General features: G+C 33.8%; 1 pseudogene across 1 annotated transcript; it reads right to left on the bottom strand.

Moving 5' to 3' along the window:
- Positions 1–481,643: 481,643 nt before the first annotated feature.
- LOC308503414 (heat shock protein HSP 90-alpha-like) lies at positions 481,644–483,917 on the bottom strand (annotated as a pseudogene). Its single transcript has one exon. The product of its transcript is annotated as a heat shock protein HSP 90-alpha-like (transcript).
- Between the last annotated feature and the right edge of the window lie 92,799 nt (positions 483,918–576,716).

Here is a 576,716-nt window from a genome sequence, read left to right as displayed (position 1 = left end):
CCAGTATGATCTTGAGCTATATCTACCACCAGGACCCAAGTAATGCCAGTGAAGAGGCTCTGGGCACACTTTTTTTTTTTTAATGCTTTTATTTAAAGAGATATAACATTCAGTATGTGAGTAGGATTTGATGCAGGGCAATGTCAGATCAGCTTGCAGACATGAGTCTGGCGCATAATTTGTTTTATCCTTTAATCTTGTAAAGGATTAGTTCTGTGTAATTAATTTTAGGTCACAATTTTACTCAAGGGAACTACGTCAAACTCACTCTAAAAGCCCACTGTAGAATATATCTAAACATATCTCCTTGGTATTTATAAAATCGTAGTGCAACAAGTATGATTGAAAAAACAAGATATCTTTCAATCCAATAAATCCAATACTTCTCCTTTGAGTATTTTATGTTAGGATTATACATAAATGGATGTTACCTCTTTTGAGATTGTCTTTTTATAAGTTAGAGTAGAAGGATACTGAGAATGAAGAATCCCTGTACAGAGGTAATAGAATTTAGGGTAAAGACAACTGTTTCTTCCTGTTTATTAAACTTTAAATGATCAGTCTGCTCAGATATCAAGCAGTACACATTTTAGCAATCATCTAGGAAACCACAAAAATTATATAAAAATATCAGCATTTTTTATCTTGAAGGGGATGTAAAATTTTAGTCTGAATAATTTATTTCTGGAATGAAGAAACAAATGATTTGAAGATTCAAGGACAATTTGAATTACCCTAGAAAAGTTTTAGGATAACGTGCGTTTTTGGATTTTGCAACTATTGGTACTTTCTGTATTTCTAGAGATTTACAGTTTTCTTTTAAAGTAAATAAATTCAATAACATTTACTTTGCAAAGGAGTGAAAGACTTGAAATTGTGATGTCTCATGCTGCCATGGAAATATTTAACTGCTACCTTTTTAACGCAAATTAATTTTCTCATATGCTCAATTTAAGTATCATCCAATTTTCCTCTCTGTGGCCTTTTGCTTAAGGAGTAATTACATTGCTGACATTTTTAATTAAAACTGTGCTATCTATTTAAAAAAGCATTAAGCCTGCCATTGATTTCAGATCCTGAATAAAATTTTAGTTGATGAATAATGATATGTGTCTTAATACTCTGTGAAGTCTATATGTATTAGCATACAATTTAAATTGCATGGTATTCAAATAGAAACTCATTTAAAAAAATAATGGCATCATTAGAAATTAGGAACATAATACAAAGAAACACACACAGAAGTGTGTGTGTATATATGTGTGTGTGTGTGTGTGTGTGTGTGTGTATATATATATATGTATATATATATATATATATATATACTTCTAATGAAGCTATGTATATAACCTAATAATTCGCAGTTGGAAAAGTAGAAGGTTAACTCTATAGCAATCTTTGGAAATTGGAAAAATAATCTACAATTTATTGTATATTCATTAAATATATTTCCAAATTCTGAGAATGTATCAAACTTTTAATAAAGGGGAGTTATTAGCCACTTAACCAATACATTGAGAATGTTGATAATGTTACAAAAAATGCGTCCAAAGAAAATGGTGAAGGGAATGTGCAGTGTAAGGGAACTGACCTATGAATTCTGAACACGAAGATGGTAATCTTAGTGGACATAAGGACATAAGGAATCTCTGTAATCTGTACATGAGGACATAACTGAGATTTAGGCAAGCATGTATCAAAAGATCTCACTTAGAAATTCCACAACCAAGGGTCTGACACCTGGATAGATTTGTCTACTAATCTAATACATATGAACCTATTTCAGAAAATAAAGGAGTGACTAGGATCAATCTGTTGCAATTATGTGTAACTTGACTTTGGTTTCTAGGATCATCCTACTCTTAATGTCTTACAGAAAAAAATAAGTGAAGTCATTAGTAATATTTTAGTGAATAGCATGAAAAGCAAGATATAGTTCTCATTTATATTTGCTGTAGAGTAAAAGGGGGCTGTAAAATCAAGGATATTCATACAATATAATTTCTATAGTTACCTATTTATATCTCTTCTAGTGTATTCTTTGTTCTGTATTCTTCACATTCTCAAGTTAAATAGGCTTCCAGACTAATTTTATTTATATATTTTTACATATTCATATATATATATATAGAGAGAGAGAGATAGATAGATGCACATGTATCTATTGTGTGTGTGTGTGTGTGTGTGTGTGTGTGTGTATGTGTTTATATATGTATATACCATATTTCCCCCAAAATAAGACTCGGTCTTATATTAATTTTTGTCCCAAAAGATGCATTAGGGCTTATTTTCAGGAGAAGTCTTATTTTTTCATGTACAACAATTTACATTTATTCATGTACAACAAACAATCTACATTTATTCATTTATTCATGTACAAAAATCTACCTTTACTCAAATACAGTCATGTCATCTTCTTCTGGAACATCGTCATAATTCTCCAAACCCCAAATTCCAGCTTGAATTTCTTGCGACTCCATTTCCTGTACAACCATTGGCCCCAATCTCTCATGTCCAGTAATAGAGCTCTCCCTAAATGAGCACTTCTTGTCCTGCTTGTAGTTCATTGGCAACATAGGTGATAGTGATTTTATCCCATGAATTCTTCAACCCAAGTCACGACCTCTTACAGACTAGGCTTCACAAAGTTTCCACGCTGATTTCTCTCCCTTCTGTTTTCAATGTAGTCATTGATTTCCATGCGCAAATGGTCCTTGAATGGCTTGTTTATTGCAATATCAAGAGTCTGGAGATAGGCAGTCATTCCTACAGGAATCATTATTTGATCTGTTCTTCTCTCTGCAAGGAAGTTCTTCATGTCTAGTGCAGTGAGTGCTGGCTGAATCCCAGACTAGCAGACCTCTTTGGCCACTTCACAAAACAAGTGGCAGCATTAAATCGACCCACTTCCTTATAACTGCTTGTGTGCTCTAGGCTCTTTCAATTTCAAGAACATAAATGCCTGGAACATGTTCAACCTTATCTTTCTTGCCCTTAGTGATGATTAGAGGTGGGGCTTTCTTTCCATCCAGATGAATTGTCAAAATACAGGTAACACGTGCACTTTCATAACCAGTGGAGGGAATGTAGATTGGCGAGGTGCCCCTCTGATCAATTGTCGTTTGAGATCCTTGGCCCATAAACACTGCTGTTTCCTCCAGCACAATCATGTTGGAGAGTTGGTATTTAGAAAAGTCGATGCCATCAACAAAGGGCTTGAATGCAAGTGCACGTTTAATAATTTCAGTATCTTCCAGCTTGAACAGTGTTGTCAATCTTAGAGACAGTTCATATTGCTGAAGGAATCCAGCCAGCCAGTGTTGTGACGCTTTGAATTCTTCTGGGGATATTTCTAACTGGTGCCATCGCAAGGGCAAATGCTTTAATATCAGCCCTGTGCACAACCAAAGCCTTTGCTCTCCTGTCAGCAGTCCATTCACAGATGATGTCTTCCAGCTCAGGAAATAATGGTTCTTGACCTGATCCACACTTGTGCTTCTTAGCATTTCCCTCATCCACCTGTTGACTGAGATTATCATACTCTGCTCGCCATTTTTGGACCATTCGGAGATCCAACTTCTTCTCTTTGCAGAAAGCCGTAAGATTCTTGCACCAGGAGTCCTGCACGATTTCTTTCTTGTACTTGACAGAATAGCTCTTTCTTTTTGCACTCATCTTGTCTGGGGGTCAAAATATTATTCTCTTTAAATCTACCATTAAATCAAATGTTAATTGAAGACTTAAGAGACAGCAGTGGCAACAAAAATGATGACAATTAAGAACAATGGTCTATACTAAAGCGACAAAAAATTGCAGACACCAAATTCAGAAAACATTTATTTCACACGAGTGCATTAAATATGTCCGTTACAACACAAAACATATTGAGTTATGAAGATTCACATTAGACACAACCATGTCCGTTCATTATCAAGTGTGCACATTATTCGTGCATTGTGTCTGTACTCCAATTGGTCATTTGGCGATAAGTCTTGAGTTCCTCTGTTTACATAGGCATTTACCTCTCATCCAAAGGCACCTGCTTGGGTATTTACAAATACTTAATTATAATTTATATTATCATTTATTTTAAGTATTAATGTAAGTAATGTTATTTATTTATATTTAGTTATATATTAATATTATTATTTTATAATTCAATACGTCCATTGTGTTGCAATGGGCATACTAAATGCGTCTGTCTGGCTGATGATCTGATGCGTTGCTTATTTTGGGAGTAGGGCTTATATTACGAGCATCCTGAAAAATCACGTTAAGGCTGATTTTCCGGTTAGGTCTTATTTTGGGGGAAATACAGTATATATAAAATATGTCATATATGTATATATACACACGTATATTAGATTATATTACCTAAAATTAATATTTACATTTTGTTTAGATATTTCTTACTCATAAGTCATCTAGTGATTTATATATGGTCAGACACAGTTACTCGGAAATGAATCTTCTATTTCAAATTCAGATCTTGGAACAAACTTATTACACTTATGAGATTCATTACATTATTCTCTTAGTGTTCATTTAACCCAACAACACAACATACACTTAACTTTCCCTCAATGATTTCCTTTTATTTAAATTCTATCCACTATTAAGAAATTTGATGTATTCCATGTATGGCTAGAGGATAACTGATTTTGCCTGCTATGAAAGATGATTGTGATAATATATACTTTCAAAGCTTTAATTTTCTTCTTTAATTTGCAACTCTTTCAACTAATTCTCATACTTTTGCTGCTCCAGGTATTAAGCAGTGGGTGTAATTTAATGATAAAAGCAGCAGATGTTATTAATGAAAATACTTTAGCTGCATAAAATACCTATTTAGAAGATGTCATAGTTGAGAAGGGGGATAGTAAGGGCCTTTCTTATTTCTAATGACTAGTTTTCATATTGACAGAACAGAAACAAATTTCTGCTCCATTAGGGAGTTTTTAGAAGTCATAAACATGAAGCGAAGCAAAAATATGTATATAAATATATAGGTATATACATATATACATATATAATAAAAATACTGAATACACCCCTCATAAATCAACATTTGGGTGAAAACTGCATATGTCAGTTACTAGCCTCACTAAGAAATAACATTCCTCAGTAATAAATACAGTTTCTAGAATTAAAATGCAATGAACTCTTTGATAGCCTTCTACTCTAGCTAAGGAAATAATCAATTAATTAATTTAAATGTGTTTCAGAAGTATTTAAAACTGTAAAAATATTTTCCGTTTAGCCACTATTGTCTCACTGTACAGATTTGAATTTGAATGGTTCACTACATATAGACTGAATCTTGAATCTGTTATGATGTATATAAATATAGAACTGTGTACATATGGAAAATATTCTCTACATTATGTTAAAAATTTTTTTGGGCATAAAAAATTGTGAGACCAGGGGAATTTAAATTTAACTTTTCTCTACTGATGCAAATATCTAAAAATATTCAATCACTAAATACTGAATATCAAGGAATTTAAACAGTGAAGAATACCGTAATATTTTTGTATTTTCTTTGTGTTGTAGTTCATAACTTTACCAAAATTTCACATACTGCTGGTAGGATATAGATTGGTAAAATCTCTAAAAACAGAAAAATGAGTCAAAGACAAGATAAGGCAATATGAACTTTGATATAAAAATTGATCTGCTGCAAATACATACTCTAGAAATAATTTGACAAATGGAAAAAGGGAACAGTACAAGACAGTTTATTGTAGCTTTTCTTACTTTTGGAAGTATGCAGTAAAGAACAGACAAATACACAAGGTAATTTCAGATAGAGTTGAGTATTTTAAAGGAAGTAAAATAATATAATAGTTGAGCATGGTGGGAAGAGGCTCATTTAAGTTATTTGGGGGTGGCTTCTCTGTGGAAGTAACATTTGATTTGATTCTTAAATGATAAGTAGGTTACCAGTTTAATAGTTCTAGGCAAAGAACAAGCAAATATAATAATAAAGAATTGAGGTGAAAATAAGCTTGGCATTTTCAAAGATAATAAAAATGATCAGTGTGTGTTAGGCGTGTGTCAAAGAGGAAGGAGAAAGATTGGATGGAGGCATCATAATCTTGGGTGATAGACATGTTAAGAAAGCCTGAAGATGAGAACCTATTTTTAATTGATATGTGAGTCATATTGGAACTGCTAGAAATTAAAAAGTCAAAATAGCACTCTAAAATCAGATAATACAAGGTTTTAAGCCGTAGGAAGAGTTTTGGGTTTATTTCAGCATGCACAGAAGCCACAAGAAAACTTGGAGAAGCAGCACAAATGTATTTATATTTTAAAGGACTATGCCTTCTTCTGTTGGCAGAGTGTACTCTAATGTGAGGAGGTAAAGATTTGAAGCAGTGAGACCAATTAGAAGCTGTTATAGTGATACAATTTCTATTAATATATTTATGATCTTTGAAAAACATGTAGTTCATATATATGACTCTCAGAATGCATTTTATTTATGTTTATATTATGTTCTGAAGGTCATGACAACCTTAACTGTTCCACTGTAACAATTAGAGAAGCTTGATCCATTATAAAAGTCATAATTTTAAAGACACCAAAGAGCAGTGGAAGTGATAATGAACACAATTAGAATTTCAGTAATGGGGGACTCTTCTTAGGTGAGCTGACTATGCTACTGCTGGCTATTTTCTTCTTAGTGGCATTTACTGATTATGAGCTGGGACCAAGGAGAGGCTTAGCAGTGGATCAGACTTGGTCTATGCTAAGGAAATCAACTCAAAGTAAGAAAAAACTGTATCTTGAAATGACAGGGCTGATGGAGGAAACAGACAACTCGAGAATACCCAAGTACAGCCAGTTTTCCCCAAGGGACAAATTCTGTATCAGGATCTGCTGGCAGGTGGCTTTGTTTGCTAGTAAACCCAATAATATATTTTATGATTGTGTAGCACTTAGCATATGTCGCAGCAGAGAAATGGAGCCTGCCTCAAAACACATATCTGCCTCAACATATCTGCAATATTTAGAAGGAAGAGGAGCCAATAAACTGGATAGCTAAATTTATAAAGTCTGTAGGTCAGAATCTCTCATATTTTCAGGGATGAAGAAAGAGATCTGACAGGCACTCAATCGAAAGATTGAAATGTCACAAGAACACACCCCCAGGAACAGACACAAAGCAGATGTAGATTGAATCTTATGAAAAGTGCAACCCAGAAACAACCCCATTCCATCCTTGTCTAATTTGAGATCAACTCTTTACCCTGTCCTCCTACAGGGGAAAGAGAAAGCCTTCTTTGGCAAGAAAAAAAAAAAAAAAAACTTTCTGGAGCCTCCATGGTTCTTTAAAAAATAACCAGACATACAAAAAGGCAAGTAAAATGTGACTAGTAATTCACAAAAGCACAGTGACAATCCAAATAATGAAGGGAATATAAATAAGGTCTTATTAATAATATGCTCAATATAATATAGGAATGATAGAAAAAATGGATGAAAGGAATTTCCATAAAACATTGAATCTATAAAAATAGAATCAAATGTACACATAAGAACTGTAAAATACAATATCTGAAAGAAAGCAATCAAACCTGTTGAATGTTTTTTAACAACAGATTGCACACAGAACTTTTGTATTCACTTTGTTGTATATAAAGTATACACACCAAGTATTTATGTAAAATGTGAATATTATGTATATGGTGTATATAAGAATTAATAAATAATAATTGTGTCTAGAATTGCTGCTGACTCCTCTTTTACATCATTTTTTCTCTTCCTTTTTCTATTTTGATTAATATCGATTACTGTTTTAGACTGGACAATTGGCATTATCTACTGAAACAAACAACCCCAAGATATCAGAACATTTTTTTTCTTTGTGATACGTAAAATGCTAATGTTTCTTGGAAGTGGTCCCTCTAGACAGTTCTCCTCTAAGTGGTGACTCTGGGACCCAAGTTCTTTTTATTTAGTGACTTCAAGACTTGCCCGGGTCCTCCACTGCATTCAATGGTTTGACAAGAAACCTTTGCAGGATTGTGCAGTCACCACCTTAGCCCTTCAATGACTTCCATCCACTTCCCAGCATACAATGCTATCATGGTTGTTGTGACCTGAGTTAGAGTGCCTGACAGGTGAACCACTCCTCCGAATAACTCTGCACAATGGAAAGGAAACATAAATAGGTGTAGCTCAGCAAGTAATCTTTGCCACAATTAATGGGTGCATGCAATGAAGCAAATTACAATCTACATGCAAATAAAGTGCATTGTTTCCATATTGAAAATAGTTGCTTAACCCATGTCTTTTCTTCTTTTCTCTAAAGTCATCTTGTATATTGTGCCTATTTATTTAATTGGTCAAATTCAATTTTTCACAGCTTCAGTGTTATAAATAAATTGTCTCTAAAAGTTTTAATTGCTTGTAATTTATCAGATAAAAGAGACACTTCGTCTCTTTCACATTTATCTGTCCATGTTAAATGTACAGATTAGATTTTGTTTTTCCCACACAGGCGAAAAAGAAAAATTTATGGAGCTACTCTGTAAATATATATGTATGCATGCTGAATCATCATTTTTCATATTTTTTCATTCCAAAATAATTGTTCACAGGACAAAAGTTATACTTCCTTACCAGTACAGTATCAATTTAACCTGTTTTTTTTTAACCACTATTGCTTTGTAAAAGTATTCTTTTTCTCTTTACTTATATAAAAAAATTTTTCATAAAAAATATTTACAATAGGTTTCCTCAAAGTGTAAGTTCGTGATCATACTGTTTGCCTTATCAGTTTACTTCCCCATGCCACTCATCAGTCTTGAAATCTGACCTATATGACAACTTCAAAAGGCTCGCATGCCTTCCTCTTTTCAGGCAGGTTCAAACAATGGGAACCCCAGAAGGAGATAGGGAGCTGGTAATGTCAGGGTGTTTATTCTTCGGGGTCCATCTATGACCCAACACTGTGGGGCAGTTTTGACTCTGGACTGTATCACTGCTTCTATCAAGGTGATCTCTTCTGTAGGACTCTCCCCTAGGTTCTGGTATATGTCCTTATCCCTTCTAATCCTATTCACTGCTTATCCTCTATCTATTGCTTCATATTTTAAAAAAATAACATTATTTTAAATTAAATGAAGAAACAAAAATATCCATTACAGTTAAAACATATATTAAAATATGTGTGTGTGTATGCGTGTGTGTATCTCCACACTGGGCCTCATTATTTGGCCATAAAAGATTTTAACCATATCATCACTCTGATTTCATGTATGTATCATTATAAGAGACATAGTTATCCTGTCCTTTATTTAAACGTTGACATTGACTACAAACTACTATTTATAGGTTCAAAAACGAGTTTACTATAGAGCCAAAAAGTTGATGTGCAATTCAAAAACACTAATCACATGAAAAATTACATGTTGTATTATATTGTTAAATATGCACTTTAGAAAATTGATGGAAAAAACTCTAGAAAAGTATATGAATAGAATGTGTTATTCATAAATGGGAGATAACCTATTGGATTATACGTATGTATATTTTCCAGCCTTCATCACTGAATGCAACAAAATGTGATACAGTCAGATGATAGATATGAGTAGAGATGGATAGAGACAGAGAGATTTTACAAAATTAGATTCATTCTTAACATGTTTATAAAACATGATTTTCCGTAATTAAGATTAACTGATGATTAAGAAAACTGATGATTTTCAGTAATTAAGATTAACTTTGTGATTAAGTTAAACATGATCATAACTAAAAATGCATATAAAAAAGTACATTGTCTCAGAGCCTATTACTACTCATTGAGATGTGTGGCTCTCCTCCTTCTGAGAATGTGGGGGATCTGCCCTGTGTTACCCCCTACAGTGGTAGTCATGGCCACGTTACTTAATTTGTCCTATGCAATAGATGTAATGTATATATGTAAGTAGATATCTATATCATTTCCATGAAGAAGCATGTACTTGCTGGTGCTAGGCTTTCAGGCCTTCCTTAACTTTGCAACAGAGAAAATGGAAATGTTTTGATCATGGTGGATTTTCCTATTCGGGACTTTCTGTAGAAATGGAATCATACCATATATATATATATATATATATATATATATATATATATATATATATATATATATATATATATATATATATATATATATATATTTATGTTTGGCTTCTTTCCTTCAGCCAGTGTTTTTAAGATTCTTCCACATTGTAGCATATCCCTCCCTCCCCAATTCTGAGTGGCCACCAATGATCCAGATTTCTGGAATGTTTATTAAACATAAATGATGCAATTCTTAATAGGCTATATCTTTTCATTGAGTTTTCTTACATTTCATATTATCATCTACCTTTTCAGGAGTAGAAAAGTTTAAAAGGCAAAATGTATTTAATTCTACAGCTGATCATTATCTTACTAAATAGTATTAGCTCAAAGACAGCTTTGCAACTGAAAGGAAAATAGAAAAATGTTTCTTTTACTGTTTTAATACATTCTCCTAGATGTTTCTAAAAACATATTTTAAAAACTTACCCACCTCTGTAACTCAAAGAGAAAGGAAATGTGAATCACATGAAAAATGTAAATATGTTCTCTCAACAGCAACAACAAAAAAACATAATAAAAATCTTCATTTTGGTAACTGATAAAATTTAGACATTTTCCATGAAATTGTAATTATGTAGAAACCCTCCTTTTTTCATAAATTGAAATAAACTATATCTTGAAACCTTAGGATCAAAATGAATTACATTTTTCTTTAATATATGTGAAGTTCTAAAACTCAACTCAGCACCCCAAAAGAAGCTACAAATGAATTCTTCATCCTGGGTATTAGTGACAAAAGGGATTAAATAAATACATTTGATTTCTTTTCTTCTAAAGTATAAGCTTGCTACAATATCAGAATAAAGCTTCAGATTTCTTCTCTGTATTATATTGCAAAACTCTTATCTAATGTAAATTGATATTTAACAGCTTTTTCTCATCCCTGTGGGGATTTGGCATCTTAAAAAAAAAAAATCAATTCTTCTTTCAACTGCCCTAAAGTTTGTTGCCTACTATAAATTTTGTTTCCGCTAAAAAAAATATATATTTTCTTCCTCACTCCAGCCGTTATTACCTCTCTCTCCTACCTTTATCTCACTCTACCTCTTTGCACTGCCATGGATTCTTCAATCTTATGATAATGCATTTAATCCTCTAGTTCATCATTCAAGAATATCAACTGTGTTTTTTTTTTGTTTGTTTTTAATAAAAATATTTTTAATAGAAGTGTTAAGTTATAAAGTGAATTTGGATATAAAGAGCAAATATAAGGCAAGACACGTGAGGCATCAGAATCCTGTCATTTTTTTAGTGACTCAGAGTCTTCTCTGAGTCCGTGTCCTTTGTTGTGTTTCCGTGGTTATTTATAGCAGCTTTTTCAAATACAGGGACTCTTTGACCAAATAGGTAGATATAAAATGCTACCAAGGCAGATCTGTGACCTACAGTGCTGCTCATAAGGTGAATGTAGTTTGAGTTTCTAAAAGATAAAGGGCCAAGTGCCAAAACTGTCATCTGCACAGGTACCGAACGGTCTGTCTCTCCCCACGAGCTGTTCCAGTGTTGCACCCCTACACAAAAATACACCGTGGGATTTCCATTCAGTTTGACTTTATCTCAAAACACAATGACTTCCAATAATGTAGTTAGCCACCATTGTTCTGCATTTTTTTTTTTTTACTCTGCAAAATCTATAGGAGGAAGTCATGGATTTATCATTGAGGACTAGCCCTGTGTTAGTGTTGTCATTCATTTTTGTGAATTTTGTGCATGTGAGTTAATTTCACGTGTCTACCTGTCTAGGCTACAGTACCCTCTTCTTTAATCAAACAGGATTCTAGGTGCTACTGTGAAGTTATTTTGTAGATATCATTATCAGTACAATAAGTTCACTTTGAGTAAAGGAGATTACTCTTCCTAATGTGGATGGGCTTCATTCAGTCAGTTGAAGGCCTTAAGGACAAAAACTGAGGTTTCCAGAAGAAAATCTGCCACAAGACTGCAGCATCAATCCCTGCCTGAGTTTCCCATCTTCTGACCTACCCTATAAATTTCAGACTTTCCAGCCTCACAAACACGTGAGCCAGTTCCTTAAAATAAATCTCTTAGCATGCAACCACATTCATATTTGGGAATGTGTATGCACGTGATCTTCTGTTAGTTCTGTTTCTTTGCAGAACCTGACTAATACAATCATCTCTTTCTTCTCTTCTCCAGCTTTCCCTGTTTTATTCTCTCATCTCTTCCCTTCTGTGCAGTGGTGCTTGTGCCGACCAAGGTGGTGGTTCGGATACGGTTGAGGGGAAGCTGAGTTGAACCTATACTGAGTCAGATTGGGTGGGATATAATGTATGTGGTTTTGCGGTGACTTCCCTCTAGATTTCTCTTCTTTGCTCTCACTATAGCCACGCCATTGTAATATCCTCCATGAATACTCCTGCTACCCAGTGTGTTGATATTGTGAAATAAACATTCAGGACTAAAGGTTATAACAGTGTGAACTTGCCCTCCAGAACCTGTCCCTGGAGTGTGAGTAGCAGAGAAGAAAAAAACGTTTGAATGAATGACCCAAGGAACTGGTCCTTTGAAAATTCCTTTTTTTCAATTGGGTTGTTTGTTTTTTTGTTGTTGAGTTTCATGAGTTCCTTGTATATTTTGGATATTAGCCCCTTATCAGAGGAACTGTTTGCGAAAATCTTCTCCCATTCAGTTGGTTGCCTCATTATTTTGTCAATAGTTTCTTTTGCTGTGCAGAAGCTTTTCAGTTTCATATAATCCCATTTGTTTATTTTAGTTTTTACTTCCATTGCCTTTGGAGTCAAATTCATAAAATGCTCTTTGAACCCAAGGTCCATAAGTTTAGTACCTATGTTTTCTTCAATGTAGTTTATTGTGTCAGGTCTTATGCTTAAGTCTTTGATCCATTTTGAATTAATTTTGGTACATGGTGACAGATAGCAGTCCAGTTTCATTCTTTTGCACGTAGCTATCCAATTCTGCCAGCACCATTTATTGAAGAGGCTGTCTTTCCTCCATTGTATGTTTTTAGCTTCTTTGTCAAAAATTATCTGTCCATATTTATGTGGTTTTATTTCTGGGTTATCAATTCTATTCCATTGGTCTATGTGTCTGTTTTTCCGCCAATACCAAGCTGTTTTGATTATTGTAGCCCTGTAGTACAAGGAAAAATCAGGGAGTGTGATACCTCCAGTATTGTTCTTTTTTTTTAATATTGCTTTGGCTATTCGGGGTCTTTTGTGGTTCCAAACAAATCTGATGATTTTTTGTTCTATTTCTTTAAAAAATGCCATTGGGATTTTAATGGGGATTGCATTAAATCTGTATATGGCTTTGGGTAATATGGCCATTTTAACTATGTTGATTCTTCCAATCCATGAGCACGGAATGTCTTTCCATTTCTTTGTGTCTTCTTCAATTTCTTTCAAAAATGTCTTATAGTTTTCAGCATATAAATCCTTCACATCCTTGGTTAAGTTTATTCCTAGGTATTTTATTCTTTTTGCTGCAATTGCAAAAGGAATTGTTTTTTCTATCTCTTTTTCTGAGATTTCATTGTTGGTATATAGGAAAGCAATGGACTTTTGTACGTTGATTTTGTAGCCAGCAACTTTACTATATTAATTGATTGTTTCTAATAGCTTTTAACAACCCAATTGAAAAATGGACAGAGGACCTGAAGAGACATTTCTCCAAAGAGGATATACAAATGGCAAATAGACATGAAAAAATGCTCAACATCGCTAATCATCAGAGAAATGCAAATGAAAACCACAATGAGATATCACCTCACCCCAGTCAGAATGGCTTTCATCAACAAAACAAATAGTAACAAGTGTTGGAGAGGCTGTGGAGAAAAAGGAACTCTCATACACTGTTGGTGGGAATGCAGACTGGTGCAGCCGCTATGGAAGGCAGTGTGGAGGTTCCTCAAGAAATTACGAATAGAATTACCATATGACCCAGCAATCGCTCTCCTGGGTATCTACCCCAAAAATATAAAAGCATTCCTCTATAGAGACACGTGTACGCCAATGTTCATTGCAGCTTTGTTTACGGTGGCCAAGACATGGAAACAACCAAAATGTCCTTCGATAGATGAATGGATAAAGAAGTTGTGGTACATATACACAATGGAATACTATTCGGCGTTAAGGAAAGATGATATAGGAACATTTGTGACAACATGGATGGATCTCGAGAGAATAATGCTAAGTGAAACAAGTCAGACAGAAAAAGCAGAGAACCCTATGATTTCACTGATATGTGGTATATAAACCAAAAAGAACAAGACAAACAAATGAGAAACAAAAACTCATAGACACAGACAATAATTTAGTGGTTACCAGAGGGTAAGGGGGTGGGGGGTGGGTGATGAGGGTAAAGGGGATCAAATATATGGTGATGGAAGGAGAACTGACTCTGGGTGGTGAACACACAATGGGATTTATAGACGATGTAATACAGAATTGTACACCTGAAATCTATGTAAATTTACTAACAATTGTCACCCCAATAAAATTAAAAAAAAAAAAATAGAAAATTCCTACATATCTTACAGATTGCATAAAATGCTGTCTTGGCAGAGGTTTATTATTTTTCAACATTAAAGAAAAATCCTAAAATTTGGATGAATAAATCTGAAAGGAATCAAATCAAATCTAAATAATGCGAAATAAATCTGAAACTAACTTTTACAAATGATAAATTATAAGAAATATATTTTGATCAACTGTGAGTTCAAAGTCTTTCTATCCTCTATCTAGAATATATTTAAACATGTTACATGATGTGGTCATCAACCAATATGAAGCCACAAAATAGGAAAATTATTATAACATTTTCTCAGGCAGATAATTAATAAGTTTTATTTTTATGAGTTATAGTGCTTTCATTATTTTCAACCTTTTAAAAATACAATATTATTTTTTCCTCATCCTAGTAGCCATTTCTTTTCTTTCATACCTAACGTCACGTTTAAAGGGTGTATACTTTTGGTTAAATTTCCCTGAGTGTAAAAATTTTAGGTGAAAAAAAAAATCACTGCAAGGAGGAATTACTGGCTCCTGTTTCTGCTGTAACACCGGCTGAAGTCGTTCTTTGTCACCATAGCTGTGGCTGCTGATCCAATCACCTGGGCTGCTATACAGACAGTTGCAATCTTCCATCATCCAATAGTGAGCCCGCAACCACTGAAACCTTCTCTGTCGTGGCCGAATCATCAACCCCACACCACTTTCCACTAAAGTCACTGCTGAGGAAGTTTACATAGGGACATGCCACCTCTATTTGTTTTTCTTGCTGTGGCAGGAAAAATTGGTGTACCAAGTGCCATAGTCCCTTGATCAGGTGTGTCTAGGCAGTGTTGGTTCTTTGCAAACCAGAGTGCAACATTTCCTCTTCTTTATATGTGTTTCCTTTCCCTCACCATAGAATCAGATTGTCATTAAATAGAAGTAACATAATGGGATTTAATTTAATGGAATATTATTCAACCTTAGAAGGAGATCCTGCCTTTTGCGACAACATGGATAAAACTGGATAACATTATGCTAAGTGAAATAAGCCAGGCATAGAAAGACAAATACTACATGATCCCTTTTACAGGCAGAATCTGAAAATGACAAACTCACAGAAGCAGAGAGTACTGCAGTGGTTTTCAGTGGCTGGAAGGAGGAGAAAAGGATGAGCTATTAATCAAAGGGTTCCAGGGAAAGATGAGTAAGTTCTGGAGATGTAATGTACATCATGGTGACTGTAATTAATAACACTGAATTGTATATTTGAAATTTGATAACATATGTCCTCACCACAGACATATTCACCAAGATATCTCTGTGAGAGGACGGATATGTGAATTACGTATATCGTGGTAATCATTTCACTAGGTATGTGCATATACTAAAACATCACACTGTACACTGTAAATGTACAAATTTTTAATTTGTCGATTATATATCAGTAAAGCTGGGAAATAAATTTTAAAAAAAGAAAGACGCATGCAATTGTGTTAGAGGATAAAGAGAAACTAAGATGAGAATTATATTGTTTCAGAAAAGGTATCAATCCCAGGAGAGACATCAGTCTGCCAACCAACCTAAATTAATATAATAACATTAGTGTTCAATTCATGCAAAGTTCTCTGTAAGATCATATAATTCTCCAGAATAGCCATCCTGAGTGCAGTGACTCTGTGAGCTTGGTGGCCTTGTATCGTGGCTCTGTATTCTCAACATGATGCCTTCCCCATGAAGAAACAGACTGGTGACACATACAGGCTTCTTCACTGCCTTAGCTCCAAAATGTCATATATTATGCTCGTGTTATAGTGGCCAGACCAGTCACACAGTCTTTAATATTGACCGAGGAAAGAAGGACTGGTTATTGGTGAGAAGTAGATATTGGTCTACCTCAGAGACTCAGAAATGAAACTTTGATATGTCAATTATTGAGATGTAATGCTCAGAGTAATGCCTTCTCTGCATTTATCCAATGAATGCAAAAAAAAAAAAAAAAAGACTAATGGATTGAGTCCTGGGAAAAATCATGGATTCATTTTTGTAAATATTTGTAGTTACATTCCAAATTCTCCTATTTTTACCATAATTCTACATAGCTCATATTGTAAGATATATATAATATATATTTATATATATATTATTTACATAATATATATAAAATTATATAATATAAATAAAATAATATAAATAAAATAATATAAATTTTAATATTTTATTTAAATAATATTTCATTTACATTTAAAATAAAATAACATAAATAATATAAATAAATAAAATAATATAGAAATACATAATATATTATATATTATAGTTATTAGAATTTTATATTTAATATATAATGGATGTATATATAAAGGATGATAAAAGATGTATTTAAATTACTCTTTTAAATTAGCAATATAAAATGCTAAATTTAAAAGAGTAATTTAAATACATCCTTTATCACAGGGAATGCATACGTAAAAAGTAGGTCAGCCTGAGGCAGATAGTTTATGAACATAGATTATGTTTCTTGAAATTTCTTACCATTTGAGATTTGATTTAAGGTACAGCACCTCTAAACTCTTGGTGCCTTAACATTTGTTTTTGCATTCCCACCAACAGTGTACAATTTCCCTTTCTGTAAATCCTCACCAGCATTTTTCTCTTACTTTTTTTTTTTTTTTTTTTTTTTTTATCAGAGCCGTCTTACCAGGTATGAGGTAATATCTCATTGAGGTTTTGATTTGCATTTCCTTTATGGTCCAGAAATGCTGTTGATTCAGATTTGTATCCGCAGATCTATTTATCCACCTATGCTGAAGAACTGCATGAGGATATTTAATTGGCATCCCAAAATTAGCATGTATAAAACAGAACCATAATTCTCTCCTCCTCACTCCTGCTCATTCCAGGAAACTGATTCTGACCTAGCATTTATTTACTTTTTAAATTTACCAACAGCACAAAAATTCAACAATTCTCAAATTCATCTTCCTTCTCCCTATGTATTATGGACATCACATAATTAATTGATTCCTGACTCTTACTTTCTATATTGATGGCTTTTTTTGATTCTCTCCATCTCTATGGCTAGCAGCCTATTTCAAGTTTTTATCTTGTTTTAATTCAACTTCTCTAATGGCTACCAAACTTATTTTTCTGTTTCCGTTCTTAAAACGCATTTGATCTAGCATTCACAGGAGTCAGCATTATTACTTTTAAAATGAAATTTCTCTTATTCTAGTGTTTTAAAACTTTCACTGGGATTTCTATTATAAATGGAATAAAACTACAGTTGCTACTTGGATTAGAAAGATATATCCTCCATGCTATATACTCCTCTGGTCTCTAAAGGCATATATATATAAAGGCATATATATATATATATATATATATATATATATATATATATATATATATATATATATACCAAAAGGGAACAAAGATAAACCATCATGGGTAGGAATAGATTAAACTTTTACATTTTTTCTAAAATTAAGAAGTATATTAAATTTAGTATTACTCATATTTAATGAATAAGGTCCTAGTGTCTCCTTTACTTGTTCTACATGCAAGTTTTCTGGGCAAAGAATGAATTTCAAATGCAGAGAAATTATTATCCCCACTTTTACTTCTTTTCTTTGGGGAGTTCTGGCATTTATCTGTGCCTGGTTTAATTCTATCTCTGACTAAACTGACATTTAAAGTATATAACTTAAAAATTTTTCTGGTAACCCCCTCCCTCAAATTTAAGAAATTACCATTAATGTCATTATATATGAAAAGAAAACTGTAGTGTTCATATATCTCTTGCTCTACTGTAAATGACCAGCCTTATTATGCAATACAATGAAAATCGAATCAGATGTGACAAAACATTAGGCAAATACAGTACCTTTAGATGTAATTTAAAAATTGTATTAATTTAACTACATTAACTTACATCTTCACCTTAAGTATATACAATGCCTATTTCTATGAGAATGAGTAAGCAAGAGCATTCCTGACAGATGAAACCTAGTGGATAAAGATCCTATAACAGAACAAATTAAAATCCCTTGCAGAAAGGTGAAAAAGAAAAGAAAAAGGCCTTGTGATTATAAGGACCCTTACTCCTTGCTGGATTGTAAGGAGCAAAGGGTAGAGAAACAGGATCATCAGGCAAAGTGGACAAGAATTAGGTCACTTGGTATTGGAGACCAAAGTTATTTATCCTAATACAATGGGAAACCGTTGTAGAATTTTGTTTTCTAAATGTTCACTCTTGATGAAATGTAGGTAATATACTACTGTGTTCCCCGAAAATAAGATAGGGTCTTATATTATTTTTTTGCTCCAAAAGACTCATTAAGGTGTATTTTCAGGGAATGTCTTATTTTTTCACGTGTAACAATCTACATTTATTCAAATCCAGTCATGTCATCTTCTTCTGGAACATTGTCATAATGCACTAAATGTGTCCGTCTGGCTGACAATCTTAACTGGGACTTATTTGGGGGGTAGGTCTTACTTTCAGGGAAATACAGTAGGAAGAGCTAATAGTAATTGAGAGGAAATCAATTAGGAAGCAAGTGTGTAATTTAAACAGAGATGGTGATGTTTGGTCTAAAGTGGTAGTGGCAAATACTGAGAAAAACAGATGTCCTAAAGAGATATGAAGGACATAATATTGACAGGAGATGATGAGAGATAAAGGAGAGTGTTTATGATACTTCGACAAGGTATCAAAAATAAATGTGGAGGTCTGGATTGTGCAGCAGGATGACCAGTGGTGGATTTCTATACAATATAGAAAAATGTGGGAAAATCACATTGGTGTTGGAGTGGGATTTCATGATATTCACTCTGAATATTTTATGTGAATGCCTCTGAGATATCACAGTGGAAATATTAAAAACAGATTAACATAGTAGAAAAGTGGCAATCTTAGCTAAAGATATAAATTTAAAATTCAAGGAGCATAATAATCATGACCAAGAAAAAAACAATAATTAATAATGTATGAAAATCTCAGAGATTTCCTCCGCATTGCTCCTATTTTCTCTTCCATTCACTACACTACTGTGTTTCCCCATAAATAAGACCTAGCCGGACCATCAGCTCTAATGAGTCTTTTAGAGCAAAAATTAATATAATATAAAATAAGACCTGGTTTTATTTGCTGTAATATAAGACTGGGTGTAATATAATATAAATAATATAATATAATATAATATAATATAATATAATATAATATAATATAATATAATATAATTAATATACCAGGTCTTATATTAATTTTTGCTCCAAAAGACACATTAGAGCTGATGGGCCGACTAGGTCTTATTTTGGGAGAAACACAGTATATACAGGGTTTATAGTCACCTGTTCATTTCCAATCTGTAACCACTCTCAGGAATTTCTAAGGTACATCTGTCATTTCCAGTTATGTTTTGCAGGACAATCTGAGGCTAGAGCAAAACAAACAAAAACTTCAGGTAAAAACAATCATTGAACGATAGAAGGTGTATGGTTAGGAAATAATAGATGCATTTCAGGGTGTTTAGGCAGAATAAATGCCTTGAGGAGATAAAAAAAATATTCAAAACAATGAATAAGCAAAGAGGTGATATCTCATTGTGTTTTTTATTTGCATTTCTCTGATGATTGGTGATGTTGAGCATCTTTTGTCTATTGGCCATCTGTATGTCCTTTTTAGAGAAATGTCTATTCAGGTCCTCTGCCCATTTTTTAATTGCATTATTTGTTTGTTTTTTGTTGTTGAGTTGTGTGAGTTCCTTATATATATTTGGTTATTAGCTCCTTATTGGAGACGTCGTTTGCAAATATCTTCTCACATTTGTTGGTTGCCTCTTTATTTTATCAATTATTTATTTCTTTGTGCAGAAGCTTTGTAGTTTGATACAATCCCATTTATTTATTTTAGCTTTCACTTACCTTGTCTTTCAGGTCAAATTCATAAAAATCCTGTTCGCACCCAAGGTCCATAAGTTTAGTACGTATGTTTAGTTCTATGCAGCTTCTTGTTTCAAGAAAATAAAAGGATGATAAGAAATGTTACTTGGCTTAAGTTTGTCAACATTTGAAAATTATTTTTTACAAATAGTTATTTTACATAACTATTATGTTTTGAAGCATTATTTGTATTTGTTTTTGAATTATGTCTTTGACCAAAACACCATTCGTGATTGGAATAAATCCTTATAGCTTCAGGAGCATTTATAAGGCCTTTATTCTGAAAGACTGCTTTGAAGATGCTAAGCCCAAACCTTTTGGGAGTTTCTTTTCATCTCTAATCATAGATGTTAAATCTTTGTTGAGGGTTCGGAACCTCAAATTTTGGCTTATTGGTAAAAAAGGTCCAGTGACTGAGTTTCTATAAAGTGCATGGGAGATCAAATAAATTGGAGTAAAAAATTATCCTTTCCCAGTGACAGGAAAAGGCGTAATTTTTAAGTGGAAATTACATTAGACTACTACTATTTTACTAATTATTCTCTCATCAAATGATGTTCTTTGAACAAGGTTTATAGCCTCTGTCTCTCTATGCTTTGATTTCCTAATTCATAAATAGAGACATCCGTTTACGATTTGCATTTATCAGAACTGTGGGAAAGATTATGGGTGGTAAAGTTTTTAAATTTTTAATGCCGTATCCTTTGTTGTTGTTGGGGAGCATTTTGGAATGCTGTTAAATAGAACATCTATGAAAGAATTACTCAATCTAGACTGACTTTCTGGAATACTGTGTTAAGCTGTCATCAGTTGCCAGTTCATGGAAATATTTACCATACAAATATAATTTTTTTTTATTATTTTATTTTATTTTATTTTATTTTATTTTATTTTTACATCCCTCACACCATGAACCCCCCTCCCCCCATCCCCCACCACTCCAACCTCACACCGAGCCATCACATTATACACATAAAATTATAGTTGGCATTCATTAATGTCCAGCCACAGGATGGCCTCAGGGTTTTTTGAGAATTACTTTGGGGAACTTATTCAATAGTGTTTGGGGATTTTGTTGGGTGTCTGATAGAAATATAAATTTGAAATGAATGGATGAGATATACTTATGTAAATAATTTTATGCTCTGTTATCATAAAGAAGATGTAATTATTCTAGATGGTTTTCCCAACTTTGGACATATTATCCTTCCTCTTTTGAGTGTGATATGACACCAAATCGTTTTATGGTTGCCCATTATAATACTAAGCCCATGAAAATGGAAGGGACAGTAAATAGTAGAGTTGTTACTCATTTGGTGTTTTTTATATTTAATTGATACCCTTAATAATGTATTTCTTTTTTTAAATTTATTAGGGTGACAATTGTTAGTAAAATTACATAGATTTCAGGTGTACAATTCTGTATTGCATCATCTATAAATCCCATTGTTTGTTCATCACCCAGAGTCAGTTCTCCTTCCATCACCATATATTTGATTCTCCTTACCCTTATCTCCCACACCCCACCCCCACTTACAATATATTTCTACACCTGTTTATGGTTCGTGTAAGATGTTTGGATGTGGAAGAGTTCTACTGTAGGTAGAATTTCTACTGTACAACTTTTTCTCAATTTTTCACAGCCTGGATCCCCACAACCTTGATAGTGTTGATAAACTATAAATGATAATAATAATAATAATAATAGTAATAGTTGCCTACCTATATATTACAATGAGAATAAAATCTGAGACACAGTTTCTGGTAAATACTAGTTTGTTTAATTTATATGTACTATGGTGTTAAGAAATCAATGAGCATATATATGTTTAAAATGGATTGATATACAGATGTTTAATACTAACATTAAGGTTTTAAAGCTCAAATATACACCTAAAAATGTAAATAATTACTATTAGTAAAACTGTTATTTTTATAGTAAAAGATTATTATAGACTGAAACTTTGTGTATCCTCAAAATTCATATGTTGAAACCAATACCCATGAGATGGTATTTGGAATGGGGCCTTTGGGAAGTGATAGGTCATAAGAGTACAGCCTTCATGAACGGGATTACTGCCCTTAGAAAAGAGGCCCCAGGGAGTTCCCTGCCCCTTTTTGCCATGTGAAGACTCAGCAAAAAGGCACTGTCTATGAACCAGGAAGCAGGCCCTCACCAGACACCAAGTCTGCAGGTACCTTGATCTTAAATTTTCCAGCCTCAAGAACTGCAAGAAATAAATTTCTGTTGTTTATAAGTTTTTTTGTGATAGTATGAATGGAGTAAGCTATATTTATAAAAAGGCATGTAATCCACAGCAATCTGTTCTTTTTTAAGCAAAATTAATAATCTGAAAATTAATTATGAATAACAATTATCTTCAGATTCTAAAGCAGAATGTTAAATCCCTATTACCCCACTCAAATTAAACTTTAGCATTCTTAAAACTAAAGAGGCCTATAGAAATTCCAGATTCAATATAGCAAGCTCTTAGAGACATAAGGTAAATTCCCTATCTCCAGGCAAAAAACAAACAAAAACATTAAGAGATATATTTTCAACATAAGAACCAATTACAAACATGCTTTCAACCATCCTTAGAATGTTGGTTAACTAATCTTTTGTTTATCTTCATTGCTTCTATGCTTCATACACACTAGTAATTTAACATCCCAAAGTAAAGAGCACATTCAGATTTGATCATATTTAAATATTAAAATATCGCTCTAATATATTTTCCCAAATTCAAAATATCCATCATTGAAATTAACCTAGTTAGTTCTTGATTAATTTTTGCTACTCCAATATATAGGTAATGTAAGTTATGAAGTTCAATTAGCTATTTATAATAAATCAGTAATTTGATTTTTCTCTTAGGGGAGAGATTGACAATATATAGTCATTTATTTCTTAGGAAATATTAGAGAAATATGGAGCAACGGAGGGATCTAAATCTTTCTAATGAACGACTTGTTCTAAATAAAAGAAAGGTGCTATTAAAAAATAGTTTCAGTAACAGTTTAAAAAAATAGTACAATTGGATTATTCTATCAATGATTACATTTATTATCCAAGCTGTCTACCTGCCCTATTTTACATTTTATTTTGTTCTTAAACTTCATAAACATGTTGTATAATGATGAAATTTCAAGAATTCCCATTAATATAGCATATGATCACATAGATAATGACCAAAGGCTTTATATCTTTCTTAACCATACTTATTGAGCTAGTAAAGACTATATTATTATTTCTAAAAAAAAATCTTATATTAGTGCGTATTCTCCTTAATCTACTCTCCCAAGATTTAATACTATAAACTGGTTATAAACCTGAGGAGGACTCCTAGAGGCTGAATTAATTTACATAAAATAGGAAATGGAGAAAAAAATAAATGAACACTTTCTTAGATAATAAGAATCTCTCTCTCTCTCTCTCTCTCTCTCTCTCTCTCTCTCTCTCTCTAACACACACACACACACACACACACACACACACACACACAAAGTGAGTTAGAGGAATCTGACTTTTTCTTCTCTGATATGGAAACTCCAGATACCCCTTTCCACTGGTATGGTGACTCATGATGTCCGGGACTGTGGCTGTTCTGTCCATCTGGTTCCTTGAGAGATTACCCAGGGTAGAGTTCTCAGATAAAATACGTAACACTCAGTTAAATTTGATTTTCAGATACTAATAACAGAATTTGTACAAAGTTATCCCAAATATTGCATGGGACGGAAAAAAGATATCCATGGTTTGTCTGAAATTTAACTGAGTTACTTTTATTTTTATTTGCTAAATCTTGCCATCTTAATCAATGCTCCCTGGCAATACATAATAAAGCATGTAGCATGAGTGAAAAATAAACTCACTTTTTTAAATCATGAGATTATTGCAATAAAGCCTGGCTAATTATGATTGATACATCTACCTAAAGGCAACATATACTTGTGCCAACGAGGGGTAATTATACTCAATCAGATGTTACTACAGTTAGATATACAAATTATAGATATTGGAATATAGAGATTATAGAGTATTTGAATTTGTATCATGACCCTCTAAGTCCCAAAGTCTAATTTACTTCACTTTTTGTTAGTAGTATTATCCTAATTATAGTCAATATAACATTCAACTTCACCAGAATAATAGAAAATTAAGTACTGTTTAATGTTTTACCTATACAAATTTCAGTTTATTACATGGTGTACAGCACTGAAATTCATATTTCTAGCATTGACTATGCATTTACAAATGTTTATAAATCAATACTATACTAAGGCACTGACAAATGGCCATCAAGTAATGAACTCAGTGCACTGTAGCCAACTTTGAAAAAAATCCACCAAATGAGAATATTGAAAAGCAATGCTGGAGATTCCTACATAATTATTTTGAAAGCCTATAAGAAGACAGATGTTGAATGCATAGAATCACTTTTGCATCTTACTGACTCTTACTGTGTTTGGATAGTCCTATTTTCTATATAACCACAGAGAATCATCTTTAAAAAGGTAGAAGAAGAATGAAGACATAGTTTGAGAGATAACATTTTTGTTTACTCTGCATGCTTTTGCTTTCAGTTTTCACATGAGGGTAATAAGTATGCATTTTTGAAATTATACGTAGAGAGGATATTTAAAATTAGTTCATTTTAAACTTAGAAAAAATCCATTTGAAAAAGAAAGGAAATGTTGTTTTCTGTTAGCATATATGCAGGCTCTTGCATCAGCTTTGAAATATATCTAAGAGCAACTGGGACTGTCACTGATCTATAAAATAGAAAATCTTACCTCTAAATTGAAAAAAAAAATACTTACTACTCCACAGGTTTCCAACATTGCTTTAAAAAAAAAAAAAACAGTAATAATTTATCAAAGAGGTATACAAGAAAGATAGTTGAACAGTAGGAAATAAAGAAATCTATTATAAAGTTTTCAAAATATAAGTATGTTGCTAATACAAAATTTTGTTTTATTTTGTACAAGATATGTACTAAAAATCTGTAACAGGATATTTGCAAACACTCATCATATTGTTCAGAAAGCAAGGAGATTTCAAATACAATCAGCAAATATTTCTATTCTTTGGGGAAATTTGCCTTTACAAATGCATTTTTTTTTTTTATTTAGAACAATTTAATCATTTGTTCAACAAAATTGTTGTAGATAGGCACAGTTTTATGTATGGAATTATAAATAGCTAAATAAAAATATAACACTATATGTTTTTTGTTCTAGTGGAAAAACAGAAAATAAACAAAATAAATAAATAAAAGATGTTGTATGACAGATGGTAATCATCACTAAAGAAAAAATAGTGGAGTTGGAAGACAGACAATATTGGAGTGGGAATGGCTATTATAAGTAGGGTAGCAACACAGAGAAGGTGATATATTCACAAAGGATTGAAGAATGTGAGCAAGTGAGTCATGTTGAATAGATAGACAGCAAATAAGACCCATAAGTAGAAGTCAGCTACCATGTTCAGTGCACTCACAGTGACATTAAAACAAGTGGATATGGTGAAGAGAGTGAGAGGGGAGTCAGAAAAGTAGTGGTAGTTTGGATCATGAAGGACCTTTTAGGCTATCCTATGAGGATTAGCATTTATCCTTAAATAAATGAAAAACCACAGTATGATGATGAGCAGATATATGACAAGATCTGCTTTATATTTTTAAAAACTCATTCTCACTTCTCTGTTGGGAATAGACTTTGAAGCTGGGGAGAAGACAGTAAATATTAGAAACAGTGAAACCAGTTACGAGTCTCAGAAAATACAGATGAAAGATAATAATGACCTGAGTCAGGATGATAGCAGAGGATTGGTGAGAGATCATTGGATTATGGAAATAAGTTGGTATAGCTAGTAGAGCCAATTATATGTACTGTAGTGTGTGAGGGGAAGAAGGAAGTCAAGAATTACTGCAAAGTATTTGTGTGAGTAAATAAGTAACGGGATGGATGAGGTTGTCGTTCTTAACTGAAAAGAAAACTAAACAAGAGCAGGTTTGGAATGGTGACAGTGACTATCAGGAGTTTACTTTGGGACATGAGAAGTCTGAGTTGCAAATTAGATATCTAGGGAAGATACAGAGCAGGGATTTGAATATACACATCTGGAATTTAAGAAGGGGTGTGGCCTGAAATATAAATTTGGGAGTCATTAACATTTAGGTGGTAGCTAAAATCATGAACGATGATGGATGCAACACCAGAAGACAGCTTTAATGGAGGAAGAAGGAAGTAGAAGTACAAAGGCTGAATAAAGATGAGAGGATTGGGAAATTAAAAGAAACAGAAAGCTGGAAAGGAGCAATGGAAGAAGCAGGAGAGAAAACAAGGAAGTACAGAATTCAGGCAGACATTAGAAGAATGTATTTCCAGGATGAGAGACGATTCACAGTGATATAAACAGCTGTAAGATCAAATAAGTTGAGGACTGAAATTAGCCATCATCTTCACCAAACTGAAAAATTAAAAAGAAAAGAAAAGAAAATAGAAAACTATACCAGTGCTTTTTTCAAGTGTTTTATTGAATTCTAATCTCTGTAATCCTCTAGGAAAAGGCAGTTATTTTGATTGACTATTTTTAGGGGAAGAGGATATAATGGGCTTTGTCTGGCCTTTCCACCATGAAAATCCATGCTTCAAAAGTCAGGGAACCACAGTGGGAACTTGTCCTATTGCAAAATTATCCATTCCAAATACTCTTCATGCTAGAGAAAATAATAATGTGATTATCACAGTTTTAGGTCCTAGGGAACCTAATGTGAAGTAGACATGGCTAACATGACACTTATAATTTACATCCATACTAGTAGATTGGGACCCCTGGACCATAATAATAATGAACCACTATTCTAAAAATTACTACCTGTCTGAGTTGTTTCTTTTACTAAGGGCACACTTAGAAAATTGTTTTAGTTTTTTATAGGAAGACTAGGGAAACATTCTGAGTACTTACATTAAAAAAAAAAAAAAAAAAAAAAAAAAAAACTCCTCTGTGATAGGCTCTTGGCTTGTGAACAGACTCATGTTTTGGAGTTATTAACAAGCTAGGAGTGCATTTCATAATAGAACAAGAAAGCATCTATTCAACATTCTTGCTATTTTCAGCCATTAAACAAGATATAACCATAACTTAACAGGAGGCCAGACAGGATGTTCACAGGAAAAAAGATCCAACAAGAATGTTTAACTATGCATTCCTGGTATCAAACAGTACACTCCATAAGAGAAATTCAATCTTTTATAAGTAAATCACGGAGATGTTAACCTTTCTTTTCTCCTGTGATGTGTTGACTAGAAGCCAGCTCACATTCAAGGGGAAAGGATGACAAAAGGCATGAACAGTAGGAGATGATGATTAATGGGGGACATCTTATGTGTTTACTTAGCACATGTATATTTTTGAAAAGGGAAGTGCAAGATTAGTATCATTGGAAGTTATATGTATGGAAATATACAATTGTATATTTAATTTAGGCATAATTTCATGAAAAGACATCATAATTTACTACTGTTTGTGTGACTTTAGAAACATGATTGCATTTTTAAGGGGGAGTGAGGAATTTAAAACTTAAAGAGATGATGGATGGAGCTTCAGTGTCTTTCTGGGTCATCTTTAGGTTAAAAATATACATCCTCCTTACTCTTCATGTTTTTAAAACATTAAATCCATGCAATCATACTACCACCTAAAATCAAAAATAGTTGTCAGTAAACTTAAAGTTTGTATACAATATTATTTTGACAAGAGTTCAGCAATACCTGACAACTGCTTTGCTAATCAACATTTCTCACAGTAGATGTATGGAATCAATCAATCAATCAATCAATAAAATTGAATCCAAGAATCCCATTAAATAAGTTGAGTCAATATTACATGACCCTCAAAGCAAACCACTGATAAAGTTGATTTAGGGAGACAGAGGAAAAAGAAAAATGTAAAGAAAGAAAGAGTCAGGGGAAAAATAAGAGATTGACTGCATAATTCATTGGTGATTGATTCAGGAAGCACCTAGGAAGAGTTACCTGACTTTGCTTACCACTTTGAGGCAGTAAACTGAAGAGTTTAAAGAATAATGAGGTAATTTGACAGCATTTTATTTTTCCCCGTTTTTTTTTTTTTATTTGACAGTGCGAGCATGGATAGGTAGTGTTTTTGTTTTGTTTTGTTTTGTTTTAATATAAAAGGAGATAAAATGAAACGCAGCTTTGGGGAAAACATTTAGTGGTTCAAAACAAAATTATTAGTGAAAATGAGAATATCAGACTGAAAAAAGAAAAGAAAACCTCAAAATTATTCATAGAGAATGGATAATTGTTTTAATTCCTTTAAAGAAATTTTGCAAAGTACTGTCTCAAAGACATTAAATTAATCATAAAACGCATTCAACGTTCAGCACAAACAGAAGTTTGAAACATATTACATTCTCTCCTTGAGCATAAACGTACATCACTGCATTGAATATTTCAGTTGAAATAAAAGTTTTCATAACTTCCGTTTAATGTATGATATAGCTAAAGAACCAATTCACCTTTAGTAAAAAGGACAACCTTATTTGTTTCCTTTAACAAGAGAATGTTAAAAGAAATTTTCCAAACTCAGGAAGGGTCAAAGGATTATGACAGAAATAGCATCTTTGACCTATTTTTCTGTCGTCAATAATTTGGAATATTAGGTAATTATGATAGTGAGCATTCAAAAGCTAATTGAAAGTTAGATTGCATCACTTTTTAAAGTGTGATATATATATATATATATATATATATATATATATATATATATATATATATATATAGCTTAATAAGATATTAAGATGGAAAACTTTTCACAATGGTCGTCTGCCTTTTCTCTACACTGTCAATAGCCTAAACCCAAGGCAAAAGTGGAAAGTATTTGAGGCTGCCATCTGGAATACTTTTAGAAACACAGATGGTAGAGGGGCTTTGGGATTAAGGAGTGAGGGGAAATTTGTTTTATCCTGGAACATCCCTAATGAGATTAAGGCAATCAGAGAGATGAAAATGTAGGTGGGAGGAATGCCAACATTATAAATCTGGAAAGACAGGATTTCGTATGGGTAATTATTTAAGGATATAGTCTACATGAAAGTAAATTAACAGAAAAATTACAATTTTGAGCAAAGATCAGAGTTACAAAGAGAAGCAATCGTACAATTGAGCAAATAAATCTCAAATATTACGTTTGCAGTCATGAATTCCGTTTAACAGAGCACAATCTATAAGGCCATAGCACAGCCATAGTGTGGGACTTTTGATACAAACCATTAAAATTTGATAGAAAACATATAGATATGACAATGAAACTAATAAATTGCACATATGTATTTGCATGTATGTCAAACCCTGCTCTCCAAAATTAGATAAGACACATATTTTCAATACACATTTAAAAACTGACTGTATACTAGAGTAATAAAGAGAGTCTCCAAATACCAATAAATTGGTATAACACTGACCATATCCTTTACCACAAAGCAATAAAATTATAAATCTGAACACAATTGTAAAACAAAATTTTCCATTCAGTGAAAAACTAAATTTAAAAATAAATATTTTTCAAAGCAAATTATGAATCAAAGAAATATATACAAAGTATGAAATACAACCGCAAACAAAAATAAAAGACCAATGCTTACAGGTTCATCAGTTGTATTATGAGAATTATAAGTTTAAATGCATATTTTAAAATGAGAATGTTTGAAAAGTAATGTGCTAACTTTAGAAAAAAATAGCAGGGCAAAGACAAATATAGGAAGATGAAATACTGTGAATAAGAACAGAAATTAATGAAAAAGGAAACAACAATTATAATAAAATTAAAACCTGTCTGCATACAAAGTATAAAACAAAATAATTGATGTTTCAAACGTATCCAAAATGCTAGAAAATACTTGTGACAATACCAAATGTGTAAGAAGATATCCTGAGGGCAAATTTTTAAAATCATTTGCAGTTTTTGGAAGCACAAGACACCTCCCTTCATCAGTCACAATTATACAAGCAACAAATTTTTTTTCTCATGATTCTATACTCAAAATCAGAATTTCTGTTATACAATTAATTACCTGTTAAATAAATGATGTGGGAGTCTGGTAGTTAAGGAAAGAGAACTGCGATAGCACTACGTAGTAGCTATATTAAAATCTGTTTTCCACAGGGAGGATAAATGTTGTTTTTAACTTTATCAAGAAAAATAAAGTTATGTTTTTAATTTTGACATGTAGCCAAATTTCTTGGCCTTAATTATAACAATCTTTTAAAATAAGAAAGGCTCTAGAACATTATATAATTACATATCTAATTTATAATTAGAAGTAAAATACAATGCTTATTTGAATACGTTAAGAATTTTCAATTGATGTAATTTCACACTTACGTCTTTGCAACTTTTCTAGTCTCCCCATTTTTTGTGCCGTGCTCCTGAATGTACCCCCATTTATGCTCGTATGCTCTATTAACACTTTCAGTGAAGATCCACAAGCACTAGTGAACTAGCTTTGAATAATACCTAATGCAGTGCCACGTATACATGAGCAGTAACTAAAAACAATTAGGTAATGAGGATACAAGTGATACAAGCTCATTATGTGGAAATCTACAAAAAGTATATTTTACAACAAAATCCTAAAGAAACTCCCACACACCTCAAGAAAGCTCATGCATCATGAACTGACATTAAATTTTCCAGTAGTTGTTCTAGCGAGAACTTAGGCATCATTAAAGCTAAATTTACACAAAAACAATTATGGAATGTATGACATTAGTGTGACAAAACTGCAGAGCTTAAAACACATACACAGCCTTTCCCTGACAAACCTGCCAGTTGTCAAATAGGCTGTCGAACTCAAACATAGATTGATATAAGCTGTTAATTTTATTGATTGTGCACAATTCATAAGATTTTTCTGGTCCCTTTTACTTTTCTTTGATAACTCAGAGATCCTTTTTTTTTTGTCCCCCACCAAACAAGATATATAGACTTTTTTCTGTAAGTTGCTCAACAAGGGATCATGAGATACATATGAATAAACTTTCTTTCCTAGAGTAAAAGACTGTGGTGAAAAGAGTCACCAATACAATAGAGACTTTAAATACATGTTTGGTATGATCTGAATGTGTGTGTCCCCCCAAATAAGACAGAGACGTTAAATACATGTTTGGTATGGTCTGAACGTGTGTGTCCCCAAAATCCATATGGTGAAATCTTCATGCCAATGTGATACTATTAAGAGGTGAGACTATCAGAAGCCTTTAGGTCAAGAGGGTGGAGCCCTCATGAATGAGATTAATGCTCTTATAAAAGAGACCCCACAGACCTCCCAAGCCCCTTCTGCCACGTGAGGACACAACTGAGAATCTGAGATACAGATGAGGTCCCTCACCTGACCACGCTGGCGCCATAATCTTGGACTTACAACCTCCAGATGTGTGAGAAATAAATGTTTATAAGGCACCTAGTCTGTGGTAGTTTGTTACAGCAGCCTGAACGGACTAAGACAACATTTAAGTAAGCATGTGTTTCAGTTTTAATGTTTCATGACCAGACTTAGAGAGTTGACACATAATTTTTCAGTAAATTATGATCCATAAATTGAATAATAAATAAATTGATGAAATAAAGAGAAGGGAAATTTGATGAAGATGAGTAGAAAGTAGTAAAGCAAACAGTAAAATATTTGATCATAGAATATGATGTCCAGTTTATTTAAAAAGAAAAGAGGAGTAATCACACACACACACACACACACACACATATTTTCAGTATATATATTCAATATATATGTAGATGGAATTTCCATCTATGTAAGTTTTCATATATGTCCAATACTTTTCTTCCTACAAGTCAAAGTACTGCTTTAAAAATGTGAGTTGATAACTATATGTACAAATCAATTTCTATTCATATCTAGTAACCATTAATTTCAGTCAACCTCTCTGTATATAACCTGGGGGATAGATGTATATGAGCTGAGACATAAATAAACTTTGAAAAACCCTCAAAAAAAAAGAAGTATAGGTTGCATCATGGAAGAAAAGCACAAATGACTTCACATATTTAAAATTAACATTACCAATAATAAAACTGAAACATTTATGATACTTGCTTCCCTAGGATGACTTAATTATTAATTTTTACAAGGTGATGATATCTCATTCTCATACATAACTGTGTGTATGGCAGTTGCTTTCCAATGAGAGGAAGGACTATTTATTGTAATAATTTATCAAGTTTTGTCAGTTGAGAAAGGAAAAAGAAATACAAAGTAAAAGTAATATATCTTACAACCAAAGGATTTACAAATGGAAAGTAAAACATTTTTGTTGAATCTAATTTTAAAATTATGTGTTTAGAAACTCTAGCCACATTAATCTTGATAAAATAAAGGTCATGTTAAACTAGTAAGATTAATACTGGAAAAATAGATATAAAGCTTAGGCTCGGGTTGGTCACTAGAATATAAATGTAAATGATGGTGTGTAACTTCCTTTAAAAGAGCCCTGTTTCTACTTGTCCCCTTTTGTGCTTCTGCCATTGTGATGAAAAGGACCTGCTAGAGCATTGTGTGTAACCTGCTAGATCAAAGTGGATGAGAAATACTGAGCTAACCCATACCCAAACTAGAGCTTATTGTAATCAAGTCCATCTCTGCTCAGTCTACAGCAGCCATACTCAGCTGACCTGAAGAGAAATGACCAAGTTAAATATTTTTGTTTTAAACCGTTGAGATTTAGAGTGGTTTCTTATATAGCACCATTTGAATCAGTAACCCATGCGCAAAAATAGAAAAAAAATAATAACATCAGTGACTACTTTCCTGCGACAATTTTATCTTATACAATTTCTCCAGTGAGCATACATAATTTTTAATTAAATAATAATTGTTAAATTATTTATTGAATGTATAGAAACTAGATCTAAATTAAGATCTTAAGACAAAACATATTAAATAAAACTCATGTTCTAAAAGTATATAATAGTTATTAAAATGTATGTATACAAAATAAAGTATATGTGACTTCAGAGAATACCCCACACAAAGGTACAGGAAGACCAGGAAGAGTTTATACTACCTTAGCAATCTTAATTAATGGTAAATGTTTATACTCCTTATATTCAATTGATATATGTTGCTTCTCCTTTTCTTGCCAAAAGGATTTCTTCCAGGGATGCCAATGTTGTAGATAGTGATAATTTGATGTCTTTAATCTATCATCTGACCACTTCTTATTGACAAACAGCACCATTTTATTATGCTCTGATATTATGATATTAGTATTGTACAGATCTTTTTTAATTTCAATATTTTTTGAACTTTTACTTCTAATTCTTTTAAAGTTTATACTCTTAGATAAGTTTTATATAACTTTAACACTTGCCTCATCATTTTTTCTTGGCACTTAACAATTAACTTCTTTCAAAAGTAAACTTAGGTACTTTAGAAGGTGTATTGGATTCGGCTGTTAAGTCTGTGTAACTTGCTAGTATTTATTATTTCTTCTTGACTTACCCAAGTCATAGTCTGCTTTGTCTTCTACTTTTTCTTTAAGCCAACATTATAATACTTCAGGAGATTGTCACGCAGGGGACCCTGCTCGTTGCGCCATTTGTCGTGCAGGGTCTCAGCTCCCGCTCCCCGCCCCAAAACGCAGGACACGGTAAGGCCAAAAAGGAACACCCATGGAGCCATAAGTAGGGGAGTAAAACCAATATATTCTCGCTGGCGGCTGGGCTGGAGACACAGGAAGCAGGATCTACATAATCTGCCTAACAGCAGTCCGCGCTTGCCAGCCACCATCTTCTTGCTAGCCCCCATTCCCTCCTTGCTAGCATAGCCACAGCCGTTATATTAGTGGCCAATGGCTTACGGGTTACAGCTGACGGCCAACTAGCCACAGCTGCTGGCATCTGATCACAGTTGATGGCCATTTACTACCCGAGCCAGCACCTTTCTATGTGAGGCCGAGAGCCTGGAAACTGCTTTTTTGGGGTTTTGTCCCCACAAGATATTCACAAAATCTGTTAAACTTGCCAGGTATATTTGACTCACAGAACATAATTACAAAGTACATACAATCACTATTTTAAAAGCATGTTTAAAATACCAAATACACTAAACTTTCTGAACTTAGTTGAATATGGTATAGCCAGTGGGTATAGATGAGTTTTTTTTCTGTTTTTTTTTTTTTTTTTCAAATCAGTCTTAAACTAAATTGCTGTTAGATTTTTTTTTTAATTTATTGGGAAGACAATTGTTAGTAAATTTACATAGATTTCAGGTGTACAATTCTGTATTACATCATCTATAAATCCCATTGTGTGTTCACCACCCAGAGTCAGTTGTCAGTGCTGTTAGATTCTTAATTATTGGCATGAGGCTGGGCTAGATATTAAACTTAAGCTTAATATCCTTATCTATAAAACTTAGTTTTAAAATATCTCAGAGTCTTACAGTGTCTACATTCACGAATAATATTAAGTGATCTAGCATATAGTAAGTACTACTCATTTTTTAAGGTCTTCTTATCAGCAGAGGAAACTGAAAGAAAAGATGGAGGAATAATATAGAACATACAATTTTACAGTTCTAAGACACAGAGATAATCTGCTCAGACTCCCTCGTTTTATAGATGGCTAAACTGAGGTCAAGAGAGATTTACTGTTTTGCCTGAAATCCCTCAAGAAGAGAGTGGCAAGAAGAAGATGACTTGTTGAAAATTTTATAATAAATCTACGGACTGAGAATGGAACTTCGAAATATTTGCTTTTCTCTGGGTAAAGGAGGCCCATCTACATTAGCAAGACTATGTTTTAATATCATTTAATATATTCATCAAATAATTTTAATATATTACAACCAATTTTTACATTAGTCAGTGTTCCTAAAGCACCCAAGTTTTATTTTATCTCCCCACTGAAATCTTTAAAAATCTATTATGCCTAGTGACTGTTATGCAATGGAAAAAAATAGTGTAAAATTAATCTAATTTATTGAAAATTTGTTCCTTCAGTATTAGTTTTTGAAACAAACCTTGTTTTTTTTTCAGAAAAACAAGTTAGGTCATGTAAATCAATAGAAAGGACAGATGACACTTTTGAGATATGCTCTATCGTGTTATTCATCTTTTCTAGAACAAGACTGCAGATCAGATTTCAAAGAAAAAATTACAATAGATTTGAATTATTTCTGTTTTATTCTTTAAATTGTAATACTAAATGGAATGAATGTGATAAAAATGGAAACTCCTTGGGATAAATAAAATTTTAACTTAATTGAGCACTTACATTTTCAATTTTTCTTACTTTACAGACTCATAAAATTTGTATTCTTGCTCACATGTGTGTTTATGTTTCCCTGGGACATGCATTTCCTAGTCTTAGCTGCAACCATAGAGACAACTGCTCATGTCACATTTTCTCCCCAGACACAATCCAAGATTACTAAAAATCTCGCAAGTCATCTTGTTTTTGAAAGATTTACAGCAAGATTTTCTGACCAGATAAGTTGGATAAGTTAAGTTCAGATCTGTATCTGAAATGAACTCCCTCACCATTTAAGGTTTATCATGGGCGATACCATCAAAAAGTAGCAAACACAGCTTATGTTGACTGGCAAGAAAGGGGTTTGGCAGGCTGCCTAAAGAGAAAATACCTGCAATTCAAGAGAATTATGATGACTTTTTTTTTTTTTAACACTTCCATACCTTTCTAGAGTTGCCACTGAATCCAGATCATTTAGCTCTGCTCTCTTGCTTTCAGCTGACTTTAACCTTTTCGTATGAACCACGACACAAAAAAGAAAACCATGATAATCAGGATTTTTAATTACTACTCTCCGGTTCTGGGTAGGGATGTTGATATTGTTATTCTGCTAGTAATTCTCTCTACCAGTGAAGGGGTAGGTAAGAAAGGCAAGGATTTTTCAAATTAATGCTTTTTGTTTGCTCAAAATTGGGTAAGACCCAAATGTATTTGTTGGATTTCTGAAAATTACTGTTCTTTTACTTTTGTATTAGAAAAATACAACAGCAGCCTTATGCACTGACACACACATTTTTCATTCTATTATCTTTTATTTAGAATTAACATTTGGAATTAAACAATTTCACAAATCAACATTTTCTTGTTTCCCTTTCAGGGACTCAGTGCCTTCTCACTCTTCTCCCTTACTAGATGATGGAATTATAAATACCAAGCAAGTCTGGAAAATAATTCTTTGGAGTCTTCAGGTATAGGACATATGAAAATGAAGGCTGTCATCGATCTGTCCCTGCTTTTCTGAAGTACTGGAATACTATGCATCTGCTCTTACCCTCTCAGCGTTTTCCACATGCGCACACACTGTGAAGCTAGATTGCCTGGATCTTTACAGGCTGGGCAAATTACTTCATCTCTCGATGCCTCAGTTTTCTCATATGTAAAATTGGAGAAATAATAATTCTTACTTGATAACGTTTTTGAAGGTAACAGAAAAACACTATATCGGTGTAGACTATTTTCTCTTATTGTGTCCCACCTAAAAGTACAAATCAGTAACTGTGGGGACAAAACCCCAAAAAGCAGTTTCCAGGCTCTCGGCCTCACATAGAAAGGTGCTGGCTCGGGTAGTAAATGGCCATCAACTGTGATCAGATGCCAGCAGCTGTGGCTAGTTGGCCGTCAGCTGTAACCCGTAGGCCATTGGCCACTAATATAACGGCTGTGGCTACGCTAGCAAAAAAGGAATGGGGGCTAGCGAGAAGATGGTGGCTGGCAAGCGCGGACTGCTGTTAGGCAGATTATGTAGATCCTGCTTCCTGTGTCTCCAGCCCAGCCGCCAGCGAGAATATATTGGTTTGACTCCCCTATCTATGGCTCCGTGGGTGTTCCTTTTTGGCCTTACCGTGTCCTGCGTTCTTGGGCGGGGAGCGGGAGCTGAGACCCTGCACGACAAATGGCGCAGCGAGCAGGGTCCCCTGCGTGACACATGGCGTAGTCGGCAGGATACAGTGCTGGCCAAAGCTTTCCGAAGGGCAGTGGAGCAGTTTGTGCGTATGAAAGCTCAGTCTGAGGAAGACCAGGAGGAGCAGCTGCCGGAGAGCTCGATTCCCGTGGAGGGGTGGAAAGAGGTGGATGGTTCCCCAACCAGCAGAGGCCGGAGAAAGCGGAGAAAGCGAAGGTTGTTGCCGCCCTGTCGGCTGGGAACTGCTTGCTGAGGCAGCCCGGATGCGGGACTTGTCCCAGGAGGAAACGCTTGCTGAGTCCTCCATGGGAGATGAGGGTGAGGTCAAGGTCGTCCCTCACCCCCAGGACAGCCCTGGCGAATGACTATGGACTATGGGGAATTGCCTTCTATCCCTAATTTATTGGACGCTTGACTGTTTGGGAACATACCACCATGTAGTGGGACTGGCGAGAATGTTTGCTTTTGTGTCTTGACTGGCCGCCATTGATAATATGTAAGCACCTTGATGTGAGCTGCTGTTGTTCCAGCACAGTACCCCGAGAGGCCCAGAGAGAGTGGCAGTGCCCTGAGAGGCCCTGGCTGTGTCCAGGAAGTCTGGCTGTGTCCAGAGAGAGTGGCAGTGCCCTGAGAGCCCTGGCTGAGTCCAGGAAGTCTGGCTGTGTCCAGAGAGAGTGGCAGTGCCCTGTGGCCCTGGCTGTGTCCAGGAAGTCTGGCTGTGTCCAGAGAGAGTGGCAATGCCCTGAGAGGCCCTGGCTGAGTCCAGGAAGTCTGGCTGTGTCCAGAGAGAGTGGCAGTGCCCTGAGAAACTCTGGCTGTGCCTGGGGAAACAGGTGGTACCCTAAGAAGCCCAGGAAGTCTGGCTGTGACCAGAAGTACTGTGGTGGTCCCCTGAGAAAACCTGGCTGTGCCCGGGGAGACAGGTGGTACCCTAAGAAGCCCAGGATGTCTGGCTGTGCCCAGAAGTACTGTGGTGGTGCCCTGAGAAACCCTGGCTGTGCCCAGAGAGCCTGGCTGTGTTCAGGATAGTGCATTCACCTCCAGGCTCCTTGCACAGGGCCCCTCGCAGAAGACGCTTGTCGCGTAGATTGTGAGGCGAGACCCTGTAGGGGTGGAGTGTGGGGACAAAACCCCAAAAAGCAGTTTCCAGGCTCTCGGCCTCACATAGAAAGGTGCTGGCTCGGGTAGTAAATGGCCATCAACTGTGATCAGATGCCAGCAGCTGTGGCTAGTTGGCCGTCAGCTGTAATCCGTAGGCCATTGGCCACTAATATAACGGCTGTGGCTACGCTAGCAAAAAAGGAATGGGGGCTAGCGAGAAGATGGTGGCTGGCAAGCGCGGACTGCTGTTAGGCAGATTATGTAGATCCTGCTTCCTGTGTCTCCAGCCCAGCCGCCAGCGAGAATATATTGGTTTGACTCCCCTACTTATGGCTCCGTGGGTGTTCCTTTTTGGCCTTACCGTGTCCTGCGTTCTTGGGCGGGGAGCGGGAGCTGAGACCCTGCACGACAAATGGCGCAGCGAGCAGGGTCCCCTGCGTGACAGTAACAATTAAAGTGACCCCAATAGTCAGAGATGCAGCATTGGGTTAAAGGAAAGGGCAGTGAAATACAGCTTTTGACTTTCATTCTCTAAACTGAGTTTGACTTGACCATGTAATCTATTGCACAATAGATTAGTAAATTTGTAAAATTGAAATTAGTCCCTAACTAACCGCAATCTTCCTAGGGGGTCCTGAGTTTCCAGACCTGGAGTATCTGGAAAGCTGAGGCGTAGCAAGAATAAATTGGCTGGATTCTCTGGATTCACAATTGTACCTCAGAGAAAAGAGAAGAAAATCAAAGGTGAAAATGCACAGTGTGGTTAGTTGCAGTAAAAGGAGGAATATCAGTAGGTATACAAAAGAAAGAAGGAGAAGGGAAAACTGAGTAGCAAATCGGACTTGGCTCTAGTGAAAACAGTAGGTTGTAAGCTCTCTCACAATAAGCATTACTGTGATTTTTCATCGTGTTCTCCCTACATGTCACAAGCTACATTTGTGATAAATTTAGAATGAATAAATTAATTCATTTATCAGGTGATGTGAATAGTTTGAGTTACAGGAAGTCAGGTTACAGGTGCCAGTGATTGTCAATTGAAAGGCAACCTGACAATGACTATTTGTATTATTATTTTATATATTTCCACCCAGGAAAATTTAAAAGTAATTTCTTTAGTCAGAGGATAAAAAGGATCTTCAAGGCCTTTTTTTCAAATTGCTGTTGTGAAGTATAATTAACGTAAAATGAAACTGTTCATATTTAGAATATATAAATTGTTAGTTTTGACACTAGAATTCAAGACTGTGAACATATCCATCAGTCACATAAGTTTTCTTAGGCCCCTTGCCTTTTCTTTCTTTTTTTTTTTTTTTAGATCTCTCCTTCATTTATTTTTTATTTATTTATTTTTTAATTTATTAGTTCAGGTGTACACGACAAGGTAATACTTAGACATTCATCATTTATGTCCCTCACACTGTGAACCCCCCTCCCCCCATCCACTATCCCTCCGACCTCACACCGAGCCATCACATTATATATATAAAATTACAGTTGGCATTCATTAATGTTTAGCTTCTGGTGTACAATGCCATGATCAGGCATCCACAGTATCCCTGAGGTGGTCTCCCAAATAGGACACATGCCCATCGGATACCCAACAAAATCTTTACAACATTATTGATTACGTTCCCCAAGTTAATTTTCAAAAACCCTGAGGCCATCTTGTGGTTACCAGCTGCTTCCTAATCCCTTCACCTTTTCCCTTATCCCCACCCCGCCCCCCGCCCATCTAACAACTCTCAGTTTTTCCTTTTTGTCCCCAAAACTGTTCCTTTTCTTTCTTCTGTTTCTATCCCCCTGTCCCACCCTCCTCAAGCAACCACTGATCTGTTTCTGTGCAATAGATTAGATGGCATTATCTACAAGTTATATAAATGCAATCATACAATGTGTGCTTTTTTTAATCTGACTTTTTTCACAGAACATAATTATTTTTAACTTCATCCATATTCATGCATATATAGTTTACTGTTTGTTATTACTGAGTAGTGTTATATTGTACTAATACACCAAAATTTGTTTATCCATTCACCTGATAATGTGCATTTGGGTTATTTATATTTTATGCCATTAGAAATAAAGCTGCTATGAGCATGAACATTTGTGTACAAGTATTGTATGGATATATGCTTTCATTTCTCTTGGATAACTACCTAGCAATGGAATGTGGGATCATGTAGTACATTTATATTTGACATTTTAAAGAAACTACAATTTTTTCTTCCAAAGTGGATATATCATTTCACTGGTTCACCAGCTGTGCATGAAAATTTCTGTTCCTCCACAACCTCTACATTACTTGGTACAGTCAGATCTTTTCATTTTAACCAATAGAACAGATGTCGAATGTTATCTCATTGTGGTTTTGATTTGCATAGTCCTAAAGACTAATGATATCGAGCAGCACTTTTTTCATGTGTGCATTTATGTTCTGTATTTCGTCTTTGGTGAACATTCTGTTAAATATTTTCTCCTCTTTTTAGATTGGATGGATTTCATTAAACTTCTTAGATTATGGGTTTGCGGTTTTTATCACATTGAAGATGATTCAGCCATTATCTCAACAAATACTATTCCCACCCTTTCCTTTAGCGACCCCAACTACATGCATATTTGGCCCCTTGAAAGTTTCATATACACTTATTGATGATTTTCATTTCTTAAAATTACTTTTTCTATGTATTTCATTTTGGATAAACTATTTTGTTAATGTGATTTCAAGAAAACTAATATTTATTTCTTCAATGTAGAATATCATATTATCCCCATTCAGTGCATGATTTTTCTTCTTAGACATTGTAGTTAATCTCTCTCTATTCAATTTTGGCTTTCTTTCCATTTCCTTTTTTGCTGTTGTTGTTGTTTTGTACTTATCTTGTCTCTTTTTAACTTTTGAACGTATGGAATACACTTATAATAAATATTTTAATATTTTTTCTACTTTTAACCTCTTTTTTAGCTCTCAGTTGAAATTAATTTCATATCTATATCTATATCATCTATATCTATATCTATATCTATATCTATATCTATATCTATATCTATATCTATATGTGTGTGTATATTTATCCCTCATTATTATGGGACATTATTTTTTTCTGTTTCTTTTTATGACTGGTAATTTTTACTAGATACTAGAAATGGTGAGTTTTGACTGTTGGGTGCCAGATAGTTCTGCATTTCTATTTGAGTTTTGGATATAGTTTTTGTTGTTGTTATGCTTTTTGTTTTTGTTTTGTTTTGTTGTAAATGGTTAGATCCATTTAGGTGTTACTTTTGAAATTTGTGGGGCAGGACAAGAGTTAATGTTTAGTCTATGATTTTTGTTTTTTTCCTCTAACAAGGCAAGATATATCTGACTGCTCTACCCAAATACCCACATATTATGAAGTTTTTCCACTGGTGCTTTTGGGAACAGACTTTGTCCCCAGTGCTGTGTGACTATCAGGTATGGCTTCCTCTAGACTTTCTGATGGTTATTTTCTTAGCCTTTGGTAGTCTCTTCACATATATTCACTTAACAGTAAGTAATCTGTTGAATTCTTGGGAGGTACTCTGTGCATAACTCAATAGAACACTTTCTGTGAAAGTCCTTTTTTTCCATTACTCTGTCTTCTGATTTCTAGTTTTCTTGTTCTCCTCAAAAAATGACCATTACCTTTACAATGTACGTAATCTATAGGGTGCCACCTGTGTTCTCCCCCTCATGCCATAGCCTGGAAATTCTCTCAACGTTGTTATCTGGCACAGTCAGATACCGTACCTATTTTTTTCTCCATTTCTCAAATATCACTGTTCTTTGTTGCTTGATATTTGATATTTTGAAAACAACCATTTTATATACTTTGTTTTTGTTTTTGTTGTTGTTTTAAGCAAATAGGTATAATTAATACTCTTTTCTACATTTTGGTCAGAAACAAAACTCCCTTTTTTATTTTTCATTAAGTATGAAGACCACCTTACATAATAATTATATATAGTTGGTGTACTATGCGACAGTAAGAAATATATTACACACTTCTGGAAATTTTTTCATTCTTCTTTCTGAAAGATAGATATGTGCATAAAAGGGGATTGAAAGGATGAGAACTAAATCTTAGAAAAGCCTGAGGAAACCTAAAAAGAAAAAAAAAAGTGGAAAGTAAGGGACAACACTGTGATTAAAGTATCGTTGAATAAATAAAAGGCACTTTTAAAAATCTGTTCAAAATACAAAATGCTGTGGAGTTTATGTAAAATGAATATTGTGAATAGATGATATGCCATAAAACCTCTGAAAATATAAAAAGTCTGTTTTCATTGGAACATTGATATAGAATTTATATTTCAGGGTCTACGGGCAGGATAGATAAAGAGATAGTGAAGGCAGTGGCTACTAGTTACAAAAGCATTCCAGTAGAATGAAGGCAGAAAGTAGAACTTCATCGAGCAGGAGCAGGAAGATCAAGTACACTTTTTAATATGATACAGACTGTGTCTTCTCAAAAGAGGAAAATTCAATAGAATGACTATCATAAGTGATTCAATGAAAAACTACGAGTACATGTTGCTAAATTTTTGCTTTTCCTATCATGTAAGAGCTCGTAGAGTACCAAAAGTGTTTGGATTCCTTGACATAGCGTTTGGAGGTAGTTAAGTTGTTCTAAAGAGCATAGAATACTGCAGCTGCTGAGCTGGCTTGGCACACTTCCATAGATTTGGCCAGTAAGAATTCAGTGATCTCAAATGGATTGGGAAAAATATTGAAAAGGAAGATCTGTATGTCAACTTCCTGTATCCACAAGGTGACACCAAACTGGAAGGGGAAGATATAGATGATGAGTGGCAGACAACTCTGTCATGGAGGAACCAATCCTACACTGAAACTAAGCACCTTTATACCCTGCAGCTGTACCCTGAGGAGGAAAGGGTGAGAGGCTCCATGGTTTTGTAACAGCCTGCCATAAGATGGAGAAGATAATGGGAAATAACCTGGAACAACTCTTCACAAGACTGCCTATTGTGCCAAGTTCCTAAAAGGATTACAGGGTGTTACAGGGAGACTTGTGTCAAACTGAATATGAGCCTTGTAGGCTTAGCCTTGTGTATTCATGCAGTGTGGCCATGGGGTCATGGAGGAGCTGTTTTTTTATAGCTGTTTGCTACATTACAGAATAGGTGGAGGGTAAATCAAATCAAGATAAAAAATAATAAAAAAAAAATGTAGGAATAGAGAATGCTAGAGACTGAATGTTTACATTCTCCCAAAATGTATATGTTAATCCTTAATTCCCAATGAGATGGTATTTGGAGGCAGGCCTTTGGAAGGTGAGAAGGTTATAAGCCCTCATGAATAGGATTAATACCCTAATAAAGGAGACTCTAGTGTATCCCCTTGTACCATGTGAGGATACAGTGAAAACATAGCTGTCTGTGAACCAGGAAGTGATTCTTCACCAGACACAAATCTGCCAGAGACTTGTTCTTAGACTACCAATCTCCAGAACTGTAAGAAATGAATTTCTGTTGTTTATAAGTCACCCCAGTCTATGATGTTTTGTTATAGCAGCCTGAATAAACTAAGACAGAGAAGATCCTGAACCGTTTCCTGAAAAGAAAAAAAAACAAAAAAAAAAAAACACAAAACAATAACAAATAAAACAGAAACAAGTGGATATGATGCTACCATGCTACCTCTGGAAAGTAAAATAGTCCTCAATTCATCTACAGTTAGCAGAATTAGAGTCATTTGGAGATGCAAAAATGGGAAGTTGACTGATCCCATAACTGATATTTTTTTTTAATGAATAAGATAGTATATCTTATACTCCTTCACAGAGATTATGTAGCAATGACCATTAATGTTATATGAAAATAAATATTTTATATGAAAGTTGTAGGAATCTGAATATTCTAAATCTAATAAAGAATGAGTATCAATAGCCACCATTGATTCTTATTCAACTACTGAACAGAGGGAGCCTAGAGCCATTCTAATCTCTAATTTTGAATACATTTCGTCATTACAGTATCGAAAAGTTCATTTGAAATGTACAACCCCTGATTTAATAAATGTTACAGCTATCTGAAGTGAAGAACCTTAAAGGTTATCTAGACCAACATGCCTGTTATATGGATGAAGAGACTGAAGTTTTTTTAAAGACAACGTACTTTTACTAAATGCAGTGGCTGCTGCTAGAGACAGAGAGACAGAGACAGACAGCATACTCCCATTAGCATTTTTTTTAAATGCACAAAACTAGTGAAAATTTATGAGCAGAAGTGAAAGTTTCTTTGCAAATTCTGAGAAGCAAGAGGTACGTTGTAAATTTCAAATACATTACCATATTTCCAGAACTCTTAAAGACTAGTACTGCCATCTTGTGTCTTTATGATTATCAAAAACTTATGTAATTGTTTGTATTTTTTATTATCGACATGACTCGATTAAAGATACATTATATAATATACATGATTGTATATTTCAGATACTAGTATTAATTTGAAATAAAAACATACTTCACCTTAAAACTGAGTTTATAGAACTTAAAATAGGACTGAAAATAGTAGATTATTGTAAGATAAAAAAATTAATGTATTTTCTATAGGTGTCTTCTTTGTATCACATAGGTTATTATTTTTTCACCTATAGGAAATTACTTAGTAATGACAGACAAAGGCAAAAACATGCCTATTCTATATATTAATATATGTTATGTATATTAATATATTATTCTTTATATATACATATTCATTTAACAAAAACTATTGCATCGGTTTGTTGAGTGTATATTGAACAGAACTTAAAGTCATTTTTTCACAAAATTTTGCTCAAGAAATTATTTCTATTACAGTAAAACTGGGGGATATATTTAAATTTTATAATCGCAGAAATGATGATTTAACAGAGTCTGTTCTTCATAATGAACAATCTCTTTGATAAAACATTATATAATTTGTAAAGATATTTCAATTTTTTAAAAAATAATCTAGATTATTTCAGATTAAAATAAATTCATTTTTAAAGAAGGAAACAATGGCAAAATTATTTTCATTAATACATTTAATATTTATTAAACTTAATAAAATATCTAATTATATCAATATATTATGGAGAAGATACATTAGTTAATGAAATGTTTACCACAACTTTGCAGTAGTAAGGGTTGAAGTGGCAAATATAATTACTTTTCTTTATTAGTATAATATTAAGGACCTGACTTTCTGAAAAGTAGGTGAGTATTCAGTCAAATAATTAAAAATTAGAAAAGTAAAGAACTCAAGCCATGTATTTTGATTCCAAGTTCATTAGTCTTCCAACATCACAGTTGGCTTTCCCAAAACTATCTACAATCTATTCCTTACTTAAAAAAAAAAAAAAAAAAAAATATATATATATATATATATATATATATATATATATATATACACATATATACAAAATCAATGATACATATACATGTTTTATAAAGGAAACTATTCTTTGCTTATGCATTCTCAGTGAGATAAATAGATTGATGTATTGCCCAATGCAGTCTGTGTACTTTTATGAAATAATTTGTGCTCTGACATATTTTATTCAACAATTTATTTCCCAATTCAGGTTGTTATTTATTCTGAGCATACTAAATGATTTTATTAAGGCATTTGAAACTAGGGTAGTAATTGACTGCCACTGTGTGTGAACTACAAAATAAAAAAGAAAAATACTGGATAAAAGAGATGACACTTTCCAATATTTTGAATTTTTAAAAGTTACAGAATAAGTGAGTGAGTTGCTGGTTTTGCATTTCTACTAAAAAAAGTTTCTATAGACAAAATAGGAATGAATAAGAACCATGGATTCAATTTTACAAATAGCTCTTTCATACATTATTCTAATTGTTCCTGAAAACAATCTTAAGAGGCAAGCACTTTCATTAACATTTTACTAATGAAACTGGGACTCAGAGAGGTTAAATTACTTCCATAGACTCACACAGCTGTTAAATGATATACTCAGGCCCCAAGTACAGAATTTTAGATTTTACATTTTCATGAACTTCCATCATTCTACTATGTTAGTAGTTTTCCCCTAGATACCTATACAAGTAGTTTGCTTATCTTTTTAAGTATTTTTGTATCCTTACCCAAAATAAAGGCTTGCTTATCCTTCATACATTACTTGAGAATGGTGAATTTTAGACAGTTTTAGCTGCAACTTGGTCAAAAAATCTAGAGAATGTTAAGTAAATCCTTAGGATTGGAATCTTTCTAGTTTTGATAATTCCTCGTGTAATGCCCAAATAATATTTTTGTTTGGTGTGTACTTGTTTATGTACCGTGTTTTCCCAAAAATAAGAACTAGCCAGATCATCAGTTCTAATGCGTCTTTTGGAGCAAAAATTAATATAAGACTAGGTCTTATTTTAATATAATATAAGACCAGGTCTTTAATATAATACATAATATAATATAGTAATATAATATAATTATACTGGTTCTTATATTAATTTTTGCTCCAAAAGACGCATTAGCGCTGGTGGTCCAGCTAGGTCTTACTTTCAGGGAAACACAGTATGTCTGTTTCTTATTTGTTTTTACTTTTATTATGGGAAAATTCAAACATACTCAAATTAAGCCAACATTATAATAAACCTCCCTGTATTCATCATCCAGTATTCTGCTATATTTGTATCATTGATATCTTCAACCATACATCTTCTTATCACTGAATGTGAATTATGAGGACAACATTGATAATGATTATGATAAAGATTACCTGTGCAATTTTTTCAGGTAATGTGTTTTTACTCATTAAAATTTAGTCATCCTCATTAGTGTATATGTTTGAGTTTGCACAAAGACAGACACTCATGTAACCATTACCAACATGCCCAAATAATTTTAAAGTTGAAATAATAAAATGATAAAAAATAAGGGCATTAATATTATTTCAACGATCTAAAGTAAAAAAAAAAAAAAATATATATATATATATATATATATATATATATATATAAAATCTGGAAACTATAAATCCAGATGGTATCAAAGTAAAATATTTTAATTAGGCTATGTTTGTTTCCTTAAGCAGACTGTTTAAATTACCTCAAAAAAAAAAAAAAAAGAAGAAGAAGAAGTTTATGTAGCCATGCACAAAAATGCTGGAAACTATCCTCATAAAGAACAAGAACCATAAGGGCAGATCACAGGAAAGTAAACCTTGGCATATCTACAAGGTTTAACAAGCTTGCAAATCCATCCTAGAAAAAGTGCTACATACCTCATTGCTGAATATCACTATGGTCACCTTTGAAGTACTCCTCTTGGGAAGCTATGCACTGATGCAAGTGTCTACTCCAACCTCCAATGCGATTTTGGAACTCTTTCTGGAATGACCACCAGAGCTGTTTTTGTATTAGCCTTGATGTCCTGAATGTCATCAAAATATTTTCCTTTCAATATTTCCTTGATTTGGGGGTAAAGAAAGAAGTTATTGGGGGCCAGATCAGGTGAGTAGGGAGGGTGTTCCAATACAATTATTTGTTTACTGGCTAAAAACTCTCTCACAGACAGTGCCATGTGAAGTGGTGCATTGTCTTGAATTGTTGGCGAAAAGTTTAGGTCATCTAACTTTTTCATGCAGCCTTTTCAGCACTTCCAAATAGTAAACATCATTAACTGTTTGTCCAGTTGGTACAATTTCGTAATGAATAATCCCTCTGATAACAAAAAAATGTTAGCAATATTGTTTTGACTCTTGTTTTGGACTAACGGAACTTTTTGGGTCATGGAGAATTGCCTGACTTCCATTGTGTACTTGATGCTTTGTTTCAGTTATATTAGTACACCCCTGTTTTATCACCAGTGATAACATGGCCCAAAACATCATCTTGCCTCTCCAAAAGGTCTTGGCAAACTTTGACTCTCCTTTGTTTTTGCTCATCAGTTAAGTCCTTTGGGACCATTTTTGCACACACTTTCTCATGCCAAAATTTTCAGTTAAGATTTTCCTGTGTCTCTATCGATGTTTACTTGGTCTGCTATGTTTCTCACAGTCAGTCAACCATTTTGATGCACAATTTGGCAAGTTTTTGCAATATTTTCGTCAGTTCTGCTTGTCCCTGGCTGCCCTGACCTCTCTTCATTAATGACATGTTCCTTCCCCTCAGAGAAATGTTTCATCCATTTGTACACTGCTGTTTTCTTCATGGCTTTATCCCCATAAACTTGAACTAACATATTCCTGATTTCACTTCCACTCTCGCCAGGTTTAACAAGAAATTTAATGTTTGTTCGTTGCTCCAATTCAAGCTCAGACATTCTCATGGTTTCACACAAAAGCACACAACAACAATAATGAACCCCACTCAGCAAGACACCACTACACGTCGACACGAACACAGCTGTGATATATCAAGGTCATGAAACCTTACTGAGCTGTTTGTACAGTGCTGTCAATGTAAATGCATGGTGGCAAGTTTACAAACTTAATTGTACATTTGAGATCTGGAATATATAACTGATGTATCAGCATTGACTCTGAAATAGCACCAGGGAAATTTAAATATTGTGTCTTGTTTGGGGGGAACTTTTGCAAATAGTGTGATGCTTTATCAAAGACATCTATCCCAATAGAAATTGATCTACCAGAGTAGTATTAAATGTGTAGTTGCCACACTCCAGGTGGCAGGGGTTAAATTTCTAAACCCTATCCTGGCCTCCCAGAGGCTCTCAGAGAATCTGTTTTGGGTACCTTATTGAGAAGAAAACTTTATCTTCCTGTGATTTGCCTTCCTCCCCTGTGATGCCCCAGGCCCCTGTGCCATGCTTTAGCTCAGGATGGCATATACACCTCAATTGCCTGGTTTACCTAGTTTTGAGTCTAGATAAGTCTTTCTACCTGTGAGTCTCGTATTTTTATGTGGCTCATGTACATATGAAATTAACTTTGCCTTTCTTCTGATAATTTATGTACATTTAATTCTTAGGTCAGCCAAAGAGCCTAGAAGGGAAGGAAAGGAAATTGTGTCCACCCCTACCCTATAGTTGCCTGTATTTAGTAACACTATAAGGGCAGGTTTCCACCTCTGGCATGACCATGATGGCTTCAATACTCCCCTCAGCTTCACAGAACTTTAGACTGGCTTTTTCCTGACTTTAGGCCTCTGACCTCCCATTTCTTATAGCATTTACTTAAGAAGACTTGCAATTGTGAATTCTCTCTTTGCCCCTTTGAGATGTAAATATTCTGCAACCCAGGAATACCTTTCTCAATCTCCTGGAAGCCATCTCTCTGAAATATAACCATCAAGAAATATATGGCCCAGTCTCTGTGGGAGGGTAGGACCTTAACTTAAATAAGTGACAATTATGGTCCGATCACATTTACCATCTGCTCTCATGAAGTCCCCTAATACTTCTCCATGGATTTATTCCAGGCTTCAAAACCCTCCTGGGCTTTGTTTCAGCAGAGTTGAGTTTAATCTCTGCCCTATTGCAAAATCTTGACCCTATTGCAGTAGTGTTGAGTGAAGTCTCCCTTGCTTTTTTGACACATCCTGTGTCTTTTCTTTTTCTTTTACAAGCAAGCAAACTACGAGATTTGAATGGATAAGTTAAATTTAAGGTGGAGAACTGGAAGTTAAAATTTGCTTCTGAACAAAGCCACATTTCCTATCTGACTCCTAAGCGGCTTTCTTAGTTGGTATGGAAAACACCGAGAAAAGTGACCTAACTGAGAACTAGAACATCCAACATCCATTATCAAGAAATTTTCTTTTAGCTTTTTCCCATTTTGGATGCCCCTCAATTGCTCATATGATTCTAGTCCTTAGAGTTTAACAAAGTTGCTGTGAATATCCAGTGCTGTACATAATGGCAGTTTTGTAAATGTGAAATAACCTCGACTATCTTGTGTTTTGTATGCAGAGCCACTAGTATTGTTATCTTGGCCACTTTTTTATTCAAAATAAATAAATAACAATTAAAAAAAAAGAAAAAAAAAGAAATTTTCATAGATAGGGCATTTCAAAATTCCCCCCACCCCCACACACAATTCTTTTTCTGAACTATCAAATGGGTGAGGATGAAATAGAATTCCCTGCCCATACATCGAATCCACACATTATTATAGGCCTGAAATTTTAATGAAGGGTAGAGACTCTTACTGTTTTTTAAGTGAGGCACAAGCAAGTGAAGTCATTGCTCTAAAATAAGCTAAGTAGCCAAAGACCTGATAACATAATTCAGATTTCTCAGAGTGTCACTACTCTAATCTGCTTTTGTATTCATTTCCACCAGACTGCATTAGAAGGCATATTTTAAATCAAGATTTTATACAGAAAGGGAAAATGTTGTTCATGTTTATCAGATAAGCCCAGTTATTGGCAATTAAAATGAGCTGTGCTCGTTAGCACACTGTAACCCATGCCCCTTAAGCAACATCAGGGAAGACACTGTGCTCACTTTCTTCCTACCTTTCATTGACCTTGTGCTCTCTTACACATGCACTCTAGCAGAGATGCTTCAGCCAAGTGGCAGTATTAAAGTAACAAGAATCTTGAATTATGAGCATTCAGTTCAGTTACTTTTCAATTGGACACTCCATGTTACAATTTGTTTTGTTCTCATAAAACAAACAAACAAAGAAGATTGACGTTCTACCTATTTGAAAATTGCTTCATTTATGGATGGTACACGAGGTGTGATCAAATGATACAGTGAATGTTAAAATTAAAAACATATATATACATATATGTTTTTTACTGTAATATATGTAAATATTACAGTAAAAGACACATTGCCATTAAACCCCCTCAAAATCCTCCCCCTCACTTCGAACACACTTATCCTATCATTCTTGCCACTTTCTGAAGCAGTTCTGGAAGTCCTCTTTCATGAATATCCTTATTTCATCCTCCATCATGACAACATTCCATGTCACACATCACTTCTGGTATGGCAATTTCTGTCAAATAAAAACATTGCGGTTTGTCCTTATCTGCCTATTCACCAGGTCTGGCACCGTGTGAGTTCTGGCTCTTCCCAAAGTCAAAATGATTCAGGACATAGAGACAGCCACGATAGCGCAACTAAAGGCACTCACGAAAGAGGACTTCCAGAACTGCTTCAGAAAGTGGCAAGAGCAATGGAATAAGTGTGTTCGAAGTGAGGGGGAGGATTTTGAGGGGATTTAATGGCAATGTGTCTTGTACTGTAATAATTGTTTTTTTCAATTTAAACATTCACTGTAATTTTGATCACACCTCATATGTTGCCATAATGTCAGAAAATGAGGAGGGGATGGATTCTCTTTATATTCTTATATAAAATCTCCTTCCTAAAGCCAGTCAATAGCTCTGTTCAGATTTTCTTTGGTCTCATTTTAATCTTATTTCATTGATACTCAGAACCTCATATAATTCATATCCCTGCATTTATGCATTTGGTTATTACTCAAATCATATAATTATTCTTTAACAGTTTATATTTCTCAGCAAAAAAGCTATCAATATAAGTGTATCCTGAACATGTACTGGTAGATTTACTAAGTTCACCAGATAATTTGTTCTATGGAAGCCATTTCAAAACAATACAGCAAACCTCAGGCTCCTGGATAGCAATTCAGAGGGTGGCTGGAGATACTTCTTGGCATAATACTTTTTCAGGTTTCTCCAGTTTTGGCTAACAGCAACTCACAGCCTCAGTTTACAGTCTGCAATGATGCACCCTGATGAGTGAGAGCTTTTCTCAGCATGAGTCTTATTAGCATTTTTCTGTGCTAGGCAATAAGCAAACTCAGTATTCCCTGTATCCTCCCCTTTTCATTGCCCCAATCAGAAGGCTCTCATTTCTTTAAAGAAGAAAGCATTCTCTACTAGCTGTACAAAACATTTTTTTTTTTTAAGTCTGCCCTACTGGAGACAGGTGAAAGACTGACTTTTCAGGAGCTACATGGGAGACTACTTCCAAGGGTTCTTTGCATTAATATGTAAAGCAATAATCGGTAAGTAGTACCTTTTGACAAACAACAGGTGGCTTTTCATTCTAAAGGAGGCAGTATCTTATTGTGAATCAAAGATACCCTGTGGTTCTGCCATCACTTTCCTGTACCTCCTGCCAGCTCAGGGTATATAGATGTCTTCACAGACTAGAGCAGCCTTGCTCTCCTCAGAGTTGCTTTCCATGCTTAAATTGAACTTCAATGGTCCAGCAAGTCACTTCACCGGTGTACGCTTTCCTTGCACTCTCAAATCACAGGGGGCTTTTGAACTGAAAGTCAGGCTTCCTAATCAGAGAACAGAAAACATAATAGAACATTCTCTGTGAGAATACTCAACACTGGAATAAGCACATGCAGTGGAGATTTGCTTTTGCTTTTAGCACATACTTACTACCCAAAATCATTTGCTCTGGATTGAAACACTTCTTATTGAATGAACATGTAATTCAGTTATGAAACAATTTCTAACCGTTGATAATGTGTGGTGTTTGTTTTTGTTTGTTTGTTTGTTTTTTATGTTACTATAGTTAGTTGAGTTCACCAGAAAGATTAGAAGTGTTGAGATTACATTTTGGGCCTAAAAGAATGAGAAATTGATTTTCCAAAAAATAAGACATAGATGCCTTCATTTTGTCTGAGATACTAAACACCATATTGACATACACAAGGCAGATTAAGACAAGTTAGATGTGTATGTATGCAGTAGAAGCCAACCCAGAAGTACCACAGAGAATGGGACCCTCTCCCAACCTATTGTGTGTAATCTCACCCATAAAGTAGACATTACAATAGATGTGTGAATATTATCTTTTCTTCTACATAACAAGTAAGTTAGTGGGAGTGTCTACTGTATTTTTAACAAGAATTCTCAACTTTAGGATTTACAAATATTTGTAATCTGTATAATACACATTGGGTTAGGTGTCTCCTAATTTGTGTGTGTGTGTGTGTGTGTGTGTGTGTGAGTGTGTGTCCAAACACATTTTTTAATGAAATACATATTGTCTTTATCTCTACTTCTACTTAGTTACCAATCACTATATTTTGCATGTAATGATGTATTTTAAAATGTTCCTATATTATCAAAATTTCATGATACTAAGAAATTTGTTGAGTGACTTAATGAGCTTGATTAACTAGAGAGTTGAAATTAGGAAGATTTATTCAGTAAGGAATTAGAACATAAAACTCTAAGTAAATATATTTGGAGCTGACTGAATTGAGAGTATTTGATCAGTAAATCACCAAATATTCAAGATATTTTACTAGAGAGTGGAGACTGCTGTATCTACTAAGGAAAGTCACAAACGTAATTATCTGCTCAAAATTATTTAGAGAAAGGAGAGAACATCCTAGAATAAGAAACTAGTGAAATATGAAATGTAGAAGATAGGAATTTTTAACCAAAGTGACATCAACAAGAAATAAGATCTGGTTATTAACTTACCACAAAAGTGTGGATGGACCTCATTGTTTTGGAGTGTGAGGGACAAAAGTATTCTAAAACTTGCTAATCTCTGTTTCTTTCTCATCTTTAGGCAGTCTTTACAAATGCATTTATCCAAGAAATAAACACCAGACTTAAGATCATGAGAGAAACTATAGTTGCTTTAGAATTTTTCAATGCTGACTTTATTTCTAATCTACAAAAATCTGAAAATTTACAACAGGCATTATATTGGTTTTTGTTTTGTTTCTATTCCAACCTGGAGTTTAAATTTTGCACTTCCTCAAATGAAGAAATTGAGGCTTTAAGAGTTTAAATGACTTAAAGTTACTCAAGTAAGAATGCAGGAATGTGCTCCATATCTGATTAAAAGAGCTTTGTCAAAGTACCTCTAAAATTAATAATTTAATAATGTTTACTCATTATTGAGTCTATTATCTGTAGTAAGGACTTCTGATTTTATTCTGCTCTTGTGGTATCCTTTTTTCTTGTAGTTTGTAGCTGCATCTTATAGGTAAAGAAACTAAGCCAAGAACAGGTTGAGAAACAAAGGCAAGACTATTTTACACAATAAGAGTCAAATTTGACAGTTTAATCAGTCAGGATTGAAATAAAACATATCCAAGTATCTGTGTACTACGTATCATCAGAGATAGAAATAATTGTCCGTATCCTGGCTTTCTCTGAACTCTGAACCACAGATGCTCTCTAATAGCCTACCAAAATTTTCTGCTAGAATGATTTTATAGAGAATTAACATTTTCTAATAAACACTGTAACATTTCTGTATTTAAGTTTGACGTACTCAACTTGGGGTAAGGGGAGCCATGCACCCTGGTAACATATAACGAACAAATGAGCAAGTCAGATCTCAGTATAGCATGAATTAAAACCATCTATATATCCATCTGTCTATGTATCTGTCATCTATTGGATCTATCCATCTATCACCTATATGTTCTGAGCACGGAACAACACAAAATCATGGGTGCAGATGCCCAGTGCTTCTCCAATTCATTAGTGATACTGTCAATATAAACGACGCCTGCAAACATGTCATACTTGAGCCAATATTTAAGAATTCCAGAAGAACACACATTATAATTAAATGACCATATTTCCAAGGTCATTTGAATCAATGTAATGTAGTTGCAGATGTAGAGCCAGCAAAATGACAAAAATTAGTAGCGAACACCATATCCAATGATCTCAGCTGGCAACTATTATAACGGTGTCTAAATTAACTACGTAAGCTCCCGTAGCTATCTATGCAGATAAATCACTTGGATAAATGGATAGATTAGCCACTTAATTTAATTACAGACCTATTGTAATCTAAATATTCCATAACCAAGAAAACATCTTAACCTTCCTTTATGCAGAAAAACCTCCAGTTGTATTAACAACTACGCTTTAATACTAATGAAGAGTGTTGTCTAAGGGTGTTGTCTAAACTGGTTTTACGCTCAGCATGAGTAAAAGATATACGTAGCATGAGAATTTACCACAGTGACCCTTGCCATGTTTTAAAGTACCAGCAGACTAAATGTTCTAACTTAATGTATTTATGCACAATACTATAATTTATATCAATTTTATGCCTGGACATTATTTCTGACTATGTAGTAATTATTCTGATCTGATAATCCCTGTAGAGTGTTTTGAAATTTTTGAAGGCTTAAGTTTTTTTCTTAGTTAATATATTCCTCCTAGAGCTTAACCCGTATTTACAAGATTCAGATGGGATTGTCCTGTTCCAGATTTAGGCATGTTCGTTGATATGCAAACCTACTTGTTATTTCTTCATCCAAATGAGAGAACATATTTTATCTGTTTATTTTTGTGATTAACACAGTGCTGGGCCTCTGCTACAGTACAGATTCGTTTGAGTCACAGCATTCTAAAAGACTAGCTATAGACTGTTTTATTTTCTATCAAGCAACAGATACAAGACTGTAGTTTGAAGCGAGGTGACATGGAATTGGACTGTTGTCTTTTTAGCTATGTTCTACCTCTGAATTACTCTGTTATGTCCCGTTACAAACCTTGTATTGTCACAGATAGTCTTTTACCTGTCTTTTTTTCTTTACACCTATTTTAGGGACTCAGATATTTTTAAAAGTCTATCAAAGAAATTAGATCATCGTGGCAGCTAACCTGGTTGGTGATACTCTCTACATATCCTCTCCTTATAGCTCAAAGTACTTTTGATGGGAATATCTAGCCATCTAGCCACCTGTTGGGAACAGCTATACAAAAAAGGAAACGCTACCCCTTGATTAGGTTGATAGAGGGAGGCTGACTTATTGCTGAAACTATGATAGACAATAGCATACCAAGCCATATCCGGGCTGTCTACACACTGTAGAAAATAAATAAACTTTCTGAGAAAGTAAAATGATTCTTTAAGAGATGGAGTGAAGTTAGGAACCTCAAAAAGCTATACCCACAGAGTAGAATAATCTAATGCAAGGCTGGTTTACAATAACTAAATTTGGTCTATGATTTACAGTTCCGAAAACACAGCAGTACAAAATTCCTCAGCCTTATTTATTCTGTTTCTTTTTACTTTATAGCAGGATAGTTTCAATCTCTGGAGGCTTCTTTAATCTCCTTTAGAACAGCTATTGCTTTTATATCCTCAAATGCAAATGTACTCTAAGATTTGTTTTAGGTAGAGGGGAAAATGATATTTTGAAGTTATTTTATCCAGTTCATGTGAATGCAGCAACTTGCATAGGAGAGAGAGAGAGAGAGAGAGAGACTGTGTTAAAGAGAGCAAGCAAATGCCTTTCCTCAAGTCTTAGGAAAGGGGTTATTAATAAACACTGGTTGAACCTACATATATTTGAATTTCTTGCCTCTTGACTGCTCTTTTGAACCAAACTGCCTATTCTTGACATGTGGTTGGCAGAGAGTAGTCAACCATATCCAAGCCAAAAGGAAAAGATTTATAATTATTTAATAGAGTCCTATCATAAAAAATAACTCTGAAGGTCAATAAAGTGAAAACGTGCATTGGAGCATTACACATACTATGCTAAACCTGAAGCAAAGAAAAGAATTTATTTAAGTTTAAATATACAAACACAGATACAGCACTTTCTGTTTTTGTTCATATATAGAGTGTCTCAGAAAGTACAAGTACATAAAATGTGATCTTTAAATATCTATGATTTCTAAAAATATTAGAAAGGATATGTTGCATTGCTAAATGAAAGTGTAAGCAATTCATATGTTTTCTGTATGCAACAAGGAGATATCTTTTAGTCACCTAGGGATGTGTGTGTGTATATATATATATATATACACACATATATACACACACATATACACACACACACACACACATAGTCATTCAAGGTCTAATTAGTTGTAAAATTGAAAACCAGGATAATATTTACACTTTCATTGCTTCTATGATCACTTTAGGGCAATGAAAGCTAATTAAAAATACAGAGAGAAAGCAAGTGCACATCTCGTTTGACAGTGAAAGCTATGGGATATGTTTATGTTTCTACAACTGACTATTAAAGTTCAAACTACAACAAAGACCTTTGTCCCAAGCCATTGTTAAAAATGTTTATACTCTTTATTTGACGTTTTGCCAACTAGTACGTCATGACATACATCAATATTCCTATGATTATCTCAATTCAATACAACAATCCAAGAACTGACACATTACTCAGACCAACAATTTATTATTCTAACATTAAAGTATTCATATTTAATAACTTTTATTTTAGGTGAAACCCCAGGATTTTACAGATTTCACCAGTTTTTCCATTAATGTCCATTAGCTGTTGCATGTCCTAGACACTACATCGCATTCAGTCACACTGTTCCCTTAGTTTCCTCTTGTTTGTGACAGTTTTTCAGTCTCTCCATATTTTTCATGACCTTGAGTTATTTGAGGCATATTTTAATGTGTTTTGTGTAGTATGTCTCAAAATTAGGTATGTGCAGTGCTTGTTTTTGTAATTAAACTATAGTCTCTTAGATTCTAGAATACCACCTTTTCTTTTCTTCTTATCTCACTTTTTCTCAGTCTCATTGGCTGCTTTCTCTTCTTCTCCTCTACAATTTTAAGTGACCAGAAAAAGTGTTCCTGGTGTGATATAATGGATGTGTTCCTTTTCTTTATCTTGGGTATCATTTCACAATGTATATTGCATCAAATCATCATGCTGTATGCTTTAAATATATACAATTATATGTACAATTATATTTGTCAATCCTCAATAAAGGTGGGAAAAAGGTTGAGTGAGTGACTCAAGGCTCAGTCCTAGGTCCCATCATCTTTTTTACCTCCCTGTTTTTCTTGGGGATTTCATCAAGTCTTATGACTTTAAATAACATTTATATAGAGATGATTCCCAAATATAACTCTAGTCCTAATTTCTCTTATGAATTCCAGTCTCATTTTTCAACTGCCTATTTGACATCGTCTTTTGATATCTAAGAGATTTGTCAAAGTTAAAATGTTCAGAAATATACTTTTAATACCCTTCCAACCCCGCCCCCTTGTCAAAATCTGCTCCATCTACACTTTTCCTATCTCATTCAATGGTAGCTTTATTCATTCAGGTTCTCAAGTCACAAAATTTGGAGTTAGACTTCATTAGATTGGATGATCATAATAACGAGTTTAAAATTTTAAATAAAAGGCATTCTTTATTTATGGGCTATTCCAGTTTCTGATTAAAACACGTTTAATTAATAATAATAATAATAATAATAATAATAATAATAATAATAATGTAACACAAGTTTCCAGAACAGATTTCCAGGTTTCCAAGTAGTTGAATTTTGTTTTAAGCAAAATAGTGCATGTTTCAACATTCCATTAAACCGCCATGACTATTCTGAATATTCAGTTGATCACCAAGGATGTGATTATAAATTTCTGGCCTTCCAAGGCCCCCAAGCTTCTTTGAAACAGTGTTTTCATTTTTATGAAATGGATTCAGATATATTGGGAAAGGAAGCCATCATTTATTAAACAATTATTAGCTGTCAAAACCTGTGCTTGGGCTATTTATATTCCAGGACCACAATGTATTAGAAACCTGGTGACTTGTCTAGGATGGATTGACATTATTGGATATGCTGGAACAGTATAATTTTAAAAGGATGACCTTCAGGCTGGTATTTGCCTAGGTGAGTCATACCACAGGGTCTGTCAGTAGACATTCAGATAATGTCCTGCTGGGATATGAAATATGTTCCACTGTTAGAAAAACATTAATTTCGAATCTAGGCCATCGGGTCTACTTATTATAGCAATTTACATGCTCTATCTGTCAAATAACATAATAAAACTAAAATCTTATGATTTTCATAGTTGGCACAAATGTAAATGAATGCATTTGTATGTACACATAATATTTCAATATGTTACACGGTTCTAAAAAACATTCTGACAATCACTTATGTCCATTGAATAAACAACTACTTATCATATGATAAAATGAACATTATAAATCTTTATATGCAGCTTACACTGAGAAGAATATTGAATATTCAATATTTAAACCAAGAATTACAGATAAAATATTTTGAAATTCAAAGAAAGATTTACAGATAAAAACCACTATATAAAGCATAAGATTTTCTCCAAGAATTCATTCGACTAATAGTTAGTCTTGAAATAGAAATATCTCAGAATATAGTTGCCAGATAAATACAGAACACCTAGATGGATTTGAGTTCCAGATAAACAATGTATATTATTTTACCAATTCAATATTGGGGACATACTTATACTAAATAATTTATTCATCATTTTACTTAACCTCAAATTTAAGTGGAAGACAGTTTCATTTGTTAAATCTGGTAACCATAATTCTGAAAAAATAACCCTTCTCTGAAATATTTATTTATTTATTCAATACTTACTTATTTAGCACCAAGTGTGTGACATTAATACTAATACACAGTCAAGGACCAATGAATAAGAGTTGGTTCAGTTCCTCAAAGACCTTACTCAATAGGAGAAGAGAAAGACAAGTAAGTGGGTGCCTTTGTACTTCATGATAAGTACTACAATAAGTATTCACTGAGTACCAGGGCAGTTAGATGTGGAATTACCTCAGTCATTTATGGCGGTCATTGAAAATATCAGAAAAGGGTCAGTATCTAAGTTAATTCCCGAAAGACAAACAGATATTAACCTGGAAAGGAACTCATGGATATAAGTAAGATATGATGAAGTTTAAGGAAAGATATTCAATTTGGTAACTGAACATTCTATTTCCAACTTATTAAATAAAAACAAATGTTCAAAAGTAATGAATTCGATCTCTAGCTCTTTTATCTCTGCATTGTATATTAGTCAGGGCCCAGACAGGAGACTAAATAAGTAAATAAATAAATAAAACTAAGTTTTTGAACAGAAAAAAATTTAAAATATTCTCATGTCAGTATCATCCAAGTTTGTCGTAAATGGCAGGATTTTGAAATTGAACTACGTTATGCTAACTGAAATAAGACAGATGTAGAAAGACAAATGTTGTATCATCTCATATTTATGTGAAATTTAAAGCAGGGAACTCATAAAAGTAGAGAGTAGAATGGTTGTTGCCAGGGCCTGGAGGGGTGTGGGATGGGAAAAATGGGGAGATGTTAATTAAAGGGTACAAAGTTTCAGTTATGCAAGATGAATAAGTACTAGATATCTAAGTTACAGCAATACAATTATAGTTAACAATACTGTATACTTGAAATTTGCTTAGAAGATAGATCTTAAACACAGAAAAGTGGTAACTATTTATTTAAAAAGATAGATATGTTAATTTGTTCAAATATGATGATTATTTCACAATACATATGTATATCAATACATCAAATTATATAGCTTAAGTGTGTGTCATTCTTTTCTGTTAAGATTTTTATTAAAATATAGCTAGTATACAATATTGTATTCATATCGCCTCATACCTGTTAGAATGGCTATCGTCAACAAGACATAATAACAAATGTTGGAGAGGCTGTCTAGAAAAAGGAACCCTGATACACTGTTGGTGGGAATGTAGACTGGTGCCGCCGCTATGGAAGGCAGTGTGGAGGTTACTCTAAAAATTAAGAATAGAATTACTGTATGACCCAGCAATTCCTCTCCTGGGTATTTCCCCAAAATATGTGAAAACATTTATTCGTAAAGATATACATGTTCCAATGTTCATTGCAGCTTTATTTATGGTGGTCAAGATGATTGGATATGCAGTATATATACACAATGGATAACTACTCTGTCTAAGAAAAGATGAAATACTGACATTTGCGACAATATGGATGGATCTTGAGATTATTATACTACTGTGTTTTCCCGCAAATAAGACCTAGCCGGAGAATCAGCTCTAATGCGTCTTTTGGAGCAAAAATTAATATAAGACCCAGTATGATATGATATGATATGATATGATATGATATGATATGATATGATATGATATGGTACCCGGTCTTATAGTAACGTAAGACCCAATGTTATATTATATTACATTATATAATATAAGATGTTGTTATGTTATGTTATGTTATGTTATGTTATGTTATGTTATGTTATGTTATGTTATATGACTTCACTCAGATGTGGAATATAAAACTGAAAGTAGCAAAGAAACAAGACAAACAAATAGAAAAACAAAAACTCATTGACACAGACAACAGTTTAATGGTTACCAGGGAATAAGGGGGAAGGGAGGATGGTAGAAGAGGGTAAAGTGGTTCAAACATATGGTGACAGAAAGAGAACTGACCCTGGGTAGTGAACACATGAATGTGATATATAGATACTATAGTATATATATATACATATATATAGTATAGAATTGTACACTTAAAAACCTATGTAATTTTACTAACCATTTTCACCCCAATAAATTTAATTTAAAAATAGTTATTCAACATTTATACACCAAAGAAGTTATCACTATGATAAGTCCAGCAACCCTTTACACCATACCAGGCTCTCACAATATTATTAACTGTATTTCCTGTACTGTATATTACATCCCCAAGACTTATTTGTTTTGTACCTGGAAATTTGACCTTCTTACTCCCCTATACATCTTTCTCCCTTTATGAAATTTTTTCAAATTCAGTTGACATTCCATATTATTTTATATTAATTTCAGGTGTACAGCATAGTGGTTAGACATTTATAAAATTTAAGGAGTGATTCCCCTGACTAGTCTAGTACCTAGCTGGCTCTATACATAGTTATTACCATATTATTGACTGTATTCCCTGTGCTTTACTTTATATCCCTGTGACTGTTTTGCAACTACCAATTTATATCTCTTATCCCCTTCAACTTTTTCACCCTGTCCCGCAAACCCCCATAAGTCTAGTACCCATCTGACACCATACATAGATATTACAATATTATTGACTGTATTCCTTATGCTATACCCTACACAACTACTTTGTAACAACCCATTTGTACTTCTTAATCCCTTTCCCTTTTTACCTACCCCCGGTCCCCCTCCCACCTAGCAAACATCAGAATGAATGTTCTCTGTATCTGAATTTGTTTTTGTTTTGTTCATTTTTTCATTTTGTTCTTTATATTTACTTATAAGTGAATTATATGACATTTGTCTTTGTCTGACTTAATACACTTAGTGCAATATCCTTTAGGTCTATCCATGATGTTGCAGATGGCGAGATTTCATTTTCTTTTTTTTTTCCTTTTTTTTTTTTTTTTATGGCTGGGTAATATTTCATTGTATGTATGTACCACCTCTTCTTTATCCATTCATCCAACCAAGGGCATCAAGGTTGGCTTCATATCTTGGCTATTGTAAATAATGCTTCAATGACCATATGGGTGCACATGTTCCCTTGAAGGAGTGTTTTGGGTTTCTTGATATAAATACCCAGAAGTGGGATTCCTAGGTCCTTCTTTGTCTCTTGTGTCTTCTGTGTTTTAAAGTCTATTTTGTTTGGTACAAGTATTGCTACCCCATTTTTTTTGTTGTTGTTTGTTTCCACATTCATGAAGTATCTTTTTTTCTATCTCTTTACTTTCAATCTGTGTGTGTCTTTTGATATGAAATGAGTCTCTTATAGGCCAATATATGTAAGGGGCTTGTTTTCTTATCCATTCAGCCATACTATGTCTTTTGAATAGAGCATTTAATCCATTTGTATTGAAAGTAATTGTTGAGAGGTATGTAGTTATTTTGATTTCATTATTTACATTTATTTATTTATTTATTTATTTATTTATTTGTTTGTTTGTTTGTTTATTATCTTAAGTTCCTGTAACATTCCTTATAATACTGGACTGGTGATGATGAACTCCTTTAGCTGGTTTCTTGTCTTAGAAACTCTTTATCTGCCCTTCAATTCTGATAGCTTTGCTATGTAGAGTAATCTTGATTGTAGGTCTTTTTCTTTTCATTACATTGAATATTTCATGCCAATCACTTCTGACCTGCAAAGTTTATGTTTAGAAATCAGCTGGCAGTGTTATGGGAGCTACCTTGTAGGTAACTAACTGCTTTTCCCTTGCTACTTTTAATTTTTTTTCCTTTTCTTTAACTTTTGTCATTTAAAATATGATGTGTCCTGGTATGGGCCTCTTTGGGTTCATCTTGTTTTGGACTTTGGGTTCATCTTGTTTTGGACTCTCTGCACTTTCTGGTCTTGAATATTCATTTGTCTCACCAGCTTAGGGAAGTTTTCTGCCAGTATTTCTTCATAGAGTTTTTCAATTCCTTGCTCTCTCTCTCTTTTTTCCTTCTGGTACCCCTATAATGCAAATGATGGAATGTTTGATGTAGTCCCAGAGGCCCTTAAGCTTTTCTCACTTTTTTGGATTTATTTTTTTCCTTTTTGCTTTTCTGTTTGCATGTTTTCTGTTATGTTATATTCTAAATCACTAATTCAATTTTCTCCTTCATCTAATCTGTTGTTGATTTCCCCTGATGTACTCTTCATTTCAGTTTTGTATTCTTTATTTATGACTGGTTCTTGTTTATGGTTTCTCCATTTTTATGTTTCCTATCTCTTTGGTGACAGCGATGACTCTGTGGAGCAGGATCCACTTTAGCAGGGCTCTGGTGCCTGTCTGGTTTTCCCTTTGAGTATGTCACTTTTGGAGGTGGCTGGGTAATGCTTCAGCTCATTCTGAACTTGGTCACTGGGTATGCCAACCCCAGGGTCTGCTCAGAGGGGACGTGCTTCAGGCCAAGTTTAACCACAATCTGTGCCCTTCCTTGGTATGAGCCACAAAGCAATCCTCAGAGGGCCACTGGCCACACTGTGCTTAGAAGTACCTTGAGAAGCCAAGCTGTGAACCAAGGCCAGCTGTGCCAGGCTTAGGAATGCTCAACTAGAATACAAGACATGCTGAAGCCAGATGCTGCTTTCTTGGGTTTTGTGAACCTTTGAGAGATTTTAGGAAATTCTGTAACATGAGCCAAGGCAAACCATTTCTGTGGAAAAGCCACTGCAATGGCTTGTGTGGGCCCACAAGTTTGGTCTCAGTGTTTCAGGGAATCAACAGGGTGGGGCCAATGAATGGTGTTAGCCAGGTTGATGGAAACTTAGATATGGCAGCTGCTTTTGTCTGCATGCCAGGAGGAAGGAAGGTTCAACAAAGAAACAATGGCTTCAGCCAGCTCCTTTGTCTGGGAGAAAAATGCCCTTCCAGCCCTCGCCCTGAGCCAAACACTTCAGTTTGGCTCTTATGTTCCTAGTACCTTTCAAGCTGCTGCCCTGGCACTGGAGCTCAGAGTGAGTGAGTCTGTCAGGCAGTATGTCTTTGTATAGACCCTTGAAGTGGAGTGCCAAGGACTGTAGCCACCCTCATCTCACTCAAATATAATCTCTGCTGGTTTTCATAACCAGAAGTTCTGGGGACTTCTTACCTTGGCACTGAAACCCTGGGCTGGGGATCCTGGTGTGGGTCTGGACCAGACCCACACCAGACCCCTTGCTGCTTTGGAGGGACCTCCACAGCCAAGATATCCCTCCTGATTTTTTATGGTACATGTGGGTGTGAGACCAGTCTATTCCTTGTCTCTGCCCCTCTTACCAGTCTCAAGATGGCTTCTTCTGTATGTCTTTATTTGCAGGGCTTTGGTTCAGCTGGACCTCAGGCAAATCTTAATGATGGTTGTTCTGTAGTTTATTTGTCATTTTGATGTGGTGAGAGTAGGCAAACACAGTATTTACCTACTCTGCCATCTTGACCAGAAATCAAATGTGTACAATTCTTAATTATCAAATATATCTCAACAAAAAATAAATAAAACATTATTTTCTTAGGCATATAGCTGCTAACTAACTAGGTGACTGAAAAGGTAAGAGATACTGAGGTGTCACCAGTGTCGCAAGTTCAGGAAGATGCTCCCATCACAGTTCCCACTCAAGGATTGAGCAGTGGGCCCAGGGAGCTGAGACCCAGACCTCTGTGGAAAGGACACTGATTTCTTAGCTGGTATCTATTCTTAGGGGAATAGATCAAGATAGTTTTGCAAGTGTTGAGAAGCTGCAAAGTGGTCTCAGCTGCTATAACAGAAGGAACTGCTGATACTGGGGTGAACAAATGTTGCGGGAGTAAAGCTCACAAAAACAACTGTACTGGGAGACTGGAAGCCCTTAAGAAGCAAATAGGAAGGAACAACCCTCTTCTTCCTCCTCTATCGTTGCAGTCCTGCTTAGTAATCCTTCTTGTGAGAAACTAATAGAAAGGCTGCAGGCAAAGTGGAAATACGGATTTCAGAATCCGAGCTTCAGCACCAAAAACAGGGTATAGAATGACAGCTTGGAACTGAAAAACCACTTGATTATTACTGTAGAGGTCATTCTGTGAAATATCTTGTGGAAAGTGTCTTTCATCCTGTTTTTTGTTTTGTTTCATTTTCCTTGTAATTTTTGCTTTTTTTTTTCCTTTTTCTTCAAGCTTTTTTACTATATCATGGAAAAAAATAGTCTCTTCATATTAATTGATTTTTTATCATTTACAATCATGACACTTTTCTTGATCCTTGCAATTTTTCATATACCCTTTTTTTCTCCTTGATTGACTTTATTGCCATGCAGAATTTTCTGTTTTACATTGCCATTTGTTATTCCTCATTTTGTCAGACTCTACTGTAAGGAAATAATTAATGAAACCATATTTTACCAGTAATTTGCTTATTAATGGTACTATAATTCTTTTATTAGTCACCTGAGACATACATTAAAGAGTTTTTCCTTTCTGCCACAAATTAGAATTCTTAATGAATGTAAGAGAAACCATGTTTTATTCCCAAAACTGAAGAAAAAGGAGAAAGTTCTTGATATTTTTAAATATTGATAGGTTAAACTAGGAATTTGAATGTCTCCAATTTTATATGACAATAACGTACCTGCAACTTATTAGAAATGAATGTGACAAGTTTATTCCCTCTCACCCTACTTCTCTCATAACCTTTATATCCAAGACACTGGAACAACTCCAGGTATAAGAAGCAGTGGTAAGTGTTCAAAGGCCTTTTGTAAGATAGTTATAAACTATAATCAAAGACATATATCTCATAGTGTCAAATTATTTTTGTCTTACACTGCATTTTGTGCATGATATGGAAACTATTATTTTCCCATGTTGGTGAAAAATAACCAAAATAAATATATGGTGACACCTATTAAAATACTATACATTTAACCAAAAGCATATAAAAATTAGAACTCATAAACATAATTAATCTGAGGTTAATGGTAACAATAAGCCAAATAAAACTCTCTTTTAGTAATAGTGAAAATAAAATACAGAAATTAAATCTAAACTACAGTTAAGGGAAAAGAGAACAAGTGGAGATTTTGTATTCTCTGATTTAATAGTTAGCTCTTTGATATTAATATAACCAGCATAATTTTGAAGAAACTGAAGATGATCTCTGCATTTATAAGACTTTAAAATGATGTTTATATTGAATTTTTTAATATAACAATAATCCATAAAACAAACATGTTGTATATAGTATCCACCCAATTAATGGATCCAAGGTGGTTTAACATTCTGTACTAATACCAATAGTTGCAAAGGTGGAAAATTCAAGAATGCAATGATTATTTTCTTCTATGTAGTATGAAATCATATTCGATAATTTATTTGTCCTAATTGACGAATTGTTTTGCATTATGTACTATATGTTGAATGTGGCTATAAAATAAAATTTCTATTCCAATTAAAAGACATTCATGATCAACAGCATAAGGGCAATGCAAATATGGGAGGAAAAGTTTCCATTCCCTAATCCATTAGCATAATTAACAACATGTTTAGAATTTCTCTACAACTGTACGGAGATGAACGTCATTAGTCTTGAGATAGTTAATGTGATAGATCACCACTTTCACTACCAATCCTAAGTCCATGCCCATTGGAAATGCAAATTAGTTAAATCATGGTTCTTCAGTATTTCCTTAAAACAATGTTTATCTGATTCTTATGTGGAGAATTAAACAGGATGCAGAAAAATCTGAGTATATAAATATAAAAATATTTAGATTCTGTATATATTTAATACAACTATTTGGTTCAATACAAGAAAAAATATGTGGCTAATAAAATTGTCGGGTTGAATTTTATGTTCTTTATGGCTTAGGCCATAAAAGAAGAAGCACTAAGGTTCCTTTTGTATCTTACCTTAAAGCAAAGTCATAATTTATACAGAACATTTATAGTAGTGAAATATGTCTTCTGTTTAAGAATATAGTTTCACTCAAACACAGACATAGCATTAAACCAAGGAAATATATTCAGTTACCTAATCCTTTTGGATGGTTTCTTAAAACTGCTGATTATATTGAATTTCACACTATGAATAGTGAGGTTTTTGTTAAGTTTACAAATATCTCTCTAGACATCAGATCATATAGTACTATTTTACAAAACCGTAAACAACACACTATTAGGGATGAAATCCTTGAAATAATGATCACACATGAAAAGACATTTTTCCATATACACTATTATTGCTCTCTTCTGAATATTGAACTATTACTATCACACTGTGAAATAAATGGGTTCCTTCTTCTTTCTGTGTCTGTTCCAGTGACTTTATTTAGTCATATAATCATGTGAAATGCAACATGATTTTTGTGTGGGAGATGGAAAAGCAGAGCGAGAAAATGAGACATATTGGAGCAGTAAAAGAAAAAAAGGGAAGAAACACAAAGCATGAAGTCATTGAGTGAGAAGGCAGATTTCTAATCCACAATAATATTTATGAAATAAATAGAGACATCCCAATCTTTTTGCTGTGATAGATTATTATCTGTATTGTTTCAGTTTATAAGTTCTCAAGTGCTTTATTTTTCTCACTTAAGAAAGTAACATAAAAATCCATAAATAATATGTATCCAGAGAGTCAGTTTCACTAGAAGGATCCTGAGAACTGTGGCACATTAATCTTGTGACTGTGCATTGGACCACTCAGAGATATAAAGTGTAGCATGACCTCTTAAGGGTCTAAAGAAGTCAACCTCATGTTCCCACACTCACAGCCCAAAAGAGAATTATTTGTCAACAGTAATGTAAATCCATAGGGCCCGTGCACACAAATACACATTGTATGCAAAGACAGGCACCTGCAGATATATACATGCATGGCTTGGCAGAGGAGTAGAAACATAAGTGTCACTTGAATTGTGGGAAAATTAAGTATTCACAAATGAATAGTAACAATGTATCCACTACTACTCTCTTTGGTTTGAGACATACATTGGCTGTCTCACTGTCAGTATCTCTTGTTACATCTAATACTATTAATACTGTTCTTTGAGGCATGGCCAACAGTGGGGAAGACACTTGATAAAGTAGACACTAGGTACCAAGTAGAGACAGGTAACCAAAGGAAACCATGTCTTTCTTGGCATAAGTCCTTTCACAGTCAATGATCAAAAAATGAGCTGCTATCCCAGTTACTGCAATAGCACAAATCACCAACAATCTTCAGATATTTCCTTAGCTCACAAAAATGAAAGGAAAAAAAAATGAGGAGAAGGAACATAGGGTGGAAAAGCAACTGTTTTCCAATACAAATATACATCTTAAAGACAGCCTGGGAGGATCAAAATCAGATGGCCTGGAACCAAATCACTGAACCAGAGGCCAGTGTATTTGTCATCTCGGGCTATCTTAACAGAACACCTCCAACTGGATGGCTTAAACAATAGAAATTATTTTGCTCACAGTTCTTGAGACTGGGAGTCTAATCAAGGTGACAAAAGGGCTGGTTTCTGGTGACATCATCTCTGAATTTCCTCTGTGCACATGCACTCCTGGTGTCTCTTCCTCTGGTTATAACATCAGGACTATTGGATTAAGGTCCCACTCTTAGTGCCTCATTTAACCTTGATCACCTCTTTAAGTACCCTGTCTCCAAATATAGTCACATTGGGGGTTAGGGCTTCAAGACATGAATTTGGGAGGGGGGACACACTTCAATTCATAACAGCTATCAAAGAGCTGTTTTTGACATTGGAATGCCCTGTTTGAGTCATGGCTCTGACACTTTCTGCTGCTATTGAACCTGTATGACACATTTCACTCTTCTGTTCTCAGTTTCTCATCAGTAAAATGAGGATTAGAGCAGTACTTTCTTCATGTGATTTTTGTGCACGTTTAATAAAATGGTTCATGTAAAGTACACAATGCAGAGCTTAATACATCAGAATAATCCATAAATGGTACTTATAAATATGATTTTATCTAGATGTATTCAAGGCAGAAAGTTAGTTATGGTGACACTTTCCAATTATACAATTATTTTTTACTTACTTGGAAAAACACCTTTGTTTTGCACCTTTGTTTTCTTACCATTTGGATGGGAAATATCTACCCTTCATATATCACACTTATTGTATCAAAGTAGTGAGATTATGTCTACGAGTATGTAGCATTCTGAGTTTCATAAATATAAGCTCTACCAAAAATAAATATTTTAGTATTAATAAACAGTAGCATACATATTAGCTTATAAGTCATTTCTTTACAATTAACGATTTATAACTGACTGGAATGTATAGTAGGCACATAATTATGTTTTCTGGACTATTTGTATGTTGGGTATGCTTTTGTTGTCTTTTTGTTAAGTTGTATTTTGTTTTGATTTAACATGAAAGCATTCTCAAAATGATAGAAGAAAGCAGAAACATTCTGAATGACATTTTACCTAGGTTCTTTCCCATTTCACTAGACTACTAATTGAAACAATGGACCACTGATTTCTGTGTTGGACAGAGGGAACTGAGCAGAAATCTCTGTCATTGTTTTCCTGTTCTCCCTCTATCCGTGTGTGGATGAAAAATGTAGGAAAAAGTGAAATTAGGGGAAAGCCTAATTATTAGCCATTTGTTACTTACAGGTTTGCATAACTTTTAAATGAATTTTTAATCATTCTATTTATCAAATTAGCAGTGCATGATAAAAAACATTTTTTAAAAAAATTGAAAAAGCGTGAAAAAAGAATGTCTAAGTGTACTAAAATAAAATAGGTGCACGCAAAAAAAAAAGAAAAAAGAAAAAACAACATAGGTGCATTAAATAGACAATTTAAAAAATAATTATAAATTCAAATATATAGCTAGAAGTCCAAAAATGACTCTTCTGCTAACAAAACACCATGGAAATACCACATTTTATTTAATTTTGACTTTTAAAAATAGGTTATATTTAGAGTTTTAGCTAAACTGTTTTTAGTTTTATAAGCACAAAAAGTCTAAACACACTAAGCCACTTGTTTATGCTTGGCTTGTTCAAAATGACATTTTTATCAAAGCCTTTTTTTGATTATTTTGATCCGTATTGTGTGGAAACATTAAAAATGTTATTTCCAAAACATTTGTAATTAAGAGAAAGAGATAAAAAACAGAAGAATATACAGAAGCTATATTTTAAAACATAGTAAAATAATCGTTAGATTTTGGAACTTGATTTTCCATGTTAAAGTTCTTCTAAAAATATACAGTTGTTCAAAATCAGAGACTTTGCGTTTTTCAGATGAGAGAGTTAATGATTTGGAAATGCAAATAAAAGGGAAACCATTAATCAATATTTCTATTAAATAATATCTATTTGCACTAAGCAAATACAGGGTAATTTTAGTTAAGATAATATATTTTAGTTATTAAAGATACTTGGAGATATTTTCCTGATATCAATTCTTCTCTAACATGTATTTCACTTTCATTTAATCAGAAATAATAATAGCAGATATATCGATGTGGGAAGCTACTCCCTTTTCATTTCATAGACTGAAGAAAGGTTTTAAAAAGATTCATGAAAAGAGAGAAAAGGAGAGAGACAGAGAGAGAACATGAATTTGTGTGTACCTGTGTGTGTTTTTAAGGTACTTGCCCTTCCCAGATCCTGACGTAACTGCAGATTCAATTCTATTACCTGATATCAGAAAGCGATCAGAAAACTGATATCTAGCGCTCCAGCTACATGCCAGAAAATCGATACTTTATTTTCAAGAATACCTTCTGAACAGAAATGTGCAAATTATAAGTTTTTCCCTTAATGATACAAGTTTTGTGTGTTGTTTTTTTTTAAATTTCCAGAAGGATGATTTTTGCAAGCGAAAGAGACTAGTTGATATTTTAATGGACATGATTCCTTTAATATTACACGAGTACGAAATATCAAATGTGCAGTTTCTTTCTTATTTCACAAGCATAAATGTAATATATATATCTATATACATATATATATATATGTATATAGATATATATCTATCTTTAATTTTCTTATTGATTTACATACTTAATTCTAAAGAATTCCAGTGTTAAAGAGCAAGAGCTTTACTTCTTCAATGAAAGCAGTTTCCATCCAAGTTTACAGGATATTACAAACAGAGTTTTTTGGCTGAGTCTGAGATCAGAGCCACAAACACCCAGAGTGACACTCAGATTGTCATACTGGAATCCTTTTGAACAGGCTTACGGCCTTGAAAGAGAATTGTATTCAAAGCTCAATTATCTAATCCCCTTCGAACTGAAGTTTGCAACCTTTACTCAAGTTGAACACTCACATTTTGCATATTGTTTGCTTTCAAATACATATGAAGATAATTTCTTAACTCTGAAGAACCTTGCATTTGTTTATACTCATGTCTATGTAAACTTCTCTAGATATTGAAAACAGTATTCAAGTGAAATCTAGATGCAGCACATCACATGGCTTTGTTTTGATTGTCATCCTGCTTCTCATAGTTCCATGTTTGTGTGGTTTTCCTCTACATTGTACACCTTCAGCCTAGGCTTCCATTTGTTCTGTTCTTCCAAACCTGGCAGGACACTCTGCTTGAACACAACAAGGTTGGCTAAATCCTTCACAGGATGGACTGTTTGTTTCCAGCTTCCTTTTTAAAAACTGCATCTTGTTCTTTGTTGACCTTGGTTTTGATAGCATTCTTGATCCAAATTGGTTGGACCACTGGGAGTGATAATTCTGTAATCTGCAAATTTGTAGAGTTCCCAGTGCTTAATGACGCATGGTAGCATAAGACCATTGTCCCCACAAACAATCTACATATAACCATTTACTCAAATTAATTTCAAGGTCAACTTCTCCCTTGCAGACAATAATAATTTGTAATGTCATCCACTGACTGAAAGGTTAGTCCTATAGTTGGATGGCTCTTCTTCGACCTGGATGAAGAAGAATTTTAGCTTCTTCATTTATTAATTGACTATGGCTGACCTACTAGCCAAAAACTCCAAACAAAATGTAGAATAGATGACTTATATCTTCAAGCTTTACATATCATTGGGTTTTCTTATATTTTCCTGCTTGAACATTTTCTACAAAGCAAGTGCTTTCTTATTGTATTTTAAATATGCCTTACATTGTTTTGCCTTAACTGCTTTAGCTTTCTAAACTCGAAAAAGTGTTTAGTAGCATTAGTAACTAAGTAAAAATCTTGAGGAAATGACTTGCTGACCAGTGAAAGCATGTTACTTTCATTTTTCATGATAAAGCCCTTAAATTCAAAAACCAGGTACTCATTCTCCACTCTTAATCACCCAAGGTAGAACTTTCACAGACTTATAATTTTCAGAAATCTCCACTCAGTGTGACACATGAAAATTGATTAGACTCTATGAATAAGCCCACATAGGATTGGAGTGGAGAAGGAAAAAAATAATCTTTATTATTTTCAAAATCTCCTATTTAATTTAATCAATCAATACTAATCAATTTACTCAATTAACATAAATTAACAATTTATAAATTTCTTTGACAAGTTTGAATTTCTTTTTTATTGAAAAGCAGTACTACTCTCAACTCCTGACTGAATATATTTACATATTCAGGGAACATATAATACTGAAGAAAGAGACTGCTTTCATTTTTTTCAGAAACAGTCTCCCATCTTTGAAAATATTTTAATAAATTAAACTACAAACTAAAAAAGAAACTTGATTTTCAAGGTGAATTTTATTATAATTAAATGTTTGCCATTTAAGAGAGAGCGAGAATAGCTGGGAGCTCTTTTAAATTATTTTAACCATGATAGAGGAGAAGATCCAGTACACCAAATAACAGGCCAGTCAAATGGTTTTTACTAACTGAATATTGTTACATTTTTCCTTTAAATAGACCTCAGTTACACAGAAGAGAATTTACCGTGATCTCAGTTCATGTCACACTGTCATCAATGGACCTCTTTTAGAATTGTACACCTGAAATCTATGTAACTTTACTAACAATTGTCATCCCAATAAACTTTAATTAAAAAAAAAAAAAACAAAAAAAAAAACAAGAAAGAGACTTTTCATTGGCAATTTGCAAGCATTCCAGGCAGTCTTATCTTGTTATAATCGATAATGTGCATTCCAGGTATGAACACAAAGGTTCCTGAGGAATCTTGCTTAAGAACAATGGGCTGTGGTCACAGTCTCTGACTTCCATCTACTTTGCAAAACAATTACAATTAAAAAAAAAAAAAAAGCAAAACACTTACTGGAGGAATGTTCAGTATTTTTCAAGATCATAGGAGAAATGTGACAAGTGTTTCTGAAACTTTTCCCTTTAGGCAGCAAGTTGAACCTATATCCCTTCCTTTATCTTGTCTGTAAATTTTTTTTTCCAATTTGAGTAATTACTACCACAATACTGCCAGTAAGTGAGATGACTGTCTATATCTATAGACCTATCTATTTACCTATCTCTATATATTTACATATAGGTAGGTAACAATTGCATAACCTCCACTATAGATCTTATTTTATTTGTTTGTTTGTTTGTTTGTTTTAGTAGCTGTGGTTACTTTATAATGTTAATGCCTTACTGCTGCCAGATCTTTCTATCAGAGTCCCAGAAAGTGATGAGATTTTTGTTCCAGCTCCTGGCACTAGATTTATCTTAAAAAATGAAATTTTAATTTGAATTGCAAGTGTTACTTGAAAAATATAGAAAGTTTAGAGAAGTTGTGAAAAGAAAAAAAAAAGAAAAATCACCCAATACAGCCACTGGAATAATACTGTTAAACATGTCACACCATCTCACTCTTCTCAAGTCCTTAAATATTTTCTCATTTCTCAGACAATACACTCTCAGTTCTAACAAGGACATAAAAGGGCCACTACGATCCATGCTCTTTCTCTTATTTCTCTGAACTCATCCCCTATTACTCACCAGCCTGCTCATTCTATGCCATCCACACTGGCCTCTGGCTGTTGTGGAATACCTCAAGGGGGTCTCACTGCAGAGCCCTGTACTTGTTTTTCTCCAGGCACATTCTCACCTCAGAATCTTGAAAGCTTGCTCCTTTGTTCGCTTTGTCACCTTCTTTAACAATGTGCCCAAGTATTACTTGCTCAGAAAGGCCACATCTGTGCTCTATTTAAAATGGCAATCCTCTCCCTATTCTCCACAAATGCAAGTTCACTAGCTATTGTTGTTATCTACTTTAATTTGCTTCATAAAAATGCATCCCCTTAGAACATAAAACATAATTTACTCAGTGGTCTTGTTTGTAGTCTGTTGGCTTCCACCCTAGTGTGAGAAGTCAGGGCTCAGATACATTCCCACTATGTAGACGAGTCTTGAGTTTCTACTCAATAAATGTGCAACAGACACTGTTTTCCTTTTATTTATTTTTTTTTGTATTATTTTCTGTTTTTCCCCCATATGCATTGTTATTTCTAGTGTTTCAGTAAATCACATGTTATCCAGTTTTCCTTAAGCTATCCACAGTCTTTCTCTATCAGACCGGAGGAGAAGTTAGATTTGACAAAGTTCCAGGAGCTTTTATCCGTTTAGTTGGAAGGATTTTGAAAGTCTTATGTTGCTCTGTGTCAGAGAGCTCATTGTCTGACATAACTGCTCAGCATTTGACAGCATACCTAGGCAAAGATTCCATAACTGACACTACCACTCCCTGTAACAGAGAGGCCTTTCTGCCTGTCTGGTTTTGGGCCCTGGCATCGAAGTTGCCCAAGGTTCTCTCCCTTCCCAATTCCCTGGCCTTTTAGGGAAACGTGTTCAGTATCCACCTGCTTGGTTCGGCCCCTCAACCCAGCAGAGGTTCTTTTAGTGCTTCTGATACAGGTTAGTTGTATGATTATTAGGTAGATAGGTAGGTCCCTGGTAAAATAAAGAAAAGACAGCCACATCCTAAAACGTCAGGTTTTAAAATCACTCCTTCGCTCCAGCACATAATATAACAAGGCCTTGAAGTTAATCATAAAATACATTTTGGCCTGACAAACGGAGCAGAGCTGATAGATAAAGAGTGGGTCACTTTGCTGATTCCTTTAGGATGGGGGAGCAGAACGAACCTGGTAGATGAATTTCATTAGAAGGCACCAGTTTCCTTCTTCAAACAAGTTCCCTTCTTCAAACAGCTCCCCTTCCCCAAGCAGGCAAGGGAAGGTATAAAAGTAAGAGCTTTTGCCTCAGTCAGGGGGCACCCCCCATTAGGGACCTCCTCCCACTCCAGAGCTGCAACGTCTTCTCCTGCCTCTAATAAATTATCCTCTTTTTAAAACTTTTTGCCTCTCCCTGATCCGTGTTTCCATTCTTCGGTTTCACGAGCTAGGATCCCAGCCCACATTCAGAAACTACTAGCAGATCCAACATCACCTACATTACTTCCACTGATGCCTGATAGTACATAAACAAATTGGTCTGGCTTCCGTCCAGCTACACGTCTGAAATCATAAAGAACTGTTACTGCTCCAGTCTTAAAGATCTACCTCTTTCAACTGATATTTTTCGCTAGAATTAAAGTGCTTTGAGCATTTTGGAATACGCTCTTTTGTTAACACAATGTAAAATATAAAGCAAAAGATGTAATTTTGATAGAATTAAAGTTTGCATCTATTCTGGATAAAGCCCTGCTAGAAATCTTGGATGCGCTTTGGGAAGATACGGCTGTCTGAGACCAAGGTCAGGGCTATGGCATAGATTGTGGTTATCTCCCAAAAGCCAGGCTAGAGAGGTCACATCATATGGACGATAGTGTTCTCTCCAAAGGGAAGCACACACTACAAAAAACGAAAACCACAGCTGTACTACTCTGTTCTCTCCTTTCTTCTCTCCTGAGTCTCCTGGAATCGTGCTCCTGCAGAACTGTGCCAATACTACATCTCATGAATGGGGAGAGGAGTTGCCCTCTATTTGGTCTTAAATAATGAAGACATTTTTGCAATAAGGCCCTGTACTAGTCTAGTCTGCCTGATAATAGAGGGTAAATTTTCTCTTTGACAGAAAAGCTCTCAATCATTTCAGGTAAATTCTTCCTCCGTGGTCACAAATTTGCCCACAAATATTGGAAAGAATGTAAAATTTCCACATCATACAAAAGCATTACCTTTAGCTTTTAAGACTTTATTTAAAGATGATGTGCATTAAACATGTAAAACATTTCTGATTTTTCAGTCCTGACTTTTGAGGAAGATACACAGACTAAAATAAATTCAAAAGTTGTCTTAAATTTATTCTTACTTCAAAATATGGGAGAGTCACATGGGCATAGGATGTTAAATAGACCACATTGCTTAATGATCCTCTGAGCACATGCTTGTGTTATTCAGATTTGCTCTTGTAGCTCTCCATGGTTTACATGAGGCACAGATTCTTAATTTCTTCATTACATCATCCTCATTCAAGTTAATGAAGTTTAGACATATTTAAAAGGAGGTAAATCTAATGAAGAAATCATATACACAAGTCAAATTACATTTATGATGTTTTCCTACTTATCACTAGAATTAAAGGTGTAATTTAATATGGATTTTGATTAAAAACAGATGGTTAACATCTGTTCTCAAAAAAGAAAAAAAAACGCATTTGAACCGAAAAGTGTGTCACTGAGGTAATATTTGAATAGGCAGACATGCTGAATATAGTTTCTATCTTCATAGAAAGGTCCTGATATTTGTCTACTAAATGAGTAACTAGAATAAAAATTAGTACATTTTGAGATTAATATCCTGATAGGAATCATTTCATTTTGCAAGATGTTTCAGAGGTCACGTGTGTGAGCTCGTAGACGTGTCACAGAGTCCAGGAATGCATGGCAAGTTCCCAGAATGAAGCCCGTCACGGTCAAAAAACAGGAGGTTGACAAACTTAAAGAGAAGGAGATATGGCCAAATAGGAGATTTTCAGCTAGCGTTTTTGGGAATTAAGTGTTTTATGACAGAGAGGTGCTAAGGTGGACCCTGTGATTCCTGCTAATCACATATTTATGTTATCACCTCCTCTTGAGAATGGCAGGCCTGGGACTTGCTTCTATCTAACAGAATACAGCAAAGGTGACGGAATATATGTGATGACATGTATGTGACTATGTTGCACACAATTGTAACACCTGTATTGGGAAGAAACACTTTCTCCTTTGCTGACCTGGAAGAAGCAAGCTGCTACATTTGTGTGCCACCATATTAAAAAAGCAAGGTGCTGAGGATGGCTTCTGGCCAAAAACCAGGGGAAAAAAAATGAGTAGCCAGCAAAGAACTGAATTCTGTCAAGTACCATATGAGTCTGGAAGTACATTTATCTCCATATGAGACTGCATCTGGGACTACAGCCCTGGCCAACTTTGATTGTAGGTTTAGCATCCTGAAGCAGAGGGTCCAGTTAACCTAGGCCCACTCCTGTCTTACAGAAAGTGCGACATAATAAATTGGTATTATTTGAAGCATCTAAATTTTTCAATATTATTATGCAACCGTACATAACTAACACAATCATGTTCCACTCTCCATGTCATAAGATGTCCCTTGTCACTAAATACATACATACATACATACATACATACATACATACATAAGGCAGAGCACTCAAGCTTTACAATGATGTTGCAGGGGACAGAGTAGACCCTTAAGAAAAGTTCATGACCACATAGAGATGTCCAGCCTTGACCCCTCAGGAACGGTGATGAATATTTTGCCCAAAGATAATACTGCTAAAATTTCTGTACAAACCAATGAGACTACAAGTTATCAAGCATAAAAGGATAGTACCTTGGAGGAAATCATTATTTTTCATCATTGGTTCAACTTGATAGTACGCCAAGGGTGGTGAAGACACATAGGATCCATCTCTGTGCGTTGTAGGGACTATGATTGCAGCATGTTTGCTGGATGCTAAGTTATTTCAGGAACTTAAAGAGCACTGTCCCTGACACCAAGAGGCCACATTCATTTTAGAAGACATCACCTAAAACACAGGTAGGCATGTGACCAAGAATACGTTCCAAAGTATGGTTACTGTCAGATTAATAGATTGAAGTCAAGGACCAGCTGTGACTATTTTAACAATGAAAATTCTTATTTACTTTAAGAGAACATAAAGTAAAATAATTAATCTATGGGTATATGTAGAAAACTTGAACATGAGTTTGTCATATATGTATCCATTATAAATATATATATATATATATATTTTAAATCATTGCTATAATTTACCAGTTCCATTTAATAATTTTAAAGAAATTATATCTGTAAATTATTTTATAGACTGTAAAAGCAATTACAAGTATCCATTCTCAGATATATGTTAATGCGATTTCTTTTCAGTCAGGTTAAGGATTCAGTAAGCAATTATATGAAAACAAAACTTTTCTATATTGCCTTTTACTTGAGTTATGAATTTAAGCCAGTTCTTTATGGAAATATCATGTCTGTAAGGTACAATCCATCATTTTTTTTCTTGCAATTTTCACTTTCTCCTCATAGAGAATACCAGATGAATGGGTACAGAAGTCTCCCTATGTTATGTCTTAATGCATTGATGTACATATTATCATCAGTGTCATTTCATAAAGCTCAGCAGATAAGCATTAAAGACTTTTCTTCTGCAATAGCAACAGGTTAGATAATTGTAATTTTTTATATCGGAAATATACTGTGATGGAAGCTAAAAAGAAAGAGAAAATGACCAATAATTTTGTTGCGAAGACAATAAAAACAAAGATTGAATTGTAAAAATCAAAAGTTACACTACAATCAATCAAACTATATTTTTCAAAACATCATTCAACACAATTGGTCAAAATACACAATAGGAACAAGAAAAAAAAGTCCTGCAGAGATGGCAGATGACTGCCTGGTGCACAAATTCCTAATCAAGTAATCACCATCTGTATAACTGGTGCCCAAATCTGCTTTGGCATTTGGCATGTTGTCTCCTCAGATATGAGTCTTAATGCACAGATAGCTTAAACGGAGAAGAATAATGGATTTAAAGATGAGAAAGATGGCATAACCCATGGAGAAGAAGAGTCAAGAACTGTGTTTACTATTATTATAAACTCTTTTTCTCCATATGTTTAATACTGTCTCCCAAGCATTTGCTAATTACATCCAGAGCAGGGATGATGTTCTGTGTTCTGACCCCTCGGCCTTACCTGTCTGCTCAGAATTGATAAGTGTTAATTAACTGATTCACTTGCTAAATACTGACTGGAGAAGAATACTGACTGCTCATAAGGAGAAACCTTGAGAGAAAAGAATTATTTATTTCTGGGATATGCACAGGGTATCCCCTCGTTCCATTTTCACTCTTTTCCAAAACTTCTATTTCTATGTCGAAAAGTTTATTATGCTTTTTGTTTCCTTTTTTTGTTTTTAATTCTTGTAACTATATTGGGGGAACTAGGCTGAAATGTATACATATGAATAGTAAAATGATTCTGCAGAGATCCATGATATTGTAGCTAATTTTGACATGAACAGAGCCAGAAATACAGATACTCTTATACCTTATATGTTATTTAATGCTTTTAAAATATATAACAAAACCAATTTAAATATGCATCATAAAAATCAAACATAGGAATGCAGGAGAACTTAGGAAGAACTGGAACCAAACATTGTAAAGCCCGTGGCCTTTCTCCTTTTCCTGTTTCCCATTTACCTGTCTTTAATTATTTTTCCTTCTATAACTTTCTTTACTTTCTAGACTACATGGCAAATATGCCTGTCTGTACAGATACTGAGCTTATGTGTTATTATTCCAGCCATGTGAACTAGCTCATTGGTTCTAATTGCAAATTTACAGAAATATAGAAAGGTGAACTAGTTTAATCAGTTATGACCAAAAGAATGAGCCATGGTGGAACATAATGGCTCAGAGCCAATTTCCAGGGGGAGGGAGTAACTTGACTTAATATAATGTTAAGTCTTTCTTAATAAGTATAATCTTAGTAAGTCTTAGAATGAAGACCTCATATGAATCAAGTAATATTATTCCAGTATCAAGATTTTAATACTTTGAACACTGTTATCACTGCATCCTTTGCTTCTGCTGCCTTGAACATGTGTATATATTTCCAAGAAAGGCATCTGACTTTTGACCACTTCATTTTCATATCCACAAATGAGACAGGTCAGAGTCAGCTGCAAATGTAAGTTTTATCCAGTTGAAATGACTAGATAAAATCAGCATTGCAACCTCTTGCCCCCATTATCTTTGCAATGTATACAACCACACATTTCTTAAAAAGGAATTCATACAGAGAGATTTACATAAAAATAGCATAAATGAAATGAATAATGTAGAGTCAGGGTCACGGAATTTTTCAGTTCTATTGCTTGATTACCTTAGATAGACAATGTTTTTTTTGTTTGTTTTTTGGTGTGTTTTTTTTTTTTGTTTTTTTCAATTTGAAGAAAGGTAGTAGATGTTTAAACCAATTTTTATTTTGTTTTTGAAACTCTTAATCACTAAAACCAGGTAATAACCTATGCTACTTCAGATAGTTCATGCTCAAAGTTATTTCATCTATTTAATCTATATGGGGGAAATTAATAATGGTGTGCTACAACACATCTCTTCCCAACTTTGCATTCAGTAACATCACATTGGTAGTTCAAAGCAGTCATAGTGCAGATATTTACACCACAGAAATGAGCCTTTTGTTGTTCAGAGAACTCGTTAAACTTTTACCAACATACCACTATCTATCAATCTCTAGAAATATGAATTATGTATTTCGGGGCTTTATACTGCAGTTCTCTAGAAGAAGATAAATCGAAAATCCCAGAAAGCGTACTTGAGGAAAGACATTAGCAGGGAAAAATGACCTATTTTGCTTTGTTTTGCTTGACACTGGGATACCTTTTGGAATGCTGAATGCTTAATGCAATGAAATAGGAAATGTGGTGCAGTTGCTTAAACCTGGTAAATTTTAAGATACAGAAAGAGGAGCCATGAAGAAAGACAAAATGTTTACAAATATTTTATTTTCAGAAAATAAATGTGCTAAGTAGGATGTAAGGTAACTTTCCTATTCCTCATTAAGATTTGAATTATTCAAAAGTATTTTGGATATAGACTTAATATTGTGGTCTGAGAGGTTTGGGAGTCATCCCAAAATATGGGAAAATAGGCACAACCAAAATAACCTAATGGCATTTACCTTAAATCTATCAAGTTGTCAAAGTTTATCTTGATACATTCATTCTTCAACCCATTTCTTTATTATAAAACAATAATCAAGAATTTTTAACACAAGTAAGAACAGATACTTTAGAGATTAATTCTGTTTACTTTATATTTTCAATGGCTTCCTATACAGTTTTAGTATGATAATAATACGAAAATGGTATAAGATTTAAAAGCGATCATTAATCAATATCAAAATCTATAAATAAAATTAAACCATATTTGTTAAAAGACTCATTTCCTGAGATCATGAAAAGCATAAATAAATGCTAAAGTTATCTAAATTATCTTATATACATAGAGTGATAAAGTTAAACCTTAATTTATTGTATACTAGAAATAAATACTCTATTTTATTGAATATCAATTGATATGATTTATCTGTTGGTACAATCAGTGTATGGCATAGAATGTATCACATATGAGAGCCACACTGAAAGAAAATAGTCTGCTTTTACACTTCCCTTATAGTCTGATTTTTGTGCTAGTTGAATAATTCACTGAATGGGTTTAATATTGACCCAAAGCATATTCAAAAACCTGTAAAGAAAATGGACTCATTTCCATTTTAAATGTCACTGAAGTGAAAATACTGAAGTCCTGAATAAGTGATTTCCTTTCATAAGGTTAAATAACTGTCAAGAATATTAGCTGAGTTTTCTCAAAATTGCCCTTCAGGTGCCATTGCTGCCCCCAAAAACAACGCAAGGTAGTGAAGCTGGTATCGTCTTATAATCACAGTCATGATATTGAATTACTGTGCTCTGATCGCAGCTGGGATATCATCACCAGTACTTATTTTAACCAATTTTGTAAAGCAGTTTTTGTTGTTGTTACTGCTGAGTAATATGCTTACAAACTTCGGTGCTGCCTTATAAACTGGTAATCTACTGGGTGAGACATACTATTAGCAGATCATTGCCACACAACGCATTAAGGTCTATAGTAGAAATATTAGTAATGCACTTTGGAGTACAATGAAGGATGTGGCCTGTCAGAGACTCAGGGAAGGTTTCAGAGAAAGGAAATAATTGTGTTGAATGTTTAAGGAGGGCTTTGTTACATCCATAGAACTTTCTAAGAAGAGGGGAACAGAGAAAAGGCAGAAATGTTCTAACAACTTCAAATGATTAGCTAAAAGAACAATGTCCAGTGTAACTAATAATCAGAAAATTTACATTAAAGAAAAAAAGTTTTCCACTTACAGCCATACGATATTTGTATTAGAAAAGCCTTTTTTATAATTGGTGGAGTAGATCATAATTGCTATGGAAACTGCAAACTAAATCAGAATCTTTGGAGAGAAGGTCACAGGTATGTTTATTTTGAAATAATTGTCCAGGAGATTCTAAAGCTCATGGCTAACACAAAAAGGTATTAGGTCAAAGCATTATTTTATAGCAAAATAATATGAATTTTCATTGTAAAATTTCATGGTACAACTTTACTTTTACTGTCTGCCAAGCCTTATCTGAAAGTCACTATGAACATATAAGGATATTGGCTTGAAATTTAAACACTACTGTAGATTGAAAACGATATCTATTCGCAGAAGTCTTTGTGAGAACAGGGAACTTTCTAAATGCTATATGTTTGAAACTCTGCCCCCCCAGCTTTATTGAGGCATAATTGACAAATAAAATGTAAGATATTTATAAATGTATATCATGATGACTTGATGCATGTTTACATTGCTAAAGGATTCCCTTCATTGAGTAACACATCCCTCCACTCATATACTTTACTGAAAGGGAGGAAGGAAGGGTGATAGGGAACTTTTATGTTCTATTCTTGGCGAATTTCAAATATACAATACAGTGTTATCGACTATAGTCACCATGTTATATATTAGAACCTCAAACCTTATTTATCTTACATCTGAAAGTTGTAAGTAAAAAAGTAGCCTTTTACCAAATGCTCCCTATTTTCTCCTCCTCTAGCCCTGGCAACCATAATTCTCCTTTCTGTTTATAAGAGTTTGGTTTCTTTAGATTGCACATGTAAGAAAGATCAAATAGTATTTGTCTTTCTCCAGCTGGCTTATTTTATTTAGCATAATGCCCTGCAGGTATATCTATGTTGTCACAAATGATAGTGACAGTTTAACTTGTTTCCATAGCTTGACTATTATGAATAACAGCTACCATCAACATGGAAGTGCAGATATCCAAGATAGTGATTGCATTTCCTTCAGAAGTATACCCAGAAGTGGAATTGCGGAATTGCTGGATTATATGGTAGTTCTATTTTTAATTTCTTGAGGAACCTCCACACTGTTTTCAATAGTGGCTGTGCCAGTTTACATTCCCACCAACAGTATCCATGGTTCCCTTTTCTCCACATCTTCCCCAGCATTTGTTATCTCTCTCTCTCTCTCTCTCTCTCTCTCTCTCTCTCTCTCTCTCTCTCTCTCTCTCTCTCTCTCTCTTTCTCTCTCTCTCTCTCTCTCTCTCTCTCTCTCTCTCTCTCTCTTTCTCTCTCTCTCTCTCTCTGCCTCTCTCTCTCTCTTTCTCTCTTGATTATAGAATTCTAATAGGTGCAAGGTGAGATCTCATTGTGGTTTTGATTTGCATTTCCCTAGTGATTAGTCATATTGAGCACCTTTCCATGTACCATTGGCCATTTGTATGTCTGCTTTAGAAAAAAGTGTCTGTTGAGGTTCTTTGCCCATTTTTATTGGGTTATATTTTTTTATTATTGAGTTGTATGATTCCTTGTACATTTCAGATATTAACCCCTATCAGATATGTGGTTTGTAAATATTTTCTTCCATTTCATAGGTTGCCTTTTCATTTTGTTGATTGTTTTGTTGAGCAGACTTTTTGGTTTGATATAGTCTGAGACAATGATTTCTTAATCAGTGTTTTTACAAGCTAAAAATGAGAGTTAAATTTTGATAAATTGATTGGTTTTATATTGAATTCTAAACCATTATGTTATAAGAAAAACAAACAAACAAAAACTTGTTAAATTATGTTGATTGTAATGGTCCACTGACTTTTCTATTTGATTTGACTAATACAATAGAAGCAAAGCACCAGCACCCTTTTCTTGTAGTCTTCATCTTGGACACCAATATAAAAGTCTTCACGGATGTTTTTATAGATAGTTCTGATTAATGTAAGGAGACCTTTTAACTCATGGATTGTAACTCATTTTCCAGGTGATATAAAAAGCTCAGAAAGAAAAAAACCCCTTGCTTAAGTTGCCTGAGTAGTTTAAGGGAAAATGTGAATGGAATATGAAGTTGATTTTTGACTAATCACACAGTCTTCTGCCTATGGAATATGTAGCATCACAGCAAAGAAATTTCTTTCTGGTTATGCTTTATCAAATAGCATAATATTTATGAATCATCCATAGCAGAAATTCTGTGATGGACTCTTCCACATTTCAAAGAATCAGTTGGTGGGAAACAAACACAAATTCATAAGGCTTCATGAACAAAACCTGTTCTTGTAGTGGTGGGATATGTTATGATTCTCAGATTTGTAAACTATTTTAATCTCATTCTGACTGTCTGATGTCCATTTTAAGGAGACTTAAATTTAAGGAATATTGTTTAAATTTACCATATCTCTGTGATTGTGTTAGCCAGTTATTGACAGAAGAATCATAGAGTTTAAAATTTTGTGTTACTCATTTATGTTGGGTATATTGTGTATTATTAAGCAGTAGAAAAAGTAACACGTGTTTGGAAAGGTAAGTACTGGTCAGTTGCTTCTAAGACTTCATTAATCAAAGGAGTCTTGATGAGAGATATCACTGATTTCAATTCCTGTGACATAATAAATTCACACAGTAGATTGTCAGTGAATGAAATGAACAATAGTACAAAAATAGCCCATCTGATCTTGACAGCCAGCGGGTGCTCACATCAAGGTATTTTCTGATGGCCTAAAGATGTCTTTGCTCTCTACATCTACTGAATGTGATTGTCGAAATGCCTTTATGGCAAATACTATTGTCAGACTCTGCATTTAATTGTAACTTTCAAATATCAACGAAACTATGTGTGTCAAAATTAACCTCAGATGTTGTGTAATGGTTTCAGTAATGGCAGTGTCTACACAAGCAGTTGTAGTTTCTCGACATTTTTTAAAGAATAACTGTCTCCCTTTTAACCTAACTAAATGTTTTATCAAACATTCATTATTTAGTGCAATTTGAAAAATTTTACCTTCTTTTAAACATCAACATTTAATCCGAGGTAAATGTGCTTGTTTTTTTTTGTTGTTTTTGTTTTTTTCCTGTATTGATTAATTTTATATGTCTATAAACATATTGTACTTGAATAAGAAAAACAACAACCTCACATAGACAGATCCTTCTTATCTTAAAATTTATAAGGAAAGGAATGAAACTCTGAGTAAAATGAGATAACACCTCAGACCCTGGCCAATACAAATAAAAATTAAGAAAATGAATGGAAATTTGGGCCAAGATTGTCTAATGGTCAGGTAGTATAATAAATGGAATGACAACCATATAAATATAATCATTTTTTAAAGCATACAAAGCCATGTTACAAAATGTGACTGCAAATAGGAGTCTCTGAAGAATGATTATATAATCAAATCAAACCAATGCAGGACACAGGCGAAAAGAGTAGAATGAAGTATTAGTGTGGTATTAACTCAGTGACTACAACGTTAACAAACTACTGTTGACTTCAATCAAATATTTATTTATAAGTATGATTTATAAAATGAGGCCAGAGTTCAGAATATGATGGAATATTAATATATTAAAAAATACATTGACAAAGATTCCCCAGGTAGCATATTCTGAGATGGAGTGCAGGAAGTGCTTTGGGATTATTTTAGGATCACCATATTGGAAGGGAAGTTAAAAACACAAAATTGAACAAAGGCAGTAGTTGAATTTTGACACAGTCTCAGTAATGGACTCGGCTGCAATGGTCTGTCAGTAAAGTTGCAGGAAAGGAGTCTGACATTCTACCGTGTACTACCCCTGGCTGTAGTCATCATTTACAGGCATCATTGGAAAAGAAGCATGACATTGGGCAAGGTGACTTCCTTCTGTGGAGGCAATTTGTGAAGAGGCCTGAGAGTGAGGTCTGTCTGGGGCAGCATTTCAGCAGCAATTCAGCATCTCAAGAATGAAACAGGAAATCCTTCATTCTTATAGCAGGATTTGTACTACACACCACAGTGTCTTCTGTAGTTCACTGTTTTTCTCCTCAGATCCAATTCTTCATATGACCCTAGAATGACTCGTCGGGGAATCTGTTGGATGGATCTCTCTTCCTGGGGAAAATTTAAAACAGAAAGTTAATGGGACAAAGTATAGCCCGCATTGGTGAGGGATTAAAAATATTAAGCATAAAAATAACTACTACAAAAGTAAATAGAGGTAAAGATATAAACCATGCAGTATGTTTAAATACCTTAATAGTAATCATAGAGAAAAACATGGATAGGTTTCTTGCATAAACATTAAGATCTGAGGTACAGTATTCCCTTCTTCGGTTTCACTTTTTGTGGTTTCAGTTACCTGTAGTCAGCCACAGTTTAAAAATATTAAAGAGAAAATTCCAGCAACAAACATTTCCTGTGCCTTTTTGATGAGTGTGATGAAATCTTGAGGGTCCTGGTCAGACCTGCCTGGGACATGAACCATCCCTTTGTCCAGCATATCTACCCTGTATGTGCTCCCCACCCGTTAGTCACTTATTAGCCAGTCTCAGTTTTCAGATCGACTGTCTAGGTTTTCCAGTGCTAGTGTTCAAGTAACCCCTATTCTACTTAAGAATGCCACAAGCACATAAATTTTAATACAGTATATTGTTACAATCATTCTATTTTATTCTTATTGTTGTTCATCTCTTACTGTGCCTAATTCATAAGTTAAACTTTAGCATATGTATGTATAGGAAACATCATAATATATCTGGAGCTCAGTTCTGTGAGGCCTCCACTGGGGGTCTTGAAACACATGCCTCATAGATAATGAGGAACTGCTGTAAATCAAAGTGTAACCAAAACAAAAAGACAAATTGAAAACTCCAATCATTTTGAGCAAATATGGCAGTGTCTTAAAATCAATATCAAAACTCACATTCTGATAGAAACATTTTAAATCTAAATGAATCAACAAGTCTTAATGAAAATATATTACAGTATGCTGTTTATCCATTTATTGATTCTCAACTCCAAATTCATGCTTTTTTGCCTGCTCTGTGAAAATGGACATGGGCCATTTTAAATGTTTCTCCTTTTCCAGCATCTATTAAAGCTTTTCCAGAAGAGGGTGACGATGGAGTGATATTGTAAGAGAAAACATTTTACTTCCTGGTTCTTGTGTGATTGTTCCTGGGGCATGTGGCATCTGTGGCACCCAGGTCCTGCAGCCCTTGCTAACTTTCTAGTCGCCAATTCCTACAGTACACAGTACCCAGAACTCTGCAGCCAACAGCTTTATTTAGAGTGAATATCTTAGGTCAGATTTGCATCAGAGTGCCTCCAATGAGACACCTGCCAGGGAACAGTTCTCCCTGGTCACCTAAGGGTCAATTTCTAGCAAGTTCCATCAGTAATACACCATAGTGACAACTTTGCCGTGATCAGGACATCTCTAAGAAAGTCTGTGCCTCAGCGGTTGGTTGAGAGTGAGGGTGGAAAGGTGGAGGGTGTGCCTTTCTTGGGTATTCTATCTCAGCTCAAGGGGCAACGTCTCTTCCTAAATCTGCTAAATCTGAATTCTTTAGTATTATCTTTACTTTGTGTAAGTCAAACTGTCATTACTCTGATCCCATGTTATAGTTAATAGTTCTTTATTTATTTTCACTGATTAAATTAATACTTAATTTCATATTATAGTGTGGTTTATGATTCTTGACTAAACCTAGACTGACAGAGACATATATGAAGAAAAAAAATAATGTCCTCATTGGAATGAAAATAAGTGTATATTAAAACAATGGTGATATTGAGATTTATACTTGACAATGGAATTCTTTGTTTGTTTTAATAGTTAAACCCCTTTGTGTAGCTGAGTGTGGTAAGATGTAGACCGTAATGTAGACACTAAAGGTTAAAGGATAAGTACTCACAAGAATTTAGGAAAGCCATCAAAATTTTGAATCGGATTTTTCAAAATTTTCCAACACTTTAATGATTCTTAGAATTTATTCTGGTATAATAGGAGACATGCACAATGATATATGTACAAGCCAGCATTTAAAACTTTGAAAATTAAGTAAAATGAGGGACAATAAACTATACATGGAGTAAATTAAGTTGAAAGACGAACCTCCATCTCTAACATTGATGATTTCTCAGAAAAAAAATTTAATAATGGAAGTCACTAAAATATTTTAGTGATTGGGAGATGAATCTTGAGCAAAGAAGGCTATGTCAACTTTCCCTTTTTTTTTTTTTGTTTAGCAGTCTGATTGAATTATAATTCACATACCAACCTCATGCCCTTATTTGGGTGTTTACATTAATATTAGTTTATTGAATTAACAAATTAAAATTAAAACAGTCTTTCTTGCTTTTAGCAGTTAACCAATTTTAAGGATCGATTCAAGAAAAAAGCAAAACTATGAATAAACCTAATTAATATATTTCCTTAAATAATTTAAATTGTATTTGAATTTAATATATTTAAAAATTTCAGTGCCAGGTAAACTTAGGAATTAAAAACTAAATACTGATCAAGCACTGAAACTAATTTCAATATAATCAGCTAAACATTTAGAAAATGTTAAGTTCTCTTTAACATGGTATGTTAAGTTCTCTTAAACATGGTAATATAATAATTTTACACGCTGTCATGGCTTTCAACTTAAAGCCACAAATCTAAAAACAATAACTCAAATTAAAATGCATTCAGATCAAATCTTAAATTTTGGTAAATGTTACAAAGGTAAATGTTAAAAATGTATATTCACAGACAATTTCTAAATTCACATAAATCTGTGAGACCATGGATATGATTTATAGCTCCTTTACATCTAGGTTTAATTTGGAACTTTCCTACATTAGTAGATTCATACAAAGGGAATGATATTATTTTTTCAAGGTGTTAGATTACCACCCAAAGCACATAGGGTCAAAGTATCAACTCTGTCAAGAACTCTTATGAGCCAGAGTCCAGACCCAAATGCAGTAATGAAGTAATTTTAGACTGTGTGTGTGTGTGTGTGTGTGTGTGTGTGATTATGTGAGAATTTTGGGGAAGTGTACTTTTAGACTTCCTCCCTCTCTCCTAAGGACTTATGACACTGGGACATTTTTGTTGCTGTCACTGCCTCCCTTCCTTTATTGATCCTATCTTCTACCCCATAATCAGTGCCTGGGTAGCTGACCACATGTGGATATATTTCTGCTTTTGATAACAATATTTTCTATGAAGTTATATAAAGCTTTCACAGTTTTTCACCCTTGGGCTCTATTCCTCACGGTACTTAGTGTCTGGGTATAAGCATCAGCAGAAATTTCTACTTCCTCTAAAAATGCACAGAGCACGACTGAACAAAGGACATCTTTTTACTGCCAGGAGCAAATTGAAAGAATTAAATAATAGCTTACCAAAAGGTAAAATAATTTTTAAAATGAAGGATTATTGCTAATGAACTATATGTTGTGTGTGTCATATAGGATACATTTCAATTTTATAAAAATAAATATACATGTTCATTTTTTGGACCATATTTTTTAGTTGAAAAAAAGAAACCTGCGCATTAAGCAAATGGTAATAAATCTAAAACCATAGATGTCATTAAAATATATTATTCTAAACTAATAGAGTAATATATTTTTAATTTAATATTGAAAAATTTCACCAAATAAGGTCAAACAAAACACAAGGACAGAATTTGTATTTTTCCTCCAAATGTTGGCATGTTTTTATTTATTAATTATTGAAGAGTTTATAAATGAAATAGTTTGATGACAAAATTGAAATAATTCATGTAAATAAACTGCAAGGTCAACCTAAGACAGAATTTTCTGATCTTATGGATGGCTGAACAAAAGCTAAATGAATATTTTTTAGTTTGTGATTTCCTTAGCATTCTCAGAATTATGCTCTAGGATCTATGCCTCACGCATCATCTCAATTATAAACTGTTTTCCCAATAGAGCCTCTCTCAACATAAGGAAAAAAAAAACATTCAAGTCAAGTGTTTATACAATCGCTAAGTTTTCTTCCAAAGACATATTATTGAGGGAGAAAAAAGGGTAGAAAAGCAAACATCAATTATAGTTATTAGAGGACTGGTGAGTTTTTCAAACATTTCTAAAGAAACACATTAAATTAAAAGGTACCATACTTTTGTCCTATATTTTAAGTTTATATTGGCTCCAACACTATAAAATCTGCAAAATAAAACTCAGTTATTATTAACTGTTATAAGTTCTTTGGGCAGCTCTGATAGAGTATAAGTTCTTTTTGTTCATACGATACTGAATTTTCTTTGATTTGACACATGTATACACACTTTTAATTCTTTAGCTATTAAATGCATGCTGCTTGCAACATTTTTTATTATCTAAAAAAGTGTGATTATCTGGACAGTCACATTCTCCAGCCAATCCAACATATAAATCAACCTTATTTTCCTCCTATTCACACTGAACTGTCTCAATCTTTAAACTTCAGAACCACTTTTGGCCCATAGCACAAATGGGACATTTTGCATTAAAGATTCAAATTACAGACCTAAAACTCACTCTCTGTATAATCTTAGAAAAGTCAATTAAGTTTCATATACCTTAGGTATGCTTATTTTTAATTTAAAATCATGGGAAAGAAAACAATATCTTTTATATTTATTTCAGAATAATCAGTGATGACTCATGTAAATAAATCAAATGTAATAGAAAGACAAAGTCAGGGAATACCATTCAGAATGTACCTTTGTCATCACCCACATTTACTCTTAAAAACCCTAATGCAGTCCTGAATTTCATAATATACCTAATGAAAATAACCTAGATCAGAGAAGTTATGATCATACTGTAGATTCATTCTGATTCTTGTTTACAATGAATATAACACTGGGAATCCAATTGTTCCCTGAATATTTACTTGGTGCTTGCTAAATGCATGACATTGTACTTGATTAAGTCCCAATGGTACACTTTTATATTCTCATTTATAATTTGCTTTTGATTTTTCATAAATCTTATTTAGTTCTCAAAGCCTTTGCTATCCTGCTTTAGGATTGCCTCATACGTGTGCCACTCGGGAATAAGTCTGAGACATGGGTGGTGATTCACATATTAGTTCAACTCTCAAAGCCTTTGCAGTGTGTTGTGTTTTTTGTTTTTGTTTTTGTAAAATGGTATTTTTTTTTCTTTTTTCATCTCCTTCACCCATTTCTTCCTCCCCCCAACCCCTACCTCTGGCCACCATCAATCTGTTCTCTATTTGTATAAATTTCTGTTTGTTTTTCCACGTGTAAGAAAGATTTGTCTTTCTCTGACTTATTTTTGGTCTGCCTGATGCACTGTGCAGGGTTGAACTTGAGACTTGTGAGGACTTATATACAAAATTAAGGAATCCTTTTCTCCAACTGTCTCCTCTAAGATTCTTGACTTTCATTCTCCAGTCATGAGGAGCTCTTTTCCTTATCCCATTTTCCATAAATAAAAGGATATATCAGTACTTCAGCCTTCTATGCTGCTATTCCCTTGAGCAATATGAAAGCAAAATAAAAAAAAATAAATAAAAAAAAAGATATCTGGAAATTCTCCCCATTCAGAACCTACCATTTTTGTTTAAACTTTTCAGCGTCTTCACTTAGTTGCCAGAGTGTTGTTTTAATAAGCAGGAGACAAAGGCTACAGTACAGCAGGTTTTCTAGCTATAGCAGGACTGGAATCTGGCCACTCTTCTTTAAACCCAAATCAGATTCCCATGTATACCACTGATACCTGTGCTTATTGAGATAATTTTCTCTCACTGCTATTTTTTCCATTACCACTCCTTCAGGGGGCTGTACAGAAGCCTCTGTATTTCCTTCTATCATGTGAATATTGAACTGACTCATTCCTGTTAATGAAACAAGTCTGGGCTTTATTGTCCTTCATTTATTGATCAGAAAGAGATCTTGCCTGGTCTGAAACCCAATTGTACTTGCCTGTCACTTTCTAGGTAGAGAACATGTATCTTACCATGGCCAGCAAATCGCTTGACACTTTTGCTCATTTGGTCCATGTGGGGACAGAGCCCCAGAAAGCAGTTTCCAGGCTCTCGGCCTCATGTGGAGAGGTGCTGGCTCAGATAGTGGATGGCCGTCAGCTGTGGCTGGTTGGCCATCAGCTGTAGCCATTATGCCATTGGTCACTGATATAACTGCCGCGGCTACGGAGGGGAGCTGAGGAGAGTGAAGGAGGAGACTGAAGGAGAGTAAGGAGAGTTGAGGACAGTTGGTCGGTTGGCAGCAAAGCGGACAGCAGATAGCACGTCGTGTAAACCCAGCCTCCAGTGAGACCATAGTGGTATGACTTCCCTACCTATGGCTCCGTGGGTGTTCCTTTTTGGCCTCACCATGTCCTGCGTTCTTATGTGGGGAGCGGGAGCAGAGACCCCGCAGGCCGCCCCGCCGGACACCCCGCACGACAGTCCAATTCAAGTTACCGACCTGCCATGTCAGTAAGATTTTTAGTAGTCTGGGTTATGTCTTCATATTTCCTCCGAAATAAAGGACAAATTATTACATTTAATGTGATCCAACACAAAGAAGGGTGTGGTAGGCAGAATAATGGACCACTAGAGATATCCATGTTTTATTTCCTAGATTGGGTGACTATATCGCTACATGTCATAAAAAGGGTTTTGTAGATGTGATTCAGAACCTTGAGATGGGGAGATCCTTTTAGATGATCCATCCTTAGATGGCCCAAATTTAATCACAGGACTACAGATAACTTTTCCTGCTCTGGAGAGCATTGTAATGAGGAAGAAAGGTTGAAAAGATGCAACCTGGCTGTCTTTGCAGATGGAAGAAAGAGGCCTTGAGCAGCCTCTAGAAGCTGGAAAAGGCAAGGTAATGCATTTTGTCCTAATCATCCAGAAAGTAATGCAGCCCAGCCAACACCTTGATTTTAGGTCTTATAAAGACCTGAGTGAGACTGAAAAACCTACATTAACTGTAAGATAATAGATGTATGTTGTGTTAACTCTCTAAGTGTGATAATTTGCTACAGCAGCAATAGTAAACTAATAGCAAAGGAAGGGCAAAGACTGGCAGCCATTTTTGGTTTTGGGAAGCTTGCTTTGATGCAGCATATTCAAACTCCAGACCTACGTACACTCTCTCAGCGCCTGCAAGGATGCGTTGGCTAGTTTCTGCAGCTCTTTTGGAACATAGATGTCGTCCTTTTCTTCCTCCTTGAGTATGTCTAGCACTGGGTTATGCTGTGACTCTACGTATCAGTATAGTATATGCATCAGCAAACTGTTTGTTTGTTTGTTTTCAGTAAAGGACTAAATAGTGAATATCTTAGGCTGTGTGAGCCAAAAAGAAAATTCAAGAATAATAAGCAGGCACTTGCAGCAGCATTATTTTATTTTCAGCTTTCTGTGTTTTCCAATTGAAAGTGATTAGGAAACTGAAGAGGTAGCCCCGCTCCAAAATCCCACCTTAGACACTTCCCTCCTGAACCACTCCTAGTACCAGTTATCCTTGGTAGGGTGTGGGAACAAAGCCCCAAAAAGCAGTTTCCAGGCTCTCGGCCTCACGTAGATAGGTGCTGGCTCAGGTAGTAAATGGCCATTAACAGTGATCAGATGGCCATCAGCTGTGGCTAGTTGGCCGTCAGCTGTAACCCGTAAGCCATTGGCCACTAATATAACTGCTGTGGCTACGCTAGCAAAAAAAATGGGGGCTAGCAAGAAGATGGTGGCTGGCAAGCGCGGGCTGCTGTTAGGCAGATTATGTAGATCCTGCTTCCTGTGTCTCCAGTCCAGCCACCAGCGAAAATATATTGGTTTGACTCCCCTATCTATGGCTCCGTGGCCTTACTGTGTCCTGCGTTCTTATGTGGGGAGCGGGGACCAGAGAACCCCGCCGGCCGCCCCGCATGACAAATGGCGCAGCGAGCAGGGTCCCCTGCGCGACACAGGGTTTCCTAAGAAGCAGATCTTACGTAAATATTAGCATGCAAGCAGTTTATGAAAGAGTAATTTTAACATCAAAGCTCCCTGGGAAAGGAAGAGAAGGAGAAATGGGGGTCTCTTGTAGTCTTACCAAAGGACTTGGATAACCCTTCAGAATGTTCAGTAACGGAGGTAGCTCTTCAGAGTTGTTCTGAGTTTGGGAGAAGACTCACACTACCCTCATGGAATGGGCATGAATTTGGGTCCAATAGCTCTCTTTACCCTAAGAAAATTTTCATAGAATCCTGGCAGCTGAGGAAAGTGAGCCAACCCCATTCTCTGTAGCTGGGGAGGGAAAAATTACAATTTTTTCAGTCAAAATAATTCAATTCTAAAAAAGCTATTTGGGTGATGTATTAGAGAATTCACTAGAGTGGATTTTGCAAGTTGCACTTACATATGGAAAAAAATTGCTTTGTGCCCCGGAACAAATTCCAGAGAAGAACAGTATTATAATGAGCCACCTCATTAGTTAGCCTTAGTCCAGGAACATCTGCCTACAGTCTGAGGCTATTTAATTTACAGTTTAAAAAATAGAGAATTAGTAACATAGATAAAACTCTGTCAGATCAGGTACATGCTGAATTCTTCCTTTGGGAGTCTGTTTATATCGGTGAATAACTCAAAGGAAGAATGCAGTTCCCCATCTAGAATCTGTGCGCCTCCATGTAATGACTGAAAATAAGTCATGTTACAAAGCAACTGAATTACACATGACATTTTATTTTGACCCCTGTGTATTTTATTTTTTAGGTACTAGGCACCTGCCTAAACCAACACCTATGTTCAGATGTGCTACAGAAAATGCTGGTAAGAATTATGACAAAGGGAGATTCAATTGTAAATGTGTTGTTGTTGAGGTGTCTGTGGCTATACTCTTGGAGGTTGTGGGGACAGAGGCAGGAGTGCGGTTTCCAGGGTCTCGCCCTCATGTGGAAAGGTGCTGGCTCAGGTAGTAAATGGCCATCAACTGTGATTGGATGGCCATCAGCTGTGGCTAGTTGGCTGTCAGCTATAACCAGTGAGCCATTGGCCACTAACATAACTGCTGTGGCTATGCTAGCAGAAAATGGTGGCTAGCAAGAAGATGGTGGCTGAGCCAGCAAGTGGTAGGGTGAGGGTTGCGGATTGTGTGGCTCCTGTTTCCTGTTTCTCCAACCCAGCTACCAGCGAGACTATAGTGGTATGACTCCCCTATCTGTGGCTCCGTGGGTGTTCCTTTTTGGCCTCACCATGTCCTGCGTTCTTATGTGGGAAGCAGGACGAGAAACCCCGCCTGACACCTTCCCTGACAGAGGTGTTTATAGTTTATGTGTTTGGGTTTAGAAGGAGTCTGTATTGCAATAGATATTTGAGATTCATTTGTGACTATGTAGCAGTTGATGCTATTGGAGTGGAAGAGATTGGTCATGGAGTGTGTAAAGAGTATTTGAGGAAAAAAAAGAAAGAAAGAAATCATGGTGAAAACTACACAATATGAGGGATAATGACTAGCTAGTCAGAGAACAAATCAGAGATCAAGGAACAAAAAAGGGAATTTAAGGAAGAGAAAAAAAATTAGAAAGCGACTGTGGTTTATTGTATTAAATTAGCACTGCTTGAAAAAAAGCCAAGTAAGTCAGTGCTAAAAAAATTTCTTGACTTTGTTAATCAGATCATTAGTAACGATTGGTAGTTTCAGTTACATGCAGTGATAGAAGCAGAAATCAATGTATTATATATTGAGATATAAAAATTGAGGTTATATAAGTAGAAAAATAAGTTTTTCTGAAAAAAGAAAAAGGATACAAGTTTAGTGACTAGCATATTCGTATTTCTATATGACTACACAAGCATGTATAATAAGATACAAAAACAGCTCAGACATACAGTACTTTTTAAATTTCAAATGAGGTACATATTGTGACACAAGCAAAGTCAATTTGAGCTGTAACATCAAGCACATCTTATGTTCTTTTTAATATATAAAAGGTGCTGCCAATCAATAAACTACTCTTCAATAAACTCACTACCAAGTTATAAAGAAAGCAGCTTTCAGACCAAAATCTGGCACATGAGAAGACTTGTTCTAAAAGCATTTACGTTTGTTCTAAAAGCATTTACAAGCAGTAGCAAGGAGATGCTACATGATGTTTGGTAAGCTTACAGAAGTCCCCAATCTCTATCCTTGTAGGAGATCTGACTTTCCTTGTAACAAAGTTTCACTCATAGCATCAAGGCCACATCCCAATGGTAGGCTTCAGGACTCAGAGTCTGCATAATTTGATAGGACTCTTTTGAGTCGTTGGTTAGTCACTGGCCATTCAGGAATCAAGTCTCAGGCTCACTCCTCTGCTGACCATACATAATATAAGATATATTATTTTTTTGTTGTTGTTTTCCAAGAAAGAGTGAGGAAGGCATCTAGAATATTTCAATCAGTCAATTTATCTTGAGTACTTCCAATGTTCTCCAGTGAAAACACATTTCTGACATCCATTAGGTGAATAAACTTCCAAATTCACCAACAAAATTCCATTTTTTAAAAATTCATAATGTTAATTAGGAAACCTATTGTTTTATTTCTGAGATTTAGAAAGCAGATGTTGTTATTCTAGCCAGTCTCAGCAGGGTGCCAGGTCTGAGATATGGATTCATCACAGGGAGTGTAGTTTAAGCTAACTTTCGTACTCTCTAAGGTGAAACATTTTAAAGTAAATTTTAAACAAATCTTCTCCAGGAAATATTCACTATTATTTTCTTAAAAGAAAATTTATCCACGCTAAAATATTTTCAAAACCAACAAAATTAGTAATAATTCCTTGGTAAGAACTGATATTTGGACTTGCTATTTTTTCTACATTTTTAAATATAAAAATGTTTATGCAGAAAAATACATATTATATATTTTATGCTTTTCCTCTTCTACTCACTCCCCATGTATCCTCTGTAGTCAGTCCAAACCAGAGTACAATTCCATGTTATACTTTGTATCTGGTTTTGATGTCCTCTAATTGTTGTTTTTGATATTCAATATGCTCTTTCTTCAGCTTGCTTTGACTTACTGAAGAATGTGATCTTATTTTTCTGTGGAATTTTTTGCTCTTCTAATAATATGTCTGATTCTTCTTTAGAGTAGTAGTTAGCTCATCACTTTATCCCAGTAAACCCTCTAGCCTGCAAATTAAGTCTGTCATAAGGAAGATGTCTATGACCCCTAATCCATGGTGCTACCTGAGCCAAACATCTCTGTGTGTTGGAGGGAGATTGGTGGGTGGTTTACTGAGGCAATTGTTAGATGAGCTGATCCCGACACAGGCATCTTCCAACTTGTGCTAACTGTGAGAAAAGCAATAGCTTTTCACTAAATTCTACAAAACTTCAGAGTCCTAAGGAACCTATGGCCTTCGCTCCCTATACTCTCACTCAAAAGTGTCTGTGGCGTAGGGATGAACTTATTTTATTTACTTTGTTTGGCAAGAGTTTGCACCTGCAGTGGTGTTTGATCAAAATCCCATGTCTGGATATATTTTCAGATGCAAAGATCACCTTTAGGTTGAAAGTGATGAAGTCCAAAATACGTCACCTTGGCTTATTGAATATTTTAAGCTGATGGAGTTTGAGAAAGTTTGGCATTTGTATATATAATTTTGATTTTAATTTCTTTTAATATCTAAATAGTCTCTGGGGATCATGTGTTGGATGTTTGCACTTGTGCCAACTAATTAATTGTTCTTAATAGCATGATCTGAAATGCCATTATAATTTTCTGACAGTAGAGGCAGAATAATTATATCTCTACCACCAAAATATAGCTAAATGCGCTGATTTAATTATTATTTTAAATAGGTAAAAATAGAACCATACTGTCTGTGTAATTCAAACTAATGTTCCAATCAAATAAGGTATTTTCTATATACACTTGAATATAATTTGAAGACTTCATAGCTTGAGTTATATTGGGGCATAGGAGGAGAAAAGGAATAGAATTTGAGCCAGAGAAAATGTCCTTATTTAAAAAATGATATACTCTAATGTTACTCCATAGTTTTGAGTGACGTGAGGTAAATCCTCATTCTCAGTACCATTGCACATAGGAATCATTGCAAAAATGAATTAAGCAAGGTGATAAAGTGAATGAACAAACTGATTATTCAGAACACCTGTTATTCTAGAAAATCCAATGCCTTTAGAAAACTATGTTTTTGTAATAATTCTTTTTAATTCAATCAAGCCAATTCATTCTTGGAATCCAGAATACATATAAGCCCAACACGTGAATCCCCAGAAAAGATAATCAGGTAATTGTAGGAACTGTTAATCCAGAATGGTCAAAAAGCAATCAGATGAAATCACCTGAGGAATATGACATCCTCAGGAGCTTAGAGGGCATACACATACACACACACACACTCTTAAACACAAATAAGATCTCAAAGCAACACTGAAGTTTATTTACAAATCTCTAATAATTATTTTTTATGAATAAATGATTAAATGTCTCCTGAATGTGTACTGTTGCAAAACATTGACATTCAAATTCAAAGTTAGAAAGTATGGATGTTTAAAAACAACCTATATGCAATGGGAAGACCTTTTTACTTGGGATACTGTTGGTTAATGTGCTAACAGATTTATAAATATATGGGATGATCCAATAGCATCCTAGTTTTAATCAAACATTAATTAGCCAGTCAAGAAGATTTTGAAGAAGGACTTATAAAAGAAAATAACAATAACAAAAACCAGAAGTTGTGGGTGGGAACAAGGAATGAGGAAATCACAATAATCCATACTTGTAGTGAGTAAAACTAAATTGTGTCATAGTACCAGAGAGTGTATTATAGAAGATAATACCAGAGATCTTATCAAAGATTACCAAAATATGGTCAACTGAAAGTGAAATAAGCAATATTGTGTGTCCGAATAGAAAATGTAAAATTGTATATATATATATATACATATGTATATGTATATATATTCCATAAACTAACATATATGTGTGTGTATTCCATAAACTAATATATATGAACATATACAATTATCTATGTATAATTGTATATGTATACACACATGTAAATACTCCATTAATGAATGGTTCTGGAAGATGTTCCCTGTGTATCCTAACACTTAGCATCCGCTTAAATAAAGCACCGTGCGCTTCCTCTCTGACAACAACATGGATGACTACACTAGGGAAGAGAATGGGGAAAGAGGGGAGAGTATTCCAAAGATGTTTCCTTACGTGTCTGTGTTAAAATTCTGCTGAAAACTGATCTTCAGTTTTACTTTACATGGGAAGACTACAAACAGTATTTGAAGGTCATAACTGAGTTTTACATATGCTGTCTATTGAGGTCCAGGGAAAATACTTCAAAATGTATAATCCAAATTTTAGTACCCTACCAAATTTAACAAGATTAAGTCTCTTTAAATTCCATAAGCATTTGTACACACACACACACACACACACACACACTCACAAATAATACATCGTATACTGTAGGAAATATCCTAAGAACATATATATATCTATATATAGATATATATAGATATATATAGATATATCTATATCTATATATATATATCTATATATATATATATATATATATATAGATATATATATATATCTCCTAAGTACATATATATATATATACACACACACACACACACACACACACCTATGGAATCATATGTATAATTCCACACATGTATCTGTATAACCCAAATTACTGTGTTTATTTATGTTGCACATTAGGATAAACTTCGTCAGGTAAGAATTTGTAGATACATGAGAGGGAAACTCTGAACTAAAGTTTTCAGATTCTAACATCAGTGTTTTTGTTTTTGTTGCCTACATAATTATTGCTTCAAATCAACAACTATATTCCTCTGTTTTTTGTGAATGTGCGTTTTTTTTTTCTTCTTCACAGTCTTTGAAAACATTTTAAATCATTTCCCCCAAAAAAGTAATCTTTCCCCCTACACTTTTTCACAATGTATATTGTATACAAGTTACCTATAATTAGATTAATAATAATTTAATACATAGTTTTTAAGAAAATAAAATTTACGAAGTAAAGTAATATCCTTATTGCCTAGCCATTTGTGTACTTTTGCATACATATAATCTTTCAGGGATGTAAAAATTAAGAGGGAACACACAACTGCATAAGTTAGAGCAACTATCCTAAAAAAATATGGTGCCTAAAGGACAATACAATTAACTATATATAAAATGTGGCATGTCATTAAATATCCCTTCAATAATAAATCACTTTTACCAGATGGTATTCCATCTGACTGTCATCAATAATGGGCACCTTTGGTGGCACTGAAGATGGCAGATCTGTTTTGTTATAATGTTATATTTGGACATTTGCCAAAGAGAATAAAAGAAACAAGTCAGCAGCTTGTAAACACAATCATGGTAGTCTACATTTCCTATATGAAGTTTTAAAATGAAATGGTTCCCATGTGGAACTGGGCAAAAGAGAAACATCCAGATTTGCAGAATTTAAATTATTTATTATTATAACAAAAAGCCCATGGATCTAATACCCTATTCAAGAATTTACTTGCATTCTAATTGGAATGGGTATATTTTCATGAAAAAAATTATAAAGTCATGCAACATTAGAAATGTAAGTGTACACTCAGGGACCAAAATTTTAATTTATAATTAAATGAGTTAATAATTTCAGTTGAAATTATTCTACTTTTCTACTTTAAGCTTTTATTATTTTTTTCTGGTGTTTATATGAATCATTGTGAATTTAGAATTACTCATAAAATACCCTTTTGCAATTTCTAAAATATAAATTTATTTTTCTCACAAAGTACCACCTATTTCAGTTTCAGATCATTATTGGGAGAAAACTAAGACATTTTCATTGTCATTCATTAAACTGCTGTGGTTGCATAGAAATAGCAACAGCTAGGAAAGCAAATAACAATAAAGCACAGCATGTGATTTTCCTCTATATTGTTAATAGTTCTGACTTGTAATTGGAGCCATGGCTATGTAAAGTTGACAAAATACTAAATTCTCTTTACTTTTAATTAACCAGTAATCTGAACAATTTGAATGTTGTTCTTGAATATTTTATCTAGCCCTGAACTCTTTTTAGTAGGAAAAGCAAAAATGCTTGTTAAATATTCCTCTCCTTTAGAACTAAAGTTACTATTTAATAAGTAACAATATTGCTAGATAGCACCCGGATGACACAACTGAAGCTTGTTCCTGTGATTTGAATATAGTCATAGGTGGTTTCGAAGGATCAGGATCAGAGACTGGAGCAAAAATATTTGAATCGATATAAGAATGGTAGGCTTTATATGAAAAGAAATCACGATGATTGGGGGATATTTTTCATAGCAGTAGGGATTACAAATGACCCCATAGCAACCAGTACCTTGATGTTTTGGGCAAATGAATAAACAAAGCTGAATTGAGTATTTTGAACAGTGGAGATTCAAGTTCATGGACTCCTATGTCAACATTTGTACCAGAGGAATAGCTCCAAGAAAATTTTCTACATGGGAATAATTGAGTTCACATATTTTAAGAAATATATTAATGTACTTTTATCTCTCATCCTTCTATATGTACTTATTTCTATTTTGCCCGAAATATCCATCTGCCTCAGGAAGGTTAAAATGGGGAGAACAAAAATGCAAAGAGAAAGAAAGAGCCAACACTGATCTTGTGACAGAGTATTTTGAGGCCAAAGAAGATAATCTTCAACTTGAAGCAATTTTAAGAGAAATTTTTCCAGATTTTTTATTCTTTCATTAACAAAACAAGAACAAGGTTTATCATACTTCACAGAGTTTTTACAATGACGTTTCAAATAAAGATAAAACAAGATGTGATAAAAGGCAATTTTCCTCTATACAGAAACAGGGAAGGCCCACCCGCACTAGACCCAGTGGAAAACAGTAAAAGAACTGATAGCTTGGATTAGTAAGAGACAAGAATGTCATCTGTCTTCTGCATCAGCAAATGATTCATGTTCTAAAGCCCGAAACTTGAAAGATGAGAAACTTGAAAGGTAAGAGGTATAGAGATGACAAGAGCACTTACTTTCTAAAAGGCTGAAGGAAATAATTATAGTCACTATTTAACTACCTGAGTTAAAATGTGAGAAAACCTTACTTAAAAACAAAAACATTCTTATCTTTCTAACTTAAACTTTAAGCCAGGAATTAGTTGCATTTTTTTCTCCCTATTTCCCAGAAACTATAATCCTTTTAAATAATGATACAGCATAAGTCATTACACTTCTCAGTTTCTAAATTTCAGTAAAATGTGCATTGTTTTACTCCCTGACTTTTCAACGGGCCTGTACATAGGACTTACATCAAAGGTATAAAAAAGGAAAACGCAAAATTGTATTTACAGGAATGAGGTGGAAAATTTATAAAATAAATTACATGTGAGGAAATGTGCTTTCCTTACTTATAAATATTGGAAAATTTTAGATTAAGATCTACATATGTGACTACATAAAAACATGTTAAAAATAGCATAAGTGGTATTAAAAGAAAAAATGGCATGTAATATGCTAAAATATGACCAAAAAGAGTAAATAAAATTATTTAAAAATTATGAAAATTGATAAGGAAATGCCAATAATAACATAGATAAATTAGGTATCTTAAATTCGTAGAATAACAAGTTAGTGTGTACTCAATTTTTTTCAAATAAAGCAGTCATTAATGGACAACACACACACACATTAAAATGCAAATAATTAACCATAAGAAAAGCATTCTCCCCAAATTCATATATTGAAACTCTAATCACCAGTGCCTCAGAATATAACTGTATTTTGGAGAGAGGCTCCTTAAAGGATTATTTAGGTAAAAGGAGGCCATTAAGGTGGGCCTTAACCAATTTTATTGGTGTTTTTATAAGAAGAGGACATTAGGACAAAGATACTAGGGATAAGTGTGAACAGAGGAAAGATCATGGGAAAAAGACAGCTAGATGGTGGCCATCTGCAAGCCAAGGAGACAGGACTCAGGAGAAACAAACCCTGTGGAGACCTTGGTCTTAGACTTCTAGTCTCCAGAACTGTGAGAAAATGAATTTCTGTTGTTTAATCCATCTTGTCCGTGGTACTTTGTTATGGCAGCCCTAACAAACTAATGCACATATGAACCTTTACTAACACTAAAATACTCATAAATTAAAATATTGAAATAAAAATACACATGTGTATTACATACGCATACATTTAAAGAAACAGTATATAGTCAACATAACACACCAGGAAACAGCCCAAAACTCTCTCTAAAATTTTATTGGTCACTGAAGGTGATTAGGAAAATAAGGTGCAGATATTTTGATTAGATTTTTAAGGAAAATCAAATTCACATAATACTCAATACTTAAACCTCAGTTTTAAAGTTTGTTTTTTGAATAAGTTTATAACAAATCTATTCTGATCTTCATTTACCAGTATTTGTATTGCTTTTAGATATTCAACATGCTTTATTTTTCTTTTAATTTTGTCTTAATCACATAGATTTTAGACAATTAAGCTTGAATATTAATGTTAAATAATTGGTGGGCAAAATCAATTCTGGTAAATAATTGGTGGGGAAAATCAATTATTTAATTCTAAAACATTAGTGAATACACAATTGAATTACAAATTCCTATAAGAAAATGCAAAGGAATCATAACTCAGAAAAAATATAATTCAAAATATGTATTGCGTATTTAATAACACAATGAAAATATAAATATTACTGAAAAACGTTTCAAAAAAATAAAGACAATTTCCTCTGACCACCAACTTTGTTGCCCATCCCACACTAGCTGTACCTTTTATCAGTCAAAAACCCAATGAATGTGAATATAGATTCCTCAGGTCCATAGATAAAATGGTCATTTTCTCTTTCCCACAAGTACCAAATCCAAGCACTTTTTTTTTTCCAGTGTTTTATGAGGTTACATGTTTTGCTGGGGATATATTCTGCCTTTTTAATGTCCCTTAAATCAAAATTACACAAGACTGGTTTTCCTTTTCCTAGAGACAAAAAAATAACAATATATACCTGTACAGTTTTGTCCCAGGGGTTTGCTGAGACACCTTTCTGAATCGCAAAATCTCCATCACACATTAAGGACCAAGATGATTTAATGTAGGTCAAAATTTACAGGATTAATAAAAAAGTGTTGTTTTTTTTTTTGTTTGTTTTAATTAGATTTATTATCAAAACTTTTCTTTGAAATTTAGAGAAAAAGGTTTATTTTTTGCCAATTCCAATTGATGATGCATACCAGTACATTCCTAGGCATCACATTTCTTGGAAGGATTTGTGTTATTGTAGACCTTCCGGGTAATCTGGCAGCCACACAGTGTCCAAAGGGAATGCAAGACAGATTTTCTCTCCAGGACAGAAGGGGAAGCACTGCAGTAGAGTAGGGGGAGTGTGGGATTGGATTGTTGGTTTCCAGATAATTTTGTGGACATGTGAATAAGCCAGTTTTTGGAACTTTTCCTGCAGTCTAGGGAATTGTTATGTCTGAGACACAGAAATAAGACTCACTCTACAGTGGCAGAAGTGGGAAAAGAGAATTTTGATTTTACTTGAGAAAATGGACATTCCCTCCACCAATAGATTTAAGACTTCAGAGAGAGAGAAAGACAGTATGCCTTGGGCTGAGGGAAGAAGTAATTTTTTATTCCTGAGGATAAAGGCAGGTGGGTTTGGACCATGTTGATTGTATGTGTCCAGGGGTCCTGAACAATATGGAGTTAAACATGTGCCATTGACACTGGTTTTTGTGCCCATACACTAACAATAATGACTTGTTTTCTTAAGGTGATCATCTATCATTTATTCCTCTCTTTTTGCTGTTTATTTGTTTGTTGTTTTTAAATCACAATATAGTGCTGGCTGAGTTTTCCGAATTAAGAGATGGGAGAGGTGATTTATGTCCGGTCTTGGAGAAAATTATCATGGAGGTAAATGATACAGATTTGAGAATGTAAAACAGCAAGAAGTGATCAGTAGAAGTTGGGAATAGCCCTAGTGGGGGTTACATTGCTGCCTAATTGATGTGAATCAGTAAGGGTAATATGTGAAATAGATAAGCATCTTTTCTGAAATCCAAGAAGTCACTGGCGAGAGACCTGTCTTCTTATCAAACGAATGGATGCTTGCTACTCAGTCGTTCCTCATATGAGCAAATTTTATATCCATGACTTATTATAAAAAAATGTAAACTGGTAATTCAGAAATATTTGTGAAGTACCACTGAGAATTAACTTCGATGACCAATTAAGAAACTAGTTTTCATTTGAACAGAACTCATTCCCCTTCTCTCCCATTAGTGTACATGATAGAATGAATGCTGAATGACCCTACGTGGCATAATTATAGGTTTAATTTTGTATTTATCAGACAGTTTTACATTATCTGAAGTGTTTAGTGGCACACAGTATAGTATATTTTGCCTCCTTCTTTGGATGTATTTGGTGTATTGTACAAAGATGTTGTAGCGCAATTACGTATTTTAAAGTGTATTACCACTGTCTTCATTCATGCAATATAAATGGGTCTACACATTGAAGCATTTACAATCTGAATATGTAAGCACAGCTACATAAAATGTGCAAAATTGAATTCAAACAATGATTAGGACTTTATGGAAGAAAACTACGTTAGTAGCTGATTTGGGAATAGTAAACACTTGGAATTTTTTCAACTTAGCAACTGATCCCATTTTAATGCCATGTGTATTAGCAGAATTTTCCAAATATTCGCTTATGATTCCTTCCTCTTTTATCCTTTTTTCACAGGATTTTACTTTAACCACATTTAATGTGTTTGGTTTCTGTTGGTCATATTTTTTATTGTATTTAACTTTATTCATGTAACTTTACCTGGAAATCTATGTATCATTTTTGAGATTAATAAAATAATAAAACTAAAAGTCAAACAATATTTATGATAAATACTAAATGGGAACAAACTACCTATTTTTAGTGAAAATGCATAAGAGAAAGACTAACAATAGTTCTCATCATTTAGTTTACTTCTCTATCCTAAGAGGAGAGTTTCCACAGAAAAACTAAAAATAAATGCATTATTTCTAAGTTATTGATCATTCCATATGATAGACTCTAGATTTAAATGTCAATTGTAATTCATGGGAACTTTGAATCTAAAAACAAATAGTACATATAAATTAAAAATTTCTGATTTCTGTTATTATTAAAGTATGCATACACATATAAATCATTAATCTGACTTAAAAACTGTCATTCCAGAACATAACTGTACAATTTCTATTAAAGTTTGGTGATTGATTACTATAATTAGATGGGTTTTCAACAAAAGCTACTTGAACAAATTACAGAAGAAAAGAAAATCATAAATCAGAATTAACTTGAAAGAAAATTAAAATGAAATACCTTTTAATTCAAATTTTATATGTGATTGAGCTATTTCATTTGGCAACATTGGATCCTTTCCCAAAGCTCAAACATCCAATAGAAAGAGCCAATGAAACTCCAAACAGCTCATAAAGGTGACTTAGTCAAACAGCAACTTGAAAGTGGTTCTTCTGGGTCAAAAGACATTCACCAATGTCTCATGGCTAATTTTCAAAACAAAATGAAAAATAGAAGTCCATAATCATAACCCAGTATCTTCTAAATAAGGATGTGTAGATTAAATAGTATATTTATTTGTAAATACAATATATTTTCATTTTAAATATTTAAAATTGAAATTATAATTGTGCTGCAAGATACTCTCTCTCAATTAGAAAATGTATTAATAGAACATATACTTAATCAAGTATTGTATATAAACTGAACTGGGAATATTTGGAGTTTGAGCTCCATGAATGAGTAAGTAGCTGATTCTCTGGCAAATGTGGTAGATGCTTAATAAATGTCCTACAATGGATGTTAGGTACTGACTTCATTCTAAGTAATAAAAAGAATAAAAATGAGAAATATAGTAATAATAAATGAAGTAGCCAAGACTGAACACTTATTATGTTCGTAGCTAAGGGCTATAAATGTTAAGTACCATGTTTACCTATCATCTATGATTATATTGTTTCAACAACCCTGCAATACACTTTTGTAATCTATATTTTTTAAATGAGGAAACTGAGACTCCAGAATGATCAGTAACTCAGACATAATCACATTTATACATGTCAGAATCAGAATTCTAACTCAGATCTAGTTGACCCCAAAGTGTATGTTCCTTTTGTTTATCATATTGTATTTATTTCCAATAGCTAGTTTCTGATTCCTGGAATTATTATTTGAATTTATTTATTCTTAATGCTCCCACCTGTTTTTCAATGTAGTAATTATTTTCTGTTTTTAAGATGTATATTATCTGAAACGTACAAAAAAAGAGAAATTTGATTTCTGATGTTGTGGAAATGTAAACGGGTGCAGAAACCCACACTCATCTGCATGGATATATACACAGTGTTGGGTAACTTTGAGTAAATATTCTCTTTGATTCTAGACACTGGCATAATCTAGTTAGATTGGAATTTAGATATAAAGTGAAATTTAACTCTGTGATTCCAAGCTCAAACAGATATGACTACAGCATTCCATATTGAAAATGTTACTATCTGAATTTTAGGCAATTCATCTTGCTGGTATGCAACATGAATTTGTTTATTGCTGAACAAATGCTTTGATTAAAAGCAAACAATAAAAATACTAAAACTTTTCACATCAACAAAATCTCCACACTAGCCTTTAAACACAAATTATTGATTATATTCTTGAACATCTTAACAGGAAAAAAGGTTAACATGTTGATATATATATATACACACATATATGTATATAAAATATATGTATGCATATGCACATATATTTGTATAATATATATAGATATACATACACACATGTATATGCACACATTTTGTATGTTTAAAAAGTCTGTTTTTCTTTTAAAACAAGGACTATTGAATAATCATAATCATTATAATGACTTGAATGAAAAACCAGTCCATCTGAAATTGCATTTTCAGAAAAGCATGACTGAAAACCTAAGGACACCATTCTTGTATTATACAAGAAAGAGAACATTATTTTTATATGAAATATATATTTAATTCTCAAATATTGATTTATAAAATTAATAAAGTAATTAAAATGTCAAAAACATTTTCTTTTATGTATCAAATATTTATTGAACACATATAATGTGCACTTTGCTAAGTGCTGTATATTTATCAATAACAAATTACCCTGCCCTTCTGTGTTTTGGTGGTAAATAATAAATGATCTTCTTGAAAGTTAGATTAAAGAAAATATATGAGCAATAAAATTGACAATATGAGTTCCAACTAAAAATAATCTCATTTAAAAAACGTCTTTGTGTCTTCATGGTCATGATAAAATTGACCTGTTTTTGGAAAGATATCTATTGTTCTAAAAATTGGCTATTTTTATATATAATGCCAGCTGGAAAAACTTCCAATTGTAATTGTTATTCAAGTAATTCATCCATCTTTTACACAATAGGAAAGTGGAGTCTGGCAATGAAAAGAAATGTCTTTCCTGGGTAACAGACTTATCCAGTTGGAAAGACTGACACCACATTTTTATACCGAAAAACAGTATCTTTGAATCAATTGTATGTATATATATATATAAAACTACAACAAAACTATTTTTACAGTTGTGATGAAAGATCAATGAGGAAAATATCCACTTCCTTTCCAAGTCTAACCTGAACCTTCAACTCTCCACCATTTAAAACGTTTTTTTTTCTTTCTTAAAGGAACAGAAATGATTTAAAATGGGGTAATTGTTGGGTAAATTAGGAGGCCAAAACTTCCTGCCTTTTTTTGGAAAGGTTATGGTGGGATATTTGCCCCAAGAGACGATATTTTATATGCATACCAATTGTCAAGAAGTACATGAAATACTTCAGGAGGGATTTTCTTAACCATGGTCACTTCAGTCCATTTGTAGATACATTCAAACTTGTGCAGTCTTATTTTCTTTGCTTTACTTGCAAACTATTCCATTGTTTCTTATGTGTAGTTGTTCCTGGAACATCCATGAAGTTTTGAGACAACAAAAAAAAAACACCATAATTTTAGAAAATTTTTCTGTGCATGGATGTAAAAGGTGTGTTAGTGTTTTACGTACTTCTGGACAAGCAGATTTAACAATGCAAGTTCTAATCTGCAACTTTCCATAAATCTGTTTTCTTTGGTAGATATCAGATATAATCCAATATCAGATTATAAATTTTGAGACACTTTGAAACAAAGGTTAAATCTCAGTATGATAAATACCATAAAATACAGATCACTGGATGATTAAATATTTCCAGTCATCCATATTTCAAGTGCAAAAACTACTGGATAAAATTTTAATATTTGAATGGGACATGAATTGCATTCCACTGACTTAACTTTGTACTAATGTCCTTTCTGAATATGATATGCCCTGTGCTGTCAAAGTCCAGGCCTACTGATGGTGATGCTCTTTGAATAAGTTCATATATATGTGGACCTTGTGTTTCTTGCACTTTTCCTGGAGCCTCTGTTTTGCTCCAATATGTTGTCATATTGTGGTCAAAATCAGATTGTAATTTTGGGACTACAGGGCTGATAACATATCGTGTAGCCTAAAATAGACTAATTAAACTGTTTCTTGAAATAAAAGAAGTGAAAAACTTTGATAGCACCTTCAGAATATTTTATGCCCTTTATTAAAGATTTTTGACAATGACCTTTGAAGTGCTAGGAAAATGGATACATATGAAACAAGTTTGTTAGTACCCTCTTGCATAACGAGTATTTTTCTTTTATAGAAGGATTTGTTAGAAATCGTTAAATAATAGGATGTCAAATAGTGAAGGACCTCATCTTTTCTAGTGTATCTGAATTTCCATCTAAGGTAATGACTGAAGTAAACTCAAATTTAAGCATTTTGACATAATTCTGTGTTTTTTTTTTTATTATCGCATACCTTTAAAATTATTATAAATACACAGAGGAGATACAATTGCAAAATTATTACTTATAATTTCTTAAAAAATATACTTTGAGTATAATAAGTAATATTTACCCAAATATTTTCTTTGTGTTTTGCGGGTGAAATGAGAAAAGCAAAGTAAATGGTATCTTTTCCCCATTTCCTACAGATTTGGCTTTTCAGAATAACTAAATGCATCTACTTGGGCAACGTCCAAAGAACTATGAGGTGGGGCTAAATCTCACAGGAAATAAATGAGAGAAAAAAGTAAAGCAGGCAACTTATTGGACAGGACAGAAAAGTATACATAGCATTCCGAAGCAGTTTTTCCTTTTACCATCTTTGAAGCTCTGAAAGGAAATAAAACCTTCCACAAAAGAACTAAAATGTTTGTTCCCCACATTCCACTCTACATCAAACTCTGATTTCATTCATTATTCTCTTTGTCCATTATTGCTCAACCAGCTGCTGCTTTCACTCAGAAGCAGAATTCTACTCGTGGGTCTGTAACTTGCAGATATCCAGCCTGCTCTCTAATGTAATATTTTCAGCAGCACATGGATGTCAACTCTTCACTTTGTTTGTTCTTTCCCCTTTTATCACTGGTACGGCTCAGATGCTGACTTTACTAGTGGAAAGGCATATACCATGTGTGTAGTCCTGATAATGACTATCAATGTTTAATTATATTATAAATTTATAATGGAAAGAAATTATTAACAAATTGTTATAAACATGCTCCGTGAAATCAGTAACAACTTAGTGCTGACAATGTTGTTGCATTTTATGACAGCGTTACCATGACTGAAAATCCGTCATGCATGCCCAGAAAATGTACACGGCTTTTTACCCAACACAAAAGAGGTTAGTCATTTTTTAACATTTGCATATGATTCCTTGCTCTGTTCTGGATTTACTTCCTGACCTTATTCCGTACCTCATCGTCTTTAGAAACTCATTTTTCTCTGTTCAAAAAATTAACAGGAAATGATTAGGTTGTATAATGTCTAAAATTTCTTCCACGTTTATTATCCTGTTTCTATGACTATGTAAAGACATCTTTTAGAAGGCTACTGTAAAATAGACGTAAACAAGTCATAGTTTACACATATCAATATGTGACATGAATGTGTTTGCTTTACCACTGATTTAAATGTTTATAAGCCAAATTTGTATAAGTAATAATTTTGAGGATTACAGATAACAGTCATGAGACATGTATGTACAAAACAATGTGTGATAAAATACCTCTTTATTATTGAGATATGTTTTCAGCAAAGAACAGTAGGGAAATTAGGTCTACCTTTTCTGTTTCTTCAAATCTTTATGATAATTGAAAAATGATTGACCTCAAAAAATTCTCTTATGTCCACTAATTAAGTTTTAAGACCTGATTTATCTCTGATATCAAAGAGTGGAAAATTTAATACTCTACAGAAACTGTAATTTGATTTTTCATGGCTATAAAGCAGTTAATAAAATTAAATGTTGCCATTCCATGATGACTCTTTTTTTACAAACATTTACATTGTTAGAGAGATTATTTATTGTGCTTTCCAAGTACTTTATGCATTTCTTCAAAACTTATTATGTAAACTATTGTCTTAAATTAGCAATGTCATAATTATTTTAATGATTGTTGGCCTTAATAAAAATCATACAATCCAAATTTTAGTGTAAATATTGAGAAAACATAATCGATCAACAAATGCTTACTGAGCATGCATAAGACTTCTACTGTTCTTTGTTGAAAACATAAAAAAATTACCTTTTTACTTAGCAAGATATTCAAAAGTAATATATAATGATTTTATGGTCATAGGTCTGGAATAATAAAAACAAGCATGTTGAAATTCTAGAGTTGAAATTTTTATTTAAATATAAAGCTCATTCATTCATTCATGAATTTGTGAATCTTTATTCATGATTTGTATATCTACTTTTATTGGTTTCGTGGTGTTTTTTTTCTGTTTTAAAAAAATATGCATGTCTTATCAATCTGAGAAGTGGGTAAAAGCCATCATAACCTTTCTATGATCATAGATCATGAGCATCATTTAACAAAAAAACAGTGCTGATCACTTTTGCCAAATTCATGGGATTTCTTAGCCCTCATTGTTAGATATCATTTAAATCAACTTTATTAATGTATTATTACACCTTTACATCAACTTTTCTAAATACTTTCTAAATATTTAAAACATATGCTCCCATCCACTTCTGTAACTTATTTCACTTCATGCCATACTTCATTGATGTGAAAGTCTTCTGATACAGCTCCCTAATATAATTCCAAGAATTTAACTTCATTCTTCCAAAAGATTTGAAAGATGTATCTTTACCAGAATGTTGAAACACTAATGAACTCTAGATTTTTACAGCACACTCTTAACGTCCTTCTTTCTATAGTCTTCTGTTACTCCATACCTGCTAAAATATTCACCCACTTAAGAAGAAGTTGTATTCTTCGTTTCTTGGGCTCAGTCTTCCATATACGTTCATTAAGTCAAGTTGATTGAAAGAGTTGCTCAAATCTTCCATATCCTTACCAACTTTGTGTTTCCTTTCTATGCATTGCAGAGAGAAAGTATAGTCGTGCACTGCATAATAATGTTTTCGTCTACAACAGACCACATATACAATGGCTGTTTCATAAGATTATAACAAAGCTGAAAACTTCCTGTCACCTAGTGACATTGTAGCTGTCATAATGTCATGCACAATGCATTAATCACGTGTTTGTGGTGATGCTGTAAACAAACCTTCACTGCCCATCATATACAAATATAGCATATACAATCTTGTACTGTACATAATACTTGATAATATAATTAACTGTGTTACTGGTTTGTGTATTTACTATATTACACATTTTATTATTATTTTAGAGTTGTACTCTTCCGATTTATAAAAAATATTTTCTGTAGAACAGTATGCCATGTTACTCTGGCAGCAGTTGCATATATCTCGTTTATCACATCTCTTGATTGCATCATTTTCCCTTATCGCTGATTTAATCTTGTGTTGTTTTGTTTAATTATAGCCCTTAAATGTATAAAGTCTACTGCTAATGTTGCCAATAACAGGCCATGTCAAATGATTAACCTGGAAACAAAAATAAAAGTGATTAAGGACTATGAAGGTAGAAACTCAGTGACAGTTATTGCTCACCAGTCAAGCATGTCCCATTTCATTATAACTACAATCTTGAAGAACAACAAAAACAACAAAAAAAAAAGTGATGGAAAATGTTATAGGATCTGCTTCACTGAAGACAATTGACTTGCAAGGGCCTATGTCAAACATGGAGAAGCTTCTAAATGACCAAACACAGGAGCTTGGGGAGATGTCACCAAGAAGTTTGTATACATATGAAATGCACATCTACTTGCTTTCAACAACTAATAGTCTTTAAGGAGATTTAATTATATATCTATATGTGTATATAGCTATATGGTTATAACTATATAGATATATATTGGTTTCTCAACCTTATTTTGGTCTGGATGATTCTTTGTTGGAGGGTGGGGGGAGGCTGTCTTGTGCATTGTAGGATGGTTACCATCATCCCTGGTCTCTATTCACTAGATGCCAGAAGCAACCACCTTTTCTGCCCCAGCTGTGACAATATAAAATATTTCTATACATTATCAAATGTCCTCCAGGGGAAGGGAAACAAAATTGTCCTCATCTTTGGTTGGAAACAACTGAAAAGAATACATAGATCATTTATAATTACTTTATTTACTCTTTCAGGTATTTATTCTTGGGTTTCTATCTGAATTTTTTTGAGCTTATAGATTTTTGTTAAAAATGACAGTTTACTAGACATGACAGTTTATGACAGTATACTAGAGATGACTACTTTCACTTTTGTGTCTCTGAAAATACCTTCACTTATAGGTTGTATATTCTAGGTTGGCAGTTTTTCCTTCCCTTCCTTCCTTCCTTCCTTCCTTCCTTCCTTCCTTCCTTCCTTCCTTCCTTCCTTCCTTCCTCCTTTCGTTTCCTTTCTTTTCCTTCAATTCCCTTCCCTCCCCTTCCCTGCATTTCCCTTCCCTTCCCTTCCCTGCCCCTTCTTTTCCGTTCTTTCCTTTTTTGCCACTAACAAGAAAATTGGGCATAAAATGACGTATAATGACATATCACATTCCTTATCACCAGTGGAGCAGTATTCTGTTAAAAATTGGAATATGCAAATAAAACATCTGTTACTTAACATAAAAGAGGAAAGGGGCTCAAAAGGATGCCTGAAAAAATCAGTATGTGTTGGGTTGCACATGAGGTGTGTCCCATTGGACCTGTTGCTAGAATTGGGAGGTAGGCATGATGGGGTGGGAGATGATTAATCACATATGATTATCCATATCTTTCTTATCTCACTTTTTTTTTTTTTAAATTTCCTCTATCTGGTTGTTTCAGGGCAAGAGCTTTATTTTCTAGTGCCAGTAGTGAAGACTTTAGTTTATGTGACATGATACCTATACTACAGAGTTTGGTTCCAGAAATTATAAATAGAACCTTGAAAGTGAACCTAAATTTAAACCTACATTGCTAAAGTAGAGCTAATTATGACATGACCCTATCAGTAAGTATTAGGAACAGTTTTGTAATATTTTACCTAGCAATTTCTAGGATATCACACTTGAAATTTAGGTGAAGTAAAAAGTCTTGATGTGAGCAAAATGACTGTGTACTGAATGTATCTGCAATTTATTTCCCACAGGGGAATAAAGATATGGATTCAAACAATCAGAATGAGAAACAGAGGGAATATGATGGGCAATGGAAAGAAGAGGCATAACTGGATCATCATTCCAGGGGAAAATATAGTAGTTTTTTACACAAAGAATATCTAAAAAAAAAAAAAAAAGAAGAAGAAAAGAATACTCAGGTATTTGTCTCAGGATCATCATGCCAGAGAAAAAACGTAGTAGCTTTTTACACACAGAATATCTTTTAAATAAATAAAAATACTCAGGTATTTGTCTCAGGTGTAGACCCAACAAATGGCTGATACTGGGAGAGGCCAACTGACCTACTCATATTTTTTCTAGCAAATGGAGAGTAGATTCTTGCTGATTTTAGGCTCTGCCTAAACACTATATCTGGATAATCTGGAAAATACCTATGAAACAGGACCCCTTTAAGACTTACTGACTGATAGCGAATTGGAGCTATCATTTTGTTCACGATTACTAATCTTTGTTTGAAGCTCACAGGATGGAAGCTATCAAGCAGATGGAAGTGTAGCTATGAATAAAGGTGTTCCGATGCTAATACAGTTACCTAGGTGTGCTGGGAAGCAGATACTGTCATCTGACCAGTACATTAGAGTTTGTTTTGCTCTTCTGACAATGACACATAGAAATGTGAATGAAGTGACTCCAAGTGGAAGGACACTTGAATGAGCTCAAGGGGTTTGTTCAGGATGGTGCTGAGGGGTCACATACCCTTTGGGTTTTGGAGATTCTGCTTCTTTGAAGCCTTGTGGCACTCTAAGATTGAGCTGTATTGGGGAGTAGAATATACAAATTGACAGTTTTATCGGGCAAACCATACTTTGGGGTGCAAACAGTCTACCCAAATTGTACCCAAATTATGGACATACGTGGTGTCCTAACCTGGCAGCAATATATGTGTCAGCTTAATCAGCAGTTACTCCACTTGGCTCAACATAACTTGGGCAGATTGTTGAATTTATTAAACTCTTTACAATAAATTTTGTTATCCAAGTCACTTTAAGATTTTCTAATCATGCAAATAGGAATATTAATAAATGAGTTTGAGTTGATGGATATGGTCTTCACCAAGAGAACTATTTTCGTATCATTCTTTTACTGCTCTCATCGCAGATAGGAAACTTTAATATTATTGTTTTATTTCAGAAAGATAATTTTTATTCTGAAGCAATTCTCTTAGTCTCAAACAGTAAACCACACTGAGCAGGATTTAAGTCCTTGAGGAAACGCATTAGATTCATACTTAAAACACATTCAAAACACTCAACCCACAAGAAAGTAGCATAAGAAATTATCTACACTCTTATTTCTGTCCTCATGTACTAAATTCAAAGACAAAGGAATGACAATTAGATCATCGACATCATCTTTAAACAGGACAAAAAAATGCAAAAGCCAGCTTTTTTGAGCTGTCAGCTTTATTGTATTAATGGAAGGAAAAGTGCCTAAGTCACAAGATATTCACAAGCTGGATTGGAGGGAACCACCCTGGGCTATTGGCCCTATGCAGTGTTAAAGCTAATAAAGTTTTATGCTAAATGGGTGATGAACCTTGCTTTAGTAAAGGGTTTTCCTTTAGGCCAGAAGAAATCCCAGGATACTTTTTACCTAAACAGGAGAAAGGTTGATGAAAGGACAGGGAAAGAGAGATAATAGGATTGTAAAATTCATGAGTGAAAAAAAAAAAAAAACAGTAAAAGCTTGGATCAATAGAAGCAGATTGAAATGATACTTTGGTTTCCCCATCAATAACCTAGAGAGAGTGGTTTTATCTATGTTAAAAGACTAATTGCATATATATGTGTGTGTGTATATATATATATATATATATATATATATATATATATATATATATGTATATATATATGAATATATATATGAATATATATGTGTGTATATATATATATATATATTTAATTTTACTATCATGTGACACTATATTTTATAATTAGGATCCCCTCAAAATAGTATTTTTAATTTTATAAAGTTACCTAATTGTTTTTATCAAAAGCATTACTACTGTTTAAAAATGATTTAAGGCTCTACTTTTACACTGCATATTAAGGCAGTCATTTAACTATAATATTGGGCATACTTAATATATTCTAACTTATTTTTATAAATATATTTTAATCATATGAGCTATGTTAATTTCATGCATAAATTTAAATGTCTCTGTCTAGATTAACAAAAATTTTCTTTAATATATCTGATTAAGGCATTTTGAACTACTTTCCTATTAATTATGGTCTAAGTGTTCAAACTCATATATCACTTACAGTTTCTTGCTATGTAAATCAAAATGCCATGCATGTTTATTAAAGGGACAAATACGCTACCTAATGGTGTATACGTATATAATGGTGTATAGGTATATAATGGTGTATAGGTATATGTATACATATATATGTGTGTGTATATATATACATACGTATATATATGTGTGTGTGTGTGTGTCTATATATAGACACACACACACACACGAGGAGTGTCAAAAAATGTATACAAGTGGACACTTTGGTCAATGTTGCTCAAGCAGTAGTTTGCCATAATCAGAAGTGTCTGGACACTGATGGTAACAACTTTGAGCACCTTTTGTAATTACAGAAGTTAAATGTGACTTGTATTCACCTTTTGTTATTGGTATACATTGAGTATTACAATCTTAATAGTTTCCCTTTCTTAAAATGTGTATACATTTTTTGTCTCTCTCTCTCTCTGCATATATATATATATATTTATATTTATATATATATATATATATATACATATATATATACACACACATATGTATATATATTCACCAAATTACTCATAATATCAAGCATTTTTATATGTATAAATATAAAAATTATATATATATATACATATATGTATACATAAAGAAAGATACACTAAAATACTTCACTCAAAAAAGCAAAATATTTGAACAGGAACTTCAAAATAGAATATCAGCTGTAGGTGGTGAATATGCAATGTGATATATAGATGATGTATTACAAAATTGTACACCTGAAATGTATGTAACTTTACTAACAATGGTCACCCCAATAAACTTTAATTAAAAAAAATAGACTATCAGAGTGGCCAATGAATCATGAAAATATATCTAATGCAGTCATTATGGAAATAGAAATTAGAACTGCAAGGACATACTACCATTACATATACACAAAAATGACTAAAAATAAGAAGACAGATGCCACTAAATCTTGGCAAGGATATGGAATAATTGGCACCCTAATTTGAATTTGTTCACTATTTTTGGAAATCATTTGGCAGTATCCACTAAAGCTGTGTATATGCATACCATATGATCTTGTGTTTCCTCTCCTAGGTATTAACTTGACAGAAATGCATATACATGCTCACTAAAAAAAACACATTAATTGAGTCATTATTCAAAATAGGTTTAAACTGGAGCTCACCCATCAATGTCCATCAATAGTAGAAAGAATAAATCAAGCGTGGCATATTCACACAATGCAATTCTACGTAGCAGTGAGAAAACACTAATGGCAACTAAAGGCAATAATCTCTATGAATGTAGTAAACAACGTTGAGTAAAAGAAACTAGATACAAAAGAGTTTATACTGCATGATTCCATTTATTTAAATTCCAAAAATAATGGCACTGCAGATGCTCTTTGGTTTATGATGGGATTATATCCCAATAAACCCATCGTAAATTTGAACTATCTTAGGTTGAAAATGCATTTAATGCACCTGACCTACCGAAAATCAATCATAGCTTAGCCGAGCCCACTTTAAATGTTCTCAGAACACAATACAATCCAAAAAGTGCTGGCAACACAGTATACTGCAGAGGGTCAGTTGTTTACCCTTGTGACATCTGCCTGACTGGGACCCGTGGCTCCCTGCCACTGACCAGCATCATGAGACAGTGTCGTACTGCGTATCGCTAGACTGGGGGAAGATCAAGTTTCAAAGTATGGTTTCTACTTAATGCCTATCACTTTCACACCATGATAAATTTGAAAAATCATAAGTTGAACCACTGTATGGAGGGGACCATCTTTGTTAATTTGTGGCATTAGAAGTTAGGATAGTAGTTACCTTTGGGTAAGGAAGGGTAAGGAATAGAAGAATGCCCAAGGGGTGCTTTGGGGATAGTGGTTCAGGCGGCTTTGAGAGATGTCACAAGCTGTTTCTCAGAATTCCCTGCTCTCTGTGTTTCTAGTTATGGTGGATCACAAGAAGTGAAGCAGCAGTAATGTTGGTTATTTACTCTCAGAAATTTAGAAAAGCTCTTGTGCACCTCTACATATAGCTTATCTATTTGCTCACCTGATTGTTCTGGGGTATTAGCTAGGCTTGCAAATGTTCCACCTTCCCCTCTATTCCTTTTCAGCGCCCCCTACTCCTGAGCTAGCTTCTAAGAGGAAGGGTGTCAGTATCCCTGGCAAGATACCCACAGCATGGAAATTAAAGAGACAGAATCGACATCGATGCTTGTATATCTTGATGGGTTCTAGCTCGTGCATGTGGGTTCCAGTATTGCATAGCTCTCCCCTGCTTTATATCCATCTTCCCTTTCTGACCACATGTCCTATGGACTTCACTCCCCAGCATCAGACAGGAAGAGCCTTACAGAGACTGTTTAACCAGCTCTCACAATTGGGAATGGGTAAGTCCCTTTAGTGAATCCTAACATAGTTGACCAATCACTGTTAGATGTACTGCAAGTGTGTTTGTTATGCAGGTGTCTTCAGTTTTTGAAAATACATCTGGTTATACATTGGTGATTTGTATATTTTTCTCTATAGTATACTTAATTATTTCAAAGTCTTGAACACTTTTTCAAAATAAAGTGCCAGCCTTCATAATTATTATTTGTATGAGTTTAAGAAAAGTAGGCATGAAAAATTGTAATTAAATATGCTTTAATTAATCATGAACACTAGATAAGGATATTTATAGGAAAAGAATCTTTATAAGGAAAGGTATATGTATATATATATATATGTATATGTATATATATATGTATATATATATGTATATACAGATATACATATAGATATATAGGTCAGACAACTAGTTTCATGGATTCGTCCTAGAAAATTACTACATACCTCATTGCTGAATGTCACTACAGTCACCTTTGAAGAACTCCCCTAGTGAAGCTATGCACCAATGCCAGTGCCTAGTTCACCCTTCAAAGCAATTTTGGAACTCTTTTTCTGGAATTGCCATCAGAGCTTGTTATTGTATTACCCTTGATGTCCTGAATGTCATCAAAATATTTTTCTTTCAATATTTTCTTTATCTTCAGGTAAAGAAAGAAGTCACTGGGAGCCAGATCAGGTGAGTAGGGAAGGTGTTCCAATATAGTTATTTGTTTAGTGGCTAAAAACTCCTTCATAGATAGTGCCATGTGAGCTAATGCATTGTCGTGATGCAAGACTTTTTTGCGAAAAGTTCAGGTCATCTAACTTTTTAACTCAGCCTTTTCAAATATTAAACTTGGTTAACTGTTTGTCCAGTTGTTACAAATTCACAAAGAATAATCCCTCTGAAATAAAAAAAAGGTTAGCAACATTGTTGCAACAAGTTTACAATCTTAATTGTCATACCTCATAGATACACAGTCTTTATAGTTACATGCATATTCCTTGGGTGAAATTACTAAAATCATTATAAGTTGCATACATCTGCTGCAACTTAATATTTATTTTCAAAATCAATGTTAACAATATATGAAATGGAATTGACTTACAGTGATTCAATACACAATTAAAACAACTTCGTAGATATCCAGGTTCTCAAGATGACCCTTAGATTAGCAATAGAGAATGTAAATACAACCTTGAGGTCATTATTATTATTCCAGCAGTCTTTGCCTAAGAGGATCCATCAGCAGGAGTGACTAGATAAAAGAAGCTGGAGAAGAGGAAGGATAGGGCTAGGAGAAGAAATTGACCACCCTGGAGTACTTATGATGTGAGCTGTAAATCTCTTAAATGTCCTGACCGACTGACTGAGAGGCTTCCACCGGAAGTAATAATCAACATCCAATCTCTGTTTATTGTGTTTATTTATAATCTGTGTTTATTTTTTCAGAAGGTTCCGAGGGTAGTGAAGGCTTGAAACTATATAAATATGTTGGAGGACGAGTTAAATAGAATAGAAGCAAGGGGAAAAGAGGGCAGAAGGAAAGAGACTCATGAGAACATGAAAGAGCATTTTGATAATTCAGTGAATGACAAACCAGGGGATAGGATGTAAGGTTTGCAAGCATGATCTACCTGTTGGAGAAAGATTCCAACTGGAAGCTCATATTTTTTTGGAGTCCTTACTATCTGCCAGTTAGCTTATGTAGGTTAATTCTTTAATGCTTCTAACTTTCCTCATAAAGGGTGTTCTTATGAGGAAAGTTAGTTCTTATGAGGAATGTTCTTCCTGCTGTCAGCCCCAATACACGTGTCCTTTATAGCTGTGGATACAGAGGCTCAGGTATATTGAATAACCAGTCCAAATGACTGTGGCTCAAAAGATGGAACAAGTCCTCAAATGCAGTTTTTTAGGTGATAATCATATTGTTTCCACTGCAGCACACAGCTTTTTTTGTCTCCAGGTAACTTTCAAAGCTAATACCCAGAGGGAGCATGAGAAAGAAAATCTGGGCAGTCTACTCATATGCCCTGGATCAGATATTTCATAGTTAGAAAAAAATATGTCATGTTCTGGTTCAAAAGCAGAAAACTTCAGTACCTGAGGTTTCTGCTGTACTTTTTGATCTGGTCATGATATTGCTTCAAAGAACATTTCATACTACACTGGAGCAAGGGAGAGCCTCAGAGATTATCAGCCAGTGGTAGTGATTTTCTTCTATAATGTATAATAGAAACTATATAGTGTTCGTAGTAAAAATTTACCATTGATATTAAATCTTGCTTTATAGTTTAAAAACTGATCCAGTTTGGGGCAAAGAAATAATTTAATTTCTAGCGCTTCAATCATCTTCCTTTAGGTACATTGATTGTCTTTTTTCATTTCTTCACAGCTAACTTTTCAGTGCCAAAATTTTCTTTTTAAAACTAAGCTTTTTTTAGTAAAATATTGTTTTAATGTACTTTATTGTGTAACCATTTTCATCTATTATTTTAAGAGTGTCAGATTTAAAAGTTGAACTCTTGGAAAATAATGAACAGAGTCCTAGTTAAGAACTCGAGCTCAGGAGTGAGGGTGAATTGAAATCCATGCTCCACCAATCATTAACTGTGTAGTTTTGAATGTGTACTTATATATGAGTGTTGAAATTAATGAGTTTTGTTTTGTTTTATCACAGCGCTATGTGGAAATTAAATGAGCAAACACATATGATTAACCTATGGTCTTGATAAATGTCAACTATTAACAATTATTTTATTTGGAGATTTTTTTTTAATCTCCTTTACATTATGATGTTTTGACATGTTAGAGGCCTACCTGGCCTGGGAGACACTGACTGCTCCTCCCAGCACTAGCTAATTCATATGATAATAAGCATCTTCATTGAAAACAAGCCTTTTTTTAATATGCAAACCAATCAACCCTGAATCCATGCTCCCAAACACTTCTTTTATCTAACTTACACCAAGCCAGTATCTCCCTACCCCAAATAAACTCAGGGCAATGTATCAGACAGCTAGATAGCATGATCATGTATAGCTGAAAAAGCCCACCAACGTTACTCAAATGAGGAGTACTACATTTCCTTGCCCTGCCTTGCTTTTCTTCTGGAAAACAATAAAGACTCTGGGCCATCTTTTCCCCTCCCTCCTTCTGTCTCCTGACAAAAACTGGTGCTCCCTGTGTGACCTGGCATGGTGTGGAATGCCCGTTTCTCTTGGCAAATGTTAATACATTCTTCTTTCAACAGTATTGACATCTTTCTGTGGTCACTCAGCCACCTCCATAAACTAAAATGCTGCAGATACAAAAGACACTTAACCAACATTTGTGCCCCCTTTCCCTTTTTTTATGGAGCTCAACTTTGTTCAGTCAGCAATAGGGATGGCCTGAGAGCACGGGTTATAAATTGGTTTAAGCTCCTTATGGTAAATTCACTCTCCTTAATCAGTCGAAAGGTTGATGTGTGATCTAGTACTAGCAAGGGAATGTAAGAGAAAAGGTAATAGGAGGAATTATGGGGAAATGATATTCTCCCCGGTAAAAGAGAGACTTGAAGGAAGAGAGGCTATTTAATTTCCTTTGCGTTTTTTCTTGCTTTGGTGACTGTTCAATGAGGAACCAATACCTGCTATCACAGCACATCTCTTACAATCATGAGAGACAATTTTCTAACACGGCAGAAAAGGAGGATGAAAGGCCTGAGTCTTTGATGACATTGTAGAGCCACCAAAACAACATTTGGTGAAATAAGATCTTTTAAAAAAATGGTGAAAACATGATATTGAAAAAAAATCAATATCCTGCAGAACAATTATTCAAAATGTGAGAACTAAAGAAAGACATTTTCCAATATAGCAATTAGGAAACCGATGTATGCTATGATTTAATATTTGTGCCTGTCCCCCACAACCCCATTTGTATGTTGAAATCATACTCCAAAGATGATGGTACTAGGAGGTGAAGACTTTAGGAGGTTCTTAGGGCATGAGGGTGGAGCCCTCATGAATGGAATTAGTGTTTTTATAGAAGCGACCCCACAGAGATCCCTGGTCCCTTTCACCAGGTGAAGACACACTGTGAGAGTGACAACTATGACCACGTAGAGAGACTTCACTCAAACGGGACTATGCTGATACTTTAATCTTGGATGTGCCAGCCTCCAGAATGTGAGACGTAAATGTCTTGTTTATAAAGTACATCGTCTATAGTATTTTGTTATAGCAGCCTGAATGGACTAAGAAAATACACTATTTGTGCTTTCTGAAAAAATAAGACTTTGGAGAGAGAAAACAATAAATTACATCCAATGGAAAACAAATATAAGAAGAAGACTACTAAAGGTGATGTAATACAGCAGTGTAATAAAAGGATCCTTGGCAGGAATGGCTTCTACATCAGAACAAAAATTCCCGTTTGGAGAAAAACATTGTCAAGAAAAAAATAGGTGTGTTGTTGTTTTCAGTTAATAGAATGTGTCACAGATCTTGCTGTCATCCCTCCTCATGTCTTTTGTTTTCCTCCAATAATAATATGTTTTACCTTTGTATATGATGGTGAAGCAAAAAATTATACTACATTCCTTGCAACCAGCTGTGGCCATATAATTCATTTCTGGCCAAAAATGGCAGAAGAAGTGATAAAAACAGTAGTAAAAATTTTATTATGCTTATTATTTTACTATGTCAGGTACTAGATGGTAACTCATTTCATTCACAAGGCATTCATATGAGGCAAGCACTGTTATTTAAATTTTGTAAATGAGAGGAGCTTTAGAATCTTGCACAAGTTAACAGTGGGTTAGTGAAGCTGCATTATACGTGCAACTTCATGGTGCTTGCTCCATGCTGGTAAAATGCAAACCTTCTGCCCTCCTCTTCCTCGCTCTTCCCCTCCCAGTGGAGGGAACATAGATATTATACTAGTAACTGGTACAGATCTCTAAGACCTCAAATCTAATGCTGAAGATAAAAAAGGATCCAGACAAAAAGAACCCGAGTCTCTAAAACATGCAGATGTCTTATTAGCCTTGTCTCTTAACTATTAAAGAGAAATAAGTTTGTTTTTTTTTGTTTTTCTGTTTTTTGTTTGTTTGTTTGTTTTTCAATTACTGTGATTTTAATCATTTTTTCACCAACTAAACTTGCATCATAACTAGAATGAAATTGTTAAGAAACTTCACAGTACTAATATGATAATGGCGTGTTCTTCTGTCAACAAAAAAGAAAAACAATTAGAAATTTCAGGAAAAAGTGTTCAAGAGTCATGGTGTAAAGACAAAGTAAACTATAGACTGAGTTTTAACAACATATGGAATGCAAGTATGGGGGCGGGGGAATCTGTCCTTGGGAAACTATTACTATTTGCGTCAAAGAGTACATTCAAAGAGCACATGTGTTATAACAGGTTTACAGTACTAGGGATTACATGTGTTTACTTCTCTGCAGGTTCAATTGCACTGGTTATTTCACTAATGCAGAAGACGTTCATAATGATTTTATGCTCTCCTTATTTTTAATGTCTAGACTTAACCTGTAAAGAGCATAGGGCCAATGTTTTACATTTTTCATATAAAAGTTATATATCTTGCCAATGTAAAAGCAAAATAATAATAATAATAATATTAATAACTAGAAGAATCTGAGAAGTAAAGGAGCATACTAGATATTGAGAGAAGTTTAAGAGTGCAGCTTTCTTCATCTTACTTTAAAAGAAGCCAAGATATACTGCTTTTAGCTGATTTAACAGGAGAAAGAGGTATAAATATTTTATATAAAAGATTAAAGTAATTAATAGGAGAAATTAAGAAAACCCTATAGTGACATTTAAGAGGAGAAATAGAGTGTATTTATAATTATCTTTTTCATGGCAGGGAGTTAATTGAAACTGTCTAAGTTAACAAATAAAGAAATGAAGTTAATATATATATATATATATATATACATACATATATATATATATATATATATATATATATATATATATATATATATATATAATGTGATGCAGAGAACAGACAGATAAACCAATAAACTGAAAAAGCTAAAATTTGCTGCCTTTGCATAGTGTCACAGGGGATGATGGCGACACAAGAGTTTTGTAATATATAGTTTTTATTATATGCATGTATTTATATTATAATAGTTTATGTGGCAGGTAACTCATGTTTTCAGTTGTTCTAGTTAGTATGAGGTCTCTGCCAATATAAAGTGCTCTATATTTACCTGGGATCTATTTCCCTGATTTTGCAAAATTATAACACACTCTCAATATTTCAGTTGACAGGAACCAAACCAATCAAGCCTTTTCTTCACAAAGTGATCTTTACATATCAGCTACAGAATTTCTCAAACTTAAATGTTGAAATAAATAGCTCAATTGTGCAAAATAAACAGCAATGTCCTTGGCATGTTTTCAGTTTTGTGAGTGATATTAATTAAACACTCACTGATACCTGCACAATCAACAATGGTAATGATGAGATATGCCCCTTGTAGCTCAGTCATAACATTTGTAAAATGGTTACACTTGGACAACTGTACAAGATCTAAGGGGAACAGTGTCAATTCTTTCTATTCTAGGGGAAGTTTTTCAGATAGGCCTAAACTACTGTCATGATAAATTATTAAAAGTTTTACTGAAATATAATGTACCTAGGAAGAACACATGTGTACTAAATTTATAGCTTGACAAATTTCAGTCAAATATTTTAAGGGGAAAAAGATAAGATATATTTGTTTTTGAATTTCATAACAGCTAGAGTTCTCTACAGAGAGAAGGTAATTAGAATAAAGTTGAGATTCTTAAAATCACAAATAATTTCAACATGCTGTAAAAGGTTTAAAAAGTGTGTTATATACAAATACCATGGAAAACTGATTTGAAAAATTATTGTATACAGTGAAAACTGAGCTTTTTAAAAAAAACTAGATAGGATTATAGTTTTATGTTCAAAAGCAAGTATTATTTTTTCTGGTTGGACTTGAGGATGTGATTGAATTCTAATTTCTTCTATTTGTGAACCTTTTAATATAATGACATTGAAAGGAGCAAAAAAATGAGATTGATTTATTAAGTTTCAAAACTTTTCAAAGTTGATATGAGACTGAAAGTGCTTTTAGACTGAAAGTTAGAAAAGAGGAAAGATAAGCTGTAGATGATACCAGAGATGGGGAGAGGGCAGTCCTAAGTGTGGGCAAGGGAACATGAAAAAAAAAAAAAAAAAGACCAATACGTACCCACAGCCCTTAAAATTTTTGGTAGAATTGTCATTTATTTGCTCTGCTAACATAAGAAATTTATTTTCACTAAACATGTATGATAAGCCAAACATAAAACACATAACTTTTAAAGTTTGTCTTTTGTGTATTAGAAAAGGAAAAAAAAAAACAAATCAACATTTGCATTTCAACTGACAAAGGCTGAAGAAAAATATTGAGATATGTAAAAACATAAATAAGATTTTTATAAATGTTTTTATTTTGTTGTTGAAAAATAAAAATATTAAAGAAAAATCTGTGTTTTCTCTACAGGTAATAGTTTTTTCTCCTTTTTTCTGAGGTAAATGATAAAAATGTACCTCTGTATGCCTTATGCTCTGAAGCAGCTATAACTCTTGGTGCCAAAAGACCTTTCCCCCTTAGCAAACTTATCTTCAGTTCCATATTTACGGGATGACAACATGTATCAAAGCTTTTAACAACTTGGATTCCCCCTGGCTTAATGCTTTGTATTGCATTTGTAACTGGTAGTAATCAGTTCACATGTCCATAACAAATGGTATCGTTTATAAAAGAAATGTCTATATTTTATGCAGGTTTTAGTTATGTTAAAGTTGAAAGAATTCACTAAAAATAATAAAGAGGCTTTCATAATGACAATATTGGATATTTCTAAAAGAAATGATAATAATACTTAATTTCTTAACTGAAGTATGTATTTCATATTACATAGACATAGGAAACGACTGATCCATCACCCAGGAAAGGGGAACACCACCCCATTAATAGCAAAACTGTGTTTCTATTAAGACATGCACAGTAATTTATCACAGGGGTGGACAAAATACAACACACTGGATAAATCCAGCCTATTGCCTCTTTTAACAAACTTTTCTTGAAACATACCCACATCTATTTATTTATGTATTGCCCATGGCTGATTTCCTGCCAAGGTAGCAGAATTCGGTAGTTACAACAGAGATAGATGGCTAGCAAAGTCTAAAATATTCCATATGTGTCCTTTGTAGAAAAAGTTTGCCAAATCCTCTTCTATTAGGTATTGTTCCACTTACAAGAAAGTGTAATTTAAGAGTTGTAGGATATATACATATTCCTAAGTCAATATAACATATATTTCTGATAAGTGTATCTTTGCATTCAAAATTGTTATAGTGTGTGCCCAACCAGGTAAAGGCATTAAACTAAAAATAAAGAGGAAAATAAGGGATACATTTTCCCTTTTTTTGGTAAATGTTGCCATATGTAAATTAATCTTATTTATCATATTATATTTAAAAACCCTTTGCTGTAATATTTTTTTAGTTATAAAACTACACAGTAAAACTGTTTTTTATGTCTTCATCATTAGAGGCTTCTCACACTTTGGTTGTCTGAGAGAAAATACACAATTTTATGTAATGTTTGTTTCATTTTACATAGATGTTGTGTTAGATGAAAGAACTGGTTATTATAGTCTTCTATTACTTTTCTGTGATTCTTGAACAACAAACCCAATGTTTTAAAACTATAATTATATTCAAATATGATTTAAATAAAGCAATCTGAATGCAGTTTTCATTTCTTCCATTATGGACAAAGAAGTGTTCAGCGATAATATAATTCCCAGCAGTATTGTAGTCATTGTTTGGGTTTAACTCTCTGCCTCATGATTTTATATACCACGGTATTTTCAAATATCAGAAAACCCTTGAAAATTATCTTAAATATTTTGTTTTAAGAATCTGCTCAAAAAGTGCTTTTAAGAAAAATAAACCACAGAATGCTAAACTACAATAGAAAGCCAAATACTAAAATAAACTTGAAACTCTGTTATCCGCTCTCTAAACCTTAAAAGTTTAGAAATAACAAAGGTTCATCTCATACGTTTTTTATGAAGTTGTGATATTGATGATTCATGTATATCTAATTCCCAAAGTTAGCATAAATTTGCATTTTTCCCACATATTTAGGCAGTTTTCAGAATTATTGAAAATATCCTTCTGCTGCCTATTCTAAAGTATTATTATTAAAGTATACCTAAAGTATTTTGTTGTATAGATTTTTCACCTCTTCGTTTATTTCTTCATTCACCCTTCATTTGTTCATTCCATACTATTTACTGACTATTTATTCTGCTCCGGGAATTATGCTTTTGCTGGATAAGTGAAGGCACGAAGAGTTTACTTAACCCTAAAGATATTTTGGTGAGGAAAGCCATACATAATTAACAAATTTTCTTCATAGGGCACTTTTTGATTATTGTAACCCATAAAAGTAGCTATACCATTCATATTAGTTTCATATTACACCTTTCATATCAATTTCTAATTTTCCTATACAATAAGACACTCCAGTTATGTCAGAATTTATTTTTGTCACCTCAATCTTAGCAAAAGTCTTACTATTTCTTCAAGCTCCTTCTCAAATTTTACTCACTTCAGGAATCCTTAGTGATTCCTCTCATTTGATGTCACTCTTAATAATTCATTGTTTAGCACTTGGTTATTCTCTAATGAGGGGCAATTAGACTAAGATTTTCTACTTTATTATTTATTTCCTAAACTGAGTCTCGTAACTTGGATTTTTCTGAAATTTTATTCTATTCTGTAACCTTGCCTGATACTAAGGAAAATAATATAGGCTTCAGTGGATGTTTTATGAGGATTTTTGTGACCAGAAGTTAAAATAAATCATAATGAAGTCTCTGTGATAATAATCACTCTACTAGTTTCCTACCTATAGAGAGATACTTCTGCAAAGCAGCTGACTGCTATTCGACAAGATGTACCAACCTCAAATATCTTGAGAAAGCAGAACACTTTTAAGCCATGGTGTAAATAATTGCCACACAGCACTCTAATCACAAGAATTCTCAAATTTATGGCTCCTTTGAGTCTTTGGTAAATAGAAAGAAATTAGTCAAAAACTAATGGGTAAATAGAGGATGTAGTGAGAAATTGCATGTGAAAGAAAATGACTCTTCTACTCTGTTTTTGACGTTTGTACCAAATGGGGAATACTAAGTGACATGAATGGATACAGAACTCAATATGCATATGCACACTGTTAAGAAAGTTATCAGATTATAGTTCAATAGACAGATATTGAAATATGCCAGAGAAAGATATACTATATTCAGAAAACATATTGCAAAATGATGTTGCAAAAATTGACAATGCAAAGTAAACTATGAATTTTTTTTTTTCTTTTTTGTTCCATGTTCTATCACAATTACATTCTGGTGTGTTTGTGGATGACTGTGAGTGTGTGTGTGTGTGTGTGTGTATGTGAAAGATAGTCTTTGTGTAATTTATTTTCTATATGATATGTGATGTCTCCAACCCATATTTTAGGATGGATTTACCTTTTGTTATTTGTATGGCAAGTGAAATAGAATTACCATGATTGCCTAAAAACGTGAACTTTCATTCATTTCCCATTTTCTCTTCATCCACTTGGAAATTCAATGCAAACTAGATGTCATTTTAAAAGTCATAATTGTAAAGCGAAATTGCCAACCAACTCAGTATGATGTTTGAGTGAATATGGGGGGAAAATAAAACATAATTAAGAAAGAAAGAAAAAGATTTCCTACACTTCCAATAATCTATGTTTAATTTTACAATTTTAATGTAATATTTTATTGATATGGTATAGTAACTGGTTTACATTTTTAGCATATACTTACCAATTTTTTCAGTTAAAAATAATCAAATGCACAATTGAACATTTTTATTCATCAGTGCTGAGTTTGCATTATTATGGATAATGAAGTTAAAATAACATTAATACTTAATACCATTAGTAAAAGGTGTCATTTTAACTCAAATTTAGTTAATTTTTGATGAGGTAACTTGTAAACATTTTCTAATTTCATCCTGGAATTTATTTAACAGTTCGTAAAAAATGTGTTAAGTTTCTCAAGCCTGGGTGAAAGCAAACTATTTGTGTTCCTTGGTCATGATTTGTAAATATTTCAAACTGAAAAAATATTGTCAAGGTTCATATGACTAGAAGGAAAATATAAAATAAACGAAACAACATAAAAAATAAAGGGTAAATATGTCAATATTAAGTATTTATTAAGAATACATTATTCTTAAAACTGCCTGTCAAAACTTGTTTTCCAAACAAGAAGAGGGATAATTTCTTGTTACAGAGTAATCGTTCTTTTATTATTCTCTATTAAGTCATTGGTAAATTTGTTTCAAGTGCAAAGTATGTGAAGTATGTACAAATATATACATTACATGTACAAATAAAGTATATAAGGTGTATGTTTCTGTATCTCAGTTCTTAACAAAAATTGGAGTGTCCCAATTTTCATATGTAAATACGATCACTCCATGGAAACTATCTTAATAATTTCAAATGTTTAAAATAATAGATAGTTGAAAGAATAGTAATAAATTCTGGTAATCCTCTTACTTATATATCTTTAATAAAATCATCAATTATACAAACCTTATTTCTACATTGTGACAAGATGACTTATTTAATTTTTTTTAAAGATGCAGATAAGATGCTTATATTACAATACATAGTTTTGCTATGTTTCTAAATCTAGAATAGTTCCAAATTTCTGTATTTTTTAATGACCTTGGATTTTTGAAAAGTCCAGACCAGTCATCTCATTGGATGTCTGACAGTCTACATTTTCCTGATTGCTTCCTTATATCCATATGTAACAGAGATTTCTTGGCAGGTGCATCATACAAGGGAGGTATACTCCTTATTGTGTCACGTCCTGCGTGAGGAGGGTTGCAGGAAGCGAGGAGGGCAGCGCAGGGTTAAGAAAAGACAGTAGCCATGAATAGAGTTTAAGCGGGGCCAAAGGACCTGCAGCCTCGTGGACTGAGCTGGGGTGCCTAATCGGGCCAACACATAAATTTTATTAGTTAGGTGGGGAAGTTAAGGAGACAAAGCTCCTCAATCTCAAGATCTGTGAATTCCATACACTATAATAGGAAACTGATTCAAGCCAATCACCCTTGCTTGCAGGCAGCTGAACCATAAGTCTCAGAATGTTTGTACTTCCCCAAGGGACAAAATCTTTATACATATAAATAGATGGAGAGCACATCATTGAATCTCTTCCCTTGCAGGTTTTGGGAAGAAATGCAGCCACAGAGGCAGAGGCTTTCCATAGCCTAGGGAAGGTGGGGGGCTGTGCCAACCTCTATTAACCCTGTGGATTCTCCTGCTGCTCCCCACTCGACTGCGCCTGGCTTGAGTTGTCCCTCCATGGAGAAACTTACTCGTCATTGGCTGACCAGCCATCTTTCTGAGACCAAACAGGGAGACACAAGGTGCAAACACAAAGGTGTAGCAAAGTCCCTGAAAGGATTCGTCTCACAGACTCTCCTTTCTTTGGGTACAGGTACAAGGAGACAGATGGGTAGGCTGCTGTGTGGCCACATTATTATTTTTTATTATTATTTTTATTATTATTATTTATTATGTTTATTAGTTTCAGGTGCACAAGACAAGTTATTGCAATACACCAGGATAATATAGAATATCATTTTTTTTTAACCAGAATACTATATTGTCCCACTACTTGTCACATGAAATTCAATCATTTGGTGAAGTTAGTAACCACTAGCTATCTCCATGATAAACATGCAGGTTTTTTTTTTCATTTTGTAATTAATAAGTAATCTGTTGAATGTTGGTTTGAGATTATGTAAAAATTATCTTACCCTACTGTCTTCTGATTCTAGCATCCATTGATGTTCCTTTCCTTAATCTCAGTTAACTGGGTGGTTTTAGTATGGTTACTGTTCCACTCAAGCTGTTCATTTTATGTCCTTTACATTTTGGAGTCTTATAGGGGCTCTGAATGCCTTGCTTCTGAAATTATCTATTATCTGAAACATTTCATATAGGCTAGAGTTTTCTGTTAATGCTTATCTCCAACTGATTCTAGGCACATCTCTCCCGTTACACCAAAGCTTGCATTTGAGTTTTATAGACAAATATCCAATTGCCAACAACACATCTCCATTTGGTTCTCTCATATTTTTTTATAAAGTCAATCTGACAAAAGCTGAACTCAGAATTTTCCTCCCCATTCCCACTCTAGTTCATTTAACTTCAGTGTACTTACTTATTCTAATAAATGAGTAATTTTGGAACAATTCTCAGTTCCTTCAGCTCCTTCATAACAATGAACCAATAGAAAATAACATTGGGCCTAAAAATAATATTACTTCATTTACTCTAAGGCTAAATCTTAATCATCAACTGCAGGCTTTAAGCATAATCCTAAATGGATGTACCATTACACAGGCACTTGTATCCTGTTTTCAGTTTCCTTTAAATTGAATACATATTTTAAATAATAATTTACTTCATAAAGATTATAATTTCATTAAAAACTCACTTTTAAATTTAATAAGAACAATTAAAATGAACTTGCATGGATGGACCATATTTCATTCATATCTAATTAGAAAATTTTCTACTCACATTTCATGTTTGTTTCTTTGAGAATTGTTCTTTAATCTGTGTTGTCCCAAGGTGAAGATGGTCTTCAATTACAGAACCCTTCACCATATTTTCTGGTAATTCATTGTAGAATTTCTTTGGACAATTTATTCATTCACTGATTGCCATCTGACCCAAAACAAGTCTTTATTGATCTTCCTTGGAGTTTTCTTTTGGAGCTAGCATTTGGATCAGTGACATAAAGTTACATGGTTAGACTACTGCCAGATATCTTTTCAGAATAAGGATAATGATTGCCTGCATTTAAACGCAGGCAATAACAACAGAAAGAGAATGAAAAATAATTAGAACTCAGATATGGAGACAGAGCTCTGACAATATTCTAGATACCCCCATCCACTTCCCAGTTACATTAGCTAGTAAATTTCCTTCTTCACTGACACCTGGGATCATTATCACTCAGGATAGAAAGAAAGCTGACTAATGCATCAGCAATTTTACGCTTGTGAAGCTTGCCTCAATTATTTTTCCATTTAATTCTCCCATGAAAGACTGAACATCTAAAGCATGAGATATTCATCATGATGAATGTAATGTGTGTTGAAAATTAGGAACTTATTAAATATTCAAAGAAAAAGGTAGAAAGATGATAATAAGAAAGACTACCTGAATGAAGATATAGCCTTTTATCTCACATACTTAAAAAGTGGGGTGGGAGGAAAGCAAAGAAGTGTAATTGATAAACACAGAGTTTTTGAAGTTGACTGCACAGAAGTTGTTTTTAATATTAAAGATAAACATAATATAAAGAATGCCGTGCATAACGTTTTGCTAAATTTAGAATATATACATAAATTTTAGCAAAATTTATTTGCTAACTTTGGATGAAGAAGATACAAAAAATCTGAATAAATAACCATTTAGTACATTATAATAGTATCAAAAGAAATAAATACCAAGATTGTTTATGGAAATATTTTAAGCTCTCAAAAAACAAATAATCCTTATCTTACAAAAATTCTTTCAAAGAACAAATTTAAAAATAAACAAACAAAAAATAAAGCTACCAATTAAATTAACTTAATACCTAAGAGTAGGACAGTACATAAAATGTGAATTATAAACCCTTATCATTTACAAGCCGTAATTAGCAATATTAATCAAGTTTAGGACATTGATTATTAATAGTATTTTCTTTAAATCATGGTCAAGAAGAGTTTGTACCAGGAATGTAAGATGAGGTCAATTGATATCAGGATATCAATTAGTATGTAATATAATAACTAAATAGAGTTAGAAATAATCATAATCAAAGTATGTTAAGTATATTCATAAATAGAAACTGTTCTACCAAGGCACACTTATTCATGATAAAAAATAAACTATTCAAAAATTAGAATTAGTATTTCTTAGACTGATATAAAAGTATAAACCATAAAATAAAAGAATGGCTTGATTATATAAAATAGTTGAAACAAAAAAGAAGAAAACTAAATATAAATGAAAACAATCACAAGTTAGGATAAAATATTCCAATTTGTAATCAAAAAAACATATGCAGAATACTATACTCAAACCAATAACCATGAAGCAATTCAACCAATAGAAAGGTGGACAAATGAATTGGAGAATTCACAGAAGAGGCAGCACAAATGATAAATGAACAATACTGAGCCTCATCATTAGAGAACACAAATTAAAAGAGAAAATGGAATTTTGGAGGGGAGAACAAATTATTTCATTCTCGTCAAAGCTACAAAATGTTATGCCTTAAACAATTTCAAATATTGTTGAGGATAATGAGCAATGCAATGAGAATTCACACACCTAATTAGAAGTGTGATTCTCTACAATCACATTGGAGATACGTTTCTATCATATTTAATTTCTTTATGAAACCTGATGTGAATTTCACATGACATAAGGTTTACTAAAGCTAGTTAGAGAACAGAAGTTTTCTTTATATTTTCATAATAAATACATTAAAAATTAAAAAAAGTTAAGGGAGGTTAGATGTTTGTGGAGATAAGAGGTATTCTCTACTTTCCATTCAATTTTTCTGTCAACCGAACACTGCTCTAAAATATAAAGTCTGTTTTTAAAAAAGTTATAATAAAATATCCAACATTTAAAAAGAAAGGAAGAACAACTTATTGCAGCTTAAGCGGACAATATCCAAAAGTCTTCCTTCAGGAGATGAGATCATAGTGGAAGTCTCTAGGTAGTTGTATTTCTAGTGATCAATCACTTAGTTCTAAGGGATATGTCCATCTCAGTACAGAGTTACAACCAGTGACTATGGGTGGAGACAGAGAGATCATCATTTAAAGGATAGGATGTGGCACAGACCAAACAAGTTCACAGCGTTACAGCCAAGAAGTCATTGTTCGGGTCAGATCTGTTCCCATTGGAGAACTGCTAAAGCATAGCAAGAAATGAATTCTTGAATTTCAAGATTAATAGAAGACTGTAGCTCCAGCTACGTGGCTATGTGTTAAGATGCAAGAACATCACCTGGAATTTCTGTACCCTGTTACAAGGCCCCAAGTTGTTCCCGTTTGCTACTGGAATAGCGCTGTTGTTTTATACCCAGGCCTGGACCTGATGGCTGAAGAGTAAGGGGGCTATGTCTACAGTCTGAAGAGTAAGGGGAGCTATGTCTACAGACTGAAGAGTAAGGGGGGCTATGTCTACAGTCAACTACAGTCAACTACAGTCAAACTATTCTTTGACTTTATAGTTAGGAATTATAGTTAGGAATTTAGAGAAACCAAAGAGATTGTGCTGATTCATGGAAAGAGAAATAATTGAATTTATGGAAAATCTAAATACAGGTAAAATATTTATATTGTTGACAATTATTTTGACAAATAACATCAATGTTTCTGGAGGTATATTTCAAAGTGGTAGTATTTTAATGGAAATATTATAAATCCTGAAGGGAAATTAAAGTTATATAATTCTTGAAAATATATGTGCATGTTTGTACATGCCAATGAACACTTTGAAACCATATTTATATTTAGTGCATGCATATCATAATTTCAGTAAATATCACATTGTTTTCATGTTTCCAAATAAAATAACTTTAGACTTTTCCATCTTATAGAGATATTTGCTTCATTTTACCTTTAAAGAAATAGAGAATTTAATTTTATAAATTGTGAGTTAAAGAATTATGAATAAATTCAAAAATGACTTTGCCTTAAACAGCTTTGAAATAATATTACTAAAATCAAATGGCATGCACTGTACATGAATTGAACATATTAAATAATACTATTTCATATTTCTAATAATTCTAATCTGTATAGTTGCCAAGTTCATTGTGGTAAAACTTAAAAATCACCCTGAGTAATAAATCTAATAGATTTTAATATTTAACAAAATTATTTTATGTAATTTCTAAAACTGTAAGCTTTCCATTGATATTTATTAGCCTGCCTTATCCTAATGTAGTGTTCATTTCTATATTTGAACTTTTGAATAGTATTTTTTTATTAGATGATTTAGCTTATTTTTTTTATAAACCTTATTTCTTGAGAAGTCTTTGGTTAATCTTACTAATGCAGAGTTAGGTGTATAATTTAATGACATGTGTGCGTGTGTGTGTGTGTGTGTGTGTGCCTCTATCATTACATCAAAACATCCTAAAATAAATGTTATGATAGATTTTATGTTTGACCAGACACACATGAACATTTATTTATGTATAAATATTTAGCTTTTATTCTATATTTTATTTAGAAAAAGGAAACTGTTATGGGTTGAATTGTATCCCTCCGCATATTTATATATATATGAATATATATACATATATATATATGAATGTATGTATGTATGTATGTATGTTACAATCTTAATTCCAGTACTTCAGAATGTAACCTTGTTTAGAAATAGGGTACTTACAGATGTAATCAAGTTAAAATGAGGTTGTTAGGGTGGTACCTAATCCATTATGACTGGTGTCCTAACAAAGAAGGGGAGATTTAGGTAGCATGTATCCTAGAGGGAAAACTATGTAGACACAGAGAGAAGACAGCCATCTAGAAACCAAGCAGAGAGGCATGGAACTTATGCTACCTTGAATCCTCAGAAGAAACGAACCTTGCCCAAACCTTTGTTTTCTACTTCTAGCCTTCAAAGCAGTGAGACACTACATTTCTGTTATTTAAGCCACTCTTTTTCTAGCACATATTATGGCATACCTAGCAAACTAACACAGAAATATGAAAATCAAAAGTGAATTTTTATTTTCTTTAAATTTCTGATTCTAAATATTTTACTTTCATATGAAAATTCTATTATCATAATTTTGTATTATTTTTCCATAAAAAAGTTCTCCCCAAAGTATATAAGCTTCAGGCTCCAGTAATTTGGCCCTGCCCCAAATTATCTGATATTTTCATATTTTTAAAAACAATTTGATTTTAAAATATTTTAATACTCAGATTACTCAAGTAGCAAATAAAAATTAATTATCTATAATTGCTCATTAAATATTGTAAAACTTTCCAAAACACTTGGTCATCATTATGAATATATATATATATATATATATATATATATATATATATGTAGAAATATACTCGATAAAAAGTATAAACATGTTATGTGTTGTGATCTGTTATTAATTCACAGAATCAATAACTTAAAAAAATACATAAACACAACAAAAATTTAACTGAGCTTTTCATAGATTTGTATAAAATAAAAATGTGAAATTAAATGTTAAAATTATAATCAAAGAAAATTTATATATCATGGGGAGGCAATAATAGGCCAACTTGAAGTAATCATATTAGGAATTCTATGTAAACACAATTACACTGTAATCTGTTATTGAAAGTGACATAACAAAATATTTTAATGGGTATTACCAACCTAAAATTTAAACAATAATGATAGATGTGCAGTGCTCAAAATCCATCACTTGGACCACAGTGGAACACATGTAAAATAAGAGCATAGTAAGTTTGTAATTTTCTTAATAGGTCAGCACATCAGACTCCTTAATGAGCAAGAACTCTTGTCTCTACTTTCGCAGGTTCTATAATTAAGAAAGTATAATAGCAGGAGTAAGCACATGCTATGGTATACCTAACATATATATAATTACAAGCACCACTTCAGTCGATTATAATTTTTTATAATTCATAGCCCACATGTCAAATACAAATAGGCAAGCTGGATAGTTGGCCAATTGTTGGGTAAATAAATGTTCATGAAGCGGTGTGCGTGTGTGTGTGTGTGTGTGTATGTATGCGTTCATATCCCCACTTGCGTGTTGTGTGCACTTTTACATATATGCAGAAACCTAGTGCTCATGGAATTTCTGTCTAGCTAACATTTAAAATGAATGCAGAACCATGAGCACATTATAGTGTGTTTATTTTTAATTTTCATTTGCCAAGGGAAATTGCTTTGCTTATAACAGTAATAAATTTAAGTGTTCTGTTTCATAATTCTTGTATTTTTTATTCCAAGAGCTTTGGCTCTGCAAGATACTATTGCAGCAATAGAATACAAAACAAATAGATGTGATTTACTCATTAGAGATGAATTGTCATGATATATATTTTTATGTGGCATCCATTCTGTCCTTCTATCTTTCTCGTAGAGTCAAAATTTGTTCCAGTATCTGTATTGCACACTCATCATTTAAATCAACTTTGGTAGTCCTATTCCTTTGAAGGAACAGGTTCATGGGATGGGCATGTTTTCAGTTTCTTTTCAATGAGATATGATAGAGGTCTGCTATAACGTGGTGTGTCTTTGAAAAAAAGGTCTTCTAGCACTTAGAAACACACAAGGAACATACAATCTTTAATCTTTCCCCTGAAATTGTCAGGTCCTGATGTTTCATCTTGCAACAATAGGAAAAATAGCCTGAAGATCAAACCAAAACACTGAGTATGAGTCTCTAGAAAGATGAAAAACATTTTTGATGATGGCATGATTTTGACACGATACCTAATTGATAAACTGAATAATATAAAGTCTTAGAATTTTTTGTTATATGTGGCAATCAGTGTTGTCATTTTTAAACTACTTTAATTTGCACCTCCTATTATGTGGCTACATGCAGATGAATGTTGCATACTGAAATATGTCTTAGGTGTACCCAAGTGTGTTTGTGTACACGGGTGTACAGTTCACATATTATGCCGCATAGCTTCTGTTTATTCTACAGATTCGTTCTCTACCTTTCTCCATGGTTATCTAAATAACAACTAGAATTATCCAGAAGAAACAATCAAAATATAATAATGGAAAGTCTTTTTAAATCAGAGAAAAATTCATACATAATTTATATTATGACCTTTTTTTTTGGACTTAAGAATGACCAAAGTTTTGTCATTCAACAAACCCATTGTATTAGAACCAAAAGTCAAGGTATACATTTATGATCTCTCTTTACTTTCTCCTTAGCCCTAAAAAATACCCCACAACTAGTTATATAATCAGTGCATTTTTCAGAAGACTTTAATAAGAATTCTCAAAAGAAGTTTTATTTGTTTTCAATGTTTCACATTACTCCTGGATTAATATGCCCTTAATCACTGTAAACACATTATGTTTGTTTCCTTTAACAAAATTCAGCTTATTTCCCTCATGGTATAGCATCAAGAATAAAATCTTCAATATTTATTCCTAAGATTTCTACAATTTGACTTCACCTAACCTAGTGAATCTACTTATAAAATATTAAAATTTTTACAGGAAGAACCCTAGATACTATCTAAAGTAATGTAGGAATTAATTCCTACATTGTCTCAATGTCATTCACCTTTTATTTAAATACATGCAGTAAAGGGATATTATTTTCTTATTATTATGCTATTTCTAATGTCTGACTCTGTGGGAACTATTTCTTATGTGATAGATCTAAAATTACTTGTAATTCTTATCCAGTTGCTTCGACTTTGCTCTTTGGCATCATGCATAATAATCCAACCTTTCTCTTAAATGACAGCCTTCACATGGTAACAGTTAAGTTTTATATTTCTTCTTAATCTTTCTTTTCCAGAAAAACAATTTTATAACTAAAAATTATAACTAAATATTATTACTAAATATTTAATATTAATAATATTAATATTAATATTTCAATATTATAATTAAAAATTAATGTATAGAAACAACTGGTAAATATAATCTTAAAAATGCTATTCACAAGCTTCACCTCATTTACTCTTCATTCCTCATATAACAAAATGTTAAACCTACATCTCTATTTTTTGTACAACACATAGGAGTTTATGTCCTAGTTAAGGCTTCAGATACAAAATTAAAAGAAATACTTCACAGTTGATAAATGACAACCTAGAAGTACGACATGTCTCAGACTGGCTTTCACATCAATCAGGTAAATTTAATTTCTGTTCCGTATTTTTTTTCTACCTCAGCAAGTTTTCTTATCCTCTTTAGCAAAGTAAACCACTTTCTCTTTCCTCTTTAATCAAGCAAATTCTCTATATCCTTAAACTCAAGTCATTTTCCTCTATTAACATTTCCTATTTACTACATGTGCATGAAAGTTTCCTTTTTCTGAAGACGTGTTGCTTTTAAGCCTGCCTTACAGAATTTTTACCTGCGTTGAATATTTTCTCTCTCTCTCTCTCTCTCTCTCTCTCTCTCTCTCTCTCTCTCTCTCTCTCTCTCTCTTCTCTCTCTCTCTCTCTCTCTGTCTCTCCAGATATCTCTACCTCTGTCTCTCTTTCTCCATTGGAAGATTTTTGATGAAAGAAAGTAGCCTCATCCTTCTTTTGCCACCCCATTTTCAATGATATAGCCCTGGGCCTCCAAAGCCTGCTCAGTAACTATACAGTAACTCTAATAATAACTAAAAGCTATTTGCATTTATGGATCAAAGAGAGTGCGATTCAGAAAAAAGGAACTTGGAAGGAAAAAATTCAAGTTTCTGGCTATTAGTGTTGAAACCCTGACATTTAAGGAATTCATTTATCGAACAAACAAACAAAAAAATTACCTAATGCTTTTGAAGCAAAGTGATTAAACTCCAGGGTCTCTCCAAACAGTAAGGTAAGACCTCACTTCCTGACCTAAATGTAGGGCAATCGATAAACATGATGGCTAGGGACAAAGATCACTAGCCTTAAGCACCCTTTCCCATTTATGCCATCATTTATGCAAGGAGACCTACTCTAATTTGCTAGATGGACCCAGTTAACTATCTTTAAGTGTAGTTGAAGAGCCAATTTTCCTAACCATGGGGAAAAAAATCAATTTATATTCATAGAACAGGATCAGCTAATAAAGAATTTTCTGCCTGGTAGATGTCATGAGTTAAGTACTGTATTGCATGTACCTCATTAAGTGCCACCACCTTAAATGTCATTTAGGTAAGTAGTGATATTGGAAATCCTCCAAAATGTAAAATAGCTGTACGCAGCTCATAAGCTGAGTCTTGTAAATGCTATCATCTTTGCTGAGCCTGCAAAAATGCTCATGCATTTGATTTAATTTTAAAGAAATGATGGTCTATGTCTATGTTTTAGGTATAGCTCTCCTACACAGAGTGATGGGTTAAATCACTATGGAAGAGCACTCTTCATCTGCTTTTTGAAATTTTCTCCATGTTTGTAAAATGCATACTTATGCTGTTATCAGGATTTCAGTCTATAAGGCACTGATGAAAGTTTCATGTTCACTGGAAGAATAAGAAAAACGTAAAGAGGAATATATGTATATATGTATATATATATGTATATATGTATATATATATGTGTATATATATATATGTGTGTGTATATATATATATATATATATATATATGTGTGTGTGTGTAGGTTGTGTTATATAGAAGCTGCATGTTATGAATATGTGGTCAACACATATAATCAAGATAATTATGAAGAGAAATAATAACTTGAAATATTAAACTTTCTTTTTTTCCAGACCGCATAGCCTTGCAGGCAGCCTGTTCTGATTCACTACCAGCTGAGGCCAAAAAAAAAGGTAGCTTGGCATGGTGGCAAGAATATGAGCTCTTCAGTTAGATCAAATAGTTGCAGGACAAAAATTATTCAAGCTGGAACTCAGAGAGAAATAAAAATCATTGTTTAGAATTTGACTCGCAAAAGAAACTACTGAGAATCAAAGGGAAGAACTGAAAGAAACAGGCATTGAGTTGATGTCAGAGCAGTACAATTAAAATATAAAATAAGCTAGACTTTCTGGTTCCAGGGAGATAAATGAAGGGCTAATTGAGTAAAGGTAGAGGAGGAGGGGGCTGACCCTGGAGGTTGGAGCCAGGTACAAGAAAACTATATCTAGAAATACTTTAAGCACCTTATATGAACAGTGGACTAAATTATAAGTAATAGTTTAACATTAGATCCTGTATTAGCTGTGGGGTGTGTGCCTTCTGTTGATAGCTTCCTGTAATTTGATTTTAAATTTTATATCAGTATGATGTCTGTAAATGCCCCAGAACCTGGCTGAAACCCATCTGAACTACGATAAGTAGATATACATTTTTAATAACCAAGCCACTTAAATCCTCACATTCACCAAATTAAATGCCTATGTACTTGACACACAAAAGAGCAAGGGCAGTAAGGGAATGTCTTGGAATTAATACTGATAGAATTGCATGGTGACAAATCCCTCACCCAAGCACAACATTCTCCTAATATACTTGCATTTGGAATCTTCACCTTCAAATATGTTTATTTTCCATTCATATAAAAATGTTATTTTGATATTGAATACAATGATAAAAAATCAAAATAGAAATATTGAACTTTTTAATCAAAATTATGTTGGAGAGTTCACAAGAAAATTAGCATATTACTAATACATTTGCAGTTCAGAATGAATTTTGTGAATTCATGCTTTTAACCTCACCCCTATCTCCAAATGCATTGCAATGATAGACAAAAAAGGAAACATACGTGTCTAGAAAATCAAAGTTTAACTTCTGTTAAAATAAGAAACAAAGATTGCAAACTTAAATTACTGTCCTGATGGATTATTTTTCAGAGATTGTTTTAATTTGATTTGCTAGTTAATAAGAACTAAAAGTGGTCTGGAAGTGGTCCCCTAAAGAAGGCATGCATTCTCAAATTAAGATTCTTTAAATAAATTTAGATCTAGATTTTTACAGGAATACAAATAGGCATTAATAAGAAAACCATAGAGCCTGACAGTAATAAAAGATATTAATAAAATGAACCTCAACATACAAACAGGAAGAAATACACCATCTACAGCACTCAGTGCATGAATTGCTGATGGATGTATATCAACAAGATGAAAAGTGAATCCATGGGAAAAGATTACAAAGTAAGAAAAACAATAAACTTAGAAATGAACAAGTAAATTGTAAATTTACTAGTTTGTATTTACAGGTGTAAGAAATATTTGTGGGAATAGATTTTAAGTGTCTTAGAATAAGGATGCCAGATAATATTGGTGCCCATAAGTTTATCAACAGGGAAGCAAAAGTGCCTGAATAGTGTTGGGTATCAGTCCTACATAATAAGAAATATAATGGTAGCCAATAATTTGTGGGATGATATCCCAAGCCTCCACCTCCCCACTCCCCAAAAATAGACAAAAACCCACATGCCCAACCTGCCAATAGCAGAGGTCATATTATTCCAAATAGTCTATCCATTCCACTAGAAAGGAGTAAATTGGACCATTGCAAAGCTATAAACTGGCATGTTACTTATAATTTGATTTTTTATTTTCTATCGTAATAGTGATAGATGATTTTCTTACTTTCTTTGACGTCCATCTCCCCGGTTTATCTGAGTTTCACTTCTGTGTCACAGTCTCATTTTTTTTTTTCCAAAGGACCTGTAAAGATCAGATTTCAAAACCCACAATTACATTTGGTGAGGAAATGTGGTTGAGGCCATTGAACATTATTCTGTCCATTGTCATTGATACACAGGCCCATAAAAGAAGAAAAAAATCAGAAATAATTCCTGAAAAGCTAGTTTTCCCCAGAGTATGATGTTCTTACTTTGTAAGCAATGACAATAGTGTTACTGTTTTTCTTAACTTTTTCATTTAGACTGCTAGTGAGCTAAAATTCAAATATGAAACTCAGCTGTGGGAATCCTAATCTCCAAGTGTTAACTTCTATTCTGATCTGTGCCTTTTGTGCTGGTCTTCATTCATTCCTTTTAAAAATGTATTTCTATATGAACTCTTCAAATCATTCTGTGGTATAGCACTGGGTTCATGATCGTTTAATTTACTTTCAGATTCACTTAAGCAAGATAATAGGAGATGGTTGAAATCCCCATCTCAAGATCAAGATCTTGGACAACAAACAGCTTGTGGTAGTAGAATTTTGCAGGTGCTAAAGGGACTTGGGTGCTGCAGCTACTGTTGTGTGAATCAAGCCAAGGAGTCTTGGAGGCAGACAAGAAGATGAGGCATTTTCTAAGTGGTGTCAGATACACTATACAAATAGCAACTCAAAATATATATTTTTTTAACTAAAGTATGTTTATCTCTTTCAAATGATGGCTCCACTTGGAATACTCTGCACCAAATTTTATTCCTGTTTCTTCCTTTCTGTCTCCTCTGAAATGTCCTTTTACAGTCTTTCACTTCTGTTGGGTTTCAATACCATCACTACATCAGGTACAAACATTCTGCTTCTGCAGCAGATGATTATAATAGCTCACTAACATGTCTCCAGCACCTGATCTCTTCCAGCTCAACCTCACACTATATATTGTTTCCAGAGTCATCTGTTTCACAAACAGCTCCAAATCATCGCCATGTAACTCAAGGTTGACCTGCTGTTTATAAAACTAGTCAGAATTCAACACTCCTTCAGTCAAGGGCCTTCATAACAAGGCTGTAAATGTTTTTATGATGGCATCTCCTACCACTCTTTCCCTCAACACATGATCTTTCTGTTCCTGGCAGAAAAACGCTCTTTCTGTTTCTTAAAAAAAAAAAAAAGAAAATTACAGACCTATATCTCTGATGAATACAGATGCTAAAATCCTAAACAAAATTCTAGCAAATCGAATACAACAATGCATTAAAAAGATTATTCATCACGACCAAGTGGGGTTCATCCCCGGGGCACAAGGATGGTTCAACATTCGCAAATCCATCAATGTGATACATCACATAAACAAAATAAAGGACAAAAATCATATGATTCTATCAATTGATGCAGAAAAAGCATTTGATAAGATACAACATCCATTTATGATTAAAACACTTACTAAAATTGGTATAGAAGGAAAATACCTCAACATAATAAAGGCCATATACGACAAGCCCTCAGCTAATCTCATAATTAATGGTGAAAAGCTGAAGTCCTTTGCTCTACGTTCAGGAACACGACAAGGTTGTCCCCTATCACCTCTGCTTTTCAACATAGTGTTGGAAGTCCTCGCCAGAGCTATCAGGCAAGAGAAAGAAATAAAAGGCATCCAAATTGGGAATGAAGAAGTTAAATTGTCACTCTTTGCAGATGACATGATGCTATACATAGAAAACCCTAAAGACTCCACCAAAAAGCTATTAGAAACAATCAATGAATATAGTAAAGTTGCTGGCTACAAAATCAACGTACAAAAGTCCATTGCATTCCTATATACCAACAATGAAATCTCAGAAAAAGAGATAGAAAAAACAATTCCTTTTGCAATTGCAGCAAAAAGAATAAAATACCTAGGAATAAACTTAACCAAGGATGTGAAGGACCTATATGCTGAAAACTATAAGACATTTTTGAAAGAAATTGAAGAAGACACAAAGAAATGGAAAGACATTCCGTGCTCATGGATTGGAAGAATCAACATAGTTAAAATGGCCATATTACCCAAAGCCATATACAGATTTAATGCAATCCCCATTAAAATCCCAATGGCATTTTTTAAAGAAATAGAACAAAAAATCATCAGATTTGTTTGGAACCACAAAAGACCCCGAATAGCCAAAGCAATATTAAAAAAAAAGAACAATACTGGAGGTATCACACTCCCTGATTTTTCCTTGTACTACAGGGCTACAATAATCAAAACAGCTTGGTATTGGTGGAAAAACAGACACATAGACCAATGGAATAGAATTGAGAACCCAGAAATAAAACCACATAAATATGGACAGATAATTTTTGACAAAGAAGCTAAAAACATACAATGGAGGAAAGACAGCCTCTTCAATAAATGGTGCTGGCAGAATTGGATAGCTACGTGCAAAAGAATGAAACTGGACTGCTATCTGTCACCATGTACCAAAATTAATTCAAAATGGATCAAAGACTTAAGCATAAGACCTGACACAATAAACTGCATTGAAGAAAACATAGGTACTAAACTTATGGACCTTGGGTTCAAAGAGCATTTTATGAATTTGACTCCAAAGGCAATGGAAGTAAAAACTAAAATAAACAAATGGGATTATATGAAACTGAAAAGCTTCTGCACAGCAAAAGAAACTATTGACAAAATAATGAGGCAACCAACTGAATGGGAGAAGATTTTCGCAAACAGTTCCTCTGATAAGGGGCTAATATCCAAAATATACAAGGAACTCATGAAACTCAACAACAAAAAAACAAACAACCCAATTGAAAAATGGACAGAGGACCTGAAGAGACATTTCTCCAAAGAGGATATACAAATGGCAAATAGACATATGAAAAAATGCTCAACATCGCTAATCATCAGAGAAATGCAAATGAAAACCACAATGAGATATCACCTCACCCCAGTCAGAATGGCTTTCATCAACAAAACAAATAGTAACAAGTGTTGGAGAGGCTGTGGAGAAAAAGGAACTCTCATACACTGTTGGTGGGAATGCAGACTGGTGCAGCCGCTATGGAAGGCAGTGTGGAGGTTCCTCAAGAAATTACGAATAGAATTACCATATGACCCAGCAATCGCTCTCCTGGGTATCTACCCCAAAAATATAAAAGCATTTCTCTATAGTGACACGTGTACGCCAATGTTCATTGCAGCTTTGTTTACGGTGGCCAAGACATGGAAACAACCAAAATGTCCTTCGATAGATGAATGGATAAAGAAGTTGTGGTACATATACACAATGGAATACTATTCGGCGTTAAGGAAAGATGATATAGGAACATTTGTGACAACATGGATGGATCTCGAGAGAATAATGCTAAGTGAAACAAGTCAGACAGAAAAAGCAGAGAACCCTATGATTTCACTGATATGTGGTATATAAACCAAAAAGAAGAAGACAAACAAATGAGAAACAAAAACTCATAGACACAGACAATAATTTAGTGGTTACCAGAGGGTAAGGGGGTGGGGGGGTGGGTGATGAGGGTAAAGGGGATCAAATATATGGTGATGGAAGGAGAACTGACTCTGGGTGGTGAACACACAATGGGATTTATAGACGATGTAATACAGAATTGTACACCTGAAATCTATGTAAATTTACTAACAATTGTCACCCCAATAAAATTAATTAAAAAAAAAAAATGAACCTGCTTCTGACCCATCTCCCTTTCAGATCCTTACACATTCTCTTTCTCCCCCAGCAAGACTATTCCTTCAGAAAGCAACATGGGTCAGTTCCTCACATTGCTTCAGATATGTCCTTAAATGTTTTGTTTCCTGAAAGGTCTTCCCTGACCATGTTGTGCAAACCAGCACAACCCACAAGCTTTCCTACCTGGAAACACTTATCATTAATTGATAGGTCAAATGTTTTGTATTTATTTTTGTGCATGCCCATTGGAACTTTGCTGTGTGTTTTTCCTCTTGTTATCTGTGCTTTGAAGAGTGAATGTTCTTCCCACATGCTCAATAAGTAGATGTTGTTAATGTTATCATTTCCTGACTTATCTCTTCCTGTCTCTATCCATACCTTTTAAATTTTTTTCAGAAAAAAAGTCTCAGGCCCTGCTTGTTCTCATTCAAACAATTCCTGTGTTTTCTTACTTCTACATCTTTATCATATTTTACTCAATTTACAAGTGTTTTCCCTAGATATCACAGCTTATTGAAATTATTTTAATTCTTCAACTCACATTTCATGATAAAACATTTCCTGATTCTTACCACCAGTGTGAACTCACGTTTTCATAATATTCACAAATATGAAATATGTTATATCACTTACTGTTTTATAGTAATTCCTGACCTTTCATTATGTACCTCAGTAGATTATAAATTCCTTGCTAACAATGCCAAGCACTAAATTTGGTTATAATTCTTGAAGCTTCTAAGACAAATGATAGCACTAAAATGAATCTAAAATATTTGGGCAGTAGTTAGAATGAATGTAGCTTTTTAATTTGCGATGTTATTTTAAACACTACTGTAAAATATTAAATTGATATTTCAATGTTAAACTGAGGCTTTTTCAATAAATTATTCAACGATTTATTAAATACTTATAATTTGCATTGGACCTCAGTCGGGCATTGTGGGGAAAAAATGCATGCACATACTCACAAATCCATAACTGTGTAAGAGAAGAATGACTCCCCAAACACGTCCAGGGTCTAAGATCTGGAACTTCTGAATAAGTTATATGGTAAAAAGGATTTTGAAGATGTAGTTAATGTCATGGACCTTAAAGGGAGGGGATTATTCTGGATTATTGGGATGGGCTGGATTTAATCATATGAGCACTTAAAAGCAGATGCTTTCCTCTGACTAGAAGTAAGACATAGTAGGCAGAAAAGAGAGGTCAGAAAGATTAGAAGCATGATGAAAACTCAGCAAACCATTGCTGGCATTGAAGATGAAAGTGGACATGAGCCTGAGTATGTGGGTGGCTTTTAGAAGTTAAGAATCAGCTTTAGCTGACAAGGAACCAAGACAAAGAACCTCAGTTTAACAAAACTGAAACCTGCCAACATCCTGAATGTGTTTGGAAGCGGATTTATCCCCAGAGCCTCCAAAAAGGAATGCAGCCCTGCTGACACCTTGATGTCAACCTTCTAAGTCTCTAAGCAGAGATTGAAGCAGAGCTATGCTCTCCGTGGACTTGTGACCAATAGAAACTGAGATAATAAATTTGAATTGTTTTAAGTTGCTAATTTTGTGGTAATGTGTTATGGCAGTGATAGAAAACCTAATATACCTACGTGATAGACTTTATATTCCAATGAGAGAGTGGAAAACATACACCCTACAAAAAAAATGAAGCAAATAAGTAATGCGTATAGTAACTTAAAGGGAGTAAGTACTATGAAGAAAATGAAAACAGGATAAAGTTAGAGGAAGTAACAATGAGTGTGAGGAGAGTTCAAATTGAAATAGTGTGTCAGGGAAGAGCTCAGGTAAAGAGTGCAATTTGAGCAAAGAAGAGGGAGAGGAAATTGGAGAACATTTCATATACATATTTTCAAGAAGAAGATTTCCAAAAAAGAAGCAGCTGGTGCAAAGCTCTGATTTAAGAGGTCCACTGGCGAGAGTTCCAATCAAGATGGCACAGTAGATGCCTTTTAACAAATTGTGAGATTTTCATTTTACTTATAGTTCGCTAACTTCTGTTAAAAAAAAATTATGAATGATGTTGAATTATATTAAACATTTTCTAAATTACAAAAAAAAAAAAAGAGGTAAACTGGCATATCCAAGAATCTATTATGAGGTCAGTATGACTAAAATAGCATGAGTGATGGACTGAGTAGTAGAATAAGAGCTCGAAGAAGTAAGAAGAGGCCAAATCAGTGTAAGCACTTTGGCTTACGCACTACATTGAAGAGAGCAGAGGATTATGAACAAGTGTGACTTCCACTATAAAGGCTCACTGAGGACGCCATGGGGAGACTAACTGAATGGGAGAAAGACAGAAAGGAGAAAGCAGCTGTAAGGTAATTACAATAATATAGGCAAGACATAATGGTGGCTTCAAGGAGGCTGGAAGCTGACAAAGAGATAAGAAGTGTTGAAATTCTGTAATAGATTATGTATTAGTGTGTTTGGGCTGCCATGACAAAATATCACAGACTGCATGGCTTAAACAATAAATGTTTTCTCATAGTTCTGGAGGATAGAAGTCAGGTCAATGGGCCAGGGTTGGTATCTGGTGGGGTTCTCTGCCTAGCTTGTAGATGGCTGCCTTCTCACTGTTCTCTCACATGGCTTCTTCTCTGTGCCTAGAGAAAAAGAGGAAGATAGAGATGATAGAGATAGAGATAGAGATAGAGATAGAGATAGAGATAGAGATAGAGATAGAGATAGAGATAGAGATAGAGATAGAGATAGAGATAGAGATAGAGATAGATAGAGATAGAGAGAGAGAGAGATAGAGGGAGAGAGAGAGAGAGTTAAAGTGGAAGTCATTCTTTTGTTCTTCAGTGACTCTTCCTTTTCTTAAATGGACACCCTATCAGATTACAAATCCATGCTTATGACCTCATTTAACCTTAACTGCCTTCCTAAAATCCCTATTTACAAATAGAGTTACATTGAAGGTTAAGATTTCAATGTATTAATTTTGGGGGACATAACTCTGTCTATATCAGATAGTGTCAACATTATTCGTGGAGCCATTGGATTTTGGATGAGAGAGAAAGAAGTCAATGAAGACTGGAATATTTTTGGCCTAAGAAACTGGAATAATTGAATTTTGATGAACTCGGATGAGAAAAACTGACAGAAGAGAGGTAATTGTGAGAAAGTGAGTTGGACATGTTGATTTAGTTATTATGTACTAAAGTGGAGGTAGAGTAGGCAGTAAGATATATGAATGGAATACAGTGGCGATGTCTGAGCAGTCGAAATAAATTTGGGAACTGTCAATGTATGGAGAGTAGTTAAAACTTCTAGATGTGGTAAAATAACCAATAGAGTGAGAGTAGATAGAAATGGGAGAGGTGGGAGAGTATTCTTTGGAGCACTTGAGTATTATGAAATCAGGCAGGTGAAGAAGAGCAGTCAAAAGATGTCAACAAAGAATAATTAAGTAATGAAGTCACAGTAAACTGAGGAAAATGCACTGTACTGGAAACCAACTGAAGAAAGTATTTCACGAGAAGAAAATAATCAACTGTGCCAATTTTTTTCTCTTTTATTTTTATGCGTCTTTTAATGTACATGTAGTTGATTCTTCATATATTTTAAAAAGGTAATATTTATGCACTCATAATAATTTTAGGAGTCCAAATATTCACTATGATCAAAACAGGTGTAATATATTTTATATTGACATGGGTAGTTTTTTTTTATTAGAAAATTTCCTATTATCAAATGTCCCAAAATTTTAGTGACAAGTTTGTAAAGAAATACTGTGTTTGAAGAAAAATAATTAAATCAGATATCCATTAAATATGCAATAAATACCCTATCAATACCGATACTGAATTGTTATGGAGGATATTGTTTAATAGTCAAAGAAAATTTAACGTGTTATTTGTTTTTTCACATCTTGAAAATACATATATAGTGTCCTCTCCTTCATAAAATTGAGAAAAATCTGCTAATAACTATCTAAGATATATTGGCACCATTCAATTCAATAAATATTAAGATTCATCAATTGTATTTCTTATAATAATGCTGCAAGTACAACAGCTTAATGTAGTTCAAATTATTCAAGAACTGACTAAGACATATGGGTATTAGAGATACTTTCAAAAGCTCTTCAGTAGAGATGTATATAAATTCATAATTTATTCAGTTGGCATTTCATAATAGAAAAGTATATTCACAGAAATATTTACGTTTGCATGATAGATTTTTCTACTGTGATATTCCTATCAGCCCCTCCATTTATAAAATTATTATATGTCAAAACAATTCGTATCATGTTTTCGCTCTTAACCTTACTATTTACTCTCCAAATGAAAGTCCAAAAGGTTTAGAAAATAGTCACCCTTCGCACCCTTGTCACTGTTTGACTGCATTAAGAATATTGGAATTACCAAACTGTATCCACCCTATTTACTTGTGAACCACCTCTGTGAATGAATGAGATTGTTTTCAGTTAGTAAAGCAAAATTGTGGTAAATTGGGCCTAAGGAGTGGAAAAGAAAATGCATTATTTTTGTTTTTTTTTTCTTTTTTACTTTACTCTTGTGTATTTCACTTAATTGTCATACAGTGGCTCTGTATTTCCAGTCTTGTGAACATTGAATTGCATACAGCAAGGAAAACATTTTTTTCCTTCTATTTTTAGTCAGTAAAGACATATTTCCCATAGTTCTCTCAACTGACTTTCCTTAGTTTGAATCTTGGAGCCATATGCTTATTTCTGTGCTGATCATTGAAAAGGGTTTCACAGTCTTTGAATAGGCAGATCTGGAGGCTGACCACACCTCACAACTGAGTATCTTGCCTTGAGCTGCCTCAGGCCTTATTGATGAGACTTCTTTGAGGCCAGGTGGAGGCCTCTGATTAATTCTACAATAGGAGTTTTTACTTTCACACATTGCTACTCCTTATATTAATTTTAAAACACTGGAAGCAGTGTGCTTTTTGTTGTTGTTGTTGAAAGTTAAGTACCCAAAAGTAAATATTAATTTGTTAATTTTGTTTTCAAACGTACTAAGCTGAATAAATAAAGTACATTTTAATCCTTTCATTTCCTTGAAATTGAATTTAAGAAGTTTTAGACTCAGTTTGTAAAACTCAATAGCATGATTTTCTCAAGTTTTAATGATATTATCCAGAAGGGAACTTCAATAGCAAACCATTGGCATTATTTAACTAAATCAAGCATTGAATAACACGGACGATCTCTTAATAACAGCTAGATAAGTGTAGCATTAGCAATAGCTCCTCCATTAGTCACAGAGAAAGCAGTGTAGATAATTATGTTATTTTTATCATCCTAATACAGATAAGTATCTATTTGTCATGGATACTGGATCTAAGAAAAGAACTGAGGGAAGAAAAATTCTTCTGGGTGGGATAAAATTTATTCTTGCCATTCACTAATTCTGAAAGGTATTTGGTCAATCAGAAGGATTATTCTATTGATTCCAAATTAGTTTATATTTTGTGTTCAAAATATATGTTTCATTTTGTAGGAAGCATTTTCAGTAGAACAAAATTAATGTCTGGAAATAGATGAAATGTTAAGTCTCTGAAGAAAAAAATTATGTGCCCAAAATTTTTCAAAGAGATTTTCTCTCTTTGTAAACACACACACACACACACACACACACACACACACACACACACACACCCCTCATGTGATAATGACAAAAAGATTATCTCACATTTGGGAACAACTCCTTCATATTTATTTCAGTTTGAAAAGTACAGTCACTTTTTGCTTCATTAATCATAGAGGTGAGCGTATTTTAAAATTGTGGCTATCTTTTCATTTAGAGGGTCCAATTTTCTAGAGCGAAATATACTGAAAAATTTCAAAAAAATGCTATGAGGGACAGATTTAACAATTGATTCAATGACAGTAAAAACACAGAAATCGCTAAGTTTTTCCCTTTTAAGAATCAATCTATTAGAAATGGTGTCACTGTACATATACAGAGTGTGCCAAAAAATGTATACACATTTTAAGAAAGGAAAACTGTATTAAAATTGTAATACTCAATATGTACTATTAACAAAAGATAAATAAAGTCACGTTTGACTTCTACAATTACAAGAGGTGCTCAAAGTGTTTACCATCAGAGTACAGACACTTTTGATTATGGCAAACTACTGCTTGAGCAACATTGACCAAAATGTCCACTTGTATACATTTTTTTTGGCACCCCCGGTATATAGTCACGGGATGTGGAGTATAGCATAGGGAATATAGTCAATAGTATTGTAAAAGCTCTACATGATGTCAGAGGGATAGTGGATTGTGGACGTTATCACTTTGTGAGGTATGTAAACGTCTAACTATTATGTTGTTTTGTTCAACTAAAACTAATAAAAACGTTTTATAAAAAGAGTAATGACTTAGAATAAAATGGGAGTGAGGAAGAGGATTTTTTTTATACTATTTGAAAAAAATTAGCAGTGTTATTCATTTCTTAAAAGGTTTTGGGATTGTTTTGAATGACATTTCAAAGGCAAAACTAGAGAAGTGTTATTTTTCTTCAGTTTTCCTTCATTAATTTTAATTTTCATCTTTTTAAAAAATCAACTTCCATTGATTTGCCCCTCTTTCTATCCTATGAAGAATTTCAGAAATTTTTATTTTGAATCGCTGATTTGCATGTTTCAAAACTGATATTTGGCCAAGCATCAAGGACAGAATCTCTTTTACCTCACTTGTTTTATTTTCTTTGTAGCAGCATTGGTGTGTATGAGAATCTAAATAATAATTCCCAAGTATTGTCTCTGAGCTCGGGCTCTTATTCCGAACCTCTTACAGCTTTGATGTGGTGTATGTCTCAGGTGATTACATATTCTAACATAAACTTTGTTCTAAAGCTTAAATATAGTCACAATGATCATGGAGAGATCACCTTCTAGCAATATTGAAACTTGTGATTAAATTCAGATGCAGGTGTGTGTTTTATTAGAGAGGGAAATGCAATAAGAGAGTAAAAAACAACACAGAACTTTTAAAACCCTTGCTACAAAAAGTACAAAATAAATTTCTGGTTAAAGAAATTTTAGTTTTAACTTTTTACCATCACCTTCTATTAGACCAGTTGAGGATTTGGAATCCGGCAGCCTCAGTTCACAACCAGATTTTCCCTTTGACCCTGCAATCTTGAACCCATTCCAGATTTTGTTCATTATAACTAATATATTAATACCTCACTAGCTTACTTTGAGAATTATTTATTTAACCTTTCTTGTCATGAGTACATGCCTTGAAGACTTTTTTTATTAAGGTATTTTATTAAGGATACTCTCTCCTGATTTAGCTGTCTTCAGCAGCTATACATACTATTAAGACAAAAGTTGTCAACTAAGTATTTAGGCAGCTATCTGTTGAAAAAGAAGAAAAGATCAATAAGAGAATACACATTTATAAAAAAATGAAAATATTGATCTTCTAAGATTAGATCCAAGTCATTTAAATCTCAACAGGAATCTATAAATTTAACAGGAAACTAAATATTTTCTGCATCGTTGAATACGGACAATTTCTTCATCAAGGAAATAATATGGAACTGAAGTGTTAGTATATCTCATCTTTTTAAAACAAAACACAATCAGTAAAATTCTCTGAGGGATCATCATGTTGCAGTCTGGATACTTCCAATTTCAGATAAAAACGAAAGAGAAATTATATTTGAATTTGGAAATGTGCAAACCATAAAATAATCAGTAGATACTGCTATAAACATATATACAAATCTTAGAAAATTGAGAGACCGTATTTAAAACTTAAAAATAATTCTAAACTCAAAAGGAACACATTTAAACATTTACTTTAAGAAATGGAAGACATTGAGAAAAATTTCTGTCTTTATTTTGTAGTGCTATTATTTTACTGAAATTTCTTACATTTGGAGAATAATAACAAAAGTTTGATATTTATTAATTCAAATAACAGCTATTTCACATCAAATATTTTGCCACATATAATTAATTAGAGTTTCATCACTAATAATTCAATTAATATAAAAAAAGTACATGGAAATCCACCACAAAGTAAATATAAAGGACCATACAGAAATATAATCACTGATGACTTATATTTTGGAATTACTACTCATTCAGAAAAAGAGTAGAGATGTAGTACAATTCTATCATATATTCCTAGAACATTTAGATTGTAATTATCCCTTCCTGCATTTGAAGTTATTGAAGATGTAAGAGTTTCAACAGGTTTGCACTAGGTATTTATTTAAAATATGATATAGGACAAAGAAGTTTCTAAAATGATATTTTTTTGTCCTCTGTTTCCTAGATATCACAAGCATCTATTGATTCTTCAAAACCTGGATTTAACACACATTTATGGAAACATGTTAACTTATTATTCTTCATTGTTCATGGCAAGTGGCATATAATTTACTCTGTAAATAAAAAAGCAATGAAATTTTATCTTCTGTGATAAAAATACATAAATTTCTAGCTAGAATTCTGTACTCAACACAAATATGTGAGCTAAATGGATTACAAATTGACCCAGCAATCCCTCTCTTGGGTATCTAACCCAAAAATCTGAAAACATTTATCCATAAAGACACGTGTGCTCCAATGTTCGTTGCAGCTTTATTTATGGTGGCCAAGACATGGAAACAACCAAAATGTCCTTCAATAGATGAATGGATAAAGAAGTTGTGGTATATGTACTCAATGGAATACTATTTGGCGGTAAGAAAAGATGAAATAGGACCATTTGTGACAACATGGATAGATCTTGAGAATATAATGCTAAGCGAAATAAGTCAGACAGAAAAAGCAGAGAACCATATGATTTCACTGATATGTGGTATATAAACCAAAAACAAACAAAAGAACAAAACAAACAAAACTCATAGATACAGACAATAGTTTAGTGGTTACCAGAGGGTAAGGGAGGTGGGGGGGTGGTAGATGAGGGTAAGGGGGATCAAATATATGGTGATGGAAGGAGAATTGACTCTGGGTGATGAACACACAATGGGATTTGTAGATAATGTAATACAGAATTGTACACCTGAAATCTATGTACCTTTACTAACAGTTGTCACCCCAATAAATTTGAATTTAAAAAAAGAAGATAAACAGTAAGAGTTTGCTCCCAGCAAAATCTAAATAAATATAAATGAATTGATTAGTGAATTAAAAGTATAACAAAATAAGACAAAGAAATTTATTTCAGATCAAAGGTCAGGTTGAAAAAAATAAAGAGAAAATTATTTTGTAGGAAAACTATTGTCTGTGTCTATGAGATTTTCATTTGTTTGTTTTTTTCCAATTTCAAGACTTGAGGATTAACAAACACATGCCTAAATCCCAAAACAGAATGTTATCTGAGTTCTGGGGTTCTGTTCTGAGTTCTGTTATCTGAGCTCAAGGGGCCAGGGACGTAGAATTACAGCCTTTTTAAAGGCAGAACAGAATTTCCTATGTTGTCACTGTGCTCAAGAAGTAAAGCATGGTGTTAGTCTTTGCCTACAGATATACGTATTTGTTCTGCACTGAGGTAGGAGACTAGAGGTACAGACTAGAAAGTGTTTAAGGATGAGAACAAATATTCTGTAATGTTTTGGGGTGAGGCTACAGAAACCAGATAGAATTCCAATCAAAAGTCTCAGATCCCATGCTCAAGGAATAGGAATGAAGCAGAGTTATGCCAAGTATCTTCAAATTTCAGTTCAGCACTGACCTAGCAATGTCCACGTTGGCATTGAAATGATAATCTCTCCCTATCTGCGTAACAGGGGGACAAAGGAATCTCTGGTGAAGGAAAGCAGCACCTGGATCCCCACAGTAAACTTATACATATAGTCTATCATACCATAAAAATGACAAGACATTCAAATCGACCAAAATGTGACAGATACTTTAGAGAAAAAGCAATCAATGTCAATGATCAAACTGTCAAGAATTTGGAGTTCACAATAAAGACTGAATAAAACTTTGCTTAATGTGGTGAACAAAGTAGATGAAATGATGGCTAAAATAGATCAAAGGAAGGAGAATTTTACCAGAAATTTAACATCCTTTGAATAATCATAATCATACTCTAGAAGGTACAAATTCAATATTTAAAATTAGCTAAAGGTATGGAATTAACAGCAAGTCAACACACAAAGGTAAATAATTAGTACAATCAATCAATCAATAAATAATTAAGACTCAAGTTGAAGAAGCAAGAGAAAAAAACTTAGAAGAAAAAAGAGAATCTAACAAAGATGAAAAAAAAAAAAAAAGATGAAATAGGGATTTTGAAGAGGTGATAGATGAGAATGGATGTAAAAAATCTGGTTCAAGGTGAGTGAACCTACTGCAGGATAAATAAGAAGAAAACAACACTCAGATATATCACTGCAAAATTCTTGAAAATCAAAGAGTATTTTAAAATCATAAAAATTCTAAAAGTAAAAAATGTGTTATTCTCAATTAAGCAACAATGAGACATATGGCTGACTTCTTAAGAGAAACAATGGAAAGACAAGACAATAGCATCATAGTCTTAAACTTCAGGGGTAAAGAAATGACACAATTAAAGTTGCCAGAGACATTTTAAAGATAAAAGATACTATCAATGTTATGTCCACAAAAGCTATATACCTTTATGAGACTGTTAAAAAATAAAAAGAAAACATAGGAAAAGACCCATATGTTTTTATGTGCTTTTTAATAAGTTTTTTATTCTTATTCCACTGTTATTTCTGTTATTTTAAAGACAACTGTCAGATCAATAAGGAGTACCAAAAATGTTTTAAGCACAAAAACTGAAAAGTACAAATATTGATAACTTAAGTACTTATAAACTTATAATCATCAACATGTATTACTCGAAGAGAGAGAAGAAAAAAATTAAAAGACTAGTCACAATTTGAAGGGAAATAGTTCCAACCAATATAACACATAAAGAACTAACAACAGTAGTAACTCATGCAATCAATAAAAAAGATAGAACACCACAGAAGAAAACAGACTATTTGAACTGTTACCTGACAAAGCATGTTGCAAAAATGGCCCATAAATGTATGAAAAGTTGTCCAAATGTGTTAGTAATCATGGCACTGGAAGTTATAACCCATCCATTAGATTATCAAAAAAAATAATAATAATTAATTAAAACAATTTGAAGTGAAAAAAAAAATTTGAAGTGGACAGCTTTAGTTTGGTAAAATGTTTGAATTCGAGAAACATGTATCCATTGTTAATAGAAGGATAAATTGTACTAACTGGCATATTTTAACCATCCTATATCTCATAGTCCAGCAATTCAACTATAATGCAAGATACATAGCTTATTTAAGTACTGTTTTGGAAGATTTTCAAATATTCTCACAAATGTGTTGTTTATAGTGGCATAAAACTCAAAACAATTCATATATCATGAAATGAAAATGATAAAAATTAAAAAAAGATGAATGTACTGCTAAACAAAAAAAAGATGAATGTTCTTGCAATAAATTTTAACAGATGCCTGAATGAAAGGAATGAGAAAGCTTTGCATATATCTTGGGATAAAAGCCTTTCAAGCAGAAGGAATAAGTACAGCAAAGGCACAAAAGTATGAAGGTACTTGATATATTTGTGGACGTACAAAATAGCGGATAGAGAATTACAACAGAGTGGGAGAGGCACAAATGTAGAAAGGCAGAGAGAAAGAGGGAGAGAAAATTCATATAAATCTCCTTGGTTTATTCTGAGAAGAGATTCTAGTGTATAGTTTTGAGCAGCAGTGTGGCATTCTCTTATTTAAGTTTTAACAGGATCATTTCAAAACAAAATCATAGCAAACAAAGACGTAAATATGTTTCCAAGGGAAATATTTTTGCAGCCATTGCAATAATCCTGTTGCAAGATAACGGACTTAGAACAGGGTAGTAGTTTACAAGTTTCAAAGGTGGTCAAATTATGACTATAGTTGGTAAATAAATATGAAATATGAAACATCCTGGTGATTCAAGATATTTGGACTGATTATGATTCTATTAGGTTGGTGCAAAAGTAATTTTATGGTTTAAAGGTTAATAATAGCAATAACTGCAATTACTTTTGCACCAACCTAATATTTTTGACATAACCTTCTGAAATATCAAGGATTTAGCCTTTGAACATTTCCTGCGCACATATCAACCTGTTATATATTTTCTTAATTAGGAGAACCTCATCCAAGCAGTAAAATAAGGCTCTCAGCTACTTCTATTATATGACTCTGCCATTTTATATGTGGTCCAGGACTGCCTCCCCACCAGCCATCAAAGTACAAAGGAGCATGGAGGATCGGAAGTGGTATTTAGTTTCAGGCTAGGACTTTAAGTGCTATACAGCACCTCTGCACACACTCCAAAGGCTAGAATTAGTCACATGGTCTCTGTAAACACAGTGAAAATTGGGACATATCTAGAAGAGGAAATGGGTATAGTCAGTCATTTAGTCCACAGCCTAAGTAATTGTGTAAAGGAAAGTAAAATTTATTGAGAAGAAAAATACAAACCTAGTTTGTGTGGGAAAGAATTGAGGCTTACAGTGTGAATATGTGAAGCTTGAGAAACACACTAAATGTCCAAGTGGAGATGTTGACAAGGCACTTGGGTGTGTGTATCTACAGGTAAAGGAAGCTGGACAGCTTATAAAATCGGGGAGTATCTAGCACATAAACGATACTTAAAATCACATGCAGAGTTAGCATTAAAAAGGATGAAAAATGAAGACGGAATTGATATTCTCCTATGTATGAGTCCAGGCAAATGAGGGTAAATCAACAAAAAAGTCTGTGAAGTCGTTGGCAAGTTGTTTGCTCATTCCTTTTAATTAAGTCAGTAAAATAAGATGAAAGATCATCAGTTGAAAGTGAAGTTCAAGCAGGAGACAGCTGAAGAGAGAGGAGTACAAAAACAGGAAGATGAAAGGGTAAATGGACTTGCAGAAATACAGTAGAAGCGAGAAGCATCAGCAAGGGCATAACTGATGTTAGCTTTTCTAGGCACATATCTGGCTGACCTACTGTGGACATGAATTCGGCTTTTACAGGATCACATCAAGAAAACAGTGGTTTGTGGCAAGGTAGTTGCAGTTGTATGTCAGTGAAGTTCTATAATGATGAAATATGAGATCTAAGCAGCAAAAAGTCAATTTAGATGTTGAGGATCTAAGCTGTTAGGAAGAGAATAAGAATGTTGAAAGGATGAATGCATAGGATAATATAATGTTGATGGGATTGACAGAATTTAAAACATCATTGCTATACATAAGAGATGACAAATAAGTAAGTTATGCTTTCTTCATTGATGAAATAATTTAGCATTATGATATTTTACTTCTTTCCACACTGATCAATAGATTAAATGTAATCCTTATACCAATAATAGTAGGACTTTCCTGATGACCTCAAATAACTTACCCTATAAATTTTATGGATGTGTAAAGGCCCATGAACAACCGATTATCACAAAATCATGGTAAAAACTATATAGTTCTGACAGTAAAATTGATAAAGAATGAAACAGTGTGAAAGCTTAGTACTAGATGCATTTACCTATGAGAAATTATCACATGCCAAAAGTGATACCAAATATCAATGGGAAAAGGATGAATTTTAATGAATCATTTGGGATAAAATGTTACCATTTAGCTAAAACTGGAGCTACACCTTTATGCTATGCTGTATAAAAAATACACTCCAATGATTTAATGGCCAGAATTTGAAAGAAAACTGCCAGTTTAACCAAAGAAAATTTGGGTAATGTATTTTTTAAGTGGAATAGAGATTAATGTATTAAACAAATACCAAAATAATATATCATAAGCAAAACTATGATTTTGACTATATACATACAGATTAAGAATTTCTGTTGAACAAACATCTCTCCTGAATTAGAAACAGATAACAATACAAGAGAAGATATTTGTACCTTCTGAAGCTGAAAAGGTGTGGGGACAAAACCCCAAAAAGCAGTTTCCAGGCTCTCGGCCTCACATAGAAAGGTGCTGGCTCGGGTAGTAAATGGCCATCAACTGTGATCAGATGCCAGCAGCTGTGGCTAGTTGGCCGTCAGCTGTAACCCGTAGGCCATTGGCCACTAATATAACGGCTGTGGCTACGCTAGCAGGAGAGGAATGGGGGCTAGCAAGAAGATGGTGGCTGGCAAGCGCGGACTGCTGTTAGGCAGATTATGTAGATCCTGCTTCCTGTGTCTCCAGCCTAGCCGCCAGCGAGAATATATTGGTTTGACTCCCCTATCTATGGCTCCGTGGGTGTTCCTGTTTGGCCTTACTGTGTCCTGCATTCTTGGGCGGGGAGCGGGAACTGAGACCCTGCACGACAAAAGGGATTAAGCTTTCGGCTATACAATGTATTTCTCAATATACTGCAAGCAAATATCAGAAAATTAGGGACAGTGAATGAACTAGAAATTATCATCAGAGAAGTAATCTATATAATTGATTCGTCCATAGACGTTTTGGGAAACAATCATCTAATATATTAATTATGGATCTGTAGAGCCATATAGACATTCTGGAGGTCACCCCAAAATAACATTACAAAATTAGGGAAATATGCACCCTAGGATTCAGCAAATCCATCCTACATATATATAAATAGAAACACTTGTTCTGGTCCATAAGGAACCTCTATGGAGATTTTCCTTTTAGTATAGTTTGGGGTAATTGGTTATTGGAAACAAGTGTAAGTGGAATGTAATAAAAGAATGTGTAAAACATTAATAAGCAGAAGCCTCATTTAAAGTGAGATAGAGAGGCCAGAAGGGGGAGGTTTGACACCCTCTGTCAATTGCAAAGCACAACATGAGGAACTCTGTAATAGCCTGTGGGGCAGAGCCAGGAGCACAATTCCAGGCTCTCGGCCTCACATAGAAAGGTGCTGGCTCAGGTAGTAAATGGCCATCAACTGATTGGATGGCCATCAGCTGTGGCTAGTTGGCCGTCAGCTCTAACCAGTGAGCCATTGGCCACTAATATAACTGCTGTGACTATGCTAGCAGGAAAATGGGGGTTAGCAAGAAGATGGTGGCTGAGCTAATAAGAGCGAATTGCAGTTAACACAACGGATTGCAGTTAGCAAGTGAGGTTGGTTGGCAGAGACAAATGGACAGGGGATTGCGGATCATGTGGCTCCTGCTTCCTGTGTCTCCAATCCAGCCCCTAGTGAGACTATAGGGGTATAACTCCCCTATCTGTGGCTCTGTGGGTGTTCCTTTTTGGCCTCACCATACCCTGTGTTCTTATGTGGGGAGCAGGAGCTGAGACCCCACATAACACCCCGCATGACAAGTCTTTCCCAATTCCCTAGTGCCCCCTAGAAAACATTTTTTTCCTCTCTGTTTTAGAGAACGTGTACGTGGCTTACCATGGTTGCATGTACCAGATAGCAATTCCTTGTTTCCAACTAAACCCATTTTTGCTGGAGAAATATCTGACTGACTTTTTGTTTATGGTCAACATATTTTGTGGCCTGTAGGAGGTTCCAGAAAAGACCCCCTAAAGCTCTGAGGTTGGTGAGCAAACAGGTGTGGTGCCCCCTCAATCCCCTGAGGCCTCTGTTTTCTCACCACCCCAGGCTGTGAGGGTACGTTTTCTCCTGAATGCAAGCTTCTGCTCTCTTTGCATTGACAAGCTCTCCAGGCTTTATTTGGGATCTTTTATAAAATGCCATCATTTTCTGTTAAGGCCTTCTTCTGTTAGTACTCGTTTTGCACGTCAGCCTGACTCATTTGGGATCTGGCTGTTTCTGGATACTCCGTTAGACTTTGGCCAGATTCCTTTAGGAACCTGACTGTCTTACTGAAACTCTGCTTCAGCCTCCAGCCTAACTCCTTTAGGACCTGATTGTTTCTCTGTAATTGTGTGCTCAGCCATTGGTTGACCCCTTAAGGGTCAGACTCTTTTTCTGAAAGTGTTCTGCTTCAGCCTCCAGCCCAACTCCTTCAGGATCAAACTGTTAGCGGCACTGGCTGGTATTTAGCCTGCAGCCTTCTTGGACCTTTTGCTCTAGAGAAAAGCTTCTGAAAAATGGGATCTCAGTTTCCTAAATATTTTCATGGTGTTCCCACCACAGGGGCCTCAGCTGATTTTATGTTTTAAAGCCACACTGTCTCGTCATGCATATTTCTAACTAATGAACTGATTTGACCAAAAGTAATTTAGGATAGCAATGGCCATTATATGGAACTTACAAACTCCCCAAACTTACTTTTTAAAAAAAATGAATTAGGAACAGCTATAGCTCTGAAATTGGTAAAACTGAATGGAATGCCCATGTTGCTTGGTATTTGGAGGCTTCCCAACACTACCAGTAGTCTAACATTGTCCCTTTGCAAACTAAACATTTAAGATTAACTGAGGCAAACAAGTGTTTAAAGAAAGGAAAAAAAAATGATTTTTAAGACTTGTGTTTCCCCTCTCAGCTTCTTTGTCTCCAGAGCAATCTTTCTCCTCTTCTGAATGTATCACTACCTGTCCCATTAAAACTAAGACCTCTGAGTATTCTAATAAATGCCAGATTTTTTTATATTCCCTGGATGCTAGCTGAACCACAAACCAGAGTCCATGATTCTCCCAAAATAACTGAGACTCCCCATAGCTTCACTGAGGAATTAAATACAGTCATTCAGATTATCAGTGTGGTTCTCTGACTTCTATCAGCTAGCTCACTAGCTTGCTGGGGAAAGCGAGGCTCAGCACTGGGTGAAAGTGCTGACTGAGAAAATCTTGAAAGGTCATTAGCATTAAAACCAGGAAGCCTACCCCACTGACTTGTATGATCAAGCTCGTGCAATTGCTAAACACCTTTATTGGGCAATTCCTAGGACTTTCCCAAAACCAGTTGATTGGAATAAAATTCAGCCTTGCTCACAAAAGCCCGATGAAACTAGTCAAGATCATTATAATCAATTTCAGATTGCTTTCAAAGAAAATTCTGATTTTCCTTCAGATGTTAAGTTCACTTGGGTCGCCTTTGCCTGTGTGTTTATTAGTGGCCTGAACTAAGGTCTTCCCCTTTCAGTTAAAAGAACCAGGATGGAATGGGAGACAATGATACTTTAGATTTGCTTAATTTGGCAAGTTAGCTTGCTAGTACCTTAGATAAGTCACCTAGAAGTAAAATTGCTAACATTTTTAATTTTCAGCTCTGGCAAATGAAGACTTATATGAAAACCAAAAAACCTCCCAGCCTCTGACATGATTGCAAACAACTAGAAAATGGGAAAAGACATTGTCACAAATGTAAGCACTTCAGGTACTTTCAACCCTCTATCCACCTTTTTTCAGTGTCCTCCCGATTCCCCAAAATGGGGCTTCAAGGGACTACAGAGGCTTTTCTCAATTCCTCCCCTTAATCAGCTGGAAGAAACCACTCTCCAAATTGGGGATGAATCTCTCTCCGTCCACTTGACAAGGAGCCATACTCCTGGTGCTCAACCCCACTGCTATAAGCAGCCCCTGCCCTGGAGTATAAAACAGTTCACATAGTGGGGATCACTAATAAACCTTAACAGGTTTCTGTCTTTGGACTTTTCCTTTTTGTTTAGGCCCTTTGAGAGATACTCACCCTTTTGTCCTTTGTCCCTCCATCCCTACACATTTATTCGGCTGAGGCTTCCTACACAAAAAAAGCATTATGCTGAAATTTCTTTCTTTCAAAAGGGGGGAGTAATTCTAGAATTTGACAATAGACATCAACATAGTCAATCCAGTGAATTAAGTGACCTTTTAACATCTCTTATTTGCTCCCTTTCTGATAGCACCGTAACTGAATTTGGGAGCACTGATCATCTGCCCCTATTGGGTCACCTACCTTCTTCTTTACGGGCAAAATCTTCAACTGATATTGGCGGAATCTATAGTACACCTCTTATCAAGATTCAAATAGATCCTTCAAAACCCCTTCCCAGAATCAATCAATACTCTTATAAGTACAGAGGCCCTTCAAGGTATAAAGCCCATGACAGAAAGTTATACAGCTCAGGGCCTCGTACCTTACACTAGTTCCTGTAATACTCCTATTTACCTGTGAGAAAACCCAAGGGATGAAGGTGGAGGTTTGTCCAAACCTCCAAGCAATAAACAACATCGTTATCCTTCCACACCCTATTGTTTCTAACCCTTATATGCTTCCAGCCTCCATCCCAACTGTAAGTAAATGCTTTACTGTAGTTGATTTTCACATTCTGTAGTATTCTGAAGTAACTTTTTGCCTTCACTTGGGAAGAAAAACATTTCGCTTGGACAGTAATGCCTCAGGATTTTACTCAGAATCCTACCTATTTTTCACAAATCCTAAAGGCTGAGCTGGATGATATATGTCCCTGAGCCTATGCTGTGTTGTGATATGTGGATGACTTACTTCTTCGTTTTCCTCCCAAGTCTACTCGCAAGAAGACAGCATCCACCCATTAAAACTTTTGGCCTTCCAGGGACATACCCTCTAGGGAAAAATTTCAGTTTGCCTGAAAACCAGATGTAATGTTTGGAGCATCTGAGATCAGAACAAGGGCTGCACCAGGCTCCGGTTAGGTTTCATGGTGTCCTAAGTTTCTCAAAACCCCAAACTGGGCATCAGCTGCTAGGTTTTCTCCAGTTAGGTAGTTGTTGCTGAAATTGAATCCCAAATCTGTCTCTTAAGGTCAAACCTCGGTATATTGAACTAAAACACAACAACTCTGACCCAAGTTTATGAGAGGAACAAAACAACATAATCTTTAAAGCCTTAAAGGAGAGTTTAATGACCCTTGCTGCTCTTGGTCTTCCCAATGATCAAATTCTCTTTTTTTCTTTTTCTATATGAAAAGTAAGGGAGTGTCTTTGGAGTACTCACCCAAATACACAGAGACCACCGACCCATAGGGCGTTACAGCCAGCACCTGCCCTCTGTGGCAACTTAGAGCCACTACTGTCACTTCCTTTTGGGTTAAGGCCACCGAGGAACTGGTTGTGGGATCCCTTTATCTATATTTGTACCCCACCCAGTAGAAGCTGTCCTGAATTCTCACCACACTCAGCATTTTTAGTCAGCCACCTCACCTCCTATGAAAGCATCATGTGAACCACATCTCACATAACTCTTATACGTTGTAATCACCTTAACTCTGATGCCTTTCTTCCCTCCGTTCCTGACAAAGCCCCTCACAACTACTCAACACTGAGGGATCACCTCCTGACCCTCCTGATGGTCTGTCTGCAGGAATCTCCTCTGAATAATGCAGATTTGTCATGGTTTACTGCTGGTTTATATTTAAAGAGTGAGCATGGTAAATACCGTGCTGACTCTGCTCTTGGAACTCCTTTAGAGGTCATTGAGGCAGCACCTTTACTTTTCACTACTTCAGCTGAATCATATGGTCTTACTCAGGCTTGTACCTTAGCCAGGGGCAAAATTGACAATATTGATACTAATAGTAGATATATTTCTGGAGTAGTTCATGGTTTTGAACTACATGGTTTTGGAATGCTGCAGAAGCAATGTAGCTCCCTTACTTCCAGTGTAAATAACATGTAACATTTTACATGTTATTTTTACATCTTATTACATTTTATTTATTACATGTTATGTTTACATCTGTGTGTTCAGGAGCCATTGCATGCTCTACTTTTCTCTGTTGTTTTAGCTATCATTGAGATCCCTGAGCATTCTAAATCTGTCTCTCAGGAAGCTAGGGGAAATCACCTTGCAACATTTCCGAAAGGAGTACTGCACTTCAAGGAACCAGCAGCAGTCAGACCTCTTTCATGTTTTAAAAGGATATTTCCCAAACTGATAACTAAGAAAACTTAGCTAGAGAAGCCCACTTGGGTTTAGAAAAGGAAAAACAAGATTTGAAATCCAACGATTGTTTGTTTCATAAAAAGAGAAAGCTCCAGTTCGAACCAAATAACAATCCAGTCCTATGAGAGACTCTAAAATCCCCACTCCTAACTACTGTACATCCACTAAACCATTGGTCCACTGGCAGAATGATAGCATTTATGAATCAATATTGGTGGGAAAATAATAAGGCTGCAAGAAGTGCCTACCTCATTTTTCCAAAGTACAACTCATGGAGGCCTGTTTACACTGACCCCGGACATTTTAAATTCCCTAATGGACCATTGGAGGTTTGCAAATGGATTTCACACAGCTTCCCCTGTGTCATGGGTATAAATATGTTTTAGTCATGGTTTCTGTTTTTTTTTCTCACTGGACTGAAGCTTTCCTTTGTAGAGAGGACGGTGCCTTTTCTGTGGCAAACTCCTTTTAGAAAAGATTACAATGTAGCAAAATAAGAAATGTTTTCAACACTATAAACTAAAATTAAAATCAAACACACAAAACAACCCAACTACATATTTTGAATAATACAAATATATTCTAAGATGCTTGTAAAGTAAAATAAGGTATCTAATTTGGAGAAGAGGGGGGTGGTAATGTGAAAGAGAGTAAAGAAACAAAAAAGAAAAGAAAAACTTAAGTGGACTTGCATAGACATGAGTAATATAATATTAATTGAAAAAATAATTATCAAATTATACGTTTGATATCTAAATAAAGCATGTGTGATCTGCATATGTTTACTACTTTTTTCTTTCCAAAAACACTATTTTCTACTATTGCTTCATTTGTAGAATCTTTTATTTCTAAGAAATTTTACAAGGATTTATGTACATTTGAACTAAAATTGTAGATTTTTCTAAGGACAAGACACAATAATTAATACAATTTACTGCTAGTTGCGCAAGTAAATTATTTTCCTTGCATCACAACTTTATTTGATGTCTTGTTTTGCTCACTTGTAACTTTTTTTTCTCACTTGTAACTTTTAAACAAATTTATATAAATGAAATTTTAACACTGCTTCAAAAGGTTTTCTTATATTGTCTCTTTTTAGCTATTATTCTGTTATCGCAGATGTGTTTTAAAAATAAAGGAATTTTCCATTGATGTTTCATTCAACAATGAAAAATAGTCTGAGGCAGAAAGTGAAAAACAGTGCATCCTGTAATTTCATATTTAAATTTAAAGAATTTTAATCCCTAGTCTTGTACTGTAACAATTCCCTGGAAAACACTGGATTTAATATTAGTTCAGTAAATTAGTATCTTTGCAAACACTGGTTTATATTGTACTCATAGTAATTTTAAATGATTCATACCAATAAAAATATGGTTTTAATAAAGCACAAACTATATTTTCTTCTATAGAATAAAGTTGAACAATATTTATGGTGCTAGAGTCACTATACAGTGAATATTTAGAAATATACCAGTATGTGTTGTTCACTTAGAATTACCCTCAAATAATGAAAGTTAACTCACACTTTTCTTTTCCACTTTTAAATTGCTTTTTCTCTTGTCTTGAACTTGAATTTAGAAATGGCAGGATCTCAATAGAGGTAGAGGGTAATTTCCCACAAGACCTGGCTAATTTATAGCTTTCAACACGCCAATGACCCCTGCAATTTGGCAGTTGCTTCATTAATTTCGCTACACCTGCTCCATTTATCTTGCAAAAAAAGACAGATAAAGGCACAATCTTCTCCCACTGCAGCTATTGTCAAAGAAAGTCCTTCATGTCTTTCTGAAGTAAATTGTAACCAGCATTATGGAGAACAAAAAGACAGTAGCATCAGATGAATGTTCCCAGTTTGTCACCGCGATGGAGAAGGAAAGTTTGAACAGCCACATACTTTTAAAGGAAGTTTTTTCCACCCTGAAATTGTATGCCTTTTCAAACACTTCATTGTTCACTGGGGCTGCCATCTGATTTATACAATTTTAGAATTAAAAATAAAAGTAGCCTGAGATTTTTAAAAATAATGTTTTCTCATATGTAATGATAAATTATATAGGCACCCTGATTATCATTTATCTAGCTGACTAGCTAGCTAATGAACAGAAAAAAATAAATTAAAAGCTGTCTAACATTTATGTGTTTACAATATTAAGCAATTTATTTCCATGAAATATATGCCACACCTTGAGTACTTCTAGCACCATGAAACATGTATTTTTATCAACAGGGAGTTCATTAATTAAAAACTAAACATTTTTATTGTTGTCATGACATTATTTTTGCATTTTATTTATTAATTTATTTTTTATTAGTTTCAGGTGTACAAAACAATGCAATAGTTAGACATTTCACCCCTCACAAAGTGATAACCCTCCTCCTCCAATCTATTGCCTCTCTGACATCGTATATATCTATTACAATTCCATGACTGTATTCCCTACGGTATACTCCATTTCCCATGACCATATGTGTGTGTGTGTGTGTGTGTGTGTGTGTGTGTGTGTGTGTGTGTATATATATATATATATATATATATATATATATATATATATATATATACATATAATTATACTTGACATACAATATTATTCACCTTCAGCTTCAGGTGTACACTGCAGTGGTCAGGCATCTATACCGTCCATGAAGTGGTCTCCCTAATAAGACAAGTGTCCATCGGATACCCTACCAAATCTTTACAATGTTCTTGATTATATTTCCTCATAGGAATATTGTAGTTTCATATCCTCATAGGAATATTGTAGTTACCAATTTATGCTGTCTAATCCATTCCCCTTCTCCTTTATCCCCAAACCCTCCCTTCTAGCAACCATCAGTTTTTCCTCTACATTTCTGAGGCTATTTCTCTTTACTTTGCTCATGTATTCAGTTCTTTAGATTTCATATATAAGTGATATCTGGGCTTTGATTCACCCAAAAAAGGTATTATTTGCAGACTTGTACCAACAAGGGGCCAACATCCAGTTTTGGATTTTGTACTTGTTTTTGCCTAAAATTATGGCCCATCTCATTTTCAAATTCAACATTCACAAGTAGAATTATAGCAGCTATGTTGGAAATAGGTCTACATATCCTGTTGTCAAGATTATTGAGGTTGGACCACAATAACTTTCTACTACGTGGGTTGTAAAATTTTAGACTCCATTCCTCTTGTTTTTTTTCTTTATGGACCACAAAGATGTCCGTTTCTTATATTTATCTATCTATCTTCTAACTTTTTAATGTATTTCCATCTGAAGATAGGGGATCTTCTTAAGAGGATTCATAGGCCTTATATTAAACAGCTTACTTGAGTTAAGCAAATATTCATTCATTATTCCCACAAATATTTGTGGTCTAACAAATGAGTTAAGTGTGTTACAAACATTAGAAAATCTCTTTCCTATCCAGCCATTTATGACAACATGAGTGGACCTTGATGGCATTATGGTTAAGTGAAATTAGTCGACAGAGAAGGGCAAATACTGTAAGATTTCACTTACATGTGTAATCTAAAATGCTGAATTTACAGAAACAGAGAGTAGAATGTTAATTAACAGGGGCTGGAGGCTAGGGAAATGGGAAGATGTTGGTCAAAGGGTTACAAACTTTCAGTTATAAATAAATAAGTTTTCGAGAGCATATGATAGTAGTTAAAAATACTTTATTATAAACTTTAAAGTTGCTAAGAAAGCATAACTTAAATTTTCTCTCCACAAAAATAAGGTAATTATGTGAGGTGGTAGAGGCATTATTTAACACTACAGAGGTAATTATTTTGCAAAATGTAAGTGTACCAAATCAACAGGTTGTACACTTTAGACTTACAAAATTTATATGTAAATTATATCTCAATAAAGATAAAAAAGAAAATATATTTCCTTTAGGATTTTTTTTCAGTTTCATTTGACCAGATAAATACTAGGATTAAAAAAATCTGTTGAAGAAAATAAAAATTACTATACATGACAGATAGCTAAACTAGAATATTGTGAATGACTTTTTAAATATTGTTATAGCTTTTGTGTTTTGGTTTGCTTTTGTGTTTGTTCATATAACAGGTTAATTCATGGATATACTTATCAGACATGTAATGAAAGTAATTTCAAACAGTTTGAATAGGGAATCATCAGAAATTTTTGCTTTTTGTAAAATGAAACAATTTTTCAAGAAGCCAACACAATTGTTACTTTAAAATTCTCTCAAATGTATTTGTTGCAATCTGAATCATAGTAAATTATGAGGATCACCTCAACTTTTTTCAAGGACAGCTTGTACAGTTAGTTATGCAATTATATGTCACTTGTTGGGGGAGGGAGATGAGGGTAAGGGGGATCACATATATGGTGATGGAAGGAGAACTGACTCTGGGTGGTGAGCACACAGTGGGATTTATAGATGATGTAATACAGAATTGTACACCTGAAATCTATGTAATTTCACTAACAATTGTCACCCCAATAAATTAAAAAATAAATAAATAAAATAAATAAATAGCTTAATGATAAAAATGATGGAAGAAAAAATTTGAGTATATTATACATTAAAGTGCCTCATGGATGGCTGCCAACATTTTCATATTCCCTTTCTATAAAGTTTAGTGCAATAATTTAATAAAACCTATAAATGTTGCAAAATAATTTTTATGGGAATAATGTATCTAATATGCTGAAGTCCAAAATATCAATGATAGCATAGAAGATTCTAATTTTAAGAAACATTCACCAAGTTCATGAACTTGAATTAATTTTGAAACTAAAATGCAGAATGTAACAAGTTAATGGTATGATGTTATCTGAGATAATTTTCCTCAGTTATAGGAGAGATTTTCCTATCCTTCTTACAGTTTTAAACTTAGTGTTATAAAATGCTTATTAAAATGCTATAAATTCAAATACTAAAGTTGGGAACATTTTCAATTTATGGAAAAGAGCTAATTTATTTAATAAAAAAAAAATTAGATGAGATAAAATGCCAAGAATCCAAATAAAAATAGGAAAAAAGAAACCATTTTTTTACAAAAAAAAAAAAAAAAAGAGAGAGACAGGGACAATTAAACATGTAACTAGATGTTCAGCCTCACCAGTAATTTAAGAATTGTTTAATTCAAATTACAATGAAATAGGTATAAGAAGTTTCAAAACTACCTTGAATAAAAAGTACTGTTACTATTCTTGTAGTTTCTGAATATTTAATGAATAAAAGAGAATAATTATTGTTTCTAAAACATTCACATTATACTATTGAAGTAAAGCTGGATATTGTAAGTTGAAGCAAAACTCAAATGGACCTGTTAGCTCCTCTCTTCTCACTGGAATCCTTGGGGCAGGACCTTCAAGAGAGATAGGAGTCTACATTGTAGGCAAATCCATTCATGTCCCTGTCTCCTACCAGGTCTAGGAAAGGGATACATAGAAATGCTTGAGAGTGTTTGCTAATCAGATCTACTCAAAGTATAAGGGCTAAACCCCACATAAATATGATAGGGATAAATTGCTCCTCAAGGAATCTGAATGAAGTAAATATGTCACTGCCATATTTGTCCAAAAAAAAAAAAGTTGATAATACATAATGTAAGAAAAAAAGTTAATCCCTTACACTTCTGATAATTGTTCTACCTATTTGGAGGTAATTTTAATGGTATTATATTCTAACATGAACAGACTCAATCACACAGAATATCCTAACAATGTATTATAGATAGTACTTATCTTTGTGATATCTTCTCCAGTATAAATACAATTCTTATGTGCAATAAGCTTGGAATTCCTTTTTTTAAAAATCACATATTTAGAAAACCCTTTAGTCTAATATCAAAAAAAAAAAAAAAATCTACCTTAAATGGGAAATCTTCTCCTGTTGGTTTGGGATTGACGAACACATTTTGATGGATAGCTTTTTTTTTTTTTTTTTAAGTCCTTCATGAAATTATTTGCCTATTTCAATTTTTTCCCAGTTTCTCAACAGCCAAGTAGTCAGATACTTAACTACACTTAGACATTTTGACTATTTAATATTTTTACTTTCCATTCAAACAAATTCAAACACTTCACATTTGAAATTGCTTTTGAAACAAAATACAAAAATGAAGCCAACAGAATGAGATTTGATGAAGAATAGTTTAGCAGTTTCAGAATCAATCCAAAATTTAGTCCATTGAAGCAAACTGTTTATTCTGAAATTTTGACATAACTTGTGCTACATTTTCATTTCTAAAAGTGTCTAACAGAGCTTATCAGAGGATAAACTAAACATAGATACGCATTGAGAAAAACTCCATAGGGAATAAAGAATAATGAAAAGTGATTTCCTCATGTTCAAACTTTAAAATACACGTACATACAAGTATAAAATTGCACCCCTAAAAATTTGATTAGCCAGAATATCAAAAAGCTTTGTAATTTTATAAACATTTTTGTCTATTTATCAAAAATGCAAAAGTAGACATGGCTACTTAAGAAGTAAAAACATATTTAGCCTTAATAAAATGTATTCATCTTAATAAAAATGAAAAAGGCATTCATTTTTAATAAAAAGTCATTCATCTTTAGAAATCCCTCTTCTTCTGTAATCAAGAAAATACAAAATTGTGTGCAGAAGATGCAAAATAAATTGGGATTGAATTAAAAGTGGAAAAATACAATTACTCAGTTATTTATCTGAAAAAAAACTTTATTATTAAAAGTCATCAATACATAGTTGTTCTCTCTAAAGTGGATAATCATAAAAAGGAAAAATCACTCTTTATTTATTCTCATCATCTGCTCACCTATATTTCCACTATTCCCATCTCTGACATTTCTTCCTGAACTATTATTACACAAACCTCTTTAGACCCCTTCAGCTCACCAGTATTCCTTAAGCACACTCTACATAATTAACTATATTTATATTATTCTATTCTTCCCTTTACGTTGTGTAACTGTTCAAAATATTTGCTGCCCCTCCCGTGATGCAAATTTACATCTACATCCCAGAGGTATAAAGTGTGGCCATATGACTTACAGTCACAGAGTTTATTCTGGGCACCAAAGTTGAGGCTACATCACACGTTGTGCATCTGTTTTTATTTGTATGTTTAAGGCATTTGTATTGAACAAATTATTTAATTTTGAAACCACCAAGAGTAAAGGATTTTTCTTCAAATAAAGTAAAAACAGAAACAAATTCTAGGAAAAATGCAGTTTTAAACATACAAAATATGTTTTTTAAAGTTAAAAGAACTCGAAAGTTTGATAAAAATTAATGTAGTTACTTGCGATGCTGCTTATTTGAAGAAATTAATTTTGGATAAAAAAGAATACTATAAGGACAGGGCCAAGAGTCTGTTGAATTTAATAAAACTAAAACTTGTCCTTGTGTCCAATTTTAATATCAGCATAGCATCAATGGTAACATACATAAAACCACTATTTGTTTGCAAATTACGAATGACTGGTTTCCTCGGTAGATAACTACATTGAGTGAACATCCACTACATGCAAGGAGCTTAATGTACGTTACCGTTTGTTACCTTATGAAATGTAATCACACAGAGGTTCATGTATGACTGTACCATTTCAATACATGAGTAAAGTGAGGCTCAGAGAAGATACGTGTGCAGATTATGCCTACCTTCAGAACTTGTGTTTTTACATCATGAGTCCAAATGTCCATTTCTTTAGTTCCACAAGAGAACCACTAACAGAAATAGTGAATGACCTTTGTTAAACCAGAGTTCTTTATGACTTTGAAATAAAGTGTAAAAACCATGGCTAAGAAGTGATTCCTCTCAGATCTTGGAAAAATCAATGTCTTCATTTGTTCCTTGATTGTGTCAGTGGAGAGAAGATTATGTAAGACTATGTAAGACTATGACCTAGCAGAAATTCACTTAAGAGGGACAATAAGAACCCAATTTAAAATCACGTGAAGTGAGAGTTTTACTAGAATGACCTTTCTACCTTTGCAGTTTCTTATTTGTTTGTTTTATCTAAATCTACTGTGTTGGCGGACACTATATTTAATAGTTTCCTTTCATATTGGAAATAAGCTGACATGTAAACTAACAAAAATGAAATCTGTAAGTGGACAGGTATAAAAGTATCATTCAAAATACAATTTATTACTTGTCAATTTGGTCAAATCAATTCTTAGCAAGCCAAGACAAAGAATTATAAATACTAAATAGAACACAGTAGTAATCCCAGGAAGTTAGGAAGTCATATTATATCTAAACTTATGCAGATTGAACCGAAGCTTGTATTTATTTTTTGTCTGGTGTTTCATATTAATAAAAATGCACACACACACACACACACACACACACACACACACACACATTCATTTACATTTAAAAATGTCAAAGTCTGGTTTCCTGAGTTCTAAATGAGAACCAGCTGTGACACTGAACATGATTTGGGGAGGACTGAAATTTAATAGGACTGTAAATTCAACTAAAATACAAAAATAGAACTTTTTAATGAAGAATTTCATTTAGAATGCCATTACATAAGAAGATATGTATGATGGTCATGTTAAATAAAGAAGAGTTTTTTTGTTTGTTTGTTTTTTAAGAAATAGCAATACCACAAAACCCTATTTCTCACAGAGCACCTAGAACCTACTAATATATCATGTCTTAATTAAAAAAAATGTACTTTCTTCAGAGAATATTTTCATTGCATTTGATGCCTCGATTTAATAATATAATTTTCTTTGTCTTTGGTATTCCTGCTCTAGATTTAGACAGAAGAAAAAATAAATTTTAAACAAAAATATAAAATATTTGAGTAAAAACTGCTTAAATTTTTCTTGTGCTCTTAAAGTAGCCTACTTTGAAAGGTAGCTCTTATAATTGTTTGTTTATTCGTTGTTCCATATATAAAATTCATAGTGCAGACACATTTGAAAAGTTGTCTTTTCTGTTGGAATTATTTTAACACTCTAGAATCTTTTTTTTTTTTTTACAAAGCCCATCTAAACAACTTCCTCTATTTCAACCTCTCCATATTTTCTTTGCACTTAAGACACAGAATGGAGGAAATATTTTTTTAAATCTGTTAGAAATCACTGGATCTTTCTATATCTTTTTCTTCCCATTAAACCCCAATCACCCTCACAAAACCAAAAGAGAAATGCTCTACTTGTTTTAATTCACAAGCATGTATAATGAATATATAGCTTGATGACTAAAATAGCAGACATACAATTAAGAGAATAACTCTATAATAGTTTTTGAGATATAATTATACATTTAGTTTAATTGGAGATACTAATTTTATTTGACTTTAGCAATCACAGATTCTTTAAAATAAATAACTCCTTGAGACTACAAAATGAAATATTTGATGTGAATACAGAAAAAAGTAATATTCTGAATTATTAGTATTTGTAATTTTGTTCAATATCAGCTTTTTTGGGAGTGATCAATAATAATATTATTTTATCAAAAGTTTTGATTAAGTTATGGTTTCTTTGATAATAGTGGTTGGTTGATGTTGTCTATGAAATGACATAGATTTTCAGACCAACCATTAGCAAATTCTCAGCTCTCAGAGAAAATGCACTGGACCATTGCAACATGTACTCACCTGCCTCCTTTCTATAATCTCCCAGTAGTTCCTTGACCTCCTTTTTTCAGCTATAGCTTTGATAAATAAAGTCTAGAAAGTAGAATCATAATTTATAAGCTCACCTCTTAGAAGAAAATTAATTTATACTAAGGTATGTAGAAAACAACTCAGATACACTTCAATGACAATTGGACTACCTGTCCCACAGAACAATTTATTTTCTTTTTAACCTATTTGGTGTACAGAAAACTATAAGAAAGTATGCTATGCAGAAAATAAATAGTGTGTCCTAAATGCTTTACTGCTATTTGTCATTTAATGTTGACTTCAGCCATACGATAGGAGTAGAATTATTATCTTCATTTTACAAATGAGGAAACTGACAGGTGAATGATTACCTAATATCAGAACTAGTTAGTTAAAAAGCCCACTTTTTAATTCATTAAATGTGATTGCCAACTTTCTGTTCTTTACCACCATACTAAGGGTTATACTTGTAATTGGAGTTTAGGAGGAATAGAAGATAGTAAACCTAACAGAAGATGAATAGCTGAAGAGATAAAAGCTAAGAGTTTTCAAAAACTAATGAAAGACAATAAATAACTGATTTTAGAAGCTCTTGAAAACTAAGCTGAATAAATACAAAGGAAAAACACACCCCCACACACACCTAGGCCCATAATAGTAGACCTAATGAACACAAATCTTATGAAAAAAACAGAAAACAGAGTCATATTATTTTCAAAGAAGGAACAATGAACCTTGTGATTGAGTATTTAGATGTAGAACTACAATCAGAAGACAATGGTGCAGTGTCATCAAATGGCTGAAAGAAAATAACTGCCCACCTGGAACAACAAAAGTCTTTCAGAGATGAAAAAAGAAAAAAAAATTTCCCAACCCAAAATGGAGAGAATTAGTCCGTAGTAGGTCTGCAGTTAATAAAACAGAAATAAAAGAAAAATGACATCAAATGGAAGTATGGAAATATAGAGAGCAATGAATATCAAGAGATAAATACATAGTAATATACATAATTGCAGACAATGTAAAATAAGGTGAAAGAATTAAAGGGTTCTAAAATCATGCACTTTTCAATGAGTGGTAGAAGTGCTAATTGATATTAGACTTTAGTAACTAAATGGGGCATGTCTTAATTTCTAGATAATCAGTCAATGAGCCATAAAAAATATGTTAATTAGCACACTATGGAAAGAAAAATTAATAATAAAAACAAGCAATCCTAAAGAAGACAAGGAAGAGAGAAAAATAACAGAACAAGTAGAATGAGAGAAAACAAAAATTAACTTGCATATTATATATATATATATATATATATATATGTATATATATATACATATATATATATATATATCACAATAAAAGCACATTAAAAATACAGGCTAAATAATCTAATTAAGATACATACGATAGATGAATGGATAAAGAAGTTGTGGTACATATACACAATGGAATACTATTTGGCGTTAAGGAAAGATGAAATAGGACCATTTGTGACAACATGGATGGATCTCGAGAGAATAATGCTAAGTGAAATAAGTCAGACAGAAAAAGCAGAGAACCCTATGATTTCACTGATATGTGGTATATAAACCAAAAAGAACAAGACAAACAAATGAGAAACAAAAACTCATAGACACAGACAATAATTTAGTGGTTACCAGAGGGTAAGGGGGTGGGGGGTGGGTGATGAGGGTAAAGGGGATCAAATATATGGTGATGGAAGGAGAACTGACTCTGGGTGGTGAACACACAATGGGATTTATAGACGATGTAATACAGAATTGTACACCTGAAATCTATGTAAATTTACTAACAATTGTCACCCCAATAAAATTAATTTAAAAAAAAAGATACATACCATAAATATATGGACCCGAAAGTATTGAAAGTAGCAGAATAGGAAGAGATACATAAGGCAACACTAACTGTAGCAGGCTGCTCAAGATGTCCCTGTCCTGATCCCTGGAACATGTAAGTGTGACCTTACATGTCAAAAGGTACTTTGCAGATGTGATTAAGTTAAAGATTTTGAGATAGAAAGGTAATCCTGGATTTTCCAGGTGGCTCTGATGTCATGAAAGTATCCTTATACAGGGAATAAGAGATATGATGACAGAAGCAAGAGATCACAGTGACATCAGGAGGGGGTCAGAAGCCAAGGAATCCATGTGGCCAGTAGAGGCTTAAAAAAGGCAAAGAAACTGTCATCCTTTTTAACACTTCTAGTCAACACCTTGATTTTTACCCAGTAAAACTATTTTGGACATCTGACCTCTACAACTGTAAATAAGTGGGATACATTGATATTGTTTTAAGCCACTAAGTACATGGCAATTTATTACAGCAACAGTAGAAAACATACATTAACCCAAAGAAAACAATTACTGTAATAACAGAAGACAAAACAGAGTTTAAGATTAGAAGAATTACTAGATATGCAGATGAACATTTCTTTAAAGTAAACAAGTTAATCCACCAGGAAGGTACACAAATCTGCATCCACCTAATAGCACAGCATTAATACATGAAGCAAAATTGATAAATAAATAAATAAATAAATAAATAAATAAATAGATAGATAGATAGATAGATAAATAAAAACAAGTGGGGAAATTGTAGATAGATGTTTTTTTAAATAAATTTTATTGGAGAATATTGAGGAACAGTGTGTTTCTCCAGGACCCATCAGCTCCAAGTCATTGTCCTTCAGTCTAGTTTGGAGGGCGCAGCTCAGCTCCAACTCCAGTCATTGAACCAGCAACGTTGTTGTTAAGAGCTCATGCTCTAACCAACTAAGCCATCTAGCCACCCCTCCCGGAGCTCAGCGGCAGCTCCATGTCTTCAATCTAGTTGTGGAGGGTGCAGCTAAATGGCCCATATGGGAATTGAACTGGCAACCATGTTAAGAGCTCGCTCTCTAACTAACTGAGCCATCCAACCGCCCTATAGGTAAATATCTTTAACACACATCTCTCAATAACTGATAGACAAAAAAACAAACTTAGGTATTTTATATATAAAATATGAACATGCTTGTCAGGATAGAACTAATTTATATATATTGAAGATTGTTCATGAAATGGTATATTAGCCAAAATATTTCAGATAGTGATCTAAATAACAAACTATTTTTTTTTAGAATCGAAGACATGTGAAATTATAAAAATGTAGATGCAAATGACAAAGTCTTAGACAATAATAAGACTTAACAAAACTGATATAAAATAAATATAAGATCAAAACAGATATGCACTGTTTAACAAACTAAACTCAAACTAACAAACTTCTTATAAAGTAATGCCCAGGGCCTAAATAATTTAATTATTTCAAACACTGGGTGGAACAATTACAGTAACATTAAAAAATATATGTTAGATGACTTAAAAGCAGAAAAACTTACTATTTTCATGAAACCAGTACACTATGAACAAAATGAAGAACAAAAGATTAGCAAGACAAACTTGGTAGCATTAATTATTAATGTTCATGCTGGGTTCATTTCAACAATGTAAGGGTCCTATAATGATTAAAATCTAATGAATACAATTCACTACATGATCAGAAAAATGGATATAAATCACATGAAAAAAATTTAAAAGTAAGTTAAGGAAAATAGTCTTATAATATCAGATATAAAAATATATTTTGTAAAACTCACCATCTAGACAAGACAAAAAACTCATGGAAAAAGGAATAGAAGGAATTTAGGCATGTCCTTATTCTTATATAAAGTAACCCCACAAAATCCCACAATAGATATGATGTTTAATTATGAATTATTGACATCACTCCTGATGTTAGAAATAAAATCAAATACTTATGATCATCATCTTTATTCTGTTTTGAACTCTAGACTTCACCAAGTAGAATAAGGTAAGAAAACAAATAAAAAACACAAGGATAAGGAAGGAGTGCTAAAAGGTCTATGATTGAAGACATGATTGCAAACATCTAAATGGAAAAACAAACAAAAAAAATAAACAATTAGAAAGAGTTGAATTTAACAAGGTTAGTAGGTATGAAATGAATATAGAGAGATTAATCCTATTTCTATGAAGTATAACATTTAAATTAAAATGTTAAAATTATGCTATTTAAAATAATAAAAATTATGAGGCATAGTCTAATGAAAACCGTGCAATGTTTCTACTAAGAATATATAAAAATATTCAAAAATAAAGAAAGCCTAAATAATAGGGAAACAAACTGTTTATAAATTAAATAAACTCAATTTTGTAAAAATATTTTCCCAAATAGATATAGAGACTTAATTTAATGCCATTCAAAACTTCAGCTGTTATTTTTTGGAAATCGACAAGGTGCTACAAATATAGATATGAAAGAAATGCAAAGACAAACAATACCTGAAATAATCAAGATGTAGAAGAACAAGGTTAGAAGATATACAATACTTGATAATAGTAGTATATAACTATAGTGATTACAAAGGTGGTATTGGTTCAAGTATAGACTAATAAACCAATGGAAGAAAAATAGTTATCAGAAATAGAACCACACACATGGACACTTGATTATAACAAAATCAGCATTGCAGATCAGTGGAGAAAGAATCAATTGCATATCCCCGTTAGGAAAAAAGTGAATATTCACTAAGTTCCAGGTTAAATAAATATTAAAGAATAAAAATAAAATTTCTAGAAGAAAACATAGAATATACTTATGAACCAAAAGAAGTTAAAGAAATTTTAAACAAGACATAAATATCAGTTACCATAAAGAGGAAAATTGATAAATGGAGCTACAGTAAATTTAATGCATGTTCATCAAAACTATTTTTAAGAGATAAAAATGTGATCTGTAAAGTGGCAAAAAATATATGCAGCATATATAACCAACTTTCTAGTATCCAAAATATATAACAATTGAAATCAGTAAGAAAAATAGATAAAAAGAAAAACCCCACCATAATTGGCAAAAGTCTTGGATGGTACACCCCCCCCCAAAAAAAAACAAAACACAGATATCTAAAAGAACTGTAAACATACAAAAGTCTCAATCCCATTAATCACTAAGAGAATGCCAAAAAACCTCAATGAGCTGTAACTATAACTACCAGAATGATTAATGTAAAAGATTGTCAATGCCAAGTGTTGGCAAGAGTGTGGGGCAGGAAGAACAATCATTCAATGCTGGTGGAAATTTAAATTTCTACAAATGACATTGAAAAACTGTTTGACAATATCCATTATGGGTGAACCATATACTAAGAACTAGCAGTTCCATGACTGAGTGTAGCAGAGAAATGATTGTGACAACTTTTTTCATAATGGATTAATGGAGAAAAATTGGAAACACCTGAATACTCATTTATAGGGGAATGGATAAATATTCTAGTCATAGAATAGTACAGAACAATGGGAATGAACAATAAACCTCCTATAATCTACAACATGGATAAATCTCACAAAAAAAATTGTTGTGTAGAAAAAAAGAGTATATAATGCATAATTCTAGTTATAGAAAATTGCAAAGCAAACAATGTGAATTGATGGTTTTATGTTAGAATAGCAGTTAAATTGATGAGGGATAATCCTGGACAGAAGAGAGCCTTTGGGGTATTTATAATGTCCTGTTTCTTGACTTTGGTATTGTATGTACTATAGTGTTCACTTTGTGCTAAATCATTGCATTGCAAACTTAAAATTTATGTAAATTTTATGCAAATGTTTTATATTTATATTTTATATGTAAATGCATGCATATTTTATATCATTAAAATTTTATGAAAATAATGGCCACTGAAATGGGTTTGTAAATTTCAATATAGTTATGTCACTTGTACCACATGGTTTTGACCATTTAACAAGGACAGATATTTCTTTTGTATATTTTTAGTAAATTGAATTATTAATTTTAAGGGTGCTACTCATCTTTAATAATACATCTAGGTTTGAGTAAATTTAATTTGATAGTAATAGTTATATTAGCTTCTAATGGATTAGTATTTGTCTGATATACTGGTATACGTGTTTTTGTTGTGTTTTCTTTTTTTTAAGTTTTACTTTCAATTTCCCATATCCTTAAGTATGGTGTGTACCTCTTATAAATACATTGTAATTAGATTTTCACTTGAAACCAATCTGGCAACCTCTGCTTTTCGCTGGATGATTCAGTTCATTTGCATTTTATGCTTTAGATATTTTTAAAAATCTTTGCAATCTTTTTTTGCACTTTCTTTATATGTCTCTGTAGCAGATGATGTTAAAAATCACGCCCAGATTTCTTTAGAACTTTTTAGCATTTATGTCCACCCTTGACTTTGGCCACGGCCTGCTTCTGCAGCCCATGATTAGAGGGTTGTGATGGGGCTACTGGGCCACCCAAGGCCTGCTGGGGCAGAACTTAGCAACTGGGAACTCACATCCCCTTGGGGAAGCCTTTAACCGCAAGACCTGATGGTGCAGGAGTGTAAAACCCTTTTCTTAGCTCTAGACTCCTGAACATAATTTGTACCCCAGAGCTCTCAGGAAGAATTAGGTTAAAAATACCCTGGGCAAGACTTTGCTTAAGATCACATCCTTGCTTGGTTCTATCCCCTTCATTGTGTCTTAATTTAAAAGAACAAAAAAATCACTTACATGGGAATATGAATCACAGGCTCTGCTTCTGTGAAACCAGACCTGGGACAGTCAATTGTGTTCCTTTCTTACTTCCTCCTCTCCTGCCATCTTTTTGTTTGATCAAGGGAAGTTCTTTTGCTAATTTGTTGTGGTTTATTTTTTTGTTTTCTTTCTCCTGATTGGGAAATTATTCATAATTACCAAAAACATTAAATCTAATGCCTAATCTGACAAAATCTAAAAGTAAAATATTTCTCAAACAATAAAAGAAATGAAGACAAAAAGTGCCTTCCAAAAATCTAATATCAACACTACATTACTAGCTTCATGTTAGTTTTTTTCTAGATTTTATTTCCATTTTATTTTCCCCTCCTTTGTTTTAAAATAATAATTATTAAAAATAACCATTTTGGAAAATAGAAATTTTCAAAAAAGTTTTGAAATATAATGCTTGAAACAGTTAATATCTGTTTAACTCATGTTTATGTTTTGAATTTCTTTCCTCAGTAATGGTTATTGTTTACTATTGGATCATCCTTTTGAGATAATGTTCTTTCTTACTAAAGAACATTCTTTGAAAGGTGCTTTTCAATGCCATTTTGGGAATACTGTCCCTGTTGTCTCCATTGTTGGATGATCCAGGATAAGTTTCAAGATCCCAAGTTTTAAGTAAATGTCTGAAGTCCATTGCACACATTTGTGTGAAACTCTGTCCTTCCTTCCCAGATACCACGCCATTAATATTTAATATACTTGATTATGGAGATCAGCAAGTGATACAAAAAATAGTGAGTTTAGCAATATCTGCTTAACATTTTACTAACTTACTTGTTTCTCTTAATTTTGAAGACTTTTTTTTTTATATGTTGGCAATGGTGTGTGTATAAGAGAGAGCTATAGATGCATTGTTGTATGGACTAGGTGTATATAGGTGCATAATTGTTTCTCCATTCCCTTGGTGGCCAAGCTGTGCACCTAAGCTTAAAAGGCAGAGAAGTGCAATCCAGGAAAGAGACCAGTGCATGATACAGAGTCCCTAAGAATAGAAAACACACATACCGGGCTCAAGTGGTACAGCATTTACTTACAGAAGAGAGAAGAAAGAGTGAGCAAGGACCAGCACGTACCATGCATCAGGCCCTCATGGCCAGTGGGTCCACTCCACAGGCAAAGTGGGTGATATAGCAACACACTCCCTCCCACTTTGTGCTGCACTGAAAGTACCCTGGCTCATCTCCTGTGAAGTCGGAAATACAGAAAGTTGGGGGCATGCCTGAGGGTTTCTGACAGAACAGGAGAAGACATTGAGTTTGAACAAGGAGAGATATTCTCCCACAAGGTGATAAACCTGTCATAGGCTGTGAGAGTTTCCTTTATCTTGGTAAGGAAGAGCCCCAGGTCCCAAGCCCTTCCTTATGCAGCCCGGTGGCAGAAGGACTGCCTGCCTGCAAGCGAAGGCCTCTCCCAACAATAAAGATTGCCTTTTTTCATATTTGTTATTAGTGGTATCCTTTTAATGCGGTCTTGCATGTCATATTCATTATTCTGGCAAATTTACTGAAGTCCTCATTAATGTCATCAATCTTAACTTTTTAATAGCATCAAAAATGTCACTATCTTTACAAAGAAAGAAAATCAGATCAACAAATCTCAAGAGAAAACTTTGTAAACTAAAAATGCCATTTCTTAAAAATAAGAAGCAATTTTCACTGATATAGGACCACTCACATCCATATGACTAACCCATTGTCTCCCTGGAAGAAGCAATACCTTCCTTCACACATATGGGTGGAAGCAAATTGTTTCTAAATAGATTGTTTCTGTATTTAAGGTCAAGAGGTGAAGTCATATAAATGCTTGAATCTCCATAGGGTTGATCTAGCTAATGAAGCAAAGTTACTTACATCTACAGGTCAAATTCTCCTTTTAAAAATTCCTCTTATTTGCTTCACTATTTCTCTTCTCTGATATTCTGGTTCAATGAGTCTCCTTTTCAATGGGACATTTATTTTTATATATGTTAATTACTTCAAACAATTAAGAATCCAGACATGTTGCCTGAGAGATGTTTAATTTTAAAGCATGTTTAATGTGATATAATTGTATTAATTTAAAAGTTCAACTCTTGATAGACATCATTTTATTATTATTATTATTATTATTATTATTATTTTCTAATTATCAAGACTTTACCTTATTAATAATCACTTTGTTGCCAAAAGAGGAGCAGTCTTAATCTCTACATTTCTTATTGTGCGTAGGTTCCAAAGTAAAGCAAGCTACCACTAATTCAATACTAGCTATTTACTGCACAGCAAAGTTATTTCACAGTGTCTTATTGAATCATTACCATGACATGAAGTTTTGGTTATTATTTTCATTGTAGAAATTAAAAATCATTCCACAAATGCAAAAGTATTATATGATCAAATAAACATACAAATTTAGGAATGTAGAACTTTAATATAAATCATGCACGTACGGGAACACTAATGTAGATGTAGATTTCAAACGTTTGAAAGAATATTTTAAACACCTAGGATAGCAGCATTGTTATTCTGAGCTATCAACAATGGAATTAGCTATCCTACTCAGTATTAAACTATCAATTACTGAAAACTCTCACACTGGCAGTGAGTTTACAATTATTTTCATAGAATATATTTTTACATGGACATGGCATTGTCTCCAGACATGAGAAATATGATTTCTCTTACTGTATCATTATGTTTTATAAGACATTATAGAATAAAATGAATCTCCTTTTGGTCAACATATATTGTTCCAAATTAATATTTACCTAACTAAACAGCAGGAATGGATAATGAGAGTAAAAACTTCTATGTCATTTAAAAAATTCATTCCAGCCTTTAATTGCGATTTACATTGCACTTTGGGAAACGTTGAGTTAAAGGGTTGCAATTTTTCTTCTTTTACAAGAGAGGTGACCTCAGCCTTCACTAAGTGCTTAGTGGAAGCATTTAGCACAGCAAAATTGCAAGAGCATCCCAAGAGAAAATGAACTGCCATTGATACCGATGTCCTTTATAGAAAAGGAACTTCAAAACAATTTTACCTTAGTAAAAGGAAGATAGAGTTGATTAACTCCAAACTAATCAAACGAGTCTGCCAAAATACTAAGTGGGATACTCTCAAAGCTTTATTTTAAACAAAAGTAATCAAGAATCTGTATTGTGCTAGTGACTTTTATCATGAGGTTCTGAAGTCTCTGTACACTTAGTCAAAGGTGTTCTTTCAAGATATAGGTTGTCCTTAGCCTGTATTGTACTTTGTACTTGACTTTCACAATGGTACTGGTATAGAGTTCTAAAGATTTTATTCAAAAGACTTTAACTTTAGTATTTCAGAGGGTTACAAAGGACTTCAAGTTAAAAAAAAAATCACAGAATAGAAAAATAAAATTATATATGAAATGTGCATGTACGTATTTATTTATTCATATATTAATGTGTGTGATTTGACAAAAGATCACATGTAAGAATAAATTTAGTCAATATCAGAACCAAGAAATAAGTTGAAACTATTTAATGCTGTAAAACCTTTTTGGATACACAATAGAGAGCATATTAATTTTAATATAGACCTCTGAAATTTCAGTGGCATTTTTTTTTCTGAATAACACTATATTAGTTAATGGTTATCTCAACATATCTCATAAAAGTAAATTGGATCAATATTGTCCTTTTAATAAAGAATGTCACAAAAATGTCTCAGATTTATATACATCCTACTTTCCAGTTGAGAGTATGTTTTAAGAAAAATCATATGAGCATTTGGTTTAAAATAAGAAAAATAATATAAACATTTGGTGATACTAAATAGCCCAAACCCTTCACATCCTCTGATGGTCATACCATAAGAAAGAAAAATGAAGATAAGGTTTAAGATGAATCTCTTTTAAATGTCTGTGCTGCTTAGCTATGTGTCTTAGTTATTCCATCACTTGTTTACAAATAATATGAATAAACTTAAATTAATTTAAGTAAAATTCCAGAAGGTTCCACAAGGGAATCACATGAAATCTCAGGGAATCCAAGAGGAGGTATGCAGTAGAACCTCAAAATGGAATTGAAAATCAGGACCTGAGAATCCATCAGGGTCCATTGAAGGTCCTGAAGCACATTTTTGCTTTTGCACAAGAGTTGCTATGCTTCTCTATGCACATGCTATGAACTGTAGTTCTTCTCCAGCTCTCTTAGAGGACAGTCAAGTGATTGACTTAGTGCCACTTTCAAAATTATGAGAAACATCATTGTATTGGCCCAGATTAGAGAAGACGTGTCTTACTTTCAGCTTTATTATTTATTATTTATTTTCTACTCCTTGTATAGGGCTCAATTGCTCTTCTTTCTCTAGTTTCTCAGTGGAAGCCTAATTTTATTTTTTTATTATTTTTTTATTTTTTATATTTTAATTTATTAGTTTCAGGTGTACAAGACAAGGTAATACTTAGACGTTCATCATTTATATCCCTCACCCTGTGAACCTCCCTCCCCCCATCCACTATCCCTCCGACCTCACACTGAGCCATCACATTATATATATAAAATTATAGTTGGCATTCATTAATGTTTAGCTTCTGGTGTACAATGCCATGATCAGGCATCCACAGTATCCCTGAGGTGGTCTCCCAAATAGGACACATGCCCATCGGATACCCAACAAAATCTTTACAACATTATTGAATACGTTCCCCAAATTAATTTTCAAAAAACCCTGAGGCCATCTTGTGGTTACCAGCTGCTTCCTAATCCCTTCACCTTTCCTCTTATCCCCAACCCCCCCCCACCCATCTAACAACTCTCGTTTTTTTCTTTGTGTCCCCAAAACTGTTTCTGATTAGTTCATTCACATATTCTTTTCTTTAGATTCCACATATAAGTGAGATCATATGATACTTGTCTTTCTCTTCCTGACTTATTTCACTTAACATAATGTTCTCTAGATCCATTCATATTATTGCAAATGATAAGATTTCTTTCTTCTTTATTGGAAGCCTAATTTTAAATCCTTCATCATTTCTAATGTAAGCATTACATACTGTAAATTTTCCTCTATGCACTGCTTTCAGTGCATCCAACACAGTTTGGTAAATTGTATTTTGATTTTCAATAAGTTCAAAATATTATTTAATTTCTCCTGAGACTTCATCTAAGATCCGTTTGGTATCTAGAAGTGTGTTCTTTAATCTCCAAATATTTGGGGATTCCAGCTATCTTTCTGTAATTGATTTCTAATTTAATTTTACTTTGGTCTGAGAGCATACTATGCATGATTTCCATTCTTTTCAATTTCTGGAGGTGAGTTTTGTAGCTCAGATGTGGTCTATCTTGGTGAATGTTCAATATGAACTTGATAAGCATGTGTATTCCATTGTTGGATGAAGTAGTCTATCCATGTCAATTAGATGAAGTTGATATATGATGCTGTTGGGGTCGAGTATATCCTGACTGATTTTCTACCCGCTTAATCTATCAATTATTGAGAGAGGTATTAAAGCCTCAAACAATAATAATGGATATGTCAATTTCTCCTTGCAGTGTTATCAGTTTCTGTGTCCTGCATTTTAACATTCTGCTGTTAAGATTTTTATGTATTCTTGGACAATTGACCACTTTGTCATGATGTAATGTCCCTCCTTGTCTCTGATATTTTTTTCTTATTCTAAAGACTGCTTTGACTGAAATTAATATAATTTCCTTTAGATTAGGGTTAACAGGGTACATATTTTTCTATCTTTCTGTATTTTTAACCGACCTGATCCTTTAAAGTGGTTTCTATGTAGTCTCTATTTTCTTGTCCATTTTTGCCAGGCTCTGTGTTTAGTTGGCATATTTTGACCATTCACATTGTAAATGATCATTGATATAGTTGAACATCAACCTTATTGCAACAATTGTCTAATCATTGCATTTTGTTTGTTTGTTTTTTGTTCCCCTTTTTAGGTTTTTTTTCTGGTTTTAATTGATCATGTTATATGATTAAGTTTGATTATCTTTCTTAGAATATCAACTATTCTTCTCTTTAAAAATCCTTTCACTGGTTGCCCTAGAGTTTGCAATATATATATATTTTTAAATTTATTGAGTCCACCTTCAAGTAATATTATACTAAATCATGTCTAGTGCAGGTGTCTGTGTCAGTGCAGATTATTCTCAATTCTTAACCTCCCATACACCATGCCATTAACTTGAAATAAGCAACTGTCTTTTAGATTAAAAAGAATAAGAAAAATAAAAATGTTATTTTAGTTTTATTCCTTGGCCAGTGGTTTTCCTTTCTCTATGTAAGTCCAAATTTCTTACCTTCACAATTTTTAATCTCCTTGGATATCTTTAAACATTTCTTTCAGGGCAGATCTGCTGGCAATGAATTCACTCAGTCTTTAATTGTCTGAAAGTGTCTTTGTTTTTTTCCACTTTGAATGAATAAGTTTGCTGCATATAGAATTCTGAGTTGTTGGGATTTTTTGTTTTAGTATTTTAAACATTTCACTTCACTATCTTCTTGCTTGGAAGTTCAGAAGAGAAATCCACTGCAATTTGTTCTTGTTCTTCGGTAGGTAAGGAGTTCCACTGCCCATCATGCCCCACACTTTCCCAGTTCTTTCTGTAGATTTTCTTTTTTTCATCTTTGGTTTCCTGTAGTTTGACTATGTTATGTCTAAATATAACTTTTTGGTATTTATCCTTTTAGGTGTTTTCTGAGCTTCCAAAATCTATTATTTCATGTCTACTTAATTTAGGAAAATTCTCAGCCAGTATTACTTCAAATATTACTTCTTCTCTGTTCTTTTCTTTCAGCATTCGATGTGCATATACATTTTGAAATTACTCCACTGATTGTACATATCTTGTCTACTGATGAACCCATCAAAGCTATTCTTCAATTATGTTACAGAACATCTAACATCTCTTTTTGTTTGTCTCTTAGAGTTTTGATCTCTCTGCTTGTATTACCTATCTATTCTTACTTGCAATCTACATTTTCAATAGGGGCATTATTATACTATACTATATATACTAACCACAGAAATTTTATTCTTTTTAAAATTTCTATTAAAATATAGCTAACATACAACATTATATTAGTTTTAGGTTTACATCAGTTATTCAACATGTATATGCCTAAAGAAGTGTTCACTATGATAAGTCCAGCAACCATCTGACACTTTACCATGCTATCACAATATTATTGACGATACCCCTTATGCTGTTTATTACAGCTCCATGACTTATTTGTTTTATACCTGAAAATTTGAACCTCTTATCCTCCTTGTACCTTTTCTCCCATTTTTAAATTTTTCAATTACAGTTAACATTCAATATTGCTTTATATTAAATTCAAGTGTAGAACATAATGATTAGACTTCATGTAATTTAAGAAATTATCTCCCTGACTACTCTAGTACCCACCTAGCACTACACATGGTTATTACCATATTATTGACTATATTCCCTAAGTTCTACCTTATATCCCTATGACTACTTTGTAACTACAAATTTGCACTTTTTAATCCCTTCACCTTTTCCACCCTGCCCCCCAACCACTTCACATGTTTCACCCCAGCAAATCTAGTGCCAATTTGGCACCATACATAGTTATTACAATATTATAGACTATATTCCTTATGCTATACCCTACATCCCTATGATTACTGTATAACAACCAATATGTACTTTTTAATCCCTTCCTCTGCTTCACTCATCCCCAACCCTCCTCTTATCTGACAACCATCAAAATGTTCTCTGTATCTATGGGTTGTTTCTATTTTGTTTCTTTTGTTCTTTAGATTCCACATATAAGCAAAATCTCATTGCATCTGTCGTTCCCTGTCTGACATACTCCACTCAGCGCAATACACTTCAGGTCCACCCATCGCAAATTCCCTTCTCTGGTCAAGGAATATTCCACTGTATTCTGGGGAGTGGGAGAGAGATAAGGGAAAGGAAGAGGCAAAAAGAAAAGTATACACGTGACTTCTATTCATCTTTTGTTATCAGTATATATTGAGTATTGCAATTCAAACACAGTGTTTTTTTTTTCCTTTCTTAAAATGTGTATACATTTTTTTGGCCTCCTCTGTATATGCACCACCTTTTCTTTATCCATTCTGCTATCAACAGACACCCAGGTGCCTCCACATCCCGGCCATTGCAGCAATACTGCAAAAAACATGGGTGCAAACATCCCCTCAAAGTAGCATTTGGGTTTTTATAGATAAACACCGTAAAATGGGATTACCAGGTCCTTGTGTGTCTTTTTATAGCCTTTGTTTTAGAGTGATTTTGTTTGGTATAAGTATTGCTAGTCCAGTTTTTGTTTGGTTTGGTTTCTTTCTATTTCAATTTTCATGAAATATCTTTCTCCATCCCTTTCAATCTGAAGTGAGTCTCTTGTTAGCAGCATATGTAAGGGTCTTGTTTTCGTATCCATTCTACCCCCCTACCTCTTTTTAGTGGAGCATTTAATACATTTGCATTAAAAATAATTGTGGATAGATGCATGACTATTGCCACTTCATTATTCATAATTTTGATTGCTTTCATCTTAAAGAAGTCCTTCTAACATTCCTTGTAATACTGGTTTGGTAATGATGAACTCCTTTAGCTTTTTCTTTTCTGGGAAGCCCTTTGATTTTTAATAATAGCCTTGCTGGGTAGAATAGTCCTGCTTGTAGGTCCTTGCTTTTCATCACATCAAATATTTTGTGCCAATCCCTTCTGGCCTGCAAAATTTCTGTTGAGAAATCAGCTGACAGTCTTATGGGAGCTCCCTTATAACTTACTACTTGCCTTTCTGTTGCTGCTCTTAAGATTCTCTCTTGTCTTTAACCATTGTCATTCTAATTATAATGTGTCTTGGTGTGGGCCAGTTTGGATTCATCTTGTTTGGGACGCTCTGTGCTTCCTGGACTTGTGTGTCTATTTGCTTCACCAGGTAAATTGTTTCCACCTTGCAAGCTTTCTCACATACATACACAAAAAAATTCACATAAAAGTGGTATTCTACTGAGTATACTTGCATCAACTCTACATTTTTTGAGAGTACAAACATTCACAATGTTTACTTGTAAATCCTAAAATACACTTACTACTCTGGGAAAAACAACTATGTTTACCACAAGATTTGCCTAATCCTACTATATTACTATACTCTCAGATGTTATATCTCTATATTAAAAACAGTTTGGTAAATATTACAGGATATTGAAATTAGAATTTTTAAGTGCCAAATCTCTGAGAAAAATCATCCATTTCAATTGTATTATCTGTTCTGGTTAGTGAAAATGATCAATTTCTCTTGGACTCTAAATTTTCTCCCGAGTTCAATATGGTGAGATCCTGTGATTTCTGTCATTAGTTATAAATTTTAGTCTCAATAATATAGCATTGCCTTCAGGGATAAGCTACATATTCATGAATGTTTGTTCAAATATCTTAAAACTACAACAATATTTAAAACTTCATTTTTTAATTTTGAAACGATTAGAATAAGTTGCAAAAATAGAAAGGTCTCATATGCCCTTCACCCTATTTCCAATTGCAACATCTTGCACAACTACAGAACAACATCACAATTAGAAAATTGATGTTAGTATAATCCATAGAATTTATTCAAACATTTTGTCATTTGCATGTGTGTGCGTTTGTGTGTGTGTGTGTGTGTTCCATGCAATTTTATTACATGAATAATACATGTAACTAATATAGTCAATATACAGAACTGTTCAGTCTCCCTAAAGACCTCTGCTAACTTTTTATAATTACATTCACTCTTTTTCCCTGCTCTGTCCGTGAACTCTGGTAACTACTAATATGTACTGCACTTGTATAAGTTCACCATTTCAAGACTATTATGTAGATTTGGGTTGCTGGGACAGTGCTTAGGTTACCATGTCTGGGACAAGAGCTGTAGCCAGAGCCAAAGCTGGGCCATCCCCACCACTTGCCAGGCAGTGAAGATGACAGCTGCCATCCTGGAAGGACAGTACCAACCACTGTGGCATGCCTCTTCCGCACCACTCTGGGATTTTATCTATGACCAGAAATTCCTGATGGAAGATAGAAATTCCTCTGTGGCCAACTTTCTCCCACTCATGGGATCTTTAAACGGTCACCATCCCTGCCAGTGATGAGCTTTCCATAGAAGCCAGCCAAAGCCCCCTAGGGAAGGGCTCAGACCATAAACCAGTAGGCGGTGAAGAGTCACAGTTTGAGAATGGCATTTAAATGACCAGCCATCAGACTGAGAAAAGTCACATCCCAGGCCCTATGAAAGTTATCAACCTGGGCAGATCAGGTGCAGCATTGGTCCCCCTAGGCCTTTCTTCAATAACTCAGCACACCTGTTCCCCCTTCCTCTTTGTGAACACCAGCATATACCTCTCTCCATTGAGGCAGGAGCTGCCAACTCAAGGAGAATGACTATAACAAAAGGCCAGGAATGATCTTCCTGCTCTTCCAGCCCCATCCTCTGGGTCATACCCACCTCCTTCCTCAGATTGGTGTGCAGTGGGAAAGCTCCCCTATCTTTCTTTCTCCAAGAGAGGAAATAAAAGCCACCTTCACCTCAGGGCAAAGGGGGTAGGGGTGGAGTGGAGAATGTTACATAAATAAATCAATAAACAATGTAACATTTTGGGATTGGCTTTTTTCACTCAATATAATTCTCTAGAGATCCTTCTAAGTTGTTGTGTTTACCAATACTACCATTTTATTGACGATACATAATAAGGATCTACCAGTTTATTTAACAATGTATTTGTTGAAAAAAATCTGAACAGATTATATTTTGAGGTTGTTATAAATACATTTACTGTGAACATTCAGGCACAGTTTTTTTGTGTGAACATATGTTTTCATTTCTCTAGGTTAATGCCAGGAGTGCAATTGTTGGGTTGTATAGGAGACTGATGCTTTTTTAAGCATATTTAAGAAACAACCGATTTTAAAATAAAACTATTTGGCTTATGGTTTTGTTTATTTAAATAAGGGAATATGCTTATAAGTTTCTTTTTATTATTTATTCATAGATAAACTTGGGAAAACATAGAATCTATTCTGTATTAAGTGTTCTAATCCCTAAACATGGTATATCATGTATTACTATTACTTAGATCTTCTTTTATTTCTTTCATTAACATTTTGTAGTTTTCAACATAAAAACCCTGTATGTCTTTTGTTAGGTTGATTCCTAAGTACTTCATCTTTTGATTAATTGCAACTATTATTGTGATTTGAATTTAGGTTTCCGTATACTCATTGCTAGTATATATAGAAGTATAGCTGAATTTTGTATGTTTACTTTAGCTTACTTATTAGTTTTTGAAATTTTTGTGCTCATTTCTTGGGATTTTCCACATATATTATCAAGTTATCTGCCAATAGGGAAAGTGTTCTTTCCTTCTTTCCAATCTGTATGTCTTTTGTTTTCTTTTTGCCTCCCTTCCCAGAATAAAACTTCCAGGAATATGTAGAGTAAGAGAGTTCAAAACAAATAGCCCTTCCTTGTTATTGATCTAAGAAGAAAACTTTCAGTTATTGATTATTTAATATGTCACCTCTAGTATTTTTGTAGATGTCCTTGACCAAGCTAAGTAAGTTTCTCTTTTTCTAATTTGTCCATTGTTTTAATAACTAGTGGTTGTTGATTTTGTCAAATACTTCTTTGATATCAATTGAAATAATCATATGATTTTCCTAATATCAGTTATTAATATGGTAAATTATACTGATTGATTTTTGAATACTAACCCACTTTGTATCATTAGAATAAAACCCACTTGCTCACAGTGATAGTTATATTACTTATTGCTACATTTGATTTGCTACACATTTCTTGAGATTTTTTTTTTTTATTAAATTTATTGAGGTGACAATTGTTAGTAAATTTACATAGATTTCAGGTGTACAATTCTGTATTACATCATCTATAAATCCCATTGTGTGTTCACCACCCAGAGTCAATTCTCCTTCCATCACCATATATTTGATTCCCCTTACCCTCATCACCCACCCCCACCCCCTTACCCTCTGGTAACCACTAAATTATTGTCTGTGTCTACGAGTTTTTCTTTCTCATTTGTTTGTCTTGTTCCTTTGTTTTTTTTGGTTTATATACCACATATCAGTGAAATCATAGGGTTCTCTGCTTTTTCTGTCTGACTTATTTCACTTAGCATTATACTCTCAAGATTCATCCATAGTGTCACAAATACTCCTATATCATCTTTCTTAAATGCCGAATAGTATTCCATTGTGTATATGTACCACAACTTCTTTATCCATTTATCTATCGAAGGACATTTTGATTGTTTCCATGTCTTGGCCACCATAAACAAAGCTGCAATGAACATTGGAGTACACGTGTCTCTATAGAGAAATGCTTTCAGATTTTTTGGGTAGATACCCAGGAGAGCGATTGCTGGGTCATATGGTAATTCTATTCGTAATTTCTTGAGGAACCTCCACACTGCCTTCCATAGCTGCTGCACCAGTCTGCATTCCCACCAATGGGAAGATGGTTCCTTTTTCTCCACAGCCACTCCAACACTTGTTACTATTTGTCTTGTTGATGAAAGCCATTCTGACTGGGGTGAGGTGATATCCCTTTGTGGTTTTCATTTGCATTTCTCTGATGATTAGCGATGTTGAGCATTTTTTCATGTCTATTTGCCATTTGTAAATCCTCTTTGGAGAAATGTCTCTTCAGGTCCTCTGTCCATTTTTCAATTGGGTTGTTTGTTTTTTTGTTGTTGAGTTTCATGAGTTCCTTGTATATTTTGGATATTAGACCCTTATCAGAGGCACTGTTTGCAAAAATCTTCTCCCATTCAGTTGGTTGCCTCATTATTTTGTCAATAGCTTCTTTTGCTGTGCAGAAGCTTTTCAGTTTCATATAATCCCATTCGTTTATTTTAGTTTTTACTTCCATTGCCTTTGGAGTCAAATTCATAAAATGCTCTTTGAACCCAAGGTCCATAAGTTTAGTACCTATGTTTTCTTCAATGCAGTTTATTGTGTCAGGTCTTATGCTTAAGTCTTTGATCCATTTTAATTAATTTTGGTACATGGTGACAGATAGCAGTCCAGTTTCATTCTTTTTTTTTACACTTATGTTCATAAGGAATACTGCTCTGTAGTTTTCTTTCTGCTGTTTGTTTGTTTGTTTGTTTGTTTGTTTGTTTTGAACTGCCCTCGTCTGATTTTGGACTCAGAGTATTACTGGATTTATAAAATGAATGGGGATATATCTCCTCCTCTTGTATCTTTGAATTCTTCCAGTATAAGGACTCCACATATCCAACTTGCTGTTCACCTATGAAGAAAACCAAAAACTTATTTTATCCATTAGGTTATGGAAAAACTATATTTCATACTGATAGGTCATAACAGAAACACTTTCAAAATGATTTTAAGAAAAACCCCAAGGCATGTTTGTTCTGTTTAAAATGGCTGGGAAGTACAGAAATGAAACAAAAGCCATAAATGGAGGTTGATTTACTTTATGAAGTCAAAGTTCCTCTGTGGTATTTGTCCCAATTTCAACACAATAACTTGAAAATCAAAAAACCTTGGCCTTCGATAAAAACTACAAAATGGCTAAAGCAAAATAGAGAAAACTTTCTTCCTTGGAATGTGAAGTTCCTTTTCTATTGAAAGTATATTTGTCTCCTTAATACCCTCATGGAAACTGAATGTTAAATATGTATCATGTGTCTCTCAGGGTTGCTTAGAGAATGTTACCGATTTTTTTTTTTAATTAGAATTTACAAATAGGGAAAAAACTATCTATTCAAATATTTTCAATATTGTATCCAGTACCAAGTTGTTAGTTTAAACAATATTACATCCAGTACCAAGTTTAAAAAATAAATGTAACATTTAAAAGAAACCAAACAAACTAAAGAAAATTATAATGCTGAGTGATAAGTAATGTTTTTATAGATAAGTAAACTTCGCTATACAAAGTGAAGTTTCTAACTGGAATGATAAGTAATCTACACAGATGTGAAGTTTCTCACTATAGAGGTTTTTGCTTAGAGAATAAAAATATGAGCAGTGAATTGGTAAAAATGCATGCTCATATAAAAAGATGCTTGAAGTAATTCTATAATAACAGCAAAATCAGTAAAAGGGCAAATGTATTTGGTGGCAAAACATGTTTATTTAACTAAAAAAAAGAAAAATTCAACTGATTTTTATCATTAATTTTCTACTTCCTAAATAAGCATATGCGTGAGAAAGTAAAAAGAAAGTAATGTTAGATATTCATCTAATTTTCCCTTTTAAGCTGAGTAGAACAGCATGCTAAAGTATATTTCTCTTGTGACCTGATGATTGGGACTAAAGCCTTGTCTTAGTTTGCTATTGTCACAATAATGCTATGACAAACACACACACAAAAAAAAACAAAAAAAAATAACCATTCCAAAAGGCACTATTTAAAACAATAATCATTTGTTCTCATGCATTTCCCAGTCAATTGAGGGGCAGTTGCCTAGACTGTGTTTGTTTGGTAGCTCTGCTGAGCTTTGTGGTTCTCTTGTATGTGTGCGGGGTCTTAGCCAGGGTTCTGATCTAGATTGTGCGCAGAGGGAGCAGCATGATTGTCAATTCCATGAGTCTTTCTTCCCCTCCTGAGGAAACAGACGGCACCAGGCATGTTTTATAGATTTCAGATGTTCTTGAATAGGTGCAATCGTGCAAACATCAATTTTCAAGCCTGAGCTTCCTTTTCCTCCTCCTTCTCCTCCTCCTCGTCCTCCTCTCCCCCCCTCTTCCTCCTAACCTGGGACTGTGCAAGGCATTAACACAACTTACTATGAAATGCATCAAGCATACAAACAAGCAGAGGGAATAATACCACCTCAAACACCTCACCTCTACTGGCTTGCTTCTTGAATAACCATCCCAAAAGCAAGTTACATAGCTGAACTTTGAGTCTAGGGGTGGGGAACTGTGTCCCATTCAAGTTGCATGGCAGAGAATGTGAGTGTATAATCCTGTTACTAAAGAAGGGTGGAACATTGAAATAATATTCATTGTACTGACCCAAAGCTTAAAACATAACTAGATAGTAGATATGTTTATCTGTTATTTTAAGGAGAACTACCAAGTTGTCCTCATATACAACTTAATAGGATCCCCATTAATACATATGAGCTAGACCCAAGGGAAATCCTGATAGAGATGGGAATGATTATACAAAATGGAGTCAGGTACCTCATTTTCTGGTTTGGTTCTTGGGTTTATATACTGGAACAGATTATCCTCTTTTTTGTGATTATTTGAAAAGGAAAATAAGACAAATTGAAGGAGATGGCAGATGAGACAGAGAAGTCTCTATTGTCAGGCTGTATATCATCATGTAGTAAGAAAAACATACTATGAGGGTTAATTTAATGTTAACTTGACTGTTCCACAGGGTGCCCAGACATTTGGTCCAACATTTTTCTGAGTGTGTCTATGAGTGTTTTTGTTTGTTTGCTTGTGATTAACATTTGAATCACTAGACTAAGTAAAACAGATTATCCAGCCTAATTTGGCTGTCCCTCAACTAATCAATTTCAGACCTTAATATAACCAAAAAGATTCTTTGTAAGAGGAAACCTCCCTCCACTTGACTGTCTCTAGCTGGGACACTGGTCTTCTGCCTTCAGACTCAGATTTGAACTCAAACTACCATACCATCAGCTTTCTTGGGTCTTCAGCCTGCCAATGCAAAGTGTCGGACTTTTCAGCTTCTGTAATTGCGTGAGCCAATTTCTTGTAATAAATCATACATGTTACATACAATATGTATTGTTTCTCTGGAGAACCCCAAATAATACAAGTACATTGGACACTGAAGAAGTTAGTCATTAGGGCAAGCTATTAAGAAATCTGGTTGTTAAGAAAAGGGCCTCTACACTGGCTGTATCACAAAAATTGTAGGTGAGAAGAAGTGAAGCTGGAGTAACTAAAAACCTATGAAATAATAAGGAGGTCCTTCACATGAGGGTTTTCAAAGAAGCTCATATTTGTGCAACTTTGAGAAACCAAACATTTAGCTCCATGGTGCTTTAAGGATATCATGAACTAAGAAATAATAGCCAAGAAGAATAAATTCACCATGAGTTAGGAAAGAATTTCACTGTTTTCTTAACCCCTTCCCTGAATCCTAAATGCTCCAAAGTTTGGAAGCATACTGAAGAGAAAATTGTGATGGAAGGAAAGTTAACATCACGTCTTTTTATTATGTGTTTTCTAAGGTTTCAGGCCTCCCTGAATTCTAGAGAAAGAGAAGAAGAGATGTGAGCAATGTCAATTTCAAATGGTTAACTTTCATGTAATTTTTTTAAAGCTAAGTTTCTGGAAAGTTAATAGAGTGTGTCCAAGGACAGGAAAGGGGATTTTTGAAAGCATGGTCAAAAGCAAAGATTGGAAAAAAATTAAAACATCATGGTTGTACCCGTTTGACAAGTAAGGGACTATTGCCCAAGACTGATTTGGTCTCCTGAATAGCTCCATGAAAATGTGCTACAACCAAGAGTAAGAAAATTGATTCACTGGAGAGCTGAAGGCAACAAATCAAGTAACTCATTGATCACACTGCATTAGCCACAGAGCCATGACTTAGATCGTGGTACCTGGCCATGCCAAAAAAGGGACAAATGTTCCTTCAACTATAAATATTCAGCTGGCAAATAGGGCTGAAGCCAAGGGTCATGATGTCATTTCATTATGCTATTGAAACCAGCCCTGGGTAGTGACAGGGAAAGGCCTGGTGTTTCAAACATCATGCAGTCTAAACAGCAGTTTAAAAGGACGAATTTCTTCCCTAAACACTGAAGTCTTTCTCTGCTACCCAATCTGCAATGAGAAACAGAGACTTATAACTCTATGATTGCTTCTTTCTCCTGTATGCACCTATTTATATATTTTCCCTAGAAAATCCGAACTCTATTTTTCCCTTAGTTAATGACAACTCATATTTTAAGAATAAAGCACTCCACTATTGCATTCGATCCAATGTGACTTCCAGCTTGCCTCCTTCTCTCCCATCCAAATCTGTGACTAATGCTCTTTTATTTGCTTTCATTTCAATAGAGGTTTCCCTCTGTCAAAGCATCTGTAACATGAATTTGTTAGTAACACTGTTCCCTTGTTTTCATGCTTTATTCATGTACTGTATTTTCTGGTTCTCCCGCAATCAGAAATTTAAGGTTAGCAAATATGTTCAATTCTCTTATATTCTTAGTGGCTACCAGGTACTTGAAATATAGTAGAAGCTCAATGTATTTGGGTAGAAGCAGTGGTTTAGGTTTTCCTTTTTGAGCACCTACTTCGTGTTAACCACTGTGCTGAATGACTTACATATGTACTCATAATATCTTGCACAACAAACCTAGTATACTATTAGAATATGTTTTAATTATCTGCTTAGCATGTATCCCTGCTTCCTTTCTGCCACCAGAGAGCCCAGTATATTTGGAGCCCCACCACACTGAGTACTTTCTGAGCTTAGCTAGCCATTATCGTTTCAATACAATTGTCAGAGGATAGATTAAATGTGAGATGTGTGATGCAATTCTGTATGGAGTATAATCAGTAGAAGCTTTTTGTAAGGCTCCTGGGAAGGGTTTTTTTGACCCTATAAAGCAATGAAGTAAAAGACCAACTTCTAGAATTACTACACTATCTTTAATGAATAAAGATTACTAAACCAGTTGGAATATAAAATAGTAGAACAACAACAACAAATGAAAGCAAAATGGGTCTCTGCTAAAGCAAACAAGTCACAGAATTAAATTCTGGAGCCATATTTACCTCAGATCTTGATATGATATATGACAATAATTTTCTACTTCTTTTTTTTTTTTTAAATTGAAGGCTAACTTACATTATTTTTTCTCACATTTCATATGTGGGTATATTGATATCCAGAGCTTCAGTAAACCATTTATTTAGGCAACAGAAGAACAGGAATTCAAATCCACATCTCTCGTTCTAAGACCATTGTTTTTTCATGGCACAATAGGACTCTTGAGGCATCTCAGCAAGCTAGAAAGTGGCTGCACTAATTCCAGTGCAATGTTGTCTGTTTTTCTAAGCTTAGCTACATAAGACACAAACAAAAATAGCATGTCTCATACACTTGTAGAAACCTCACCTAGTTCTTCCATTAAATAGACACCGATATCAAAACAAAACCCTATCACCAAGTTAATCATTTTTAACTATCTCTATTTTTAAGTTAATACGTGATACAATTTTTATCCTTGACTAGCCTGGGCATTGTTACCTTATTAAAAAAAATAATAATATTTAAAAGAAATATTTTAATGATGACTTCACATGTGAATAATAAGGTTAATTATTTACTCTGTAGTGTAGTAGGATTCCCAGCATGGATTTATGAGTAACAAAGTTGATACAAAGCACTGAAGGGATACATGGGAGGATACATATATATAAGACACTGGTCTTCCCAATACATAGTTATTAAGAGTACATTACTCTGGTGGGGGTTGGGAGATGAGGGAAAGGGTGATCCAATATATGGTGATGGAAGGAGAGCTGACTCTGGGTGATGAACACACGACGGGATTTATAGATGATGTAATACAGAATTGTACACCTGAAATCTATGTAATTTCACTAACAATTGTCACCCCAATAAGTTAAAAAAAAAGAGTACATTACTCCCTGTGAATAATAAAAACGGTGTGTTACAGAGCAGAATAAATGAACTCTAAAAGACGGTATGCATGGAAAAAAAAATAAGCCAGTAAATCACTTTGCATTTCAGAAAGATACAAATGTTAAGAAAAATGAATTTAAAACTAGAAAGCTCATCAGAATGAGAAAGCAGCAAAAATGTATCAAGGAGATATATGCAATGACATATTCTCGCCATATCTCTTTTTCAAGTGGTCATAAATCAAGTACTAAAAGGAAGACCAGACTATTTAGTGAAAGTACATGGCAGATTGGTTATAAATTTGGGATATATGTAAAATAAGAAAGAAAAGAAAGACAATTTTACACATAGTTAACTGTATGAAAAGGTCTGCCTCTGAGAAATGACATTAACTGCACAGCAGCGCTTATCACAGTGAAAATGGATCATCCAGAAAGCAAAGGGTTTCTATTAGACTGTTGCTGGTTCTCGACTTCCAAGCAAGAAGCTGAAATTGCATTCGCAGTATTCCCTAGAGCATTTCTTGCTTCTATCATTTTGGTCTTGGCTGCACTAACAGTGCAGCTTTACACAGTCCTTTGCTTTATGAAAAGCTCAAAGAGGGTAATTGAGTACAAGGGACGAAAGAATTCACTTCAAGGTTATGCTCAAACTATTTAACATTGAATTTACCAATGAGAAATCTGTTGGTTGGTAGCAAAGTTGCACTAAGCAAAATAAATGAGCTCTTTGAGGTAAATGGTAAAGTTCTATATAGACACTGGAATTCACAAAGAATAATTGATAGATGCAGCAAGTAATGGGAACTGTTCTATGTAGCCTAAATAGCATTCAATAAAAATACTACAGACAGAATAAGAACTTAAAAGGAAGTATATGACAAACTGTCAATAATCAATATGTAATAACTGTATATAAATAAATCCCGTACATGTATGAATGAGCTGTGGAAGATTATCATTCCTTCTAGATAATTAATAAACAGAAGCAAATGGCAATGAACAGTAATCTCAGTTTAGATAATTGGTACCCTACTATGAATGTACTACTCTATAGAGGGGCCAGACAGTCTAACAAGGAAGAGTAACACTTGGTAATTAAAGGAAGGAAATAATGCTAAATTGTTGGAATTTGTTTGAAATTGAGATAAGAATTGTCTTTTCCTAATTCCCATCAAATATCTCAGCTTGTTATAGAAATAAACTATCATGTGGACTAAAGCCAATTTCCTGATGGCTACACGAAAAGATTGAATGTTATTTGTTCCGTATCATTTGATTATTAAAAGAATTCAATTTTTAAGAAATCTCACCTTGTATTACAATCCAAATGAAGACAACGTTTTTCAGCTCATATAATGGATGATGCAATGTGCAATTTTACATTTTCAGAAGCAGCACAAACAAACCTGTCCTTGAAGAGAATTTTACACATTCAGAAAAAGGAAGCTATCAGAACAGAACTCGATAGCGTTTCATTTTTGGAGGAATAAGTAATTGCCTGCACAACAGTGCAGACTGTGGAACCCTTGCAAGAAATAGGCATGGGGCAGCTATAATGAGACCCCATCAATGGGTTCAAAGAAGTCAGGCTAACCTCATGGGTATAGTATTCAAGTCAGCAGATTCATATAACAAGACTAATAGGCACAACTTGTCCACTACACTGAAATCATTAGACTGAGGCTAAAATGAGCCCGTTACTATGATGTAACAGCAACATTCAAAGAACTGAGTAAAATTAAATGAACAAACAAACATGCCAACACTTCTCAGTTATTTTGTTGCAACCTTGTCTGTCCCTGATGTATTCTAGATCAGCGCCCTGTTTGGACGCTCACAAATGTATCCTCGGGTGTGTTGTTCAGCTTTGTAAGTCAATGCCATTAATCAGTGGCTACAGTTTGAGAATCTGAACTGTTCCAAGTTAAAAAGTTAAATTCCCTAATACAGAGGCAATTTCAATTTCATTTAATACAGCATGTTTTTGGGGGGAAGAAAAGGGAGTGAAACTTAGCTTATCGTGTCAGTCTATCTTGAAATAGTACTGAACTTTAAACTTTATACTAAGCAGAGATGATATTTAAATTGTTGGCATAATTTGATGACAGTAGTAAGAAACTCAAAGGTAATTAAAGCCTCATTAGATTACCAATGGTATAGTAATCTGTCCCATCTCACTTTCAATAAAACATATCGACTTAGTGATAGATTTATACTAATGTTATTTTAAGGTTACAGCTCCTTTTGTGAAGAAAATGGGTGGAAAAGAAGGGAAACATCCTTCATTTTTCTGTATTATTCGTGATTTGAACACTCCATTAATCATACAACTGCACTGTTTCCCCCCAAGAAGGGAGTTGAGCATTCAACTTTTAAAAAATAGACATTTCATGTTCTTAAGAAGTAAAATTCTGACAGCTTCATAACATTTCCAAATAACCCGATTAATGTTTCTCATATGTAATTTATAAGCATTGAGGGGGGGAAATGAAGAAAAAAAAGGTCATTGTTTTATTCTCCTTTTATTTGTACTGCTGCATTGACACCTCATCACAGCTGTGTCACTGTTTTCATAGAAAAGTTTTTCTGACATTAACTGAAACAAAACTTTAATGTTTCCTTAATTTCTATCAAAGGTAACACAGGTGGTAATGCACCTGTGATTCCATAATCATACATCTTAAATTGAAGAAATAAATACCGTTTGCAATTGGCTAATTTAATATAACAGTTGACACCACTCTTGCGACATCAACCAATTTTAATTGAAGTCTGTATTAACTGTGAGTTTTAACATTGAATAGAATGAAAACATGTGCCATAATGATCCGGGAAATTTTTCCAGGAAATTCTTGGGTATTAAGTCAACTCCCCATCTTCCCCTCCCCCAATAACTAAAGAAATTAGATACATGAAAACCTGCCCCTAAATATCTTATTAGGTTTGTGAAATTTTCTACCACTGCTTTCACTTAGAAAATCAATATTTATCTTTTCCTATTAGAATACAGTGTAATGATTTACCAAAACTTTTCCAACACATTTTTCAAACCAGTCAAACAAAACCAAAAAATATTATTTACTGGCTAAGATTTCTCATATTCAAAGTCAAAATTTTGGGTTTCCATACAGTAGTTTTCTAGCTATGTGAAATCACAAAACATAACTCTCAATCTCTGGGCTTTCCGGTCCTCATCTGTAAAGTGCCTATTCCTGTGAGATATATTTGACAACTCAAACGTGTTTTTTTGTTTTCCAAATGAGAATTTCTTCACTGTTGCAGAGGTCCAAAGTGGGAGAGCAAAATGAATGGTGAGTGTGTACTTAGAAAGTGGAGGTTGTAATCTGGTTTCCATTGATTGGAAATCTCTTGATAGAGAAGATGTCAAGTTTACATTCACAAAATGGACTTTCTCTCCCAAAAGAGATCCATGTAATAGTAGTCCAACGAATGACAAAGATTTCAATATTGATATCCAAGTAAATTAAATTCACTGCTTTCCTCTTTTACATTATAAATCTGACCTATCTTTTTGCCTACAGTAAGAGATTCATGTCAGTGAAATCTGGTTTTCTTTTCACAAAGCAAGATTATGTAATAGAATTAACACAAAATAGGTCTTAAAAATACTAGAGTTTTTGCTGTTATTTCATTCCTTTGGGAGAGTTAAGACTAGGAAATCAATTGACATCAAAGTAATGGTTTAAGGCTTGCCTTAAAGAAGGGAAATCAAGTAATTATTTGGAATTAAGAACATAAGGTAAGACCTTGGTCAAATCTATATTACTGTAACATGTATGCTATAATGCATGTGCTGAGTAAATAAAGTTACCTTATTGCTAGAAGTAAATTTGTTCATGAATATAAAAATAATGAATCAGTACCATGAACCTTATACTCATAAGTTTCTTCTCACCTGTAAAAATATACGTTTGTTTATATTATAATATTAAAACTATAATCTTGGTGTTTATTTTACACAGTATTATATTTTTACCATGATGCTCATGTTTCACTCTCATAAAGGGCACATGTGTCAGGTGTAATAAATATAATGTTATTAAAAGAAGCAGAGGATAATATATCACATTAACAAGTGTGGGTTTGTTTAAGAACTCTGTGTAGTGTTTATGTACAGAAGAGGTGAATTGTGTTTAGACTAAATAACATTTAAAAGTTTATTATTAAGAGTCATGGTAAATATTTACAATTAATTCTATAGCAGGAAAATATGTTTTAATGGAAGGTGCCAATTACTTTACATATTGATTTTACAAAAGCAGAAAATTCATCAATCCCTAAAATGCAATCAGTAAATAATTAGAAATATCCTCCTTTAAAGTGTAGAAAAGCCTATAGGATATTGTAATTTCTGTTGAGATTCTATAAATAGTTTTCTTTAGATGTTGCTGTGTTTCTAATTTACTGGAAGTTTTCTTATTACATGCTACAGAGATTCTAAATAATTAAATGTAATCAGATGTAATATCAGACTTTAATAATCAGTGTCAGTAACTAATATGTTTTACACATGCTACATGAACTATACAGCCATTGAAAGATGTATTAAACAAAGTGGAATTTCTAATTTTACTCTTGAAATTAAAACATATTTTGTCCTGTAGGACTTGTAAGTCTTCAACAAACATGGTGAAAATGCTTCTGTATTTAAAAGAATATGCTTATACACATCAATCTATAAAAGCAGGATTTCTTATAAATCACACTAGTATCCTCAAAAATATTAGATAAGTCAGTGGTTAGTCATTGGTCCTGCCGAATCTTTCCATAAGCCCAATAAACATTCCATAAGCAGTAGACTATGAAAGTACCTAGTTAAACACAGGAGATAAACTACCAAACAATTCAAATGTATTGATATTTCATGTGGATTTTTAAAAATTAAATTTTTATATCACACTGTTTTCTGAGTCTACAAAATTGAGGAAATACAAATCATCTGCTCTATCAGTACCCAAATAGAAGGAGACTCATACACATTTCTTTTGACATGTTCCTCAAAGTTTAGTACATGCATAAGATGGTATGCATCTCTAAATGTATAAGGTTTATATTATTTATATAATTATGTTTCTATTACAAACAGTTTTGGGAATATGGCTATTTCTGGATTAAGACACACTTTATCGTGGTGACATAATTCATTTCAATATATGTTACAGTATTTTATTTATGAATAGACATAGTATAATTAGTAATTACCTATCTAGAGACTAGTTATGATGGAAATATGTATTCAATAACATTGTTCAGAATTGCAAAGATTAAAGCAATAATTTACTTAGACACCGCTGTACCATCTGATAATTTATATTCTATCTACTTCCAAAACATGCATGTTTAGGGGTTTCCAGTTGTTGCTCACCACTACTCTTCCTCTTGCATATATTTGTAGCTGAAGAGTCAGCCCATTATAAATGTGCAACAACCACACTGGAGAAACATTATTAATTTCTTCCATTCCATCATCTGACATCTGCATTATATAATAACTCTATTATCCTTCAAAGTTTTGGCCAGATCTTAATCCAATACCTCTAAGCTGTAACCCCTGGTGAAACTGAGTCTAGATTTTGAGCCTTCTTGTCTACACTTCTGCCTGATGAATGAATAACCTTCTACTTTCCTTGCTAAGACTAGAGCCCTATCTTGAATTTCAGTCTGCTCATCTGCGGTCTTTTTCCCCATGGCCTGAAACCTGACCAACATACTTCTAACAACTTCTTGGCATTCCACTTCACAGAAGATGGTCTTGAAACCAAATACAACCAACCCTCTTCTTGCCATGGAGTATAACTTGTAGAACTAGCTTCAGTGGAGAAACCCATCACTGAAGTTTGCAGGGATAATATTGTTGAGTTGTATCATATAAAGTTTGTCTTGAAGTTTCATGTAGTTTCCACAATCCCTATCAATTCATTCCTATTTTGTTTTTCATATTTATTTCAAACAGAGGATTGCACAATCCCAATGGAGCTTTAACAAATACATTTTCATCTTTTTTCTTACCTATTCCTACTTTTCTCTATACTGCAAAATTCATATTCATTTATCAATCACACAACAGATGATTCCTTGTTCCTTGTCCACACCAAAGATAATGGGAATAAAAATGTATATTAAACTACTTAATGTGTACATGAGTAATGACTAGAGACAGGCAGTATCTGCTATTGATTGAAAACAAATTATTGGTTAATTTCAATTATAATTTTGTACATTATATTAAAAGCAGTCTCTTTAAGCTAAATTAGAATCAAGATGGACTTTTCAAAATGACCTTTGTCCTATAAAATGTTTCTTTATATCTCAATTTGTGTCCTGTCTTTAAGGACACAAATTGAGCAAATCAAATCCACATAATAATTACCCAATCACATGATTAATTCAACTGGAAACATATGCACATTTCTGTAACTGCCATTTAAGTGTGCATATGTATCTTAGTAGCAACTCCTTCCACCCTTTTTAATCAATTCATACATTCACTGCCTTTAATTGTGTTAGAGCTTGTATTTTATGACCTTCCTACCATACTGCAGGCTGTCTAAGCATCAATTTACATCTTAAGTTTTGGTCAGATGTAAGTGTGTACTTATTGGAATGCAAACTTTCTTAGTCAGTTAATTGCAATCACCAAGAAAACATTGGATTTTTTTTTTTTTAAGAATCCACAATTATTACTATATGCTTATTCAGGATTATTAAGGTCAAGAAAAATGATAAGAAACAATGGAGTGATGTTCAAAGAGAACTGCAGATTTACAGCTTCAGTATCAACACAAAAAGAACTCAGAAGTCACCCCTGTCTTTACAACAAGGACAGGCTAAACCAACACAAAAATAAATAGATGACTTCTTGGACTCGGAGAACTAAGGTCCCAGGGCAAGTTGTTACCCTGAGATCTGGAGAAGTGATGAATCCAGAGAGTCATCCCGACAATCTGCTAAAACGGTAATTTTGACAAGTTTCAGGAGGCTGAGTTTGAACTAACATGATCATTCAAAATGCTTAGGAAGCTGCCATATTTTCATTTGTTTTATCCTCAGAAACCCTACCAGGTTTTCCCTGGGAAGATCTTAGAAAAACGTCCTATTGCTCTGGCTCTTCCCAAGTTACATCCTTTTATATTAAACCGGTAGTCTAGTATATAAAATGTGTCTCTGAGTTCTGTGCACCGCTCTAGCCAATTAATAGAATCCAAGGAAAAGTTCATGAAGACCCCTGATTTATAGCCAGTCTGTAGCCAAGACCCTTGTAATGTTAATGCCCCTAAGGTTTGGGGCAGCTACAATTAGATAATTTGATTCTTAATTAGGCCTGTGTTCACATTTTAAGTGCTCTTTTTGCTCCACTCCTTTCGTTTTCACAATATAATTTTGTGTTGCTGCGTCTCTTTATCACGCAGGAGGAGATAACTTGAGGAGGGTCTTGAAGGGAATTTAGGAGTTTGTTTTTCGAAGGAGGGACCGTCTCCAAAGTAGTTGCAACCAGCTGCTGGTGCCAAGGGTCTGATGTGAAAAAGTGTTATTTATGATGAAAGAAACACAGACTTCTCTTGCAGTTCCCTGGAAGTCCCCCTGTACTTCCTCCCCTTCAAAACTCCTCTGCATGGTATAGAACCTTGGAGGTGATCTTTGGACACGAGTTTGCCATCTTCCCAGGCTGCTGACTTCCTGAATAGAGCAACTTTTCCTTTCCATCCAACACATTTCTTGAGTATTGGCTTTTGAGCAGTGAGCAGCCAAACTTGTGTTTTGTTTTTTTCTGTTTTTTTGTTTGTTGTTGTTTATTTGTTTTTGTTTTGGTAACAAGTCAATCAGAAGCATAGGTGACAACCTGGGCTTGCTACTTGCATATATAATGAGGGGAGGGGCAGTCTTGAGGAACTAAACCTTTAACCGATGGAATCTGATGCTATCCCCCAATAGATAGTGTCAGAAATTAGTTAAATTGAGTTAAATTGTAGGGCACCTGACTCATGTTCAACAGTTGTTTGTTGGTGTGGGAGGAAACCCCCAACACACATGTTGGAATTGGTACCAAATCCTATTTAATGCACTTCCAAAAAGCAAGGGTGAGATAGACATAGAATAAAAACTTCCATTCGAAAAGGAAGACAAAGGAAAGAAGACAGGAGTGACAGGTTCCAAGCCTGTCTAAAAACCAGTGGAGCAAATTTCATTAGACCTTAAGGCTTCACAATAATCCTATTTGACTTGATAGTCTGATCTGCAGACCCAGTGGAGCAGAGTATTGCCTTAGGGACATTCTACGGTGGCAGTCTGGCCCCCACAGCTTTGCCAGGCAAGGGATGGATCCACAGCTTTGGGTGTATTGCTCTCAAAGCATCCGTGGCTCTCAGGGCCTGGGGTCCCAAGACTTCAGCTCTCTTGGGAGTCCCTGTTCAATGAAACCTAGGTGGAGGCAGCCATACTCCACCCCACAGCTCTGCTAGAAAAAGCCCATATCACACAAGGACTGCTGGAGCCACACTTAGGGTGGCGAAGGACTTTGGTGCTAGATTGCAAGGAGCAGAGCCTGTGGTATGAGGCAGTGCTGGTCTAAGCACCCCAAAGCTCCACAGGTTGTGGTACCCACTCCTTTGAAAACACTTTGCCTTTAAGGTGGTCCTCGAGCACAGGGGCCTATACTTGGTAGGGCAGCCCTAATAATTTCTGAATTGCCTTCATTGTCATTCTTTCTTTGTCTTGAACAATAGCTTCTGACAGTCTGTTGAGATGGCTAATCCATGCTAATCTTATCAAATGGTAGTTTGGCTACCAGTATAGATAGGCTGAGAATTTTTCAAATCTTTCAGCTCTACTTCCTTTTGATTAACAATTATGTTTTTAAATCACTTTCTTCTCTCCCATTTTACTAATTAGCAGTCAACAGAAACAAGGCTGCTCTTTTAACACTTTGCTTAGAAATTTCTTCAGCCAAATATCCAATTTTATCACTTGCAAGTTCTACTTTCCACAAAACACACTAGCGTATGAACACAATTCACGGTTCTGTTTTGTTTTGTTTTGTTTTGTTTTGGTCACTTTATAACAAGGATTTTCTCCCTGTTTAAGTGCCCCCCCACCCTAGTTTTCAATAATATGTTCTTCATTTCCATCTGAGACCTCACCAGAATGGACTTTATCATCCACATTTCTACCAAAGTCATAATAGTAATGAGATACTGGGTGATTGTAGCACATGAAAAAGTGAAATGCATCAGTGATTTGCAACAATTTTCCATAGTACCAAAAAATTCAAAATTTGAAAAAACAATTTTTCAGTAATTTTATTTTAGCATCTCTCAAAATGTTTTTCTATATTTGTCTAATAAATATTTGTGTATAATCTACTTTGTGCCAGACTCTCTTTCCTGGAAAACATGGTTAATAAGTATTTATTCTCATTCACTTTACATTCAGTGGGAGACAGATAATGGTAGTAAATGAGATTTGGTTCCCTAGTAAAATAATCATTAAAAAACCAAAACAAACCAAAATCAGGTAACAAGATAGAGTTACATGTAGTATGCATAAAACATATTCATGGCTTAGAAGTGCCTCTTGAAGAAAGTAACAAGGTGAGAAAACTACAGGTACAAATGCACAGAGGTTGGAAGAAAAACACAATTCAATGTGGAGGCAGGATAGAGGCATTCTGTCATTTCGATAGCAACTTTGAAACCAATGAACTGGCATTACCAGAATCCATTTTACGTGTTTGGTTGAGGTTGGGTTGAACATGGAAGAAAGGAAGGAGGGAAGGAGAGAAGGAAAGGAAGGAGGAAGGAAGAAAGAAGGAAAGGAAACGCAGGGAGAAAAGAAAGGTTTCCGGTCAGTTTGAAATAGGAAAGAGCAAGCAATAATTGCTAACAAATATTACAGTTATGGTCCTGAAAAAGTTATACCCTATGGTGTAGATTTTATTTTACACTTTTGCAAATATGGCCATTTCAAACTAAACCATGACAAAAGGTAAAGGTAATAAGAAAAACAAAAACAAAATACAAATTTCAATTAATGGATGTTCTTCTCATTTAAAACTGAAAAAGTAGAAAGGAATAGTGATAAAAATCTGAGGAAGAACATAGCCCTGGGAAGTAAGAGAGCAGGTGAACCCTGAAGAGAAGAAACTGAAAGGAGGTGGAGGGGGTGGCAGTTCCGATTAGTGGAATCCTAATAATTTGCATCATGTTTCTCCATGATCAGAAGAGAGGCCTGAAGGAAACTTCCATGGCTAATTGCCATGAACTATGTTTAATTTAATAAAGTCACAGCTGCAGTGCTCTTCAACAGGGAAATCTCCTGGGTCTGCATTGCTTGAGGGGGTTGATATCCACAAAAACCACATCATTTCCTTGCCTGAAAATTAACTTAAAGGTAAAGTTTCTAGAAAAATAAAAGGTTTCATGATTTTAGGTACTGAATGCAGTGAGTTTGATTTAGGATTAACATTTAATAGCTGCATGAGTTACACTATTTCCTTGGCTCAAGCTAAACACATTTTAAATTTTGAAAAGGATAAAATGTAAGCATTATTGAGCATGATGATATTTAAATTTGTCCAAATATATCTATAGGAATATATTCTCTAAAACTCACATGCTTCTCTCCCCTGTAAATATAAGCACTGTTACTATTCTCTCAGCACCTAAAACTGAGGCTGGAATTGAGTAGGCATGAAATAACGTTTGTTAATCAAATGAAGAAATGCAAGAACTGTAGAGACTCAACTAAATATACATCAAGAAGTTTTGCATTTATTCATGCTTATTCAGTAATGTTTCCTGAATGTTTATTATAATATCATTGAGAAGTAAAAACATACATATACTTAGATACAGTTAAAAAGTTAAATTTTGAAAAATCACAATATGATAAAGTATATTGAGAAAGTTTGCTGAACAAAGAACAGAGCAGTTGTGAAATGTGATGGGAAGTTCAATACCGTGTTTCCCCCAAAGTAAGACCGGGTCTTATATTAAGGTTTGCTCCAAAAGACACATTAGGGTTTATGTTCAGCGGATGTCGTCTTGAAAAATCATGCTAGGACTTATTTTCCTGTTAGGTCTTATTTTCGGGAAAACACGGTATGTGCTGCCTATGTGACTTGAATTTTTCCCCCCTCAGATTCTTTTACTGCTTACTTTTATAAAATTTGTCAAGGAAATTTGAATAGTAGATAATTTAGGAAACTAAGACTTCTTTGAGAAAGAAAAAGGTAGCTGGCAGATTTATCTTATCCATTACAAGCATCATATTATCATCAGAGCTAGTCAAAAGTGTTTCTTTCCAAAATTGCATAAGATTCAAACCAGTTATTGTCTCCTACAATCATCGATTTCAATAGAGAGAAGACAAAAATAAGGCCTTCCAGCGTGGAACAATTGAAAGAGAAAGGCTTGGAGATAGAAAAATAGGATCAAATGCACAGAAAAAGTACTAGTCAAAATAGATTGCAGTTGTCTACATGAAGAGTAACTGTAAGAAGAATTGTGTATGAGGCAGGCGAGATAAATACTACAGTAGAGAGGTCTGTGGTTAATTCAATAGTCTATTGAAATTTAGGGAGCAGGAGAGTCATGGCTGATTCTGCTTCTTCCCCGTTTACCTGGACTGGAGGAACAAGAAGCAGGAACAATTATAGAAGTTCGTTGCAGTCACTTAAGTAAGCCTCTCATCTATTGATTATAAATCGATTGATTTTATTAGCAAGCACCTTTCTGTTAATTTTTACAAAATATAAATCTCATTAGTAACAAAATCATTGCTGAAAAAATTCCAGATAAGAATGATGTATTTCAGTTAAGTTTTCCAGCAGGATTTTGAGTAGATTGTGCTGTATTGCACAGTATTCATAATGTAGCCCACGTATGGTGTGGCGTATCTCTTACGGGAATATCCAAGTGTCAAATATGATTTCCTATGTTACACAGCGCAATATGTTAGATCAGTAATAGGTAAAATCAGAAAGAAGGAATAAATTGGATCCACAGGCATCAAGAATAACTTAAGTAATTGTATTTTCATACCTTTAGGGAAAAGGTATCAGTGCAGGATTTGAAGTTGAGAAAACAAGAGTCAGAACATGTTTCGTTGTTCATCAATGCCTTCTTCTCCTTCTCCTTCTCCTTCTCCTTCTCCTTCTCCTTCTCCTTCTCCTTCTCCTTCTCCTTCTCCTTCTCCTTCTCCTTCTCCTTCTCCTTCTCCTTCTCCTTCTCTTTCTCCTTCTCCTTCTTCTTTTGTGACAATTTTGTCTAACAATCTTTGAATAGGGTGGAGTTGGCAAAGCTGTTTTTTAATGTGAGATGAATGCTTCAAATTATAATGAATAGAAGTAATAATATACAAATTATTGAACTGTTTTTGTCCCATACACATTACCAGGCAGTATTTGACTAAATTGTAAGCTTTTCCACAAAGGACTTCATCTATTATTACAACTAGATCTTATTAAAGTTATAGTTTACTTGTGATTTTATAAATGACTTGTCTGAAGCCGGTTACTATAAAGTAGGTAACATAAAAAAATGACTCCCTTAACATGTGAACATATCTGCCAAAGAGGCAAAGGTATGTGTCCAAATGAATAGCTAATGAAGGTAAGCACAATTGTACAGAAATTCTCATAGTGGAACAAACATCTCAGTTTCTGTGGCTCAAGGAATAACCTTACAGAGCAAAGCAGACAATAAGCTTAAAATATTAACCTTAAAGTGAAAAAAACTACGTGTGGATGTTTATGAACTATAAGAAGGAATTGGAATGTGTTCAGAATCATTATACATGTTTCTGTTTCTGGTTTCTGTGGTGTGTGTGAGGTGGTCAGTGGGGGTATATTAGTATCTGTGTAGAGAAGTTTATAAATTCTAACCATCATTCCAGTTTTCCTTGGATTTATTCATACTACTTCAGAACAGCACTAAGAATTTGTATATAATAAATGTTCACAGTATAAATTTCTCTTTTTTCTTTATGTCTTCAAAATTTCTTCAGGACTCCGAAGCCCAGGCAAATATAGCCTAAATATTTCATTCTGACTTTAGCTGTCTATAGTAGCACTTTGTGTGCATACATAAAAATATATTCCAAGTTTTTTAGTGGGTAATAATAATAATTCTTAGAATATATGATAGCATTTTCTATTACATAACATCCTAGCAAAGATTTTTTTCTTTACCATTATTAAAAATATATGGCTGAAAATGATTAATATTTATAAAACATTCATACACATAGCATAAATTAATGAATTGCATCCTTTCAAAATGTTGATTAACTTTAAATTTCAAATATTAATCAAAAATATCTGAATAATAATCATTTGAATAGTCTATGTCGATTCTGTTAGAAGTAATATGAGAATATCTTTTTCAAAAAGATTTTTAATAAATAGGTAAAACCTGAAATTTTAGTTCTGATGTTAGAAAATTATTGGTATGTGATAGCCTTAAAAATAGTAATTGATCAGTATATTTTAGTTCTTAATTAATGTAAGACAATTATATCTTGCTTCTGGCCAAGATCTCAGTTACTTTCAAACCATATCTATAAGTTATTTTTTCTCAGTATTTTAAGATAAGTTTTCAAGATGTCTTTAGTAAACTGATATCCTGTGTCTGCTTTCACAAAGAATAATTTGATTGAAAATTCCCTAGTGTTTTTAAATGCATTCTGCATAAAATTTCACATATCTCAAAGACTGCATAATTTATGAGACTATTTAAAAATTAAGTGTCACTGTAGTTCATTACAATCTTTTGAATTCACAGCAGGCATACAACCAGGTTGTGAATGAATTTGCAATAGAGTTTTATAGATAAGTTAATTATGTGCAAGTATATGTTTGAGATACAGGTATCTCTCAGAGAGTAGTCATAGTCTTGTCAAATTACCTGATACTGAATCATGAAAATGATTAGCAATGAAAATGAGACATTTTAATTTTGTTTAATGAATAATTACCATTTGGAATATGTAGAAATTATGAGTATACAATCTTAGTCAATGTTTTCAGTTCACTTTTTAATTAGATATATCCATTTGGAAGTCCTTCAATTTTTGTAGACATAAATATTCAATAGGAATACTTTTTACATTTAAAATTTTTGAAAATAATTTCAATAGCTTTCTATCAGCAGATATCAGGTGTTGATATACTCAAATAATGCAATAGCAACAGGAATCATACGTAACTTGTAATTTTAAAATAGAAAATATTCTTAAAAGGACTTACCAAAATTTAGATTTTTTTTTCCAAGTTTAATCAACAGTGCCACCAGGTGGTTACATTAATGCAAGAAAATAACAATTGTTAAAATGATTTAATATTTTAAAAATATAAAGTTGTCGCTTATATTTCACAACAATGTAACACAACTGACTATATGTGCATAGTTAAATTTAATGAAAAATAATCTAAAACTTTCTTTATCTAACTTTTATTTGTGGACAGTAATTTGTTATTAATTACCCAGCTTTATAAAGATTTGGTGAACCATATAATACTAATTTGCCCTATGTAATCCATTCTTCATTAGTAAACACATTTTTTCCACTATACCAGTTTCAATAATACATGGATGCCAACAGTTCAGAGTCAAAATGAGAAATGCATAGAATGTGTTAAAATAATGTAATGTATTTGCTCCTTTCATTGAGATTTTTCCAAAAGTTTAACTTAATAAACATGACCTTAATAAAAATGACCTTTTTATGTAGATGACATTCTGATTTCTCAAAATTAATAGGTAATTTATCACATATTTTATCAAATTCATAATTGTTTATGAGCCATACTTAATGTAAAACTTAAATGTATTAATTTATCTTCATTAAATGCTTGCACTGTTTTCCTTCCTATGTTTCCTTTGCTGTGCTGCAACCACCCTAACCACTAAAAGAATGATCCAGCTAATTGCTAAATTTGAGGTGAAAGGAACTTGGCTTGCAACTTTCTGTTTATTTTTTTTATCGTGATCTGTCCTAGCTATATCCTACATTTCTTTCAGCTATGAGTAAGCTCGACTATATGTCTATGATTTTCTAGCTCTGCTGATGACTAAATCATCATGTTTGCCTAATTTAAAGGAATTAGAAAACACACAAGACAATGAGTACAAGCTACATTCTATCATTCCAATATTTTCAATAACAAAGATAATATTTTGGTGTGTACTTTCTCACACTTTCACTTATTTCTCAATTGTAACACCACTTAGATGAGGAAGAAAGTGCTTTTCATTGGGCTCTTTCAAAAATCAACAAATTATAATTACTGTTGGCAAACTTCAATTACTGGTTAAGCATATATAACTTACTAAACTGGGAAAAAAGAAAGATATCTTGACATATGAGGAAACTGAGCCATTGATTTTTTTTTAACCCAATCAAAAAATGCTACAAACATGGTAACATATTTTTGTGTCATTTTCTCTATAGTTTATGTACTCAACGACAAATAAAGTTATCAAACAGTATGCACAAAATTATTGATGAATTTCAGCTTTCAGGAAACTTTTAAAGAATGAAGTAATGTAAGTCTAGTTTTTCAAGTCAGGGAAATACTCATTTAAAATCTTAATGTCTTTCACATTAAAAAGAATGTGTTAATTATGTGCAAATCTATGGGAAAAAATTAAAATTTTAAAACAAGAGAATTTGAATATTTGAAAACAACATGGCTGAGGAAATATTTTGCATTAACTGCAACCTCTATTAGCTATCAAGTAAAACATTACACATCTCTGATGCCTTGCCACCACCTCCCCATAAATGCAAAACAATTCATGCCTTCTTCCTTTGCAAAATTGTCCCTGCATTTCTATCCTTTATGGCTTAGTGCACAGGCTCCTTACATAAATGTAAGAACCTCCACAGTCTGACCTTAATCTATTTTTCATCATTATTAGAATCTCTTGTTGCTGAAGCCACAGAGATGAAAACATAGGAAAAAGAACAACACATATGTTTAATGAATATTAAATAATATATTTAAACATTACTTTAAGTATAGGTCACAAATAATAATGTGATACAACATATATAATAAAACACCCTCTATAATAGATTCAATGATCCCCACAACCTAATATCATGTGCTTGTGCATTTATTCACCTCCCCTTGAGTGTGGAGTGGATCTAGTGACTCACTTATGATGAACAGAACATGGAAAAGTGATGGGATATCACCTTCAAGATTAGGTTGAAGAAAGGCTGTGACTTTGTTGGAATCTCTCTGAAGAAACCTGCCTGTCATGTTATGAGCTCTTCCATAGAATCCCATGTGACTAGAAACTGATATCTCTGCCCAATTGTGGAGAAAAACCTACAACCAGCTAACCGCCATATGAGTGTGCTTGAAAATGGATCCTCCCCCAATTGAGATGAATGTAGTCCCGGCCAACAATGGACTATAAACTTGTGATTGACTGACCCAGAGGCATTCAGTTAAGTTGTCGACAGATGTCTGGTCCCAGAAGCTGAGATAATAAATATTTCTTGTTTTAAGCCTATAAGTTTTGGGCTAATTTACAACTCAGTGGATGACCAATACACCTATATGCTGATGACTGAAAACGTGAAGCCACCATGTCTTCACACTTGCCACACTAATTGGTTAAGTTCTCCCTGCCTCCTGAAGTACCCTGCCAAAAGTCAGAATGCAGGAATGACAAAGATTATGCAACAGACTTTGACTAGTAAGAGGGTGAAGTGGAGGATCATTAAGTAAATGTCTTGTAATTTGTTGCAATTCCCCCCACCAACTCCCAAAAGGAGGATTCCAAGATGAGATAGTTCCACATGGACCATCTTCAGAACTCCCCAAAATGGAGCAGTCAGCTGTGATTTTGAGACCCTGGCTGGCTGGGTAATGCACTTTCCGGTATTTGCTCTCTCTTTTGCTCCATCTTTCCTCTTCTTCATTCCAGCATCGATGGCATTATATTCCCCAGTAAAACTCTTAACTGATGAGCTTTGCCTCAGTTACTCTTTTCTAAAGAGGTCTTTCTGCAGCAAATATATTCTTTAATTATATTTCTAAAACTATAAATGCGTGTGAAAATATTCCAAAACCTAATTTTAATTATTATTAGATTTGCTATAAAATTATATTTAACTCCTATTATATATTTAACTATTTTAGCCACAAGAACTATAAGGAGTATGGTAATTCCAATTTTTTTCCCAAGTATTGAGGAACATTGTGCTGAAAATTTAGAGTTATATAACAATACTAGTGTGAGGTTATCATGAGTTTTTCATATGTATCTTAGAAAGGAAAACAACAACAACAACAACAACAAAAACAATCTGCTCTGAATGATAAGGTTAGGTGCTAAAAAAAAAATCATGTTCCAGATGGATGCCTATATATATACATAATGAATTTGAGTATCTACAGAGATTTTGAAAATGAGATATTTAAGACATGTTGTGCTGGGTTCTGTGTTTAATTTAAGGTTGAAAATGAGTAAGGCTTGGTAGCATCTCTGATGTGTGACACGTTTATATGAAAAGAACCTACATTACTGCTTCCCTTTATTTCTATACTCTGTATTGGCTGCATCTACCATAAGATTAGAGTTACTAAATAATGTGAGGAATTATATGTACAAAATTCAGGAACAAAAGCAATCACACCTCAATATTTAGAATACAAGAGAATGCTACATAGAAGATATTTAATTCTTCCTTAGCAGCCACTGAATTATATTGAATCATGCAAGTGTATTGGCTATATACATATTAGAGAAGAGTCAAAAGAGAAAGAGGAAGCATGAACAGAAAACTGAAATCTGTACCAGATGCAGTATAATGGATATGAAATATCGATGGTCTTGACCTTAAGGAAATTTGGAGATTAAACATGTAATAAATTATACCTCATCAAAGTAATTTGTAAGAAAATGCAGAAAAATGAATTAACCAAATTAACATTTTGAGTATGTGAATGATTCATAGAAGGTAATGTTAAAGAGATAATTATACTAAACTTAATCATGGTTGAAATACATAAGAAGACATTATATACGTATATTTACTCAAATAATAGACTTCTATGTCATATTTCTAACGTGGTCTTGAAAGTTTCTAAGCAAATTGTTGACAGGTATAAAATAATGTTAAAGCAGTGTTTATTCAAGAACACATATTGCAACCTGCAATTTATTGTTTAGCCTAGCAATTATCCTGCCATAGTTTCTTAAATGTTAAACCATTTCTGCACCATTAATATTTGTTGGCCATAAAAAAAAAAAACCCTCAGTGTAATTATATGACCAATGCTAAATATTGAGTCAAACTCAAATCTACTGGTTTATTGTTGTAGAATACGTATGATTTAAAATCTCTTTTTTAAGTAAAAGTTTTATCAATCTTGAATAATAGCTATCCTGGCATTGCTGATTCAAATTGTAAAATGAATTGATTGGACTTCCAATTGAGAATATAATCTATTGATTTAAACCTTAATCATTTAATTAATTTTTAAAATTTTGATAGCCAACTTAAAGCTACATTTATAGTACATCAATGTTCTTTTATTTTTAAAAAAGTGTTTAATTTATAGTGGCTTTTTAATGTAATGTGGGTCATTGGCAAAAATAATAACCCTGCTGTCTTTATAAAATTAAAGGGTTCCGAGTCATTAACAGACAAAATTAATAATAAACCATTTAACATAGACCCTTGAGGGACACCAGATGTTCTAGCCTAATTAGAGAAGACCTGACCCTAGATAATAGTATATTTCAATCACCTTTTTAAATAAGCATGAAGCCAACCTACAGGGCTTTAACATAGCCCACAGTGGCATATCTAGGATTAAGAAAGTCTCAGTGAAATGTCAAAACTATGCAAAGATTAAAAGAATGGGGAAAAAAAAATTACACTGCTATAAATATACAAACTAATCTCCCTTTTCTGTCCTTATGGAAATAGAGAGGCCAGGTTTTGTTGTTGTTGTTGTTGTTTGTTTGTTTGTTTTAGTTTTTGTTTGTTTTTTGTAGTATTATTGAATGATAAAAAAATAAAAGTCTACAAATCAAAACTTGAGCAATATAAAGAAGGAAGTATTGTAAAAGTATATCTAACTTTATATGTATCTATTAGAATCTTAAATTCTAAAGGAATATAAAAATCTATAAAAATGATCATTTTAAAAATCATAAAATTGAAAACGTTAAGTAATTAAAATATTATCAAACAATAGGCTAATGTTTTAAAAGATGAATAAACTATGCAAACCTCTTTGAAACTTAATCACAAAAAATATAAAACAGATCCACACACAAAGAAGATTGGCTATCAGAAAGCAAAGGTCACAAAGCTAAGAGAGTGGTAACAATAAATTTGAAAATCTAGAACAGGCTTTGGCAAACTATGCCCTATATATCAAATCTGGTCCTCCATCAGTTTCTTTGTTGTTCATGTTTTTTTGTTTTGTTTTGTTTTTTAATACAGTTTTATTAGAACACAGTCACTGTTTACATATTCTCTCCGGCTGCTTTGGCACTATAGTGGCAGAGTTGAGTCGATGTGACAGAAACCATGGGACCCACAAAGCCAAAAATATTTCTATCTGTCATCTTACATAAAAAGTTTGCTGACTTAGAGGAAATTGACAACTTTTGAAGGAAAAAAGAGAATAACAGAAACTTTACATAGAAATATAGTATAAGCTATTGAAGAAACTGAAGCAATAGGAAAAAAAAAGTCACAAATGAGTAGAATTCCAGTTTTAACAATGAATTTACCATGTAACATTATAAATATAATACAGACAGCTATAATATAGATATAAATAATTATAGGTAGTATATATAGGTGTTTATGCATTATATCTGTAATATAGATATTTTAAAAATGAGAACAGTTTGGGAAAGGTAAGGTTCCCTTACTTGTAAATGTAGGTGCAAAAACAACTAAACTACTACAACCCAAACCCAATAGTGTATGAAAGATCAGTTATGAATAGATAGCACTTATCACAGAAAAAAGTATTATTGAATATTGGAATTAATTTAATTTACCACCCTAAAAGAGTCAAGTAAATACAAAAAATTAATGCTATCAATCCAATATGTCAGGGGTTGGCAAGTAAGTAACTATATTGTAAAACATAGATACAAACATAAGTGTGGTAGAAAATCCGAGGCCTATTAGGTATAGGTTTTATTGTAGGAAGAAAAATTATATCCAAAAATTTCTAATATTAAGTATACTGTAGCAGTTATACATGTATCATATATAATTACACATCACTGTAACTATATGTATGATGTTTTAAATATTTTTATTTCAACGTCATTCCAAAATTAAAGTTAAGTGACTTGAAGGTTTTTATAGGAATCCCATAAATACCAAATAAATAGTAGTATACATTAAAAGGACATTATCATCAATACTCTTCTGTAGAATTAAAAAATAAAATAGGAATATATTTAAAATGTTATAAATACTCATGTTGATTCATTCTAATACTAAATTTATTAAAATTTGCTGATGAAAAGATGCCAAATTTAGAATTTAGGTTTGTGGTAGATTTCCAAGTTTAACACAAGAAAGTAAAAATCAGTCATAAATATTATCTTAAATAAAGAAAAATATCCAAGATGACTGAAGGTTTAATGCATATTTGATTGATTTACTTTATAAATTCATTTCTAATAGACTTAATTACAAATAAATGCTACTAAGATTTTTTCACACAGTTAATAGATGGTGCTCACTAGAGTGGTAACTAGCTTAATAATTCATTAAAATAATCTTTAAAAGGGAGTCCTACACTGCCTATGTGAAAATGTTGAATGTGACAGAAGTGGCTCTAAAAATGTACTGAGAAATAATGGCTCTTTGACAAAATTATTTTGGAACAATTCATTTCAACATTGGGAAAAAAAGGAACATAAAATTGGATCATTAATTTATTTGATCCTAAAGTACAAAGAAGTATATCCAAACTAGATTCAAAAAGTGGAAAGCATAAAGCAGAAAGAAAAAAAAAAGTTGACTTTTTTTTTTTTTCATAATACCTGTAAGTTCAAAGACACTATAAGGAAAATTAAAGATAAGTCCTAGACAGGAAGGTGATATATGGAAAGCACGTGACAAACAATCCCGGTAGAGAACTTCTGTAAAATATTAAGAAAAGACAAACATTTCAATGAAAAACAATAGACGATTATATTACAAGCAAACACAAATGGTCAAAAACATTACCAAAAGATTTTGTGGTTTTCAGTAGGTATCCTTAGTACATTTTTCTTTGTATCAAATCAATTTAAGTACTACAAATCTACATACATAAGATCCTTTCTATAACTTATATGTAAAAGTAAAATTGTTTTGTGGTAGAGTGAAAATACCTTCAAATTTCTTGCATATTGTCCACTTTCTCTCCAAAGTGTATCCATTTTATATTTGTTTGTATTCTTACATCATTAAAATTGTTTGACATTATCAGACTATTTAATTTTAGTCAAAGTTTGTGAAGTTCTACTACGTTAATGTTGCATTTCCTGATACCAATGAGTATATGCCTCTTTTCACATGACTTTTATTAGTCACTTCTCTACCTTTTTTTTTTTTTCCCCAGAGTGGTTCTGCTTTTTCATTCTTTCTACAATATGAGAGTCTTCTCTGCTCACATCCTTACAGTTATCAGATTTCTTTTTGTAATTTAGCTATTCTGATTGTGGTGTACAGTATTTTACTGTGGTATTCATTTGTATTTCTTTGACTAGTAATGATTTTAAGCAGCTTTTTAATGTGATTACCCATGGCTTTTTGCATACTATCTTACTAGTACACAGAAATGCAATGAATTTTTATATTTACTTGAATATTAATCTCAACAACTTAAAATACTAGTTTTCATAGTTTTGTTGTTTTTTTTATATATTCTGCTTACTCAGTTACCTTATCTGTGAATGAAGATAATTTATACTTTCCTTCAATTTTTATGCCTTTTATTTCTTTTGCTTGTTTAGGCCACTAGCTAGCACATCCAATACAGTATTAAATAGAAGTGGTAATAGTGCACTTTCTTGCTTTCATCTTTCCTTCTACCTCTTTATGGAGAGTTCAATATTTCAGTATTTAGTATGACGCTAATTGTGAGCTCCTTGTAAAAATGCACTTTATTAGACTAAGGATGTTTTCTCCTATTCCTAGGTTTCTGAAAGCTTATATCCTAAAGGAAAGCAGTATTAAATTTTATAGCAATCTTTTTCTCTGTCTATTGGAATGATCATATTTTTCTACTTTGTTCTGTTATCATCATGAACAAAATCAATTGATTTTCAAATGTTAAACCAAGCTGTATATCTAGGATGAGCATTCTTGGGCATTATGCTATCTCTTCATATATTGCTGGATTTAATCTGTGGATACTTTGCTTAGGATTCTGTATCTATGTTCACAGAAGTTATTAGCATGTAGTTTTAATTTCTTGTAATACCATTGTGTGTGTTTTCTTTGAATTTTCCTGCTTAGTGTTCTTTGAGATTCTTGACTATCTGGATTTTTAATATCAGATTTGGATAATTCTTATTCATCATTTCTTCAATTATTTCTGTTTCAGACTCTTGTGCTCTCCTTCTGTATGTTACACATTTTGATCATGCCCTATATCTCTTTATGCTTAAAGTTTAATATAAGGTTTCAAGTAGGATTTTGGTTGGAAGAATATTTTGGAAGCAATCTTCTAGTTTCACATGTTTATGGTAATAACTAATTATAGGCACTGTTTCAATACAATCTTGAGGAAAATAGAGTTGATTAATTTCAGAAAAAGATAAATATTAACTCAGGTATTTTATTTAAGGAATCTTTTTCTTTTCCCTAAAAAGACAGAATCAAATTTATATTCTACTGGGTGGTGAACACACAATGTGATATATAGATGAAGTATTACAAAATTGTACACCTGAAACTTATGGAACTTTGCTAACAATTGTCATCCCAATATACTTGAATTTAAAAAAAAAAATATTCTAAGTTCCTTGCTGTTTACATAGAGATGGTGGTGATATACATCTTGACTGAACAAATATTAAATAGTTTATAGGCATACTTCTCAGGATAGTAAGTTAAGAAAATTACTTTTATTTATCATCTCACTTTGAGAAAGCTAATATCTAAAATATTATTTTTATATAAAAAATACTCAGAAAAAATAGATTATAAACATGATTCACTGGGTAAACGTGGTGATATTTATATATATTAAAAACAAGGGAAACTAGTGTGTAGGTAAATAAATTTATATAAATATGTTGTCATATTCCAGAAAAAAAATACATAGCTCTATCAAAGCACGAGACATTATTTCTGCATATATTGAAAATATTACCTTATTGTTTTCACTGTATCTCAAACTTTTCCTCTAGATATTGTTATCATATTTATATTTACTTTTCCAAGTTAATATTATTCTTCCTGTGACATTTTGAAAAACAGTGTGTATTGTTTTGAAAAACTGATTTATAAAAGTGAATATTAGCCTCTTGGTATTTACTGTGTTTGCCAATACGTATCTCTACTGGTCCTTTCATGCTACTTTTAACAAAATTATCTGAATCATTTAGTATAATCATAGATTTTTTTTTTCTTTGGGGAGGTGGCTAGAAGACCATATCCTTTCTTCCAGTATTGAAAATTTCAATAACTATCTTAAATGGTGTTGTTACCAGATTCTATTTGCAAATTACCCAGTAGTATGAAATATAATCGTAATACCCTCTTCAGAATCTCAAATTGCAGCAGAAGTCTAAAAATGAAAAGTATATCTGTAAAATGCAACACAAACCAGATAGAAGAAACCAACGTAAAGACTTTACAGTCTATTTTAATGTTAAGAATTTAGAGACAAAAAATAATTTTATAGATTCAACCTCAACATATCATAAACCTAAATGAACTGATGAATCAAAAAAAAGTGAAAATTGAGGGCTAGATCATTATGACTAAGTCAAGTTGAACAAAGTGATTTTCTCTGGAAATTTGTATTGGTAAGACTACGTGAGGGGTGATGAGGATGAAAAATAAAATACTGTGTTTTATTAAATAGGAAACAGGCTTACCTTAAAACAAATAACTACATCTATAAATATAAAAATTTCACATATTTGAATATAAAGAAGTTCCCAAAGCTTGAATGAATAATAGCTCTCCAAGTGATTCCGAAAAAGAAAAAGATGACTATGTATACTTCCTGGTATAAATCTAAATATTTTGTATCTGTCATCTCTTTTAATCCAATATTAATGGTCATATTTTAAAATTATATTTAAAGATAATGTTAGTAGTATATTGTAACATAACAAATTACCTCAATACCTACAGGATTACCTGGCAAACTATTGAACAATTATTGAGGATTAGGAATTCAGGAGCAGTTTAGCTCTGTTCTCTATCTCAGGGTGTGTCATGGGGTTTTGGTCAGGATGTTCTCAGGGTCTGAAGTCATTTGAGAGCTTTGCTGGGGCTGTAAGGTCTATTTCCAAGATGGCTCACCCACATGGCTTTTGGGAGAATGCCTCATTCCCTTCCCATGTTGTCTTCTCCAAAGGGTTACTGGAATATCTTTACAACATGGCAGCTGGCTTCCTCCAGAATGAGTTATTCTAGAGAGAGAGCAAAACAGAAGCTTCAAGGTATTTATGAACTACACTTCAATGTCACACACCATTTCTTCAGACATATTTTGTTGTATATAACTGAGTCACTAAGTTCAATCCACAATCAAGGACTGAGAAATTAGGTTGTAGTTTTTGAGAAAAGAGTGCTGAAGAATTAGTGAACATATTTTTAAACTACCACAGAGTTGAATATTTACACAATAAATGATTGAAGTGCCTAAATGTGGGCAGTGAAAACCAGAGGTGATGTGCTTGAGTATCTTAAAGGGTTGTTGAAATGCTTTCTGAGAAAATGTGATAGGCTAGATTAACTGCTGGGTTTCTTATTTTGCTGCAGAATAGTATTTAAGTAAGGATCAAAGTGAATTGTTGTGAAAAAAATAAAAGATATTGTGCAGGCTCTAGTAAAAGAAAACAAATTGAATTCAGATTGCAGGAATAAAAAGAACTTTTTGATCAAAGTGGAGATGTTTGAAAGGGAGGTTTGCTGATTGACGAATAATAAAAAACCTTTACACTATTTCTAGTGTGGACATAAAATTCCAGACTGACTGGTTAAATTACATTCCTGGGAGAGACTGAAACTTCAATTAGGTTAGGTTTTAAGTCTCGGTTTTGGTGACATGAGCCTTAACACAAGTGACTCCATTTTGAGTCCATTGTCTCTTTTTAAACAAGTCCCCACTTTTGATCAGATTCTCAGTTTATCTGACAGATGTGACCAAAATGTAAGACCTTAACACCACTCTCAGCTACTGCCTTGAAATTCTAACCATTTTTGCTGATCTTTGTGATATTCATAGGACATGGCATTTTTTTGTTTTGTCTCTGGTATTCACAGGTCACAACTTCAGGTTCAATTTTTCTAGCTGGTCATTCGCCTTGTTCCATTTTTGACATTCTAGTCTTAGAGAGATCATTTGCTTGGTGGTTTGGGAGTGTGAACATACGTTTAAAGCTTTTGAAAACATACAGTTCACCAGGGGGACTATTACGTCATTAGAAGCAGGATAATTCCCAATGTTGGGAGTATGCTTTAGAGTCATGGTGCCCAAAACCCAAACCAATCAAAATCAAATAAGTCAAAGAAAGACCACATTAAAGGAGTCACTTTCTTAAGCTGAGTGGCCTGTTCAGTAATCTTATGTAGCAGAGTTTCAACTTCTCTAGAAGTGTTAATCCTGGTGCAGCAAGTGGTGTAGACCACAGCACAGACACGTCCTTGTGCAGCTAAAAGATAATCTATTATTAAGAACAATCTTAGCCAGAGAGTCTCAGGATTTTTTTTTTGGGGGGGTGGGGGCAGGGGACAGCTATTGCTTTAGCAGCAGGTTCTGCAATATTTTTAAGAGTTAAGGGGAGATTCCTGATTATAGCTTTATTTATACTCACTCTTAACCAGGAAAGTAAGGACCTGTCAAAGGAAGTGACTCTCACATCATGAAAGCATCCTGGTAGATCCTTCCTAACTCAATAATATAAATTCAGGGCAGTTGACCAATGAGGTGTCTCAGTTTGTGAACAGTTGGGGCACATTTAGATAACCTAAAAGGCATTGTCCAGTTCTGTGCCAGCCATCTAGTCATTCATAAGTCCAAGGAGAATGATAACCACCCCAAAGATAAATCCTGTCTGGGCACAAGTCACTCCTGCTGAAACTGCAACTAGGTTAAGTTTTAAGTCTCGGTTTTGATGACATGAGCCTTAACACAAGTGACTCCATTTTGAGCCTGAGCCTGTTGTCTCTTTTCTAACAATTCCCCTCTTTTGATCAGTTTCTCAGTTTAACTGAGAAGTGTGAGGTGGCATAGTTGTTGGACAGATGATATTTTTTTTCATGACAAATCTAGCAGCCTGAAAGGTTACCTCCCCCAGCAATGGCCTGGATGGTATGGACGATGCCGTTATCCTTCCAGGCTAATGCCAGGGTAAAGGAAAGAGAAGGAGGAAGTGTTTAGTAAAAGCGTGAAGTCTTAAGTTAGTGTCTTGAGTAAAAGTAGTCTACCTGGATGTCAGCTACTTCTCTTCCTAGTCAATTTGATTTGGAAGTCTCCAGCATTAACACAGGACCAGATGTCAGGTGCAGACTTTTTAATCGGTGAGATGTACTCGTACATCCACGGTTCAAGTGCCAGAAATCAGGCTGCCATCTAGATAGTAAGGAGGTTCCTTCCAAGGAGATTCCAGGGAAGTCTTGATTCTTAGTGAATCCAACTCAGAAGGTCGAGAGAAAATTGGAAACATGAGTTTGGAGAGTCATAGCCATATATTTGAGGATACTAAAAAATTCAGGATCCAGTCTAGTTTACAGGTATATAACAAGCCCTCAAAGACAATTTTTAGCGAACAAAGGTTGGTCCACCTATCCAGCTACACTATCTTTAATTTGTTTTTTGTATCAGGGAGATTTTTATGTTCTGGATTTAGAGCTGTTTTGTTCTTGAAATAGTTTAGTAAATCCTTCCACAAAGGCTTTAGAAGGTTTCACTCTCTTTCTGGGTACATAGTTTCATTTTAACTTAGGGGAGAAAGCTTAAGAAAGTTTTTGTCAGACTTTTAAAATCAGTTTTTAATTTGGCCAACTTTTGACCACAGAGCTACTTAAAAATTTTTTCTTCCAAATAGCTTGTCAAGTTTCAGCCAGATTTCAGCAAAATTTTTGGAAGTATTAAATAACACTCCTTAGATGGAAATGGGTCCCCAAAGAAGGTACAAAAGATATCATTCTAAACAATGGGTTTGGATTTGAAAAGGAAAGGATCATATGCAAAACAACCCTTCCCTCATGCAGTTAACATCTTCATGGAAGGATTTAGGTGTTATGATGTTATTGAGGTGATGACAAGGTACATATCCACTGTCAGCTTTACTTGAAGTTCTCTGAGCTCACACATTGCAAAATGCCTAATGATCATATCATTTTCCTTATCATATTATTAATGTCATTGTATTTGTTCCCTCCTCCTCATACACATTCACATTAGTGTGATGTTAAATGACATCAGTGACAAATATTATTTTGGTTTATCCTCATTTTTGAGGCAAGATTGGGGTTTGTCAATGGTAACTACATAATTGTTGAGAATTGAAGGATTAAAAACAAGAAACTGTGTTGGAAAGAGAATCACTTCTATTTAAACTCAATTTTGTATGACAGTTCTCCTGTCATACAAAAAAAAAATGAAGGTTAACTTTCATTTCTTTTTAACCTTCATTTTGGTTCAGGTTTAAAAGGCCAAATGAGAGTGGCAGCAACGTTCAATGTAAAGAGAACCACAGCAACGGCATCAGCAGAGCTGAGACAGATGTAATGGATCGTGGCCTTGAGGAAGCAAAAGCACACAGAAGAATTGACTGTGATGAGAATTTCCAGAGTGCAAAGACAGGGGCATGCATTGAATACAAGCTGTAACAAATGAGGAAACAATAACAACTACTGGTAGAAAACATCTTTACAGAACCTCGGTGATAATTTCAGTCTTGATTTATATTAAAACTTGAGTGGATTGTCTTTTAAGGGAGCTGATTATAAACAATTTGGTCTGTTGACATATATTTCTTAAAGTTGTCCCTAATTGAAATTCTTAAAGAAGCATTCTTTTCATGCAGGTTATAAAGCTTAATATCCTGACTTGGGTTTTGTTTCTGGTTAGCTTCAGAAATTCATCTTGGAAAACATTAAATGGAAGAAGAAATTAGATAATTTCTCATTAAGTATATATTTCCCAACAGTTTTTCCTAAGGTCAAAAGCAAGATAAAATATGTTCAGGATGATGCTGACTAATTAAATTCTCACAATATACATTTTCTCTCCTGTATTTCTTTCATCGGAACAGTCATATAGCTTCTGATGGCTAGGACTATGCTTAGTATTTACATTTTATTTTCCAAAAGTATAGTATTTTCTAATTTTATTTTCAAATAAATTATTTTCTATCTCTTTTGCAGATAAATTTTCTGGATGTTAGCAATGTAAATTTAGAATTCTGTTACATAATGTACCAGCATTTTTTTAAGCACAGATGTTAAATATTAAACACAACTTATTTTTAAGAACTTTGAATCAATAGTGGTATTGAATTCCTAAGACAAAAGGAAAAAAACAAACAACTTTAATTCTATATTTTTATGCAATAAGAGAATAAAAGGGGGAATATAGATATGATGGCCAGTTAATGAATGTGTATAGAAAAAGCAAACAAACAAGAAAACAAATAGAACATTTGGTAAGTAGAAGTAAAGACTAATATGAGAAAATATAAAGTTAAACATGGAAAACATAAAGGAAGAAAGAGAGAGCGAGAGAGAGAGAGAGAAGAAAGAAAGAGAGAAAAAGGAAAGGAAGGAAGGAAGGAAGGAAGGAAGGAAGGAAGGAAGGAAGGAAGGAAGGAAGGAAGGAAGGAAGGAAGGAAGGAAGGAAGGAAAGAAGGAAGGAAGGGAGAGAAGAAAGACTAGCTACAATTATCAATGGCTTCTTTCCATTGTCAACATTCAGAAGTTCCTCATGCTTGTAATTGTGCTATTTGATTCTTGGGATAACTGTCTTTTATAAAAATTGTAAATTGCTTGGTTAACATAAAATCATTCACTTCTCTCTTTTTTGATTCCTATTCTTTCATCAGGCCTATCAATTTAGTTTTCCTTAGTCACTCTACTTCTCTGCTCATCCTGCATAATTGCTTGGTAATGTCATCCCGGTCTTTCATTACAACCAATCCAGGAACAATTCCAAAATATGTCTGCAGCTCTGTCATTACAAAAGCAGTTGTTATTAGACATCATCATTTGAATGTCACATGCATGTCCAGTTTAAATCCAGCACACACATTCTCACAGCTACTGATTCTAGTTCAGTCATTCGCTAATTTTTCTCTGGAATCCCTCCTTATGACTCACCTGGCTCTAATATTTTTCCAATTGAAAACATTATTTCCTAACCCACTGTTCTCAATCAATACTTCATCCACTTTCAACTGTTTGATGTTTCCATTGTTTCCAGAATAAACTCAGATTTTTATAACATGGTATGTAAACCTTTCTGAAAAATCCTTGACTTCTTTTCCAGACTTTGTTCCTATAATCTCTCTATTCTCTTACCCTCCCTCTAATTGTATGAAACCAATTATAATTTTCTGGAGAAAAAATCAAAACAAAACAATTTGTTCTTTTGCACAATTAAGAAATGTGCTTCTTTCAAAATTCCGTATTGCGGTTCATATAACCACTGATGTTCAAAAATTTGTAATTTTAAGAACTGTCGGTTACTTTGGAACTAAATGATTCAGACGCTAATGAAAAAGCCCACTTAGAAAACAATCAAGCATACCGGGAATTAAGTTAATTTGTACGTGTCTGTTAGCAAGGATTAGTGATATTATTTATCTCCTTTTATTGGAGACTGAGGACAGTACAAATAATGGCCTCTCTTTTAACATAGATAACAATTCAGTTATTAATATTTTAGAATATGTGGTATAAGAGATTGCTTTGCATTTAATGAAAAAGAATCTCTACTGAGCTATTTGCAAAATTATAGTCTCAAAATATTATATACTGTTTCATAAACATTTACATATAAAATACATACAATAGCATTTCAACCCAAAAGAGGTTACTATTTACCCACTATTTTCCTAACATAACACCCATCAAAAAATAAAATATCTATCCTTTGTGAAAATGTTTCAGTTGATAATTTGGCCAACTGTAATAGCAAGAATTATTGATGAAATTAAATAAAAGTACAAAGAAGTTTTCATGAAAATATTTTTTATCTCTCAAATGTGTTTTAAATACTACACGTCATTTCTCTTTCTTATGTAAATAAAAATGCCACGAAATGTCTAAAGAAATATGGCAGATTACAATTAAATAAATATATAGGTTTGCCTGAGACAGTGAATGAAACTCATTAAATCATTTATTTCTTTATAATGTGTTTTTTATGCTTCCTTCTTCCTTTTAGTTTCAATATTCCATAATCTTAAATGATTTTTCACATTTAACTTGTCATTTGACTGAGCTCAGGGGACTTGGTTTTCTTCTCTTCTTTTGTATTAATACCCATGAGGCCAAATTTATTTACTAGTGTTCCCTGGAGAAAGTGAAAGAAGAAATTTGTTTCACTTATAATATCCAAACAATGCATAACTCATAGCAGCTGTTTTATTTTTTTCTCTGTACATTTTAATTTTTTTTCCAATACCAACTCCCAAGAAAACGAACACTAACAAAATAATATCTGTTATACATAATAAGACTTTTAAAAATTATCTTCTAAAATATTGTGAATGCAGAATATCGTAAAGGATAAATCTGTTTAAAGTGAAACAACCATAATTAGAGATCTTTGAAGAGATCTCCACTTTCAAAATTTAATCCAAAATATGCACTAAGTCACAACCTGGAATACACCCAGGTATGAGCAATCATCTTGCATTTAAAAAATATTTCACCTTCGAACTTAGCTGTCCAGAACATTTAAACTAAAGCTAATAAAAATTTGGAACAAAGCATTATGTATTTCTGTCTTTATAGCTGACAAAAAATTCTAGAAATAATGTGAAACATTGAAATATTTTAATATTGTACATTATTTAAAATATATAACTTATTAGTATTAAGAAAATAATAATATATAAGAAGTGACCTAATCTTTCATTATATCTGTCATATGAAAGATATAGAAACCTTGAAAATTATAATAAAGGATTATACATATTTAAACTATATTTCATAATGGAAATTTTCTGTTGCAAATATGTTTGTTTATTTGTTTAATTTTAGTTCTCATTTACCAAATTACAGAAGACAGAAAAGTAGGCAACATGAAATATATATTTTAAATAAAATAAAATTTATAATATTTATTTGAAATGTTTGGTACATTAATTTTAAAAGTTAATGTTAATTCCTTTATTGTGTTACTGAGATATAGAACTATCAAAAATAATTTGAGACTTATTTACTATTAAATTTATTTTTATACATTAAGTATATAATCACAAATAAATATTATTGATTTGGTGCTAAGTTTTTGAAAAATTATTTTATAAAAATAGAAATTTTACATTGTACACAAAATGGAACCTTTTCAGAACTATAATATTAAAAATAACAAAAGATTTGTTGATGTTAAAATTTCATATTTATTTATTATTTATTTTGATGATATGTTTTCTAAAGCAAAGGTTGATGTTTCAATTGCCCCAAATTGTCAATTATGTGTGTCTTTAAGTTGTTTCCTGTGTCATTACAATATGACCATATTAGTAATTGAACATTTCTTTTTTTCTTGGCTCAAGTCCAGCCTCAGCATGTAATATCCATGCCACAAAATTTTAATTAGCCCCTTCTCCAAGTAGTCTTGTTTTCTTTTATGTGGGAACAATATTTAGAAACTAAATTCTGGCCAATATGTGTGCTTCTTCATTGTTCAGTCAGTAGAAAAACAATAGATAAAATTACACACACACACACACACACACACACACACACACACACAAACATTTGTCCTCAAAGATGTGGAGTATTAAAATGAGATGATGGATGAAATTTAAATTGCAAATTTTTATAAGTATTTTTTAGAATAACTGCTATATATAGTTTTTCTTCAATTTTATCTTTCTTTTTATTTAATTAAATAGTATTGGGGCAACAATGGTTAGTAAAATTACATAGGTTTCAAGTATACAATTCTGTAATAAATCATCTGTGTATCACATTGTGTGTTTACCACCCAGAATCAGTGCTTCTTCTATCATCCTTTTGATCCCATTTACCCTTTGATCCTATTTACCCTCATCTACGACCTCCCTCTCCCCCTAACCTCTGGTAACTGCTAAACTATTGTCTATGTCTATGAGTTTTTGTTTCTTTATTTGTTTGTCTTGTTCCTTTGTTGCCTTCAGTTTTATATCACACTTATCAGTGAAATTATGTGGTTCTCAACTTTTTCTGTCTGACTTATTCGCTTAGCATAATAATCTCCATCCATGTTGTTGCAAATCTCTATTTCATCTTTTCTTATGGCAGAATAGTATTCCATTGTATATATATATATCACATCTCCTTTATCCAATCATCTATCAAAGGACACTTTGGTTGTTTCCATGTCTTGGCCACCATAAATAAAGCTGCAATGAACATTGGAGCACATATATCTTTACAAATAAGTGTTTTCAGATTTTGGGGGTATATACCCAGGAGAGGAATTGCTGGGTCATGTGGTAATTCTATCCTTAATTTTTTGAGGAACCTCCACACTGCCTTTCATAGCAGCTGCACCAGTCTGCATTCCCACCAACAGTGTATGAGGGTTCCTTTTTCTCCACAGCCTCTCCAGCACTGGTTATTATTTGTTTTGTTGATGATAGCCATTCTAACCAGTGTAAGGAGATATCTCATTGTGGTTTTTAATTACATTTCTCTGATGATTAATGATGTTGAGCATTTTTTCATATGCTTATTAGCCATCTATACGTTCTCTTTGGAGAAAAGTCTATTCAGGTCCTCTGCCCATTTTTTAACTGGATTGTTTGGGTTTATGTGGTGTTGTATGAGTTCCGTATGTATTTTGGATATTAGCCCCTTATTGGAGGTATTGTTTGCAAATATCTTCACCCATTTGGTTGGTTGCCTCTTTATTTTGTCAATATTAACTCAAAATGGATCAAAGACCCAAATATAAGACCTGAAACAATAAACTGCATAGAAGAAAGCATAGGTACTAAACTTATGGACCCTGGGTTCAAAGAGGATTTTATGAATTTGACCTCAAAGTCAAGGGAAGTAAAAGCTAAAATAAATGAATGGGACTATATCAAACTTAAAAGCTTCTGCACAGCAAAAGAAACCATTGACTACTAGATATTTAAATTTTTATGAAGTAAAAACACATTTTCCATTCACATTTACATATCAACAAGCCCAAGAAAAAGTTGTAATTCATTTCTTTGAGTTACATTATATTTATAAACAACTCATAATCACCTCTCAAGATTTATGTCAGTCAAATTCAAAAAGGGAAAAAAAAACCCACAATATAGTATCCAAATGGAGTAACCTAAAGGGATTTAAAACATATTTGGATCAATAACTAACCTTCAATTCATAGTTTAACATTTATTGTTTATGCTTGAATCCGTTCTTAGATATTAGGCATCAAATGAGTGATATATGAGAAATATAAGAGACTGAAAACGTCCAAAGGAAGTCCTAAGTATATCAGAGTTTCAAGCACGTATATACATGATACACTGTACAAAAGACTTGTATATGCCATTTTTACTTAATGCTCTTAAGAATTCCAGCTGCTAAGTATTTTCCCACTTTTCAGGTGAAGAAACAGAAATGTTCCTCAAATAAAAACCTACTGAGAATCAGATTCAATAGATTTGGGGGAATTCCCAGGTCATATAAAATTTTAGTAAGCCCCATGAACATTTCCTATATATGCCAAAGTTTGAGAATGACTGACTTTTAAAGTCATGTTGTTTGAAGATGTTACCTGAAGAGAACAGTTAAATATTATAGGCACAGTTAAATATTATATTTACTACATATTGAAAAGAAACAAAAGTAGGTTTTGGTAACAGGAAATCTCAGTTCAAAGTCTGATTAAGCTCTCTAATCCTGATGGATATTTTTTATTTATATCATCAAAATTCATTGAGTTTGTTCCAAGCACAGTTGTGTACACAAGGAAGAGAGCAATGTACAAAATGGGTGATGACCTAAATTAAAGAATCTTACATTTTTAAGGAAATGGCAATGTATAAATAAATACAGCACAAGACAATTTCAAAGGGAGGCCAGTGCTATGAAGTAAATACGTTTATACATTTAAGAGTAATTGAACAGTGTTTAATTTTGCAAAGTAACAGAGGATCTGGAAAAGGGCAGAAAGGTAGGACTAAGTATTAGATTTGATGTAGGTGACAAAAAAGAAAACGAGGTCTGGGTTAATTTTTAAGGTTTCTGAGTTCCCACCTTTGTAACACCAGACATTTTATTTATTGAAATGGAGAAGATTATGAGGAGTTCTAATTTGGATATTTTTAACTTAAAGATGCTCATTAAACATTCAAATGAGTTACTAGGAAGGCAGTTTGCAATAAGTCTAGAGTTCAAACTCACTGAAAATATTAACATGTAAATCTTCCATCAACGTAGAAGTATAAATATGTAAACTCAATTCATGGGCTGGTTCCCTGTCACAATGCTACAGAGAATTTGCATTTTGATGCATCCTTTTATGCAAACAAACAGCACCGTTAACTAGGAATATAAAAAATAACAACTAAAATGTGTTGATGAGTCCTAAAACAATATAAATTTCTCTGTGTTCCAGAAATACAATAAAAAACAAATAGTGATGGGAGCTGTAGAAGAATGAAATCTTGTATGTGCTAGACTATACCTCCTAAAGCAAGAAGTGGGTGAAGAGGAATAAAAATGGATCCAGAGAGAAAAAGGGTCTGAGCCTATACTATCAACTGAAGTCAGACTTTCTGATTTAAGTCTGGCCAAAAAATAAAAAAATAAAATAAAAAAAAATGCTGCCACACTCCATGAGAATCAAGGAATAGAGAGAGACTTTGCTGCACAACCTTTCAAAGAGGAATTTAGCCACATCATCTACTGGGTTTGGACCTGGGTATGGGAAAAATATCTAGCACACTTGTGCATGCTTGTGAACACACACACACACACACACACACACACACACACACACACACATACGCAAGAAATAAGAGAAAAAAAAAGAAAGAAAAGAAGAAAGCAGGAAAGAAAGAAAGAGCCGATGCAATCTACAATTGGGATGGAAATTCACTTCAAATGAAACTTATTTTAAGGGCTGAAAGATTTTGAACTAATGATATGATAAAATGGGTTTAGAAGCTGGATTGGAAAAAGAAATACGTGTTAATAGAAAGGAAAAGAAAATATAGAAAGAATGGGGAGAAAACAATAGCTGCGAAAAATATTGCTGAAAATTTCCCAGAATTAATAAAGAACATAACTTTATATTGAAGAGACACTCTTCATAAAATTAAATGCACAAACACAAGCATAGAAAACTGCAGAATAGCAACTTCTCTCAAGGCAAAACTGTATATAAGTTAAACAGGCAAAGTAGTCTTTGTTCGAGACAATAGAGATCGAGACTTCTGCAATATACAAGAGATTAAAGTAACTCCATGGTAACGAAGAGCAAGAGAATTTTTAAGCATTGAGGTGAGCTAGTCAAGAAATTAGTGGTGAATTTGGTGAATGTGATTAGGCCATCTGTGTTTGCTAATTATGGCTTATTGAATTTAGACTCCTATCCTCCCACAGAGACTGGGAGACAGGACCACTGTCTTTCCAGATGATTACATATCTAAGTGATGGCTTCCAGGTCCTTGAAAAAGGCATTGCTGAGCTATAAAACTAGCAAGAAGCTAGGAAAAGATTTATGTCTTTGATGACAAAGAAAAAATTTACAATTCCAAGTTTTCTTAAGTAAATGCTCTAAGAAAAGAGAGATCAGGGGCACATAGTCAGGAAGAGACTTGCCTAAGGTTTAGTCACCAGCGGAAAAGATTAACACCATGTTGGTAAATTCAAAGAGAATAATCTTAACAGCAAGAGAATGAAAAATATTTCAAACCAATTACAATCAAGAATTTACCACTAAGTACCCTTAACAAAAGAACCACCTAAAAATGAGCTTCAGGAAGAGGAAATATAATCTTATAAGGAAGAAACAGGATGCAGCAGTGGTGTGTGATTTTTTTATTTTGTTTTTTACTATTATTATTAATTAAAGTTTTCTGCGGTGACAATTGTTAGTAAAGTTACATAGGTTTCAGATGTACAATTCTGTAATACATCATCTGTATATTACATTGTGTGTTCACCACCCAGAGTCAGTCCTCCTACCATCACCCCACATTTGATACCCTTTACCCTCATTTACACCCCTTTCCCCCTCTTACCGTCTAGTAACCACTAAACTATTGTCTGTGTCTGTGAGTTTTTGTTTCTTCATTTGTTTTTCTTGTTCCTTTGTTGTTTTTGTTTTATATCACACATATCAGTGAAATTGTATGGTTGTCAATTTTTTTTCTGTCTGACTTATTTTGCTTAGTATAATAATATCAAGATCCATCCATGTTGTCACAAATGGCACTATTGCATCTTTTCTTATGGCAGAATAGTATTCCACTGTGTGTTTATACCACATCTTCTTTATCCAATCATCTACCAAAGGATACTTTGGTTGTTTCCATGTCTTGGAGAAGCCATGTATGATTTTTTAATATAAACGTGAGATGATTATTTTTCGGTATTCATTTTCAACAAATATTTATGGAGCAAATACTGTATGTTCTGACTCAAGATAGGTTTCAAAGTAATTTTCTAACTTGTTAATGGGCAGGTTTTAGAATCAGGCAAAACAGTTCGTTCCTTCACTCAGAAAATATTTATTGAGCAGTTGCTATGAGCCAGGAATTATTGAAGACATTGGGAATGTGTCAGTTAGACAGGCCAATATTCCAACACATATTCCCCATTTTAAAAATTTTAGCCCAAAGTAAAAGTTCTAAATGCATTGGTTAAATTATTTCAAGGAGTAAATAGCAGCACCTATTATATGTGAGATTAACATGCAGATATAGGTAGAAGAAGAAGGAGGAAGAAGACGAGAGGGTGGCAGTATCTGTAAAAAAGAATAATTCCAAAACTCAAATGAGAATACCTGGTGCTTATTTTTTGTTTTTAGTTGTTGTTGTTTATACATATGTATGCACTGTTTGAATGGTTAGATATTTCTAGTAAGTTATGGTGCTTTGTCTTAAATACACTAACAAATCCCATGATACAATTTTTCCTAACTTTTTTCCCACCCCACTTCCTCTATTCACCTTCCTTTTATCATCTATTCACTTTCCTTAATATAGCCCTTGGTAACTTTTTGACACTACTCTACCTAGGAGATCTATATTTTTATTGACCTGCTCCCTTGAGAGCACTTATGAAAAACTATAGGCGCCATGACATTCGCCTCAAAATTTTTGAACCATTTTGTCCCTCATAGAACATTACTCATAATACTAAAGAAATCATACAAAAAATACCAATTAGTAGAAATATGTATTTCTATTAAATGTGAATGCAAAAATCAGTCCGCCACATTGAAATCTTATTTATTTATGCCAGTTGTAATTATACGGTCTTTATAAGATACACATTAAGCATTTGCAAGTTTGTCTTTTCATTCCTAGGAAGGAATTTTCATCAAGTCTCATATTAAGAATGAACATGTCTGGGGGTGGCCGGTTAGCTCAGTTGGTTAGAGTGTGGTGCTAATAACACCAGGGTTGCCAGCTCGATCCCCCCATGGGCCACTGTGTGAGCTGCACCCTCCTTAGAAAAAAGAAAAAGAAAAAAAAAATAATGAACATTTCTGGTGTTGGATTTCTATATGTATGATGTTGAAATGGACACAACAAAGCTCAAGAGTTTCTCTGCTGACAGCCTCTATCTTTATCCTAAGAATTTTGTGTGCCCAAATCTTAAGATTTCAGGATAGTAAGGAAGGAAGACAATGCAGAAGGTCGCATATATGTAATTAAAATAGGTATCACTTAGGTTGATAAAGAGGATGGCTTTTCAAATAGATTTTAAAATGTCAACACTGTTACAATTCATACTTCCTGGAAATAATATCTGTGTCTTCATTTCCTTTGCTAATTCCAAAAGTAACAGCATTTCAAAATGCCAAACCCATTTGAAAATATCCATTATTTTTCCAGGTTATTTTCTCATATGTTGAAATTATTATTTTTTTAAATATATAACTAATTTAAGTCAATTATCCTATACTATAAGATGGGAAATGCACGTGATCTTAATCAGCGTTGCACTTAACTATAACCACTTCTAAGAGCATATTAAAAAACTGTATTAATATGAAATAAACTTTTTAATAATTAATATTGGTTTACTTTAAAATATTAGTGCATTCAATCCAGTTTGATAGCCATAAATGAGTAGATTGATCCTTTTTAAAAGTGAGTCACTGGTATATTTGAATTGGAATATTTCTCAAATACACTCTGGTGACCTTAAATGCTCACTGAAAAGTATGAGCAATTTAATCATTTGTAAGAGAAAGTCCATTACAATGCCAGGAGAGAAGCCACAAAGAACTTTATGTAAGGATAATGTATGTCTTAAATTGAATATGAACATCTTAAAAGTAAGTAGAATCAATGGAACAATTATGTAATGGTTTCAGTTGATAATCAGGTCTCCATTTACATTGTCTAACAGCTAGCATAAAATATGCACAGTATTTACCAGTGTCCTTAATTGGTCCCAAGAAGTCTCTTGGTATGCTACTTACATTTGGATCACATGCTTTTAAGAAGATACCTTCCTTAGTTTATTATAACATATCAGTTAATATACGTATAAACAGAGAAACATCATACTTTAATAATTTTATGGAATACTGAAAAAAGGAGAAGTAAACTATTTAATCATGTCATTCTAAGGGACTAAAGAGGAACTTAATTAATATTAATTTTCAGGAACCTTGTGTGCTTTACATAAGATATAATTTTAGTTTTATATTGTAAATAATTTGAACTATATCCTATCAATCATCAAGAAAGCAATCTTTTCCTAATTTGGTAAAGGTGAGGATTTTGTCTATTTTCTTCACAGCCTTATGTCAGTACCCAAATAGTGCCTAGAGATACTAGATTTTTGATAAATACCCTTTCATTTAATAGGAATGATTCAATCCAACATAGATATTAAATTAGCTCAAAATAAGAACAATTTGTCATATCAAAAATCAAGTCCCTCCAGTCACACACACACACACACACACACACACACACACACACAAACACCACCCAAGATGCAAATTGTAGAAATTAATATTTTTATCTAGAAATTGGTGTTTCTGGAAAAGGGTATTTTCATTCAACAAATGGTAGATCTACTTCTACTTTTCTACTAGTTTTCTGATTAAATATGGAAACATAATAGAAAGCTAGCCTATATATATTTTTTTAGCTATTTTCAGTATATTTCCAAAAACAAACAAAAAACAAAGTTACAGCATTTTTCCCCCATAGTAGTTAAACAGAAACTATCTCAACTGAAAATGTTGACCTTGATTAAAAAATGAATAAACAGCCAAACTCAGTTAAGGTTTGGTTTTGCTCAAAAATTTTGTTTTCCATTATCAAGTTACTCTTTATTTTCTCTTTCATAGGACTATTCTATGTCTTTTTCATTGGATGGAAGTAGTCATTTTTATACATTGTGGAAATATTTACCTCCTAATTTGTAAGGAAGATCAAAGCCAAGAAATCTTAGGACTCTCAAATTTATTCTTCTCTAAAATGTTATAAAAGCAATTTTGGATATACTTTCATAAATTAATTTTGTTCTTGTTCTTAGAATAAATTGCTGCTACAAGCTCTTTTCAATGTGTTGAAAAAAAGTGAAGTTTATTTTATTTGTTTATTTATTTTTTTAATTTATTGGGGTGACAATTGTTAGTGAAATTGCATAGATTTCAGGTCAAGTTTATTTTTATATGGCTTTGCTTATGGAAATATTTTGAAGTCTGTGTTGTGGGTCTGTGTCACCAAAGAGGTATTACCTTTGCTGCTACTAGATTCTCCAGGAGGGTTACTGTATTGGGGCCATATTAACATAAATGTCTAGGGTTGAGTTGTATCATCAGTGAAGGCAATGTGTATTTGAACTTCAGTCCTGATTTATGGTAGCCCTAAATTAAGGAATTATTATAAAACCTGCTATAGATTTAAAGTTTGTATTATCCCCCAAATTCCTATGTAGGAACCTAATCCTTAATGTAATTGTATTTTGAGGTGGGGCCTTTGGGAGGTGGTTATGTCATGAATGGGATTAGTGCCCTTATTAATAAAAGAGAATCCAAAGAGCTCCCTTACTCTCAGCAAACACCAGATCTGCTAGCACCTTGATCTTGGACTTCCCAGCTTTGAGAACTGTGAAAAATAACTGTCAATTAAGTGACCTAGTAGATGGTATTTTTGTTATAGTAACCTAAACATTCTAAGATGGCCTTACTATTGTTGTTGTTGTTGTTGTTGTTATTATTATTATTTAAATTTCAACCAAGTTTTTGAGAGACAACTTTTTCTATCCTCCATCCTGCTAGTGGATGGAATCATTCTAGCCACACTTTCCTGTACAAAATCAAGCTCTGGTCCTGTCCAGGCATCTTATTTACAGTCCTCTCTCATGCAGAGTCCAAGGTCCCATCTCCTATCATACAGCTGCTAAAACATACATCTCTTTCTTCCTAACATAACCATAGTAGGTAAAGCTTCACCAGCTACTTACCATTTTAGTTGTCAGATTTCTCTTCCTTGTATTTCCAGTACTTTTGAAGATTGGATTTACATATGGATAGAGAGATACAATCAATTCTCATTATTTCCAGTACTTTCATGTTGTGTAAAGTCCCCCGGAACACTGAATTAGCAAATATGGAACCATTGCTTGAAAGGAAAATACAGGGCTGGGTTGCTGTGATCTTCTGGTCACAGTGTTGTTGTTGTTGTTGTTGTTGTTGTTGTTGTTTTTATCAACTGATCAATATGTACCCTTGCTTTAAGTGTTTTTCCTTTTAAAAACACACCTTGTTTAAAATATGTTGCTGATTCATTAACATTGAACACACATCCAATAGTCATATAACTCATGCCTGGAGAAATAAGCTGCTCTGACACAGGCATTTCTTCTGTAAGGCACATCACTGCCCTCTTGCACTTAGGAACAATGGACAGCATTAGAGCGCTATGCCTTGGGGAGAAGGGGCATTTTAAACAGGGAAATCTCCCACAAAAGTACGACAAACGTGGAACTATATACGTAGGCTGCCAAAAGGACACTTGTTTAGGGTATGAAAGTTACAATATGAAGGCAGAGAATCACCTCATATCCAAACTCCATTGGGCCTGTGCGCATTGGGAGAATCCAAGTTTCAACTCAATGCGTGTCCATAAATGACCACAAAAAGAACCGTGAAGTATTGATTTGGGGAATTAAAAATAAATTTTAGCAAGTAGGCAAATCCACAATTCATGGATATAGAATCTATTAATAATAAGGTTTAGTATAGATAGACAGGCATATATATATATATATATTTTATTATTTATATATGCCACATAATATACTGGCATTTCAAATTAACTATCACTCTGTAACGTCAGGAAATAAAAGTCTGAAACTATATTTTGTATTTTTAATAAAAATATCCAACCCTGAAAAAGATGTAAACTCTCATACATTGCTGTGGAAGTAAATTGATAAAAATTTCTGGGAAGTGATTTGGCAACTTATAGCAAGAACTTATAATTTACTTAAACAAATTAATTTGCCATTACTCTCTAGTGTAACCAATCTTACCAAATTCTAAAAAATGTAAATGCAGATTAATATACATAATATAAAATTTACTGTGCAAAATTTAGAAAAAAACAAAACACCCAACCACAGGATAATGCTTACATAAACTAGTTTTTTTTTATGTAAAAATTAATGAGAAGGTTTCATAGATTGTTTGAAAGCAATTTAACTGTATTACTATGGAAAGCTTCTGAGTCCTTGTTGATAATAAAATCTTTTTGGTGGTACTAGGTATAAAGATATGTGCTCATCAACATCCAAAGGCATGACTGGGGAACCACCTGTAAGATTATCACACTAAATAAAATGTGGAAAGAGTAACACATGAGAATATTTCCCATCCTCTTTCATCGTATTCATACTATAACTACAAAATCCCAAAATACCTTCACAATGTGGTGAAGATATACAAAATTTTGTTTTTAATGAATTTTGTTTTTAATTAATTTTTATTGCCTAAATCTAAAGATAGGGTGTTCCTGGTTTCTATGTATACTAAAATCCTGAAAAGCATTTTAATTTTGCATAATATATTTAACAAGAGATAATTATGATGTATTGTGTATGTGTAAGAAAATATCCATTTTAGTGACAAGGCTCAAACATTAGTAATGAGGAATTCAGGGAGAAATTACACAATCACCTTTGAGTTGATATAACTTAATGGATATATGACAGTTGTCTTTAATTTTTGACAATTTTCTCATTAAATATGTAATATTCACAAACCTGTTGGGAGAAAAACTACTATTATTTTAAATGATTGAAACAAGATCTTGCAGTAAGAGTGACATTTTTTATATTTTTACATTTTTTTGTAAGTTTATGTTTTATAGATAAAAGAAATATTTACTTGGTATGTTATTTTATGCTTTAATAAGTTATGGTTTATTCAAATGTTTTACCATTAAATATTTTATTTCTGCGAATATTCTATCAAGTACAAAACATATGTTCTTCTATTGGAAATTGATTTCTTGAGAAAACTTCTCTGCCTGCAGTTGTGAAACTAATTAATGCTGAATTCCACTCCTACGGTAATGTTTGCTATTACAGAGCAGAAAAAAAATGTTGTCAAAATTATGCACAAAGTATATTCATAATTTTCTTTTCAAAAAAGCTGAAGAAAAAATATTTCACAATTCAGAGTTAACATAGAATTTAAGAATTAAAATACAAATTTTAAAGAATATCATTTTTTTTAAATTTCAGTGTTTCTAATTATTTATATACTTCTATATATTTTAATCATTTTAAATCCTATAAATATTTTGGCAGACATTGAAATATTACTATTTAAAAGCAATAGTATACTTTTGAAATAAAACAGATAAGTTTGTAACATAATAAATTTTAAAAGCAACAAATTTAACTAAAGGAAATAAATCTGGAAGTTCATTCTTTGAACTCTCTCTAGATTACTTTTATATATTGTGTTTATTATTTTTTCTCTTTTGGTCTCCTTTTTTATTTGAAAACATGTTAAAAATCAGTTGCTGAGAATAAAGAACCATGAATTTTTTAAAAAGCAGTCATTTGAATATATAAGCAGCACAAAATTAGTAAACAGAGATGAAAATTGTGTAAACTAAGGTAATATGATTGCTGACTTTGGTAAAAGAAACATTAATTTCCATAATTCCCATACACAACTTGTTGTCTAGAGTGGATGACTCTCTGCCATTTTAACCAACAATATTCTCCATATAGAAATACCACTGGTCTTCTGTAGGACATATTTAATTCAAAATTATCTTATTCAACATTCTCAGTTTTTAAAAATATTATTAGTGTCCTTTAATAAACACAATAACCACATGGGGTGGCTAATTGGCTTAGTTGGTTAGAGCACAGTGCTCTTAACAATAAGGTTGCCGGTTTGATCCCTACATGGGCCACTGTGAGCTGCGACCTTCACAACTAGATTGAAACAACTACTTGACTTGGAGCTGATGGGTCCTGGAAAACCACTTAAAATAAATAAAAGTTTAAAAAAAAATAAAAAAGGAAACACAATAACCTCAAATCTGCATCTTCATACAAAGATCTGACAATTAAGTTCGTGAACTTGTTGCAATGATGTTGTTAACGTTTTTTGATATTGGAGGGATTATTCATTATGAATTTGTAGCAACTGGACAAACAGTTAACCAAGTTTACTATTTGGAAATGCTGAAAACCCTATATGAAAAAGTTAGACAAAAAAGACCTGAACTTTTTGCCAGTAATTCATGGCTCTTGCATCGTGACAAAGCACCAGCTCACACGGCACTGTCTGTGACAGAGTTTTTAGCCAGTAAACAAATAACTGTACTGGAACACCCTCCCTACTCACCTGTTCTGCCCCCAATGACTTCTTTCTTTACCTGAAGATAAAGGAAATATTGAAAGGAAGACATTTTGATGACATTCAGGACATCAAGGGTAATACGACGACAACCCTGATGGCCATTCCAGAAAAAGAGTTCCAAAATTGCTTTGATGGGGAACTAGGCACTAGTGTCGGTGCATAGCTTCCGAAGGGGAGTACTTCAAAGGTGACTGTAGTGATATTCAGCAATGAGGTATGTAGCAGTTTTTCTAAGATTAGTTTGCGAACTTAATCGACCTTGAGCTTACTGTTTTGTTTTAAGTTAGGCTATTTCGTCCTTGATTGTTATTTTCTGAAATTAATTGACCTTGCTCCAGAGACACTGCAACTTATTCTGAAGATTTTCAAGGGGCATTGGACGTTTTAGCAATCTATCTGTAACTTGGAACATCACCAATTATATGTTGGTTGGAAAATGTCATTATTGTTGAATAAATGTCATTAATAGAAAAATGTCCAAATCATTCAGAGTATTTTATGCATAACACATTTTACCTTGAGCTTTCCAAACCTTTGTCACTATTTCTTGATGTTCCAATTTATTTGTCTTTTATCTTTATTTAACTGTATAGTTTTGTTTAAGACAAATGCTATATGCAATTTGAAGGTCAAAGAAAGTGATACAGTTGTTGTCAATGAAGACTGAAAATCGTTTTACCATTATAATCTTGCATCAGAGAGAAAAGTTAAGAAATTTAAAGAATTGATTACAATGATAAGAAAGAGACTAAGTATTTTTTAGGGAGAGGCACATTAACTGTCACATTTATATGACACTAAATTGTGTTGAGATGGAGCCACTTGGAGAAGGAAGTAAATTGATTACATTCTCTATGGATATGTTCTACTACTACTAAGAAAATAAAGGAGATGTCTATTTCTGAAGTTTTCTGCCCTAACCAGTAATAATTTCGACAGACCCTAGAATACTCTGAATATCTAATGAGAATTTGCTTTCCACTTCAAAAAAGAACACTTAAAATCATTTCTAATATTCCCATTCTACTAAAATTGTATCTATCTTATTGAAATTATACATCATTATTGATTGATTGGCATGATTCTTGGCATAAAAATTTAAACTACTCAACAGTTTTAATGGATTTAAAATGTATTGGTTTAAGGTAGCTCAGAATTTCACTGTCTCTTATATGTAGTTTGTTTATTAATATTTGACATGCATTTACTGATTTAAAAAAATAGTATTAGTTACAATATTCTCTATGTTATAAGATAGTAATTCTCCTTTAGTAGGGAAGCAAAAGGAGTGAGCTGTTGTGATTTTTGTAACTTAGGGAAAGTGAGTGTAAAATTTGTGGCACCCCCCAAAAGGAGAAAGCCCTATTGAGGCTCCATTAAGCAAGTGTGTTACATGATTGGTCTTCCTATTTTGGGCCTCACGGTTTTAGCAACAAATATTATCAGGCAATTCTGTTGTCTTTAAAATGCACACAGTTGTTTTTCATTTTGTAATTAATAGGCAGCTTTGTATATCAGGAAAGACAGAAACCAAAGTGTTTGTATATCAGGAAAGACAGCAACACATAAAGTAGAAATGATACCAAGGATTCCCTGCAATGCAATGTTGATTATCTCTACAAATCCTTTTTCCCCTGAAAGAAATATGTGTCCTACTTCTGATCTGATATCCCTCCGTTTTTCTTTATGCTGTTTATAATTGATCTGTCCCTGTGCCTCCTCTCTCTCAAATTTCACATCTTCGGACTTCACATCGGCTCTTGTCAGGCTGTACTAATTACAGTTAGAGGGAGTTTTGTCTTCCTAAGCTGCTCAATTTTTATTCACGACCTACACATTCACAACTCCACTGCCTTGTTCCAATTCCCTACTACACATATCCAGACAACAATAGAGTTTGACTGGTTCACTCATCAGTATACCACTGTCTTTTAAAAGTGACTATTACAGAATTTCTGATGCAGCTAATATAAAAACCCTCCTTGATTATATAATATGAGCACAATGTGTTGTTGAGTGCTATCTAAATTTTTCTTTCATTACTTAAAAGCTTTTTCCTACAGCAACTTCCCATCTCATACTATCAAATCTTCTTTCTAACACTTTGGTTTCTAGCTTAAACTTGACCACGTGACCATTTGCAGCTTCTTCAGAGATTTGCTGCCTAACCCTTTATGAATTTTTACAGTTGAAAGGATTGAATGGAAATGTTAATGTTTCAGCTACTTCTGAGGCTTCTGTAAGCAAAGTTCTCTGCCAAGCTCAGAGAACTGAGTTGCCATTCTTATACTCTGTCTGTGTCATTAAATATAATTGGAATCTATGTTGCTCCGTCAGATAAAAATAAACCATCTTCAAGAATTTTTAAAGATAAAGGAGGGAAAGAATCTTGAAAACAATAGACTGGATGTAACTAGTCTTTATGATTTAACTATAATGGTAGAGGTACTGGTTCTTTAACTTACAACTTTAAGAAGACAAATGTATTACTTGAGAATACAAAAAAAAAATCAGTATACATTTTACACTCCAGTTAACGTAAGCATAACTTTTCTATTCATTTCTCTAAATATGGCTAAGTGAAGATGCATTGCTCTAGACTACTGTTCAATCTCTATAACTGGCATTTTAAATTCAAGTACACTTAATTTGTATAGATGCTGTACTTCTCTAATAACAGCCTGCTCTGGAATGTTGGTTCTCTGAAAGTATTTATGACGATATGTGGACACTTCTTAGTCTATGAATATGTACAAGTTAAGATTCCTATTTTTCAATGAGAAGAAGCTGTCATGTGTTCACTGTAATCTATTTGCAATTTTTGGACTCATGGATAGAACCAGACTGCCCAGCCTTTCTTATAGATATGTGTGCCATACCCAATTACCTGGCAGTATAATCTGCCGCCTTCTTTACTCCGTCTCTAATTTGATGTGGATGAACTTGGGAATCTAACATGGCATTGACACAAAATAGCAGTAAGAGATAATGCTGAAACAGTAAGAGATAATGCTGAAAGAGAACTTGAGAAGGAAAAGACCATTAAGACATAGCTCTATGACAAAGTGTATATCCCAAAACTAATATAACAGGCAGCTGTTATATTAAGTCAGCTGCCATTAAAATGAGAGACCATGAGATGCAATTTAAAAAGCAGTCTTGGCAATTTTATCGAAGAAAATTTGTAGGTATATTACTGGCACATAGAACTTAGTAGCAAAAGTCAGAATCAGATCATGAAAGAAAGTTGACGTCTAAAAATTACACAAATGCAATTTGTAAATAAATTTGGTCCTTAGGCTCTGTGGGGACAGAGTCCCAGAGAGAAGTTTCCAGGCTCTTAGCCTCATGTGGAAAGATGCTGGCTCGGGTAGTAGATGGCCATCAGTTGTAACTAGTTAGCCATCAGCTGTAACCAGTTAGCCATTGGCCAGTGATATAGCTTCTGTGGCTGAGCTAGCAAGCTCAGATTGCAGTTAGCGAGGGGTTGGTTGGTTGTCAGAGAAGCGGACGGCAGATTGCGGCTAGCAAGGGGGTTGGCAAAGAAGCGGACTGTGGATTGTGGATCCTGTGGTTTTTGCTTCCTGTGTCTCCAACCCAGCCACCATCGAGAATATAGTGGTATAACTCCCCTATCTATTGTTCTGTTGGTGTTCCTTTTTGACCTCACCATGTCCTGCATTCTTGTACGGGGAGCAGGACCAGAGACCCTGCATGAGACCCTGCATGACACATGGCACAGCGAGCAGGATGTTGTGCCAGCCAGAACTCTCTGAAGGATGGTGGAACAGTTTATGCATATGAACACTCAGTCTCAGGAAGCCCGTGAGGAGTGGCACCGGGAACAGGAGGCGCAATCTGCCTGGGAGAAACGTGACCCCTTGGTGAATTGGTGGTCCTCTCCAGCCTCCGGATGGCACGCAGCCCTGTTGTCCAAAGCAAACATTATCTTCCTCTCGGTGGTCTGCTGCTGCCGTGGGCTCCTAGAGTTGTGGACATCTTATACCGAGACCTCCACTCAGTTGGATGCCTGGCACTGCGAGCAAGATTCCAGGTAAGTAGGAATGATGTCTGACTCTGGGCAGGAGGACTGGTAGCCCTCCACACAGTGTGTGGTGTCTGGTGGCCACTGGTGGTTCTTGGGAGCTGGACCCCCGTGGAGGGGTGGGAGGATGTGGACGGTTCTTTAACCAGCATAGGCGGAGAGGGTGAAGGTTAATGCGGCCGTGTGGGCTGGGAGTGCTTGCTGAGGTGGCCCAGATGCGGGACTCGTAGTCCCAGGAGGAAACTCTTGCTGAGTCCTTGGTGGAGAATACGAGTGAGATCAAGGTGGTCCCTCACCCCCAGGTTGGGGAGGACTTGGAGCCCTCGCCCTGCAGAGAGGGCACACATTGTGAGGCTGACACACAGCCCTGGAAAATGACTGTGAACTATGGGGAATTGCCTTCCATCTCTGATTTGATAGACCGCTTGACTGTTTGCTTGGGAACATACCACCATGTAGTATAACTGGCGGATGTTTGCTCCCTGTGTCAACTGGTTGTCGTTGAGAATATGTAAGCACCATGGCTGTGTCCAGGAAGTCTGGCTGTGCCCAGAAAGACTGGTGATTCCCTGAGAACCCTAATTGTGCCCAGGAGGTCTGGCTGCCCAGAAGGACTGGCGGTGTGCTGAGACACCCTGGCTGTGCCCAGAAAGTAGGTGGACATCAAGGGACACCTCCTGGGACATTACTTGAACTGGACTGAAACTTTTTCTCATGAGCTGGGTTCCCGACACAGGGCCCCTCGCATAAGATGCTTGTCACGTAGATTATGAGGTGAGAACTTGTAGGGGTGGAAGTGTGGGGACAGAGTCCCAGAGAGCAGTTTCCAGGCTCTAGGCCTCATGTGGAAAGGTGCCGGCTCGGGTAGTAGATGGCCATCAGCTGTAACCAGTTAGCCATTGGCCTCTGATATAATTGCTGTGGCTGAGCTAGTAAGGGCGGATTGCAGTTAGCAAGGGGTTAATTGATTGGCAGAGAAGTGGATGGTAGATTGCAGCTAGCTAGCAAGTACTGTTAGCAAGCACAGATTGAGGCTAACAAGAGGATTGGCAGAGAAGCGGACTGTGGATTGTGGATCGTGTCGTTCCTGCTTTCTGTATCTCCAATCCAGCCACCATCGAGAATATAGTGGTATGACTCCCCTATCTATGGTTCTGTTGGTGTTCCATTTTGTCCTCACCATATCCTGCGTTCTTGTGTGTGGAGCGGGACCAGAGTCCCTGCATGACAGCCTCTTTTGCAAGAATATTTGATGAGCAGAAAAGAAGCCTGTAGTGGACTGCAATTTTCACCTTAAATTTATTCCCTTCTCTTTCTGGAAACAGAGCCGTATTACATTTCCAGCCTCTCTCAGTGACGTAGGGACGTAGGACGCACACTGAGTGTGGCACGTCAAGTCCTCCCTCATAGAAACCTCCCACAAGCAGGCCTCCTTGCTCTTTCCCATCCTGGCTTGATGCAGCTAGCACAGGGTTCTTAAAACCCATATGATAGGACATTGGACCCAATAGTGAATAGAGCCCAGAGTACCTAAATTACTATTTAGAGAAGCACTTCTTTCTCATTAAGAATACCCATTTAGATTTTATGTGAGAAAGAACTAAACTGCTGTTGACTTATATATTGAGATTTTATAGATTATGTTTCAGCAGGTAGCTGTTGAATGTTTGCTTAACACCTGTACTATATTCTAGCTCAGTAATCTGTGCTTTGCTCAATGGCATCTTCTGTTCTGCTTCTCTGTTGCGTAACATTCTATAGTTTTGAAAAGTGTTAAATTACACATTTTAGGGCAGAAAAGAAACTTCATGACTGGAGTGATTTCAACAAAACATTTATTCCATTGTCAGGAAGAATCTGTTCTATTGAGAGTTCTATTCTATTGAAAGTAATGAATTAAAATATTATAAAATAGAGTTGTATTCAAGTTATATGAAATTTGAATGCATTTTTATCAAAACACAAACTATAAGAATAAAAAGTGATTTTAATAACATTATTTTCTTGTAAAATATTTGTAATTATAAATTATAATTTAAGACAAAATACCAATTGTTAATAATTATCAAAATATTAAATTACGCATCTTTAGTAAAGCTTAATGATTTAATTTATTAATTCATATTACGTTCATTCTAAAAACAAAACAATTACAATATTTTTAACACTTATTGCCTATCTAGTTGCTAAAGTAAAGAATTAGCATCATGAGTTACTTATTTCTAGAACTCCATATACAACTGTGAGTAATATACATTTTACCATATTGAAAATGTTTCCCACTTTTAGTGTGCAACTTTTATAAATAGTGTGCTAATTCATAATTTCCTTTTGCTGGGTCCAACTGCTGTATTTACCAGAGTATCTTTTAACATCTAGTATATGAAAAAAATATGACAAATTCATTAAATATTAACATTTTAATGCTCTGTTAGAAGTCATTCACATATTTTACATACTTTAGTGTGAAAATGTCTAGTAAAATGACTCCACATAAGCTCCCTTTAGCAGGAACATGATCAGTACTCCGAACCTCAGCCTTCATGCTTTACAAACTCGCCCAGGTAATCACTTTAAACTCACATTCGGTACTGCTTACATTATGTTCTGTGGTTCTTGTTTTACTCAGATCAGTATTTTTAACAGATGCTTTTTAAAATGCCAATGCAGTTTTCAGCTACAGTCACTGAGTCAGTGTTTAAATCCAACATCTGGCACTATATGTCAGCACCTGAGGTAAATAACACTTTTAGTGATGTACTTGTCTGGCCCAATAAACGTGTTCATTTGAAACTGTCATTGGTAGATGCCATGATTTATTACGGCTCTTGCTTCTTCAAAATACCCTACCAGCCACCGTTCAATAGAATGTTCAGACCCAGAGCAGTGCTGGTTTTTCCAACATAGTCGTCACTGTTATCCAGGCACTGGTATAGGAGAACTAGAGAACAGGACTTGAGTAATGAAATAGAAAATGTTTTAACAATGGTAGTCATTTAGTGACAAAGAGAAATAAAACAGCAGTCAAGGAATACAGCCAATAGCTGCTTTCGCTACATATGAACTTCCCATTTGTTATAATGCAGACCGAATCACTGGAGCTTACCTGACAGGTTTATTAAACCAGTTTTACAAACAATACACAAGTGAAATATATGTCTTTGGCTTTTTATGAATAATAATTTCCAGAAGTAACTTAAATAAGAAAAGGACTACTTTCAGTGACCTGAAATAAAAATTTAAAAAATGACTACTTTCAGCGATAGAACAGAATGTATTCAAATAGACCAGTTAATTGAGATAAATAAAATGAAATAATTTAGAATAGTCTAGTTAATAACAGGTTATAGATTACCTTTTTTTGCTTTTGAAAGTGCACTATAAGATAATTACAAGTGATATGCAATTTTTTATTGTCATAATGAAAGAACAGAGATATAAAAATTATTTTACTAGATCAATATGTTAAATAAGGAAAATTTATCTTTAATGGTAAAGATTGTTACAATTCATATACTTTTATGAGTGATTTTCTTAAAAGCAAAATTTGTTTGCTACTATTAAAAATAGAACACTTATTTATTCATCTTATTGCTTCTTTATTTGTAGATAGCTTTAAGAAAAACTATTTGAGAAGCTAAAGTCCTTCTTGATAAAATATTTGCTAGTACAACATATCTTAAAAACAGCAATCTGTCTCTAGTACTATGATGACTATGCTTCCAGATTTGACAATGGAGGAAATTTGTCAAATATGCAAAAAATGAGTTAGTTATGCAAAATATATTCTAGGTTACAAAAAATGATGCACATAAAATTTAGATATGAGCATCAAATGGGCAGAATTTTTTCTAACAATTTCATAAAATTGCTAATAGGTATCATGACTTTGCGGTATGTTCAATGAAAAACAAAATGTTTTTTGCTTCTAAACAGCCAAATGAACAGGAGGTTAGTATGATGGCATGAAAGTATTAGGTAATACACATACCGATAGACTCATTTCATGTTAATTATTAGTGGAAAGCCAAATATTTCTTATTTATTAACAGTATGAGCAACCCCCAGTCATGTCATAGGCTTACCCGGCAACAGTTTCCTTCCGACATATTGACTTATCCATGTTTAATCATGACTGGTCTACTTAATTTAACACATAGTTTTCATTGGATGTGAGATATGTGTGTGTGTGTGTGTGTGTGTGTGTGTGTGTGTGTGTGTTGGGAGTATAAGTGAGTAGAAGTAAATGTGTACCTGGATCTATTTTGATATATGTGTGCAGCTGGAATACTGATTTTATGATTGCTTGCTTTAATAGTAAAATAATATTTTTACTACTCCTTGGTCCCAATTCTTCACATTTAAGTCATTTTTTATAGTGTTTTTAAGTACCATAGGGAAGTCATTACATTAATCAATAATTATCCTTTAAAAGTCATTAATGTATGTGGTCAGCTATATTTTGATGGTGAGAATTTACTAAAAATTTGAATACACAGAGATGCTACAAGGCTGTCTGAAGTGCCAGAGAGTCTCTAAAATGTATTGAGTCTTTTTAATGCCAGAAATCAGTAAAGAAAAACAAGAAGTTCTTTAAAGGGTTTAGTTCCTCCGTGATCCTGCATAAATCCATCCCTATGCAAAGCCACGCATTCCTCAGGGAGCAATGCATTCAAAATGAACCTTTGGTTTTCAAAACAGCCTGTTATAAACTGTTATAAACTGTGCAGATTTGAACACCAAAATGTTAAGCTTCAATTCCTGAGACTAATGCTCCCTTGTATAATCAAATTTATGAACAACAGATCATGATGAATTATTTTTTTAAAAATCAGTGAAAGTTGTCTTAGGTAATGCAGTTAAAGGCAAGTGGTCAACAAATACAGAAAGCATAAACCATTCCTGTATTTCTATGAGTTATAAGGACTAATAATTTAAAAGTATGTATACCATAAAAATATAGAAATGATATTTAAAAGGTTAATTTTTTTTCTCTTTTAACTCGTGTTTCTATAAGTGGAACTGCTAAGAAGCCATATGAATTTAGCAATATAATGACATGTAGTAGCTTTAGAGACCTCTGGAATGTATCTACTTTCTAAAGAATATGTATGAGACCTTTAAACATACTGGGTACTTAGTGATGCTAAAGCTGCATTGTTAAAGCAGAGAAAATACAGATGGGATTACAACCTACAAACTGTTCATTAGACTATTATTCATTAGCCTCTACAGAAGGTTTCATCAGAAAGGTCATAATCATTTTACATAGTTTTTGCTCATTTTTATGAGTCCAATATTATTCTGTTGTTCCTTTTAGAGCTCAAATATTTTAAAATAGGACTATACATTCTGTAGTCTGATAAAATAAAACACAATGAGATCATTTCCCCAGTACTTGAAGGATAAGTTTCATGTCAATTTTTCCTTCAAAGTCGGTGTTTTGGGGAAGTCCTATGGAGCTGGGTGGCAGTCAATATAATCACTGAGTGATTTTTTGCAAGACCCCCAACAAAAGCTTAAAGACCAGCAGACCAGGCATATTTATGGTAGCCAAGTCAGAAAACAATTCAAAAACAGATAATATTTGAGAAAGCAGAGATCTGAACAGTTTAGAATCAACAATCAAAAAGACTGGTCATTGAAAGGAGGACATAGCTATTTATGCTTGTATAAAGGCATGGCTGGTGGATATTTGTGGAAGTCTATTTTCTTTGACATACCATTCCCATATTTGAATAAGCATACATAATATGTGGCCTCACTTCCCAAGATAGAAGGTAGAATTACCTATAGCAGTCCACCCTGTTTTGCACCTAGATTTTAGGCATATGATCTAAGGACTGCCATTCAGAGGCACCCACTGAAAACTCTAGTTCAGGGGAGAGAAAGTTCAAAACGCCATTGCTGTTTGAAATTTAATTTTGGGGTTCAGTGAAGTGGATCCCCATGTTCAATGTCCACAGGGATTCACAGTGAGGGGAAAAATCACATACAGGCAGTCCTCCAAGGCCAATCCTTCCCTAACAATTCTATAAATTACCCATATCCTCTAATAGGTTTTGGGATTAAACTAGGTAAATGCGATTATATTTCTTAGTTAAAGAATATGACTGAGACAATATGAGGCCATGTAAATATAAAGGTATATAATTTGGGAAAATGCTTTTATCTTTCCTTCCAAAAAAGGTGGATAAAAATGTGTTCGGATGAGAATAGGTTGATAAGATCAGCATGAAACCAGAAATAATATTGATTAATTTCTGGGCATTTGAGAGTAACTTCCCACCCCCACCCCCACCCCCCACCCCGCCCAGCTCTGCTCTCTGGGTGGTGAACACACAATGCAATATAGACAGTAGCTTTGAATTCCTTGGTTCCAAGGTAGATTCCTTCCTATCTACCCTGATCACAGTAGAAAGTAACTCAGAATTTTAAGTCTGGGTGAAACGAGGTGGGAGTCCCAGCTGCCTCACCTTCAATGATCAAACATCTCAAAAGAAGTAGAATGAGTTATTCCAGTGTCCTGTTAAAATTCCATCCACTGTGACTCTTTCAATGCAATTGTGTTTGCTTATTTCATATTCTTATAGTTTATTTCTTGCCTTATAAGTGGGAATTTGGAGAAGAACAATAAGTAAAATCAAAGTATATGTGGTGATGACAAAGAAAAGGAAAATAGTTTGACAAATATTTTTTTTTCTTGGAGAATTTCTTTAACTCTTTGTTACTTGATTTTTCTTAATCTATAATGAAAAATTTAATATTTAATGAAAAGACATTTCTTTTTCTTGTTGGCATATTTTCTTGATTCTGAAATGCACATTTTTCCACATATAACATTTCTGAAATCTGGATTGTTTAGTGCAATGAGGGTGTATAATGCCTGTTATTATGTCAATGGATCTTCTTATAAAAACAAGACAATACCAATTCAGCTAATAATCTATTCCACTGATGTTGATGAGTAAGTGATAGAATATTTACATGGTATTCATAACCATGTAATAAAATGGCATTATTAATAAAACTGGTATATACATAAATTAAAATCTCCAAGTGTGATTTGCAGTGTTTTCCGTACCTCTGTAGATTACAGATGGTGTCTCCACCTACAACTGTAATATACTCACAGTGCAGGAGGCTCTTTACTATTCTAATTTTACAAGGTGCTTTGCCTGTGGTCTTCATTCATAAAGAACAAAACCTTTCCTATATCTGCTATATTGTTTTTATACTTTTTTAAAACATTTTTTTCCTTTGCCACATTAAAATAGAGATCTTTTAAAAAGCCTGTAGTCAAAAGTTTTTTGTTTTTTTTTTTAAATCTTCAATTTATTTTTTAGTATATGTCAGGATATCAGAGTCTAAACACAATTTGACTAGGAAGAACTTTGTTTTGGAGTGGGGTGTGTTGCTAAATTTGGAATATACATAATGTTACTATTAATTGGATTGTTGCTTTTTATTGTTACTAAATGTCAGACATTTAAAATTAAAGATGAATGAACCCTTTTTACTTAATAGTATCCGTTTAGCTCCAAAATGTTAATATATTGTGCTTAATTTATACATTACATCTGAATTTTCTTCCCCTTATGTGAATTAATTTAGTCTTACTAATTGAATTCATACTTATGTTTTGGATTTACTATTTATACTCAATTACTTTCACATTGTTCTTAATATCATTTACTGATATTGAATGTTAAATTTTGTCTTACTGTGTTAAGATCACTTAGTTTTCTAGTTCCACAGGATACTGTATATGAGTGGCATGGAGATTGTGTGAGTATCAGTGTCATGAAAATAGAAACCCTGTTGCCCATACAGAGGCCAGTGACCTTCTTGGTGATATGCCTTGTATTCGCTTTTCAGGGCTGCTAGAAAATTAACACAAATTACCACAAACAGAGTGGCTTAAATAACAAAAATGTATTGTCTCACCGTTCAAGGCATTGGCAGGAACACGGTTCTTCTAAAGGCACTAGGGAAGGATCGGTTCCAGGCCTCTCTCCTAGCTGCTAGTGGTTTGCTGGCAACGTTTGGTGTTTCTTGGCTTGGAGACACCTCACTCCCATCTCTGCATTCACATTCATGCAGATCTGTCTGTGTGTATTTTATTTAGGACAGCAGCCATGGTGGATTAAATCTCACACTAATGACATCATCTTAATTAATTACAGATACAATGATCCCGTTTTCATAATAAGGCCACATTCAGAGCTATTTGGGGTTAGGATTTCAACATACGCATTTTGAGAGGACACAATTCAAATCAAAGTATACCTTCAGAAAGGTGTGTAATAAAGAAAAAAGGCTATGCCACTTTATACAGTCAGAGCCACACTCTCTCTTATCGTCCTTAGAAATTATTTGTTCATAAAATGTTTGAGGTTTTAACCAATATATGGCAAAGGCTTTCTTACATTCTTCTGGCATGAAAGCATTAAAAACAAAGACTTTATAATAAAAAATATCCCTAATGATATTAATTCGTTAATGTTGTTCTTAAGCCTGCTTCTTGTGATGTGGAGATAACATTGGGGAGCAGTGGGAAGCCCTTGGCATAAGGAACAACACAGATTACCAATGAGAAAGGATTGTGAAAATTATTTATGCTAAAGCACTCTTATTGGTTGTGCTAGAACAGAATCTTATTGTTAAAAATTCTTGGTATTGTTAAAATATTTTAGTTCTTTCTGATTACTTTCTATTGTCAGTCAACACTACTTTCTACATCTTCTGAAAGTTAAAATTTAATTATGTTCTCTACTTGAAAGAAAAGCAAATACAACCTCAATGAAAAGAGTCCACCCTGTATATTTTTCTCATATTTCATAATGAAAGCTTTATGAAGTAAGGATCATGTTATTTTTTAAGTTCAAATAACATAGCACAATTTTAGTACTCATCTTAAAATGTTTTTTACAAAATGCAGAAACAAAATTCTAGCTCTCTTATAGAGGATGCTTTGCCTTCTGAAAATATTTTGTCCTGAAAACACTTTTGTGGGGCACCTAACTGACTACTACTCACGTTATATAGATTGAAAAGGTCATGCTCAAGCATCTCTTTCATTACACAGACCATTAATCAGGAAATCACTGCCTAGTTCTACTTGAAATATTTTAATGTTAGAACTTATTTTGTGTGTTTGGAAACTTCTGTCTGATTTTTGTTTCTTACAGTCTCTTCGATTCTTAATAGCCCCAACAAAATTACTTAAGCCCTTATTAAGTGTAATTGTTGACAGCATTGTGTTGCTGAATTATGTTCAAAAAACTCTGGAGCTTGATCACTGTGTATATGAATCCATATTTCCCTCTGCCATATCCATGTGTCTTCTAAAGATAGTAACCAACAAGGGTAAAACCACCGAGCAACTAGCACATCACTGATCATAAATTTATTTAGATTTAATTTAGTAACCAGTATACCTAGAAAAATGATTGGTACTTCACTCCACTGGGTCAAATCATTCCCTTCATCCTGATATAAAATTCTCTTTTTACCTTAAGTCACTTTTCCACTTTTTAAATCAGTTGCTTACTTTCTTTTCCTCTTTCATAAATCAGAACAGGACATTAGATAATAAACCAATTGCTTTCATAATATACATGGGTACATAAAGCCATGTTGGAGAGAGAAAAATCATTGTTTTATTTTATACATATAAGAATATTCTATGGAATATAAAGAAGACACAAATCCTACTCTTAGACATTTCAAGTAGAGAGCATCTCTCTGTATTAATGCTATGGTCTTGATTCTTGCATCTAATTCTCCTCAGCAGTCCGGTGCTTTATCATTAACTTAATTTATTTGTCTATAATGTTGCATATAAATTCTATTCATAAAATGATTCTACCCTCTCAAGTAGTTTAATTGTTTTTCTTGCATTAACTGTATTATTATTTAACTTGAAAAAGACTACAAGTTACAAAATCTTGCATTCATTTCCATTATGTTGAAAAGGCTAAATAAAACCCCTATTATTATACCTAACAAAATATATGTAATGCCATTTTACTTGGCACTGGTTTATGTAACATAATTTCTAAAGTAGAAGATTAGTAAATGGATGCTATTCAGATAGCTTGAATTTTATTCTACTTAGTCTCTGAATAATTTCTGTCATCTTTAAAAACTATGTTCTCTCATCCTTTGGAAGAGGAACTTGCCTTAGGCATCATTAGCTAAGTTTCTATCTTGTCTGTCTTATACCATGAGACTTTCTGAAAACACATCAAGTTTTCTATGGTTCAAAATTCTTATGTGATAATCGTCAAGTATGATGTAGTTACAAATTAAAACAAAAACTCTGACTCTTAACCTTAGCTCAAATATGATAGAGGGTCCAAATATTACTACACATATCAAAATACATATTATAGATATAAACACACACACATATATATTGTATATAATACATATGTGTATATATGTGTGTGTATTTTTATATATGTATATATACATGTATATATACACATATATATTCAATTAGAATATATATATATACATATGTGTATATATATGTATATATGTGTATATATATATTCAGTTAAAATATAAAATTAAGATTTGATTGAAATATTAAGGAATAAAACTCATATCAATATATGTCTGCATTTGTCCAGCCTGTTGCTGGACTTCAGTACCATGGAGAGTGGTCCTCTGGCTCTGGGCTGACACTTTTGAGCCAGTGGGTGCTTTCTAGACTTCTGAAGGGTTGTGGTAAGGCTGATATTGAGAGGACCAAAATCTGTAGATTAAAACCAGCTGTTATTGCCAGTGAAGAGTGCTTTTGGCGAGCTACTGAAAAAAAGCAGCAAGCAACGAAGAAGGAGCATGTCCCTCTCCCTCTTCTTAATTTCCAGTCTCCCTCCATTGTCCTCTATTAGAGTAATGTAGCAAGAAGCCAGCTGGCAAAAAAGAAATGGAGTTTGCAGATTCCCATCCCCAGCATCACAAAGTAGGCCATAGATCATTAGGTTTAGAGTTGAAAGAAAATAGTTTAACAACTGGCAGACTACTAATCAGCCAAGAGCTAGCTTTATTGAAGCATTAGCCACCACCACCTTCGTCTTTGTTCACAGTCTTGTTCTTGTCAAGCCTGTCAATATCCCATGGCAGGAATGCAGGGACAGTGTACTTTGAGGGCTGCCGTGGACTTCAGTGCCCACTCACCCCCCTCCTCTCTGACAGTGTCCTTGGCTAAGATTTTAACTCCTAATCCACCTCTAACTCTGGAGCTTGCGGCAATTTTTGCCAAATTAATCTTTAAAATTGTTGATGTTTTAGTAAACATTCCTGCTAGATGTATTTTTTAATGGAAAACTTGATATAGCTGGGCAAATAAAACAAGATATATTTTTTAAAATCATTTTGCAAAAATGAGGAAGTTCTAGATCTATAACTAATATGAAGTCATTTTATGAAGTCACAATCCTGCCTAAAGTTGCCAAAAAAGTAGAAAATAGAAAAATTAATAAGCAAAGGATATTACAGAGTTCAAAAATGCAGGGACCATTTCAATGTCATAATGAGGATTTTTCAGATTCATGTTTGTTTTATTTTTTTAATAAAACCTCCCCTCTTATTATAAAACATTTAATTTATATAAGATTAAAATGAGAATGTTTGGGTTCCAATTCGGAATTCAACAGTGATCAATTATTAATTGTCTGACTTTGGGGAAGTTCAGACAACTCAAGGCTGAGTTTTTTTTACCTAAAAAGTGAATGGGAATTGTAACAGTAACTTAGAGTTGTTTGGAGGATAGATTTTTTTTTTTTTTTTTTTTTTACATTTTATGGGACATATGACATATGATGGCACATGAATCGATCTCCACAGACAAGAGGGTATGATTGTTTTAAAAAATCTAAAACTGACTAAATATATAAAGAAAATTGGTTTGGTTAAGTAAATAAAAAGTCAATAGATTGGCTAGACTTCAGTTAAATGTAATAAGAAATTAGGGCTTTTTTTCTGTGATTCTCTGAGCTCTCCATCCTTCATCTTTCTTTTATCCTTATTTTACCAAAATTTCTTCAATAGTCCTAAGCTCATATAGGTACTCACCACAATGCAGAATAAAAAGAGAGCTTTCTTGCTCAACCAAGAAATAAAAGTCTTGAAATTGTCTCTGATTTAGTTATCCTAATTTACTTGCACAGACCTGAAACAAGAGACTGCCGTAGTTAATTGGCTAAAAATCTGAGGACGTAGGAGTTCTAAGTTAAGTTTTATCAAGATTGTCTCTCTATTTCTATGCAATCTTCTTAGCTACTTCTTGTTCTTTTGGCCTCTTTATGTCTTAGGTAGGTTTCCCTCAAGTTAGTAAACAGATAGCTACCAGTGGCCTAGGCTTCATATTATTATATCACAACTTTGAAAGCAGAGAGAGCTGATTTTTCACAACCATTTATTGAAAGTCTAGGAGTTTGCTCTTATTTAACAAACTTGTTTCATCTGAAATAACATTGTAGCGGGGATAATAGAATGTTTCTGATCAGCTATGATCAATCACAGACCAATTCTAGATTTGAGGGTGTAATCAACTAAGTAAAGTTTAGGTGTCCAGAAATGGAAGCTGGAGGGACAACCATAGTATCTATTACAATCTTGTATAGGAATAGTGATTACAAAAGTGATCAATTAATGTGAAACTTGCCCAAAGAAGACCAATCATGAGTAGGAGATAAATTCTAATTTCTTCCACACAAAAATCATCATAAAAGCAAAACTATACAGTTCCTTTAAAAAAATGCACTCTTTTTTTCTGCTTATTGAAGAAATATTATGAACAAGAATAAAAAAGACAAAAAATATTCAATTCTCATTATGTCAGTGAATGTGCTGTGTTTTTAATATAAACAATGTGATCACATCCTACTAATAAGGATTCCCACTCAAAAAATGAGCTCCCAATCCAAGCTAGGTAAAAATATAAAAAAGAGAATGAGCAGAGGTGATGTAAGTAATATTACTGGGTCAATGGGTATACATACATTTAGCTTTAGTAGATGCAGTCAATCAGAATTCCAAAATTATTACATCTAAATTTACCCTCTTACTATTTATATATGGCATTACGTACATGCAATGTGTATAGATTAATCTTGAATGTGTCAGTAAGGAGAGAGGCAAAAGATACAGGTGAAAGAAAGGGTAAATAATAAAGCAAAGTCTCAACCCAAGAACAAAGTCATTTGTTATTTATTTATTATCAGTTTTTCTCTTTTAAATGAGATAATGAGATTTCCAATATATTCTGTGACATATTACAAACATAAATGAATTATTCTTGACTGTGTAGAAACACGAAATATAATATCAATCTAGACAAGTTTAAAAAATTGTGAAATAAAATATCTTTCAAAAATTACTTCCATGAATTATTAAGCCAGCTACTACTTTGGTAGAACTACCAATTAGCAGACCTCAAAATCTCAGCATCACTTATTTGGCTTTAAGTTTATGATAAATGAATTAATAAAACATAATTAAGCAAGCTTATATTAAATCTTCAGTCATCTGGTATTTTCCCTTTGCTTAAGATAACATTTTTGAGTGCATTAGTACTACCATGTTTTAAATTTAGATACCCTCTAACATAAAGTTTAAAGGATAAACTTTGTGTATTTTCAATGTTATAATCTTAAAAATTGGAGATTTGAATGCAACAATTAAATTTTAACATTTGAAATATTTTCATGTTATTTTATTGTTCAACTCTAGAGAAGAATATTGATTGTGATATCCTTTTCTTAATATTTACTAGTTTATTTGGTATTTATAGGTATAAATTTTTCACTTAACTCTGACTTTTGAATTTTGATTAACAATTTTTTTCATTTGTTAATAGAAATACGTAAAACACAAAAGTCTCAGTAATGTACATGTACAGTTAGTTATTGTAATTAATGTTATATACTACATATTAGAAAATTCAGAATATAATTATCCCCACAATGAAACATATATCCAATATTATAATTTCTTCTATTCTGTATCACACAATTTTTTATTAAAGTTTATTGGGGTGCCAATTTTTAGTAAAGTTACATAGATTTCAGGTGTACAATTCTGTAATACATCATTTATATATCGTATTGTGTGTTCCACCATCCAGAGTCAGTTCTCCTTCCATCACCACATATTTGATCCCTTTTACCCTCATCTGCTACCCCCCTCCCCTCTTACCCTCTGGGAACCACTAATCTAGTGTCTATGTCTATGAGTTTCTGTTTCTTTATTTGTCTTGTTCATTTGTTATTGTCACGCAATTTTACATCCATGTCATACAATATAATCACTTACTTGGAATGACTACCAAAGATATTTTGGTTATTCAAGTGAGGATCTATAGGCACATTATCTACCAATAATTCCATTTATTTTAATATATTAGTATTTTCTTATTTCAAACTAAATAATTACATTAATGTTAAATTATATATAATATAGTATATATGCATATATGTCTATATATGTATATATGTGAAAATTTGAAGTATATAAGTGAGTATATAAATGACATTTGGAAGTTCAAGAATGGATAAAATTATTAAGAAACAGAAGCTATATCTAACTTTGCAGACTGCTTTGAGGAATGGTTAAATTCTAAACCATAGAAATTGGGAATAGCAATAATTAAAAATGCTTGCTGAGGTGGTTTTCTTTTGAAGGGTATTCATTGCCTGTCTCTTTTACAATAAAAGACTACTTTTATAATTTCAGTGCATCACACTTTCCTTAATCTGTATTATATGTTATGAATAATGAAAGGATTCACTAGTTCCCCTTTAGTTTATGTGGAAAAGAAGAATGGCCAGATGAATTTATTTATGACGTATAGAGCATATGCAGTCATTATTTAATTATAAATTCCACTTTTAACCATGCTTGCATTAAGACATACATTTTAAAGTTTTAAGCCACATTTTGCCTACACTTTAACGGTGAATTCTGATGTATCCGTTAGAAAAATTAATTGGAATGAATAAGATCACAACTATTGAGGTCTAATCAGGAGATTCTGATATGCGGAACTCCACTTTAAGTTGTAGCAAATAAGACTCTGGAACTCAAGTAAAAGTAAAAGAGGGAATCAGTTCTTTAAGACACAGTTGCCCCTGGAGCAGCATGGATCTATTTGCTTTTAGCAAAATATTTGTATCAATATTGTACAGACAGTTATTAAAGTCAGAATATTCTTTTCTCATAGGACCTCCTTTCATCCTTACAAAGACAGATGTATCTGCAACCTGTAATATGTTGTTTAAATGCTGCCAAATGCTTTTGCTTGCCTTTATCGCTTACCTCTTTGTGCTTTTCTCATTAGATTTAACTTACTATTGAAAAACCAAGGGAAATGTGGTGCCATATGGCGAGCAGTAGATGTAGATAATATGCTGTTTCTCTGTTTCCAAGAGAGATATGCACTATATTCGTCTGCTTAGATTCAAGACCCAGCCTCCCTTAATGGTACAGCATATGAACTATTTGGCATCAATTCATTCCTGTCTCTTCTCCCAAAGCACAACAATAACTTATCTACCTTATTTTTATTTTTATTTATTTTCATTTTTGGTACTGGCAGTTTTAAGGTAAATTATTTTACTATTGAGAGCCTCGTACAGACAAGTACAAAGCATTAGGAAATATAACCATGCAAAGAAATCAAACAGACTGTGTTTGTACCTTTCATAAAGTAGACAGGTGAAAATCTCAATAAGGTATTAAAATGTGCTTATACATTGAAATTTTCACTTGCCTATTTTTGGTGATGTGTTTGATATCCTCGAGGAAGTAAATGACTCGTGAAAGCAGTATCTGTGTATGAAGACATCTCATGGTCCAATGCAGTATATGCAACCATATATGCATGAACAAGAAGCTAAAATCACAGAAGACAACTAGCATAGAGACAGATGAAAGGGCTTCAAAGAAAAGGTAACATTTGATATACGTGTTTATTTAGCTTCTTTTGTTCCGTCTTTTTGTCTTTTATTTAGTTTAAAATTAAATTGATTTTTTTTACCTAATATTGATTGATTTATTAATTTTGCAAAAGCAGGAATGGAGAGGAAAAAGAGAGGTTTAAAAGACTCTTAGCAATACCAAGAAACAGAATTCCTGACTATACTGATAAAATGTGTAAAAGTAGAGGTTTTAGTGTTAGTGCCTCAATGCACAGCCCCTCCTAGGGAATGAACTCACCTAGTTCATTCCATACCTTGAAACTTTCTTGGTAGTTGATTGGCTGTAGCATTACCAGCAACTATTTCTCCACTGTCAATAACCAAAATAGGGAGAAAGGAACATTTCCCCCATGGCTTTCCCTCTCTTTTCTAGAGGAGGAACATTGTTCACAGAGATGTCACCAAGATACCTTTCAAGTTCCTTAGAATCAGGTCGTGTGGATATTCCTAGGAGCAAGGAAGACTGAGAAACTGAACAGCTGGAATTTTAAGACTTCATAGGAGAATGAAGAATCAGCTAAACAGGAAGAGAGGAAGGGAAGAGCTGTAACCAATATTATTTACTGTAAGAGTAAAATTTCCCATTTGCCATTTAAAAGCCATAAGGTAACGTATACAATTACTGATTTATGAGAGAATAGTAAATAAATATTTTTTGTATGTATAGAAATATATTGAAAACATTGCTTGGGGAGACATTGTCCCTGGGGAAAAGGTTGATAACTTATCACTTATTACTTTTTTGATTTTATGATTTATATTTATTCAAAGTTGTGTGTGTGCAAGTGTGTGTGTGTGTGTGTGTGTGTGTGAGAGAGAGAGAGAGAGAGAGAGAGAGAGAGAGAAAGGGAGTGAGAAAGAGAGAGAACTCTTATAGCTCTTCCAAAGATTAACTAAACTACATTATTTTAGGGTGTTATTATTAACTCATATCTACTATCAAATTTATTATTCTTAATCAAATTTATTTTTAATATCCAAAAATTTTGGAGCAGAGAAATGCACTGTGCCCTTAGGAATGCCATATATTCCACCTTCTTTCTTGTCTGAGTAATCCAATTCACTTTAGTAATCATTTCACAGGAGCTTACAGCACACAGGGCCTTGTCTTCAGAAAGGGTCCATGAGGGGCCATGTTACATTTAGGAAGTACAAGGGATTTGCTGACTCTAGTGGGGGTGTGTGTTAATGGACTGGTCATTTAATACAGAAGCCCAATTCTTCACTAATATTGTTCTAGGACCTAGATTTCCCTAGGGTCACTTCAAGTAAGGAAATGTTCAAAAATAAGAAAAAAAAAAAAAGGAGAAAAACTACACTAAAAACAGCAGAGGACACACTTACAGTGGATTATTACAAAGAGTTGCTAAATCTAATGAAATTTGGAGCTTTGTCTTACAGATCCATTACCTGCAGCCCTCAGTATTTTCAAATTGTTACATTTTTCTAAAGTTTCCCAAAGTCAGTTAACAGAAAAGTGATCAAAGAAGGCAGGAATTCATGGGCTATCTCTTTTTTAAAGCATTTATGTAAATATCTTGTCTGTATTTGTAGAGACTGAACATTTAAACATTTTAAGTCTTAAACCATTGAATAATTTTAATACGATCATCATTACAGAATATTGAAAATACTGAGATATGTTCTTTGCCTCTGAGAAAAATCTAAATATTTTTCAAAATAAAATTACAAACATATACAATTTTGAGTATCCTCAAATATCCAACAAAGTCCTCAAGTATAATTGCTGGGAAGTTTTGAGGTTTATGTTAGAGTGGCTACATTTGCTTTATTTCACACAAGAGCTCAAAGAACAAATGCTCTAAGATTTGTCTTAAATTAGGGTTCACTGTATTTTTCATAATTTAGCTCTACGTGAGCTAAATTGAAATAGATTGCTTCCACATTCAGCAGTAGCCTGCTGACCAAGTGACTCAACTTCAGCCCTAATCTGTTCCACCCAAACGTAGATAGCATTAGGTTGGTGCAAAAAGTAATTGTGGTTTAAAAGGTAAAAAATAATTGCAAAAACTTTTGCACCAACCTAATATTTATTAATGTGTGATTCTGGTAGTTCAAGTGTGAAGAGCACTCTAATTCTTTATTGATAGGCATGCAGAGTTGATCAGATGAGTCATCTGGCAAAAGCCCAACAGGCAATACTAGAACCAATCCCCAGTTTATGAATTGCCTTGAATTAGATTGCAGACATCCTATCAGCTCATCTGAAATAACATGTTCACTTAGCTGAGATAACTTCATTTTCCATCTCATACCTTCCAATGTGAACTTTCTCATTTTTTTATTTCTTCAGTTTCTACCCTATTGCTTCATGTTTATATTTTCTCTTTCTCTCATCCCCAAATACTTATTTAAGAATTTTCTGAGCACATGCTATACTCTTCCAGATATTCAGAAACACTGTACTGAACAAGAAGCATCTACACAACTTACAGATTTACATTACAAATAATGACTCTTGGATACAGTTTACCTCCCTTTTTGATTTTACTTTTTCCCAAGATTTGTTTTTGTAAATGTTCCTTTGGACAGATTTAAACAGCCAGGCCCAGCAAGGATTAGAGGAGCCAGGCTGGGAGAGGCACAATAGCTTCTACTTGTTAGGACAAGAGGATTGGAGAAACACCAGCATCCATGCCTTTCTCTCTATTCTCTGCCCTCCCCCAATCCAGGCTGAGGCACATACCCGTCTTGTTCTTCGTGGGTATTGCACCAGATTCAGCTTTCTTGATCTGATTATTCCAGATATGTAATCAAAATATACATTTTCTGCATTACTCACATAATAAATTACAAATAATTCCTGAAGTTTAAGGCTTCTGAGAAAGTGACCCAGTCTACTTAATACTGGTCCACCTCTTACCTCCTATTCTCCAAATTGAACTATTATGTAGTCCATGAAATTGGGCTATTTTCAGGTTTCATGCCTCTGAAAATATACTTTTGTCAAAATGAAATAGTTTTCCCCCATTCTTTTCACATTTCCAACCATCCTTTTAGATTAATCCGAATGATCCTTTTTCCATTTAGGATTCTTCAATTCTCTAAGGTTAAAAATGACTACTTTCTGTGAACTTCTATAGCATTTTACCTTATTTTTTTTTCTTAAGACATATTATCTACCCTATATATTGCAGATATTTATCCCTAATTTATACTCTTTAGTTGATTCCAAACTTCTAGAAATTAAGGTGTCAGAAGACTGAGGTATGAATAACCTACTATGGTCATTAGATGAACAAAATGTTTTTTTAATAAAATGTAAAACACCATAAGAAAAGAGAAACAAGGATCTAGATTTTATTTTCTTCCTATGCCTTGGTTGTAAAGTAGGATATACATTCCTAGTCAGTAACAAATAAAGGAATCATATTATATTATAACCAGTTAGCTAAATAAATGTGAGAAAAACAGATGCTGATGATGATAATCTTGAGAGCTAGAGTCCTCACTGAACACTGATTTTCCTTCTCAGTGAGAATTTATATAGAATTTGTTATCAATTACTCTTATACAATCTATCTAAATGATTATATAATCCTCATTTTCTAAACAAACTAAAAGTGGATTAAGTAAATTTCATAAGACAAAACCAAAATTTAATACCATTGTTGTCTAGCTCTAAAATATTTGGCTCATAATAGTTTGCTTACTTTTCAAGAAGGAAGTTAAAATATACTTACAGTCTTCATCCAAGACTCAGCATGTGTAAAAAAAAAAGTACTTACTGTTGGGTGGCTGCATATGCAAGTGCATATATCTCCTATGTTTTTCAAGGGGAAAGAAATGAGCATAAATTGCTGAGATGAAGATTTTGTGTAATAAGATTGAGATTTCCTGGGAATACTCAAGGTCAAATTTTATTGCCAGATTTAAAGCTCAATATATCTATAATATAATACATTTGTCTCAATTAAATATAATCATGCAATTTTGGGGCATGAGTTATTTTTTCCTGCTTCAAATATTCCCCAATAAAACTGGGAAAGTTGAAAATGTAGCCTGGCAATATTCCATAAAAAAGCCCAAGTAAACTATGGTAATATAGCCATATTCATGGATAAAAAAAAATTTCACCCACTGCATTCCAAATTTTATGCATATTTTCTAATTTGTCTTACTGATGATGGTGGCATTAGATGTGGTCAACTTCTTTGCTTGCCTTTGTTTCCATCACATCCTACTCATGATTTTGTGTCCATCTCTATGATTTTTATATTTTTCATGATTTTTCAGTTCCTGCTTTTCTAACCAACTTTCAAGGAGGTGGGAGATTTTGAATGTTCTGTTTTGGGCTCCCCTCTTACTTCGCATTTTCCTTGTAAGTTATTTATCCTCCAAAGTGCATCTCTATTCAAAATTACCTGTTGATTTCTTCCAGATATATATCTGTGCATTTAATATATATATTTGGATTCTCACATGCCTCAACGATGCAAACTTGACATATTCTCCACCACACTACTTTCTCTTGACTGTTTTTTTTAACTCTTTAAAAGGCACCATTATCTTCTGAATCACTCAAGCCAGATGTTTGGAACTCATCTTGACTACCTGTCCCACTCACCAAGTAGGACAAGTCTAGCACCCAAATATCTCAAATCCTCCCTATCTCGATACCTTTCTCCAAAATGCTAAGCCCTGAATTAAAGTCTTCTTCGTCACTGCTCACCTGTCTCACTATTGGGATCTACTATTGGATCTACTATTCCTCAACCACCCATGCATTACTATTCTCTGTAATGCACTGTGAGTGAACTTTGAAATACAAATATAATTATGCCATGTCCTCAATTAACACATTTTAGAGAGTGTCTTCTTTCCTTGGTGTGAAACTCCACGTATGGAGTTTCCATTATGGAAACTCCGTGACTTGCTTTCTTTACAGTCATTTACATCTCACTGTTTCTTTGTTTCCTATGCTCCACCTGTAGTTTTCATTCAGTTCCTCAAATATTCTGCACTTTTTTCCTGCTTTAAACATTCACCAGTTATTCTCCATCTGGAGCACACTTCCCCTCCATACTCATCCACATACACCAAAACCCCACTGCCCCTGCTCCATACACATATGCTATCACATTTAATTTTTTATTCACTATGAACTCAGAGCTTCTATGCTTTTTTGGAAAGACTTTAGTATTTCCCATTACAACTAAGTGTCTCAGGTATACACTTCCCTAATATTTTCTTGACTCCATAACATTTAATCATATACTCCATATCTACTCTCAGCTAGATTGTAATTTCCACATGAGCATGGATTGTAGCTAACCTTCATGGGTCCTTCTCCAAAATGTATAAAACCTAGGAGACCTCTGTAGTCAATGAATGGAGAAGTTTACCTAAACCTATATCTTGTAGTTAACAGGAATATAATGATGATTTGGATAAGCTAAGTTTTTGCAGTTAAAGAACATAGAAAGATTTTTGACACATGCCTAAATAACAATACAAAAGAAAGAAAGGATCTGTCTGTGCTTGTATCATTTTTCCCTTCTCTAGAAAAAAATCATACAAATAAACAATAGTGAGTTGTTGAGATTAGTACTAATACCCCCTTTAGGTGGTATTTTACACAGGCTTGCACTAACTTGTTGGCCTTTTCTGGGAATATAATTATTCTTATGCAGGATACAATGAAAGTATTAAAGAGAGATCAATATCTCTCAACTACAAATTAAAAATCAAATATCAATGGTAATCTATCAATGAAAACAAACATAAAGTTTGAGAATGATGTACTTGTGTTTACTTTGCAACATTTAAAATATAGGGTTTCTATTTCAAATATAAATGGTTATGAAAAAAATATCACACTACCTGACATTCTAATAATGACAGTACAAATCACTGTATCTGCAAATCACTGTATCTGCAAGAACAATTTGTTCAAACTTATAACTTTGTATTAAGTCGAGGATTTCTAATAAAACCACACAGTGAGAAATAAGATCCCCGATGTTATTTTTTTATATACATCCAAAATAAAGTTGGTAGAATAAAGTAGAAGGTAACTATGTGGATGGTAACATAGTTTTCATGCATGAATTAGAGAAGGATAATAACATTATAATTAATAACGGGAATTAGTAAGTTTATACATTTCAAATTGCCAATAACACTTATTATATTAAAATTTAAATGGGACTAAATCTTTGTCCAAATAAGACCCTCCCAATATTTGACCTATTGTCTTTAAATATAATGTAGTTCAGATTTTTTCTAAAGTCAAATTACATAATTTTTATTTTCTTTTTGGAAATGAAGTTTATCAACTTATTTTTCTTTCTTCATCTTCTCTCTTTAGCTGTTATACAAGCTTATATTTATTTTTATAAGAAGGAAAAGAAATATATATTGAATTTTATAAAAATACCAAGATTCATACTGGATTAGTAATACAACTCTGAAGAAATTTTTGTGTTGGAATATTGTGTTAGTGTAACATTGCTCTTGCTGTTCATTCAGTTAAGTAATACTTTTGGACTTTCTTATTCTAATTCCTTCTTTTCTACCCTATTATTCTACAAGAGATGTATCCTTTCTTGCTTGCTGCACAGAGAGATGCACATCCTTTGAAGAGCTCTTATTTCTTTTACAAACACCTCTTCTTTTTTGACGTTTTGAATCAACCAACCTCTAGAAAAAGCTATATAATTGCAACTTTATCCTTTATTTCTGGTCAGGAAACACAATTGCGCCTAACTTTCACCATTTCAAAAACTCTCACATTATTGTTGAATAAATGACTCAGTAAAGCTTCATGCCCTACACAACTCTCTGACTCATTCATTGTTTCAATCAGGAAAACAACATTAAAGATTACCTTTATGATCCAGCTCCTACAGATTTTTTTTGAAATTGACACCAAATTGAGCCTCGCATTTTTAAAAAGGTTAAAAGTCATTTATCTTTTTTTAAAGTATATTTTCCTATTTTTCTACATGATAGTAACAGGAAAATATTTTTTTTCAACGTTTATAAAGTGAACATCAAATTGGAAAGTTAAACCTACGAATTTGTCCTCAAAGTTATATAAACTGCTATGAAAACATCGCCAGTGTATAGTGATTGATGGAACATGGGCATAGGGTGGCAAAGAATTGGGAAACGAATAGTATTTTAGAGGTTTCAAGCAAGTGAATACTTAAAAATCCACTTTCACTAATGATAGAAAAGTCAGAAAAAGTTTCTCTTGAAAATGAGGGGAAAGTTTTTTGTTGTAGCCTATTTAAAATATAAGCACTGCATCTCTGGTTTCAGTTTTAACAAAAATTACAGATACGGATATCATGTGTGAGACTCTGTATCAGAATTTACACTACTAATATTAACAATTATAGATTGCCTAAAATCATTAGATGACACTTGGATTTCTCTGAACAATATGGCTCATGTAACGGCTAGTCCTTTTGCATCAACTCTTGTATCTTATAAGTTTTCCTTGCGATGTTACCTGTAACAGATCACTCTCTGGAAAGGCTTTTTGAACCTTGCAGTAATAATTAGAAACAGATCCTATTCCAGCTGGAAGCCATCATCGAGTTTTCCAGAAGAGTCTCAGATTAGAAAACTCATAAAATTATATATTTAGTAGTGGGAGAATCACTTGAAAGATGATATCACTAGAATTAAGATACAAAGAGAAAAACCTTCAAGATAGGAAATCATATTCTGACTGAATATGTGACCACAGTAAGGTAAGTAAAGGGTAAATACTTAGAGGCAAGGGGAAAAAAAAATACCAATTATTTTAAAGCACTTTTACAAGAAAAAAAAATACTTTGAAGCAGCAGATCTCCGAAGAAGGAGAGTGGTCATATTGCTTAAAAAGAACTGGAATGTATTACCACTAAAAGAAATTACAAAATTGTCTACCTTGGAGTTCTGAGAGTGAAATAGAATAATAAAGTGTCTTAAAACGTTCAGGAAAGGAGATAGACTAATTGCATTCTCAAAGTCTTTCCTAAATCTATAATTTTATGAAGACTTCATTAGCTTTAGTCATATTAAATAAAAACTCTCATAAAATAAAAATTCATTTTATGGTCATAGAAGTTAAATTTTTACCCATAATACCTTCCCTTTCTGACAATTTCAGAACAATAGTTAATAACACAATCACATTGAAGAAGTCACTGTGGTTAAAAAAAACAGATTTTAAAATTGCCCTTCAAACATTTAACTAAGGTACAATATTTTACATGAGTTCTATTTAAAATACAATATCTGAATGTATTGGAATATAATATAGAAAAAAATAAACAAGCAGTATATATGAGTAATAGTATTTTTACTAAAATTCTTATTTGTTCAGGAATAGGTTTCTTTGAAAAATACTTTAACAAGTATAACACTTTACAATTAAGCAAAATTTGTTTATATATATTTGCATAAGCAATTTCATTTAAGTGATCTCTAAACCTGCATTCCAAGGAGTCCTATGAGTCCTGCTAAAATGTATTAGGAGCCACCCTGATCAGGGCTTTTCCCACTTAAAAAAAGAACGGCTCTATTTCCTTCTATAGTGTTTTAATTGTGCATTATTCATAAGATTTTATTTGCAGAAAGTCCAACTACATATAAAAATGTATTGAAGATTGCATCTTTAAAGTTATTTGTGCAATTCCCTAAACAGACTGAAAAATGCAAATATGTAAGGACACTTGAAACTATGGAAATTGTAATCTCCTTGAACAAAGGCTTTAATATTATATTTTATATAATACATATTTATCTTATATAGCATGTTTTAAATGCACAACATTAACCAAATTAAAAACACTATATGTGGATTATGGAAATCTGGACTTAAATAAACAAGCTGTCCTAAATTCTTATTTTTAATTTTTACTAAGCATATTCATAGGTAACTCCACAATTAATTGTGGGTTTTTCAAGCTAGTGGCTGTATTTTCTAAGCATTTTAATATTTTCAACATATTACAGCAGTTCTATTTGGGAAAAGTTTATCTTCTATAGTTACATTTAAGATATAACTATCATCATTCATTTAAAACATAAATATCTAATAAAATTAGTGAAATGGCTCTAAATAATTAGAGGAAACCCACAAACTATTCCATTTCCTAGTCAATCAATAAGAAATGATCCTGAACAAGAGCTGGATGACCTCTGAAAACTTGATCCTTTTGGTAATTATACTGATGTTAATAAAATTAGATAATTTTCATTTAATTTGACCTTCTGATGACATTAGGTTTGAATATTAAATAAAATAATCTTATTAGAAATTAAATAAAATTATTTAATATTTGGAACTGAACTATATGTTTGATCTAACTTTTAAAATTCAGATTTCTTAGTTTTCTAACAAAAAGCAATAGTAAAGGTTAAAATACAAGAAGTAGTATTGGAGAATTTGTGGAGAAAAAGGAACACTTATGCAATGCTGGTAGGAATGTGTATTGATACAGCCCCTATGGAAAACAGTATGGAAGTTTCTCAAAATTTAAAAATAAAGCTACCATATGATCTAGTAATCCCTTTCTGGGTATCTACCTCCTAAAATTTGAAACATTTATTTGTAAAAACATATGTATCCCTATGTTCACTGCAGTATTATTCACAGTAGCCAAGACATGGAAACAACCTAAGATTCTTTTGATGGATGATTGATTGGATAAAGAAGATGTGGGACATATATACAATGGAATACTGCTCAGTCATAAAAAAAAGATGACACCTTGCCATTTGTGACAACATGGATGGATATTGGAAGTATCATTCTAAGTGAAATAAGTCAGACAGAGAAGGACAATAATCATATAATTTCACTGATATGTGGGATTAAAGAAACGTAACAAACAAACTCATAAATACAGACAACAATATGGTGGTTACCACAGGCAAAGGGGCCTGGGAGGAGGATGAAGAGGGTAAAGGGGTCAAATATATGGTGATGGAAGGAGACTAGACTTTGGGTGGTGAGCACACAATGGAAAATATAGATGATATATTATAGAATTGTACACCTGAAACTTATATAATATTATTAACTAATTTTACCCCAATAAATTTAATTTAGAAAAAGATATAATGAAAGAAAAAAAAGGGGTGAGAAGCAAGGGATGATTTATAAAGAAAATTATTTTTAACCTATAAAATATGTATTATAAAGATATAAATACATGCTGGTTTGTGTTGTGGTAGAGAGATTTGTCATTTTATTGACCATCACGTGTTTTTATTTACATATGAACTATTATGAAAGATCTCTTGTCATGAGCAGCATTAATTAATAAGTTCAAGTGAAATCTTCATAATTAAACATATTCTTAAATATTTTTAAGATACAGTAATTTAAAGCAATAACCAGATAGCAATATTGTTGGTGTCCAACCCTTTCTATCTATCTGATACCTTTACTTGAATATTTTTATACATCAAACAGAAATGAAGATCTACTCCTAACATTTCATAGTTGATGTTAAAAGAAAATAAAAAAGTTTTATTTATAACCATGTTCTCTAGGCAGGAGTAGACATTGCTTCTCTTGGTATGGTTACCTTCTTCTATTTTTAATATGAGTGGCATTGATTAGCATTGATTATAGCCAAATACATCTTTTCCCTTGTTAATTAAAACCAGCTTTTGTCTATTGTTCTTTAGAAATATTATAACATTGCAAATTTATATGTCAATTTGATATTTATCACGATATAAATCCTAAAAAAATAATTCTTAGATTCAGCCCATGTTCTGTCTGAAATTTATAAAAAATACACTTTTAGTAAGGGAATGGCCCAATCCTTTGTACACCCTGCTCTCCAAATGAAAAAATGTCAAGCCTACTTGGGTTCAAGTGAAAGACAGATTAAGGCAGCATTGCCCAAGAGTACACATGAGTTGACGTGTGGCAAGCATTCAGCATGAGACTGGGGCACACAAGCTTAATTTATGAATGAGACATTATCAGTAGAAACAAATTGTGAGTTGTACCATATGTTGAGAGATGGTTACTTAGAGAGAAAGATGTCAATATTAATATAAATGAGGTAAGAAAGCAACATGACTATAAACGTTGAATGAGTAGTCTTAATTAAATAAGGTGATTAAGTCATCATATTTTAGTTTATAAAAAATAATGGGTGTTTGTTAAATTTAGTAAAAAATACAGCTGTTTAAAAAGAGTGCAGTAATAATTGCATTAAGATAAAATTAAAGAAAAATGTTCTACTTTGAATTTATAAATACAAGATACACTATATTCCACTACAAAATATATGAATATAGACTAAAAATGTACCATAAATTTCTCTTTTTAAATTGTGGTGTTTTTTTGGGGGGAGGGGGGAATAGATTGGATTTCTAATAATAGTATGAAAATGAAGCAGGCAGGAAATGAAGAATATGAAAATGAATAGCGCAAAAATTATTTTATGATTTAAAAATAATTCTGCTGATTCCTTCTCTCCTAATTTAGAGATAAGTTTTATTTCTTGCTTGGTTTAGTTTGGTTTTGGTTACTGTTTTTGGTTTTTACTTATGTGTTAAGTAGAGAACATGTGAGCCTTAGTTGGCACTTCTGGGGCACTCCTCCATTTGACCTAATTTTAATGATACTTTATTATTCTGGAAAACCCTTCACACCTTTGATATTACACAAATTTGGATACTACTTTCAGTTAATCCCTAGGTCAATTTATTTGGTTTCCTTGGCTGAGAATATTTTCTGTTTTGTACATAATTTTAAAATTGATAAGTTGAGGGAAGAAAAAGAATGGAGGTCAAATGAATTAACTAATGTATCATCTTTTTTGAACCACACTTAAAAACTTATCACCAGATAATATCCCCACACAGGCCTTAGCATCCACATGACTCCTTCTGCTCATTGCATGCTTCAGTCTTCTATGTATTCAGAACCATGTCCACTTACAAAGAATTGATTTCCACCTGAGTGGGCAGAATCAATGGATCAACTGTTACAGATTTTACTACTGTACCCTTGGTGAGAGCCTGTGATTTGTGTTTACAATAGACAAGAGCTTTCATGCCCTTCAATCTGCCTGTACCTGAAAAAATTATAGTAATGCAACACTTTTAAAGCTATACTTCAACCAGGAACACAACAGCGTATTTTACCAGGTAGTTTAGTTAATTTTGAATAATAGTTTGTTACAAATATTTTCATATTTTTCTATTCAAAGAATTGACATCTTCTAATTATTTCTAACCTCTATTAAAGGAAAGTTTATATCTATTATGAGTGAAGATTCTAATAAACATGGTTATTCTTAAGTTTACCTGTAAAAGAGAAATCGTATATAACAATGATTATTATTTTTCAACATTTTCATTGGAAAAGATTAGTAACATTAAATAAATCGTGAAAATACAGTGTTAGCCCAGTTTGGGAAACAGGCAGTTTAGAAGGAAATTTGCAGATATGAAGAAAAAATGTTTCTTTTTTACCTAAGAAATTAGTCTTGGGTCTTTTCCCTCCTAAAAACATTCATAACGTGCCAAATGTATGTGAATGAGTAGTCATTCTAATAGAATAAAACTAATGATATATTGAAAACAACCTAAATATTCACTTTGAGCATTACTTAAGTAAGTGTATATCCATGTGATAAAAAGATTGAATGATTAAAACAAAAACATTAGAATGATAAAGAGATGTCTATGTATGAACAGGGAAAGAAGCCCATTAGGTAAACAAGGTAAAACATTGGCAAGTGTGAGCATGTGTAAAATGATTTCTTTGCAAAGTATTGTTTTTACTTAAAGTATAAGCACGTAAATAAATTCTGGTGGATCATACTTCTTCAATTTTTGATCTTTTTAAGAATCAGATTGTGTGGTGATCTGGGTGGTGGTGTGTGGTTGGATGTTTACTTTCTCGTCTACCGTGTTTTGTATCAATTGATGTTTTATATTTGAAATCAGAAAATAATATTAAGATATTTCCATTACAAAAATAAAAGAAATATTTAATTATGATCATTTAACTCATTTGTCAGTGTTAACTTTTAAAGTCAAATGATAATTCAAATAAATGTGTATTTATTTAATATAAAGATATGATTATTATAATTTTTATTACATTATTTTATTTCCTCTGTGTAAGAAACTAAGTTGAAAAAATTTAATACATTTTTAATAGAAGACATTATCGCTCTTTTTCTGAAGAATTTTATTTTCCTTTTAGGCACTCAGTCTTGTAACTGATCACATATTTCTCGTTGCCAGACATAATCGACTAAATATTGTTTCCCAGCTCTAGCAGGCATGTTAGACTTCATAACATGACTTATGTGTACCAGACACAAACTTGGCTCCTTCTATTGTTTGTCCTTGGCTTCTATTTCCTTCAGACTGAAATTATGTGTTATTGCTTTTTCTAAACAAACTTTTTTTGTCTAATTTTTACAAGTTCTAAATTTACTGTAAAATGACAATATAATATATAAAGAGTTCCTGTATTGGTTAACTCCTGTTTTTTTTTGTTTTTTTTTTTAACATTTTACAAAAAGGATGATGCATTTTTCAAAAATAAATAAGCCAAAAATTGGTATATTATTATGTAAAATCTATACTTTATGCAGATATCCTTAGTTTTTAACTAATGTTCTTTTTCTGTTCCAAGATTCCATCCATGATATTGCATTACATTTAGTCATCATTTTTTCCTTGGCTCCTCTTGGTTGCCATGCCTTTGTTTTTGATGCTGCTGACAGTTTTGGGAGTGCTGGTTAGATATTTTATGGAATACTTCTTCATTGGGATTTGTCTAATGATTTTCTAATGGTTATGTTGGGGTCATATAAATCAATATGGAGTAATGAATATTTTATAGTTTGATTTTATATTCTAATACTAGTTATCATTTTTTTAGATAGTGAAAATACATTTTGAGATATTATTAAATAGAGATAAAATTTTCTTGAGTATGATCCATTAAGAGACACTCAATATTTAGTTAACAAAGGTATATGTATAGGTCAGAATTTATATGTTAAATAGGTTAAGGGAAAAAGAGTGATGTCAAACTGAACCCATACAGATTTATGATAGAGAAGGCCATTTACCCAGAGCAGAAGCTTTTGGAATCCTAAATTTCTAGGAATACTTAAATAATAATTTTGAAGAATTCCCAAAGATTGTGTGTGGACTGGCCTGAAAACAAGAAATTCACAGAGCTCCATATTCTTGGATGGGACACTATAATGATAACAAAAGGATTAACCACAAGCTAGGAGATAGTTTGCAAATTGCATATCTAATAAAGGATTTGTACCCAAAATATACAAGGAACTCTTAAAGTCAACATTGAGAAAACAAACAACATAGCTAAAAATTTGGCAAAGTTGCTGAATTGAGTTGCTCCTCAAAGTTGCTCCTCACTAATAAAAGACATACAGATGGCAAACAAGTATATACAAAGATGCTTAAGATAATTTGCCTCCAAGATACTGAAAATTAAAACAAAAATGGCGTGCAATTATAAGCCCTTTTAAATGGTTAAAAAAAATGACAATAAGAAATGCTGGTTAGGATGTAAAGAAACAGGAAGACTCACTCATTGCTGTTGGGAACGCAAAATGGAACAGCCATTTAAGAAGACAGTTTAAGGGTGGCCGGTTAGCTCAGCTGGTTAGAGTGTGATGCTGATAACACCAAAGTTGCCGGTTCTATCCCCACATGGGCCACTGTGAGCTGTGCCCTCCTTAATAAATAAATTAAATAATTAATTAAATAAAATAAATAAAGTCACCTATTAAAAAAATTGAAGACAGTTTGCCGGTTTCTTACAAAGTTGTTAAACATAGTCTCATAATATAATTGAGCAAGTGTGTTCCTAGATATCGACTCAACTGAAAACTCACATTCATAAAAAATCCTGTACATGAATTTTTATAGTACTTCAATCATAATCTCCAAAACCTGGAAGTATGCAAAATATCTTTCAATAGATGAATAGATAAACAAACTGGTAATGCATACATAGGTAATGAGCTATCCAGCCATGAAAAGGCATGGATGAATCTTAAATGCATAAATGGAACTGGAAAAAGCCAATCTGAAAAGGATACATACTCTTTGATTCCAATTACATGACATTCTGAAAGAGGTAACATAGAGACGGTAAAAAGATCAGTGGTTGCCAGGGATTTCGGGGAAGAAAGAAGAATTAGGTAAGTAAGGCACGGGATTTTTTTGAATGGTGAAGCTATTCTGTGCAATATTATAATTGTTGAAACATAAAATGATGCATTTTTAAAAATCCATAAATTTTTACAACACAAAAAATGAACCTAAAGGTACTTTTTGAAAAATTATTTAGGTCAGGAGATTCCAAAGTGGAATGCAGAATTTGCAAATAACTAACTGTATTATAATATACGAAACAAGTTCACTGACCTTTGAAAATGACAGAAATCTAGAAGATTAAATGTTAAATAAACTGTACATAAGTACTGTAACACTGTATTCAATTTGATAAAGTTTTTTTGTTTGTTTGTTTTTGTTTTTGTTTTGTTTTGTTTTTTTTCCCACATTTATACCGGTTAACAATTCTGATACCAATTACTATGGTCTGAATATTTGTGCCCACACTCAATTCATGGGTTGCAAATCTCACCCCCTATATAGTAGTATTAGGAAATTGGGCCTCTGAAAGTGATTAGGTTATGAGGGGTGGAGCCCTCATGAATGGGATTAGTGCCTTTATAATAAGAGGCTCTAGAGAGATATCCAGCCACTTCAAAGCTGGCACCTTGATCTTGGACTTTTCAGCCACTACAAATTTATGATAAATACATTTCTGTTGTTTACGAAGTACTCAGTCTGTGGTATTTTGTTATAGCAACCTGAATGAATTAAGATATCACTATATATATGGGAATTTAACAGTTTTTTAAGTGGGTGATGGATGGTAGGAACCGTTTCTCATAGTTGAAGTGGGAGGTTGTAGATAAGCAAGGGAACAAGGCTAGAATGAACCTTGTAGCAATGAATCAGAATTGAGTATACCATTATTAATTCATGCTTACATTAATGTAGATACAGAAGGTTTCATATAGACAGATTTATAGATTTATGTATATACATGGGTTGATATATACATGTATTTTCTTAATGTCAGCCAAAGGGGCATAGAAGCAATGACACCCTACTAGCAATGAGCACACCTAGCACAGCAGGTCTTGATTTCTAATACCACTCTGTAGTAAAGGAACCAGGTTTTCATGGAGAGATGGCTAACTCTTGGACTGGGGAAGAAAGGACACAAAGCAGTTTGCCTGGAACATCTTGTAGAAACCAAAAGTAAGGAAGAATTGACACACACACACACACACACACCAACCTTTTCTTAGGTAAGGCAAGTACAAGTGATAAGATCTGAATCATGATAACTACTCTATGTACAATATAAAAAGAACTTACATGGAAATATTAAGGATACAGACTCGATCAACGTTCAACTGATTTAAGAGTAGGAGGAAGGAAAGTACACTAAAATATCATTCTCCATCTCAAACTTCCAATGTGTCATCCTAAAAAGGTTAAGTTTTTCTACTAATTAATCACAAGGCTAAATTCTTCTGCTATTACGTACAATGCTAAATTCTACCCATCTCAGATTAGTAGAAGACATTTTTTGTTTTCCTTAAGTAGTAATTTCAACCTCTTCTTTATTTGATGTCTTTTATTTTGTCTTTGTTAAGTACTTTCCAACTCTGGTGCTGCTACAGTATGCCTCATATTAAACGAAACCCTTCCTCTAGGAGGAAATAGCATAAGAGTAAGAAGTGGGGTGCAGGAGAGCACATTAGAGAGGTAAAAGAAGTTTAATATGGCTGGAGTTTAGAAAGTAAAAGAAAGATTGACTTTGGAAGCAGCTAGAAAACTAGACAAGAAATTGAGCACCTGGTTGGATATTAATACTATTTACAGTGCTAAGGGAAACAAGAGGAGTCACTAGTTATCGTCGCTAGGAGGATAGATTATTTCAATTATAGATCTGTTCGCTTAATGTGCCTGTGAGAAATCCAAAAGAACAAATACAGGAAGAAGTTGGATATTTAGGTCTGCAATTTAGGGGAAAAAATAAGATCTAAGCTGAAGTTGGATATTTGAGAGTCATCATCCCTTAGCTGTAAAACTGAAACCAAGCCTTGGGTTCTCTTATGTTTGCTCCAGTACCTCCATGACCTTCTCTATCATTCCTCTATGCACATGGGATAGTAACTGACTCCTTTTTGGCTTCCATTAAACCATAAAGGCCTTAAGGAGATTTTAAGGGGTCTTTCTAAGGACAGGATTTGGGTCTAGTAATATTTATTTCTTCAGCATGTTTTATAATATTTAATAAATAAATGCATTCTTTCACTTAAATAGCCTAGGTAGAAATTGTGTGTATTAAGCACAGAAAGCTGTAAACTAAGATGAATAGATAATATATATAATCTACATATTATAAAATATAACTAAATTTCTGAATGATTATGGCACTTATTCACTATACCATAATAGGAAGTTGCAAAGTTGAGGGTAAAAATTATCTCTTGATTTTCATTTCTTCCTCCTTGGCTATTAGTATTTTTTTTATACTCCCGAGCTGTACCACTGTTTGAAGATACCCATCGTTCTTACTAGAGTACTACTTTCACTTTACAGGACAATTTGGTTTAATTTTAACACTGATCATTGCAGAATACATATAAAGTTGTAATGGAACTTTTGCTTCTAATGTACCTGGAGTCAACAGAAACTAGAATGAATACATTCTTCAAAATCTTTCTAAAGCATGAAAGAACTTAACAATTGAATATTCATTTGGGGACCTCAATCTAAAATCTTTCTTTCTAACACACATATAATAACAAACTCTTAGACCAATTACCAGATACCTTTTAGGTGTTCAACAATTTTATTTGTAAAACAAAGCAGTCAAACAAATCAAGCCTTTTAGGGCACTAGAGTTTTGGTGTTCTTTTAATAACGCCTTATGTATTCCATATAAGCAATCTATCTCATACAAAATGTGAGCAAGATGAAACTGGTCAAAAGTATTGAATAACACCCATAGTTGCATGACTTGTTGCCCCCACTTTTTCATCCTAATGCATTTAAAACCTCATCAATGACAAACATTAAAAAATACCTGATAATTCCTTAGAAAACTTAGAAATTATTTAGAATATGCTGATAATAATTTACTATCTGGGAATATTTTGAGCACTTTGGAGAAGAATTAACTTTTCTAGAGATGTACGTAATGATTACTTAGTAAATAATTGTTGCTGTGTGATTAATCATCAGTTCTTTTCATGCAAGCAATAGAATTTGGGATGTTTATTGTGAAATTCTATTTTATATCATTATTTATATTACCTTCCTAATTTAATAAACTAGAGCAGCATATTTCACAACATGAGAGCTATTTTCCTAATTCAGGTATCCGAACTTTTAAAATTTATTGTTTAATAAACATTTTATCATAATTTGTTTTACTATAGGTTCATGTTCTTGATTTTTGTAGTACAATTTTCTTTTTAGTAAACAGAAAATAATAATAAACTAATCCTCTAAAATTCTATATAAATTTTAACCAGGAGAGCTGGTTTTCTACTTTCTGCCAGCTCAAACCTAAAATTAAAACTTAATTTTCATATATAATCCATCTGTTGGGTCAATAAATCTTTGATAGCTTTGCAGTTTGTCCCTACATATAAAATACGAAAGAATGGCAAGTTAGTCCATTGTGTAATGTTTATGGATTTATATATATAATACTTGAAACCTCTTTGCTTCTTACCACTTTCCTGCCCCTTCTACATCTTAACTCAACATCTCTACTTGTTTGTTCTTCACTGTCTTCATTTTGTCCCATCTTCATTTTTCATCCTCAATAATTTACTCTCTAGAAATATTTTGAGCACTTTGAAGAAGAATTAACTTTTACAGAGATGTACATAACCATTGCTTAGTAATTGGTGGAGCTCTGCCCCACCTCAATGTTCATTTGTATTACTATTTCCTAATTGTATTAGTAACCGATTAAGCTTTTCTGTTGAGGACTCCCATTTTATAGTATTGCAGCTGAGAGGACAAGAAATTAATGTATATTAAGGGTTAAAAACCATATATAGTATCAATTAAAAAGCATAATAATAAAAAACATGAGTTTATATCCCACCTTTCTTATTTATTTCCTATACGATCTGCAGCATTTTTTAACATATCTGAACTTTCTCATTCTAATCTGTAATATGAAGATTGAGTAGCTTACTGCTTATTCTTTAAATCAAATAATATATAAATAGTAGAGTGTGCCCATGATATATTAATATAATAAAAAAGGAGTCCCTATGATTTTGTCACTACTGTTTCACGTCTTTTAGTCTTAAAGGTTATTTCATCTCTCATGTTTCTCTATTTAAAATACAAATACCTCAGGGAAGTTATTGATTAAATCATCTTTCTCTAGCTTTAATAATTGAGTACAAATTCCCAGGGAGAGTTTAAGGAAAAGAAATGCAATTTAAGAAAAGTGGGACATAATTCTTCCCTTCATTTGTGTTTCAAGTAATATTATCCACACAACATTTTATAGTCATCACACCATGGGAAACATTGAGGCAGAGACTGTTTAATACTATCTATTTCTAGCCACATTTTCACCTCAAATATAATAAATATTTGAGCTTGAATAGAGTAGAAGATTATGCTTGGTGACTTATAAACCTAATTTTAGTACAAATGAAAAAAAGGTTACATCATTAGACTTCACCGAGAAGTACACATTTAATGTTTTTTCTCAAAAAAAGGAAAAATATTTTCTTATGAAAATATTTTCCATCAGGTGATTATTTTGGGGGGAACTGATAAATGACACATGCAAATTACCTTTAACAATTAGTTATTTACCTCCCCTAATTAATCAAACAGTATATTGTTCTGTCTAAAATAAAAAAGATGTCTAATAATTCATTTAGTACACAATAGTTAACATGTTGAGATTTTGAAAGATACCCCCACACATCTAATTAATGCTAAAACTGAGGCTTGAGCACATGTCAGCTTTATTTCACAGTTCACATGAGCTATAATGCCTTTAACTGACCTGTATTATCTCTTATAAATTTAATTCCTTCGATTGTCCAGTCTTCAGAATTTGTGTTTGGAGACATGAAGGATACAGAATTAGGAGGGATAAGTAACTATAAATAAAGGGAAATAAAGAGGAAAAGTTAATATTAGACAGCAAAATGAACAAAAAGGGAAATTTAAAAAAAATATCTAAAACTGATTTGTGTACTATGTACCTTTACAAACATATATGGGTTGTGTGTGTGTGTGTGTGTGTGTGTGTGTGTGTGTGTGCAGATCGTTTTAAAATGCACTGTTGTGGAGCTTTTAAATACATGATTACTTTTGCTACTTTTATGAATGTGACTGGAACCAAAGGTTCAACATTGACATTCCATTCGGATCACAAGGGGAAGGGCATCTCAAAGACAAAAGCCCATCAGAGAATACAAATTGCTGCTAAGTCTTCAGAGTTCAAATGTAATAACCGTTTGCAAGAGCAGTTTAAAGGATATCAACTGCCATTTAGATTGCATTCACTTAAAGAGGACATCAAAGGAAACCAGAGTTGTCACCACATCATGATTTATGGATTTGGCTTGAACACTTGTAATTACTTCTTAGCACTAAAGGATGAGTATAGATGTATGAGCTCCACAAAGCTCAAATTCCTGGGAATACAGAGCACTTGACTCTCTTTAGGTGATGGATTCTCAAAGGTATTAGAGTAACAAATAGGTTACAATATTATTTTTGTCCTTCAGATGGAATGGACAAAATTTTATCAAGGAGGCTACTGCTTTTTTATCAAAATATTAACTTTCAAATTCCTTCTGATAAAATTTTTGAAAAAATGTACTAATGAAATGCATAACTCTACAAATTTTTTTTATCTGAGCTAAGTAGATCATATCTAAGTAAAGTTGGTTAACATAGCAGTTAGAGATGTATAAAGTATTCCTAAGTAGGACATGAAATCTTTCCACGTCAAGTAAAAATAGGAATCATTGCTTCTTTCTGTCTATGGTGTCTAAAAATGAAAATATTAAGAAATGTCACCTCATTTACTTCTAAATAATGTGTCAGTTTTATTTTGCCTTTTTGTTCACCTGAAAAAAAAAGAAGCTAAATCTACAGGGTGCAAGGCTCAGCTTAATGCAGTCATGTTAATGTACATGAGAAATAATGGTAAACATGAATAATAAAGACAAATTTTATAAAGTAAAAACTGAATTGAGGAATACTCAGTATGTGAATGCCAATTCCACAAAAAAGGTTGGATTTTTTACCAACTTACTATCTGTCATGAAACTGCCATGAAACTGTCATGAAACTGCCATCATGACTTCTTCTTGTCACCTCCCTGTATAAATCCTTGCCTCTGTGTTCATTTCAACAGAGAGTGGGTTTGTTCATCAGAATTCATATCCACCCTCAATTTCTAATCTCCTGTACATTTTATATACCAGAGTGACAAAAAATGTATACAAGTGGACACTTTGGTCAATGTTGCTCAAGCAGTAGTTCTCCGTAATCAGAAGTGTCTGGACACTGATGGTAACCACTTTGAGCACCTCTTGTAATTGAAGAAATCAAATACACACACACACACACACACACACACACACACACACGAACACACACACACGAACACACACACACGAATACACACACACAGAGGGTGCCAAAAAAAGTATACACATTTTAAGAAAGGAAAAAAACTTATTAAAATTGTAATACTTGATATATACTGATAACAAAAGATTAATACAAGTCATGTGTACACATTTTTGTAACCTCCAGTATATATATATATATATATATATATATATATGTATATATATATATATATATATATATATGTATATATATATATATATACATATATATAATACACACACATTTGTACAACTTGTATATGGATACATATTTTATATATTTATACAAATATATCAATTTTATGTATTTGTATATGATTTATTATAAAATATAAGATATATTATATATACAGTTGGAATGAGATACATGCTCAAAGATATAAATTAATCATTTTAGTTATTTAAAATAATTAAGAATTTATTTCTTGTCAGAAATACATAGAAAATATTTTGAACATCATTTAATTAACTGCTTTTTAGAAAGGAGGCAAGGTACTTTATAATGAAAATACTATTAACATAAATGACCCAAATACTACAACTTAATCAATGTTCTACAGGTAATAATGACAGAATATTTGTGTGACTAGAAAATCTGTTTCTTTCTATAACACACTGCCTTCCATATAAATACTTATATAAGAAAAGATATTGAGTTTTATAAAGAAACTTTGTTTTTCTATATATGATCAATGAACTTGAAATTAAAAATTAATTCCACTCAATATAGCTTCCAAGAAAAACAACTTAGGAGTATATTTATCAAAAAGTACAAAACCAAAAGTTGCAAAATATCTGCTGAGAGAAATTAAAGGAAATCTAAGTAATGGAGATATATTTCATTTATATGGATTGATAACTCAATATTGTTAGAATAGCAATTTTATCCAAATTGATCTATAAATTCAGCACAATCTCTATAACTTTTCCAGAATAGGTTTTTATAGAAATTAACAAGCTTATGCTAAAATGTATATGGCCATACAGAAGATCGATTATACACAATAATATTTGAAAAAGAAAATCAAGTTAGGAGACTTACACTTTCCACTGTCAGAATTTTCTATAAAGTTGTCATTATACTAAGACAATATGTTACTGGGATATCGACAGACATAAAGATCAAGGAAATAGATCTGACAATCCAGAAACAATTTCTTATGTGTATGATCAGTTGATATTTGACATAGATGTCAAGGCAAATCGATGAAGAAAAAATAGTCTTTTATCAAAGGGAGCTGGGACAACTAAACATCTACATGCAAAAGAATGAACTTATGACTTCCCCTCACACTACATGCCAAAATTTATTCAAAATGGATAGTAGAGTTAAATGTAAGAGTTGAAACTATAAAATTTCTAGAAGAAAACACTAGAAGAAAAGAAAATATGTGAGACCTTGTGATAGGCAAAGAATTCTTAAATTTGGTACCAAAAGCAGGATCCGTAAAATAACAAACATGACAACAAAGATAAAGTTTAGTTCATCAGTGTTAACACCTCTGCTTCAGAAGACGTAAGTAATAAAACTAAAAAATAAACCACAGAGAGGGAGAAAATATTTGTAAATGGTATGCCTGAGAAAGGGCTTGTATTCAGAAAATGAAAAAGAATGCTCATAACTCAATAAGAAGACAAATATCTATTTAAAAGGGGTAAATATTTCAGTAGTCAAATATATGAGTAGTCAATAGCACATAAGAGGACATTGTTACTCTATTTATATGAAATATCCTTAGAAGGAAAATGTATAGCAACTGAATCCAGATTATGGAAGTTGTGGGTGAAAACTGGAATTGGGTGAAAATGTATATGAGGTATATTTGGGGGGTAATCGGAATGTTTTAATATCATATTGTGGCCATGGTGGAAAAAACTATCAATGTACTAAAAATCATTTATTTATACATTCAAAACAGGTGAGATTTATGGTATCGTAAATTATATCACAACAAAATTGTTTTAAAAAAACAAAACAGAAAAGGTTCAAATTTTTAGGAGGCAAATATTTTTAATCTTGATGTGGAATGCCCAGCCTAAGCCAAGAATTAAAAGTTCAAAGGCAGTAAATAAAAAGATTGATGGATTTGGCTATTTGAAATTAAATAAAAATGTATTTACAAAGAACATCTTAAACTAAATTAAAAGTCAAACGATAGACTAGAGAAACAAATTCTAGCTCATGTAAGAACCAGTGAGGTTGGTGTACAGCGGACAAAGGGGAGAGACTAGTCTGGGTGTAGAACAAATTGAAAGGGCAAGGTCATCAGCAGGTAGTCCTCAAGAGTGTATATTGCAGTGGTCCAGGTGTGACATAGTGATGGTTTGTGCTACTTTGGTAAGTAAAGAGTCACAGAAAAGGGCACGAGTTAATATTATCTGTTCATGTGGGACCTGAAAGAATGAGAGGAAGAAAGGATAAATTTTATCATTTTGGTTTGAACTCTTTGGTATATTGTGATGCTGTTTACTGAGATCGAGAAAAGAGATGTGGGAAGATAAATAATTCTGGGGTTTTTTTGGTTTGTTTCTTTTTACACAATCTGGCAACAGCTGAGGTTATTGCAAATGTGCTTATCCTTCTTTTTGCATCATGCTTGCTGCCTTCTTAGGTCTTCTCTAAGCCTAGAATCCGTGTTTCCCATTTTTCAATGTATGTCTCCTTCTGGTCATAAAATTCTTAGAGAAAATGTCAGTTTCTTGGAAAGGTCTTACTTTCTACCAAGTCTCATTTAGTCAACATTGAAGTTCAAATATCCCTTTGACTACCTGCTATCAATATTCTGTTTGATTATTTTCTATATGTCCTCAGGTCACCATTCACCATACAGATGTTTCCTAGGTACCACACCACGTGCTGCCCTATGCAATGTTTCAGTGACTCAAGAATCTCAAAATCTACTAAATAAAACGAGTCAGATAAACAAATAAAGGGAGTGAAATACTATTGTCAATGTGATAGATGTGCTGCAATCAGTGTAGAGAAACACACACACACACACACACACACACACACACACACACACCCCCGCAAAAACAAGTTTTCAAATCAACAGAGAAATGTTCCCATAATGGTGAGGGGATTATTTTGTTTTGTTTTTTAATTCTCATTTCAACAACCATGGTGATCATTTAAAGAAATTCATTTATGTTGCTTCTTTCTTTGCTGAAAACTTCCAGAAACTTTCTGTTGTACATATAACAAAGCAAATTCCCCACACTGAATTACAAAGCCCTACAAGGTTTTGACCTACTAACCCTTTAACTTCATTTCCTGACAATCTTTCTCTAGGTTTTTACATTAAGGATATTTATCAAAATATTTTCCTTCGACTTGGAAATTTCACCTAGAGAACTAACCCATAGAAATAAAAATTATTAATAAGAATATGTAAATGTTTACTTTTGGAATATTACTGTATTGGAGCAATGAAAACAATCTTAATGTCCACCCATACTGGACCAGTTGATGAATTATGTATGATATGTTTATATTATGCTATCATGAGTTATTTCTGTATGCAGTTAAAAATTCAACTTGCAGTGCAATTATATAACATAAATTGGTTTGGAAATAAATATCAACAAAAATAATACAAAATCACCAAAGAAAACTCCTTGTATGTTTATATATTTCTATAAACATAAAAAAGAGTTGATAGGCTACACATTGATTATATAACAGGAATGGAATTGTGTAGTAAGAAGATATGAAATTTTATGTCTTATTTTAATTATAACAAACATGCTATGCTGTAATTTTTTTTTAATTCAGGTAATACATTAGTAAGTAGAATCTAGAAAAATGGCAAAAACATATCTTTTTTCTAGTAGTCTTCTGTACTCTTGAGGTCAAGGCTATTTGAAATAAATTTTAAAAAATGAAAGTCATATACATTTGAAGATTTGTTTCTTGATGAAGCACATTTTGGATGTCCCCTTGTAGAGAGACTGAATACATTGTGATTGTATTCAATTATTCTAACTAGTCCTTGCTTTTTATTTAGTTAGTTTTTAATGTTAAAAAGCATTTTCCCTTTGTCTTTGAACTGTAAAGCTGTTTTCAGTAGGGGAAAATAAATAAGCTGATCTACCTGCATTTGTCAATGTGATTGAAAGATCTTATAAATTGTAGAATGCAGTCATTAAAGGAATAGAAAAAAACAAAACAAAACATTGATTCTCCTCATTCACTGTTGTTTCTGGAGATTAATCAAATTGCAATTGGTTACCTAGAGAAGCTAAAATAACAAAGCTGCTAAATTCTGATTATCATTCAATTTGTATATATATGAACATATATATATGTATGTATGTAAATAATGCATTATGCAACAGTTCTCAATATGTTCACACATAAGATATTATTAATTTTAATGTTCATATTAAAAATATCCATTTTACATCACAAGCATTTTTTTTTAGATAGGTGGAAACCCAAATTTTTAAATTTCTGAGTTTGTTTTATGGCTTAGTTTACTGTTAGTATTAGTGTTATTTGTGTGTGTGTCTGTTTGTATGTGTGTATGAATTTTTCAATAATACTTGCAAATATATTTCACGTTTAAAATATATACATTTTGTCTGTATGTTCTGCCATCTTTATTAAATTATTGTTATATTATTTAGATTATTTATATGCTTTTATTGTGTCTTGTATATTTGTAATGAACAGACCAAAAAAATGATATTTTATCAAGTTCTTTGTAAAAATTTAAAATGTTATTTCTTCATTTGTATAGTAATATGGGGATTTAAAAAAAAAGAACTCCCTAAAGCTAAAATTTTTTTCAAAATAAATTACGAAAACATCAGCAGGGATTTTATTATCCTCTTGGTCAGTGATTTTCAGCCTCTATTTTTTTTATTCTCTGTGTTTCATAAAGGAATTTACAAAGTATTTACTGCCTCTACTTTCCGTGTGGTCTCCATGAGAGCTTCAGTCCTGGTCTTTCTCACGCCATTTGTCATATTTGGGGGCAGAAATGAAACCTGAATAAGGCCAGCCCTTCTCTTCTCCTTTTACCTTTGAGCACCCATTATCATCCGTAAGTTGGTGCTCTGCACTGCTTCTCAGTGCTGTGAGATTCGCATGGCAGCCCCCATGTGGAGAGACCTGAGGTGATCAAGTGCGGCTTGTGACAGAATGAGTAAATTTGTCTTTTAAGAGGATTAAACCATCATAATAATGAAAGCCCCATTAAAGTCAGTTCCTCAACTAACAACCTTTTCAGTAATAAACACGGTCATTTGATCTTGATTGCTAGTCCTTAAATTCTCTTAATTGATTGCAAATTCAATGTAGGAAAAAAATAATAAACTAGTCTTATTTAACATCCAATATAGCATGATAGAAAAGAGAGAAAACTCTGGAAATATGTTTTCCAATTTCTAAACCCAACTCTGCCTCTTATTGAGTGACCTTAGGTAAATCACAAAGCCTTGATTTTGTATTTGTAAAATGTGATAATATTTTTTCTTACAGTATACTGTTAGGATTAAATCTATCTATCTATCTATCTATCTATCTATTTATCATCTTTCTCTATATATGTGTGTGTATATATATATATACATATATATGTGTATATATGTATGTATATATATATATGTATATTCTATCATCTACCTATATCTATCTATCTATCTATCCATTTAGTACATGGAATATACTATATAAATATTTTCTATTAGTATTTATTAGGTCCCAGTACCAGGATACCAAAGAAAGACCAATTTGGTAGAACTCCATGTTTCCTAACGAAAACAAACAAACAAACCAAAACAACAACAACTATATATATCTTCTCTCTATTATCTATGCTGAGATTCTATATATGTTTTTACCTCGAAAATAAAGGGGTGTATTACTTGAATAGACAAATGCATTGATAGATAATTAATTATTAACATTTATTTTGTACAAAAATGTAAATGCTTTATTTGAGGTAATTGAGCCATAAAGAAAATATTTATGTTGTTTGATGTCATATGACTAGTGGAACAGCTAGAACAGCTACTAGGGTTTAGGTTTCCTGATTCTAAGAATAGGAACACAGTACATGTTAGATGTTAGGATTAAAAAAAATAGCATAGTGATAAAGAGCTTAGGACTCAGACTCCTGGTGCTGAAATCTTATTCTGACAGACAGTTGTGTGAGATCTTTGGCTTCCTGTGCCTCTGTTTTCTCATTTGCAGAACACGTAAATGTACCTAGTTCATATCTATAAAGTGTGTGTGTGTGTGTATAATATATTAATGTATTATATATAATATATATAATATAGTGAACAAGCGAATGTGTAGGTGTATATATGTATGTATATGTATATTTAAGCCCATATATATTTGTGTGTTTGTGTCTGTGTATGTATGTATATCATATGGCCAGGGAATAATAACTTTTATTTATGCTAGAACAGAAAAGTTAAGAATCTAAATAATTTTGATACAGAAATAATCAAAAGACATGTTTATTCCGATTATTTTGTACTATATTGCACTAAAAGTGCAATACACTTGATGTTTCAAATAATTCCACAGTACTTAAAAAATTAGGCAGAATTGAATCATTTAGATGAATAACACCTCCCATGACTAATCATTGTAAATGCATCCAATTATTGCTACGGTACATATATCTGAATTGGACTTAAATGTTTATGTTTAATATCTACTGACATCGTTAGGTCGACTGAGGAATGCATATCTCAATAACTATAATACTTCTTGAAAAGGAGTTGCCTAATAAGTCTTTATGAAGTTCACATAATTATTAGTTCAAAGCACACTATGAATTGTAATGACTTTTCATTCACAACTTAAAGTGATAGAAACATGACACTGAAGTGGCTGTCCTGTGATGCCGTTCCCCTGACGCTGTGACTTCTAGGAGATTATGACACTGACAGTTTTTAATCGTTTGGTTAAAAGGAAAAAGAAACCCCTTCTCTTTCACCTTGACAATGAAATTGTGATTAAAAACCAATTATCCAGCTATGACACAGACTTGATCATTTCATAACACATACTCTCAGCAAAAATTAAATTAACAACCACCTCAGGGAAGATGTAGATGCCTGATCACTGCCCTGCACACCTGAAGCTGAAGCTGAACAATAACGACTGTCAACTACAATTATGTGTATATATATATATGTATATAGGTAGGTATATACTTACAAGAAGCGGAGTACAGCATTAGGAATAGAGACAGTGGGAACGTAATGGCTCGGTGCGATGTCAGAGGGGTAGTGGATGGGGGAAGACGGGTTCACAGTGTGAGGGATATAAATGATAAACGTCTAAGTATTACTGTGTCTTGTGCACCTGAAACTAATTAAAAAAATTAATTAACACTAAAAAAGAGAAATATGAAAATAGCCCGAGGGTTACTGTTGTGGGACAGAAACAATCCAGAAGCCATGCCAGGTTTTTCATAATTTACTCTCATGTACGCAAGGACAAATACTGTAATCATTATTGCTAAATAGTGAAGAAGATTCTTGTCTGTTAGGGTAACTCTTGTCTGCCGCTTAAATAATCTAAAATCTTAGTGGCATAAACAGCTTCCCTGTGTTTTATTACTTGACAGTCATGTAAGTTCAGATGACTCTTGTAGAGAAGTCCCTGTCAAGTGGTAACTGAAGAATAGCTCCTCCTTTAATTGTGTGGCCGTGCCATTCTCTAGTCCTTCCTTTAAAGCCCACTGGAGAGTGGGGAGAAAAAGAGTCCATGAGCTCTGTGAGATTTTAGAGATCAGGGCTAGATTTAGCTGGAATTGGGATATAAACCTCTATCCATATGTAAATGACTGAAACTAATTGGTCTCCAATTTTACTACAAAGGAGGTTGGGAAATGTAGCCTGCCTACATTTCCTGTGAGAACTTCTTGTAAGAACAACTGAAGAAATGGGATTGATGGGAATCTAATCAATTTCAACCTCATTATACCATAAGAATAAGTGCCTGAAATATTTTTATCATTTATTATGTTTACTATTAAGATATATTTGAAGATATAACTATCACTATGTATCAAAGTCTTATAATCTCATGCCAGTTATTTTAAATTTTGTTTTAAATATTTAAGTGAATGTATTAAGAATTTACAATCTCAGAGAAAACAATTTGTCCCTGGCTCCAGGTCTTATATTTGTGTTGTCAGTGTCACCTCAGCTCTCAGTATAAAGTCCTTATTTCAATAATCTTCTAAACCTATGACCGTCTCTCTCTCTCTCTCTCTCTCTCTCTCTCTCTCTCTCTCTCTCTCTCTCTATATATATATATATATATATATATATATATATATGTGTGTGTGTATATATATACACACATACACACACACACGCACATATATATGTGTCTCTCTGTCTATATAAATAAATATATATATATATATTTTTTTTTAAGTAGTCAGTCCTTCTGGCATCACTTTTTTTTTTTTAATTGTATTGGGGAATATTAGGGAACAGTGTTTCTGAAGGGCCCATTAGCTCCAAGCCGTTGTCCTTCATCTAGTTGTGGAGGGCGCAGCTCAGCTCCAAGTCCAGTTGCCATTTTCATCCTTAGTTGCAGGGGGCGCAGCCCACCATCTCTAGTGGGAATTGAACTGGCAACCTTGTTGAGAGCTAGTTCTCAAACTAACTGAGCCATTTGGCTGCCGCTGGCATCAGTTTTTTGATGGCACTAAAGAAAGAATATTTTCTTTCTTAAAAAAAAATAAATTTGTATGCTCCTGCTTCTTAGTGTTCCCATTAGAACCTTCCTGAATAATTAGATTTAAGATTGAATTAGGACACATATTTAGAAGATTTCGGCTTTTTCCTTTTCCCACAACTTTCATGTCCTCTTAAAGTAATTAATTCTGTTATCAAACATTCTTAATTACAGAAGTTTTTCTTATCACGCAGACAGACAGATAGTAATTTAAAGTCTTAAAAAATAGTTCATAAAAATTGCCCTATTTTTCATTTTTCTACAAGAAAATTTCAATCTGTTTTTGACAGGAGATTATTAGATAATAACTACTTTTCAAGTAACTTCACACTGAATCATTGTACTTCAAATAAAGCATGTGCTGAGAACACTGTTCTTGTGAAAGAGGCTTAAAATTATATTACATCATTCATGAAGCAACTGGGTAGTAGTATTTGGGAACTGTATTCATTTGTTCCTTTCTATCCAATAATGAGTCCCCAAAGAAATCTTTAAGATTTTATCACATTTAATGTTAACGATAGCCAGGAGAAAAGTTTTGTAGGTTCAATGGAAATATGTTGAGTGGTTCTTGACAAACTTCTTTTGTTTTCAGTGTACACAAAATGTCTATATATTTCTCTCCAACACTAAAATAATTTGTTTGCTTCTTTCACCAAGGAAGACAACCTTCCATAGGCTTTATTTGTGTGTGTGCGCACATGTACTGCTTTTGTTATATTTGTGTTAATCTTTTATGTAACAATCAAGATGTATTTAAGTTCTTAGCATCCCTTTCTGAAGTTCTGAATACTTCAATTAATATTTTCCTTCATTCATCAAAACTTTAATTCTTCTTTCTGTATTGATTGTTTTAAGCAATATGTTAATATAAAGGTGATTTATTCAAAATGATTCTCCTATAAAAATCTAAATGACAGAAATATCATTTAGAAAAGGAAACATAATAAGTGACCTAAGACCCAAAGGTCCCAGGCATGGATCTGTTATGCCTTCATCTCATAAATTCCAGAGCAGGTTTCCATTTTATTTGAATGGAATTGGGAACTTAGGCTGAAGATTTACAAGGTACGTGGCATTCCAGCCCTCTCATTCACCCAGGAAACATCTAACCTCTTATGCAACACAGCACAAAGTAGAATGCAATATTCTTGGGATTTTATCATTGACAAGCAGACTTATCACACTCTTTGATTTTAATCTGGAAGACTAAAGTTGAAGAAAGAAGAAAAAGACAGAGGAATTTGCAAAAATGGAAACTTGGGTGGGAAAGGAAAAAAGATGATGGCATCCGGAATGAGGAATCCCACTGGGAAAATCTTCAACCAGAAAGAACATGATTCACAATGATTGCAAAAATATCATCATATCCTGACAGATGGATGCTTTATGACAGGGGTGTCCAAACTTTTTTCAACGTTTCTTACCAAGGGCCACATGCGGTAAAATCCACATCCAGCTGGGCCACTCACTGGAGGTGAAGTACGTATTGCCTCACCTGGTTTATTTAAGTAAACTAAATATATTTTTGGAATTTTCTGCGGGCCAATTAACAATGGATCATGGCCTGAAGTTGGCCCGCAGGCTGCAGTTTGTACACCCCTGCTTTATGATGTCAGATTGTATAATACTTTTCTTATTCAAGGGTCGGAGGTCAGAGGAGCTATAAAACTTTGTAAGATTTAAGAATACATAAAAATTATGCTTATCAGATATGTTGTCCTCTGTCTTTTTTGATCAGTGACTAGAAGTAAAATAACTAAATGAGAAATGTGTGTCTTAGTTTTGGGATCAGGCCTCTATGTAACTGACAACTGACTTAAGATATATGGAATACACTGTTGGTGGGAATGCAGACTGGTGCAGCCGCTATGGAAGACAGTGTAGAGGTTCCTAAAAAAATTACAAATAGAATTACCATATGACCCAGCAATCCCTCTCCTGGGTATCTACCCAAAGAATTTGAAATCATTTATACATAAAGACACATGTGGTCCAATGTTTATTGCAGCTTTGTTTATGGTGGCCAAGACATGGAAACAACCAAAATGTCCTTCGATAGATGAATGGATAAAGAAGTTGTGGTATATATACACAATGGAATACTATTTGGCGTTAAGGAAAGATGATATTGGAACATTTGTGACAACATGGATGGATCTTGAGAGTATAATGCTAAGCGAAATAAGTCAGACAGAAAAAGCAGAGAACCCTATGATTTCACTTACATGTGGTATATAAACCAAAAACAACAAAAGAACAAGACAAACAAATGAGAAACAAAAACTCATAGACATAGACAATAGTTTAGTGGTTACCAGAGGGTAAGGAGGGTGGGGGGAGGGAGTTGAGGGTAAGGGGGATCAAATATATGGTGATGGAAGGAGAACTGACTCTGAGTGGTGAACACACAATGGGATTTATAGATGATGTAATACAGAATTGTACACCTGAAATTATGTAATTTCATTAACAAGTGTCACCCCAATAAATAAATAAGTAAATAAATAAATAAATAAATAAATAAATAAATAAATAAATAAATAAGATATATGGAATATAAATGTATGATTTTGCAAAAAAGCCTCAAAAATTCCAAAATGTGAAAGTCTAAGAACTACAAATTCAAAGCCCAGGGATCAAAGATTTTTTTAAATCAATGACTTCTCCCAAGTTTGAGTGCATGAGTAAGAGTTTAGACAACGCAGTTTAAGTGGCCCAAAAGTCCCAATTTCTCATCATTCCAGGTTTACTATTCAATACTTTATACCCAGCAGTTGCAGTAGATACAGCAGAAATCAAAAAGATTCCTCTTCTCAAGGAACTCATGGCCCAAAATTTGCAATCAGACTTGTAAACAAATAAGTGCAGCAAAATATTACTAGCAGGAGGATATGAACTGCAAACATCAAAAGCTCTTTATAGAGGATTTATAGAAAATTTGTGAAAGATTATTTCTGTCTGGGGAATAGATAGGGAAGGAGAAAATCGCAGAGAGTGCAAATGCTTCTCTGTACAATATTTCTCTTTATCTGCTTGTGTCAGGAAGGTGAACAAATTTTCATTGAATTTATGGGGGATTTGTTTCTCACATAGATATTTTTTTTTTTTTATTTAGCAAATATTTACTGAGCACCTACTTTGTCTGTCATTGGACATGATGAGTATTGGGACAGGGGAATCATTAAAACATGTTTTCTGACTTCAAATGCTTATGATTTTAAGAGAAAATATGGCATAGTCCAGATTTTAGAACCAATTTATGATACATCCTTACTTAAAACATCCCACTTTGACTATTCCTTTACCCAGTCCATGAGCACCCCTGAACTTGGCAACATAGAGCTAGAGTATGCAGTGTGTGACTCCCACCCCTGGGAGTGAGGGTCCAGTGCTGACAATGGGCTGAGTGTTCTAATGGGCTCATTGGACCATTGTCAGATTGAAAGCTGCATAGGAAAAATAAGAAGAGGTTAATACTGCACTGCTACAGAGTTCAGGATTTTTCCTTTCTGTATCCTACTTTCCAGTTTGCTCTCTGTGTTTGCCTTTTGTCACACACAGGGATTTATCATACATGAGTTTGCTATCACTCTTCTCAAAGGAAAGCAAATGAAATTTCTTTGTTAAGATCACCTATGCAGCCTGTGTTACCTTCTGACTAGAGGAAAGTACGTAGTGGATCTCTCCCTGGATTTCACTTATTCATTAATAAATTGGACCATATAAAACTAGATCTTATTAATGAAAAAATAAAAAAGTCACTAAGCTGAGGAACTTCAAATAGGACTGGATGGTACAATCTGTTTTTAATAACATGTTTTTAATACTACTATAGTATAGTATAGCATAGTATAGTATAGTATAGTATAGTATAGTATAGTATAGTATAGTATAGTATAGTATCTATACAGGTTGGCATACAGAAATTCTGCCTACAGAATTCTGTTTACAGGAATGCTATTCTAAGGACATGTTAAGGTCCTGACATAAAGTTAAAAAATTTAAATAAGTTAAATGGTGTATGTATTCAAGTGATAGTTAAACAAAAATTACATGGGAAGGGTATAAGAAATGTCATCTACAAGGTAGAAGTACTACCTATAGGCTGATTCTGAAAAAATAAACCATCACTCTTAAATTTGTACCTAGTGATTGAATCAAGTGAAACAAAAAATAATATTTTAGTGTATGTACATAGGAACATTTCATTTCATCTTGAAACACAGGTATGTAGAAACAAAATTAAAATGTTGGTAACAAAGTAAAGCCACTCACTCTAGGACAGATGCAAATGCACATATGAAAAACATTTCATTTTTATGGTCATACTTCTCATTGCTTTTTGAGTACTATTAACATATAGATTTAAATTAAATTTGTAATTCCATTTGTTCCTCCCAAAACACTCCCTTCTAATTTAAAGAACCATAGACATCGTGTATTTCTTAAACATGGTGACACAGAAAATAACCAAATAGTTCAAATCCCGAGTAATCGAAGCATCAGAGGCCTTTTTGACTTGTCTTACTCGGTGAAGTGATCATCGAGGTTTCAGAAGCTTACCGTTGAGTCCTGGAAAGTAAATGCTCTCTTCTTCTGAGTCACTTGTGATTTTTAATAGATTGAAAACTGAAAGAACTGCAAAGAAAGCAAATAGTTTTATTCATATGGCAATACAGTTTTTCTCAATTAATAAGTCCAATTGATGAGCACCACAATCACTTTGTAATATACAGGGCAACATGGGAAAAGATTATATATATATATATATATATATATATATATATATATATATATATATATATATATATATATATATATATTGTTTTTTGTGTGTGTGGGCAAAAGTGACCATAGATGACTCAAACATGAAAGACACAATGAAGAAGAAAAAAAGGAAGACTAATTGCAAAATGTCTCTAGTTTTCACCACTCTCTGTACCAATAATTTTTGAAATATGACTTTGCAGCTACTCCTACTAAAAGGTGAAATTTTGTCCCATCTTTTAAATCTGCAATGGCTTTGTTACTTGATTTAACCAACATGATTCAGTGAGAGTAGTGGTTTGCTCATTTTAAGCCTGGGCATCAGAAGGCCTTGTGCACTTCTGTTTAATTCTTGGGAAAATGTCCTGTTACCTTAAAACCAAGTTATATCTTGCTTACTTGAAAGGGTGTGAGAACCATTTGAGTAGGGACGAGCTGTCCTAACCGAGGACTATAAATCATCTTTTACTCCTTATTCTTTTGTAACACTAAATTTAGGGTCCACTTTTTCTATCATTATGGTTATAGATGGCTGATACGAACCCTCTTAGTTGATACTAGTATAATTGTAATAAGCATATGCTGATGCCATATGTGGCAAACCGTATGTTTTTCAAGTAATAAAAATTAAATTTGAATGCAATATTTATTATATGACTTAAAATTCAATGCTGTATGAGCTACTTGAGACTTGCTGTTTTGCAAAGGCAATCAACGAAAATAATTTAGGAGAGAAGGAAAAAACTATGGTAATCAAAAATTCACTACAAAATGTTTTGTTCCACAGACATCTCCCTAGGGGCAGACACTTTCTTTTGCTCATTAATGTGATTCTCCTGTCATTGAGCACCTGATCTTCCCACACTTTAAGTTCAACTGTCCAGAGCCAAATGAATAATCCTAATTGTTTTGCTATATCGCTTTAACTCTTGAATATTTTGCCAGCAGTCTGACTATGCCAACAACCCATTTATGTTTTTATACTTAAAGGGAATAAGATAAACAGACAAGTCATTTTCTTTAAGTGATTTGGCATGTCCATTTAATCAATAAGACTGTATAGAATATCTAGCCCCTTCTGTACAGTATGTGTACTATATTACGCACTGGAAATATCTATCTATATCTATATATCTGTATCTATAGATACCTATACCTATACCTATATCTATATCTGTATCTATATATCTATATCTATCTATATCAATATATAAAAGCATCATTTATTGGGAGCTCAGATTGCTCAAGATACTGTTCTAATGTCTTTTATTGGCACTAAGTAATTTGATCTTCACAAGAAACCTGTGAAATGTATATACCTAGGTACATACAAGGAAACGAAGATACAGAGACATTAGAATTACTTGTCCAGAGTCAATACACAGATATTAAGTGTCATCATTATTATTTGAGCACACAAATTCTGGTTCAAATCTGATGACTTCAACTTATGAATTTAGAGGTAACACAATTCAGTCTATAGCATGAAGTGTGATGGAAAAGTGGAGCATGTGTGTGAGCAGCTGAGATACACTGGGAGTGGCTTGGGCTGGCAGGTTGGCAGGCTGTGATTGTGCAGGCACAAGCTTCCAGGCAGCCTCAGGCACTCAGAGCTCTGTGGCTGCTGGGACATCGCTGGAGCCCAGGTTTACAGCAGCAGCTACTATGGAGAGAAAATGTTCTGCAAGGGGACAGAGCTGAGACCCTCTGGCCTCTAAACCCACCTATGCAATATTAAGTTAATGCAAAATTAACAACATTTACACAATATTAACTCTACTCTGAGTGCAAAACAGGGACTGCCATGATCAAAGTAAATATTGTCAGTAAATTCTTACAAAATAAAAGCATCCATAGGACAATACCAGAAAGCCTATGAGGTAATTATTAGATTTCTTCAATAAATTTGGAAACTCTGGTTCTGAAAACTATTGCAACATTGCAAAGCAAATGTCTACAGGCTTAATTAGACAGAAATTAAGTTTAAAGATCATCAATTTAGAAAGAAAAGAATACTATTTTCATAAGATGCATTAGATGGTCATTTAACTAAAAAAAAGATAGCTTTTAAATTATTGTTTTATGATTGGAGAAACAATGATAAAATACATTAACTGGCATTTTAAATTATACACAAATCAGGAAGCCATTTTTGGTTTCTTGTACAACCTCCACAGGTTACAAGAAATATCACAGGAAACATTAAAATGACATTGTATAAATTTACATCTAAATTTAAATTCAGACTGACATGAAACCAGAATGTCTGAAGAATTAATACTTTTTGGAAGAATTGTTCCACAAGAATCATCACCTTTAGGTGTACTAAAATTTCTTTTTTCAAAATAATTCATCAGAATTTTCTTGAATGTCGTCACCACATATAAAAGACACTTAGCAGTTCTAGTAATAGTTGCATCATCAGGAAGATACTTCCATCCCCACTCTGCCCCCCCCAAAAAAAATAAACTGTTATCAAATATTGCTTGTGATCTTCCATTTGCCAAGAAAACTTGATGTCACTTTAAATTATAACAGTTGAAAATAGAATTGCTAAATATATAAATTTTGATGACTCGATGAATAAATATCCAGCACAGTGAGTCAGAAAAACCTTATGATCAATTAAGATATTGCATTAGTAAAATTTCATTTATTACATTATATGTAATTATGACACTAAAATTATTTCTTCAATTAATATTTGTTATTACTCATGTATTATTAATACCCTTATTATTTTTTATAAATAACATGTGTTTAAGGAAAAACTTTATATTTGACTAACTTTACTAGATTTTTTTTTTTTTTAAGGAAACAGGACCTGAATTTTTATTTTTGCACTGGGACCTCCAAATTATGTAGCTAGCCCTGGTTGGAGTAACAGATTGGAATGAGTTCAAGGAGAAGGAAGTAAAGAAGGAGAGGCAGACATTAAAAATTACTATATCATGGTGATTCTTTCTATAACAAATAGTATAGAAATGCACAACGCAATGGATTAGTGAAATGGAGAAGACATCACACCACAGCAGGCTGAGGGAAGAGAGGGCATGTTGTTGTAAAATGAGACCTAATAGATCAGGTTTGCAGTCTTATGAAAATGATCCTTTGGAAAATGAGAAATCAAGGTTGTAAAGTGAAAGATGAGTGCAGGAATGAAATATATAGAAAGCCAGATATGAAGTGATCCAGATCACAAATAAAGGAGTTAGTCTTTGAGAAGCTCAGGGACACTCTATCATCTATCTATCTATCTATCTATCTATCTATCTATCTATCTATCTATCTATCTATCTATCATCTATCCATCTACCTACCTATCATCTATTTATTTATTGTCTCAGAAAGGAAAGGAGCGATAGTAGGAAAAAAGACAGGTGAGTTGGCAAGTTTGGCAATAATAGGTAAATGAAAGAAAGAATGGTTACATTTTTCCCTGAGATAGTGAATAAATGGCTAAATCTGGAAATCAATGCAGTGAGACTATAGATGGAGAAGCACAGTTCATTTTTTTCTTGGTAGTGTGTGGGAGGTGGATGGTTTACAAAGCACTAAAGCCTTGAAATAATTAATGGACAAGAAAATGGACAAAGGAAGTTACTGGAAATTCACAGGGAATATTAGGTAACCTTGGCATACATGGTAATAGGACTTGAATTTTTATTGACACCTTTTTGTACTGTCATATGATTTTGTTTTGGTTTGGTTTTTGGTTTGTTTTCTAGCAGCGTCCAGCAGCCGAGGGTAGGAATAGATATACTGGGCAGTTAGAATTCTTTGTGGTTGGGTTTGTTTTATGGCAGTGTGGGAGAAGGACAATCGATAAAATTTGCAGTTCACAAAATGATTTTTAAAAGTGTTTGCAATTATGGATCACAGGTAAAGTATGAAGAGATAAAAAATGAAAAGGTATGAGAGGACTAATGAATTGAGAGAAAATGTCGAGGTCAAGGAACTGAAATCTTAATGAAGTCCAAAATTATGTAAAGGGAGAATAAGGGAGTAAGAAACCATGAAGGAGCCTGAAGATCAGAAGTGCTTTTGAGTTTAAGATTTTAGAGACAAGATAGATCACATAAATGATCATGTTTAATCAAGGGTAGGAATGACTGAAGTGGAGAACAAAAAACTAAAACTGAATTTTCATTGGTAATAATTTTGCATAGCTGAGCTAAAAAGCAAAATATAACTATATTTACTTTCTTGAACAAATCTGGAATTCCCTGAAGTTATTTTATTTATCATTTCTTTTATTTTTTATGTACCTATCTTAATTTTTCAAAAAAGTGTCCCATTAAAAAACAACACACACACACACACACACACACACACACACCAAAAAAAAAAAAAAAAACTAAAAAGTCCTCATTATTGTCAACTATATCAGGCTATATCTCAGGTTGATTTTCCTTCTTCAAAGAATAAATTATCAAGAAACTTTGAATTCATCTACATCTTCAAGAATTGGAAACTAGTTAATGGCAAGTTCAAAAGTCAAGCAACACTTGTGGACGTGTACACAGAAGAAAAGCCTGCACCTTAAGAGTATTTGTTTGAGAAATTTCCAGAATTTATAGAGTCTAAGCTTGAGAATGTCTTGGAATTCCTAAACCATGGACTTTTGAGTGTAAGGAGTCATGTTAAGGAGGCATGTTAAGGAAGAAATATAGCAATTTCAACTTTTTTTTGAGTATTTATTGGAGCATACCTCTTGAATTGAATTATCCAACTCAGGAAGACAGTGGTTGAAAGGACTTATTTAAATAGTGAATTCTGTGACAGCCCCAAAGATCAATAGAGAAAATGTTAGGGGAAAAAAAAAAAAAACATAATGAGACTACAAGTACTGTGAATATAAGGACAATGAGAAATTCAGATTTAATATAATTTTTTTTTCAGATTTGAAATATTTGTGCTTGAAAATTTAAAAATTAGAGAAAATTGACCAAATGATGAAATAGGTTAACTTCATATAAACTTAGCTGAACTTTCTTAAAAAAGGAAAATACTACTATTGGCAAAAAGAGGCAGCAGAATACTTTACTCGGAATATTTATTGTATCCAGGAGCTGAATAAAGATGCAATCATAAGGAGCACCCAGCCAAGTGACTGGTTCTCAGGTTGTTAGGCTTTGAATAACCAATGGCAGTTTTAGTTCAAGAAATTTCTACAGCTAATTCTGCAGCTGAAACAAATGTCAGAAAAGAAAGAAACCTTTCTTTAGAAGCAGTTTTTACAGACGCCAATCAACTCTGTAGCAAGAAGCAGCCACTGTGTCCCAGAACTAAAAACTCTAGATAAAAATAGATAAGAGAGGCGCTGTCACTAGACAGAGCCCACCATCAGTGCAGTAATGAGGTGGCCGTAAATATGTTCAAAGGAGAAAGGAAATTAAGAGATTCTGAGCATGCTGGATGGAGAACAAAAACTCCAGCAATAAGACCTCTTATTGAAGCTGCCTATACTATAAATTTTGAAATTCTGCAGAAGGCAGCAATGTTGCAAATGCCATTTTGATGGAAGATACAGTATAAAAAGATATGCTCCCACTCCCACCAGTAGTAATTACTTGCTCCCACTCCCACCAATAGTAATTAAATTACTGAAAAATTTGACTTCTTGATGTGAAATGCTTTCATGTAAGTGGACTCTGGTCATCTGGGATAGACTGACCTCATAGCAAGCTAAAAATCAGTAATGTCTTCAGATACTGCCTTTTCTCAAGTAAAATTGAATCTCTGCTTTGGACTTTAACAACATGAAGTACTCTGACTTTCGGTAATAGGTTAGGGTTTTTTTTTGTTGTTGTTTTTTTAATTATTATTTTTGGGTTTTCTTGGGGGGGTGCAGAAGTAACTGCTTAAAATTTTTGGTTTCTGGCTTGTTTTCTAAATTGGGTGTATGCAAGGCTAATGCTGTGATGACTTTTACCATCCAATTTATTGTTTGAATTCTAAAAAATGAGCGACATGAGACAATTTAAATCCTGTGGTCTTGAAAAGAACCTTTCCCATATTTATGGAAGACACACAGCTGCTGAAGGAAATGGCACTCATCAATTACACTGTAGCTGAGACTGAACAGAGAATGTGGGTGGGGGGTATAAATTGGACATTATATTCCATCACTCTTTTAAGTAAGCAGGGCAAGAATTCGATTTTGATGTTTGATACTTTTTTTTTTTTTAATGTAACTGGACATTAACTTGCCAGGGCATTTAATTTTTGGACATTATTTCCATAGAAATTTATAATGTGAGGAGGTCTATGTTCAAATTTGTGGCATCTCTATGTTGATAGTGTTTATTATTGTCACGTTTTTATGATGTCATCTTTTTGTAGAACTTCTTAATGGACATGTTGGTCAATGTGTCTAGACATAACTTGCAGTGGAAAACGCAACATCATATAAACTTTTGGCTTGGTATGACTGTAATATATGTCCCCTCTGTTGAATGTCAGAGCCATCTGGTGCCAAAGATACACAGTTCTTCTGTGGTGCCAGGTGGATACATAAAGAATCAGTTGGTGATTTGCTTCCAAGAGATGCCTACTACGTAGCATCTCATTCCTGGGTATTGTTTGCCCCACTACATCCTTTTGCCCAAGGCAGAAAAAGTCAATTAATCTGATTTGGAAGAGTAAACTGGGCCTGAGTCACCAGTCCCTTTCCTCCATTACTTCTTGTCAGTGGTTTATCTAAGGGAGTAAGATTTTGCTACCTGTTGTTCCTTAGATGCCTGCATTTTTTCTCTTCAGTCAATCATATTTCTGCAAATACCAGTACTCTAAATTCTCCCTTTTGGTTTCTAAACTTGAATGCCAGCTCTTGGGAGCTTGATTGGGATGGAATATGTTTTATCATTCAGTATACAGACTTTCAATCAGAAGCAAGACTAGTGCCTAAACTTTGCCCTACACTAAACTATTGGCCCCAGTTTCCAATTTGCCATGAGTTTCTAGAATTCGTTCTTTCTGAAATGAAACTTTATTACAGTCCTCTTTCATATAGGAAATATATAACAGCATGGCTAAACAGGGGAGGGAAGAATCTAACTCTACTCATGCTTTCAATAACTTCTGCTTTAGTGATTTCCCACCATCTTATGCCACTTGTTTACAGTATTCCCTGGTGTTCCTACTGCTGAGTCTTAAAGTTCCTAAGTGGCAATCTGCTTACTGAATGTAGGTTTCTTTCACTCAAGAAATTAACTTCTGCTTTTCTCAACTCTGCTAAGTGAATTACTAGGCAACTGATCTCTATTTCCTAAATCGACACTTGCAAGTCTGTTATGGAATTCTCTCCCATTCCTTGTCCTTTTAAATCACTTTTTCACTTTTAAACTTTTTTTTAAGAGGAAATAGAGAAAAACATAATTGTTCAAAGTCCCGTGTTTAACTCAAAATTTCCTTTGCTTATTAACAAGTACTTTGAATAACAAATTATGATGACTATCAAATGAAATAAGGTAATTTGTAGCTTTCATATAAACCTTTACTTACATATCAGAAAGACACTCTGAGCAGGAGAAAGTTCAAAAATGTTCTATCATTATTACCATCTCCCAGATAGGAAAAAATAAATCTATTTTCAGAAAATTTTCCTAAAGGGTGAACAAACTCTTTACAATAAATAGTCCTGTACAAAGAATTTAGAAACTTTTCAGCATTCCTACCAGGATGTAGGGCACAGACACATTTATCTATTTACATAGTACTTCTTATCCTATTATGATAATTATCTCAATTGCTACCTGTTGTTCAATCTTATTTTTTTTCTCTTTTGTAAAATTTCTAAGAGGATAATACTCAAATTTGTCCACTGATACAACCTCAGTGTCTTGCAAATTCTTGGCACATATTATATAATAATTATTTGTTAAATAAATAGCCTACATCTCTTCCATATATTTACTAATCCATTTAACTTATTGAACTTTAAAACAAAACTACTTAAATATAAATATGATTGGGAAGGTTAAGTCTATGCACAATTTATGGACTGAGTTATTAAATTAGTTAAAAAGAGTATGTAATTTAAATGAAATTTGCTGGAATTTTCATGGCAAAGAAGAAGTAAATAATGCTATCGAAAGTTTAGATGAATTACAATATTTGCATTTTATTCATATTTTGTTTTCTGCACTGTGCTAGATGCTATGCTCATCTGTGCCCTTTGGAAAGAACAACAGAAGCTATAATAAAAGGAACCAAGAGGATTCAAGCAATTTTGCTCACATAGGAATTTTGTTTACATGAATATAGATTGCAGCATCTAGTATATTCCTGAAATTCACCTTGACATTGCTTTTTGTATGATACACAAAATACATTCCTAGTGTTTATAAAAATTTAGACATTTTGTGAATTTCAGTAATTTGAAAGACATGCTCTCACATGTTTCCTCTTAATCTACGGAATGGTTTTTGAATACGTATTCATAATTTTTTTTTTTAATTTAACTGTCATTACCTTAAACCCACCTGGATGTCTTAAGAATGACATAGAACTGAAAGAAAACAATCACAAAAGACAATATATTGTATGACTCCATTTCTATGAAATGTTCGAGCAAATCCATTGCAGAAAGTAAATTAGTGGTTCCCTACATGATAGCGGAATGAGAATGGAGGGGATGGAAGTCACTGCTAATGCATACAGGTTTCTTTCTGGGATGACGAAAACGTTCTAAATTACATTATAGTGATACTTGAACAACTCTGAATAAACTCATTTTCATTGAATTGTATACTATAAATGATTGAACGTTATGGTATGTGAATTATATCTCAGTAAAGATGTTTCAAGAAAGAGTGGCTCACAGCTGAAATTTCTATTTATATTGCTACATACTGATGTTTCATTAATGTGAAGAATAATTGTTACGGTATGGTTTGTTGTTTTTTTATCCTTTAATATGATGCTACCATCCATTAAAATGAATCCTACATTGTTTTATACGGTCAAAGATGTAACTGCTACTTCTAAACCTCCAATTCTTTTTAAAATATGAATACATCAATTTATTTATTTAAATAAAATGTACTAAAATATATATTTACTGATTCATTTAGCCTATGAATCATGTTGATGCCGACAGAGACCTATTAAAAATAAATTTTATTTAAATGATTTAAAAATAAAGTGTATTTAAATAAACTTATTTATTTAAATGATTTAAGATTAAATGTGTGAAATAATAGCTAATTAAAACCATTTTGTGTTGGTGTAGAATTACACCTGGTTGTTAGCAAAATGTGAAAGAATTCACGAGACTCAGAAAAGTAGGAAAGTTTTATTAAATGTTGGGCAGAGAGAAAGCCTGTGGCAGGCTTTCTCAAGAAGATAGCTGCCACAGGCAGTAAGGAGAGAAACACTAGCAGAGGGGTTTCTGGGTGTAGAGTCTCGAATAGACAACTGCAGTGGGTTGCTCTTTAGCTGTGATTTTGTATTTTTCTATGCAGGATGAAGGGGGCTACTCATCTTGCAATTGTTGACTGTTGCTACTAGACCCTTCTGAGAACTGTTGTTGCAGTTAGCTTCCTCCAAAAATTCTCCTTGTGTTTGTCAGCCTGCAAGTGTAGTGCTAACTGGGGGACTCAGAGCTAAGTGTTTCATCTTTAAACCTCCCAGACTGGTTATTATTAACTCTTTTTCTGACTCATCATATTTATTTAATTATTTTTCAATGTAATCTTTAAGTGCTAAATTTTATTATTTACCATATATCAGGAAAACTATAAAGTGAATTCAATAGCTATGATGTGCCACATATTATTATATAAGTTACCTTAATTTATCAAAATGTTGACTCCTTAAAGCAAAACTTTGTTTTCTATTGTTATATTGCAGATACATAGATGAGAGTTTATTATAGTTTATTATTAATAAATTCTAAATATATGTTAACTTTCCCTGACTGACTATTTTATTCTTTATACCAAGTATTGCTATTATTTTACTAGGGTAACTGAAGGAATGGCTATATTGTGTTTGATTTTTCCAAAATATTTTCAGGTTTAAGCACATTTGGAATTAACTTAATTATTTTCAAGTTTTATTGCTGAGACATAAACACCTCATTAAAATTAAATTGTGTTTGAAATGTGTTATAATGTTTTAGAAAGATCAGATGCAAGGATTAATTTTTACATTCAGCAATACTTGAGTAAAACCCACAGGATCACAAATTCCCCAGCCCCCACTCCAGGAAGAGATTAATTGCAACTCTGTTTCTGGCACTTCCATCTTTCTTATTCTATTAGGATATTGGAAAAGGGTAGAGTACAAAAGCAAAGTCTGGATAATTATTTAGTGGAAAAAGGAAGACGAGATGATAAATCCTCCATTTTAGGACATCTTTCTGGCACTGAGGTAGAATTTGCTGACAGTGTTGCTTGATGATGGGGATTAATGGGGGGAGGGTTTGACTTTGCTGTGAAGCATATCAGGCAATCTTAGGCTGAGTACAAACATGTTTTCCTATTCAGGAGTTTGTCAACTACAAAGTTCAAGTACATTTCTGTTTAGTTTTATCAGTCTTTGAGATTTTATAATAAAGCAAGCACTGGAGTTGCAAAAAGTAAAAAGACCTCTGATACTCGCATTGTGGGCATGAAAGGTATAGATCTTTCCTCAGTGCTTGAGTCCTTGCAGCTTTGATAATGGTCCCAGTGAATCAGTAAAGGAGAAGCCAATTCACATTTTAATGTTGTATTTTATTCTTCAATGCCCCATCAGTGATCAGTCAATATTATTTTTTTCTTTTTTTTTCTCTTTTGTCTTGCTGCATACTGTTCACATTCTTATTATAATTTTCATAAAATTAGCTTATTCATTGCACACAGTAAGTGAGAAAGCATTCATAGTTTGAAAAAAAAAAAATTCCCTATATATAACCTGCTAAACTCTCTTATCTCTGCTACTCATCCAATGTCTGGAGATTTACAGATATAGTAAAATAGTGGACTTTTTCTTTCTTATTCATGTTAATTTTTTTCTCTCTTTTATTCTCACCCATATTGTGATATTTATGAAATAATCAAATATCTATATTTACTTTCTTAATGATGTTTTAATATATCTATTAAAATGCACCTACACTTTATTATAATCAAATATTCACTAAATACTCTAGCATCTTTCATGTTTCTTTTTTTAATGTGAACATATATTATTTAATATAATTAAAATTAATTTCAAAAATACATCTCCTGATCTAAAAGATCTTACAATTTATTTTGGGGAATATAGTGGTCTGTGAGAACTTTAAGATTTCTCTGCCCAGCATATTTGTTCATCTCATCATGGAGAAGATGACAAGCTATGCGGAAAATAAAGAGGGAGGAATACAGAATGGCTCTTGTGTCCAGGTGCTACTAATTGATACTGGGAATATAAGAGGGAGAGAGGGTTGAGGGCAGAGAAGATGATGGGTTAAGTTTAGTTGATTGTATGTTGAGGATGTTTAGCAAGTACTTCGTTTCCTTGGCTTGAACCTCAGGACTAGCCCTTAAATAGCTAACCACATGAGGGAAAAACTCGTCTAAGGAGAATTGGAGAAAGAGAAAAACATTCAGCCCACAACAATATTCTGAGTTAAGCAGACATCTAGGAAACACTTTATGCTGTTTAGCATAGAACAGTTTGTGAGCAACTATAATTATGAGCAAACACGGTAAGAAAAATATTTAAATTTTAAAAAATTAGAATCATGTTTCTTTCATTATTTTGTCAGTACATAGTAATACACAAGCTACATTAGAACTATAGGGAGCACAATACCTGAAGTATAAAACAAACACGTAAAATCAAATACAGATCTATACAAAAGCTATATACTACAGATATATCAAAAAATTGTTCTGTCTTTCTAAAACCAATAATTTTATGGTTTTATTTTTATTACCAAATATTTTATACAAATAAATAATTATCTCTTAATGCTCCAGTATATTTTTAAAAAGGTATGGCTTTTCCATTTGAAGTAGGGAAAGGAGATCTTAGAACACTGCCCAGAGGTCTTCCTTTTTGCCTTCCCTTTCCTGGAGGCACTTGGGAAAAGAGGGTGAAAAATATTGTTTGGGGGATAATTCTCCATGGTGTTTCCATGTGCCTGTGACAACTTTTGTGCAAGAGTATCTTTTCAAGGATGTTTGTGTATCCAAAAATCCTTGGAAGATAAAACTATGTTTGTAAAGCAAAAACCCTTGCAAGATAGAGTAGTTGAGGGTAGAATTATTTTCTAACCAGGATAATAAAGATAATGTCTCCCATAGGTTTGTTTGAAATCCTCTTTATAAAATTGGGGGTTTCCTATGCTTAAGGTCCTTCACCCGTCACACAAACACACTAAGTGCGTCACCTACCTGTGACCACACCTGCACCTCCTCCATGGGATTTGTGGGGAAGGAGGACCCAAGGAAAACCTGAATTCATACTGTCATAGTGCCATGATTAATGAAATTATTTGTGTTTGAGCCAAGAGTCTCATATCTTCTGCCAGTACTCACAAAATTGTGATGGCCTAACTTGGTAGCTTGCAAGTAGGATATAATCTCAGACACTTTTTAACAATTTTGGAGATGATTGGGAAATGGGATACCAACAGAGACCTGACTTGCTGAAAGAAGAAAGTAAACAAGTCCTATGTGACCAAACGAGGGGATATGAGAATACTCTCCAGGGTCTTGTAGCAAATACTCTCAAGTTATAGCCAAGGAGTGGTGGGTAGTACGTAAGAACCACTCCCTAGTACCCACTTTGAATGATGCTGAGAAGTGGAGATTCACGTGTTGTTCTGTCTTTCCTCAATGCCTCATAATACTTCATGCATTTTATTTAATATACATTTATTGGGTGTTTAGCTTTAATTTGTTGATATGAAATACACTTAAAAGGATAGAGTTGGAACAAATAGAATTTTGGGACTCTTGCAAAGAAATGAATGAAAGAGCCACAGCTATCAATAATATTTATAGTTGGTGGTAGGATGGAGAAGTTGATATTGAAACAGGTTCCAAAATTTTGGTAATATAAGAACTTGACCTGAAAATACAAGTGAGGTAAATGAAAAATTGGACAGTGATATATACTTGTAACATTAGGTTACATAGGAGGGATTTTTCATGAAGGTGGGTGATTAATAAGTTAGAGGAAAATGGGCAGCAGGAGAATTAATCCTATCTTATATGAAGTTTTGGCAATAAAAGATCATCAGTGAAGAATAGTGTAGAAATTCATGGAGTAAAATCATACCAAAATGAAAATAAAATATATATTTACAGATGATATATCAAATTGGAGCATTCAATTTTTTTCAAATTTGTCATTACTTTCAAATGAAGATTTATCTTTCATTTCACTTAAGATGAATGAAGTGATCCGTGTAAATAGGAAGAAGTCAATGAAACATTATCTGTGTCTGTCTCTCAATGAGAGGAGGCTTATTCAGATATTATTCTTTCATGTCAAGAAGTTCCGTGGAATCTTAACATCAAGTAGAAAATGGTTGTCTCCGTTATAGTTGTGGCAAAAGTTTTGTTTGGTTGATAGTTTTCAGGCTCACACAGGTAACACTCTCAACTAAAGTTCAGAAATTGAAAATTTCTTGACTGGCACAAGTAACTTGCACAATCAAAAATGCTGCTTAAAAAAATCATTACCACCCACATTATGTTTTGTACATATCAATATCATATCATTCTTTTAGGAGATAACTGTATTCAAAAAGCTTTTATCTCCAATGGCACAACTAAAGCAATTCCAATTTTTTGAATAAATGGTAAAATAAAAATGCATACTCAGTAATATTTGTAATTTGAAAAGATAGACAATATGGCCCACAAGTAAATTTCCTTTTTGACACTTTTTAATATTACATATTAATGTATCAAATGTAATCTGTAAATTAAGCCATGTTTCTAGCAAGCATGAAAGCATGCTTCTAGATTAAATGTAATTTTTAGAAATCAAAGATATATATTCCTCCATGTAGATAATAAAAAAAAAGAAATACCAGTTGGAGTGAAAAAAACAAAAACAAATGCATTAGGAAAATAGGAAGAAAAAGAGCACAATGTTTTTGATTTAGTTATTAAAATTTGTTTAATTTATCCTGATTTTTAAAATTCTATATGTTAAGAAGATAATAGTTTGAAATAAGGAAAATAGTTTGAAATGAAACGGCTTGTATCTAGAAATGAATTTATTCTATGTTTATATTTTAGTTGATAACATTAAATATACTCTTTTACATATTTTAAACAGTATGTCTCAGTTCTCTTTTGATAATTAAAAAAGCATACACACACACACATATATATATATATATATATATATATATATATATATCTTCATATGATTCTTTTTAGTCCATTTACTCTGACAGAAATAAAATTTTTAATATGGTAATTTATGATTTATTTTATTAATCTTAAGGTTAAGTGTATGAGTACTTATAGAGGTTGTGTGCTGTTTGTGGAGCTATTTAATTTAAACCCATAAATTAATACCTTAATAATCAATGCACTGATTAATGCACTGATTAAATTGTACATATTTCATTAATTTTGCATTAGTTCAACTCTCTTAGTGATCCTGACCACTATTAAAAGTGAAAACATCCTGGGTAATGAATGATTCATTGCAAAGATAGTTTATGAAGAAAACACTCAATTGCCAATTTGCCAGGTTGTAAAAGATGAAATAACATTGATTCTATTTATTTATTAATTCATATAAATCCCTCAGCTCTCTTGTAATGCATTTCTAAAGCTATCATCCTTCCTACTCAGATTTTGTTTTCCTCTATTCTCTCCAAATTTAAATATCCCACTATCCTTTTGATCTGCTAGTTCTTTGTGTATTCAGGGAACATCTCCAAAAGCTTTTTCTTTTATTGTCTATAAATTCAATCTCTAATCTTTCTTTCCATCTACCTTAGTCAACAAATGTTCACAAATATCTGAGAGTCCCAGACAACTTTCTGAACTTTCCCCCAGCGTCTTTCACTCCCAAATCAGTTAGTGATTGATGTTAAAAGTGTGAGCGCTGCAGAAAAGAATTCTTGAACCCTGGTTCCAACATTTTTTAGCTGTGTGACCTTGAGAAGATTACTTAACTTCTCTGTTTTCCAGTAACCTCATCTGTAAAATGGTGAGAATAACAATATCTACTTTACAGGGTTTGTAGATTGAGTGAAAAAAATACCAATTTGTTTGTAAATGAAACCTAGTTTCAATAAACTTCACCTGACTATTTTCACTCCAACTTCATTTAGACTTAAATCTTTTTTGATCTGATTTCTGTACCATTATGCTAATACAATTATTTTCATGAAATTACTGATTCTGTACAAACAACTGGAAAATTTTTGTAGTCTTTCTTGTGGGTATATTAATATTACATTAAAGAGGTATTTTAAAAGTTTATAACTCTTTGTAATTATGATGTCATCCTCTGGCATATATTTTATGGAAATAATCAAATAAGTGAGAAAATTAAAAAGATGTGTTTATCAGAGAATGACCAAGGAATTGATAAACAAACCTTATGATAGTTTTAAAAATGAGAAAAACTTAAAGTCCAAGCAAGAATAATACAGTGATTAAATTAACTATCATTTAAATATCTAATGAGAGATGTAAAGAATAACATTGTAGATACACACCTGTCAACATAACAGTGCATTGATGATTTATTTTCTACAAAAATAACACGGGCTTTAGAGCCAAATGGCTTGTGTTCAAATCCTGACCATCCAGTTACTACTTTGGTAAACTGAACAAATAATTAACACCTCCAATTATTTTTTTTTTGCTATTTGATATGAAAGTATTAGACCTTACCTAATCAATTTTGTATGAATTAAAAAGATCATCAACTTGAAATATTTACTTAGAATTCAGCACATATAAAAGCCTTGTCATAACGAGAAGTCATATGTTCTGTATTTTTCAGGGCTGCATAAATTTTCAAGAACTCTATTCTTGATATCTATCTTTTCAAAATAAGCATGCTACATTGAAAAAAAGAGAAAATGAAAGAAAAAAGAAAAGAAAAGAAATACATTTTAAACCCTAATAAGTTAATTATCTGTAAATCTCCAACACCCATAACCTGTCCAAGCTTTAAACCATGCTTAAATGGCTGTAACAGATTGCTACCATGATACTGTAAAGAGCTCCAACTCAGAAATTCCAAAGGGCTCCTCATGACCTTTTCCCTCAAATCAGGTCTCTCTTCTAAAGTCCTTCTCTTCAGTATTATATTTCTATCTAAAAATATATTTCTTAAATGGTAGGCTCTGGTTTATTTCAATAAATTTATCTTCCTAGCCTTCCATATCAATTTGGTTTTCATTTGCTAGGGACTGGATTGGGTTCCCCCCAAAAGTCGTTTTGAACCCCTGGCCCCCAATCTGACTGTGTTGGAGATGAGGCCTTTGGGAGGCGATTAGGGTTAGATGAAGTCATGAGGGTGGGGCCCTCATGATAGGATAACAGTTTTATGAGAAAAGAAAGAGAGGTCGCTCCCTCTGACATGTGAAGATACAGTGAGAAGGCAACAACCCAAGAGAATGTCTTTCACCGGGAACCTAATCATCTAGCACTTTGAGCTTGGATTTGCTAGTTTCCCACATGTTTCCTGTTTAAGCCACCCAGTCTATGGGTTTTGTTAGAACAGACTAAGACACCATGTCTCGATTTTTTTTTTTTCCTCAGCAATCTCCATTCAGCAGATTAGTTCATGTCATCTTCATGACTAATGGAGCATCACGACATTCTCCTCACTGGTCTCTCTGTTATCTAAATCCTCCTGTTACAACTTATCTATCAAAATAGCACTAAAGCAGTCCTTCCAGAAAATAATTTGATCATATGATTCCTCTGCAAACAAATTTCTGTTAGTAAAAACAATATTGAGTGAACATGAAATAGTTAAACATATAAATATTAGTTTCAGCAGTGCCTAGAAGATGACTAAAACATTGTGGTTATTGTATTAGTTATCCCTGTTTGACATAGTTCCTTAAAACAATGTAGCAAATGCTGCTGATGAGCCAACACAATTCTCTTGGGTGGGTGTTGTGAGTTTCGGCTCATCATTCACAGCTGCCATTGTGAATACCCCTTGGCTTAACGAGAACTTTCTACCACAGGAGGCTCCTCTCTACCTCTCTCCTCCAGTCTCATCTCTGTTGGATAAAAGGCCTCTGCCAAGGACCAATTTATACTGGAGCAGGAAATGTGCACCCCTGTCCTCGGTGAAGATTAACTCCTTCATGCTATCTAGACTTCAGGCTTTCCCTTTGAATCAGAGTGAAGGCAGTCCCAATTGATACCCCTGCTTCTCTTTATTCCTTAGCCCTATCCCGCTTCCTGCACTTCTCTTTTCCAGAGACCATTCCCCCAATAATGACTTGATCAGGAACCCGTATCTCAGGCTCTGCCTCTTAGAAATCTAACCTAAGAGAAGCAATACCATTGTTATTGTTCACAAGTCTGTAAGTCAGTTGGATGGTTCTTTGGGTCCTGGCTTGCTCAGTAGTCTATCTACCATTACCCGTGGACTAGGAAGGTGGCTCTGCTGATTGTGGCTGGGCTCTCTCACATGTTTGGGGTTGGCTGCTTGGCAGATGCTACTGAATGGTTCAGCTCTTCCCCATGTGGTCTCTACTGTCTCTCTAATAAGCTAACCTAGACATGGTTTCAGTAGATCACAGAGAAGAAAGGGGAAGCAGAAGTGCCAAAGGCCACTTGTAGTCTTAGAACTGACTCTCCATCACCTCTGACCACTCAACTGGAGAAGGCAAATTGCAAACCAGCCTATAGTGTATTTCTGATCGTGAAGCAGATGTCTTCCCTTGGCCTATTACTGTATCTGTTTTCCACAATGTCTTCAAAAGGAGTGAAAAAGGGATAGTAGGTGAGGGGGATCTTCTTGCTTATCCCTTCTCACATTAGGTAACTTCTCCTCAGACAACACATCAGTCCTATTAGTGTGCAGAATTTATTTGTTCATTACTCAAACTTTCATTGAAGTCCCAGGTGTACCTGTCAGTCTACTGGGCACTGTAGATTTAAATTTCAATTAATTTTCCTTGCATAGTTTTTCTCCATTTCTTTTGAATTCACATCTAGTTTACCTCTCTTTTTAAAAAAGATGTCACTTTCATTTTACTATCAAACTTTTTCAAAGTTGTATTACAGATCTCACCCCCATCAGTCCAGGCTTGCTTACAGGTGTATTTTAAGCAGACCCTTTTAAGTGACAATCATGTTAAGTGACAAGGTAGAAGCAGGAGTAATTAGAGCATGAAATACATACTGTAGGGTCACCTTATATCTCCAATGTAAATTATGACTCAAACCACTAATTAGCCATATTTTGACAAGGAACTTTCAGGTAATTGTCTTATCTTTGAGCAACTTACCCCTTATTTGGTTAGTAGAAGTTGTAAATATTGGAAATGAATAAACATTAAAAGCCCATCTGGGCATACATGTGTCTTTTTGTTTTTAATGTGGAAATGTTATCTCTGTTCTACACAATGCTTTATCAAATATTCACTTTAATTTAGGTTCTATGGTTATGTTCTGAATAAAGGAAAGGAAGAATCATACTCTCTTAACTGACATAAGTGACATAGAATTTGGGAAGCTCCAATGCTAAATAAAACAAGTGAAGTTATTTTTATATTATTTCTATACTTTTCTTACTATGTAAGAAAGCCTTTCCTCTGAAACTACTCTTAGAAGAAAATAATGATCACCCAAAACAGTGATGACTCTGTCCCAAATCCCAAATTCTTATGCTTATCATTAAAGTGTTAAAAGAGTCTCCAAAAGAAAAGTATCCCAGAGAGTGACATACACTTGATAGAAAAATACTTTTCAAAATTCCTACCTTTAGCAAATTACAAGAAATTCAACTCATTTTAACTCCAAATATAAATGGAAATATCACTATTAGAAGACTGACTTGGCCATTTAAGAAGTCAGATTACCCAATATTGCACAGACCTATTGTGATAGAAAAAGGAGTTTTCTCTGCAAGGAAAGATGGTTTATTTTAATTTTTATTTATGATTGAGAAAAAGAAAAAATAACAGGTTTTAGAGTCAGATAAATTCAGATTTTGTTTTTTAGATGAACTGTTTACCAGCTGTGTACTTTGGTAAATTACTTAATATTCCATTCATTCCTCTGAAAATGTGGGCATTAATACCTATCTTGAAAGGTATTGTGAAACATAGCACAATCTATAGAAAACCTCTAGCTTAATCTCTGGCATATAATATGTACTCTAGTTGCTATTATTACTGTGATTATTATTTTATTGATGTAATTATTGTTGAGAAAGTAGCTCACAGTAATATCTCTTAATATGCACTATTATCTTAACATATACTTCTGCTATAAAAAATAAACAACTATAGCAAAATAGTTTATGAACTCCTCTGTGTTTAAAGAAATAAAGGATAGCACCGGTAAGAAACGATAGATTACTCTCCAGCCAGTGGTTACACACTTTAAGATTCTTGGTATCTTAAGTATCAATAATTTAGTAAAAATCAAAGTAGTATTGGTTTGATTTTATAACCTGAAATGAGTTTTGCTCAATTAAACAACTTGGTACTAATGTTTATAAAACTGTATCCTAGCAATTTTAGTTCATTCAAGTGACTAATTCCTAAAACTGCCAAAATAGAGAGAAAATGCAGCTCATTGTATGTTGATGCCTTAAATGTGTCATCGATCCTTCTAAACCAGCTTGAGAAAAACAAAATCAGGGTTCACGCTAACACTTCCCTTTGTGTGAAATAGAAGTTATTACCAATGCTTATGATAATGTGTAAAAATAAAACTGGAAACATACTTTATTTTTATAAAAGTATTTTATTGGGGGAAATAATTTTTAAAAATTAATAATATATTATGCTTATAACTGCTCTAAACTTCGTATCTGTCTACTACATAAATAAATATGGCAGCATTATTACAAAGTCATTGTCATTGTACTTTCCAAAAAAAAGTATGTATTAATTAGAATACCAATTTCTGGAAGAGCAGAATGCAACCAATTACCATGATTTTATTGCCTATATATTTTCATGAAATTTTATAAATATAATATACATATCATTAGGAAAGCAATTTGTTATAAAAGCATTAAGACAGAAGTACTACCAGAGAAATGTAGTGTATGAAAAAAATAACAACTTTTCATCTAATGAGAATGTATTTTATTGATTATACTCCATTTTTCAAGTTTAAAACACAATAATAAGTTATTATTATGTATTTCATAATTCACTAAACTGGTCAGAGTCCCAATTCATGAAGTATTTTTCCCTCCTCTACTATATTAGGGCATATTTGAGAATTGTACAAAATATTCTTATAATTATTTGAAAGTATACTTTCTCTTGGCATTTGAATTATATTACCTGGAATATATAAAACAGTATTTTAGAAATTGCAAAATAATTGTCACATGCCATCTGCAACCATTTTAATATCTTGGTAGACATACTATCATATTGATCCTTATTAAGTGAATTCCTTTTTCTTTATAAACTATCTTCGAATATCTTGACACCTTCCATCATTAAGGCAAAGTAGAATTTTTGAGTGGCATTCAGAAAACTACCTGCAAATAGAGGGATCTATTCAGAAAAAAACATGATCTAAGCCTAGGAAATAAATAACAGATTATTTGTATATTCTTTCAGTATCCTATTGCTCTATTTACGAGTACATGCCAGCCCAAGGATTATTTACTTTTCTAGAAGCATGGATCTTTGTTTTCCCTTTATGTGTTGATTGATTAGTTACATGCTTATTTGTAAATATCTGTCTGATAGAAAAGATATCACCAAAGCTTTTGGTTTTATTACCCTTTGTTATATGTACCAGATGTTATAGCTAACTTGGTGATCTCATTCTAATATTTAACTTATCTGCTTTTTCAAACAGACTATGCAAACACTTATTTGTCAGACAGATGTTCTTGGAATTAGCTTTCCCATCTAACTGGTCCCCTTATTAGTTCATGAGTCGAATAAAATCCGCAACACATATTTGTTCTCTATGTGAGGCATATGTTTTTAAATTTTGAAAATTATAATTCTACAGAGCAAAGTTTAAGAGTGACTGCCCAAATTAAAAATAATTTTAAATAATTAAAATGTAATAATTGTAATAATTTTATTAAAATAAAATTTATTATTAAAATTAATATAATCATTTTATACTTTAAAAATTATAAACCTGGGCTTAAAGAACAGACAGTCTCACTGTCTCTAGTTTTTTTATATAAGCTTATATTGTCTATATGATCAGCTAAAGTATCTTTCTGATTACAAGTATCTATTATGCAGTACTTCCTAACGTCACTGGTAATCTATTTCTTATCATTGTATGTGTCTGTTTATAAACTATCCATTTTACTATACTCTTAAACAGTTCAGAACAAAAGAGACCTGAGAAAGAGAAGGTATCTGATTGAAGGACTCTGATTGCTTTTGGGAAGTGAAGTGGGAGTCTGGCTGTGAATGTTAAGTGCTGCTAGGTAAAGCTCTTCGGAGCAGTATTTCTTGTTCTGTCAGGTGAGTTCAACAAGTTATAAAAGTTATGGTCTCGCTTGATGTTCCATTTGTAAAGGATGTTTACTTGTAAGGCCATTTGACTGCACTTAGTGCACTAAAGAGCAGTTCTTTCACCTCATGACAAGAAAAGGAGGGACAGAATGAAATGTTGCATTCAGAGGACACAGCTCTCAGAGACATGGGCCAGCTCCTCCTTAACTATTCAAAGAAATCCCACTGATAAAATCTGTACATTTATTGAATCCAGAAAGAAAACAATGATCTAGGGAATGAAAAAAAAATTGCTATGCATTAAGATTTAATTGATAATAATGAAGAGAGTATATTTACAAATTTACAAATTGTATATTTGCTAATATTTTTTGATATTGTAATCTAATGTTTTAGCTGTGGACAGCAGACCTTAATAAAAGAGTACCTTTGATAAATACTTTTAAAAAATAAATTTCAACCATTTCAAAAATGTATTCATTCTAAGCTAAATTATTGCATGTGATATATTCTTTTCATTATTGAATGTCTCTGAAGTTTGGTTTTGTATTAAAATTGATGAGGTATGAGAACCTAACTGACACTGTTTTGTCATTCTTGAAGGTATGTCATGTAATGGGATTAGTGCCCTTATAATAGAGACCCCAGAGAGCTCCTTTGTCCCTCTGCCATGTAAGGACACAGACAGAAAACAGTACTCTATGTCTAGTGGGTTTTCGCTCAACACCAGATCTACTGGCCCGTTGTCTTGGACTTCCCAGCCATCAGAACGAGAAATAACTTTCTGTTGTTTCTAAGTGACCCAGTCTATGGTAATTTGTTACAGAAGACTGAAAGGACTAAGACAACTATTGATAAACTATTTTATGTTACTCGCTGACAAGGAAAGCTCCCTGTATTTAACCACTTATTTATTCATTCATTCATTCATTCACATGTCCATTTGTTTTTACAAATTATTGAGTAGATACTAGGTAAACATTTATTGAAAGAATAAATGAATTTGGGATTATTGAACCACCTTTCTTCTTCTTCTTCTTTTTTTTTTTTTAATTGAGGGTAGGAAACAGACCAAAAGGAAAGCCAGCTTTGCTTTAATTACCTAATGATTACCTTAAGGGGTCAGGGTGAAACACTAGGAAGCTGAATTTGCAAAGAAGCAGTAAAGAAAATCAAATGGTGTTTATTAGCTTATAAATATAATGAATGCAGTGTAGAGCTATCGACATTTCCAATTTTACCAAAATCTGTAGAACACAAACTTAGGATAGAGCCTGTTAGCAGTAACAGTTACGTTGACTTTTTTTTTTTATTATGTACAATCATAATATATAGAAAAATAGAGTCTTATATGAGGTCAGACAATTAAGTTCACAAACTAATCTTAGAACATGTGCTACATATCTCATTACTGAATATCACTTTGGTCATTTTGGAAGTACTCCCCTTGGGAAGCTATGCACTGACACCAGCGCCTAGTCCACCCTTCAAAGCAATTTTGGAACTCTTTTTCTGGAATGGCCATCAGAGCTATTGCTGTATTACCCCTGATGTCCTGAATGTTATCAAAATGTCTTCCTTTCAATATTTTCTTTATCTTTGGGTAAAGAAAGAAGTCATTGGGGGCCAGATCAGGTGAGTAGGGAGGGCATTTCAATACAGTTATTTGTTTACTGGCTAAAAACTCCCTCACAGACAGTGCCGTGTGAGCTGCTGCATTGTCGTGATGCAAGAGCAATTACTTGTTGGCGAAAAATTCAGGTCATCTAAGTTTTCCACGCAGCTTTTTCAGCACTTCAAATAGTAAACTTAGTTAACTGTTTGTCCAGCTGGTACAAATTCATAATGAATAATCCCTCTGATATAAAAAAAAGTTAGCAACATCATTGCAACAAGTTCGCAAACTTAATTGTCAGACGTTGTATATTTGAGTACTATCTACACAGGCACAAATTCTCTAAATATGAATACTTTAGAAACCGAGTCCAATAAATATTAAATTGTATTTTTTTTCAGTCTGAAAGAATAAACTAAATATATTTCAGCATATTTGCTGGAATTAGATGGCACGACTATCATTTCTAAAAAGGTAATGCTGATAGTGATATTGGATTTCACTGGTGTACTTTTTATTTTTTTTTAGACAACAACAAAAAAAATAGCCTACGTGAATATTTGACTCAGATGTCATTCCTGAATATTTAAGTAGCGCTTTAGTAAGCACTGAAACTACAGCATTACTCTCTGTTCTGAAATGTTGTTTGAAAAACTTGAACACTTTTCAAAATATTATATTTTTGCTGGTTCTCTACAACTTGTGGAGTTTCCACCTACGTTAGAAGCGATGGTAAAAATAATCACAAATGTACTGTTTTGTGATATTTAAAGTTTTGGTGCATTCTTAGGTTTCCTTTCAAAATCCCCTGCATCTTTGGGTTAGTTTTTTCAAGCCATTTCTTATGTCATTAAATGGTAGTTTTCAGAATGTAAATAGCTTCCTATTCTTAATGGAATATCGTGGGGGAAAATCATAGCTCTTCACTTGTTTTTGTCCAGGCACTGAATATTGGGTTTGTCTGTATCATAATCTAAAGAGAATCTTGGTGCTAAAATTCCTTCAAAGGAAAACTAAGAATAAATATTTATCACATGATTCTCTGGGCCAATGGAAGCTGTAGATAACTGAAATGCAGCCTCCAACCTATAGACAAGTATTTTCATTTGTTATGATCCAGCCATTGAAGCCGGTAGTACGTTTAAATACTGATTTTTAATTACTAAATAATGCAGTAACTATAGGTTTAGAAGACAATTTCAACCTATAATATGTAGGTTGAATATGGAGTAATATATAATATGGAGGTATTTGTAGTAAATAAAAGCCAAATGAAATAAATTTTAATCTGTTTTCTTAGAATCATTTTATAAGAAAGAGATCAGGACCTGAGAGGATATGATTGACATCATCAATGATGTTTAATGGGAAGAAGCGCCCTTTGGAATAGTGATTCATTTGGATAGTTAGATTTTTATTTTTAAGCAACTAAGTCCATAGAGGAGAAAAATTTTAAATGGATATAGACTTTGCAAGTAGGTTATATTGTAAATGAGAATAATTGGTACATCAGAAAAATAAAATCAAAAAGAGAAAAAGAATAAGAAGTAGTGTGATGAGAGTTTCTGACATAAACTAGAACATACCATGAATTATGTGGTTCAGAACGTCCACAGAGCAAAAGCCAATCAACTGCTGAAGAGCAACACAGTTATTTCTGGAACTGAAATTCTAGAAAAAACTCTTCATCTGGCTCACTCTTAGAGATTCACAGGAAGGGGTAATGCAGTTAGAAACAGCCTGAGCAAGATTCATTCAGTAAAAATAAATTTTCTATCTTGTAGCCTGTCTGCCCTTAAGATGGAACTCGATATTCCATCTCCCACCCTTTTCTCTACCTTTAAACTTAGTTATTTTATAATACCTTTTATAATACCTTAGTTATTTTATAATACCTTGAAGTGCTACTGAGAGGCTCAAAGGAGGTAACATATGTACAACTCTAGTTCTAGAGTTGGCAAATATTAAGTACTTAATATTATTATATATTGCTTTTATCAGAAACTGTAATAAGTTGAAAATAAAAAAGAATGTTTCTTACTTAAGTATCCCATCAAACATTTTTGCTTTTAGTTTTAGAATCTAACCCTCACTTTTTGTGACATATTTTATACACCTAGTCTTTGCACTATTTTTCAATACCAATATTAAGTAAAACACATTTTGAGCATGAAGTCATTTTGGTCTTTAACACTACTCATCAACTTCCCCAACCGCCTGTCATAATCACAGCTGTTATAGAGTAATAATTAGAATGAAGAAAAAATGCTAAGGATTAAATAACAGTTATTGTTCAATTTTTTTGCAAATTTCTAACATTTAATATAGTTAAATGGGAACAGAGAATGTTGAAAATTATGTTGGATGCATCAATTGTTTGAAATGATCTATATTCTTAAAAAATATTCTTGACCATATTATATACCACATTTAAATAGAAGTTATATGAATTTTCTCTCTATGATATCCTAGTTTCACACTGTTGAATTACAATTGGTTTTCTGGAATGGATGACAGATTTAGATAGATCCACCTTCACTTACCGTGTTTCCCCAAAAATAAGACCTATCTGAAAATAAGCCCTAGCATGATTTTTCAGGATGACATCCCCTGAACATAAGCCCTAATACGTCATTTGGAGCAAAACTTAATATAAGACCTGGTCATATTTTGGGAAAACACAGTATTAGCTCTTACATCTTAAGGCTTGTGAGTAGTTGCCAGAAGAAAGATAATTTGAAGATTCTGAGAAAGGGGATAAACATAAAGAAAGAGAATAAGAAGCCTGACATTAAAAATTAGATGCCTTCACAATCATGTTATAAGAAGAAGAAAGAACATATAATTTCATATATACATAAATTGAATATATAAAATCATATAATGTGTACATATATGTACAAACATATGACATTTCCAAGAAAGAATATAAAATATGTACAAACTTTCTTTAAACTAATTTAAGCATAGGACACTTTTTTTCTCCTAATATAAACTAATTAACATCTTCTGAACATTTTTAAAAATCTGTGTTAGAAATGCTATTTTACTTTGATGGAAGAATGATAGTTGAAGAAAAAATGAAGTAAATGTTATCTGGACATAAGAAAAAATATTCATATCCTTGCAATTGAAAAGACTTATGGTTGATTATAGGACTATTAAATCAAATTTATTTATTGCATTATTCAATAAATATTTGCCATTACTATGTTCTTACAAGATCTAAGTATTAAAACATTATTTTACACTCACTAGCCCTTCTAGTTGTTTTCAGTGTATCTGCATGCTATCATGGTTGATACAAATAGATTTATAAAGGCAAAATCTGTGTCCTTATGGCATTTTGTTAATACATGCCTCTATCCATTTTATTGATTTATAATCTTGAAGTTTACTTTGTCTTAGTACTTCTACTCTATGTCTCTGTTTTGAATGTGTTTATTTCTTTGCTCATTGTGTTTATTTTTAACTTTTAAAAAAATCACTTTACATTGAGGGTACTTTTTCTGAATATAGATAACACATCTGGCTGTTAGGCCTTAATCTGCCATGACAATCTTTTTCTTCTAATAAATCAATCTTTTCCTCCCTTCCTTCTCTCTTTTTATTTCTCGTCTTTTTTTCCTTGAAACTTAAGTTTCACTTTTTACTATGAAGCTTTATTTATATAATTTCCTCCAATGTTTCAATTTTACAGTGTTTATTCCAATGTGAAACACCTCACGTACATTAGATTATTCACAATAAGGTATAGAAGAATAAGAAAATCTTAGAATTTAATACATATGGTGCCAACAATAGTTGCTACTTTTAGAGTTTTCTTTGGAGATTATCTATTGAAACATAATCTTTTAGAGTGAAATAGTCATTAAGAGTAGATTTCCAAAGAAAGTCAAGAGAACAACAGTTCAACATTTTTTACAGGTGTTCAATTGACAAGTTGTGGGTAATTGCAAACCATTTTTATACATTTTTTAAGTCCTGGATGATTAAGACAAATCATGACTTTTACTACTACTCTACTAGCATAAAGTTCTAATGGCTTTAAAAATGGACCTAGGAGAATTGGGTCCAACAAGTTGGTCCAGGGTATATTTTACTTTTTAGTGGTTCACTTATCTATTCCATCAGCCACATGAATTTGAAATTGAATACACAGTACACCAGAAGCTTAGAAATGAATTTACTCTGGTTAGAGTTCCTTACTAAATCACACTTCAACATATCTTAAAGGAATTTATCTAACATATCAGGAAATTCAATTTTATGATTAGAATAAATTGTGCCATGTGGTTTAGAAATCCAATTATGCATATACTTATATTTATATTTATACTGTAAATTTTAATTATGTTTGTATTACATTTATATGCATTTTCCCAAAGTCATTAATGAAGACTGCGTCCTAAAGACCAAACATCACTTTGGGGATTATCTTTGATTTTGAAATCATCTTTATTTGAGGAAAAAAATATTATCTATTGTTGCTGATAGTCTATAATTAACGGTGCCAATCTTAGAATTTTTAATAATACTGTTGTATAAGGTTTACAATGCAAAAAATCATTTAACTTTAGCATTCCATCAGTTATCAGAAAGTTAACAGGTTTTAGATTACTGTGGAATAATGCCATGTTAATAAATTGTGTTAAATGCCCACAATTTTTTAGTAAATCTAGTGTTCTCATGATTGCTAGATTTTTTTTTCCTTTTAAGTCAACTTTAAGATCAATATTTTCATACTCCATTACTATATAGATGTACAGATTACTGATTTTATAATCCTAAAGTTAGATGATGTTATTGATGCGTTGTTGTGATTTATTCAAATAAGCTATTGCATTCTTATAAATCTCAATTTAGCATTATGTCTAAAAAAAACAATGTACAGACACTAATTCAAATATGCTTTATTGTTAAAAAAATGCTAACCATTATCCAATTTCAGTGAGTTATTTTGCCTCAATGTTAATAATTACTGACTGATCAGAGTGGTGGTTGCTGAAGGTTGGGGTGGCTGTGGCAATTTCTTAAATAAGACAACAATAAAATTTGCCAAATCAATTGACTCTTCCTTTTTACAAATAATTTCTCTGTAGCATGTGATGCTGTTTTATTCATAGAACTTCTTTCAAAATTGAAGACAATGCTTTCAAATCCTATAACTGCTTTATCAATTAAATTTATGTAATATCCTAAATCCTTTGTTGTCATTTCAACAATTATCACCAGGAGTAGATTCCATCTCAAGAAAACATTTTCTTTGCTCATTCAAAAGAAGCATATCCTCATCTGTTAAAGTTTCATTATGATATTGGAGCAATTCAGTCACATCTCAGGCTCTACGTCTAATGCTAGTTCTCTTGCTATTTCTACCACATCTGCAGTTACTTTCTCCACTGAAACCTTAAATCTCTCAAAGCCATCCATGAGGACTAGAATCAAGTTCTTCCAAACTCCCATTAGTGTTGGTACTTTTACATCTTCCCATGAATCAAAAATGTTCTTAATGGCATCTAGAATGATAAACTTTTTCTGAAGGTTTTCAACTTACTGTGTTCAGATTCATCAGAGGAATCACTACGGCAGTTATGACCTTACAAAATGATTTTGTTTTTAAATAATAAGACTTGGAAGTTGAAATTACTCCATGATCCATTGGCTGCAGAATGGATGTTGCATTAGTAGGCATAAAAGCAACATTAATCTCATTGTACTCTGCCATCAGAGCTCTTGTGTGACCAAGTCCATTGTCAATGGGCAGTAATATTTTGAAAGGAATCTTATTTATTTATTTTTTTCTGAGCAATAGGTCTCAGCAGTGAGTTTAAAATATTCAGTAAACCATAGTTTTAAAGGATACGCTATCATCTAGGATCTGTTGTTCCATTTACAGAGCACAGGAAGAGTAGATTCAGCATAACTTTTAAAAGCCTTAGGATTTTCAGAATGGTAAATGAGCATTGGTTTCAAATTAAGGTCACCAGCTGCATTAGCTCCTAACAATGGAGTCAGCCTATCCTTTAAAACTTTGAAGCCAGGCATTGATTTCTCTCTAGCTCTGAAAGTTGTAAATGGCATCTACTACCAATATAAGGTTCTTTCATCTACATTGAATATCTATGGTTTAGTGTAGCCACCTTCAATAATAATCTTAGCTAGATCTTCTGGGTAATAGGCTGCAGCTTCTCCATAAGCACTAGTTGCTTCACCCTGCATTTTTATGCTATGGAGACAGCTTCTTTTCTTCAATCTTATGAACCAACCTCCACGAGTTTCAAACTTTTTTTCTCAGCTTTCTCACCTCTGTCAGTCTTCATAAAACTGAAAAGATTTGGGCCTTATTCTAGATTAGGCTTTGACTTAAAGGGATATTGTGGCTGATCTGATCTTCTATCCAGACTACTAAAGCTTTCTACACATCAGAGTAAGTCTGTTTCACTTTCTTATTGTTCATGCATTCAGTAGAGTAACACTTTTAATTTTCTTCCAGAACTTTTCCTTTGCATTCACAACTTGGCTAATTGTCACAAGAGGTTTAACTTTCCACCTATCTGGCTTTCAACATTCCTTTCTCACTAAACTTAATCATTACTAGTTTTTTATTTCCAGTGAGCATCTTGTGACTCTTCACTTGAACACTTAGAGGCTATTGTATGGTTATTAATTGCCTAATTTTAATATTGCTGTGTCTCAGGGATAGGGAGGTATGAGGGAGGGAGAAAGGCGGAAGAACAGGTGGGCTGTGGAGCAGTCAAGACACACACAACATTTAATGATTTAGTTCACTGTCCTGTGGAGCAGTCAAGACACACACAACATTTAATGATTTAGTTCACTGTCCTATATGGGTGCAGTTTGTGGTGCCCCAAAACAATATAATAGTAGCATCAAAGATCACTGATCACAGATAACCATAACAAATATAATAATGGAAAAGTTTGAAATATTTCAAGAATTGCCAAAATGTAACACTGAGACACAAAGTTAGCAAATGCTGTTGGAAAAATGGTGCCAATGACAGACTCAACACAGGGTTGCTACAAACCTTCAATTTGTGAAAAACAGATTTCTGCAAAGTGCCGTGAAGTGAAGCTCAAAAAAACGAGGTATGCTTATACTTATTTGCGACCAGAGCTTCCTTTAACTCTATCTGTGCACACTTTCTCAGTTCCTAAACATTCCATTCCCAATGAGTGTCAATTTGGATTTTTTACATATTTTCTCCTATTTAATTAATGTTTACCATTCCTCTCACTTTATCAGGTGATTTTTACATTTGTTTGTTACAAGATAACAATTGCTTCCCTCACTGAAAGACACTGTTTATGCTGCTGCATGCTCTATTTCTTTCTTACTTCTTTTAAGATTAATACATTTACAATACTTTAATACTCTCTTCCTCTTTTACATAATGAGATCTATAGAAAAACTTAAACTTCTTTTCTGTTGTGTAGTACACCTACCTTGAATTTTGGCTGAAACAGTGTAGTTCTTAACACCACTGTCTTTCTGTGAGTCTTCCGTAGTACTCAAACAATACTAGAAAGTATACATTCATCCATTAAGAGTTTATTATGTATATTATGTTATATATGTATATATATGTATATATGTGTATATATGTATTTGCATACATATATGTATATATGTATGTATGTATATATGTATATATGTATATGTTGTGTATATATATAATGTTGTGGATGAAAAAGGGGCCACAAACTAACAAACTCAGGGGAGGCCTGCATGACAGGTCTTATAAACTCAGAGACTGAAAGTAACCATATGGGATGGTCTGAACATAAAAATTCCTAACTAAAAGCGATTCCTGGCAGGTAGTCATATCTTTGGTAGGTCGTTTCCTTGACGAAGGTCAATCTATACCTTAAGTGAGCTTGTCTATTGTCTTTTTACAGCTAAGATAACCTATCTTTGAAATGTCAAAGTAATCCCCTTTTTCCAGACCCCTCAGGGAACAACCTCTCACCAGAGCATGAAACAACAGAACCCCATATTGTTACCTTATGGCCTATATACCATCTCTATGTGCTGTAAATGTTAACTATCCTGCACCAACCAATGTAAAAGTATGTGTTTCTTCATTTTATTTTTTATTTAGTCTCAGAGAAGTTTCCACTTTGCTTTCTCCCACCTCCCTAATTTTCCACCAACGAATTTTGTGTAACAACCCCCCCCATATATCTCTAACGTTGATCTTAATGCATAAAATAAGCTATAAAACTGCCATTCTCCAGAGCATTTTCTCAATCCATTGAGATTTTTCTTCCTGACAATTGTCGTCAGTTTGGCTGAAATAAACTCATAAAAATTCTCTACAGATTTGGCCATTTCTTACGTCAACATATACAATGTCAAAAAGTTTAGGAATAACAAAGGTAAAACTAATGATTCACTGAAGTAGTAATTACTAAAAATGCATTGTACACACATTTAAATACAATTTGCAAACTGCAAATACTCAAACCAAAACACAGAAGGATGCTCAGAGATATATTGTTACAAAGCAGCTTATGGAGTAAGAAAGCAATGGCTGTTTATTCTTCATAGTGATTGGTTATAACATTATAATTTTCTTCGATGGTAGGTAATTGGTCTGTGGTGACCTCATATTAACCTTGAGAAGCAATATAAGTTTTGCTTTTGATTTTCAGAGAAATAAGTAAGAAATGACCCAGGTCAAGTTAGTCTTGCCAAATAAGCTAAATTTAGGTTTGCTTATATGACTAACCTGGCTTGGTCTGCTCAGGGAATTTTCAAGGTTGATCTCCATTTCTTTTTGTTTTTTTTTCCATTTTAACATTATTATACATTTACATAATGTATAATAATGTTATTATGCATTATATAATGTATAATAAACATTATCATACATTTATACTTAACATTATTATGAATTTAACATTATTATACATTTATATAATGTATAATAGATAAATTATAAACGTAAGTAGAATATAAAATATATATTTATTTACACAGACACATAACATATATGCCTTCATTGATCTATCAATATGTTTATACCAAGATTCGTACTCACTAATATTCTCTTATTCCATTTTCTCTTCATTACCACATTTCAAGTTCTCAGTATGATTAATTATTTGTTTGGTGGTAGTCTTTTTTATTTCCAACCATTTTCCTTAGGTGTGATACTTGAGGAATGCACTTTGGAATTCTTGAATATCTTCAAACATTTTCTGCCCCCTGAGATTCAAATAACATCTTGAGTCAATTTGGAATTCCTGGGCTGAAATCCTTTTCTTTCTCTTGTTTATAAGTGGTCTTCTCTGTTTAACTGCTGATAATGCAAAGATGTCAAATTTATTTTCCTCTGTTGGTAACTTATCCTTACATATGGAGAATTATATATTTTTTTAATCCTTAGAGATTGTGCATTCTATCAAGAAAGGTGTTCTTTCTTGTTAGTATAGCCTGTAACTCAGTCGGCACTCTCAATATATAGACAGTTCTTCACGGGGCTCAGAGAATTTCTTCAATCAATTGTTTTGTTATTTCTGATCCTTCATCTATCCCTTTTCCTCTCTGAAACTTCTATTCATTTCCTGTTAATTTGCCTGAACCTATTAAATCACTAATTTCAATCTCAAGTTCTTTTCATTTAATCCTATTTATGACTGTATCTTCCTAAATGCTTAAAACAAATCAAGTGTCCATCTGTCAATTTAAGCAGCTCTTTTTCTCTTGCAACATGTTTCAAATTTTCTATCTTATCTCTCTCTGCCTCCTGAGACCTATCAGATAAGCTGCAATTTTACTCTGCCAATGAATTGAGACTCAGATTTTAATGTTTGAGCATCTTTCATAACCAGAATCCTCAGTGTATCAGAAACAAATGAGTCTTCTTCTCTGAAGGGCTATGGATTAAAGACAGATTGTCACCACTGTACTGAGATAAATGGAAGCATTCTTTCTGTTCTCTGCTATTTGTTTTTGTCTGGCCTTTCTAGTAATGAAGAATTAGCTCACCCATACTTTCAATCCAGGCTCATTGAGACCAAGGATATCTAGCCCACACCCCTGGAAAAAATCAATCTTTAACCTATACTTACAAAATTCTTCTACCTGGATTGTATAGGTCTCTGGACACCAAGAGCTTTAAATGCTGAGTCATACAGCAGCAGATTTTCATTTGGAGAGATAAGAGAAAAAATATGATGAATTTGAGTGGGTAAATTTGAAAATAGGGATGATATTTTGATGAATACTGAATAAATCCAGGTGATACATATTAACATGGAAAGTCATAAACTGAGGGGAAGGAGTCAGTTAAAGTAGAAAGAACAGAAAAGAAAGGGAGTGCTCAATGAAACCATTTTCTACAACCCAGAAAGGATAGGGTAAAGAACACACAGGGAGAAAGATTTAGCATGAGCTGAAGTACAAAGAGAAAACTTTAAACAGGAAGAGGTACCCCTCAATATCCTAGACAGGAAGTTGCAGGAGACAGAGAGAAAGAAATTAAGGAAAAAAAAACCAGGATTTAGTTAATGTAAAGTAACAAATTATAATCATGAGTATGACATCCTCTTATCTAGACAGAAAGAATAGGGCTGTGGGGAGATAGGAGAGGAAGGGAAAGAGGAGATGAGAGTAGACAAAGGGGGAGGAGATGAGATCATCCTTCAGAAAAAATGCAGCTACCAAACCAGCCAGAACTAGATTTAATTGGCCAAGATAGGATCCAGGATGCCATCTTGCCACCTTAGGTGAACTTGAGCTAATTATAATGGATTATAGTATTAGCATTGTGGATTAGGAAAATCTCCACCCTCCATGTTGCCATGACAGTTTCAACAGAGCCAATAAGGGAAAAATCCCTCCTCCTGATGGGAAGGAGTGGTCAGGGAGGACTTGCCTGAGAACACCTATAATGCCACCCCTAAGTGTGAACATTTCACTCCTTCATTTTAAGTGTAATAAATTCCCAAGCACTGATTTCTTCAGTCAGCTGCTCTTCTCTGAGCCTGCCTGCTCTCACTATTTTGAAAGTGTACTATCCTTTTAATAAATCTACTACTTGCTTGGCTTACTCAGTTCATCCTTGAATTATTTCCTGTGGCAAACACCAAGAACCCATTTTCCAGCAACAATCTCTCTGCATTAAATGAGGTGATGGGTGGTTTGTTGGTAATGGAATTATGTTTTCTGAGGTTACAGTGTAAATTTTGGAGGGGGGGCAATAAGAAAAAATGATGTTATCATGTTACCATGTTATCACCTGATAGCTTTTCTTTCATATTTTCTCTTTCAATGGATTAAATACATATCCCATTTTGAATCCATAAAAATAATTTTGAAAATTGATATGGAAGAAAGAGCATGATAGAACAAAGGCATGCATGGGAGAGAAAGGTGAGAGAATATTTTTTACATAAAGAAATATATAATTCTATGAGTGCCAATAACTGACCTAAAAGAATATTTTATCTCCCATAGCCATGAGGCTGATATAAAGAAAAAGCAGACTAATTTTTGATTTTGCAAGTAAAAGATTTATAATGCAAGTGAAATTCAGAATCTCTCTGGGGCTCTTAAGTGAAAGTGAGAATGAGTAGAAAAATGTAGAACTCTGAAAATTGGAACGAGAAATTTCTATAGATCCTGATAGATATGATTACTTACACCACCACCTCCAATCTTCTTTAGCTTTGCTTTTACGAAGAAAAAAAAAAATCTCTTCTCCTGACTGGGATTGTTAGCATTCCTTTGCTTTAAGACTCTTTAATAACCTCATTTGAAGCAGATGCCTTTTAAGGGGATGCTGATTATTTCTAAGATTCACAAGTGCCACCTCTTATGCCTCCCTGACCAGAAAAACGACCAAAATACCCTCTGAAGAATCAAGATGAATTATGACTTGAGAGGATATAAAATGATTTGCCAGATTTTTGTCAACTTGTGTCAACCAAACCCTGAGAATGCATGTGAGAAAGGATTATACATATGCTATTTTAGGAAAAAATCATAACATTAGATGGAGTTAAATTATGAATATAGATGGTAGTTTGAACATTTATAAGCACCTATTACAGTTTACTTGGTGCATTGACAAAATATGACTCAGTGCTGGCCTACCTTAAATGAAGTTGATACATTGGAACTTAATTGGCACATAATGTGTGGGCGGGGGGGGGGGTGTTGACATGCTTAGGGAGAGAAGCTATCTGCAGAGGATTCTTCATGGATTTCTTACTCATTCAAGCTAATCATGTACCCAAGAGAAAGTCCTTCAGATGTTTTCCCTTCTCCCTGGATCTTCTTTCATTTTCTCTGGCACGTGGGCCCATCTAGTATATGTGTGTTCAATTCCATGACAAAGCACTCTATTTTCTGTAGGATGCCCTTATTACCACCTATGGGGACAGAGCCCCAGAGCGCAGTTTCCAGGCTCTCGGCCTCACATAGAAAGGTGCTGGCTCAGCTAGTAAATGGCCATCAACTGTGATTGGGTGGCCATCAGCTGTGGCTAGTTGTCCGTCAGCTGTAACCAGTGAGCCATTGACCACTAATATAACTGCTGTGGCTACGCTAGCGGCAAAATGGGGGCTAGCAAGAAGATGGTGGCTGAGCCTGCAAGTGGTGGAATGTAGATTGCGGGTTGCAGAGAGGCGGATTGCAGCTAGCAAATGGAGAGTTTGTCGGTTGGCAAAAAAGCGGACAGCAGGTCGCACGTCGTGTGAATCCAGCCTCCAGTGAGACTATAATGGTATGACTCCCCTACTATAGCTCCATGGGTGTTCCTTTTTGGCCTCACCATATCCTGTGTTCTTGTGTGGGGAGCGGGAGCTGAGACCCTGCCAGACACCTTGCATGACACAAACATCAGAGGTCACAAGAAAAAGCATGATTTTCAGCCTGTTCTCTAGTGGTTCCTTGTTACCCTCTTTTCCTACCTGCCCGCCTGTGGACGTTAGCCTCCAGCATTAGAAGCAGAAAGACTATTTAATCTATTCTCATACTTGTGTAAACACTTTTCTATAATAAATATCCCACAGGTGCTGCTCTCCGATTGAACCATGACTACACCAAAGAGAAAACTAGTAAATATTCAATTACCGGTAATTTTTTTCTTAATATGCATAATAATAATAAAAACATAAATCTAAGTTGATTGAAGACACTTGAGGTGAGCCATGAAGTAAAAGAATCAAGGGACCCTAACAGAATTCCCAGACTTGTACCATCACGTACAATCTAGAGTTTCTGAAATAAAACTACAAGTATGTAAGGGAACTACTCATAGTCTTTCCAGTTTTTCCCAAATGGACCTGTGGACATTTTCAAGGTTTCTTGTTTTGGAGAAAAAAGAAATATCCAGACATTTAAAGTTCATCCAAAAGGCCACTGCACTCCTCTATTCAGAGTGGGGGCTTTCAGACGTCAGTTGAAAAATAAAACATTTGACCTGAATCTCTCTCTTACTGGACTTGGTGAATCTGCAAAACCACTCTGTAGGAATCTCCCCAAAATCCAAATATGTAATTGAAATTATCCATACTTCATAGCTGGCAAATTCCCACATTAGTTTTCAAACCCCTGGGATAAAGCTGTTACGGTATAAAGGAAAAGTGGAGGTCTTTGATCCTATTATATCCAGAAAGGGGGGAAAATACATCATCTGTGATGTAATCCTAAAGCATTGTGCCACCATCAAAGACTTAAGAGATACAAGAATAATGAGTTCTAACTTAAACATGTTACTTTGACTATGAAGAAATACCAGTGCTGGAGAATGAAAAGGAGTTATTGCAAACTTTATTAGAAATTGCCTCCAACTGTAGCTGTTGTTTAAGATGTGATCTATATAGAGGAACAAATAGCATGAAGAGCAATAGCTGGTATGAAGCTATTAACATGACAAATGGCTTCCACCTGTGTGTTAATTAGGAAGGACCACAGAGGTTTTGCTTTCTTGCGATAGAGAGGACAGCACATCTTTGTTACCTCAGGAATTTGTCAGTTCTGTTCTATGCCACAGAACCTTTGTTGTTTTACCATTCCTCTGAATATAATACCGTTTTACCATAGTGATAATATCATACAAATTGGATTTGATCACAAAATTCAATTTGTATGATATTATCAATATAGTAAAATGGTATTAAGAATGGCATTACCTGATCAAGATATAGGTAATAACATAAAGACGTATTTGTAAGATATGTGTACCAAATGCTAAGCAACAAGTCCCATAGACATTCTAGGGAAGGAATATTATGCATAAAGTCAGTAAGAAAGATTTCCCTTAAGGAAGGCCTATCTAGCCAAGTTACCAATTTCTGACTGCAAAGACCAATGCTAAATTCCTGGTAGAATATCATTTTCCAAGAGGACCAGCCTGATACCTGATGGCAGTTGAATCACATTGAATCTCTTCCATCCTGTAAGGGAGAAGGGTACAAATAATATCTCATCTTTACTGAAATGGTGACTCAGTTTATAGATGTTTTTACCTGCCACAAAGTGTTTTGGGATCACCTTCATTGTGGGCTTATTGGTTGCTTTTTTAAACATGGTATTTGTACAACACTGTTTTTGAAAGAAAAATCATTTTACAGTAAAAGAAGCAAGATACTGGGTTACTATCATGGAATTGATTAGTCTTGCCATGGACCCTAACCCTCGAATCAGTTATACTAACAAAGTTGGATGTCCTAATGAAAACTTAGTTACCATGCTGGTAACATGACTGTATAGCTGGAAAAGCACACACAAATATTGGAATAAATGTGGCAATTTTTAGTTCTTTTTTTGATTCTATCTTTAATTAATTGGATAGAGTGAAGCAAATCAGTGTAAGTGTCCATAATTACAAAAAAAAAAAAAAATGAGGTTGGTATACTTGTGTTTAGGAACAACAGAAGTATCCCAGGTATTCCACAAAGATCCAATGGTTAAAAGTTTACTATATATATATAATTAATCTATTTAGTTTAAAATAGAATGTGCCTTAAAAAATATCTGAGAGTCCCCTTGTGGCTATTAGGTGATTATGTGGTTACTAGTGGCTATCAGATGAGCTTAACTATGATTTTTATCTACCAGTTAGTCTGTTCTTATATAAACAGTGTTTGACATGTTGGACATTTTCTATTATTTTGAATTTGCTAAACTTTAAAAAAAGACTTGGTGATTGAAAAAATAATGTATGGTAAGATCCATGAGTCTAGTGAATAATGAGAAACTCTTCTTTCATTTATGGTTGACTAAAATGTCACAGTCATCCTCTATTTTTGACATGCAGGTGAAAATCAGAGTTGAATAATTATGACGGCAAAAGAAACAGATGCTAAACATTCCAGAGTGAACATTATAAACCCAATAAAATATTAGGTTTTAGAAGTTAATATGGGCAGGAGGTTTATACATTCTTAGGAAAAACTATTAAACAAAATTATAAAATGTTGGAGAAATATATTCATAATGAAGCTGGAATAAGGATAATTGTTAAGCAATCAAAAGCAATGGCTGTAAACATTATAAAGCATACATTATTGGATTTTAATTATGACAGGCTTTGATAAAACTAAATGAATGCTAATTAAACTCTCAAAAACAGAATAACCTTATCAGTGTGGTTGAGACGATCATGTTTCATTTGTCCTCTGACCATAAATTAATCTCACTGAAATTGATGTTTTTTGAAAATTGGTTCTCTGCCAAAATGTTCTTCAATCAAGAATTTTACTGTTAGATCTAGTCACTAATATTTTACTGTTAGACCTAGAATTAATATGCAGAGATATTGTTTCCTCTCTCACAGTTTAGACACCTCTAAAGAGGCCTGCTGTGTTTTAGCATTACAATCTTTTACAAAGAAATAATCCTGTTACCTGTCTGGTGAGAATTTTAAGAGGGCAGTTTCTAAATTTAAGAAATTAATACATCTAGATGTTGTTACAAATGTCAGTAGGTAAAGCCTCCTAAAAATGTTGGTTCTGTTCAATAAAGTGAGTTTTTGAATAGTTAACATGGTGATTTGCAAATTCCTTTTATTTAAAGAGCTCCTTCTCCTGTTCTGCAAATACAGTATGTAAAGAAATTCAAACTGCTCTGGCTGAAATTTGGATGGGAACTCTGTAGTCTATTCTACTAAATACAGTTCCCATCAGGCTCTTAAACATATACAAGAAAGCAGACAGGCTTGACAGAGCAGTAAGTGCTTAATCTTTTTTTAAAAAGCATTTCTGCACATAATAAAAAGTGTTTTGAAAAGCATATAAAGATACAGATTTTTCTCTCATGCTAGGACACACACAAACTCCTCAGATCAGGTTCAATTGCACAAGTGTCCTTAAATCTTTGTCAGGAAAGAAAGAGCAAAATGGTGAAGGAAGGACAAATGCAATTGGAAGAAGTCCTTTGAGAATCTGGAGTTTTTATAGCATGCATAGTTATTCTTTCCAGCATTTGAGAAAATGTAGTTTATGATTTACATTTCAAACTTCTGGACTAGATTTTCTTAACCTTTTTATTCTTCTCTATATAGCTCTCCCATCTACATGATTGGTAATTTCACATGTGAAAACCTACCATCTATGTTCTTCTCAATGGCTGATACCTCTGGCTGATACATTCTGCAGGTACATGATTGTTAAGAAGGGTCTGAGATTTTACCCTACTTGTAAATTAATAAGTTAGCAGCCAGGGTTTCAGAGATGTTAGCAGAAGAACTAAATTTCCAGGGTCAGAAACAAAGAACCGTTTATTAATCACTGCACAAAAATAACCAGGTAAATAACCAGGTATCAGCATTTGCATTGGTTTCTCAAGCTCCAATTTCCATAGACCAATGAGAAGAAGCCAAGTGATACCTGCCTACACAGTAGACTATATTATAAACAAGGAACACTAAAGTTACAGAACCAACGTTTTTAAAATTCCAAGCAACAGGCATGCCTGCCTTTTACTCCATAGAAAGACACTTTATTCTCCAAGTCTCTAAACAATTTGCCTCTGTTTCAATGGTGTTGGGTGGGGAGGGCACAGCATTCCTATGATTAAAGGATCTTTGCTGGACAGACATTCTTAAAAAGATAGATCACAACAAATGCAGTAGTGCGTGTGCTTAGAAGACATTCAGAAATACGAGACCTGTGGGAATTGTCTCCCAGTGATAACATCAGCATTAAAAAAAAAAATCTGAAGATACTATTGAGGAAAAGCAAAATGAAAAGAGTAAAATATGAATAATCTTTTGGAAAAAATGCAACTACATATCAACTGATGGTAGCAAACCATTATATTTTAAAACTGTAGTGAAAATATCTGTATTGTAAAACCATAGAAATAACATCTGAAAGTGAGCTGAAAAGAAACATTCTGCAGGTACATAATGAACACATTTAATGTACTAAAAATCCAAATATTTGGATGTCTCCATTATATGTTGCTATAATAGTCGGTACTTCTCATCATTTCATGAATTACTTAAGTTTGCAATATGTCTTATAATTGTCCCTTTCCATTAAAATGGAAAGCTCCAGGAGATGAAGCATATTCATGGTTCAATTATATTCAAGGCACCCTTGCACAGTGCCTGGCCTCTGATCAGGTTTATTAATATTAATAGGAAACATAAGTAAACAGCATATAGTAGTTTATAAAATGATATTTATAGAGTTCTAAAATTATTAAATTGACATTTCTTAGAAATGTTTTAGATTATGAAAACTTTTAAGTGCTGCATTCAGCCCTACTCTCTCTGATAACCACAGTGCAGAACATAATGCAGCATTTGACACATAGTAGCTACTTGTTAACACTTGTATATGTCCTCTTAAGGCGTAAGCGACCTCACTAACCAAAACCAAAAATAGTTTTAACTATAGCATGTTACAGAATCATGAGACTAGTCAATGGCTGAACCACAGATTTTTCACCTTTCACATTTTGATTTATATAGCCGTTATATCTGTATTCTTTTATTTCAAGGCAATTGTCGCTTCTCTGAAAACATTGTTCTAAGTGTAATAAATAAGGTACACATGCTAACCTTTCCATAGTTTATTGTAAATATTTTTCTAAAAGGAATTTTGAAGTGAATAATCAGAGTAATGAAAGTCAAAATAATTAAAAGATCGTGGAAAAATAGATAGATAGATGAAAGATAGACAGATAGATAGATAGATAGATAGATAGATAGATAGATAGATAGATAGATAGATAGATAGATAGATACATAGATAGATAGATAGATAGATAGATAGATAGATAGATAGATAGATAGATAGATAGATAGATAGATAGATGATAGATAGATAGATGATGGATGGATGGATGGATGGATGGATGGATGGATGGATGGATGGATAGACAGACAGACAGACAGACAGACAGACAGATAGATAGATAGATAGATAGAATTTTTACATGCAAAGAAAAGCCCAGAAGAGTCATCTGGGAAGAACCCACACTTCCCAGAGGGTGCCAAAATATAACACGTCTACAAAGAAGATCACTAGGCATGCAAGGTTGGCTTGCCACAATGGTGTCTTTGAATATTTCAGACAGTGGACAGTGATGCTTAATGGATTAGAGTCAGATTATTACCCAAAGCACCACTGACATCCAGAGCACCAGCACAGACGTGCTTATTCCCTTGCCACCAAGTTCCTAAGGAGATACCACAGCCCAGAGGGATGTTGTACACATAATGGGTTGTTCTGCAGGTGAGGAATGGAGGGTCAAGGGCTACGCACTTTTTCTTTTTAATTAAAGTTTATCAGGGTGACAATGGTTAGTAAAGTTACATAGATTTCAGGTGTACAATTTTGTATTACATCATCTGTAAATCACATTGTGTGTTCACTACTTAGAGTCAGTTCTCTTTCCATCACCATATATTTGACCCCTTTTACTGTCATCTACCACTCCCCTCCCCCTTTACCCTCTGGTAGCTACTGAAAGCAACAAAGGAACAAGACAAACTAAACACATTTTGATCCAGCAACAAGCCTGATAGCAAGCAACAACTATGGTAGCAAGCATCAAATAAGCCAACCCCCTTTCTAGGGGAGGAATATTTACAAATCACGCTGTGGTCACTCAGAACTACTTTGATGCTTGTGTAACTGACTACAGAAACTGCCCCATATCAGGAGACAAGCCTTGCAGTGTGACACAGTCAGCTAGAACAAGCAGGATGCTCGGGGCCCATAGAGGACCGCATCTTTCAACAGGGGTTTCAAACAATGTTAACACTAAATATATTTCTATAAACGTTTGCCTCCAAAAGACTCATTTTCTGAGTTGTTTTAAAAGCAAGACTGTGTCTTATAACAATGATCCTGATGTGCATTGAATTAACAATAACAACTTAATCTCTCTATGTCACAATCCATTAATGTCCAATAGCATGAAACCCTACAGCAATAAGACATTGTAATCAATATCCCCAATATTAAGAAATATTAACATTTACTTTTCCCATATTGCCTCTGATTTCCAAAGAGTCTATATTTGTATATAGACAAAACAGAATCAAACATTTCACATATATCACTAAATATATCTCTGCCATCCCGGGCACGAATAACATAACTGAGCATTCAAGTCCACCAGTAGCATCTTTCTAGCGAATATTAGAGACCCTCATAATGCCTGTAAATAATTTTGTTTTATAATTTTGGGAAATTCTTTCTAATCATGAGTGTTAAGGTCAAGTAAAATATGTAAAAATCTGCAAATATGTTTTTAAATGGAGTTCTTAATTAATTTAGGCTCACATGATAATTACATAATTGTTAGCTTTATAATTGATTCTTAATTGCTCATATGTGTATTATCTTCATTGCTAATCAACATAATGATAATACAGTGTTAATAAATTACATGTTACAGTTTAAATTCCTTCCAATTCAATGGCTTGTGTCTCATTTTATTTTTCATCAGACACTTGCAGGATAGGTAAGATTTTGTCATTTCATTTTTTGAAATAGTGAAGAATGGCATAAATCAAGCTTTTGCCCATCACATTGGCAGTTATTGAAAATTAATTGAATATGAATCTAACAAACCAAATCAGCCGATTCAATCTTAGCTAGCTCTGGAGTTCAGATTACTTTGTCATTTCTATTTGGACCACACTCACTGAAGCCTAGAGAACATTCTCTGGGTTGGGAGTGCAGATCTCATTGGTTGGGAGAATATGCAATAGTTAATGATCTGTTTAGGAGCTAGAAATTATTAGGATTCAGAAAAACTAAATTTTAGAAAGAATAAAGATTGCCATGTACCATGGAGGATTTATGACATTTAAGAAAACATGCTTTGTCCAAATAACTAGCATAAAGAGCAGTTAAATACTACTAAACCCCCAACATAAGACCTGTTATTTTTTATCTTGCAAAAATTACACAGATTTGTTTACTTCATAGTCCTGATGGAAACTTGTCTCATTTCAGGAATTTGACAAAGGAACTAATTCAATTCTAATCAAAAGTTTAAGTGAGATATTGTTTTAACCTCTGAAGAGACAAAGAAGAAATGTAGTACTGACCTCAAGAAACATATGGAGCAAAACAAGCAAGTAACTGGAAAAAAGTTATCTATTACACAAGCAAATAATATTTTTTGTATAAAGTCACTGGTTTTGCCCACTTTTATTAGTGGTAGAATATCACTAAGTTTTTGTCTCCTTATCTCAAAATAATTTTTCACAATTTGAGATTAATGGCACTTTATTCCAAAAGCGTATAGATTTTTTTTTTATCCTGAAAGCATCAAGTAGAAAATGGTAATGATCAAAAATTATATGCTGTCAGAGAAACAAAATTTGTTGCAACCAAGTTCACTCTATTTTTAAAGTTGATAGAGCAGCAGGCACTCTGAAGAAATTTAGTGATTGACAGCTTGACTTCAACTTTTGCTTTCCTTCCCTCTGTTAGGACAACCTCAACATCCTGGTCAAATAACCACTATTTTCCCACTTGACTCTCTGATCTTATGATTGAGTCAATCATATGCAGTTGAATAAATAGAAATGCTGATATTAAATTACAATACAATCTGCATCATCATGAAAATGGAATGTGAGAGATGCATTTTCTTTGCTTTGCAGAAATAGGGTATTATAAAAATTGTATCCCTTGATAAATAAAATATTTCAGCTTCCAATATCATTAATAACAGAATGTATGTGTTGATTTTTAATTAATGAAATCGTTTTTGCTATCTTCAGCCAAATAAGCATGTAGTTTTACTCCTGGAATAATCTCATTTATTCCAAGACATCAAGTATGGAGAAAATACGCAATTTGATTGGTATCATTGTTTCTCTAGTGCCATTGTTGGTATTAATAAAGTTTTCAGAACTATTATAAATTCTGGATAATATTTTTGCTGCTACTACTAGTAAGATACAATTATTCTCTGAATCTGATCTTTGGTTCATTGCAGTCTAAAATGTAGTTCACAATGAAATTAAGAGAAATCCATAATGTATTTTTTATTCAATACAACAGAATCACTAAATCCTGTCAAATAGGAAACTGAATTCAAATCATTCATTTTACAGCATTTTACTAAGGTCTTCATTTTCTTGCTGGCTGCCAGTCAGAGGCTACTCTCAGCTTCAAGAGGCCACCCATAATTTTTTTGCCACATGTCCCTCTCCATACTTCCTTTCATAATATGAAATCCTTTTTCAAAAGCAACAACTGAAAGAGAAAGACTCTCACCTTAGGGATAGCCCATTCTCTTTCTTAAAGTCTTTCACCCCATTAAATAGAATAAACTCCCATTTGATTAATGCAAACTAATTTGAGAATTTAATTAATCTGCAAAAGTCCTTCACCTTTGCATACGATATTAGCTAGAAGTAAGTCATATTTAAAGGGAGAAGATTATAAAGAGCATGAACACCAAAAGGTGAGAATCATTGAGGTCAATTTATAATCTGTCTGCCAAGGACAGAATTATATGATCAAGTCAAGAAAATGTCCAACTATCATTGTTGACATGTGAAAAAAAATGGACAAGAAATCCAATGAAGTCACAGTGACCTAAGATAGAATGTAATAAGTGCTGGTATAAATGTCAAAACTGTTGACAGAACACTGAAAATAGACAATAGCAAGAATGAGGTTTATTTAGGCTCTCCTACCTTGACTAGCTAACCAGCCACCTATCACTTATTGTAAGGTATAAAATGGGATTTGGGAAGGGAGAGCTTCAGATTATACCAAGCAAATTCATATTGGAAATTCTTACTTGGAATTTTTCTGTGAATCTCTTTCTTTTCCTAAGATGTTGAGCTTAGCTGGACAATAATCATTTTTTTTATTATTATTTTATTTTACTATATTCCCTAACTGTACTTTATTTTTTTAATTATTTTTTTCAATTCATAGCTGACAATCAATATTATTTTATGTTAGTTTCATATGTACAGCATAGTAGTAAACCTTTCTTTCAGAGTGACAATTTTTCCCTAAAAGAATTAATTCAGAACAAATAAAATTATTTGCAATGACCCATCTCCCAACCTTAAGTGAAAATAAGTATTTTATTAAGCCCAACAAGGGAAAAAGTGTTCTTATAAATTAGATTTCAAGCATCATCTTATTTATTTTTAGAAAGACAACATAGTTTGGCAGTTGCTTTGAAAAAATCTGAGCACATTGGAAAAGTTGCCAAGAGCTTTCAAATTTTCAACCTGAAATTGTATCTCATGCCATATTTCCCAAATAGCAGGACAACATTTGAACCAAGGGTTGCTTGTCACCCATTTGCCAAAGGACAAGGTAACCTAGCAGTCAATACCTACCTTCTTCTTTCTAAAGTTTTGGACTGTAGCCAGGCTGCATCTAAATCCTAAATCCTACCACTAAAGTATAAGAATAGAAAAGAAAATGGCCTACATGTATACTTTTTTTTTCTACAACAGTCTTCTCTGTGATATAGCATATTGCCAGATAGATGAACATAAATGTATAATTCTATTTAAATCATTAATTATAACAGTGAACAACTGGAAAGTCATTCTATTAAAAATTGTCTTTACTCAGAACCTGTTGTATATTAGACTACATTCTAAATTCTGGAACAATGGAAACGGTACCTTATCATAAATATCTATCTAATAATCAGAGAATTGTTAGGTATATTATGGTATATTCATATTATTAAATGTTAAACAATCAATACTATACTATTTATAAAGAATCTCTAATGAGACTTTAAATAAAAATTATTAAAAATTAACAGTACCATGAAAAAGTGTAGCATATCCTCCCAATACAATGTGATACCATAGTAGAAATAACCTAGAATGATACATATTGACTTGGATTAATCTCACACGTAATAGTAAGCACAAAAAGAAAGTATTGAGGAATACTTAATGCATAATCACATAATACTACTAGTGAAAGTACAAAGAAATATACAGAAACAATAAATACCAAATTCTGTCTAGTACTTAATACGTGGCAGAAAGAATGAAATTGATTCCAGAGAAGAACAAAAGGAGCTTCAATCATGTATATAATATTTTATGTCTTCAGTTTCACATGGACATATGGGGTATAACAATAGTTTTCTTGAAACCTGTTTTTATTCTGAAATATTTCACAATTAATTTAAAAAACAATAAACACAGGAGTAAAACTACCAATAGAAAAAAATGCAGCATAAAAAATATAATTCCATTTGTTGAGTGTTAGGGTATTTTTCTTTTTTATCTATTGATTCTTGTGTTTCTTTTTAGTTAATGTTCATGCCTTTTTCTTTAATAATTAGAAAAAAACTCAAAATAGTTTAAATGATTTATTGTTCTGCTTTCCAAGTTCATTTACTTATTATTATTATACATTATTTTCTAGATTTTTTTATCTACTTTGTGCATTGTTTCTATGAGTGCTTTTTATGTTCACATGGTAAATAGAGGTTCTAAGACTCAAACATATTCATTGAATGAATATGTATTCTGTATCTCTATAATTTGACAATGCTCTCACAATTTGCATCCTCTAAACTTCTATAGTTTAGCACAATTTATTTAAAAATAATCATGGAAATAATATCATATTCATATCTATTCTCTGATGACAGGCCTCACTCTTCAACAAATGCACCTGAAATATTGTGAACTGGGATTGGATGGCTATGTGCAACATATATAACTCATCCAATCTCCTTCTGTATCAGAATATTTGCTAGAACATAACACTACAATAAATTATGCTTTTATAAACACTTGTTCTTCTCTGGAAAAATGTTAAATTTAGTACATACATGTATTAAGTAGTATAAAAACTAGTTGGAGGCTTAAATTTAACATTTAGGGAGATTAAGTTCAGGTAGATATAAATTCCAAAACCTTTATTAAGGAATCCTCATTGAAAAAGGTAGTTTTGACTCGGTGTTATGTATAGGTCAGAACCTGTCTTCCTTTTTACCTTTGTCTTCTGAACTTGATTAACCGATGGGCTTCTTAAAAGCTTTTTTGAGAACAGAAATAACATGATAGACAGTGATTACAGTTGCTGGTTTTGTTTATAACTCAGCACATATGTTTCACTACTACCAGACACAGCCCCAGAGGTACCTGAGATTTGTACTTGATCATGTGGGCCAGATCAGTTGCTCTTTTTACTCAGGGTCAAGTTTTATCCATGAAAGACCTAACTGGAATGAGACTCCAGTATTCTTACTTTTTGAAGGAATTCTACTCTTCAAATCCCTGCTTCTGATAAATCTTGCAAAATTATAAAAATCTCCTAAAGCTGCATATCATTTACATTGACTTTCACATTGTACAACTGCACTGAATATATTTCTATTTCCTGCACTCAGTACTGATATTGAGCCCAATATCATAAATGACATCTGCTAATAATTTAATATTTAATATGTGCCAGAGAATTTATATGTATTCTTTGAATCTTATAATGACTCTAATTCAACATTATTGATCCCATTTTACAGATGAAATTGAAATCCAAATTTATATAAAATATACGTGATTCCATAAGTGAATATGTGTTTTATCAAAGACCTTCATACTTTCCATTTAAATATCATGCTTACTGTCAAAAACAAAATAACAGCCATGGCCCTTACAGTGAATTTTCTTCCATATTCTTTCCCTTTAGTATTTTAGAGAAAGAGAGATAAAATGAAGAGGATAAGGCAAAAAGAAGTCTCAAGAAGAACAGAGAAAAATTTTTAAATAATGAAAAATACAGTGGAAAATCTAAGAAATTTCAATATTAAAGAGTACTTTTGAAATGCAACAGAAACTGAGAACTATGAAAATATATGCATACCGTGTTTCCCCCAAAATAAGACCTAGCCAGACAATCAATTATAATGTATCTTTTGGAGCAAAAATTAATATAAGACCCAATCTTATTTTACTATAAGACCGGGTCTATAATTAATATAATATAATATAATATAACATAATATAAAATATAATCAAACCTTGTATTAATTTTTGCTCCAAAAGATGCATTAGAACTGACTGTCTGGCTAGGTCTTATTTTCGGGGAAACAGGATATACAATTTTTAAGAAATAATGGAACTGCCTTCCTCAACTTTTTGTAAGTATGTCACCAAATATTCTAAATTAGATGGCAAATTAATCAAAGTATCACATTAAGCCTGAAATACTGGCACATTTCTTAAATGTATAATGGAAATGCTGTTTGATATCTAGCATTCTTAAATCATATCCTCATTTTCTGAACTGTCCTCCATGCTTCCTCACAAAGAATTGAGAAATTATGACATGCAATTCCTACATGTTGGCTAACTTTCATTTAAAAAATATCATGTCCTTAAGATTTCAAGTAACTGAACTAATAAACTGGATATCATTTCTGTGTAGAAAAGTCATTCTAGATAAAAACCATAATGATTTTTTTTATAATTAAGTTCCAATTATCACAGGATCCTTTCTCCACAAATTAAGTTTTTCAGCCCTTGGAGAAGTATATATGTTCCATGATTCCTTAAGGAAACACATAGATATTATTGAGTATATTAGTCATTTTACTGGACTCTAGTAAATAATGTGTATGTTAATTAAATTACTTAGTATTTATCGATTTTCTTTCTAATTTTAATCAATATATACAATTTATTATATAATTGTTAGAATAGTAAAGATAACAAATATTTAATCTGAGATAAGTGTAACCTGTAAAATCATTAAATCATAAGTACAAGAATTTTAGGTTTATCTGCTGGTTAACCGATGTCCTTTGCAAAGATAGTTAGTCTATAAAATTGTATGGTATTTTTAATCATTAACTGCTATTCTTATGACTTAAAATAATTTAAGGAATTTAATATTTTGAATCTCACACTAGCTTTTAAGTCTTTTCATGTATAGATGGGGACAACTTTATTTGTTTTGATCAAAATATAGTCACCATGATATGGTGTATTACTGAGTAGCCTGTAATGACAGCCTGATTTTTTTACTAGAATTTAACAACTACAACCATGCAAACTGTAATTTATTGCTATAAATTATTAATTATTTTGATGTTTTAAATTATTTGGCATATTTAAAATCATTCAGATAAAATGCATATTCACATGCAACTTAGGTAACATAATAAAAACAATAGAACCGATCACAAAATATAATAAAACAGAATGTAACCAATATTTGAAAAGCTTCCAGTATAATTTCTTGAATAGCCATTCATCTAGGAGAAGATAATAATACTGATAATTTGTTTATTATCTCTTCATAATTCTTTATAGTTTTATTATATGTATGTGCATACTTAAAATATATCATTCTATTTATGGTTATAAAAGTAGTATGAAGTTTAATGCAGTCTTCTGTGAATCTTTTTCCCTCAACTTTATATTTATAAAATTTCCATTATTGAAGTTACATTGCTTTGGTATATTCATTTTTAGTGTTGTACAATATTCCATTGTTTTAGTTACCCACCATTTTTTAATCCAGTCTTAAGTTGTTGAATATTTAGACTGTTTCCAGTTTTTTCCCTCTTATGAGTAATACTGCCATAAATGAACATTCTTCTTTATATCTGCTGTTACTGAATGCAAAAGCTGCTTTTGGTATAGGAGTGATATTAATGGGGCTTGAATTATATTAATTATGATGACTGACAGACTTAACGAATGGATTAAAATATGTAAAAGACTCAAATACATTAAACCTGTATTTCTTGCTTATTTAGCAGTTCCAGACAGGTGGCCAATCTCCATTCAGTAATTCAGGGATCAAGGTTCATTTCTTCTTATGACACATAGTTGCAAGCATATGGTTATCAGAAGCACAAAGAGAAGATAGAGGCAGCACACTTATGTCTTAGAATTCTTAGTCCAGAAATAGTTGTACCTGATGTTGACTGAATAACCTGCCCTATCAATCAGATAATACCCTACCCAAAGCAATTGTTTCATTTTGTACTCTGGTGAGTGCATGAGAGATTCTATTGATCTGTATCTGCTATAATATTTGACATTTCCAGACTAATTATTTGCCAACTGGATGAGTATAAAATATCTCATTATAGTCTTGGTTTGTACTCCCTCAGTATAATGAGTGGCTCTTCAAATGTATGTTAGCCATGTATGCTAACTATGCTGTGAAGAATGTACTCATACTTACTGATTAACAGTCTATTAATGCTGTTAACCTTTTTCTTATTGAATTCAATGAAGTCTTTATAAAATTGATTTCAGTCTTCAATTATATATGATGTAAATAACTTCTGTCAGCTTTCATGTTCTTTAAAATGTTTTTGATAAACAGATGTCTTTAATTTACTTAATATACTTGAGTTTATCAATCTCTTTATTTGTAGTCATCATACTTTGTACTCTAACTTCAAGTTCCAAAAGAGCTTAATTTCTTTAGAATTCTAAATTTGTACATTGGTCATTTAAATTCATAATCTCTGAATAATCATAATCACTGTACTGAGAAAGGAAAATGAGTAAAAACTCATGAGGAGGAAGACGGATACCTGTTCCTAAAGCCAAGACACCTAGTGGGATCTCAGACTATAGAGCAGGCTCAAGCTTTTATCATTCCTTAACCACAGATCCATAAGCTATTGGAAATATTAGTTAAGTTAGAAAGCGTGTCAAAGATAATTTAGCCCTATGAAAATAGCATAAAAATAGGGCCTATAGAAAGCTATCATGGTAGCCATGATTCTGAGAAAAAAAGTGTCACAAAATATAAGCAAATGTATCACATAAAATAGCAATAACGATAACAAAATAAACAGCAAGCAACAGATAAAATACTTCCTTAGAAACATTGAGATATTGAAGAAGTTAATGACAAAATTATTTCAATAAAATGAAAGCACAAAACAGATGCCTAAAAACTAGGATACTATGTAGAGGTAGTAGATAACAGAAGTAAGTAAATAAACTGAAATGCAGAACAAAACTAGTTCTATTAAATAAATTAGACACTGAAAGAAGCAGAATGAATATAGTTGGAAACTAAATTGCTTCAGAAATCATAGTGAACATAAAGAAGAGCTGAAAATATCAAATCAACACAAAGAAAATTATTTATAGAAAAAAAAAGAGATGGCATAACATAACAAAATTGGTGTCCCTGAAGTAAATCATATAAATAATATTCACAGAGAAATATTATCACGGAGGAAAATAGGAAAAAGATTTAAATTAGATATGAAATAAATTCACACGTGTGTGTGTGTGTGTGTGTGTGTGTGTAAATGAAACAATACAAAGAAATAAAAGTATTTTCAGGATATAGTAAATAACAAGAAAAGGTGATACAGAAAAATAAAAATTGAGGCTCATACTGTATATATCAACACCACTGAATTTCCAAGGTAATTTCTTAGATCATGAGTAGTATGAAAAAGTCACTTATAAGTGTAAAATCAGGTGGCCTTAGATAATTCCACAGAAACACTGTTTACCAGAAGATAAGTAAAGCAATAATTGCTAAGTCCAAAGAAATGTAAGTGTGGTCCAAGAATCTGAGATTCGTCTCAATAGCCATAAAAGAATTAAAGCTACTGGCTGATCCTCCATAAAATAAAAGACTCAGGAAACATAAAATAAGTACTTCTGGAAAAATGTCTTTGGCAATTAAATTCAACAATCTAAAGCATAACATGAAGAATTCAAGGATGACTTAAATGATCTATTAGTAATAAACATTAAATTAATTTTATTATAAAAATAAAATAAAACTCTGAAGAGAATGTTACTGGTTAATATAGTGTTATTATTATTGACAAAATAAAAATAAGTATAGGCAACAAAATTTACAGGTCAATAGGATGTTGAAGAAACATAGGAGTGCTAAGTTCCTGACATCTTTCATTTAGTGCAAAAGGTTTAAATTTATAGTTGTGAACATTGCTTGTGTGTTTTTCTAAGTAGATTCACAAGATAATTAAAAACTCACTTTTTCACAGTAAAAAAAGATGAAAGTCATTAAAATCTTATACATTTGAATAGATAAAAATGTAATTTTGGTGCCTTTTTGTTTTATTTCTTTTTTTTTTCTTTTCTTAAATGAGAGCTTTTTTTAAAATTTAATTGGGGAATATTGGGGAACAGTGTGTTTCTCCAGGGCCCATCATCTCCAAGTCGTTGTCCTTCAATCAAGTTCTGGAGGGCACAGCTCAGCACCAAGTCCAGTTGCCATTTTCAATATTTAATTGCAGGGGACACAGCCCACCATCCCACGGTGGGAATTGAACCGGCAACCTTGTTGCGAGCTCTCGCTCTAACCATGAGACATCAGGCAGCTCCTCTGGGGGCTCAGCAGCAGCTCACTGTCTTCAATCTAGTTGTGGAGGGCACAGCTCACTGGCCCATGTGGGAATCGAACCGGTAACCCCTTTGTTCAGAGCTCTCGGTCTAACCAACTGAGCCATCCGGCTGTCCCTTTTGGTGCCTTTTTAAATTTAATTTATATGTGCATATTAACAATGACTACATAAAATTTTAATACAAACAATAAGGTAAAAAATATAATAAGCAATTTATTAGAGAAAAATTAGAAAAAATGATAAAATCCATATTTACAAAAATGTATAGGAACATATCAGTTTATATTTAAAGAGCTATCCATTTCAATATTATTTCTAAATAGTGGAATCATCCATTTTTATTTTGTTTCACTTTTTTCTGTTTTTCTAAAATCACTCAATACTGCGTTAAGGTAAAATAGGTTAAATAAAATATAAAAGGTTGCAATAGAAAGGTTAAATAAAAAATAAGCATAAAATGTTAAATAAAAATTAACCAAATAATGGAAAAGTAATCATTTCTCCTGAATGAAAATGAGACGGGAAATGTTATATGGTTGCATATATCATCATATAGCATATTCACAGCCAAGACTGATGGAAGCACTTTTGCCATCGTATTAATCCTAACATAATGAAAATCAAGGACATTGTATAATGCTGGTACAGCAATTAAGGCTTCTCATTAATGTGTATGAATGCATGACACAAACAACATCTCTTTGTCTGGTGAAAAGCTTCTTAGGAGCTGTTTGAAGCCTCAGTGGGCATGAACTACATTTGTTATTCAATCAGAGTTCTGCAGTATTAGAGTGAGATCTGCTCTCTTAATATCTTCATTGTCTTTGATAAGCTAACATACACAGGAAATTTTTCACTTTGGGGAAGGGATTAACTGATTCAAGCTACAAAATTTAATTTAGGAAGGCAAAGATCATTTGTAAGCCATATTCTGAACATCTGACTGAAAAACCTGAGTCAGGTACTAACTAATTAAGAATAATCAAGAGAGAGGTTTTGTTATTCTTTAGAATAAAAAATAGTTTTGATGATGTTCCATATGTTATTTTCTTTTTTAATTTTACTACAGCTTTTCAAAGGTGCTTACCTAAACTTGACTTATTCACTACACGAGTGGGTCTGATATTATATTTATCTTAGATATTTACAATTCATTCTGATTTTTAAAAACAAGCCAAAAACCATCTGCAAATAAAGCAAAAGATGTCCCATAATTGTTACCACCTAAAAATGTCTTGTAAGCTCATATATACCAGGAATAATTTTATTTCCTTTCATTTTCTAAATCGCTCCCTCCTATAAGTATCACAATATTCAAGGCATTTGTGTGCCAACTTTTCCCCAGAACACCTGGTCCATCCTTTACTGCCAGATGGACCTGCTGATGCAGAACAAAACAGGGAATAGTTGTAATAAATATGTCTGTGGGGGATATTGTTGGTAACATTATTGGTTGAGTCTGCCCTGATTGAGAATTGTAGCAATCCATAGCTTCCATTTATCTGTCTACAACTAGCAAATTATTCAGCGGTGTCAGAAGGCAGGATGATAGTTGGTAGATTGCACAATCTGTGCTATTTATTTTACTTCTTTGGGAGCTCACTTTTCTATTTCTAAAATGATTGAATTAAACATTGAGAGAATTGAGTAAGTTGTTTCCTGTACTTTTTGTTCCGTTTTATAGTTCAAAGTCGCAATGCAAACACTTTTTTATTTATATATCTAGGTAAAAATGTACTTCTGTACATCATCTGGATTTTAGAAATTTGAAAAATATTCCCATTTAGCAAAGTTTTTTTTAATAAAATTTGATGAATAGATAGTGATTCATTTTTTTTTCATTTTATTACTCTTGAACATCAACTGTTTTACATGTGCCATGCACCATGGCATTAGCTGAGATCCATTTAAGTCCCACTAAGTGGGAGTGGTAAAAACAGGTTAAGGAAATAGAAGAAGATCACCTGTGCAATGGATGGAGAAGAGCAGAATCATGGATGGTTGTTTGTGGAAGTAAGTGGAAGCCTCTTGACAAATGTAAGCTGAGCATGCTCTCATTGTGCAAGGAGTAGCACGAGAATTTCATGGAAGGATGTTTCAAATGGTAACAAGTACATGTAGACAGTGATTCAATTACTGGAGCTTTCATCAACTAACCAAAAACTTAATAGCATAAATGGGAAATGTCACATAAGAGACAAAAATTAAGAGCACAGAAACACAGCAAATTACAAGAGCAAAGCTAAAACCTTTTCAACGGGTATTAGTGGGCTTCCATTTTCAGCTCCAATATCTAAAGAGCTTAGAAGTCATTGTTCCCATTATTAAAACAAAGAATTGGTGTACAAACTGAAAATCAATGATGATTCTTGGACCTGTCAGAGAACCAATGTTGCAGGGCAAACTGCTACCTCAAAATCTGGAGTGACAATCACCGCTGATACATGCTCATCAGGAGAACCCAATGGAGTGATAAACTGATGGGAACATTTAAATAGCAATATTAACAAAGTTTTGTAGTAGTCCAAATTTCTGGACTACTTTGAGAATGTTAAACCAGAGGTTTCATTTTTGTAGGAGGGAGCATAATTTTATGTATTTTCTATCTAGGCACCCACAGTAAAGACAAGAAAAATATCTCCTACTGCATCTGGCAGGAAGATGGGGAAGGGAAATAATTCTGAAATAACACCCAGAATTTTTTCATAATAAAGGCCTGCTGTCCAGGGAACACACTTAACCAAAACCTATCTCACCCTGGAGACAGGCAATTCCCTCACTCTAGGTACTGCTAGACTTTCTATCTCACCTACCTGAAAAAGAAATGCTAAGAAACATTAGTGAAAGTCACGGCACAGAGAAATAGACGCATTAAAAGAATGAGATGTGATCATAATATTATAGAATGCTTCCTCTGTTCCACAGCCTGGCCCACACCAACAGGGATGCACTGGATTATAGCGGAAACAGCTGCAAGACACAGACTCCCGGAGAGGAGTTCTGAGGGAAGCTCCAAATCAACAGGAGACACAAAAATAAGGTCATCAGAGGAATTTGAAATCCATGGCACCTATTGTTACAGCCCAGCTTCTAACCAGACTAACATAAAATCTCACATTAAAGCCTGTTTAGCACATTCCCTATAAACAAATACATCACATCTAGCTTTCAACAAAACATCAGGCATACTAAATGAAAGGCAAAAATTCAGCCTAAAAGGAAAAGAAAAAGCAGCTGCAGAACTAGAATCAGGATACAAAGTTTAAAATTATCAGTCAAGGAATTTAAAATAACTATTATTAATATGTGAAGGACTCTAATGCAAAAGTAGACAGCATGCAAGAACAGATGGGTAATTCAAAACCAGAGATGGAAATTCTAATAAAGAATAAAAAAACAAAACAGTAAAAAAAAAAAAATCAAAATAAACTGTAACGGAAATAAAGACTACCATTGATAATATCCTCATTTTATGGAACATGGTCAAGGAAAGAAACAATGAACTTGAAGATATGTCAACAGAAACTAACCAATTAAAATGCAAAAATTAAAAAAAAAAAAGAAAAATACAAGAGTGGATAATCCAAGAACTGTTGGAGATTTTTAAAGGGTGTAGCTAAAATGTGTGTATTGGAATACTACAAAGACAAAAAGGAGAATGGAGTAGAAATGTTTGAAATTCTATAGGTCAGAAAATTGGATCTACATAAAAAAATGAAAGAGCACCTAGGAAGGAATAAGTACAATAAAGATATTTTGTTTTCTTATTCTCAATGGATCTAAAAAATAGCTGTGTATTTGAAGTTTTAATAGTACCAATGTATTTCATGATTGGAGTATATGGATAGGTGAATTAATTACAACAATAAAACATGGGACAGGAGGGAGAAATTAGTAATATTTTGTTATAAATTACCTACACTACATATAAAGCAGTATAGTGTTATTTGGAAATGAATTTAGATTAGTTAACATATATAGTGTAGGAGCATCTGGATGACTCAGCTGGTTAGAGAGCGAGCTCTGAACAGCAGGGTTGCCAATTTGATTCCCACATGGACCAGTGAGCTGTGCCCTCCATAACTAGATTGAAGACGAGTTGCCACTGAGCTGCCAGAGGGGCGGCCGAATGAGGCAGTTGGTTAGAGCACGAGCTCTCAACAAGGTTGCTGGTTCAATTCCCACATGAGATGGTGAACTGCATCCCCTGCAACTAAAGATTGAAACTGGCAACTAGTCTTGGAGCTGAGCTGCGCCCTCCACAACTAGATTGAAGGACAACGACTTGTAGCTGATGGGCCCTGGAGAAACACACTGTTCCCCAACATTTCTCAATAAAATTTAAAACAAAACAAAAAAAGAAAAATTTAAGCACCTAAAATTTTTTTAAAAAGTGTGTGTGTGTGTGTGTGTGTGTGTGTGTGTAGTAGTAGTAGTAGTAGTAGTTGTAGTAGTAGTAGTTGTAGTAGTCGTAGTAGTAGTGGTAGTAATAAAGTCTAAGAGCACCACTAGTTTTGTTAAAGAAATATAATTTACATGCTAAATGTGGAAAGAAAATGGAATAAAAATATTCAATTAAAACCACAGGATGCATAAAATCGAAGGGGAAAAAAAAGAAAAGCCAAATACAATAAATAGGAAACAACAAATTTGATGGATATTAATTCAACTATCTCAATCATCATTTTAAATGTGGAGTCTAAATACACCAATTTAGAAATAGGGTAGATAAAAACTGTATCTTATATATAAGCAACACACTTAAAAGTAAATAAACAAATAGGTTAAAAGTAAATGGATAAAGGCATACCTGCTAAGATTAATCAAAAGTGAGGTGGAGTATCTACATTAATCTCACACAAAGAAACTTCAGAACAATGAAAGTTATCAAGGATAAAAAGTGGCATTACATATGATAAATTGGTAAATTCACCAAGAATATCAAGCAGTCATTAACATGTGTTCATCTAAGACAATAGCATCAAAATAGGCAAGGGAAAAACTGATGAAAATACAAAGAGAAATAAACCAATCCAATACTTGTTTGAGAGACATCAACAAACCTCTTTTAGTAATAGATATATAAAGCAGGTAGAAAACCAGTAAGAAACATTTGAAAAATACACAAAATGAATTAAAATGAAAATACAACATATCAACATTTTGATGATTCAGTGAAAATGGTGCTTAGATGAAAATTAAATATTAAACGCATATATATTAAAAAGAATGATTTAAAATCAATAACCAAGCTTCTATCTTAAAAAAGAAAGACAATAAGTTTAGTTCCAAAGTAAATAGGAGAATAGAAATAAAAATCAGAGCAGAAATTATTGAAATTGAAAAAAGGAAAACGGTAGAAAAATCAATGAAGCCTAAATGTGTTTCTTTGAAAACGTCATTCAATTTGATAAACCTGTAGCCAGGAGAAACAGAGAAAGAGAGAGAGAGAGAGAGGGAGGGAGGGAGGAAAGGAGAGAGGGAGGGAGGGAGGGAGGGAGGGAGGGGAAAAAGGAAGAAATAATAAAAGGGAGAAAGAGAGAGGGAAGGAGGGAGAGAGAGAGAGAGAGAGAGAGAGAGGAAAAAAGGAAGGAAGATGACACACAGTATCAGTATCAGAAATAAAAAGGGTCACTTCTGATTCCGTAGACATTGAAAGGACAATAAAGAAATACTATAAACAACTTTGTACCCACAAATTTGTTAATTTAGACGAAATGAGCCAATTTCTTAAAAGGTGAAAACTATTAAAATCACAAAAGGAGAAATAGTCTAAATAGGAATATGTTTATTAGCAAAATTGAATTTATGATTCATAACCTTCCAAAAACTAAAACATCAGGCCTAGATGATGTCACAGATGCATTCCACCAAATATTTAAGGAAGAATTGATGCTAATTTCCCACAAACTCCTCCGTAAAACAGAAGTAGAAGGAACACTTCCAAACTAATTCTATGATATAATCATTACTTTCATAGCAAAATCAAATAAACACAAAAAGAGAAAAACTAGACACCAAAATCTTTTGAACATAAAAAAAAAATCTTCATCAAAATATTAGCCATGATATTGAGATATTTCATGTGCTCGTTGGCCACATCTATCTTCTTTGGATAAACGTCTACTCAAATCCTTGCCAATTTTTTAACAGATTTATTTTTAAGCTGTGTTTTTATGTATTCCAGATACATAAAATTAACAGATTTATGATTTGAAAATATTTTTTCATATTCTGTAGTTTGTGTTTTCACTTTCTTAATGGTATCTTTTGAAGCACAAAGGTTTAAATTTTGATAAAGTCCAATTCAACTTGTTATTTCTTTCGTTGCTTGTGCTTTGGTGTCATATCTAAGGAACAATTCCCTAAACCAAGGTCACATAATTTATTCCTGTGCATATTTCTAACCCATTTATAATTCCAATATTATACTTAAGACAATTTCCATTTTGAATTAATTTTTCTGTATGGTGTGACATAAGAGCCCAACTTCACTGTTCTTAATAAGGATATCAGCATGTCAAAACACTAGTGGTGGAAAAGACTATTAGCCTTTTGTTTTGGCATTCTTGTCAATAATCAATTGACCACAGTATCAGGGTTTATTTCTAGATCTCTATTATATTCCATTTATCTTTACGTGTGTATCTATGTTTCTGTAAGTATGACAGTGTCTTAATTAGTGTGGCTTTATAATAATATTTGAATTAGAGAAGTGTGTGTCCTCCAACTTTGTTCTTTCTCAAGACTGTTTTGTCTATTCTTGGTCTGTTGAATTTCATTATGAAATGTAGGATCAGTTTGTTTATTTCTGCCAAAGCAGCAAGAACTTTGACAAAGATTGCTTTAATCTATAGATCAATTTCAATAGTATTGCATATTATTCTAACAATATTAAAAGGATGCCTTTCCTTTTATTTAGGCCTTCTGTAAATTCCTTCAGCAATATCATAAAATTTTCAATGTACATTTCTGTATTTTCTCGGATAAATTTATTTCAAAATATATTTTCCACTCTGAATACTTTTCCTTTTTCTTACCTAATTGTCCAGGAGAGTATCTCTAGGACAATGTGAAGTGGAAGTGGTAAGAGCAGACATACTCATCTTACTTTTCATCTTGAGGAAAAGGCATTCAGTCTTTTATCATTAAGTATGATATTAGCTGTGAATTTTTCATAGATGCTCTTTATTAGTTCTATAAAGTTCTATTCTATTACTATTTTGCTGAGTATTTTTATGACAAAATGGTGTTGGACTTTTCAAACACATTTTGTGAATCTATTGAAATCATCATATGTTTCTTTGTCAGTGATTCCGTCTTGTGGTGTACTATATTGATTGATTTTCAAACGTTAAGCTCATCCTGCAGTTCTGAGATAAATCTTACCTGGTCATGGTGTACAGTATTATGTTGTCAATTTTGTCTTATTAATATTTTATGGAGGATAGTTACATCTGAATTTGTAAGTTATATTTTCTGTTATTCTCTCTTCATATGATATATTTGTCTGCTTTGTGTATGAGGTTAACAATGGCTTTATAGAACAAGTCAGGAAGTATTCCCTCCTCTTTTTTATTTTCTTTAAAAGCTTTGTGAAGGATTGATATTCATTCTTCTTTATATCTTCAGTAGAATTAAGTAGTAAAAACATCTAATGCTGGGCTGTGTGTGTGTGTGTGAAAAGTTATTAAATTACTAATTTAATCTCTTTGTTATAAGTCTATTCAGATTTCTTATTTCTTCTCAAGTCGGTTTTGGTAGTTTGTGTCTTACTAGGAATTTGTGCATTTTATGTAAATTATTTAACTTGTTGGTATACATTTGTTTATAGTCTTCTCTTATGTGTATTAATGAATAAGTTCTTTCTAAAAAAAAACCTAGTTTTTCTTCTGTAAGAAGAGTAGTTATGTTTTCTTTTTTATTTCTGATTTTTAGTAATGTGAATCTTCTCTTTTGTTTTTAATTGTTAGCTAAAGATTTGTTAGTTTTCTTGGTCCTCTGAAAGAACCAACTTTCAGTTTTATTTTCTCTATTGTTTTACTATATTTAATTTTATTTATTTCATTCTAATAATTACTACTTCCACCCTTTTGCTTAATTATGGTTCAGTTTTCCTGTTTCTTTGGTGTTACAATCCTTTGTTGAAAATTTGACATTTTAACTAATATAATGCGGCAATTCTTGTTCTTGAATCTGCTTTCCTCCTTGCCCAAGACAGTTTGTTTTTATTGGTTGCTGTTGCTGTTATTGCTGCTGTTTGTTTATTTAGTAACTTTCTTGAAAAATTCTGTAAAGTCAATGTTCTTTGGCATGTGCACCCATTGAAGTTCCTATTTTCTTAGCTTAGCTAAAAATTTTCCTAAAGCCCCTGATTCAATAAGTCTCCCAAACTTTATTGAGGAGATCTATGTTTAGCCAGGGCATGCCTTTAGTCTTCTAGCAGTTCATGTTTCTGGCTTGGACTCACTTCCTGCTTGCTCAGAGCCTCCATATTGGCCAGAGGTGAGAAATTAGGGCCTTACTAGTATTTTTCTGGGCATGTCCAAAGCATTGTACCTGCACATCTTATGTCTTTCTAGATTATCAGGAACATATCCTGATTTGTAAGCTCCTTATTTTCATCTCATTAATCTGATTTTTTTCTAAGCTTTTTGGTTAGATTTTTTTGTTGCCCCAATTGGTATCACTACCTCAAGCAGTTATAATGTTAAAAAATTGCCACAGATTTTCTTTTTCCTTTTGACAAGTGCCCCAAGGAAGAAGCTGTTTGTACTGAGGAAGCTTAGATAAAGTTAGGTCAAATTACGGCAAGCCTTGAGAATGGAGCGTTTCAGGGTACTGCCAGAAAGGTCAAATAATGACAGTTCTCTGGAAATGGAACTTTTGGTGGATCTCCATGCTCATTCTACCTCCTCCAGTGCCTGTTATTCTGCTGGTTTTCACATATACTTTTGTGTTGATACTACATTTCAAAGCCATACAAAAAGCTGCAGAGAAGATATGAATAGAACAAGCTGAATGTCACAAAATTGTTGTTCATCGAGAGATTTGGAATTGTTTTTGTCTTGAATAAACAGGAACACATTTTGTTTGGTTTATTGCAAGTGTCTGAAAATAACAATTTTAAAAAGCTTTGCCAATATTCTTACTGCTTTTATGAAGGAGTCAATTTTTGGATGTCTTTTCTCTGCCCTTCTGGAAGTTCTACAATACAATAAATTGTTAATAACTATTGTGAAAAATTGGTTCTGAGACCTTCCTACCTATTTGAGCCTGGCACTGAAGGTCATAAGGTGGTTTTGTTTTGTTTCGTTTTTTATCTAAGATGTACTTGAAGTATACAACAGTTAAACATTTTTTTTTTTCCTTCTGAGCTTCAAGAATGGATTTTCTAAAGAGTTATCGTTATGATTTCCTTTTTGGCACTCATTGACAAAAGGCCAGATACCCTTTAAAGTAAAATAACTAATTCCATTTAGATGCTAATATTTAAGTTGGTAGTTTGTCTTCCTTTCTCCTTCATTTATTTCTATAAGAAGGAACTAAAGTTGAACTGAAGTTGAAATCTTGAAAATGATTTTTAATGTTGAAGTTACCTCATAAGTGAGAGGAAATTTTAGAAAATCCAAGTCGTATTCAGACAGAAAAATAACCATTTTATTGAGTTTTGAGATTTTTCCCTTTCAATTATAAACACACTGGTAGGAAAGAGCCTATCTCTTTCATTTATTTTTTCCTAGTGGTATTACAGGACCAGTTTTCTAAAGTTCAATCAATTATTCTCTTATTTCATTTGTTATTTAGAAAGATAAATATCTTTTGTTCTCAAGGACAGAACTAGGTACGAACAGTTTTCCATCGCTAAGATCTTTCGTAAATTGTTGGTAAAATATAATGCACAAGTACACGTATTCACTGATTATTTAATTTCACAGAGTGAAGTTATTTCACAGAATGAGTAATCTATTCTTGTTATACAATTACTCAGGGATAATATTTCCAACTCTAATGGAAAATTGGAAGCAAAATTGCTCATAAGTCTCAAATTCTATTAAAAAATGTCAAAATTTCAAAGGGCCTTAGTTGCTTCCAGTTGTCTGATTGTTATAGTTAAGTAGAACATGTTCTTATAAAAAAAGTGAAGGACCAATACCTGTTGTTTTGCAAAGTAAAAAAATGATAAATGAAAGAATGACAGCCTTAAACTAAACATGAACATCGTTCATCTATTTTTTTTTCAAACCAAATCTTTTACCTTTCAAATATTCCAAAACAAACATAAACTTAGAAATATAAATGTTAGATAGAAGGTAGGCATGAGAGACAGGAGGAGTAGGTGATAATGTAACAGGTGTTTTGCACCACCCAGATCCACTTCCCAGAGACTGCCTAGGTCAAATCTCCAGAGCTAGTTTTGTGGTTAGAACATCCTGGTAAGAGAGAAGTAAAATTCAACCAGAATTCTCTGTTTTTTGATGCCTGTGCAAAATGTTGAAGCTTACCCTTGGCTTAACAATAGCCTCATCATAACATAGTTATAATAAATCAGCATTGTGGTTTTAACACCCCATGGATTTTTCTGTGTGCATTATGGGTAAGGGCATACACAGAAAGGAATAGATTATATAACCTACACATGTCAATCAAATGACCCAAGTCTGTACATCACACGCAGGGCTGGTCCAGAGCCAACAATATAAAGCTCAAGTCCCAAGTCCTTCTGGGCTATTGTCTCTCTTGACTTGGCCTGTTCTTCCCTTAGAACATATCCTAATAAACTTTCCTTACTCTATACCTTCATGATCTGTCATTTTTACTGCATCAACAAAAGAACCAAGCAGGGGGGTGACATCATAGGAATGACGGCAACAAGGTGCACTTTTTGAGTTCTCCTCTGGATCTTATCACAAACGGGACATCTATAATCCAACAAAGGATTATCTGCTCATCACGCAGAACAGCTAAGAGACTCGTGCAAGGATTATTTGAAGGTGGGCAAATTGGGGGAGCAGGGGAAGAGGGAAAGGAACGGAGTGGAGACAATGCCCGCATCTGTGGCAGTGGAAACGTGGCTGGCATCTGCAGCTGCAGAGATGCAGGGGATCCCAGGATGGAACAGAGAACACAAAAGCCAGGAGGTGGGATCTTTTCCTGTGTCCCACAGCTGATATCTCCCGCCGAGGGGGCAGCATATCCAGCATTTGAGGCAATAACCACAGTGAGACCTCCAGTTGGGCCCTAGGACAGACAAAGAATACAAACTCCATACCTTGGCCCCTCCCCCGCTCTTCCAATCCTATCACTGCCCTTCCAGAGACTTAAATTGGCCCCTGGATGAGGAGTAGTGACAGATTACAGAGGAGCCTTAGTGCTCAGGCTCTGGGAAGAGTGGTGTGCAGCTCTGACCCAGAGAAGAGGCTGGGAAGAGTGTGATTTTTTTCTGGGTTAGGAGAGAAGAGACTCCTCCACCCCCAGCCACCACCTTTTCTGGCCTGCGGGAAGAGTGTGACACGGCTGGGCTGGGAGAGAGAAGACCCCTCAATCCCCAGCCCCACCCTTTTTGGCCTGCCAAGGGCAGGGCAATTACAACTGCAGAGGCACTCCCAGGGATCAGCAGTAAGCTGCAGATGCAGTTCTGGGCTTTCAGCAGCTCAGAAATCTCCCGCCCGCCACACCCACACACACCCACACATACCCACAGACACACACACACACACACACACACACACACACACACACACGAAAGAAGTGCCCTAAGACTCAAGAGAACTGGACACAGGGCTGGTGGTGCTACTCTCAGTGCGCATATGTGCAGGCAAAAACAGAAACTGCACTGACTTTGTAGAAAACCCCATCCAGACCCCTCAGCTTCAAGCATCTAAATCTGCAGTCCCAACATCACTCTGGGCACCAGGTGACCGGCTCTGCCTGCACGATACACAGAGAACTCTTTGGTATATCACTCTGGGCACCAGGAAGTGCAGAGAGTTCCAACCGGGATAAACCCAAACTGGTCCACACCGAGACACATTATAGTTAAAATGGCAAAGGTTAAAGACAAAGAGAGAATCTTAAAAGCAGCAAGAGAAAGACAGACGGTTACAAACAAGGGAACTTCCATAAGACTATCAAATGACTTTTCTACAGAAACATTGAAGGCCAGGAGGGAGTGGCAGGAGATACTCAGAGTGATGGAAAACAAAGACCTACAACCTAGATTGCTTTATCCAGCAAAGCTATCATTTAAAGTTGATGGAGAGATAAAGAGCTTCCCAGAAAAGAATAAACTAAAGGAATTTATTACCACCAAGCCAGCATTGCAAGAAATACTAAAAAGACTTCTGTAAATAGAAGATGAAAACAATCTAACTACAAATTTAAAAATGGCAATAACTATGTACCTATCAATAATCACTTTAAATGTAAACGTTTTAAATGCTCCAATCAAGATACGTAGGGTGGCTGAGTGGATAAGAAAGCAAGACCCTTGTATATGCTGTATACAAGAGACTCACCTCAGATCAAAAGACACACACAGGCTGAAAGAGAAGGGTTGGAGTAATATATTTCATGCAAATGGAAATGAGAAAAAACCTGGAGTTGCAATACTTATATCTGACAAAATCAACTTTAAAATGAAGAACATATTAAGAGACAAAGATAGGCAGTATATAATAATAAAGGGATCGATCTGACAAGAGGACATAACCCTAGTAAACATCTATGCACCCAACATAGGAGCATCTAAATATATAAAACATATATTGACTGACATAAAGACAGAAATCAACAGTAATACTATCATAGTAGGGGACTTCAACACATCTCTAACAACAAAGGACAGGTCTTCTAGATGGAAAATAAATATGGAAACAGCAGCCTTAAAAGACACATTGGACCACTGGACTTAATCAACACTTTCAGAGCATTTCACCCCAAAGATACAGAATGCACGTTTTTTTCAAGCGCATATGGAACATTTTCCAAGATACACCACAGGTTAAGCCACAAAACAAGACTTGAAAAATTTAAGAAAATTAAAATCATACCAATTGTCTTCTCTGACCACAGTGCTATGAAATTAGAAATGAACTACAGGAAAAAAACTGGAAGACACACCAATTCATGGAGGCTGAATAACATGTTACTAAATAATGAATGGGTCAAGCAGGAGATCAAAGAAGAAATCAAAAGATATCTTGAGACAAACAAAAATGAAAACACGACAACCCAAAATCTATGGGATGCTGTGAAAGCAGTCCTAAGAGGGAAATTCATAGCATTTCAGGCCTACCTAAAGAAACAAGAAACATCACTAATCAACAGTTTATCTTCGCACTTAAGGGACTTGGAAAAAGAACAGCAAAATAAGCCCAAAGGTAGCACAAGGAAGGAGATAATAAAGATCAGAGTGGAAATAAATGAAATAGAAACCAGAAAAACAATACAAAAGATCAATGAATCGAAGAGTTGGTTCTTAGAGAAGATAAACAAAATTGACAAGCCTTTAGCCAGACTCATTAAAAAAAAGAGAGAGAGAGGACCCAAATTAATAAAATCAGAAATGAAAGAGGAGACGAGAAAACAGACACCACAGAAACACAAAAAAATTTAAGAAATTACTATGAGCAACGATATGCCAACAAATTTGACAATCTAGAAGGAATGGACAATTTTCTGGAGGTGTACAACCTTCCAGGGCTAACCCAAGAAGAAACAGAAAACCTGAATAGAGTGATTACCACCAGAGAAATTGAATCAGTAACCAACAATCTCTCAACAAACAAAAGCCCTGAACCAGATGGATTTATTGGTGAATTTTACAAAACATTAAAAAAAGAATTATCACCTATTCTCCTCAAGCTCTTCCAAAAAAAATCCAGAAGGAGGGAAGATTCCCAAACACTTTTTACGAGGGCACTATCACCCTGATCCCAAAATCAGACAAAGACACCACAAAAAAAAGAAAACTACAGGCCGATAACGCTAATGAACATAGATGCAAAAATCCTCAACAAAATATTAGCAAACAAAATTCAGCAATACATTAAAAAGATCATACACCATGATCAAGTGGGATACATCCCTGGTACGCAAGGGTGGTTCAACATCCGCAAATCAATTAATGTGATACACCACATTAACAAAATGAAAACTAAAAATCACACTATCATATCAACAGATGCAGAAAAAGCATTTGATAAAAATCCAGCAGCCATTTATGATAAAAACCCTTAAGAAAGTGGGAATAGAGGGATCATATCTCAAGATAATAAAGGCCATATATGATAACCCACAGCTAACATCATACTCAATGGGGAAAAGCTAAAACCATTACCCCTAAGATCAGGAACAAGGCAAGGTTGCCCACTATCTCCACTTCTATTCAACATAGTGTTGGAAATTCTAGCCACAGCAATCAGACAAGAAAGAGAAATAAAAGCCATCCAAATTGGTAAGGAGGAAGTAAAATTATCATTATATGCAGATGATATGATACTATACATAGAGAACCCTAAAGACTCCACCAAGAAACTATTAGAGCTGATAGATGAATTTAATAAAGTAGCAGGATACAAAATTAATATTCAGAAATCAGTGGCATTTGTATATACCAATGATAAAACATCAGAAGGAGAAATTAAAAAAGTAATCCCATTTACAATTGCTCCAAAGACTATAAAATACCTGGGAATAAATTTAACCAAAGAAGTAAAAGATCTGTACTCAGAAAATTATAAGAAACTGAAGAAAGAAATGAAAGAACATATAACTAGATGGAAACACATACCATGTTTATGGATAGGAAGAATTAATATAGTTAAAATGTCCATACTGCCTAAGGCAATATACATATTCAATGCAATTCTTATCAAACTACCAACAACGTTTTTCACAGAAATAGAACGTATAATCCTAAAATTTATATGGGACCATAGAAGACCCTGGATAGCCTCAGCAATCTTGAGAAATAAGAACAAAGTGGGAGGTATAAGGATACCTGATTTCAAACTATACTACAAGGCTACAGTAATCAAAACAGCATGGTACTGGCATAAAAACAGACACATAGATCAATGGAACAGAATAGAGAGTCCAGAAATAAATCCATGCCCATATGGCCATTTAATCTACGACAATGGAAACAAGAATGTACAGGGGGTAGAGACAGTCTATTCAATAAATGGGGTTGGGAAACCTGGACAGACACATGCAAAAAAATGAAGCTGGACTACCTCCTTACATCATGTAGAAAAATAAATTCAAAATGGCTTAAAGACTTAAATGTAAGATCCGAAACCACAAAATTCGTAGAAGAAAATATAGGAAGAAACTTCACAGACATTACTTGGAGTAAGATTTTTACTGATTTATCCTGTCGCATGAGGGAATTAAGAGAAAAAATAAACATGTGGGATTACATCAAACTAAAATTTTTTTCACAGCAAAGGAAACCATCAATAAAATAAAAAGGGAACCTACTGAATGGGAAAAGGTATTTGCCAATGATTTATCTGATAAGGGGTTATTATCACAAATTTATTAAAAAACTCACTGAACTCAACTCCTAAAAAACAAACAACCCAATTAAAAAATGCACAGAGGACATGAAGAGACATTTTTCTAAAAAGGACATACAGATGGCAAACAGACATATGAAGAAATGTTCAACCTCACTAACCATCAGAGAAATGCAAATAAAAACCACAATGAGATACCACCTCACCCCAGTCAAAATGGCTATCATCAATAAATCAACAAACAACAAGTGCTGGCAAGGATGTGGAGAAAAGGTAACACTTGTGCACTGTTGGTGGGATTGTAGATTGGTGCAGCCACTATGGAAAACAGTATGGAGGTATCTCAAAAATCTGAAAATGGAACTACCTTATGATCCAGCAATTCCACTCCCAGGTATCTATCCGGAGAAATCCAAAACTCTAATTCAAAAAACTTTGTGCACTCCTATGTTTATTGCAGCACTATACACAATAGCCAAGACATGGAAACAACCAAAATGCCTATCAGTAGATGACTGGATTAAGCAACTGTGGTACATTTATACAGTGGAGTATTATGCAGCCATAAAGAAATCTTACCATTTGCAACAATATGGATGGACTTAGAGAACATTATGTTAAGTGAAATAAGTTGGACAGAGAAAGACAAATACCATATGATCTCACTTATATGTGGAATCTAAAGAAAAGAATAAGTGAATGAATAATCAGAAACAGTTTTGGAGACATAGAGGAAAAACTGAGGGTTGCTATATGGGAGAGGGGTGGGGATAGGGGGAAGGCGAGGGGATTAGAAAACAGTCAGTAACCACAAGATGGCCATAAGGTTCTGAAAGTTAATTTGGGGAATGTAATCAATAATGTTGTAAAGATTTTGAAGTGTATCTGATGAACACTTATCCCATTTGGGAGACCGCCTACGGGATGATGTAGATGCCTGATCACTGCACTGTACACCTGAAATTGAAGCTGAACAATAATGAATGCCAACTATAATTTTATATATATATATATATATATACTTTTTACTATAATTTTATATGTATATATACTATAACTATAATTATATATAACTATAATTTTATATAATTTATATATATAATTATATATATATACACACACACACACACACATATATATGTATATACTTACAAGAAGTGGAGTACAGCATTAGGAATAGAGACAGTGGAAATGTAATGGCTGTGTGCGATGTCAGAGGGATAGTGGATGGGGGAAGGGGTCTCACACAGTGTGAGGGATATAAATGATAAACGTCTAAGTATTACTTTGTCTTGTGCACCTGAAACTAATAAAAAAACAAAAAAGAACCAAGCAGTTACTCTGGTAACATAAGCATTCTTTGTACAACATTATTATTATACTCAATTTAATACCACAAATGTCTAAAATTCTGTAGTTTCCCGAGGCATAATGATCAAATATTTGATATCAATAATCAAACACTTTATAGGTAAACTTTGCAACATGCGAGTTACTTTCACCTTCACTGTTATTTTTTTTAAAAAACTTTCTTAAACAATCTGCATGAACTGTGTAAAACTGATGAAGAAAACAAACAAAAAATATTTAGCTAAGAATACATGTCATTGAGTGGAAGAAACTGAACTAAAATATATCTTCTAATTTAAAAGCTAGTGTTTTTCCATTCTACTGTTTTGCAATTTTTTCATTTAAATTTAAATAATGTGAAGGCAGGAAAGAAATGAGTTACTATTATTTGAAAATTTATGCAAAACTTTGAAAAAAATCAAATTTTGTTAGAATTATTCATTTCATCCATATATTTAAAATACAGTAAACACAAATAATTAAGAACATAATTTTAAAAGAAATCAAATCTTCTCTAAAAGTCATAATTTGATGAAAATATTTTTAATAAATTTTCAAGTTGTATTTTTCCTGATTCTTCTCTTATATAGCAAATTGTTAAAAAAAAAAGCCTATACTGGTTATGAGCTCATGTGGAAAACAGCTCAAATTTTGTTTAATAGCCAGATGACAAATGGCTGTTTTCCTGAATGGTGAAGCTATCTTCATAATAATGCAACATTATTAGCATCACTAAGATTATATCAACAAAGTCTAGAATAACAGGACTTGCATTATTAGGCATTGTTATTTTCTAATGTATCATCTGCACAAAGTAAATGGTGTTATATGTTATTGTAAGGACTGGTGGTTAAAAGTAAACAAAATATGTAATTTCAATTAATTTAGCTATCAGCAATGTATTAGGTTCCCATTTTGTTCAAGGCACTGCTAGATTTTTCAAGAGATACAAAAGAGAAAAAACTCAATTCCTACCTATCTTCTAACAGCTTTACCTCCAATATAAAAAAAGTCCTATAAATGGATGGTTATAAGAAAAAGCAAAGCAAGAGAAAGCTATTGAGAGTGCCATGAAAACTCAGAAAAGGGAGAAATGTCAGTTAACCAGCAAATTTATCTCACCTTGAGAAAGTGCTGATGAGAACCTGAGGCTTTTGTCCCTTATCAAATGTGCAACAGCAAAATTTAGCTAACTACAGTCACAAAACAATGTCCTGGACCCTCTTCTGTTATGAGTATTAAAGGTGCAAGCCCAGCTAATATTCAAAGTCAGAAGAGAACAATGACATTAATATAAATCCCCTTATATGTGACTCCTATTTTGCTCCAGGTAGTGGAGCAGTAATATACCACATTGTCATATTCTACCTTTTCCCCTTACAATTATTGTACTCAGCTGTAGTTAGCTTTTAAAAATAATTCATTATCTTTAAAAAAATTGAAAGAAGTAAAATGAAAATATCTTGGTCTAATAAAGAGAGCATGGACTGTTGAATTAATCAAGACTGTTGAATCCCGATTCTAAAGAAAAAAAAAAAGTCGATCTGATAGCACTGAGTTATCTCACTCAACCTCAATTTTATGTCTAAAATGGAAATAATACCTTTGTGATTGTTATTGATGACTGTTGGTATTAAATGAGAACAGAATAAATCAAGTGCCTGGTAAGTAATAATTGGCACTCTGTAAGTGCTTAACTCATTTTCTCTTTATTTGTAATGGAATTCTCAGCCGACATCATTTTTCAACTTTAGGTTATTTTACTCTTTATAGAACAGAGTGTAAAAGGGCACAGTATCATTGTATTCTTTTTTCTTTTTTCTTCCTAGGTCAACATTACTAAGATTTTTGTCCTCGTCTCTTCCCTGGCCAGGAGATTTTATTTTGCAGTTATTTTGTTTAAAATTATATATACCAATATATATATATACCAATATAATTGGTATATTTTAAACTAACAGAATTAAAAAATAAAGTTTGAATGATTAGTAATTAAAATTTAAAACACAGCTTTTAAATCAAGTTACATTTTATGACTAGATTTTTCAAGTGATGATTCCTAACTATTACTGACATTATTATTTAGTTATTCCTATTATTCTGCATTCCTTTCTTCTTCTACTGGGGATTTTACTGACTGTGAACAATTCATACTTCAATTACATTTTTAAATATCTATCAAATCTATATTTTGACTAGAGCAAATCATTTTAGTGAAGAAATTTGCCAAATTAAAGATATTTAAAACTCTATTTATTTATATTACAACTATATTATTAAGCTATTACAATACAATGCCATCTTTATTTGAAATATTAACAATTATATTTATAATATAGCATGAAGTAATTAAAAGTTATAATTATCTTTATTATTACATTATTTTAATTTTTAAATTTACTTTAGCAATTATACTTAATAGGACTCATTTCTATTTTTATGTAACTGTTTTTATTACTGAATGTTATTAATTTTAATTTAATTTCATACTTTCTTGGTATATTAAAGAAAATTAGGTAAACTACTAAGAAATGTTTGGAAAATTCACTTTTCTTACAAACAAGCAAAATGTTATGAAGTTTCTAAATGTGTAATCATTTGATTTAGATAAGCTTTGAAATCAATATAATCTCTGTTTTAAGTATATTTAAAAACTTTTAGAAAATGTCTAGTAAGTTTAGGGGTTGACTATTAGAGTTCAGCGTTTATTACTTGAATTATTGCTTGTAAACAGGTATTTTTAAAAAGACATTTTATGGTCGAAGAACATAATATAGCATTGATCTCTGATTAAATAAATAGACACTTATCATAGAAAAAGAAAGTTGAAACAAAGATTTGCTAAAGAAATTCAAAGAACTGATTGGTTGACTGATTTGCTAATTTAAACGATCCAAACAAAACTGAATTTTCATAAAAAGTAGTGTTTTTAAATCTAAATGTACTATATATGCTATTATTATAAACCTATGAAATCTTTATTACTTTTAAATAGTCAAGTGCTTTTTTCTATTTCTTTCTCAACAAAAAACTTTAATTAGAGCATAATACAAACCTAGTACAGTAGTTTGTTGGCTCACTGTTGCATAATCTGTTATTTCATTAAACAATCTTGTAATAAAAGCATTATTATTTCCATTTTATTCATGACATACTTGAGGCTCAGAGAAGCCAAATGATATACTCAGAGTTATTCAGCTACTAAGTATATAAGCAAGAAATTGAACTTGAGTCTATCTGTTCTTGCCAGTTAGGTCTTATCTGAAGGAAGCTCTGAGATAGAGATTGATTAACAGAAATTTTATTAGTGTGCGTTCTTGCAATCAAGTGCTATTGGGGAAGAGAAGAAAGTAGGAATTGCGATATTGTGCAACACGTTCAGAAAATAAAGAAGATGTGATATATCTATATAGATATCTATAGATATATAGATATATATATCAATATACATACCGTGTTTCCCTAAAAGTAACACCTAGCTGGACAATCAGCTCAAATGTGTCTTTTGAAGCAAAAATTAATATAAGATTTGGTCTTATTTTACTATAATATAAGACCAGGACTTATTAAAGACTGGGTCTTATATTAATTTTTGTTCCAAAAGACATATTAGACCTGATTGTCCAGCTAGGTCTTATTTTCGGGAAAACACGGTGTATATTAAAGAGGCCTGACAATTAAGTTCACGAACTTGTTGCAACGATGTTGCTAAAGTGTGTTTTTTTTTTATATATATATCAGAGGGATTACTTATGAATTCGTACTAACTGTACAGTTAACCAAGTTGACTGTTTGGAAGTGCTGTAAAGGCTGCATGAAAAAGTTAGACGACCTGAACTTTTTGCCAACAATTCACGACTCTTGCATCATGACAATGCACTAGTTCACACAGCACTGTCTGTAAGGGAGGTTTTAGCCAGTAAACAAGTAATTGTATTGGAACACCCTCCCTACTCACTTGATCTGGCCCCAATGACTTCTTTCTTTACCCGAAGATAAACGAAATATTGAAAGGAAGACATTTTGATGACATTCAGGACATCAAGAGTAATACGATGACAGCTCTGATGGCCATTTCAGAGAGTTCCCAAATTACTTTATAGGGTGAACTAGGTGCTGGCATTGGTGCATAGCTTCCCAAGGGGAGTATTTCAAAGGTGACCGTAGTTATAATCAGCAATGAGGTATGTAGCACTTTTTATATGATGAGTTCGAGAATTTAATTGTTTGACCTTGTGTGGTGTGTGTGTGTGTGAATTACATATATTCATATATATGAATAATTCATATATAACATGTGTAATATAATAACACGTGGCAATAAAAAAAGAATAAAATCATACTATTTAGGACAACATGGATGGATCTAGAGGGTATTATGGTAAGTGAAATAAGTCAGACAGAGAAAGACAAGTACCATATGGTTTCACTTGTATGTGGAATCTAATAAAACCAAAGCAAACAATTAAAACAAAAACAGACTCACAGAAACAGAGAGACCATAGGATGGTTACCAGAGGGAGGAATTGAGAGGATGCTTGAAAAGGGGATAAGGGAATACAGTCAATAATATTGTAATAAGTTTGCATAGTGACAGATGATTACTAGAATTAGTGGTGTGATCACATTGTAAGGTATAAAAGTGCTGAATCACTATATTGTACACTTTAAACTAACCAGTATAATGTTGTATACCAACTATACTTAATTTAAAAAATTAATTTTTAAAAAACAATAGTACAAGGTGGCCAAGTATTCTCTCTCTCTCTCTCTCTCTCTCTCTCTCTCTCTCTCTCTCTCTCTCTCTCTCTTCTCTCTTTCTCTCTCTTTCTGTTTTCTTTTTAATAAGAAGACAATTGATACAATCATATCTATGTTGTTGAATGTAGTAGACAATAGATGGGGTAATATTAAACAGATTCCATTTATCCAGATAAGAGGTCAGGAATATTCAAATGAGGGTAGAAATAAACCAACATATTTAGGATGTTTAGCTTCAAAATTCTTTCACATGATGACCTTTCCTTTTGTTCTTAATTTTTTGACCACTTTTTCACACTATTCACTAAAGAATATTTATATATTTCTTAAACATATTGGAGGCACTGTTCATGGCTATCCAGTCCCCCATTTGTTGAGGGTGACCATATAATTTATTGTGTTATCTTAAGGGATATTGGGAAGCTATTGATAATTAAATTGGGGCAGTAGAGATGCACAACTCTCCTTGGAAAATATGATGCATATAAGCATAAGATGAAAATAAGATAATGTAAGAATAGAATGAAAGTAAGAAAATGGGACACATATAAAAATGCAGGGATCAGTGACTTCTAAAACTCTAGTTCCAAAAAGTTTTCCCTGTGAACTTTTTGAATTTTTAAAATGAAAACAAGTACAATAAAAACCATTGTAGTTTTTTTCCCCTTTCTTACTTCTCCATTCCCTCCTTTCTAATTGTCCTCCACTTTTATATTTTATTTCCTTTTTCTTTCTCTTTTTTGCCTGACCGGTCAGAATCCTTATAGGTAGCATAAATAATTGATCTTAAGTGTCTATTTTTATTATCCAGTCATGTTACTGTCCTCTTGTACTGGGAAATAAATTATGAAGTTTTTTTGTTTGTTTGTTTGTTTGTTTGTTTGTTTGTTTTAATTTTTAACAGTGCTCCACTAGGGTATGCTTGACTTGTGGTAGTTGCTTTAGTTATTTTTGAAGAGATCATAAATTACACATAAATAAGGATATTCATATGTATCCTCATTTATATGTATCATTAATTATATAAGACAATATAAATGTTAAAGGTTAGAAGTTCACACTGTTAGATTTTTCTCACTTTGAAAATACCTGGACTAACCACCACTTTTAATCTTATCACATTTTCACTTTGAGCTAATTTCAGAATACTAAAAAAACTCACCAAAGTCATGCTATATAGATTGTGCAAAAATATGGTGTGGAAGCTGTCTTTAAATCAATGCTAACATGAGTAGAATATTTAACTAACATTTTAAATTAATAGTCATCTAGTAGATCTCTATTTAAGCAAATATGAATGGTCGTGCATTTGGTACTAGATTAAGATATGAAATGGGTGATTTATTCCAGTCACTGGAAATATTTGGATATTAAACACCTTATTTAGAAACAATATGCATCTATTATCAGATTGATTTTGTATAAGCTTGTAGGAAGAAGTACAGTCACCTGTCTTTGATAATTTAAATAAAAGCAATAATATTCAGGATTTGACTTCCTGAGGTGAATTCTGCTAGCATGGCAAAAACTGGTATAGAGCCACAATAGTCAAAATACAGAAGAATGAAATATGAAGTCACAGGTAGGAGAGATGTCAAAGGGAATCATTTAACAGAAAATTCTAGTGGTATTACTGTGTTTCCCCAAAAATAAGACCTAACAGGAAAATAAGCCCTATCATGATTTTTCAGGATGACATCCCCTGTACATAAGCCCTAAAGTGTCTTTTGGAGCAAAACTTAATATAAGACCCGGTCTTATTTTCAGGGAAACATGGTAGTTACTTTAAAATATTTTTGTCACTGTTTTTACACTGTTTTTATTTTCATTTTATGATAAATAATTGTAAAGGTTTACATTTTGAAACAGGAAAATGGCCAATGTAGCTTACAATCAGTGCAATAATATTTATTTATTTCCAAAACATTAAATCTAATTCTTTATAACATTTCTATTGGAAATAAATGTAAGAAATTTCTAGAATTACGGAAGGATTAAATATGTCAGCATGGCTAACGATTCATAATTATTCATACCCCAGTCTGTACATTAAGATGAATTAGGAAATTCATAGTTAATGTTTTCATACCTGTTTCAGTTTACATTCAAATAATGGACTATTTTTATTTAACACCAATTTTTGTGTGCTATTTTTTTTACCATGCACCAAAAAATAAATAAATAAATAAAGCTTGTATTTTATCTTAAATTGTTCCCAGCTCACTTTTTGTCTTATGGAGTTATTTAAGAAGGTAAATCATTTTAGACTTCATTGTAACATGAATCCATTGGTTTTATGATATTTTCATATTCATCTCCATTTATAAATGCTGTGTGGATTCAAGGTTCAAGATAGCCTTTAAAAATCTAACCCTTGACTAAGAAGGCCAGGTGCAAATCCTAGCAAGATGTTCAGGTGTGGTGTGGAAATAAACTTTCTTTGCATTCTCCTATGATATCAGTTACATTTAATTCATCATTGTGTACCTAGGTAGCAGCAACACTGCAAATTGCAACATCTTAGTTGACTGACTGTCTGTAAGTTCCAGAATAATTAAAGAGAGCCAATAAACTAGAAAAAACAATTTTCAGGATTATGTAATTTTTCAGTAGTATTCTGCAATTCTATAGAAGTCTTGTGAAAATGGGATGGTGTGATTTCTAATAAATGATATAAAGTGTCAAAGAGGGAGAATAAAAAGAAACATACGTATTGTACCATACAGACTGGTGACAACATACATGTTGCTGGCAACAGGCTGGTAGCAACATCATGATTCCATGATGAGTATTACTGTCCAATTTTCTTTACAACAGCAAAGATAACAGAAGTAATGGCTATGATTACAAGATATTCTCACATTTGGAATATCTTGAAAATATGCCTCATAATAATGCTTAACTCCTGGAAGAAGAAAAACTATGCTATCATTTGGAAAAGAGTAAATTGAAAATGCAGGAGAGTTAAGTCTTATGAGGTGCTTGAAATAAATGTAAGTATCCCAAAATCCTTATCAAAATTTGGTAGAATTCTAAAAATATATAGTGTGTATCATAAGTGCAATATATACATACTTAGTTGTTAAATAATTGAAGGCAACAAGACTTGATGTATTTGTTTTCACTGCCTCCACCTCCTAAACAATGCCCGCAACCAACAAGACATTTACTTTATAAATTTTTTTTGTTCAGGTATTGGATAAAATCTTAGTTAATTTGACAAACATTTTATTATTTTCTTGCATAGATTGAACATTATGATGGAAGCTAAGTATTAAGGAATTTCTCTTTTATATATGTTCTAAATGTTAAGAACTTTGCTAGCTTGAAGCTTATTTTAAAGGGAGTTTAAAAGGAGTTTCACACATCATTTTCTTAGTTTCAACCAAACCTTGAAGGCTTGAATTTAATTGAAAATGTTAAAGTTTCATTTCAGGCTTCAGAGATCAAATCTTCTGAGAAAAGAAGGGTAATTTAAAGACAATTACCTTCTTTGGAATGTAATATAAAATCATCCTTATTTTCAAATTAAGGATTTCCATATTAAGATCACCTCTGGTTTAGTGGCTGGTAAATAGTACATTGCTGACATGAATACCTGTGGGTTCCTTTAAAGCAGCTATAAGTTAATCAGTTCCCTACCACCTGCTGGCTTTCTAATGAAGAATGATACTTTGCTGAAATTTAAAGACGCTCAACAATCTGATTCTTCATATTGATTCCAACTATAGAAAACATTTCTCTCTATGTCAGGGCTCTGGGGATGTGGTAACAGTCAGGCTTGTCAGAAGGCTAACATTCAAGTCTTGGTTCTTTTAATTTACTGGCTGTTTTAACTCGTACTTTTTTTTTTTTTTTTAACTATGTGGGTCTCATTATCTCTAAGCCTTGCAAGAGTAGTACTTCTACTACCTAGTCCTATAAATTTTTCAGTCCTCTTTCTCTTGAGATTGTAGTTGTAAGAATAAACTGGAATTATCTATCTTCTAACAGCTGGTAAATATACAGTGCTATACAACGTTTAAAAATGGCACTTTTCTGGTATGTACATAAGTATAAATTTCAGGGATGCTCAATGATTGTAGGCTAATTCCACTGTGTAATGGTTAATTTTATGTGTCAGGTTGTCTGGGACAGGGTGCCAAGATGTGTGGTCAAATATTATTGTTGATAGTTCTATGAGAATGTATTGAGATGAGATATACATTTAAATCATTGGATAGCAAATTTCCTGCCTTAATGTTGATGAATCTCATCCAATCAGCTGAAGACCTGAATAGAACAAAAGACTGAACTCTGCTGAGTAATCTGAAATTCTGCAGCAGAGGCCTTCAGTCTTGAACTACAGTTCTGGCTTGTCTCTGGTCTCTAGTCTGCTAGCACACTTTGCTGATTTTGAACTTGCCAGCCATCTTCATTATGTGAGCCAATTCTTTTAAATAAATCTCTCTCTCTCTCTCTCTCTTCTGTGTGTGTGTGTGTATATATACATATATGTACATATATCTGTGTGTATACACACACACACACACACACACACACATATATATATACATATACAAACAAGTACACATTTTAAGAAAGGAAAAAGTGTATTAAAATTGAATACAAGTCACTTTGGACTTCTGCAATTACAAGAAGTACTCTAAGTGGTTACCATCAGCATTAATTTTAATACAGTTTTTTTCCCTTTCTTCAAATGTGTACACACTTTTTTTGGAACCCTCTGTATATATACATATATATGCAATCTATCTGTTCTGTTTCTCTGGAGAACTCTGACTAACACATACTGCAAAATTATACATTAAAATTTATAGAAATTGTGTTTTTATAATATTGAAGATTTGTCCTTTAAAAACAATATTACCTTTCACAAGTTAGGTTTTGTATTGCCTAAGTCTCTATTTCCTTCCTACTGATGATGTATGGCAGATGATATTCAGTTTCTCCAATATGCAGCATTCTCAGGCTACGACCCTTAATCAAATCAGGTCCCACATTCTAGGACACAGTTCCACCTCTTCAGTTTTAACAGAAGCAGTCACACAAAGCAATGCCCTCTCTACTCCACTGAATACTTTGAAATATTCCTGTACAGAAAAGGGGTCTGTCTACTCCTTTACTAAGTTTCTCCCATGAGAATAGAACGTCCCTGGTTAAGAACCTGGCTGTTGTCATCCATTTGTTCCAGCTCAGCAGGCCAAGTGTTATTGAGATCAAATCTTAGTCAATGTGTCCCCAAAATGACGTGTGGCAGAAATATAATATTTGAATCCAGTCACTATTCAACATGCCCCTGATCTTTTTAGTTCTTGGGGAGCCACTCCTCCCTTTCTCAACTAATTTTCTTGTCCTCTTATTCTCTCATCTTACAGCACTGAACCTTCCATACCCTGGAGGCTCTCAATATTGATTCCATTGCAACCATTTTTCCTTGTGCCATTGTAAATAAACGTGACCAATATCTGTCTACCTTTTCAACAGAGGTCTGCTGCCTGCTTGCTTTGACTAAAACTTGTTTCTCCCCTGAGAACATATTCTGCTGTGGCCATCCACTATGGAATTACAATCAAACATGGTTTACAGAGCCAGGAATGGACTCTGGTGTTCCCTTCATTATTACTTCTTTTTCTGGATCTCTGCTACATGCGCATGTTCTTGTGAGTTTCAGGCAATTTAGCTACAAGCCCCTCTTTTTCTCTAATCCTGTCAGTACTCTCATTCCATGACATCTTTCAGATAAGAGTCATAAACATTATCTTGTCATCACTCCAAATCCTATGAAAATGTAAAGACAATTTAACATCCAATTTTGGCAGCTCTATCAAAAAACTATTCTCAAAACTCACAGAATACTTGAAATGCAATGCCAGTCATACCTTGTATCTCAAAGAGCTTAAATTTAGAGGATTTTTGTCCTCTTATATCCAATACATTCCATTCCTTACATACATATTTTTTCATGCTTTCACTCCTGTTGTATTTATTAATATCACAGAACCTTCAACTCTTTATCCGCTCACAACTTATCGGGTATATCTAGGCTCTCTTAATCAATGCTATAATTCGTTTTTCTATGCTACTAACTCTTGGAAGTTAAGCATTGTTGGATAAAATTATACAGTTATGCACAATTGTGAAGAAACAAATATGTGGATTCAAACTACAGCCAGAATCTTAAGACTACCAAGATTTCATTTATCTTTTAAATATCTCAATCTCATATTCCCATCAAAACTATATTCCAAATACTTACCATTATCCATAATACTTTGATCATTACTTCACCTCATATTTCATAGAAAAAATGAAGTTCATAGGTGTTATCTATCAAAAGAAAAAAAACTTCAATTCGACTTAAATACGTATTTATTTTCCCTTAGCCTTAGAAGATAAAGTTTACTTCATGCTTAAGGCTTATTACATCTTCAGTACACCTATTTGCCCTCATTCCTTTGGTCTGCATTAAAGTATGTATAAGTCTCTATCCTTAAGGAAAAACAAAAATTATTAAATCTTCCCTGTACTCCCAACTTTCTCCAATTACTGTTTTATCTTTTATTATTCTCATCTGGCTTCTTATAATATGTGTCTACATTTTCTTATCTCAGTTTTTCACTTTCCATTAATGCTCCAAACCCTTCATTCTAGAGCCACTGTCCATCCCTTTACTAAAAGTGTTGTTAAAGGCATCAATGTTCACCCTCTATAAATCTAGGTTATATTTTCAACTAGATTTTTCAGACTTTTTTATGCTCTTGAATCTATTCATTCCATCCTTTTTCTTTAGTTGAACAAATGCATTTGAATGCAATATCTTAAAGTACTGTCCTGCTGAAAAAGGTAAACCTTGGTTGCTGCCCTCAGAAAAGTTTTTTCTAGAGGGAATTCAGACACTTTACAAGTTATTACAGAAAAACTGTCATTGTGACAATTGTTTACAATTGTATTAGAGAAGAACATATGGGAGTCAGTAAAGACATCTAGAGAAATGTGTGTTTAATCCTGAAGAATGGGAGAGTTTTGCTTGAAATGCTCTTCTCTTTTTATTCACCCGAGCCCACACATTCCACATTTCCTGCAAGACGCCTATTCCTCTTCTAATCTCTCAAATACTGTTCTCCCTCAATTCTCAGTTCATTCCTCATCATGCTGTACATATGTTCTGATTTTTTTCCTCTTATGGTTTTCCCTACCCTGATTATAGTAAACCTTTACTCAGGATAGTCTATTCTCTATCCAAAGGCCGACTTCTTTTAAATGCAAGGTCAAAATCCTCTTAAATTCTCTATGCTATAGTGCTTATAAATACTCAATGTTCCCACAAAACCCTATGTATCTGACATGTCTATTTCTATATTTTTTCATAAGTATCTATTCATTAAACTATTTTTCCTCTCAACTATGAGTTCCTTGAAAGAAAAAGATATGTTTAATTAATGTTGTAGCTTTAAAATTATTAAATGATATGTAAATAGGGGGTACTACATACATTTTTATTAAATAAAAAATGAATTAATGCATGGATGAGAAAAAATTAAATGATCCTTTTATAAAACACACTTGCAGTTAATTTACAGGCCAGTTTACATAAATAATGTCAAGATGGGTGAACATCTAGGATTTTTAATGTAGTTGGAGAATGTGATTGCTTGGAAGTATGTAAAAGAACAGATTTTGAAATAAAATCCAAGGTATTTTTGATTTGTGATAATTCTTGCTTCCTTGCAACCTGAAACCAACCAGAGGCATCTTTCTCTGTCTTCTTGATGTCACTAAAACAATGATCAGACTTATCTAGTTATTACTTTACCAAACCACAGCTACAGACACATTTTATTTCTACTGCTTGTGGCAAATTCTTCAATTGGCTTTCAGAAAACCATTCTTGCTTGATTTTTCATTTCCCTGTTTGAACTCTCTGCAGATACTTTGCTGGTTTCTGTAGTTCTTAATCCCTAAACATTGGAGCATACTAAAAGTTATCCCTGGAGTTTTCTGGGGATTGTTGTTTTTAAATCTAAAACAGTGATTTTTCAATTGCAAACTGTGTTCCCATGAGACATTTGACAATACCTGGTGACATTTTAGGTTGCCACAATTAGCAGTTGCTACTGAAGTATCGTGGGTAGAGGTTAGGGATGCTGGTAAACATCTTGTAATGCACAGGACAGCTTTCCAAAACAATTATCCAGCCTGCTATATCAATAGTGCCAAGATTAGGAGATCCTGATTTAGAATCACTCCTTTGGTCATCTCATTTAATTCCATGGCTTTAAATACTATTTAAAGACTGGTGACTCCCAAATTTAAATTTCCCTTGGATTCTGACACATAAATCTACTGCCCACTTTTTGTGTCAACTTAGATGACTAATAAGTATTCCAAGCTTAATATGTACAAACAAAATTCTTGATTCCCTTTAAACACATTCCATCTAAAAACCTTTTCAATTTTAGTAAAAGGCAATATATTTTAAAGCAAAAAAAAAAAGAAAGAAAGAAGAAAAGATCATCATTGATTATCTTTTACTCAAATCTATGTGTGTTTAATCAGCATTTTCTATTAATTCAACACTCAGAATATATCAAACAGCAAATTGCTGTGTTTTGCCATGTATAATGCCCTCCTGTGCTTAATGCACACCCATGTTTTTGGCCCAAACTTTCAGGGGGAAATAATCTCGTTTTAATTTTTCAATTCAAATTTTTATCTGTTTACATTTAGGTATTTTTTTGTATTATAAAAGAATTTTAGCATTTTTTTTAACATATTATGGTATAAGAACTTTTATGTAACAAATATTACAAAGCACAAGAACAGATAAAGGTACAAGAAATTTTTTGTACGGGTAACAAATTTTATGATATTTACACATCACAGAAGGCCAAGAACTCTTCTGCACTGCAAGTTCGCCGTAAGTTCAACAAAACTGAGTATCATATTCCAGGATATTATTTTGCATATGGATATTGTTATTGATTTTTAGAGTTATACTTCTAACTCATAAGCATAAGTAAAAGAATTAAAAATGTTTATATAGATACAGAATTAGTACTACCCATGTATAATGTGCATCCTTATGTTTCCCTCACACATTTGGGCAAAAAAGCGTGTATTATACACGGCAAAATATAGGTAGTTTTCATCACTTTCTCTTGTCAAAGCCACCATCATTTCTTGTTCAGATTATTGCAGTTGTCACCATTTGAGTTCATGTTTCTGACCTCAAATATTTAACTTTCAGTATCTCTTCCTATGTAAATATCTTTAACTCTATCTCTAACTCTATATCTCTAACTGTACATTTTAACTCTTTTAATCTCCCAATACATCCTGACATACTTTTATTTATCTTATTTATAATGTAACACAGACATAACATCTTTCATAGTCATTTCTTGAGGGAGGTTTTGTATTAATTTATCTGGATGTAATAGAGTGCCCAATATGTAATTGGTTAATATGTAATTTTCTTAATAAAGAATATGAAGAATATGAAGGTTAAACTATGCATCCTAAATACATACATATAAATGTACATATGTAAATTAAAGTTTATTAAAGTAAATTAAAGTTTAAAGTGAAAATAAGATCCTTCTTTTTAGAAAATTATGTACCAAAAAAAAATTAAGTTATAAACTGTATGAAACTATGGCAAGTTGAATTCAATATCTACATCCACATTTAGGAAAAAATATTATAAATTACACTATACATTGTTGTAATTTATTACAGTCTGTTATCAGCAACAAAATATTTTGAAGATTGGATATATGTAGACACTAAATAACATAAAATTATAAAGGTTTATTTGTGCTTACCAGTTAAAGTTGATCATGTGTAACTTTAATTAAAAGTGGGAAAATGTGTTTTGCTAATGCTGCAGGATAATTGGAAAAGATAAAAAGAAAGTTTGATAATTAAATGTGTCCCTGTTTCTTACCCAAAGATAAAGGCAAAATATTATGAATCATATTTTTAATAAGTTCTTTTTATTTTAATAAATATGCGGCCTCAGTGCTTCTTTAGTTCTGAAATACTAATGGGACTTTACATTCTAGTGAATGTATTACATTCTGATATCAGTAATTATTTCTATTACTAGTATAATAGCTGCTCTGATTAATGATTAGCTTATTGCCTAATTCAATTTTTTAAATGAAACTTAAATATCCCATTATCATTAATTTAAATAGGATCCCATATGACATCTGAGCCTCAAGCAAACTGCTAAGCTCTAAGCTTTATTTATATAAAAATATTTAGATTTTATAGATTTAGTAAAAGAAATATATTAAGAGATTGATTATAGGTAAAAACAGTTTACAATAATAAACTAATATTTATTTTTAGAAAATCATATTTAAACACATCACATTGAATTATTTCTATTCAAAATAAACCGATCTTTCATCAAAATGCAATAAATTGACATGGTTATTTATCACTGTTTCATTCTTTAAAACATTATATTTCTTCACTGAATGTGCAAATACTGAGAATATTAATTTTTGTTTTTCATGCATTCTATTCCTCCTGAGATACATGAATTGGCAAGTATAATAAATTCATTGTTGCTTTCTTTTGTCTGAGAAAGCATCAGGTAACAAATTTATCGATCGTTGTCTTAAATTGAACTAATTTTTTACACAATCCATTAGTTTCCTATTGCTGTTATGACAAATGCCACAAACTAGACTCTTAAAATAGCCGAAATCTACTTCCTCATAGTTCAAGAGGCCAGAAGTTGAAACCAATATGTCTGTAGTAATGGCTCCTTCTGTAGTCTCAGAAGGAGAACCTGTTTCATTCCTCTCTTCTAACTTCTGGTATCCCATGGCTTATGGGTCACTCCAGTCTCGGCCCTTATCATCACATGGCCTTCTTTTCTGTGTGTCTGTATGTTTTCAAAACTTCCCCTCTTTATAAAGTCATCAATCTGTTGGATTTAGGTCCCACTCTAATCCAGTATGATCTTATCTTAAGTAATTACAACCGCAAAGACCCTGTTTCCAAAGGTTACCTCCTGCATTTCTGGGTAGACATGAATTTTGTGAGATGCTATTAAATATGTGGAGTCACTCATTCACCCAGTACAGTTCACTCTGTGCTCTCCCACCAAATTCATGTCTGTCCCACATGCAAAATGCATTCACCCCATCCCAACATTCCCCCAAATCTTAACCCATTCTAGCATTAATTCTAAATCTAAAATCTCATCTGCCCTTGGAGTCGTCCTTCCTTTTTCTTGAAGAATAACACATGTTCACAGCCAAGTAGTTCTATTATCTCATTTTCTGCCTGTAGAACCCCAAAATTCCAACAGCCTCATTTCACCTTATTCTATCTCTGTTCCTTTCTGTCCAAACTGGAAGTTGTTTGTTTTGTGTTGTTTATCGATATAACATTTTAAATTGGGAATTTTTCAAATCATTAAGTTCTTTTTTTGCTTGGCAGTTTCTTCCATATTTTATCTTTTTCTTCTTGCATTTTACTATAAGCAGCAAGGAGAAACCAAGTCAGATCTTCCATATTTTGTTTGGAAATCACTAAACATCGAAGCTCAATACTTACAGGCTCTACTTTCTTTCTACTCAATATGAGAACATAAGTTAGTCATTTTTTTTTCCTGCTACTTGTTAACAAGGATCACTTTCCTTCAGTATCTATTAACATGTTTTCCATTTCCAGGTGAAATATTACCAGAAGCAACTTTAACATTTGTATTTCTATCAACATTCTTTCCTTGATGATGTATGCCTTCTGGAAGATGAAGTTTTTTCTACAACTCCCCTCACTTCTTTCTGAGCTCTCCATGATGGTCTTTGACAACCGTGTTTATCATTCACCACAAAACTCTTCCAGTCTTTACCCATTATCTAATCCCAAATTTCATATCACTTATGCAATTTAGGTATTTGTTATAGCAGTACCCCAATTCTTAACAACAAAATCTGTACCAGTCAATCAATGTCCTCCAGAGAAACAGAACCAATAAGATATAGGGATTTAGATTTAGGTATAGATTTAGATTCGAATATAAATATGGATGTGGGTGTAACTATGGAATTTAATTTAAGGAATTGGCTCATACAGTTGTGGAGGCTGGCAAGTTAAAAATATGTAGGGCTGCTCAACAACTTGGATACGCATGCAAGACATGATGGTACAGTCTGGAGGCAGAATATTTTCTTCTCTGGGAAACTTCATTTCTTATGGCCTTCAACTGAATGGATAAACCTACCCACATTATGGAGCTTAACCTCTTTTACTTCAAGTCAACAGATTGTAGATGTTAACTACACATTTTGGAAAAAAAACAGCCTTTCTCCTGTGTTTCTCTTTTACTCTCACACTACTGCCACCTTCACAATACTTCTGACATCAGATGTGTGGGGTTTTTCCTCCACCAAGCAATTCTCTGTGACACCAGCTGGGAGGTCTTCAATTTAACTCAATTTTGACACTATCTACCTGAAAATAGCAACAATCCCACAGGTTAAGGACTCAGTTCCTCAAGATTTCTCCTACCCAGTTCAAATGCCAATTGCAAATCCAATCCAAATTGTCACTTGAGCTTCTGATCAACTTTCCATAAATCGGAGGATCTCACTACTTCCTCCTCAAGTTTGATAATTTCCCAAAGGAGCTCACAAAACTCACATAAACACATTTATTTATCAGTTTATTAAAGGAAATAATAAAGAATACAGATGAACAGCCAGATGAAGAAAAGCATAGGGTAAGTTCTGGAAGTATTCTGAGCTCACATGTTTCTGTCCCTATGGAGTTGAGGTGTGTCACCCTCCTAGCACATGGATGTGTTCACCAACCTGGATCTCCCTAAACCCCATATTTTTGGGATGTTTATGGAAGCTTCATCATGTAAGCATCATCATCACTAATTTCATTTCCACCCCTTTTTCCTACTCAAGAGAATGCAAGGTAAGGAACGGCTAAAAATTCCAAGCTTCTGAAAATGGCTTGATATTTCTGGTGAACAGCCCCCATCCAGAAGCCATTTAAGAGGCCACCCAAAGTTGACTCAATAGAACAAAAAACACTGTTACCACCTAACAAATTACAATAATTTCAGAAGCCCCGTATGCAACAGAAGAATCTAGGCTCTCCTTTTAACACTTAGCTCAGAAATCTTCTCCAGTAAATATTCAAGTTCATTGCTTACATGATTTTTTTTCCACAAAATTTTAAGATGCCATTCAATTAGGTTTTCTACCACTCGAGATCTTGGACTTGATTATGTATGCTGAGTACCTTTTGCCATATAAGGTAACATTCAGAGATTCCAAGTTATTATTGGAGTCGTTATGCAGTCATTTCACACCCAATGAAAAGCTGAATATATGGCACGATTTAGTTAATAACACACATAGGAGAGGAAATATCTGACAGAGCAACCCACTATGGTGAGGAGGAAGAAAAACATTAACCTGTCTTTTCACTTCCTTCGGGCCTTCAAAATACCATTTGTTCCTCTAATGTAACAACCCCAGATGAAACCAACTGTCTTGGGAGTCTGGGAAATAGAGTCTTCAGAGATCAGATCATCAGAGATAAACTATAGAACAAAAGAAAAGAACAAGAATTGATCTGAGAGTAAATAATTCCAAGACTGAGTTAGGGGATAGGGTGAACTAGGTGGATGTTGTCATTTCATTTCAAGTGGTCACAAAAGGTCTTTGTGATAAGGTAGACTTTGAACAAAGGAATTAAGGAAACAAAGAAGAAAGCCATACAGTTATCTTGGAAAAAAAGCATTTCGAACAGATGGGACAAAACATAATAGTATGAAGTTCAAACAATTTTGAGGAAAACCAAAGAGGCATGCATGGCTTAACTTTGGAGAGAATATAGGGGAAAATATATGAAAGAATACAGGATTGTCATAAATGGTGAAAGTCTGTGTCTGATATTCCTTATAATGTGTGGTACATAATTTGTATACTATACATGGCAGCCTTGAGGCCAGAGTATAAAGCATGTGTGTTTATGTAAATTATATAAGATCTTATAGATTCTTGTAAAGAATATAGATTTTCTTTTTAAAGAATGAGAAGTCCTTGCTACTAGATCTTGATCAGAGAAGTGACATAGTATAACATTTATTATAAAAGAATCACTCTGATACTTCTTTTGAGAATAAACTGAAGGGTAGAAGCATAAAAAAATAGGGACATTAATGCAATAATCTAAGAGTGAGATCATTGTGGTTTCAACTAGAAGAAGGGATAAGTCCTGATTGTTTTACAGAATATATATATATATATATATACACACATATATATACATATATAGTTACATATATATACATATATAGACATATATAGAATATATAACTATTTGTTATAGTCACATATATAGTTACATATATACACATATATATACATATATATAGTGTTATATAGTTACATATATAAATATATATACATATATACATATATACATACATGTATATATGTATATATGTATATATATTATGTATATATATGTGTGTATATATAGTATATATATACATATACACACACACACACACACACACACACACACACACACACATATATATATATATATAGTTGCCTTACAGCTGTGAAACTATTTGTTCCCCATGATCTTCCCAGGATTTCACAAGGGAGTGCCTCAACAAAAGGAGGAAAATCTCCTTTGAGGGGAAGTCTCAGCAAACTGAGACCTGATGGAATTATATCGGTCCCTCCCCTTCATTGGACTCCTTGGAGACGTGTGTGTGAAGGCATAGTTCAAGCTTGAACACAATGGGAACTTTCGGAAGGACAGGTAGCAGGCTACTAACACACAGATCTTGAGATTAACATTCTTTTACCTCTTTAGAAGTTTACCAATAAAAACTACGCGTTGACCTGATTCAGAGCCAGTCCTTGAGGCTGCAGCACTTTGGCCCCGCGTGTATTATAATCTTGGCTACTGTCTTTTGTTAGCCCTGCGCCGCCCTTCTCCCTCCCCACAACCCTCTTCCTGTGGGATGTGACAATACGTATATGAGCCTGGAGGATTTGCTGATGAATTGCTTATCTAATGTGAAAGTGGCATTGGAGTCTAAGATGACTACAAGTTTTCAAGGCTGGTATTTGCAATAATATAGTTTTCATTTATTGAGGAGAAACTGAAAAAAAAAGCAGGCTTTGGAGGAAGCATCAGGAATTAAAATAATATGTGTCTGAAGTGGAAGAGGTCAATGAGTAACATTCAAAGCATTAAGAGAGGATTACATTGGATGTTGAATTTCCTAGACTGATGGCATGAGTAGTATCAGATACTGTAAGTTAGGAGACAGAATAATCAATAATTGAGAGGGTTTGGTGAGCAGGTAGATAAAGAGATAAGTGAAGAAACGGCAAATTGAGATAAAGCTGGATGTATGAATCTTAAAGGATATACATTTTTTCTTAAAATTATAAAAGTAATGGGATATTGTAAACAAAGGAAACTGAAATGTCCCCCAATCTGATCTCCATGGGATGTAAAATGAAAAGCAGTTTTCATAGAAAGGCAACAGGGAAATTTTTGTTAGTGGGTTATAGTCAGGTTTTAATTAAGAAAACAAATTTTCTGAGATGAGCCTAAGCCCATTGAGCATTTTTCTAGTTTGGAGGAAGAATGGACAAGTGGGAGGGCGTGTTCAGGAGTGAAGGTTAACAAATTAGAAATTAAATGATGATAAGGAAAGACTATATGATGAGAGCAAATCACTTTGTGTTGAGACAGAATAAAACTGGGATGTAAATTGTATTAAATTTAATTCAAAATCTCCTTTAGCAGAGCAGTTATTCCAAATCAAAAGGATTTAGTGTGGCTTGGAAGAATGGAGTGGTAAATTAATATAGGCATTCCAGTTCCCTAAATGTTGTATTCCCTGTATTCTAGGAATTGCCTTATTTGTAGTAATGACTGACTACTATGTTCTTAGTTCTTAGAAGCTAAATCTTCATCTGGGCCCTTATTACCAATGACAAAAGGACCCATTTGGAGCTGGTTAATACAAGTGGCTGGGTGATAGCGCATCTTTTCTCACAAACAAAATGCTTTCCACATCTCTGTGCTCTGTGTGGGATAACATTGTCTGGTACCCTGTCCTTAGAAAGGATACTGTCTGAGGTTGAAGCTGAAAAATAAGACCCCAATTTCAGTTTTATTATGCTTATTTTGACACATTTTAATATTCTCCTGGGAGAGATACTTCAGGCCATTTTAGTTTATTAACGTTAGTCTAATTATCATATGAGATATCGCTATTGATTTCATACCAGGAAACTGTACCAATAACGACGATGTTAATGTTTATTGTGATTAGGCCAGAGGTACCTATAGATTTTCTGAACCCAGCTAATGGCTACTACAGCAAAGAAGATTTTAGAAAATAATTATAAAACTCCTGTTATGGCTTTTTCCACCCCACCTCACCCTTATTATTATCTCTGATCTTAATTTATAGGTGTGAATAAGGCGCAGGCAGATACTGTATTATCTATTTTCCTATGTACTGCATTTTAGAGAAGAAGGTAAATATCGATGGAGGATGTTGTTTACAAAAGTGAATATCAATTATATCAATGCTGTTGATATGACATCAGTGTTATATCAAGGCTGTTGAGTATTGTTCTCACCCAGGGTGCTCTAATGCATGGTCACATGACTTATTTTGGCCAATAGAACTATAGTACATACACATCATGCAAGCAGAGACTAGAAACGAGCTTACACATTGGGGCCTATCCTCATTTGCTGCTCTTTGGAACCCTCAGGCCATGATGTGAATAAACCAAGGACATCCTACTGTTTGAGAAGGGTCCGTATGGTGCCAAAATGAGCTATCCAAGCTGAGGTCCTTAGGCCAATGAGCCTGCCAACTACTATAAGGTTAGTGCAAAAGTTGGTGCAAAAATAATTGCGGTTTTTGCAATTATTTTTAACCTTTTAAACTACAATTACTTTTGCACCAACCTAAACACATGTGAAGGCAGTTATTCAGATCATGCAGCTACCAGCTGACCAGCCAGCTGACCACAGACACATGAGAGAACTCAGTAGAAATATATATAACCCAAACCATTGCTCACAAAACCCACAGAATCATAAGCTAAATCTTTTAAGTCACTAAATTTTAGATAATGGAATGTACAGCAAAATCTAGCTGATAAATAATATAGTATAAAGCATTATTTAAATGGATATATTGTATAGATATAATTAACTGCTATTTATCTTTCCACATCTTCTATATCTTAAAAGAAAATATATGAAAAAAATGTCATTTAATTTACAATAAAACCTTTTTAAAAGGCACTTTGATGCATAGATTTAATGTTATTTCCAATAAATTAAATATAAGCCTTTCAGTACTATTGTTTCTTTAATGAATGAGAACATATGCCATTTTGCAGTAGCAATAAAATCAGAACAGAACAGGATTGTATGCTATTTTGTTTTTATTGATTTGTTATAATGACATTTTGAAATAAAAATGAGACAATGATTTGGATACTATCCATCTTTTTAGTATTAACCATGTGTAAAAATATTTATAACATTATTAGACAAAATGCAGTCATACTTGAAATTAATAAATAAAACTATTTGTTAAAACTGTTTTAAAAAGTGATGATTCCTTCCACTATTTGCCCCTAGAATAAACAACAACAACAACAAAAGAGAAGGACAAAGTCCAGTCAAATAAATAAGAGCAGTTAACTATTTCTTATTTCTATTTGTTGTTAAATTGTTCCATCATGTTTAGCGTCCCACATATTTAGTACTCACACATACAGTTCAAAATCTAATGGCTTTGAGACAAGATTCTTTTTTTTCCAAAAAATTTATTGGGCTGACGATTGTTAGTAAGTTTACATAGATTTCAGGTGTACAATTCTGTATTACATCCTCTATAAATCCCATTGTGTGTTCACCACCCAGAATCCGTTCTCCTTCCATCACCATATATTTGATCCCCTTTACGCTCATCTCCCTTCCCCGCACCCCCCTTACCCTCTGGTAACCACTAAACTATTGTCTGTGTCTATGAGTTTTTCTTTCTCATTTGTTTGTCTTGTTCTTTTGTTGTTTGGGGTTTATATACCACATGTCAGTGAAATCATAGGGTTCTCTGCTTTTTCCGAGACAAGATTCTTTACTTTAATCCATGGTTTGATGCTATCTCAAAGCAGTGGTTTTATAACCATTTCACACAAAAGATTGGAGCTATCTCAAAGCAAAGTAGGTGCATATTGATATACTACTATGCTTCTAGTTAAACCAGAACTTTTTGCTCACTGAGTAATTATAAAGATCTAAGTAAACATGTGAGTGAATGCAAAGTACACCTGAACCTCTGCATAGAGCAAGCTGAAATTTTGTACTTTGGAGATGAAGTTTGGAAATGAACTGTCTATCAGTGGGAAAATACTGTTCTTTTTATTTTGTTTATCCTGGGAATTTGCCCAGAGAATTGTCTTGTGGAGCTAGTCTATAAACACCATCTTGTTACTACTGTTTCTTTAATTAATCATTAGAAATAATCCAGCAACATAGCAGACAACATTCTCTTTAAAAATAAATCTGATTATATTTAAGCCTATAATGTCTGCGGCTTCCTATCACTTTTGGGATAAGGACAAATAACTATGATATGGTTACATATGACTCTGTATTTTTCATGTTCTTTTTGACCCCTTTTCCCTCCCTATACAGACGAGTTTTAGGAATTTTTGTTTGCATTGTGGCTTGCATCCTTGCTGTCTAAACTACAGTTTCAGTGGAACTATTGTGTTTCCTCTAAGTCACCGTGTTCTTTCCTGATCATCTGTATTCAAAATACTCTTTCCCATTTCCCTCCAGAAATCTTGTTTTATCTAAAAACTTACATTTCAACCAATCACCTTTATTTTTTGATCAAAATATACGATTTTTTTTTTATGAGTTGAGAATATTTGTAAGTGCTTTTCAAATGTTGCACCGAACAGCTAGGTACTATTTTCCTAATAGCTAGGTACTATTATTTCTATTTTCAGACGTAAAAACTGAGGCACAGAAAGATTTAATAACTCCTTCGAGGTCTCAGTGTGGTAGAACTAGAATTCAAAAACAGGTTGTCTGATTTAAATGTCTATGTTTGAATCATGATGCTATTCTACTTCTCAATGCCTTAGGAAATTCTCTTTTAAACATTCACTCATGCACAGTAAGCCCCTTTTATGCATTTTCAAACTTCTGTATCTTTCCTTCTTAAATCTTATACTACTTTTAGTCAAATTTTACTTGTGAGTCTGTCCACAAATTGTGAATTCATGAGTAAAGTCGGTATCTTCACTACAAATAGAAATTGAACACATTTTTTAAAAGTAATTTATGAATTTGCGGTTATTTGTAATGTTTATCGAAGAGACTGTTTACCATATTTTCTATTATTAACAATTCCAATTAATAATTAATCTTTCATAGAACCCAAATCATATACTCCACTTGGCCAGCTGTATCATTTAATTTCATGATATTTTTACTTAGGACCACCTTTTATATTTAGTTTAAAAATGTTTAAATATGCATTTGGTTGATTTACTATAATACTCTTTTACAAAAATTTGAGAAACAGGACAGTCATAATCTGTGACTTTAATGGGATACTAATTTCAATTACAAATATTAACAATGCAACAGTGCTCCATCAAATGAAATCATAATTAAAATAAAGAGATAAAAGGCACATATTACACTTTAATTTTATTTAATATCTACCATCAATGCATAGAAAAAATGGAAAAGCTATACTTACTTTTTGTACATATAAACACATACTCAAGAGGTTCAATCTAATCTTAAAAGAAATTTCCATATTGAATTATATTTAAAAATATACCCAAGAAACTTACCTATTGAGATATTTTGTAACTTTATGTGTAAATTAAGTTGATAGACTTTCCTTCCATTGGCTTCTTATAAGAATAACAGAAGTAGTAAATCTAGACCAATTGTTGAGGAAGTAGAAATAGTTTTCATTGAGTAGAAGATTCTTATTTTTTCACCTCTGCCGTTGAAATAATGTGATAATGTATTTTAAATATTTTCAAACATCCACACACTACACCCGTTGCTAATGATTCTGAAATCAAGTATGTTTCATGCTTACCGTGTGTGTGTGTGTGTGTGTGTGTGTGTGTGTGTGTAAAATATTAGTAACAATATTTGAGGACCATAATTACTTATTTTTTAATTTTCCAATTACTGTTGTCACACAATATTATATTAGTTTCAGGTGTACAACATAGTGATTAGATATTTAAATAACTTACAAAGTGATCACCTCAGGTGATCATCTGACACCATACATATTAACTATACTGTATATGCAGTACTTTACATCTAGGTCACTGTTTTTACAACTGACAGTTTGTACAGCTTAATCCCTTCCCCTTTTTACCCATCCTCCCAACCACCCTCCCCTCAGGCAACCATCGAAATGTGCTCTGTATTTATGAGTTTGTTTCTATTTTGTTTGTTCATTTATTTTGTATTTTAGATTCCACATATATGCGAAATCATATGGTATTTGTCTTGCTCTGTCTAACTTATTTCACCTAGCTATAATTTTCAATCAAACTATGTTATTATAAGCAAAAATAATATTGTTCCATTTCTTACTAAAACATGGATAATATTACAATAAATTAAAATAAAAAGGGAAAATATAGAAATATTATGAGAAGAATAGAAAATTATATTTATAATAATAACTTTCCAACATTGTCAAGGATAAGGGATGAAATAATATGCAGCAACAAGCAGACATTACAATGACTATGTATAACTCATAGGTCACATGTACTGAATTGTGTGGGGGGGAAGCAAAATATAACCATCACCCTTTGTTAAAGAAGGAAGAAAAATGTAATAATAGGTGTGTAAAAAATAAAGTAGAACAAAAGAGAATATTGTTTCTTTAAAATTTTTAAATAATAGCAAAGGCAGCATTATAATTTTGCTTCTGGAAAGGAGTCATGACTTTCTTTATTTCCCCTGTTAAGTATAGCTAGAAAACACTGGGACTTTTACATAAAACAAATGTCAGTAGACACTGAAAGGTAAAGAGAAGTTGCAGCTGTAAGGAACCCTGTGACCAAAAGAATGACACAGTGGTGAGATCCCTGGGTTTCCTCTTGCCTCATATATACAAATCCTAGAATTGAGGAAGCCAGCAAAGTAGATTACACCAGTTAGTGCAGATAAATAACAACAACAAAAAAAGCCTACTCTTTTTCGCAAATAGTTCATGAAAGGGGTAGTTTAGTGGGATAGAAAAATTTTAGATAACAACATCTCTACTCTAGCCAAACATTGCAGAAAAAAAAATATATATAGCGCATAGCCCAGTTCACATCCATGCAAAGAGCAAGTAGAGTATGTAGACTTCCACAAAAATCAGGCTGTAACAAAGCACCCCAAATCCATCTCTGGAGTAGTGTCCAAGAAGGCTGATTTGAAATGAAAGGAGTCAAATAGACAATAAAAGTCAATTTTTTTCTTATCAATAATCTTTTGGCAGGAAATAGTAGTGCATATATTTGTATGTATGTTGTGTACTTTGTACAAGGACTTTGTAAAGAGATTTTGTGACAGTAATAATTTTGTATGTTTGTAAACTTTTCCAGTAATAAATTTTATTAAGTCTCTTAGAAGAGTAACATGGTGTGCTCGCTAACGTCTGGTTTTATTCCCATCTTCTGGGATTGCATCCCGCAGTATTCTTTCTCTTTATATCATTTTCTATACATACCCAAGGATTCTACCTGCTTTCATCTTCTTTGTAAGCCTGTCTCTTCCTATACCTTTGCTTGGGGTTTCTATCTCCTCAAAATCTAGTACATTGTACACATAATCTTTCTCATGTTCTTAAAAAAACAAACAACAAGATTTATCACTGATTAGTATAAATTCATAGGGAAGGCAATAGCTAAATAAAGGAAGCTTAATGAAGTTAGGTAGTGGATATGTGTTGTGTGCATGAGTTTTGTTTTTTGTTTCATTTTATGGTTAAGTATTTCTTAATGTCTGTATCATTCTTAAGATCCTGATGGGATTGTCAGAACTGGGGCCTGCACCCATTTCTCAGGACAGTTGAATTCAATGTAGTTACTGAAATATATGTATTCAAGACATGTTAATGTGACCACTAATGTAATTATTTATTCATTTATAATGAAAATATATGAATATTGAAAAAATAATTTGTAAACGGCTCAACCAGTCTGTAATATTAAATTAAGTGACAAGTGTTAAAAATGGTGTTTCCATTTATGTAGATATTATAGCTTTATTTTTCTACCAGGAATATTTCTGAAAATTAATAAAGGAATAGTCATAAGAAATGGTGTGACACAGAGATAAGGAAAAGGAATTCATACACCTTTGAACTGCTCCTAGCATGAGATTCATGTTAGCTTCAAAGAAGAATCATGCTCATATCCGCACTGCAGGGTATCCACCAAGAGAATAAGAGCTGGTCACCCACAAAGCCTGAAATTCATAATCAACTGAGCAACACACAACTCTGGCAAAAAAATGTAGTTGACATGCAAAGGAAATCCTAGTTAAAGCTTACTTTATAGTTTCAGAGTGATTGCAGATAATATTTTCATAACATTCTCCTCCATGGAAGGAAAAACATCCTAATTTTTACAACTACACTTTGAAAATAATTTCATTATTATATCTTTACTTTCTGTACAAAAATAGGAAAGTGTCAGAGATAAAACATCAAGATATTTATAGATTACCTAGCAAATACAAAAATGCATAAAATAAAAACAAATTAGACACATTTGTCAAATTCTGAAGAGAAATTTTATCTTTTTGACTTTTGCACAGCTCTGGGGTTCTGGGTGTTTATCAAAAGTTTTGACCCCTAGCCCTAAAAATCATTACAATCTCTATATTTTATCATTCAATAGATAAATAGCTGTCTCTCTATTACTCACATTGTCTGGGTGAATCACTTCACAAAACATTTTGGTGACTGATTGGTTTTCTATTCAATTGATTGTGTTGGCGGTGTCAGGACTTTATGTAGCCAAGTGTATGGAGGAATACAAGCACCGCTTTGTATGTCCAATCCCTCACCAAGACCCTTGTATAAAATGGACTCTCAAGACCCGTTTGTTGTTGCTAGTGTGGTTGGCCAAATCTGCATTTCCATGACATCAATACAGCTCTATGCAAAGCAGAAAATTTAATTAATGTCATATAAATGACTTTTTTTTCCCATGTAGATACCTATCACTTTAGGACTGAACATGTACAATGAAACTTGACTTTGTGTTTTGTAACCACCAAAAACTTTCAAGCACCCTATTTCACTTTTGCAACATGAACCACCTGAGCTCATGCTTTCCCAAGTAGAGGCTATAAAATTTACTTTCTGGCCTTCCCTTGAAACTAGATAATAGGCCTGTGACCTAGCTCTTCTTATCAGGTTGATGAGTGGGATTTTTGAGTCACAAGTTAAGAGTAGAGTTTATTCTGAGAAGGGTGGGGTCAGAGACACCTGTATTTCCAGGCAGAAGTGGGTAGCAGTGGCAAAAGTGGTTCCATTTGATCACAAGCATGAGTGTTGCTTTCAGTAGCTGCAGCAAAGTTGTATTTGTGGCTGCCATGGAGAATTTTTCCTGGCTGAGTAGGCTTCAGACCTAGTTCTTATGTCTTCTCAGAGGTAAGGTATTCTAGCTGTTATACATAAAATCTTTCAATATGTTCTTTTCCTTCTTTCCTTCCTTCCTTCCTTCCTTCTTTCCTTCCTTCCTTCCTTCCTTCCTTCCTTCCTTCCTTCCTTCCTTCCTTCCTTCCTTCCTTCCTTCCTTCCTTCCTTCCTTCCTTTCTTTCAACAAACTAGATCAGGTATTGTTTCTTGCAACTAAGAACCTGAGAGAGTAGACAGAGTTAGTGTCACCTGATAAAAGTCTCTCATTGTGTCTATCAAAATGTGATATTCAGAGATTGACTTTATTTCTGAAGTTTCATAGACAGGTAGGAGTAAAATCACGATCACAGCCCATATCTTTCCAATGTTAATCCTGTATAAATTTATAATCCTGTATAAATTTATAATATGTATTCTTATAATATGTATTCTTATGGGAAAAAAAGACACATACATTTTTTTAAATCCTTTCAATATTTAAATATATGGATATCTTACTTCACACCCCAAATAAAATTTTATAACTGTGTGACTGCTCATTTTGTCTTATCAACACAGTTAAAATTAATCAAGAAATAAATTTCCTTTGTGATATTAAAGCAACAGAGAAAGAAGCCCACCACATTTTAGCAATTATGTCAATGAAAGCTCCTTAGATATCAAACCATTTTCCACAGAAAGAACTAGATTTGTCTAACTATCAATTCAATAGACAGATATGTAGTGGGAAAGTGAGAAAGGGAGACTTTTCATTATTTTCCTTTACACTCTGGGTCTTTTAAAAACTGTTAGAGTAAAACAATCCCCAAAAATGTTTCCTTTGGGTTTGCAGTTTTAAAGCTATTACTGCTTTAAAGAGAAATGATAAACTATAGGAAATTATTTATAGGCTCAAATTGTCCTTCTCTATAATATATGACTTTCTTTCCTGACCTAAAGGTCGTTGTCTTGGGTCTTTTTAAAGCTGAGGATGAATGAATTTCTGAGCTAAGAATCATATTATGGTAAGCATCTTTTCCTTTGAATACTTTTCATTCAGCTCTCAGCTCTCTAATTCAGGAAATATTAGATTAGAAACACTAGAAATTCTCAAATGTTATAGCAGCATATGTGAAGAAAAATGATCTTAAAGATAGCTAAGGACTAAGTCACATATCAAAACTAACACTTGCACTGCTCTGAAAAGCAAAATGGCTGCCCACCTACTCTATAGGGCAAATAATATAACTCACGGGAGAGACATGATTAAAGAAACCACATATATCATGGACATAGCAGTCCAAAGAGTCCTTTTAGGATTGCCGCAGAAGGATGTATTTTAGGAATTTATTCTTGAGATTTAAGTCACAGAAAACTGTAGATTTTGCCTCTTAAATTTAAAAAGCATAATTCATAGCATTTATAAATTTATAATATTCATGTTTTTTATGTTTTAGTTATTATTTAACAAATATTTATCACAGCTTCTGTTTAAATTGCTATGCTAACAACTAAAACCTTAGGTAAGTGGAATGATATAAACAAAGATCTATCACTTATGGATCTCATATTCCAGTTAGGAAGAGAAAAAAATTGAATAGGGATTATGATTACTATAATAAATGTTGGAGAAGGTAACATAAAAACACATTAGATAGGTACCTAATATAGGCTACTGTATTCAAGAAAAACTTCAAATTAGATGTAATGTTTGAACTAAGATCTGAATCATGAGTTGGATTTAGCAAAATGAAGAAATGAAAAAAAAAATGATTCAAGAATAGGATACATTCAAATTGGGATCTGACCTGAGGCGTGGCTGTGAAATTTAGTAATTGATTTTGTAACACGCCAAGTCACATGGACTTCTTCAGTCCTGGTTTATTTCTTGCTATTTATTTCATTGTAGCAATCCCACTTTTCATTGTACCTTTCAAATATTTTTGTCACCTTTCCTTTCCCAATGTCACTGGGGTTGGTTCCAACCGTATGATTTCTTGTTGAAATTACTACATCCACCTTCTAACTGATCTCCTGAGCTATTAGTTCCCAGTTCCCCCATCCTCTTCATCATGGATTCATCCTTCACACTGCAAACAGTGAAAATATTTTTAAAATGTGTTTCTGTGATAAATGCTCTCCATTATTTAAAATGCCTCAATGTCACTCCTCTAAAGTATGTGGCTAAAATTTAAAGACTTTTGCACACAGCTCTTGGCCACATTTTGTGACCACTCCACCAAAAGACTTTGAACAGCTTCATTATATTTGTGAAATTAATAAGGCTCTTTATGATGTGGCCTATTCCTGCTTTCTTACCTAGCTTTGTTATAAACCCCTTATATTTTCCAACCATAAAAAACTAATTTTAGTAATTCCCTAGACATACTATGCTTTGCATGGAGAATTCCCAATGGACTATGTTTCTTGTATCCATCCTTCTCCCATGTCTTCCTGAAAAAATATCTTATGTCCCTACTTTTTTTTTAGTTGTTAGCCCCTACTTTACTAACTTTAGATGTACATATTTGCCCTGTCCCTGTTCTATACCCACATTCTCTTCATTCCATTCTTTTACATAGTATTTTATATGTCTCTGTAAGTTCAAACCATTCACCAAACATATTCACCAAGCATTGTCTTCTTCATAGAGAAGTGCATAGATTTGTAAGAGTTTCATAAATAATGGTAACATGAATGAGTGCCTTTAGTATTTCACATTGTCTAAATTAGTTTTTTTAATAGAAGTATAAATTCTAAAAAAATAACAATTTTCAACGATAATTTTGTACTGATTATCATAATTACATATATTTAAAACTGTAAATACTATAAAATATGTAATATTTTATTCTTAAAACTAATAATAATAGTGATTTTAATGAGGTCACCAAATGTTTGCACACTTTCCCAAAGTGTGTAATAAGTTATTTTAATGTATGTATTGAACTTTTGAAATATCATTTTGAAACAAAATGAAATGCATGAAATACTCTTCACAAATACGATTCGGACATTACAGTTTATAAGCCATGCTAAGCATGCACACACCTGAATTGTGAAATAATTTATATCAACAGCTAGGTGGTGAAAATAACTAGGAAATGAAAACTGTTTTCATATTCAGAATGCATCTCCTGAGGCAGAGGAAAGAACTGGTAACTCCAGTTTGGTAACATTCCTTTTTCACTTGTAATTTTTTTTTCTTCTTAACATTTTTCTACTCCTTTCTTAAACACAAGATAAATTCAGTTTCAAAACAGTAGTTGAAGATTTATAATCTTGGAAATTCATTGTAATATATAAAACCTATATCTATCTATCTATCTATCTATCTATCTATCTATCTATCTATCTATCTATCTCTACATCTATCTCTATCTATTATTCTTTGTAGGCTTTGCTTCATTCCTTGTTAATTCCATTCTCTATCTCTATCTATCTATTATTTCATGAAAGCAGAAGTTATTTCACTAATAATTTACTCATCCTCTTCAGTTATGTTTAGCATAAAGTATATACTCAATATTTGTTCATTGAATTTGTTAGGCTTATATACACTGTTTATATTAAATTAAAAGTATCTGTTTTTAATTTGTGTTTGAAAGATGTTGATCCTACTTAGCTCTGTTCAGAAAACACTTATCCAACTGATATTTGGAGAATATTCTCTAAAGAAGTGGGTCTGCCTTCAGTTATTAAGACAATATGAAGGGCACTACAGGATGTACTGTGGAAAATTTTTTAAATGGTAAATCACTACCTTTGACTATACAGAAGTTATTTCTATTAATACTATAGAATAACAAGGTCTAGACTTAAACTCATTTTACTTAAAAGCAAACAAAAACACAAAAACAAAATATATAAAACAATTATTTTCAGATAGTGGATAACAGATAGTACAGGTCTGTGGTCACAAAAGAGAAAAATGAGTTAAAGAGGCCCTACAACCTCCTTGGATATTTACCTACAAACCTACTTTGGATCTTCAGGAACGTTAAAATGTCTGAATGTTGAAGAAGCAGTTCTGGAAAGGAGGGAACCACACAGAGAATGAGCTTCAGAAATCTGCATGTAGGTCCCTCGTGTCTTTGTGCGTGGTGAAATTTCATGAAACTGGTAAAAAAATGACAGGAATTTTAAGATAAACAATTCCCAAATGTCACAGAGAGCGTGGAGATGTTTGCTCTCTACCCTTATTAATTATCCAGGACATTCAGTAGAGATACTAGAACAGTTACACCGTGGTAAAAATGCAAAACTATATTCACAGTAAAGTCTACTTGAGACAATTACAAACAAGGAATGAAGCAAAGCCTACAAAGAAGTAAGCCGATAAGCAAATAACCTCATTCCCCATGAGAGCAAAGTCCAATGTTCTTTAAAAGGAATGAAACAATCCAGGCACTTCACAATGTGTTTTGTGGTCACCCCGAGAGGAAGAACAAATTTCTCCCAGCTGAAAACAGCCCAGATGTCAAATGTTACATATGCACCAAGAGAGTATGTGACTATTTAATAAACATCTGATAATGTGGAGTTTATCTCAGAAATGCAGTTTGTTTAACACTTAAAATTCAGTCACTTTTTGGATTTGTTCTTTGAACAGAAAAGTAAAAAGTCGTAAGATAATTTTAATAGATTTACTCATGATAAAAGTCCTTAGCAAATTAAAAATAGAAGAAAACGTCATCAACCTGGTAAAAAGCTTATAAAATTAAAAAAAAAAATCTACACCTGAGATCATATTTAATTGTAAAAGAATGAATGCTTTCCTGATAAGTTTGGGAACAAGTCAGGGATGTCTGCTCTCACTATTTTTATTCAACATTGTATAAGACTGTATAATACAGTCTTCCCCAGTATTATAAGTAAAGAAATAAAAAGAAAAGTTTACATATTAGAAAGGAAGAAGTATAAATACCTTAATTCAGACATAACTGGGTTATGTACATAGCGAATCCATAGGGAGCTACCAAAAACGGTACAAGAACTAAGCTATGAGTTTCCCAAGGTTGCATAGTCACAGGACACTAAGTTAATTATTGTAAGAGTAGGTTAGCACCAGAACTGCTATCTTAAGGGTTAAAAAAACCATTTTCTGAACGGCCCCTAGACCAGAATAACCTAGTCGTAAACACCTGCATCGCAAGGTCAAGATGTTCTGTTGAGAAAAGGTTATCTTGCAGCAAGGATGTGGGCAAGGACACAGGACCAAAACTAGGCACAAAACCCAGTCATGTAAATATCTTGCCTGTGTAGAAAATTACTGAGAGCCTTAAGATGCTATATAATCCCCTGGCTTTGAGTGCTCGGGGTCCTTGTTGAAACCTGCTGGGTCGGGCGGATACTCGGACCCCAGCTAGCTGGAAATAAACCTCGCTGTGTGACTTGCATTATCGTGTGTCTTCTGTCCAATTGAGGAGTGGTTGACACCGGACCCTAATATTTGGAGGCTCCTCCGGGATTCAAGACCCCTCCTCAAGGGAACAGACGACTCCCGATACCGAGGTTTACTCAGGAACCGAGGTAGGAGGTTTGGCCACCTCCGAGAGGGAAGGGCTGAAACAGGCCCTCTACTGGAGAGACTGAAACAGGTCTCTGCCCGGTCATTAGTTTGAGAATTCTCACGGGAAGGAAGGAGCGGGCTGCGACCCTGGAGGCTCCATTATTGGAAGTTGTGGGAGACGTCCCGGAAGAGAAGGTGGCCCAAGGACGTCCGCAGTGGATGCCATTCAGACGGTCCCTGGGTAAGGATCCGGGGTGTGGTGTGATTGGTGTGAATGAAGGCGCCAGTGGATGTGGTGTGGTTGATCGGCCGGTGGGTGTTGAAAAGTCCTGTGCAAATTTGTGTATTTGCTGGCACAGTATCTCTTGTCTTTTCCTGGCTTCTTTTTATGATAATTATGGGACAGGCTCAGGTGACACCTAAGACCCTGCTCCTGAACCACTTTTCTGAAATCCACGCCAAGGCTCATAATTATGGCGTTGAAGTGAAGAAAAGTAAGTTTGATACCTTCTGCTCTGCAGAATGGCCCACTTTTAATGTGGGCTGGCCCTCCCAGGGGACCTTTTCCCTAGACATTATTAAAAAGGTCCAAGATATTATTAATCGGCCCGGCTCGCAGGGCCATCCGGACCAATATCCCTATATTTTGAGGTGTCAGGCCTTGGTAGAAAGCCCACCCTCCTGGCTGAAACCCTTTATCCCCGAAAGGCCGGAGGATCCCCCTAAGGTCCTGACCATTTCTGGACCCTCCCGCAAACCGGCGGCGCCTATGGCCGCCTGAAACCCCCGGAGAAGCCGACCCAAAGACCCATCCTGCAGGAAGGGTCAAACATATATCCCTCCCTGATAGACCTAGATCTTGAAGAGACTCCCCCTCTCTATGTGCCTGTGGTGCCGCCCCAGCCTGAGGCGGCTGCCCCTCCAGCCTCTCCTCACTCGTCGGCCTACTCATCAGCTCCCCCTCCCCCGGCTTCCCCTGCCCCAGCCCAGGGACCAGCGAGGGGATTGAGGCCCCGTAGACACCGGAAAGAGACCCCGGAGGAGGAACCGTCTTCCTCCACCTCCACTGGGGCACCGATCCTCCCCATGCGAGCACTAGGAGGGACTGGTCCAAATGGTGAGCGAGCCTATCAGTAATGGCCTTTTTCAAGCAGTGATCTGTACAACGGGAAGGCACAAAACCCCCCTTTCTCTGAGGACCCGAAGGGTCTGACTGATTTGTTTGAGTCTGTCATGTACACACACAGCCCCACTTGGGATGATTGCCAGCAGCTTCTTAAGACCTTATTCACCACCGAGGAGCGTGAGCGGATCCTTACCGAGGCCAGAAAGAATGTCCCCGGTGACAACGGGCGGCCGACTACATTGCCAAACCTGATCGACGAGCGCTTTCCCTTGAATAGACCGGATTGGGACTTTGGGGACTCAGAAGGTAGGGAACTTCTCCAAGTCTACCGCCAGACCCTTGTGGCAGTTCTCCCAGCGGTGGCACGCCGTCCCACCAATTTGGCTAAGGTAAAAGCTGTAATGCAAGGGGAAAATGAAAGCCTGGCCGTGTTTTTAGAACGCCTCTATGATGCTTATAGACAGTACACCCCATTGGACCCCCTGGCAGAGGAGAACCAGTCAGCTGTGATTATGTCTTTTATAAACCAGCTTGCGCCAGATATCAGAAAGAAATTATATAAGCAGGAGGGACGGGGAGAGATGACTATTAGGGATTTAATGAAAGTAGCCGAGAGAGTCTTCAACACTCGAGAGACTCCCGAAGAGAGGGAGGATCGTATTAGGAAAGAAGATCAGGAGTTACAAGAAAGAATTAGGAAAGAAGACAGAGAGCATCAGAGAAGAGAAAACAGGAGGCAGCAGAGGGAGATGACAAAGGTTTTGCTGGCAGGAGTGCATGGCATAGCTGGGCCGGACCGAGTCCAGCAGGACCAGCCCGACCTCGGAGACCGGTGCCCAGACTGGATAGGGGACAATGTGCCTACTGCAAAGAATATGGACATTGGAAGAGGGAGTGACCCAAGCGCTAGGGCCAGACCGGGCAGGACGCTCGGGTTCTGCGGGCGGGAATAGATAGTGACTAGGGGGGACCGGACTCGGATCCCCTCCCTGAGTCTTGGGTAACCGTGTATGTGGAGGGGAAGCCAGTGGGATTCATGGTAGACACAGGAGCCCAGTACTCAGTTTGAAACAAGCCTACGGAGCCCTTATCTCAGAAAACCAGTTTAGTGCAAGGGCGACTGGGTCCAAGACTTATCGGTGGACCAATAGGCGCCGGGTGGACTTGGGTCGCCACCAAGTGACCCACTCCTTCCTAGTTATTCCTGAGTGCCCCGCCCCCTTATTGGGGCGCGATCTCCTGACTAAGGTCAGGGCCCAGATCCACTTTGAGCCAGGTGGCATTAAGGTAATGGATGGCCAGGGACAGCCCCTCCATGTTTTAACCCTGTCTCTTGCAGATGAACATCGCCTGTTCACCCCATGGGGCAATCCTATCAACACTCGCTCTACAGAATGGCCTCGGGACATGGATTATTGGCTTAGGAAGTACCCTCAGGCGTGGGCAGAGATAGCGGGTGTGGGTCTGGCGGCTCATCGAGCACCAGTGGTGGTCGAAGTCAAAACCTCGGCCCAGCCTATTCGGCTTCGCCAGTACCCCATGTCCACCGAGGCGCGGAAAGGGATTAACCACCTACTGGAAGCTGGGATACTGAAACCCTGCCACTCTGCCTGGAACACCCCACTTCTCCCCGTTAAGAAACCAGGGGGGAAAGATTATAGGCCAGTCCAAGACTTAAGGGAAGTAAATAAGAGGGTCGAAGACATCCACCCCACAGTCCCCAATCCTTATACCCTGCTAAGTCGCTTGCCCCCGTCACATATTTGTTATACCACCCTAGACCTAAAGGATGCATTTTTCAGCATAGCCCTGGCACCCAGCAGCCAACACATTTTTGCCTTCAAATGGCATGATGACAATACGGAAACCCCTGGGCAGTTGACCTGGACTAGACTACCACAAGGCTTCAAAAACTCTCCTACTCTGTTTAATGAAGCCCTAAATCAGGATTTGGACTCGTTCCGCCGGAGCCACGATTCAGTTACGCTCCTGTAGTATGTAGATGATTTGCTTCTGGCGGCCCCCTCCGAAGCCGAATGCCAACAGGCCACTGGAGACCTCCTCCAGGAGCTGGGGCAGTTGGGCTATCGGGCCAGTGCAAAGAAGGCTCAAATATGCAGGCGAACAGTCACCTACCTGGGGTATGAACTGAAAGGAGGAACCAGATGGCTGACAGAGGCCATGAAAGAGACTATTCTTAGACTTCCAGTCCCGACCTCAGCCCGAGAGGTCCGCGAGTTTTTATGGACAACAGGCTACTGCCGGATGTGGATTCTGGGGTATGCTGAGATTGCGAAGCCTCTGTATGAGGCAACCAAGGATAAGGCCCCCTGGGCCTTAACAGAAGGCCTTTAACGAACTCAAGGCCGCCCTCTTGAGAGCCCCAGCCTTGGCATTGCCGGACCCCCTGAAGCCCTTCACTCTCTTTGTTGATGAGAGGAGGGGAATAACAAAAGGGGTGCTGATGCAGCGCCTGGGGCCATGCAGGGAAATGTCCGGTTGCCTATTTCTCTAAGAGGCTAGATCCAATTGCAGCAGGATGGCCCCCGTGCCTAAGGATCATCGCGGCAGTAGCCCTGATGGTGAAGGATTCAGATAAGCTCACCTTCGGGCAGCATCTGAAGGTGGTGACCCCCCATGCGATCGAGGGGGTCCTGAAGTATCCCCGTGGTAGGTGGATGACTAATGCCCGCCTAACCCATTACCAAGGACTCCTGCTAGATGCACCCCGGATCATCTTCGCTGAACCTACCACTCTGAATCCCACCACCCTGCTGCCGACCCCGGATCTGGAAGCCCCCCTGCATAATTGCCAGGAGATCATAGCAGAAGTCACCCAGGTGCGCCCCGACCTCCAGGACGCCACCCTTCCCAACAGTGAGTTGGTATGGTACACTGATGGAAGCAGCTTCATTATGGACGGCGTGCGGAGGGCGGGCGCGGCAGTAGTAGACCAGAGCGGGAGCATCATTTGGAGTGCCCCGCTTCCCCCGGGGACCTCAGCCCAGAAGGTTGAATTAATCGCGCTGGCGGAAGCGCTAAAACGGCCGAGGGGAGACGAGTGACTGTCTACACCGATAGCCGCTATGCTTTCGGCATTGTTCATGTTCATGGCACCATCTATCGGGAGAGAGGTTTTGTTACAGCAGAAGGAAGTGAACTGCGCAATCTCCCAGAGGTACAGAGACTGCTGGCGGCCATGCAGAAGCCCCGGGCAGTTGCAATTGTCCACGTCCCTCGACACCAGTCTGCCCGGACCCGGAGGCTGAAGGAAACCGGCGGGCAGATAAAGCTGCCAAGAAAGCAGCAGTAACCTCATCAGCTTTGGCACTCGCCCTGCCCACACCCGAGCTCCCGCGCCTGCCCTCGCAACCTGACTACACTCCGGAAGACCTGTGATGGATCCAGAACCACCACTGTCCAGAGCCTGATCAGCATGGGTGGCATCAGGATACAGAGGGAAGATTGATACTGCCAGCAAAACTAGGACTGTTTCTCCTTTCTAACCTGCACCAAGCCACCCACCTAGGAAAGAGGAAGTTGCTGACGATTCTCAAGTCCTCCCGTCTCCGGCTCCCCCGACAAACAGCTCAGATCCAGGAGATCGTGGATCAGTGCGTTGGGTGCCAGGCTATGAAACCCAGCAGGAAGGGACCCCTGCATACAGGTACAAGAGTAAGGTGGGAGGGTGTCTTGACGTAGCTGGGAGGTGGACTTTATTGAAGTAAAGCCTGGGAGGTATGGGTAAGTACTTGCTAGTAATGGTTGACACATTTTCAGGATGGGTGGAAGCCTTCCCCACGAAACGGGAGACAGCCCAGGTTGTTGCGAAGGTATTGTTAGAGGAAATTATTTCCAGATATGGAGTCCCCGAGGTTTTAGGTTCTGATAACAGCCCAGCTTTCATCAGTAAAGTCCTACAGGGACTGGCCCGAGCGATGGGGACCAATTGGAAGTTATATTGTGAATATAATCCCCAGAGCTCAGGGCAGGGCGAGAAAATGAATCGGACCCTAAAGGAGACTTTTTCTAAATTGGCCATCGAGACTGGTGGGGACTGGGTGACCCTCTTACCCTATGCCATCTTCCGGGTTCGGAACTCACCATATGTACATGGATTGACACCCTTTGAAATTCTGTATAGGGCAACACCCCCCATTATTGTTCGTACTCTACCAGATCATGACCCCAATGTGGCCCCAAATTATCTGACCAGTTTAAGGGCCCTGCAGGAGGTCCAGCATGAGATATGGCCCCTAGTGCGTTCCCTGTATGAGACCAAGGACGCACCGGACCCGGAACATGGCATCGTTCCAGGGGATTGGGTATGGGTGAGGAGACACAGGTCCAGGACCCTGGAAGAAAGGTGGAAAGGTCCTTATCTGGTTATTCTGGTTACCCCCACTGCCTTAAAGGTTGACGACATCGGGCCTGGGTCCATCACTCTCATGTGCGCCGAACCAACCCACTGGAGCAGATGCAAGCTGGGGAGTGGACTGTGTGGCGGCACCCTAATAACCCCCTGAAGCTACAGCTCTCCCTACCTCGGGGAAGCACCGGCACCGAGCCCCCTGCCTCGCCCAGCAATGAGGTGGCTGCTCGCCCTGACTCTGCTCAACATCTGGAGAAGGAGCCACATGGAGACCAATGCCCATCAGCCTTATAAGCAGACGTGGATCTTAATAGACGGGCAGACCCAAACAACCCTTTATAGCACTACAAGTACTGCCCCATTCAATGTGTGGTGGCTGGACTTGTTTTTCGACCTTCGTGACATCTTCAGCACCACACGTAGACACCAGCATGACTATCATATCCAAGCGAGCCTTAATCGACACCTCCCAAGGACATAGTGCACAGGGTTTTGGGCATGCCCAGGGAACTTGAGAACCTCTTGGACAACATGTGGCGGCCCAGACAGCTATTATTGTAGCAGTTGGAGTTGTGTTACTTCCAATGACGGGCCTCGACAGTGGGACGTTGGGAACATGGATCTAGTCAAATTCTCCTTTAGGGACCCCAACAATCGAGTACCCGAGATACGTGCCCAATTCAACCAAGAGTCAGCACAAAAAGAAAGTGGCTGGATCCCGGGATTAACTTGGGGCTTCCAGTTAGATATGGGCCGAACAGCATGGATAGGTCCCCACCCCGGTGGTCTTTTGACTATTCGACTATCAGTCCAGGCAATCAGCACTCCAGTAGGTCCAAATAAGGTACTAGCCCCACCTGTCCCTAAGGTACTAGCCCCACCCTTCCCTAAGGTACTAGCCCCTCTTGTCCCTAAGGTACGGGCCCCTCTCATTCCTACCATGAACCCAGGAATATCAAGAGATAAAAACACTACAGAAGAAACCGCGGGACCCCACACAAAGATCTTTATAACCCCTTCGACGCCTGCTATGCAGGCTACCGAAGACTCCTTGCAGAAACTGGTGCGCACTGTATATGAGACCCTTAATGCAACCAGTCCAAACATCACGGCCTCCTGTTGGCTGTGTTATGATGTGAAACCCCCGTTCTATGAGGCAATAGGATTGCATGCCACCTACAACGCCTTAAACAATGAGAACCCCTCCCAATGTTCATGGGGGGATCGTAAAATTGGCCTGACTCTACAAATTGTAAGCGGTAAAGGGACCTGTCTAGGGAAAGTACCCCAGGCTAGGCAAAGTTTATGTGCTTCCATAGACAGCACCCCTAGTTGGGTAAGTGGCACTAAGTGGTTTATCCCCAGGTCTGATGGATGGTGGATATGTTCAAAGACTGGCCTCACCCCGTGTCTATCAACCTCAGTCTTTAATGCTTCTAATGAATTTTGTGTCCTAGTAACTGTGCTGCCCTGCATACGCTACCACACTGAGGAGAGTATGTACTCACATTGGACTGGAGGCCCCAGCGTGTTAAGTAAGAGAGAGCCTATCACTGCACTAACCATTGCTACCCTGCTCAGCCTTGGAGTAGCCGGAGCCGGGACCGGCATCGCCTCCTTGGTCACTCAACAGTCTAGAATGACCTCCCTGAGGGCGGCCATAGATGAAGATATCGAAAGAATAGAAACCTCTATTAGTCATTTAGAAAAATCGCTCACCTCCTTATCCGAAGTAGTACTCCAGAATAGAAGGGGGCTTGATTTGTTGTTCCTCCAGCAAGGAGGACTATGTGTTGCATTAGAAGAAAAGTGCTGCTTTTACGCTGACCACACTGGTGTAGTTAAGGAATCCATGACTAAGGTGAAAGAAGGGTAAGCCAAGAGAAAACAGGAAAGGGAAGCCCAGGAAACTTGTTTCGAAGCTTGGTTTAATAAGTCCCCTTGGCTCACCACCTTGGTTTCTACCCTGGTTGGCCCGGTTTTCTTGCTTGTGCTTATTTTAACCTTTGGCCCCTGCATTTTAAATAAGCTTATTAATTTTGTAAAAAATCGTGTGAATACTGTCCAGCTCATGGTCATACGACATCAATATGAGAGATTGCCTACCTCTGCAGACCTCTGTGGTCAGCCTACATATGAGCGTGATTCCTCATTATAAACAACACAAGGGGGGAATGTAAGAGTAGGTTAGCACCAGAACTGCCATCTTAAGGGTTAAAAAAACCATTGTCTGAAAGACCCCTAGACCAGAACAACCTAATCATAAACACCTGCATCGCAAGGTCAAGATGTTCTGTTGAGAAAAGGCTTATCTTGCAGCAAGGATGTGAGCAAGGACACAGGGCCAAAACTAGGCACAAAACCCAGTCATGTAAATATCTTGCCTGTGTAGAAAATTACTGAGAGCCTTAAGATGCTATATAATCCCCTGGCTTTGAGTGCTCGGGGTCCTTGTTGAAACCCGCTGCGTCGGGCAGATACTCGGACTCCAGCTAGCTGGAAATAAACCTCGCTGTGTGACTTGCAGTATCGTGTGTCTTCTGTCCAGTTGAGGGGTGGTTGACTCCGGACCCTAACATTATAAAATATCAACTTTATTTCTAATACATTAGTAACAAACAATTAGAAGATGAAACAAAATAGAAATGAAACAAAATATATAGAGTTAAATTTCATGAGATGCTCACAATCTGTTCACTAAAAACTAAAAAAAAACACTAAAAAAGCAACAAGAAATACAAAAATTAAAGAATACGTAAAATAAATAAATAGATATACCTTGTACGTACATTAGAAAATTTAATATGGTAATGAATTTAATTCTCCTGAAAATGATCCATGAGAACTACAAAACTGTCAGCGCAAACAAAACTCTAGAACCCTATTGTGTTCCCCACAATAAGAGACTTAACCGAACTCTGTCATGACTTCTATGGACCCAAGACCAAAGCTGAACACTGACAAAAGACTGTATTGTTTTCTCCACCTGGAATCTGAGAATAGGCCTTTGATCTTTTTTTTAATGCATTTTACTTTAGTAAATTTGCAACTGTAGATTGTAAATCCTTTCTATACCTCTTTGAGAAGTAAATCTCCTACAACCCAGACATGTTTCCTCTAACAACTGGGAGTCACCACTTTGAAATACAAACATTTAAGAAATAGCTCCCATTTCTTCCAGTTCCTATGAAAGGATAAGAACCTAACTTTGGTGAAGGCATTGCTCCAATTGCAAAACTACTCTCCACTAAATTGCAAAATTACTCTCATTCTTCTATGAATGAGAAGTTCTCTTCTCTGGGTAAGGGAAAGTGCCAATTTGCAGACATAGATGGCCTCATTACATTGACCAATATCTTCCTCCGGTATCCTCCAGTACTTTTCCTTTAGCACAACCAGCATTTACTAAATTAAAAATAGTGGTCCTGCAGACCCATAACCACCAAAATGGTTAAATGTATAGGCCTAATCACAACACACAATATATCAAATGTATTAAATTTTAAGTCATGTGTTAACTCCTAACTAAATGCAGACAACTTAGTATAGTTGCTTTTAAAATATCTGGGGGGAAAAATGCCTCCTGCCTTTTGGTTTCAGTAGAGTTGAGCCCAGTTTATACTAGGTTTGCCCCTACTACAGTAGTATGATTAAAAAACCTGTCTGCTGTTTTTAACAAGTGCCTGGTGAATAACTTCTCTTTTACATTTACAGATTCAATACAATCCCCATCAAAATCCCAGCAGGTGTTCTGTAGAAATTGAAAAGCTGTTGCTAAAATATACATAGAAATTCTTTAAAAGCCCTGTAATAATAGAAAGGGAAGAAAAAAAAAAAAAGAAACCTGGAGGAATTTCAAGATTTACAATAAAGCTATAGTATCAAAACATTGTGGTATTGAAGAAAAGATAGGCATACGTGAAAATGGAATAGAATAGACAGTCCAATAACCTACACATATGTGGTTAATGGTTTTTCTGAAAAGGTGCCAGAGTAATTAGATGAGAAAAAGTGATCTTCTCAGCAAAGGCTGGGACAAGCCCAATGCTAAAACAATTAATTTTACATATGAAAAAAAAAAAAATTGTGTCCCACCCCTTGTCTCACACCATATAAAATGTTATATTGAAATGTATCATAGAATTGAACATCAACACTTCAAGAAGAAAACAGGAGATAATGTTTACAACCTAGACTAGGCAGAATTTCTTAGGACATAAAAAAGCAAAAAACATAAGTTTTAAAAAATAATAAATTAGACATTATCAAAATATTGTTCAGGAAACAAAAAGGCAAGTGGCTACAGATGGGCAAAATGTCTACTATACGTATAGCACATAAAAGAGTTGTAGCTAAATAATATAACAAATTAATACCACACGATAATAATATAATAAAATAAAACCACACTTGAATTGTATGACTTAGTACAAGACAAAGCTAGAGAAAATAAAATTGTGCTTCTAAAATAAACTAATTTCTTTGCAACTTGTGAACAAATAATCCATCAGTGGATCAAACAAACAGGCAGTATTGTCAAATTATGTAACATTGCTGTAAGTAAAATTTATGTTTTTATAAGTAATTATAGGAAACAACACAGTCAACTATGTTAACATATTTTCCCACTAGAAAATGTACTATGAAAGAATTTTGAAAGTTCAATATCAAGTAGGTAGTTTTACACCACAAAGAATAAATCTTACCATTGCCAGACAAGAATAAATGTGCTAGTTCTTTTGTATTTTGACTTTTAAGTTTGTGCCAGAAGTGCCACTGAAATCAACTTATGACTAGAGGAAATAAAATAAACTCTCCAAAGAGCTGAGCTTGTCAAAGTAGAAGAAGAAAAATCTCTCTCGAATGCCCAAATAATGGATGCTGCATACATAAGTAAAATTCAAGAGAAACTTCAGTTCCTCTCACATTTAAATTAAGTTTTCTTGTTCAAGCCTATGCTGGATTTCAGCTTCTTTACTTAATCACCCTAGACAGAAAAATGTATTTGGATCTATAAATATTAGAATTTTCATATATGTGACACTGAATTTCTTTTCACCATAGTGAGGTAAATTCTGGAAGAAAATAAATGAATGAAGAATACTCAGGACTTAGTTGCTATGGAAACTAGCAATATCTTTTCCTCATGATTAAACATTGAAGTACACTGCTTCTCTCTCTCTCTCTCTCTCTCTCTCTCTCTCTCTCTCTCTCTCTCTCTCTCTCTCTCTGCTTTCTCTCTTGCTCTCTCTTTAACTTCTAAACTAATAATCTATAGTGTTATCCTTTCGCACTAAATTCCATTTGCTTTATCACAGGAGTCTCTCAATGATTATCAGTTATGTATTAAATAAACTTGAAACCCTTTTTTTGTCAGTTATATGAAAAACAAAAACTGTGGGTTATCATTTAATCCAAAAGTCGACCTGAAAATGATCGGTTAATGTTAAGAAAGATATGACATAAAGATTTGGCCTTTTAGCAAGTAGTTTCTGCTTCTTGTATGTAATCAGCATGTGTCTACATGTGGACTTGCACATCACACACAGTGCATTGACTAGTGCATTTCTGGAAATATGTATTTTTACAAGGAATTGAACTGAGATGTCAGTACAGTCATGCATTGCTTAATGACAGGGATAGATTCTGAGAAATGTGTCATTAGGTGACTTTGACATTGTACGAACATCATAAAGTGCACTTACCCAGACCTTTATGGTATTCTCACTACATACATGGGCTACATAGTATAGCCTGTTGCCAATAAGCTACAAACCTGTATAGCATGTTACTGTACTGGATACTGTAGGCAGTGATAGTGTGTTGTTAGGGCAGCTACAATATCACTAGCCAACAGGATTTTTCCAGCTCCATTATAATCTTATGGGATCACCATCATATATGCAGTCGATAGTTGACCAAAACGTCATTATGTATTACATAACTCATTTCAAGAGCTCTAGACACCAATATAAAACCATCCCAAAACTCTATGATTGAAGTACCTGAAAACAGACAGAGTAGACCTCCTTACACATAGGATAATTTATACTGCCTTTTTGCATAGACATTAATAGTAAAAAAACTGTGTTATTTAAATTATTCATACATTAAAAATATTTAGTATGTAATCTTTGAAATGTGGAATATCAGTGGTGTAGACTCCCGAAAACTACAAACTTGTTCAACACATTTGAAAGTGTAAAAATATTTTTTTCCTCCGTAAACATTTCTCTCCAGGTTCAGTACATCTTTCTGCACAAAGAAATAATTTCCTGTGATCTAATCTAGTATATTTTTTTAATTTGGTCACATATCTTCAGACCTTTCCCAGCGTAGGTTCCACAAAAATTGATTTGGCTATAGTTTTCTATGTAAGTCTGGACATGTTTAGAATAATCTCCAGGCATAAATAAACTTCTTGTAGTTAATGTATCCCTTATTTACTGCCTATAAATGTAATATGCATTTTGATTACAGTAATGTTAAGTGAATAAAAAGTGGAATAAAATAAAAAATCTTGTCCTTACTTCATTTTTCCTTTTTATTTTATGGATAAAGAAGTCGTGGTATATATACACAATGGAATACTATTCGGCGGTAAGAAAAGATGAAATAGGACCATTTGTGACAACCTGGATGGATCTTGAGATTATAATGCTAAGCGAAATTAGTCGGACAGGAAAAACAGAGAACCATAAGATTTCACTGATATGTGGTATGTAAACCAAAAACAACAAAAGAACAAGACAAACAAATGAGAAACAAAAACTCATAGACACAGACAATAGTTTGGTGATTACCAGACGATAAGGGGGATGGGGGGTGGGAGATGAGGGTAAGGGGTATCAAATATATGGTGATGGAAGGAGGTGGTGGTGAACACACAATGGGATTTATAGATGATGTAATATAGAATTGTACACCTGAAATCTATGTAACTTTACTAATAATTGTCACCCCAATAAACTTTAATTAAAAAAATTTTTTTTCAAAGACTTGCATGTGAAAGACACTAAATAATACGACTTTTAAAAGTTTTCTTTCTTTCACTACCTGCTCCATCTGATTCCTATTCCGAAGAGATAAACTCTTAAATTGGTTTCTACTTTTCGATTGAATGCTAGTTCTAGTTGGGCTGAACCTAAAACACTTCAAATAGCATCGAAGTCTGAGAGTTGGTACAGATAGCTGTGGTGGACAAAAGAGAATCAAAGTATTCCTGTTCCTTCTCTCAGTGACAAAACCAATCACCCAAGGTGGAAACTTGAGGGTCATCCAAAAGCACACTTTCTCACTCCTCACATTTCATCCACAATTAAGTTATACCTTACTCAATCCCATTTTTCCTTCCTCCATTCCTACAACCAACGTCAGAGATTGAAAACTCATTTTTTTCTCTCCTACATTACTGCAATAGTCTCCTACTTTATATAATGGTGGTCTGACTCATTTTTATCTTTTATCCAGTCTGTTGCCAGGGTAACCTATCTAAAGTAAAAATCTTACATGTAACAAACTATTTAAAAGTATTTTACTCTTTCCATTGCTTGCATAATATTTCCAAAACTGATTGTCAGTCTTCAATATGTTAGTATTTGGTAAAAAGAAAATATATCCTTTGTTCAAATAAGCATAAATGTATTGACCTTAACATAATTAAACATTTTTCTTTTCCTTAGCAAGCTTTCTTCGTATCTTTAATACCCTGAAATACCTTGGGAATCTCAAGGGTAGCAGGTAGAGCATGCAATTTTTCCCCCTCATCTTTGAGCAAGTAATACTTTTTCATCATATTTTTCCCCTGGGTTCAAAAGGTTTATTGCTTATAAAAGTAAGTTACAAAATAAAACAAAATGAAAAACCCAGCATGACAGTAAGTATGAACACACGGGCTCATTCAAACTACGGTGGCTCCTGGAAATGACTTAGAAAACGGATCCAGAAGTCTCCTTTCACTGGTGTTGGAACATACACAGAAGAATGTGCTGCATAACATCCTTATATTGAGTTCTAAAAAGGTCTTCTTTGCCTTCCACACACCCTCTAAAGTGGGCAATTGGTCCCCGCCACACAGAGTTGGAATCAAAAGGCTCAGCATTAACAAATGACAGGCTGTTTTACAAAAGGAAGAATGGGGCTATAGTGATATCTGGTGATGGAAGAAATGCCTGAGCCATAATATTACTTAGGGTTTGTCTGGGAAGGTGCTGGTTGGGGGACTGCAGCCTGGGTGGGGGGGACACGATTACTGCCTAAAGGTATCCTGGAAGTCTTCGAGGGTTGAGAAATCCCATCACATGGGAAAAGGTCATAAAATGTATATATATATATATATATATATATATATATATATATATATATATATATATATGGTCATATTATGTATATTTCCACATATATGCCAAAAAATGTATACACATGACTTGTATTCATCTTTTGTTATCGATATATATTGAGTATTACAATTTTAATACAGTTTTTTCTTTTCCTAAAATGTTTATACATTGTTTTGGTACCCTCTGTATAATATACAAAATCTCCAATTCCATTCAACAGGAGATATCTGCATGTTAGAATTTAGGAGGAAATATAATCTACCAAAAATGTTTTATTTCACAATCAAAAATGTCTCCAGATATTGACAACTGTTTCTTGGGGGAAGGAGAATTGCCCCTGATTGAGAATCATTGCTCTAGACTGCGCATAGCTTAGGGAAGAAACAGAATAAACTTTTGAATGGAGCAAGGAAGAAAGCAACATATTTTGATTGCTGATTTTCAACACCAACAAAGTCAGGAACGAGTGACGTCATAGGAATGGCGGCAGCGGGGCACATTTTCTGAGTTCTCCTCCAGATCTTATTACAAACGTGACATATAACCCATCAAACAACTCTTTGCTCATCATGCAGAACAGCTAAGAGACTCCTAAGAGACTCGTGGAAGGATTACTTGAAGGTGCGCAAATTGGGCGAGCAGGGAAAGAAGGAAGGGAGCGGATTGGAAACGTGTGGTCTCGTGGTGGAATCAGGCCGGTGGTGGCTGCGGCAGCGGCGGTAAACCGCAGCTCTAAAGACACAGGGAGATATAGAACACCAAGGAGTCCTTTGCTCATCATGCAGAATAGCGGGGAGACTCGTGGAGGAATTACCTGAAGGTGCGCACGGATTAGGACAGGGGAGGAGGCAGGACAGTGAAGTGGAAGCGCGCTCCTCCCCCCACGGCGGAGCCAGGCCGGCCGGCGACTGCCGCCGCGGCGTCCAGGACGGGGCGCAGACTCGTGGAAGGTTTGCTTTGGGGTGCACTAGTTGGGCAAGCGGGGGAGGAGAGAGGGGCCCGAAGTGAAAACGCACCAACCCCCCACGGCGGAGCCCAGGCCGGAAAGCAACCGCGCTCAGCAGGGCGGCTCCCAGGACAGAGCGGAGACTCGTGGAAGGTTTGCTTTGGGGTGCGCTAGTTGGGCAAGCGGAGGAGGAGAGAGAGGCGCAAAGTGGAAACGCGCCCCCCTCCACGGCAGAGCACAGGCCGGATGGCGACCGCTGCGCGACTCCCAGGACGGAGCGGAGACTCGTGGAAGGTTTGCTTTGGGGTGCACTAGTTAGGCAAGCGGGGGAGGAGAGAGGGGCCCGAAGTGAAAACGCACCTCCCCCCCACGGCGGAGCCCAGGCCGGAAAGCAACCGCGCTCAGCAGGGCGGCTCCCAGGACGGAGCGGAGACTCGTGGAAGGTTTGCTTTGGGGTGCGCTAGTTGGGCGAGCAGGGGAGGAGCGAGGAGGGCAAGAGGAAATGCCCCGCGCTCTCCCCCCCCCACCACGGTAGAGCCGTGGCCCTGCAGCGTGCCCACAGCAGCAGCGGCAGGCAGCACCCGGGGCTCTAGAGTCCCACGCGAGCCCAGCGTGCAGTGGAGAGCGCAGGATCCAGGAGGTTGGCTCTTTCCCTGCGTCCCACAGCTGATCGCTCCCGCCGGGGCGGGCAGCTCATGGGCCCTAGGGCAGACAAAGAACTCAGACTCCACACCTGGGCCCCTTACCCCACTTTTCAAATCCTCCCCCTGCCCTTCCAGAGACTTAAACTGACCCCTCAACTGAGGAGTAGTGTCAGATTACAGAGGGGCGTCTGTGCTCAGGTGCTGGGAAGATTGGCAGCCAGCTCTGACCTTGGGAAGAGGCTGGGAGGAGGGGATTTTCGCTGGACGAGGAGAGAGGAGACTCCCCCACCCCCAGCCACCACCTTTTCGGTCCTGCAGGAGGAGTGTGACGTGGCTGGCCTGGGAGAGAGAAGACCCCTCCATCCCCAGCCCCCACCCTCTCTGGCTGGCCCGGGGCGGGGCAAGGGCAACCGCGGAAGCACTCCCTGAGTTCAGCAGTAAGCGGCAGACGCAGATACCGGCTTTCGGCAGCTTAGAAATCACCTGCCTGCCCCCTCCCACACACCCACAGAAGGAGGGCCCTAAGACTCAGGAGTACTGGGCACAGGGCTGGTGGAGCTACTCTCAGCGTGCATTTGTGCAGGAAAGGACAGAAACTGCATGGTCTCTCTGAAAACTGTCATCCAGACCCCTCAGCCCCTCGCATTTAAATCTACACTCCCAAATTCACTCTGGGCACCAGGTGACCAGCGCTGCCTGCGCAATAGGCAAGGAACTCTTTGGCACAGCGGAGGACAACCTGGAGATTACTTGGTGGGCTTAAGCCAAGACTGGTGCTGCTTTCTGTTTTGCTTTGCTTGGTGTTTTTTTTTCTGCTTGTTGTGATTTGCTTTGTTCTGCCTTTTTTTCTTTGATATCTTTGCCTATGTTGAGTGGGTATTGTCGGTTGTATTTTACATGTGAATGTACTTGATTTGTTTTCTTTGTTGTTGTTGTTGTACTTGGTAACTTGATTTGTGCTGAAACTGCCCTAACAGGGCCCAGCTTAAGAGGCACAAGATTCAACATATCCAGAAGCCAACTCTGGACCAAACCAGAGTACTACCGGGTTTGACCTACAAGTCACACACCCAGAGGGAATTCTCTGAAGGCACAAGAGCCCATAGAGGCCAAACCTCATTTAAGTGGCCAACCCTCACCCAGCAGAACACCCTGCGGTGGGCAGAGCCAAGTTTCACAACTAGACAGCCTAGGAGTTAAACCCACCTACTCACAAGCAAAAAGCAATTAAAGTTCTTGAACAGGACAATATACTAAACACACCAGCCACCTGTGGAGCACATGCAGAGGAAAAGAAGGAAGTAGTCCAAGTCAAATATAAAGGACACATACTACATAAGATAACCCAGCAAGAACTAAGAGCTCTAGGGGATCTTCCTAATACATCAAAACAAACACAGAGAGTCAGTCAGAATGGGGAGACAAAGAAACATGTCCCAAATAAAAGAACAGAAGAAACCTCCACAACTGGAACCAAATGAAGCAGAGGTAACCAACCTGTCAGAGACAGAGTTCAGAACACTGGTGATAAGAATGTTTAAGGAGCTTAGAGAAGACATAAAGAAGGATATAGAAATCATAAAGAACAACCAGTTAGAACAAAAAAAGGATGTAGAAATCTTAACGAACAACCAGCTAGAACTAAAGAACACAAGTACCGAAATTAAAAACTCACTTGAAGGAATGACCAGCAGATTAAATGAAGCAGAGGATCGAATCAGTGACTTAGAAGACAAGTTAGCAGAGATCACTCAAACTGAACAGAAAGAAAAAAGAATAAAAAACAATGAAGATGGGTTAAGAGACCTCTGGGATAACATCAAGCACAACAACATGCGCATCATAGGAATACCAGAAGGCGAAGAGAGGAAGCAAGGGATTGAGAACATATTTGAGGTAATAATGTCTGAAAACTTCCCTAACCTGATGAAGGAAACCAACATACAATCCCAGGAAGTGGAGAGAGTTCCAACCAGGATAAACCCAAACAGGACCACACCAAGACACATTATAGTTAAAACGGGAAAGCTTAAAGACAAAGAGAGAATCTTAAAAGCAGCAAGAGAAAGGCAGAAGGTAACAAGACCTTTGTATATGCTGTATACAAGAGACTCATTTCAGATCAAAAGGCACACACAGGCTGAAAGGGAAAGGTTGGAGTAACATATTTCATGCAAATGGAAGCGAAAAAAAAGCTGGAGTTGCAATACTTATATCTGACAAAATAGACTTTAAAATGAAGAACATATTAAAAGACAAAGATGGGCACTATATAATAATAAAGGGATCAATTCGACAAGAGGACATAAACCTAGTAAACATCTATGCACCTAACATAGGAGCACCTAAATATATAAAACAGGTACTGATGGACATAAAGACAGAGATCAACAGCAACACTATCATAGTAGGGGATTTCAACACACCTCTGACAACAAGGGACAGGTCCTCCAGACAGAAAGTCAATATGGAAACAGCCTTAAATGATACTTTGGAGCAGTTGGATTTAATTGATATTTTCAGAGCATTTACCCCAATGCTGCAGAATACACGTTCTTCTCAAGTGCACATGGAACATTTTCCAAGATAGATCATATGTTAGGACACAAAACAAGCCTTGATACATTTAAGAAAATTGAAATCATACCAATTGTCTTCCCTGACCACAGTGCTATGAAATTAGAAATGAACTACAGGAAAAAAAAAAAAAAAACAGGAAGACACATCAATTCATGGAGGCTGAATAACATGTTACTAAATAATGAATGGGTCAAGCAGCAGATCAAAGAAGAAATCAAAAGATATCTCGAGACAAATGAGAATGAGAACACAACGACCCAAAATCTATGGGATGCTGCGAAAGCAGTCCTAAGAGGGAAGTTCATAGCACTGCAGGCACACCTAAAGAAACAAGAAACATCACTAATTGACAGTTTATCTTCACACTTAAGGGACCTGGAAAAAGAACAGCAACATAAGCCCAAAGGGAGCACAAGGAAGGAGATAATAAGGATCAGAGCAGAAATAAATGAAATAGAAACCAGAAAAACAATACAAAAGATCAATGAATCCAAGAGCTGGTTCTTCGAGAAGATAAACAAAATTGACAAACCTTTAGCCAGACGCATTAAAAAAAGGAGAGAGAGGACCCAAATTAATAAAATCAGAAATGAAAGAGGAGAAGTCACAACAGACCCCACAGAAATACAAAAAAAAATTAAGAAATTACTATGAGCAACTATATGCCAACAAATTTGACAATCTGGAAGGAATGGACAATTTTCTAGAGGCGCACAACCTTCCAAGGCTAACTCAAGAAGAAACAGAAAGCCTGAACAGTCTGATTACCACTAGGGAAATTGAATCAGTAATCAATAATCTCCCAACAAACAAAAGCCCTGGACCAGATGGCTTTACAGGTGAATTTTTCAAAACGTTCAAAAAAGACTTATCACCTATTCTCCTCAAGCTCTTCCAAAAAATCCAGAAGGAAGGAAGACTCCCAAACACTTTTTACGAAGCCACTATCACCCTGATCCCAAAATCAGACAAAGTACAAAAAAAGAAAACTACAGGCCAATATCTCTAATGAACATGGATGCAAAAATTCTCAACAAATATTAGCGAACAGAATTCAACAATACATTAAAAAGATCATACACCATGATCAAGTGGGATTCATCCCTGGTATGCAGGGGTGGTTCAACATCCGCAAATCAATTAATGTGATACACCACATTAACAAAATGAAAAATAAAAATCACATGATCATATCAATAGATGCAGAAAAAGCATTTGATAAAATACAGCAACCTTTTATGATAAAAACCCTTAAGAAAGTGGGAATAGAGGGATCATATCTTAACATAATAAAGGCCATATATGACAAACCCACATCTAATATCATACTCAATGGGGAAAAGCTAAAACCATTCCCCCTAAGATCAGGAACAAGACAAGGTTGCCCACTTTCTCCACTTCTATTCAACATAGTGCTGGAAGTTCTAGCCACAGCAATCAGACAAGAGAAAGAAATAAAAGGCATCCAAATTGGTAAGGAGGAAGTAAAATTATCATTATATGCAGATGATATGATACTATATATAGAGAACCCTAAAGACTCCACAAGAAACTATTAGAACTGATAGATGAATTTAGTAAAGTAGCAGGATATAAAATTAATATTCGGAAATCAGTTGCATTTGTATATACCAATGATAAAATAGCAGAAGGAGAAATTAAAAAAACAATTCCATTTACAATTGCTCCAAAGACTATAAAATATCTGGGAATAAATCTAACCAAAGATGTAAAAGATCTGTACTCAGAAAATTATACGACACTGAAGAAAGAAATGAAAGAAGACATAAATAGATGGAAACACATTCCATGTTCATGGATAGGAAGAATTAATATAGTTAAAATGTCCATACTGCTTAAGGCAATATACATATTCAACGCAGCAATTCCTATCAAACTACAAACGACGTTTTTCACAGAAATAGAACATATAATCCTGAAATTTTTATGGGACCATAAAAGACCCCGGATAGCCTCAGCAATCTTGAGAAATAAGAACAAAGTGGTAGGTATAAAGATACCTCATTTCAAACTATACTACAAGGCTACAGTAATCAAAACAGCATGGTACTCGCATAAAAATAGACACATAGATCAATGGAACAGAATAGAGAGTCCAGAAGTAAATCCATGCCGATATACCCATCTAATCTACGACAATGGAAGCAAGAATGTACGATGGGGTAAAGACAGTCTGTTCAATAAGTGGTGTTGGGAAACCTGGACAGACACATGCAAGAAAATGAAGCTGGACCACCTCCTTACACCATATACAAAAATAAATTCAAAATGGCTTAAAGACTTAAATGTAAGATCTGAAACCATAAAATATCTAGAAGAAAATATAGGAAGAAACTTCATGGACATTACCTGGAGTAAGATTTTCACTGATATATCCCCTCGCTCGAGGGAAGTAAGAGAAAAAATAAACATGTGGGATTACATCAAACTAAAAAGTTTTTTCACAGCAAAGGAAACTATCAATAAAACAAAAAGGGATCCTACTGAATGGGAAAAGATATTTGCCAATGATATATCTGATAAGGGATTAATATCACAAATCTATAAAAAACTTACTCAACTCAACTCCAAAAAAACAAACAACCCAATTAAAAAATGCGCAGAGGACTTGAGAAGACATTTTTCTAAAAAGGACATACAGTGGCTATCATCAATAAATCAACAAACAACAAATGCTGGCGGGGATGTGGAGAAAAGGGAACGCTAGTGCACTGTTGGTGGGATTGCAGATTAGTGCAGCCACTATGGAAAACAGTATGGAGGTATCTCAGGAATCTGAAGATAGAACTACCCTATGATCCAGTAATTCCACTCCTAGGCATCTACCCGGAGAAATCCAAAACTCCAATTCAAAAATCTCTATGCACTCCTATGTTTATTGCAGCACTTTACACAATAGCCAAGATATGGAAACAACCGAAATGCCCATCGGTAGATGACTGGATTAAGAAGCTGTGGTACATTTATACAATGGAGTATTACGCAGCCATAAAGAAGAAAGAAATCTTATCATTTGTAACAACATGGATGGATCTAGAGAACATTATGTTAAGTGAAATAAGTCAGAAAGAGAAAGACAAGTACCATATGATTTCACTTATATGCGGAATCTAAAGAAAAGAATATGTGTATGAACTAATCAGAAACAGTTTTGAGGACACAAAAAACCAAGATTTGTTAGATGGGCGGGGGGGAGGGGGTTGGGGATGGGGGAAGGGTGAAGGGATTGGGGGGCGGCTGGTGACCACAGGATGGCCTCAGGGTTTTTTGAGAATTACTTTGGGGAACTTATTCAATAGTGTTTGGGGATTTTGTTGAGTGTCCGATGGACATGTGTCCTGTTTGGGAGACCACCTCAGGGATACTGTGGATGCCTGATCATGGCACTGTACACCAGAAGCTAAACATTAATGAATGTCAACTATAATTTTATATATATAATGTGATGGCTCGGTGTGAGGTCGGAGGGATAGTGGTTGGGGGGAGGGGGGTTCACAGTGTGAGGGATATAAATGATGAACATCTAAGTATTACCTTGTCTTGTACACCTGAAATTAATAAATTAAAATAATAATAATAATAATAATAAAGGATACTGGCTAATGAAAAACAAATTGTATATCTCAAAAAGTTCTAGAGATCTGCTGTACAACATTGTGTTTATATTTAACAATACTGTATTATACACTTAAATTTTGTTAAGAGTATAGATTTTTTATGTGCTTTTAATCACAATAATAAAAAAAGATAACCCAACCAAAAAAAAAAATGTTTTATCTCAAGTTGACCTGTCTCTACCCAGGTTGTTATGCATCTACCTATTCAGTTTTATCGTTTTTTTGATTTTCTACTTTATGTTCTTACCACTTAGAGTTTTGAATAAAAAGTTTAGTTTTATTAATAACGTTAATTAATTTGAAACAAACTTACCTCATGCTTGGAAGCCTTTATCCATTGTGGTAAAATGTAATAAAAAAAGATAGAGGGAGGGTGGGGTTGGAGGAGGAAGAGTGAGAGCAAGAGAGGGAGGGAGGGAGAAAGGAAGAAAGAAAGAAGGAAAGAGGGTCAAAGAACTAAAGGCCACACGTTTCCACCCTTCCCTAAAATCATACCCCTTTTTAATGAGAATTTGCAAGTTCTCTAAAAAAGTAGATTTATTTGCTTACCCTGAATATGTGTTGGCCTTGATGACTTCCTACAGTCAATACCTGGGCTGAGAGAGCATGTGGAAGTGGCATCACACCAATTCCAAGCCTAGGCTTGACTAGGCCTGGATCCCACTGTTCCTCTTAAATCCTTGCCAAGCTTCCATGGGAATAGCTGAAGATAGCCCCTGAGGTTGAGAGACATGTGGCTGAGCCTCCTTCCACTGTTCCCTTGCGTTGATCAAAAGCCAGCCAACTCCTCAAAAGCAGAGCTGCCCTGAACCCTATAAATGCATGTAGGAGCTCAGTGAAGACCAGAAGCACCAGAAAGCTGAGTCAAGTCCACAATATCAATAGAAAGAATTGAGAGCTACGTCAATGGTTGATATTTTAAATCACTAAGTTCAGTGGTTAATTACACAGAAATAATTAAACAATATTTCGGTGTAGTTTCCTTTACCTGCCATATTCTTTCTACACTTTTTCATATAACTAACTTGTGCTAAGATCTATCTCAGAAAAATGTTTACCAGAAGGTCCTGCTGTGGCCACTCCTTTATGGGTTCATGGCATCCACGCATATCCTTATATCTCGAGTTACCACATTGTGATTCAATTATATTATAGCCTGTATTCCACCAAAACTATATTTCTTAATGACAGAGATTGTTCTTAATATCTCTAGTACTTCTATTTTTTAAGTTCTTGGCTCATAATCAGGTCTCAATATTGATGAACTAATCTTAGCTGAAATGAGATAGCTGTTTTTCCTAGAGTTTTTATATAATAGGTAAATACAACACAGTCATTTATTTCCTTGGATTCATTTTTATTCATTCACATTCCCTTCCAGCTCAAGTTCCTAGTGGATATGTGTTTCATGAATGTATTATTCATTGTGTTAAATAACACTTAAGTCATAAAGCAAAACTTTACTTTTGGAAGTCTCCTTGGAGACCATATGCTTTTCTCCCAAAGCCTAGCAGCAGATGCTTTCATCTCTATTTCACAGAGGAAAACTAAAGGCCACACTAGAAGACATGCTGTAACTCTCCTCCATGAAGCCTACAGTTGGATAAATGTTTGTTATCATCCTTTACTTTCTTTTCTACACAATGGATGATTCTTCCCTCTCCTCTTATTTGGGGTGACAAGTTGAGTTTTTCTCCTAGCCTGCTGTATCTCATTTCTTCTGCCTTCTTTAAAGTCTCTTTTCATTTGTATTACTTTTGCTTTATTAGTTTTATTCAGGATCAGCCCCACCCACAAAACAATATGATTTGTTTGTCCTAATGCGATATAACTACTCACTGCATCATCCACACCATCCATTAATTCTGGACTCCATTGATTCCTTCAAAGACTATTACTGCGCTTTGTTGTTGGTGGTCACAAATGCAAGTCTCATCCAGAATATACAGGAAAATATGAATGACAATTTGTTCTCTGGTTATGTTAAATTTACTCTTTAAATTTTATAGTACCCCTCTAAATAATGTTTTCCAACCATGTCTTCTCTTGAACTCAGCTTATCATTGCATTTCCAGAGTGTGAACTATCAATGCTGAACAATCCCTGGAAAGGATAGGAGAGGGGCCCAATAACAGATCCAGTGAAAGCAGTCCCATTTGCACAATCACTGCCCATCTATTTTCCCACATAGATTAATATTTACTCAGTAGATCATGGTGTCACCACATCACCACATGGATCAGAGGCAAGAAAGGACATGGATTGAAATTCAGTGTTGCAGGGTGGGTGATGAGGGTAAAGGGGATCAAATATATGGTGATGGAAGGAGAACTGACTCTGGGTGGTGAACACACAATGGGATTTATAGACGATGTAATACAGAATTGTACACCTGAAATCTATGTAAATTTACTAACAATTGTCACCCCAATAAAATTAATTAAAAAAAAAAAAAAAGAAATTCAGTGTTGCAGAGTGTGATAGGATCTCAAAACCTTCAGAAAAGATAGTCTAGACACCCTTGCAGGGAATCCTGACATGGACGTGGCACCTGCACCAGGGTTTGGGGTGACCTCCCCGGGTTCCAGTGGCAGGTGGAGAGAAGCACAGGATAAAAAATGTTTGCAGCTACCCCTACATTCCTATGGTGATATACAGCCTCCGCTGCATATACAGTAATGTTGTTGGAACACTGATAGATCAGAGCCAAATCAGCTGCACACATGGCTCAACTCCAAGGTGAGTGGTGAACCTCTAGTAGTTTGGAATCCTGAACTTCTTTTGATTGTGATTTGAGTGAGAGTCACCCCAAATCACTGTGTCAATGTCATCCCAGTAATCCAATGTCATGTGATCCCATGGAAGGAATACCTTGCTGGCCACACTAGCTACACTGGCCAAGAGGAATGAATTGTCCTCCAGACTACGTAGAACAACCTTGTAGACATGAGTCTCAGAACTCCTCAGAGCATCCAGTCAATCATACATGCACAGATGGGCTTGGGGTTGGGAGGAGGGTCAGAGAGTATCCTGTTTGGGTTCAGGGCACACATGGATCTGGGTCTGGTCCTGGTTGCGTCACCGTGCTCAGGCCCCAGCAGTTCACTGGCACTAGCAGTAGACAGAAATTGCAAAGGAGTCATCTCAAATGATTAATACTCTGAACAACAAACCCGGATACTATTTGGGACTCATTGGGGCATTTCCATTGAAAACTTATTGCTTTTTGTTGTTTTTATTTTTTTAATAATTAATTTATTGTTTGTTTTCCTCTTCTTTCTTGGTTGTTATTTCTATTTTGAAAGAACTATTTGTTTGATTTGGAGAACTGGAATAATTCTCTTTCTCTCAGGTAATTTCATCTAACTTTTTCATGCAGCCTTTTCAGGACTTTCAAATAGTAAACTTGGTTAACTGTTTGTCCAGTTGGTACAAATTCATAATGAATAATCCATCTGATATCAAAAAAGTTAGCAACATCGTTTTGACTATTGATTTGGACTGATGGAACTTTTTTGGTCATGGAGAATTGGCTGATTTCCATTGTGCACTTTGGCGCTTTGTTTCAGGGTCGTATTGGTAGACCCACATTTCATCACCAGTGATAACATGGCCCAAAACATCGTCTTGCCTCTCCAAAAGGTCTTGGCAAACTTTGACTCTCCTTTGCTTTTGTTCACCATTTTTGCACACACCTTTCTCATGCCAAGATTTTCAGTTAAGATTTTCTTAACTGTTTCTCGATTGATGTTTACTTGGTCTACTATGCTTCTCACAGCCAGCAGATGACTTTGATATACAATTTGATGAATGTTTGCAATGCTTTAGTCAGTTCTGCTTGTGAGTGGCCGCCCTGATCTCTCTTCATCAGTGAGGTTTTCTCTTCCCTCAGAAAAACACTTAACCCATTTGTATACTGCCGTTTTCTTCATGGCGTTGTCCCCATAAACTTGGACTAACGTGTCCCTGATTTTACTTCCACTCTTGCCAAGAAATTTAGCAAGAAATTTAATATTTGTTCATTGCTCTACTTCAAATTCAGACATTCTCAAGACAGCACAGAAAAACATGCAACAACAATAATGGATGCCCCTCAGCAAGACACTGCCACATGTTGACATGAACATAGCTGTGAGACACTGATATGCAAAGGTTATGAAACCTCATCGAGCTGTTTGTACAGTGCTGCCAATGTAAGCGCACAGTGGCAAGTTTGCAAACTTAATTGTCATACCTCATGTAGGGGAATGGGGAAAGAGGACTAGAGAACATATAATCGATACTTTCAGTGATGTTAGCACACATTTTCTCCTATTGAAACACAAATTAGTTATCATTTAAAGCAAACCATCCATCACCATAATGAATGTGCATTTGCTGAAAGTGAAATGTCAGAAGATACTTTTTCAATTTGATTACATCCTGGTTCCATTTAAAAATGTTTAAAGCTTCACTTTGTAAATTAAATATAAGTTCTGATACGCACTTATGTCATTGTAAAATGCAGAACCCTTCCCTCTTCCTTCAAAGGCAAATTGATCATGACTGATCAAAATTTGTGAGAAAATGGAGAGGTTACATAAGAACAACTGTAGACACTAAGCCCTCCTTTAATTTCTTTCTGACCCAGAAATTACAAATATCCCTTAGAGTATGCAATGTCGTTTCAATAACTTTGCAAAGTATTCAAAAGAACCTGCTTATTGTAAAATTTGCCCGTGGAAATGTTGTTGAAACTTCTTCAGTGTTAAGTTATGGTGAGATTAAAAGTAATGCAATAAAAAAATTGAAAGCTATACAAACATGTTAACTGTGTAATATTTCAAATATATAGTAATTTATATATATATGTATATATATATATATACATATGTATTATAGTAATGATAACTAGCATTAATTTAGTGTTTACAAAGCACTCTTATAAACACTGGATGTTTTGAATCATTTATTCATGTCAAGAACTCTAAGAAGTATGTATTAATTTTATCCTATTAATGTAAATGAGTACATTAAGGCACAGAGAGGCTAGTAAATTTTGGAACCAATCAATATTAAAACACAGAAGTCTGAGTATAGATACCACAATACTAACTATATGTATCTCCATATTGCTATAATAATAATCATTAATTTAACCATAACCCCAGTGGTTATTTTGAGCCAATTTTAGAGAATATATTCTTTTCATTCATAAAATGCTTTTGATGTACATTGCTTTTAAGTTGTCTTTAAGTATACAATTTAGTATGAAATGTTACTTGCTCTAAGTGGTAAGGTATATCCAAAAGAAAGGATCAGATAGGTAACCACATAACCTTAACTACTAAGAATGAGAGATGAGTGAATGAACTTTGTTGATAGAGTGATTAAGAATAGACACAGCGTCGCGTCCCGTGCAACAAGGGCAGTGAGGAGGCGAGAAGGGGCGGTTTTGGGTTAAGTTTTTAAGAAAGAAACAAACAGAGAGTTAATGCTGTTAAATCTCTCAGAAGGCCAGGGGTCTCTCAGTCTCTGAGGACTGGAGCCCTGAACAAAGCCGACTGGAGGCTTTTATTGATAAGTATACAAGGGAGTAGCAGTGTTTTGGCACGGTTTGTGAGACTCACTTATCACATTATAGAAACATCCCAAGCCAATTATTTTAACCTTCAAACAGCTGAAGCACAAGTTCCCATGATGTCTTACCTAAGGTCTGTACCTTCTCAGGGTCAAGTCTCTCATATTGTAACAGCTCTGTAGAGATAAGTAGAGAGAACTGATCTTTGTTGTCCTCATGACTTTTCTCACAAACAGCTGCAAGGGAAAAGCCAGGGTTCGCAACAGACTTTCCCAGGTAGGGAGAAGGGGAGGCAAGGCCCCTTCCCTTATTTTTCTAAGGTAGCTCATTGGGGGTCCCCACTCGGTTCCACCTGGCTTAGGTTGTATCTCCCGTGAGATATCTTACCCTTCTTTGGCTGCAAACCATCTTTTGGGGACCAGACAGAGAGACATAAGGTGTAAACACAAGGATGGAACAGAGTCCCAGAAAGGCACAATCTCACAAACTCTTCTTTCCTTAAGGAAAGACATGGAGGGACAGTTGGCTAGGCTATTGTGCGACTACAACACAGAATGGGAATGGCCAATGATAAGCATAGTCTACATCATAACCCAGTATTCACGCTGGTCAAAGACAAGTATAGACCTCATAGAATCAGTTAACTTTCTGTGCTAAAAGTACTTTGTCTAGTCTGTTTCAATTCAAGCTTCTGTAAAATTTCCTTTGTAATAGTCTAAGCAAATATCAGATAAAGCAGAGATTTAAGAAGTTCATAAGAAAAGAAAAGTTTTGGGTAATTTTAATTGACCACTTATGCAGTATGAAACTGCAGTGTGATGTAACTGCTACATGTGGCAAAAAATTGCCCTGGGAAATAGATACAATTATGATCACTGCAAGCATTGGCAATGTCAGGCAGACTCGAAGATACTATATTTAAATTTTGGAACTGTATTTAACAACAATAAGAGAAAGGTATGAACTATGCTGGTAAAGGATTCAGGAATATTCTCTGGAGGAGAGCATACCTTCAGCTGTACGAGAGTCAAAAGATTTTACTGAATAACTTGAACCTCTCAAGTCAAGTGCTTTTTTCAGAACATTTCCACCTATTATTATCATACCTAATCTTTACTCTGATTTTTTGAGGTGGGCCTTATTCTCTCATTCACAAAGATGGGCATTATTTTCTCATTTTACTGATGATGGAAATGAGTTTCAAAGAAATGAAATAATTTGCACAAAAACACACTAATAATAAGATTAGTACAAACAGTGGCAATTATAATATCAGCTATCATTTATCACTGAGAGCTATGTGAGGCGCTCTTTAAGTGCTTTACATATTTTAAATCATGGCATTGCCAATTTAAAGTCACAAATGAATGCTAAAGTCTAAACATCAAACCATGTTCTTTAACAGGAAAGATTATGGCCAATTAAGTAAATTAAAAGACAGATATTTAACCTGGGGAGAAGACGTAGGGCTCCCTGACTATTTGTTGTTCAATCTAGGGTGTGTTTGTTTTCTTGTTTGGGCCTTGGTTTCTTCCTCTGTTAAGTGAAGTTGATGGCTGTTTTATAACGCTATTGTAGAAAGTATATATTTTCTTCATGTATTGACTACTTTTCTTTACTAATAATTTTGCTTGTTCTTGTATGTGTTTTTTTCCCTAATACTGTTTCTACAGTATCCACGAATTCTCTTTACATCTCACTATGTTGTTCTAATAGCTTATTATTGAGATCTTTGTTCACAAACCTCCATGATGTATAATTTCCTTCAGAATACGAAAGTGTTATAAGACTTTCATCCTGTTTTCTGTTTTCCTTTTAAAACTTCTCTTTTCAAACATCTTTTGCATATTGTTTTCCAGATTAATCTCAGAGACTATGATTGCGGCCTACCTTTCTTTCTGTTTATTTAATCTAATGGGTCTTTATTGTTTGTGTCAGCTATTTCCTTTAAAAACAGGGTTTATTACCTAAATGCCTAATATTCAACCTACACAGTCATCTCCTACTTCCTTGAATTCCTCAATGCACTGATAATTTTCTCACTCCAATTCTTCAACTTCGCCTCAGCCATTTTCTTCACAGCAGAGCCGAACCCTGGATATTATCATCACTTGAAATCGGAAGTTACTGAAACCATTAGTTCAGACATCCCATACTCTGCTAATAACCTGTACTTCTGGCATATTTCCACATTTATTTTCTTGAAACCTATAGTTTAACTTTGTAAGGTTTACGAGTTCATTGTTGAATTTATATATATATATATATATTGAACCTATAGTTTAACTTTGTAAGGTTTACGAGTTCATTGTTGAATTTATATATATATATAAATTATAAACCATGAGATTTACTTCATAAGGAGGTAACATATATATATATATATATATATATATATATATATATATATATATATATATATATATATGTTTATCATTTCAGGTACTCTCTTGTCAATAGTCCAAACTGAATCCTTCTTCTAGTGGTTTCTAATGATACTCAAGAGCCTCAAATCTTAACAGGACTTGCACATTTCTGCATTATTTGTTTTTCCCCAATATCTTAATTGTTAATTCATAATTCTTTTTTTCATTTTATTTCTATACTGCAGCCATTCTGCAGTTAAAATATATATTCCCATAGAATATTTCCAATTCATAATCTTTACGTGCAGTTTTCTCTATCTGGATTGACTACTTGTCCTTCCTTCAAAAATGTTAATTGAAGCTTATGTCTGAAACCCTGCACTCTTCACGTGAATCATATCAGTGGCAAAATAAATAAAAGTCTCCTACCACATGGAACTTACATCTTAGTGGAATAGGTATACTAATCGTGATACGTTAATTATATGCATGTATTATAATTATATAATGTATTAGAGGGTAATAAGTATAATGGGGGAAGTAGGACAGTTATGAAAATCATGAGTGCTAGAGGATAGGGTTTCAGGTTATAATTTTAAATAGGTAACAGAGTTAGCCATGAGAACACCTGGAAGAAAAGCATTCTACCAGAGAACAGACAGGGCAAATGCTGTAAGGCTGATATTTATTTTTCCTTTACTAGTTAAAATAACTGCTTTCATTAAGATTAGTGAGCTCTTAGACTAAGCAAAATAGCTTTGCTCTTTCTTTTTTTCATTTCATCTGGTAAAACACATCACACAGTTAATTACTTTGTGGTTCTTAACCTCAGAGTCCTGAGAACAGCTCTCATATCTGTTCTTCTTTAAGCAAGGAAGAGATGGAAAGGACTGTGAAGAGTATATCGTATCTTACTTGTTAGTGTATTTCTCAAATGCTGCCAAATGGTCAGGTGCCAGATGACCATTTACATATCATTGACTCGAGCTTTGATATAGGGTTATTTCTGGATGCAAGGAAAGTTGGGGAAATTATTTATTTATTAATAACCATATGCCTAGCTAAACATTCTATAACAATGGAAGAAATTGAGGTTAGCTGATGGAAGACAAAGAGAAGTTCTGTCCTCAGATTTTCATTTAAGAATTGATTGGAGATTATAACAACCTACAGGTGATGGTAAAAGTTGAATAACAAGAAAAGGATTTTCAACCAATAGAAATGTGGAGGATGAGGAACAAATAGTAGCAGGACTTATTTAAAAACCTCAGGCAGACGGGAATTGTGTTATAATAAGGACATTAAGTGCTTATGCATAAACTGACTGAAGTTGAAGATTTCTTGGTCTTAGGGAGGCCAAGAGAGGGTCCATTCCTTTTTTTAATTAAAATTTATCGTGACAATTGTTAGTAAAATTGCATAGGTTTCAAATGTACAATTCTGTATTACATCATCTATATATCACATTGTGTGTTCACCACCCAGAGTCAGTCCTCCTTCCATCACCACATACTTGACCCCATTTACCTTCATCTACCACCCACCTCCCCATTTACTCTCCTGTCCTTTGATAAATGATTAGATAAAGATTTGGGATATATACACAATGGAATACTACTGTGCCATAAGAAAAGAGAGGGTCCATTCTTTATTTAGTTCAGACAATTAAGGATTTTTAAAATTATATCTAACACTATTCCAAATAATCTATGTCTCTCAGGGAAGTTATATTAAGGTGATTTATTTCTCCAATAAACTCTTATTACTTAAGCTCTCAAATTGTGACAAAAAATTTAATACACATATTTGCAATTATAGACCAAATCCAAATATATATATATAGATAGATAGATAGATAGATAGATAGATAGATAGATAGATAGATAGATAGATAGATGATAGATAGATAGATAGATAGATAGATAGATAGATAGATAGATTTGGATTTGGTGAAATAAATAATCTGTATATATGTATTTCACAGAGGTCTTGATCCTGTCATGGTGTACAGTGGACAATCAAATTTCTATGAATGAATACCTGAATATAAAATAGATGAATTAATGAATGAGGAAGCTATGAGTATTTCAAAATGGCAATGAAAACAATGCCAGATACCTTCTACTTTATTAAAAAAAGAAACTTTACTAACAAATAATCATGTAGAATAAATTTCTCTTCACATCAATTTTATAATTGTATATTTTAAATTAAATGTGTTAATATTAAGATAATCCCCATCTTTATACATAATTCTTGTTACTCTAAAAATGCTAGAAGAGTCACCTTGTAAGTTTTATGTTAGGCATGATGGTCTGTACTTGGAGATGTGAGGTTATCTCCTCTCTCACCATTATTTATCCTAATTATCTTTTAATTGGGTATTTCAATAGGGTGTCACAGAAATGCACAATTCTAAAAATTTCACTCATTAAGAGTTCATTAATCATATTGTCCTTCAAGACATCTTGGAGAACTTTCTCTCTGATTTAAACTTCTTAAAATATCTGGAAAAAAAGAGAGCTTAAAAAGACAGCAAAACCTAGAAGAGAAGACATACAGTTGAGAGTAGAACTACATTCATCAGAAGAACTTCAGAAGTAAGGTATGGATTTTAAAGACATAGACTTCATTTTCCCTTTAGGATTTCTATGTTGAAAAGGGGCTCTTATTTTTTCTCATTTTCTAGATGTTTTGGGTTGGAAAACAACATGCTATAATTTAAAGAATATTGTTCAGGAAGACATATAAACATTAACATGAATCTCACCTCCATGTTTTACTAGTGTATAAATCCTGTGGAGATTATGCAGCCTATTTGAGGGTCAGTTTTTATAGTTTGTATATCCTTTTTAAATCAACTTGTATTCCGTTTAATAAGAATTGACCAAACCCATAGCGATTATAGGCAAAATAATTATATAGTAATATGAAAGAAAATGAGTAAATGAAGAAACATATCATGATTTAGAATGTGAAAAATACATGAAGTTTGGAAGATTTTCCTAGAATGGTGCACTTATATTTATGTGGTTACATTTAGATTTTACATAATTCTAACAATAATTTAATGTAATTTTTTATTGGAATGTAAAATATTATTCAAAACTCAAAAAATTTAAAACACAAAATAAGAAAATTTATTAATAAGTCATAGTAGACAAATAAGAGATTAGCCATACCATGTTTCAAGTGTATTATAAAGCTATGATTTAAAAAGAAAATATCTTGATTCTAGCATAAGAAAATTGCAGACATATTCATAGAGTAATTCTTAGAAGCAGACTCTAAAATAGTTAAGAATCCTAAAGTGTCACATGTAAGTGTACATAGAAGTTGAGTTTTCAGTAATTTGTCTATTGCAGCTTGCATGGAGAATAACCATAGCTCTTTTAAACAATGCAAACTATATTTAAATGAAGCCATCACTTTGATATATAGAAATCCTCATTTGATGAATTTGTTTATCTTGATCTACTCTTCGCTTATGATGTATTCTTTCAGAGTCTCATTAGCTCTCTTACAAGCTGGCCTATATCTGGCCATTCTTTTGACTTTTCTTACCTGTTTGGATTCTAGAGCAAAAGCATCTTTAACATCATCTGGAAGTGTTCTTTCAAATTCTTAACATTTCTGAAAATATTGCCTCCTTATTCTCGCTTTAATAAAACATGTCTATACGCTGGGAGTTTTCTACATAACTTCTCTTCTCCTACAGTAACTGTATCTCCAATCTGGGTAGCATCACTCAGGTGATGCTTTTCCATCCCAGTACAACCCTACTTCCCTTTAGAATCCCATACCATCTGAATACTCCAGCATCAACCACTCTTTCTAGCAACTACCTATATCTTTTCATTCTTAGCATGCTTCAAGGTCATTTACGTATAGCAGAATATACCACAGGCTGCCTTGGTTCAAACCCCCATTCTGCTAATGACTAGCTATATAATCATAACCAAGTTACTTCAGTTGTTTTTGCTTCAATTTCCTTATCACAGGTATGTGGACGTTTATTGTATCTGTTTTACAGGATTGTTATACCAATTATCTGACATATAATTATTACGTCATTATTATTATGATTTACAGTCTTACAACTGCATTTCTGATATACTCTAACATCCACCTGGATGATCTCATCAACACACTTTCTGATACAGCTCCAATTTAAAAATTCACTGTTGAAACACTGTATATGTGAAAACCTCCCAGAACTTAGAGTGTTTCAGAAAAAAAGTCTGATATTAAATACTACTTCATCACCAAAATATCTCATGAGGGTTATAAAAGGAATATACAGTGTGCAGTGGGAGAACATACCGGTTTAACCAAGTTAGCCCAGCCCCCAGGGAAGATTTCTGTGAGGATGTATAGATATTGTAATGTTGACAGAAAGCTAACATTAAAAAAACAAAACAAAAACACACAAATCCATGCAGAGGAAACAGTATGTGAACAAGTCAGAAGGCAAATGAAAGTTTGGTATTACCAAGAAATTGGAAGATTTACATTCTAGTAGAGAATGTGGGAAGGATAATAGATGGAAAGAAGATGACAAAGCAGGCTGGGTATAGAGACCCTGGTAAATCCAGGTGGATGAGTGTGTGCTTTTACCCTAAGAGCAATGGGTAAATAAGACAGGTTTAAAATGATAAGTTGTTATGTTAAATGTGTTTTGTTTTGTGTGTATTTTTTTTTTCATGCAAGATCTCACTGCTTCTGGAATAAGTAAATGGAAGAAGGCAAGATTAGAAGAGGGTAAACCAGATTAGAAAGGAGTTAGTTGTCTAAATGAGAGCTAATAGTGGTTTGCTCTGGAATGGAAAGAAGTAAACAGATTTCAAGAATGTTTAGAAATTAGAATTCAGAAGACTTGGCAATTGATTAAATAGAGAAGAGTAGATTACCATCTTGACTGACTAACTGGGTAGTAGTGTTGGAAATTATCAATTTCAGTTTCTGATCAACCTATTCTCCCAAAAATGCATTGACCAACTCCATGTAAATGCTGCCTTCACACAGCTTTTACAAATAACTTAAAAGGCACTACCTGCAATCAAGACACATATACACAAATACACCCATGCAAATGCACACAGTCAAAAACAAAAATAAAACAAAACAAAACTGTAATTTTTCTCATAGCATGAGGCAAAGTGATGACTGTACTCCATAGAATGGATGTGCCCAGAATCATATAGTGATCATTTCTGAAACTTAAAGTTCAATATCCCATTATTTGCCAGCAATATCTCCTTCCGGTTTTCTCTTTCTGCTTTTCTCACTGTAGCTATTTTATAATCGCTTTGAGATTGCCAAGTCTTCTATCTCTCCCAATAACTTTGATCTGTTTACTGCTTCTGATATCATTGTCTCTTCTACCTAGCCTTTCTCGTGGTGCATCACTTCAAACATGGCTCCAATTTGGAAGCTGCTGGAGAGACGGGTTCTGGCTGCCTCAAAAGGCTTTTCTTACTTCTGCTGTTGGGTAGCTACCTTACACATTTGTCAATCCAGGGTCTAAAAACTCTCACTTGCTTTTGTGGATAAATCAGACAAATCCTCAATCATAGAGAATTAATCAGATCATAAGAAAAAGCAATGCAAGCTACATTCGTGCTACAGAAATCTGGTCGCCCATCTCTAGCTTGGTGCTTTATACAGAGTTACATTTCCTAAACTGACATCGAACCTCCTTTCTGAAATGAAAAGAATACATTTCTACTTTGGTTATATCGCAGACATCTATGAAAACATAGTAGAAATGAATGTATATGTTTTGTAAATAATCTAAAACCTTTATAACTACAGCTTCATCAATATTGAAATTTGTTATATTACTATGTCGAAATGTAGATATTTAGTTTAAGATTAGTTATTTTTTTTTTCTTTTCCCTGTCATTTTCTAGGATGCGTGGTGGTCATTGTCCTCACCTTTGACAGTTTCTCCATATATCCTCCCTGCCCTTTCCTCCATCACTCAATACATGAAGACAAATGGGAAGAAAAATTGAATGAACTTTCCGAGATCATACAGTCAGTTAGTGGCTGAAGCTAAGCTAGAAAACCCAGTTTTTGTCCCTGAAGTCTAGTACAATTTTCCTGCAAGTTATGAGAATGTTAGAAATTAGATTTATATTGCTTATAATTTATATACTTAATAGTGTTTACAATATAAGTAGAAAACAGTAGAATATATAATATAATATGGAGATGCAGTTTAATATAGATGGTTTACATTTATGGACAAAGTTAATACTGCAACTTATTTAAATACCGACTACAGAGTATAGAGTTATTTTATGGCTAGACACGTCATATGACTTTCCGCAAATATCCAAGTGTACTAAAAAAAAAAAAATATTAAGCAGAAAAACATCCAAACTAATTTAGATTTCTAAAAATTGGGGAGAGAATAAAGTAAGATCTTCAAACTTGTAACATGTTCGGTATTCTTGAAGCATATCATTTATTTTATCATCTTTTAGTGCATAAAACAGCAAGATCTACATATTCTCTCCCATCACATTTACTGATTTCTTAGCTCTTATGAAAAGATGTGCATTTGAAATTGAAGAAAATACATCATCTTCAACATTTTGAAATGTTTTTTCCACTTTTTAAATGCATCTATGTGTTAAGTATCCATCTATTAATGCAATCATAACTCAGAACAGTAAAACAATAATCATAAATTAATTTGTTTAGTATTAAGGAAATACATTTTAAGGTAACTAAAACTTCTGAAATTGTCAGCATTTATTTTATTTGGAATAACTGAAAACTCTGTTACAAAGTGAGATCTGAAAACATTTCAAATGTATTGTGAGAGCACTACTGCACTCCAATGGCGGTTTCCATAACTGGAATATACATATACTCAGGGGATTATACCACCATTTGCTTTAATTTGATCCATTTAATTAAATCACATAGTGTTATAATCCTCAAGAGGGAGATTACGCCACTTATGATAACTCCACTAGAAATACTTGAAATATGAGTATATTTACAGCATGTGTTAAGAGCCTATTTAAAAAATACAGTGTAAAAACACAGTGAACATCCACGATCACTACAAATGCTATGTTTTATGCTTCTGTTAACCAGGAAAGTGACAAGAAGGTAAACCAAGTAAATAACCATAAGAAATGATAATAAATGTTATATTAGAAAGCCACATAAAATACTGCAGAGTGATTTTATGTAGATCAAATTCAAAATGAGTCGACATGGAACACATTTGCTATTGAATGGTATTATATGTCTTGAAACACACTGGCATCCATGTTATTTAGGAAAATACTTCCTCAGTTTCCAGTTAGTGCTTCTGATTCAGCCCTTCATTCATTTTATGAGCGTTTACTGATCACTTGCTATTTGCACATCACTGTGTTAACACATAATCTTTCTTGTCTGTCATCTTTATTCATCTTACCATGTGGATCTGATGTTTAGTCTTTTCAAGTAGATTACTCTCCCAACTTGGTGGTAGGCTCTGTGAGAAGGTCTTGAGGTGAAGATTGGGCTGAGTGTGAAGAAGTTCATGGGAGTTGTGGGGCAAGAATAATTTAAAGAAGTGTCATGGCCAGTCAGTCAAAGATTTAGTTTACAAACAGATGTTAATTTATTGTTGACATGGCAGGAGTTACAAGCAGATAAATCACCAGTAGGCTTTAGGTTACAGTCTAAATATGATATGTTTAAATATTTAGATTTCAACACACTGGGAGAAAGTGTTAACTACAAACAAGTTCTAATCATGGTAACCAATAATAGAAGAAGGAATAAATATAAAATTAAAACATAATAAAACCAACATTCAGAACAACATTCTGCTATTTAAAATAGGTTACCTTACTATTCATCATCCCATTCAAGAGTGACATAATGAAGGATTTATGCTCATATTTATTATTAGCTTAATTATACAAAAGGTAATTTACTATGTTTAAAAAAAAAGTGCCCACACACACATAAAATCTTTTGAACTTTTGTCAACCATGGTCTCTATTTCAATTGGTAGAATATTACAGTTTGTTTGGATGCAGTGACAAATTATGTGTGTGTCATACCAAATCTAAATTCATTTTTTCTTCTTGAATATACTGAGTTAACAAGGATATCCTTTCATAATTGTCGACCTGTACCCCTGTGGGAAATATTACCTACTTAAAGTTTAGCGCTTATACGCAGCTCTTTTTCCCTCTTTTCAACAGACTCAATTCATTTCCAAAGTTGTCTAAGTCAGTAGGTTTTCCCTCACCCTCTTCAATGAGGTTAGCTCATATAGATACTTATAACATGGTAAGAATCTTTTGTCACTATAGTAAACCTTAGAAGACAATTTGGGAGTTTCTTACAACACTAAACATAGTCTTACTGTACTGTCCAGTACTTATACTCCTAGATATTTGCCCAACTCATTTGAATGTTTATGACTACACATATATAAAAAGTCTGCATTAGAGTATTTATAGTAGCTTTATTCACAACCACCACAAAACTAGAAGCAACTAACTTCTGTCCAGAGTACTTACATTGGACAATATGCACTCGAAAAGGTTGACTTTCAGTTCTGTAATTTAAATTTCATTGTTTATATGAAATGTTCTTTGTCTATATGTTGATCTTATGTACTGTGAGTCAACAAACAGTCTTTAACATAAAAAACTGTTAGTGAGCAGTGAGATATTAAATATAGATTTAACACCAAACAAAGACAAGTAGTAACTTAACATTGCTATTTACTATAGCAATTGCATTCAGACAACTCGCATACTCTGCAGCAGGTCTGCTCAGACTTTGTTCTCTGGTTGTATTTTTTAAATATACCTCATTTATAATTTTTCTTTGGCTTCCACTGACTCCCAGACTGGTGGCCTGGTGGATCTGCTTCTCTGTATTCTGCTGTCCAAAGCATAGACTGTGGCAATATGGTTAGTACATCAAGTGGCCCGACAGAGGCAAAATAGGGTTTTTTCTCCACATTTAAAGGGGGCGATTACTTTTTGATTCTTGATAAAACTGAAGAAGTGAAAATAATAATATAACTTTAAATAAGAAATAACCCTTGTTAACTTATTCATTAGTCATTGTTGCCTTTTTGTTTTTACTTCCATATTTTCAGCATTTATTACAATTCTTAAAGTAGCTCAAATAATGCAGAGTGAGCAAATGGTGGAATCACTATACCTATGAATTACAGGATTTGGAGGAGACTTAAAGAAATCATAAAGTGATAACAACCTATAAGCTCAAAATCTCTAAAATATCGGTTGCTAATTGATGCACAATTTTTCTAATAATATGAATGATACTATCAGTATATGAAAAGCAGTGAAGGGACTGGGGCTGATAGAATCACCCATATGTATAAAATTATACAACTATGAGGTTAGACAATTAAGTTCGCAAACGCATCCTAGAAAAAGTGCTACATGCCTCGTTGCTGGATATCACTATGGTCACCTTTGAAGTACTCTCGTCGGGAAACTATGCACCAATGCCAACATCTAGTCAACCCTTCAAAGCAATTTTGGAACTTTTTCTGGAATGGCCATCAGAACTGTTGTTGTATTATCCTTGATGTCCTTAATGTCATCAAAATATCTTCCTTTCAATATTTCCTTTATCTCCGGGTAAAGAAAGAAGTCATTGGGGTACACATCAGGTGAGTAGGGAGAGTGTTCCAGTACAGTTATTTGTTTACTGGCTAAAAACTCCCTCACAGACAGTGCCGTGTGAGCTGGTACACTATAGTGATGCAAGACACATGAATTGTTGGTGAAAAGTTCAGGTCGTTTTCATCTAACTTTTTCATGAAGCCTTTTCAGCACTTCCAAATAGTAAACTTTGTTAACTGTTTGTCTAGTTGGTACAAATTCATAATGAATAATTTCTTTGATATCAAAAATAGTTTGGCAACATCGTTGCAACAAGTTTGCTAACTTATTGTCAGACCTCGTATTATTGTCAGATCTCATAGAGCTTTGAACTTAAACCAAACAAGGTTCAATCAACTGGCATTTAAAATAGTGACAAGGAGTTGCGAAACACTTACTATCATTAGAACTACCTCTTGTTAATTAATATAAATGCAAAAACATAACAGAATGAAACCCAAATTATATTTGATTTTATCTACAATAGCCAGTTGTTTAGAAACAACATAAGACACTAAATAAGAAGTAAAAGTATGAATTCATGAAGTTTTCTAAAGTTACTAGTATTTTATCTTTCTTCTGGTTAATGAGTTACATTGCATCATATTGAGCATAAAGCATGGAATTTTTGGTGTAGCATATTATATATTCATGCCTTTGCTAATAAAAGTCAACTGTCCTTTTACTTACAATTTGCATTAACAGCTCATCAATATAAACGAAAATGATTTATTAAAATATTACTGAGTAAAGACTGAATGGCTCAGGGGATTGATTGGTAATGGGATATGTAGTCTTTTACTTCTAGGTCAATGATTTGAATTACATCTTGGCAGAGAGTGGAGGCTATTTGGTGACATATGGTGTGTGGAATGGGTAGTGATGTCAGTCTTATTTTCAGTAAGTGCTGTCCATTTAGGTTTCGATATTTCAAGGAAACGGCACTTGACTCTAACGCCTGTCTCTGTAGATTCAAAACATTATTAAATATACATGTGTAAAAAGAAATGTTCATGAGAGAGATTAATTTTACCAAGAATAGAAAAAAAAAAATCCATTGAAAATATTTTGCCTGACTTCTGTAGGTAGGGTAGACATGCCTGAAAATAAATCGTTCAGGATGATTTAAGTTAACGTGCTCTTTTTAGGTTTTTTAATTATTAATGACTTCAGGAAATATAGCTCTTTCAAAGTTAGAATTTAAGTTTTTTACTACTGTAGGAACACTGAGATATTTTATACAAGTAGAATTTAAAATCCTATGAGAATGACCCAAATAATAGAATGTTGCAATTGAAAAAGACTGAGAAATGTCTTTACCTGACATTATTTTATGGATAACAAGAGTGAGACACAGAAAGCTAAAATGAATTCCCCCAAATCATCCAGCTTCCCTGAGTTAAAGCTGAACCATAAGTAACAGATCAAAGACATTCTCAATGCTTGTGCTATCTTTTGTTTAATATGGAGTCCTAATGTATAGAAGTATTATTTCCCATTCTTTTTAGGCCAAGATAAAGCAAGGGAAATTAGGTAAAAAGATCTGAAAGGAATATTTGGAGATCATATGATTATATGTGAAGCAAATCTAAAATCTGCAGTCTACTTGTTAGAATTAACAAGTAAATTTAGAAACTATTTAATACAAGCTCAATCAACAAAGATCAATACTATGTCTATATATTAGCAACAGAAATTTAGAAAATGCTGTTTTTAAAAACAACAGATCAATAGCAACAGAAATAAATACTTAGAAATGAATCAACTAAATGATGTGTAAGACATCTACATATTAATGTATAAATCTTTGGAAATACCTAGAAAAATGGAAGAATATGCCAGGGACCTGGATAGGAAGTCTAAGTTTAGTAAAATTGTTATTTCTCCCCAAATAAATTTTTGGATACAATGCAATACCAATCAAACTCCAGTATGTTTTGGGGGAAATTTACTTATTTCTTTTAAGATTTAATGGAAATGCAATAAATAAACCAAGAATAAGGGAAATGGAAAATCAGACTTTTTAAGACATGGTCTTCCAATGACAAACAAAACTTGCTTTAGTCCTGGCCAGGTGATTTGTTTTGACCAATGAAATGTGAGCAGAAGGATAGCTTTTGTTTGCCAAGAAGAAGAGGTAAAGAGTAGTGATGTCTGACACAGACAAATCTAGGTTTTAATTTGGATGACTGGGAGAGATATGAAAGTGTGTTCACATCATGACCATCCCCAGATAGGCGCAGACCGTGATATGTGATTTTTCTGTTCTCATAGCAGAGAAAATATAATGACATCCATTGTGGTTAACAGCTAGATGAGAGCAGCAAAGTAGCCATTCCATGTTAATATGGCTACAAAATAATCCTTACAAATGAATCATAAATATTTATGACTAAGGATGACTTACGTTATTGAGAAAGACTAAATACGTATTATTGTATTTCCCCGAGTTTGGTAGTAATTTGTTAAAGTAAGGAAATTCTTCAACATTTAGATGCTATATATTTTTTTAAATGTAATAACTTCAAATATGTGTATTTTCAATAATTATAAATGCTAGTATTTCATTTCTGTAAAAAAAAGTGTTAAATTTAGTTTTCCATTAATATCTCAATGAGCAAGAATAACACCTATTATTATAGTACAGAAATGCCTAATGAGTACCTTCCCTCTATATATTAATTACATGCTCTGTGTGCTTAGAATATCCAATTTACAGAAAGCAATTTTCTCCTTTATTTAGGTTTCTGAATAGTGTACATATTAGTATAATGGGTAACAATGCTGACAGCCTGCATGCAGGGTTTTCCCCTACCCCCTCCATAGCTAAACTATTTTTCAGACATAATGTAAATCATATCAATTCTGTTGAAACCATTTTTTTTTCCTTTGAAGACAATACTAACATTGGGGGGATATCATTAAAAGTAATCTAATTAAAAACAAATTCAGACGAGACGGGGTGTGTTCAGAGTGGTATGGAAAATTTATATAAATATATATATATACCTTTACCTAGATTTTGCATTAGTTACCAATGGTAAAAACTTAATAATATGTCATCTTCCAAAGCCATGTATATAGTCATTGATGGTATATTGATCTCATTTTACCTATAATTATGTAGGTATATTTTTGTCTACATAGTCACACACAAAGTACAGGATATCAACTTAGAGAAAATATTTTGTACCAAAAAACAAAATTTATATTTATTTTTAATTTTTAGTGAGTAAAAAGCATTAAAACTCAGTTCATAAATATAAAATAGTAATTTATTCCATCCATTGTTGCAATTACCCAATTTTTATGATATTCTCACAACTGCACTCAGTACTAAGTTCCAATATTTCTTCTTTAGGAAATAAAAGTAAGATAATTCATGAAGTTTCTGTTTTTACATACTCTTCTTCAGTATTTAATTAGTTTATCTTCAAATCAAATATAGCAGTACAATATGTACTTTCTGGTTAGCCATTTTATAACTGATATTTAAGTTTAATTTACTTCTATTTTTGACATTGATAGTTTATATACAAACAATCAAGTCAGTTGTTGCAGTTAATTAATGAAAAACAAAAACAATTCCTCAATTATAGCTGTAGGGTATAAGCCTGCATTTTATAAATACCTGAAAAGCAGGCATTTATTGAAAAGATTCTGGAATCTTCTTCCTTTGGATTTTGAAAATTATTTTGGTTCCTATAGGCTTGTGAATTTTTTAAATGTTAGTTTTATGTACGCATCAATAATAAAAGTTTTGTTAGAAATTTTTATTTAGTTGCTATGTTTTAGAAAGACTATCAAAAGGTGAGTGAAATTTTGACAAAACACCTTTAGTTATGTCAATAGTTTCATATCATATATGCCAACATTTAGACAATCTTTAAAAGTTTAGAATAACTATTTCACTTACTTTTGGAGTGTGAGAAATAATTAGAGGTTCTAAGAAGAGTAAGAGTAGCATTGTAATACGACTTCCATTGAAAACATATTCTACCTAAGTATATTTCCAGGCTTTTCTCTGGCTCCTCTGGGGTAGACTAGCTCAATAGGAACCTCTGATGTTCTTTCCAAGATATGCTAATAAATGGGAAGGGACATGGACTAAAGATTATTTTATTTAACTGGCTAAATTGGAAAAGCAATGAAATTGCTCAGGATTTCTACCTCCAAATGTCCATTAACATGCATATAAAGAAATGTATATAAATACACACAATGGCACCAGAAACAAAGTCTTAGAATTTTGAGGGAATCACAATTGTTTTTTACTTTGTAAAAATCAGAATGTTAATATAACTGGAAAAACATACACATTAGTGGCTGAAAAAATATGCCTCATATAAAGTGCCATATTTCTTTAGGTCTAAGTGGGTATCAATGGCCAAATGTTATATGGTTTTATGACCATTGGGAAAGAAAGAAAGGAAAAAAAAAAAGCCTTGCTATTAAAATCAATAGAATCAATGCTGCTTTTGACTGTAAGACCCAGTGCACTCACAAACATGGTGATATGTGAAAATATGTGACTTAAAACTGATAAATAAGGTAATAAATCAAAATATGAGGAACTCAAAACAAATAGAATTTATTCTCGTCCCACAACTAGACGGGAAGACTGCACTAGTATGCGAAGGGTACAAAAAGGAGACTCAAGTGAACATGCTTCCCAAAATTTATATTTGCAAATGATTACCTAACATTAGATCCCAGCTGATGGTTTAAATAAATCTCTGACCTCAGCCTTCATATAGCTGTCAGTGAACAAACACAGGAAATGTAAAAGAAAACCATTTGTCACCAGATTGATCTCATCAGCATGGTTGATGACAGGAAAAGAACAAAGAACTGAGCATAAAGTCCTTGTCCTAAACTATTCCAGCTCCTCAAGTTCCCATTTCCCTCTGGGACCAGTGTAATTAGGATTCTTCCAGTAAGTTAAACACATGAAAAGGCTCTTGCTGTCTTCTTTATAAAATCACTTTGAGATATGTATCTCAACTGACTATATATATATATATATATATATATATATATATATATATATATGTATATCTTAGACCTCAACAATATACTCTCTGATTCAGTATAGCAGACATATTTAATTGGAGATAAACGCACATGGTTAATTTACAAACCTAACACCTAAAACCCAGAAGAGCTAATCTTTTTTACCCTCCCTTTATCTTTTTTTTTCAGAATGTTGTATTTATTTTTATTTTTAAATACTTTTTGAATTTTAAAATTACAATTGACATACAATATTAGTTTCAGGTGTACAACACAGTGATTAGACATTTATGTAACTTACAAAGTGAATCCCAATAAATCTACTACCCATCTGACACCATGCATAGTTATTACAATATTATTGGCTATACTCGTATTACCTAGGTTATACTTTATATCCCCATGACTATTTTGTAACTACCAATTGTACCTTCCTCTTGTCTGGCAATCATCAAAATGTTCTTTGTATCTATGCATTTATTTCTGGTTTGTTCATTTATTTTGTATTTCAGATTCTACATATAAATACAATCATATGGTATTTGTCTTTCTCTGTCTGACTGATTTCACTCAGCAAAATACCCTCTAGATTTTTCCATATTGTTGCAGTTGGCAAGATTTCATACCTTTTTAATGGCTGAGTAATATTCCATTGTATATCTGTACCACATCTTTTTTATCCATTCATCTATTGATGGATACTTAACATTGCTTCCATACCTTGGCTATTGTAAATAATGCTGCATGGAATGTATGGATGCACATATCTTTTCAAATTAGTGTTTTGGGTTTCTTTGGATAAATACCCAGAAGTGTAATGACTAGGTCATTCTTCATTTCTTCTTATAGCTTTGGTTTCATAACAAAAAATATTGCTACCCTAGCTTTGTGTGTGTTTGTTTCAATTTTCATGAAATACTTTTTCATCTCTTTACTTTTAGTCCGAGTGTGTCTTTCGATCTGAAACGAGTCTCTTGGAGGCAGTATATGTAAGGGTCTTGTTTTCTTATCCATTCAGCCACCCTATCTTTGATTGGATCATTTAATCTATTTATACTTAAAGTAATTGTTTATAGATATGTAGTTATACCATTTTCTCATTCACATTTTTTATCTCTTTTTCTTTTTCTTAAATAAGTCCCTTTAACATTTCTTGTACTACTGGTTTGGTGGTAATGAATTTCATTAGCTTTTTCTTGTCTTTCTCACAAATAAGCCACATGAGACATTAATTGAAATCATCATGATATCTGTCATTTTATCTACTCATACACAAGAAACATATGAGGTCTGACAATACAGGTCACAAACTCATCCTAAAAAAAGTGTTACATACCTCACTGTTGAATATTACTACAGTCACCTTCGAAGTACTACCTTGGGAAGCTATACACTGACGCTAGCACCTAGTCCACCCTTCAAAGCAATTTTGGAACTCCTTTTCTGGAACGGCCATCAGAGCTATCATCATATTACTCATTATGTCCTGAATGTCATCCAAATTGTCTTCCTTTCAACATTTCCTTTATCTTTGGTAAAGAAAAAAGTCATTGAGAGCCATGCCAGGTGAGTAGGGAGGGTGTTCCAATACAGTTATTTGTTTACTGGCTAAAAACTCTCTCACAGACAGTGCCATGTGAGCTGGTGCATTGTCATGATGTAAGAGCCGTGAATTGTTGGTGAACAGTTGTGGTTGTCTAACTTTTTCACACACTTTTTCAGCACTTCCAAATAGTAAACGTGGTTAACTGTTTTTCCAGTTGGTACAAATTCATAATGAATAATCTCTCTGACATCAAATTAAAAAGTTAGCAACATTGTTGCAACAAAGTTCGTGAACTTAATTGTCAGACCTGTATTTTTCTTTGTACCTAAAAGAAAACCACTTCTTTCCCTGGGGTGACAGAAATTAAGCTTTATTTACAAACATCTAAAATTTTTAAGTTACTACCCTTTACAAACTCTACTTTATTTTCCATTCATATTGCGAAGTAAATATATGTTATTAGGGCATGTTTATTTTAGAAAAATAATATGCTATAGAAATAAGTGCATTGTTCAGCATGGGATCTACTTATGGCATTTTATATTAAATGATAGTTATAGAATGACACAGTATTTTCTGGAGTTGAATTCTAACAGTATTAGTGAATTTTAGTACAGCCAGAAAATTAATACCAGATATTTCAGTAAGTATGGATGGATGTAAACATTATTTCTAAGTGATCTTTATCACTTAATTAAAAGGTAGACCAAAGCAACCCAAATATTTTAATCACAAAGAAAAATGTATCATTAAGATTTGACTAAATGCTTACCCGCTTACTCTCTTTTCCAATTATATCCTTGATTTTAGGGTCTAGAATTCATTTGTAGATGTTCACAAGCAACAATCTTTATTGGCTTTTATCTATGCTAAGAAAATTATACTTGTTATTAACTAAATTTTGTGTTCCTTTGTTTTCACAAATTTAAAAAAAAAACCACATTTTGCTTGTAAAGCCATGTCAGCCAACAAATTACTTTATTTGTATAATTTTAAACTTTCTAAAGAATGGCTGATAGCTTTTCCAACATAGTGTGTCTTGCATCCTTATCCACACTATTAGTCGTCTTTTAACCAAAGTTTTAAAAAGTAATTTCCGAAAAAGCTTTAGATAGGCCACTGTTTAAAATAATTGCTTACTTGAACAAGTGCCTACCAAGATATTTTCTATAAAGAAACTAACAAAAACTTGTTTCACATAACTGATAAGTCACAATAGAAATTTGAAAGAATAAGAGAAAACATTATTTGGAGCTCTTTTAAAAGCTTCACAACAGGTCAACACTAAAACATAATAATTTAAAATGGCTAACTATACAAATCTGTTTCTTTTATTTTCACAAATGCACTTAGGGTGTCGTTTAAAATTTCTCCAATATAAAATTGTTAATGCATATAAAATTATGCATTCATTTATTCAGGAAATAGGTTCTGCTCTAATTATTTAAGTAATACTTGGTTAAAATATTTTCACAAAGTAAAATTCTAAAGGTGTCCATGATTTATACTTTTAGCCTAATAGCAAAGTATCCATTGCAAAAGGCTTCTTTAGTGTAGCTTATAAATAGATATGTAATAATTTTCACAATTCTTGTTCTTACTTTATAAACCCTTAAAAAAAAAGCTACAACCATTTGTAAATCACTTAAAAATGGTGACATGAATTCTCTGTGGAGCTTTAAAATATAAGATGTTCATTTCTGATGTAATGCATTAACCTCATGGCACAAGATCAAAATAACAGTTCTTCACTTCTGGTAATTCAACTGTATGAGTGGGTGTGTCTAGAAACTTTATGCAAAATTCTCATTAATTTGATTATAACAATTGAAAAAGTTGGTCCTAGAAAATAGGGATGAGTGACATCTACCAGGATATTTAACAACATCATTATTTTCTGAACCTGATAGATTATTTAAAATTTTAAATTAACACCAGGTACAGAAGACCCAGCTCCAAACAACAGTTAAAGTTATCCTTTAGAAAAAAATAAAAATACTGGAGTCTTCATATTACATGTAGCCACAGAATCAAATGTTTGCTATAATTTTTGCTATTCTATTTTATAAAAAAAAATTATACCATGAAATTATATTTTTGAACTATGGTACTATACTTAAGGAGAAAAAATAAATATATGTATTCAAACTTAACACAAACTATAATAAAACTAATAGAAAAGTTTGGTAATATGGGCAATAAAATGCTTGTGTATCAAAAATAATCAGTTTATAACTGAAATGAAAAGGACTTTACTTATAATAGCAATAAAATATGTGAAGCATTTCAGAATTAACTTAATAAATAATAGGTGTTGCGTACAAGGAAAGATGCTATAAAATTTTCTTAGGGGAATTTAATAAGATGAATGAGTAAATGAATAAGCACATCATTTTTGTTAAGTCTCCTTTATGAACTTCATTTTCTATGCCTATCCCTTTGATATGATGTTAGGCAGTTCATTCACAGGACATTCAATTTTACCCTTGAGGATATCATTCTCTTGAATAAATTACTACTAATAACTCCCTCTTGAACTACAGATACTTATATCCAACAGTCTTTTGAACACACTCACCTGGAGTCCTAGAGCTATCTAACATTTAGCATAAGCAAAAATGAAACAACTCTTTAGAACTGTGATACAGCAATGAAAAGCATGAATCTTTTTAAAGTGTGCATGACACCTTAGGCAATATACTAAGCTATAAAACAAGTCAAAATATATCTCAAAAACAAAATTATGCAGAATAAGTTTTCTCATCAAGATGTCACTGTGTTGCTATGAAGCACATAAAGATAATTAGTTTTCTATAAATTGGGAATTAAGAAACTTAAAACTACTTAATCCACAGGTGAACAAGTAAATTGAAATACAATTAGAAAATATTTTAATGGAGTGAGAATGCTAATATTAAAAATCATGATGTGAGAGCAACTAAATCAGAAATTATAGGTAAATTAAAAGATACATAGAGACGTCATCAAAATGGAGGTGTGAGGTGAGCCTTTGTAAAGCTCCCCTGGAATTTACAACTAATTGAGCAACTGTAACTCTACAAAGGACTCCCTATACAGCAGATAGGCAAGATGAAGAGACCCACTATTGAATTCACCTAAAGGTGGGTGAATCGCACGAGCAGGGGAGGTGGGAAGGGAGAAGTGCGGGGACAGAGACACACGGGCACAGGACACAGACCTAGGTCACTGCTCCGAGCTCACTGCATCCTGGAACTACCACAGCTTCAGGAAAGGGAAGAACTCAGACTGCTAGGACTCCACTTATGGCCCACAGGGCTGAGGGGGCAGAATATAACATGGCTAAACCCAACGCTCACGGAAGAGACCTCAGAGAAAAGTCTGAGGGAAGAAGGTTGAAAGCGGTGATTTAAGACTTAACTGCTGAGCAAAGAACGGAAGCTTTAGGTACTGAGTGTAGCTGCCCCTTACCTACCTTCCTCGAGCTCACCCCGTCCCCACCTGCCCGGTGCTACAAGCGGAACAGTAGCAGTGTCAGATCAAAAGAACAGAATATTTGCTGTTCTGAGAACTGTGGCCCCCAGACACAGATTTACAGCCCAACTAGTTCCGGAAAAGGGGAGGGAGCTGCGGAAGCAGGACAGGCTGTAGTGGTGGTCACCACCATTGCTCTGGACCACCCGTCACAAATCACCCGACCCCTGCCCTCACCTATTTGGGCGAATCCCTGCAGGTGTAAACAGAACTGCTGAAACATATAGGCTCTGAATCTGGTTTAGTATAGGCTGTGAATCTGGTGCAGGAAGAGCTTTGGAACTTCAAAACTCTCCGCATACCCACATGGACACTGCATATTGTGACCCAGGCGAACTATTAACAGAGGAGAAGCCCGGCTCCCAGGGAATCCCCCCATTGCGTGAGAAGCTGGAATAGTGCAGAGAAAACATAGCACTACTGTGTGAGAGAGAAAAACAAGCTGCAGTCGGAGAGAAAATAAAACATTCTACCAACAAGTACTGGAAAACAAAAGAAAGACTTCTTCCTATCAGCCTGTTGCAGAAGCCACTCCTGTAGATGTCTAGGAAGAGAAATAATAAATCAGTAATTGCCATGAATAACCAAGGCAACAAGGCAGCTCAGAAAGAAAGTGAAAACTCTCCAGAATAGGAACTTAAAGATATGGAAATAGTGACTTAAATGACAGAGAATTCAAGATTGCAGGTCTAAAAAAAACTCAATGAGATACAAGAAAATACAGAAAGGCAGTTTAATGAACTCAGAAACACAATCAAAGAACAGCATGAGCATTTTATGAAAGAGTTTGATATTTTTAAAAAGAACCAAATAGAATTTCTAGAGATTAAGAACTCAATAGAAGAAATTAAGAATGAAATAGCCAGCTAGGTAGTACAGTTGACCAGATAGAGAAAAGAATCAGTGACATCGAAGATAGAAACCTAGAAATTACACAGATGGAAGAAGAAAGAGACTTGAGACTTAAAAAAAATGAAAGAACTATACAAGAACTTTCTGACTCCATCAGAAAGAGCAATATAAGAATAATGGGCATACCAGAAGGAGAAGAAAGAGAGAAGGGAACACAGAATATATTCAAACAAATTGTCAATGAGACCTTCCCAAACTTGTGGACAGAACTGGATACTCGAATCAAAGAAGCAAATAGAACACTTAATTACCCCAATCCCAACAGGCCTTCTCCACGGCACATTGTATTGAGGCTGCCTAAAATCAACGACAAAGAAAGAATCCTCAAGGTAGTCAAGAAAAAGAAGACGGTAACCTACAAAGGAAAGCCCATTAGATTATCATCAGATTTTTCAGCAGAAACTCTACAAGCCAGGAGGGAGTGGAACCAAATATTCAAACTATTGAAAGAGAGAAATTATGATCCAAAAATAATATATCCAGCAAAGATATCCTTTAGATATGAAGGAGGAATAAAGACTTTTCCAGAAATACAGAAGCTGAGGGAATTTTCTAATACACGACCTGCACTACAAGAAATACTAAAGGAGGCTATTAGACCACCATCAACAAGGACAATTTCTGGCAACCAAAATAAATAGAGGTAGAGTAAAGGCCTGAGGCGGAATATGGCAATGGAGGAAATGAGTGTGCTGAAGAAAATGGAATACTCTAAATATGAAACTTTCTTTTACATAAACTTAAGGGTAACAACTCATAAAAAAAAATACAGAACTGAAATATATACTGTAATAAAAGAAGAAACAAAAGGGAAATATCATAGAATACCACCACACAGAAATAACAAACAACAACAAAAAGGCAAAAAAGCAATGGAGACACAGCCTTACCAGAAAACTAAAGATAGAATGACAAGAAATCCTCACATATCAATAATCACCCTAAATGTAAATGGACTGAACTCACCAATAAAGAGACACAGAGTAGCAGATTGGATCAAAAAACTAAACCCAACCATATGCTGTCTACAAGAGACACATCTCAGCTACAAGGACAAGCATAGACTCAAAGTGAAAGGATGGAAATTGACACTCCAAGCAAATGGTACCCAGAAAAAATCAGGTGTAGTCATACTGATATCAAATGAAACAGAGTTCAGGGTGAAAAAGATAACAAGAGACAAAGATGGACATTTCATAATGGTAAAGGGGACTATACAACAAGAAGACATAACAGTCATTAATATTTATGTTCCCAATCAGGGAGCACTGAAACATACCAAGCAACTACTAACAGAACTAAAGAGAGAAATTGACCAAAACACAATTATACTAGGGGACTTAAATACATCATTGACAGCTATGGATAGATCATCCAAACAGAAAATAAATAACAAAATAGCAGTATGGCACATTAGATGAAATGGACATAATTGTCATATATACCGCACTTCATCCTAAAACATCAGACTATACATTCTTTTCTAGTGTACATGGAACATTCTCAAGGATAGACCATATATTGGGACATATAATCAGACTCAGCAAATTTAAGAAGATTGAAATCATACCAAGCATATTATCTGATCACAAGGCTTAGAAATTGGATATCAACTGCAAAAAGAATGTAGGAAAAACACAAATACATGAGGATTAAACCACATACTTTTAAAGAATGACCAGGAAACAAGAGAAATTATAGGAGAGATCAAAAGACACATAGAAACAAAAGACAATGAAAATACATCCTACCAAAATTTTTGGGATGCAGCGAAAACAGTTTTAAGAGGGAAATTTATATCATTACAGGCCTATCTCAAGAAACAAGAAAAATCCCAAATAAATAACCTCATGTTACACCTAAAAGAACTAGAAATAGAAGAACAAGTGAAACCCAAGGTCAGCAGAAGAAAGGAAATAAGAAAAATCAGAGCAGAACTAAATGAAGTAGAGAACAAAAAAGGCAATAGAAAAAAATAATGTGAAAAAGAGCAGGTTCTTTGAAAAGATTAACAAAATTGACAAACTCCTGGCTAGACTCACTAAAATAAGAAGAGAGAAGACACTAATTAACAAAACCAGAAATGAAAAAGGGGAAGTTATCATGGACACCACAGAAATACAAAAGATCATGCAAGAATACTTTGAAGGACTATATGCCACCAAATTCAATAACCTAGGAGAAATGGACAAGTTCTTAGAAACATATAGCTTCCAAGGCTGAACCATGAAGAACTGGAAAATCTAAACGGACCAATCACCAGTAACGAAATTGAATCAGTCATCCAAAACCTTCCCAAAATCAAAAGTCCTGGACCAGATGGCTTCACTAGTGAATTCTACCAAACCTTCAGAGAGGATCTAATACCAATCCTGCTCAAACTCTTCCAAAAAATTGAAGAAGAGACAGTACTCCCTAAGTTATTTTATGAGGCCGACATTACCCTGATACCAAAATCTGGTAAGGACAACACACAAAAAAAGAAAACTACAGACCAATATCTCTTAGGAATACAGATGCAAAAATCCTAAATAAAATTCTAGCGAATCAAATATAACAATGCATTAAAAAGATTATTCATCACGACCAAATGGGGTACATTCCCGGGGCACAAGGATGGTTCAACATCCACAAATCCATCAATGTGATACATCACATAAACAAATAAAGGATAAAAATCATATGTTATATCAATTGATGCAGAAAAAGCATTTGACAAGATACAACATCCATTTATGATTAAAACACTTAACAAAATAGGCATAGAAGGAAAATAACTTGATATAATAAAGGCCATATATGACAAACCCTCAACTAATCTCATAATTAATGTGAAAAACTGAATTCATTTGCTCTATGTTCAGGAACATGACAGGGCTGTCCCCTATCACCTCTGCTTTTCAACATAGTGTTGGAAGTTCTTGCCAGAGCAACCAGGCAAGAGAAAGAAATAAAAGGCATCCAAATTGGAAAGAAGAAGTAAAATTGTCACTCTTTGCAGATGACATGATGCTATATGTAGAAAACCCTAAAGACTCCATCAAAAAGCTGTTAGAAAGAAGCAATGAATACAGTAAATTTGCCAGCTACAAAATCGGCATACAAAAGTCAATTGCATTCCTATATATTAACAGTGAAATCTCAGAAAAATAAATACAAAAAACAATTCCCTTTGCAATTGCAGCAAAAAGAATAAAATACCTAGGAATAAACTTAGCCAAGGATGTGAGAAACCTATATGCTGAAAAGTATAAGACATTTTTAAAATAAATTAAAGAAGACACAAAGAAATGGAAAGACATTCTGTGCTCATGGATTGGAAGAATCAACATAGTTAAAACGACCCTATTACCCAAAGCAATATACAGATTTCATTCAATCCCCATCAAAATCCCAATGACATTTTTTAAAGAAACAGAACAAAAAATCAACAGATTTGTTTGGAACCACAAAAGACCCCGAAGAGCCAAAGCAATCTTAAGGAAAAAACAAAACAAAACAAAACAAAAAAAACAATGCTGGAGGTATCACGCTCCCTGACGTTAGCTTTTACTACAAGTCTACAATAATCAAAACAGCATCGTATTGGCAGAAAAACAGACATATAGACCAATGGAATAGAATTGAGAACCCAGAAATAAAACCACATAAATATGGACAGATAATTTTTGACAAAGAAGGAAAAGACATGCAATGGAGTAAAGACAGCCTCTTCAATAGATGGTGCTGGGAGAATTGGATAGCCACGTGCAAAAGAATGAAACTGGACTGCTATCTGTCACCATGTACCAAAAGTAATTCAAAACGGATCAAAGACTTAAGCATAAGACCTGATACAATAAACTGCATAGAAGAAAACATAGGTACTAAACTTATGGACCTTAGGTTCAAAGAGCATTTTATGAATTTGACTGCAAAGGCAGGGGAAGTAAAAGCTAAAATAAACGAATGGGACTATATGAAACTGAAAAGCTTCTGCACAGCAAAAGAAACCATCGACAAAATAAAGAGGCAACCAACTGAAGGGAGAAGATTTTTGCAAACAGTTCCTCCGATAAGGGGCTAATATCCAAAATATACAAGAAACTCATGAAACTCAACAACAAAAAAACAAGCAACCCAATTAAAAAATGGGTAGAGGACCTATAGAGACGTTTCTCCAAAGAGAACATACAAATGGCAAATAGACATAATGAAAAAATGCTCAACATCGCTAATCATCAGAGAAATGCAAATAAAAACCGCAATGAGATATCACCTCCCCACAGTCAGAATGGCTATCATCAACAAGACAAATAGTAACAAGTGTTGGAGAGGTTGTGGAGAAAAAGGAACCCTCATACACTGTTGGTGGGAATGCAGACTGGTGCAGCCAGTCTTTTGAAAGGCAGTGTGGATGTTCCTCAAAAAATTACGAATAGAATTACCATATGACCCAGCAATCCCTCTCCTGGTTACCTACCCCAAAATATCTGAAAACATTTATCCATAAAGGCACGTGTGCTCCAATGTTCATTGCAGGTTTTTTACGGTGGCCAAGACATGGAAACAAACAAAATGTCCTTCGATAGATGAATGGATAAAAAAGCTGTGGTATACATAAACAATGGAATACTATTCGGCGGTAAGAAAAGATGATATAGGAACATTTGTGACAACGTGGATGTATCTTGAGAGTATAATGCTAAGTGAAATAAGTCAGACAGAAAAAGCAGAGAACCCTATGATTTCACTGATATGTGGTATATAAACCAAAACAACAAAACAACAAGACAAACAAATGAGAAACAAAAACTCATAGATACAGACAATAGTTTAGTGGTTACCAGAGGGTAAGGGGGTTGGGGAGGTGGGAAGTGAGGGTAAAGGGGATCAAATATATGGTGATGGAAGGAGAATTGACTCTGGGTGGTGAACACACAATGGGATTTATAGATGATGTAATACAGAATTGTACACCTTAAATCTATGTAATTTTATAAAAATTGTCACCCCAATAAATTAAAAAAATGTAAACAAACCCACAAATCTAAAAAAAAGATATACATACATATATTGGAAATGAAGAAAGATAAAAATATAGGACTGAAGCATGGTTTTAGAAAATTAGAAAAGTGTCAGCAAAATAATCTCAAAAAGAATGAAGAAAATAAGTAATAGAGATCAGAACAGAAATAAAGTAGAAACAAAATAGTGAACATTATCAAAGCCAAGAGTATGTTCTCTGAAAATATTATTAAGTATGCTACGTCTCTTAAGAGTTTGATCATTACATAATATTTTATCTGGAAATTTGGGGGTTATGGCATACACATCTCAAATCCACATTTTGGATTATAAATTTCACATTATTAGAACATTTTGTTAAAATTATTCTTTATTCTAAATCTAAAAATAAGTAAACCTTAAATAAATAAATATTTTAAATATATAATTCTGTAAATTATAAAAATCTTACGGAATACCAGTCAGCAATAAAAAAAGAATATAAAATTGCCATTTGTGGCAACATGGATAGACCTAGAGGGTATTATGCTAAGAGAAATAAGCAAGACAGAGAAAGGCAAATACCGTATGATTTCATTTATATGTGGAATCTAAAAAACAAATAAACAAACAAAGCAAAAACAGACTGATAGATACAGAGATCAAACTGATGGTTGCCAGAGAGGAGTGAGTTCGGGGGATAAGTGAAAAAGGTGAAGGAGAATATTGTCAGTAATATTGTGATAAGTTTGCAAGGTGACAGATGATTACTAGAATTAGCGGGGTGATCCCATCACTATATTGCATGTACACCTGAAACTAATATAATATTGAATACCAACTAAAGTTAAAAATGTTTTTAATTATATATAATCCTAATAAAAAATGAAATGTCAGGAAAAAGGTTAGATATATCACAGGGTTGATTTTCTTAATATTTAATAACTCTGGCAAAAATAAAAATGTGACTCCATTCCAAATTATCAAACATTATGAATATGCGTTTCAACAAAGGGGAATTACAAATTAGGGATAAGCTTTAAACACTTTAGTAATCTAAAACTTTAAGTTAAAGCAACAAATGCTATGAGACCACAAATAGGCAAAGATGAGTTGAGGACTGAGCTATAAGAAATAAATATTTTTATAGGCAGTTAGCAAAAGCAAATTGGTGAGCAAATTGAAAAGCCCCAGGTTTCAAGATATGGCATCATGTAATTGTCATTCTCATCAAGGGTTTATCAATTTTGTGAATCTTCAGTGAACCAACTGTTGTCCTTGATGGTTATCCCTGTGTATGTGTGTTTTTATTTCATTAATTTATGCTGTCATCTTTATCGTTTTCTTTCTTGTTTCCATGTAATGAAATCTTAGGTGGGCATGAAATTCTTAGTTGTAGTAGTTTTCTATTGCTGTGCAACAAAATACCAGACTTAGTGACTTAAAACAGCATTCATTCATTAGTTCAGAGTTCTGTAAGTCAGAAGCCTGGGACAGAGCACAGACAGATACTCTGCTGAGGGTCTTACAGGCTCAAATCAAGTTGTAGACTAGACTTCATTTCTTTTTGGAGCCTCAGGGGAATTAATCTCCTCTAAACACATTCAGATTATTGGCCAAATTCAGTCCCTTGCATTTGTAAAATTGAGATATCTATTCACTTGCCAGTGACCAGCTGGCGAGCTTTATTTCCAGCTAGACACTGTCCCATTCCTTGTCATATGTCCCCCAATTTCAAAGCCAGCAACAGAGAAACAGGTTCCTCATGAGGAACCTCTCATGCTTTAAGTTTCATCATCAGAAAGAGTTACTTTTAAAGGCTCATCTGATAGGTCAAGTACACCCAGGATAATTTGCCTTTCCTAAAGTCAATATGCCATATAACTTAATCACTAGCTCATCATATTCAAGAGTTCCAGGAATTATACAGGGAATGTACTCCACAGGGTAGGAATCTTTGAGACAATCTTAGTATTCTGAGAATCACACTGATTAACAACAAATAACATGGAAAATGCTTAAAATAAAATATTAAACTAAAAATCATCATGAACACACGTACACATATCACTGAAAATAATTATATCAAAACAACACCTCCGATAGTGGTCTAGCGTCCAAAATATATAAAGAATTCTTACAACTTAACAACAACAACAACAAAACCAAACAATCCAATTAAAAAATAGACAAAGAACATGAAGAGACTTCTCCCAAGAAGACATGCAAACAGCCAACAGATATATATGAAAAATGTTCAAATTCACTAGCTATTAGGAAAAGACAAATCAAAACTACAGTGAGATACCACCTCATACCTGTTAAAATGACTATTATCAACAAGACAAGTAATAAAAAGTGTTGGAGAGGTTGTGGAGAAAAGGGAACACTCATACACTGCTGGTGGGAATGTAAATTGGTACAACCACTATGGAAAACAGTATGGATGTTCCTTGTAAAATTAAGAATAGAATTACCATATGACCCAGCAATCCCTCTTCTGGATTTCTACCCAAAAATATCTGAGAACATTTATTCATAAAGATGTATGTACCCCTATGTTCATTGCAGCATTTTTCACCATGGCCAAGACATGGAAACGACCAAGGTGTCCTTCCATAGATGATTGGATAAAGAAGACGTGGTATACATAAACAATGAAATACTGCTCTGCCATAAGAAAAGATGCAATACTGCCATTTGTAACAACTTGTATCGATCTTGCAATTATCATGCTAAGTGAAATAAGTCAGACAAAGTCTGAGAACCATATGATTTCACTCATATGTGGGATATAAAACTGAAGTAACAATTGAACAAGACAAACAAAGAAACAAAAACTCATAGATAAAGACAACATTTTAGTGGTTACCATAGGATAAGCGGGGTAAGAAGGTGGTATAAGAGGGTTCAGGGAATCAATTATACAGTGATGGAAGAAGAACTGACTCTGGGTGGTGAACACACAATGTATAAATGATGTATTATAGAATTGTACACTTGAAACCTATATAATTTTACTAACCAATGTCACCCCAATAAATTTAATATATATTTTTTAAAGTTTACAGTTTTAATTTACAAGTGACATTTTTTTTTCATGTTTTCCTATTCATTACAATAATTTTCAAAATTTAATAAGCATAAATTAATTAAACATTACTTTATCAAACCATTCTTCCAAAAGTATTGTGGACATTTTCAGTTTTACTATATCGATGTACATATAAATTTTGATTAGTAATGGTTCTATGAAAAAACACAAAGTGATTCTAATTATGTTAGTAAAGAACCAATTTGGGAAATTTAATGTACGAATGTAAACTATCTTCATCTTTTTTAGCATAGATACATTTTTATATAATGAAAGAGAAATTTATATCACAAAACTATAGTGATAAAATCATGTGTGATAAAACAAAAATTTACTTTTCAAATGGCCTTTTTAGTAAATCGAGATTTTGATGTTTGGTTTTAGTTCAAATGAAAGCATTTCTGTCTATTTGCCACTCTGTTACATATGCCATTCATTCTGATTATTACTGAACCCAAGACTGACTTCACTCTACCACCCATACTGCTTGTAGAGGCCTCCTCCATCCAATAAACAGATTGCATGTGCTCAGGGAATTGATACTCATCTTCCCTTTAACTGAAGGAAACCATTTGGAAAAGCAGAAGTGGTTCAAACTCCCACTGCAATCTAAAGGTAAATATAAATGACTTTTCTTTATACATTGTAATCATGAGTACTAGTGTGTTTTTTTTCCATTAAACAGAATTTAAAAATGTATTCCTCTATTGATATGTCACAATGCACTTATTATCATTTACAGATTTTTACTTTTTCCATTCATTTTTATCATTTTTAATTCCCTGCCATTACAAATGAAAACAACAACAACAAAAATAACAGAAAACCTTGAATTAACTAGAAATGCAAACAAGTTTAATTGCCATTTAAAAAATTGTTATTTGAATGTTTTTGAGGAAGAATTGTTTTACTAAAAGCTTAAGAACATGGCATGGATATCAAAGGATGCTTATAATAATTATATACAAAGAAGAAACTTTTAGAAGAGCTTAGGTGCAGCTTAATTATTTTACAAGTAATGAGAGACTCAATATTCTATAAGTAAAGGGATAATCAATTTTTCCCCTTAGCAAGATAATTCGTGGTTCTTGCTTTTTAAAGTAGAAAAGTATTACAGAAAGGAAATTAATTGTTTTCTTTACCTGAAATTACTTCCTAATCACCTAGTTATTCCTAGTTGAGGAGAAGCCAAACAGGAGAGGAAATGGAAATTACAACACCCACATACATTAACAGGAGTGTGATATAGCAGGGGTTTTATTAAAATGTATACTTCTTGTTTTCACTTTTAATTAACTTCTATTTTAAACAGAGGGTCTTTAGTCAAAATAAGATCATTCATCAAACGAAGAAGAAAGGAATAATAAGAAACAAACCAATGCATAATTCAGAAAAAGGAAACCAGAGAGAAAAAAATAAAAGGTTTTTAAATATTTATTTGTTATTTTCACAAAACTTGAACTTTCAATGTGGAAGTATTTTATGAATATACAGAGACTATGTTCACTATACCAGGTTTTGCTAAATATGACATTATGGTTTTATTTCCCACAAAATAGTGGCTATATTATATAATTGATTTTATACATATTTTATTATGTCTTTAAGCTAATTACAAAGGGTCTTCGTAATGCCATCTGAGTGGAAGCATCAATAATAAAATGTGTACATAGAAAGCTTTCAAATAATAATAGATAAATAACTGAATAAATTGTTTTATAGAAACTACACACACGTACAAAATACAAAGTATTATCTAATGTAGACAAGTGTTTAGTATTCAGACTTCGTATATTCACTTCATAATGAAATCTTATTTTGTTCATTTTGATATTTTGTAGCACATCTGACATGTATAGCAAAAATTTTAACTGACTTATGTTTTAAAACCTGTTTTAAATTTAGATCTGTAAAGAAAATTTTACCTTTATATTCTCCACTTCATTTTGGCAAATGGATGTCAACCTTATGCTTGTTTTAAAGACTCAAGGAACTGAGAGAAATTGATAAATATAATATGTTCCCATACAAATGTTTCAGAAATTTGACTTGTATGTTTAAAGAAGTGTTTCTCAGATTATCTTTCTAAAATTAAATATCAAGATTTTGAAAGTGTACTCTTTTAAATTAAATATTACTATTTTAATTTTAAATTAAATATTTTACTTTGCCAAATAGTATTTTAATTAGTTTAATCTGCAGGCAAATATTGTATTGTATTAATCTATGAATGCCATTACTACTTTGTTACTTTTGAAGGTGTTGCTTTTGATACTTAATAAGGTTGAATCTGAAATATGTGTGGTAAATCAGAGCCACATAGCTAGTCTTATGAATTCCCCCTGTGTGTTTTAGATCTGACACTCTGAATTTCCATACTCACACCCAATGTCATATTCTTTACCCCGTTTCAGTTTCTCTTCTGAGTCCTGCAAATATGAGTACCCACCGACCACTCTACAGTACCTTCTTCACTTTCTCTTCTCCATGCCCATTATGTTAGTGAACAACCCTCCTCTTCAATCCCTATTTTCTCCTTTCACTCAGAAAGCAACTCTTGGGGTCCATTGCATTATATTCAAGTCATACTTCAGATGTCCCCACTTTAGTCTGTATCACATGCTGTTTGGAATTCGAAATTCTAAAAGACACTTCAGCACTGCTTCACCCCAGCAGCACCCGTGCGGTGCTGGGTGTCAGTTGAGATAGGTAAGTGTCTTTGTCCTAAAAGTTATTAAATATTTTAAAATATCATCATTTCTAGTGTCACCTAACATAATGATGATTAGGCAAACATCATTTATGGACATCTTTTTGTTGGTAATCATTATCTTCATTATTTCAAATTGTTAATTAAGGAATTACATGACAAAATCATTTATCTGAGAAACGCAATGCAATATTATTTAATATATATGTGGTAAGTTCACATATTTTCACATGGGAGGGAGGTTTTTACCTATAAATTATTGAATTGATCTATGTAGTATTAAAAACACTTACTTAGTTTGTGGGGAAACCACTCCTCTTAATGTTCAATACGGTTTGCTAGATTTTATTAAATTCACCCTAAATTTCTCATGTCATAAGAGATTTTAAAAATGAAACAAAATTATTTGAGGCAGGGAAAGGAAAAAAAAAAGCACTTAACTGCATGCCTATTGCAACAGAGAAGAATTTCAGTTTTTGAAAATTTTATGAGCATCTTTAGAATCGAAAATTTTATAATGAAGAACAATTGAGCTGTGGGTCAGCAGATATGGTTTCTGATGTTGGTTGTTTTAAAACATACTTAAAATGACATGTTTTTCTTAAGAAATATCAGTTCTCTGAGAACAGATATTTTTCTTTAATTATTATTTAATTTATTCTAGTCTTAGTATGATGTTCTTTATTCAGGAATCCAAGAAAATCTGTTAGTCAGAGGTTTAGAGAGCAAGAAGATGGACAAGCTAGGCACAGTCTCACAACCTCTTTCCAACACATATGTACGTGATAAGTGAAATATCATAGACATGTTTGATCTTAAAGACAACTTTGAATGAATTAATTTTTTCAGTGAAAGAAATATATTTTCTATTAGAATTGTTTTTATATTGTACTCTCCTATATACTGCATCACCACATGGAAAGTTATGTTTCATATTATTTTAATTTATCCAGAATCCTCTACCTGGTACATAATCAAATATATATGTTCCACTAAATACATCAGTGGTATTCTGGCTTATGGAGCCTGATGGGAAAACTAGTTGATGAAGGTGGGGAAAAAGAAGAAGAGGAAGAAAAAGAAAAAAAGGATTAGGACTCTTCCAAGAAAGTTAATTTTGTAAAAAATATGTATGCTTCCTTATTTTATGTTTTAAACATAAACTAAATACTTTGTAATGAGTGAAAGTATTTCAGACATGACCATTCTGGTCAAAAACCTGAAATAGAAAATTAATCATTGTTCCAAAGGGCAGTTCATTCAGTCAAAGAAAAAATTCCCGGTAACATTGATGCAATAATGGCTTAGTCCCCTCAGACATTTTTATCTAGCTTTATTTAAAAATTTTGATGCTCTTACATAAAAGGTAGATCTCAAACTCATTAAAAAGGAGATTAAATGGAAATTGAAGTATCTTTTATAAATCAAGTGAGGCTCTTGTAGAAATATAAGTAGTATTAGTGGAGGCAGCTATAACATCAATATTTTGTTTGTCAACTGCAAAAGATGGGATATATTTCTTAACATTACCGTTAGGAAATGCCATTTAAGAAACTATGTTACTGGGTGCCTGGGTGACCAAACATGCCCCCATAAACCACAGAGGAGGTTTTTTGAACAGCAGTGAATTGTACACAGCAGCCTGGGAATTTTGTGGTGAACAGTGACTCAGAAATTGCTCCGCAACCACTCGGGAGCAGCTCTCAGGAATTTGCGAGCCTGAGGTGGTGGCTGGCTGCAGTGCCCTCCGGGCGCTGTACGCGTAGAAACAAAAGTATCTTCACCAAAGCCATAGTGCTGCTAAGTGACAAAGGAAGGATAAAAATCTACATCTATTGGAATCCAAAGCTGGTATATATGAGAGCATGATTACTTGCTTGAATGGATCAAGTCAAAAAGATGAAAGCTCAGTACTCTCTTATTCTTATGTTTTTAAAAAGACGCATATGTAAATGTGGAAATAACAGGTTGTAAATGTTGCTATAACAGACAATAAAATTAAAACTGAGAGCAACTTGAGTCATTTTGAGGAAAAAAAAAAAAAAAGAGGTGCCTGCCACAGTCCACTTCTATCTTTGGAAATGTCCTGCAAAAATAGAGTGGTCAAGCTGGGAATCTGAAATTGACATTTCCTAATTCAATCTTTAATATGCTACACACCTAACTTTTCCCCACATCAATGTCCAACCTAATTTTATAACATTATCAGTTATTATTTGCTGATTATCTTGATGGACATTTTGTAGAATTTGACATGTTAAATTACCTTTCCTTATGGAAATTTTCTTCTCTCAATTGAATTGAATGATACCTCCTGCTTTACGTAGGGTATAGTCTAAGCTTCTGTACTGTAGAAACCAAAAAAAAAAAAAGCAATTTATAAAAGATATTCACTTATTCCCTTCTCTCACATAAATCTAGGGTCAGTCAGAGGTTCCAGGATGAACTGATCCATTAGGTTTTCCCTAGACCCTGATTTCTTCTTGTTTATTATTCCACGATTTCCTAGCTGTTGTCTTTATCCCACTTGCCAAATCTGGATCACCTTCCCTAGGTTCATGTCCCAGCCGTGACCAAAATGTAGTCATATGGACACATTGTTCTTGAAGGGAGGTTGGAAAATGTGGTGTCTACCAATGTGGACAGAGAACCATCTAAAACTCACAATTATATTAATAAGATGACGAAGGGCTAATGATGACTAGAGAAAATTAGCAGTTTTGCTATGTTACTTTTTCCATCTTGTCTACTTAGAATTTTTTTTGAACGACTTAGTGCATCTTGTTTTTCTCTATTCACTCACAAAATAAGACCCTGTTCCTTCTCTTAATCTTCATGACTTGCTCAATTTCATTCCCACCCTCTGTAGTGGGCCTCTTCTATGTTTAGTGGATGAAGGACTAAGGATTACATTTCCCAGTTTCTTTTGCTACTTGGATTCTTTAAGATTACATCTAGTAGACATATATGCGTGAATTTGTGAAATAGAATTAAACAAGCTTAGGTGGAGACTATGATTCTGCTTCCCCTACTTTTTTCTGAGGTTTGGTTTACCTTGGAAAACTGTGGCAGAAACCTAATATTAGTTCTTAGCTTTTAGGGTAGTGAGAATTATGACACCAATCATATGTTTTATACATATGAATTGTTGCTCTATCATTCTGAATATGCCTACAGTCAATAGCCATCCTTGGGTTACGGCAAAAGCAATATACTGATGGAGACGTGTTTGTAGGTTCCTCTTATTGTCAATGGAAAATAGAATTGGTATTATACAATGTTGATATAGAAACACATATCTGAAATGCAGGGTATTTTCTGAGAAGTTCCATAATACATGATCAGGGGAAAATGTAACACATTATTGCATGAACTTTATGCAAGCAGGGCCTTAAAACAGTCTAATACTTCAAGTATAATTTGGGTTTTATCATTAGTAAAAGGGTACTGAGAAACCAAGAATCTGACAGAGGGGAAAAAAACATGAAATGAACAATAAAAAATATTCTAATAGCAAATACATCTGGTTTCATGACAAGTTGAATAAATGAGAGCTATCAAATTGCTACAGATAGAATTTAGCCATACTCTTTTCATTACATAGTGTGTCATCTATCTAGCTACCTAGTTATAAAAAACAAACAAACAAACAAACAAAAAAAATTGTAATAGAAATTTTCCTATGGAAATTTATATGAGGCTTGATAGTACAATATACAGCTTAAATTGCATTCTTTAGTTTCAGGATATTAGTTATACTGAGATAGAGGGGAAATAAACACCATTCAAAATGGTTTCAAAGACTAATCATTGTCCCATTTAAGGAAGGACATAAGCACTTTTTATTGTAGGAAGTACAGTTACACTTAGTGTAGAAAGTATAGTTACATACCTTACGTGGAATAATACAGCTGTTATTTTATTACAAGTTGGAAGTTCAACTAGAAAAGAATTGTGTGTCTGGGGGCACTGAGTGGCTGATTGTTGCAGAGGACTGTGGCAATGTAGAAGGTCATGTTACCGAACTCTCTCCAAAACCCCTGTAGTATGCTTTACTGCATATTTACTCAGAAGGTGAAACTATCACATTTTCTAGTCTCTCAAAACATTTCTGCATGGAACAAACTTTTGGCAGACATATATTTCTGTCTGAGATTCGAAACGTGAAAGTGAGCATTAGATGATGGAAGCTGTGCATCATTTGCTTTTTTCTGTTGGAATGAATGGTGCTGGTGACATTTGTGTTTGTTGGTGTATAGCTCTCAGGTAGGTCCCAGTGACTAGATCTTATTCAAAGGTGTTGAGTGGAAAGGTTCAGGCATTTTTTTCTGACATAGATTCTAACAAGTATTGGGGCACCCATCATTGTGGTTGTAGCTTCCTGGGTCCCATACTTCCAGGTCATGGTACATGCAAGAGATCCCATGGTAGACTGGATGGTTTTTTTGCATTTAGTTTTGGAAATTCTGAAAGCTTCATTTGGAACCTAGCTCTTCTAGCATTGTAACATTGTAACATCACAACATCTAATTGACTTAACTCAGTTTCTGCTTTAACTAGCTAGGATGAAACACATAGACTTTCAATGGTCCCCAGTAATCTCTATGTCCAGGTAGTCACATTCTTGTTATCCTCGCCCCTTGAATGTTCATGGGGCTTGTGACTTACTTCTAACCTATAGAATACACCCAAGGTTATGGACCATCACTTCCATGATCATGTTCTATAGGATTTTAATTTCTGTCTTTCCTACAGACTCACTATTGACTCTCTCCCTCATTGGCTTTGGTGAAACACACTGCTAGATTGTGGGAAAGCCCACTTACTGAGAACTGAGGGCAGCTTCCATTCAACAACTAGGAAAAACAGCAGCCCTCAGTCAAAATTCACAAAGAACCAAATAATTCCAACAACCAGATAGGCCTGGAAGTGGATACTTCCTCAGTAAATATTTGAAGTAAAAACCATAGGCCCACCCAACATCTTAGTTGCAGCCTTTTGGGAGATCTTAAAGGAGAATACTCAGATAAATCATTCTGGACTCTTTTCACATAGAAACTGTGAAATAATAAAGGTGTACCGTTATAAGCTGCCAAGTTTGTGGTAATTTGCTAATAACAGATAACCAATACACACGAGTATCTATTTTTGTCTATATAAATTCATCAATAATATAAATCACTCCATGAGATCTCTTTGAATTGATGACTCTGAAATTTATTTATTGGCCTCAACTTCTTCCCTAGTGTCACACAAGGTTCCTTTAAACATAATGCTCCATTTTTATTCTCCATCTCAGTGAACACACACACACACACACACACACACACATGCACACACTCACATATACACACACTCACAGATATCTATTGCTCTAACATTTTAAATTTGTCATTTTTAATTCTTCAGGATACAACCTGAAGAATATTTTAGAACCCTTTATAGAATATAATAAAAGTTCTAAGTATTATCTATTTTGTATACAAAGCCAAGCATCAAGCACCATGTGGATATCTTTAAACTTTGAAATGCTTCCTGATACGAATTAAAGTACAATCAATTACCGTGTACATGAAGGCCAAATATTTTTAAAAGTCCTGTTGCTCAAATTAAATCTTTTCACTTGAGCAGACTTAGTATACGTAAATAAATGTTAGAAAAAAATAACAGTTAGCAATCTGCCAGATATAAAACATAGAATTTTAAAAATAAATACTTCTAAAATATAAGCAACATATCCACCAAAGCTTATTGTTTGATTATATATATATATATATATATATATATATATATATATATATATATATATATATATATATATAATATTGAAAAATAATGGATTGTGGAATTACAAAGTATTTGAGTTACATAATTATTTACTAAGTGACTCAAGTATAAATTATGAGTTATTGCATCTCACTTCTTAGAGGAACAAATGCTTGTTGATCCAATCCCAGTGTGAAACTTTCTATTTGATAGACATGTTTTTGAATTCATTTTCATTAACTTTTGATATTTTTAGCCTTAGTTGGTACGTAATATATTGAACATGTGCTTGGATATGTTGTCAGAAAAGCTGATTTTATCTCATCTGCAAGGTGGTTTTCATGTTAATTTACATTCTGAAACTAAGGAATTAATTTATTTGACGATGTTTTGATTACTTTTTGACAACTGAAAATGCTTATTTTGAGTTCTTTTGGGATATTCATCTGAATGTTTTGTTGCATAGCAAATTAATTAAACCTTTTTTCTTTATAAAACTGTCAATCAGAATTAGCTTTTATATATTGATATAATGTCTACAGTTTCAGCATAATGCAATAGAATTCATTACTTTATTCATCATCGGTATTTCTCCAATTTCCCCGATAATATTTATAAACTTATTACAATCTGACTCCATTTTTATTACATTCCCTGGGTCTTGTTCATACATTCACAGATATTCATTTAACTACCAATATGTTTCTGGATATGTGTTAGGTGCTAAATATAAATATATACATATAATGCAACATATCAAAATTTCTGAGACATTTTTCATATATATTTAGGTTTAAACAAAATAAAGTCAATATTAATAAACTAAATATATAATTTTAAAATTAGAACTCCAAAATATGTACAAGAAAATCAGAAAGGATTTCATAATATAGCAAAGAGCAAAAATAACTAAAATGGAAAATGGAGATTTAAAACAGGACACCAATTAAACACTTGTTTGCTACTATCTTCTCTCCCCAAAACAAAACAAAACAAAAACAACACAGAGACCTGAAAGAAAATTATTACAAAACTTATGAAGAAAAATAAAAGAAGTCAACAATAATATCAGGAATGAAAATAGACATAATTACAGGAAAACAGAATTTAAAAAGTAAAAAAGTATTATGTTCAACTATATGATAGTGAAAGTTAAGTATGTAGATTAATTCTTCGAAAAATGTAACCTATATTGATTCAAGATTCTAAAGGTCATTATAGGACATTTTAAGAAAGGAAAAGTACAGGCCTATTTAGGGACAAAGGTAGAAATGTAATTCTACCTAAAAATTCAGCAGACATAAATCCAACTAATAGAATAACAAATAAAATGATTTATTTTCCTACCTTTATAACATCAAAATGAAAACTATGTATGAACATATGACTAATATCCCTGAACTTAACATAATTATGCATGCTTATATTTCCTATTGATGAAGCAATAACTTGAGGTGAGTAAAAACTATATAATTGAATAATTCATAAATTATTATACATTTGTTCCATAATATTTTATTGCTTTCATTTCAATACTGATTAATTTCATAGTTAGAGTCAAGATTTTCACACCATCTTTGTTCTACAGACATATGTAGCTATATATTTTGTATGCCATTGTTGATGTTGTTAGTGTTCAACATACTTGTACACATGAAATAATTGTTAATATCTTATATTGAAAATTAGTTTTATGGTCTTCCAAAGAACATGACCTACTATGCAGTTAAGAATTTTCCATTGCATCATTGAGCTTTCTAAGTGCTGCTTGTGTCCCATATATAATAAATTTATTTGGTTTAAAAAGATTACTTATCAATCTGACAACAGTTTAAGGTAAAATTGAGTATGCTTTGTTAATTTGTACTATCTTTGGATATATTCAAAAATCACTGAATATAATCTTTGAATTATTTCAAAGACTATTCCCAGTTTCCTCTCTAGATCATTATGTTGCTTAAAATCCTGTCCAAATTTTTAAATGAAAGTATAAATATTTATCATTTAGACAGTTTAAAATTACACAAGACCTTCAATGTGATATTAGCCTGAGAGACATCTAGGGCCCGAGAAGCAGAAATTATACCGGACCTCCCAAAGTTACTTTTAGAAAACTTGGAAGGAGATGTTGTTAATTATTTGCTTTTTTTTTTTTGTTTTTATGGTCCTCTAAGTATTTTTCAGAATTCTCCTATTCCAGCTTTCTTTGTTTCCAAGTTTCCTCATCACTGTTGTAGCCCTTGCAGCCATCTGCCACTGATACTTTTTATATATTGTTGTGGCCATGAGGCGACGATAAATGACCTGATGGTGTTATGTCTTGTAATGTAATAATAATCTCTCTCCTTGGCTGTAGTATGTACTAACATAAAGAAAAACTCCCTTCCTCCACACTTTGTGACACAAAGTCTTCACTTATTAGCCTTTCATGCTGCCTAGTACTGATAATGCCTTAAATCAGTTTTCCTCAAAGTATTAGACAGCAAGCAAAATCCACAGATGCTTGATTTCTGAAAAACAAGCATTTTACTGAACCAATTTCAACTTTGCTAACTTTACCTTTCTTCAAAGCATTCTCAAAAGACCACCTCCAGCCATCCATACAAGAGTCTCCATATCACCATTTTCTACTATATAAATTCTAGAATGATAATTTAGTTTCAAGACAGGATTCTTTCTGTAGATGTATCTAGAAAGGCCTACATGTTGAAAGAGAAAGAAAAAGAAAACTTAAGCCTGAAACCTAAGTGAAAACATAAGCATGAGTGGTTTCAGTAATTGTGGCAAAATAAAGCACGCAACTATCCAATCCCTGATTCCACATGGGGAAAATGGCCATAATCAATTTCATTCTCTTACTGCCTTTACCTTAGCTGCTCTAGTCTAATAATGAAGAAATGCAATAACTTCTTCATTCCACCAAGGGGGCATTTATTCGCTTACTGCATCTGTCCTATAACCCAGAATGGCCCCCTCCTGATTAGAAGTGGCTCTGTAAACAGAGTTTCCTTCAAAAGAGAAACTTGGGTACTTGACATAAATAGCCAATTATTTCTTCCATTTCAGAAATGTAAGTTTCACTAAGTTTGCAATCTTTCCAGGGATCTTTTTTTAATGGTGAAGTTCTAACATTTACCTGAGTTGTTTCAGTATTACATATATTCTTTTGGTAGTTCTAAGCAATTTTCTTACCTATCTCCAATTACTAAAAGGAAATAGTATAATGATCCATTATTTTATCAGGTATAAATATATTACTCTACTGATATTTAAAGCAAAATATAGTTTATTGCATATATAATGAAAATTATCTGATTGTTATATATATGGGATTGTGCAGAAGGAAAGAAGGCAGAGGAATGGTAAAGAAGTAATCATGGTCAAATTCAGAATAATTCTAATTAAACCAGACTTGTAAATACATAAGTAGTATTATGTTTCAGTTATGTATTGAACTAAAATAGTCAATTAGGTGTTGAATATATATTCAGTAAAGCATAAAATGTGAGAATGAAACAATATTAACACTGACTTTTTAGGGTTTTTATAATTATATAAAAAGTATTTTAAAACAATATAATAGCTAAAAGGACATACTAATGTCTGTGGGTTCCCTTTGCTATATAATAATTTGGTGACTCTGAGAATTAACATTCCTTAAATATTTGCTCAATTATTTATTTAGAGAGTAAGGTGAAGGCTGTATAGAAGGAAGACAAAGAAAGATTAGTGTTGGCATCTTTTAGCTCTCATAGTTAGCAAGAGCTATTCAGTGCCTAGTTCAAACTTACATGCTCCACCTACCTTGAAAAAGATCTATTGGCACTGCTTTCTTTCCTATTAATATACTTTAATGCACATGTATTGTTACTTGATTATATTTCTTAGTATCTCACCTTTCCTCTCCAATTCAAAAACTCATAAAAATTATTCCTTTCATCTGTGCACTACACACTTCCTATAAAGGTTTTGGGAAAATACACTTTTCTCCAACAAATTATAGTTTCACCGATATTTAACATCAAGTAATATTTAAGAAACCATCTAGATTATAGAGTCTTTCCCTATGAAATGCCTAGTTCATCCACATCTTAATCCAAATCTGAGCACTTGATAAGTAGAAAGTGCCCATAAATTTTAAAACCTTTTCTCTCTTTATGCCCCTTTTCTTTCCTGTTTTTCATTCCCTCCCTTCTCTTCTTCCTCCTTCTAAAGGAAACCCTGTGAACAAATGGTTGAAGTGAAGATGCACCAATTTGAGGAAGACACATCATATTAAAGGAAGCATGAATGGAAACAGTCCTGCTGAAATCAATGCTTTGTAGGAAATATATAATATATAGGAATTAAAAGTATCAATGGAGGCAAGGTCAGTTAATAGAAAATTTTGAAGGCCAACTTGATGAGATATAATTTATCCTCCAAAAACTGTCTGAGGGTGAATGTTGAGGAAAGTTGGAATGGAATAATATGGCACTTCAGAAAGATTAATTCAAAAGGAAGAGTGATAGATGAAAACCAGTGTAAACAATTAGGAGACAGTGATAGCATTAACTTGTTTTTATTGTTAGGAAAAAAAAGACCATCCCATGATATCAGTATGCAGTTATGACTTCATAGTGGAGGAAAAGTGAGGATTAAAAGTCCTGACAGATGGAAAAGAAAATGGAGGGGAAAAGATAGGCGCAGGAGATTTTTCAGGAAGAGTATGCTTGATAATTGACTGCTTTTAGGCAAGAACTGAGAAAAAACAAGGAGAAATTTAAGATTTTCCACCAATATTATTGGTAGAATTATTGTGTCATTAGTTTAAAAGAGAAATCTAAACACAAGCTTGTTTAGCGAATAACATGAGGAGCGTTATTTCCAATGTTACAAAATTAATGTCAAAAACGAAAAGGCTTAAAATGATATAATGATTCTAAATAAGAATAGAACACAATATTAAAATAAACAGCAACTAAATAAAGACATGGTATAGACAAAGAGGAATAATAGAGATTCAGAAAGAAAATTTGTGTAGGCTGCAATCAAACTAGGATATTATTACTGAATATTAAAATAAGCAAATTTGAGATATGAAGTCATTAAAACCTCACGTAATACAGGAACGAAGGAAATAATTGCCTCCATATAAACATTTATTTCAAAACCAGTAATATCACTTTTTCATATATTATGTGGATTGTTATTGGGTAGGCGATGCATAACTAGGAGTTATATGAACTATTTATGAAGTTCATTACCTCATTGTGTAGAAACAGTGAGCTTTTATTTCCCGATTGGATATAAATGAAGAGATGCATCCATCCACATATCGCAGAACTAGAATGCAATGAATCCCTGATGAACCAAGTTTTGCAATCCATATTCAGTGTGAAAGCATTCAGACATTTTTCTCTGCCCACAACAAGTATGTGCACTTTTGAGCTTACCAGACTCTGCCACAATAGAGCTATATAAAACAACTTAAGAGTGCAGTCTTTTGAACACTTTTATTAATTAAATATTACACAGACTTACTGTTGAATATGGGGTTTTTTGATCCCTAATAATTTATATCATGAAATTTATCTTTACATAACTGCAACAAGCAATTCTATATGAAGGTATAGTTTTGAAGACACAACACTTATCAAAAAGGAAATTACTATAAATTGTGCTGTTTTACAATGCAACATATCCTGTATTTCTAAAGTTGAATTATGTCCACTAAAATAATAACTGCATAGTTTTATCAGTTATGACATTCTATATGTGCTATTATTTCATTGTATCATAAAACAATGTCCCTTATTTCTTCCATCAATTCTGTTCAATGCCATCTATACAAATAAGCACTCCATTCTGTTTGTTGACCAAAATTGATTCCGTTAATATCCATTTTGTTCATGACAAATCTGTTAGAAAACATTTCAGGTAGTCAAAGCAGGAAAAAACAATAAAAAAAACACACAGAACGTCAGTGTGAGAAGTGAAGGGAGTATAATACACGGTACTGGTTAAACCATAAAGAAAATGCTAACATGGAACACAGAGAAGGTAATGCCACCCAGAAATTAGCAACTTCAGGAAGCTTCTACCACCTTGGACTGCAAGGACCTGGCCTGGGAGTGGTGATACTGGAGCCCAGAGGCCAGGGTCACTTGACAGAGGCCGGAATCCGGTGAGTTTGTCTGGCTGGAGCAGATTTGATGGAGACAGCCTCTACCAGAAATGCCTCGTGAGACAGAAGGACAGGGAAAGTAATTGGCTGCCCTGCTTCCCCAGCTCCCCAATCCCGGCCAGTGCTTGCCACAGGCAGAACCCCGAGAAAAGCAAGATGACATGGGAGACCAGAAAGAGAAAGCCTGAGAAGTTCAGGCTCATTAGACACTGAACTGAGCAAAGAAAGGGTAAGGAATAATTTTGAGGCAAACAGGTCGTCGGATTAAGTGAAAGTTGCACAGAGAAATATGCTCATTTGAATTTTGAGAAATATGCTGTGCACACTCTTTAAACATTATAAAAATAAAACTACCTGAAATTTTGATCAGTGACTCAAAGTCCTAACCTTGATTAAGAAGTAGGGCTGCAGAAGCATGACTAAAAAGTGCGCTTCTGTTATAGTAATAGGGTATGACTTCAACTCTTGGGATGGTTCACGTTCCCTGAAGTATTTGGTTGACAGAAAAAAAATGTGCTATGTTAAAAATAATGAAATATCACCTATCCTTTTTATATATACTGAATATTTATTTCCTGTATTTTTAACTTGAGCTCTTCAAGGATCCTGAAATAGGAGAAAGATAATTTGTCCTAGACTAGAACCTTCAGAAGAGGATTTGTTTACCAATTTTGCCATTTGCTAGCTGGGTGACTTTTGGCCAAAAAGTTACATCTCTGAACTTTGTTTCTGCATGATAATAATTACTGCACAGTATATCTGACAGAAGTGTTGTGAGTTCAAACAAGAGACAGTACTCACTTTAGAAACTACAAAGTCTGTTAAATTATAACACATAATTTTTAACATTTTAATCTTCATTCAGATATAGTTATAAAATTTGGACTTTTTTAGATCTTCATTAAAATTTCAACAGACCTAATCCTTTAGATTGCTATTTAGAGACATCTTGCTATAAGGTGAAACTAAAAATTGTGGTCAAATTATTGTTTTAAAAAATTATTCATGAAACTGGAGGTACACATTCGTCTTTAAGGAGGACTCATCATGTTTATGTTGAGGTGGTTTAACAGTCATGCGCTAGAATCATTCCATAACAGGTAAATATTTTATAAAATTATATATTTTTTCTCATAATAGTTATATTATACTATATATAATATAGCATATATATAGTCATCTATAAAGTCTTTTTTTTTTCATACATCTGTATTTGTCACCTTTTAAAGCAAAATGTGACCTGTGCACAATGTTTCCATTCACAAAACTTGCTCTGGTTCCTTTTCAAGTGCCTCGAGAGGCAAGCTTACAATTCCTCTCCTCTAAAGAACACTTTTCTTTGGAACACAAACCCTATGGATAGTTACTCCCATCAAGTTGGTTCAGCTTAATATACTAATTTCTAGGGGTGGGTACATGCAGTTAACAATTACAGGGGTGGAAGGGTTATAGCGGTCCTAGGAGATTCAAGTTGTTTTACGCGATATTCTTTTTAACAGGGCTGCAGCTCAGAACTTCAGTGACAAAAAATTTGGTACACTAAGGGATCCGCTTTATAGCTACCTAGGTCACAAAGTTAACGTAACATTTAGGTCAGACATTTTACAACAAAACGCTATGTCTCCACCTGTTAAAAAAAACCCAACATGAAACGAGAAAGGAAAACTAGCTCAGCTTTAGTGCCTAAGGTATCACAGTAGCAGACACTTAAAAGTTGAAAGAAATCTTATCTTTCCTTTAAGTACGTATTGTCACGCCATACGTTTTCAAACTAACACAAAAATAAAAAAATCCTTGAAAATATATGGAAGGGAATGAAGGTAAAATATTTAACACGTGTACAAGCCACCCTTCAGGCAGAGCTCAGCCTACTTCTTCCATGCATGATGTGTCATCATCCCCTTCGAGGGGCGGCATCTCTTCAGTGACAGTAGCACCGCTGTCGTCAGCAGTGGGGTCATCTTCATCAACACCTAGACCGAGCTGGATCATCCTGCAGATGCAGTTGGCGTGGGTCTGGGGGTCCTCCAGACTGAAGCCGGAAGACAGGAGCGCGGTCTCGTGGAGCAGGATGACCAAGTCCTTCACAGACTTGTCGTTCTTGTCAGCTTCAGCCTTCCGCCTTAAGGTCTCAATGATGGAATGGTCAGGGTTTATCTCCAGGTGCTTCTTTGCCGCCATGTAACCCATTGTTGAGTTGTCTCTTAGAGCTTGAGCCTTCATGATTCTTTCCATGTTTGCTGTCCAGCCGTATGTGCTTGTGACAATGCAGCAAGGGGATGTCACCAATCGGTTTGACACAACCACCTTTTCTACTTTTTTCTCAAGGATGTCCTTCATGATTTTGCAGAGGTTTTCAAACTTTGTTTTTTTCTCTTCCTGTTTCTTTTTCTCTTCTTCATCTTCTGGAAGTTCCAAGCCCTCTTTGGTGACTGACACCAAAGTCTTGCCCTCGAACTCCTTTAGCTGCTGGACACAGTACTCGTCAATAGGCTCGATCATGTAGATCACTTCTAGGCCGTGCTTGCGCAGCCGCTCCACGAAGGCCGAGTTTGCCACTTGGTCCTTAGTCTCACCTGTGATGTAATAGATGTGTTTCTGGTTCTCCTTCATTCTTGTGCAATAGTCCTTGAGAGAAACCATCTCATCACCAGAAGCAGATGTGTAGTATCTTAACAACTCGGAAAGCTTCTTCCGATTTTGAGAGTCTTCATGTATTCCAAGCTTAATATTTTTAGAGAACTGCTCATAAAACTTTTTGTAGTTCTCTTTATCTTCTGCCAGTTCAGTGAAGAGTTCTAAGCATTTTTTGACCAAATTCTTTCTAATAACTTTCAGAATTTTGCTTTGTTGCAACATCTCTCGGCAAATATTGAGAGGGAGGTCCTCAGAATCCACAACACCTCTGATGAAATTCAGGTATTCAGGGATTAGCTCCTTGCAATTATCCATGATGAAAACTCTGCGAACATACAACTTAATGTTGTTCTTCTTCTTTCATGGTCAAAGGGAGCATGTCTTGGGACAAAAAGAAGGGCTCGGAATTCCAATTGTCTTTCAACTGAAAAATGCTTCACCGCCAAATGATCCTCCCAATCATTAGTCAGGCTCTTGTAGAATTCCCCGTACTCTTCGTTACTAATGTCGTCAGGATTCCTGGTCCAAATAGGCTTTGTCTTATTCAATTCTTCTTGATCTATGTACTTCTCCTTAATCTTCTTCTTTTTCTTCTTGTCACCATCCTTCTTTTCTTCTTCTTCTTCATCAGAACCAACGTCTTCTATCTCAGGTTTGTCATCAGACTCCTTTTCTTCCTTTTCTTTCTCTTCCTCTTTGTCTTCCTTTTCTTCAGCCTCATCGTCGCTGACTTCTTTATCACGTTCCTTCTCCACAAAAAGAGTAATGGGGTAGCCAATAAACTGAGAGTGTTTCTTCACAATCTCCTTTATTCTTCTCTCCTCCAAGTATTCAGTCTGGTCTTCTTTCAGGTGCAAGACAACCTTTGTTCCACGACCCATAGGTTCCCCTGTGTCAGTCCTGACTGTGAATGAACCTCCTGCACAAGACTCCCAGGCATACTGCTCATCATTGTTATGTTTGGTGATCACCGTCACTTTCTCAGCGACCAAATACGCCGAGTAAAAGCCAACACCGAACTGGCCAATCATAGAGATATCTGCACCAGCCTGCAAAGCTTCCATGAATGCTTTGGTACCAGATTTGGCAATAGTACCAAGGTTATTGATCAGATCAGCCTTGGTCATTCCTATTCCTGTATCCACGATAGTGAGGGTTCGATCCTGTTTGTTTGAAATGAGGTTTATGTGCAGCTCTTTCCCGGAGTCTAGTTTACTGGGATCTGTCAAGCTTTCGTATCTGATTTTGTCCAGAGAGTCTGATGAATTTGAAATAAGCTCCCTCAGAAAAATCTCTTTATTCGAGTAGAAAGTATTGATGATCAATGACATCAACTGGGCAATTTCCGCCTGGAAGGCAAACGTCTCAATCTCCTCCTCCTCCATCGGCTGGTCTTGGGGCTGGGTCTCCTCGGGCATCTTGGCTACAGGACTGCAGGAGCTGCGCAGCAACCGGACGCAGGAGCAACTCTAGTCATCTATAAAGTCTTTTTACAAAGAAATTTTTGAGCTCACTTTGAAATTTTGAGAGTACATGTATGTACATGGAGGTGTGTGTAGGTGTGTGTGTGTGTGTGTGTGTGTGTTTCTATATGAGAGAACAATTTGGTTGAGCCTTGATCCAAGATATAGTACAGTTTAAATTCATCTAGTACTATTAAAGAAATATACTTTACATCAGTTTGATTTTATCAAGGTAATTTATTTGGCCCTCATACCAATGTAGGAATGATTTACAATGAGTGTCTTTATCTCATAAAAAAACTAAATGAGTTTTCTGCTTCAAAAGTATTTAAATCATACCAGTTGCTGCATTTATGCAACAATTTATGCTTTCATCAGTACAAGCATAATATCAAAATCAGTTTATTTTTGGTATCTTTTCTACATGTTCATTGTTTATAACTCAGTTTAATCTAATTACTCTTTGTTATATTTTCTAAGCCCAGTTGTATATTTATAACCAAAGATCTTATCTATATCACCATTATCATTAATCACTTGTGAATTACTTGGCTTCTTATGCGTTTTTATAGCCTCCATTTTATTTGCTGTCTGATCTTCCCTCAGAAGTAGCGAATCCAAGTGTTTTCAAGTTAGTAAAGCATTTTCAGTAAAAGAGTTCAAAACCCTATCAGTTTTTTCTGTATTTGAGCAAATAATCTTGTACATTTTTCACTATTATGATTATAATTATAAAACAATTTTGTTGGCTAAATAGTGAAAAATTAAATTCAGTAAAATTCACACAAAAATAGTAATGAAGCAGTAAAACTTGGATTTTTTTTAACAATTAGAAATACCTTATCTCTTGATCATAATTGCATGTGTGTTTTTTTTGTCATGGTGACACCAGGGTTGTCACATTTTCCTTTTTATTTTTGGCTTCTGACAGTGACATATCTTACAAAATATGAATAGATATCACGTGTCAGAACACAGTTACATCAGAGAGCTGGGTAGGAGCTGTTGCTGACAGATATTAGGGGAAAATAGAGGCTGTTCAACTTGAGTTTAAATAGATTTTTTGGAAAATAACACTGCAACAATATAAAGGGCACTCTGAGGCTAATTTAATTAGTTTAATGTAATTTAAACTATTTTTGTAAATTTTGATGTTATGTCAATAAGGTTTGAAATCTTGCAGTCATAGATTCTTAAGAGTTATAAGGAAGGTATTTGAGAAAATCTTGTCCAAGTTCCTTAACATGGTGTTGAAAATATGGAGAAGTTGTTCTTAAGCTAATGAGCTGTAGGTGTGAAATTGACTTGCCTAACCTTGAGCAGGGACCAGGGAGTCACCATAGTCTCAGGTATTTGCTACAGTTTCTGCCTGTTGCCCTGAGAGTCACACGCTTTGCCTACATAGAGCTGGTTTCAGAGGTCGTCAGGGCAGTTTTCTTCCAGGTATCCTGAAAGCCTCTTACACCACCACTTTCACAGCCTTTCCGTTGGTTGCATGTAATAAAGTTCCTATAATAAATCCATTCTCCTTGAAATACCTAGAGTAGTTTTTTTTTGTTTGTTTTTTTCTGAAATAAATGTATCTTAACTCTATTTGAGTATGTGTCCCGCAATTCATTGAAAGCAAGAACTGGTTTTGATTTATTGGAGCTTTAGTTAGAATACTGTAAATGGAAAATATAATACTGTAAATGAAGCAGTTTGGATAGAAAATGTTGAGTTTAAATTAACATATATGAAACCATAATAGGACTCTTTGTACACAAAATATATATATGGATTTTCTGTAATGTAAACAAATATAAAATGTATTTTGATATTTCATATTACCAAATTTTCAGGATCAACTATTTTTTCAGTATGCCATTGAACTTATTTATGTATATGTATGCATACGTACACATGCCATGATGTATATATGTGTAAATATGTATACACATATATAATTTTATTGGATAGTTACCATGGACCAAGAGGCTGTCACAAATTCTTTTTGCTTTGTTAACTCATTTAATTCTCAAAGCAATCCTATTTGTATTTTCCTATTTATTCGTTTCTGCATCTAAAGAAATTGAGGACCACACAAGTCAATTGAAATTTCTAAATTAACATTTCAAACAGAAATTAAAACTATTCTATCTATCTCCTAAAAAAATGCTCTTACTCACCAGGCATACTACCCCTAATAATGGCTTTATTGGTAAAGAATTTATTCCCAAATTTAATTATTTAGGATTAGAGTCTATGTCTGATATTTATTTTATCATGTTTTCTACAGACATTGTTGCTAGTTATAAAATATATTTGGAGGAGATTTATTTTACGTCTGTTAGAAATTAAAATAGAAGAATGTTTGTATCCATTGATAAAGAAAAGGAATAAAGACAATAAAAAAGAAAACCCCTCAATAACAGGAACAGTAACAACAGAATTCTAATTGAAACTGTATATGAGAAACTGAGTTAAAAAATTATTTTGAAAAAAGAGATATTAAATACATTATTCTTTGAAAGTTTGTATTATAACTTCTAATATATATTTTGAAAACAGGAATATATTAATCTCATAAAGAAATGTGGGTTTAGAATGCATAGACCTTAGACAAATAGAAAGTCCATGGCAGTGTTGTTATTTATATTCCTCTTCTCCATGGTATTTATAGGAGTAAAATAATGTGATACTGGAAACGCTGAGGATAAGAATCAGTGGAAACATTTCTGGAGGAAAAGCACTATCACAAAAGAGACATTTTACAAGGACCTCATGTCACCTTCAATGGCACTAGCGCTTGAAGCTACCATTGCTTCATAGCCTGTCTCAACCACTTGTAAACTAGTCCAGTCATAGTGGAAATTGGGAGAACAGAAGAAGTTACAAGCATCGTCTGTTGGCTACTTATGTAATTTTTTTTTTGTTTTTATATCATCCAGTGTTCTCTCCTTAACCTTCCATTGATGCTTTGAACAATGCTGAAATTCTAGACACCTGCTCCTTGCAACAACAAATCCAGGGCTCACCATATATGTGGGACAATATACAGAGAGAAATTTGTTGACTAACGCAGCTGCTCTGTCATTTTTCATTAGGAATAGCATCATGTACTTTATTCAATGCAATGTTTCCCTAAGACTTAACTTCACATAACATAAAGATCACAGGATTTTTTTTTTCTCTATTTTGTTTTTCTCATCATCTTAAATGAAAGGACGAATGGCATTCTCTTGTGCAACTGTCCCATGGGTTTCCCTATAGATAAGTATAGATAAGGTTCTAACTTATGCCAACAAGTGCCAACAAGTAAGTGAAAGTGACACAATTATTGGGCTAATATTGACTTTCCTGTAAGTTTTAGATATATATGTATATATGTGTGTATATTAATATATATACATACATATATGTATATATTTATATATGTATATATGTATTATATATATGTAATATATATAATCTGCAAATTATACAAATTATTTGGTATCTAACAACTGAATATGGCAAATTTTCCCAATTTCATGGCTGACAATCGCTGAATTAATGAAGTAACAATTAGTAAATCTTATGTTTTGAGAGTTGAAATCCAATAAAGACAAGAAAATGCTACCATTAGTAACCATAAACATATTGTAGAAGACATGCCTATTTTCCTGGTTCAAAGAAAGCTATGTCAAGAAGATTTAAAGATGTAAAGATACCTAGACATTTTCTGTCTAGGAAAAGTAATGCAGGACATAACATTGTATATTATGTGGAAGAACAGCAGTTTTACACTGTTACATTTTTTTACAAACACCTTAGACTTCTATGATTATTTTAAAGATAATTCAAAAAACTTCCTATTTGCCCATAATTTTATATGTATATATTATAAATGCATATTATATACATTACTTATATATACATATTAAACGGATATATATATATAAACATACGTATGCATGCATTTATATCTCTCTATACATCTATTTGGTTGTTTTAATGTATTAGTCTGAATTGAAGCATAAGGTATGAATAGGGTTTTAACTTGTAAAACACCCTATTTTATTATGTAATTATTTGAGTTAAATTGTATCAATCACAAAGAAAAAGAGCAATATGACTCAACAGAAGAGATTTAAAGAAAATAATAACTAAGGAGTTTTTACAAGATAGTTTATATTATTTTGATTTTCAACTTGTCAATTTTAAAGGTCTTACTTTCAGAAGAAAGGAGAAAACAACCAGGGCTTTTTGTAAAAAAGTAATCTTTACAGGGACAATGAAAAAGTAACAAATGTAGCAAAGGTAAAGACTGGAGCCCTTACAGATTAATGCTTGTTCTCTTAAGGCGCTTGTAACCTGTAGCAGGTGAAAAAACGCTTGGTAGCCTCTTGGGCAATAAGAAATTGCATGCAGAGGGAACCCCGTCAACAGCACTCCCAGCCAAGTCTTTTGTAAACCAACTGGCCCAGGCCAACAACCTTACCACAGGGACAAGTGCCAAAAGATCCACCTAATTTAGTCCAACCCAAATTGCCAATCTGCAGAATCATGAGTTAAATGAATGAATGGTTACTGTTTAGAGCCATGAAATTTGGGGCATTTTATTTAGGAAATTCAACTGATAGACAGCCTATAGATAAATAACAATTCACTGTTGAATCACATTCAAGCTACCAGGATAGTACATTACAGTGGATCCTCACAAGACGTTCTGCACAGGCTGAAGCCAGTATAGGAGCATATATATAGACAAATTTTGCAGCTATAGATATAGATACATACACACACATACACACACACACACACACACAACACTGAAAGCTACTAACATAATACCTTGTAGTGAGTCCTCGCAAGAACTTTCATACAAGCTCTATGTATTACTGGAGTATAGATAAGCAAATTTTTGCTTCCTTGATCTGAATTTCCAAACCTAGGTTTAATTTGCTTCTGCTCAGTCTATTTTCTAAGTGCAAATGAATGAAAGATGCATGAAAAATGTGAAAAATAAGTGACTCAATGAGTTTCAACAGAGGTAAACATTAATTATGTGTCAATCTATTACTCAGAGAAATCCTTTAAGTGTGTAGTTTATGTGTACATATATGTTTATGAGTGTACATGTTTATGTCTCTGTTTATATCTATATCTGCAAAATTTTATGTGATCACAAGCTCATAAGTATCTATACTTCTGATATGAAGATGAAAAATGAAAGATTCAAAAAAAAAAACACTAGGAAATGTGTTCTCATATCTTTTCTACATCTCCTGCTTTTTATATCTCCTTCCAGGCTTGCCTAAATTCATCTTACTTACATTTATATCACGTAACGTCCTTAGATGGTGATTTTATTTTAGAGAGAGATTGAAGTCCCTTCTCTATAAATTTTGAAACACAATTAAATTTCCTAGGTTTAAGAAAAGATTATACATAATAAAGAGGAAGACAGTAGAGTTTGGGTTTTTGTTGATGTATGATTTGTCTAGGCTTCTTTACTATTAGTAAAACTCATAAATAAAAATTATGTTCATCAAATAAACTCATCTAAGCATAACAGATGGACAAAAATGTAAGAAAGCAATCTATGAAAGAAAATATATTCAAATACATAACATTTGGAGCAGATGGTTTTGCCTTACTGTATATTGATTGCTATGATCGTAATACAACTATGTAAATTCTATTATCAAGGAAATTAATTATGTAACATGCCTTTTAAATTAACATTGGCAATCTATCAAGATTAAAGCCATTTCTTGACTTGGGATCAAATTGTCATCTTACATACATACAGAAATTTGTTTCTGGAGTCCTAGGTAATTGCCACTAATTAAGTGTATTAGTAAGTAAAACTGAGCTATGTAAGTGAACTACTTAACATTTAATTATAAACTAATGCAGCACATAACTTCAATTTAATTTAAGAAAATATGAGATCCTGTGAAATTATGATTTATTATTTTATTCATATTTTCAGGCTTGTATTTCATAAATTGATCACTAAGAGTGCTGAGCTCTGAATCAACAAATTAAGGCAACATTTTATTATATTTTGTAACAATTAGGAGTTTTCAAGATATTAAAACTACAGTTTGTCACCACTTCTAAACTGGGAGACTAAGGGGCACAACAGATACTCTCCCCAATCAAATAACCATTTCACTGGTGAAAATTATTTTTAAAATAATAACAAAGGCTAACAATCATTTTAAATCTCTGGAAATTGTCCAAAGGGCATACAGCAAATGGAAAAACATTCAGTCAAGAAAATCTACTTATCTGGGTAAGAATAGCAGATAGATAGCATTTGAGTTGTGACCCACTACGGTACTTCTTGTTTTGAAAGCTCCACCCCAGGACTCTAATTTGGGCAGCCAGGAAGACGGGGACTCCCAGCTTGAGAATATAATGTCATCCCTGGATGGGGCAGTGTGCATGCTATTCTCCTTCCCTCAGCCTCACATTACAGAAGCTGTATTCCATGCAAGAGTGGTAGAAAGAACCAGTTATGCCTTTCCCTGCATACCACCTGCACTCTTAGGTCTAAAGCTCTACCCCAGGTTTTACAGGCTGAGTATATTGGGACTCCAAGGACCCCACCCCATCTTATTCAAAGGATACAGAGTCCATGACAGGAGGAGCCAGCAGAGAAGACTAGGGGCTGCCCCACTCCACCACCCCTAATTCTTCCATCACCCTTCCCCCAGCACACACTGAACACTGCCCATTAATAGAACAGCAGCCTTATATAGAAATGGTAGGTCCCCAACCAAAGCTCTGGTGGGGTAGCACAGAAATTGTGACCAGAGAGAGAGAGAGACACGACTAAAGGCTAAGGAAATCCTTAGGTATGCTTGAGGGGACTGATTTTGTTTTAAACAGAGTAGAGAACTCTATGCAGACCTAAGGGCATTAGTCTAAACTAATGAAGATCTTGGTGGAAAGCAATTAAGAGGAAGCCTTTTCCGTTGACTACAGTGGCTTCAATACTTCCATACTGAATTAGAAGATGGACATCTCTGATAATGCTGGTATCCCCAGTGGGTGAGGTGCACCGTACTCTCATTATCTTGAGGTCTTCTATTCTGGGCTAGACACACTACTGTGGAAGCTGGGTTCAGGCCTCAATAAACACAGAACTTACTCATCGTTATTATTGTTATTCTTCTTGTTTTCTTTCTTTCTTTTTTTAATACTCAATTCTTTATTCTCTCTTTGCTGACACTCAAAGTCATGTATCTCGCCCCCATTATTTTCAAGGACATCAGAAAAAACATTCAATAAAATTATGTACATAAAATCAGAAAAGAAAAACAATAATGTTAATAGTATCATTCTCATAGACTAAGTAACAAGTTTTAGGAGTCTGAGGAAAATACATAGCTATTGGGCACAAATTATTTTATCAGAATATTATCCTGTTACAAGAAACCCGTTTCTTCATCTTTGTATTCACAACTAAACCTGCTTCTCCATAATCTTAGCAACCACCCTTGAAGGAAGAATCTTCAAGTTTCCCACTTCAATTGATAGAGAATCATTACTTTAATGGATTTAGTTTTTCACTGATTGGTACTGGATGTTTGATCTGTTATGAGGTCTGTTATCAGTTAGATTTAGATGTAGAGTCAATTGTGTACAACATATATACTCAAGCTCACAGTTGCTGAAAAGATAAAAATTGATTTCTTTCTCATAACAAGATATTAAGGAAGAAGAGGTAAATTTTAGAGGTAAATTAACTCGGGGTCTTTTGTCTCATTGCTTTATATTCTTAGGTAATGCCTCATGATCCAAGATGGCACCTCTGAAATCCTGCCATCATAAGGCACAATTCTAGCAATAGCAAGGAGGAAGTGCATCATTCTTTTTGCTACAAGAAACTCCACAGACTTTATACCGACTACTTTGCATCCATTACATTCAGAACTTAATAGTAAAGCCATACCTACCTAAAAGTGAAAATGGAAAATGAAAGCTTTGTTCAAATAGAAAATGTTACTGAATCAAAATGGGTTTTGTCTCTAATAAAGATGAGATGTGGTTATTAAGAGAAAACTTATTTTCTCTGACCAAGTCACTATACTGTTTATCTGAAATTTGTGTCAAAGTATAAGATGAGCCCTAAATTTACATTTTGGGGGAAGGAACAAAAGCTCCAAAAATAGTAACCACAATCACATACCAGAGTACAGAATTTAACAATCTGATATTTGTAGGTGGTCTTGATCTGAATAAATTGTAAATTCTCTAACACGTACATGTTTTATATGTTTATTCTTTAAGTTTCTCTACAAATCTTAGTGTTTTTTCGTATATTGAAGTAATGATCCTCTGTTGGCTAGGATGAATGTTTGGATTTTTCTTTTTATCTACATAACACACGTGTGGCGGGCAGAATAACACCCACAACCCCACCATGCAAAGATGTCCACATCTTAATCCTCAAAATATGTAAATGTGCTCATTTATGTTGCAAAAATAATTTTGTTTGCACAGATGATTAAATTAAGGATCTTGAGATGGAAAATTTATTTTATATTATCACAGTGGGGCCAGTGTAATCAGAGAAGCGTTTGTAAGAAAGACGGAGGAATGTCAGAGCCAGAGAGAAAGAGATATGAAGATATTATTCTGCTGGTTTTGAAGATGAGGAAAGCGGTCACGAGCAAAGGATTGGAAGCAGATTCTGAAACTGGAAACGAATGATGTTCCAAAAAGAATGAATCCTTGCTATTACCTTGATTTTAGCCCAGTGAGAGTTCTGACATACATAACTATTAAATATAAATTTGTGTTGATTTAAATCAACAAGTTTGCAGTAATCAAAGCTCAGTTACATTAGCAATGGGAAACTAATACACTAAATCACAATGAAAAAATTAACACAACTTATGTGTGCAAAAAAATCAAAAACAAACACAACAGTTTATTTTCTGAAATGTACTTAATTTTTCTCTTGGATGATCATCGTAGGCAGGAAAAACAAAATTGAATTTTCTGAGCGATCCAAGATAGAAGAGTACATAAACACCGTGACTGCTGCTTTTCGTGAACGCATTAAAACTGCCACGAAATTTTAGAACAATCAACCAGGAACCATGAGAAGTCTAGCCAAACAGAAGTCCTATAACTAAAAATATGAAGAAGAAGCCAAGTCAAGACTGGTAAGAGGGACAGAGATGCTGAACAGGCCCTAAACCTTCATGTGGCAGTTGAGAATCATAGCAGGAGAAATATCTCAGCTATGGAGGTTCCCTCCAGAGGAGCGAGAGACCCCAACCCCCTATACCTGGCTCCCCAGCCCAGAGTACTGGTGCCAGGAAGAAGAGCCCCCATAACATTGATTGTGATAAACAGTGGGGATTCCAACCATTCAGGAAAGATGGAAGGCTGTGGGAAACCCAGACATCGTTTTAAATGGCCCTTGCACAGACTCACTTGCAGGCATTCCCCTTGGGCTTCGGCAGAGGGATAGTTACTCAGTGGGCCTCAGAGCTATATGGGGGGCAGACTAAGGAGTGTGGCTTCAGGCAAAATACTGGAGGACAGTTGGCATTTTTCTGGTGAGGAGTCCTCCTCCCCTGCAAATGTCAAGTGGGCTCTATCTTTCCCATGTTGAACCCACCTTCACAGGCCAAGTCTAACTCTGATTAGCCTGGTGAGCTCTGCTGCTCTGCCCTGCCTACTCAGCTGGGGGACCCCACCCCACCTAACTGACCTACGGCCAGAGGCACTTTCTCCTCAAGCAAGCAGCCCTTCCTGCATTGTACTCTTTCTTGAAAAAAACTGTTGGAGTTCATGGGTACCAGGTGGGCAGCAGCTAGCCTGGATGTGCTCTGAGACCTTTGCTGGGTAGCTATAGGCTCAGCATTGACACCAAACCAGAGACTACATTAACCTGCTGACTACAACTCTCCCCATTCTAGTAACTCCCGGAGACCATGGCTCGCCCAATTTATATGCTGCATGAGGCTCTATCAGGGGCTGAACCTAAGGGAGCCAGCAGGTGGTAGAATACCTTGGGGTATTCTAGCTGTTCTCAGACTGATCCCAGGCCTGGTATTGGTGGAAGCTGATCTTGGATTGCAGTGTGGCCTCTCCCATGTACTTCCAGGTTTACCACAGTCAGTGAACAACTGCCGATCAGTTTGTAACTCCTATCAGGTAGCCCCCAGATGGTCACAGGCAGTGACTGACCTGGGCCTGCATCGGAGCCCCTCCCAAGAGGCCCCAGAACCAACATATTTGGAAGTTGGCTTCAGATCACAACAGAGAACTGCCTAATTAGCCCCACAATTGGCACACTCAAAGAGTTGTCTCAACAGGCACCAGAACCCATTGGGGAGAATCCCATTCAGTGGGGTAAGCCTCCCACATAGCAGCCCATAAGCTGTGGATGTGATCAAACCCCACAGCCAGTCAGCCTGAAGGTCAATCCCACCGATTGATATGCCAGTAACAATCAAAGCTCACCTATAACAGGAAGGCGCACACAACCCACACAAGGGACACTCCTAGAGCACCCGACTCAGGTGATCAGGGAATCTGAGCCACTGAGCCCACAGGACAACTACTACACAAAGCCATCCAAATAAGACTGGCTGACATAGCAGATCTACCTAATCCATAGAAAGAAACAAAGAGAGGCAGCCAAATGAAGAAACAAAGAATTGCATCCCAAATGAAAGAACAGAAGAAAAATCCAGAAAAAGAACTAAATGAAATGGAGGCAAGCAACTTACCAGATACAGAATTTAAAACAATAGTTATAAGGATGCTCAAGGAACTTAGTGAGAACATTAACAAAGAGATAGCAAGCATAAAAAGAACATAGAAACCATAAAAAGAAACCAGTCAGAAGTGAAGAATATAATAACTGAAACGAAGAATGCGCTAGAAGGTATCACCAGCAGACTAGATGAAGCAGCAGAAAGAATTAGCAATTTAGAAGACAAGATTGCAGAAAATTCCCAAACAGAGCAGCAAAAGGAAAACAAGAATTTTAAAAAAATGCAGATAGTTTAAGAGACCTCTGGGACAACATCAAGCATAACAACATTTGTATCATAGGAGTACCAGAAGGAGAAAAGAGAAGGCAAGAGATTGAGAAAATATTTGAAGAAATAATGACTAAAAACTTCCCTGACCTAGTAAAGGAAATAGACATACAAGTCTAGGAAGCACAGAGTCCCAAACAAGGTGAACCCAAACAAACCCACACCCAGACACATTATAATTAAAATGGCAAAGTTTAAAGACAAAGAGAGAATCCTAAAAGTAGCAAGAGAAAGGCAACTAGTAAGTTATAAGAGAGCTTTCAAAAGATTCTCAGCTGATTTCTTAACTGAAACTTTGCAGGCCAGAAGGGATTGGCAGGAAATACTTAAAGTCATGAAAGGCCATCATTTAAAATTGAATAGATAAAGAGTTTCCCAGACAAGAAAAGCTAAAAGAGTTCATCGTCAGCAAACCATTATTACAAGGAACTTTAAAGGGACTTCTTTAAGACAGAAAAAAACATCAAAATTATGAATAGTAAAATGGCAAGAGTTACATATCTATCAACAATTACTTTAAATGTAAATGGATTAAATGCGACAGTCAGAAGATACAGGAGAGCTAAATGGATAAGAAAACAAAACCCTTACATATGCTGCCAACAAGAGACCCATTTCAGATTGAAAGACACACACAGGCAGAAAGTAAAGGGATAGAAAAATATATTTCATAAAAATGCAAATAAAAAAAAAGAAGAGAAAAAAGCTGTGGTAGCAATACCTATACCAGAGGAAAAAAAAAAAAAGACTTTAAAACAAAGGCTAGAAGAAGAAACAATGAAGGACCCAGTAATACCACTTCAAGGTATTTATCTGAAGAAACCCAAAACACTATTTCGAGGGGATGTGTGTTTCCATATATTCATTGCAGCATTGTTTACAATGACCAAGATGTGGAGGTAGCCCAGGTGTCCATCAATGGAAGAATGAATAAAGAGGAGGTGAGATATATATATATATATATATATATATATATATATATATATATATATATATATATACACACAATGAAATATTGCTTGGCCATGGAAGGGAATGGGTTCTTGCTATCTGTGATGTTACGGATGGACCTGGAAGGTATTATGCTGAGTGGAGTATATCAGACAGAGAAAGACAGATGCAATGTGATTTTTACTTATATGTGGAATCTAAAAACAAGTATCACAAATAAAACAGAAACAAACTCATAGATATAAAACATGTTGATGGTTACCAGATGGGATGGGAGTTGAGGGTGTTGGTGAAAGAATAGGAAGGGATTAAGGAATAGAAATTGGTTGTTACAAAGTAATTATGGGGATGTAGGGTATAAAGTAAAGGACATAGTCAATAACATTGTAATATCCATGTATGGTGTCATATCGGTACTAGATTTGTTGGGGGTGATAGGTGGGAGGGGTTGGCGGGCCGAGTAGAAAAGGTGCAGGGATTAAAAAGTACAAATTGGTAGTTACAAAATAGTCATGGGATGTAAAGTAAAATATAAGGAATATAGTCAATGATATGGTAATAATTATGTATAGTGGTAGGTGGGTACTAGACTAGTCAAGGGGATCACTTCTTACATTATACAACTGTCTAACCACTATGCTATACACTTGTAATTAACATAAAATGATATTGAATGTCAACTGCAATGAAAAAATTAGAAAAAGGGGGAAAAGGTGAAGGGGAATAAGATGTCCAAATTTCCAGGTATAAAACAAACAAGTCATGGGAATGTAATGTAGAACATAGGGAATATAGTCAGTAATATTATGATAGCATAGTACTGTGTCAGATGGTTGCTGGACTTATTATGGTGATCATTTCTTTAGGTATATAAATGTTTGACAACTATGGTGTACCCCTGAAACTAATATAATATTGTATGTTAGCTATATTTTTAATAAAAATCTTTAAAAAAAGAAAATTGAATTTTCCAATTAATTACATTTTGGGATTTTTTTTCCAGGTAAATTGTCTCTTTCTAATTATTGCTTGTGCTTTCATATCACCATTCCCCTTTCTCCTTCTAATTACCCCCCAAGATGGTATCTGGCTATACTGGAGGGCTTAGGGGATCTGATGGCAGTGGGGTAGAGGGGCCACAGATCCACTATTGGCTCCTGGTTTGTCTAATTTTTTCACTACACTGGTATTTATACAGTGAGACTGGTCTTAACTAGCACTTCAGTCCTAATATTTGACATCTATTTGACTCTGATCATAAATGTTGTGAAGTCTATTTTTTCCTACTGAATGTGCTATCCATGGACTATCTCAGCTCATATACGTCCTTTCCCCAAACTTGAACATGCATGAACTTCTGAGTTATCTGTTCATCACTCACAGTCTCTCAGGAGCCATGAGTTTTTCCACAGACTCATTCAATTAGACACCTTCCTCAGGCAATGTTTCTCTAATACTACATATTAGGTATTGCCCCGAGCTGAATGTAAGGATATGAACTTCACTGAGAAGCTTACAGACCTCCAAACTATCCTCAGGAAAGCAAGCTATCAACTCTGATATCCTTGGTTTTGTTAAATATATGTTTGGATGTTTCTCCTGTACTGCTACAGTATTATGAAGAAATTTTAAGAAGAGAGGGAGAAGTAAAAAAAAAAACAAAAAAAAAACGACCTTTTTAAGCAAATGTCTTATCACATTCTCTCTTCCACTTTTCTCTATCGACTGGGCAGTAATGAATAAGTTTTCCCACTGCCTCTCTGTCCAGATAGAATTCTTTTTAGATAATAACCTGATTCTCCTTTTCCTGTGCAAAAAAGTTTTCTAATTTATGTTTCTGACATGGAAAAGTTGTTTGATGAATTTGATGTAACTTTTCTCTCTGGGAAATACCTATATATATATATTAAGACAGTGTCTCACTATGGTTTGAAAAATAAAACCAGCTTCAAGTCTCAAGTTACAAAAAGCTTTCTAATGTGAGTTTTAATCTTGAAGGGATGGATGCCATTAATTTAACAGTTTGGATCTGCAAATTTACAAGATATGAAAGTGTATCTCCAAATATATCACAGCATACTGTTCTTATAACCATACTTTTGGAATAGATGTCCAGTTATTCCCTTTTTAAGGTGCTTCTGCTCATATTTTCTCAATATTGAACTTTTCCAAAATACTGGTGAACATAATTTATTAATACCTTCCAAGTTATTCTTTTCTATCTTAAAAAAAATCAAAGCACATCCACAAAGGTAAATCTGTTTTAAGATAATTTTATTTTGAACTTTGTCTTATAGAAAACTCAGCATGATTGCAGATTATTGAAATGGGAAATAGCATTTGAAAACATTACTTTAGAAAGATTAACCCATTCGTCATGGGCAAAACAATCTGAGGGTGATTCAAAACACTTTTAGTTTCCATCACTAAATAAATGTTTTGGGAGACATTAGATTAAAAATTTGTAGCTGAAAATGTTTTTGTATTGGAAAATAGTATATACCAAACTTTTAAATATTTTAAAAATCATTAATGTATTTAAACTATGATATATAAATTTATAATTTTAAAAAATTGTACTTAAATTGTATTTCCTCAGAATTATAATAAACTGGAATAAAATATTCTAATTTGAATGGTATGTTTAAAGATTTACATTCCAAATTTAACATTTTTGTACATTAGATATCTAATGAATAAATAATCTCTCTAATGAGTAAATGATTTAAATCCATCGTTGCTACTGGAAGTAAATGTTAAATGGTTTATTGTTGAACTATCCATAGATTTAGTAGAAACACTTACATATCTGTATATATTTGTTTTTGTGTGTGTATGTGTTTAACCAATAAAATAAAATATCTATTTAGGAAGTGTTTTTAAAGCTTCTAACATGATCAAATGAATAAACTTTCCAACTCTCATCTCACCAATGATTACTCAGAAAGTTGGATAAGTGACAGAAATTATGTTAATGAAATTGTATTGTTATTAACAAGAAATAATTTCCCATTTTACTCATACACTCTTTATTCTGAAAGTATGAAAAAAGTTCACTTAAGTTTTTCTTTTTTTACTTCACTTTAAAAGAGATGCCAATAGAATATTAGCCAGTTTTGGAAATGAATATGAAAAAACTGTAATATCCAGAGGAGGAATTATATATAAAAGCTGAATTTTTCAGATATTCATTTCATTTGCAACATAATTACTGGACTCTTTTACACTTTTTCAATTTCACACAATCTAATTCTCAATAATTATTGGTTGTCCTAAATGGATTCCTTGGCAACAAAGTCTGATACTTTCTGCCTCATTTCTGCAGTGCTCATAAATCAATCCTGATTTCAAATCATCAACTCTCTGAAACAAGATGCATAACAGGGATGAAGCAATGTCAATTTGCTTAAAAATGCCAATTTTTCATGGATATTTTCTACTAATAGGTTAGTCTTGTTGTACATTGAGAACATAGTTTATACCTTGTAGCAATTTTTAAAATATCAATTTATATCTGTCCCCTTTGGAAAGCTCAATTCTGTTAGAAGGAGAACTGAGATTACATGAATTTAGTATTTTGTATCATGCTTGACTCTTTTCTTTTGGACCAAGAAATTTAACTTCTGTTGTATTTTATTTGTACAGATGTCCTTCTATGTAAATAATCTGTACTGAGACCAAAATAAACTAAAGAATTCAGGGTTTAATCTATGCCATGTGAGAATATCAAACTTGTGTTTGTTTTCAGTTCATAGTTACTTAAAAAGAAAATTTAAACTAATAATAATATGAATACAAACACATTACAGTGAGTTCATTTTGCAAGAATGTGCAATTTACTTCCATATAAATAGATATAGACATAATATTCATAAATCTCTGTCTCTGTCTCTCTCTCTCTCTCTCTCTGTATATATATATACTGTCTTTCCCTGAAAATAAGACCTAGCCAGACAATCAGCTCTAATGCATCTTTTGGAGCAAAAATTAATATATAAGACCCGGTATTATGTTACATTATATTGTATTGCATTATGTTATATTATATTATATTATATTATTATATTATAAAGACCCGGTCTTATATTATAGTAAAATGAGACCCAGTCTTATATTATATTGTATATGACCCGGTCTTATGTTATAGTAAAATAAGACTGGGTGTTATATTAATTTTTGCTCCCAAAGACACATCAGATAAGCTGATTGTCCAGCTAGGTCTTATTTTCGGGGAAACACAAGTATATACACACTTGCATATATACATATATTTATGTAAATATAAATATAATACATGAACAGAATGATATCAATAGATAGGAAATGCACACACACACACACACACACACACACACACACCTATTTTTCCTTTAAGAACTGCTACTAATTTTTCTAGTTGTCTGTATAATTAATATGGCTATCATTATGAGTTATAATAAAATCAAGAATCAATTTAACCCTGAATTCAAAAAACATTGATACTGGTTTTACTGAGAATATACTCGTACTTCCAATATCTGTATACTACTGCATATTTCAAAGGTATAGACAAAAGTATTCTCTATCATCTTTTTAAAAATCCTTTTTGATTCTAATAGCAATGGCATCAAATAAATATTTAGCTTTGCAAATCACCAAATACTATTCAATTTTCAAAAATAGCAATTCTTTCTTACACATTAGCCAGCTGCTTCAGATATTAAAGCCATTGATTCAGATAAATTTTCTCAGTGATAAAAGGCCAAATGCAGACCAAAGAAATAAATGAAAACCAAAAAATAAGGTAACTTCAGGGATCATACATATAGAGAATTTTATTAGAATAGGCATGAGATTGTATTATTAACTCTGTGAACCATGCAAGAGAAAGGTTATTATATTATCTATCTTACTACTTAAAAATTAAAGCATTAAGTATAATAATAAAAGTATTACAACAGGAAGAGGTTTTGTACGCAAGTGGTTTGGAGAATTTTCTAGTGATCAACATCAATGATGAACAAGGTTTACATGTGAATTATTTCCAGAGTTAAAGTATCCCTTTATCTCCAAACAAGTTTTTCTACTAGTTTAGCTAGAAACTCAACTTTTCTATCAATAGCAGGAACAAAATCAGAGTGCTCCCAAGAATTACTTCCTCCTTTGAAGAAACGTTAATCTTAGAATCCTGATTATAAAGTTCCCTTTGTTTAGAGCTTGATTCTATTCTCAGATATGAAGATGAATCCACCTATTGTGCCCTGAAAGTCGATTTGGTGACTGCATTTCAAATTCAACTGAGTGATTTTCCAGGGGGTTAAGATGTATGTGTTTGTGAGGAAAATAAATTTTGAGTTTCCATGGCTCTAAAAGATGTGAAATGGTTAAGCTTTCAGTGCTATCATAGCAAGGTTTTTCAAAAAGACCTGATGTTTTGTCAATATTGATTCAAGCTTCTCAGTGTCACTGGGGTAAAAATAATAAAGTTCTGTCCCTGCAGGGAAATGAAGAAAAAAAATGTTTGATTGATTCTTCCATTATCCAATGATAGCTATTATAAAGCAGAGAATAAAAATGGCAATTAGATGCTTGGTTTGAAGGGGAAATATATGAGACTGTGTAAGAATTTAGTGAGTGGAGACAAAAGTTTAAAAATAAAACAATAAAATACTCAAAACTAAATATGTTACTTCAAAGATTAGAATGTTCTACTTTAATTATAACAAATAACCTGTATTTTTGTTATTATAGTTATGTTTAAAACCCACTACTGAGTTTAATATAAGATAAAGATGCAGAACATTTTGCATGTTTAATTGAAAAAAATAATAGAATGCAATTTAAAATTTGCAAAGAAATTTCACAAACATTACTCCATCAATTCATTATAAATATGATAGAAAAATACTGTAACTATTCCATTTTATAGGGGTAGAAAACCAAGAACAGCAAGGTTATGTGACTTTCCAATGATGTTTTCCTGGAGACAATGCTAGAATCCAGCCTTTCTGAAAATGACTTCACATTCCATCTATTCTCTCTTTCTCTCTTTCTCCCTCTCTCTCTCTTTACCACTCCATCTCTCTGGCAATAATTTACTTTTTGACAAACTTTATGGAATAAGTGTGCTAGTTAGAGTAAAAGTGAAGAACATGTACTTAATACAATTGTTCAGGATATTCTAAAAAACTATACATTACATATTTAAATATATATATTTACATATATATACATATATACATATATATATATATGTATATATATATATATATGGACTTAAAATACAAGAAAGATGAAAATAAAAAGTGAGCTAGTTTCACCCCCTACTCCAATTTGGAGTCATTCATTCATTCATTTTACAAATATATATATGTATATATATATATATATATATATGTATATTTTTTACAAATATATATATATGTGTGTGTATATATATATATATATATATATATATATATATATATATATATATTACACTATGTGTGCAACACTGTAAGATGCTAAAACTAAAACAAGCACAATGGCTGCCCTGATAGAGATTGCAGTCTAATAAGGGAAATAGATACCACATAATTGAAGGTAAGCATTATCAAGAGGAAGTGCAAGCTGCTTCTAGAATGTAGAGGCCATGAACTTTAACTAGTCTTGAAAATGGGGTGAGAAGGAGGGAAAGATTAATAGCGGGGGGAAAATGATGGAAGTTAACCAGAATAAGTAGGATGAACATTTCTAGAACAAGAAATGGCAATGTAAAGTGTCTGAGGCAGGAAATAGAAAAATTCATTTCAGGAAATAAAAGAAGCCCAGCATTGGATGCAATGAACCTTAAATGCCATGTGAGAAAGCAGCACAGACTGCATGTAAAGTTACAAGAGTAGGATTACATAAGAAAATGAAATTCAGTGTTTGGTATTTCTATTAAGGCAAAGGGAAAACATTGAACTATGTTAAGCAGCAAATCCACAGACTAGTGTTATTAACAAAATCATGCTGATTCCAATGTGTATAATAAATTTAAAGGGGTAGTACAATTCACCAAATTTCTCATTGGTAAACTTTGTTTACATTAGCAAAATCTATAGAGGTGATTTTGAATCACACGTCTCTACACTTGCCTCATTCGAATCATATTTTATAATCTTCTTGACACTGAGTTAGATGCCAGTTTCTATTTCTCATGATGTTTGTGGTATTGTTATCTTATTGAAGAATTAAGAAGTAAAATACTGCTTTATTCCCTATTTATAACAAAAATAGGAAAAGTAAAGATATAGCAAATGCCCACATACTTTGAGAAAGCTAAGGGAAGAATATTGACATGAGATTAATATTTAAAACTAACTTTGCACATAAAGTATACAACTGCAACAAGAATTTGTGGGCCATATGGTTGACTTAATAAATTGCCTGTCTGTAGTCATTTGAATTTTTAAACCTTATATTCACATTTAGGAAAGTCTGCCTATATATAGGAGAAAGATGAGTTAATATGAGGAAAAGGATGACTGGTCAAAGGGATTTATTGTTAATGCTTTATTATTTTATTCTTAGATGGGAAACATTAGACCCTGTTGAAAGGATTATGGGATAAAAACAGGTGAGAGATTGAGGTTGAAGACATAGTAGAAATTGGAAAATTATAAGAGATTTGTAGAAAAAAGGAAGGATTGGGATCCAGAGAACAAATGGATGAATTGGGTTTTGTAAGAGAAAGAAAATTATCATAAGAAAGGGAATTGAGATCCCATGATCTTAATAATTACTCAACATATTGAGGAATATATAACTTTAGCTTTGTTACCATGGATCACATATAATTATCTTGAGTGTATTTTCTTTTACTCTTTTATCATTTTTTCTCTCAGAAATGCCTTGAAACTTTATCCAGGTACTTTGGGTCAAGTATGCATGAATAAATTATTCTCCTTGGAAAAACTGATTTAACTGATAATCTTTTAAAATTCTAGTCAGAATTTTTTTATTTAACTTCATTTTTAATAACGCAAATCTTGCAATTATCTAATTTATTAAGAATAACTTGGTTTTAATTTTTGGCCTGAAACTTTCTATGTAATGAATGATTTGAGCCAACTGTAATGACATTTCATGCCTTAAATGACTGCAATATCAAAATTTCATATATTTGGATTAATATTGTTAAATAAATAAAAAGAAAAATATTAGCGATATGAGTTATTCTTAACTGGCCAGATGGAGTTGGAGAGATTAATTTTCTCATTCTAGTAGCTTTGAAAAAATTATAATTAAGTACTCATGGAAGAAAACATTTGAGTATCCATCTAAACATACTAGTTAAATGGTACATCATTTCAGAATATAACTCCATTGTTCTATTCAATTTTATTTATACAAAAAAGTTAATATACTATATAAATAGTACTGTACAAATTTTTAATTAACTGCCCTAGGATAAGAACCACTGAAGTAATGTCATCTCGCATGGCCCATTGTCCTTGAATTGGATTAGTTTTTAATATCAGTATCTCTGGTCTCCACTCCATTATTCTGGGAAGATTCTCATACTTGGGAGCAACTTTGTCACACTTGTTTGGTGGCTTTGCCCTTATTCTGTCTCTTATCCCCATCACAAGACTGCCACAGCAGTTCTAGGCATAAACCTCAGGTGAGGCAGAAAATTACTATCTCCACAGTACCTGCAAAGTAGATGGATTGATTTATTCTAAGGAATCCACAACAAACTGACTCTTTCCTCATATTAACTATCACTGAGTGGCATGCTATCTATATAAACCTACAGTAGTAACTAGAAATAGGCATTTTTTCCTATGCCTATAGGAAAGAATAACAATCCACCTTAAGTTCCATTAACCTCCATATTGATTCAGGCAACATTGTCTATTTTAACAAACAAGCCAGACACATATAGTAGAAAAAAATCCAATAGAAATGATCTCCTTCATATATAATAAATCTCAGTTTCATATACCAGTGGGGATGTTCTGCTGTATGCAAATAGTCTCAAACTGTGGTTCCTAGACCAGCAACGTCATTGTTACCTAGCAACTTGTTATAAGTGCATATTCTCAGATTCCACCTGGGCCTAAAGTACAAGAAACCACAGTGATCTGTGATTGAATAAGCTATTTGAGTGATTCTGATGCATACTAATGTTTTAGAACAACTACTATGCAATCATTTAGGAAACAAAACTGAAGGAGGCTTTGCCCATATCAATATATGACTCCCAAGGTCATCAGGTCACCTTCAACAAGTTGGTGAGACAGCAGCCAGCTGTCTCATGGAGACAGCTTCTCATGGAGAAGCATGAGAAGATTTTCTAGACAGACCTGAGGTTGACATGTAACACTTCCATTCACTTTCCATTGGTTAAAGCTTGGTAGCATGGGCATACACAATTTAGACACAATGAGAAATATTATCAGAGAGAAGAATAATCAAGTTGCAGTGGGAAGCTAGAAGTCTCTTTTACAACTTTCTTTCCTCTTTCTACTCTGGCCACAAAACCTTCTATTGTGCCTTAGTCTGTTCTGCTACAAGGTTTCTGCATGTACTACTCTATAATGTTCTTACTAATGCTTCAATTTTGTCATTTACATTTCACTGTTTAATTACTATTGATTCTCCAGATTCCATCTAAAATAACTCTTCTTCAGTATGTTATATCCTCTTCTTACATATGCTCATGTCTTGTGTTGCTTCTGTTATAATAATAGTTATGGTTTGATGTTATACCTTTGTGTTTATAAGTATTAGGTTATTATACATCTCCTCTACTTGAAGTCTAGCTGCAGGTCTGGTTTTTTTCACCTACTAATATCATCACACCTGACATATTGCCTGGAAATATTAGAAACTCGATAAATGGTTTCTGATTAATAAACTTTAAGGATATATTATAGCCACAGCTATGTATTCGAGTTAGAATTGGCTGTCCATGCCTTATGTAAGTGAAACTGTTTTCATAAAAAATTTAAAAATACTGAACACGTTTGCTTTCTTATACCAAAATGAAAAATAAGATAAAATATAAATGGCAGACATTGCCCACTCGTGTTCCACATCCCTTTATTTTAAAGTGTATTATCTTTCCTTTAAAATTTCTCATTATTAGTGAATATCTTCTCTGTTTTCCATGACTGAAAAAGCAGCTGCGCTTCTAAGCCTATCTCCTCTCTTTCAATTTGCAACACTTACTGAGGTAGGTATAGCTGAAAACAACTTTGCCTTACAAAAGAATACTGAATCCTGATGTGACAGAGAGAAAAGGGAGGACATTTAATGCTAAGGCCTGGAGGCCAATTCTAAGTGAGGTATTAATTTGCACTATCTTTTTATGGGGGGCAGCGGAGAGTTATACTTCATTTCTGAGCTCCCCATTTCTTTGAATATTTATAAAATAGGGTGAGTGATGCCCAACAGTCTCTGAAACCCAATTTCCTATAAATTTGTTTTTGACTGAAAATTTGAGTCCCTTCTGATGTATAACAACGCCTCTCTAAATATTTAGTGCAAATCCTGAATACCAAGCTGCCAGAAATATAATAATACTTGCTATATCATCACACATGATGGAAATCTAAACTTGGAAAAGGTCAGAGTTGTAGAGGAGAGCCCTGCTATTTTTCATATTTGATATATTACCTCATTTCATAACAAAGATTGTACATGAATTCCAAATGATAGGGTGAATTTCTTATCAAGATGATGCTCCAACAAATTAGCCCATTTTTATTATAATTTTAAATCTATCATCCATGAGTTCTTTGATATCCTTCACAGGTTTACATAGAAAGAAAAGAAATGTCAACCTATATTTATGTTCTAATAAAAGCGATGGGAAAAAGTTATGACACAATCAGTACTTTTATTAGTTACTTTTTTCTGTGAGCAAAACTTCCCAAAGATCTGTGAATTAATGTTTATACAAACCAAAAATATTAACCACATGAAATAGACAGTTTTATGATATCGACTACCTGCTCATGCATCAAATCAACAAAAAGCAATTTATAATTTTCTAGCTAAGTTATATCACAGCAACCAGAAGTTTGAGCTACAGTGAAAGTGGCTACTGGAGCCATAATTTTGGTCACAGCCTATGCCACAGAGATTGATAGGTAAAACTAGATTTTTACTGTGAAATTCTCAATCTGTTTAGGTGCAACGAGTGAAATGAATGTTTCGACCTTTTGAGGTTTTAGTAACCATAGCTTTATACTGACAACTCTACCTAATGCTCTGTAGTGGTAGTCTAAAGTCAAAGGGGAATTTATTTTTCTACATAATTCTGTTTTCTATGCCTCTTTGACTGTAGAATATCCTGGTAGGATCTACAGGGAAAAGAAGTGTACCAGGAAATACCAAGGGATACGTTTTCCAGAAAACATTATGCTAGGCTAGTAAAAGGTAAATTTCCCTGAATGATGACAGAAAACAATTTGTTGTCTCAACTGTTTTGTTAAGCTTAATTTAAATTACACTTGTTTCCAAGTGACCTTAACATATTTGATTTTTTGTACTTTGAAATATTAGCATAGTTTCTGAATCTTTTTGTTTGCTATCAGCTTGTTTTACGTAAAAATTTCAGATACTCACAGGAATGAGTTCATTTTCATATCTTTTGTTTTCTTGGAATTCTGTGTATGTGGGGTGGGGAAGGAATCATGAATATATTTATATGTGAAGATGGTGGTTATTTTCTGAGACCGCCGAAAATTACAGAGGTTTTAAAAAATACAGAAAAAAAAAAAAAAGAAACAAAAAGCAAGACAGTAGGTGTATGCTTTATGTGGAATGTGGATGAGACAATGCAAATCTGTTGAGTAAATAACATTTGAAAAATCTGAGAATTTCTAAAACTATGTAGGATGAACATATTAACAATGTGTAGTGTGTGTATATGTATGTATATGTGTGTACATTTAAATCTAATAATTTTTGGAGTGACTTCATTGTGCATATTTATTCATACATTAAACAGACCCGGAGCAGTTTAATTGTAGTAGATACGATAAATACAAAATAAAATGGGTTGTTAATATAAAATACAGTTATTAATGCCAAGTTAGCTTCATTTTGTTCATGTTGAGGATGCTGGCATACTTTTTATATCACTTAATTGATCACATATTTTCAATTCAAGATGAGAGACTACTCAACAACATTACAGAATCTCTTTGGAAGACCACAAAATTGTGTCCATTTACAAATCTAAGAAGAAAGCTATGGTAATTCTTTTTTCCATAGACCTCATTCATGCAATTTAAAGAAACAGTATTTTATATGCTTAACTATGAGCCTGAGACACATCTTGACTTGGAAACATATACTGAAGTGAGACTATGTGGAAAACAGTAGACAATATATTGAACTTGTCTAAGTGATCACATGTGGGCAAGCAGACACAGAGGTCACAATATAAGTAGAAGAAAGAATGGCACATAAATTGAATTAGCTTTTTTTAAAGTAGTTCTGTTTAAATAATACCTCTTCCCTGTTACTATAAGAGAGAAGTGCTTGTTATCTACTATCAAAATCAAAAGAGGCATTTTTATATGTCAGAAGGTGCTACTTTTTTTTTTCACTATTAAAACCCATCTACTGTAACATGAAGCAAAATCTTTAAGCTTTGTAACACTCCTCTGGGCTTCCTCTAAAAAGCAATTTATATCAGCTGGCAAGGTCATTAAGGAAACCGGTCAAAATACAGGTGGGAAATGCAACCCTGTTGGGTAGAGGCTTAATGCTTCCATTTATCAGGAACACAAGGTTATATCAATGGTGTTGAGTATTAAACTTTGTCCAAGACTCCCATGACAATTGCCAACTTGAGTCAATCTACAATGTGTTAGAAATATAATATAAATCTGCAGATATGTTTCTGAAAAGTATGTGTATATGCATAAATATTTTCATGATAATATATGAGTTTATTTCAAAAACAATATGAAGCCAAATATTTATTCTGCAAAATAAGATTGCAGCATGTTGTATACTCATGGAAATTTTAATAAGGCTTTTCTCTACACATTGATTTCTAATACTCTAGGCTTCTCTGGGAAAATTACTAAAACACCTTGACTTAGCTTCCATGGCAGTTCCTAGTAGAGTAAAAACTATATGCACACACAGTTACATACATTGGATTTTTTTTAAATCCAGATATTAAGGTAGCAACATTGTCCTTTTCTTTTTTCTCAGAAATTCCTTTCTGAAACTCCTGCAGAAATGTTTCCAGGTCTTTCTAGACAATGTACCCAGGAATACTGGGGTTTGGTAGAAACAATATTCCTCTCATTAAATAGACAGCCCTGACCAAATCAAGTTTCTAAACTTAGTTCCAGATCTAGGAAATGAAGAAACTAACATGGACTTCTCATATTCTTTTTTTCCTTTTTGCCTTTTTATTTTTTTCATTAATACTTTGCTGATGTGAATCTTCTTGCTACACCTTGTTTGCTCACAGAGCTCTCTAATAATTGTCCACTCAGGCCAGTCTCTCACGCCTGCATTCTTCCTTTTTTTTTTTTCTGGTCTTCCTGCTCTCAGCTCTCTCTCCCACCTACACACCACCACGTAAAAAAAAAAAAAAAGTAAAATAAACACAGACTCACATACATATATTTATAGTCCATCTCCTTTATCCAGCTAGTCACCTGCTAGACATAACAACAACCCTCCATCCAAAAAGGTCATGTATACTAATTCAGATAAAAATGTTCAAGCCCAAGGTGATATACTTTTAAGTATATTTGCATTTCTAAGTGTGTGCCATTCAGGTAGATAGAATTTTATACTTAAAATTTTCAGGTTCAGATATTTTGCTTAAAAAGTGAGAGGGTATTTTATTGAATTCCAATATCACAAGAGTCATAATCAAAATAAATATTCTGATTGACTAAAACTAATAACCTAAGAAATAGAATCCCAGACAGGGGAGAAAAAAAAAACAAAAAACAAAAAAACAACGTTCAATAAATAAGACATGAAGTCATTAAGTTGCATGGAATGACTAATGAAAGTTAGTGGTTAAGGGCAGTTTGAAGGGAGGACTAAGTGACATAGTACATCAGTTTGGTTCCTCTGCAACGCAGTCACCAGAATGGAGTTAGACATGGATGATATTTACTATAGCAAGTACCAGAAGAGGATAATGAGTTAGGTGCAGAAACAGGCGGTGTGAGCTATCAGCTTCCTGTCAAAGAGAAAAGGAAATAAGGAGAATTGAGACAATAAGCCCCAGACTGTGTGGCACAGTCCTGAAAAAGACTCAGTCCTGCAGGAGTGTCCCCAGTGAAAGACTACCTACTTGAGGAGTCCTGTATCAGGCAGAAATGGTCTGGAACTTATGCTACCCGCTGTGCTACAGACAGACTGGAAGAAGCATGAAAGTTGAGGCTGAAGCAAGACTGAAGTAGCTGGTAGCTTTGAGACGACACTCATCACAGCAGCACCCCTTGGAGGGTGATCTGAGCACTATACTCATGGCTATCACACAGGGCTGGGAGTACCAGTAAGTACTTGACTGTACATGAGATTTCAAGAGGAGGTATTAAATTATTGTGTTGAAGTCAGTAAAGTGTTTAATAACACCATGCTACTAATTCAATATGTAGCCATGTTGTTTTTTTTTTATAAAGTGAAACTTTATACAAACTTTTAGTTATTTATTTTTTGCAAGAGTAAACGTTATGGTCTTTATTCATGGCATTATGTTTTTTGACAAAGAGTGACAAACATGAGAAGTACAGAAATCCTTCAACACTTGCTTTCAGTGAAAGGGTTTAAAATACCCTACCAAATGAACTCAATGTGTATTTCCTATCTCAAATCCTAATACCCCTACAAAGGAAACTTATGCTTTCATTTATAACGTGTATTCATCACTCTCTGAATGTTGTGGCCTTTATGTTTCTGTTCATGACAGTTTTTACAGTTGGAATGTTTTTTGAACGTTTCTTCTTTGAAGAAATCAGAAAATTCTGCATCTTTTGTGAAGTGTCCCTGGATTTCTCCAGAACTATCAGAATTTGATGCACCTTCTTTTGCTTGCAGGTAGTATTTTTCTTATGTCCCTTTTATGGCATATTTACACACACATGTCTTTTTTACTAGAAGTTTGGCCTTATTTCTTAAAATCATTTCAGATACTGGAAAAATAGTAAGTGCACTTCCTATGTGTTAGACTACTAGGCATGAACTAGAAAATATCGACCTTTCAATAAAAACTCAGACACCAATAAATATTGATCAAGAGTCCACATCAACTCAAAAAAACCTAGTATTTAAAAATATCTCTAAGAGTTTACTCTTCTGGCTGAATCCTGCACTGTAACAATAGCCAGGTTGTAGTAATTGACAACACAGATTATCAGGAAGTGTCATTTATGAGACTTGATTTTTGACCCTTATCTTCCGTGAGATTACTTCTGTAAAAAAGGAATTTAGAGTGACTAATGGATTTGGCAATATTGAGGCATTCTGTGACTTTTTCTAAAAGCAGTCTCAGTAGAGAGGTAAGAACTGAAGCCTGACTAAAGTGTGTTAAGCTGGAAGGTGTCAATCATAGCAATGAACCTGAGCCAGAACAGTTTCAGAAAGAGATAACTTACTATTGGCTAGACATAAATATACATGCAAAACAAAATCAATCAAACAAACTAAAAGAATCACAAAGAAAGAGTAAAATGTTTCGCAAACAGGACTCACTATTAAATGATGAAATCTGATATATTTTGGATAGAATCAGATACCTTGATATAAGAGATAAAGAGGGTAAATTTATTTAGATTTCAATAAAGAACTGAGAGATGAGAAAACTTTCTATAGGAATTTAACATCACTTTACACTGGATATTGTGAATTAAGTGTAGGCAATGTGTATGTTTGTGGGAGAGCCAGCATGGACTCTGTGTAGCTGATGGGCTAGCCATTCGGCACCAACAACATTGTTGGATCCTCTAGATTCCAAACTTGATTAAGCAGAAAAATCATCATTTTCTTGTGGCTTAATATTGTGGACTGCTGACTAGTTTGTTTTTCCTGTTCAAGATAGTTTGAGTTGAACTATTTTGTTTTTCAGTTAAAGGAACAAGAAAACTGATGTTTATATGGAATTAATCATGAAAATATGGATAAATCATATTCGTAAAACTTGTTGTGACTCAATTTGTCTACAAAAACAAGCAATGTGATGCTGAATCTCCTAAAATAATCAACCTACCTTAACATGCAGATAGAACACACTGAGACTTTAAGTCAAATATCAGTCTAAGTCTAAATGCCTTACTAGTATTATAAAAAGTAAAGGAACAAAGAAAACCATATCTATCCCAATATAAATCATGTCCTTCTTCTCCCTTAATAAAAGAGGGAGGCATCTTATATTTGAGCATGTCGTATTATAGTTACCCATTCTTGGTTACTTTACTTTTATTTTCTAACAGAAATACTAGGATATAATTTATATATACAAAGTTTAGCCATTTAAAGTGCAGAATTCAATGGTTCTTTGTATATTACAGAGCTCTGCAGCCATCACCATACTTTAATGTCTGAATTTTTATTTTATCATTCTCATAAAATAAACCTTGCATTCATTAGCAGTCCCTCCCTACTCCTTCTCAACCCCCTTCACCATCCTGTCCTAGGCAATCAGTAATCTACTTTTTGCCTTTGCAGTTTTGCCTATTTCATCTAAATGGAATTAAACAACTGTCTTAAATTTATGGGAATGGTTACTTTTGACCTAGGTTGCTAATATTCGATATTTTGCCACCTTGGGAGTTGCTTATATTTGACATATATGGTATTTTCTTGCCTTTCTCTTTAAAATAATTACAGCCTATATTCTTTATATTATATATATTGTATAAATTACTTATACTTTACATTAGTAGTTTTACAGGATGAGGCTTTGGGTTTAAACCACCCCAATAAATATCTCTGAGAACAAACAAGGAAAAGAAGAAATGTTATCAAGTTATTATCTGCATTAAAAAAGTTACTCATTGTTCAGTATCAATTAAGGAGTAAAAACGTGAAAATTTTCACAGCCTAACTCAACCTGGTTTTCCGTTTTTTATTTTTTGTTGTTGTTGCTGTTTTTTTTTTTTTTTTTTTTTTAGGTAAGGACAGACACTGGCAATGACTTGGCTACATAGCCAGGCACCTAAAAAGGATGTTAGGAAGACTGAGAAGAATTAAGGGAAAATAAAATGAGAATTGACTAGGGAGGTGGGCCCAAAGCAAGTGGATTGTATCATATTACTGCCTACCAGAGAGTATCTACTACAGTGGAGACACTGAAAAGCTAAATGGAGAGGATGATTCATTCAAAGACAACAAGCTGGCATTTGTCCTTGGTCACCCATGTTCCTATAATGGGCCAGTGGTGACTGGTCAGAAACTATGAATGGACTTATTAGCATGTGCTTTTTCTCTTCAAGGCCAATGTTCTTGGTAACACTGCTGAATGTCTGAACTGTTAATGCCAGAGATTTACACTGAACACTCAATATGGTACCATTCCTTGAAGAGACCATCTACTTGGTGTCTAATCAAATACATAGAATTATAAACCTTACATCCATTAACAGTAATGAAGAAGGCATTTATTCCCTCCCATCCTGGAGAAAGCAGTAATTCATCTGTCTGAGGTTCATATACAGACAGGATCTGTTTTTGTCTGCTAGGGTTTTCTGAGGAGCTGATTTTCTAAAAAAACTTCACCATAGACAGAGGAACCATTCATAGTTAAGGATTTTGACAATGCATGAACAAGAAAGGAATCTATTAGTTATACTCTATCTATAACCCAGAAGTTATTGCCTTGATAGAAGGTAGAATGACCTTTCTCCTAGAAGGTCAGCCTTAGGAGAATACTCTGCAGGGTTGTCAATTAGGTCTCTAGAATGCAAGGTAAATGTTCAACCAGTTGAGATTGTATGATGTTGTATCCCCAATAGCCAAAATGCAAAAGAAAAAAAAAGTGAAAGTAGAATCGACTCCACTCATTGTCACTCTCTGTGATTGATTTCAACAGTTTAGGCTTCCTAACCCTGCACCATTATGCTTGAAGAGTCACATGGTTGCCCAGTGGATTGGAGTGTGTGGGGGCAAAGTTGATACCCAGGATGCAATCATAATTTCTCTTATTCAAATACTATAACTGCTATCTAGTCATTTTCAAACTCATGCTTATCAAACATCAAACAGAAAAAGGAGTTTCTAGGCCATAAAGTTGCTGCAACATATGAGGGCAAGAAACAATTTGTCTGAACTCAAGGCATTTATTACAGCGCTTCATGGTGCGTTCTTGCCTGGTGATAGCAATAAACAGCAAGTTCAGTCACAAGGCATGGTGATCAGGACTCAGGCACAGGCAAAACACCCAGACATGCAGAATAACTGGCCAAAAATGCAAGAAATACAGAATGGTGGTAGAGAAGGCAATGTTCATATGGCCTTAGGACATGGAACACAAACGATAGCTTGTTTCCCTAGTAATAAGCCTTGTTTCACTAGGCTTATTAAGAGTTTATAGCATCTGTCTGTCTTAGTTCAGGCTGCTATAACAAAACTACCGTAGACTGAGTGGCTTAAAGAACAAACATCTGTTTTTCCTACTTCTGGTGGCTGCAAAACTGAGATCTGGGTAACAACATGGTTGGGTTTGTGGTGGAGGCCTTCCTCCTGCTTTGCAGATGGCCACCAGCTTGCTATATCGTTACATGGCAGAGAGAGAGACAGAAAGAGAGATCTCCGTTGTGTTTTTTCTTATAATGGCACTAATCTCATTCATGAGTGCTCCACCCTCATGACCTAATTACCCCCTAAAGACACCACCTCCAAATACCATCACACTGGGGATTACGGCTTCAATGTGTAAATTTATGGGGGAAACAAACATTCAGACCATAAAACAGAGTAGTAACAGAGTGCACTTAATACAAGATGTATGTAGATTAAAAAGAACAAGAAGTTAGTTCACACTGTATCTGCTCACGTCACTTCAGAATTTACCTGTAACTTCTGTAGACAATTTCCTGCATGATGACAGAGTCCTACCTCAAGCACCTGTGTACCTCTCTATTCCTCTACTTGAGGGATTTCTTCAACATCACAAGGCCATACTCAGCTAACTCAAGTCAATCTGGAATTTTGCTTGTTTATTCTTCTTGGGCTAACCATCGAACAATAAGGGACAGAAGTCAGTAGAAAACACCTAGCCTCATCATAAGGAAAAGTTATGATATGTGTTACCCAGTTTTTCAGAAAATTCACAATGAGATTGGGCCCAGGTTGCACTTAGCATTGCTGTTAGTGAATGGAATCTTTATGTACGTGTCTGAGGCAGTCTTCACCAGAGGGAGGACAGAAGGTGTGCGGTGGCAGAAATCAGATCTCTCCAATTATTATCTTGCTACAGAATCATTATACCAATTTGTAAAGCTGAGATAGATACTTTCTAAATTAAAATTGTCTTTTAAACAAGAGCATTAGACTGGACTGAAGGTTAAGCTTCTTTTTCTTCTTTGTTTACCTACAAAGAGAGAGACCCACAGAAGATCCTAGCATAGAGATGAACCTCTCTACTTCCCTTCTGAAACAACCTGGACTTGTATTTTATTTGGCTTCGTCTCTCTTGGGAGAAGACTATCTGAACTAACCATTTCAGTTTATAGCAAAGAGTCAGGAAACCTAACAGCCAGGAGGCCCATGAGTGGGGTTGAGGAACCAAGGACAGTCTACAAGCCCAGTTTGCAGGCTAAAAGGCTTTAATGATCTTTCTTTCAGTGAACAAAACAATAAACAAATATTTTAAAAGAAAAAAGTCATGCGTAATAGAAGAATATAATATGAAAGTTAAAAATCACGTAAGAAATTATCTATGTTTTTCCTTAAAGGGAAAAAAAAAAAAAAAGAAAGGCACTCTGAGAAACAAAATAATGCTACAGGTCCAAAAATAGAGGTGGATATGATTAGGATAGATTGTCAAGAAACCAAAAGACAACAATATTAAACTTTAAAACATTTTAGTAGAGAAAATAAAATGTTTTGTGACGAAAACAAACTTAAAGAGTGTTCTCAGGCCATGGGGGCAAAACAGAGAAATATAATTGATTTAAAAATGACAGAAGAGGAAGACTAGAGCTCTAAATTAGAACTGTGCACAACTAACTTTTATTGGGCATTTTTGAAGTGTAAGAAAGATACAAATTCAAAACTCTAATTTTCTCTTACAAATAGCTTCCAAATGTCAACATTTTTCAGAATGTTTTAATGTGCAAATTATCCTTAAGAAAATGCTTTTGATTTATTTTATTGAGGGAGAGTTCTAAACAAGTCATGAAATAGATGAGGCACTGTTTAGTATTCTGTCCTTCCTACTATTACCTGTTTCCTGGGGCCAAAATGTTTTCACGTTAATTTCAGTTTCACGATTGGATTCTTAGTCTCTCATGTAGCTTCCATGATTAAAGATTTTAAAATATTTCATTCTCTTCAAAAGACACCTGTTCTGACTTCTAATTACTCAAATACCTGCTCTCTGATCTGAGACATTAGACAAAAATCATATTACGACTATGTTGAACGGAAATATCCTCTCCTGTATACACACAGATAAAACATGCATTTTAGTGCAGGTCTCTTCAGTGTCTTAACAGAGGACCTTGTTTGTTCACTAATTTCATTTAATATGACATATTGAATGAATTTTACAATGACAATATTTTCCAAAAACCATGTTTTTAGTAGTGTTGTTGCAAATTATAGGAAATCAGTATGTCTTAATGGTATTTCATCAACTTAATTTATGTTTTAAATTATTCTTTCACCTATATTTTTAACATTATTAAATGATTGGATTGGCAAGCAATGCTAGGGAAACATGATGTATGAAACTATTTGTGCTTCCATGCTCAAATAAGAATCTGGCATTTTTACCAGAGAGAGAGAGAGAGAGAGAGAGAGAGAGAGAGAGACAGATTGAGGAAGAGATTGATTTTGTTAGGAAAGCAAAATAAGTCATGGTCTTTAAAATATGTATATTTGTTTTATCTACCTTTATTTTTCATAAAAGCATTTTCCTTTTGAAAAATAATTGTCTTCTCATCAGATGAAAGTATACTGAAAATACTAAAGTAATTTATATAATTCAACTTGCTATAATCTAGGGATTGATATTTTGGAGAATCTTTTTATCCATTGTATTACATATATTTCCTTAAGAATATATCTGTATGTATATGTATGAAAAATATAATTATCAGAGATATGCATAGGGCTTGGCATATGTCAGTGCATGGAAATTATGAACATGGTAATTAAGGCATGTTTCTCAAGCAGATTTTGTTCCTACTAATTTATGAAAATGTAATGGTATGTTACCATAAACTATTGAAAATGTTTGAATTATTTCATTAGAACTTGGTTCATATTTTGGAAAAAAAGATTATCTTTGCAAATCAACAAACAGTATAACCCTGGCTAAGAAAATTATTTTAACTGATTCAACAAAATATACCATCACCCTCCTTTAAACATCTGTTGCCTGATATTCTATACATTCATCATTGGCAGAGAATGTTTCTTGTTTTCCTTTATTTACACAGTACCTAACACATCATATGTAGTAAATAATTTTTGAATGAAAAAAATGTTGAGTGAATTAATCAACACTATTCACATTCTCTTTCCTCCAAACTCCCTCTTTCTCCAGAGGAACAAAACATTGTTGGTAAAATAGGAAGAGACAAAAAACTTGATTTATTACATATTTATGATAGACAGTTTTTGTTGGAGGTCATTGATATTTTCATTAGTCCCTTATTGTCCCACTTAAACCTTTATTTCTTTTCATGACATAATCTTCACCCTCATTCAGCTGAGATCATTTCCTAGTTTACTGTAAAGATTGAGGTAATCTATAATTAAATAGCTCTTCAACTCTCACAAAATTGTTCTCAATATATAAATAACCTTTGATTATTTCATTCTTACCTACCATATGAGATATGAGATAGACAGAGAGAGCTCTTCAAATAAACACACAAATTTCTCTATTTTAATAGGAAACTGAATTTAACCTATTCTTTTCTAAATGCATTCTATTTTCCCAGTACTATGTTTATATCTATAGTATTTTTACATTCTTATTTTACAAAGTCAGGCAATTTAGAGTCATTATTTACTAACTCATTGTTTTAATCCTACCATTAAATTTGTTTCCGTATCTTAGTGGTTTTTGTTTGTTCGTTTGTTTGTTTTTCTGAAATGTCACTCTATTCCCATTATCTTGTGTTTGGAATCATAGTAAATATTTGAAAAGTAATAGATACACTGCAGTGTTAAATTTCCAAAAGAGTCATTAGCATATCAGTCGTTTTGAAGAATTTCTTAGGAATTATAGGAAGAAGACGGAATTGGAATAAAAAAACAGATTGGAGTAAAAACTACATTGTAAACCACGCTCTGGGGAAAACTACTAGATACTGAAGATGGACATTAAAGGTATTTCCCAGTGTTAATTATTAGAACATCGACTATTTGAAACAACACGGGTGTTCACTTTCTTCTAACGGCAGTATTTAAAGCCAAAACACATGGTCTGTACTGGACCGTGTTCCACTTTGCATTATAAGGAAATGTGGCTAGCATCTCTATGTGTTTAGTAACCTACTCTTGAACTCAACATTTCCAATTAACTCCTATGGAGAGAATATATACTATTTTAAGAGTAAAGTCTGAAAATTCTGTAGGACTAAAATTCCCTCATGAAAAGCTTGGGAACAGGAAGACAGAATTGGCCACTCAAACTCTACAAATTAAGACTAAGGAGGTTAACAACATGGTCTTAACTTTCTGTCTCTACTAGTGTAAGAAAATCAGACTGGAATTCTCAGGACTACAGGGACATAAGACTCCAGAGGAAGGTTACAAACAAAATATAACAGAAAAAATAAAACAAAGAAGCAAACAAAAGAAGTAATTCACAGACACAATCTGAGACAAACTAAATAGTAATTTCTAGAAATGGCACCGAATCATCAGTATGTTTTAATGTTTCCCACGTGGTTGTAATATACAGGTGGGATTCAGAACCACTGAGGTTAATTAATTCAATGGTTTCCTCTCTAATCTTAGCAGAAGAACTGTACACAAGTGCTTCTCCTCAGGAGTGGGGTCAAGGCTGGCCTTGTTTCTGGATTGAGAATGCAGAGAATGTAGCAAGAAGGTAACATGACACAGATACAAGAAAATGCCTGTTCAGCATTAATGATAAATCACTGAATCTGTGAGATTGATTTTCATGGAATGGAACAGTATCAACCAGATAACTAAAGGAATAAGAATGATTGAGACCTGAATGTGTTAGGTCAAAGATAAAAATTTCTCATCTACAAACATTGGATCGTTGCTTCCCAATGGATAATGTGGATTATTTAAATGGGATGTATAGCTACTCATCATTCTTTTTGACATACTTTGATATGTACTAAATAGCAATATCCATCTATTATAAGTGTGAGGTCTTATTTGTTATTCTCTAAAAGGCATATCACTAGTTTATGTGATAGTTTAAGATTTATTCTTAAATCTTAAATCTGATTTTTCACTTAAACTATTACTAAATCTTTAGAGACATTTCTCAAGATGGACACGGTAAAACTGTCCTTGGTAGACTTCTTTCCTAGAATCTCTCAGAAGTGGCCTGTTCTGGTACTTTGGGAGAACTTGGAACAGCTAGGTTTTCAATGATCCTGCAGAAAGCTGCAATCATGAGAATATGAGTGGTAATGAAAAAATTCAACAAACCACAGGGCATAGGCTCTGAAAAATTTTAAGAACTCCTAGGTATTAGCAACTAGCTAGAATGCATGTAATTGCTGAGCTTAGCCCTCAGTAAAAGATGTCTTTTGAAATCTTGAAATGAGTCTCATGGAATAGTGTGTGTGTTTTTTTTTTTTCAATTAGAGATATATTTTGAAGCACATAGAAATCAAATAAAACTGACTTTTAAAAAAGTAGGATTATTTTTCTTGTGCATAAAGAAATTTTGAGAAACACAGATGCTGGCATTCTTTCAGCAGCTGGGTGATGTTAAGATCATCTCCAACTATGTTTTTGTTTCCAAGTGGCTTTCCAGTCTCTAGACAGTACGTGGAGAAAGAAAAACAATATGCCAGGACTAGTCCTACCAAATATCACTCCGTGTTATATGGCATTTTTAAGTAAGACAATGAAGTTTGGGAACCTTAAAACATTAGGCTGTTGGAGTTGAATAGAGAAATCAGGAAACATTATCCACACTTGATTTATATCAAAGTAGATATTGATCATCAATGGGTATAATAGACTTTAAAGGATGTTTGGCTTGTATCCCTACTTTCAACCACAGGCAAAAATAAGCTCCAGGTGGATAAAATACTTAATAGGAGAAAAAAACTGTAAAACTTTATAAAACTATTAGAAGACAATAGAGGAAAATATCTTCATGATTTTAGAACAGCAAAAAGTTTCTCAAAAAAATATATAAAATAAAAAGTTATGTTGATGAACATTAAAACTACAATTCCCTGTATGGATTAATATCAACATTATATAAATATCAAGAACTCATACAAATGAAAGAACAAGACAAATAACCAAAGAAAGAAAAGAGGTAAGCATCATGAACTAGGTATACCCCACTGAAGAGATGGGGATAGTCTATGCACCTTTGGCACTACAAATACTCAGAAAAATACAACCTAATATTAAAATGTAATGCAATTTTATGCCCTTGATATTAATATTGGCAGAACTAGAAATCAGATAATGGGAAAAGTTAATGAAGTCATGAAGATACGGATCTGTCAATCACTGCTGGTTGGTGTGAGAGTCGGACACTTACTTCAGAGGGAGCTTGGAATACTTCATGCTGTAGTCCACTTCTGGAGTATGCCACAGGCTCTCAGGAAACTCAGTTGCTTGCTTGGTTATGTGAATTTTCTCCTAGAGAGTATTTATAAAACCACGGTGCTGAAGAACAATCTATTAGGAGAGAAAGGGTGAAAATTGTAATATTTTATTCTGGTCTCATCTTTCCTTGGTCAAAATTCATCACATTCTGTTCTAGATCGGAGGCACTACACAGTGTTATGAGTCCTCTCGGAGATTTTGTGATCTGGTTGGGTAAGTCCTAAGGCCAGGAGCTGATGTGACTGCTACCAAGCCGAGCACTATGCAGGTGTTTGAAGATGAGATGATGGCTGATGCTCTCCGATCCCTGTCTCAGTAAATCTGGGGAGGTACATGTTTCAGTTCAGTGTACCTACTAAAGTTAAACATTTGCAACCCAGCAAGTCCACTCCCAGAGAAATTCCTGCTTATAGAATCCAGGAGCTATGTCCAAAGGAAATTTACTCAGAAAGAACTGAGAGAAGAAAAAGTTCAAAAACTAACAAAACTTCCTTAAATATGTGTCAAGAGTAGACGGAACTTAAAACACATTAAAAAATAAATAAACTATCCCTAGAGACACCAGTATGGAGGAATTTCAGACTAATTAGCATATCACAAAACTGACGTTGAACAAAGAACCAAATCACAGAAGAGTGCACACAATATGATTGTACTTAAATATTAAGTTAAAATCAGTCAAAAATAAATGCATTCTTTATACACAAATCATTCAGACTTTAGAACAGGATTTATTTTTTGGAATAAGGCAAGTAGATATGCTTGAAAAGTATCCTCTAAGGAGTTTTTGAGGTACTGGGAATATGCTACTTCTTAAGCTATATAGTGGTATTTGTATGCATATTTCAGTATTATTATTATTATCATTAATTATACTTTTATTCATTTTTTATATGTTTACATACCTCACAATTCCAAAAACATTATATAATGTTATCTGGAATAACCAATGAAGTGATTACTGTTGTTAATTGTTAAATAACACTTTATTAGTTTCTAATGTTTAAATATGTTAGAAAAATAACAATGATTTAAACTTAAGCTAGATAATTATAAATTTCGTCTTAATTATCTTTTATATTAGATTGAACTCCAAATAAATATAATTCTAATGCTTTGGGAAAACACTGGAAAACTAACAGCAAAAGAGTCAGTTGATTTCCTTTTCAATTTTGATTGTTTGGACTTTTGGCAATAGCTGGATCCTCTAAATAGATTTATAAACTAATATTTCACTTGACCAATAAACTCTTCAGATATTTTATTTGAGATGAGGCATACTGCTATCATCTCACTGCCAGTAAAATAAACATAATTGTATACTTCAAGTCGAATAGCTGGAAGACTCCCAGCTAAAAAGTAATTTGAATTAGCATATTTCAGACTAAAATGGAATGCTGTGTCCTGTCTTATTCATTAAGTGTCTGAAATGATGCATTTCACCTACTCAATGGGTATATTGGTAATAATTAGAATAGGACAAGCAGAATGCTTTTTGGCAGATGGTAACTGATTGATTTGACAAACCATCAAAAGTATGACATCTCTATTAAAGTTATATTTTAAATATAATTATTGACAAAAATATTTGAGAGGTTATTCTAACTGTGCTAAAATCTCTAAAAGGAAAGTAAGACACAATATGATAAAATAATAAAAGAAAGAGGGTGACATCATTTACTATGGGTCAATTTCTTCCATAGGTAATAGGTGTAAGAGAATGAGAATGACTGGATTTGGAGAGTTTGGACAAATCATACAATCACTTTGCAACTTTCCATATTTGTCTAATGTGAAAAATTGTATTTTTCTTTCAAGATTAAATAAATAATATACATGCTAGTTCTGACACATAGTTGATGTTTAATAAGCATCACATTTATAATATTTACTAAAATTCCATAACAATAATCTTAAACAATAATACATTAATTCCAAAACAAATTATCAATCTCTATTTCTGTAAAATTTTAGTATTATTTTGTTTACAGTTCAAATCAATAGGAAACAAATTAAGTAAAAAGTAATAATCTAATTTATAGATAAGTCACATTTTTAAACCAATTAAGCATATTAAACTAAGCTTGTTTCAAAAAAGGAAACAGGTAGGAAACTTGAATCTATCAAAACAGGTAAGTCAAATCTAATTTATTTCATTTTTTATCTTCCTGTTCTGTTATTCATTGCAATTTTGGTGACGGAGCTCATTTATCCTCTCATTCAATGAAAAGTAACTTAAAATATTACAATAGATAAAGAAAAACAAATGTCACTTTTCACACTGGTTATTATTTCCACCTATAAAGGGTGATAGAAATTAAGGTTTTATGGATATACACATAAAAGTCCCAACCTAATGGATGTTTGGTAGTTGCCAAATTTTATATACTATTTTTATTTGCAATGGTATTTCAATTGTTGTTAATGCACTCTAGTACTTTTATTAAGCAACTACCCTGCTTTTTGAGCACCATGAATTTTATCTGCCTCTTCTTAGCCATCCCAAATGATAATCTAAGTAAAAACTGACTGTTTTCCAAGTAGCCACTGCTTCAACAGCATCTCCTACATACCCATTCTTTTTCAGATCTAACTGATTCTTCAAGGCCCTCTTAAGTGGAAGTTTTAGTTCTGACTCCATATGAAAAATAATGGTCAAAAGTAGCTTGTGTGTCTCAATTTTTTCAACATAAATCTTGTTCTGGAATATTAGTTCTGGAATATTAAACTTGTTCTGGAATATTAGTTATTTATGGTGACCTATAGCATACAGAAAACTCATTTTAAACAACTAGCTGACGCTCAAATAAAGACCACCTATTAAGAACTTTCTCTGTTTGCTAAAAACAGACAAGAAAAATTTTGTTGAGGTGCAGAATGGCTATTTTTGGTTGTCTAGATGATAGCAGGAATGAATTGACTTTCTAGGGCAACTTCCTCAAACCTCATCCTAATGAGAACGCTTGGATTTATTTCTTTACTGTCTCGGTGAAGTTTCTTTAAAGAATACAAATAGACAAGATTTATATGATTTCTCTTTCCAGCCAGGAAATGTCTCACCATATTATTTCACTGTTTTTGTGCAGCTGTTTTTGGCACTTTAATAATGAGACAGGGATTAAGGACACAACACCGCACAGTATGAATGGAGGTCAGTAAATGTTCAGCTTTTCACTCCCAATCTGTTATTCCTGTGCTAATGGATTTTCCTCTTATTAACAGCTATACTCATATGTGATTTTTTTTTTCTGTGGAAATGTCCAGGAAACAATTTATATTCAAAATTTTAAAATACAATGTATAGACAGAGATCTTATAGTTCAGCTACTTTTAAATTAATTTCACTATTAATATATCTAACTGCTTAAATAATTAATTTTAAAACAAAATGGAAAGTAAACCTCAGGTCCCTATATACAACAGCTCATTTATCTAACAGCAACAACTCTCCCACTGTAACACACACAGGTGATCACTGATTTTAGGATTTGTGTTATTTTCCAGAGATTGCTTTTAAAGCATATGCAATAAAACACAAGGATATATTCTTAATTTCCTTCCTCTATGCAAGAGAATATACCCTCTACACACTATTCTGCTTATTTCATTCATCGAAGTATTTTAGAGACTCTCCATATCAGAACTAAAATAGTTCCCATTGTATTATATACTAACATTTTATTATAGGAATGTTAATTAACTTAAACAGCACTGAAGCATTGATTACATAGTTGTTTCTAGTTTTTTTTTCTTTATACATGTGATACTATAATGATTAATCTTATGCAACTACCTTTCCACATATGCTATTGCATCTTTCAAGCGAATTCTCAGATGTGAAATGGTATTTCTATTAGTAAATGTTACAAACATTTCCAAATACCTGTAGATATTTTTGGTCCTAAGTATTGTACCAATCTGCACACCCACCAGGAATATATTAAAGTGCTTGTTCCCCTAGAGCCTTGCAAAGTAAGTGTATTATTAAACATTTACTCTTTTTGACAATTTGACACCTGAGTCATTTTCAATCTTTTTAGACACTTTTATTATAAAAGAAACTGTAATGCTCTCCTGTACTATGCTGCAGTAGAACTCACTCTGTACCTTTATATCTACACAATTTTAAATATAAATCAATACAATGCTGTAACTCTAATATAAGGGGAGATAGAAAAATACTTTTAAGACAATATGTTTCAAGATGTAAATACATAGATGTGCCTACCTCAGAAATCATAATTAAGTAGTCAGAATTGTGTACTACGTAGAATTAATGTATTGACAGAAATGTGTATAGATACCTCCCGTGGAGTGGTATGGTTGATGTGATATTGAAAAATTGTGACAGCTCTTGATAAGTTGCAAAAACAAATTAAACATTTCTTCTGAGTCATAAGATAGTTCTATTCCTGGGATGCTCAATGTAATATGAATCCTCTCCTCTAAGTATTTAGTGAAAATATGATAATCTGATAGAGGTTCTAAACTCAGGAATTATAAGAAACACTTTTTACTATATAAATGTCTGGCAAGAGATTTGAAAATATGTGGAAGACCAGGTTTTATTTTCTCCTTTATGCATTTATACCACTAATTATAAGGAATTGGCATCAGTGCCCCTTAACATCAAACTATCTGTAGTTTCTTAAATCATTTTGCAAACTAAAAATATCCTCCAAACGTCCTATTCTACATGGGTAACTAAAGCTGATGAGATAGATGAAACTGTTATCTTCACAGAACTTTTTTTTTTATTATTATTATGAGTGAATTTGATATTTTTTCATATATTTAAAAACCATTTCTTTCCTTTTTGTGACCTGTCAGCTTACGACTTTTACTTATATGTATCAGGTAGTTGGTATTTTTCTAATCAATTTCCATGTATAATAGAGATAAATCATCTCTTCGTGGTAGGGGTTGCAAACCTTTCCCAGTTTTTCTTTTCTCTAGCCCTGATTGGTTATTGTTGTATTTCTCTTTCTAGGACATAGGTTGTGGGTTTAATTGTTTTCTCTTTTGCTTATTTTTGGTTTATTTTGATGTTATTCTAAATTTTTCAGTGGGATGATTCTATGTTTTATTCTTAATTATCAATAAAACTATTGAATTTTATAAATTTCCTGAGTATAGTTTAAGCTGCATCCTCTAGGTATTGTGTTTATTTCTGATGTGTGTTAAAAGTCTGGAATCTCAATTCTTATTCTTTCACTGATTTCAGAATTTCTTAGAAAACATTTTGAAGTTTCCATAGACAAGAGGTATTTTGAATTTGTATTTTGTGATAAGTTTCTAATTTCATGTGCTGTGATGACAAAGTATTTTCTGCAATTCTCCTATTTTTTTGTAAATTATTCATGATTTCTTCATGGCCTAATACTGTGGTTCCCCAAAAATAAGTCCTAGTCAGACAATCTGCTCTAATGCATCTTTTGGAGCAAAAATTAATATAAGACCTGATATTACATTACATTATATTATATTATATTATATTATATTATATTATTATATTGAGACCCGGTCCTATATTATAGTAAAATAAGAGCAGGTCTTATATTAAATTTTGCTCCAAAAGATGCATTAGAGCTGATTGTCCGGCTAGGTCTTATTTTCGGGGAAACATGGTACATAAGAATGTATCACACAGCTTTCTATTTATAGATATATGATAGAGAGTAGATAGGTAGATGATAGGTAGGTAGATAGACAGATAGATAGATAGATAGATAGATAAATAGATAGATAGACCTAATTCATTATGTTATTTAGATATGTATCATTGTTAGTGTATTTTATCAGTTCACTCTTTATTTTTATTACAAGAATCAGTCATTATCAACATGATAAAAACAATATATTTCTCTCACAGATCCCTCCTTTATCTTCTTTTTCACTGACAATTTTAGTTACTAATATTAGGTTTTAAGTGTTTTTACCTTTGTACTGTTAAATATGCTTATATTTATACTACTCTACTTGCTGGTTTTAAAAGTTATGGTTTGACTTTGCCCTTAGGGACTGGACAGTAAGCAAACATATCTACTCCCCCTTCGTTTCACCTCCTATGCCACCCAAATTTATTAAATGTATACTTTCTAAAAAACCAAGGCATGTAACATTTACATTCAACTTCATGTACAGTTATATATACATTGCAACTCAATAGCCTCAACACTAATAAAAATCATTTTGTCATAATTTTCTCAGTCATATCCCAGTCATATTTGCCCTATAGTATTTTCCTTAAAAAAAACTGTGCAAATAAAATTTCCTGTTTTCCCATATCCGTATATGCTTTTCTTGACATTTTGTTTACCATAGATCTGAGGATTAATCTTCCTTCAGGTAACTAGAGACTCTAAATTATCCAAAATTTTAAATAATATTTGAAGATCCTGGATTATGACAAATGTAGACAGAATCTGGAGGACCATCAATACTTAGCAGAAGGGAGTAACAATAGAAATGTTTTCTGTTTTTACAATTATTAGCCTCAAAGAATGACACACTAAATTCTGGGCATAGAGATTAAAACTCTGATCAAAAATTTGTACTATTTCCAGACTTAGGAGTTAGAGGACAATTTGGAGCAAGCACAACAGCTGGAAAATGGCAAGGGGATTCACAGAAAGGAGATCAAATTTTGAGTCGACAAGTCTCCAAATCTTTTTTAAACTCTGTCCCAATATCTGTCCGATCACTAAATCAAATATGCGTGGGGCAGACTCAACTCAACCCAGCAAAAGATAAAAGAGCTGAATTGAGATTTAAGATTCTGGTAGAGAAATTGTGTTTGCAGTTTGAGTGCAACCTAGCTAAGTGCCCACTAAAACAAAGAAATATAAAACAGAAAATTATCCAGAGGAATACATAACAATGCAAGGTCTCTATATTCATGCTAATGTTTAGAATTAATCAAGATATGAACATGAAAAATGAAGAAAATATGACTCAATCTCATGAAATGACAGAGCAAGGAGGCATTAAACCAGGGGATAGGTCAGTAGAAATTATCTGAATTGAAAAAAACAGTGAAAAAACTGGAAAAAAAAAATACACCCTCGGCAACCTCTACAGCTCTATCAAATAGATTAACATATGTATGAACTTGAAGTCCTGGAAATAAAGAATAAGAAAATATATACATCTGAAAAATTATAGTCAGTTTTCCCCAAAATATGGTAAAGCACATATATACTGAGATTTGATCAACCCAATGACCTCCAAGCAAAATAAATACAAAGGAAATCACTTCTATGCTCCTCATAGTCAAATTTCTGAAATGCTTAGGTCTTAAAAAAAAAAAAATGTAGATTTAAATCTGGCTTAAAAGAAACTATAGAGACCAGGAAACCATGAAACATCTCTACAATGCTAGAAATCTCTATTTAACAAAAATATTCCTTAAGAATGAAGACAAAAAATAAAGATAATTTTAGATTAAAAAAAATGTTAAAGGCAATTATTTGGACTGAAAGGAAATAACAATCATAGACTCTGATCTTTAGGGAAGAAAGAAGATTATCATCAATTACAAACATCCAGGTAAACATAAAAGACTATTTTACTTCTAAACACATTTTAAAACCTGTATCATTAGTTAAAGCAAAACCTATATCAATGTCTTGTGGGTATTTTAATACATATAAGTGTAATCCTTCCAAAGTCTAAATCATGAAGAATGGGGTGGGTGATAAATGAATTTAAAACATTGCAATGTTCTACATTTTACTTTCAGTGAAACAATATTCACAGAAAATAGACTGAAAATTTAGAATGCATATTGTAATTCCTAGAGATACCAACTTCTACAGTGTTACCTAAAGTTATCTTCTTGGAAATTGAGTTTCTTTTTTTTTCTTTTTTTCTTCTTTTTAAAAGATTTTTCAATTACAGTTGACATTCAATATTATATTAGTTTTAGGTGTACAACATAGTTAATAGACATTTATATAACTTACAAAGTGATCCTGCTGCTAAGTCTTGCACCCACCTGACACCATACATAGTTTTTACAATATTATTACTATATTCCCTAAGCTGTCCTTTACATCCTGGTGACTATTTTATAATTGCCAAGATGTGCCTCTTAATCCCATTACCTTTTCTACCCAGCCCCCCAATCATTCTCCCATCTGATAACCATCAGTTTGTTCTCTGTATCTATGAGTTTGTTCCTGTTTTGTGTGTTCATTTATTTTGCTTTTTAGATTCCACATATAAGTGAGATCATATGGCATTTGCCTCTCTCTGTCTGACTTATTTCACTCAGCATAATACCCTCTAGGGCCTTCCATGTTGTTGTAAATGGTAAGATTTCAGTAGTATTTATGGCCTAGTAATATTTCATTGTCTATATGTACCACCTCTTCTTTATCTATTGATCTTTTGATTGGAGCATTTAATTCATTTACATTTAAAGTAATTATTGATAAGTATGCAGTTATTGCCATTTTATTAATTGTGTTCTTCAGATTGTTTTTGTAGCTCTCTCTTCCTTTATTATTCTCTTGCTCTCCAATTGGGATGTTAATAACTTTCTGTAGTGTTGTGTTTGGATTCCTTTCCCTTTATTTCTTGTATATCTCTTACAGATTTTTGGTTTGTGGTTACCATGTGCTTCGTATATACCAAGGTATGTTTATAGCATCTTATTTTAAGTTAATGGTCAGCTAAGTTCCAACACATTCTATAATTACTACCACTTCTATTCACTCCCTCCATGCTTATGTTTTTGTCATTATTTTATTTTATGTGTGTGAGGGTTCCTATTTTTTCAAATTTAGTAATAACATGATCAAGTGATCATTTTAAATGTAGAAAAAGCATACATTATATACTAGGATTTTTTTCAAATAATTTTTTTAAAAGTACTTCAGTCTACATTTTCACAACTACTTTTTTCTTTGTATGTAGGTTTTACCTTGTATTTTATGATATCTAAACTACAGTATAATGATATTTTGTGTACTTGATCTTATAGGTGACAGTTTTCTCTTTCATACTGACTGATAAATATTAGGACCTTCATATTGATCTTTATGTATCATCTCCAGAATGTTTTCAATTGCTCATTCTCATTTATCCCAACAATTACTGTCATTTCTAGACTTTTTTCTCCATAAAGTCATGATTGATTTTAACTCTTGGCATTGGAGTGCCTTCTATTTGGCTGCCATGAAGTAATCTGAAATATCTTTGCCAAAATACAGTATTATTTTCTTTGGGGTTTTTATTGTTGATAATCAGTTAGCTTCAGATTCAGTGGCTGGCAGGACTAAAATCTACGGGCTCTGTCTTCTTCCTTCCTTCCCTCTCTTCCTTCTTTCATCCCTTCCTATCTTTCTAACAGCTTTATTAAAGGTATAATTTACATATCTGCATTTCTTTTCACCTCTTTATTTCCATTTTATTTCATTTTCCAGTATTTCTTTTCCAATAATTTGTTCCAATTTTATTTTTATGTGTGACCATTTTCTTTTTTACTTCTTTATCCTAAGGACTGGCAACTTACATATTTCATTTCCTTATTCTTTCTTTCTCCCTCTTGATTTTTTTTTATTGAGATAATAGCTCAGTTCATTATTTTCAAGCTACTGAAAAATATTTCATCATGATTTTATTTTCTCTGTGTCAATATTTCTGTATTTTTCTGTTAGTCTTCATTATCTATTAGCAAGGTTTGATTCCCTTTTCTATCTTCTATATTAAAATAGTTTTTTGTCAATGACTTTTAGTTACTTTGTATTATTAATCATAACAAATTAGAGTTTATTCACTTGCAGAAGTTTCCTAGGGTAGATTGAGAAAGTATCTAGTTTACCGTCTCATAGATCATATGAATGATTCTGCATGTAGCCATGTTGTCCATGTTTCTCTTAATCCAAATGGAACAGGGTAAGAAGCAAGTGGTTTGGTTTTCAACATCAAGATAAGATGTTCATCTATAAAACCTGAATTTTTGTTGTGAATTTCTGAGATGTTCTGCTTGACGCTTCCAGTTCCTCGTACACAGCCTGTGTGCAACTCAACTATGAAAATAGCTACCTATATTTTGAAGTGCCTGGATTATATCTGTCTCTGATTTCACTAAGAATGGTGCTGACTATGTTTTTTTGTTTGTTTGTTCCCTTATATTTTTGTTGTTGCTTTTGTTTATTGTCCAGGAAAAAAAAAGAGAAATGTTGACTCACAGAGTCATGTTTACATTATAATTCAATACTATTTTATATTCATGTAAATGCATTATTTTATTTTCCCTTAAAATGAAATTAGTATACTATGTTAATTTCCTTTTGGAAGAAAATAGAATTTTTGTCATCTTGCAATCTGAACCACTTCCAAAGAAAAGTACCTTTTTTATAAAGAAAGATTTATATCATAGTTTGGAATAGAATATTGGACTTAATTGGGCATTGTCTTTTTGTGAGATATACGTAGACGCTATCAAAAATAATAGATAAATATTCGTGTTTAATTAAAATCTCTTGAATGTTTTTGTTTTCCAATTTGAGGTGAGAGCCATTAATAGTTCAAACTGTTTAAATTGAAGCAGAAAATTGTTTTTGATTAATAATGGTATAAATTGTTTCTTTTTTTATGCTAAACTTTTAGCATGCTGAAGTTTTCCTAATAGACTAAGGATCAAAATAACTCCTAATTATGAATCGGTAACCTAAATATGATATTCTATTCATTATACTCAACTTATAAAATAAATAAGCCTGATTTTACAGAGAGAGTGTAAGTGTGGGAGGTGCATTTCTATAACACATTATTAATAATATGATACTGACAATTAAGTTCACGAACTTGTTGCAACGATGTTGCTAACCTTTTTTGATATCAGAGGAATTATTCATTATGAATTTGTATCACCTGGACAAACAGTTAAGCAAGTTTATTATTTGGAAGTACTGAAAGCCTGCATGAAAAAGATGACCTGAACTTTTCGCCAACAATTCATGGCTCTTGCGTCACAACAATGCACCAGCTCACATGGCACTGTCTGTGAGGGAGTTTTTATCCAGCAAACAAATAACTGTACTGTAACATCCTCCCTACTCACCTGATCTGGCCCCCAATGACTTCTTTCTTTACACAAAGATAAAGGAAATATTGAAAGAAAGACATTTTGATGACATTCAGGACATCAAGGGTAATAGGACAACAGCCCTGATAGCCATTCCAGAAAAAGAGTTCCAAAATTGCTTTGAAGGGTGGATTAAGTGCTGGCAGCAGTGCATAGCTTCCCAAGGGGAGTACTCTGAAGGTGACTGTAGTGATATTCAGCAATGAGGTATGTAGCACCTTTTCTAGGATGGGTTCACGAACCTAATTGTCTGACCTTGTATTCCAAGTATATACTGCTTGTTCACATTTACAGCTGTCTTTTTGCAGAAGAAAGATCAATAATCATCTGACAAAGGTTTTAAAAGAGAAAGATAAAGAGCAAAACCCAGGGAAACCTCAAACTGACACATAATTGGAAATAGAATTTGAACATTTTCCAAAGAGACAATTGTAGCTTTCCTTACATGCAGCAGACATTTTCATTAACTAGGTTCCTTGGTAATAAATTGTATATTTACAAGGGCTTTGTTTGCAGCGTCCCTATGAGATGATACATCAAGTTCAAAAGCATCAATAAAAGTGACTTTAATATCCAGGAAAATACTGATGCAGCTGTTTGTTTTCTAGCAGTGCCAGTGACTCATAAATAACAAAGTAATGCTGGCATACCTTGGGCAAAGTGGTTGTATTATCCTTTCTATGACTCTAATACCAGTAAATCAGTTACTGACTTCAGATTTCTTAGAAAATCTGCCTGCTAGTTCCAGACAATGTTCAAATCTAAAACAATAACATCAGAAACAAAATCATTTACCACATAAGTGATATACCTAACTTGAATGAAGTTTAACTACTTTGTAAGAATCATTGTAGAAATTCTGGGTAATTTGTTTTAAGATCTCATTATTTAAATAAAAAGAATGTTTAATTAGTTTCACTTGGAAAGAGTCAACTAAAATGGAAATTAAACCAAGGAAACCGTGCCAAAAAAAATATAGAAAAGAATGATATCTTGAATTTAATCAGTCACTTTTCAAAGAGAATAATGTTTGTATATATTTGTCTTTACACAATCCCTATTATATTTGTAGAAGTAGACATTATTGCCTCAGGAGAAATAGCCTTTATAAGTAGTCAGAGTCGTAAATGGATTCTGAACTAAAATCTGAATCTAAACTCCCAGGCTACACTGTGTTATATTTTTAAATAGGTGAAATCTGTACTGCCACTCTTCACCTCACCCCACAGCTCCTTTGACTATTTCGAAAAGTTTGCTTATGTAGGTTCCAGGAGATGTTTATCCCCTTGATTAGTTTTGCATAAATAACCCATCTTCTCCTTTATCAGGTCCCATCTTATGTTCTCTATCCAACAAGTGTATTTCTCAGCTATATTCTTTAATTTGTACGGACTTTGTAATTTTCTCCGTTTTTATTGTGACTCCATTTTCCCCTTGACTAAAAGATTCAGATTGAAAAACTTCACATTTGTCACAATTTTATTGCTAATGTTCCAGGGGGAAAAAATGAATAAACTGCCTAAATAATGCATCCTCGAGTAATAAAATCAGTAACATTCAAGAATTAGCTTCAGCTCTTTTACATAACACACATAGCATAACATATATTTAAAAAAATGTTTTCTAAACTTCCTAACTGTTTACTGTACACTTTTGTCTCTTTATGTCTGTCCGCAGTGAAACATACTTCTCTCCTTTCTTATTGTTCTTAGTATTTCCTTTTCTATGAAAAAAAAGTTTGAACATTAATTTATACTTTAATTTGAAAATGATTTCAATATTTCTTATCTTCTAAGAGTATTTATTATTATTATTATTATTATTCAATTATAATAATAATTATAGGAGTTGCTATTAAAGGAGTTGCACTGATTTTACAAGCACTTAGGAAAAAGCATTTGGGAGTCAAGATGCTTCCCCAGGAATTTGATCTCAAAGCCAACAAAGGCTGTATTATTTGCCTTTGATAAAAAGAATTGGACTCTTTTCCTATCACCTGTTCTAGTAGTAATGTGTTACTCCTCACAAAGGTCTTTGAAATTATCATGAGTAAAATCATTATAATGGTATTAGTCTCACTTGAAGAGAAATTATATTGGCATTAAATAGTTAATTTTAAATTAGTCTAAGTGTATCTCATAAGCCAGTGTATCTTATGTTTAATACTACCATTTGTTTCATTTATAACAACACATGGGATCGTACAAGAAGAAATAAATATGCATGTTTCTTTAAGTGGAGTCAGAGCTGATGAGATTATTGGGTTAGGGAGGGGAAGCTAGTTATTGAATTATAAATTCCATAATTGGATCTGTCTCGATCTCTCTCTGAGTTCAACATAGGGACATTAAACATTTCTGTTCACCCTCTGGATTTGACTGTTCCATATCAGCCACATTATCGGCAGGCTTTTTACTGTTCTAAAACACTGCATCTCTAGAGACAGTTTATTATAAAGGACATTCAAGAAACACTGAATCTTCATCTATTTCTGTTAAAAAAAAAAATCGCATCATCAAAAGTTCTTTTTCTGGTGAGCTTAATATAAAGACATCAATATGCCCAGCTGTCACCTTGTAACTTTCATATTTTTATGTACAAAATCAAAGTGATTTATCTGTGAGGTTATTTCATAAAATATCCAAAAAAGATAATGTAAATGTTTAAAAAATACAAACCTTTTATTGTTAGGTTTCCAACAAAGAGACACACTAGAAGTCCACCATTAGAGTTAAGCTTTTTCAATATTCAGACACAGGATTTAAAATCATATGATGTCTTACAGTGATAAATGTTTAAACTATTTCTTATAGAGATATAATAGGTATTTTTAACCTCTCTAATATTTCATTGAATTAAGTACTCTGAGAATGTGCCTCCTTCCATATCTATTATTGATAGCAGTCTCTAGTCTTAAAAATGACAATACCAACCATCCAATTTGCTCCTAGTATGTAACACATGCAATTTGTATTTGATCTGCTAGTTCATACCGTCTAAATGTAGATATTATTCCCATTTCATGAAGAGAGAAACTGAGACACAAGAAAGCTACGCAAATTTCCAATATCACTTAAAGAAACACCTTTTGGTCATGGATTTTCTCTATTTCCTGTTTATAATTTTATTGATTTCTGCTCTAATTTTTAATATGTCTCTTCTTCTGTTTGCTTTAGGCTGGCATTGCTCTTTCTCTCTAATTTCCTGAGATGGAAGCTTAGATTATTAGTTGTAGATGGTTCCTCTTTTCTAATATATACATTTAATGCTATAGGTTTCCTTGTAAGCACTGCTTTCACAGTGTCCTATAAAATTTTGATAAATTATATCTTCATTTTATTTAGTTCAAAGTGTTTTTTTTTATCATTTATTTTTGAGACTTCTTCTTTAACCTGTGTGCTATTTTGAAGTGTGCATTTTGTCTCCAAATATTTTAGAATTTGTTGCCTATTTTTTCTAGTTTAATTCCACTGTGGCCTGAGAATATACTTTATAGAATTTCTGTTAAATTCATTAAGGTATGTTTTATGGTCCAGTATTTGTTCTGTCTTTTTGAATGTTTCATGTGAGCTTGAGAAGAATGTGTATGCTGCTGTTACTGGATGAAGTATTTTATAAATGTCAATTAGATTTATTTGATGAGTGTTGTGCAATTTAACTACAAGTATATCCTTTCTAATTTTCTGCCTCCTTGATCTATCAATTACTGATAGAGAGGAGGTTTTTAATGTTCAACTACAATAGTGGATTTGTTTGTTGCTTCTTGCAATGTTATCACATTTTTGCCTCACATATTTTGATGTTCTGTTGTTAAGTGCATACAAGTTAAGGACTAGAATGTCTTCATGGAGAATCAATTTCTTTATCATTATGTGATGCCCTTTATTCTCCCTGATTACTTTCCTCATTCTGAATGGAGTCAGCTTTGTCTGAGAATCATATAATTACTTTTCTTTTGAGTAGTAGTACCAGACACACTTTTCTCCCATCTCTTTACTTTCCAACTTCCTGTGATTTTTGTATTGAAAATGTGTCTGTTGTAGCCAATATATAGTTAAGTCTTTTTTTATATTCACCTGACAATCTCACTCTCTTAATTGGTATACTAAGACCATTTACATTTAATTATTAATGTAATGAATTATTATCTGCCATCTTTTAACTTTTCTATTCATTACACTTCTTTGATTCTTTATCTTCCCTTTCCTGCCTTCTTTGATTTTAATAAGCTTTTTATATGATTCCATTTTTCCTTCTCACTTAGCATATCAAGTTTACTTCTTTTACATATAAGTTTAGTGACTGGCCTAGAGTGTGCAATTTACTTTTGCAACTAATCTAAGTTCATTTCCAAGTAATATTACACAACTTCATGGCTAGTGCATATAATTTATAACTGATTAGTCCTAATTCTTCCCTCCAGCCTCTTATAATATTGCTCATTCATTTCACTTATCCATAGGACTGTACATTATTTCTACTATTATTTTGAACTAATGGTTTTCTATCAGGTAACTTAAGAGTAAGAAAAATATTTTATTTTACTTTAATTTATTCCTTTTCTGATACATTTTCTTTCTTTACGTAGACTTGAGTTCCTGCCCTGTACCATTTTCCTTTTCCTGTAAGACCTTCAGAGAGACGTTTCTTGTAAGACAAGCCTATAGGTAACAAAATTCTCTCAGTTTTCGTTTGTCTGAGGAAGTCCTCTTTTTCTCCATTACTTTTGAAGGATAATTTTACTGGAAATGGAATTCTCGATTGGTGGGTTTTTACTTTCAAATATTTACTAAATATTTCACTTCACTCTCTTCTTGCTTGTATGGTTTGTGACAAGAAGTCTGGTAAATTCTTATCCTCATTCTACTGTAAGTAAAGTTATCTGACCTTCCCACTCTACCCCAGTCTTCTTGGTTTATTTCAATTTCCCTTTGTCTATGGTTTTCTGCAATTTGAATATGACATGCCTAACTGTAGATGCTTTGGTATTTATTTTGCTTGGTGTTCTCTGAACTTCTTATATCTACAGCTTAGATTCTCATTAGTTTGGGGGAATTGTAAGACATCGATTCAAATATTTCTTTTACTTCTTTCTTGCTTTCTTCTCGGGTATTGTTATTAAACATATATATGTTTTATAATAATCCCTCAGTAATTGGATCTTCTGTTTCATTTTTATAAATTTGTTATCAAGTTTTTCCTTTGCTTTCATTTTGGAAATTTTCTGTGATATATCTTTAAACTCTTTGATTCATACCTTAGCAGTCTTCAGTCTACTGACAATTCCATATAAGAATTTATTTCTGTAATAGAAGGATTTGGGGGTGTTATATATTTTTTTCTGTTTTACTAAAAATATTTTTTTAATTTATTGGAGTGGTAATTGTTAGTGAAATTACATAGATTTCAGGTGTACAATTCTGTATTACAACATCTATAAATCCCATTGTGTATTCACCAACCCAAAGTCAGTTCTCCTTCCATCACCATATATTTGATCCCCCTTACCCTCATCTCCCACCCCCACCCGTCACCCTCTGGTAACCACTAAACTATTGTCTGTGTCTATGAGTTTTTGTTTCTCATTTGTTTGTCTTGTTCTTTTGTTGTTTTTGGTTCATATACCATATATCAGTGAAATCATAGGGTTCTCTGCTTTTTCTGCCTGACTTACTTCACTTAACATTATACTCTTGAGATCCATCCATGTTGTCACAAATGTTCCTATATCATCTTTTTTTATCGCCAAATAGTATTCCATTGTATATATATATCACAACTTCTTTATCCGTTCATCTATCGAAGGATATTTTGGTTGTTTCCATGTCTTGGCCACTGTAAACTAAGCTGCAATGAACATTGGAGCACACGTGTCTTTATGTATACATGTTTTCAAATTTCGGGGGTAGATACCCAGGAGAGCGATTGCTGGGTCATATGGTAATTCTATTCGTAATTTCTTGAGGAACCTCCACACTGCCTTCCATAGCGGCTGCACCAGTCTGCATTCCCACCAACAGTGTATGAGGGCTCCTTTTTCTCCACAGCCTCTCCAACACTTGTTACTATTTGTCTTGTTGATGATAGCCATTCTGACTGGGGTGAGGTGATATCTCATTGTGGTTTTTATTTGCATTTCTCTGATAATTAGTGATGTTGAGCATTTTTTCCTATGTCTATTTGCCATTTGTATGTCCTCTTTGGAGAAATGTCTCTTCAGGTCCTCTGCCCATTTTTTAATTGGGTTGTTTGTTTTTTTGTTGTTGAGTTGTATGAGTTCCTTGTATATTTTGGATATTAGCCCCTTATTGGAGGCACTGTTTGCAAAAATCTTCTCCCATTCAGTTGGTTGCCTCTTTATTTTGTCGATGGTTTCTTTAGCTGTGCAGAAGCTTTTAAGTTTCATATAGTCCCATTCGTTTATTTTAGCTTTTATTTCCATTGCCTTTGGAATCAAATTCATAAAATGCTCATTGAACCCAAGGTCCATAAGTTTAGTACCTATGTTTTCTTCTTAGCAGTGTATTGTGTCAGGTCTCATGCTTAAGTCTTTGATCCATTTTGAATTAATTTTGGTACATGGTGACAGATAGCAGTCCAATTTCATTCCTTTGCACGTGGCTATTCAATTCTCCCAGCACCATTTATTGAAGAGGCTGCCTTCCCTCCATTGTATATTTTTAGCTTCTTTGTCAAAAATTATCTGTCCATATTTATGTGGTTTTATTTCTGGGTTCTCAATTCTATTCCATTGGTCTATGTCTCTGTTTTTCTGCCAATACCATGTTGTTTTGATTATTATAGCCCTGTAGTACAAGCAAAAATCAGGGAGTGTGATACCTCCAGCATTGTTCTTTTTTTCTTAAGATTATTTTGGCTATTCGGGGTCTTTTGTGGTTGCAAACAAATCTGATGATTTTTTGTTCTGTTTCTTTAAAAAATGCCATTGGGATTTTGATGGGGATTGCATTAAATCTGTATATTGCTTTGGGTAATATGGTCATTTTCACTATGTTGATTCCTCCAATCATGAGCACAGAAAGTCTTTCCATTTCTTTGTGTCTTCTTCAATTTCTTTCAAAAATATCTTATAGTTTTCAGCATATAAGTCCTTCACATCCTTGGTTAAGTTTATTCCTAGGTATTTTATTCTTTTTGCTGCAATTGCAAATGGAATTGTTTTTTTGTATTTCTTTTTCTGAGATTTCATTGTTAGTACATAGGAATGCAATGGACTTTTGTACATTGATTTTGTAGCCAGCAACTTTACTGTATTCATTGATTGTTTCTAACAGCTTTTTGGTGGAGTCTTAAGGGTTTTCTATATATAGCATCATGTCATCTGCAAAGAGTGATAATTTAACTTCTTCATTCCCAATTTGGATGCCTTTTATTTCTTTTTCTTGCCTGATTGCTCTGGCAAGAACTTCCAACACTATGTTGAAGAACAGAGGTGATAGGGGACAGCCCTGTCATGTTCCTGATTGTAGAGAAAAGGACTTAAGTTTTTCACCATTAATTATGAGATTAGTTGAGATTTGTCATATATGGCCTTTATTAGGTCAAGGTTTTTTCCCTCTGTACCTATTTTATTAAGTGTTTTAATCATAAATGGATGTTGTATCTTGTCAAATGCTTTTTTACATCAATGGATATAGTCATATGATTTTTGTCCTTTACTTTTTTTTATGTGATTTATCACATTGATGGATTTGCGGATGTTGAGCCATCCTTGTGCCCCGGGGATGATCCCCACTTGGTCGTGTTGAACAATCTTTTTAATGCATTGTTATATTAGATTTGCTAGAATTTTATTTAGGATTTTTGCATCTGTATTCATCAGAGATATTAGTCGGTAGTTTTCCTTTTTTGTGTTGTCCTTACCAGGTTTTGCTATCAGAGTAATGTTGGCCTCATAAAATGAGTTAGGGAGTACTGTCTCTTCTTCAGTTTTTTGGAAGAGTTGGAGCAGGATTGGTATTAGATCCTCTTTGAAGGTTTGGTAGAATTCACTAGTGAAGACATCTGGTCCAGGACTTTTGATTTTGGGAAGGTTTTGGATGACTGATTCAATTTTGTTACTGGTGATGGGTCTCTTTTCATTTTCCAGTTCTTCATGGTTCAGCCTTGGAAGGCTATATGTTTCTAAGAACTTGTCCATTTCTCCTAGGTTATTGAATTTGGTGGCATATAGTCCTTCATAGTATTCTTAGATGATCCCTCGTATTTCTGTGGTGTCTGTTATATCTTGTCCTTTTTCATTTCTGATTTTGTTAATTAGTGTCTTCTCTCTTTTTATATTAGTGAGTCTAGCCAAGGGTTTGTCAATTTTGTTAATCTTTTCAAAGAAACAGCTTTTTGTCACGTTAATTTTTCTATTCTCTTTTTGTTCTCTATTTCATTTAGTTCTGCTCTGATTTTTGTTATTACTTTTCTTCTGCTGCACTTGGGTTTCACTTGTTCTTCTTTTTCTACTTCTTTAAGGTGTAACATGGGGTTATTTCATTGGGATTTTTCTTGTTTCTTGAGATAGGCCTGTAATGATATAAATTTCCCTCTTAAAACTGCTTTCACTGCATCCTAAAAATTTTGGTAGGATGTATTTTCATTGTCATTTGTTTCTATGTATCTTTTGATTTCTCCTCTAATTTCTTCTTGACCCAGTCGTTCTTTAAAAGTATGTTGTTTAATCTCCATGTATTTGTGGGGTTTTTTGCTTTCTTTTTGCAGTTGATATCCAATTTCAAAGCCTTGTGATCCGAGAATATGCTTGGTATTATTTGAATCTTCTTAAATTTGCTGAGGCTGATTTTATGTCCCAATATATGGTCTATCCTTGAGAATGTTCCATGTACACTCGAAAAGAATGTATAGTCTGATGTTTTAGGATGAAGTGCTCTATACATCTTAATTATGTCCATTTCATCTAATGTGTCATTTAGGGCTGCTATTTCGTTATTTATTTTCTGTTTGGATAATCTATCCATAGCTGTCAATGATGTATTTAAGTCCCCTAGTATAATTGTGTTTTGGTCAATTTCTCCCTTTAGTTCTGTTAGTAGTTGCTTGGTATATTTTGGTGCTCCCTGATTGGGGGCATAAATATTGATGACTGTTACGTCTTCTTGTTGTATAGTCCCCTTTACCATTATGAAATGTCCATCTTTGTCTCTTCTTATTTTTTTTTTACCTGGAAGTCTGTATCATCTGATTTCATTATGGCTACACCTGATTTTCTCTGGGTACCATTTGCTTGAAGTGTCAATTTCCACCCTTTCACTTTGAGTCTATGCTTGTCCTTGTAAAGGAGATGTGTCTATTGGAGACAGCATATAGTTGGGTTTAGTTTTTTGATCCAATCTGCTACTCTGTGCCTTTTTATTGGTGAGTTCAATCCATTTACATTTAGGGTGATTATTGATATGTGAGGACTTTCTGTCATTCTATCTTTAGTTTTCTGGTAAGGCTGTGTCTCCATTGTTTCTTTGCCTTTTTGTTGTCTATTATTTCTGTGTGGTGGTATTCTATGATGTTTCCCTGTGTTTCTCCTTTTATTACAGTATATATTTCAGTTCTGAATTTTTTTTTTGAGTGGTTACCCTTAAGTTTATGTAAAAGAAAGTTTCATATTTAGAGTATTACATTTTCTTCAGCACACTCACTTTTTCCATTCCCATATTCCAGTTCAGGCCTTTACTCTCCCCCTTTTTATGTTTTGGTTTCCATAAATCGTCCCTGTTGATATGGGTTGAATAGCCTCCTTTAGTGTTTCTTGTAGTGCAGGTCGTGTATTAGAAAATTCCCTCAGCTTTTGTATGTCTGGAAAGGTCTTTATTCCTCCTTCATATCTAAGGGATATCTTTGCTGGATATATTATTCTTGGCTCATAATTTCTCTCTTTCAATAGTTTGAATATTTGGTTCCACTCCCTTCTGGCTTGCAGAGTTTCTGCTGAAAATCTGATGATAATCTAATGGACTTTCCTTTGTAGGTTACCGTCTTCTTTTCCCTGGCTGCCTTGAGGATTCTTTCTTTGTTGTTGATTTTAGACAGCTTCAATACAATGTGCCTTGGAGAAGGCCTGTTGGGATTGAGGTAATTAGGTGTTCTATTTGCTTCTTGGATTTGAGTATCCAGTTCTGTCCACAAGTTTGGGAAGTTCTCATCGACAATTTGTGTGAATATATCCTCTGTTCCCTTCTCTCTTTCTTCTCCTTCTGGTATGCCCATTATACTTACATTGCTCTTTCTGATGGCGTCAGAAAGTTCTTGTAGAGTTTTTTCATTTCTTTTAAGTCTCAAGTCTCTTTCTTCTTCCATCTGTGTAATTTCCAGGTTTCTATCTTCGATGTCACTGATTCTTTCCTCCATATGGTCAACTCTACTACCTAAGCTGGCTATTTCATTCTTAATTTCTTCTATTGAGTTCTTAATCTTCAGCAATCCTATTTGGTTCTTTTTTAAAAGTTCAATCTTTTTCGTAAAATGCTCATGTTTTTCTTTGATTGTGCTTCTGAGTTCATTAAAGTGTCTTTCTGTGTTTTATTGCATCTCATTGTGTTTTTTCAGAACTGCAATCTTGAATTCTCTGTCATTTAAGTCACATGTTTCTATATCTTTAAGTTCTTTTTCTGGAAACTTTTTACTTTCTTTCTGAGCTGTTTTGTTGCCTTGGTTATTCATGGCAATTACTGATTTATTATTTCTCTTCCTAGACATCTACAGGAGTGGCTTCTGCAACAGGTTGATAGGAAAAAGTCTTTCCTTTGTTTTCCAGTACTTTTTGGTAGAATGTTTTATTTTCTCTCTGACTGCAGCCTTTTTTTGTCTCTCACACAGTAGTGCTATGTTTTCTCTGCACTATTCCAACTTCTCACACAATGGGGGGATTCCCTGGGAGATGGGCTTCTCCTCTGTTAATAGTTCGCCTGGGTCACAATGCACAGTGTCCGTGTGGGTATGCGGAGATCTTTTGAAGTTCCAAAGCTCTTCCTGCAACAGATTCAGAGCCTGTATGTTTCAGCAGTTCTGTTTACTCCTGCAGGTATCGCCCAGATAAGTGGGGCCAAGGGCGGGGTGAGTTGTGAGAGGTGGCCCAGAGCAATGGCGGCGACCACCAGCACAGCCGGTCCTACTTCCACAGCTCCCTCCCCTTTGCCGGAACTAGTTGGGCTGTGAATCTGTGTCTGGGGTCCACAGTTCTCAGAACAGCAAACATTCTGTTATTTTGATCTGACACTGCTACTGTCCCGTTTCTAGAACCGGGCAGGTGGGGGCGGGGTGAGCTCTGGGAGGGTAGGGAGTGGGCAAATAGTCTCAGTGCCTAAGGCTTCCACTCTCTGCTCGGCAGTGAGGGCTTAAACCACCGTTTTCAGCCTTCTTTCTTCAGTCTTTTTTCCGAGGTCTCTGCCATGAGCTTTGAGTTCAGCAGTGTTATATGCTGCCCCCTCAGCTCTGTAGGCCATAAGCGAGCCCTAGCAGTCCGAGTCCTTCCCTCTCCTGCAGCTGCAGTAATTCAGGGATGCAGCAAGCTCGGAGCACTGAGCTAGGTCTGCGTCCCGTGCCCGCGTGGCTCCGTCCCCACACTTCTCCCTTCCCTCCTCAGCTGCTTGCGTGATCCGCCCACCTTTAGGTGGGTTCAGCAGTGGGCCTCTTTGTCTTGCCTGCCTGCTGTGCAGGGAGTCCTTTGTGGAGTTATTGTTGTTTGATTAGTTGTAAATTTCAGGGGAGTTTTACAAAGGCTCACCTCACACCGCCATTTTGATCAGCAATTCGGGGGTGGTATATTTTTGTTATTGTTGTTGTTGCTTTTGATTGTATTTTAGAGTTTTCATTTCTTTGTTTATATTACTCATCTGTTCTTGCATGTTGTCTGCTTTTTCACTAAACTCCTTAACATATTGATTATAGTTATTTAAATTCTATCTGATATTTCCAAAATCAGTGTCATATTTGAGTCTAGTTCTAATACATACCTTTTCTCTTTAGACTATCTTTTTCTGTTATTTCAGCATGCATTACAATTTTTTGGAAAGCCATATATAATATATCAAGTAATAAGAACCAATGTAGATAGATCTTTACTGTGAGATTACATATAAATATACGGCTGTATTTAATGTGTACTGTAGCTGTTGGTGCTAGAGGCTTTAGTTTCCTCTGCTTTCCTAGTGTTTTTCCACACTGTCCTTAGGTTTTGGATTTTCCTCATAACTCCCTAAATAAAGTTTTTGTTTACTCTCTTAGCTGCAATCTTTTCTAATATTATAATACTGGAACCCATTTAGTGTGGTGAAAGGTGTGGGCAGGGAAAACATTCTCTAATAGTTTCATTAAATTTGCACCTTCAGAATTGTTTCTTAGCATTTTTTTTCCTCCCCTATGTGAGACAGAAAGGCAAGAAGCAAGTAGAGTTGTCTAATTATACTTCCTGAGGTCAGAGGAAGCTCTGTTAAAGTAATTTTGCTTACAATGCAGTCTTTTCTTATGGATATTTCCCCGGGCATATTTCAGTTGTTTTACTTTTCCCTTGGGCATTTTTCAAAAGGTTTCCTTTTCCTTCATACCCAGAGCATGAAAGGATTTTCTGTAATCTTTACCCTGAAAACCTGGTGAAACTCCTGAAGGTAATACCCACAAAAGTGTAGTATCACCCTCCACAGCTGAGCATCCAGAAATTCCTCAAAGTCAAGGTGGTCCAATCTCATCCTTCAGCAATTTGTCAAAGTTACCATTAAGTTTCTCTTTCTACCATTTACTGTCTCCAGTGATATCTGTTCCTCGTAAGCTGATTTTGACTGTGCTAAGCTGAAAATAAAAAGCCAAAGTGAGAGGCAATGAGTGTTTATTTAAGATAAAAAAGAATTGCAATCTTGGGGTATAGATTCAGGTAAAAACCCAAATTATGTCCTGATTATAGGGTGAAGGCAAAGGGTGTTTTTGTTTGTTTGTTTGTGTTTTTTTGTTTGTTTTTCTTGTTTGTTTGTTTTTTTAATGAAAAATGGAAGGAACATGATTCCATGACTAGAAGAAAGAATTTCTATTAGTGCCAACAAACTAGGTTACTCTTCAGGTATACATGACTGGTTACTGATTCTAAAGAATATTCCAGATCATCAGTCCTTATAGTCAGGAGATCTGCTTTCCTGTTATCATCACAAAGAGGTGTTTGGAAGACAAAGTTGGTTTGGCCCAGTCCAAAGGTTATTTTGTCCAGTTGAAACATTCCAAAGTTTCAAAGAGTAAGACATGCAAGGCAATTCCTTTGGAATGGCTTCTCTAGTTTTATTTTAAAATGGCTTCATTTATGTCACCTTTTCACAACTGTGGTCTGTATTGTCTATCTCTCTAGGTTTCAGGGTTGCATTATGCCCTGTGACCTCAATTTGTTGATAGATCTAAAAAAAAGCATTGAGTTTTAGTTTGTTCGACTTTCTTGTGACGACAGGGTGATGACTTCTGAGTTCTTTATGTGCTGTAATTGAATGATAAGTGGCTTTCAACATTCAGAGGTTGAAGATTGTGAACTATTTTAAGCCAAATCAAGTGTTACATAATAACAAAAAAATAATAATGAACAAAGTTGAATAACTTCATAACAATTAGCACTGGGTAAAATAAATGTAGGTTGATCTGAATCAAATTAAAATAAATTATGTTGAAATGTATATTTTGCTCTGATTACTATTTCTTACAGAGATCAATACAGTAAAGTAGATCTTCATTTATTTGGGACAAATATAAAAAATTATGCTTAAGAATTTTTCTCTATTTCATTAAGAAAAGCCATTATAAACCAAACAAAACAATCTATATTTAACTTACCTATTATTGTGCTCACTCCTGCAATAATGTGTAGATTTATATAAACTCATAGAAATCATCCAGTCTATTTATGACATTATATGTGTATAATATGGTTATGTTAATATTAACCATAACTGTAAATTGTCAAATAGCTTTTACATTTCCCTTTTTGCATTTTATAAGGATGAAAACTTTTACTTTTGTCATTTAAGTGAAAGTACATCTGGATATCCTCAGCTCTTTCTCTATATTGCTATTCTCTGGGAAATCAAAGCAAAGTACTCCATCTTTTTTCCGTTACTTCTTTAACTATTTAGACATTCATTTCTTAGCAGTTTCAGCAATACAATTCAGTGCTCTAAAATAATGAAATTCTCATATATATATATATATATATATGAGACTAAGTATTCTAGAAGAAAATGGTGGATGTTTGTTTTTTATCTGGCTTCAAAGATATGTATTTGTACATATATATACATATATATATATATAAAATATATATATATGTATATAATGCGTGTATTTGTATACACATACATATATACACTGTAATTTATGTGACGATATACATTCCAAAACGTACATATTAGGGGTAGTATATTTACTGATACTGGGAAGTAACTATGTATTTATAGTTATATTTCTTTGAATATAAAAACATATGCTAGTCTCTGTTATCACAATTCTAAATCACATTTAACTATGCAGCCTGTATGTTTTTATACGAATAAGCTTGATACAAATGAATAAAATATAAAAGTAACCAGATTCAATAACTGGTTGTTTTTCAGATATCAGAAGGAAGAATTCATGCACTGGAATGATTTTTTTTTTTTTTTTAAGCAGAGGCCATAATGCACTCTATGTATCTACCTTCAATTTATTTCTAAGCTTACAAGAATAGTTTGTTCTTCCTTTCCTCTTAAATTTAAAGCAGAATTAATAGCATGTAGAATCTTTATAAATATTATAAGACATTGAATTATGCATTGGCTGTGTGTTTGTACAATTGCAACCCAAACTCAGCCTTATGAAATGATTTCTTTCTATTAAGATGGAATGCATCAAAAGAAAATGAAATATCTAAATGTATCTCTTTTCTCATGATTAGCAAGTCTAACCCCAGTCTATCATGAAGCATCATCTGCTCTTTCAAGCACATTTATAGATAAGGCTTATCAAAGCTGGAGTGGATTATGTGGAAGCAAAAAGAAACAATAAAAGTAGCTTAATGAAATTCTATGAAAAGCTAGAACGGAAGACATCATCTTTCAAAATAAAATCTCTGAGCTTCCAGTAAGCAAAACCAATATACCAAAACCAATGTTAGGGTAACATTTAGTTACCCTAAACATATAGCTATGTCAGAGTTGTTGATGTAAATGGGACTTAGCCAGAAAGTTGCATTTTTGAGGCAATTAAGTGATGCTTTATATAATATACCTGTATCTAACTTTACATAAACAAACAAGTTACTGACAAAGTTGAAATATAAGTCATATTATCAAACAGTTCATTGTATTTAGCTATTGATGCAAATTACAATTTGCATTAATGTATTCTCTTTTCTGGTGGATGAAATCCCTTATATCTTGGCTTTGAGGGGGGTCTTTATATCTTTCCCATCTGTAAATTACATTAGTACCTTGATAAGTTAACGTAAATATGTGACAAGCTATAATGACTTTAACTTATAAACACATAACTGTGAAACAAACCATTACTATCCATTTACCGTGTGTCCCCAAAAATAAGACCTAACCTGAAAATAAGCCCTAGCATGATTTTTCAAGATGACATCCCCTAATGGGACTTGGGCCTGAAGAACTTTCCTACCAAGAGCTAAAGACTTTTAGTCTGTGCTGGACTTGTGGCCCTGTGCGAGATTATTGTTCCCAGTTTGATTCAATGTGTACTCTATTCTTCTTAAACATGGGTCATATCAACTGGCTGACCCCAATGATCCAAAGAAGCTTTTATTAGTCACTATATGGAGTTCCATTTTCTTCAGTCCCAACCTCTGGGATTGTGAAGCCAGTGTTGAGATAAAGTCTAATCAGTCTGGGTTCCTAAGTGGTTTCAATGATAATGTTCTCTGCTAACATGTAGTGGATATGTAACTTGAGCAAGAACTAGATTGTTTTGGTTTGAGCTACTGAGCTTTTCTGTTTTCTTTTCTTTTGTTTGAAACACTGGTGTCCTGGGTTTTCCTAAATAACATAAGAACAGCGTCTCCTATGGAAATACTTGGAACAGTAATTCATAAGTAGCACTATTTTCCATATTGCTCACTGAGTTCTACCATATTTGCCTTTGTCATATGTCATACAAGGTTTGTCGAACACATTGTTTGTTTTAACCGATAGGCCCCTAAACTTGCTTTATCTTTATTCAGAATATTCTTGCTCTGGATATCAACAATACGCATTGTTTCATCTCACTTATCTGCATAGTAGCTAAACACAGTTAGTTAAGGGAACTCTTTTATTTATTTTTAAAGACTGTTGTGATTCTTATTCAATTTGATATCACAATGAGACTCTTTTTAATAGATTGCTAAAAACAATCCCTCTGTTTTTTGCAGGTAGTCCTACTTAATGTAGTCCTACTTGTCTATTTTTCCTTTTTAATTTAATATAGTCCTACTTGTCTATTTTTCCTTTTGTTGCCTATACTTTTGCTATCATATCCAAGTAATCATTCCCAAAACCAATGTTACGAAGATTGCCCCTTATGTATTCTTCTAAGAATTTTACAATTTCAGGTCTCCCATTTAAATATTTAATCCATTATGAGTTGATTATTGTATACGGTGTAAGATTAGGGTCCAGTTTCATTCTTCTGCATGTGGATATTCCGTGTTCCCTACCTCATTTGCTGAGCAGACTCTTTTTCTCATTGTGTATTCTTGGCACTCTTGTCAAAGAACAGATGATCCTATATGTGTGGATTTTTTCAGGCTCTTCATCCTTTTCCCTTGTTCTATATGCATGTTTTTAATGCCAGTATTATACTGTTTTAAGTATTGTATCTCGTAATATGTTTTTTAATCGGAAAGTGTGATGCCTTCAGCTTTGTTCCTCTTTCTCAGGATTGCTTGGCTATTTGGAGTCTTTCGTGGTTATATATGAATTTTAAGATTGTTTTTTCTATTTCTATAAAAAGTGTCATAGGGATTTTGATAGGGATTGCATTAAATTTTTAGGTTGCTTTGGGTAGTATGCACATTTTAACATTATTAAAATTTTCAATATCCCTTATGAACAAAGATGCAAAAAATTCTCAGAAAATAAATATTAACAAACTGAATTCAACAGGGTATTAGAAAGGTTCATACACCATGACCAACTGGGATTTATCTCTGTAAAGAATGGTTCAACATATACAAATTAATGTGATACACCTCATCAACAGAATAAATAAAAATCACATGATCATCTCAATAGATTCAGAAAACGCATTTGACTAAATCCAACATCACTTCATGAAAAAATTCTCAGTTAATTAGGTATACAAGAATTTACCTCAGGGGGCAGCCAGATGGCTCGGTTGATTAGAACATGAGTTCTCAACAAGGTTGCCGGTTCAATTCCCACATGGGATGGTGGGCTGTGCCCCCTGCAATAAAGATTGAGAACGGCAACTGGACTTGGAGCTGAGCTGCGCCCTCCACAACTACACTACAGGATAACGACTTGGAGCTGATGAGCCCTGAACAAACACACCGTTCCTGAACAAAAAAAAAAAAAAATAAAAAACAAAAAAAAATAGAATTTACCTCCATATAATAAAGGACATCAATATACAGCATACAGCTAACATTATATTCAACGGCAAAAAATTAAAAACTTTTCCACTAATAGGTATCAGGAACAAGACAAGGAAGCCTATTCTTATTACTTCTACTCAACATACTATTAGAAGTCCTAGCCAGAGCAATTAGGAAAGAAGAAATAAAAACCATCCAAATTGGAAAGGAAGAAGTAAAATTATCTCTGCAGATAACATGATCTTATATGTAGAAAACACTGAGACGCTACCAAAAAAAACCTGTTAGAACTAATAAATGAATTCAGTAAAGTTTCAAGATACAAAATCAACAAAAAAATGCAATTGCATTTGTGTACACTAAGAATAAACTATTTGAAAAGAAAATTAGAAAAAAACAATCCCATTTATAATAGCATCACATAGAATGAAATATTTAGGAATAATCTTAACCAAGGAAGGAAAAAACTTATACACTGAAAACTACAAAACACTGACGGAAAAAAATTAAAAAGACAGAAATAAAATAGAAAGATATCCTGTGTCCATGGATTGCAAGATTAAATATCTTTGTTGCTTCATTTTCACATATATATATATATATTCACGGCTTGTGTAGGCATTTTCAAAATGTTATGGCTGCCTTTGAAAGTTAAATGGCTTTGGCTTTTGGACTGCAGACACATGCTATATCTGATATCTGCTGGATATTTCCTTTTGAAAGTACCTATTATTTGCCTGTTTTCTATTAGACATAAGTTGATATTCAGTCCTTGCCTTACTTTCACCTTCTATTAGATGTCACACCTAATTAGATATTGACAACCAGCGCTTTACTGAATTATTCTTCTCAGTAAGCATCCAGTGCCTAAAATAGAAATATTTTTTGAAGTTTTCACAGGACACTGATTTTAACCTTAAAAGTTCCTGTGATGCATACTATGAATTGGCTATGCAAGAACCCATTCCCACCTTCTCCCTGGGCTTCCTCTACTAAAGAGAGAGCAAGCTAAAATATTTACTTTTCCTGACTTCTCTGCAGATAGTGTGACCAGGTGGTAGAGTTTGAGTTAATGGAAAATGGATAAAAGGATGAGGTCTTCCTTTTCTAAATATAAAATCATAGCCAATCTAAGAGGAAATAGTTTATGACTTTTCTTCTTCCTGCATGGTACATAGATATTCTATCTGGAAATCCAGCAGCCATTTTGAGACCAGGAGGAGAAAGGTGTACAGAAGGGCAAAGAATTGTCTACATCTGGACATCCCGTTATGTAAGGTAAGCAAACAATTTTATCTGTTTAAGTTTTTTTTTGTTGGCCCCTGGCATTGGCAGTAGAGAGTAATAACTTATGTAGCATGTTCGTGATCTCACTGTTTTATTATTTTTGTTTGTTTGTGTTTTGTTTTGGACATGTTCTAGTAGCAAATGTTAAGGAACAAGATAACATTGACATGGGTTGATCATCCCTACAGTCAGAAAAGACTAAGTCTGTCTCATCCTCCTCAGGCCAGTCTCTGCCTCAACATTGATTTAAAACTTCTCTCTCCCATTTTTTCAAAGAGAATATTTAAATGAATATTTTAAAAATATTGTTTCTGCTGCTATTATAAGTTTTTGCTGACCATTATGTAATTGAACTTTAGAAAGGGGAAGAGTGGCGATTAATTGTTTATTAATTATCAATTACGTATCTGAATCTCTGCTGAATCATTGTATTATATTTCTCAAAACAGTTTCTTGACATAATTATACTTTTAGTGTCTAAGGAAGTGGAAACTGAGATACTAAGTGCCTGTCTTAAGATCATCTCACTAACATAGAATCAAAATATTTAAAAGTAATTTTTCTACAAATGTACTCTCCATACTACTAGCTTCGGTTTTGCCTGAGAACTTTTTGGTAATGCAAATTCTTAGACTCCACCCTAGCCTACTAAATCAAAATCTCTGTGTTTGAGACCCAACCATCTCTGTTTAACAAGTCCAATAGATAATTATACACAGACTTTTAAAGCAACAGCTCCCAATATTTACATATTAAGCATAACTGGGAAATTTAGACCATGAGGTCAAAATCAATTTTTAATATATTTATAAAAGTTGTCATACTGTGCTTCCCACGATGGCTTCAAGTATTAGGTTGATAGGCTATAGATTCCAAATTGGGCCAATATAAATTTAATGAATATGAAGAACTATTTAAATAAAATCCGCTATTTTCAAGACTTTTGGTATGAGGCTTGATGTCAGTGAAAGGACCAAGAGCTAAAAGAATTGTGCTACTGGAACTAATTTACCATTGAGATGCAGCATTAAAAGTCTGCAGGGACTGTGAAGGAGCTTGTTGTATTTAAGGGCTTTTACATTAGACCTACTGTGAAAATACTAGTCTTTACTTTAAAGCTTGGTTGCATGCTGAAAAGAAACAGCTTAATTAGACCTTTAAGGGCCCTACCCCTCCACCCCAAACAGATAATATGTTAATTTGAGATTTTTAAACAAAGTACCATTTAGGTTATATCACTCAATGTATACTGTAAACAAAAAGGACTGGGTCAGTGGACATGAGATTTTAACTCTCAGTTTTTAAGAAAGTAAAGCTTTATCTTTAGACCTAGGAAAATACTTAGTTTCCTCACCAAAAGTAATTTGGTAATTTTGTATTTACTTCCCTGTTTTAAAAACCTTTTTCTAGACTCTCTTCAAATTATCTCCAGTCTGTATCCCCATATTGGTCCCTTATGACTACATATATGGAGACTTTTTGTTTTGTTTTGTTTTGTTAGGTGAAATTGGGCTCTTCATTATAAATTAAGCCTTTTGATGCATTAATATGTCTATGACTTTGGTTTTCTTTACTCTATTTTTTTTTAAATTATTCTCTCTTCTTGGTGAGTGTAACTTTTTTTAATTAATTAATTTTTAATATACATTTTTATTAGTTTCAGGTGTACAAAAAAATAGTTAGACATGTATCATTTATATCCCTCACAAAGTGATAAACCCCTACCCCATCCCCATCTACTATCCCTCTGACATCACATACAGCCCTTACGTTTCCACTGTCTCTATTCCGAATGCTGTACTCCACTTCTTGTGACCATATATATATATATATATATATATATATAGATAGATAGATAGATAGATAGATAGATAGATAGATACATATATATGTATTTATCTATCTATCTATCTATCTATCTATCTATCTATCTATCTATCTATCTATCTATATAATTATAGTTGGCATTCATTATTATTCAGCTTCAGCTTCAGGTGTACATTGCAGTGGTCAGGCATCTACACTGTCCCTGAGGTGGTCTCCCTAACAAGACAAGTGTCCATCGGATACCCTATAAAATCTTTACAACATTATTGATTATATTCCCCAAGTTGATTTTCATATCCCCACAATAACCTGTGGTTACCGACTGTGCTTTCTAATCCCCTCACCTTCTCCCTCATCCCTACCCCCTCTCTCATCTAGCAACCCTCAGTTTTTCCTCTGTATCTCTGAGACTGTTCTGATTAGTTCATTCATTTATTCTTTTCTTTAGATTCCACATATAAGTGAGATTATATGGTATTTGTCTTTCTCTGTCTGATTTATTTCATTTAGCATAATGTTCTCTAGGTCTATCCATATTGCTGCAAATGATAAGAGTCCATTCTTCCTTATGGCTGCATAATACTCCATTGTATAAATGTACCACAGTTTCTTAATCCAGTCATCTATCGATGGGCATTTCGACTATTTCCATATCTTGGCTATTGTGTATAGTGCTGCAATAATCATAGGAGTGCATATTTTTTTTTTAAATTAGAGTTTTGGGTTTCTCTGGATAGATAACTAGGAGTGGAATTGCTGGATCATAAGGTAGTTGCATTTTTAGTTTTTAGAGATACCTCCATACTGTTTTCCATAGTGGCTGCACCAATCTGCAATCCCACCAACAGTGCACAAGGGTTCCCTTTTCTCCACATCCTCGCCAGCACTTCTTGCTTGTTGATTTATTGATGATAGACATTTTGACTGGGATGAGGTGATATCTCATTGTGGTTTTTATTTGCATTTCCCTGATGGTTAGTGAGGTTGAGCATTTTTTCACGTCTGTTTGCTCTCTGTATGTCCTTTTTAGAAAAATGTCTCTTCATGTTCTCTGTCCATTTTTTAATTGGGTTGTCTGTTTTTTTGGAGTTGAGTTGAGTGAGTTTTTTAAATTTGGGATATTAACCCCATATTTGACATATCATTGGCAAATACGTTCTCCCATTCAGTAGGATCCCTTTTTATTTTATTGATGATTTCCTTTGCTGTGAAAAAAAATTTTTAGTTTGATGTAATCCCACATGTTTATCTTTTCTCTGACTTCCCTGGTGCGAGGGGATATATCAGTAAAAATCCTACTCCAGGTAATGTCTGTGAAGTTTCTTCCTACATTTTCTTCTAGGGATTTTATGGTTTCAGATCTTACATTTAAGTCTTTAGACCATTTTGAATTTATTTTTGTACATGGTGTAAGAAGGTGGTCCAGCTTCAATTTTTTGCATGTGTCTGTCTAGGTTTCCCAGCATCATTTATTTAATAGACTGTCTTTATCCCACTGTAAATTCTTGCTTCCATTGTCGTAGATTAAATGGCCGTATAGGTATGGATTTATTTCTGGGCTCTCTATTCTGTTCCATTGATCTATGTGTCCATTTTCATGCCAGTATCATGCTGTTTTGATTATTGTAGCTTTGTAGTATAATTTGATGTCAGTTTTCATGATACCTCCCACTTTGTTCTTATTTCTCAAGATTGCCGAGGCTATCCGGGGTCTTTTATGGTTCCATATACATTTTAGGATTATATGTTCTATTTCTGTGAAAAATGTCCTTGGTAGTTTGATAGGAATTGTGTTGACTCTGTATATTGCCTTAGGCAGTATGGACATTTTAACAATATTAATTCTTCCTATCCATGAGCATGGGATGTGTTTCCATCCATTTGTATCTTCTTTAATTTCTTTCTTCAGTGTCTTATGATTTTTCTGAGTACAGATCTTTTACTTCTTTGGTTAAATGTATTCCTAGGTATTTTATAGTTTTTGAAGCAATTATAAATGGGATTGTTTCCTTAATTTCTCCTTCTGATATTTTATTATTGATATATACAGATGTAACTGATTTCTGAATATTAATTTTGTATCCTGCTACTTTACTAAATTCATTTATCAGTTCTAATAGTTTTTTGTTTTTTGTGTTTTTTTTTTGGTGGAGTCTTTAGGGTTCTCTATATATAACATCATGTCATCTGCATATAATGACAGTTTTACTTCCTCCTTACCAATTTGGATGCCTTTTATTTTATTTTTTTTCTTGTCTGATTGCTGTCGCTAGAACTTCCAGAACTATGTTGAATAGAAGTGGAGAAAATGGGCAACCTTGCCTTATTCCTGATATTCAGGGGAATAGTTTTAGCTTTTCCCCATCGAGTATAATGTTAGATGTGGGTTTATCATATATGATCTTTATTATGTTAAAATATGGTCCCTCTATTCCCACTTTCTTAAGAGTTTTTATCATAAATGCCTGCTGGATTTTGTCAAATGCTTTTTCTGCATCTATTGATATGATCATGTGATTTTATTTTTCATTTTGTTAAGTGGTGTATCACATTAATTGATTTGCAGATGTTGAACACCCTTGCATACCAGGAATGAATCCCACTTGATCATGGTGTATGATCTTTTTAATGTATTGCTGAATTCTGTTCGCTAATATTTTGTTGAGGGTTTTTGCATCTATGTTCATTAGAGATATCGGCCTGCAGTTTTCTTTTTTTGTGGTGTCTTTGTCTGCTTTTGGGATCAGGGTGATAGTGGCTTCGTAAAAAGTGTTTAGGAGTCTTCCTTCCTGGATTTTTTGGAATAGTTTGAGGAGAATAGGTGATAATTCTTTTTTGAATGTTTTGTAAACTTCACCTGTGAAGCCATCTGGTCCCAGGCTTTTATTTGTTGGGAGCTGGTGATTACTGATTCAATTTCCCTGGTGGTAATCAGTCTATTCAGGTTTTCTAGAAAATTGTCCATTTCTTCCAGATTGTCTAATTTATTGGCATATAGTTGCTTATAATAATTTTTTTTTGTATTTATGTGGTGTCTGTTGTCAATTCTCCTCTTTCATTTCTGATTTTATTAATTTGGGTCCTCTCTCTCTTTTTTTTGATGAGTCTGGCTAAAGGTGTGTCAATTTTGTTTATTTTGTCTGAAAACCATCTCTTGGATTCATTGAACTTTTGTATTTTTGTTTGTTTGTTTGTTTGTTTTGTTTTGTTTTTTTGGTCTCTATTTCATTTATTTCCACTCTGATCTTTATTATCTCCTTTCTTGTACTCCCTTTGGGCTTATTTTGCTGTTCTTTTTCCAGATCTCTTAAGTGTGAAGATAAACTGCTGATTTGTGATTTTTCTTGTTTCTTTAGGTAGGCCTGCAGTGCTATGAATTTCCCTTTTAGGACTGTTTTCTCTGCATCCCATAGATTTTGAGTATGTGTTTTCATTTTTATTTGTCTCGAGATATCTTTTGATTTCTTCCTTGATCTCACTGTTGATCCATTCATTATTTATTAAAATGTTATTTGGCCACCATGTATTTGTGTGTCTTCCAGTTCTTTTTTCCTGTAGTTGATTTCTAATTTCATAGCACTGTGGTCAGAGAAGACAATTGGTATGATTTCAATTTTCTTAAATTTATCAAGTCTTGTCTTGTGGCTTAACCTGTGATCTATCTTGGAAAATGTTCCATGTGCACTTGAAAAGAATGTATATTCTGTATCTTTGGGGTGAAATGCTCTGAAAATGTTGATTAAGTCCAAGTGGTCCAATGTGTCTTTTAAGGCTGCTGTTTCCATATTTATTTTCTGTCTAGAAGACCTGTCCCTTGTTGTCAGAGGTGGGTTGAAGTCCCCACTATGATAGTGTTACTGTTGATCTCTGTCTTTATGTCAGTCAATATATGTTTTCTTTATTTAGAAGCTCCTATGTTAGGTGCATAGATGTTCACTAGGGTTATGTCCTCTTGTCGGATCGATCCCTTTATTATTATATACTGCCCATCTTTGTCTTTTAATATGTTCTTCATTTTAAAGTCTATTTTGTCAGATATAAGTATTGCATCTCCAGCTTTTTTCTCATTTCCATTTGCATGAAATATCTTACTCCAACCCTTCACTTTCAGCCTGTGTGTGTCTTTTGATCTGAGGTGAGTTTCTTGTGTACAGCATAAGCAAGAGTCTTGTTTTCTTATCCACTCAGCCACCCTATGTCTTTTGATTGGAGCATTTAATCCATTTACATTTAAAGTGATTATTGATAGGTACATAGTTATTGCAACATTTTTTTTTTATTATTTGTAGTTAGATTGTTTTCATCTTTCTTCTGTTTACAGACGTCCTTTTAATATTTCCTGCAATGCTGGCTTTTTGGTAATGAATTCCTTTAGCTTATTCTTTTCTGGGAAGCTCTTTATCTCTCCTTCAATTTTAAATGATAGCTTTGCTGGATAAAGCAATCTAGGTTGTAGGCCTTTGTTTCCCATCATTTTGAGTATCTCCTGCCACTCCCTCCTGGCCTGCAAAGTTTCTGTAGAAAAGTCACTTGATAGTCTTATAGGAGTTCCCTTTTATGTAACCCTCTGTCTTTCTCTTGCTTTTTTTGGGATTCTCTCTTTGTCTTTAACCTTTGCCATTTTAACTGTAATGTGTCTTGGTTCAGCCTGGATGGAACTCTCTGCACTTCTTGGGCTTGTATGTTGGTTTCCTTCACCAGGTTAGGGAAGTTTTTGGTCATTATTACTTAAAATATGTTCTCAATTCCGTTATCCCTCTCTTCACCTTCTGGTATTCCTATGATACATATTTTGTTGCATTTGATGTTAACCCAGAGGTCTCTTAAACCATTTTTATTGTTTTTTTTTTTTTTTTTATTCTTTTTGTTGTTCCTCTTGGGTGATCTCTGCTAACTTGTCTTCTAAGTCACTGATTCATTCCTCTGCCTCATCTAACCTGCTGGTAATTCATTCAAGTGTGTTCTTTATTTCAGTTATTGTATGCTTCAGTTCTAGCTGGTTGTTCATTATGATTTCTCTATACTTTTTTATGTTGTCTCTAAACTCCTTAAACATTCTTATCATCAGTGTTCTGAGCTCTGTCTCTGATAGGTTGGTTACCTCTATTTCATTTGGTTCCAATTCTGGAAGTTTCTTCTGTTCTTTTATTTGGGACATGTTTCCTTGTTTCCCCCATTCTGGCTGACTCTCTGTGTTTGCTTCGATGTATTAGGTAGATCCCCTGGCATTCTTGGTCTTTGCTGGGTGATCTTCTGTAGTATGTGTCCTTTATATTTGACTTGCTACACTTCCCTATTCTCCTGTGTGTGTGCTCCAAGGGTGATCCTTGTGTTGTGTACATTGTCTTGTTAAAGTTGAGCTTTAATTGTTTTTGCCTTGTCAGGTGCCTAGGTGGGATTGACTCCAGGGCAGACTAGCTGTGAGACTTGGCTATGCCCACAGTGGATGATCTGCTGTGTGAGGGTTGACCGCTCAAATGAGGCTTTGCCCCTATGGTATCTTGCGTCTGTACAGAATTCCCTCTGAGTGTGTGTCTTGTAAGTCAAGCCCAGTAATGCTCTGGTTTTGTCTGGAGTTGGCCTCTTAGTGTGTTGAATCATGTGCCTCTTGGACTGGGCCGTGGTGTAGGGCAATTTCAGAACAAAGGAAATCACCAAGCACAGCAACAACTACAAAGGAAAAACCAAATACACTCACATGTAAAAACAACTGATAACCTACCCTCAACACAGGAAAAAAACAAACAAAACAAACAAAACAAACAACAGCACTAGTCTTGGCTTACGCCCACCAAGTAATCTCCAGGTTGTCCTCTGCTGTACCAGAGTCCTCTGTATTTTGTGCAGGCAGAGCTGGCCACCTGGTGCCCAGAGAGACCCTGACACTGCACTTCTAGATGAGTGGGGTTATGGGGTGTGGATGGTAGTTTTTACAAAGTCAATGCAGTTTCTGCTCTCGCCTGCACATATACACATTGAGAGTACCACAGCCAGCCCTGTGCCTGAGTCTTAGGGCACTTCTTCCATAGGGGGGCTGTGCAGGGCAGGAGATTTCTGAGCTGCTGAAAGCCCAGAGCTGCCTCTGCTACCTGGTTCTGTCTCCGCAGTTGTAATTGCCCTACCTTAGGCAGGCTAGAAAAGGTGGGGGTGGGGATGGAGGAGTCTTCTGTCTCCTAGCCCAGCAGTGTCACACTCTTCCAAGCCTCTTCCTTGGGTCACAGCTGCAAGCAGGGTTTTCCGAGATCCTGAGCATCAAGGTTCCTCTGTAATCTGGCACTGCTCCTCAGTTCAGGGGCCAGCTGGAGTCTCTGGAAGGGTAGGGGTAGGATTGCTTTGGGAGAGTGGGGGAAGGGCCCAAGTACAGTGTTTACTTCTTTGTCTGAGGTAGGGCGCAGCTGGAGGTTTCAGCTGAAGTTACTTCTGCAAACACTGGATACGCTGCCTTCTTGGCAAGAGAGATGAGCTATAGGATGCAGGTAAAGACCCCTCCTCCTGGTTCTTGTGATCTCTGTTCTGTCCTGGGGCTCCCCCGCGTCTCCACAGCCATGGATGCAGGCTGTCTCCACACTGTTCCCTTCCCTCTTCCCCTGCTTGCCCAGTTTGTCCACCTTCAAGTAATCCTCGGACGAGTCTCTTAGCTGTTCTGTGTGATGAGCAGAGAGTCCTGTGATGGGTTATAGATGTTCAATTTGTGGTAAGTACTGGAGGAGAACTCAAGAAGATCACCTCACTGCCACCATTCCTATGATGTTTGGTGATTGTCACTTCTTGTCATAACACTACACAGCACCATTCGGTCATCATTTTCCCTGAATTTTAAAAACACTGTCATTTTGAATAATTGGCATTGATATTAGTAACATTAATGTGTTGCATTTTTACAATTCTTCATAGATTCCAATGCTTTTAACTTTAAAGTCATTTTCTGTTTATGATATTTTTCTTCATACTGATTATATAAAGATTTTGCTGGCAGGTGTTACCTATCTTTAAACCTTAAGTGCTACATCCCACATGGGGAAAACAGCTGATAATTTTTTATAAATAAATTATAATCTTTTACGTTTTCCAAAAATAATTTTTATGTTATATAATAATATTATAATAATTTTTATAATATTAATTTTTAAATTAATATTAAAATAATTTTTACGTTATATAATATTATAATAATTTCTATAATATTAATTTTTAAATTAATATTAAAATATATATATTTTTAATATTTCACAAGTCTTAAGAAGGGAATATACTATTGCTCCCTGGATTAAGCATTGTTACCTTTCCAGCCTGTGAGATCTGCCTGCTTTTTAAAAATTAATAATAATTCATGTGATGATTTAAACATTTAGTCCCAAATTTCTCCAAGAATATTCACTTCATTGGGAAGTGACAGAGTATTATATTTGACCATTCCAATGCATGCGTATTATAGTTTGTTCATTTGATTAGTTTATTTCCATACATATATTAAGGAACTAAGGGCATTAGAAATTGAAGTGGTCACTATACTTCTTGTGATAGTTCCACTTTGAATATAGTCTGCATTATCATATTTAATAAATGTCATGATTTTTTTTTAAATTTTAACAGAGAAAGGGGAAGAACCAGTAAAAGAGATTTAAGAGGAGTACCAGTAAGACAGCTGTAAAGCTGGCAGAGGGTTTGGAGTCCAGTAAACCAAGGGAAGGAAATGCATTCAGGAAGAATGGAGTGCTGTTGAGTGTATGTTAATTAATGGAGGTCTGAGAAGTGATCACCTAATTTAGTCAAGTAAATGTGAAGGGATTTCCATGAATTGGTGAAGGTGAGAGCCAAGTTGGGGGGTTCAAGAGAGAATGAGAGAACTAGCGGGAATGTTCGTTTACCACTTTTAAAAGGAGTTTTGGGGCAAAAGGGGGCATGTGAAGGATATATGATAAGGAAAGCAGGGCCAAAAAGGGATTTTTCTAAGATGGAAAAATAACAATTACCATGTGGCATGCTATTAGGAGTGAATACATTGGAGAGTGAAAGAAATAATGATACAGTAGAAAGTACCAAGAATTTCTGAAAAACAAAAATAGTGTTACTGGAATTTTCAATCATTTTGCAGCTATTACATTATTTTTGTCCTTTTTTCTTTTCCAAGTCTCTTAACATAGACTTAAAAAAAAATCTAAAAGGCCATTCTTTTCTCCAAAACAAATAATGTACTTCAAATTGTTCCAACTATGTCCTTCACAAGCTATTGTTTCCTTTATTTATTTAGTTTGTTTGTTCCCGTATAAGCAAAGCTATTTAGAGCATTTTCCATCCTTTCATTTTCCTTATCAAAGTGTCTCTTTTGACCCTCATCTACAAAGACTCTGTAACAGTGCTATTACTGTGATAGAAACTTTAATTACCTTTATTGACATATTTGAGTCCATTAACAAAATGGGAGAACAGGTGAAATAAATTGTGAAAACATACTTTCCATAGGAATGAAGAGTGCATTAATATACTTAACCCCACCATCTGTATTCTAATTATTTTATAAACTATATATCAATTGTGGCTTGGATTAGAATGTTCCTACTAATTTTTAAGTAACTCAAAGCTAAGAAACTATCCTGTTCATTTTCATTTCCTTCAAAGAAATTAACAGAAGCTTCTTTATAAATAAAAGCTCTCGACATTTATTTGAAATGTGTTTTACATTTTTTTCTCTCTGATGCAATAAACAATTTCTTTAACCTTAATGGAACGTGATTGATTACCTCTGTAAAGGAAAGATGAGTCATTTATGCACATTTTCTCTATGGATACATACATTTAATTTGTACCAAAAATATATATATTTCTTTGGATCCTTTTAGAAACTAGTGATTGAGCTCCATGCCAAAGACACCAGGTGAGCACCACCGTTTCAAGAGAGCATTACTACACCATTACATTAAGAACACCGTGCTTTGTAAAGTTTTATATGAGATGATTATGAAGAAATTTTTCCCTATACATAGAATATTTTTCTAATTCATAATTTATTTATTTTTTTAGTAGCTGAGGGAACAGTAATGTTTAAATTCTCCTGGTGAAGAGATAGAAGTGAGGGAAAAACAAACTGAGCAAGAAAGGGGTAGCATTATCAAAATGTTTGGAAATTAAGTGAATATGAGATTTTTGGCAAAAGTGTTGCTAACAAATTACGATCTGCTCCTTGAGGAAAATATACCTTGCATGTCTCTGTAAAAATATTTGTATTTTAAACATTGGAATTCATTACTATTAGGTTAGTACAAAAGTAATTGTGGTTCAAAAAGTTAAAAATCATTGGAAAAACTGCAATTACTTTTGCATTAACCTAATAAATTAACATGATGAGGCTATGGCAACTGAAAATAAAGAAAAAAATTTAAGTGTTAGACAGCAAACCAAAAGATATGTGGAACAATATTTCTGCCCTCAGTGTCATGAATCATAAAATACTAGATTTAAATAAAATTAGAAACTTATTAAGTAATAAATGACAAGAAAATCTGAAAAGCCATACAAATATGGCTGTAACTTTTTGGAAGTTGTCCGATGGAAACAAAATTGAATAATTAATAAAAGATGGTTTGCAAACAACTTTAAATAGAAGACAACCAATATTCAAACTACACACTATATATTATAACATGCAATAATTAACAGATTATGTGAAAAATGTGGTAAATCATATAATGAAATTGCAATATAGATAAAAATGCTATTTATCAAAGTTTAATGCTAAAGAATGAAAACAGAGACATTTTACTAATTACATATTTTTAAAAATTAAGTATGAAGATTTATTGTCAGTGTAAGAAATGATTTTTTCTGATAAATTTTACACACGTCTAGAAGATTGGCAATTTCAAAAAATACCAACTAGACAAAATAGAACATTCTCATAACTTATTTTGTTTATAAACAACACATTTGCCTGTTTATCATTGTTCATTGTTGGTTGTCACTATGGAATTTATTGTTTTCAGGAATTTATTGAAACACATGTATCACAAAATAAGCTTATGTTTATATATGCTTAGTAGATAGCCAAGTTTTAGGACATTGGTTTCTATCTTTGAACTTTTTGTATAAGATTACTTTATCATATGTCTTTATTATATGTTAAATATGATATTCTTTTAAAAACTGCTACAAAATCAAAACGTTTGACCTATTCTGTCTTTTAAAGTAGGAGCAATATTTTATTGGATACAACTTGAAAGAAATTATACAATTAAGAATTTTTAAATAATACAGAGAAAGCTGGGAAAATGTTCTTTTTGTGCTAAAAATAACATTTTTTAATGTTAGAACAATGTAGAAGGTGAATAATTTTGCTTAATGAAAGCAATTGAAAATTAATTTTGTTTCAATTATTTGGTAAAATATCACTAAACTGAAATTTATATTCTTACACAAAAAGTAGCAAAATTTGAAAAAAAGAAGGTTATTGATTACTACTAAAGTACACTAAACTAGATAATGAAGAAACAGCCAAATATGTGAGCAAATTTTAAATACATTGTGTTAATCAGGGTTCTTCAGAGAAACATAATCAATAGGAGATATATAGGTGACTGTAATGATATTCAACAATGAGGCATGTAGCACTTCTAGGATGAGTTCACTAACTTAATTGTCCGAAATCATATGTGTATATATATATATGAGAGAGAGAGAGAGAGAGAGAGAGAGAGAGAGAGAGAGAGAGAGAGAGAGAGAATGAGATTTATTTTAAGGAACTGGTTCACACAGTTATGAGACTGCCAAGTACAAAATCTGTAGGGTAGGCCAGCAGACGGGAGACTCTTGAAAAGAGCCAGTGTTGTAGCTCAAGTCTAGAGCTTTCTCCTTTCTTCTAGATCATCTTTTGTTCTCTTTAGGCCTTTAACAACTTGCATAGTCCCATCCACATTATGGAGGGCAATCTGCTTTACTCAAAGTTCGCTAATTTAAGTGTTAATTTCATCAAAAAACAACTTCACAGAAACACCCAGAATAATGGCCCAGCGAAGTTGACAGATAACATTTACCATCACATATGTAATATGAAAATTATCCTAAAAATTAAATTTTATCAGAATTATGAAGTCAGACAATTAAGTTAGTGAACTCATCCTAGAAAAAGTGCTACATATCTCATTGTTGAATATCATTACAGTCACCCTCAAAGTAGTCCCCTTGGGAAGCTATGCACTGATGCCAGCACCTCCACCCTTTAAAGCAATTTTGGAACTCTTTTTATGGAATGGCCATCAGAGCTGTCGTCAGATTACCCTTGACGTCCTGAATGTCATCAAAATGTCTTCCTTTCAATATTTCCTTTATCTTCGAGTAAAGAAAGTCACTGGGACCAGATCAGGTGAGTAGGGAGGGTGCTCCAATACACTTATTTGTTTACTTGTTAAACACTCCCTAACAGACAGTGCCGTGTGAGCTGGTGCATTGTCATGATGCAAGAGCCATGAGTTATTGGCGAAAAGTTCAGGTCGTCTAACTATTTCATGCAATCTTTTCAGCAATTCCAAATAGTAAACTTGGTTAACTGTTTACCCAGTTAGTACATATTCATAATGAATAATCCCTCTGATATCAAAAAAAGGTTAGCAAAATCACTGCAACAAGTTCATGAACTCAAGTGTCAACCTCATATGTTGAGTTCAGCTTTATATATAATCATTAGCTATTATTTTAAGGTAGGTTCACAATAATTCTTCATGAGGAGATCCTAAGTGATTCAGAAGTTAAATCAAAACCTTATTTGTGAATTCTACTAAATTTATTTTAGTTATTTTTTTTTATTAGTATCAGGTGTATACTAATTTTCTGTCTGTCCAAGCAATGGCCTTCTGAAAATCTAACAAACTATCTTGGTTGAAACTCAAATCTCATTAGTTCTGGTCCTGCAGATTTGCCCAACAAGTCCATCTCTTAGTTTGTCTGGTTTTCTCTTTATCAACATTTCCAAAGAATCCCTCCTCAAGACATCCATCCTACCAGCATAATTTCTTTCATCTTGCCTCCTATGAACAGAGAAAATACGTGCTATCAGATGAAAATCCTTTCATTTCCTTTATGTTGGATCCAAGACTGGATTTAATACATGCCCACCTGATATTTCCTCCTTTTTTTCTCATAATTATGAGAGAAATCTCCTCCTCCTATTAAAAGCAGAATTCTACATGTGTCCTCTGACGTCTCCAAAACCTTATACTACTCAATTTCTTTTCCTGAATCATCAATCATCCCTTTTATACTATTTCTTCCCATTTATAGTTAAACATTCTGTGGCTCTTGTATAATTAAGATGATTATACACCTCCCTTAAACACCCAACTTACAGTCATGGCCTTATTAGTTTCTGCCCAATTTCATCTTTAAACTTCTTGGAAAAACAGGTACAATTGGCTTTCCACTTTCACCCTCTATCTCATTCTTATATATGTGCCCTGCTGCCTATTGGACATCTCTGATTGTATATCCTACAGACGTCTAAAAACCAACTGCACTAAACTGAACACATAAAATCACCTTATTGCATAATCTATTCTTTTTTTTCTTTCTAATGTTCCCTAACTCAGGGAAAGACATCACCATTTACCAGAACTAATATCCCAGTGTCAACATGAATGCTTTCTTCTTTCTTATGTTCTCATCTATTTAGATACCCAATCCCATTGATTCTGCCTATTAAATATATCTGTCTCAATCCTCACTGTCACTATCCTAATGCATCACCTCTTGTGTGCACTATTGAATAACTTCCCAACTGACCTCAGCATCTAATAGAAGCTAGTTTATTCTGGAAATAAAAAGAACATTATTGCTTTATAATTCCTTCTTCATGACACTTTTCTAAGAGACTCTTAATGCAGAAGAAAGTTGATGCAATGAAATGAACTACTCTTAGACCTTCAGACCAACCACCCTTTTGTCTTTATGCTTATTTATAAAGGAAATTAAAGAACAATACAGAACCTGGTGTCACTTGAAAGAGCAGATGACTTCCACCAGTCTTTCTGGACATGCTACCTTTGTGCCTTATATCATTAGGTTGGTACAACAGTAATTGCAGTTTTTGCAATTATTTTTAACCTTTTAAACCGCAATTACTGTTGCACCAACCTAATAGCTGCTTCTTGGTGTTAGAGACTGGATTAGTTGAAGAAAGCTCAAATATTTGCCAACGTCAGTACTAGACTAAGTATTTCTAGAACTAACCAGTAGTTACACACTAAGTTACACACTAATGGTGGGATTTCTGGTTCTCTGACTTTTGAATTCATTCTTTTTCACATTTACTCATAAAATTGTTTTGTCCTTAATATTTGTCAGTAGGCAACCTGAGTGCCACTTTCATGATTTATTATAGAACACTACAGTATCTGGAACTTTGTATTACAGAATATTGAAAAATGGCAACATTTGTGCCTCTGTCATACATACTTGGCACATGGGGTTAGAGTTTACAATATTTACTTAATGAGTTGTCAGCCTTTTATCATCATCTTTCTGCTGCTTATTGCTGCCTGATCTCATTATCCTCACCCAACAGGTTTTCCTGCCACACACAGATGTACTTTCAGTTCCAGAAGTATCCAAGCTCTGCCTCAACTTCAGGCTTTTATTTATGATGTTTCTTCTACTTTACGCACTCATTCTTTTCTTTACTTGATTACACATCCTTTAAGACTCAGCCAAATATGATTTTCCTTAGGTGGCAGAGATGATGTGTCGTTTGCTTTCATAGTATCATGTATATCGCCTATCATTGTGCTGATTATACTGATTTTAATTCCATATCTGTTGGCAATCCGACTTGGCTGCAAATGCCATTAGGAGAGCATCTTTGTCTTTTCTCTTCTTCATGCCAGAGCCTAGCATATGTCTGACACAGAGTGGTTATTCAACAAACATCTCTTGAATAATTGCATAATAATAGTTTTTCGAATGTGAAGTATGAGAGAAGAGAGGTGAATGATGATGTAACCCAGAGACTATAAACCATTTTATATGTCAATGTGCATATTTTCCTTTATCTTACAGACACATTTCACTAGACTTGATACTTATGTAATAAGTCTGGTGCACTGATATATTTCCATTCTTGTTGGTACTTTCATTTCCCCTGCTATCAAGGATCCCATAGGTCAGTTCACTTAAAATTTAATACATGAGGTGTCTAATCTCCACATATTCAGAAACTCAATGAAATATGGTTTGTTTGTTTTGCAGAGATGCCCTGATAGTTTTATCTTCTTAAAAAAACAAACAAACAAACAAAAAACCTCCAAAACAATAAGCTTTCTGGTTTTAGTAGCATTATAGAAAGTTAGATCATGCAATTTTTAATATGAAGATACATATATATAGTTATGTATTTTGTGTATCTAAATATAAAAGCTCTAATACATATATGTGTGTGTGTATGTGTGTGTGTATATATATATATATATATATATATATATATCCTCATGCTCTAATACCTTATTCAAAAATTAGCCTAGATTTTCTGATACTCCAATTCATTAAAAAATAAAAACAGTAAAGATGAATATTTGCTGTAAATACTAACATGCAAATTAAACTTAAACTCTCTAAGAGCAGTACTCAGATGATATAGTATATCATAAAGGACCACTTGACCTTTTAGTGAATTATGAAATGGGAATTAAAATTTGGTATCTAAATTGAAACTCACTGGAAGATCATTTAATTCAACAAATGTTCATTGAGCATCTTCTTTAAATAATGTGATAACTCAAGCTTGAAAAACATTAGTTTTAGTAAAAACCCAACTATAGAGTTAACTACATATGCCTATATATGAAATATTGGTCATTAGCTTCCTAAGCGCTTGCACAGATTGCGTATGTCTCCTATTGCTGCACATACAACATATAAAACAAACAAAACATACTGATAAATGCATGTATTTAAAACTGTATGTGTGCATTAGCACACTTCATCCACTATTCTTCCATTTTTATTGTATATAATTTTAACCAATGCCATCTTAATTGTCAGCTGAATAGTCTTATGAACTCAGTCTAGCACGTTTTTACTAGATGCAAACACTAGAAACCATTCCCTAAAAGAAAGCACACTTGCAACTTTGCTTCACCTGACATACTGTAGTCCATCTGGTTTTCAAAGTAGGAGTTGTGGAAAAATGCCAATGCATACTGCTTCTGTCCAAGCAGTTCACTGATTTCTTTTATCTTCAGCTAGTTTTGGTAACTTGCTGTGGTCCCCACAGCAATAGGTTGTCCTTTCATTCCCCAAGCGATTTCAGTTAAAAGTAAAACCTTTTCTCCCATATGGCAGCTCTAATAAATTAATAAAGCCATAAGTGCCATGCCATCTGTACCTTATATGTGAAGGACATAAATCAGGGCAGGCCTCCAGCTGGGTGCATCTTTAATGTGCAGCCACCTGGAACACAAACAATGCCTTGGGTCAATGAAGGCTAGCCACACAGTCAGGACCAGATATAAGTGAGCTAAGCCATCGTGCATTTGGCAAATCTGTAGGAATTCCTGTTCATCACTGGGTTGCTTTGTACTATACTAAATATCCATCCACAAATATATGTATACGTATACATATACACACATATATATACACATATATACACATATACGTATACATATACACACACATATGGCAATAGGTGAATTTTTTAAAGATTCAATTAACCATTAAAATTTTTTTGAATTAATCATAATGCAAATCCAGGAAACAAAGGTAATTTAATACTGTGGAAAAGGAAAAGCATAATACCAAAGTGAGCTTGTGAAACACTAGTGGTTAAGATGAGTTTCTTGAGGTTGACTAGATATTTTGCACAACATTTCAGATGAGGACAGCTAAAATTTCTAATGTAAGCATTTAGTGCTATCAATTTCCATTTGAGTACTGGGTTAGTTGCATCCCACAAATTTCTTATGTTGTATTTTCATGGTTTTGTTTGTTTGTTTGTTTTCCTTAAGGCAGGCCTCTCTTACTCATGGATTAGTTGGAAGCATATTGTTTAGTTTCCTAGTATTTGGAGATTTTCCCGTTATCTTTCTGTTAATAATTTCTAGTTTGACTCCATTATTATCAGAAAACACATTTGAGGATTTCAATTCTTTTAAATTTGTCTAAAATGGATTTATTGTTCAGAATTTGGTGTATCTTGGTGAATGCCCATAGGCACTTAAACAGAATGTCTATTCTGTTGTTTTGGGTAAAGTATTCTATAAATGTCAATTATATTCTGTTTATTGATGGCACTGTTGAGTTCTTCTATAATCTTACTAATTTTTAGTCTCATCCTCTTAAATTGTTGAGAAAGGAATATTAAAGTCTCCAACTATAATTGTGGAGTTGTGTATTTTTCTCTTTGAGTTGTAAAAGCTTTTTGTGTCACGTATTTTGGTTCTTCTATTATATCTTGTATTTCTTTCCTGAGACTTTGTATGTTTTCATTTGTTTCAATCATGTTTATGATTATTCTTCATTTAAATAATTTTTGATCACTGCTTTCATATCTTTTCAGGTGATTCTAATATCTCACCATATCTGTAGTGTCCTTTCTTATTTGAGTTGAGACCTTCCTGGTTCTTAACACGATGAATGATTTTTAACAAATCTGGGCATTTAAGTATTATATTATGAGAATCTGGATCTTATTTAAATATTCTACTTTAGTTGGACTCCTCTGATACCAGTCTGGCAAGGGAAGGCGATACCTTGCCTCGTATTGCCAAGTGGGTAAAAAGTCCAGGTTTCCCCCATGATCTTTATTAACACTGCTGTTGTCAGAGGGCCCATTACCAACTGGAAAGGATAAATGTCCTGGCTTTTCATTTGACCTCTGTCGCCTCCCCAGCAAGGTAGTTGGAGGTGCCTCATGTCAGCTTGGTGATTGCGAAAGGCCAGGCTTGCCATTGGACATCTTCTGGCACATTGAGAATGTGGACTGTGCCCCAACCCCCCCACCATTACACAGCGGTTTGATGAGTAGAGTGATTATAATATGAAATTGTTTTAACTTACTAAGCTGACCCTTTCCTGGTATATTGGCTAGAAAGAATAATTTTTTGAGGGGGCTTTTGGTTCTTTGGTCTGTACCTCTTGGCCACGCTTGGTTACTAGCAAGTATATGAATACGTGGCAAAAAGAGAACCCAGGAATCTCACTTTATTGTTACTTTTTGAGTGTCAACATATTTGTAGTTGCTCTGCCTTCTAATTTATCTTTCTTTGTATATTCATTTTACATACAATATCCAAGATTTTTAGTTGGTCTTAGTAGGAGAACAGGGAAAAATACTTCTACTCCATCTTCATTGAAGCACAACACCAATATATATGTTTCATGATATAATAAAATATATATTTGGAATGGAGAGTGTAATCATTTTTAGTTAATGTTTGCTGATGATAATTATGATGAAGACAAGGAGGCAGATTTGGCTTCTATGATGTTATATCAAAAATATTTCCTGGAAAGTATGAATGTTTTAATATAGCATACTACTAAAATGGCACTGCCTTAGTTCTTAGTTATCAAATGCTCTATATCGCTCGCTCTATCTATCTATCATCTATCTATCTATCTACCTATCATCTATCTATCTATCTACTCACTGTATACAGAGGGTGCCAAAAATATGTACACACATTTTAAGAAAGGAAAAGACTGTATTAAAATTGTTATATACTGACAACAAAAGATGAATACAAGTCATGTTTGACTTCTGCAATTATAAGAGGTGCTCAAAGTGGTTACCATCAGTGTAACTTTAATATAGTTTTTCCTTTCTTAACATGTGTATACATTTTTTTGGCATCCTCTGTAAATTATTTATAATAAATTATAAAGTATAATGAAATGATATACAATTGTCACATAGAGACAAAACTGTGAGATAAATGGAAAAGAGCTCAGGATGAACTATATTTCTTGATTGAAAAAAAAGCCTCTAAAGGAAAGAAAAAAAGTATGGTTTAAAACGATAATCCATACCCAGATAATCCACATTCCCAAGTCAGATTTCAGTGATTTTTGGATAGCAAGAAATTAGTTGCTTCCATATATTTTAAATGGAAACAAAGTTTAATAGCAAATGGCAATTTTTCAGACAAAATTTATAGACAAACATTTCATTTTATATAATCCCATGTTATTAATAAAAATATACAACTATTTTGTTTTAAGTAAAACTAGTTATTAATTAAAATAATTTCAAAGTTTTTTTGTTTATTTTAGTGAAGTTCCTTGATTCTTCAGCACTTATGCTTACAAACATTTTTAAAGTTATAATTTTTTAAAACAAATTTGAGTTGATGAAAGAACAGATATTTCATCTGCTATATATACTATGTAATTAATCATTCTAATATTTTCCCTTATCCAAATATATTGCTGTCTCTAAGTTACCAAACCATGAAATTGAAGACATTTACAAATTCACTATCTGTCCAGAACGTTTCTCTTAAATATGGACTGATTGAAATAAATAGTCACATTTCTGTGAATTGATAAACTCAAGATAAAGGGTAGAGATTTTGAATAACTTAAGTCTGATAACCTTATATGTATGTAAAAGAGGTATACAAATCTTAGCATTTCTATTCTTACTAAAATCTGTGGATTTTTATTTATTTATTTGTATTCATGTCTTTATTTTTGGTGAAGAGAATCTTTAACTGTAGATACTCTAACGGGTTCTACTCTTGACCTTCTCACTTCTCTTTCCTTCTACACTCCATGGTGTCAGTCATCATGGTTTCAGCTATCACTAATATCCTGATAGCTCTCAGCTCTTTAGTGCCTCCTCAGATTTCTTAAAGGCTGCTTTCAACCAGCAACAATAAATTCTACTTAGATTCACAAGTACCTCAAACTCAGATGTCTAAATATAATAATCACATTACAAATTCCTATTGATTTCTCATTATTCTACTCACATAACTCTTTGCTGTCACTGCTGTCTTAGTTCAAGCCATCACTTGATACGCACCAGGACTATATAGTCAGGAAAAGAAAAAAACTCTGAAGCCACACCATTGATTCAAGTCTTGGCTCCACCGGTTATTAATCACATGACCTTGGACAATTAACCTTTCTGTGATTCAACTTTCTCATTTGTAATATGGGGTAATAGGATACATGTATTATCTACATCATAGTATTTTGTTACATTAACAACATATTATCTGTAAAGTACTTAGAATAGTGCCAAATATGAGCTAGCTATCATCTATTATTACTATTATTTCTCATTTGGATGGCCAAAATAACCTCGTATTTTTACCTGTAGATACACTGTCATTTGAAATCCAATTTTATAGGATATACTAGAATAATATCTTATAATGCAAATCTCATTGTTACCTTCCTGCTTAAAATACTTCTTTGACCACCGCTTATGATAAAATTCTTTGAGAAACCTACAATCCCTTTGGTGAGCTGGCTCATGAATGTTTATTAGATTCAACTTCCATCTGGCAAACAGACTATAAGTGGAGATCAATGTGTAAGAGGTTCATTAAGAATTTCTCTTGGGATCAACACCAGTTAAGAAAGAGACAGAAATGGGACTGAACAGAAAAACAGATAAGCTGTGATATAGTCACATAGGAGGCCTCAGCTGAATTTACAGGAAGCTAGGCAACTGAAACAATCTCCGGAGTTCTCCATACCAATTGCACATAGGAGAATGACTATTTATATCCTGTGCCTAAGGATTAAAGGAGGTGGGGCATGACTTCTATTGTCACTAGATATTGCTGTCACTGCAGTGTTGTATTTTTGTCTACTGATGCAGAGAATTTCCTTCCTTTATTACGCTTCCTCAGTCGTAATAAATAGAAAGAGGGAATTTTGCCATCTTATTACCTTATCTCACAAGTAGGAGGTTGGACAAGAAGAAATTCACCTGTGAGCAAGTTCCCAGTGCAAAACCTGGTGATAACTCTCTCCTTTTGGGTGATCAGCATCTATCAATTATCACAAGATAATTGTAGATAAGATGTTCATTAAATATTTTGTTTTATGAATGTGGAGAATCAAGAGTCAAATACTATGAATCATATAAAGAGATACTATGAATCATGAAAACATTTTCGTAATATAGTGCAAGATGTAAAGAGTAAAAGTCCTGTGTTTTTCCTTTTCTTGTTTATACCATGTAAATAATCATTTGTGGATGAAAGGTTTAGTTTCCCATTGATACATGCTAACACCTATATGTCATAGGTAAAGAAAACAATATTGAATTCATCTAACCAGGAAAGCCCACTATTTTGATGGATGCAAGTCACTCAAAGCTCTTTGTTAACACAGGGAAGCAAAAAGAGAAACACATCAATTGGTAATTCAAAATGGTATTCTTCCACACAAAGGTCGGATCCTCCTTTACTCAATACATTCACTTAGAAAGAGAAGCAGCTACAAAACTTGTATGCTTTCAGTAGCAGTTCCTCTCACTAAGGAAAAACTTACAAAAGCCCTCCTACTGACGTCCTGCTGAACATATATTTTGGAATTAATTTTTCAATGCTCTTTACTTAAGTACTGCCTTTGTGAAATGTTAGGTCACAGATAATTCCTCAGTAAAGCATTTCAGTAGGTGTCTGTATAAATCACAAAATTACCTTCCTTATGCTATAGCAAATTTAGTAGTCTCACTAAAATAGTGATGGTAGGAAATCAGGATTTTTTTTTTTCAGAAATATTTACCACTCTTCTTCATCTCCATGGAGTAGTGTATGTCTCATCTTCTTTGTTTTGGGGCTTGACCACGTAACGTGCTTTGACATCAAACTGGGTTGGGAAACTCTCTTGCCTTTTCAAGTTGGGCTGAGCCATATGATTTCTTTGGGCCAATGGGATTTTTAGCAGACATAATTTCTTGAAATATGTTTTGAGTTTTACATTCGCACTTTTGTTCCTGTGTCATGACAACAAAAAGAATATGCCCGGGTTAGCCTGATGTCCAAGAAAAGGATAAATGACGCTTGGACCAGAACCACACCTGGAGATCTCAATCCAAGTCAGTTGTACTCTAAGTGTTCTGCAGACTTATGAGCTAAATAAATGCTTGCTGTATTCCACAGAGATTTTGTGATTATTATTATTACTTAGCATTTGTTGTAACAATAGTTAACTCATAGAGTAATCTTAGATTTAGTTAGACTAACCTTCATAGAGTACATTTCTACCAACGTTTTTTAAAAATATTGCTATTTGAAAGTTAACCTCACTCTCTTTAGAGAATAAACGATTTCAACATGTATTATTATCAGTTTCATATCAATTTTATAGAACTGTGATTTTACTTAGATAATATTGATGATCTCCTAGATTTGACTGCTTCAAATGAAATCAGATAACAAATGGAAGCATACTAGCTATGATTTCCAACAAAAGTAAAAGTGCTGGTGCTGACCCATGAATTACTTAATTGTTAGTTGAAATGTTCAGTGCTATGAGAACACATTTTTTTTCTGTCCCCTTCTACTCTCCAGTGTCGTTTTCTTTACTTCAATGGTACTTGAGTTTATCCAATAAAATTTTATTTTAAAGATTTAAAATTTCAATTAGTATAAGACTATCAATAGACTATTCTAAACATTAAATTTAAAAGAAAAATCCACAAGCTAAAATGTGTTAAATATATTGGAATTCTAATTACAAGAGGGTAAAGCTCTAGAGAATATAGCAAATGCTTATCTGTAACTTTGGACCAGCTTTCTAGCTTAATCAATATGTGAACATTTTTATTATTAATGGTATATTCATCATCCTATATCCTGAAAAAAATGTCATTTACATTTAATTATGTAGTTTTCTAGTAAATATTGCTTAAATAAATAACTTCATTTTATATATATATGTGTATATGTATATATATACATATATATGTATATAGCTAAGTCTATCTAAATATGTGTATTTTTTATAAACACTCATAACATAAAATTGGCTTGTGGAATTAAGCTTATGGTATTTGAGCCTTTTGCATCAAGCAAAACTTGAAATAAAACGTTATTCAAGTATATGTAAAATCTATTTTAAAATTTGAAGTTTTGAAATATGGATATCAAAATTTTTAAAATAAGTGTTTCAAATCTCTGTCATCATTCAATGACTCCATGAGACTTCTGGGGAAAAAGTGCTATATTACCATATGGTTATCTAGCTATGTACAAGCATATGATAACATAAATTTACCTGTCCAAAAGTTGTCTGAATATTGAAAGTGGTTGGTTATACTAAACTATTTTTCTTTGGAAAATTAATTACCTAAGAAACACTCTAAGAGAAACAACAAGAAAAATGCATTCCTGGCATTTATCATACTAAGGGCAAGTATTATATTTATGTGGAAATTATACTGGAATGCTGGTATCAAAATTACTTCAACAAGACTGATAACTCAGAAGCTTCTTTTTAGCAGATTGACATATAGAACAAATAATAATAAGATGCAATGTTCAAATCAAATAAGATATTCTTCTTGACATTCATTTTATGTCTCTTTATATGAGATAAATAATGTACCTAGCTGAAAGGTCTCTCATCAGTAGAAATTGGTTTTGTCTCATGTCTTCTGGGTTTGCTATAAGTCCATTTTATCAACAAAATTGAGTGGAAAAAAAAGCAGAAGTAGAAAATATAAAGTTTATTAGTTTGTGACACCATACATGCTAATGTAATTCTTCCTGGTCTCCGACATCAGGCAATAGCTACTAGGTCATTAAAGAGATGAAAGACAGGTGATATTTTCATTAACAGGTTTGAGTTGGGCAGTTAATTTTCAATTTTCCTAATAATTTTGTGGAGTTGAATGTAGGATTCTGTAAAAACAACATGTAATTTTGTGGACCAATAATTAAGTGAGTGACACAAATTACTATTTGAACAATCAGTGAAGTTTGTGTCGACAATAAGTTTATCTTGTTGGATGTTAAAAGGTGAGTACCATATTAAGAAGCTCAACTTACCTATTTGAGTGCTCTTTGGTAGATATATTATAAGCCTATTAATAATTCACTGAGTTTCAAAATTAATCATCAAACTTTAAACAAATTAAACCAAAATAATTAAGTCTGTTCAAGGAGGGAAATTTAGGAAATGTGTTTCAGAATATTTTCTCAAAATTGGTCACATAAGACTGTATAGTATCCATGAATCAAACGTTAGATTGTCTTTTCCACTATATCTCATTCTTGATTCCATCCCTCCTCCATGGTAGGGTAGGGGAAGAGAACGTTACAATCAAGAAAATCTGGTAAGCTTTTTGAGGCATTACTGTTTTAAACTAGGTGAAAATATCATTGTAATAAATAGCTATAAAATATCATTATAATAATATATAAATATAATGCATGACCCAGTTGAAGTATTTTTTGAGTTTCTAGAACTTAAAGTATATCAGTATGCCATGCCCTCTTTTTGGTCCTCATCTTGGCACTGCTAATCAATTACTATGCAAATGATGACTAATGCTTGTATCTGCATGGCTTATTAGAGTTTTTTCCTTTGATACTTTCTCATCCAATCACAATTGCAATTGTAAATAGGAATCCTTCCTTAGGTAAAAACCTTGACACCTCTTCAATTGAATTCATTATTCTTTATCATAATTCTCAGCTTTCTAGGTTATTTTGCCCAGTAGACTCCCAGCAACTTGTAGACAGGGACCAAATTTTATTCACAATTATATGTGCAGTGCTGACACACTATTCAACAAATCATAAATACTTCATAAACTTTTGATGTATGAATGGACCTCTTGACAAATGAAAGTAGTTGCTAGCAATTAGGAATTCAGAAATCACCTTTGTATTATAAGTAGGTAAGATAAATTTGTTACTTATTTTCCCTAAAGATTATTTCAAGTTCACTTTTATTGTCTCTTGTCTTTTGTTTTTAACTTTATTATTTCTGTCTTGTATGGATGCTGAACAAAAACAAACAACCAAAAACAAGAAAGAGAAAAGGAAAGTAAAAAAACCCTCAATAAATTAAAAGCAACAACTAAAAGCTTTCAAA

This window comes from Rhinolophus hipposideros (assembly GCF_964194185.1).
Source record: "Rhinolophus hipposideros genome assembly, chromosome: 2".
Lineage (NCBI taxonomy): Eukaryota > Metazoa > Chordata > Mammalia > Chiroptera > Rhinolophidae > Rhinolophus > Rhinolophus hipposideros.
Note: the sequence above shows the minus strand (reverse complement) of the source record. Positions and strands in the feature narration are given on the sequence as shown.